This window comes from Notolabrus celidotus, chromosome 13 (genome assembly GCF_009762535.1).
Source record: "Notolabrus celidotus isolate fNotCel1 chromosome 13, fNotCel1.pri, whole genome shotgun sequence".
NCBI lineage: Eukaryota > Metazoa > Chordata > Actinopteri > Labriformes > Labridae > Notolabrus > Notolabrus celidotus.
In genome coordinates this window covers 7,640,582-8,213,081 of record NC_048284.1, presented here as the reverse complement: position 1 = coordinate 8,213,081, position 572,500 = coordinate 7,640,582, and the positions used below count along the sequence as shown (strand labels likewise).

The following is a 572,500-nucleotide window of genomic DNA, read 5'->3' as shown; positions in this document are numbered from 1 at the left end:
CTTGAGCAGCACAACTGGGGCACTGACTTATGTAGGGGTGGCATGGGGTTAGTGTGTTCAAATCCTAAGCTATGGTTGGCTATCTGCATTGGGGGCAGGACTTGTGTTAAAGTTGACTAATAGGGATGCGTTCTTGGGCTATCTGCAGCTCTCTTTGTATTTAAATATTTGATATTTCCTTTTTAGTGTTTTCAAACATGGGACCACAGAGTCTGCAGGTAAACAGTGTCAAATTGGTTTGCCCAGAGTGGCTAACATTAGCAGAGCTAGCACCACCGGCCTTTGGTCAAATTGGAACATAACCACTTGAGCTACAGAACCAAACACACAGCCTTAAAAACGACTATCTTCATTGTCTAGTCCAGGGATTCCCAAACTTTACTATGCCACAGCATTAGCTCCTGTCCGGGGAACCCCTTTGCAAATCCAAAGACAATGCTTCAAAATATGTAAAGAAACATCAACTTTAAGAATGTATTTTCTTACTTTTATTCACTTTTACATTTGTTTAGCATAGGAAATTATTAAAAAACGTGTTTTCAGCACTGTTTATTCCCACTGAATAATAAACTTTGAACAAACTGTTGACAGATAAGAACAGAACAAAAGAAATGCCGAAGTTACAGCTGTCATATGAGGTGCGGTTAGGTACAAATGGAAACTTGAGAATCCAACGATTATGGCAGCTTGTGTTGTACGTTCAGGACAAATGGTTATATAGAAAAAATTTGATTCTATTTTTTTCACTTCCCTCCAATTTTCTGAGGCCCCCCTAGCACCCCCTGGCGGTCCCCACACTTTGAAAACCACTGGTCTAGTCTACTATCTGTCATCTGTGCTTTTTTACATCCAGGTAGTAGAGCATTTTAGCATTATGACATTATGGCAGTAGCCATCAACTGGAACTATAACCCCAGCCAAGGTGGATGGCTAGGCTAGAGCATAGACATTACATGTTAGCGGCATTTCGGGCCGACAATAGAACAAATATGATTTATTCTTTGATGCTAACTAATGAGGGTGATGGTGTTTAATCATTATAGTTGACTAAATGCAAACCTACTCCAAAAACTCTTCATCTTCAGAAGCAATTCAAAGCAAAAATAACTTGTGTGTGACCTTATCACACCATTATTTTGCTGCTCTCTTGAGTTATTCTATTCCAATGAATTGTGTTTGTCTTAAACAGGCAACCATATCAGTGTGATTTGCTCATGTATTCTTCTGATCCAGTCTGGGTCACATAAGGTAGTCTTCATGGCCCATTGGTCATGCTTCACAGATTCCTAATGTGTTTGTTTTCATGTCTCATAGAGTTGTAGCCAGAGAAACAGAAGCCCTGGAATAAGATCTGAGATTTGCTAATACATTTATTTTTACTCCCATGACCGCACACTTTTGATCCCACTAAGAGTTTCATGTCAGAATTCAGTTTATCTTTGATTCAGCTTTAATATTGTCATCAGAAGGATTTTAATACCTTAAATCTGTGATTAACATTCACAGGCCTCAGAGGTGACACTGCTTCTCTTTGAAATCATTCACGCCACCCTGCATCATTAAAGAGTTTAATGGCCTGTCCGAGCCTTTAACCGGGGGAGTCACAATGAGGAGAATGGACCTGTTGTGCAGGTGACCGGCATGGGAGAGAGAGCAGACAGAAATAAAAGAAAGTGAGAAGAAGCCAGAGGAGTGATGGGTGGTGAGAAGATCCTCCGACCTCTCTTTCTCTCAAATATGAGAATAGGGATTAGAAAGTGAATAGTGATTATGTCCACGTTGACCTGCCAGCCACTGTAATCAAGGACAGTGTGAGTGATGCCATGATTGGCCAAGAGGAAGAGGCCAGTGACAGTAATCCTTGGGAAAATGTGAACCACAATGACAGGCTGTGCTTGGAGACGACAGCAGCGGCTCCATCACTTTTCAGAGCGGAGGAAAAAAACAGAGTGGATGTGGGAGAGGAGGAGATTTAGACGGTTTCCTCTTTATTTCAACACTGTTAAACCTTTTGAGTGTCCTCAAAAGAGGCCAAAAAGTCCTGTCAGCCACCACAAAGCAGAAATAGAGAGGAAGGCAAAAGTAGCAATTAACAAAGCTTACAAAGGTCACTTCATTATAGACGACATTATGAAATACCTCCGTATATTATTTTCATAATGGGATCAAGCCGTGCATTTACTAATTCCTCTGACCACCCACATGACGATGAACTACATTCTCTTGCAGCAATGCCAAGCCCACCACCTTCGCCCATTCACTTTTATGCTTGGACCGAGTTGGACGACTTCCATCGCATCATTTCTCTGCATTAGTTGGAGATGAATACTTTCTAATTAGAATCCATAACACAACACTGGGGAACATTTGGAGTCATGTTCCTGGATATTTGACTCACTGCCATTTCAAAGCCTCACTGCTAGATCTCAGTCATTCAACAGAGTGGCTGTGGTTGTGTACATGAAGACAAAGGTCTCATTTTATCCTGGTTATAGTTGGTAGCTTAATTTATGGATTTGGAATAAATACATTTATGCAGATTTTTTGCATTAAGTTGGACTATAAAATCCAGAATATAATTCACACCAAAAAGAGTCTGTTTTTGGGTTTGACCAGAGAGGAAAAGGTTTAAACTGTCTTCCTTTGTGATGATTCGGTTCGGTTCAGTGAAGATCAATATATACAGTTTCTGTGCAGCTTTGGGACTGTTTCTGGTACCATCAGTTTTCACCATGTGGGCTGTCCTATATGTTTTTCAACTGAAAAGTGGCCCAGTTATCCTCTGGATTTTCAATGTTAGATAAGATATACTTTATTGGTCCCACATTCGGGGAAATTATTTTGTTACAGCAGCTTACAACACAGGACAGGGGAATACAACAATGTACTAACATAGTTAAAAATATAATAACAACAATAATAGCAATAGCAAAGGTAAAATAGAATAAAATAAAATAAAATATGGTAACTATTACAGATGTATACACACTATGTACACTTCTATCTGATAAATAGATAAGGTAAGTTATTGCACGGATAAAATTGCACCAGGTAATTTAAAAAAAACATACACAGTATGAAGAACAGTGCGATTCAGATGGATACAATAGTTATTTGTGAATGTGCCAAGTCACATAGTAACTGCCATGAATGAAAGATGAGAACAGATGATTAACAGGACATTGTAGTGCAGGTGGTCTACTGTCTTTTTAGCTGCTTGTCAATTGGTGGAGCTGTGAATTGACCAGAATTTGTCTGATTATCAGGTTTTCTACAACTTGCAATTGATAAGGCATGAGCTTCCCACCCTGAGCACGATGTCACAAGAAGATGGCCACATGAAAGTATGGTCTGTTTTGTCTGTTGTTACAAAAATAAAATACAGGTTAAATGAGTGTTGAATTCATGAACCATAAACTAAAAAAAAAGAGCTTAAAGAGGCTAAATGAAACTGTTAAACTGCTGTTTTACAATCGTCTATCAGTGTACATGCAGCGATTCCATGTACATGGAAAACAGTCATTTAATCCTGGGTTTCCCAAACTTTTCAGCCGGCTACCCCCAAAATATCAGTGCCAAAGAGTCGCAACCCCCATTGTCCCTCGAAGTGATTGGGTTAGGTTGCTACATACTTCACTGAGCTAATAGAAAGAAAATTAGCCTACCTACATGCACATGTGACTTTATTTTTGACATTTTTACAATAATGAGTACAGTAAGCAAATTGAATTAACTAAAAAAAAAAAATCTGGAAAACATATTTTGATACACAATTTGTGTCTTGCAAACCACCATGGGGTCCCGACCCCCACTTTGGGAACCCCTGATTTAATCAACTGCTAATTTGAAAGGACTTTCCTCTTTTCAATACTTAATGATAATTAGATTAATAAATGATAAAATATATGATTCAAAGATTGTCCACTTTCTTTTTCTTAACTCTGAATTTCACTCCTGAATAATCTGTTGAGGAACAACTCACCCATTTAAGGGCCAATATTTGTTTAATGTGCTGTTACCATGACTGTAGGCCGCATGCATAAATAAGGAAATAATAAAATAAGTACAAAAAATAAAAATATATCAGACTACCATCCACTCTAAACATGAGATACTGGTTTTCTGTGCTGGAGGATGGTTCAGAGGCAGGACAGCTCTCTGCATAAAACCTTAACAGGCCAGTGAACTTTGTCACTAAATGTTGTAGCAGCATGGGCCCTCTTGCATAACTGTAAGTGTTCAAAGAATTAAAATCTCTGTGGGGGGTCAAGTTATCAATTAACAAAACCCACACTGATACCCAGCCACCCACACACTCATTCAAAGTACCCTTACCTCTCTTCCTATGGGAGCAGTGCAGGTCTACTGGCTCCTCTGTCGTTCAGAGGCTTTGATAGGGCGATTATAAGAGAGCTGCTTTTATGCTTGATGTCCACCGGGTTACACAAAGAACACAGCTTTATCCATTTAAAGGGACTAAAGAGGGACATTGTTCTCCTGTAATCCAGAACTAAGATAAAATCATAAGCAAGCACGGAGAAAGGGAGAGTTCTGTTTGCTCAAAAACCCAAGACGTGTAATTATTTGGCCTCCGAATGTACTGTCAGAGATCCATCAAATGAGATCTCTTGAGACATTAAACAGCCGGCGGGGCACTTCAAGTGAAACTGTCCATCTTTTCTTTCCTGGAAGTTTGCAGTCCTGCAGCTGTAACCTGAGATCTTGAAGCTGGAAGTGATGACACTGGACCAGTCGTCCAGACTTCTGCTATGAATGACAGAAAGAAAAACAAAGAGGGAGCTCTGACAGACTCGAGGAGTGATGGACTGCTGCGTTTTATGTGTTCATGTTTTTTTTGTGGTTGTTCAGCTATTTTTCCTCCTGTTGTTATTGACATTAGCCGACCACAAAAGGCCCCACAGTTTACAGAGAGGTTTGACAGAAGACAAACATTTGTTGTTTTATTGTTGTTGGTGACATCATGGTGTGGTCCACAGATTTAGTCTGGAGAAAGAATTCAGTTTTGGACAGACACAAAGGAAAAATGTTACCGTGCAGAGCGTTGACACCAGCGTTATTTTCATTCATGTTTAGGAAGAATTAAAATTCCCAACATTTTCCCTGATTTATCATGTCTAAGATATCCGGGAGGATGGTCATCACGTCAAAGGCAACAAACACAAAACAGCTTCTCTCTCATACATCATACGAGGCTCTGGATAAGCAGGACAGAATAACAGCCAAAAGGGATAACCATACAAACCACCCTTGTGTCCCTAACAGACAAGTCAATCAATCATCAATCAAGCTTTATTTATATAGCACCTTTCATACAAATAAAATGCAACCCAAAGTGCTTTACAGCGATTGAAAACAAGAAAGAAGCAGAAATGAGACAATGCTAAGACATTTTAGTGGAAGATAATAATAATGATAATAATAAAACTAATAAAAATACAAATTAAAAATAAGAACAACATAAAAATAAAATAAAATAGAGACCAATGCACACCAAAATAAAATATGTGTAATTAAAATAAGTTAAAGCATCAAAATTAAGAAATAAAAATAGTTAAAATAAATAGATTTAAAAGGTAAGGATAAGAGTTGAAAAATAAAACTAAGGCTGAAAAATATCAATAAAACTGAGTGGATAAATAAAATTAAATAAATGAATGAATAAATACATAAAAATAGAATAAGATAACAGTTAAAATTACTAAATAATAAAGCAACATTTAAATCAATATTCTAATAAAAGGTAGGTAATAAAATTGTTAAACCCTACATAAAAGCCAGACTGAATAAATATGTTTTTAGTTTACGTTTAAAAGTCTCAATATCTCCATCAGCTCCTCTCAGATCCTCCGGCAGGCTGTTCCATAGTTTGGGAGCGTAGTGGCTGAAAGCAGCGTCACCAAATGTTTTAGTTCTGCTCTTAGGAACAGCTAAAAGAGAGGAGCCGGAGGATCTGAGAGACCTACCTGGTTTATATACTAAAAGCATCTCTGAGATGTAGTCTGGTGCAAGGCCATGCAGTGCCTTAAAAACTAGTAAAATAATTTTAAAATCAATACGAAAAGCAACAGGCAGCCAATGTAAAGATTTTAAAATAGGCGTAATGTGTGCTCTCCCTCTGGTCCTCGTTAAAACTCTAGCTGCTGCATTTTGTATTAACTGCAGTTTGTTAATTGTGTTCTTTGGAAGACCAGAAAGGAGAGCATTGCAGTAGTCCAGCCTGCTGGTTATAAAAGCGTGCATTAGTCTCTCTGTGTTGCTCAGAGAGAGAAACGGCCTCACCCTAGAAATGTTCTTTAAATGATAAAAGGCTGTTTTGGTGATAAAACGAACATGTGGTTTAAAATTAAAATCAGAATCAAATAAAACACCTAGGTTTCTGGCTTCTTGGCTTTGATTAAGTCCATGAACATTTAGTGTGGAGGCCAGTTTCTCTCTCTGAGCCTTTGAGCCGATGACAAGTACGTCCGTTTTTTCCTGGTTGAGCTGTAAAAAGTTATGTGACATCCAGGTTTTAATATCTAAAATGCAGTTAAAAAGTGAGTCAATCGGCCCAGTGTCATCAGGAGACACGGCCACATAGAGCTGAGTGTCATCAGCGTAGCTGTGGAAATCTATGCCATGTCTCCTGATGACACTGCCCAGGGGAAGCATGTACAAGTTAAAAAGTAACGGTCCTAAAATTGATCCTTGCGGTACCCCACAGGTAACCTCATGATGTTCAGAATTTTGATTGTTGATTGTTACATAAAAATTTCTGTTAGAGAGGTAGGATGCGAACCATTTAAAAACACTACCGGACAGGCCAACATACTCACTTAATCTGTTTAAAAGAATTTGGTGGTCAACAGTATCAAAAGCAGCACTGAGGTCAAGTAGCACCAGGACTGTAGGTTTGCTGTTGTCAAGGTTTTTCCTGATGTCATCTACTACTTTTAGTAAGGCGGTCTCTGTGCTGTGATGTGTTCTAAAACCTGACTGAAACATTTCAAATTTGGTATTTGAGTTTAAAAAGGTATTTAACTGGATAAAAACAAGTTTCTCTAAAATCTTACTTAAAAATGGGAGATTTGAAATTGGTCTAAAATTACTTGGTGATAAAATGTCTAAGTTCCCTTTCTTTAAAAGAGGTTTCACTAAAGCAGTTTTAAAATCATTTGGGAAGACACCCAGCTGTAGAGAATAATTTACTATGGTGAGTATGTCTTCCGATACAGAATTAAAAACAGTTTTAAAAAGGGAGGTAGGGATGGGATCAAGGGAACATGTGGAGGGTTTCAGTTCTGTTACCACCCTCCTCAGTGTGTCAGCATCAACCAGGTCAAAACAGCCGTACTTGTCATCACAGGGTACATTTGGTACAGGTAAAAGTGCAGTGTGCATGTTTTGTTGGCAGATACCAGACCTAATTTTAAGTATTTTCTCCCTGAAGTAGCCAGCAAACTCTTCGCAGTTGGAACCTGAAAGCTGAGCACTGTTGTTGACTGTGGGGTGTAAGAGTGAATCAATGGTATTGAAAAGAAGTCTGGGGTTGTGGATGTTGGTGTTTATGAGGTTTGAGAAGTATGCCTGTCTTGATGTTCGAATTGTTTTATTGTAGTTTTGAAGTTTTTCAGTGAATATGTTTTGATGTATAGTGAGTTTTGTTTTTCTCCATCTGCGTTCAGCAGTTCTACATTCTTTCTTTAGGTTCCTCGTGTAGTCATTTTTCCATGGTACCATCTTTTTTGTGGTAATTTTCTTGGTTTTAATTGGAGCCGCTGCATCAAGCACTGTTTTCATTTTACTGTTAAAATCATTGACTAAGTCATCACAGGCTGATGGTCGGACAGGATTTTTGTATTTTGATATTTGTGATGTGAGAGCTATGGCTACTTCAGGGGTTATGTAACGTTTTCTGATAGTACGTTCTGTGCAATTGGGTAGGCAATGATTAAAACTGTTAAAAAACACACAGTGGTGGTCAGACAGAGCCAGATCAGTGATGGATGTTATGTTGATGTTAAGACCAAAGGATATAACTAAATCTAAGGTGTGTCCATGTTTGTGAGTTGGTACATTAACATGCTGTTTAAAACCCATACATTCTAGCAATTCTAAAAACTCTTTGGCTCTGGTATCTGCCAGATTGTCGACATGTATATTAAAATCACCAATTAAAATACAGGCATTATGGGTAGTGTGAATGACTGACAATAGTTCTGAGAATTCTGTTAAAAACAGGGGTACAGATAATTTAGGAGCTCTGTACACAGTCACAGCAAGGAAGTTAGGGTTGGCGTTAAAAAAGGTTGCATTATATTCAAATGCATTAAAGGTGCCCAAATCCACATCTCTTACTTTCATTGTTTCTTTAAAAATCGAGGCTGTGCCTCCACCCCTCTTTCCTTCTCTAAAGGAAAAAGAAAAGGTGTAGCTGGGTGGACAGGCCTCTAGCAGTGTGGCAGGTGCATCTGTGCCCAGCCATGTCTCGGTCAGAAAAAGACAGTCCAGATTGTAATCAGTGATGAGTTCATTTATACAGAAAGATTTTTGTGTTAATGCCCTGATATTAAAAAGTGCCATGTTGATTTCTGTCTGAGTTTTAGATGAAGAGGAGTTCTTGTTTATGTGTACTGTAGTAAGGTTGTTCTTGTTTGCTCCTTTTGTAGTTTCTTTGACAGTATTGTGGCGAGCAGAGATGATGGATTTAATGAAATGGACAGAGTGAGGTGAGGGAGTGTGAGTGATTCTAACAGATGGGACAACTCCTGTGATTGTCGTGAGGGGCGGGTGACATGAATGGACGCTATCGAACCGGTAGGTGGGGCTAGTGTGAGCGGACAGGCAGTTTTGAGGGGAGAAGTGAGTGACAGGAGCAGGTGTACCTGTGTTTTTGATTGCAGACAGTCATTCAGAATGGTGAGAGTGGACCCCGTGCAGAATGTTTGCCGACAACATTCGGCTACCCCGTCCGTTAGGGTGAATTCCATCCCGTTTGAACAGTGGTGCACGGTCCCAAAAAAGGTTAAAGTTGTCCACAAAAGACAAGTCTCACTTTGATGAATGCCTAAGATGTGCAACACAATACTTTGACTAAAAACAGCTTTTTTTATTCCACTGAAAATTTTTGGACGATGTGGAGAAACAATTAAAACCACCTGTTACATATTAATCTCCCAGTAAGTAATACACAAGGCAGTCAGATTTGCCATTAAGCTTTTCCGTTCCTTTTTGATCTTACAGCCGGTTATATAATGATATGTATTAGTGAGAGGTTACATTTTCATTGATGGGAGATGCTCTCATCAGCTCTGCTGCCATTTCCTGGATTTCAGATCAGGATCTTGCCTCACTTCAATCATCAATCAATCAGACTTTATATATAAAGCACTTTTCATACAATGCCATTGTAACACAAAGTGCTGTACATAAAAATAACTTAAAATAGAATAAATTAAGAAAAAGATCCCATCCCCAGCGCCGACCCCAAACCCACCCTGCAATCCTAAGGTTAAGAACACAATATATGCAACAATAGTAATAAAAACAATAAAAATTAAATTAAATAAATAAAAAATAAAACAGAAGTTGCTGAACAAACTAGAGGTAAAATAATATGTTAAAACTCCACACAGGAAATTAAAATCACCAAAATGAAATAAATTTCTAAGATAATAAAACACTAAAATATTAAACCATAACAAAAAATAAGATGGTATACTTAAAAAAAAAAAAAAAAGTACATAAATAAAAAAAATAGACTAAAAGTGACTCAAATTTGAACTAGATAATAAATAAATAAATAAAGCTATTATGAGAATAAAACTAAGTTAAAAGCACTTCTCCCTATCAGAGATGGTTAAGGCCCTAGAACATCCTCAGGCTGCTCTCACATCTGTGCCCACTAACTGTCATTATTACCATACCCTTAAAGATCAACCTGAAATGCAAACTAATGTTTTTGCCAAAGTTGTCATTTTGGTTATGAACAATCAGAGCCATTTTTTTTTAAGTCAGATTGGCAATAAGTAGGAAAGCCGGGTAATAAATTAAATCAAGTCACTGTTTCCGCATGTAAATGAATTACCATTTACCTCCTAGAGAGCTGAGTATATCCCTAAGTATATCAAATATTAAATGAATAGCTTTCTTCCACCACAATGACCTCATTTACCCACTCACAGGTGCCACAGTTAGATCACATATTAAATCTACCTGTCTCAGCATGATGTGTTAATGGAGCGTGTGATTTGCCTCCACGTGAACACACTTATATCTGATATGAAAGGAAAAACTGGGTCAACAAAGCAGGTCTGTCATCAGATATGGGGAACCGCTTAATCATTATCACTAATGTCGGGTTTGTGAAGCTCCAAAGTATCATGATTAAGGTAAACTTTCATTGTCATACAAGCCTCACTTGAACATTGCCCTCACAGCACCTGATCATGTACTGCATTGCTTGCATGCTTCAAGGATCCCAGGTGCTAGCTTACATAAGACGAGGCACTGACACATACAGCTCACCAAACCCTGTTATGCCTGGAATGGAGTTTTTAATTAACTTGTAAAGTCAGTCTTTATCTCAGTTCCTCTGCCTCCATCTATCTGTCACTGTCTCATATGTACAGTACAGTATGGCACGGGACAGGTCACCTGTGTGGAAGGATTTGAAGACAAGAGAGACAAAGGATACCATTAATCACCTTTGAGGCTATCCACATTTGTATACTGGAACTCTTTGAATTATTGCATTATTATAGCAAACATGCAAACATTGGTTATTTTCCTATAATAATGCTCTCTTTTTGCAGAGTTAAGACGCAATGAGTTGACATTTTAAGATCTCACTGGTTGCTTAATGGGGAAATTACAAGTATTGGAGGCAGTAATGGATGTTAGTGCTGCTCAAGTTGCAAGTTGCAAATCCCAAAATAAAGCCAATGCGGAAGTCCCAAATGCTGCAGTTCCTTGAGTGGCCACTTGAGGCTGGCTCACAAATTGAGTCATTTTACTGTTTCCCTCTTGATAAAACGCTCAAATAAACAAAAGCATTGAACATGTTACTTGCTTTGAACAACAATGGTTTTGGTCTCTATAATCATGACAAACTGTACAGACTGTAGTTGTCTTCTACATAACCATGTTAGCTTTGAACAAGTAGATGCTAGCTAATTCAAACAGCTAACCAAACATCTTGCTGTGGGTTTTATATATACAAATATTACACAAATACCATAACTCGCAGTGCGTTTAATTGAAGTGACAATACATCCTCCAGCTTTTACTGGGAGTGAAAATCTAGTGTTCTTCTAGGTTGGTACTACTTAGCCAGAGTTGGCTTGCTAGCTTGTTTCTCACACGTTGATTTTTGCAGTGACAGCTTCCTGCTTGACAACAGCAGCTTTTATTGCAGATATAACAGGATGATAAAGAGAAGACCTGTTCTTTGAGTACATACATACAGTATACTGCTATATAAAATTCACCCAACACTCGCTCTCCCACTGGAGATGAGTACAATCGAGCAAGGAATAAGTTTGCCAGGGTTCCACAAGCTCTCCTAGCTTCTTTAACCTCATATTAACAACTCTTATCAGCTACTACCACAAAAATAGTTTCAGTCTGGGGAAAACACTTTGGTGACTGTCTTATTAGCTAACTAGTGTATTAGCCTTAGACACAGACTATGGATAGCTATGCTAATTTAGCTTTTATCTACCCCATTGCTAATCTCTTACTTAGACTGTGTTGTGAAAGCTGTTAGAAGTGAGAATTAACAATAGCTCTACAAAACTAATCTGCCTTACCTGCCTGTATCTTAAGAGTTATGTCTCACCAAGCTAGCTACTACTTGCTAAAGGATAGCGGCATGCTAGCAACCAAGCAAGGGTAAAAATAAAGAAAGGAAAAACTGCAACTTGCTAAATGATAGCAAAATTCTTGTTATGCAAATTGACAATTGATTTTTCCACACATGGGTGGCCTTTGATAATTGCATTGCAGATGTTTTGTATACTTAAGATGTACATTTTCCCACTGGCTATGCTTACTTTTGCTAGTTAGCAGTTATCTAGTCAGATAGATAGGAGCGGAATTTTGCCTTGACTGCTCAGATCCTGCAAACGTTTTGTGGACAGAATTAAAATATTTGATCTAATAAGCAAAAAGGCCCTCCTGAGAGAGAGCTGGTGTTGGCAGTGTCTTCTAGATATGTAATTTGGCAACCGTTGTTACACAACCTCAAAAGGACATCAGGGTACATCATGGATGTGTTTTCAGTTAGGTTGTTTTGTAGTCTTTTCGTGCAGTGTTAATCTGCACAATTACCGGTAACTTAATCCTGCTGCTTCCCTTCCTCCTTTATCAAATTTAAAGTTCTTCTTCTACTTTGTGTGAGAAACGAAGACACGCTTCACCTGCAAGTTATAAAACACACACAGAGCTGATGGTAGCACAGGTAGGAGAAGTAAAGTATGAAAGATTGATGTTTCAGGTTATTTAAATTGTGTGATTCTGTGACAGTTTTATTTGTGAGAGTGTCCTCTGGGCGTTCACACCCTCTACCTCTGTGAGTCTTACCCCACAGTGTCTCAGTTTTCAAGTTCTCATAAAAATAAACTTGATCTCTGTGGTGGGTCCCGATGCAGTGAGAGGATGTTTGCTTTTCTTTTACTTAGCACAGTTAATTTCAAATTCATGCATTTGGTGGGATTTTTCAATATTAAGAGCTACTTCAAAGCCGTGTTAGGCTACTCCATAATTTGTTTGTTTGCTTGCTAAATCCAATATAACTGCCACTGAAACAAGGAACTGAAGTTCTGCTTAACCATGGCCGCCGGGATTAAACATATTTTATCTCACTTTTGTTTGATTTATTACATTAAAGATCCCCTCATCTATTTTCCTGAGCTGACAGGCTGCATTACATAATATACAAAACAGCAGAGGACCTGTGACCCACGCTCACATCAAGAGCTGTTTGGCTCCCGTAAACCAGTGGAAACATCCACACATCAAAGAGTTCCTATGCAAAGAAAAATCATGTAAACTGACTTTTCATAAGAGGGGCTGTGCTGAACAAAGGAGGGTTTTGTGTGGTGAAAATGGTCCATAAAGGCTCATTGAGCAGCAGAGGAGGGGAATAAGTGTGAGCTGATTGAAGGAGGCGTGTTGTGACGGGATGGAGGATGTGTTTGGAACAGGAGCTCAGCTGTGAGATGGTCGTATGGAAGTGTTTGCGGTCCCAAGAGAGCTGTGACAGGAGACGGAGTTATGCCAAAAATGTGTGTGTAAACATGAGTGTGTCTGTGTGAGCACCGTAAACATTTAAGTAGAAATACATGGCTCCAGTTTACCCAAACAGCTTTTGTTGAATAGATCAAGAAACTTAAAGGATCGATATTTACACACTATTGAGTAAGTTGCTGTTGGAAATCATCCTCACTACTTGTAGCCGCCAGTGGTAGAGATCAGTTACGTTGCAGCTCACAGTGAGACTTTTCACCCATCAATCTTCCCTAAAACAGAGGGGCTGGAATCACATGGTAATTCATATTGCCACAAGAGACCTGACACATGGCCCACAAGGGCGATAATATCACAAAAACAGCAATCTTGTATTAACTGAGACAAGCGATCACAGATAAAGAACATGGTTTAGAGCAGGATTAGGGCCCGTGTTCATTAGCAGCGTTTTTTGCAGTCGCAGTTTTCAATTACAGAATCAGTGCAGGTCAGTGCTTTCAATGCTAAGTATCCTAAGCACAAACATGCACCAGCTGTTTTTTGTGTCTGTGCTCACAGCGCTTTGAGTTGAAAATAGTTCAACTCTCGGGACACCGCTGCATTCATTGTGAATATCACCCTCAACATCCAATCAAAACCAAGGAGGGGCTGGACATCTGATATCAACTTGTGGTGGGTCTGTACGAAGGAGAAACATCAGATGGAGTATGTGTAGAGTTGCATTATTATAGAAACATTAGATAGAAATGTATTGTTCATTTCATGGGTCTTATAAAACTCAACGCAACTTTATTTATAAAGCACTTTAAAAACGACCACAGCCGAAACAGAGTGCTGTACATAAATAGGCAAAAAAAGCAGGCATAAAACAATTCAAACACAGGATAATAAAACAATAAAAGCAATAAAAACAATGAAACGATAGAAACAATAAATAAAAACAAACCATAAAACACTAAAACAGGAGCAGAGTCTCATGCGGGGTTGAAAGCCAAGGAATAAAAATGGGAATAAAACAGTCCATGTAATGCAGACTGTGATTTTGAATAGTCATTAAATATACCAGCATTTACATGGCTGATGTCCACACTACAACTATGACACTATCAATAGTGTGATGTAGAGTGTTATCTGCTCTTGTCAATCTCTTTGCTCTCAAAAATGTCCTCACCAGTGTTACATTACCCGTGCAGTCAAGAGCCAGCAAGATATGATCTATTCTGAGAATAAACAAAAACAGAGTACATTTTTCATCACAGTGTGTCCATATATGGATCACATAATGGGTACACATCAGATGAAATACTTTCTCAGCATGACGACTGATAAAACTATGTATGTACTGTGCGTAAGTCCTATTCCAGTCACAGACGAAGCAGCTTGTCCTCAGTGGGATTCCTCCATTCACAAGATTCAGTAGCAGGAAATTGAGTGCTTTCCAGCACTTTTATTAGCCATGTGAGAGTATCCGTCTTCCTCCCCCAGCTGCCGTCTTATGGGAAATAAGAGACGCTGCGGCATGCGACTGCCCTCCATCATCTGAAAGGGCTTCAAGCCAGAACAGAAATCTGAAAGAGCGGGTAAAAACGGCAGGGAATTAATTACATTCTCAAAATTAAGTGGCTACCTTTTACTCAGCGTGAAGCCCATAAAGTTGGCCTGCCACTTCATTCAATCTTTGATGAATAAGACTGTTTTTATTACAAATTTTTTGTTAAATAAATTCTGTACAGATGGATAAATGTGGGCTAAATGTTTACATACCTTCCAAAAAAAGATAAGTCCCTGAGCCAATATAAGTGACCACAACAATCCAAGTACAGCAACTTAGCAGAGTAGACAGGAGTGAAGAAGAAAACCATGTCCACGTCTGAGGTCAAGGAGTCGAGGCATGCAGAGGGCCGGCAGACAGATCGTGACCTTTTAGACTGAAAGGGAAAACATTTGACAGGAGACACGACAGGATGAAGACGGATCACAGCGGGAATAGAAAAGACATTGTTCTAAAGGGGCTAAAGCATGATCCGTGCTCAAACTGCTATTTGTCTTCAGCTGCAAAACAGTTTAGTGTTACATTTTTGCAATTGCAGAGAGGGAGCAAGACGGATGTTGTCTTCTCAACACAACACCACATGTATAGGAAAGTGTTTTCAGCCGAGCAAGCAGCACAGCTCTGTCCAAGTGTTGGACTTTCTGTCAGCTGATTGGTCCAGGGAGAAACATCATCATGGAGTATTAGGGCTGGGAATTATAAACAATTATGATCTGTTTGTTGGGTCCAATTCCAGAGTAATTAAACTATCTGAATCTCACAAATCCAAAATATAAAGTGTAACCTTCTCACTCAAACCCACTGACAAGAAAGCAATCCCCAACCTTGTAATAACAGTGACTGCTTGTATTAACCTTTAATAATGCTAACTTTATTTGTATAGCACCTTTTAAAAACAAACATTTACCAAGTGCTTTGTCTATGGTTATTACTTAAACTTTAAGCCAGACTTTTTTGCATTCATAAACTATGCAATCCATCAAATAGCATGAACATGTGTTCAATATTTACCTTAAAGTTGGTGTAGAAAAGGCCCCAAAGTTATGTTAAATCCTGTTCGATTTCAAATGTCTTTAAGTTATGCTTTCACTTTCAAAGTGGGAGGGGCTTCCCCAGCTAGTGTTTGACTGTGAGTGAGGGATGCCATGCGGTGATGAGTAGCTGGTGCACACACAGACGAGTGATAAGAAGCTGGATGTGCGTGAATGAAAGAGTGAGTATTAATCTAAAAGGATAACGGTAATAGGAAAGTTGATTTATTTTGATGTTGCACTGTGAACTGTTATTGAGACACCGTTTGGAGTGTAGACGTTCACCATGTGTTCATTGTGTAGGTTCTCAGGTTTTCGGCACCGACCGGCTCTCTTGCTAAGCTATTGCTATAGTATAAAGAAGTGTGTTTATTGCTTTATCTGTTTAAGATCTAATTGTTGTCCCTTTTCTTTGTAGAAAAAACCACACACAAATAGTAAAAACCCAAATCAACCAACTTCCAACTCTCTGTGTTTTTCATGCGCTTGAGAATTTGGCCTTAATTGGCGTTCTGGCCGACACCCCGTGCGTGAACCTGGTAAAACATCACAAACTAGTGTCCAGACAGAGATATTAACATTATCTCCACTACAGTTGGCATGATTTAACCATTATTTCAGATACATAGCACATGAGCATTTGTTTTTTTATGATGGCCGACAAGGGTAACTGATTTGCAATGGCCCAAACAATCTTAATTCATAATGTGCAGCAAGTTCAGGAACAAATGTATGCTCATAAACACATGCAATAGTGCAAAAACACATGCATCAATGGAAACACTGCAAATGAAAGCTGAAAAATCACAGCATGCAAAAGAACAAACAACTGCATTTGCAAAAACAGAAATTAAGAAATGGACATACACCGAAAACACATGCAAAGGAAAAATGCAGCACATGACAACAGATGTACTCCAGGCCTCTAGCATAGCTAAGTGAAACAGTTTACTAATAATGAACTGTTTTTTCCCCAATCAAATTTTGTTTAAACTCGACGAGATTTGTTGTTTACCTTCAGTTATGAAGTCTTTGTGAGCTGTGATACCTTAGAAGTCTGTCCAATCATTTCATTTGAGCAAAGTAATGATCAAGGATGACAAAGGAAGGAAACAAGTGTTTGCTCAACAGCACAAAACAAGACATTGTTTTGTGCTGTTGAGCAATGTCTCAAACTTGCTGACAACTCCAAAGAAACAGCAAAACACATGCAGGAAAGAGAGCCCATCAAAATGTCAATTGGTTTAATAAGTAGATTTTTATCTCTTCCATTTGTCCCTAAGAATAAACATGCTCGACTGGCAGCACAAAGACCGATCTGAGGGATCTTTATTTTGATGCTCCTGCATACATTCCTAGATACAAACACAAGAACAAGCTCTGTTAAGTCTTGCTAGGTGTTCTGTAAAACTCAGTATCATACTTTCAACATGTTGACCAGATAAACAGACCCTCCGTGTAACATCGCTACGCTTGAGTGGATTTGTTGTCTTTTAGGATCGTATCATTGCTGCCCGTTAGCCAAAAAGCTACGCTATCATTGCCCACAGTTAATACATTCCACAACTGCTTAGCAAAGGCTCCATTGTCTCCTCAGCTGCTTTCTAACTAAAATACCCACCATGCAAATCATTTTCTGTCTCCCATAGATTGCAGATAATGACTCATCATCTCTGCAGCGGTAATAAAAAACACTCCACATGGAACCAAAGGAACGGCAAAGTCATCAACTTTAAAATTCTTGTGGTTGTTGCTTTTATGTGGGTACTTACTATTTTATAGTGATGTGACATAATGCACCTGTGAGGATTAACACGAGGAAATCTGCTATCTGAACATCAGTGCTTGTTAAGGTGCATACTGGTACGTCAATTAACTGAAAACAATGAATCTGTCTTTGGAATTTGGGCACATCAATCTAACACCCCATACTACAGACAGCTCACGCCATCTGCTTTGTCACACATTCGCTGTAATTGAAAGCACTTAGCTGGTACAACCTCCCTCAATTCTGTGGCAGTTGCACCAACACCGAACACAAATTTTCTCACCACATCTACAATACTTCCTTGACACACTCTTTCATCTCCTTTTTAACTACCGCATATCAAAGAAAGCAAAGGCAGCAAAGAGACCATACTGAGGGGTGACGGGTTGGGGTTTGCATGCAGCACAGAAACTGATTCATTATAGTGTGAAAAACAAAAACACCAGATGATTAAAACTTTTTCCACAAATAAACATCTGTTAACCAGACGAGAGTCGCTAGTTTCACTTAATCCACAGTGAAGTCGCTTGGAAAGATTAGCTGGATTGGGAGTTTAAAGTGGAGCTGGAAGTTTGTTGTGCAACAGTTTTTGTCCTTCATGGTATCTCTACATTTAAAGCCTCTATGGTTGTTTGTGTGCATCTGAGTTACTAGGCCAAACAGGAAGCTGTCCAGCTAGTAGATTGGCTGTTGGGGCATTTAAACTAGCCACAAATGTATTCATAGTCTTTTATTTTACACCATAATGCAATTTAATGATGGACTAGCCTCTGCTACTACTGGAAGAGAAATCCACAGCATTGTCTAAAAAAGCCTTTACAGCAGCCACTGTCCTCTTACATAAGCGTCCAGTGGTGAAAATGACCTCATCCAAAGCTGGTCAAAGGTTAGTGTTCTGCTGTTTGTAAAGTATGTTTTGAAATGTTTGGTTGATTTGGGGAATAATATTACCCCTGACCTATTGTGTACAGCATCAGTGAACTAACCTTTAGAGCCAGAGTACCATAATAACATAGCTGCCATTGTCCTCCAACGTCACAGTGGAAGTGGAAAGCTCAATTGCTGTTATAAGGTCACGAGATTCTGATATTGCTGTGTTCCAGGTTTAAAGTTGTGTAAACAAAAATAAGTTGACAATTTTCATTCATATTACTTCTTCAAGATTAATCAGCAAAAACAAGCATGAACAAGCAAAATTTCGATAGACGTATGGCTATTTTTCAATGAAAAACAACCTACTTGATAGCATGAGGATCAACGTCCAACAGGGCTAATTATTGTATCATTCAGACATTTATAAGCTAACTATTCACCAAGATAAGAAATGGTTGAATGCTACCTTTACAGGTTGATAGTGTCATAAGAAATAAGAGAAAATACACATTTGAAAAGATATTAAAAAAACAGTTTGGTATCCTGTTTGCTTCCATTAATAAGCTCATATAAGCTTTCAGCAACTTTCTTGCTTATACTACTGTTAGCTTGGAAGTGCTACATGCTTCAGTCACAGTTTGATAGTATATTGATTCTAAATGTCAACATATCATATCAGCACATCAATGATATTTAGTGATGTTAGCTTTGAAGTAGCTGCTACTATCTTGCTTTTCCTTTAAGTAGCTAGTAGATTGTAAAAAATAAACATAAGAATTATCCATCTGGAAAAAGTTACAACTTCTAACCAGGAAAACAGCATGACTTCAACAAAAGAGAAGCTTCCCACTCATAACATTGGAAAATGGCCGCCATCAGTATATGGACCATTAAGTAAGGTAGATACCAAGGGCTACTGCTTTCCCAAAATCCTTTATCCACAATACTGCCTTGGACCCTATTAGTATGTAAGTAACTGCTTTGACATGTCAGATGTAAGAGCTTAATCAGAATATGTTAACTTTTGTTTGCTAATGAAAATTGAATGAGCTGAAAATAAGCTAACAATGAGCAGAGCTAATGGCTAGCTGCGTGACTCAGCATTTTTTGGAAAACTGAAGCCTTACATTGTTCCTTGTTGTCTTGTTTTTTTTTAATTAGTGTGCATTTTGTGCACCCACGCCTTCAAATACGTCAAAGAGGATGCTGAAGCTACCCTGTTAGCTCATTTAATTTGAGAGCTCACAGCAAGGACAGTGTAGTTAGCCCCACATGCCCTGTTGTTGGTTTGAAGTTCAGGCTGTAGACGCAGGGTTAAGTTTGTCAAGATCCTATCAGCAAATGAGGTCTCGGAAGCACAGAGGAGCAGCATATTTCAGTGGCAGGCGGGCTGCAGATAAAGCTAATAACACCAGGCACAGAACAAATAACAGCAGCCCCTCGATTAGCCCCCCAGACGAGGAAATATGATGGAATGCGTGCTTTTCAACACTCCCAGTGTGATCCCATCAAAACCAAAACAGCTACCAGTGTCAGAGCCTTTAGGGGTTTGTGTTTGTTCTCTCCTGTTCTCCACCTCAATGTTCACGCCAATCTATTAAAAATCTGATGATTAATTTAGATGTGAGCATAATGGACTTACAAAAAGGAATGAAAGGCCTTTCAAGAATCTGAGAATCAAAGAGGTATAAAGGTGAAAACTGGCAGCTGCTGCTTGAAATACTTTTCTTTAATCAAATATGAAGTTAAAAATAGAAAAAAATCTGTAAAGCTTTAAATCTGTCAGACTTCACTTCTCTATCTGCAGTTTTCCAGCTGGTCTCACTCACACTTCTGAGGGATCCACTCTTGGCAGCTTAAGGAGTTTTGCAGCCATGCCAAGTTGAAGTTAGTGTTTTTATTGTATATATCAGCAAAACAGATATAAAGGAGAGTGTAACAGAAAACTGCAGGGTGACAGATATTAAGTCTATGATTTATTTTGTCAGTCATAAAACTTGTCATGGCTGTCCCTGAGGCCAGCTCCAGTTTCAGGTGTGTGTCCAGAAACATTTTCTGCAACCACAAATACAAGTTAGGTAACTTCTCTGTCTTCATTACAGTTGAAATGATGTATTTCGTGACTTTATAGAGTTTAGAGGAGGAGAAACAGCCAGAGGATGAAGAATCATACATTTAAACTGTTATTTTCTACTTCAGAGGTTGTTTGATTCACCGATACACCGAATGAAGTCCAGAGATTTTTATGTCAGGCTGTTCAGAAAACAACTAAGCAATGCTACACCTTGAACCAAAATGTAGTTCCTACATTGTTTTAATGTAGTAATGGTTAAAAAACATAATTTTTTGCAGACAATGGACCAGAATGCCCTTATTAACTCATTTATAATCAGTTGTAATTAAGGAAATTCATGTTTGTGTCCATTTATCATCTTCCAATATGCCTCACATTGACCTTTTAACAGCAAAAATCTAAAACAAGATAAGAAGCAAGTTCTGTCTCTTCAGAGTGTCCAAGGGGTCAGCTTTACCTTTGGTCCTCTTTCATGAGGCCTTGTTTCTTCTTAGTATGTTCTGGGTGTAAATGAAGCTCAGTGGAAGTTCAATTATGCATCATTTATATCATTCTGCATTTCATCATCCTATCCATCTCCTCCCGCTTATCTTGTCACCGGATCGAGGGCGTTTACTCTTAAGTATTCATTGTTCCATGACCTCTATCAACCAATCATCCTGCTGCTGTTCTCCTTTAACCCTCCTGTTATGTTCGTTTCTCAGGAACAGGAATAATGTTCCTGGGTCAACTTGACCTGGGGCATATTTAACTATTCAAAAGTGTCAGAACCCAAAAAATCCCAATGAACATTTTTTTTTATCTCATTATTAACTCCATTACTAACCATTTAAATCAATATTTAGTTTCAATGTTGTTCTTTAATTCTCACAGATCATGGTTCAATGAGGATAACTCACTCGTTTTTCATGTGTGTGGTCGTAATTGGGGTGAAATATGTCACACAGTTGCAAAGAAATAATTAGTATTTGACACTTCTGACCCCTTTTAGCCTCCACTTTGACTGCCGGGTCAAGTTGACCCACGAACAGTATCTATGTAATATAAACATGCAGGGGGAGGGGGGCGGGGGGTTGTAAATATGTTAAATGAAACATTTTTATTTTATATGTTGATTATGCTAATTAAGCCAAGCAGAAGAAGTTTCCAAAAAATACTTTTAACATTTTTTTTTTGTTTGTTTTAAACTTTGAAATGGGTCAATCTGACCCGGAACATAACAGGAGGCCTAAGGCCCTCAGTTCAGCATTTCAGTGTGGATCATTCAGGCCCTTCTCAATGCCAGACGCCCTCGCAGCTATTATCAGTGTCCAGGTTTGGTTCTTTAAATATGCACTCCTTGCAACATCCTGCATCCTTCCTTCACCACAATCACCAGTGTCAACGCTCCATTGGGGGTTATCCCAGCAGTTGGCCTCATCAACCATGTGAATGTATGCAAACATCTCCATGGGGTCTAATCCCCAAAGACATCGGACGTGACATCCTTTTCCAAATCTTGTAAGATAGATTATTGGAGAGTCCTAAGAAAGAAGTCTCTCTCCTGATTGAATTTTTTTTTACGTAACATTCTCAGTTTGATTAACTGGCAGTAGATTCCTTTTTCTGTCAGTCTGCTCTTTTATTATCTCTTTCAGAGTTTCCATTGGACTTGCAGCCACAAGGTAGTGTCATCTAAGTATCTCTGTTTTCATTGGGAATCACAGAATATCTGTAGCAGGAAGCTGCTGTTTGCTCTTCAGCTCTGAGTTTCATGCCGGTCTGTGGATGACATCCAGAAACACGACCCAACAATAACTACTATCCAACTCAGGAATGCCAGTGATTGAGAAAATAGATAAAAAACAGTTTCTCTTTTAATGAATGGCTTGCGTAACACTGATCATATTATAACATCCTCCTGGAGGATTCACTACCCCTCGACTTCAGCTTCAAATGAGGCCTTAAACTTGCGTAACTTTTTGCCTGCTTTGGTTATAAAACGGAGTCGTGCCTTCTCGTAACATCACGATCTCCTGCTGAAGGCCTGATTCTGGAGAGGAAAATTATGTATACATTCATAATGTAAACCGGCCTGTGGTTTGTATGAGAAAGATTAATTTGTCCATAAGGAATGATCCGATGCCAGGTGTAACAACTTTGCCAAGTCATCCATTCAATGCATTAATTTCCCTTAATCCTCTGCCAATAATTCAAAGGGCTCAAAGCGTGTAAATCTGGTGTTGAAGCAAAGGTATTGAGTGTCCACGCGCTACCGTATGCATACATCAACACATTTGCAATTAATCTCACACAGTAAACACAATATTCAGTTAAAAATGTATCTAGTGTAGATGATTGTTATGTAATCTATCATAGTATGTAAATATTACATAATGAGTAATGGGCTTGTGGTTGACATGCTTCTGAGACTTACCAGATGCTGCCTCATTTAGTTTAGTTTCAGGAACACACTGGATTCATTGAGAACTGAGGAGGTTCCCCATACCCTGTGTGTGTATGTGTGTGTGTGCGTGTGTTTGTGTGGTTAACATCTTCACAGGGCATCAAAGATATCTTTGAAATCGACCAACTGAGCACGCTCTGTTGCGTTGGTTCCAGTTATTATCTTGTCATGATGTTAGTTTGGAATCAGTCACAGCTTCTCGTGTATCAGTGAAAAATAAATAGTGTTTAGATTCACAGTTAAACGCTGTCAAGGAAAGTGGCCGGATTTGCCACTCTGTATTTCACTTCTACTGGCAAGAGAACATGCTAACACGTTGATGTCATTACGGTTATTCAGATTCAAAACCATACATAGATCAGCTCTGTTGTTTATGTACAGAAGTCCTACTGCAAAGACTCCTCAAAATGTTGCTCCATGCAGAACTGAGACATATTTTCTAGTATTTTAAAAAAGGCCAAGTGAGGACACTGCCTGTAATGAAAGAGCTAAGCTAAGCTAGCAAAGTTGTACAGCGACAGAATTAAGTGTATCAGTTATTCAAGGGGGTGATAATGCCCCAGCAGCTCACAGGTTGTTGCCCAGCAGCCTTTAGTTCATGTTATCAGAGCACCGGTTGGCCTAGTGGATTAACAGGTTATAGGCTTTGGTCCTTGCATGTCTTCCCTCACTCTCTATTCCCCATATTTCCAGTGTCTCTTCAGCTGTCCTATCTAATGAAGACAAACATGCCCCAACCCCCATAAATATTCATATCATCACCAAACACTGAGGCTATTTTTTAAATTGGAGCTACTTTTGGTCCACTTTTTCAATATGTTGTTTTTAGGGGGTGGAGACCAAACTGGGAGGAAAAACAAATGTAGATATTTGACTTTTCCAAACAGCCAATCCAGCTCCAAAACATACTAGTGTCTATCAAGGATGATGCTAACAAGAGATCAACTATTCATAATTATTATTATAGTGTATATTTTTAATATTATGCTGTTTTAACTAGAATTATGCATATTTTGGGGTATGGTGGCCCTAAGACTGATGCCTGTAGTTGCTATTACATTTTTAAAAATTATTGAATGACTTTTACCATCTGTTTTAGTATCATTTTCTCTGATTATGTTACAAACATATTGCAATTTTTACAGTAAGCAGTGGTCTGAAATTCACCAGTCAAAGTGTGGCTTTGGTCCACCGTCTGAAGGAGAGAAAGAGTACGTTATGTGACTATATCATAGAAAGTATACCAAAAGGACAAGTGCATGCATGTTTAAAACAAAGTCCATCATGGCTGCAGATGAATAATCGGTGAAAACCTTTGGAAATATTTTTTTATCACTTACAACTTCAACTCTTCACTCGTTTCATGCTTGAGTGGCAATTCAAATTTTGAGCCAAAAACTCTCTGCGAGTGCATGAATGGCTGCTCAGACTTCTCCCTTTACAACTTGAACTTTCAGAGGTCAAAGGTCACCATGTGTTGGGTGAAAAGCGAAAACCAATTATCATAAATCCCGCAATTACGCGTCATTAACGTGGGTTTTCCAGTTTGTATCCACCGACTTCCTCCGGGGGCAGACACAGAAGCTCAAACTAAATCATGCATCCTAACAGGCTGCCTCGTCCTCTGTTCTCTCTTTCTGTTGCATGACTGATGAGCGCAGTGCAGCTTTTGACAGCATGATGCGTGCCAGGGTAATGAGACGCAGGGTGGTCCACACCCTCCTGACGTCCCATGGTAGCTCATTAGAGATCGTTTTCTATTAACTGTGTGGGTTTATTGTTGAACATTTGATAATGTAACTAAAGTTGATGTTTAATAAAACATAGAATCAGAGCCAAAGAGTGACATGATGCAAGGAGAAGCCAGACACTTTCTTCTCTTGCTGGTTGTTAAACGCTGAATGAGTGATTGTTAGCACAGTTTTCTTTCTGTCAGGCTGCAAATGTATGGACAAATGTGAACACTTAAACATAAAATCACATGTTTTTAACGTGGGAAACTATTTGTTACTCTTTATTTCGCTGTTTTTCTAAAGTCTTAATCATCTTTCTCAGGAAAATTCTGTTTATTGTTTGGGTTACAAGATCAAGATCTACAAGCATGCAGTGACTCACGAGCACAGTCATAAAATGAGTCTGTGTTGCGTGCCTTGTACACGTGCATGCAGTGTGTATCTGTGTGTGTGTGTGTGTGTGTGTGTGTGTGTGTGTGTGTGTGTGTGTGTGTGTGTGTGTGTGTGTGTGTGTGTGTGTGTGTGTGTGAGTGAGGGGATCTCCTTAAACCGGGCGCTGTGTGGGCGGACTCAGACGCAGTCATTGAGGCAAGAAGAGTGGGCCTCTAAATATTGACAAAGTGTTACGTCACACTTTCTCAGGGTCAGACCTCACAAAACCTCTGTGCTCCTTTTAAAAACTTAAAATAGCCCCCGACTGCATTCCTGTCTCACTCCAGAGACTCACACTCCAGACATAACAGTGTTTAGACTGTGCATTGAAAGAGAGGGGCTGCCAGCACCTTATCACTGCTGTGTGCGAGTGTGTGCCAACGTCAGAGCATAAGTTGTATGTGTTGAGCAAAAATATCAATTTTGGCTTTAAGAAAATAAGAGAAGATGTGGATATTTTTTTAAAAAATATATTTAAACTAAATAAATAAAACTGTATGATGCATTTTAACCTTAATTGTTCTCAATTGTGTGAAACCATAGACTGTATAAAATATGGACGTAGTATCCGTGACGTCACCCATCTGTTCCTGAGAGCTGTTTTGAAGCAAATCGACGGCAGCAGCCATATTGGTAATGCGGAACTGAACTAGGCAGAGTGTGACGTAGTGTGAGTCTCTTAGCCAATGGCTGTGTGTTCCCGACCGGAAGTCACGTCAGTCATGTCCTTAATTGGGCAAAACTCATAATCTTAATATCTTCTTAACCGTCATGTTAGAAAAAAATTAACCCCCCGTACAGTGTGTGCCATTAGAGAGATTAGCGTTGTAGGGCCAAGCCGTTTTTTGAACCAGGCTGTAAACATGTTTATTAATGCTGCAAAGATCGTCTTTTTCCCATTCATATCTATGTAGTTTCTGGTGTTTCTGCAGCCAGCCTCAAGCGGATTTTCGATGTATTGCAGTTTATATCACTTTCGCATTGGCTTCATCGTTTGAGACCGGAGTTTGCCGCTTGTGTGAAACTGAAGTACTGGATATTTTTCTTGTTCTCAACACTGCTCTTGTCCTCACATTACGCTTAAAGGGGAAATCCTGTTCACAATCTGTGGAATTTTTACAGGCTTACATATCTCCAACCTTGCATCACAGAGTGCAGAACTCACTCAACAAAACAAGAAAACAAAGGAGACAAACACCACAACAGTCCAAGGTATCATAGATACACAACATGGTTTTGTTCCAAAACTTTATTAAGCTCCGAAACCCCCAGATTCTCCCCGAGCCCAGGATTTAATCAGGCTGCGTGTAAAAAAGAAGTTTAAAATAGCATTTTCGCACTATAATTAAACAACCAATGAAATGTTCTTTTTAATTTTATGCATAAGATGTACTTTTAATGCCTTTTTCATTTCATTAAAGTGAGCATATACCATTATAGCAGTATATTATAAAATGCTGAAAGAGGTACTTTATTGCTGTGCAGAGCATGCTGGGATACACAATGACAAGGGCCAGGCTATAGTGGGGCCAGTTTGAACACCTCTCTCCCATCCGTGGATCTTAATCATGCATTTAAAGAAAACTGTGGAATACCTACCTGTGAAAACACTTAGCGGAGTGCTGGTTTGATTGAAAAGACTCCACAGTTTAAGTCAAGTGACCAGCAGAAATAATAGGCACGACTCTGGGCAAAGTTTTGTCCATCATGGCTTTTAAGGTTACCGTAGGCTGAGTAGGTTTCCCTGGATTGAAAACTGCACATGGTGAAAAACGATGATGCTAGAAAGAGTTGCACAGCTGCAAAGAAGCTTTCCCCAAAATTCATGAACACAAAGAATGATCCATATGAAAAAGGGTGTATTTTATTGGGTAATTCCGTAAAGTCAAGCATGAAAACAACAGACAGACAGACGAACCAGGCACACGGACAATTTAGAGTGACTGATTAACCTGACGAGTATGTCTTTGGTCTGTGGGAGAAAGTGGGGGTACCCAGAGGGAACCCATGCATGCACCGGGAAAACAAACAAACTTCACATTTAAAGGCCCAGGAGTCAAACCAGGAACCTTCTTACCTTCTTACACAACAGTGCTAACAACTGCACCGTAATGCAGACCCCTTAACCCTTCTGCATTAATGTTCCTGAGTCAATTTGACCCGGGGCATATTCAGAACCCCAAAAAATCCCAATACACATTTTTTTTAAATCAAATTTTTAACTCAATTACTAACCATTTAAACCAAGATTTAGACCATTGGTGTTCTTTAATCCTCACAGATCATGGTTCAATGAGAATACCTCACTCGTTTTGCATTAAAATAAATGTAAAAAAAAAATTAAATGTACATTGGAAAGCTCTAAATACAAATACAATGACATAGATTTTTGTTTATTTCATTTTACATTTAAATGTATATATTTTTTATAAAGTGATGTTGATAAATTAACACGACACCTCTTATGTCACATGCTGCCCAGATTTTTATGCATTTAGCAGGTTTGGAAGGCATATATTGCCTAAAATAGACTTTTAAAACGGTCAATTTGACCTGCAACATAACAGGAGGGTTAACTAGTTTACTATGTGTAGTTGGTAATTGTTGATTTGTATTTGGTTTTTTTTTTTCTAATATAATTTGTTGCCAAAATATTCTACAGTAGGTTAAAGATAAGTGACATTTAACTGTTAGCAGGTGTAATATGTTAGTTTAAGTAACTGTTCTTTGTGTTTGATCCTAATGTGAACCCAGCAGATGTCTACAATACTTACAGTAGTAAAGACACAGTAGCAAAAACAATGTCCTCAAAAGTAGACCAACAGTCTGACAGTGTTATTTAATTATTTTACACACATAACAATCTTAAGGCTAACTTTAAGTCCTGTGGCATTTACACTGAAAGTAGATTTAGTGTTGTAGCCAATGAAAACTTCCAGGTTTAGGATCCAGTCTACATCCCCTTTAATTATTCAGCACAGGATTAAAGGATGCTAATACTATTCATCAGAAAGTGATATCAAACCAACCAAAATGGCCAAAGTCTATAATCTCAGTTCAGGATCTGGACTCTACGGTGGCAAAAGATGAAATACTGTTACAAAGTTGGAGAAAAATTTACATTTTGGAAAACAAATTTATATTTAAGAAAACAAATTTACAAAATCAAAACACTTATACCAAGGCCAAAACAAATTTAAATTTAAGAAAACAAATTTAAAAAATCAAAAAACACTTTTAAAGCTGTAGACAATTTTACATTTTTTATAATTTTGTTTTATAAAATGTAAAAAAAATTTCCAATATGTAAATTTGTCTCCAACTTTGTAAAAGTGTTTCTTTTGTAAATTTGTTTTGTCCTTCAGGGCCACCATAGAACCAGTTTTAAGCCACTGTACCAGGATAAAATGAAAAGTAAGTAGTAGTGAAAAAAAAAGTGTTAACCTGTTGAGTCTGATGAGTGAGAGCACATGGAAACAGCTGTAGGTGTGATACAAGCTTTAATGCCTTATTGTTCTTGGTAAACACCATACAGCTACACATTGTTTTGTTCTAACACCCGGCTGTCAGCTCATCATAAAACCTCAAAGCTCTGAGTAAAACCTGTCAACAGATCCTCGACAAGCAGCAGCAAAAAATCATTAGTCAGAGATATAAAACAGCAACACCGTGCACAGAGAATCACAGCCTGTCAAACACTTGAAGGCCAGGCTTGTGTGATCACGTCCATCTACACCTTTCCTCTCTCACCATTTAAACAAGCCTTTAAAATAGTTTTCACTCAGAAATCATCAGCACTGTCAACCTGAAGTCTTTGGCTTGTCTTGAGTTTCCTCTTGCTCGGGGCATTTTTGTGAAGCTTGTCATACTTTGCTGTTCTTTGTTGGAGTTACAACAAGAGAGGAATTTCACACCTCCGGGCTTTACATATTTCTCAGGTTTAATATCTCCCTCAGCATCTGTGGGATCAAAGGCTTTAATCAGAGGTGAAGGAGCTGGGAGGTAATCCTCTACATCATCTCTTTGCACGCTGTTTGTTGCTCAGGGCGTCGTATTTTAGCTGTCATTGAACATGCTGTACAAATTAGCATCAAGAGGTTCTTTGAGTCTGGGATTTTGTGTGATTACTACTGTAACATAGGGGAATTAGTGAGTTCTGCATGTTCTACCTGCGATCAACTGTGTTTTCTCATATTGACAGTTCAGGTTGATTTTAGTGATTGGCTAAGAAAGTCAATATGTCAAACACAGGAGACAGCTGATTAAGTCCCAGTGAAAACAAACTGGACAACGGGATATCGCAATGATCTAACCCCGCCTAGTTATGCTGATGAAACTTAACTGTGACTGTTTCACAATCAGTACAGAGAACTTCATGGTGTTGTACACAAGAGAACAGCCCCATTGAAAACAAAAGTCTTGATTTAGCTAAAAAAAAACACATGACAACACTGTGAAAAACACTCTATGCACATGGGTCAACAAACAAGACTGAAAACGCTGCAGTATGCATGCCAGGCCATTAGTTGGTCGTATAACTTGGTAGTGAAACATCACACCCTGCATAAAGGTGTACAACATAAACAAAAAATAAAACATGTAAAGTACAGGCAAACTAGAAGACAATAGCAGACACAAGTATATTAGTGCTTTAATAAAGTCAACACAGTCAGCATAAACACAGCTCGTTAGTCCGCCATTGTTGTTGTTGTCGTCCTTCAACTTGTGCGTGGCTATTTGACTGACAATATAACACGTGTAAATCGAGAGGTGATAGAATAGAATAGAATAGAATGTACTATATTAATCCCCAAAGGGAAATTCAGGTGTCTGGCAGATAAAATTATAAATCTCACATAAAACAAGTAATTCAGGTGACTGTCAGCTCATCTCCCATTGGCTAGAGAGTTCTGAAGCCTAATGGCTGCAGGGATGAATGATTTTCTGTATCTCTCAGTCCTGCAGCGCAGAGAGACGAGCCGTCCACTGCTGCTGTTTCTCTGGTCCACAAAGAAGTTGTGAAGTGGATGATCTGTGTAATTAAGAATGGCCTCTAGCTTCTTCTGTGTGCATCTCTCCACCACAGCCCCCAGTGAGTCCAACCTGGTTCCAATCACAGTGCCAGCTCTTTTCACTAGTTTGTCCAGTCACCTCGCATCCATGTGTTTTATTCTGCTTCCCCAGCAGACTGCAGCATAGAATAACACACTTGCCACCACAGGCAAATAAACATCAACGATAAAATATCTGCAGCATCTCTCTGCAGATGTCTAAGGATCTGAGCCTCCTTAAGAAAAAGAGGCGGCTCTGCCCCTTCCTGTACTGTAGAGTGCATCTGTGTTAAGGGACCAGTCCAACTTGTTGTCCAGGTGTACACCTAGATATTTGTAGGTTGGTACCACCTCGATGTCCACCCCTTGAATGTTAACTAGCTGATGGCAGAGCCTGGATCTTCGGAAATCTATACTATCATTTCCATTATCACTGTTTTCAGAGGACTGGTGTATTACTCTTCTACATGGCTACGGAAGTCTTTCAAAAGTTTGTGTTTTGGCCGTATTCGTGTGAATTAACAGGTAAAACCCAACAACAGTTTATCGTTTTCTGTTGAACATGTTTCCATGCAAATATTGCCCAAATGAGCAGAAACATGTGACCTTGTGTTGCATGTAGAACACATATTTTACACATTGAAAGTACGTTAAAGGAGGCCACCATTGGAATAGCAGTCTGAGCGCATGCTACAATGTTACAATGTTTCAATGTCATTTAGCAGACGCTTTTATCCAAAGCGATGTACATACGAGAACAAGAACAACACAAGCAAAGATCTAGACAAGAGGAAACAAGATCAGTAAGAGTAACAAAGTGCTTCAAGTCAATTTGGGTGCAGGTACTGCCAAGCAGTGTAAAGGCAATGCACAAAAGTAAGTAAGGAATTTTTTTTTTTTTTTTTCAAAATAAGGAACATCTACAATGAAGCAACCAAACAATTTAAGACCTTCCATTATCATCATCAACAATTAACATCACCACAATAAGGACCAAAGTACCAAGTGCTGGGTCACTCAAGAGCTGAACACAGATTCCCAGAGTAGAGCAGGACAGTGCGAGTCAATTGTAGCTGGAAGACATGATCTGCCACTGGGGACAACAGTGGAGAACAGTCTAGCTAAGTGCATAGTGCTTCCTAAAGAGCTGGGTCTTTAGCTGTCTTTTGAAAGTAGAGAGGGACTCTGCAGATTGAATGGAGTTGGACAATTCATTCCACCATTTAGGGACAACAGAAGAGAAGAGTCGAGCTAGTGATTTTGAGGCCTTGTGTGCTGGAAGCACTAGGCGCTTTTCAGAGGCTGAGCGTAGCGGGCGAGAAGGGCAGTAGACCTGGATGAGGGGTTCCAGGTAAACTGGAGCAGTTTTGGTTACTGCTTTGCATGCCTCATACACAAAGGCTATAGTCCTCGTCGCAGCGGTTGCAGGTTTGACTCCCAGCCTCTACCAATAGCTGCATGTCTACCCCCGCTCTCTACCCCCCACATGTTCTGTCTCTCTCCAGATTTCCTATCCAATGGAGGCAAAAATGCCCCAAAAACTTAACTTAAAAAAAAAGAAAGCATGTCAAAGGGATAGCTTGTTTATTTATAGTGTGGTTGTCTGAGGTCAATAGTAACAGCATTGCCCACAGAGGATGCTGGTCAGCTCAGCCTTCCTTCTGTGAGGAACATGTTTATGTAGCGTCTTTCAACAGTGCAAAACTGAGCGACTTTCTAACAACCAATTAACAAGTCAAAATGTTCACTATAGAGCACACAGTGACACCAACATCATTATTGCTGTAATTTCTTTAGCGTCATCTAAATGATGTGGTAGAGCTGACCCCGTCTGCCTATACCATCTCATCATTAGATTCAGTCGTGTTTGAAGCATTTCTGTGCCGTGTTTTTATCAATGTAGACTAATCTGGAAGATTATGCTCCCCCTGCTGGTGTTGATAACTGAATAGCCCCACATTCTTAGATAAATATAGCAGAGTGAGGAATTCTCACCCACAGTAGTAAATACAACTTCATCACCTCTCCTTTTTTTGTAATAGTAAGTTGTAAAAACTGTGATGTGAATGTATTTTGCTACAATAGTTCACTTCACAGATGATAAAAATCCTAAGACATGTTTTCCCTCCAGTCATGCTGATGGTTTTACCTCAGTGTCATCTGAAGATTGATGGATTGTACGTCAGGACTGTGATTCTTAGAAGTTAAAGGAGCCGTTCCGGCCTGGTTCACTTTTATCACTAGAATGTCCTTGGCATTTCTCCGATGTTTCCAGCGTCTCGTGGTGGAGGTCCATGAACGAGCAGCTTTGAAAGCGAGCCAACAGAAGATGGAAAATAGCATTGAATAACTTTTTGTTTTCTCCTGGCCCTTACAAAAATCAAGATTCTCAAATTTCAAATGCGGATTCACACTTCACATCTCAAGCCCCGATCTGCATGAAGCCACAACCCTCTCGAAGAAAACAAATGAGCCAAAACACAGCTTTCGTGATTTCACCTTCCTGCTTCAAGGTTTTGTTTTGAGCTCAAACCACACGTGCGCACATCATGCTGCTTCGTTTTATGATTAACAGTAAAAGAAGAAGACAGCAGACTAGCACCTGCTCACCTTGGCAGACATTTTATGTTTCCCACTGTCCAGAAACTCTCCAAAATATCACAAGGAGCACCTGTGGATCTTTTTAACATCAACTCATGTACGTTGTTTGACTTTCTGAGACTGTTTGACCTTTTTTTTATCCATTGTTAACATTAAACAGAGTTTTCTGTGTTTGTGAATGCTTCAGTTTTCGTTGTGAGTCTGATACTCATGGGAATAGCAGAGGATCTCCGGCAGATGAAAAAAGCTGTCTGAGTGTCTGGCCCTGTCTTTGTCGCTCTGACTCACTGTCATCACAGTCATTGAGTTTTTCCCAATCCGCTGTCCCACTCCAAGCTTCTGTCTGGAGCGGCACACAGCTAAGCCTGACTTGGGTTTGTCTGCATCTGGGCTGTCAGCAGTCCCAGAGGAATCCAAACTGTGACTTCCAGTCGGCATAGAATTCCCACTATGTGAGCCAGTAAACAAACATGATCAAACGTCTGCAGGTGAAGCCAAAACTCCTCTCTGAAACCAAATACCACGATAGCCTTCTGACTTAGTGATTAAAGGTTTGTGTACAGACTAGTTAGCATCTAAAAAATGTTCCAAGAATATAAGTTTCAACCCAAAACTGAAATACCCTTTGAGTTTGTATCACGCTCATGTAATCAGATTTGATTTGAGAGTGGTAACACACTAATTTTGAGAACAGATCCCTAGAAAACATCACCCTGCAGCTTTTAGCATCCATCATTAGCACTGTCATTCAGATCAGATCAGAAATACTTTATTTATCCCGGGGGGAAATTCAGTCATTAAAGTTGCTCCTATACACAATAATTAAGAATATCAAGTAATATTCATAGAAGTAATTAATAAGATATAAATACAAATACAATGAAAAAAATGATAACAAAAGTGTGTACAGAAGACAGAATAAGCTATGTAGAAAATAAATGGTTGAAGTCCCTGGAGATCAGGAAGAGGGCACCCTGGTGGTCTGGACCAAGTATTGGCAACTACTAGTGTTATTTAATCTCTACAGTTGTCTTATTTTGTTTCCTGGAGTTGAGTTTTGGTAACAGATGATTTACTTTTGGAAGCTGAGCAGTGAGAGTTTAGCTAAAGCTAGCACCAGTTAATACTACAGCACTAGCATTAAGCATTGCATTCATAATTCTGAAAACAAAATAGGGGTATCTTAGCTGCTTTGATGTGCATGCTAACTGCTTACTATGACATGGATGGCGAGAAAATAGTCTGCATTGCGCATGTGCATCCTTTTCTTTGGAATGTAACGCTGTTGCATTGTTTTACCCGGATATAGTGATGCTATTTTTTGATTGGCTGTTGGGTAGTTATATTTCTTTCTTTCTTTTTGATAAGATATTACTTTATTGATCCCCCGGGGGGGAAATTTAGTTGTTACAGCAAACCAGACATAAGTACAATCAAAAAAGAAGTTTCAATAAGTACAAAATCAGTAAAAAAAAATAGAATAAAATAAAAATAAGTAAAATAAAATAGATAAATAAAGCTAGAATACAATTTAGATATATACAATGTTACAAATGGAATTTAAATTAAATAGAAGTAATTACAGGCAATATTAAAAAATGTTTCAGTAGTGACAGGTTGACATGGTGTGATTATGGTTGGTAATGACAAATTAAGCAATAAATAGAAATAATATTTGTATGTAATATGACCATGGGTTGTAGTTAGAATAGTAATGTAATATAACATAATATAATATAGCAAGATAATTATAAAATACAGTATATTATGTATTATAAAGCCAGCAGCAGTGAAGAGAGAGTTCGGGATGGGATGATGGAGTGTGACAGACAGAGCAGGGACATTAGCTGGTGCGTGGCAAGCTAATTCTGAACTCTATGGGAACCCACTTGATTCCTACCTGTTCCACAGTTTAAGGAAAAGCGGTGCAACTTGGTTGGCGTTGTCCTAGTAATTACTCTGTGTGAGAAATACAAAGTGTGGCGTGTGAGTGTGTGAACAGGTTGAAATGCGTTTCTCATACCCAATGTGTGAGACTTGAGAGCCCTGCATATAAATTGCATAGCTAGTTAGCTGATGATACAGAGTATTAAATAACTTGTGGCTAATTATACAGCCACCTGTGTTACATGGTTAAGAGGGTTGTCTATGTGTTTCTGTCTACTGGAGTTTAGTTAAAGCTGTTGATCTCTCTTCAGAGGTGGTTGCTGAGTATTTTTAGGAGGAATTTAGCATCACAATAATATTGCATCAGCTTACTATAAAGAGCTTTCATTTAGCATTGAATTTAAAGCTTGAAAACAAAAGGGTGTTTTGACTGCTGCTGTATGTAGAAGAATAGAAGAATATATCTTTATCGTCATTGTACATTGTACAACAAAATGTGTAGGCTAATTCAACACTGATGCGAATCTGCAAATCTGTACTGTGTGAGTTCCAAATAAAGATAAGGTAGCAGCATTTTAATCCGCATATTGTCACTGCACTCATGCATTCTGAAAACAAACCTTTTGTTTTTAAGTAGTTTGACTACTTAAGTATTTTTTAAGCAATTAATCCGCTACTTCAACTCAGGGAATAATTTCACTGAGCAGCTTTCGGAGTATCATTTGACCAGGAGTGTCTATACTTTGACTCAAGTCATGAAGTTGTGTACTTTGTCCACCACTCATTGCAACTCATCAATCAGTGACTAGAAGAAATTGCTAAACAATTGTTTTCACTCCAACTAGTGTGGATATCAGACTTGACATCTCCACAGGCTTCATAATAAATAGGATGCAGAATGTTCTGGAGCTTTCATTCTCATAAACCATCAGTATTTAATCCCACAAATCCAGAGGAAACATGAAGTGTAGACAGTGCCTAATCTAAGATGTCACAGTTCATGGAAATCTAAGTGAAACCCTGACGTTCCTTTTAAAAGTTTTCCATGAGTTGTCGTCGTTTTGATGCAGCTCCCCTCCATCATCTTGCTTGTCGTGTTTTGAAGTGGAACTAACCGTCGATGGCTGCAGCGGCAGTGGAAAAGCGATGTGATGCTGTAGAGGAAGGACTGTCTGTCTCCTCTCTGGTTACAATTAAGTGATTTATTATCTGGCTGCTACTCTGCTGGGTGTCTGGGTTTCTTCTTCTTTTCCCCTCTCCCCTCTCATCTTCGCTCCACAGACCAATGTAGAGTGGATCAGACTGGATCTGCGTTGTTATTTGTTAACACCAGTTTATTTATGGTCTGAGGAAAGACAATGGATTTACTTGTCAAGTCGAACAAAACCTCTCTTTTTACAAGATGATAAACAATAAGACCTCAGTGTTCAAATATTTGTGACTGTGAAATACCATAAGGCCTAACTTACAAAGTACTAAACCCAAGTCTAATGGGAGTGTGACTGCTCTGTTATTTTAATGCCTTTGTAATATCTGAGTCTTAGAAATAGAAAACAGAGGACACATTTCCTCTGATAGTTCCTCTGACTGCTCTGCTTCTCACATTCATCCCCTGTTTGGACGGAGAGATGTTTCCCTCAGGAGGAATGTTTAGTCGAGGCAGACGAGCTGACAAATTTCCCGACTGTGTCAGAAAGATTCGACTTCAAACTGAAGGCGCTCTCCAACTGAATGAGATGCAGATTCTAGATTACTTACAAAGTGATTGGAAAAATGGATGCACGCTGACGGGAATTATGTTCGAGGCGGAGCAATTTGAAGCAAACATGAGTCAAAAGTAGTTTAAATTATGGGATCATTGCTGTTAGTTTTTATTCTCATGTGGTCACATGCTCTTTTCTTCCATGTCCTAATCCATATAAATTAGAGTGGAGATGTGTACATGTGCAGTGTGACCACTTTGTAATTCTGTGTTTTGATTTGAATAAGTTTTAATCAGAGTTTGAGCCATATTACAAGCCACAAACCAGTGCTTACATTCTTATATCAGCAACAAATCTGATATGAGACCTAGGACCGCAAGTAACTGTTATTATTTTTTCTACTAAATTTTTTTTGCAAGATTATTAATGAGTCAATTAATATAAATGAAGTGTGGTGAAAGTTGAAAGAAACGTGAATTTGAATGCACTTTGAGCCCCTTAAAGCTGGGGTTGGTAATCCCGGCGTGCACTCACCGTCTCCTGCCTCTGCTTCCCCTGACTCTATTTACTGCCCTTCTCGCTCAACCTCGGGCCTGTCCCCTCTGACCCGATGAGGTGCTTTGCTCAGGACTGTAGTCTGGATCAAAGTCTAAAAAGCTCTCACCACGGGGGCTCTGACAAGCAAAAGAATTAATGACATTTAGTAAGTCCTACAGAAATGTATATGCATTGTAGCGTCCGTCCGGACACTGTAGGGATGATGAGCAGATTTGTGAACACATTGATTTTTAATAACCGGTCACTGTCACCTGTTATCACGTCAACCAACAAAGCAACAATCAATGTTTGAATGAATGAAAAACTTCCCCTCTTGTCTCTCCTCTCTGGCTCGCACACTCTACACCTCTCCTGATGCCTTCACTGACTGTCAACACTGTAGGAATTAAGAACATCTACACTGAACACGTTTAACAAACAGTAGAGCTGTTACAGTATTATATGTATTATAACTTTTCTCCTGATATAGTGTCACCAGCACAATAATGATAGCATGACAGTTGTGAGTACGAACAATAGCCATGTTTGTTTGTGTTTTTAACTTTCACATAATGTTTTGGTGAGGAATGGATTTGAATCAGTCACGATCATATGGTCACAAAGCAGTGGCACTCCTGCATGCAAGCGGGGGTGTCGTTTTGGAGGAGCTCCGAGGGGAGGGGTTAGACGGAGTCCTTAGGAAATGCTACATTCAAATTCATGCTAGTTTTTCAAGACTACCAACCCTAGCTTTAAGTTGGCTTCCAACAGATTCTTATGAGCCACTTGCAGGATGAATACACAAAACTGAACATTCCAATTCAGTCCAGTTAAATCATAATCCTGCTTTTTTTGTTATACACTTGAGGTAACTTCAGACAAGTTGAACAGGACTTCAGTGGGAATATTTATGTCAGCATGTATTCTCTCCTCAGCTGTCCTTTTTTAAGCTCTGTGATTGACACACCTTTAAACATAAACCAGGCAAATGTCACAACTTTTCACAATCTTACTGTTATCACTACTGCTTACAGTTCATGTGACTTTGTAGAAATCAGAAAAGATACTCTCATCACCTCTGCTGCTGTTGCCCGGAATACGGGACAGGATGTTGCTCCTTAGGCTGCTTTCACATCTGGGCCCGCAAACTCATGATTTCTCAAGACTAGCCTGGCACAGAAATGAACGTTTTTGCCACAGTGTCAATAGGCAGAGGTGAAATGTACCGCTCCCCTTCCCATGGATTGATTTCATATAACGTGCAGGATTAGTTGTCCCTAGTGTCGCTTTTGCTGTTGAGAATTAATCGTTGTTGTTATGGGGTTTTGACCAATCAGAATCAAGTATGTAACACAGCCAGATAATAAGAGATTATGACATTAAGAAATTATTTCAATTGAACAAAACACAAAACTTAAAAGCTTGTGAAAACTGATGCAGCCTAATTGAAATGCCATCATCACTCCTTTTATAGCTGAGTTGAATGCCTTTTGATGACGGCAGTCTCTGGCATTGTAATGTAGGTTAAAGTATAATGATGGCAAACTTGGGCACCAGCTCAAAATTATACATGAATGAGTCGTCGATCATTCAGTCAATCTTCACTTCTGCTTTTCACAATTGACCCTCTAATAATCCATGTTTGATGTGCACTAACCCAATCTTGTGGTAAAGGTTTTAGTCCATGAAGGAGAAACATAAATTCAGTTTGAGCTCTTTTTCACATTTAGCTAATTTTTGTGGAGACTGTTCAAAGTTAAAAGCTTCATTTCATCCTCAAACGTGTCCTTGTTGTCCTCTGCTGCTTTTCTACATCAAGTTAAAACCTGCCAACACATCCTATATCAACAATGATTGAAGTATGCAGCAGGAAGAAAAGGGTTCATATGGATGGCTGTTATCTCAGATGCACACAAGAGGAGTCTTCCTCTGATGCATTCGTATCATCAGCTGCGGCTCATTTCTATAACACTGTAATTCTGCCGATCAGTTGACCAGGAAGCTCTCTTCTTGATCACGGTCAGAGTGCCGGGTGCTCAGAGACTGATAAGAAGTACTTGCTTGCTATCAGATGCAGCCTAATTGCTGCGAGGTTATTATTGTGTCTGGGGGATAACTGCTTTGTCAAGGCATACCAGTGCTGATCTCACCAAGCAGCTTTACCCCAGATATGTGGTCAGTAGATTTGTCTGAGAAGTCTGATGATTTTAACGGTTTCAAGTAGCAGAACAATGTTTCGGAAAATTCACCTGATTTCTTACAGGACTTGTCATGGTTTTAAAAAGAGCAGAGGTCTATTTTTTTTTTCTCAGTGACACAAAAATGTCTATTTCTCACATTCTTTTACCCAAATATGTCTTGCATGATTGTGATATTTGTTCTTCGGGGTACCTAAATCTACCTTGGCCTGGTTCTGTCAATTAGGATTAAAATGAGATTGGAAAACAATCCACAGGAAAGTAAAGGATGCAGGGGCTGAAAAAGTGGGTGAAATTCCCTTAAGCAGACTGAAGTGTTGTTACATAATGGGCCTAATGCATCACAGGAGCTGGAGAAAATCACAGTATTACTGCCCAGATTGGACAAGTATGCCTTTGATCCCAGGAGGCTGTGTCTGAGAGGAATGGAAGCTCCAGGCACAGTCAGCACTCTGACTGATCCACAGAGTTATAAAACACTCTGGACTTCCTCAGCGGAGACATCCTCCTACCTTTTTGAACTGTCTGTGACTTATTAATTCAATAATAACGCAGAGTATGTGGTAAGTATCCAGCAATCAAAAAATTTGATTTTTAATTGGATAACGAGATTAAAAGTGCTAAGTGTTCCAGCAATAACAGCCGTGTAATACTAATCCAGAAGTAGTCCACTTCGGTTCCAAGAGATTTACCCTTGGTGAGCTGCAACCATAAATCATTTCTTGATCTCAAATCCTTAGGAGCTGTGGATGAAGACCATGTGTTAATATTGTATTTTATTTGAGCCTTTGCATTTATTTGTAGCATGACAATCTGTGCTGGTGGGAAGTTACATATATTAAAGTCTCTAAAACCTTTTTTTATGAACATAGAAAACTCTTTATTCTTCCACTAGGAGTCATTATAAGCAACAGATTGCACGTCTGTACCCGGCTGCAATTAGAGAGATTTAATTATTGATTCAGCTTTATGGCTGTTGGAATTACCTAGGGCGGTTTTGTTCACCAGGCGTGAAGCATTTTGGCGTGCAGTGCAAGTGTCATTATTATGTCCAACCTGACACACTGGTCTTTTTTACACCCAGCGCTCACATTGTGTGAATCACAAGTAAACATGTACCCACCTTTGCAGTCTTGGGTGTGTTGGTCTTAAAATGAAATACACAGGTGGTGCGTTGCTGTCTTAAAAGAAGCTGAAAGTGTCTGTACCTTAGATCAAGAAAAACCTAATCTGAAGTCAGTGATGCAGTACTGTCCTGATATTTGGAGGGTGCATTAGTGAGATGTAAGGTGGGCACAGTGTTAATTTCTTTGCTTTTTTTTACACACACTGCTTACACTCATGATAACATTTCAATCAGGGGAGAAAAGATTTGATTAATTAATTGTTACTTATTTATGAATAATGTAAATTGACATGAGATCTTTGGCGTGAGGACTCTATGGGGATAATTTGTGAGCGTAGGATGTCTGATCTTAGCAGCAGAAGAAGCCCCCCCATGGAGTCCAGACACTGGTGGTGCTGGCTGATGACTTTCTAGGACCGGATGAAAACTGAAGACTTTGCATAGACCAGTTGGAGTTTGGAAGGTGGAGGGACAAGCACAAATCAACAGGGAGAAGGAACTAGTTGGAGAGAAAGAGTCATATTTAAGAAGACAGCAGAAAAGTGATAGACTGACAACAAGGGCCAGTGTGCCATTGGATGAGAGACTAAGAGTGCCACTGCTGATTAACCAATAACAGCCCTGGAGCATGCAGCTGGAAGATGGTGAGCTAATGAGCAAGGGAGAGGAGATTAAACTACTGCTTTGAATGCAGGTATAGTCTCCCTGTCTGAACTTTCACTAGAGCTACATATCAGTGATTTTGCTGATGCAGTCATGATACTGCTTTTAGTATGGGGATGATATAGGCCCGACAGAAGACACTGTCACCGCTTTCTCTTCACGCACCTGCTTCACCTCAGCCCTGCACAGGTCAAAAACTCCAGTCCGTCATGCACGTGCATAAAAAGACACACTCAAGAACAACTAAGTGGTATTTTTATAAATCCACTGCAATGGTGCCCTCAGACATTAATAAAGACTGTGTATAGACAAACAAAGGAAATGATGTGGATAAGCAATTCTATTTTCAGAAGACATAAAATAATGAAACATGACAGAGTTCATTTTCCAATTCCCCAGAGATTTATAATTTTAAATTAGTTTTTTTAATTAGTTGTTTGTCTTTGATGCGTAGCTGGGGGATACAAACATACCAGCTTGTTCAGTCTCTGCTTTTCTTTTCTGCCTCACCACTGCACTTACTCATACATGTGCGCTGGCTGATAAAAAGTCCGTCTGGCTGAGCTGTTGTTGTACTCCCTGTTCTCACTGCACCAAACTGAAGGACAGACCGAGTAAACTTGATGCAGCTGTCCTGCTCTTCCTTGTAAATGTGATTGTACCTGGTTACGTAAAGGTTATTTAAACAAGAGGCTGCAGCTGGGAAGAGACACAGACAGATATGTTTGTGTTTACTTTCTGCATTACATCTGTGTTTTATCACTTGAAGTTATTATCGTATTATTCTATTTGTTGTATTTGGATTCACACAGTGCTTCATGCTTTTAAAAACTGAACATTTTGTCTGCAAAATCTGTTTTGCAATCCTGTCCTGTATGCAGGGTCAACCAAAAACTAAAGATACTGGAGAATTTGAACCTAGACTTGCATCTGACTCTTTACAGTATATGGAGAAATGGTAAAAAGCGGTCAAGGTTGGTCCTTAAATGGTCAGAATGTAGTCGAATGTATGTGCAAAGCTGTGAAGTTAATAAATTATGTAATGCACCCTGGTTCCAAGTATTACTCATAATGTTCTCAAAGATTTCCTCAGACTTGAATTAAAATTGAATAATTCTGACATTAGTTTATATATTCTGCAATTTAAGCAAACACGCCGATGATGAACTGACATATTCTGTCTCCCTATGCAGTAACACGACGCTGAGTTATGTGTGTGTGCGTCATGTGTGTCTGAGTGTGTTCATTTTAAAGAGGATCAAGTTGAAGTAATTATTTCCACATCCTCTCCGCTCTGAAATGTCAGGGTCACCACGGTGGAAGTCAGCTCTCTAAAGGGGGCCACGACGATCCTTCAGCCAAGAGCTAGCCGTGCATGTGGAAACATGATCATCGCTTTCTGTTCAATTATTTACATCTGTGAAAACTGTGAGGCACGGGTCCAGGGCCTCTCGCCAGACGACAGGCCTACTCGATACATAATGGTTTCTTCTTTGAGGAAAAGTTCAAGAGGCAAAATCATTAACTGTTAGGTTTGGTGCACCTGTGCAACTCCCAACTAGATGTGTGTAGGGTGTACTGTAACCCATTTCTTTCAAGTGACACCTTAAAAACACCTGTTTTTCGTTCTTTACAGAAGCACCTGTGGCAATAAGAAGTAACTGCAGGTTTGGTTTTGGGCCTCATTTCCCAGATAACATAAGGATGTCGTCTGCATAGGGTCAAACAGTTTGTAGTTGGCAAAGGGTGAGGCATCAACAACTTCTGGTTGTTGTAGGTAAACATTAAAGTAGTGAGTGATAGTATTACTAGTTTGTAAAAAGACTTAAATAGTAACAAAAGCCAATGCCGGAGACTATTTACTATTCTTTTATAGTTTTTATTTATTATTATATTTGTGTAGGATTATATTGTATTTTAATAACTGTACAGAACTTTGGTCAACTGAGGTTTTTTGTAAATGTGCTTTATAAATAAAGCTTGACTTGACTATTTAGAAGGCTGGAAGCATTAGCAGGTGTTTTTCTTTCTCTTGGGGAGCAGTTTTGGGATGATGGAATTTGCATCCAAAATGGTCACAACATGTCATTTTGCCAGGATTTTTACAGCTGTTACGTCCCATTCATTAGTCAACTACTGCTGGGACCTCATCAGTAGGCCAGCGGCTGCAGCGCGGTTAATCCGTGGGGATAGAAAATCTGTGGGCTTTAGATAGAAAGCGACTTAAACGTAACTTTCAAAGAAAATCCATGAGATTATTTTTTTTAAATATATTAAATCAAAGACATTTTTTGCTCCTAATTTGTATTTTATAGTATCGTAATGCAAACAAAACGGGAGCTCCTGTGAGGAACTTTCAGTTTGTGTCAATTTTGGCGCCCCCTGTGGACAATGCTGTTCCTCTCATCTTTTTGCTGCTTACACAAATCATGCATAATTAGTGTTTAATTAGTGTTAACTGACTAAAAATCACAAATTAAGCTTACTTTTAACAACCAATCGTATCATCCACTTTGATAGCCTGGTGTTGGTAGACCATTTCGCCTCGGTGGATGGGTTTGAATTCACTCCGTTCAGTTCCTTCCAATGGCTGCATGTGGAAGTGCCTCTGGAAGTGATTGGACGGACCCAGAACTAAACATGTGACATAGTGCAGAGTGGCACTCTCTGACAGCGGCATGCATTTGAAAATCCATGATCCAGTTGGTTTAAAACAGCCGCAATAGAGGACTTAACGGATCCCCCTGCGTTGCGAGAGGGAGAGGGAGAGAGAGAGAGAGAGAGAGAGAGAGAGAGAGAGAGAGAGAGAGAGAGAGAGAGAGAGAGAGAGAGAGAGAGAGAGAGAGAGAGAGAGAGAGAGAGAGAGAGAGAGAGAGAGAGAGAGAGAGAGAGAGAGAGAGAGAGAGAGAGAGAGAGAGAGAGATCATCAGGTTCCTCACGTTCAAATCTGCTGAGTTGGACTGCTTTCATGTGTTTCCCTTTGTAAAGTTCTGGATCATTTGTTTCTAATGTGAAGTTTTCTAGCACCTTCAGTTCCCACTCTGTTCACACTCTTTATGACATTCAGTAACAGCCTCTTTTCTCTTCCTCTGGAGGCAGGAGGAAAATCCTGGAGAGCAGGGCGTGACTTTAGTGTTTAGAGAATAAAATAGCTTGAGACTTCCAAAATGCAAAAACAAAATGCCAGACTCTAACGCTGGATTGAGGCTCAGAGAATTCTTTGTCAAACATGATTAAGCTGGACTAAAATAGATTTATGTGTTTACTGTTTCCATGCAGTAGCTGTAAATACCTGCAGGAGGATTTTTTTGTTCAAAGCACTTTATCAAATCTTTTATCAAGATCAGGAACTGCTTTCACGCTGGATTTATGTTTTCTTTAACAAAAGTACAACTGTCGTGTACAAACAGTCTTCAGCATAAACAATCAGAGAAAGAAGGAACAACCTTATTCCACTTTGAGGCTCACATACCGTGTGTTATTTAGACTCTGCTCTCCAAAGTGTTTGTTGTTCGTGCAGATCCCACGCGATGTTCCTGCACATCTGGCTCTGGTGAATGCCACTGTTCTGCTGCCTCTGGGCGATGGTCACATGGAGGAAGCTTTTGATTTTTTATGACCAAACCAGCACGGTTTGTTGTTCCGCCATTAACGCTGTTACAAAGTGAAAATTACAGGGTTTAGTAGTTTGTAATTGGGATCAATTGCCATAGTAATTTGGTGTTGATTCTGCCATTTGCAACCTTTTAAACAATGTACAAACTGTTAACAAAGGGTTTATGACACTATGATGGAGTTATTATTGTATTTCTCAGCAAGTTTCCCTCCTGCTGTGGGGGCCACACTGTAGTAGATGCTGGTGTATGTGACAGATTATGACAATAAAGTAAAACAAACTTGTGATTTATCAAATAGCAGACAACGAGAAAAAACATATGTAATGCACTCTAAACGGTTTATTGAAATTTTAAAATTCTAAAAAGTTATATAAATGAAATATAATAAAAGTACATGTATAAATATAAAAAAAACAAGAGGCTGCAGCTGGGAAGAGACACAAAGACAGATAAGTTTGTGTTTACTTTATGCATTACATCTGTGTTTTATCACTTGAAGTTTTTATCGTTTTATTCTATTTGCTGTATTTGCATTTACACAATGCTTTATGCTTTTAAAAACTGAACATTTTGTCTGCAAAATCTGTTTTGCAATCCTGTCCTGTATGCAGGGTCAACCAAAAACTAAAGATATTGGAGAATTTGAAGCTAGACTTGCATCTGACTCTTTACAGTATATGGAGAAATGGTGAAAAGTGGTCAAGGTTGGTCCTTAAATGGACAGTATGTAGTTGAATGTATGTGCAAAGCTGTGAAGTTATTAAATTCTGTAATGCACCCTGGTTCCAAGTATTACTCATAATGTTCTCAAAGATTTCCTCAGACTATTAAAATTGAATAATTCTGACATTAGTTTATATATTCTGCAATTTAAGCAAACACGCCATTGAAGAACTGACATTCTGTCTCCCTATGCAGTAACACAACGCTGAGTTAATAATTTAAGAAGAAGAAGAAGAATATAAATATTATTAAAAATAAAAATATATATGAAGTCACAGTGAAGGCTGAGCTGGGTTTGACACAAGGTACAACATTTTATGTGAACACCTACAAAAGCCCATTCCGTATTAGGAATCTGCAACAGCACCGCGAAAACATCCCACATTGGCATAATATTGATGTCCCAGTCCGGCCTGCTCTGCCAGCTCACAGTGATCCGGTCTCCCCTCTATAACGCCTCTGTTACTATCTCTGGGACCACTTGGTCCCTCCATCATGCCTCTGAGACAGTCCTACTGATCATGAGACTATATTTGTTGCATAATTTTTAAGTCCACTGCAGTAATGATGACTCCAGTTCCAGTATGAATTTATTCATGCAGTATCCTCATGAGTGTGTTATAACCCACTAACCGTCATATTATGTCACCAGTAAGCTGTAAAAACAATGCATCTCCAGAACTCATGGGCTCAGTGAGGGCAGACTGAAACATTTATGCAGACCAGAAAAGAACACTCAGTAATAAGAGGGTATGTCCAGACAAACAGTTCGTACTGGATGACAAAGAGAACCTAACTCTGCAAAATGACACTTTCAGAGAACAATAGAGCTCATCAGTACAGATAGTGTTTGCACTTCTTGACAGTGTATTTTTATGGTAATGCAAAGGTTTTTTTTAAATAGCTTATTTTGCTTATTTTAGATGTCACTCGAGATGCACTGATTGTGAAAGTCAGGGCCGATGCAATTCCAATATTTAAAATGACAATTTAGCAGATTGTGATAGTTAATATTTTGTTTGTTTGTTTTTGCATTACCTCTTTGTAATCCTTGTGTCCATTTTTCTTAAATGAGCTTTGAGAATTGGTTTATTTAAATTGTTGCTAGTAGTCCCTCTTCTTAAAATTTTACTGGAACATGTCTCACAAACTGTATGTCTCTGATCTCTCTCAGAAACGGTGTAACTTCTCTCTCTACTTTATTTATGTGTGTATGTATGTGTATGCATGTGTGTGCATATGTGTGTTTGTATGTATGTATATGTATTTCTATTTATTGTATTGCTTCCCTTCATTTATTTTGTCATTTTAAATTATTTTTAACTTAAGTTTTCTTCACATGTTTTCTATTAGTTTATTTATCTGTTTATTTTATTCATTTTATTTTTAATATTATCATTTTTATTTTATGTAATGTCACATGTCTGAGCCCCTGTGTGATTGTATTTGTTTTTTCTTGTTGTTACATTATAAAAGTTACAAATTATTTTATTTTATTTTTTAAAGAAATGGTGTAACTTGACTTCTTTCCAATTCAAATCCTCTCTGAATCAGCAGTCAGGTGTACTTGCTGCCAGTTTTAAATGTATGCACCACAACAGGTAACTGTCAGCTACTGGTGTCTGATGTACCAGCATGGCACATTATCTGCTAATAGGTCTATGTCTGCCAACAGAGCATATATTAGTCGAGATGTACAACCAATGCATCGGCGTATCTCTAGATGTTACACAATGTAGTTGAAGTAGACTCATGATAACATGTTGAATGTCTGGTCTGTTACAATATGATGCAGACATTCTCAAATGTTGATGCATCACTGCAAATTATAATCTTTTTGGAACTTTAACAAAACATGTCTGAGGAGAATACAAACTACCATCTGAATCATCCAGGTATTATAATTATTATGTAACACGTTGATCCTGGTGTTCTGTAACCTCCGTCCTCCATCCAAGTCTTCATGTCATCACTCTCCATCTGGTAGATTGAATGTCCTGAAAAACAGCCTCAGGTTAAAACGGCTCTCAGCGATCGTGCCAGACGAGGATGCCTTGGATCACGGGGCAGCTGCTGAGTCAAAGTCTGCTGAGTGTCTGATGTGGAGGGAGCCGATGAGAGCAGGAGGGAAACAGAGGGTACAGTAGAAGTGCTCTTTTGTAATAGATGTCTTTGGCTTGAAATCAATTGCGAAAGGATAGCGTGGATACGGATCACATGCCTAATGCTCAGAGGCCATCATCATCATCCTGATTCTGATTCTGATCCTCAAAGCATCCTCAACCAGGGTTCAAATCATACGTGTCGCCCTTTGCTGCATGTCATTCCCCATTCTCTCCACAGTCTTCTACTGTCCATTCTTTTCCTCTCAATATAAAAACATCAAAACACCAAAATAATTGTAGAAAAATAAAAAAAGGATGGATATGTGATGTATAGATCTTGTTGTTTGGCCAAACAGCCATAAAGTGGAGAGGAATAATGTGCCTTAGTGTTTGAATGAAAATATAACAGACGTTACATACTTGGTCCATAAATACATATTCTCTATAATAACCACAGATCACTTAGCTTCTGTTTCTTTGATCCTAACCTTTCTCACCATCTTTATTTCTTAAACAAAAAATTAGGTAAACATAGACACGCATGTATTTCCTCACGCTGGGATGATTAGCTGTGAGTTTGCCGTACAGGGCTGAAGTCAGGAAGCTGCTGCACTGCCAGAAGTCTCTGACAGAGTCTGGATTGTTTGTCGGTGCAGTGGGTGGCCGAACAGGTCGCTGTGCAGGAAAAAAATACAGAGCGACTGAACTCTGAAGCAGCCAAACAACACAGGCCGGGGATAAGAGCGTATGACTAGACATACAGTCTATACGAGGAGAAGATGCCACACTTAGGGCAGACTTATCAGCGTGTTTCTGTGTCAGGAACAGTCTGTGTTCATACTGTACCCGCATATATCTGCTGCTGTGTTTGGTTTTCAGCAAATTTGTTGGTTTCAATGGATTTGTGGCATGGTTTGGTGACTATTGTGCTGAGGCTAGTAGCAACAAAACATGTTCCAAATACATGAGGCAAGCATGATGGGATGAAATAACAGCAATAGTATGAAAACAAAACAATAAGTGTGATAAGTTTCTCTGGGTGTTGAAAGCTTTTAGAAGTTGATATTGAAATCCCTGTCTTCTCTCAATTGTGATTGGTTATTAAAGGAAAAATGAACTTTTTCAATGCGTCAGAATCTCAAAAGTTGAACTATTTCCAGCATAAAGCCCTGTGAGCGCAGTGAAAAGACAAAATAGAAGATGCTGGTTGAGCTGGGTGGTTAAATAATGTCGCCCATGCACTGAGGCAACTGTTCTTTAAGCGGTGACTGGGGTTCAATTCCCACCCTTGCTTCCCATTTTCCTACTCCATCCACTGTCCTGTCAATATCCTGTCCAGGCAGTATCGCCAATAAACTTTAAAATACATTACATTGGACATTGAACTCTGGAAGTACTGAACTGCATTGGTTTAGCACAGAAAAATAAACAATAACAGTATTATTTCCATTTTTAAAAGATGGTTCTAGTGTAGGTACATGGATAGATAGATAGATAGATAGATAGATAGATAGATAGATAGATAGATAGATAGATAGATAGATAGATAGATAGATAGATAGATAGATAGATAGATGGTTAGCTGGCTGATTGGCTGGCTGGTATATCATAGGATTTTGGGCATTTTGGTGACAATGTATTGGATTCCCTAAAATATTTTACCCTGTACATTTTTGAGTGAAGGCTCTTAAGTCATCTCTCAAGAAGAGCTGTACAGGTGTTTAAAGTTCAAGGATACAGTACATTTAGTGTTCTCTTTTTTGTATGCATAAAGTCACATTCAGTAGCACTACATCCATGTTAAGGCCTTTATTTAAGGAGGAAGTTCCATTGAGATGAAACATCTCTTCTTACAATATTAACACAATGCATGGATGCAAGCTTAATTTTCAATGCACAGAGGTGTGTATGTACTCACATTCTGCTTTCACAGTAAGTGCCTGTACATGTTTACTCTGTCTTTTCCTGTATTGAGACATTGTCCTCACTGTTCACACTCTGTATGTCCTCAAAAATGGATTTTAACTTCTTTCCTGAAACACTCTGGTGGCTCTAAACCTGGGCCTCGTCTCCTCTGCGTGAGAACAAGAAGGTCTGCTTTCTTTTTCGTGAACGTCCGTTGAGGCCATCCAGGAGTTGGCAGGACCCTTAACGCTCTGTCCCGTTTGGTCTGATTTCCACTCTCTGCTCTTGGCTGCCCCTCGCTGACGAGGCGATGGAAAGGTCTGCGCTGGACAAACTCTCGAGAGTGTCAGAGTCTGTCGAAGTGAAAGGAAACAAGCGCCGCTCGTACGTCTCTGGCAGTAAAAGTGGCTCCACTTACAGCAGGGAGATTTTCCTCACTGCACGTGATGAATCCAAGGAGGATCAGTTGTCCCTCTCACAGGGATGGAGGAGGAGGCCGTCTAACTGCTGCTACCAAAACAGTTTAACTCACTCTCAGAGGAGTAAGATCAAAAGACAGAAAAAGAGGAGCAGACTTCCCTCCCGCACACTGAGTAAACGCAGGGAGCTCTATCTTTCTTAAGGGGCGATTAGATTGTGCAGGACTCAGCCATCTGAGTAAACACAAGTAACTATAGAGACTTGAGTGGAATCTGAACCACAGACTGAGAGTGTTTGTGAGGCAGAAGTTGTTTATCAAACAGCACAAGGACAAGGATTCCGTAGGTGTTCAGCAATGTATTGGTTAGGCCAGTTTTTTGTTCTGCATTTTATATCAAACAATGAAAAGTGATTCATTGAGATGACAGTTCTGACTCAGGAATCGCTCTCAAGCTTTTTAGCTGGTGATAGTACTTTTAATGCTTGTAACCACTGATACAGGCTGCAGAACAGCTTCTTTTTCAGATGCTTTCATGCTCTGGACAAGTTTAGCAGAGATGTACAATGTGCTGCTTTGTCCACTGGGGGCGCCAAAATCGAAACAAACTGAAAGACTTTGTTTGGGTTTGAGCACCAAACTGTATTGGTTAAATTTATGGACACATCTGAGCTTGGGTTAAGATATTGTTTTAATTACATGGACTAAAACTATGTATGTTCTTTAAGTTAGTACTTACACATAGAGTGAATCTAAATCAGCCAGTGTTGTCTGGCAGGATTTAGTTTTCGGTCATGGGTGAGCTCTGAGTTTGTTAAAATATAACACTCAACAGGACTTCCTGGTGTCACGTCATTTCATTGTATGTGTCGTTCCTTTGGGTTCAATGACATGCCATCTCTGCACAGTTGGTAACAAACTTGTTAAGCCCCAAAATACATCTCATACAATTTGCTGAGTAACACTGATGAAACTCCAGAGAACACTTCAAACCTTCTTCAGGTCGTTTTTTAACTTTTCAATCTAGTATCTGCCAAACTAATGCCCTTCTCACCACCCTCAGCTGTGTTTAATCCATGTCAGAAAACATTGGCATGCCCATGCTAAACTAAGATGTTCAATGTAGATCAGTTTAAGTGTGCAGCATTGAAATAGTGGTAATGGACACACTCACACTGCAGTGTTCATTTTTGCAGCTATTTTAGATCTAGTCTGTCTTTAGATGAAAATGCTGGATGATTAATGTTGGGAAAGTTCATGGCAGAGATAAAAGAAAGAATAAATTGTAAGTGTCAGTAAGCCTATATTAGCTTTTGGCCTGAAAGAACCTAGTGCAAACACACAGTGGCTTGTGTGGAGGAGCAGCATCACCCTTGGGAAACATGGGGTGACATTCTGAGACCAGGAGTTGAACCAGTGGTCACTCCAAACTGCATTTAGGGAACTAGACTATATACTGAGTAAAACCGGCACCCCAACATATTTGATTTTAAATCAGAAGAAGTTAAGATGGCCTTTCAAGAGAGAATGGCTGATGGAAGTTTCAGGCTTTTTTGTAATTGCTCAGTTTAGAAGCGTAAACATTACATGTTTGTTTATGTTTATGTGGATGTTTCATTTGTTGTAAGACTCACGATACATGATTTTAATGGGTAAACTGGCGTCACCACAGAAATCAAGTGATTTTCTTTCCCAATGATTTGTTATAACTAATCAGCACGTCACTACGCCCAGATTGTATTTAACACAAAGTACAACCATCAAGAGCAGCCCCAACAATCTCATCCTTACTCCCTAATGCTTTTTTAAAAACCCTAGGTCATCATGTGAGCATTATCTTTGACAGTGTGATTAGAAGAGTGACGTGTCTGTGTGTGTACTTGAGGCAAAATTCAATGCAAAACAGTAAAAACAGGAAATGTTGGTTTCCTGCCACATGGAGATGACTGACAGAGGAAGTTATTCTTCAGGGGCTGACAGGAGCTGCTAACTGTTAGCAGACACACAGACTATAAACATGTTAAGTTCAGAATGCTGCAGATAAGACCGTGATGCAACCAAAGGGCCATTTTCAAAGCTGTTACATGAAGTGAAGTCTTATTTATATGACTGATAGTCACTCAAATGCGTCATATATAGAGTTAGGTCCAAAGCTGTTCACAGTGTCATCTCTACACCACAGGATCTCTGTTTTCAATCGCAGATAGACCGCTTCAGCAAAAAGCTCAGGAAAATCCAACATGTGCCGCACCACAGTGCAAAGAAAACAATGAAGTGACAAGTTAGTAAAGAGGTAGTTAACACAGCAGAACATCTGGCAGCTGAAGAGAAAGATATGAAGTTGTACTGGCTGTACCTTCTTGGTTAACACACTACAAGTTACACAATAGCTAGCCCAATTTTGGGCTCAATTCCCCTTTCATGCAAAGGTCAGCAAAGGCTACATAATCAGATGGTTCTAAGGATTATCTATCCACCCAGATTCTCCTGAGGTGTGGGGTGTGTCACAGGGATTTTCTTTCCCCCATCTGCTCGGAAGACAATTAGGGATGCCCCGACTTGAACGTAATCTTGGACATGTTCAATATTTGGGACCAGAAATCTTGTTCTAAGGGGGGATCCTGAGGACAGTTGAGCACACGCTTTAGGATTAAAATGTTATACAGTCAAGAAGCAAGCTGACATAAGGAAATGCAGCCATGGAAACAATAAGAGACATGAAACATGAACTTAAATGGAATTCACAAATATAGAGCCAACTTGTTGACTGTTTACACAATGTATTCTGTAAAACACACCTCAGTTAAACTGAAGCAGAACAGAAATTGTCACTGCAAAGAATGCGCCAGAAAGATGACAGCTAGCTTCCATAGTCGGCCATGTTTGTTTAGGTTAAAGTCACATTTAAAAGGTAGAGAATTTGTGAAATGTTCAGTTTTGAGACATGACTCTGGTTGCTGGTGAAGAGAATCTTGTGCCAAGCTTTAGATGCATGATTTGGGCTGACCTGTTAGATTAGTCAGACTTTAATCAATGTTTAAAGTTTTTCTCCACTAGATTCAGCAGTACTCCAAACTAGCTTGCTCTCTGACTTTATTTGTCCTCATCATTAGCTATGTTTTCACACATCTTAACTATTGTGAATCAAGCTTTGTCTGCATCAGTCGTATTGAGTTCATCTGTGGCTTTCATTGTTGGATAAGTCGGTATTTGTTGAACATGTGGGCAGCAGCATGTGGAGGATATTTCTGAAACATGGTGGGCATTGTGTTGAACTCAGTTTACTGAGAGGGACTGATCACTGAGGTTATTATCATTAAGAAAAACTAACAACATTTAAGTTTAAAGAAAAGGCTTTACAAAGAAACAATAGCTCATTGAAACAGCAGATGTAAGACTCTCTGTCTATGAAGCCAAGTTTATGACAAACAGAGATCGGACGAGGTTCACCTGTTTGAACTCATATTTTTATATCTGTGTGTAGACGCAAACACATTACTTGTTGTTAACCCCCTGTGTATTTCCTGGAATTTATGGCAAGCCCAGCCAAATAGACCTCAGACAGAGCGGTGTCACTGATTACTCTGTTAATCAGCCCTCAGTCTGTTTGATCTTCTTGTGCGGGTTTCCAAGACCAACATCCATATCTCAGACTGGACTCAGTTCAGTAGCTTTTACGTTAAAGTTTGTTGTGTCTCCTTTTGCTGTTCCTCCCCTACTCTGCTAATTTGGTGTACACAGCGCCGCTACCCCAGCTGCAGTATTGGACAACAAAGCTGTCTATCCAGGGTGTAAAATTAACCTTTTACCTCATCTGCCATTGGCTAGAGACCTCCAAAAATGTACTGGACAAAAATATTTTTCACCGGCCAAATAAAAAAATCATGCCTTATTTGATTTAAAATAATTATCATACGGTTTTATTATGAAAATCCAACTGACGCATCACTTAAAGAATACAGTTGTGTACAGATACAATTAGATTATTGCTATTTTATTAGGTTATACTTCATTTCAAGGTGACTGCTGCATCTTCATTTATTAGCAATATTCAAAAGTTCAACCTTTTACATTGACTGAGTGAGCCAAATGTCTGTCTCGCAGCTTTAACAGGAACGTTCCGTTTAACCCACAGGGAAAGGGAAAAGAATAAAAAAACATCAACTGGCCGCTTCACGCCGGGAAAGTGTCGTCACATCTTCCTCGAAACGCTCTTCCCGCTGTGCTTCTTCAAGCAAAGGGAATGAATAGAACTCCAGTAGCTGACATCACGCAGTTCACCTGCCTGTTCAACTGCCTAACTGTCGGCAGAAATGGGCGAAAGTAGGAAAACAAAACCTCACATGCAAAACAAAATTTTCCATTTTGGCGGGTGTGTGTTTTTGTTTTACATGCCAAACTATTTTTTTTCCCGCCATTGGCACTTGGCGTGTGTTCATTTCACGCCCTGTGTCTATCATTCCATTATATGCCTTTTAGAAAGCAAGAAAATGAACTCTTGTACATAAAATAAGATCAAAAGAACCAACTAAAATTACAGAAATCGTGTTTGAGAGAAATATGTTTGGTATGTAATTGGATTTTTAAGTTTGACCCATGTCCCATCTGTTAACATGGAGGAGGCAGTCATGTTTTCTATCTCTTCTCATTGTCTTTGGTTCAAACCTACAATCTTACCTCTAAAAGACAAGCCCAGCCCAGTATAGCTTGATTCTTTTGACTTAGTTATAGGTTGAGGTTCCAGCCTCACTGACCTCTGAGTGCCCTCTACCAGCTGCTAATCAAAAAAAAGGAAGAAAGCAAGCTTGCAGAAGCTACCATTGCAAAGACATCTACAGCAGGTTTCGACTACATCCTTTTTTAAACTCATTCAGATGACAAAGTCTGTTACGAAGGCGAAACCGTGCAAACATGAATTAAGATGCATTCATGGCTCGTGAGCATCTGCTAGAAATTTCTTCATTTTCTGTCAGGCATTTAAGAGGCAGATTGCCCCCTCTGTGAGTTTGCTGAGGTATTTCGTGGAATCCTTTTGTGAAAATGATGCTTTTGTTTTGTTCTCAATTTGTGGGCTGTCAGCAAAGGAATGATAAAAGCATAAATATTCTATGGTCCGTGTTATTCCAGAAATAAATCAAGTTTTGAATATGTTTTCAGTTGTTTCTTTGTGTTTACCGTTTTTTGGAAAGAACATTTTGTGTATCTTCTTGGTAGAGTAACTGTGATAAATTATAGGGGTCAGAAGCTTCTTTTTCCGTCTCTGTTGTGGCTCTGCATGGTGCTCAAAGCCAAGCAGTGTACGCAGATTGTCAGGTCTTGTCAGATGTGACAGTTAGTAATAATTGAGATCAATGCTTTGTTGTTGTTCTCACTTCTAAATAAGAACAGTTTGCTCCAGCACAAGGAGTGTGGAGGGCAGCAGCTAGGATCACTGCCAGGGGGAACAATAGTCACTTTGTGGTTCTGGTTTAGCCTCCCTGTGTTTCTATGGTCACCTCCTGCAGCTCCTGTTTGTGGGCATTCCTGAAATTCTGCAGGTCTAAAGTTGACAAGGTAGGAGGACATTGAGATTGTGCAAGAGTCAAGGTAATACCCCAGACATTAAACATAATACTTAAAAAAGGGGGATTTGGAGGAAAAGTAACCACTTTGTTGCTCGAGGTAAAACATAAAATGTCCTTAAAGCTGCTGTTGGTAGGAATGGTGTAAAAAACATTACTTGTTTTCTTCTGGGTTTGGAGAAAAGGTCATAATACCCATCAATACTCATCGGAAGGTGGAGTAATTTGAGAATATTGCGAAATATCTGTGTTTTCCAATGCCTTTGTTTCAAGCAATGTTATTATTCTCTTTGTTCCCGTTATGACGGACCAATCATAGCTAATCTCCAATCCTCTGGCCTGATTGGTTAAGGGGTTGCCCCTACTACGTCCTCCGATTGGTTATAAGTCCGGCACTATCATGACTGCACAGCTGATCTGTGTTGGGGAGTTAAGAGGAAATCTGGTTGGTAGGGATAGTGTTGACATTCCATGTCCCTCTCTCTGAACAGATGTTTACTCTGTGACTACCAACAGCAGCTTTAATGGATGCAGTGTCATAGGCTGATAACAAGTTTACAGTATGGTTGTGTTTGTATAACCATACCATGATATTTAACAATACAATACAATGTGATATAATACAATACAGTACAACAAAATAAAGTATGATATGATATAAAAAATACAATATGATATAATACGACAATAATTATAAAAAATAATACTATATGACACGGTATAATACGGAATGATACAATATCATACAAGATGTTAGGAAAAATAAAGTTTGACACAATATGTTAAGATACAATGCATATGGTATCGTATGATCTGATATGACATGATACAATACCAAACAGTACAATTCGATACGATACCATACAATACGATACAAGACAATACTATAAAAGATGATACCATAGAATTTGATATGATACGATATAATACCGTAAGATGGAATACAATGCTATACAAGACGATACGATACAATTCAACACAATAGAATAAGATACGATAGAATTCAATGTGATACTCTACATTACGTTACGGTACAGTACAGTACGATAAGGTACGGTACGACACTGTAGGGTACAGTACAATCATAGACTGTATAAAATGTGGACGTAGTATCGTGACGTCACCCATCTGTTTTTGAAGAGCTGTTTTGAGGCCAACCGTCGGCGGCAGCCATATTGCTGCTGTCGAGCCAGTGTGATGTAAAGAGGCGGTCTTTGAGCCTCCTAGCTAACAGCTACAGTGTTCCCGCCTTTCAATCAAGTCAGCTGTGCCTCTCACTGGAAGACTCGTAATCTCAATATCTTTGAAGTTGCCACGTTAGAAAAAAATTCACCCCCCTCACAGTGTGTGTGCCGATTGAGAAATGAGCTAACCAGAATACACTTGTCTTTTGTACCAGGCTGTAAACATGTTTATATCTGCTGTAAAGATCGGCTTTTTCCCATTCATGTGTATGTGACTTCTGGTACTTCCGGAGCCAGCCTCAAGTGGATCCTTGATGAACTGCAGTTTTTAGCACTTCCGCATTGGCCTCATATTTTTAGACCAGAGGTTGCCACTTGGGTACGATATGATACAGTAGGGTGCGATATGATCCAATAGAGTATGATATGGTACGATACGATATGATACAATACTGTAGGATAGAATTCGATACGATGCAGGGCAGGTTGATACAATATGTTGTAATTTTTGATGACTGAAATCACTGCTGAGAGGTCAGTGTAAGACCAGGTGATCAACAAAACACTGCAGAAAAAAATGTTTTTCTATGTTTTTCATGGTGAAGATTCACAGAGAAGTATAGATTTGACTGTCAAATGAGCAGGATGAGATTTTCTGTTGAAAAACTCTACCAACAGATGAACAGAACAAAATCAGAGATATGACCGAGTACTTTGTCCACAGGGGGCGCCAAAATGTAAAATAAAGCAAAGAGTTCATCGCAGGAGTTTTGAGAAGCACCCATAGAAAACATGCAGATGATTATTTGAGAGCAGCATTTAAAATAATACACAAACACGACACTATGACTTTTTATTATTGTGTTCAGAGAGACTGATAATCTATTATGTCATAACAAGGAAAATATCAGCCTGAAACTGCCTATCAGTCACACACCACACACACACACACACACACACACACACACACACACACACACACATCCATAACACATGGTACAGCTTTCCTCTCAGCTGCCTGTGACATAATTGATATCGTCCTCTGTGCACTTCCTGCCTGTTTGTTTTGCTGACATTGACATTGTTGTCGTTTTTCTTGCATAGCTCGCTGGAAAAGGAAATCATCTCCCTGCCCATATAAGGGCACATCCGATAAAAGGAGCTGTCTGTTTCTCCCCTGGAGGTCGCTCAGCTGAGATGATATTTAACCAGAGGGACTCCAACAGACTAAACATTAGCTCCCTCTTTGTTTTAGCAGGGATAATGACTGCTGTATATGTTTGTCCATATTTGTTTGGGTGTGAGTTTGAGAGAAATTAGGTGACACCAAGACCAGACACAAGGACATGTTTCCCTTTAGCGGGGGAAACTGTATTCCTAATTTTCAGTCAGTCAGCAGGATATGTTAGAAAGCAAGTGAATATTTGGTCCTTGAAGTTAATGTGTTGAAGGCAGGTAAAATGGGCAAGGTTAAGGATGTGAGCAACTTCAACAAGGGCCTATGTGTGACGGCCTCCTGGTCTGCTGTGGTCAGTATCTATGAAAACTGGTCCAAGACAGAAAAACTGTTAACCAGCGACAGGGCCATGTGCACCCAATGAGGGCTAGCATGTAGAGAGTGAAGATAGACTGGGTGGTTCAATCCAGTTGATGCTGGTTCTGATAGAAAGGTGTCAGAACACAGTACATCACAGTTTGCTGGGTATGGGGGCTGCGTAGTTGCAGAAAGGTCAGGGTGTCCATGCTGACCCCTGTTCACTGCCAAAAGCACCCTCAATGAGCACACATCGGCACCCAGAACTAGACCACAGAGCAATGGATAGGGTGGCCTGGAGGAACACAACTGTGTTGACTTGGTCTCCAGATTCTCCAGATTCTCCAGATCTCAATCCAATCCAGGATCTGTGGGATTTACTGGACAGCCAAGTCTGATCCACAAAGGCCTCACCTCACAATTTACTGGACTTACAGGATCTGCTGCTAACGTATCAATGCCAGATACAAAAGCACACCTTCAGAGGTCCAGTGGGTTCTCGTCAGATCTGGGCTGTTTTGGTACAGACAATATCAGACACGTAGTCATAATGTTAGAGCAGATCATTGTATTTTCTCTTGAATCTTTTCATCTTTGCTCATCTGTCTTTAACACGAGAGGCTGAGTGCACATGTGTGTAGAATTGTGAGTTTTAAAAATCTTGCATTGATCACTAACATTATAGAGATACTACCAAGATTTCTTATAAGAGCATGGGATACTTATAACCCACTATTATTAGTTCTGCAATAATTAGTCAACTAATTAATAAGTGGAGAGGAAAAACAAGAATCCCACATTTTTGTGAAAGGTTAATTTTTAAAATGATTAATGCAAAAGGGACAAAAAGTGTTATTTTCAGCCTCTTTAATGGGGTTTCCTGGAGTACCTGCTTTCACGTTTTTTACACTGTATTGTTTATATATTTATTTATTTTTCATTTAAAAGGATCATGCATATTACTTAACACTTCTGTAATTATGCCAGAATTAGCCAAAAGACTACTTTACATCCGTAGTCCCTTGCCAGATGTTAAAAAAGGCTCCCTAAAAAGATCAAGATTAAACAAAAACAAAAAATAAATTAAAGTAAAATCAAAACAAAATACGAAGATAAGATAAGATAGTAGATGCTTTGTCTCAGTAAATGCATCTTTCAGGAGATACATATGTACTGGTTTAGTATTATCTGCCAATGTACAATAGACACGTACAGCACATTCAACAAATCAACCTCAGCAGGAATCTACCTTTATACCAACAATGCCAATAATGTAAACACAGTGTACAGCTAAATATTATTATTACTTAAAGTCTTTACTGACATTAATTTCAGGCAGGCTTCACTGGAAGCTCATAAACCTGGACAGCACCTTATATGGGGACACAGTCTCACTTTATTGGGTTTCTATTGGCAGTTAGAGACACAGCACTTACAAGATACAGATTAACAAAACTGACATATCACGTGTTATTATGATGACAACCCCACGCAGTGATCAGTGTTTATGTTCCAGCAGGTTTTCACATTCCTGACAGCTGATTCAGACACACAAAAAACGATAGTCGAGTCCACACATAGCGTGTCATATCTGTATGAGCTGTATTTTATCCTGAGAGCGGTTGAACACTGCTGCCTCAGGAATGTCACTAGTTGAACTCCTGGGAAATGATTACACTGATGATTGCTGCCTGGAAGTCTCTTTTTACTTGTTTTCACACAGGTGAAACTGTTGTATTTGGAAGCCTGTAAAACAAATGATATATACAAACAGTGGCCTCAGAATCTGCCCACTCACACCCACACAGAAGGGTCACAGAAGAACATTTTCACTTAGAGAATTTCAACACTCCAGATGCTCTTTTCTCAGGTCTCTTTCCTGAGAAAACCAGATCTTAGATTAACCGGCATATAAGTGTATTTATTGTGCTTTCATAGTCTCATCCAATCAAATACAGATGTCTCAAATTAAAGACCACTTTGAATTCACACAGAATTTTGGTCTACGAAGCCTCTCGGGTGCCAGGTCAAGAAAAAAACTAAGAGTAATTTGTCATTTTAAGCACAGAGGTTGCAAACTGCGCACACAAGTTCATTTGTTTTCTTCACATCTGGTCTCATCCAGTCGAATACAAATGTCTCAAATAAAAGACCACTTTGAATTCAAACTGAAATTTGGCCTACGGAGCCCCTCAGGTGCAGAGGTTACAAACTGTGCGTATGGATTTTTTATGAAAGCCATGCGCACTGTTAGCAAGGCAACATTCAAATCCACAGATTATGAATCCATACCCAGGGATTTGTTACCAGCATGAACAAATTAAGAATCCGTCACAAGGAATTACGAATCCAGGTGCACATCATTTAAACTGTGTGCATGGATTTGCAAACCGTGCACACAGATTGGTACATTGCTCCTTTATTATTCTTGACCTGGCCCCCTGGGATCACTGTTTAGGTCTTAAGATTCGGTTGTCCAAAAATTGTAAGCCAGGTCACCTTCTGATAGAAGAAACTGGAAAACAACTATTGTTGAACTGGAAAGTTCCTAAAAACATCTGTATGCATTCTCTTTCTTTAACAGCTGTTTAAATAACTTCAACACTTAGAGGAAACTCCATTGTTGGCACTTCCATTCCTTTTGTTGCCCACCCATTGTGCGCTCATGCACGATTCTTGTTACGTCACCATTGATCAGAAGCATCACAGGAACATGAGGGACATACTAACGATCTTATGTAATAGGCAATTATCCCTCAGATTCATCAGGTCTCATTATTTAATCTACTTTCACCTGTTTGTCTTCTGCTCATCGTTTAATAGAACATCCATTTGCATTACAACATTTTACAGCTGGTAGGGATGTGTGTTACATCACCTGCATGATCAAGCAAGAGACAAAGAAAACTAAACAGAGCAATGCAACACAACATGAAGGAAGGACCAGACACTTGGATCCACTATTGGACACATTTTAGGAGAGATGCTCAGAACATCTCAGTTTGTTTTGTTGTAAGAGTTGAAATTAGAAAATTGTCTTTTATTGATAACTGCTGGCATCATAAGAGGCTGCACAAAGGAAGCTGTCACTACCAGAAGCAAGATCACTGTTAAATCATAATTGATGGATTCTGAACATTGATGTATGAAGCTTAACAATGGTGGTCATCTTATTGGAAATGCTGACTCAACATAACTTTCAGTCAACCTTAAAACAGACAAGAGATGGAGCTGAGGCATGGCTCTTGGCTTTAATAGCTTCACAGTGGATGATATTGAACACCCCCCAACCCCACCCCCACCCCCCCACCCCCCCTGTTTGGGTGAAGACATGGGCAGTCAAGACCAAAACTGTTCTTTTTTTTGTAACCAGGCTGTAAATTTGTCTCATTCTGTTGTAAAAGTGGGCATTTAACCATGGGTATTAATGGGGATTCTTTCGCTTTTGGCGCCAGCCTTTAGTGGATACTCTCAAGAACTGTAGTTTTCTTGCCCTTCTATTTGGCTTCATTCTTCAACACCAGAGGTTAATGCTTTGTTTCAGGTTTGCTGCTGACTTTGAGTGCAAAAACACCCAAGAAATTACCATCTATCCCCATTTATGCTATTTAAGCCTCTGAGAACAAAAATTTGATTTTATATATTCCTTATTTGAGTATTGTGCATTTTTTTCTTGTTTAAAATGCTTTAGTTGCTTGGAATCAGAAAAATACTTCATACAAGGCCAGTAGCTGAAAGCAGCATGGAGGAAAAAAACTAAAACTTGAGAGTACTGTATGACATCCTTGAGTCCGCAGGTTGCTTCTGTACATCTAGATCCAATGTGCAGAGTTTACAGTCTCCCTGTGGCTATCACTGACCGTGTCTTTAGATGCCTGGAGGTCCATCCACTGCATGTAAATTCCAGGAACCAGGAGTCTATATGGGCTCCATATTGGTTTTTATTGGCAGTAAAGCCTTTAACAGTCCTCCCAGACAGACCTCTGCTCTAGCTGATCCTCCGTGCTATTTTAGACGGGAAATAAAAAGGTGGACTGACAGTTACTATACGCAGCATAGATTGATATTGCTGCTGGGGATTCTGCTGAGGTCGCAGAGTTGGGAAATGTGTTGGGTTGGGTGCAACTAAGGCATGCAGCAGCATGTGTCACATTAGACAGACTGCCAAGCAAACACACAACACAAACCTGTCAAATAAATTTATGTTTATTAGGAAATCATCGGAAGTATTTGGCCTACATTTGAACCATGCCAGTGAGGTTTATGAAGGAGGCAATTCTTTTTAGTGCCACTGATGTTAGTTATATTATGTGGAACATGGACATGTTTACTATTGTGTTGCAATGCCTCGTCTTTTAATAACACTCTGTGAGCGCTTCAAAACGGAGGAGACCAGTTTCTGGAGTTTGACAGTGAAATGTTGTCCAGTTCTTGCCTGATTTAGAATTTCAGCTCAACAGCTTGGGGTCTCCTTTGATAGATTTCTTGTTTCATAATGAGCCAAATGTTTTTAATGGGTGACAAGTCAGGACTGCAGGCAGGCCAGTTTAGCACCTGGACTCTTCTACTACAGAGCCATGCTGTTGTGATACCTGCAGAATGTGGTTTGGCATTGTCTTGCTGAAATATCCAAGGTCTTCCCTGAAAAAGGGATTGTCTAGATCAGTGATTTTTAACCACTGTGCCATGGCACACTAGTGTGCCGTGACAGAGCATCAGGTGTGTAGTGGGACATTATCAAATTTTACTTAATTATTTCAAAAAAGTATTATTCATATTCTGCAAATAATTTGCCATGGAGTGCATCTGTGCCTGCAGTGTAGTGACTGCCGGAGTAATTAAATACTTGTCCATGTACTGACCTGCACTACCCACCCACTGGGTGGCAATAAAGCACACTAATGACCTTGTTAATTTAAGACAATAGAATTAATGATGCACACGAGAGGTGTATGTGACAAGACGTAGGCGTGGATAAATGGATAAATATTAAAAAGGAAAAATGAAAACTCCAAACAGTGCTCTGGACAAAATTCTAACCTGGATGAAGAGCGTAATATGGGTGGTTGAAAAGGCAACTTTAATGAGAAAAACTACAACGGTGTTTGCGAGAGCTCTCAAAGCTAGCTATTTAGTAGCTGAACTCATAGCCAAATCAAAAAAGCATCACATTGTGGCAGAGTGTAAATAAGATGCTTCGCCCTGACACAGTTAAAGAAGTAGTCAAAGTCCCTATTGAGAGACTAAATGTGTCATTTTGTAAAACTTTTGGTTGGTGGTGTGACTCAGGATTTTTTTTTATGTATGAAATGTGCCTTGGTTAAAAAAGGTTGAAAACACTAGTCTAGATGGCAGTATATGTTGCTCCAAAACCTGTATATATCAACTGGCAATAGAAGTGCCTGTCCTGATGTGTGAGCTACCCATACCACTTATGTACTCCAACCATCCAACATGCAGCGGCTCTTGTCTCTGAGGCTGCTATGAATTCCTGATTAGGGCTGCAACTAATAACTGCTAATCATCAATTATTGGAACAATCTGCTAATCAGATAATGAATTGCACAATCACTTAATGTCTCTTATTTAGCTGCCATCTTTGAAATCTTACATCACTGTTCTTAAGTCAAAACATGCTATCAAAAATCTTAATTCAAGCCACATGTCGTCATGGCTTAAAACAAATCTAGGGGAAAGTTTGAAAGTGATGAAATGAAATTATAAATAAAGGAATCAAACAGTGGGGCTCTAACTTTAAAATTTTAAGTTCAACGTCACAGTGGATGATTAAAAAGAGGGCCATATATGCTTGCCCAAAACGGACAAGCTACAATAAGCATGGTCTTATTTATAATACATTTTAAGAAGTTTTAGGATGCGTTTATTTTGGCCAACACCATTTCATTATGTTTTGTTCAACCGTCTTATACATGTGCTCTCAGCACAGATAATAAAGATGTGAGATGGCTCACTCCTCAGAAATTCGCTCCAGGAAACAACGTTATGTCTGCACACAGCATCAAAACCACACACAGTGGTGTAACCCACTAATTGTCTAATTTAATTCATCTGCATCTAATTTTGTCCTCGGTTTTTGTTGAGTGGAGACCAATCGTTCCTATTAATAGACACCTAAAGGGACTTACTCTTCAGATTAATTAATTGTCAATATTTGGTCTTAAAGAGAAACTGTGTGCAGTTTAAGCTTGCCTTCTTTGCCCCGCATCCACACCCTGCTCTGACAATCTTTTTCCCCTCACCTACAGTGTCCTCAGTGTTCTCTCCTCTTACAGGCACTATTTTAATGAGAAGCTGTGTTTTCCACGTGTTAAATATTTCAAAGCCAGGGTGGCGAGGCTGATCAAAGCGAGTTTGTGGTCACATGACTCCCCTCTCCCTCCAATCCCTCACCTCAGGCTTGTAACCCTGAGAGGAAGATGTTTTGGTCAGACGCTTGAGACCTTTCTTTCTCCTTGTTTTCCAGTGGCTACAGCCTGATCCCATGTTGATGAGACAATGCTGATGACACCTATTCGCCCTGCTGCCATCTTTTGAAAGTAAAGACCCGGCTTTCCTAAAGAATCTGCCCAGCCGGGGCTCTCTATCCTCGTCTTTGAACGTGCAGCAGGTTCCCATTAGCAAGACTTGGGGGGGAATGAGCCCTTAACTTTAAGAGGCCCACTCCTCATCCTATTGTTTTAAATTTGAAGATGAAGATGGGTACAATTTAGGGGGTGCAGAGACGGAACAGATGCATGAAAATCCTCAAGCCTGGAGATGTTTGAACCCTGCCAGGTGGGGGAAAGGACGGGAAGAATTTATTACTCAGAGAGGAATACAGGGAGGATCTTCACAGAGTGGCTGTTGCAGTTAAGGAGGATCTCATCCAGTCCGCACATCATAAATTCACCATGAAGATTAAGTATTAAAACTACTAAAGTCCCCTCACTTATCTTCATCTTTAAACACATGATATGTCTTTTTATCTATAAATATGTGGAAAATACTCTCAGACTGAGCTTTTAATGTGGAGGAGAAACCAAAATGATGTTAAGTTTAAGATTTATGCATTCACATGGTGCTCTGTCATATCCTTACATAGCTTGTTGACAAATTGGGAAATAAATGTCAGGAGTTTATTAAGAAGATAAATACCACTCTCATATCTGTGGGGTAAATATGAGGCTACTACCAGGTTAGCTTTGCACAGAGACTGGAAGCAGAGGGAACAGCTAGCCTGGCCATGTCTAACACTAATCAAATGTGCCTACCAGCACATACTGTGCGTCTTAAGTCCTATAGCATGAGTGACATTTTTAGTCTCCATATATTGATAATGCCCCTTCAAAATGTATAATGAAGTTAGCTTTAAGACTCTTAAAATCTACATTGGAAACTGAAACTTAAGGCTGAAAATAATGCAGAAAAGGGAGCTAAGACAACAAGAGCCTTGTGACATTGGCATGGTTCATCAAGTCACCTGAGGTCATATTTTCCTTCTGTTCATTAATTTATAGAAGTACTGCCATTTCCTGTTTTATATAAGTACTTCCCCTTGTATCTGTCTGCCAGATCCTGCTCCTTGTGTTTTCCCACCTTGTGCTCCCCCTGCCCTGATTGTGCACACCTGTGTCTCATTATCCCCTGATTGTCTGTGTATCTAATCCCTGTGAGTTCACCATCAGGCTGCCAGTTTGTAACTTTCCAAGTGTTTGACCATAGCCTGCTTCTTTGACTTTTGCCTCTTTGCCTGCCTCTGTTTGGATTTGTTTGCTTCCTTGATGGATTGCCTGTGTAACCACTGGACTGTTACATAAACTGTGCCTTTTTATCACACTGTGTGAACTGGCATTTTTGGCCAAAGATCCATCTGATTCTGTTAGAAGAAGGTAAGTCCAATGTTCACTCTCCTTTTAGCTCTGTTTTGGTTTCCACCATCCCCTGAAGGGAATATTTAAAAAAAATTATAATTTTTATTTATTTTTCAAAACAAAAAACAATACACTTGTCCACCACTTATACAAAATAAATCGACAAACTCATCACATAAGACAACATAATAATAAGACAGAAGTCATATTGTTTGGATGTGGTCCAGCAGTCCTTTCCAGCTGGTTTTCTGGTCCCCCTTACACCAAACATCCAGTCACCAGTCAGGAATCTTGGTGTAATATTTGATGACAGGCTGAAATTAGATCGACAGGTAAGCTCAGTTTAAAAAATAGTTTTTATCATCTGAGGATTTTATGAAAAGTAAAGGGGTACCTGCCACAGAGAGATCTTGATACAGTTATCCATGCTTTTATTAACAGTCGACTGGATTACTGTAACTAACTGTATTTTGGCCTGAACCACTCACTATTGCACCGCCTGAAGCTGGTACAAAATGCTGCTGCCCGTCTCCTCACTGGCAAACGCAAGCATAAGCACATATCCCCTGTCCTAGCTTTGCTGCACTGGCTCCCAGTTGCTTTTAGAATAGATTTTAAAATTCTATTGTTTGTTTTTAAAGCTCTTAATGGCCTAGCCCCCCAGTACCTGACCGAGCTTCTCCAGTATCATGTCCCTGCCAGGACTTTGAGATCATCTGGTCAGTTGCTATTGGTCTCTCCCAAAACGAGGCTTAAAACCAGAGGTGACCGAGCCTTTGTGGCGGCTGCCCCTCAGCTCTGGAACAACCTGCCCTGGCATATATGCTCTGCGCGATCAATTGAGGTTTTTAAATCCTCTCTTAAGACTCATCTTTTTTCTCTGGCTTTTAATCAAGGTTGAGTGGACATCTGGCATAATCTTAATTAATTTTTTAAAATTCTATCTTATTTTACTATATATTTGCACTGTGTTTATGTATTTTAGTATTGTATTTTAGTATTGTATTGTATGTTATGTTAGTCATTTGTGCTGCTTTTAATCTGTACAGCACTTTGGTCAACCCCGGTTGATTTGAAGGTGCTCTATAAATAAAGTATGAGTTGAGTTAAGGTGATAAACTACAGCATACAATAATAGACAATAGACAGTAAGGGGGGGGGGGGATCTGAGTAGATCTTGTCGTTTGATAGCAATTGGCAATCTTGACTCAATTGGCAGCTTTTCTCAAAGAGTTAAAGATCCACATTGTTGTGTCTTTCCCAATCTCCTTTTCCCCTGAAGTCTCATAAACTACTTCACAAAGTGTTCAGCTTTTCGCATGTCACTTTGACCTTCCAGAAGAGATAAAAAATGAGAGAGTCGGCTCTCTTTCGCCTTTGGACAAAGCATCTTCCATTGAGAGAGAGCCGTTCAAGGACAGGTCGTGAATGTTCTCCAAAATAAAATGGGCCTTGAGGACACCCAAATTCTCTCCACACAAATACACATTTCAGAGCACGAGTTAAAACAACTTCTGAGTTTTCTCAGTCTGGCTGCATATCACAGAGGTTATTCACCTCCCCTCCCACTGCACTAATCACTATCAATAAGATATTGATGAATGGACTCCAGATGTTGGATTAAACACTCCCAGCTTTGACTTTGTGTTTGATTCACATGCACTAGTTGCTATTATGCAGCCTTTCATTGTCATTCCTGTCTTCATCTCCTCCCCGCTGAGACCCTGGTGCTCCTGCTTAGTCACAGTAGAAGATCAGTTGATAGGCGTCGAGTGAGATCGATAACACATGGAGTAAGAAGTTCACTGCAATTAGATACTGTTATGAAATCAACACATTGTCCTTTTAGGGCCTAAACAGTCTCAGCTGCTGAGGACGGAGGTGAAAAAATAACTATACAATCTGTTTGTATACTTCAGAGCTGCTCGTTTATTCCTTTTCTGTTGTTAGACAAATGAGTCTTTGCAAGTGCTGTCTGCTGGACAGTAGGCCGCACAGGATGTTATTGAGAAACACCACCATGCTGTCAGTTTCTCTGTCTGACATTGTGAAGTGATCAAGCACGATGAGTTCACTGACTGTCCCACACTGACTGAGTTAAGTAGCTCATCACTGAAGCAGTCGCAGACAGCTACTTTCAGCTGGATCTCATACATCGTCCAAATTAGATACATCAGTTGTCTGAATCTTTATGAGGCTGAGTGGTTGTGAAATCGTGAACAAAACAGGATACTCCTTTTGTTGTTATTTTTTCATAGCTTTGGACCTCCAACATTTGTTTACATTAGAAAGAAAACCAGGGATGAAAATAAAGTTGCAGAGCAAGTCTTCTTTAAGTAGCAGTTCCTTGTGTCTGATTGCCATCTAAGTTAAGCACCATATATGCAGTCTGTAAAAACCCTACTGTCCTGTGAAGAGGACACCCTGGGCCTTCTAATGATGTCTCACTTGTGGGGGTATGGCCAACAGAGCACATGAACTCTCTTTTCAAAATGTCTGCAAACTCAACTTTCACATTTTATGGCACCAAAGGAGGTGAGGGATCTTTCACTTTTTTAGCAGATATCATGTTTCTTTTGCAAATAATCCAATTGATTCTTCAATGTAAGAGTCTTAACCTCAATTTAGTAAGATTTAATAAATGTACAGTAATGTTAACCCTTTCAAAACACAACTTTTATTCAGTGTCCTTTTGTAGTGGACAGCAGGACTAAATACATCTGTGTTTAACCAATTTCAGTACTCCAGGAAGCAAAGGGCTGAGTGAGGCTGAAAGGATTTTACATACACACACACGCACACACATACTCACACACACACACACACATGCCCATACATGCACATATGCGCACACACTGACACATCAAATCAGTAAAAAATGTGATTTAGGTGACTTTCATGGGTTGAGTATGCATTTTAAAATTCTATGTTAATTTTCTGATGTGTTCCCACTTTATAAGTGTTTTAATGTTCATGAAATGATATGAAATCTTAATATGAAATACACAAATCCATGAAATAATACAATTACATTCTGTGACTTATCAAGACCTAATGTCCGCTACAAGGGAGAGATGGTGAAAATTAAATTAATAACATTATTGCCTTTTTTTTCCTGTATTATGTTTCTTTCAACCCCAATACTTATATTATCTAGAAAAATATTTTCGTCTGTCATTTTTCTTTTTAAAGCTATTAATGTTATTGATTTATTTTAATTCTGTTATAATGTGCTGTTATACAATGAACACATAATGTTTCACCCTTGCAGACTCATTCATCAACAGCATGCTGTGCCAATCCACACTCTCTATATGTACACTAAAATCACTCCAAAAACCACCTGAATGAAATTCACTTAGTCTGAAATGCGGGCTGTTTGCATACAGCATCCTGTCGATAAGCACAGAACGAGCGTTGTGAGATGTGAAAACCTGCTTTGCAATCTTGACTGGAAATAGATGTTTGTTTAAAATAGTTGCTGAAGGTTAACAAAATAGTTTCCATGAGCTGCAAAGAGAGGAGCCTGTGCATGTGAATGAGTGAGTGAGTGAGGGGGGGGGGACTTACCTGCCTGACATTCAGCCTGCAGAGGACAGACTTGATAGTGTGTGAAGGAGGCTACTGATGAATAACAACTCACAGACATCTCCCTCCAGTTTAAGATCCTTTTGAATAATGACGCATTCATAGACACACCTGTATACATGAAATAACTCTAAGGAAGTCAAAATTTGCAGCAGGAAATAAAAAGCTTAAATGGATATTACTAAAATACCTCTCTGGAGGTGATAGATTGTCCGTTAAGGGAGGTATCATCAGCATATAGTGTAAGCCACAAACGGGGAGGTACATGAATACTTCTTGCACTTTATCAGACTGCTGGACTTTTTTAAGTTATCTCAGCCAGTGTCCTCACAAGAGGCCACCTCCCTATAAATGGTCGAGTAGTTTGGGGTTAATTTTTTTCCTTATTACATAAAAATGTACAGCAACTTGTGTAACAAGGGCGAGGACATTTGTTTGAGCCAAGGAATTTGGGGACTGTAATGTGCAAAGGATAAGTCAATTTTGCCTTTTGTTGTGCTCTGAATCCCTCCATAGACGGTTAAAACATAGATGTTGTCTCAGTGAAGTTACTGTAAGCTTTAACAGGAAAGCCGGTTTGGAATTTTAGTTGAAGTTAAAATATGTTTGTATTATTTACACAGTGAACTATTTACATACAAGTTTGCTAAAGTTATTATTTGTGTATTATTTTTTTAACTGTTTATTCTGATTTTTCACAGTTTGACACAGTTTTTACATTACTTACAATTTATGTAATGAAAGAAAATAATAATAATAATAATAATAATAATAATAATAATAAACATTTATATATAAATGAAATACATATAGAAAAAAAATATATATATAGTAATAATACAAATGAATAGTAAAAAAAAATAAAGAATAAGACATAATTTACTGACAGACATTTCATGCGGGCATCAGGGCCACCCATATCACCACGCTCTATGCTGAGCTCAGCTACGTCATGCAGATCGCATGATGATCGAATACAGTTCCATCTTTGCATAAAAAAGTCTGTTTCCTGTTGCAGATTTGCTGTTATCTGTTCCATGATGTAGACCTGCTGTAGTCTCTGTTTCCACTGAGCATTATTTGTGTATTTATGACATTATAATTTTTTCTACAGCATCTTGTAGTTGGGACCAAAACATGTTGAATGTACTTATGTGGTTCTCATGACATTTACCTGGAGCTCTCTCATCCTAGCCTTTGATTGGTTGGTTCTGTGACATGTGATTGAGTGACAAGGAAGTGTTGATGTTATGCCAATCCAGTGTGGCTACAGTAAAAGTAATATTGAGAAAATGATCCGTCTCCATCCTGCTGTTTCTTATTTATAGTGACCCAACCATCACACATTGAACCCTCATGTTGCATTACCAATTGCTTTCTTAAGCAGCATTCTGAAGCTCATCAAGAGCAATTGCCAAATTGGAAGTTCTGACTTGACCCTACTTGCTATTGATAAGGAAGACAAACAAGTGGAGCTGTGGTTGGCTTTTGGTTACTTCCTTAAGAGTAGCCAAAAGTATTTGTGCAGCCAAGACTTTCTGATAGGACTTTTTATTTAATTCAGGAACGCGCCAGTTGAGGCCCAAGTCTCTAGAACACTGACTATTGTGGCACCAGGAACTTCAATCTCTGCTTGAAATTGGTTCCTGGCCCACTGAGAAGTTTCTGTTGTGGAAACTGGCTGTAAGTGCAGGAAGCCCAGGTTAAATTTAAAGAGTACCTGGCCTAACATGAGATATGAGGATATTTGTTCTATATCTGTCCTCAGTTACAGACTGCATTACTTCCTTTTTGAAAAGGGGAGAGGAAGAAGCAGTGAGCCAGAAGTGAGAGCTGGAAATCAGCAGGAGATAAAAAACAGAAAATGATAAATACAGAGAGAGTTGAGACATTAGAGCCTTCTTCAGCCAGAAAAGTATGTTTGACTTCACATTAAGTGTCTCTACAGCTGATAAATCTATCAGGATCTTTCCCACTTGTCATGATACATCACTGCTGTTTCCCCCTCCATGTACAGTGAGTGTGCAGCCTTTCTATCACAGGCGACCAAACTAAACAGAACCTCCCGCTGTTCAGGTTTCTTTGGCTTCGTAACATCGACCCAGCGCCCACATCCAGTGATAGTTCCTGTGCTATCTGCCAGGACTGGACACCCAGAGACATGTATCTGTACATGGTGTAAGTCTGGACCTCCTGCTTTGGGTCTGAAACCCTTTCTGTGTCAGCTCAGCCTTCGTCAAAATTCAAATTCATCCCCCTTCCAGAACCGGATCAGAACCTCTCTGTGGAGCCCTGAGGGAAGAGTATGTGATGTGACCTGTGGGAGGTCTTCCTGGGTGTTGGATCACCGTTAGAAAAGCAACAGATTAATTGAATTTCCATATGGATATGTGAGGTTTGAGCTGCTTCCTGTGAGTGGACTCACATAAGTTGTCATTCAACGTTTCTGAGCTCCACATCAGGTTGAGCTGTGGTAAACAAGTTTGCCAGCACAAACAAATCGGCTCAACTAGACTTACTCTTCCGTACTTCTGCAGTAATCATCCCAATTCAACAACTTCACTCATCTGAGAGAAGTTCTCTCACATTGTTATTGGCTGAGCTACGGTTTACTGTCCGGTGTTTGGCCATACTTTTTCATCCTTTCTCTTTTCATTTCCTTCCTCTCATAGAAATCTTTCATTCAAGGATAGCTGTAATTTATTTTTTGGCTACTGTTTTAGAGCTTAACAGATCTGTGTTTACAGCCGGGAGCATCCTGAAGCTATTGAGTGATTTTCCAGTCAGGGAAATCGATAAAAGATGACAATATTATGACGCTGAGCGATTCAACTGTTTCATCTTGCGGCCTGAAAAAAAAAGGAGTCACATGTTGCGACACGTTTATTCGCCATGTGTGTTTTTATCTCTATGGGTGATTTCATTTCAGTTTATTTGAATTTAAAGCAAAATCTTAGAATAGTATGCACGCTGGAAAAAGAGTTAAAGGGTTGACAATAAATGTCTCACTAATCTTTATAAATTATAGACAACAATTTGGTCCAGGCATTACTGTTTAAGCCGCATAATCGTTACTGTGACCACAACGGAGTCACTGAAACACGCTACTATCTAAGGCCAGACTTTTATGTACCGTAGATATTAAGGGAAACCATTTTTTACCAATGCATTCTGGGAAATCCTGTAGTCTAAACATAGCACGCAGAGTGAGGAAAGGTCCAGGATAATATTTTTCAAAACTTTGTCATTTTTTAATGATGCATAACTTTGATGTTAAGGGGGAACTCAGCCCCGATCCTGTCCTCACGGAGGGTGTAAATATTTAAAAATGGCTCACATATATCCTGTTCAATTTTAAGACAGACTGAGGGTTTGAATTTTAGCCAGCTCAAAACACAATTTTTTCTTCTGGGAAATACTAAAACCAGCTCAAGGTTTCTGTCTGCTTTAAGGAAGTTTTTCCTTGCCGAGTGTTTTGCACATGCTGTACTATCTGATGTAGATGTTTGGTCTTTGTGAATGATGAAACATGTTGTCTACGTTGTAGACTAGCTCTCATTGTAAAACGCCTTGTGATAACATTTGTTATTAATTGGTGCTATAAAAGTAAAGATTGATTGATTAAAGTGAGAGAGCTTCAGAGCACTTAATAGACCCAGTGTTTAACAGCTGAGATGCTCTGCTTATGTCTGGTTGATAGAGTTTGATTAAACCTGACAATCAATTTTTGGGCTTTGGATACATCACTTACTCCGGGAAATGGCTGAAGAAGAGAGCAGAGAGTAGAAAGAGTGTGAACCAAACAGCATCAGGTCTCAAACTATAAAGCCTAGGCGGAAGTGTTATAAACTGCAATTCGTTGAGAATCCGCTTGAGGCTGGCTGCAGAAACACTGGAAACCACATACACACCCATTCAAAAAGGACAATCTTTACAGCAGAAATAAACATGTTTACAGCCTGGTTCAAAAAAACGGCTTGACTCTACATAGCTAATCTCTCCATCGGCACATACTGTACGGGGGGTGAATGTTTTTCTAACCCGACGGTTCAGAAGATATTAAGATTAAGAGTGTTTGGCCAAATAAGGACATGACCGACTTGACTCCAAGATGGGAGCACATAGCTGTTGGCTAGGAGGCTCAAACCGCAACTCTTTACGTCCCACTTCGCCTGGTTTAGTTCCAAATTTCCAATATGGCTGCCACCGTTGATTTGCTTCAAAACAGCGCTCAGGAACACATTGGTGATGTCACGGATCCTATGTCCATATTTTATACAGTCTATGGTGCAAACCCACTGTTTTGGTTGTGCTATCAATTGGTTCTAGTTACAATTGTCCCATTTTACCTCAATGATAATGAAAGATAGATCTACTAGTGTAGGGATACACTTAAACTTAACATTTGTTAACCTTCTGTGGATAGAAAAAAGTAACAAAAAAAAAGAGAGGCACAGCTGACTGTGAAAAGGCTAAAGGGCCCGCCTCTTTACCTCACACTAGCGTGACAGAAGTTAGGTTGAGTTCAGCATTTCCAATATGGCACCTGCAAATGATTGGCTTCAAAACAGCGTTTCAGAAACAGATGGGTGATGTCACGTATACTAAGTCTTATGATCCTGCCTCACCCAATGATGGCTGGGATTGGATTGGCTCCAGGGAGAAGAGTTAATTTACAATGAAAATGGTACATTCTATATAATACAATGAAACAAAACAGCAGCTCGAATAAAGTTGAAGGTTTGCCATATCAATCCAACATTTAGGCTGCCCACTAGCTGCACTACCAGTTGTGCTTCTGGTTTCAGAACATAGCTTCAGAGCAAGGCCTACAACCCTTTATGTGGTCACATTGTATAAGTATAGTTTAAGTTTTACAAATGTTAGACAACAGAACCATACCTTCGATTCTTTTGGTCTTTTTCATAGGATTTGTAGACAGTGGGAAAATATGGAACAGAGCCAGCGCTACCTTTTAAGTCTTTAAACGTGAAGACCCTCTGATCTTTCGTTAACATTTAACTTTAGAAAATGTATCATTATAAAATCACAGCCAGGGATGTAATGACTTGACCAAACTTTCTGCAACTATTTCCAAAACATTTAACTTTGAATTTATTGGTCTAATTCCTCCAGATTATTGAACCTGGGAAGCATCAAAGCATCCACCAGCCTCCAGCAAAGTGAGAATTTGTGAGTTATAAGACAGAGAAAGACAGGAGAATCCAATTTAAAAGCCAGAAATCAGGTTGAGTTAAATCACTGGTATTGAGGACCAACACCACAAACCAATAACAGATCTTTAAAGGCTATTTGTGGAGCCGGGATGTTTTTCCTCTCCTAAAAAAAATAGTTGTGAGATTGAGTAAATGATCTGAATGAGAAACAGAGCAATGGGAGCGATATATATATCATGAATGCACGTTCTGGACATTTTATTCTAACTTCTGTTGATCTACCAAGTAAAGAGGATTTACAGCTGAGAGAGAAACAACAGACGTGACTTCATGCAAGCTTCTGCCAGATCAAATAAATCACTCACATTTCATTCTGGGTTTTTGAAGCGGGTCAGATGAAGATGCATTGATCTCCAGAGGATGGTTCTGGGAGGAGAGACAGATTGTCCTCCTGCAGTGATGAATTGCTTTCTGGCAGGCAGGAAAAGTCTTCACCAGGCTTTCATACTTTTAACCCTTCTTACCATGAACAATACCAGACTCTCCTGGAAACAGCAAGCAAGAATTGATCAACAACTGCAAACGGAAAAAACAAGGACACATCTGTTTATTATAGCATCTTGTATTGGGACGTTGTGGAAAAAACTGGTAGAAAAAAATGTTTAATGACTGCTACCTGATATACCTTAGTCTGGTTCACACAAACCTTTAGCTCAGGATTTAGCATGATGATATTCAACGAGGCAGTGTCCCAAATCATATAGTAAATTGAAGGTACGTATAAAGGAGATTCGACATGTTGTTGTGCTGTTTGAATTCTGAGTGAGAGCTGTTATATACTGTAGTATGTATCATCATGCATCAGAAGGAAAGGGAAAGAAAATGAAATGAAGGAAAGGGAAGTGAAGTTGAGAGAAGGAAAGGAATGGAAGAAAAGGAAAGGGAAGGTATTTCATGTTTGTTGCATTTTCAGTTTTGTATTTCATGTATATTTTGTATGTTGTTTGTTTTATGTGGACCCCAGGAAGAGTAGCTGCTGAGTTAGTGGATCTGAATAAAGGAATTGAAGTGAAGAGAAGACAAGAGAAGGAAAGGAAAGGAAAGGAATGGAAGAATAGGGAAGGGAAGAGAAGAGAAGGGAGTGAATGGAAGAAAAGGAAATGAAAGGGAAGTGAAGAGAAGGAAAGGAAAGGAATGGAAGAATAGGGAAGGGAAGAGAAGAGAAGGGAATGAATGGAAGAAAGGGAAAGGGAAGGGAAGAGAAGGGAAGGAATGGAAGAAAAGGGAAGTGAAGAGAAGGAAAGGAATGGAAGAAAAGGGAAGGAAAGTGAAGAGAAGGAAAGGAAGAAAGGGGAAGTGAAGAAAACGAAAGGAAAGGAAGAAAGGGGAATGGAAGTGAAGAGAAGGGAAGGAATGTAAGAAAAGGGAAGTGAAGAAAAGGAAAGGAATGGAAGAGAAGGAAAGGAATGGAAGAAAAGGAAAGGGAAGGGAAGTGAAGAGAAGGAAAGGAAGAAGAGAGAAGGGAAGTGAAGAGAAGGAAAGGAATGGAAGAAAAGGGAAGGGAAGTGAAGAGAAGGAAAGGAATGGAAGAAAAGGGAATGGAAGTGAAGAGAAGGAAAGGAATGGAAGAAAAGGGAAGGGAAGAAAAGGAAAGGAAGAAGAGGGAAGGGAAGAAAAGGAAAGGAAGAAGAGGGAAGTGATGGAAAGGAATGGAAGAAAAGGGAAGGAAAGTGAAGAGAAGGAAAGGAAGAAAGGGGAAGTGAAGAAAACGAAAGGAAAGGAAGAAAGGGGAATGGAAGTGAAGAGAAGGGAAGGAATGGAAGAAAAGGGAAGTGAAGAAAAGGAAAGGAATGGAAGAGAAGGAAAGGAATGGAAGAAAAGGAAAGGGAAGGGAAGTGAAGAGAAGGAAAGGAAGAAGAGGGAAGGGAAGAGAAGGAAAGGAATGGAAGAAAAGGGAAGGGAAGGGAAGGGAAGTGAAGAGAAGGAAAGGAAGAAGAGGGAAGGGAAGGGAAGTGAAGAGAATGAAAGGAAGAAGAGGGAAGTGAAGTGAAGAGAAGGAAAGGAAGAAAGGGGAAGTGAAGAAAAAGAAAGGAAAGGAAGAAAGGGGAATGACAGGTAGGTGAAGGAAAGAGGAAGGGAAGGGAAGAAAAGAAAAGAAAAGGAGAGGAATGGAAGGAAAGGGAAGTGAAGAGAAGGAAAGGAAGAAAGGGGAAGTGAAGAAAAAGAAAGGAAAGGAAGAAAGTGGAATGACAGGTAGGTGAAGGAAAGAGGAAGGGAAGGGAAGAAAAGAAAAGAAAAGGATAGGAAGAAAAGGGAAGGAGAAGAGAAGGGGAAGGAAGTAAAGGCGAGGGAAAGGAAGTGAAGGGAAGGGCAGGGTGTAAAGGAAAATGAATGACAGTCGTGAGGAGCACCTCTCTGTTCACTGTGATCCTTCTTCTTATCAAAACTATTCAAATTGCAGTTATTATGATGTTCATATTTGAAGGCATTTGTACTGAAACCTAGAAGCTGTTTTCTAAAGAGTTGTGGATTTCAGACTGAATGATGATGACTGGTAAGAGCATATCCTGTATGCATGAGACAAATAAATAAGGTGTGGTGTCAGAATATGGATTTTTTTTTCTTAATGCAGTATTTCTAGTTTATATTACATTAAATATTACCCAGGAGAACTTATCACTGAAATCCATGCCCCTGTTTAATATAAAGATAGAGGTACATCTGAAATGTACAACAGCAATGATGTCATTAATCGCTGGCTGGTAGTGTGATAGTGTTTACTTAACAGAGTCCACTGAAGAGAAGTCTCTATGCAGAGTGTAATTTGGGACACAGCCCTGATAAACTGACTTCAGTGTTCTCCATCACTGAGCAACACCTGGTGCTGAACGTACAGTAGCTCTCACTATGTCCTGCAGTGAGGGAGATACAGGTCCACTGTGGCGGGACGTTGACCTCCGTCTCCTCTGTCTGCTTCCCCCTGATGGACAGTACGTCTCCTCTGCAGGTGTGCATCAGCCTCATAAAGAGATGTCTGTGTGTCATGTTTGCCCTCTGCCCGTTTCATCATTAAGGTATCGGAATGAGAAAAAGAAAAAAAAAACGTTGTGGGGGAAGCGCAAGCGGACTTCTTGGTTTACCAATTTATGAAGCAGCTTTCATGAGAGAGGGGCCCCCACTGCAGTTCCTGTCGAACACACAGCTGTCTGTTTGCGAAAGGAGCGCTCGTGGTCAGCCCGCATTGGCTTGCTGCCCCACGTCCGTGCTCTCCCCACCTTATACATACCACTAAACTGCACTTTCACTCTTTTTTTTTTATCTCTCACGCCTCCCCACAGCTCTACAATCCCTATAAATCTCCCTCCTGTCCAATCTTTCGTCTACCTTCACCCACGCCTTGAATGTTTTCACACAGAGGGAAAATAAACCGCTGTATGCCGACGCCCCGGCACCTTAAGTCTCCCCCCATTTAGAATTAGATTCAGGGCTTTAAAGGTGAGGAGGAGAGGGAAGGAAGAACACACGGCAGCCGACATGCAATTGTAAACTTAGCTGCCTTGGAAATGTTTACCTGGACGTCTAATGTCATACCTTCCTTGGGTGTTGCTGTTTCTCTCTCTTGGAAAGCAGAATGGTGCCTTTGTGAGTGAGGGTTCAACGCTCCCTGCACTCTCTTCACCCCTCGGCTAGTCTTTCAAGAAAATTCTTCATCACATCCCGGCATGTGAGGTGCAGCTCATACCTGGGCCTCCAAATATCCACGTGACAACCATCATCCCTCTATTTATTTGTCCAAACTCTTGGAAAATATGTTTTTGAATCATGTTAATCTGCTCTTTCTCTTGCCTGGTGTATTTCTGTGTGTTCAATTAGGAGGAAGTGAATTTCAATTGAATTAACTTGCTCAGGCTCCTTGGTGTACGTTTGCTTTGGCACCCACTGGGCTGGGTGTTTCTTTTTACAGGGCCAGCTTATGTGTGTTACATAATGAAATGACAAATGAAGGAGTGAAAGTAAAGTCAGAAATGGAAAACGGATTTATCAGTGCCAAAATAATTTCCACACTATAGCCATTGAGCCGGAGTCACAACAGTTCCAGAGGGCGTTCAGTATTTTTGTCACAAGCCTTTGGCTGCACCACGTCAGCGGTTCACTGGATCCATTCTTAACTCCCCTCTGCTTCCACTTCTGTGGATTGGCATTTATGAATGTAAAACGCCAACATGAATTTGGTTCTGTTTTACTTGTATTTTGAACATGTAATCACAATTGAAAGGGAGACTGTGCGGTCCTTTTTTTACTGTTTCTAGCAGAGGTCATAAGGTAAAGAGACGATCTGAGACATCTTGGGTGGTTTAATGTATGTGTGAGGGGCTTTCAGCCTGGAAAATGAAGAGCCATGCGAGTTCATGAGTTCAAATTAAGTTGGTGATATCCGGATTAAAAGAGAGCCAGCGTTGTGATTCAGAAAACTGGGTTTAGGCTAAACAGATATAAACTCACTAATCTCACTTTGTGGTATTCTCCCATTAAATCTTGTTCCAGGTGGACTTGTTTGCCTTTGTAGATCATAAAGAGTCGTCTTAGAGTCAGCTGCACCTCACTGCAGCTGGCTGCTTCAGGAAACTCTGCGTAGTTTTTATAATGATGAATTGGAGCCTTGTGTGTATCTTTATACCGCTCCTATATTTCATATCTGAACAGGACAATAACATATGCTGGTCAGTCACGCTACAAGGAATAACAACGATATTAGCACCCAGTTTGCTAGCTAAAGTATAAATGTACAATGTTTGTATTTGAACATATTAGAAGTGTTGTAGTACTCAAGAACAGTCTTGGTCTCCAGGCCACTTATTTAAGGTCTCGGTCATGTCTCAGAATTGAAAGCGTTTTCACTTGGTCTTGTCTCGGTCTCGGACTTGGCGGACTCAGTATTTTATATCAACACCGGTCAAGACCACCACTGATGCACTCTGTCCCTGTCATTACTGTGATAAGAGAAAAAATGAAACTTAAGGAGTCAAAAGAAATGCAACAAAGATAAAACCAAACCTTGTTTGTTACTGTCAATTGTATTTAAAGCAAACTTAAAAGAAGTAAACAGAGGTCTTTTATTTTGTTAACTCTCATAATGATTTTTCGTTATCATATATGGTCTTGGTCTTGTCTTGGTCTTGCCCTGCCTTGGTCTTGGTCTTGACTCAGTCTCGATCCCTAAATGTTTTGGTCTTGTCTTGGTCTCGGTGCACTCTGGTCTCCGACATATCTTGGTCTCGGTTAATGTGGTCTTGACTACAACACTACATATTAGGACCTCCAAACTGAGGAGAAGGAGGCAAGGATGACATGCTGGTACTGAGGTGCAAGCTAAAACAGACGACATCAACCTTTCCTTCCACCCACCGTTATGGGGAATGTAAGATCTATCTTCGATAAGGTGGACGAGCTAACCCAGCACCAGAGGGAATACTGTCAGAGTAGCATCATGCTAACAGAGCTAACACCGGACACGAACGCCACACTGGAAGGATTTCACCTGCTGTGGGAGGACAGGATACAGGAGAGCAAGACTGAACTAACAGGCGAAGAAGGCCAGCTCAGTCCTGGACCCTGTGGAGGTGGTGGCTGACAGGAGAATTATGGCCAAGCTGTCATCTTTGATGAACATTTTCTTTCCTACATATATATACTTGTTAAATTCTTATCTTTAAATGGAGAGAAGTCAGACAAAATTTCATTGTACTTGTACCACGACAATAAAGCTGATTCTGATTCTGAAAATAATGTTAACCCAGCAGGGAACAAAAGTTACATTACACAGTACATTTTGAGTCCATAACATGTTAATACAGACATTAATACACAACTTTTGTACAAAGTGCTGCATTCTGCCACTCACCTCAGGCATGTCTACATACACTGGCATAGCATTACAGCTGCTCAGCGAGTATATACCACTGAGGAGGGGCGGTCTAGAGCCACTACATGTAAAAAACAATCACACACTACAGCAGGTGGAATAATATTCAATATAGAACCTGTTGCATCAGGATAGCTTTGTTCTTCACCCAAGAGCATTTGTAATCCATGTATTAAACACATAACATGCCACCAGCCTGTTGGTGTTTAAAAGTTGAAGTCTTTTGAAGTATTTCTTTGAGACTTTGTTTCACCAGCTTAGTTCTGATCTGTGGGTTCATCTTTAGACTTGTATGTTACACGGTGCTGATCGATCCATTGTTGTGATGGAAACATTGCTTATTGTGGCTTTAAAGCTATCAGATAATGTCTTCTTTTAGAGTTTCCTCATGGTACAAGTATTAGTTAGTATTCAAAGTTGACATGTCCCTTTTAACTACACGGAAAATATTCATTGCAGCACCAGATCACGTGCAACCATGGAGGTTTACTGTACCTCTGATCATATGAGTGACACAAGCCTAAAGTTACATAATGAGGAGACCCATCACGCATGAGCCACCTCTGCTGGTGGGAAACCTCTCTGTGAACTGTTGGAGTTGTCGAGACTATCTGATTGCTATCAAAGTGACTGATGCTAGAACCAGGGGCCCCATGGTCGCTGAGTCCTCAGGAGCTTCAAGGTGGACAAAATGTCCCTCAGGCCAGGGCCAACCTGGGTCAGTTTACCGTGCAAGCAGTACCACAGACCCAGGGCCCATCAGATAAGATATCCCAGGACATTCCTGAGAGACTGGCCCCCTCCTCCAGAGCCAGGGCAGGGAAACGGCTCCCTCTGGAATGCTGGGATTTGATTGATCCATCGGAGGATCAGGCTAAACCTACAGATGCTGATCCTGTCCGGCAAGTCCTATTCTGAATACAGATGGAAGAAAATTAAGCTAATATTATCAGAATTCATGTTTTATGTTATCAGCAGTATCGCACTCAAAGAATGCTCTTTATAGTTGATCCGGACCCGTGTCTTTGACTGACCTTTTGCACTACACTACCGAGACGCTGATGTCTAGATGTAGTTTGAGTATCTCTGTCCTGTATTCTTTATTTTTTAGTCGGTGGCACTTGATTCCTTTAAGTTTACTTCAAACAACCCACTGTTTCTGCAGCTGGACTTTAACATACCATGAATTAAGACAGCAACAGAGGGTCTCATCTTTGGCTAAACAAGTGTAACAATGCAATCCAATATTTGTGTGTTTGAATATATCAATCCATCAATATTCATTTAAATAGCACCAAATTATAACAAAAGTTATCCAAGGAAAATTTACAAATATTAAAAACATTATGAAAAGAAAATGCATACATTCAATTGGACGCCGGACTATTAAGGCCTAGTTATCTTTATAATTGCAGGCTTTGGTCAAACGCTTTATTTTGAAGGTGGAGATCAAAAGTGCAGCCGCCTGCACTTAAGTGAGTATTGTGTAGCATCTTGTGAAGATACAATTTGATATAGGTTTCATAAATTCTACATGTCTGCATCACAATGAGTATCAGAAGTCTGAATACATTGCGCAACAATTTGAGTCTATTCTGGAGAAGGCGAGGGACTAGGCAGCCTGCGCACGCTTCTGCAAACGTTGATGCTCTCAGCTGTTGTGTATATCTTAACAAGTCATTGTAGTGCAGGAGGCTGGCTGACCTTCTGATATATTCTTCTTTATTTGTTGAACCAGGTAAAAGACTCATTGAGATTTAAAACCTCTTTTTCTAGAGTGGCCTGGCCAAGGCGGCAACACAAAAAACAGGTTACAACACACAACAAGCACACAAAACAACACAAATAAAATATGGTCACAGTTTCACATGGTTACATGATTACACAGTGCAATCACAAGATCCAATTGAGCATGTTTCTCTGTCTTTTATGATTGACTTAAATTCCCCCAGAGTTACAAGATGTGTCAGTTTCAAGTCCTTCTGCACATCATTCCCATGTATATTATTTAAAAATAGATTAACCATAACCTGTATATACAACTTAATTCTCATAACAATGACAACTTTATTTGTTCTGATTCATTTGCACATTATTGTCTCATGAATGTACATCATATTCGTACTTAATTGATATTTGTATACAGGTTAGTTAAAAAAAAAAATAGATACAAGCTATGTAATGATCAACACAAACAGCAACAGCATGTCTGTGTGAAAAATAACCTTATACAAATAAGGAAGTGGAAAAATGTACATTAATAATAGCAATAATAATAATGCTAATAAGATAATTAAGAAGAATAAACCCAAACCCCACCTCCAGGCCATCATATATAAAACATAATCAATGTAGAAGGTTTTGGGTTCTGCAAATATCAGTTGCCGGATCTTTGCTGTTGCCTCTTCCGCCCCATGAACTCTGGCTGTACATAGTTCAGGGTACAAAAGTCTAGGTACGTTAAGACCCATACTCCAAAAGAAAGTGAGTGCGAAAATGTCCAGCACGTTGCTGTTACACCAGCAACTTTTTACAACTTTTCTGCACCGTGCAGTGAGTCCCTTTGACACCTACCCCCCAGGTAGCGCTTTAAGACACTTTATGAATAACTTCATAGAAATAATCAAACCTTATCCTGATGATCTAGTTTGTTTTTCTAGCTCATGAAGGGGCAGTGATTTAAATTTCAATCATTTTGATAACCATCTAAAAACTCCTCACAGGAGCTTTAATATCCTTTAAAATGACTGAACTTAATCCACCAATGAGAGAGCACAAAGCAACAGCAGTCAGGAAAAACTTCCTTAAAGGGTTTTACCCAGACAGAACGGGTCAACAAACCACCAATATATTTTTTTTACAGAGAAATGTACAAAGTTGTATTTGATTGATGTGTGGTTGTTATACATAGCTGATGTCAAGCAGTGAGTGAATGGTGATAGTTTTATTACATGAATCACAAATGTAAGGCTTGAGCTCTCTATTTCCACACACCACACACAATGAATCAAATTTATTGCTTGACTCTTCTGTCCTTTTTTTAGCCTACATGCTAGTCTTTCTTTTTCCAGAAGATTTACGCAGCAGACAGTGGAAGCTCAAAATAATAAATGTAAAATAGTTAATCTGCTGGATGTGATGGGTATTATTTAACAGTGATAAAGAGTACGATTTATACAAACATTTCAGATATTATTACTGTTTCTCTTAACCCTTAAAGACCTAGACCATCTTTGGGGGCGCCAGACTCTCCTGAATCCATCCATCCATCCATTTTCTTCCGCTTATCCGGGGTCGGGTCGCGGGGGTAGCAGTCCAAGCAAATTGACCCAGACATCCCTCTCCCCGGCGACACTTTCCAGCTCCTCCTGGGGAATCCCGAGGCGTTCCCAGACCAGGCGGGAGATATAATCCCTCCACCGCGTTCTGGGTCTACCCCGGGGCCTTCTCCCAGTTGGACGTGCCCGGAACACCTCAAAAGGGAGGCGTCGGGGAGGCATCCTTATCAGATGCCCGAACCACCTCAGCTGACTCCTTACGACGCGGAGGAGCAGCGGCTCTACTCCGAGCTCCCTCCGGATGTCCGAGCTCCTGACCCTATCTCTAAGGCCGAGCCCAGACACCCTTCGCAGGAAACTCATTTCAGCCGCTTGTATCCGCGATCTTATCCTTTCGGTCATGACCCACAGCTCATGACCATAGGTGAGGGTTGGAACGTAGACCGACTGGTAAATCGAAAGCTTTACCTTCCGGCTCAGCTCCCTCTTCACCACAATGGTCCGATACAACGTCCGCATCACTGCTGACGCCGCACCAATCCGCCTGTGGATCTCACGCTCCATTTTACCCCCACTCGCGAACAAGACCCCGAAATACTTAAACTCCCCCACATGGAGCAAAGTCTCACTCCCCACCGAGAGAGAGCAATCCACCGTTTTCCGGCAGAGAACCATGGCCTCAGACTTGGAGGTGCTAACTCTCCTGAATTTACTTTGAAAATGCTGAATGAGAAAAATGTGGTATCCATGGAAAGCTGAGAATGTCCGCCGTAACTGAGTTTTTAAAGCTTGTTGACTGGATTAGTGGTTCAAAAGTTGTCAAACATTTAAGAACAAGAAGCCGCCACCGGCTGTCTAGGTCTTTGGGTCAGCTGCCACCAACTCCTCATCACCTTTTCTTCTTTGTTTGAATAACAATGTGACACATTTCATGATAAAAAAGACACTTGGACTTATTAACTGTGTTACCAGCACACATGTCCGTGCAGTGACAGGACTCTTCCTCTGTCTGGATCAGGGGGTTCACAGTGTGTCTGCTGTCTGGCCTCTCCCTCTCCCCTGAGCCCCTGAGTTTACAGTCTGAATAAGAGTATCTTTGTGATAGCAGAAGTGCGGAACAGACTGATACTGTGCTCCTCTGGAGCTCCTGACGACCCAGTTCCCTGTATCATCAGCTTATTATCTAACTGATTTATGTCTCTTCCTTTTCCTGTGTCTTTATTCTCATTTTTCTGTTTCCACTCTAATTTTTTTTCTCTTTCAGTCTGTTTTTTCATTTTTTTCCTCTAAAGAAAAAGGGCACAGCACCCAGTAAACTCCCTAACCACTGAAACTGTGTGAGGGCAAGTGTACCCAGTAAAAGGTATTTTGGTAAGGCACTGATGTGTGCTCAAACAGCTAAGGGGAAACGAGGGGCTTGCTATTTGGTGTTTCATTCCCGTCACATTTACTGGAAAAATCTCTGATTACTGTAACAGAGTAGATGGATGTAAATATTAGTGCAACCAAAAGCAGCGACATCCACCGCCGTCCCTCCACAAACTACCCTCTGCTTGTTAGCTTGCCCACAAATAGCTGCAGGCTGTTTCTCCTCCTTTGTCCAGCTCATGCCACAGTGAAAACAAAGGCATTCAAACGTCCAAATAGTTCTGAGTTATTTAGATCAAGCTGGTCGTTCAACCTCTGGCAGTGACAGTTTTTTGGTTTCGTACGCCAGCTTTGTGGCCGAGGGCTGTTACTGACCAGCATCAGGAATTATCTTCAACTTGTTTTCAGAGCTGATTCCTGCCCCCATGTAATCTCCCATGAACATCTGTGTTTTTGGAGTTAGAGAAACATGACTAAGGATTATTTTCATGAATGATTAAACGTAGAGTCTTGAAAAGTTCACTTTAAAAAGGTTGAAAAAGACCCCTCAAAAGTCTGAAGAGCCGCAGATTCATCATCAACCTGCTTTTTTTAACCCTTATGTTATGTTGCGGGTCAAACTGACCCTTTTTAAAGTCTACTTTTGGCAATATATGTCTTCCAAACCAGCTAAATGCAGCATAAAAATCTGGGCACTATGTGACAGAAGAGTTGAAGAGGTGTCATGTTAATTTATCAACATCACTTAATCCAAAAAAAAAAAAAATCAAAATGTAAAATAAAATAAACAAAAATCAATGTCATTTAAAACTATTGTATTTATATTTAGGGCTTTCCAATGTAAATTAAAAAAATGTTTTAACACTAATTTTAATGAAAAATGAGAGTTATCCTCATTGAATCATGATCTGTGAGAATTAAAGAACACCAATGGACTAAATATTGATTTCAATTGTTAGTAATAGAGTTAAAAATCAGATTAAAAAAAAATGTGTATCAGGATTTTTTGGGGTTCTGACACTTTTGGATAATTGAATATGCCCCGGGTCAAATTGACCCAGGAACATTATTGCTGTTCCAGAGAGAAGAACATAACTGGAGGGTAACATTTTTTATTTTTTTTATTTAAATTTTTTTTATTGGCATTCACAGGATTTTACAATAATGGTAACAGATACATATATGAGCGCCTTTTGTATGGTGGCATCAACAGTGCACATATGATTACATTTAAAAAAAAAGTACAAACAGCCTGTTAACCTAAGACAGTGTTAAACAAATACAAATAGAGATATTAGAGAAAATAATAGCTGCATTAACATATTTGCTGATGTCGAACAGACAACATTACAAATAACAATGACCACACTTGTGACTCCAAGCTTTAACATAAAACATAAGGAAACCTGCTTTTTTTTCTGACAGTCCAAACCAAGAACAAAATAATCAACTTACATTGATACCAAAAGAAGGAAGTCTTTTTAGTAAATTTGATTTGATTTATTTCATAAGTCAAGAAACACATGCCAATCCGACAGATCAACTACAGAAAAATACTGCAGGAAAATAAAGACGCATGAGATAAGCTTCCAAAAGATTTTAGCAGGGGTCCAACATAAAACAAATAATAACAAGTGAAACACATCCCACAAAATACAACAAATGAGACAACAAACATAGTCCAACATTGCCATGGAGTTTTTAGCACCATACAGCACCTTCAGATCCAGAAGAAAATGTTAGATCAGAAGCCTTCGAGGTAATCACATTCCAGCTATCTAATACCCGCTCAGGTGATCCACAAATACACATTTCAATATAGAAACACAAAAAGAGGATAGAAGCGCAACAGAATACCCTGATTGACATGAGTACACACAGATTTATCTGTTTTTGTTTGGTATTTTTCACAATATCTTGCTCCAAATGGCTTACATTCACTCTTCAGTCTGATTATTAAAGCATTAAAGATATGAAGAGCACTGAATTTTAACTGTAAACCAAACCTGATAAGCTAATGAATACAATTTGCTTAAATCATTCCCACAGCTGCTGTGAACGTGCCCTTAATGCAGTTTTTCAGCACATGAAAACCACCCTGCTTTGTTGTCAACAGACAACACTCAGAAGCTATTAGCTGTTGAGTTTTTTTGGATGGCATACTTCAGGCTCCAGCCAGTAGAAATCCTTTAATTCCACACAAAAGACTTGGATGAAAACCTGTCTGAGGTGGTTTATTTTCTTTGCATTCCAGTAAGCCCTGAAACGCCTGTAGACATATATTCAGTCTTTGCGTGTCAAGATTATCGTAGTTGTATAAAGCAGCATTTCTTTTTCACCGGGGGGTAATTCTAACTCAACAGAAAATTGTTTTGTTTCTTTGTTTAAAAGCAGATGCTAATGATATTTCAAGAACGCCCCATGCAAACCTGAAACAGTCCACTCCTGTTTTAAAACTGTGAGCTATGGGACTTGAAATGAAGATCGGCAGCGTCTGACCACAAATTAACTTCATCTCCAAAGTTTTTATGGCTCTAAGCGTTTTGCTTGTTTGTCTGAATACTTGAATTTACCACAAAATATTAACAAATGTCACTTCTTTTGAATGGAGTCTGGCCCCATGGGCAGCAACATTTGTCTGTACGACATTTGCACAGAAATGTTTTGTTTGTTTGAGCTAATGAAGACCTGATACTGTTGTTTTTCATAAGCAAGAATGGTGAATGACTATAATTCAGATGTGTTACATGTGTGTTTTATAGGCTTCAAGTGGGGTTGTGCTTACCAGGTTCACCAACAGAGTCATAAGAACTTACTCCCCTTTATGACCCTGAAAAACTAAGTAGAAAATCCATAGTTGTAGCATATTAGCTCAGATTTTCAGTCAAGCACAAGTCACAAAGCATTTTTTTATTTTTATATGTCTGAGGGAAATGCTGATTTTCCCAATGGCCTTATATTTTTGTCCTCATTCGTTCTTGCATATTCTGTATTTCATTAACTTGCTATCATCTTTGGTTTTGATGTTGCCTGGCATACTCCCTCTCACAGCTGGACAATGTGAACACTAAATATATCCTGTAATATCTCTAATGCCCTAAAAACAGTCCCACACGATGAAGACAGCATATCACATACTAGGACATTTACTTCCATTGTAGGAAAGCAGCAAGCTCCATTAACTAATTATGATAACTACGCCATGAGTCAGCACAAAACGCTAGCTTGCAACCTTTGACAACCTCTTTTTTGGGTTGATAGAATGTAGATTTCATTTAATCAAATAAAGAAACACACTTAAGCTACAAATGTTATCCTACAGTCTGATACAGTACAGTGCTATGAAGGAGTAATGTCTGGATTGGCCCTCACAAAGTGTCAAAAGTTAGCAATAACATGCTAACAACAACTCTTTAAAGCTTTAATAGCTTTAAAGTCCTAGGTATATAGCTAGTAGGGATGTGCTTGCTTAGTCAACAATGAATTTTCATCACTCTGGTAAGTCTGCACCAAAATAATCAGCCCAAAAAACAAATGATTAATACTTTTATTATTATAGACCTTAACCTTCCTATTATCCTAGGGGTCAATTGGACCCCATTGAATGTTTAACGTCTCTAAATTAATGACTAACATCATTTTTTTGGGGCTTCATATTTCATGACTTTCCCTAATTTAAGGGGGACAACTGGGAGAACATAAAATTCAAATGTTGATATGTTCCAACTTCCTGAAAAAAAATGTACGCATCGGTGTTCCTTAGGGTCAATTTGACCCCAGGCTGTTTTAGCTGTTTACAACATAAGAAATATCAACATTTTAAACACATTTGTTTTGGTTGTTTTGGATGATACTGAGGTCACTATAAACAAGGACACTTCCTCATGTGACTGCAGGAGCTGGGATCGAACCGCCAACCTTTATATTGAGATATAATATTTCCAGCCACCATGTCTCCAAAGACAGTCCATGATGTGTCCTCCTGTGTCATAAGTTTGATAACATAGAAACAAGGCGGGGCCGACAAGAGCATGATACACTCGCAGCAGTTTGATGTTCTGTTTTACAAATAAAGTCCTTCTAAATGCTTTAAATTGTTTTTATGTTTGAAATATATTTTATTTAAAGGGCTATTTAGGTAGTCAACCAAGAAACATAAAGTATCTGACATAAACCTGGGTACAAATCAGTTTCTGGAGGTTTAAATTGCTGGGGTCAAATTGACCCCAAGGATAAAAGATGTTGGTATATTGAGGGTAACAGGAGGTTAAGTGTTGTCTTACCTTTACTTTAGTGTAGTTTTTCAGCCAGAATTCCTACTCGTGTTTTAACAACTGAAAATGAGCCTCTTCGGACCTTCAATTGGGTAGCAAGCTACATGTTTTACATGCTAATGTTTGAGGCTTACTTTTGAGCACAAAATCATGAGATCTACTCCTCCCCTTGAACTTTTGCACCTATATTTTCGTTTTAAAAGGCAATTATAGACAGCGACCTCAAAACTCTATCCTTATTTGACTTTTTCTAATTCCAAATGTGGAGTGGGGGAACAGCCCTGCTATGCATAGGTATCTGTGCCGAGTGTGAGTTTTGGTGCGTTTTCAGTTCATCAAAATCTGGGAATAATTTAAGATTGCAACAACAACTTACTCTGAACTTCTAATGAAATAAAGATTCAAAATCATTATTTCCATTTGTTAAGATTTCTGTATAAATCTTGCACCCATGGCGGCTGTAGAAGAAATACTAACATGGCAGGATTAAGTCTGTTGTGTCGGTGCAATCGAGTGTCTTTGGAGCTGCAGTTCAAATTAGTCATGTTTATTTCACAATTAAATCAAGCCAGAGGACAGAGGAAGCATGATCTACTGTCTCTCAAAGTTCACAGAAAGATAGAGTGCCAAAAACACTGAAGTTGCCAAAATGCTTTCTCTATGTCATCATTATTACTGAGGTTCATTAAATGCTGGATAGAGGAGCATTATTTTAACTGACGCTGATACTACTATAATTTGGAAACTTCTCATACACTGCAAGACATTACTTTAACGAAATATTTTCCACATTAGTGCACACGAGACAGAGAGAAAAACGTGTATTGAAATCTCTGGGATACCTTTTGAGGACAACTACAACTGGAATCTCGAAACTGAGTCTAGAAATCAAACGGTGTATAGCAAAAGACAGAGCCTTATATTCTCCTCCTGCAAACATTCGTCTCTGCCAGTGACGTCTGACCCTCATGCATCAACAGCAGCCTTGTGCGGGATCCATGCAGTAAAACTGGCCCTTTTGATTTGGTCTATTTCATGTGTGGCAGCGTGTGCGGTTGCAGGTAGGGGTCCCAGAGTACATCATCCATATTTAAGAACCTCCAGTGCTGTCTGTAAAAGGTCAAAGTTCCTGTGAACAAGCGGAACAATTGTCAAACAGCAACAGCTGCTTGCGGCCTGACATGCCAGAATCAACGGAGGCCAAGTCTCAGAGGGGGTCAGAAAACTTCAGGGAGGAAGAGGAGGGTGGAGAGTCTCCTGTAGGATGTGTGTAAAAGCCAAGTTAGCATAACTTTTATATGAAAGTGAAGGTTTGACATGTTGCAGGCCTCTGTCCTGGCTACATCGCTGCTATGACCCCGACTTACTACAGCTGACATTAGCCTTTAGTTAAGGACTGTGGCCTCTTCTCGGCCCCTTTTCCCCCTGAAATCATCACCTAAGTGCTAACAGATGTTAATGGGTGTTGAATGACATGGGTGATGATGTAAACTCACACCATATTAACTCATTAACACATTTCAGTTGGGCTGGTGACTTCTGGTCAACTTCAAGCCCAGAGTCAGCTGTTGACATCTTTACATTTCAACAAGGAGTCAACTCAGAAATATCTGCTCTTTAACTGGCTTGATTTTCTTTCGCCCCTTATGTAGCTCTGAACTGACTGCAGCTGGTAGGAAAATTAATTTCCAAGCAGGAATTCCTGGTTTAATTATTTTCCTTTATGGCCTACAACCACTAAAAACCAGGTCACTTGCAAACCTTGTCACGTGTTGCCTACCATTTCCTACAATGCATGACCATTTTTTGTGGTGAGTTTCATGTAAAACAGTCCTAAAGAGGTAAAATGATTCAATGACTTGCACAAGAGGCGGCAAATAGGAGTGTTAGTGCTGCCAATATGTTTAACCACCACTCAGTTTGTTGGTCCTAACCCTCACTTTGGGCTTTCAAGGTTCTGATTGGTTGAAGTAATGTTGATAAAAAATCTCCACCCTGAATTGAAGAAATGTGCTCATAGTCAAATCAAGTCAAATTTATTTATCAAGCACATTTAAAAACACAGCAGAAGCTGACCAAAGTGCTGTACAATACATAAATAACACAATGTGAGACCAAACAAACAATTATTTAAAAAGAGACAAACAAACCACAAGGAAAGCACAGTATTGGAAATGAGAACAAACTCAGGGCTTAAGGACTCAAATGCTAAAATATAAAAGTGCGTTTTAGGCGAGTCTTAAAAGAGTCGACAGAGGGGGCGGCCTTGATTGAGGAGGGGAGGCTGTTCCAAAGACACGGGGCCTTTACACTAAAAGCGCGGTCGACCTTCATCTTATATTCTGACCGGGTAACTGCCGGGAGACCCATGTCAGAAGACCTCAGAGGCCTGGAGGTTTTGTAAGGGCTCAGGAGGTCAGTTATATAGGGAGGGGCCAGACCATTCAGAGCTTTAAAAACAGAAAGCAAAATCTTAAAATCAATTCTGAAGCAAATTGGAAGCCATACACCGGACTCATTCTCTGCTGCAATACAAAAGCAAGAATTTCATACCTCTGCTGTTTATCTGTGTGTTTCAAGATTAAACAAGCCCATGGCACAGATTCGTCCATGAACTGTTGTCTATCCAAACACCTGATAGCATTTACTGTAGCTTAAAAGCCTTGAGCTGGCAATGCCAAAAATCAGGAGGGGTATGTCCTTATATGAGGCTGGTAGTTACCGATTATTTATCTTGTAATAATCCTTTACTGCTCCTTACTGAGTCAGAGCCTCCCTGACCTCGGACTGTAAACATCAAACATGTGTGATATTGAAGGATGAAACACGGCTTTGTGTGAAGGTTGCACGTTTTGTTTTATTGGAAGGCCTATTTTGCTTCTTCGTTTCCAGTGCTGTGTAAAATAATACATAACAACACTGATATGGCAGTATTGAATTGTTTAGTGTTGAAGTGTAACAGCAGAGCTTCTATGATATTACTTATACCAAAAGCCTCACTAGGGACTGGAGTTGGAAACTAGCAATAGCTATAATCTCTATATGTGAAGCATCCGCTCCTACAGCTGTTTGCAGCAGACTTTCATCCTTTCACTGGAGAGCCACACTGATGGATAGCAAGAGCACAGACGACATTCCAAATCAAAAGTACCGCAGTATTTAAGGAGACTGCCACACATGTCAGATCCAATATGCCCCTCTGAAGAAAAAAAACCCTTATTTTTGTTGTAATTAAAGTAATTTCATCTGTGTATTACCAAACTGAAGAGACCCATTTCATCTGATTTGAGTCGGGTCAGAGCAGACGATCATATCCTTGTGGTGTGGCACTGACCCAGTCCTTCACATCCTTTTCCTGCGTTTGGCGTGAACAGCATATGAATTAGATTCCGTGCTTGTGAGGCTTACTGTATTCAGAGTCCTGGTCTGCAGCAGCACCGTGACTGTGGCTCATATCGCTGGTACTGGGCCAGGGCACATGCACAAACATGCCAAAGCCCTAAAACCCACCCATACTTCCCCTCAGCATCCTCAGCTAGGGTCAGAGTAAAGTCTGGATCACCTGGTGTGTAAGTCCAGATCTGTGGCTGAGAAAGTTGATCAAAGTACAAACATCACTGGGTCAGTCTCACACCCAATGGAATGTTTTATCTGCCAAAGTCAGCTGCAAATATTTATGTGTCTGATTATCTCAGCAGCGTAGCGAATGATTGCCGTGTCTCTCCTCTAAACAGACACATTGAGTGTGTTGTTCATTCGTTCGCTCACACCAAGCAACTGTTTGGCACACGTCCCTCTGCCCACTGACAACCACAGGCCTGTCTTACAGCAGCCCTCTCCTCCTCTTCCCCTCTAAATGTGTTGATTTTACCAACTTCATTTGGAAAGGAGGAAAAGAGAGCAGTGGGGCAGGAGGGCCTCCAAAGAGAGAGAGAGCAAGAGAGAGGCATGACCCGGCAAAAGGCCTCAGTGAGGCAGCCTGAAGGCCGGTCTCTGTTCCCTGAACCCTTACCCTGACAGGAGAGCTACTGAGGGACAGTGGACATGATAAGTGATGGAATTTTAAAGAAAAATGATTGCTGGAAACTTTCCAGTGGTGGGGACAAAAAACAGTGTCTCTATTTTGAGTGCATTTCTATGTCAAAAAGAAACATGAAATATTTTGCTCAACTCTTTCAGTGTCAGCAAAAATATTTGATGTTCCTTTTTATCAGAGTTTTATTGAAAGACTCCTAACGTATTCCTTTATATGCTGGTTTGGCTGTCTCTCTGTGAAAGACAAGAAGTGTCTGAATGACATCATCAGATTGTGCTCCAAAGTCACTGGGGTCCAGCTTAAGGACCTCTGCTCCCTTTGGACAGTGCGGGTGGTCCAGAAAGCGAACCAAATTTTGACCCAACCGGAACACATACTTGGCAGTGAATTTTCACTCATGCCCTCAGGTCGGCGGTATTATGTGCTAGTGCGTAAAACAAACCGCTATGCAAATTATTTTATTCCTTCCACCATAAGGCTGCTAAATGCACAAAAGGCAGAATAAATTGAGAACTACCAAGCATCCTACTCTGCTGTATGGTCACTCGTTGTGGTAGCTGCTGATGTCACGATGTGTTATTTATTTCCTTTACTGTATATTTTGTACTATGGACAGGTTGACTGTAAAACTGAATTGCAGTAAAATAACCTTAGTGGTAAGTAGTTGCCAAGTATACATTAGTATTCATTTGGAGTTGTCTTTACGTTATTAAGCTCATGTCTAAAACTTGCTTTCCTTTTACCTCCATTTTGGTCTCCCCCAGCTCTGAATCCAAATATCTATCTCTGTTTTGCTTCTAAGTTCTCTTCTGCTGCATGGACTTTTTCAGTGGTTGCTTTAGTACTTTTACTGTAACTTGGTTAAGAATGAAGGAATGTCAGGGTCATGGTGGTCTAGCGGTCTAAGCGCCCCAAGTACAGAGGCTACAGCCTGTGTCGCAGAGGTCGCCGGTTCAATTCCCCGCCAGTCGACCATTTGCTGCATGTCTTCCCCCGCTCTCTACTCCCCACAGTTTCTGTCTCTCTTCAGCTGTCCTATAAAATAAAGGCAAAAAGCCAACAAATATATATAAAGAAAAAAAAAAGAATGAAGGAATGTCATGTCAGGGATTTGGTCAAAGTTGCATCAGGGCTTATTGATTCTGATAACTGATGAATCAGAGGCAGAGTCTGTTATTTTCTGTAGCAGGATGCTTTAGAGTACATTATTACTGTTAAAGCAGGGGTGTCAAACGTGCGGCCCGCGGGCCAAAACCGTCTTGCCAGAGGTTCCAAGCTGGCCCATGGAAAGACTTTGCAAAGTGAAAAAATTACAGAGAAGACAGTAACTGCAATTTTTCAATAAAAGTAACTACTATTTCAAATTTGTCCTCTGGGGGTCGCATAAAATCATAGTGGTGAGGGAGCGCCCTGGACAGTGCTCCGGGACTTTTTTTCTCATATTGAGAAAATAGACTTACTGTTGCATAATCCAGTAGAGAGAGCACTATAAGAGGATCCACTAAATACTAACACTAGCACTACACCCCTGCATACAACACTGTCCAGCAAGCAAACTGTTCCTGCTGGACCTGAGGGGTCCAAAATAGTCAACTTTAATGTCTTCATTACTATAATCTATCTGTTCTTTTGCAGTAAACATTACACTCTGTGTCAGGTGAATGGGTAACCTGTGTGTTTGGTGTGTTGGCAGCAGGTTTCAGGGCTTAAAGAGTAAAATATTCGGCCCCACTTCGAGACTCATCATGGCAAAAAATACAACAGCTGTTTTTGTAGAAAGTTAGTTCATTAAATGTGAACATTTTCAGAATGTACGTGTACTTTTTTGCACTAAAACAAAGGGAAAAATTTAGAGTTTTCATTATTTATAGGTTATTATGTTGTGATTTTACTGGTCCAGCCCACTTCAGATCAAATTGGGCTGTATGTTGCCCCTGAACTGAAATGAGTTTGATGCCCCTGTGTTAAAGCATTGCAACATCTCCTAAAGCTAAAATAAAAGCAGTGATTAAATTGGAGTTCAGTTGTAATGTTGGTTGAGGTTTCTTTAATTAAGGGATCATGTATGGATACCGGGTGATTATGCAAAACAGAATCCTAACAGGGTGAGACCCTGACTTGAAACTTGCTAAGTAAGGTTAATTGAAAATATTAAATCCCACATTTAGCCCAGTAACTTCAAATAGAGCTCCACAGGTTTCCAGCTCTCCCAGCACTAATCTTTCATTATGTAGACTCCAGTGTTTGGGTTGTTCACGTTTGTTTTTCAGCTCTCTCAGCCGACCTCTGAGCTGACCTCCTCCAAAGTCTGTTTTCAGAGCAGCAGGGGTTGAGTCTACATGTGTCATATACACAGTGACACACACTGGAGGGGTCTGTTTTTTAGAGGTGTTAAGCAGCAGAGTGGAGATGAGTGGGGTCAGTAGTCTTTGGTGTGTCTGTATGTGGGCCACCAGCTGGCTTCTGTGCTTGTTATTTGACAATACTCAGCGGTTTACTGCGCCGGGGCGTGAGGCCGTCTCCTCTGTCTCTTATCATGAACATAAACAGTGATGCGCACATGAAGACATTCCACACACATCACAGCGCTCAGAGCGATCCAAGGCTGTTCACAATAAATCTGCACAGTTGTATGCTACATTTTACATGTAAGTGAGAGCTGTGGCGTCTTCACACAATGAGTCATGCAGTTTTCTTCCAACAGCTAATGTGGTTAAGAAGAGAAGAGACGATGACACAGCTCAGGACAGAATGAAACCCTTAGAGGCTGAGCAGAGACAAATAACAGGAATCAGATCTAAACTGCAAAGATGGACACAGGACAAAAATACTCTTAGCTTGTTCTTTAAGTGTAATGACATTTTCCTGAATCAGTTTCTCCCCTTTTTTTTGTCTACATAAACACAAACTTGCATATTTTAGTTGCTAAAACACTGCTGGAGGAGTTTCTTCTGAAGTTTCTTTCCCTAATTTCTAAAGTAGAAATGTAAATAATATTGGGTTGTTGAAGATTCATATCATCAATCAGAAAGCTCTTGAATCACCTCTCATTTTGTCAGTCAAACAGCTTGCTTATCTTGCCGTATCATTAGACAAAGAGAAAATAAGGATGCAACACCATCACAGGCTGAAACTTTACAAAGCCAGTCTCAAAATGTGTTCATAGCTCACGAAGGTAAGCCTTTATCCTCCTTGCAAACTGCGACAAGCTACTGTTAGTCAACTCAGCAATACCACTAATTATGCAAATATATGCATAGCTCTAATCCTTACTGTAATCAAAACGGATGATCTATTTAAAAAAATTATCCTTTCACAGTGTGAAATCATAAGAAATTAGATATTCAGACCAAAACCATGTCTTGTGCCAGGTTTAAACATGTTGACATTTTGACATGGGCGTTAATGGGGCTTCCAGGGATTCTTGAGCCTGCCTCAAGTGGACACTTGAGGAACTTTAGTTTTTTGCACCACTGCCATGGCAGAGGTTCAACACTTGGGGTTGCCTCTTGGTGCATGTTTGAGTGTATATGTACTGGATGTAAGGCACCCACTTTTAGTTCACACGCTGTGTCTCTTGTGCTTCTGTGACAATGCAACCCAATGTTGATTTACATACTTAGACACCAGTCTTACACTTTTGAGAATTTAATGTGGAAGTCCAAAGTTGTAGTGACTGTGGAGCTTTGTGAAGGAGCTGTTGCTGACTCGCCCTATAAAAAGAGCTTCTGGCACTCGTTCTCGGCAGTCACAGAACACCAGGAGAGTCTGCGAGACGAGCTGCAGCTAGCTAGTTTTGAGATGCTTTTCAGGTTTTTAAAGTGATAGTCAACAAGGTATTTACTATGAGCTGAATTTATCACACAGGTCTGCTCCTCTTTTTTGCTACTGAGTCATAAAATTCTTCATCTGGTTAATTGATGTATTCTTAAATGAAAGTAACTTGAACTGAGAATTCATTGAACTGCCAAATCCGATTCTACTGAGGTCAAGTACAGCCCTAAAAAAATAAACTTTATAATTTATGTCTGTCCCAAAACCTTCACAGTGTGAAACAAACAAAGCACTTAAATATTTACAAGCCTAACAGCCCTGTTGCTGTGTAATATGATGACCTAACTGTGTTAAAGTAGAGGGAAGACTCTTCCTCATTGACTGGGGAAGATGGTCTGCTGATGACAGCCCCCCAGAGAACAGACACAGGACCCACCAGACATCTTATCAGTCAGTCTCCGCTGCATGAACGGGGCTATCTTCAGCCAAACAGGAAACCTGTCGACACTCTGGGAGGGTGGATGATAAACCAGTAACAGCGGAAGGTATACCTCCACTGGTGTTGTTCATGTGGTTTGAGTTATTGGAAGGGTAAATATGAAAACCTCATGTACATACAATGTTATGTGTGTACTGTATATGTATTTGTTTAATTGTCACAAAGCCCTACAGAGAGTCACAGAGGCAGGTATGACAGCCCACTCCTCCTCCTCCTTCTTCATCCTCAGCACAGCACCGCTCTGTCAGGAGCCAAATCCTAAAACCACAGACTCATTAAACATTGCATAACCCCTCAACAGATGCTCACTGTGACAGTCCTTTAACTGAGCTCTGCTGCTCCTTTAATGGACACTGATGGATGTCCCTGGAACGGCACGATCGCATGATCCCCCTCATGATCGAGCACATGTGGGGAATTCCCCCAAAGCCTGGTTCTGCACCAAGGTCTCCAGGTTTTCTTCTAAGCTGCTCTCATGCAAACAAATGTGCAGACTGCACATTTAAATACCCAGGGATTACAATGACTGTTTTATACACCAAAAATAATTATCAGATGGCCAAAAGTTACTTGATACTGTGCAGCTGAGGTGTGCAGCCGTGCCTGCCACGTTGAGAGGAATGAGCCTTTTTTTTTAATATACAGTTCAATAGCTGAGGAAACCAAACCGGTCTGCAGCAGGAAGAAAAAAAAGAAAAACAGAGGCAGGTAAGGAGGAATGATGGCAGCTTGTGGGGTTTAGGCATGCACACCTGCAGATGTAAGAGCCACATGTTGGAGGTTGTTTGAGACACTACCTGCATTGAGAAGCAAAAATGATTATATATGTCAAAAATATTTCTAGAGCTGTTTTTTTGGGGGGGGGGGACTGCAATCACTAAAGATAAAAAAGTCCGTGTGAAAGCTTAAAAACATTTGATGACAGTCGCCATCTCAATCCTGGAAAATACCAGAGTGTTTGCAATTGGATCTCTATTTACAGACTTAACAAAGAGTTTTAAAATCTGTACTTGATTTTCAGCATATAGGATGTGTTCTGATTTTTGTTTGTACGTCTGAGTGGTAATGGCCAATCAGATATCAGCAGGCTTTGGTGTATGCAGAGAAAACCCTTGTAATGACTCCTAATGGGCTGCTATATACAAATCTGCAACCTAATGTTATTTCTGCAAACCTATGACCCGTTAATTGTTGGTAAATCACAAGAGATTCAGTCTCTTTTTGGGGGTTGAAGTAAGCCAGAGTGAAGCCTATGTGTAATTTACAATCAGCTGTTGAAATGAGATAGAGACAGATGAATGGCGCTATTGTGGGGGATGTAATGGACCAAGAAATTATGGCGTTTATATTGTGGACTGGAAAAGGAAGTTTTGGCCATAAGCTGTTTAATGCTAACAGCTGACTTCACCTAAGTTACTGAAAAGTTAGCATCTGTTTCCAGTGCTATGCTGCCTATCGTCGTCCACCGGTGATATGCAAGGGATTCAGAGGCTGGTCTGAAGGCAACCACCAGTGATGTTAAAGCTCCTGTAAGGAACTTTCTGTTTGCATCACTTGTGGCGCCCCCTATGGACAAAGTAATACCTACTTCATTAGCTGATCTTGTCCTGTATATGCGTAAGTAGTGTCTTCTGACAACAAATCTCATCCTGTCCTCCTTAAAAAAGAAACACATCATCCACTGTGAATATCTGCTGTGGAAAATGTAAAGTAAAGCTGATTCCTCAGTAGGCTGTCAACTGTCTGGTCAGCCCCCTCTTGAAGTGTTATGGGCTTTCAAAATCACAAAACAAAAATTGTCAGTTTATTTCAGTCTGTTTCATAACCAGCGAAAAACTCCTCACAGGAGCTTTAAAACAGCCCGTCTCATTAGATCCTGATATTGTAAACCTTCTATGTATGTGTTGTCTATGGGCCTCTGTTTTCCCACAATAAGTGACTATTTGATTAGTTCTGTATCAACTTAAGATGTGTAACAATACTTTTATGTTGCTCAGGTAGACACTTTCCCTAATATCGTGCCAACCCAACAGTGCTTTTATCATCTGCCTGCTGTGGCAGTTTGATCGTCCATATGACCATGCGTGCCAAAGCGAGCATGCATGTGCACGTCATGTGATTCTCTGCAGAGCACAGGTGGATAATGTTCTTTCTTGGAAGGATATAGTTGTGCAGAAAAAGTCAGATATGACCACAAGGTCACCAGACAGACCATTTTCTCTGAGGAGACGAGGTCCTGCTTGAAAAAAGAAATATGCAGATGCTCCCCCCCTCCCCATGTTTCTGTAGCCCAGGAGTATATCTGGTGGTAAAGAGGGGTGGTGACGGGGTATGTGAGGGAGTATCAGACCTTAGCTGGCTGAGGAGTCCAGACAGAGAGGGGCATTGTATGATAGGACTCACACAAACCCACACCACCCGACACCCTCTGCCTCCCCCCTCATACTGTACCTCAACGTCTGGCCTCTCTTCGTTACACAAGATAACATTAATTCAGTATTAAATAAACTTGGCAGCGTTTGAAGTTTTTACACCGTCTTCCTTCTCCGCTTTCCTTCATATTCAACTTCATCTTTTCAACAAACCTCTGCATCCTGTCTTCATCAGTACTCCACACACCCCCGCCTCACTATGAGTCTGTCTGTCTTACTTAACTCACCGTTCTCCACCGTTAAAATAATCAGCCCCTGGACCACTGACCCATCTGTGTGAGTCTACGATTCGCCTGTAACCGATCACTTTAATTGCTTTTGGAAAGATTCCCCTTCCTGCTTTGGAACATTTGAGTGAAGAGAAAGCAATCTACAATTCAGACGGACTTTTCAGGAAGAAGAAGAAAAACCAACATTTTGCCACTTTGTTCATTTCCATCAGGGAGCCATCACTGCAGTTAGACGGTTACACTTTGATCCTAAGGAATTCAATATTCAAAATTTACGGAGCCCTTAACAACTCCTGGATCCAAACAGACAGCGTGCCTGGAGAATTTATACACAGACGCTCCCCTGCCAGATGATGCAAGATGACAACCACAAGCCAGCGACAAAACCGTCAGGCCAATCCTAACTGGATGACATCACTTTGCTTGGCAACTCGGAGGACCAGCTCGTGATGCTCAGGGAATCAAAAGGCTGCTACTTAAAGTCTCATTGCGAAGCTATGAGGCATGTCTTTCCTGGTATTAGTCAGTTAATTCAACCAATACTGAAACCATCACATGAACTCGGCCTGTGCCATCTGTTTCCAGAACAGCTGGTAATTGAAAAATCACTGTCACTTGATTTTGGGGGTATTGGAATATAATGAAAACACATTTTCTGTTGAAAAGAGCTTCAAAAGGAAACATAAATATAACAAAGTGAAAGATAGTACAGATTCAGAACAATGGAAAACTTGTGGCCAGCTAGGGTTATAAATATCACTCATCAGTAATTATCAGAGCAATAAAAAAGTGATAAAACGGTTTAAACAAAGAGCTTGAAGTGATTAAAATGCTTGCAAGGTGTTTGTTTGTAGACATTGTTTATTTCATATTTTATTCCTGAATTCAAACTGCAGTATGGCTGATCTGTGTTGTACAAAGTGGACTTAATCTAATATCCTGAGATCTATTGCTTATTTTTTGTCTTTCTGACATACTTTTTGAAATGTAGGTTCTTTCCTCATCCAAATTACAGATGCAGCTGAGAAAACATCTCCCTCTTTTAATTATATCTCCCCATTTGTAAGGCCTAATAACTTGGCTGCCTAACTGGCTAGCATCTCAAGAGTGTCAATATAGAGTTAAGCTAGTTTTGGGTAAATTAAGATCAGCAGAGAGTACTAAAGCATGTGTGAGAGTGGAGCCCCTGCTCTGTCATAGAGGAAACCCTGTCGGTGTGGTGTGCTCTGCCCGCCTCAGGCTTTGGCATTCCACATACGCTGGTGGAAAGGCAAGGGAGCTCTTAGATCATAGCTTTACTGCCAAATATAACTTGTTTTATGCATATTATAATTCCCTCTGACAAGAGTGGTCCTGACTAAACTGTATGTGTGTGATCTTTGGTGTAGTTTTCTAAGTTTACATTTTTTGTTTTTTATTTCTACCTTTTTAGTGGTTCAGGGATCATTTAGTTAGTACCTGGATGAATAATCCTAACATTTTCTATAGACATTCATGTACCCCAGAGAATGAAACCTAAGGACTGAAAAGCATCACGGACTATTTTATGACAACGCAACAGCTTATGCACTTTTTGGGGATGCTAATACTTTGAATGATTTTCACTGTTGTTTGTACTGTTTAATTTACTGCCGCGTCTTTAAAATCATTGTAAATATTCTGGCTTCCCTTGACCTTGAATCCACTTCTAAATGCTGCAAGAACGTTTTTGCTTTACATCTACAACCAACGCTCTGCAGTTTCTGTAATAAACCTCTGCCTAAAGCCTTTATTATTAACAACACTGTTAAGGCAGAAGTCTTTACGAATAAATCATCAAAGTGTTGTTGTAATCTTCTGAGCCTGTTGTAAAGTCAAGGTAAATTTTGAGTTAAAAGCCTCATTCAGTGTTTGTTGGCACACACCGGCTTGGTGTAGCAGGCCATTTTCTGCTAGCTTGATGAAGTGTTGTCATGTCTAGATGGTTTGTTGTTGCTGCAGCATTTTATTCATCTTTTTATTTTTCGCCCCTACTTCCTGGTGTTTGCAAAAATTCCAAATGCTCTCATGTCCTTCTTTTTTGGTTTAGCTAGCAGCAGGTACATTTTCCCGTCCGTGCTTGTTTCCATTTGACACGTTTGCTGCATCATGAGCTCCTACTGCCACATTTGCTGTATTATGAATTCTCATCAGCAAAGAGTACAAGATGATTTATTTCCATGATGAGTTTTTGAGCACAAAATAACTTTGAATACACCCTGTACACATAAAACTACTGGTCTATATTCATCCTTTTGGGTGTTTCTGTGATCTGTAAACATTGTGGCCTTACCACCATGACTCAGCTGGACAATCACTGCTCACATTGCCTCATGAAACACGGACTGTGAATATCTACAGTCAACTCTTAAGTAGATGGGGTGAAAATTTTTCAGGATTTTCCACAGTATTTCCATTTTGCTCTGCTGTGCCCTCAGACTGTGTCAGGGTGGGAAGTGAAACAAGCTGTGGGATTCAGTGAGGAGGAATGTTATGCCTTCCCAGCAGTCTCTCTGATGCCTTTTCCCATTAGCATAAAACAATATTTGAGCCACAAATATCAAATGAGGCGCATAAATGAGGTATGCTTCATCTGGCTAAATGGCTTTTTTATCATCATATTAATCTATATCCAAACTTGGCTTCAGGGGGGCTTGAATAACTAAGTATAATGGTTACGTAATATAGCCCAGGGAGACTCAAATTCAGTGGTGCACAATTTTTGCTTGATATGTGTAGAATAAAATTAACTAAAACTGCTATGAAGTAACTAGAAAAATACACGCTGTTGTTGCTTCTTTATTGCAAATTGTTCAAATTTAACATATTCAACTCAGCAAAACAAGGACATGAACTCCTGAAACAAAATAGGAAGTTAAGCCCTAGATGAAGGAGGATGACTTTCTTTTATTAAATGGGTTCCTACAAGTTTAGGTTGTCCAATCTTTACTAGATTATGCTGCATATTTCAATGGAATTGAGCGTAATGTTAGCTCGGCAAGGCCACACAGTCAGACTCAGCCCACTGTACATCAGCTGATTTTAACACCAGCCCATATCAGCTGACAGCTCAGCCAATTACCTTCTTCACATCCAAATAGTAAATAGCAAAATGGGCGTTCTACTTAAAGTACTTTAGCCAAGCTCCTCCTTTTTATGCTGCATCTGATTTTACCAGTGTCACGTGGATTGTCATTAGTACCTGCTCTGTTCTGTAATCGGAGGGCTCTTTTGCTGCAGCTCTCCCTGCCTTGACTTTTAATGTATGCACATAGAATGGAGGGGAGTGTCACATGTATTGTCATTAGTGCCTGCTCTGTTATGTATCCTGGAGGGTCTTTGCTGCTGCTCTCCCAACCTTGACTTTTTATGAATGCAATTTAATGGAGGGGAGGTGTGCTCTCCCTGCCTAAGGATTTGGCATTCCACATATGCAGGTGGAATGGCAGGGAGCTCTTAGAGCAGAGTGGTCCCAACTGAACTGCATGTGATCTTTGGTGTAGTTCTTAATTTAGTGGTTCAGCGGTGGGATTTATCATTTAATTGGTACTAGTACGCTGACTGGGGCTAGGGCTGTTGGATGAATTAGGCTGTCATTTTCTATGGACATTCATGTTCCCCAGATATTGAACCCTAAGGGCTAAAAGATCTACCAACTTCCTCTGGGGTTAATGTGTGGTTGTGGTTTCACGTTGAATATCTTTACAACTATTAGATGACTGGCTGTGCAACGTTTGATAAAATCTAATGTTCCCAAGAGGATGAATCCTGAATTTCCTCTAGTGCAACAGTTGGGTTGACATATTTTGTATATAGTATATACTTTTCTACAGACAATTATCTTACATATAGGATCAACTACAAAGACTTTGAGATCCTGGCATTCCCCTGCAGTCATCAAGAGGCTAACTGGGATTTTACATGGAATTCGACAACTATTAAAGTAATTTCTATGAAATTTGGTACAGACATGGTTGTTCCTCAGGGAAAAAAACATGTAATACAGATGCTGTGGATTAAGATGTGTCTCTTCATTCATTATCCTAAACAATCCAAAATAGCTTGTTATCAGTACATACTTTTTTAACCTTATGAATGAATGCATTCACTGAGGAGCGGTGGGAGTTCTACTAAACAAGAATGTTTACACAAGAAAACCTCTGAAAAAGCATAATGTGTGATCCAGGAGTTTAAAGTGACTCTGCTGTGCGTGTTTGCAGACACAAGCTGAAACTCTGATGGAAAGGTAAACAGCAAAATCTAGCAAATAAGGGAAAGCTTTGAGCTGATTGAGGCACAGACAGAGAAGATTAGGCCTGCAGACAGAAAGAGATGAGAGGAGATGTCTCCTGAAAAGGCCTCTTCAGATGCACAGGGGCCCAGGTTACTTCATGTGCTCCATATGAGGATCAGTCAATGTTTGGCAGAGGGGGGTAACACGCTACTTCTAAACAAAGTTTGAATTAGTGAATCTGACTGTAGAGTGTCATACTGGTAAAAAGGGAAACTCCACTAAAACAACCTCAGTTACAGTTTTAGTTTGTGTATTCCTTCTAAGAAAAAGAAGTCACAATACTGAGAGATACTGAAGATGAATTTAAAGAGCCCAAAATTCATTTATACAATTTTTGAGACTGAACAAACTGATAACACAACTGTGTCTTGTAAATTTGACACATTACCAGGAAAATCCTTCATATATGAAGTGTTTAGTAGTCTTATTATTAGATATAATTTCTGTTTCTTCATCCATTTAACCTGCCTCAGAATTTGGTTAGTTCATCTCCTGCTGTGAGGTTTTAATGTAGTCCTTCTCAGATCATAGTTTGGTATTTGACTTTGGGTCAGTAGCAAATCACATTTAGTTTGGAAAGTACCAAAACTTTTGTGTTTACTCCAGACCAGGGACCCCAGCTCTGTTTCAGAGGTCGGGCTTTACTCATTCCCTGTTTTCTGATGTCATTTTGCCTTACATATTACACTATCTATTCACTCAACACTTCCTGTATCCTTTCAAGCCCTCTAGAATTTGAGTATACAGAATCTCCACAACTAAAGCTATATTTTGGAGCTTTTGTATGTAAGAACCAAGCGGCAAACTCCGGTCTCAAACGATGAAGCCAATGCGGAAGTGATATAAACTGCAATACATCGAAAATCCGCTTGAGGCTGGCTGCAGAAACACCGGAAACCACATAGATATGAATGGGAAAAAGACGATCTTTGCAGCATTAATAAACATGTTTACAGCCTGGTTCAAAAAACGGCTTGGCCCTACAACGCTAATCTCTCTAATGGCACACACTGTACGGGGGGTGAATTTTTTTCTAACGTGACGGTTCAGAAGATATTAAGATTATGAGTTTTGCCCAAATAAGGACATGACTGACGTGACTCCCGGTCGGGAACACACAGCCATTGGCTAAGAGGCTCACACTACGTCACACTCTGCCCAGTTGAGTTCCGCATTACCAATATGGCTGCCGCCGTCGATTTGCTTCAAAACAGCTCTCAGGAACAGATGGGTGACGTCACGGATACTACGTCCATATTTTATACAGTCTATGGTAAGAACTTATAATCCACAGAGCTTCGCGTCTCCTCATATGGAACTTCAAATTTCTCTGCTGCCATCTTGTGGCACTTATTCATTACTACAAATTACAGTTTGCAGAGAAATGTATAACCTCATCACCCATGATGACTAAAGACTGATTTATACTTCTGCGTCGAATCGATGGCGTACCCTACGCCGGAGGTCCGTGTAGCTCCCGTACCTACGCAGAGGCCTACGAACGAAGCTGACTTGCACCTCCTCCAAAATGTAACTACCCCTAGAATCAACGCGGACCGCAAGCCCTGTGATTGGTCCGCTCGGCGGCTTGTATTTCCCGCATTTACAGCACTTCTGGGATCCCCGCTCATCGGCCGTGTATTTCATCTCCTCCTCTCTATTCTTCATGTAATCATGTCTGTATGATAAACAGCAACATGTATCAGCTGTAGATTATCATAACACGCTCTGAATCGCTGAGGAAAAGTAAACAGAGATTGTAGTGGGGCTGGAAGCAGGTTACCGGCTATCAGAGAGACCACACTGCCCTCAAGCGTCTCAGCGGAGAATTGCTGGGCGACACGGACACATCGACGCACAAGTATGTGGTGCCCATGTCTGCGTCAGCCCCTGCTGCGTAGGGGAGACGCAGAAGTATATATCAGTCTTAAGCCATTGGACTCAGGTACGGATGACTCAGACTTGGACTTGGATGCACGCTTTGGACTCAGGGGGGGGAGAGGAACCAAACATTTGACTGTTTCATTGTTTTTAGTCACTTTTATTCTACTTTATTTATTTATATACTTATTTATTTATTTTAAGTCTCACATCTTATTTTCTTTTAATGGTTTAATATTTTAGTCTTTTATTATCTTAGAAATGTATTTTACTTTGGTGATTTTAACTTCCTGTTTTGAGTTTTAACATCTTATTTTACCTTCAGTGTTTCCTCATTAAGATAACATGAGAGCGTTTCCTCAGTTCGTTCAGCAAATTATTTAGATTTTTTATTTATTTATTTTATTTTTTTTATTGTTTTTATTACTATTGTTGCATAATGTGTTGTTAACCTTAGGATTGTGGGGTGGGTTTGGGGTCGGGGCTGGGGCTGGGATCTTTTTCTTAATTTATTCTATTTTAAGTTGTTTTTCTTGTACAGCACTTTGTGTTACAATGTCATTGTATGAAAAGCGCTTTATAAATAAAGTCTGATTGATTGATTGATTGTTTTTGTTCGGGTTTCTTTTGGATGGAAGAATTTACTCGGTTTTGAGAAACTCAACTCACTTCTTCTTTGGTGACTCGGACTCGGACTTGGAACACTGTGGACTTGGGAGTCAACTCAAACTCAAAGTTTGGTGACTCGACTCTGACACTGCATGAAACAAACCTTGACGTGTTGATGTTGTCTAGTCAGTATTCAACCTGCTTTCAACTCTATCAGCTGGTGAACAAATCAAAGATTATGGCGGTCATCCTGAGGTCAGGTACCAGGATTGTTATTCCTCTGGGGAGGGGAAGAATATCTACTCTATCAGGCTTTACAGATTCAGCTGCCAGGTGTCTCCAGCCGCCACACTCACGTTTCCAGCATCACATGCCCCCCGATCTGTCACTGTCATCACTTACATCATGTTTAATCATCAAAAAGGTCGACCTTTCATCGGTTTGGTCAGGAGTTGATAACATGTACAGTATAGGCCACATTCCTTTGGGCCTTACCTGGGTAATGTGATCCCTGGAGTCCAGAGACCCCGGCTCCATGAATGTCACTGATTAAGTCATGTGTGTTTTCAACCAGAAGGCTCATGGGGGTAAAAGTAACATGAGATCTGCCTGATGATTAGAGCCACGATAACTCCCTGTGAGCCCGTTCCCCAGTATTTTACGTGCTTACTGGCGGAGCAGGATAGTAATTGTATATTTTTTTATTGTGCTGTTTGTCTGATTCAGTATCCAGAATGAACAAGCAATGATTTTTAAGTGCATGTACAAATCTGCAATATCTAGCTGAGGCAAAACTAAGAAGCTGTCAGTGCAAACAATCATACTGTCAATCAATCAAGGGCAAGCTGAGAAAAGATTGTCATCATTGAAACAAAGAAAGGGACTTGATGATTGATAATTACAGAAGGAGGGCTTTAGATGCGATGAACAACCTCTTGAAGTTGTTTACCGACTACTAAGACATCAGAAGATCATGAAACATGGAGAATTACTGGAACAAATCCATCCTCAGGTCTTTAAGTTTAACATACAGGTCTTGATGGAAACTCAGCACAAGGTCAAAGAATACTTAAAACATTCAATGCAACCACAATTGACTCATGTGATTATATGAATATGGATGGACTAGTTAAATTAATGGTTGAAAAACCACAAAGCATTCCACAAGGCTGCAACGGGCTGTAACTCATGACATATACAATTTAATATTAGCCCATAAACCAGAGCAGCAACTGTAGCCTGTCAACAAGCCAACGATTGGACATCCATTCTTCTCATGCTTGGGATAGCTGGGTAATTCACAGCATTAATAGACAGAACCTGATGAGGGGGTTACAGGAGGGGGTCCATAGGGCAGGAATTTGCCGGTGTTTAAGTCTCATGACCTGAGATACTCTTGCAGTAATAACAGAGCAAACGGCTTAGTGGCTAATCAGGGACAGCAGGAATGTAAGACACCCAAAGTGTGAAGAGAAGAGGGGCTCCGATGCGAGAGCAAGGCGATATGTTTGCCTGAAGATGGAGTCAGAGGATGTCTCATTCAACTCAGAAAATCTTGTCTTCCTGCAGGCTTTTACCCATGATTCTTGGGCTGATCTTCTACATGATTATGATGTGATGGGGCCATGATATTTGAATATTCTAATAGTCCCTAGTTTACAAAAACCTGAATGGCTCTTGCAACTGTTATTTTGCCATTAAAATATATCGTTTACATACTACATACCATCGTTTAGCTGTTTGCTGACCACTGGTTAAATAACGATAGCATTAGTGCCCGACTCCGGTTCAACATGAATCTTCTGCAGCCATCAAAGAGCTCTTAATGGTCAGGCACCTTTGTATCTTAAAGAGCTCATAGTGCCTTATTACCCCTCTGGAACACTACGCTCCCAGCATGCAGGCCTGCCCGTCGTACCTAAAGTCTCTAAAAGTAGTATGGGAGGTAGAGCCTTCAGTTATCAGACCCCTCTCCTTTGGAATCATCTACCAGTCAGGTTCTGGGAGGCAGACACCCTCTCTACTTTTAAGAGTAGGCTTAAAACTTTCCTTTTTGATAAAGCTTATAGTTAGGGCTGGCTTAGGCTTGGACCAGCTCTTAGTTATGCTGATTTAGAATTAGACTGCCGGGGCTGCCATAGACGGCCTGCTGCTGTGGACGTGCCAGACTGCAGTGGCTTCAACTACTACTATCCATCTCATTACTATCATCTCTCTCTCTCTCTCTCAATCTCCTCTATCCCTTTTTCCAACCCCAACTCGGTCAAGGCAGATGGTTGTCTAACATGAGTCTGGTTCTGCTCGAGGTTTCTGCCTGTTTAAAGGAAGTTTTTCCTTGCTGCTGTAACTTGCTAAATACTGCAAAGTGCTCTGTTGATGATGGATTAAAATAAGATACAACTGGATCTTATCCTGTCTTGATGTTGGGTCTTTTTTAATGATTTAACACAGAGTACGGTCTAGACCTGCTATGTTTGTAAAAGTGTCTTGAGATAACGGTTGTTGTGATTTGGCGTTATATAAATGAAGATTGATTGATTGATTGATTCAGTTTGGAAAAAATGTGAAGTTAAGAAAATGAACTGAACTGAGGTCCAGTGCAAAATTTGTCGGGTAAAACTAGCACATCGAAAGTCTATAAAAAACTATGCACAGAGAGTGAGGCATCCACAAGAGGAAGGGGCACTATTCAAATAACCGTCAGTGACCAGGGGCTTATGAATGATATTTCATCTTGCAATGCCCATCCCAAGTTTATGGAAAAGGTTCTTGTGTGACATAGACAGCAAGGGAATTAAACCAGGTTTTTAAAACAACACACCTGATGTTAGAAGTTATGTATCATTTATCCAATCAACATTTATTGGCTTTTTGGCCACTAGCTGGCAAGACAACATTCTGTAAACACAACATTTATTCATCATCCCTTTACCCTGGTAAGCTATTTCTACATAAAGCTGTTGCAGAGTAACTGAGTCATACATTTGGAGTCCTTTGAGTAAAACTGAACTTGTATTTACTCCTCTAAACTTAGCTTCGCCCTCCTGAGTTACATACCTGTCTTTTTAGTCAGGGGTCACATACTTCATGCCGCCCCCCTTTTTTGGGCCACCCTTGTCAAAAAGTCTGGACACACCCCTGCTTACTTTGTCTATCCACTGTTTTGTTAGGTAGTACAATATGTGTTCATTAGTGCATCTGAAACCAGCTGCTCCTGATGAATCTTCAGACCAAAACAAAGAGCTGAAAGGTGTCAAAATGGCCTGTTGAGCCGAAGGGAACTTGGATGCACAGGATTTCCTTTTTTGTCATGTCTTGGTCAAGACACTATTACCACATGTAGTGAAGATGCTTTCTAGATAGATCACCGCTTTAAGAGGTTGAGACAAACTGAGCTGATTTTCTCCTCAGGTTTCTGGTGCTTAGAGATTAACTTCTGCCACAGTTCACAGAGTTGCGTGTTTGTTATTCTACACTGGGTCACCAACACGGTGTAAACATGACCCAGTAACTGAAATATGACAAGGCTTTAGCCACAGGACTGAAGTCTTGCTAATTGGCAAACGGACTTTGTGAAGGAACAGAAATCTGAAAAATGAGGAAAACGAAAATCGGCTTTGTTCATAAGGTCACCTGATACCTGACTCTCCAGTGGAAAGTATATTAGTGAAAATGACTGGCAGTTAATATTATGAGTTAATCTTGCCAGTGCCCTAAGATCACTTCTCTGGGGCTGCCCGGTGTTGTGCAACCATCAGCTTCAAAGAAAAACGTTTTGTGAACAAACACAGACATTGAAATTTTGCCCTTCAGAGCTGAACAGACATCAAAGCAGAGAACATCCACATATGTCCACGTATATGAAACTGATGATGCAGCATAAAATCACCCAAAAATTCCCACATACCATAGTTTGTTTTTAAAGGTTTTTGGCCTGTTATCACTCAGCATAGCTGATGTGAAATGGTCCACATTATGTAAAGCAAGAACAAGGAGCACACTTGACCATGAGGAGCAGTTCTTTGATAAAGTGCAGCTGTGACGTTAAATATGTTTCTTCAGTCAGCTAAGTGAGGGCAGAGAAATGCAGGCATTAAAATGTATGTTTTTGATTAAAGTTTGAAATTTGCCAGTTATTTCTAATTTTTTAGTTAAAGAAACTGCAGCTAGTTTATATTAATATAATTGTAAGTTAAAAAATGTCTGTTTATCTTAAATATGTATTTTTTTAACAGTGCATCTGTGAAGTACTAAACCCTGTCAGCTATCAAACAAATGCACATCATGTTTGTTTTAGATGATTGTTATGAATATAGTGCTGGAAAGCTATGCTAAATAGACACGCTGAACATTTAATACACAATACTGAATTACAGAAAAAATAATAAAAGTCTGCTTAAAACAAGGATAGATTTGTGAAATTAATTGTGATCTGAACTACAAAAATAAAAGGCAGCATAATGTAATACGACCATGGTTTATGTATTTGCACTTATTATTTGTACTTATTATAATGTACGTATTTTGTGTTTTACAAACAGTTTTTATTTATTTTATTTTTATTTTATTTTAATATTTTTTTCCCTCTTTTTCCCCTCTTCTTTTGACTTTCCTCTCGTGTTTGTTTTTCGTCTTGTATGTTATAAAATGTTGAAAATAAATGAAAAGATAATTGAAAAAAAAAAAGGCAGCATCTTAAAGAAAAGGTCAAAATGTTGCTTCAAAACTTTTCCAGGCTTTCTGCTATTTTCTGCTATATTTTAAGGATTAGGGACATGTTAAGGAATTAAATGACTGAGATTTTGAGACTTATAATGTAGTAATTTAGTAAAGTCGTAATAGAACGACCAATCAGAATCGAGTTCTCAAAAAGGTGTGTTATATATCAGGGTACCAATCCAGGCACTCTAATATATATTATTACACTGTCTAGGATGAGGTTAGCCAGAGACACTAGAAGCTCCAAGCCAGTAAACCATTGTTGTGGGGGCCAACCCCTGAGCGTAAACCACAAGGACATCCCACATTATCTTACGTTGATGTTCACAAGAGAGATGCAGGTGCACCGGGGCGCCGCTGGCCTAGCGGTCAAAGCTTGTGCTCAATATTCAGAGGCTACAGTCGAGGGTTCGACTCACAGCCTCGGCCATTTGCAGCATTTCTTCCCCCACTCTCTGCTCCCCGCATTTTCTGTCTCTCTTCAGCTGCCCTGTCCAAAGTCAAAAATGCCCCTAACAGAAAAAGAGATGCAGGAGCAGAAAGCACTGGCGAGCTAGCCAGATGCATGGAGAATTTTAATAAATGGAAATGTAACTGGAGGTCTGTCCGAGGATGAGTGAATGAATGCAAGACCAATCCTTGAACACTGATCATGTCTATGCAATGCAAGGAGCCAGTTTATAGTAAGTTCCCTTGCCTGATGAAGTCCTCTGAGAGGTGGAGTCTAATAGAAACAATAGGTGTGCCATCTTTAAAGGCAGTGCAGAGTTCATCCTGGTTTGCAGAGTTAGTACGATGCCTTCAATAAAGTGTAACCCTAGTGGTTTCATCTGGTGAGATCACATGACTACCGTGTCTGTGTCCCCATAAGGTCATTGGACCAGCAGGACACATCCAGCAGAGATTTGGCCTTCTGCTTGAAAATAAAACAGAGCTTAAATGAAAAGCAAACTGCTCTCACATCCTCAGCCTGACTCTCTCTCAGCTGACCTCTCCACCCTGTGGGACGGGAGCTCCGCATGCTGCGGGGAACGTGACCAGCCAGTGTGTGTGTGTTTTTTTTTTTCTTCTTCACATGGCCATGTGTTGATGTGCAGATTGTTATTCCAGCAGCAGAGAGAGCTGCGGGCGGGTTTCTCACATCTGCTCAGCACGTTGCTGTGTGTTCGGTTCCAGCAGGAGGCTTGGCTGTCCTCGGACCAGTAGCTGGTGCAGCTCAGAGACGAACCAGTTTAATGTGCTGGCGACCAACTGGAGAGGACAGGATGATGGCCCACACATGTTGAATTTCTCTTATTTTTCATCAACACTTTCAACACAGAGCAACTCGCAATCAAACAAAAGTAAAGCTCCCGTCTGGTCCTGATATTTCCGCGTGGCTCATTGAAAGAGCTGTTTAGATCTGCACAGGAAATTGTAAAGTGCTCACATAGTTTTCATCTCCCTTCAGCTGTTTATTCCCTTTATCTCTACTTGTTGGTTCAAATTGTAGTCACATATTTTCGGTTAAGTGGTCTGTGATTCATGCTCTCTCCAGGTGCGTTCAATTACTCCTCATTGAGAATGAAAGGGTGAGTGAGAGAGCAGTGGAAAACTTGTTATAGTCCAGGTGGTTTGGTGGTAAGAGAGCACAGCTCAATAAGAGGGAGGAGGAGGAGGAAGCAGGATGCTGGAATGTTTGTTAGTTGTCATCCATCAAACTAATATGGAGCCTCTAACGACTCTCACATAATATGCAGATGGTTATTTTAAGTGCAGAGAATTTATTCATCAGAATACGTTTGTGTTTGTATCTAAAACTAAAAGGACGCGTACGTGATTTTAACATGCAATGTTTTCTTTTCAGATAGTTTCCTAAGTGGAAACAATTTGAGGTTTCCTCAGATTAAGCTGTTGAACAGGGAGTAAGCGACTGATTATTAGATACGGAACAATGCAAAGCACGTGTTAATTTGTGCTCTAAATTGGATAATTGCCTGTTTCTCTTTGTTTTGTCTCATTTAAAACTGATAAAAGTCAGACTAAAATAAGAATCTGAAGCTTTTAACTTGGAAAAACACAAGATTTTTATTTTGCTGCTTTTTGGACTTAATTATGAGTTCTTAACTAATACCAAACATTGCCTGTTCTCAGTTGTGTTCAATTAGAAAAAAAGAAACATACAAGAAAACCTCAACTGTTCTATATAATTAACACATTCCTTATTTACTTTCTAACTCTCACTAAATTGTGTCTAAAAGAAAAATGGTGACAAGAACTTAGTGTAAGAGCCATATTCATGCTGTGAACCACATTGTTTATTGTGCCACTGGGTGTCGTTGTTTTGTTGATTAAGGGCACAGGTATATAGGTACGTCAGTGCATAGGTATCAGATGTGTGTCTTGACCTGGAAGGGCATTTGGTTTTTGAGCGTTGTCACGCTGTGACGCTGGAATGCTATGACGCTGCGTCTGCAGGCGGTGTGGAGAACCGCGCCTGAATTGTTTGTTCGTGCAATGAATGAGAAACTTGTGGATGTTGTCTAACACTTTGTACGGTGATGCAAATAAATGGATTGTTTTGTGCTGCAAATCAGAGTTTACGCCTAAGAATTGTTATTCAAACTACAGCAAACGGTATTGTATCGACAAACATATGACAGTACAACGCGTCAGCCAAGTCATTCTGGGAGTTAACAAAACACATCAGCAGCTTTAGTATGTGACTAAGCTTCTATACTTAGGATGAGAGATAAATAATAAGGCACTTGTTGTCGCCAAGTCACCATATCTCAAGTTTGAGGTGGGTCTCCAGTCCCAACTGTTCAAGTCCAAGTCCAATTCACCAAAGGAAAACTGAATGAAGTCCAGGTTGAGTCCCCATTATTGAAGGATTTAGTGAGAGGGCTGCAATTTTACTCCAAACTGTCCACTGTATGAACCCGAACTGACTGTGTGGGACCCCTTGGATGTGTAGAATTTAATTCATTAACATTAGATCCTGTCAGCATGACTAGAGGTTAGAATTATCAATGAAGTTACAGGACTGAGCGGCATGTATAAATGTGCAACACGCCGCTTTAAATGAGGGATGCACTCATTGGTTATGCTTGTGATGGGATCACTGGGTCGGGTTATATACAGTACTGTGAGCAAGTCAAAATAGAACAAATAGCTTTGTAAAGTTTTCTCATTGGCTAGCTGATCCCCTTTCTTCCTAAGCAAGTTGCTGACCTTTGTTGTTTAATTCCATACAGTTAGCTAGCTTACACTTTGAAAATATATATTTAAAAATATATAAATATATTTCAAAATATAGCTAGCTTAAATAGAGCAAGTAGCTTTGTAATGTTGTCTGCTCTGCTTGTTGTTCATCTGATAGTGTAGGCTAGCTTAACTGTTTTAGTTAAATGCAAATGAACATGACTGTAACAGTTTAATGAGCACCACTTAACATCATGTGAACCAACTGGGTGTTAGGTATAATGGCTGAAATCCTTTGGGAAATACAGCTTAGGTTGATGTTATTAAAGTATTTTTATTAGGGTCCATGCAGCTCTACTTAAGTTAAGATGTCACAAAAGAAAAATGTGTAATACCACATCTTGAAGGTATAAAACAGATTGGCCCTCAGACGCTACGTTGTTCCTTTGCAATTGAGTAAGCTGATAATGACTGCCACACCAACATGTGATATACACCTCTGTTTTTCTTATGTTGTGAAGTGATTTTCCATCACACCGAGGAGCTGACAGACTACTTTACGAGTGGCAGGTCAGTATATCAGCCTTCTCTGGCTCTGAATTTCAGTGTTTTAAATACCTGTGCAGATTGAGACTACTCTCCGCCAAAGAGATTAGCACATAAACCTGCAGATGGTTTCTCTCCCCAGAGACCCGGTAAGGCTTTCAGGCGACCCCTGAACCACTAGTGGGGAAGTATCCAGAAAGTAGCCAAACAGAAGCTTTTTCTGAAACACCTGCAGAAATGTCAAACTCATAGACTCACACTCACTTAGACCATAGGGGGGAGGGGTTTAGTGCTTCATAGAGGTGAGACCTCTGACAGCCTCTGGTTTAAAAGTAGTAAGCCAGTCAAACATGAATCCTCTTTGTTGCTTTAATGTACCTTCCCTTACTCGTCTGTAAATGTAAATATTATGCAATTTAGACAGCACTCTGTTTGCTTAAAATTCAAGGATACTTTGAAAACGCTGTATGAACGTAAACACAAATGATTTATGTATTTACATCTATTTCTTACAGAAGTCCTATGCAGACTTGTAATAGTACACTTTGTTTTCTCCAGTGAGTTTATTTCAATAGTTTTTTTAAGAGCTAGAGAAAACACTGCTTGTTTTTCCGTGATAATGAGTTCATGTTGGTGTTTTCTCAAGATCTCAACTTTTTCTCATTGTCTAGTGAGACTATATTTGACTATTTTCTCTCAATATTTTGAGATAACAGGGCTTGTTATGAGAAAATAAAATATGATAATATGAAACAAGGTTGGAATTTTGAGAAACAATCCAAAATGACTCATTATCACGGGGCAAAGCGAGGGCTAGGGGTGGGAATCGAAAACCGGATCCAGCTTAGAACCAGTTCCAATTGACCAATTCCATCGTAATTGTACACCTCAAAGGTGATCGATTCTTGTTAACGATTCATTTCCCAGCACGACGAAGCTTGGGGGTCACATCGGGACTAAGTGGAGAAGGGTTCCATGTGAACATGTTTGTGTCGGGGAGGCGAACCCCCGCCTACCTCTCCCCTTTCGGAGTCAGGACGCTTTCCCTCAGACTCCAGGGTCCACGTCTGGACTCACGCGGCTGAAAATGAGGCACAGAGAGCGAGTAAAATACCTCCGTGATGACCCCCAGAGGAAAAGAGTTTTTCCTCTCCAAATTCAAAGTCTTTTCATCCAGGCTTGAGGGGCCACGTCTGGACTCACGCAGCCAAGAATAAGGTCAACCTATTTTTCAGTATGTTCAATTTGAATATGTTCATGTTCAGTCTTGTGCAGAAATAATTTTGGAAAAAATAAAATGTTTCCTTTTTGTGCAGAAGACTGTGTAGAACTACTTTTTTCCCCTCAAAAAAATACTCAGGAATCGTTAGGAGAAATGATAAGGAATTGGATTGATAAGCAGAATCGACAATGGCATTGACATTGATAAAATCTTATCAATTCCCACCCCTAGCCTGATTCACTAAAGGATTGCAAAACTTTGAGCCCTCTGAACCTGTGCAAACTGCCCAAAAGGACATCATCTGATTCCCAATGCATGCACAAAGGGTTAAATGCTCCACAGACTTCACTGTAGCGCAAAAAGCATCTCTCTACATCAGTGTTGTTTGCATACATTTAAATGAGCTGTTACACATTCAATTTGGAGCATAATGTGTAAATGAGCCTAGGTGCAAACACCTGTTTCATTTACACCAGGTAACAACCACACGCCCTTGGAGTGAAATTATAGTTGGTGATCATAATTTAAGGAAGGATGGATGGATGGATGGATGGATGGATGGATGGATGGATGTATGTATGTATGTATGTATGTATGTATGTATGGATGGATGTATGGATGTATGGATGTATGGATGTATGGATGTATGGATGTATGGATGGATGGATGGATGGATGGATGGATGGATGGATGGATGGATGTATGTATGTATGTATTATTTAGTATAGCACCTTTCATAGAATACCATCACAAAGTGCTTCACAGAAAAATATTCAATTTGAAATGAAATCATAAAAAAAATGAAATCATAAAACAGTAAAAGAAACAGAAAATAGCATTATTAAAACATTAGTCTGTACAAGGTGAGTTGAAGGCCTGTTTAAATAAATGTGTCTTTAAGAGTTTTTTAAAGGCGACAACAGAGACAGCTGAACGAATATTTACAGGAAGAGCGTCCGACAATGTTGGTGCCACCACTTCAAAAGCATGGTCACCTTTTGTCCTTAGACGAGCTCGAGGGACAACCAGCAAGCCCTGGTCAGAAGACCTGAGTGACCTACTGGTGAGGTATGTCCGCTTAGGGCTTCCGTACATTCTGTCTCTTGCCTATGACAACATAAGAGGTACATTAAGTCTGCATTTGTTGTGACCAACTGGCCATAACTGCATCTTCGTCAAGGTTACACCGTCATTAACGTTCAGATACTGAAAGTTACATGTCTTGTTTTGTCCAACAAACAAAAATACTATAACCATTTCCTAAATTTACCATTAAAATAAAGAACAAAACCAGCAAATATTTAACGTTGCTATGAATTCATTCCATGATTTAAATTCTACGGTCTGTTGACCTTTTTCCTTCCTCTTAATTTTCAGACTGTTCTCCCTTGTTTTTCCAAATATGAATACAGCTGAAGCACATAACTAAATGATTACTTGTAAGGAGAATTCACAGTGTAATGTAGGACAGAAAATGAATGTCTTCTACAGCTTGCAAAGCTTTTTGTAATTGATGTATTTTGTATGGCCGTGGCTACAAACTTTTGAAGTCTGACAGTGATAACGCACAAAAACAGGCAACCTCCAGGACCCTCCTACTGCTCCATCTTCATCTGCACAAGACGTCCTTGTGTACAGCTGTAAACATGTACTATGTACTTTAGGTATCTAGTCTGGGTACATTGTGTGCAGTATTTCCTTTTTTTAACCAAATCCTGAACCTCAGTGTGTTTGATTTAGTTTGACAGGCAAGACTGTTCCCATCTTTCAATCCTTTACAGTATTCAGTGTGTGTGTTTATGAGCACGTGTGTGCTTGGCTTTCTGCATGCATGTGTGCATACGTCGGGTTGCACTGATCGTCTAAAAACCACATTCATGGGAGAAAGTCCTGACTGGCAAATCAACAATAACCCTCAGTGTCACTGTACTGTACAGTCCACCACCCTCCTCCTGTCCTGATTTTCAAATTAAAGACTGTTTAGTGTACTCAGTGGAGCGAATCTCTGGACTCATGTAATGTTTATTCATCAGCACATATATTCAGCAGTCTATAGCTGTGGAATATTGACTTTATCTATGTCTGGGACAACTAAGCTCCTGTATGGGACCACTCTTGCATGTCTCCATGTCTCCTTTGGCCTGAAGGTCAGGGTGTTAGGATTCTGGGGTTACCATGACAGGCAGTTGACAGGGAGCTATGGAGTATGGAGTCAAGATGGAAATTACATTTGTTATGTCAATTGCGACAGAGCCTGAGGCAGCTGGGTCATCCCTGGTCAAAACAGGTTGCTTCCCTTACTCACCTCTGTGTGTTTGTAGAGACTAATCACATTCAAACTTTACAGTTATGCCTCTCAGTGCATAATATTTGCTGCCAAATCTCAATTGCTTTGGAGCCTTCATTTACATTTGTGCAACTGGCTGAAACCATAGACTGTATGAAATATGGACGTAGTATCCGTGACGTCACCCATCTGTTTCTGAATCACTGTTTTGAGGCCAATCGTCGGCGGCAGCCATATTGCTGCTGTCGAGCGATTGTGACGTAAAAAGGCGGGCTTTGAGCCTCCTAGCCAACAGCTACAGTCATCCTGCCTGTCAATCAAATCAGCTGTGCCTCTCATTGGAAGACTCGTAATCTCAATATCTTTGAAATTGCCACGTTAATTGCCAGTTGCAGTTTATAACTCCTTGGCATATGAAGCAGCATAGCGGCCATCTTTCTTTGATCTCTCAACCTTTCTCAGGGTTGCTAGCTAAAAAGCTATTCTAATATTTTACTGCTTAATATATTGTTTGAAATTTTTTGCATGGAGGCAACCTGACAAACCTTGACTATCTCACCATTTCAAGATACTTAGCAACAGTAAAGACAGTAAAAAGTAATAACCCAAAGGGAAAAGAAATGCCATATTTCTAGCCAAAACAACACAGTCATTAGCTATAGGTAGACAACAGCTAGCATTTAACCTCTCAAGCTCTTAGGGTAAATTACTGTTAGCTAGCAATTGACACAATTTGATATTGTAGTAAGATAGGGGAAGGTAAGCTAGCTATCAGTTATTTTAGCTAGGAACTGGTTGAATGCAATGCTAGATGTTTGCTGTTTGTGGGTTTAAAATTTGAAACAGTGTCCCAAAAAGTGATATAAAGTAGTTTGATTCCTCAAGTTTAAGCAATTAACAAACCTGGAAAACCGCACCTCAAAACTGTAAAAGTTTTTAAGGGTCCTACTCTGAGAATGGGTTTGTGAAAAAAAAAAAGTCTGCCTTAGTGAATTCATAGACTGACTGTAGTCTTAGTGACATCATGCATTAGTTTCTGAAGAGGCACTGTGAAGCCCAATCAATGGTGGTCAATTTGGAATACTAACTCAAGCTAACATTTGGTCAACCTTGAAACGAAGAGATGGAATTGAGGCAGGTTTTTAGCGTCCAACACCCACATATCTGTTTGCTCAGACATACCACTAATTATTCAAATGTAAGTATAATTCTTAGCTTTTATGTTCTCTAAAAGGATGCATAAAAAATGATTCATCCCCTGAACAGTGTGGAAGAATAAAATTGCACACAATTGTAAACATTTGCATTTAAACATGAGACCCAATGGGGTTCTTGGGTCTTTGCAGTCAGTCCCAAGTGGACTTTTGTTGAACTCCAATTTTGCACTTGCTCATTGGTTTCATTTTTTAACATCAGAGGTTGCCGGTTTGGAGGATCGCGGCCCTCCTCTTCACAAACCGTGACAGATGGTCCAACTTGAAAGAAAAAACCTTGGGTAGGACCCTAAACTCATACCTCCAGGTAGGGGGTACATAAAAATTCTATTTTAAACTCCAGCTGTAGTAACTCTGTTTTATATCAAGTCCTGCTGCGCTTTAAATTTCAAGAAGACACAACATCATAAAGTATATTTCTGTGGTGTAAACACCTAACTCGGAGGATATCTGTGGTTTTCACTGCAATCTGAGATTCATATGGTCTGCCACAGATTGTTAAAGCTCTTGGATAAATAAAAAACTTGACATGTTGGAGAAAGATTAAATGCTTTCTTTATTTTAAAAGGGGGCAGCCATGTCCTGCTTAACATACCACAGCCCGCTCAACCTAAAGCAATGTTATAATAAAGTGTTTAAACTGCCGGGTCAACCTGCAATCCAAACAGACCTGCCCTTTCCAGACATTCCCATCTGAGAGGAGCAGCACAGAGATGCATCTCTTTCCTGTCAATTTCATGCTCTGTGCTTTGAATGACCAAGGAACAGGACATTTCCAAAGACCTTAAGCCAAGACATACATTCTACAAATTCAATCTATAAATCTCTGGCTGAAAAAGTATAAATATTAAGAGAACTTCAGTGCAGACATATGTTCCATAAGTGCTAAGAAATGTGTTTAGCAGCCTTCAGCATGTGAGCACTTTATCTTCATTTGGTTGGTGCACATGTCACGAAGGCACACCGCTGTATTTTTACTGGCCGGGCTTGAGTTTTACTTCCTGAATTTAAATTATTATTGTGACTAATGTAGCCCTTTCAGAGGAATACTCCCTTTAACACTCATGCAAGTGCTAAAAAATGAGATGTACCTCAAGAAGAATAAGCAGACACCATCGTAGAGAAGGATCCTAAAAATAAAGAACATGTTAAAGGAAAATGGGGTTGAATGGCAGCGCAGGGTCAAAGGTCAAATGTGAAAGGCCAGCTGAGATTCAGGGCGACCGTGTAAGGGTCAGCATACCTGTGAGGGTCTGACGCAGGTTAGGCTTCAGTTAACACTCATCAGGAGCTGGGTCGTGTCATGCTTTGATGTGAATTTGATTGCTCTGCTGAGGTGTAATTGAATTTTTGAAACCTTTGCCCTGCGTGTTAACAATAATGGAAGACATCCATGTGCTACAGAAGATTTCACGCATGTCAAACGCTCTGCTTGATGCTGCTGCGCTTTAAGGAGTTGATATTTAGGTGTTTTTTTGTGTGTTTATTTCTATTTGTGCATCACTACTTCATGACTCCTTGTACAGGGTTACATGAACAGATGTAAACTGGTCGAGGAAGAAGTTGACTGCAGCAAAATAGTAGAAGAAGACTGCAGGATAATGTCAGACAGCAGAGGAATGGAGGCTGATTAAAACAAGCTTGTTGTTAAGATTTTGAGCATAAAATGTGAGAAAGCTGGGTAGTGAATAAATACATTATTCCTGCCCCTCTTGTGGCATTTTGTATTCTTCAGTTAATCAGGCATTCTGATACACCAATTTATGACTGAAGTGCAATGTATTAATAATTGCTGAATCACTGTATTGTGATATAATCATTATCTTGGTGCGTGTATGGAGTATCAGATATTGTATCATATCAAAACTTTTTGTATCATATCGTATTGTATTGCATTGTATCCTATTGTATCTTATTGTATTGTTTCACAATTTTTGTCTCGTACTAATGCGTATCCTATCATATCGTATTGTATCCTATCGTATTGTATGGTATCTTATCGTATAGTCTCATATCGTTTTGTATCATAACTTTTTGTATCGTCTCGTACTATAGCGTATCGTATTGTATCTTATCATGTTGTAATGTATTGTCTCCTATTGTATTGTATAATATCGTATTGTATCGTATCATATCGTGTTGTATTGTATCATATCGTGTTGTATTGTATCGTATCCTATTGTATCGTATCGTATCGTATCATATCGTATTGTATCTTATCGTATCCTATTGTATTGTATCGTATGGTGTTGTATTATATCGTATCGTGTTGTATCGTATCGTATGGTGTTGTACTATATCGTATCGTGTTGTATCGTATCGTATAGTGTTGTATCGTATCGTGTTGTATCGTATCGTGTTGTATTATATCGTATCGTGTTGTATCGTATCGTATCGTGTTGTATTGTATGGTATTGTATGGTATTGTATTGTATCCTAGCATATCCTATTGTATCGTATCGTGTTGTATCGTATCCTATCGTGTTGAATTGTATCATATCGTGTTGAATTGTATCATATCGTATGGTATTGTCTCCTAGCATATCCTATTGTACTTTATCCTCTTGTATCGTATCGTATTGTATCGTATCTTATCATATTGTATTGTATCGCATCATGTTGTATCGTATCATGTTGTATCATGTTGTATCATATATGGTATTGTATTGTATCGTATTTTAAGAAACATCCTTCCTGATTCTTCAGTTAATTAGATATGATGTATGATGTACCGTGATATGGTTGTTTTGTGATGTATCCATTATTGCAATTTCACTGTGTCCTGATGTTATCCAGGAAGCCCTCTACTGCTGTAACTATGTCATTTAAAGCCCCCCTGACAAATATTTGTTTTGTGTTGATTTTGGCGCCCCCTGTGGACAAATTGGCACCTCTTATCTCTTTGCTGATTTTGTTTTGCACCAGTGTAAATTTCTGATCAAAGATCTCATTCAGATTCCTTTTAACAGTCAAAATGATCACCTGCAATCACACTGGCCTCCTGTTCTTCTTTTAAACAAAGCTCCCTTCCCTTATCCGTTCTTATTAGTACGCAGTGTTCTCTGATTAAATTCCTTGCATAGCTCCCTCAAACGTCAAAGGACACCAAACTTAAATTGAAAACAGGACAAGCAGGGCCTTTTAAAAACACTCGATTCTCAGCATGACAACACGTTAACTCACCTACAATGTACAATGTAAACTCTCTGTAATGTTCCGTTGTCTTAGCTGATAGGCTGCCATATTAAAACTTAACTGGTTCCACATTTTCCCACCTGTGTAGCTCAAAAGCATGAAAGCTGGTTGTGATATTTCTCCAATATTCCCTATTTGACCATCAAAGAGCAAAGCAGCAGGATGAGCTTTGTCCACAGTATTCAACTAGCAAGGTTCTTCTGCAAAGGTATGTTTAAGCCCCATAGAACCTCAAGAGCCCATGAGACAGTAAACCCCAGCACCTTCTCTTCCTACCATGTGTTGTGACACAGTCAGCCTCTCTGTGTGCTGTGTGACTTTCATTGCGTAAACGCTGAGGCTTCCAGGGGATAGAGACTTTGGCAGCCCAGCGACTGTGTAAAAATCTTTGAGAGACTATCTGAGTTAGACTCAGTGACCGGATCACACAGTAGCTGGCATCGAACTCATCCGTCTGGACACCCAGCCAGATGCCCAGCTGCTACAGACACACACTGCCATCTAGTGTTGGACCGAGCTCTCGAAAGGAACGACTGAGTTCATACCTTCAGCATCTGTTTGCTGTAAAGGGCCACCTACATGGAGATCTGTACATCCTGAATCAGTGCAGCAAAAGGGATCTGACACTCATCCAAACGAGATTCCCCAGCAGAGCAGAGAGGCTTAAATAAATCAGCACTTCGGCCTGAAACTGCAAACAAACTTGGCAGGGAACAGATCCAGACAGGCTGGATAAGGAGTCACATAAACATAGGACCTGTACTTAGTGGCCTTATTACGGATGTTTTGAAGCTGAGAGATTCATTGCGTTTCTTGGTTTCTCTGGGAATGAATGTTTTTGGTAGAAACCTTGCATACTGTCATGACCACAGTGTTAAAAAGAAGAAGAAAAGTTTGTTTTGGATAGAGGATACAAGAATCATTTTTACACTTAACCATAAACAAAAGGAAAATACACAGATTGAAGCATGGCATCTTCTTCCTCTATTTGATGAGCAGTGGTGCCAGGATATTGTGATTTGGAGAACAATGGGGAAGGGGCTGGTGTTTGAATCTAAGGCTAATGACTTTGGATGAAACAAATAGTAGAAATTAGTCTGCTGTTGGAAATTGAGATCCAGTAAAGCAGGGTATATAAGTGGGGGTTAATGCATGGTTAGCCAGGTGAGACATGACAGATGTGAAGAAGAGAGAATTTTATCTGGCATAACCACTAACTATACTTTATCCTGCTTATTATCTATACAATTAAATACACAAACAAGTTGACACCAAGTATTGATCTGAAGATGATTTATTGATTTAAAAATGATTTAATTATACAGTTAAAAAAATCTCATTGAGTAGGTAGAGCTTCCATCACAAGGGTATTATCACCAGCCTACTAATGGGTTGAATTAACATTTAACTTAACACCTTTATTCACAGTACTGTCTTAAAATTAGCATTTTCAATTGGCATTCTTAACAGCAGAGAATAACAGCAGCACCTGTATAAGATCCTCTTAACTTGTCTGTTGCCATTTTCCACTCACTCATCCAGACCTGGAACAACCAAAGGTTGGTGAAGTGTCTCTTTTTCTTGTGTGTCTAAACATCTCGCTCTTTCTTGCTGTCTCTTGTCTTCTTTTCTCTGCTGTTGACTTGTCAGCCATTTGTGCTCCCCAGATAAAGTGAGAGTAATAAAAGTATCCTCCATGTTGTCTACTGATGCTATTGGAAAGTAGTGTCTCTGTCAGATTGTCAACAGGACACTAGCATTTCCCCGAGGCACACAGAACAGAAGAAGCATTTTTGTTTTTTTGATAACAACAATAACTTTGGCTGAGTCTGAAATAACATGCTATTCATCACTCCCAGCTCCCTACAGAGTTCTGTGTAGAGGAATATAGAGAGGAAAAAGAAAAAAAAACACTGTCAGGTAGTACTTGCTGTCTCCTTGGATGCCGCTAATGATGGCATCACTGTCACACACTTAAAACATGCAGCCTTATGGGGAGTTCACACCTAATGTGAATAAAATAATCTGCATGAGTGAATTACATGTAAAGTAGACGCAAGTAGATGTGAGTTCTTGTCGGTCGGCGCGAATAACTTGAAATGGGCAGTGCAAATTATACACAGAGATTAAGCGATATGTGTGAACTTGACATCACCCTGGTTATTGATCAATAAAGACATGAAATTCAGAGTTTTTTGATATTATGCTGAGCTTATTTTCAATAAATAAGGAATGTTTTATTTTCACTTATTTAATTTTCATTTATGAGGACCATGCATATTAATTAACATTTCTATAAAGGCTAGTTTCCATCTGCAGTCGCTTGCCAAATGTTGAAATAGGCTCCTGAAGAAGAACAAGATTAAACAAATTAAAAATGTGATCAAAAATGACTAAAAACTACATAAAGTGATAATATAACAGATTTAGAGAAAGTGGCTAAATGGCCACAGACATAAAATACATGAAGCATGCCAGACAAGCAGGAATATAACACATATGCATATGTATGTATGAAATACTGTATTTTTAATGAAATAATGAATTCATATTTTTGCACCACAGAAATCTTCAGATCTTTATAAACTAGCATCTAGACGTCACTAAGAATGCCATCAAATATCAACTTTTCTGTGTCTCTTTGAACTCTTTCCTTGTCATCTGCGTGCTATTTTCTGATGCACCACAATGCATGATAATAATAATACATTTTATTTATAACGCACTTTTCATTTTCAGAAATCTCAAAGTGCTACAGGCACACAGTAAAAACAAACTTTTAAAAGCAGTACTTAAAATCAGTTAAAAGCCTCTTTAAAGAGGAAGGTCTTTAAATGTTGGTATATATTGCTTGGTCAGTGATAACCCCCTGTACATTATTTATCACAATATCAACAACATTGCAGGATATGAGTTTATTATATGAGGTATAATAAGTCTACCTCATGATTCAGACAGTGCCAGATAATGGTGGATTCCCTTTGTGGTGTATCATTTAGTGAGTCCAGGATGATTTCGGATACAGCAACGGTTTTAATGCAGCTTGGCCTTATAGGGGCTTGAGTGTGTTCATCCTTTTTAACAGGGACTTTAATCCTTAGCTCCTCTCTGCTGCTGCTTGCAAACAAAACTGCACACAGAGCAAAAGAGTGCTTCTCCTTAAAACGTGCAAGATAAAATCTGAGTCTAAACAACCTCAATGGAATGATTCCCTGAAGTCCTTCTTTATTCAACAAAGTATGGGAACATTCCTACAGTCAGCCATACAGCTGATGCCTGTTAGACACCATTACTGCAGCAAAATTACATCAGTATGTGTCCTGCTGGTCCTCCTGTGCAAGAGAAGAAGTTCAAAATACCATGGATGAAAGGATTTTAAGAAGACGATGCAACAACGGACTTCTTCAAAGGCTCAGTTTTATTGGTTGAATTTTTTTTTTTTTCCCCAGGGAACTCAACCCCAGGACTGACGAGTCCAGAACACTTGCTTGGTTTGAGAAATCCCGGGCATCTGTCCCTGAATCATTTGACAGGAATGCTCACATCGCTGCCACCTCTCCCTTCCTGAGATCTCTGCCATCCCTTTGATTTTATTTGCTTTGCGGTCCGTGGACGAGGACCCAGAATCATTCATCGTGACGGAGAGCAGCTCGGAGAACAGAGTCGCTGTGTGTGAAGCACCTCTCAAAACAGTCTTACATAATGTCAACACAATTAGCCACATTAAGCTCTGGTGGCTGCAAGTAAATTCAAGGGCAGCAGTCCAGAGCCTTTTTTCCCTGCCTTATCTGAGGGCTTTTATGGCGGGCTAAGGGCGCTGGGGACAGGAAACGACAGATTAGGGAGTAAAGTTGATTTGTCTTAGCAAGTTCAGCACCGTGTCCACTCGCTCTCTGATAAACCAAAGAAGCACATTAGTTTGCTTGTTTGTTGGCGGCCCCAAAGGATGGAGCTCTTTTCTTGGACATGTTAATGGCTTCCACTGTTTAACACTTTGTAAAGTTGACTTCAGGTCATAGATCTGATGGTAGAGGCAAGACTTTACTTATTTCATTCATTCATTTTCATTCATTTTCATTGTCCATTTTTTAAACTGTCACTGCACTACCTGCACTGTGTACATAGGATGTTTTTATAGAACTGTATTTTATTATATTTTATTGTATTTTATATTTAAATTTTAGATATTCAAAAGCTGGAAGAGAGAAACAGCATCTTGTTCTTCCTGTATGTCCTGTATAAACAGTGAAAATTGACAATAAAATGCTTTGAACCTTGAACCTTTGAACCTTATTTATCGATTAAGTTAACATTGGCCCGAATTTTGGGCGACACTGATTACAAGATAACCGCCTTTCCAAGACTAAGTTGAGGAATCACATTTACATGGAATAAAATGGGATCATGTGTGAATTAAGCACTTTTGGCATCAGTATTTTAATACAAGAAAGATCAAATCAGCGTGCAGTTTATTGGATGGATAATAGGTTTGGTAAATTGCTCAATTTTTTAGTAAAACTCTCACACACATTTTAAAACGATCTTTTTGGGCTTGCCATTTTCAGACATTACACTCTGTGACACCACATTTCTTGTTGTTTGGCCTCTTCTGCATTGCTAACTGTTACCCTAAAACAAGCATTGTTACTCCGCCTCTGTCATTGGTCATTTTGCCCTCCTTTTATGCAACTTTGTTCCCCACATCAGTTCATCTTTCATCTCCACAGGCATCATAGCAGAGTGACAGCTGGCCTCTGTGATCAGGGGTATATACAGGTGGAGCCGTCTCTTGTAATGAATATTCACAATGAATTGCTAAACCCAGAATATACACAACAATCTCACTTTATTCCGATGTATTTTTTGGGGGAAAACAGTCTTTTATTCAGGTCAATACAGTAAATCAATCAACAACACAAGTTTGATATTAAAATGTAACTTTGAATGTCACTCTGAAGGTCTTTCAATAAACCAACGACACTAGTCTACTGCAATGCTAGCAGCTCTGTCAATTTGTTATATCAGCATGCCAACATGCAAAATGTAGAAAGTGCTGATACACCAATCAATCAATCAATCAATCTTTATTTATATAGCGCCAAATCATAACATACGTTATCTCAAGACTCTTTAAAACAGAGCAGGTCTAGACTGTACTCTATGTTCTATTATTAACAAAGACCCAACATCAAGACAGGATGAGATCCAGTCCCATCTATCAGACAGGACTCAGTCTGATCTCATCTTAATCCACCATGAGCAGAGCACTTTGCAGCATTTAGCAAGTTACAGTGGCAAGGACAAACTTCCTTTAACAGGCAGAAACCTTAAACAGAACCAGACTCATGATACATTGCAGTTTTTGTTTAGCAGGCTTACCATCTCAGCATAGCTTGTTTGTAGTAAACACCAAATAAAAGAACAGCAGAGGCTGATGGGAAATTATTTATTTTGCAGGTGTTAGGTCATAAACCCAAAATTAGACAGATAAGAATTTCTTTACTTTAGTTACAACAGCATATCCTCAGAGGAGCATGAATATTTTCTGTTATTTTCACAACTGCAGGTACAGTTCATTTAAAAAGACAAAAATCACTCCATGGTGTCACAAGGGGGGAAATTAGAAGATTTTAAAAGTAATTACAGTTCATCCTCTGGGTACCATGAATGACTATAACACAGTTTGTTGCAATTTTGTTCTTGAAAAGTTATCAGGAGTTGTCCTTTATGGAACGTAATTTATTGTATTAGCTTTAGAGACATTTCAGAAGCTTACATTTTAAAGTCCAGGTCACTGAATGACATACACAGTGATTCTCAACCTTTGGGTCCTGACCCAATGGGAGTCGCAAGATCATTTCTGGGGGTCAACAGGTGGTTATGGGAAGAATATGACATACTAATAATGAAATAACATACTTCTGCCTGGGCAATGTTTTTTATATAACAGCGCCTGTACCAGTGATTTGATTTGTTTTAGTGCTGTTTCATCCTCGCAGTGTGTCGGCTGCAGCTGATGGCTGGCTTGCGCTGTCTTGGTAATCACAAGCACCTTCAAATGAGGGTCCAAACCCTAAAGGGGGAGAAGCACTGGACTACCACACCAACAATGTTAACCTTAGAGCTACCCTGCCCTCATGGTTTAAGACATGAAACTAGTACACAGACAGTACATTGTTTCTCTGATGATAATGAAAGATGATGAGAGGATGCGCTGGCAGAAAAGGACAACACTCATTTTGAGTGTTTCATTTTGCCCTCTGTTTCACCTGAATCACAGAGTTGATCCAGCTAATCAATTCAACCAATTTAATTTGACTTAATTTCCACTCCAGCGTCTTTGGAATCATTATTAAATTACAGGTCTGATTATTCCAATTTTTCACACTTCTGTGATGACTGTGGTTATTAGGCATTTTGTTTGCTACACAGTTGGCAAAACCTTCTTATTCTCATGCCAGACCCCCTTAAAGTTGGACCGGCTCGTCAGCACGATTGAATTTAAGCCATGAAATTGGTTTAATTCATCAATTAGCTTTTGAAAATTGCTTTCTGGCTAAACAACATGGCCCCATCTGCTGCAAACTAAAGGGATTCTGCCTTTACAAGTCATGCTGCTCCTCGGCAATAAGCACTTCCTCCTGTAAGAGACTTAGCCTTTCAAGAATATGGAGAAAATTTTAAAAACCCTCAGAGTCTAACAAGCTCTTTATCTGTAGGAAACCTTGTCATATAAATCCTTCCTCAATAATGTAAATCTTCTAATACTCTTACAGACGTTTTGGGTGGTAGCTTTTGTCTGAGGAAATCGGCTTTAGCGTGTTTATCAGTCATAAAGGAAGTCTCCCAATTATGTTTGTTATAATCTGACCCACAGCTCATGACCCACAGAGGGGATTTTGATTCAGTGCATATTCCAGTACTGTATTATTCTTAACAATGCATGCTTTAATAATGAATCTTAAATGGGCCATAAAGTCTGACTGATGTTTTAAGGAGCATATAATATTGTATCTATGGTCCATTGCTCTCGGCCCCCTCATTGTCTTGTGCTCTTACGTAATATTTTCATCCTCTCCAACACAGAAGGCATGTCTTTCTCACTGGCTTTGGGTTTAACTGGAATTCCATTACTCAGTTAGGATGATTGAATCAGTCTCGTTTTCCTGCCCAAACATCTGCATGCTAATTTGTTTCAAAGCAATGTGATGCACTCTGTAATGACTAGCACGTGCTGAACAGCGTGTCCTGCTGCTTCATGTTACAGGGCCGACACTGTGAAGTATACAAGAGCTGGAGACAATATCATGAACACCTGTACAATTAATGCAACAGTGCAGAACGCTGCGTGTGTGTGTCATGTTGGATGAATGTCAGCAATGGGAAAGAATCCAAAGTTGAATGCTGTGCATTAACATTGAAGCCTTAAACTTAAGTGCTGTTGGACTTGAGATGTGTTTTTCAGGTGCTAACAAATAATGAAACCCTTGATTTTGATATATTTGGGTTTAGCTTCCAAGTTACGCCTGTGGCTTGGATGTGGTTAGCATTACTTACAAGTCAGAAATTGGTTGCTTTAGACTTTAAGAAACAAGAGGTGCATTTCGACCAAGAGTTCCAGGGTCTTTTATGAATGATGTATGAAGAAAAAAAATTATATCAAAAAATATTTGGAAATCTTAATAAAAATCTGAACTAGTATGCATTCCCAGGAACTCCACCTGTGTTTCATCAACTGTGTTAACTCCACAAACACTGTTACGTTCAACCGAAAGTCCCAGGACCTTTGAAAAGTACTACCCCCCAAGTAGGGGCTTTTCAGGGGGGAAAATTATCTACCCCTGAACTAAATTTAGACCCTGGTTCCTCCAGTCGAAACGCACGTAGTTCAGGGGTAAAGTCCCTAGTTCAGGGGTAAAGTTCCTGCGGTCGAAAAACGCCTTAACACCAAGTCTGTGTTTTGATTGAACTGCAGGTGAAGAATTTTAAAGACCTGCGTTAATATAACAGAAAGAGTCCAATTAATCACACAGTCGACTTGCATTTTGTTAAAGTGTGGGATACATTTTCTTAAATTGTACTTACGAAAAATGATAGTCAAAGGGGGCGCCTTTGGCCTGACATTCTAAGTGCGTGCCCCATATGCAGAGGCTAGTCCTCGTTGCAGTAGTTGTGGGTCCCACTCCCGGCTTCGGCCATGTGCTGCATGTCTTCCCCCTCTCTCTGCTCCCCACATTTCCTGTCTCTCTTCTGCTGTCCTATCCATTAAAGGCAAGAATGCACCAAAAAATGTAACTTTAAAAAAAACACAATAGTCTTAATGTGTTATCCTCTGATGTTCCCACATGCCACTCTCTTACGCCACATAGTGCCACAACTTTGGATGGACTCCTCTTGGCTTGTCTGTTCATATCTTTGGCCAATGACAATCGTAAAGAATCATGTGCAGAACAACAACTAACCTGAGTGAAGTCAAAACTTTTATAGCTCCCCCTATAGGTCTACAAGCCCACCTCCTTTATTATAACAGATGGGACATGGGTCAAACGAGAAAATTAAAACAATTGAAACATTTTTATTCTCAAAAAGTGCAAATGTGCGTTTTCCAGAGAAATGTAAACTTAAGTAGTTGTTTGAGAAAAAAAGATATTTGACTGACAGCACTGTAAACAACTGTGGTTCCTGCAGTGTTCTTTACTGGATTAACAGATTACAGGATGAACCTCAAGAGAAAGCATAACAAACACTCACACAAGACTCATTGAATTTATCATAACTGTGAGAGTTCCCTTCAAACCAACACAAGAATCTGTTCTGCTGTGGACTGTACCCACCTGACCTTAGATGCTTTATTATTAAGACAAATTAGTGTTGTGGTTAGCAGGAGGGGTATGACGTCAGTACTGCTGCTCCACCAGCTTGATTGCTTCCCTGCATGCCTTGGCTCCACCAGCGTAATATGTCAGCCCCCACTGAGGCCGTGTTTTGGCTTCACCTCCCACAATGGGAGGAGATGGAGTTGCACTGTCCATATTAATACACAGTCAATGGTCCGGACTGAAAAGTCTCTACAGCTGTTGAATGGATTGGCACAGGTTTCTATAACTCCTTAGAAGTTGGCTGCAATAGCTTAAGTTGATAGCTTTTCAGTTAGCCCAATCATCAAATCCCAAATGTAGCTTCTCAGATACTAAGGACTAACCCAATCCTTTTGTTGATGTGCAGTGTCTCTGTGGTTAGTTTACCGACCCTCCCCTTTTGTTTTGGTTCCTGCCGCATCGGTAAGCCTCTGCCCTGTCTACCTTCCCCTTCCCGTGTCTGATTGCTCATTATTTTATGAATTGATTTGATTTCAGTGCAGACATTTTAGCCTAATGTTCTTTGAATTGTTTATTTGCATTTTTTTTTTATTATTACTTTTTTTTTTTAATAACTTTATTTATAGTTTTTCCTTAGTTTTGAACAGATATGTACATATACAAACAAACATGTACATCCCTAACATCCCCCAAACCACCCGACACCTGAAAGGTTATAAAACAGACAGGAAAATGACAAATAAGGGTAAAAAAACAAATAAATAAAACAGTTAAATAACAATAAATACATAGAATAAAATATATAAAAATAAACAAATAAAAATAGGAGTGTATTGACATGGAGAGCTTTCAATTCTTATTCCCACTTATAGAGTGGAGTATTTGCGTATTTTGAAATTGTTTCTTTCTTTTGTTAATAAAATTACTTTATTTAATTCAAAACTGCCTCTTGTCCTGTTATACACGAACCTGTGTGACCTTTTTGTTATATTAGAATTTCCTGGGGGTGAAATTCCCCTAGGTGGCGTTGCCGTTTTATTTAAATCATACCACTCATGCTGGTGAAGTCTGTGTTTTTCTAATTATTCACTGCTTTGATGGTTACTTGAATGTGATTTTACATTTTTTCGACTGCCACTGCACAACAAATTCACTAAATATTTACCAGAATCTAATTATGCTTCTGGATGGGAACATTTAGTTTGGATCTTGTTCACATACACACACAGCAGGATCATTTTGATTTCAATTACTTTGTTTAACTTTCATTTGTATCTCCAGGAATTGCTGTTTGCTTTGGTACATGCTGCCGCCCTCTGTCTCGTAGACATGATAAACACAAACCAGCCATTTTCATTTTTGTGGCTTTCTGGGGAAAGTTGCAGCTGTGATTCAGAACAAAGGTAATTACAGGTAACTGCCAAAATAAAGGAACATTAATTCTTTCAATGTGGTGTTTTGGAACACAATGAGCGCCTTCTCTGTGCTTTGGCGTTGATTCTACGAGTAACACAAATGCATTAACACTAATATACTCATCTGGAAAACTCTATATTCAGTGTTTGTTTCTAATTGTTCAACTTGCTGTTTCCATTTCCACACCAAGCAGCTGAACTGAGTTGAAAAGTGATGACAGCTCCAGCCACAGTGAGTGAATATCATTGTTTTTATAGACATCCAGACTTTCAATGACCACTCATGAACTGATGAGATTCCACTTCAGTCCATTAGGATATAAACACCTCAACACAAGGTGATGAAGGCGGTCAGTCAGAGATACGTTGTGTATTTTGGCCTTTATGTTTTCCGCTCAGTCTCACTCTTGATGTGCCAGGAAATGTTCCTCTTTCATAAAATAAGATAGAAGCCAGAATTAGTCACTCTGCCTTGTGAAATCAGATCAATTATGTAAGAGATCTACCAAGATAAATGGCTGGATTGGGATGTGAAGTAATGACAGGTAACACTCACTCCTTAAGAACTTCACATTAGAGAAAATGAGCCCCATCTAAGACAAGAGACTGCTGTGGAGCCTCCTGTTAGAGTTCATATGATCTACACCTAGAACATGTCTGTGCAGTGAATCTGTTGCTGGAGCACCTGCATGGTCAGTTTAGCACCGCACAATTAAAAGTTATTAAGCAACACATTTTATCTTGTTTTGAAATGTTAGTTATTACATTTTGCTGGGCTTATATGTAGGACTATTTCTCATCCAGGGGTAGTGACTGACTCTAAAGGGTTCAGATAAGGGTTAGGGTTATAGTTAGTTTTAAGGTTAGGGTTAGGGTTATGATTAGGGTTAGGGTTATGATTAGGGTTGTGGTTAGGGTTGTGATTAGGGTTGTGATTAGGGTTAGGGTTGTGATTAGGGTTAGAGTTGTGATTAGTGTTAGGGTTGTGATTAGGGTTAGGGTTAGGGTTAGGGTTAGGGTTGTGATTAGGGTTATGGTTAGGGTTAGGACAAGGGTAAGGGTTAGGATTAGGGTTAGGATTAGGGTTATGATTGGGGTTAGGGTTATGATTAGGGTTAGGGTTGGGTTTAGGGTTAGGGTTATGACTGGGGTAAGGATTAGGTTTAGGATTAGGGTAAGGGTTGTGATTAGGGTTAGGATTAGGGTTATGATTGGGGTTAGGGTTAGAATTAGGGTTATGATTAAGGTTAGGGTTGGGTTTAGGGTTAGGGTTATGATTAGGGTTAGGATTAGGGTTAGGATTAGGGCTAGGATTAGGGTTAGGGTTATGATTAGGGTTAGGATTAGGGTTAGGATTAGGGCTAGGATTAGGGTTAGGGTTATGATTAGGGTTAGGGTTAGGATTAGGATTAGGATAAGGATTAGGGTTAGGGTTAGGGTATGGATTGGGGTTAGGGTTAGGGTTATGATTAGGTTTGGGGTTATGATTAGGGTTAGGATTGGGGTTAGGGTTAGGTTTAGGGTTAGGGTATGGATTGGGGTTAGGGTTAGGGTTATGATTAGGTTTGGGGTTATGATTAGGGTTAGGATTTGGGTTAGGGTTAGGGTTGGGTTTAAGGTTATGATTAGGGTTAGGATTAGTGTTGGGGTTGGGTTTAGGGTTAGGGTTAGGGTTACAATTAGGTTTAGGGTTACGATTAGGCTTAGGGTTAGGGTTAGGGTTAGAAGCAGAACTAAAGGGTTAGGGTTAGAAAACCAAAAATCATGCAAACAGAACCAGAACCAAACTCAAGCAAACAGAACCAAACAGAACCAGAACCAAAATCAAGCAAACAGATCCAAACAGAACCAGAACCAAGTCAAGAAAACCGAATCAGAACCAAAATCATGCAAACAGAACCAGAACCAAACTCAAGCAAACAGAACCAGAACCAAACAGAACCTTAACCAAACTCAAGGAAACAGAACCAGAACCAAACAGAACTAGAACCAAGTCAAGCAAACCGAACCAGAACCGAACCAGAACCAGAACCGAACCAGAACCGAACCAGAACCGAACTCAATCACACAGAACCAGAACCAGAACCGAACTCAAGCAAACAGAACCAGAACCAAACCCAAGCAAACAGTACCAGAACCAAGTCAAGCAAACAGAACCAGAACCAATTCAATCAAACCAAACCAGAACCGAACCAGAACCGAGGCAGGACCAAACTCAAGCAAACAGAACCAGAACCACAACCAAACTCAAGCAAACAGAACCAGAACCAATCCCAAGCAAACAGAACCAGAACCAAACTCAAGCAAACAGAACCAGAACCAAACTCAAGCAAACAGTACCAGAACCAAGTCAAGCATACAGAACCAGAACCAAACTCAAGCAAACAGAACCAGAACCAAACTCAAGCAAACAAAACCAGAACCAAGTCAAGCAAACAGAACCAGAACCAAGTCAAGCAAACAGAATCAGAACCAAACTCAAGCAGCTAAAGGAAAAAGAGCTAAGCAGCTAAAGGAAAAAAATGGGAGCCGGCTCTCTCTTGATGCGAGCCGGCTCTTCTGATTCACTATAAAGCACTGGCTCTCAGAGCCGCAGCTTTTGATCATGACACATCACTACAAGAAGGCCTTTTGATAAAAAAAATATGCTTTCAGCTGTGATTTAAAAGAAGATACTGATGTAGCTCGCCACAGATCCTCAGGCAGGTCGTTCCACAGTCCTGGAGTCCAACATCAAACGCTCCCTCACCTTTGGTTTTGAAGTTTGCGACTGGGACTTTAAGGAGGTTCCTGCCTGAGGATCTGAGGCTGCGCCCGGGCTGGTAGGGCCAGGCCATGCAGGCCATGAAGTGCTTTAAAAGTGATAAGTAAAACCTTAAATCTATTTTAAAAGCAATGGACAGCCAGTGTAATGTCATTAGAACAGGAGTAATGTGCTCTCTCTTCTCAGGTTTGGTTATTAGTGGCTAATCTATAACTACAGCTGGACTGAATAGAAATCTGCTTCGTAAACAGGTTCTACTATTTTTATAAATGACTGTGTAGTAAAAATATATTTGTAAAGGAAATCAGCCTTCAAACAAACTCTGATCTATCAACAGTCAAAGTATGTCACATTTTCCTCTTTTTTAATGAACAGTAAAAAGGGGCCGGTATGCAAGAGGTATTCCATGTGCAGATTCAAAACCTGAGTTTATTCAACCTGTTGAAGGAGTTTTCAACCAAACTAGAACAGAGTTTGAGCTTGAGATATTTTTTTGTGATCACAGGACCTGATTGTTGACAAAAAATATGAGTGATCAGTATGGAAAAAGTTTGAGGAGCAGGAATTTAATTCTGTGTGTATCTCATTTAAAAGGAGGCTGCAACTCTGAAGTTGTAAAGGTGGGTTATTAGAACTAAATCTTTATGTAAGTGTGTGTGATTCAAAGCTCATGAAAAAGCCTAAGAATAAAAACATACTCCAGTTTAACCTTTGCCAAATGATTTCAATAGCCTTGCACTTCTTTATTTTTCCTCCCTGCTTCCTCTCTCCTTTCAGGGTAATTTTCTCTCATATACTCCACAATGACATCTCTTCATTCCTTCGTCTATATGTTAAGGCTTATTTTATATTAATTTCATACACTGCTTCCGTCTGAACATCCTTTCTCAAGAGGTCACAGCAGCCAAGACTAAGAGGAAGACGGCACGACAGTATTCAGAAATCTTTTATTCAGGCTCTGCTGTCATTAAGGAACCTGCTGGTCAGTCAGGTTTGGAGGATTTTGACTGCAGCTGTGGTTTCTAAAGATCTTTAAACAGAGAGAAAGAAGGACAGAAGGTCAGAGAAAAGAAGGGTTGGTTGCATAATCTTAGTTAATTATGAAAAATGTTTTACAGCACCATTTCAACCAAGCCCAATGGATTCATTTTGTTTGATTTCATATTACATGTAGACATAACACCATCCATCTGGTCTCTATCTGAGTTTTGGTAAAGTTGTTAATGACTGTTTTTCTTTATCCCCTCTATTAAGTCTGGATGATTCTTCTGTGTTCAGGGGAAAATTTGTTCAAGCTGAGTCATTTTGGAAAAGAAGACCGATGTCCAATTTTCTTCTGGACTTATAAGCTGTGACAATTTATGACAGTTTATACATTTTTTAAAAATCAGATCATCTGGTGTACGGACAATTCGAGTATTTGATTGCTTGGTTTAACTTTGGTGTAGGTTTGAGATTGTTTAACTAATTAATTACCTCTGTTTTATTCCCATGCTTGCTTAAATAGCTGTATACTTGACATTATAATAAAATACAATTCTCATCATATTAACCATCAAACCCTTTTTTTAATCCTAGTTCTCAAAAACACAACACATAGGTTTAAATGCTCAACAATAGACTACAAGTAATGATGATTTTATATAAGCTATTCTTTATTTTGAATAATCCTCTCATACTCTTTATCATTTAATCCTAATGCTGTCTTCTTTTATTTTATATATTTATTTATTTTTGTTATTGATGTACTTTTGATAAAAATGGTGATGAACATTACTACTTAAATATAACCAATATTTGTATAATGTTTATAGTTGCGGTCATTGGCTGGAAAATAAGGAAATTGGTCAGTCTTTTGCATTGTTTAACAGTTGTAGGCTCTTAACAGCCTTGCTCCTCAATACATCAAAGATCTCCTGTCATTTTATGTTCCAGCTCGATCACTGAGGTCCTCTCAATCAATCAATCAATCAATCAATCAATCAATCAATCAATCAATCAATCAATCAAGCTTTATTTACATAGCACCATTCATACAAATCAAATGCAATTCAAAGTTCTTTACAGAAAGTGAAAACAAGACAGAAGCAGAAACAAAAATTGAGTTTAAAATAGAGACTAATGCACACCAGCAACAATAAAATATGTGTTATTAAAATAAGTTAAAGAATCAAATTAATATTAAGAATATAAATAGTTAAAGTAAATAAATAGAAAGGGGTAAGGGTAAGAGTTGAAGATGAAATAAAGGCTAAAAATAGCAATAAAATTGAGTAAATTGATTGAGGTCTTTAAACCCTCAATCCCCCCCCCCCCCCCCCAAGGAAAAAAACAACAACAAGAAAGAGCACGTCTGTTGCAATAGCAGCCTTGATCACATTAAAACCTTATCTTAAGCAGTTCTTATTAGGAAAAAAAAAACCTTGAGAAAACAAAGACACATATTTGCAGCAGGATGGTGCAGTTATGACACAGAATATTAATCTTTGCCACGAAGAAAGTTTAGCAAAGGGTCCCAAATCTTATTGAACACACTTCCTCTGTCTTCTTTGTGGAATCTCAGTCGCTCAAGAGTGTTCGCCATTTCTCCCAGCCACAGATCGAAGGTGGGTCCATCTTCCACACTCTTAGTATTAGCTTTTTTGCAACCACCATTCCAAACAAAACAGCTTTCTTCTCATACTTATCAGCAGAAGATAAGGAGCTTGTAGCTCCAAGGACGGCCATCAGTGGGTCAGGTTTCCAACATTTTCCAAAATTCTCCCTGGTTTTTAATCAAGGTTGAGTGGACATCCAGCATACTATTAATTACATTTTAATTTATTTTATATTTGCACTGTGTTAATGCATTTTAGTATTGTAATGTATGTTATGTTTGTCATCTGTGCTGCTTTTTGATCTGTACAGCACTTTGATCAACCCAGGTTGTTTTAAACATGCTCTATAAATAAAGTTTGAGTTGAGTGGATGAATAATAAAAAGAACCTGGTAGTCAAAATTAATAAAATAATAAAACAACATTAAAATAAATAGAAAACATTAAAGTAATACAATTGTGAAACCCTACATATAAGCCAGACTGAATAAATAAGTCTTTATTTTATGGTAGTCTCAGCAGCACAGCATTTCTTCCTGCAGTACAGACCTCATGACACTGGACGGCGCCATGATGACACACCAGGACTGAAATATGTGCCTCATGTCCAGCAGTCGTCGCTAAATCATCCGGTTCTCTGTGCCAAAATCTATCCCACAATCCTCTCACCCTGCCCGGCCGGAGGTGTATTCATTTGAATGGTCCAACTGTGAAACGCTAACACAGTTGTTGCTGCTTTTGGAGTTCAACCAGTTTTTCACGTTCTGGACTTACACTCCCGTTGCGACCTCAAGAGACTTCCTAAAAATGAATCGGTTGGTATTTAAGTGTTGGAGAAGTAAATTCACTCGTGGATTGAGAGTCTCTGGAGCCATATGCTCCCTGAGTTTCAGGGCTAACTAGCTGGCGGGCTAGCTTACAGCAGCGGCCCGGGTAGTTCCTGTGAACCTCTCCGTGTGTCTTTGATAGTTCAGCTAACAGGAGACGTACGGGTGACATTAGCTGACTTTTAACGTGTGTATGCAAAACATGTCATTCCTATTAAACACGGGGAAGTATCCCCTTATGTATAATCCTCATTAAGTGAGATTTATGACTTCTGGTGCTCACCTAACTTAGCTAATGCTCGTACCGTGGTAGAGCAAAAGGCAACGCCTGTTACCTCCAATGTTAGTTTTGTTTATCTCATTTCAATGTTCTCTTTTATGCTCTTTTTATGATCGCACTGCAGCATCCCAGAGCACATGCTACAACTTATGTAACAAGCCAACCTGTAGCTAAGCTGAAATGCTGCAGTATGTGACAGTAACTATTCAACCAAGGAGGTTTTATAATGTACATTTGTTTGTCCAACAGGGTCCCTAAAGTATGTGGCAGCTGGGAAGCATGAACTGGGAGGCATGTCCGGCTAAGTGAACCAGTATAAAACCAATGGCTTTCTGCGGTCCTGTCTGCAACTGTCTGCTGCAAAGAACATGAAGCAGGTATGACAGCAAATACCAGGGCTTATTGTGTAAATAAAAGGGCAGTTGTGTGTTAACCCTCCTGTTATGTTGCGGGTCAAATTGACTCTTTTTAAAGTCTATTTTATGCAAAATATGCCTTCCAAATCAGCTAAATGCAGCATAAAAATCTGGGCAGCATGTGACAGAAGAGGTGTCTTTATCAACAACACTTAATAGTTTGGTTTAGTTTATTATTCATCGTGTCATGCACCGAAAAGGTGCCCAGCCAATATGGACTTGTTACAATGTCATTTAGCAGATGCTTTTATCCAAAGCGACGTACATACGAGAACAAGAACAACACAAGCAGAGATCTAGACAAGAGGAAACAAGATCAGTAAGAGTAACAAAGTGCTTCAAGTCAATTTATGTGCAGGTACTGCCAAGCAGTGTAAAGGCAATGCACAAAAGTAAGTAAGGATTTTTTGTTTGTTTGTTTTTTTAAATAAAATAAGGAACATCTACAATGAAGCAACCAAACCATTTAAGACCTTCCATTATCATCAACAATTAACATCACCACAATAATGACCAGTGTACCAAGTGCTGGGTTACTCAAGAGCTGAACACTGACTTACAAGACACTACAAAAACAAAACAAAATAGGAGTAACAACATAAGAAGAAAAAGAAAAAGAACAGTTACCATAATGCACGTGTCCAGCAATGACCTTAAGTAATTAAAAAGCACAGTGGTACACTTAAGATATTTGACAGTGACAGCAACTAAATCAGACATACAGTGTTCTCCTACACTGCTGAATAGCATTTAATACACTTTTTGTTTAAACAGGTACTGAAGTCTATCTATATCAGACATGCAAAACAAATCAGGACAGTTTTTCGGTATTTTGTTGAAAAGGAGGCACCTGAGATCATGATATAATGGACAGTAGAATAAAAAGTGCATTTCATTTTCAACTTCCTCCAGATCACACAAGGAACACTTTCTCTCCTCCTCTGGAACAGAGTGGAAGTGACCTGTTTCTAATGCCAGAGGAAGGATACCACATCTCAGCTGAGCACAGACAGACCTCTGAGCTCTGGTTAGGTTTAGAGTGACATAAAGCTCTGGCTGATATTTTTTCATTAAAAAAATGAAATAAACCAAAATCTATGTCCATGTAAAACGATTGTATTTATATTTAGGGTTGTCCAATGTACATTTAAAAAGTTTTAACATTAATTTTAATGAAAAATGAGTGAGTTATCCTCATTGAACCATGATCTGTGAGATTTAAAGAACACCAATTGACTAAGTCTTGATTTAAATGGTCAGTAATGGAGTTAAAAATTAGATCTGATTGGGATTTTTTGGGGTTCTCACACTTTTGGATGATTGAATATGCACTGGGTCAAATTGGCCCAGGAACATTATTGCTGTTCAAGAGAAACTAACATAACAGGAGGGTTAAAGTGTGGTGACTGTAAAGTGCAGTTCAGTGGTATTGTAGTAGTAGACATTGTAGTAGTGGCCTCATCCCCTATCCTTTTGTTTTAGGTGGATGTTGTAAATAAGGAAGAATTAGATAAAGAAAGGTGAGTCTTTGATCCACATCTGTGGGTTTGATCTAATTATAATCAATCACTCACTATCTGTGTCCCATGGACCATCCCTCTCTGTCACTGGATCAATAAGGCACCTCTCCATTACCATTATCACCTTGTCTGTGGCTTTGAATTGTATAGTTTTCATCAAAATCAAATCAGTTTCGCGTCTGATCCACTTCCCTCCTTGACAGATTTCAAGTCCAATACGGCCCATCACACAGCCCAGGCAAACTGAAGCGAGCGTCATCTATCAAGAGGAAGGGTTGTCCAGTGGTGGAGGCTGGCTTGAAGCTGCTCCGCAAAACATCCGATGTAGGCTTTGCCCGTAATCACGGCATGGCCAACAAAGAAAATGAGCTGACGTGCTCCGATGATGTGCGGGGCATGCACTACAATGACAACTGCGGGCTCCCTGTGAACTCTGCAGAAGCCTCCAAGATGGCAGGGGCCAGCTCCAAGTATGGCGACTTTACCGAGGTGAGGTCACTTTAAAAACTTTTGCTGTGATGTGGTAAATAATCACCTCTTGGGGAAAAGAATCAGACTGATTTCCTTTGCTTTGTGTACAGCTGACAAAGGACCATGAAGCTATGACTCACGTCCTTTTCGGGAGGAATCTGCGACTAAAAGTGGCACAGACACTATGGCGGAGAAACGCTTGTGAGTTAGTGGCCTACCTAATCAGGTAAAACATTGACCTCTGACACTTTGGTAGTTTAAATCCAGTCTTCATTTTTGTGAGATGTTTCATCCTTGATTGTTTTTTATTTTCCCAGAATTCAAGACACAGGGGTGCTGCTTGACTGCTTACCTGTCCTAACAAACAAGTAAGTCTCACATGGCTGCTCCTCAGTAAAATACCTTCACCTGGTATGATGAGACTTTGATCTGCAAACCTGTGCTGAACAAGAGAAGCAGGCCTAACTAGAGCTACAGTTTAGAATAATTAATCTGTGAGTTCTCTTTCAATCTGAAATCACCTAAAAGTAGTCGAAAATGCCCATCAGGAATATTTTTTAAGTTTATTCTGGGGATTTTTAGGTGTTTATTACAAGGAAAGAACAGTGGATGGAGAGGAGAGAGAAGGGCTGTAGGTTGGAAATGAGCCTGGGCCGCCTGCTTGGAGTACTATAGCTTCTGGGTACAAGGGGCACATGATTTAACCACTAGACCAAACCAGCGTCCTCCCCTAGCATACATTTTGAGAGTCCAAGGTGATGTAGTGAAACAACACATTTTTGGTTGACCAGATATTTTAAAATGTGAACATGTAGAAGTCAGACTGACACAAAACAGAGGAGCTTCACCCACCTAGTATTTAGATTTTTGTTTTATACTTTATTGTGTCAATATTATACATACATGAGATGCATTTCTTACAGGTTCAAACTTTTTAACACAACATTTTTTTTGAAATTGTGTGACCCTCCACCCATACAAAATCAGAAAGCAAATAATATAAAAATATAAGATAGAAAGAAAAAAGAAAAGAAAGGTATATAGAAATAATCAAAACTAAGATTTACATAAATAAATGTATGAACAACCCAACAATACCCTTTTTGCCTATGCCCCCTTTTATGGTTATTTAATATTTTGATTTTTGGTTAATTGGTCTTCAAAGTTACCTCTAGATGAAGGTAAACCATCAGCTGTTTTAGCTCTAAATGACCAGATTTCTTACATTCTTGTTGCATTTATTCATTTCAATAAAGCGCTTCAATTAAATTCACCTTACCCTTACATTATGAAATAAGAACCCTCTCTCTTCTCTGTATTTTTCTTACTTTTTCTCACATGAATGATCGTCATCTTATCTCTTTTGTTGTCTTGTTCTCTTGTTCCTCTTCAGCCTTCAAACTGAGGCACCATGTTTGTCACTTGGCTGCTGCGTCGACCTCATGCCCCTGGTGAAAGTGATTCTCGCAAGTAAATACGAAGAGTAAGTGTCACTTTGGAGCATCACACACATGCTCAGTTGAATTAAAGGAGATGGAATTTTCTGTTTAAGCCTTAAAGAGCATTCACCACTCCTCCAAGAGGCTTCAGGATAATAAAGCGATGAAGCCTATTGGATGAGTGATGAAGCGTCTTCAACATGCATTTATATTTTAGAAGTACTGTGCTAAATTTTTCATGTCAGGAAGTGACAAAGTCATTTGCTGTATCTTTTCTTCTTCTGCAGACACTTAACAGTGGGTTTACACTGGGTTCAATCCGTCATCAAGAAATGGTGGCCAGAACTTTCCAAGAATGAGAAAAGACTGCGGGACAGTTGTTCAGAAGACAGGTGAGCATTCTTAGCCCTCTCTTTTTTCACTATATGTAAATCTTAAACATGCATTCAATTTAAAATATACTCTAAATGCTGATAGCTGGCACAGTTGAAAGATAAAAGACACTCAGACACACAAGTTCTTCCCACAATGTAACAATAAAAGGGTGTGTTAGGACTCTATAGCCTCTAGCGTTTTGCACTCCTTTTTGTATAAAGATTCTGTTTGTTCATTTCAGGAATATAGAAGTCATGAAGCAGCGGCTAAAGGACTTGTGGAAGGAAGGAGCCCGCTTATGTTTGGTTCCCGGATCTACAGGAGAACTGGCAAAGGTGAGAAGGCGGCTCCTATTAGAGGGATTATCAGGGATTTGATTTCCTGATGCTGTTTGCTGTGAAAGCTTGGTCAGCGCTTGAAAAGTTGCAGGTAATAGTTTTCAAGTTGAATTAATCAGCTCTTCACAACGTGGATTAATCAAATCTTCAGTCCAGCTTCATCTGGGTCACCCGTGTGCAGGTTTTCATGAAGGGAAAAATGCATTTTTTAAATTCTTACTGAGCACACATTTTGTCTTTGTACACCTGTACGCTGCTGTCACAGGTAGGTCAACTCCTTTGCAATTGCACATTTGCATAATTTACTTCCTTGTGATAGTTTAAAATTAACTTTATGCTCCAAAGATACTTGTAACAGAGCTGTATCACTGGATAATGCAGGTGCTGTTTCTGTTTGCTTCCACCCTGTGTTGATTTTGGTTGGACAAAGCCAACCACTCCCATCCGAGGGAAAAAAAACACCGTACTCTTATTAGCAGACACATCACATCCTGCTTCCAAGTCAATAAACATCCAAATGAAAGTCATTTCATATTTAGTATTCAACAAAGTCATCCAGCATGTTTTTATGCTTATTATCAGGACAAATCATGGAAATATAATAGCTGCAGTGATAGTCTGAATACTTGTTTTCTTTGTGTGTAACATTATGTCTAACAAAGACTGTCTTCATCTATACATGCTATGAAAATGACTTATTGGTTATCTCTTGTTCATGTTGCAGGCCATCGAGGCTTATCTATCACAGCTGCCCTGACAGATGTCCGCGCAGCACTCCGAGGATGTGACCACTACTGCCGGATCATGGCTGTGTTTTGAACTGATAATGATTCCACAGAAATGGACTGGTTCGTTTTGTTTTTTTTGTTGCCACTTAAACTCTCACTGGGACTGAACTCGAGAATTCAGACGACTCCCCTCAGTTAGAGCTGGAGACTCTTCAGGAGGGCCGGGAGAGCCGTTTTTTTTGCAAATACAAAAAAATGAAAGAGAAAAGAAAACGAACACAGCAAATGACTGCTTCACATTGAAGTGGACCGTCTCGTGACGGGGCTCATTTACTGGACCTCCATGAGACGGGGTGTTACGTCGCTCTATGAAGTGCCAAGCTCTTTGTCTCTCACTACATCACCCTTTGCCATTGAATGCAAATGCACTTGTTGATGTTACGAATGCTCCGATGTCTTGATGTTGTTTTGCACCTGGGTCCCCTGGAATCAGGAACTTGAATCTACAGCAGTCTTAAGTTATTAGTGCTCCTCTTGTTTTCATTTTGCCTCTTCATTTGACTGTATCATGTAAAGTGTAAAAACAAGTGATTCTTTTAATCTTCTTTTAAATAAATTTGATAAAAATCAAACAGGAAGTCTTTCATGCTTTATCGCAATTAAGAATGCAACTACATGTCATGATGGGACTGGCCTGTTACTTCCTAGAGATAAGATGATGTCTGTCAGGGAAAGCTAAGAAAACAAGAAAAATCCAAGTTAATAACAATCAGAATATAATTGCTATTTCCTTGGGAATATCCATTGGAAGTGGTCAAACAAGTTTTCCAATGTTTCAATTTCAATGTGCTTTTATATATTTTTATTTTTTAATCAAACCTTTATCATTAAAATACATTTCGATATACAGGAGGAAACGTGATTTGAAAAATCTAATGGACTTAAGAAAAATGGTAGAGAACTAGAGGTGATGCAAAGATATGTATAATACATCAAACACGGTATAAATCAACAGTTTTCAAAGGCTATTTTTATTTATTTTGAGATCACTTTACTGTCAGGCGTGATTTCAGGGAGATTCATGCAGAAATAACTGAATTTGTAGGAGAAAAGAAAGAAGTCCCATTATGCATTTGATCACTAATCACAATAAAATATTTTTTATTTTTTTGAATTAAGAAATACTGTAACGACTGAAGAGGATCAGACCACTGAAAAAAAAAAAAAAAATTAAGGTCAATTTTTTTTTATCAAAATTTTTTTTATTATGAGAAGAAAATTCAGAATTCTTAGATTAAATCTGGATTTTTTTTCTAAAAATTCTGACTTTAATCTCAGAATTCTGACTATTCTCAGAATTTTCAAAATTCTGATTTAAATCTCAGAATCCTGATTTTTTTTCTCAGAATTATCAAAATTCAGACTTTAATATCAGAATTCCGCTCTATTCTCAGAATTCTCAAAATTCTGACTTCAATCTCAGAATTCTGACTATTCTCACAATTCTCAAAATTCTGACAATCAGAATTCTGACTATTCTCACAATTCTCAAAATTCTGACTCTAATCTCAGAATTCTGACATTTTCAGAATTCTGACTGTTCTTAGAATTCTCAAAATTCAGACTTTAATCTCAGGATTCTGACAATTCTCAAAATTCAGACTTTAATCTCACAATTCTCAAAATTCGGACTTTAATCTCAGAATTCTCAAAATTCGGACTTTAATCTCAGAATTCGGACTTTAATCTCAAAATTCTGACATTCTCAGAATTCGGACTGTTCTTAGAATTCTAAAAATTCGGACTTTAATCTCAGAATTCGGACTTTAATCTCAGAATTCTGACTTTAATCTCAGAATTCAGACTTTAGTGTCAGAATTCTCAAAAATCTGACTTTAATCTCAGAATTCTTAAAATTTGGACTTTAATCTGAGAATTCTGAAAATTCGGACTTTAATCTCAAAATTCTGACTTTAATCTCAGAATTCTCAAAATTTGGACTTTAATCTCAGAATTCGGACTTTAATCTCAAAATTCTGACATTCTCAGAATTCTGACTGTTCTTAGAATTCTAAAAATTCGGACTTTAATCTCAGAATTCTCAAAATTCGGACTTTAATCTCAGAATTCGGACTTTAATCTCAGATTCAGACTTTAGTGTCAGAATTCTCAAAAATTTGACTTTAATCTCAGAATTCTAAAAATTTGGACTTTAATCTGAGAATTCTCAAAATTCGGACTTTAATCTCAAAATTCGGACTTTAATCTCAGAACTCGGATTTTAATCTCAGAATTCGGACTTTTCTCAGAATTCTCAAAATTCGGACTTTAATCTCAGAATTCGGACTTTTTCTTTAGAATTCTGACTTAAATCTCAGAATAATATATATATATATTTTTAATTGGACTTTAATTGTGTTATCCTTATTCTCTTCCGTACTGAAACAACTCAACCTAAAAGCCTTACATCTTTTTGTAAAGCCATTCCTACTAGATTTCTACTTTTCATACTGTACGTCAGGCACACTGTAGTGTAAACGTCCGTTGGTACAATAAAGTTTTTTTGAAGTGACGTCATTCTCCGCAGAGACAGCTGATGTGCCGAGTCTTCCGCTCCTCTCCCAAACTGCTCCTGAATACATGTTGACGAACATACAGTTAGAGACGGTTTTGTAAATTCATAAATACACAGTCGACATGTGTCAGAGGGACAGAATCCCGCTGCTGGGGGCCTTCTTCCAGGCTCTGCTCGTCGTGGCGTTGGGTTTCACGGACATGGAGCCGGGGCCTGGTGCAGGTGTATCCACGCAGCCGAACGGAGATCGCTTCAAAATCGAGGGCAGAGCAATAGTCCCTGGGATTAAAACACAGGACTGGGTCTCCATGGCCCGGGTCTTGGTGGAAGGGGAAGAATACGTTGGATTTTTAAGGTGAGAAACAACCAAAAGTGATAACCGCTAGCTAGCTTGTTAGCGAGGCTTGATAGCATTAGCATACTGGGCCAGTTTGCCTGTCTGTAGCATACGGCAGCTGCTGTCGGCAGATGGGAGCTCCGAACTGTCCTAACTCATTTACAGCTTAGACGTTTCGGATGCGACTCATTCCAAGTGGGGCAAACACATGGCTTTATATGATTCAATCCCTCTCACTGTACCCGGTTTACTGGTAATTTGATTATGGGCTCTAGTGTCCGGCCTTTGGTGTCGTAGTATCTGTTTCCAAAACAAACCCCGGCAGCAATAAGAGTATCAGTGATCAGTCAGGGACCAGGGTAACACTCAGGCAGAGAGCACAACAAAGAAAGGGCTGTCAGAAGCGACATGATCACATTTACTCTCTATTTTTAATACAGTAATTCAAGGGGTCTGATTTGGATGTGTCTTTAGATACACTGACACATTTAAATCCGGTGGTGTTGTATAATCCCAAGGCCTACTGTGAAATACTGATGTAAATCATCCATGATGATGGGCGATTTTTTAAAAAGCTACATTGATTGACTGCATTCTTATTTAATGTGAAGATACAGTTGAAGATGGTGCGTTAATCTTGTACAGTAGATCTGCAAGATACAAGAAAATATGCTAAAGGAGAGTGATAAATAGATGCTAAAGACTATATTTGCTAGAACTCATAGTTGTTAAATTTATATACTGTACGTCATGCTCTACACAATACCTGTGTTTGCAACATGCTGCTCCCAAATTCAAAATAAATCCATAAAGCTATTTTTGTAAACCCTAAGTTAGCTCCAGTTCATCTGAGGTCAGCTGATTGCTATCTTTGACCTTATCTGACTCCTTTAGGACAGGGGTTCACATCTTTTCAGGCCGCGACCCCCAAAATGTAGTGTGCCAAAGACTTGTAACCCCCACTGTACCTGGAAGAGGTTCAATGTTGCCTCATACTTCAAAATGAGTTTACCTACATGCACATGTGTGCTGCTGTGAATTGACCAGCTCTTACTGATCCTTTTGTTAATGAACTGTTAGCTAACCCTACCTCTGACTTTAGGAGTCATCTGGCAACAAAGAAAGGCAAAAAACTAATGCATTTTACTTATTTGCAGGGTTTTATTTAAAATGTAACTACCATTTTTGTCTATATTTTTACACTAATGGGTAAAATAAGCAAATTTGGATTGCTTAAACAAAAATTAAAAATCAGGAAGACAAATTGTGACCCCCATTTGTTGTCCCGTGGCCTCCCGGGGGGGTCCCAACCCACACTTTGGGAACCCCTGCTTTTGAATAGTGTTAAAGCATGGCCATCACACCTGGGTGTCCATCCAGTTGTTGAAATCAATGCATGTTGAGTGAGAAAGCAAAAGGTTATTTTATTTTATTTTATTAATTGCAATGAGTTCAGACTTTCACAGTGTTTATTGCAAATGCTTTTATCATTATAATGAAATTTATTTATGTGCACAGTTGTGTTGTTTTGTACTAGTGTCTGTTATAATATTGAGTCAGTCAGGGCACATTTCACTGTTAAATGCCATTCAATGCAGCATTTCTGCAAACTGAAGCTTTCAAATGAGTTACACTATATATTTTTTGGCCATAATCCTCAATGTTAATATTTTCCAACTTGTTTCGACTGAGAAAAAATACATATATTGTTTTCTAACAAATGTCTGAGCAGTTAAGTTTCACTAGTAGTCAAAACAACCTAATAATGGACCTACAACACAAGGTCAGACTCACAATAGATGACAATAGTTATTGAAAGCCTGTATCTATCAATACTGTTGATGGGTTGATGTCATTGTTCTATTCTACCTGAAAATGTCACCACAGCTAAGTCAACACGACTTTCTCCCTGACCGCAATAAACCACTCTCAAGTGCAGTTCTCATTTCTTCTCTACTTACAGAACCGATGGAAGCTTTGCCGTGAATGACGTCCCCTCAGGATCCTACGTTGTGGAAATCGTCAGCCCTAACTATAGATTCGAAGCAGTACGTGTTGACATCACATCCAAGGGTAAAATGAGGTAAGGCCAACGAGAACTAGAAGGAAAAAAAAAACAATAACACAGCAAGTTCCCTTTTGATTGAGCCAGCCTTGTGTGTTTTCAGCATGCCATTTGAAGGCAATTTCCCCCCTCAAAGTAATCTTGTGTCATTTCACAGGGCCCGTCTGGTGAACTTCATCAAGACTTCAGAAGTGATTCGTCAGCCGTACCCCCTGCAAATCAGAGCAAGTGGCCCTCACAGCTACTTCATGAAGAGAGAAACCTGGGGCTGGACGGACTTCCTGATGAACCCAATGGTAACAGAGAGAAAGTTGATGTTGTTCTTGTGAGGCTTAATGTGTGTGATTAATAATCTGAGGAGGAAAGAAACAAAATCCAGAAGGGTCAGATGTGTTTGGATTGTTTTTAGTAAAAGTTGAGTCACCAGCCTCACCTTGAGCTTATTTCTTTATTATTAGACAGTTTCCATGTGGTGTGCAGGACTCTGGAGGAAGAGCTAACCCAATATTTGCATGTCTGAGTCTGCTATCAAAAGCTGCTTAGCTGTCAAACCAGCTGCAGTTACACGCTGCATTTTTGAGGGTTGGTCAAATATGTCTTTACCACAGAAGTCATGAAGAAATTTGATCTAATTCTTTGTAGACTTTGTAGCAGAATCTAGACCATTTTATATAAGCTGAATCCAAGCGTGAAAGACATCTCGGTGCTTTTACCTTCCTCCACCCAATGAAGCAAAAGGCATTTCCTCTGTAACAGACCCAGGATCTGTTAAGGCAAGCTACAGGTCCTGACAGTGCTAAACTATCTACCATACCACTTTGCCCCTAATGGCCCACACACCCTGATCGTGGAACTAACCGCTCACATCCTATCCCTTTACTAGGGTGTGAAGTGTGACTGGGCCAGAGTCCCACCCCCACTTGGTTGTGCTGTATGCTCTACCTCCCCTTACTCTCTTATTCTCATGAGGGGAAAGGAAGGGAGAGGTAGAGAGGTGTCAAAAAGAGGACAGGGAAGTCAGAGCCAGGGCAAGAGGTCTGTTTGAGTTGGAGCTCAACCTCCTTGAGTTAGGCTGTATGCTCTACCTTCCCCAACTCCCTTATTTTCATGAGAAAGGAGAAGAAAGGAAAATGAGATGGCAGGAGAAGAGTCTTGGTAGAAAAACACAGGAAAGGCAGAGCCAGGGCAAGAAACCTGTTTGGGTTAGAGCTCACCCCCCTTGAGTTAAGCTGTACGATCTACCTCCCCCTACTTTCTTATTCTCATGAGGGAAGGGGATAGTCTGTAGAGAGATATCAAAAAGAGGACAGGGAAGGTAGAGCCAAGGCAAGAAGCCTGTTTGGGTTAGAGCTCACCCTTCTTGGGCTAGGCTGTACGCTCTACCTCCCTCTACTCTGTTATACTCATAAGGGGAGAGGAGAGTCTGTAGAGCAGTGCCAAAAAGAGGACAGAGAAGTCGGAGCCAGGGCAAGAAGCCTGTTTGGGTTAGAGCTCACCCTTCCTGGGCTAGGCTGTACGCTCTACCTCCCTCTACTCTCTTATACTCATAAGGGGAGAGGAGAGTCTGTAGAGCAGTGGCAAAAAGAGGACAGAGAAGTCAGAGCCAGGGCAAGAAGCCTGTTTGGGTTAGAGCTCAACCCCCTCTATTTAGGCTATACGCTCTACCTTCCCCTACTCTCTTATTCTCATGAGGGGAGAGGAGAGTCTGTAGAGAGAAATCAAAAAGAGGACAGGACAGGGAAGGGAAGGCGAAGCCAAGGCAAGAAGCCTGTTTGGGTTAGAGCTCAACCCCCTCGAGTTAGGCTGTACGCTCTACCTCCCCTTACTCTCTTATTTTTCAGAGGGGAGAGAGGAGAGAGAAAACAGAGCGATGTTGAAAAAAGAACAGGAAAGGCAGCACCATGGCAGGAAGCCTGTTGATACTACAGCTCACCTCTGCTGGGTTAAACTGCACACTCTGCCTCCCTCAGACTCTCCTCCCCCTGTTTAAGATGTTGAGTCAGCATTTACAATATGGCGCCTGCCTCAGTAGAGAGGTGTCAGAAAGAGGACAGGAAATGCAGAGTCATGGCAGGAAGCCTGTTTGAGCCAGAGCTCTGGATGTTGTGTTTTTAGATCTGTGTCTTAATCACTGGTCTGTGTTCCTCCTGCAGGTTATGATGATGGTTCTGCCCCTGCTGATCATTGTTCTGCTACCCAAGGTGGTCAACACCAACGACCCAGAAATGCGGAAGGTAAGAAATCATCCTTATCTCCAATATATAGTCAGATAATGATTGATTGGGGCATATTGGATGGTGTCTCTTTGTAGTTCTAGCCTTTCTTTTTTGTGTGTTGAGGTGAAAGCAGCTTCATCATAGGCTGTTAAAATCAGAATACAGTCCATCCACTGCCTTCAAACCTCAATTTCTCTCTCTCCTCATGTCTCTTCTTTCTTCTTTCCAGGAAATGGAACAGTCAATGAACATGCTGAACCCCAACCCCGAGCTTCCAGACGTCTCCGAGCTCATGACCAAGCTCTTCTCCGGCTCCAAGGGCTCCAGCAAGGCAAGCAGCAGCAGCAAAGGCACCAGGCCAGCTGTAAAGAGGAGGTAGTACTGTACACGTCTCCTCAATCTGCCTGAAGAAGCTCGAGTTATGCCATAAAAAGCAAGATTTTTAAGTGTCATTTTTTTCCCCCTCTGGGTCTATTGTACAGTTTTCTTTATTGATAGATGTTTTGAGCACATCTTGATTTCTTATATGCTGGTGGAAACTAAGAAAACATGAGATGTTTTTCATACTGCACTGATAGAAATTTCCCTGCAAAGACAGTTCCCCTTAATTTCTCTCTATTCTTCCTTCTTCATGTGGCTCTTCTTACTCATCAACCTTTTCTGTGCTAACCCTCTGCCGTGCATTTTTTTCCACTGCTGCTAATTCCACTACCTGAAAGAGAACATATATTCAGAGACTTCCTTGGTTCTTTTTGGATATCAGTAATATGACTGTGAATAAAGATTAATTGAATTTTAAGACTGATAAATTCTTATTTAAAAAAAGCTTAGATAAATAAAATCCAATGCTATATAACAACTGTGTTTTTTTATTTCAGATCCTCTTTATGTTTGAGAATGAACACATAGCCTTGTCATTTTATGGTTTATTGTGTGGCTGTGTGTAACATACTGTACATGATGTGCCTAAGGTGTATAAATTAACATGGTGATCAAGGGCAGTTCAAAGGATGAAAGAGCTGTGTGCTTTCTTTCGATATAACTAGATTGTAACTGGCTTAATTTTAATAAAGCGGACAATCAAGTCCATATAAAAGTCTTAATAAACTGTGTTTGTGATAAATGTCCTCAGTTACTGTACAGCAGTACGATTCTTGAAGGAGCAACCCCAACTAAACATCTTTTTTCTGGGGTTTTCTGGAGCCATAGCCACGTCACACGTCGCCATCAGAGCCGGCTGTTCTCACGACTTCAGATTGCGCTAGCACGAACTTTCCCTCACAACAACAAAGATGGCGGACAACAACAGCTTGTCTCCTCGGCCGACCACTGCTTTGCCTTGGAATCCATTAGTCTTCTTTTGTCGCTGCAGAACAATCCGTGACGTCATCCATCTTTTTTCTGGAGCGCTGTTTTGAGGCTAATCGTCGACTGCAGCCATATTGCTTCTGTCGAGCGATTGTGACGTAAAGAGGCGGGCTTTGAGCCTCCTAGCCAACAGCTACAGTGTTCCCACCTGTCAATCAAGTCAGCTGTGTCTCTCATTGGAAGACTCATAATCTCAATATCTTCGAAATTGCCGCATTAGAAAAAAAGTTCTCCCCCCTACAGTGTGTGCTGTTTGAGAAATGATCTATCCAGACTACACTTGCTTTTTGTACCAGGCTGTAGACATGTTTATTTCTGCTGTGAAGATCTGCTTTTTTGAATTGGTGTGTATGTGGTTTCTGGTACTTCTGGAGCCAGCCTCAAGCGGATCCTCGATGAACTGCAGTTTTTAGCACTTCTGCATTGGACTCACATTTTTAGTCAGGAGGTTGCTGCTTGGTTTTTGATCATGGCAACCCCGCCTCTCACCCCTGACGTAAGCAGTTCGCAGTTCTACACCAGCAAAGAGTTGAAGCCGCTCTGGAACCAGTTTTCCCGTCCGGGAGCCGGTTAACTCTCAGTCGAAATACGAAAAAACGGTTCTCAATTGAGCGCCGGCCCTGAAACTGCCTCAGTCGAAAAGGGGTATCTGGCTATTGTCTTACCTGTTGACACATCAACTCACTGCTGGTATTATTTGTCCTTGATGTCAAGAAGACGTCCTTAGAGTGCTCTGCATGAGTCATAAAAGATTGATCTCCATGATAACAGAGCAAACTCCAGCTGCTGGTGAAGGCTATGTTTTTACGCTTCAGTCCTCAAAAAGGAGGATCAAAGAATATTTGAAGGCATGGTGTCAAAACCTCTGACGTTGCCCCTCGACCGATCTTATTGGTTTTAAGAAGATTAAAGATCCATCAAATCAGAGAAGCTGAAAAGGTGCATTTGGCTTTTATTGCCTCCAGCTGATGTCTCCCCATGGAGGCTGTGTGCAGACACTATCCTGATCTGCCTGAGGATGTTGCAAACAAGTATTATTAAGCGCCTGTGAGGAGTTTTTAGCTGGTTATGATAAAGACTGAAATGAATGTTTCTGCCTCCATATGACCTACAAAAGAAACAAGACTATCACTGATGACTTGCTATTTCTATACTCTAGTTTTTAATGTCTGTACAATAAATGCTGCAGGAATCAGACAAGATGATTTACAGCACACTGGAGAAGCAGCTTTTTTATATTTTCCATAACAAAGTTTCTCAGTGAGAGTTCGTTTTGACTGTTGAATATCACAGGACAGAATTTTTTTATTTTTTATTTTACTTTTTTAAGTTATATTTGTGGGCTTTTACACCTTTATTTGGAGAGAACAGGACAGTGGATAGTTGAGGAAACTGGGAGAGAGCAGCGGAATGGTATGTGGGAAGAGGGCTGCAGGCTGAAATTGAGCCCTGGCTGCCTGCTTTATGGGCGAGCAACTTAACCATTAGGCCAAGCCCTAATGGGTTTTGTGCTTAAAAACACTACTTTTGTGGAGCCGGTGGCCTAGCAGTCTAAGCGCGCCCAGAGGCCATAGTCCTCACCGCAGAGGTCACCAGTTCAACTCCCGGCCACAACCATTTGCTGCATGTCTTCTCCCACTCTCTACTCCCCACAGTTCCTGTCTCTCTTCAGCTGACCTATCCTTAAAGGCAAAAAAGCCCAAAAATACAACTTTTGAAAAAAATAAACCCATTACCTCAACATGTACTGTACTACATAGGAAAAAACATCAGGTGTACAGCGTTGTCAATGGCGGCACCAAAAGTGACCAACCAGAAACTCCTCACAGGGACTGAAATGACTGCGAACATGCGTGTTGAAAATACAAACTGACATCAGATGTAATGTCCATACTTATTTTTTTCCCTCAACTGTTAAACATGTTGCATCTGATCACTGGTAAACTTGTAAACTTTGTAAAGGTGTGCTTTCTTGGCCACACCTCCCTAACACAACATATTTTGATCTCAAAGGATGTTTAGATTCTGGTAAAATGAAAGTCACATTTATTAAAAGTTTGCTAAAATTAACTTATTTTCTTCCTTTTTTTGGATAAAAAACATGTGTGTGTGGGTGGCTTTTACACCTTCAGTATAGAGAGGAGAGGACTGGATAGAGCAGGAAACCAAAAGAGAGTGGGGGAATGACATGTGACAGGGGGCTGCAGCCTGGAGTCAAACCCTGGCTGCTCACTATATAGGCACGCCACTTAATCATTAGGTACAAATCTGAGCCCAAAATTAACATTTTAACATAATACACCTTCTCATATACGGTAAGACATAAAATGATGAGAAATTGTAAGCAGTCCCAGACCAAAAAGTGTTGGTAACACTGCTTGAAACAAGTTTTCTCACCGCCAGCAAATGTCATTATAAGATTAAAATTCCCAAAAAAAGTGAAGGAAATATTTTCAGGTATGCCACCTTAACTGGATTTACCCCAAAGCTCTTTCATTATATGATAAAAGCTATAAAAAAAAAGGTCATGTATTGATACTTTAAAGGGATAGTCCGAATTTTTAAAGAGGAGTGGTACGAGTTTCATATCAACAGGGGATGCTGGTCAGCTCAGATTTTTGCTGTTGAGAAACTGACTGGTGAACCTCTTGAAAACACACTTGCATCAGAGTGTCGTGATGCAGAAATGTTAACACAGACCGGGGGGACCTCTGATCACCTCAGGGATGTCTTTTCCACACTTAGCAACAGTCATGCTTTCTCATACATGTGGTGTTGATTTTATTTCTCAGATATCAGAGCAGCTAATCATTTGAAACATTCTTAAAGAAGACTTTACAAACACAAATCAGGTTGGAGTCAGACTGGATGTTGAAAATGTTCATGTCGAGTTTGTATTTGAAGTTCATTATCAGTACACTCAGTAGACTCACCTTCACAGAACTGCACAGACCAACAATGAGCACAGATTCACTCACAAAGCACTTTTGGCCTCTGAGCAGGACAGAAGGCACAGAGTTTAGAGAGTTAACATCCGACGTTACATCATTCAAAGACAGAGAAGTGCAATAATTTACAACAGCAGCACTCGTCCATCAGAGACAAGTTGCTTCAAATACCATGTGTCCAAGTTTGTTTTTTTAAGAGTTATATGACAGGAAGAGGTGTGAGCCATTAATAATCAATGTTATGTGAAACTAATGCAACTGAAATGTACTGATTAGCCCTTGAACACAACATCAACTTTGATTTGCAAAAGCCAACAAAAGAGAAAACATTCAATCAACACTGATATACACAAAGCAATCTACATTTACAATTCGTGATGTGTCAAATCCAACATTTTCAGTGAAAACTGGTATTTTATACTCTAAATTACTTTGAACTGTGCAAGCCTAAGATAAGTCCTTTATATACAGTGCATGTGAAGAGTAGAATAAAGAAGAATATTTGAGGTTTGAAGGACAGGTCCAGAGTTTTTACCCACATGATTTTACAGTTTATACATGAATTCATCGTTCTTCTCCTCTCCATTCACCCTGAAAAGTTCTTTATATCATGACTCCAGTGTCAGACTGAGTGCTCTTAGTTATCGATTCAAATTTTCACAGCGTATCAAACAGCATGCACACTAAAGGATGTGAAATATAAGAAATGTACTGGCATGAGGTTGTTAGTCCAACACCCATGTCATTGCTGCATCCCTGTTCCTGTTTTAAAGGCATGCACTCAGGGTGTAATTGATTACCCAGGTTCCCCATTGCCTTGTGTTTACTCAAAATACAACATGGAGATAGGAAGGAAAAGCAAACACAGTGCTTTATTGCATCTGTGTCGAAGATAACAGAATGGACAGAGTTAATGAACAGGAAAATCATCAAAGGGACTTTTATCTCTGAAAGAGTACAATATGTACGATTCATTTAATAAAGTTAAAGCTCCTGTGAGGAATGTTGAGCCGCTTATGAAACAGACTGTTATTAATACTGATGTCCCTTTTATGACTTTGAAACACAAACAAGACAATCAGCGACAAGATGGATGAACTATATATTGTATTTTTCTAAACCTGAAACAGCTGCTGCTGGGTAGGTTTCACTGAGATGTGACGAGGTGATCGATAGCACACTGACGAAAACAAACTTTTTTATGTTTCCATGTCAAAGATTCTCAAAGCCAGATAAATTTGACTGTGGAAATTAGCAGGAAGAGATTTTTTGTGGAAAGAAAGTACTTATACATGTACAAGACAAAGTCAAATAGGCAATACCACTTTGTCCACAGGGGGCGCCAAAACTGACACAAATTAAATGTTCTGTACAGAGGCTCTAAGTGTAGATCACTTTGTAGAAATCTTTTCTTTCAACTTTGGTGTATATTTATTCTATATTTCTTAAAAGTTGAGCATCAATAGACAAACCATAGGGACACAGATTTAATAGTTAAGTTGCACACCCATATAGTGGGCGGCCAGGGTAAGATTCCAGCCTACGGCCCCTTTTCTGCATGTCATCCCCAACTCTCTCCCCCTTTCCTGACCTATCCACTGTCCTGTCCTCTATAAATAAAGATATAAAAGCCCCAAAAATATAACTTAGAAAATAAAAAAAAACATACCTTAGACTGTGTAAAAACTAGATCTAGTCTGGTTATGTCACTCACTGGTTTCTGAAGAGGAGTTTAAAGCCAATTAAAGGTGGGCGCCATATTGGAAATGCTCACTCAACCTAACTTTCAGTCAACCTAGACACAATTCAGAAGGTGGAGCTGAAGTGGGCCATAAGCCTCCCAGCAAACAGTTACATTGAACCCGCCTCTATGTCAACTCAAACCCTAACCATGCAAATACATGCAAAACGGACAGTTGTTAAAAAATAATAAAAAAAATTCAACCCCTGTATAGTGTGTATGAATAAAGAAATGTGCTACTCAGATCAGAACCATTTTGCAGCCAGGCTGTAATGTTTCTTTGAAAATGGGCACTTTAAAATGGCTGTTAAATTGGATTTCCTGTGGTTTTGCAGCCAGCCTCGAGTGGAAACTTGAGGTACTGCAATTGAAAGTTTTAAACTAGACATTAGACCTCAAATGACTTCCAAACTAGTTGTGATAACACAAAATGGAATTACGAGTCCATGATTTAAACTGGGGTTAAAGGTGGAGTGGAAAAGTAACAAATAAAGCATACCTATGTTTGAGTGGTGAGGGACCCTCGAGTTATTTTTTACATCAGAGTACTGTAAACTGCAGATTTTGTTCTCAGTCGTGACACTGGAGTCATGTTATAGTGAGAAGAGAACCCTCTACAGCCAGTCTAGAGAGAGGGAATGATTACAGCTGTGATTAACTCTTTCAATGTACATATTGACAAGTGAGAGGTGGCGTACGAGTGAAGTGCGCCTCTGATTTAGCATGAAGTTCCTGTAACACTGTTAGGCTCATGATGAAGAGTTCCAAAATGGATACAGCAGAACCACACATTGTCTCTTTTATTCCACACATGTTTAAACCTGCCACATTGGCTACATTACCCACAATGCAACTCATTGCACTCATTTACTGATGTAGCCAGAGATTCTGATGTGTCATGCTAGTAGCTGCTGATATAGCCTCAAACTGCCTCCTGCAGAGATGAGCAGTGGCTGTCATTGGTCAAGCAAGCTAAGTTCTCTCAAACACCACACTCCCAAATGTTTTGTCAGGTTCAGACTTGTAGTCTTTTACCTTAAGTGATGCTGACTCTAGTGATATCACATGAGGCAGTTTATCAGACGTGGCCTGGACGCCTTCTGTAGCCAGACACAGAGTAGCTAGCACTCCACAAGACATGTGAATTACTTATATGATGTTTAAAGTCACAGTTTTCCTTTGTAAGGATATTCTTTGACCAATGTAGGAATCTTCAGCCACTTTTGTGATATTTATTTTCTGTAGGTATCATTCAGAGCAGCAGCTAAGTGCTTCATTAGCTAATTTTCCACCAACATGTACTTTCACAGCAAAATCACATGCAGCACTTCATGCTGAATACCACTTACTACAGAATGTATATCAAGAAAATCTGCCTGTGACAAAAAAATTGATTAGCCTAAACGCTCTTGCGTCGCTAATCAAGTCATTTTATTGTTGACATTTTGGTTTTGTCCGCACCAGTACAGCTTGTCGTCACCTCTCCTCCTCCTCCTCCACTGGCAGAGCAGCAGCATGCGGAAGGTCTTCTGGAAGGTCTTGTTGCAGAGGGCGTAGCACATGGGGTTGATCGTGCTGTTGACGTAGCACAGCCAGTAGCCCAGGTGCCACAGAGACATGGGGATACACTCGGTACAGAAGGTGGAGATGAGCACCATGATGTTGTACGGCGTCCATGTGAGGATGAAGGCCAGGAGGATGGCGCTGAGAGTCTGGGCTGCTTTCTTCTCCTTGATCAACACGTTCCTCTTCCTCTTGGTGATCTGGTTCTTCAGGGTGGGGTCCATGGGTTTGGAGGTGGTGGAGGAGGCAGGGGAGGCGTTTTTTTGTGGGTTGCTCTGTTTCAGTTGGGCAGGGTGAGGGTGTGGCAGTTACAGGTTTGCCATTTTTACCTTTTGAGCCAGGTTTGAACTTATAGGAAATGTGCTTTTTGCTGTTCTTTTTTTGAGGAGTTGAAAAATACTGATCTTCTGTGTAATCAGTCACCTGCCCATTCTTATTACTCTGTCCACTAGCTTGATCTTTGAAAGATCCCTGTGGGGTTTCTATTGACACGTGCTGCTCCTCCTCATCAGAAGAGGTGTAGCTGTTAAAGGAGGTGATCTGATCTGCTTTCACCCACCCCTCATCAGATCTAGTTGTAGTTTTAGTGACATTACTTTGGTTAGATGAGGACCAGGAGGCCTGACTCCGCTCCTTTCTCTCTCTGTTGAAATGAAAGCATGAATGAATGATTGTTTTCTGTGGTTTTATCCCCTCTGGAACATTTTCTGTGGCCAGTCCTTGCAGCTCTGCCAGATCTTTGGTCCGTTTCTGCGTCTCCTTGTAGATCCGACAGTAAAGGATTGTCATGACAGAGACAGGGATGTAGAAAGCAGCAATGGCAGTCCCAAATGTGATCACCGGCTCTGTTAGAAACTGGATCTGGCACTGGTCAGGGGGCACTTTTCTCTCTCCAACAAAGTACTGCCAGCAGAGGATTGGTGGCGCCCAGAGGACGAACGACACGAGCCAGGCCAGGCCGATCATGATGGCGGCTCTCTTAGGAGTCCTTTTGGCCCTGTATGTCAGCGGCCTTGTGATGGAGAAGTACCTGTCAAAGCTAATGACGAGTAAGTTCATAACTGAAGCATTGCTGGCTACATAATCCACGGCCAGCCAGAGGTCACATGCCAGGTTTCCCAAAGACCAGTAACCCATCAGGATGTATGTGGTGTATAAGTTCATGGACAGCACTCCTATGATGAGGTCAGCGAAGGCCAAACTGAGCAGGTAGTAGTTGTTTACAGTCTTCAGCTGGCTATTGACTTTGAAGGACAGCAACACCAGAACGTTACCAACAATGGTTATCAAGCTGACAATGGCTGACACTGTAGCGATGGCTATAACCTCCCAAAGGCTGTGGGGAGCAGCCTGGAAATGGGTCGTGTTGGCAAAAGTGCTGTTTGGGAGATCTACATCCATGATGCTGAGATATTTGTGTTACTGTTATCAGGTCAAAGAGAAGCGTCCTTTTGCTGCTCCATTAAGAGATTCCTGAAATAAATGGAAAAATATTCATTAGAAACAGTTGCACAATATTAATTACATGACACAATACTGAAATATAATTTATTTTATAAGGGGTCGCAGAACATGAATTCAAATACACTAATGTTGGCACTGGAGTATACTATAGTAGTATTAAAACCTTTTATTTTTAAATACCCTTATGTACAATAAGTTAGCATGTTTGGAAACTTCATTAGGAGTCAAAATTGAACTATATAGTAGAGCAAGAAAGTATAGAATTGCCTTGACTGAATTACCTATCATTTTTATTAAATTATTGTTTTTTTTAAAAGAAAGATAAATTAATTACATCTGAACTTATATAGGACACATTTTGACAAACCTCAAAAATATATTAGACACAAAATATAGGAGAAAGTGAAAACATGAATATTTTTTTCAAATGTTTTGATTTTTATCCATTAATTAACTCGTGTTTTTTTTTTTTATATATGCTGTGTTGAATTAAATCAGCTAAATTTAAATGTATTTATTCATTTGCACATAGGCCTACTAGTATTCCTTGAGGGATACAGCCTCTAATATTGCAGTATGTTAAGATAAGATAAGATAAGATAAGATAAGATATTACTTTATTGATCTGATCAAGAATAGGTTCCAATTAGTAAAATAAAATAAGTAAAAATGAAAATAGATAAATAAAGATAGAATAAGATAGAATACAATTTAGATACATACAATGTTACAAATGGAATTTAGATGAATACAGATGTTACAAATGGATTAAATAGAAGTAATTACAGGCAGTATTAAAAATGTTTCACTAGTGACACGTTGACATGGTGTGATTATGGTTGGTAATGACAGATTAAGCAATATAATCAATAAATATAGGTATATAATATCACTGTAAGTTGTAGTAAACAATAATAATGTAATATAACATAATATAATATCACAAAAAAATTTTAAATGTTAAAAATTAACTAAAATATAAATTAAATATACATTTAGAAAAGTGGCATTTTTTATTCCGGTCATAGGAAATTGACAACCATGTTTTTTTTTTTATGCAAATGAGGCTCGGAACCATCAAATGCTATTTTCTCGTCGGACCATTTTAATGTAACACTCATTACAAACTCGCATGTGTGTCAGGCTAAACTGTCCCGTCACAGTTGACAGCAATGGAAGACAGACCGAGCAGAGGCAGGGGAGGCAGCTGGAGAAGAGGCGGCCGGGGTGGGAACGACGGCGACAGTCATGGCGGTGAACACCGGGGAAGAGGGAGAGGAGGCCAGCACCGCGGCCGGGGAAGGAGAGATCACTACCGCGGTCGTGGACGCGGGGGGAGTGCCCATGCAGCGGAGTTCCATCACCGGGTGAGAGAGCATGGGAGCTGGGGTCTGTTGGCGGTCCCCTGAGTCCCGCTCTACCACCAAACCCCGTTCAAAAAAGAGTGACTTTATATCTGACTCATCAAGTTTGCACTTTAAAATCTGTGATGATGACATGCACCTGCCCCGTTTTAAACACCTTTACTCGGCCATACTTTTATTAAATTTAGCTTAACCCTTAGCCACTTCAGACCAAAATACTACATACAAGGCTTGTGTGAAAACTTTTGCATTTAGTTTATTTTCATTAATTATTATTATAATTTAGCTATAATGACCTGCTCTCCCTGCACCATCTGCAAAGTCTTTATTATGGAGCATCAGTTTTGCTCAATGCAAAAAGCCCCAGCAGCCTTATGCAGAAGCCAAGAGACAAACTTCCCCTCACCTCTCTACTGCACACAAGCTTAATGCATATAATGAGATTGAGTCAGGGTGTGAAGATTCACACTTGGGGCAGAATTAAGTGTTTTTCATTTAACACCTTGCAACATAAACACTTGAAATGTAAGTACACATCCTCATGGTATGATCTGTGCCTTGGGTTTGACTCAAGAGACTTCAGCTTGCTTCATTGTACTGTCATTTGATGCTCCTGCCATGGTAACTAAAGAATTAGAGGGAAAACAATAGGGGATCTGTGATTGCAATCATACAAATCTCCTTCAGTACATAGGGGCTCGTTGATTGCAATCATAAAAGTCTCCTTCGGTGCATCCATAGCTACCATGGGGGTTGTTGATGATTATGTTGCGTGTTCGACTTTTAACGGTGTATCAAAAAAACTGAGCAAAAGAAGCAGACTTTTTCCTCATGTGACTCCACTTAAATCACTTTCCCATGACAACTCTGTTGAAGGTTTGTGCAGCTGTATGACGGACGAGGGAGTAAATAAAGTGTGACTCAGACAAATTAATGAGGACATGCAGTGGGGGGAACTCTTTTGTTAGACTTAGCTACCAATCATGAGGCATGGCTGCATGTTAATGACTATGTACGCCATCAAGTCCAAAAATATCATGTTCTCCTAAAACAGAAAAAGAAATGGGAGCTGTGAAGTCTTTTAGATTAGATCTTCAACCAAGCATATAAGAAATTGTGTGGGTTGCCTTCTGAGGATGCAAAAAGGTACTGCAGTAGATAATGTGTGTTGTGCTGAAGTTATGCAATTAATGCTAGTTTTTATTATCAAGTATTTGTCCAATCTATGAAATGTGTATCTCATTTTACTTAGTTTTAAATACCATTTTGATATAACTTGTACATTTTCAATCAAGATGGAAAGAAAAGTAGGATTTAAAAGACGAAGCACAGTATATCCTCACACTGAACACACATCACTATCATCTCTCTCTTATTCCCCTCTATCCCTCTTTCCAACCCCAACTCAGTCTCAGCAGATGGCTGTCTAACATGAGTCTGGTCCTGCTCAAGGTTTCTGCCTGTTAAAGGAAGTTTGTCCTTGCCATTGCAACTTGCTAAATGCTGCAAAGTGCTCTGCTCATGGTGGATTAAGATGAGATCAAGACTGAGTCCTGTCTGTAAGATGGGACTGGATCGTATCCTGTCTTGATGTTGGGTCTTTGTTAATAATTTAGTCTAGACCTTCTTTGTTTGTAAAAAAGCGTCTTCAGATAACGTTTATTGTGATTTGGCACTATACAAATAAGGATTGATTGATTGAAAGCTGTTGGAACATTTGTACACATAGATCAAAAAATGAATTAACTAGCACTATGCAATCCCTTTTCTCCTCTAGGATCGAGATGAAGGGGACGACTTCCAGGATGAGGCAGACCGGGCGGAGGTTTTCTCCAGGAGGAAACTGGAGTCAAACTGGGACAGATATGCTGAGTCAGAGAGGAAGGAGCCTGAAGATGACATGCCTACTCAGAGAGGAACAGACTACCACGTCCTGCTTGAGTCAGCAGGTAAGATCTGGCCAGTGAGGCCTTGGTGAAGTTTGATTTTGCCCACCACATCCGTTGTTCCCCCCCGAGACATATGAGCTTCCAGAGACATTAGAATAATCCTAAAATGCTGTGTGTACTTGGATTTGATTTTAAGGACATATGAATCAGTGAAGGATTTTTTTGGACTCCTTCAGTCAGTTTCTGGGGTTTTGGCTCAAGACAAAGAAACAAAGCCAAATTTCATCCTAAGCTTAAAGGACAAATTCTCAGTCCAGTTCCCACGTTTCTGTTTGCTGCTCCAACGTTGACTTACTCATAAATGTCGATTCATTACTAATAATGATTTAATCATGAAAAATAACTTATTCTCATGGCACTCTTTGCTATTCATCTCTCTATCGCACTTAGAGAAAGAGAAATATTTGTTGTCTTGTGTGCCTTTCTTCAGCAGCTTCATCCTCCGGTCAGTATTTATTGTCCCCAGAGCTTCCAGCTATCTCAACCACATAATTATTCATATTCCATCGCCCCAAGGGAGAAGAGTTAAACAGCTCCGTGCTGCTTTATCTTCCCAGTGAAGGCTTATTCTTAGATATAATGTAGGACTGATAAATTGAGCTTCTGGCTTAAATTGGGTTTAAAAAGAAAGATGGCTCAACTAAATATTTATTTTCAATTGGACACAGCTGTTGACTTCCTGGAAATGTATTAAGGACGTTGTCAAAAGGAGAAATTTGTCCAAGTAAATGGGATGAAGTTAACTCTTATTATGCCGCATGAAAAGGTGAATATCATGCTAAAACTAGTAGGGTTGTCCAAAGGGTTGTCCAAAGTACGGCCCGGGGGCCAATTGCGGCCCAAGGTCCACTTATTTATGGCCCCAAGCTTCCATCTTAAAGTGTGTTATTTATAGCATTAATTAATAGCATTAGAAATTAATCACATTCTGAATCATTTGTACATTTGCAGTTTCTTTCAAGCGCACACACAAAACTAAAGTCAATCCAGAAACGTCTCAAAAAGCTTCACTTGGACTATAAAGCCAAAGCTCTGGGAATTCTGCAAGATGGCAATAAAGAAAATACACAAGAACTGTTAAAGTTGACAGGTCTTCAAATTAGTGATTTTATCATGATGTGAAAATGTTCTTGATGAACACTAAAAGTTCAGAAGACACAAAAGAAGACACAAGACAAAATCAAAATTATGAAATTGTGCAGAAAAGGCAAAATTTGGTGCATAAAAATTGTTCAGAACGCAGGAAAATAATTATTTAGTTCTTAAAATGTTGTCTGCTGGTCAGAAAAGTCTAAAAAAACAACATGAAAAAGAAGTGTGATGAAATCCAGATAGTGATCCTGCCATAGAAAAATAATGATACAATATTTTTCCCACATTGCCTGACCATTTTCCTCCTGTAGAAGATAAAGTTTGCTAATGTATACGTGGCTTGTGGAGAACTGAGAACTACCTAGTTACTGATTTATTGAGAACAAATGTAAAATAATTGTTATTTAATAGAGATTTCATCTATAACTTTTATGATTCCTAAGTCTCAGTAGGAGCCACTGGCTCTAAGGTATTCTGACATCACATGTGGCCCTCTTTGAAAAAAGTTTGGACACCCCTGGGTTACACCTTATTCATTTACCCAATGATTGGCCTCAAACTCTTCTATTACTCACAAATGAGAGCTGGTCATGTTTTGCCTTGCTAAATAATAATAATAATAATAATCTTTATTTATAGAGCACTTTTCCAAAACTATGTTACAAAGTGCTTTATAATGCCTCAAAGGACATGTGCAAAGACATTTGACATTTTAATAAAAATGAAAACTAGTTTGCATTCACAGGAACTCCCTCTGTGTTTCAACACCGTTACGTTCAGCTGAAGGTCTCCAGTTTGCAGGGTCACTTTTAAAACCGCAACACCGGGAGAGACGCATTCACGGTGGGCTCAGAGAAGACTACTGTTTACAAAGCTGCTAAATCACAGCTTCTTCTTTTGAAAAGTACACAAACATACAAAACAGATAGAACAAATAAAAATAAATTAAAGAAAGAGAAATCAAGTGAATCACAGATGTGTGTGATGTGGATGGACGGCGGGCGGAATAAAACACTAACTACGTCTGAGCTAAATTTAGACCCTGGGTCCACCGGTCGAAAAGCAAGTAGTTCAGCGGTAAAGTCCCTAGTTCCTGGGTAAAGTTTCTCTGGTTGAAAAACGACTACAAAGAACATTGTAAAAGACCACACAGTTAGTGCAAGTATCATTACTATTAAAAAAACATAAAATCATAAAACAAAAATAATAATAAATAAATAAAAACAACAAATGAAATAAAAAACTACACCTTAAAAAAACAAGTTCTTCAACCCTGTGCTAAATTAAATTAATCTGACTTTAATTAATCTGTTAAATCTCAACATCCACTCTCCTGCTCACAACGGACTGGCTTCCACTTTGTCAGTACCACATGCCTTATTTTTTAATAACAGTGTGAGAAATTAAACCTCATGCTTTTGTTCCTTTGTAACCATAATGAGACACTGTGACAACCCAGCACATAAAGGCTGCACAAGGTGTTGAAGAAGCAGATTGTTGTAACCACTAGCTGGCACTGGATGTTGGATCATTAGACTGGTAAGGAAGTACTAAGAGTGAGTTTTACAGCTTTGTTAGTTTCAGTCATGATACTGTAGATCCTAAATATCTCAAATAGTTTAATCCCAGTGTGCAGTCTGTCAGATTTCTAACACCTCACTCTTTAAACTGTTTTTCTCCTTGTGTGAAAGCAGAGAGTGCTAAATTCAGGACCTGAAACTGCTCTCTACTTCTGGGCTTTCATCGCACATTTGCTTCTTATTTTCCTGAACTTTGTTTATGTGATAAATTTCCTGGGAACGCTCACACTCAGGTTTGGCAGTGGTTTAGCATTCTTCTGTCCGTATGTTGCTGCCTTCTCTCTTGCACCTGAATGTCTCTGCCTCTGAGCGGGCACTTTTGATCCATCTTCTGACTTTCACTTGAATCTACTTTGTTACACAAACAGTTTGATGGTTTGTGGATCAAATAGAATTTGATGAGTCCTTTGATTTAATTTGTACAAAAACAAAATATTCTCCTTTTTAATTTTTAGGGAAAAGGGAAAAAAGGTACATCTTAACATCACAACTACTTGTTTTGCATATTCCTTGATATATTACTTTTTTATTTTTTTATTATCAATCAGTTTTTGTTCTTCTGTGGTGCCAAATCACAGCAAAAGTTAGTTCAGGAAACTGGTCAGAAAGCCAACATGAATCCACTGTGAGTAAGGCAACTCCCTTTTAACAGGCAGAAACCTCGAGCAGAACCAGACACACTGGTGAGCCGCCATCTGATTACACTGGATGAACAAAGACAGAAAGAGAGAGATGGGTAGAGATAAACACTAAACACTGGCTTCTCTTCTCTGGCCTGTCAGTTTCATATTTTATCACTTGTTTTTAAAACTTCTCACAGACTGGCACCGTTATACTTGTCTGAGTTGTTGCACAAACATGTTCCAGCCAGAGCGCTGAGGTCAACACACCAGATGCTTTTCGATGTCCCAAGATCCAGGCTACAAATCAGAGGTGACCGAGCTTTTGCAGTGGCTGCTCCCACGCTGTGGAACAGTCTACCCTTCAATAGAATAACTTCTCAGACCATTGAAAGTTTGAAACCATTGCTTACAACACATCTCTTTATGTTGGCTTCTAGTTGAGCCAGACAGTTCTGACATTTTATGTGCTCTTATTTATTGTGTCTTTATTTTTTTATATATACACTACCAGTCAAAAGTTTGGACACACCTTCTCATTCAATGGTTCTTATTAATTTTAATTATTTTCAACATTGTAGATTAATATTGAAGACATCAAAAATATAAGATGATATGATTTAGCCATAATCTGGATTACAACAGGAGTCAAACAGGGCTATCCATTGTGTACTAACCAAACCTCTGAACAACACAACTGATGGTCTCAAACACATTAAGAAGGGAAGTCATTCTACAAATGAACTCTTGACAAGGCTCATGTTAATTAGAAACCATTCCAGGAGACCACTTCATGAAGCAGACTGAAAGAATATCAAGCGTGTGCAAAGCTGTCATGACGGAAAAAGGGGGCTACTTTACAGAATCTAAAATATAAAACATATTCTGGTTTGTTTAACACGATTTTGTTCATTAAATAATTCCATATATGTTCTTTCATAGTTTTGATGTCTTCAGTATTAATCTACAATGTTGAAAATAATTGAAATAAAGAAAAAACATTGAATGAGAAGGTGTGTCCAAACTTTTGACTGGTAGTGTCTATATATAGAGAGAGCTGGGCGATATTAAAAAGGATGTTATCGCTACACATATCATTGAAAATCATTATTTCATTTAAATTTAAAGGCAGATTTTTGCCCCCTGGGTGAAATTTGAAGAAACCAGACAGCTTGTATCTGGCTGCAGTTCTCTGATAAGCTTCTGGAATCCATCATTTTGACAGTATTAACAGGAACCAGGTCTTTTGTGTAAGATGAGATTTTTGTGAAGTTTTAGTTTGTAGATTCTTATTTGCATAATTTGACTTCAATTTACAACAAAGAAATATCAAATTGTATTCTGTGCATTAGTTTAGTAGAGTATTGTTTTGAGTTCTGCACTCCCCTTTAAGTTTACCAAGAGTTACAGGCGGAGTGATAGTTTCACAGAGTTTTTATCAAACATTTGTTATATTTATATTGAGAAAAAATATATAAATATAATAATAATAACTGGTATTTATATAGCGCCTTTCAAATAACCCAAGGTCGCTTCACAGGGTCAGGTAGGGGATCTTGGGGGTAGGTGGGGACAACACTATTTAATGGGGAAAGGTCTTGAGGAAAAGGTGCGTTTTGACGCACCCAAGGTCGCTTCACAGGGTCAGGTAGGGGGTCATGGGGGTAGGTGGGGACAACACTATTTAATGGGGAAAGGTCTTGAGGAAAAGGTGCATTTTGATGCACCCAAGGTTGCTTCACAGGGTCAGGTAGGGGGTCTTGGGGGTAGGTGGGGACAACACTATTTAATGTTGAAAGGTCTTGAGGTAAAGGTGCGTTTTGATGCACCCAAGGTCGCATCACAGGGTCAGGTAGGGGGTCTTGGGGGTAAGTGGGGACAACACTATTTAATGGGGAAAGGTCTTGAGGAAAAGGTGCGTTTTGACGCACCCAAGGTTGCTTCACACGGTCAGGTAGGGGATCTTGGGGGTAGGTGGGGACAACACTATTTAATGGGGAAAGGTCTTGAGGAAAAGGTGCGTTTTGACGCACCCAAGGTCGCTTCACAGGGTCAGGTAGGGGGTCTTGGGGGTAGGTGGGGACAACACTATTTAATGGGGAAAGGTCTTGAGGAAAAGGTGCATTTTGATGCACCCAAGATTGCTTCACACGGTCAGGTAGGGGGTCTTTGGGGTAGGTGGGGACAACACTATTTAATGGGGAAAGGTCTTGAGGAAAAGGTGCGTTTTGACGCACCCAAGGTTGCTTCACAGGGTCAGCTAGGGGGTCTTGGGGGTAGGTGGGGACAACACTATTTAATGGGGAAAGGTCTTGAGGAAAAGGTGTGTTTTGACGCAACCAAGGTCGCTTCACAGGGTCAGGTAGGGGGTCTTGGGGGTAGGTGGGGACAACAATATTTGATGGGGAAAGGTCTTGAGGAAAAGGTGCGTTTTGACTGCTTAATTATCGCAATAATTATCGTTATGAAATTATTGCCCAGCCCTATATATATATTTATAGACTTGACTTTATGATACAAATTTCTGGCTACAAGGCTGAACATAATAGTAAAAATATGTGTAATATTAACAACAACAAGCACAGTAATGGTAATTTAGGTATAATCATGGGCCTCTATTTTATGATAATCTTGTCTTAAGGAATGCACGACACAGCCTGCTAGCATTAGATACATCCATCCTCATGTTTACAGCAGTGCAGTGCTGGTGCTAAAACAGTCTTCATGGTAAATTCTGCTCTGAACTGTAGAAGTCAGGTATTTCACTGGAGTCATTATGGCAGCGATGCTTGAACGTGTTGATGTAAAAATCTGGAGTCACTCAGTCGTCCCTTTCAGCCAGTCTCCTCCGCTCTCAGCATGACTGAGTGGATTTCATAACATACTGCTGCGGAGAGGAAAGCACTTCACTGTGTTGAGTTTGAAATTGTGGAGTTTGGTTTCATATCGTCAAGTGTTGGCTTATTTTAGTTTTCTATAAAAACAGGATGTGGTCTGAGTATTACATGCCATTATGCAGAGTGGGGTTACACCAACATGTGAACTTTGGATTAATTGATAAACTTCAGTCAGTGATTTTTTCCCTTTTTTAAAATGATATCAAACAAAAGAACTGGAAAGACTGTGAATGAAACATTTCTTTGAACATAATCATCATTTTTTAATCATCCATTTACATGTTTGTAATTTATTTCCTTAAATGACTTGAGATGTTTTCCAGATTTTCATTTTGGTTTCATGGCTCACACCTTCCCGGTTTTGGCTCAGTCTCTCAACTCTCTCGTGAATTTTATTTTCAGCTGCCACAGGAAGCAGTGAAAAGCTCCAACAACCCACTGTGAGGTTCTCATCCAATACTAAAGTTAGGCGACTATCTGGTGAACATGATGGAACATTTAGCAACTAAACAGGCTGATGATTCCCTCAGGAGTTGTAAATGGAGGGTGAACACTGGAAACACAATCATCAAGTGGCTGCTAACAACACTTGTTGCATTCTATTAGCTTGCATGGAAATAGTCAGCTTTTGCAGATATGTTCACCATGTCATATTTAGATGAAGATATTTCTCACAATTGATTCATATAGTGTTTGAACAGTAGGAGAAAATTCAATATCTGAATTCTGGCGTCCTCCTCTTGGTATGTTTGATGGTTTCTTTAATCCCCTATGACAGTAAATTGAATATTTTTGGATTTTGGACAGACCAATGACAGCTCAACCTTGGGCTTCAGTAAAACTGAATAGATAAAAAAATAGTTTAGAGACCGAATCACTTCATCAATTAATCAGTAAAATAACTGAGAGGTAGGTAAACTGTCTCTAAGTTGCCTCTAGATTTAAGAGTTATTTCTAAAACACACAAAATGACTCTTATATTCCACAATTTACACCCTTACAGAAAAAAAACAATGGTTATATTAAATATCTGAAAATAGAAAACCCTAAATATCTTTAAATGTTCTTTCAGTGCAATGTGTTTTTGTCTGATGATGGTGTATTTCTCTGAGAATGATGGACAGCTCCTACGTATTTTCAGAATAACCAACGGCTATGGAGAAACAGCCTCCAGCCAAGACAACTTTTTCTGTACCATGCATTATTTATAGTCCAATAAGCATCTTAAGAATCTACCGTTTGGATCAAAAGTGAAGCAGAATCTGCTTCTCCAGATATATTTGCAAAATAAATGCTGTCAATTCTTGGCTCATTACATCCCTTGGAGTAGAGCCTGTTCTTCTATTCCTGGTGAGTCTCAGTTTCACTGTAAATAGTAAGTTACACAGAGGCTTACTTCAGCAGTATGAGCCTGAGGAAGACACCACTTTTCATTTGATTCTGTTCAACTCAATTCAGTTTGATTTGTGTATTACATTTCATTAAAATGGAAACTTGATATGCTTTACAGAGGATATAGAATAGAGTATGGTTAAATGGAGCATGGTCCAATAATTTCTAAAGCGATCCTTGGAGTTGGGAAATCTAAACGCACAGCTTTAAGCAGATAGTTTGCTAAATTGTGAACTTAAAAAAAAATAAAAAATTTTATACTTCTTATTTAATAGTTTTCATAAAAAAAAAACAACAACAAAAAAACCCCAAAAAAGACAGAACAAAGACGTGGCAGCATGTCACCATTGGATGAGTTTGCTTATATATATATAAGACTATCTTCTTTAAATAAACAGCTCATTTTTAACTTATCCTTGAGTATAGGATTTGATACCCAATGCAGAAACACACTTTAAAGAAAATGTGCAAAGAAAAAGATCTACAATGCCGACAAGAATAAACAGAGAAAAAAAGAAGAAATAAAGTTTGAACTTCTGATGTAGAATGTAGTGTTAGCTACACTTGCTTGCAGATATCTGTTTATAGAGATGAACAAACTGTCATCTTGTTCTGCTGTGGCATTGAGCCATACAGAGGACATCAAAGCCTGCTGATTGGTCAATACTACTCAGACTACGTAAACAGAAACCAGAATTCCTCCTATGCTGAAAATCCAGACCCCTGAGTAGATTCTAAATGTATAATTATACTCGTTAGAGATTAATCAAATTTAATGTGCTATTAAATACTTCAGGGTTTAATTCTCAAGAGATGACAATGACAGTTTGTGTAGGACTTGTATTAAGAGGAAGTTGCAAAGCCCATTTCTCTTTGTATGGGTGTTTAAGCAGCTAACTGTGTGTACAGGTTCGCTGTTTTTTCTCTCATGCCATTAGAGAGCTGTAAAGTGTTGCAGCGGCCTGTCTCTCTCCCCTCCTGTTGTAGCGTAAATGCCAGAGGTTCTCTTGTGAGTTGTTTGACTCTCTGTGTTTTGCCCACATTGTCAGATTAGTCACGGCGTGCAGCAAGAGGCTGCCGTCCTCTAGAGGATACTTAATTGTCCGTGGGAGGCAAAGCTTTCGAGAGCCGTTTTTCTGGCCCAATTACGGTAGCCTTGAAATCAGGAATTCATCACAGACACCTCCCCGTTACACATGGTTAAAGATATTACTGAATACTTCTCATATCAGCGCTGCTTTCTGCACTGGAGGAGTTGAAGTGTTGGATTAATCTGTTTGTTTTGTTGGCAGGATTGGACAGGATGTACAGGTTAGATGTTGATATGTATTTTTAGATGGAAACGGCCCGGAGCAGTGAGTCTTATGAGATTAAAACTCCCCGAGCAGAGAGGTCGAGAGCGGAGCTCTACCTGCAGTGTGTTGGAGGCGTTAGACGTGAGAGAGATTAAGAGCTGATTTTACAACATTTTAATGAAATAGGTCCAATGTTTTTACCGTGCAGTACAGCACTGTGTCATTATCTAACTACAAGAGCATTTTCTGTAATGCAAAAGCTTAAATATAATGGTTAGGCTGCCATGCAATGTTGTTAGAGCTGATCCCATATGTACACCTTAAAACAAAACAGTATAAATATGTACCTGAGTGGGCGGGGATTGTTTTGTTTTTGAGATTAAAGGGCAGAAAGCTTAGAAGTTTAGTTAAAGCAAAACAGTCAAACTTCTGAGGTTCTGTAAGACGACTTATTTTATAACCCTTAAATCTGCTGATTATTTTGAACTATTGTTTATGCAATGTTTTGATAGGTCACGCTTTCAAAAATTCAAAAAATTGTAATTAGTGGTTTTCTTTTTTTTCTTTTTTACGTTTTCTTTTTTGGCTTTTTGCCTTTTATTTGATAGGACAGCTGAAGAGAGACAGGAAATGTGGGAAGTAGAGAGCGGGTAAAGAAATGCAGGAAATGGTTGTGGCCAGGAATCGAACCGGCGACCCCTGCGACGAGGACTGCAGCCTCTGTATGTGGGGCGCTTAGACTGCTAGGCCACCAGCTCCCCAATTAGCTGTTTTCTTAAGTGTCTAATTTCCTCGCCGTTCTTACGTGAAACTGTTTTCCGACTAACTAATTAATCTAAAGATGAGACAACACTGGGAAAACAGTCAAAACTGAGCAAATTTTTATTTTTAACAGCCAATCACAGGATTTCAGTCTTTGAACAGCTTTAAATTGGGTTGCAGACTATGACTAGCAATAGCAGAGCTAGCACCACCAGCCTTCAGCCCTCCTTGCAGGTTGATGTCTACATACTTGTGCAGGTAACAAATTACTCTGGTCTTGCTATATGCCAGTTTAATCAGACAGAGCCTACATACAACTTAATTTAACTTTTCAAGATTGTTTACATTGACTGTTTACATCCTGGTAGTAGAGCATTATAGCACCAGTAACTGTTAACCAGTGGTACAGCTAAGACAAGATTTAACCGACATTTTGGACCTACCGTAATAAAAATATTACTAATAACTTTAATCAACTTGTCCACTAGTGAGGGTGATGCCATTTAATTGGTTAGTCGACCAAACGCACATCCTCAATGGTAATCACAATATCCCAAGAGCCCAAAGTGAGATCTTTAAAGTGCTTTATATCATCCAATCAACAGTCTGCACTCCACCAAAAGACAAGAATTCCTTCTATGAAGCTTGAGCCATCAAAATGTGACATTTTGCTTGAAAATAAGTAAACCATTCAACTGTTGTACTAGTTAGCGAGTCACTTCTTATAAACGACTTCATGATATTTACGTCAAAAGTTGCCGCTCTGAAGATGAACTTTAGAGATGAAGGAATAAATCACATCTTCTGATGGCAGAATTTTGCTATGCAAATCTTTAACTATTCAGATATCATTTTGAACATTTTCCAACCAAACAGAATTTAATTTTATTGTTTTTCTTTCATTTTTTGGTGCAATTTTACTAGTGTAGTGGTGGCACTGTATCAAAGTGCAGTGGAGAACATGCTGCCAAAGAAAAAAAAATACTTCTACAAATTCAAAGAAATTAATTTGCAAATTGTTTATGCGCTACAGTGTCTTCTGTTGTGAATAGTTTAATGAAGACTAGATATTTGATAATAAAAGGATAACAGCAAAGTAAAAAATAGTAATTTCTGCAAATATTCACTGAGACAGAGAGAGACATAGACATTTGTCATTTAAATAAAACTAGTCCCCCTTTACAAAAGACAGTATCATGACAAACTAAAACTGTTAAGACATTAGAATGCATAATATTGATGATCATGAAACAGTTATTATTACTTAGACTATCATTGCACCATCAATATCTATCATCCTTGCATCCCTACACTGTAAATACGTTTACATTATTGTATTTGAGTGGCTGCTGGATCGCTTTACTGCCTGAAGACTTCAACTGCAGAGGGAGTTATTCCTCTGGTACAAATTGGGCCGAAATTTTTGCCAGTTTTCTTAATTTCCACAACTTAAAATTTTCCTTGTTGGGAATTAAAGGTGACATATCATGCAAAATGGACTTTTTAATGGTTCTTTACCTGAAATATGTTTCCCTGGCATGTCTACAAACCCCCCGAGAATGAAAAAAAATCCATTCTGCCCCTGTTTTGATTTTTCCACCTTTCTGTAAATGTGTGTGAAACGAGCCGTTTCAGACATCCGTGTTTTTGTTACGTCACAACAATATCCAGTCTGCCACGGAGTCAGAGCTCAGAGCTTGTTCAGCCCATAGACTGTATAAAATAATACTGAATCCCCCCTCTGTTTTTCATTACCTGCACAAATGTGTGCTGACAAGGAGCTTAGGAGGGAGGCATGCTAGTTGTAGGCTGTCTTAATAAACACAAAGGTCGGTTTTACTCCCCACGTCTGCAGATTTGAAGATCTAGTGGATGATTTTTATTTACCATGGATAAGTGCTAGCGCTAGTTAGCATAGCTACATAGCTACATGTCGTAGCTGTAGCTGTGTACCAAGACACACGTCTACATGCTGACAAATAAAACGACAAGAAACACATAATCTGTGACCAATCCTTCAGAAAAGGTCCCGCTGCCTTTCTGGCAGAGGTCAGTTTTACTCCCCATGTCTGCAGATTTGAAGATCTAGTGGATGATTTTTATTTGTCATGGATAAGTGCTAGCGCTAATTAGCATAGCCACATAGCTACATCTTCATAGCTGTAGCTGTGTACCAAGACACACGTCGACATACTGACAAATAAAACAACAAGAAACACAGAATCTGTGACCAATCCTTCAGAAAGGTCCTGCTGCCTTTCTGGTAGAGGTCGGTTTTACTCCCCACGTCTGCAGATTTGAAGATCTAGTGGATGATTTTTATTTATCATGGATAAGTGCTAGCGCTAGTTAGCATAGCCACATAGCTACATGTTCGTAGCTGTGTACCAAGACACACGTCGACATACTGATAAATAAAACAACAAGAAACACTAAATCTGTGACCAATCCTTCAGAAAGGTCCTGCTACAGGCGCCTCTCCGTCAGGATCAGATTCTGGATCAGATTCAGAGGGTTGAAGAAACGCGATCTGTGAACAGCCATGTATATTCAGCCAACATGTAAACATTAGATCAACGTGCTGGACAGCCGAGGCACATCCACTTCCTGAGGGGGCGTGGTCAGAGGGAAAACAGAGTGTTCTGAGGAGGACTGAAGAAGAGGGCTTTTCAGGCATGCCAAAATCTGATTTCAAAGTGTTTTTTTGAGCATAAACTTTAAAGACATGTCTTGGGGACCTCTTAGACCAATATATATTGATGAAAAAAGCGTGATATGTCACCTTTAAAAACTGTGCAGTGTAAGATCCTCTCTATCCTTAGACCTTTCAGATCAGGAAAAACTCCCCTCAAATGAAGTGAACTTCAGGAAAGGGAGCAGAAAAGGCATCCATCTCCCAAGGAACAAACTTCAAGAGTTTGTAGTTATGGCGAAGACTGAAAATAAGACTGCACAGATAAAGAAGCAGTCACGACCACAAGCTCCTCTCTTTGCACAGGAGAGTAGAAACACACCTGTCAACACCATTCATGATACCCTAACTCAAGAGCTCTGAAGCCCATAATACAGACTTTGTTCAGCTACTAAACTGTGAGAACAAAGTGGAAAATAAAAAGATAATTCAGTCTCATTATGACCTTCAAGTTCCTTTTGACTGGCAAGAGCTACTGTTGCTTCACAGCTTCAGCGCCAGCAGGAGCAGATGGAGAGAGGCAGCGATTTTTCTGGCTGAACAGACGGACAGGAATAACTATTAGCAAAGCTGTTATTCATCTAGAATCAAGATTTCATGATCAGCTGCAAATGGTTTTAAATAAATAAAAAAATGAAGCTGTGATATAATCAGAGGAGAGTTAATAAACGAGACATTAGTGTATAATTCAAACATTTAAACCACTAATTGGAACTCTTAAGGGTGCTGAAATGAAAAGTGAAATCAATGATGTGTAGTTGTAGAACTTGGCAAACTAAATCTTGTTGATGGAGATCACGTGATTTGGATTGAATAAATATAGAAGAACGTCTTCCTGGAATATGAGGTGAGGTTTTTTAAGGAACATATAAAATGATATGATGCCAAGATGAATTTAATATAAAATGTTCAAGGGTTGAAATCTGTTGAGCAGCTGTATTCAGAGTTTTTCCAACACAACCTTCATTTACAAAGTAGTATAAAATCAATATAACATACGTTTACATTTATTTCTAATTTGACAACTTTAGTCTATTATATTTACAGATCCAGATTAGGGATGGGCATTTCAAGCCATAACACTATTCGATAACCATTGGCATCTATTCGACGATTATTCAAATAATCACCCCCCCTCCTCCCACACAAGTCCCATTAACAGCCCGTTTGCATAATGCGGTTAGCAAACGGCTTTAAGACGCTCTATAGCCACCGTCTGGCGAAAATACCGTGTTACAACCAGGCACCGGTAAAAATGATGAAACATTCTACTTTAAAAATGAGAAAATATTCAAAGTAACTCTTCAATTTTTACAAAGTGAACAAATATAGCCCATCCCTAATCCAGATAAGAAAAGCTCTTATTAACTCCCATATGAAACTACCCAGGGGTAAAATAAGAAGGTCTGAACATTACAAGCTCCTCCTTTACAGAAGCAGCACTTATACATGATGCATGAACACTTTTCGTATATATTTTTGTCAGTATTAGGGCCTTTGTGAATAGCCACATTTAGCTAAACAGACTTGGTAGAAATTGAATATGATAGCATGGGAACCTGTCTGGTTAAACTGGCATATAACCAGACCAGAGAAATACTGTACATAACCAGCACAGGTATGTGGACATCAACCTACAAGGAGGGCTGAAGGCTGGTGGTGCTAGCTCTGCTAGTGTTAGTCATAATCGGCAAGCCGATTTTAAATAGTTCACCCACAGACTCCAAAATCCTGTGATAAGCTGTGTTAATTCAATTATGCCCAGTTTGACTGTATTTCAATTGTGTCTTATCAATAGATGAGTCAGTTAGCCACAATGAAGTTCCCTTAAAATTGAATATAATCTTCATAAATATGTTTAAATAAGAGTATAATCACCTGAATATAAAAAAGTTCTGTTTTTGTGTCTTCCATGGAGGCTGCCATCTTGCACCGACATGTTTCTACAGTACCAGGGAATGAAAAAACTAGTATGTATTTTTGTATCTGGTGAGTGGCTGCTGAACTTCACTGGTTAGAAGAAGAAGAAGAAGAAGAAGAAGAAGAAGAAGAAGAAGAAGAAGAAGAAGAAGAAGAAGAAGAAGAAGAAGAAGAAGAAGAAGAAGAAGAAGAAGAAGAAGAAGAAGAAGAAGAAGAAGAAGAAGAAGAAGAAGAAGAAGAAGAAGAAGAAAGGCTGTTGTTGTGAGCCAAATAATTTGATAAGAGTTTTTGAGAGTAAAAACTTGACAAATCATGCATCACAGGTCCTTGAATACCCCTATTCAACTAAAGTGGTCTTGGACTGGTGCTAGTTCAGGGCTGGTGCTAGCGCAAGTTCAGAGTTGGTTCCACTTGAGATCCTTCTAAGAACCAACTTGCTTCCCCACAGGCAAGGACCACAAAGAAGCAACATCAGGAGTGTTTTAATCTAAAATCTGACTACTAGATAATGCTAGATTTGTACCTTTTTAATCTTTAAATCATTCTGTAAAGGCTTTTACCTCTTCTCAGTTTTTTGAATATGAAATGAAGTTGTTTGGAGAAGTTGTTTACTTGAAATCTCTTTTAAAAGCTCATCTGTTCCCTGTTTGAGCAGAAAAATAGAGCCTGACGTGGCAATTTGATAAACAGACTGCTTGATTTGAATCAAAGGTCAACTTGAAATCTGTTGTCATGTTGCCTCTTGATGAACATAATGCATCACTTCCCCAAACATCCCAGGTGCTTTCAGTGTTCAGGTGTTTGATGGTCTCTGATTAAATCTTTATAAAACATCCAGCGATGAGGAGCCGGGGTGTCACGAGGTGAGGACGCTTTATTTCTCTGTTCTTTTTGTTCAGATTAATTTTCGAGAATGAAACCTTGGAGCTTTTGTATCTCAAAATATTCTATGACCAGTGCTTTTGAAAAGTGCTTTCGTGCACCTCTGTAACCAGGTGCTCGTAGCAAGGATACCGGTTCAACTGTCTTAATCATGGGTCTGACTTCAAACAGTGGAGCTTTTCAACTTCCATAGACAGCTAACGGTAATAGCAGCTACCTTGCTGACTACATTCAGGCTTTTCAGCTGCAACCTCATGACTCTTTAGAACACCAGCAGCTGCTTATTGTGCCCAGTCTGTGCTTTGCATTTGTATGTAACAAGGACAGGGGCATTCACGCAGGGAGACTGCCTGTTTGTGTCCTTGACTCAGCTCTGCAGGGTCAAACCCATTACTTAGCAGAGGCTGTCTCACTGAATAGTGAACTATTGGTTTGACCTACTCTGGTTTGGGTCTTCTACCAAAGGTCTTACCCCTTGATGGATGCTGTTTCAGGGGGTTTCTATTCAAGACATCTGCTTTACAGGTAGCTGGTCATTGTTAGGGGTGGGAATTGAAAACCGGATCCGACTTAGAACCGGTTCCAAATGATCAATTCCATCGGAATTGTACACCTCAAATGTTATCGATTCTTCTTAACGATTCATTTCCCAGCACGGTTCACGTCACGTCTCGGTACGTTGCATTACGTCACACACTCTGCTAAGCAGAACTCCTTCAACCATGCGTCGGGCCGAAGTGGAGAAGTGTTCCATATGAACATGTTCGCATCAGGGAGGCTAACCCTTGCCTACCTCTCCCCTTTCGGAGTCGGGACGCTTTCCCTCAGGCTCGAGGGGCCACGTCCGGACTCACGCGGCCGGAAATGAGGCACAGAGAGTGGGTAAAATACCTCCACGATGACCCCTAGAGGAAAAGCGTTTTTCCTCTTCAAATTCAAAGTCTTTTCATCCAGGCTCGAGCAGCCATGTCTGGACTCACACGGCTGAAAATGAGGCACCGAGAGTGGGTAAAATACCTCCACGATGACCCCTGGAGGAAAAGCATTTTTCCTCTCCAAATTCAAAGTCTTTTCATCCAGGCTGGAGCGGCCATGTCCGGATTCACAAGGCCGAAAATGAGGCACCGAGAGCGGGTAAAATACCTCCACGATGACCCCTGGAGGAAAAGCATTTTTCCTCTCCAAATTCAAAGTCTCTCCATCCAGGCTTGAGCGGCCATGTCTGGACTCACGAGGGTGAAATTGTCAAGGTCAACTTATTGTTCAGTAAGTTCAAGTTGAATATGTTCATGTTCAGTCTTGTGCAGACTTAATTTGGGGAAAAATAAAATGGTTCCTTAAGGTGCGGAAGACTGTGTAGAACTACTTTTTTCCGCTAAAAAAAATACTCAGGAATCGTTAGAAGATAAGGAATTGGATTGATAAGCATAATCGACTATGGCATTGACATTGATAAAATCTTATCAATTCCCATCCCTAGTCATCGTCCTTGACGTTTGCTAGGTTTAATGAATTGGATGTGATTCCCTCAGAGACTTGCCAGCGCTGTTTCAATTGTGGCTTCCTCAGTAGACTACAAACTGAGGCGTCATTTAAGCTTGTCTGGAATATGGGATGTCTCCACATCCTACAGGGAGACATCCCCCTCATGCTACTCAATGACCTGAAGTTTCATCACCTTGAGATGAACAGTTCTTAGACTAGACCGGGATTGTGCTGAATGGCGGCTGTATCGATTGAATCAAAACACAGGTTGCCATGAAGCCTTGAGGAATGAATCACTGTCGCCTGGAGGAATGAATCGCTGTCGCCTCTTTTGAAAACCTGAAGGTGATTTTATTTCGTCGGGTATTGTCTCTTGAGTTGCATTGTTGGGGGTTGATTGATCCGTTGCCAAGGGTAATGCACGCTAAGTCTCTTGCTCTCTGTGTGCATGTCTGTGTTTGTGTCCATGTGCCTGTACGACTTGGGGGAATTGCAGGGCAGTTATTTACATCCTAACACGGTCATCTATCTGTACACATTAACACAGGGATCAATCCTCCTCCCCCGCAGCCGTAGTTTAGCCGGGCCGCTAATGGGCACCTATCAAGCCTCAATCATAATGAGACAAAAGGAAATCGCATTAGAGCCTCGGTGATTCTGCTAACGAGATTGACAAACACAAGGATGTTTTCCTAACTGAGATGAATAGTCCCAATCATGCCATTAATTTCTATGTTCCGGTGTCGTTATGGATACTTGATTAGCAGTGTATACTTGGGAACAGTGGCGTCAAAGCAGAGGAATGAGGCTTATCCTTACTGTCTGGACGGGGGACAATAGGAAACCAAGAATTACAGGTGATCAGTATGTTTCCCCGAGGTTGTTGATTTTTGATGAAGACAGAAGAGGAGGATGGTGTGACGTTAAATAAAGTCACAGGGGGATCAGAGACTCTTCACTGAGATCAAGCTGCAGAAAACTTGACCCACTTTGATCTATAGATACCTTTAAATACTTGTACTATTATGTGAGCCTCCATAAGTAAACTTCTAACTCTTCATGGAAAGGTTGCAGTTATTTTGAATGTCCCAAAAACTACAGATTTACTCCTTGTCTTGCTTATTTCAGTTTTTAAAGTATCAGGAATCAGAGAAACATGATCGCTGTTTCCCAGAGCAACAGGTCAGAACATGAAATTACTTATGTCAGGTAGGAAACAACCAAAAACCTGAAAATATTCAATTTAAGATCATAAAACAATTTTAAAAAGGCATCAAATCCACAGGTATGATGTTGGACTTTTAAGGTGTTTGGCTTCTTTAAAAAGAGCTACTCAAGCATCATCAATCAGACTGCATCTATTTTCCTAATGATTAAATTTATGTCATTTATTTCCACATTTAAACATGTTTTTCTTTCATTTTCAAACATAGTCAAAGATACCCCTCAATGTACCCCAGAGCTGAAACTGATGCCTTCTAACTGCTAATTTTCTCCAATTTATCGTCCAAATTCAATCATACCCAGTTAATTAGAGAGCTCCTGTAACAGTTCATTTCATTAGCTGATTGAACCGAATGAAAATTAATCTGCAACCATTGATAATCCATCAGTAATTGAAGTGGTTTTCATGCAGAGATGCCGAGCACTGGCTTTAACAACCGCATCCTCCGCTTTTCTTTCTGCATTTACATCTGCATATGGAATTTTTTTTTTATGGTTATGAAAGCTGTTGAAAAAAAGGCTTTTGAAAGTGCCACTCCTTTTTAGGATGGTGATTATCTGTGTTCTCTAATATTCACAGCAAGAGAGAGACAGAGTGTGAGACACAGGAGAGAGACAGAAGGAGAGGGAGACAGAGTGAGAGCGGTGGTGGTCAAGAAAGAGAGAGCGCACCAGTAAATAAAACGAAAGCGGTCAAATAAAGATGTAAGTCGATGTTTTCTGATTGTCTACCAACAGTTATGCTCTAAATATCTTACAACCCCCCCCACCTACTCTGCACAAACATGCAGGAAGGTGCAAGTCTTGCTTCCCCCTGCCTGCTGTGTGTCTCTGCTCCGCCCTCCATCACAGACACTACAATACCAACTGTCCTCATTCACAGGTCAACAAACACAGAGGGTTTGTTAGGCCCTCTTAGCATCTGATTAAGACACATGTGTCATGTATGTCTGTTTCAGACAGACTGTAAGTAGAGCATTGAAACAGCGATATCACCTGGTCCCAACCATAGACTGTATAGATAATGGATGTAGTATCCATGACGTCACCCATCTGTTCCTGAGAGCGGTTTTGAAGCCAATTGGCGGCGGCAGCCATATTGGAAATACAGAACTCAACCAAACTTAGGCTGTTTTCCAAACCGCCTACTATACTAGCAGTACGTACTGATTTGGCCAAAATTCAGTATGTAGTAAGTAGTATGTGAACAAAAGCAAAATCTGCAGTATGCCAAAACTACACGGATGTCAACTGATTTTCCCATAATGCACAGCGCTAACGTTCTGCTTTTTCTTTTTTCTTCTTTTTTTGACGGGGGGAACTCAGTTTTTAGGTGCTGTGAAAATTATTAAATTCCATATAAACCACTTACTAGCTTTTTAAATCAGAAGTGGATGCTAAAACAGCAGTTTCGCTATCAGCTTGGCCGTTGGTTACGTCCACATTCTGAAACCGGAAATTCAGTGACGTCTGGCTAAGCATACTGCAACACAGATCCAACAGAACAGTCATACTACATACTAAATTCAAACGCAGTATATAGTAGACAATCCCTACTGCCTATTATATTAGCAGGTAGTATGTAGCAGGCCGTTTCGAAAACAGCCATAGTGTGAGGTAAAGAGGCGGGGTTTAAGGCTCCAAGCAAACAGCTATGTGCTCCCGCCTGTCACTCAAGTCAGTCATGTCCTTATTTGGGCAAAACTCGTAATCTTAATAACTTCTGAACTGTCACGTTAGAAGAAAATTCACCCCCGTACAGTGTGTGCCGATAGAGAAATTAGCTACGTAGACCCAAGCCGTTTTTTTTAACCAGGCTGTAAACATGTTTATTTCTGCTGCAAAGATCGTCTTTGAATGGGTGTGTATGTGGTTTCTTGTGTTTCTTCAGCCAACACTATCAGTCCTGACCTGCTGATGCTGACAGGGAGAATCACAGCACTGCACAATGACTTATGCAGATGAAATGACCACATTAATAAGAAAGTATAAAATACAGACAGGGAGCACACTCTCTGCAGATACACACACCACCACACACATCCTGTGGATTATGAATGATAAATCAGAGGAAATATTCTATTTTGAGTCTATAGTCATTTTAGGAATTATTTATTTTACCTTGTATTACTAGTAACAGTCTGTGTTTGATGACTTCTTCTGTATCAGCACAAAACTAACTAAATTAAGCAGTTGTTGGTTGACCGGGAGTTCATTTTTTTGTTGATGAGGAATTGAAACAGGTATCAACATTATTTGATTTTAACTAAAATTGTATTAAAGTTCAACAATCTGGTGGTTTGACAACTCTAGTTCAGATCGGGAGATTTATTGAGAAGGTTAAATGAGAATTATGAGTTTTAGTAAGACATCCTTATGCAGTAGTTGCAAAAAAAAAAAAGCAAATCTTAATGTTTAACAAGCTAGAACATGCACATTTTAGCAATTTTTATTTGAAATATAACATAAATACTGAGCTGCAGCCAAAGCAGTCTTAATTGATTGCTTTAATCCCTCATTACTTCTGCTCTAGTCCATTTTCAACCTCATTGTATTTATGTCTCAAGTGTCAGGATGCTGATCATGTGACTTGTTATCTCCATGGTTTTTAATGATACCTTAAATCAAATCCTCTCACTTTGAACCCCTCCCACTTTTTCCTTCATAAAATTCCACACACACATATGGAGCAACCACACACACACACACTAACACACAAACCTCAGACTTATTGAAGTAAACTAAAAATTCAGGATCAATTGAATATGATTTGTGGGTGTGAAGAGCGACTCTTTTAAATCCACATTGTACCACTTGTGCTGTAGAGCTCTGAGTGCGAGTTATAAAAGCTCTGCTGACAGCTGATGAACCCCAGCACTTGTTCCATAATTCATTATTATTTGTACTCCAGCTTTATAACTACTCAGTAATAAAAATTTTATAATGTTAGAATTTATAATTTGATTTCACTGAACAGTCAGTCAGGTCAGTTGACAGCTGCTCTTGCGAGCTGTTAAATTTCCTGCCTTAACAGCCACATCAAACAGAATACATACTCACCATGCACGGCTCTGACAAACACACGATCCTGCAGCGTTTAACGGGCGAGCGGCCAGCTCTTTGATACACTGTTTTTCCTTTACTCCTTATTCAGTCCGGCACAGTTCTGTCACTTTCTCCTCTCACAGCGTCTGCTTCACACTTTCCCCCCCGCTGCCTCGCTCTTCCCCTCCCCTGTTCTCTCTCGCTGACTTTTTCCCCTCCGTGCTCCACTCTCCAACGAGGTGAAAAACACACTTGTCAAATACAGGTAGGTCATCACAGCGTCTCTCATCCTCACCAGTTGCTAAGTAGGAGGGCATGCAAACAAGTTTTCCAGCATTGTGTTGCACTGTATAGCTCCTAAACGTGCTCTTTTTTTTTTACGGAGATGGTGAATGCAACAGCTGTTCAGTGTCAATGTCCATGTGACTGAGCAGCTAAGGGTCCTCGTTGGTGCTCATCAGACCTTTTTCACAGAACGATGAATTACTGGAAAGTGGAAACAGCTCCTGGTCTTCGGCGGTAATAATCGTGGAGAAAAAATCTCATCAAAGCTTCTTACTTCTCATGGAGGAAAGTCTACATCTTCAAGGGAATCAAAAGAAGTGGCAACAGGTTGCAGTTTCTCACTTTCACTGGAAACTTAAAGCGACTCCACTGGCAAGGAAAGCACTCCTCAACGCTGCACAGATTGAATCACCTTTTGTCCCCTACCGTGCGTCTGATTGCCGATTCTTGGATGTACGTCCTCACCAGCAGGCAGATTCAACCATGAGCCACCGATAGGAGAAATTCCCACATGGCAAGAAGCCTCAACCAGCATCCATGCTCTGCACTGAGCAACATGTAAGAGGAAGAGAGGAAGAGGTGAGGAGGTGGAGGAGTAGGATGAAGCAGGGAGGCGGGGGGGAGGAGCCGGGAGGAGGAGGAGGAGGAGGAGGAGCTGATGTGGGTGTCAGAGCAGCAGTCCAGAGAGGGCCGATTGTTTGCCTTTGTATCGGCAGTGCTTCCAGCTGTAAGTCTTCATCAGAGAGACATCAGACATTCACACAACTGCCGCCTCACACGTCCTGCTTCACGGGGACCTTGTTATCCCTGATGTGTTTGACCGTGCACCCTCTCGTAGAGCAGGGTGCAGGGACTGTGAGGAACAAAAGTTATCGGCAGAGTTTTCAAACATGCTTTCACTCTGCACAGAATTCTCAGACGCCTCTATTGTGTGTGTTTTGTTTGACCTTCCCCTTCAGATAAGCTTTTGTGGAGAGAGAGAGTGAAAATAAAAGCAGTGTTTTTATTCTAAGGAGGTGAAGTGAGGTAAGAATTTTCTGAGCTGTTGAAACGTAAAAGCATTTAGAGGAGAGCAGACAAGAAATGATGTCTGTTCAGGCTGACGGGTGCTGGACTTTTGGGGCTGATAAAGCGAAGGATGTCTTTTATTTTGTGAAGAACTAACAGTGTACCTGTTAGCCTATAGATGGAGGATTATGGAGTGCAGGGAAGGCAGTGTATCCATGGTGTATTTATGGAATGAAGGGATAACACAGTTTACCTGAAGTAATCCCTGTTTTGTATTTCTCTGGACTGTAATGGTGTCGGTCCAGAGAAATGAAGGATGCATTTGTAAGATAGCGTTTCTTGGAGCGGTGACCTTGTGGTTGGATTAAAATGACCAGCACTAATTTGTCTGGTTTTGCCACATGACCATAACAAAATCAAGATTAGAAACTCCAATTGGTTGAAAAAAATATATTTGTAACTCAGCTACGAATCTACCTTAAAGGCCAGTTTACAAATCCTATTTACAGATTCTGCATAAAAAAATCACAACAATTAGGGATGCACCATAAGAGCTGATCTGATGACTTATAATAACCTGCCCTTGATGCCCAACCAGAGTGTGAATGTGTCAATCGATCTTTATTTATACAGCACCAAATCACAACAAATCTTATCTCAAGACTCTTTGCAACCAGAGCAGGTCTAGACCGTACTCTATGTTAATTTATTAACAAAGACCCAACATCAAGACAGGATAAGATCCAGTCCCATCTTACAGACAGCACTCAGTCTGATCTCATCTTAATCCACCATGAGCAGAGCACTTTGCAGCATTTAGCAAGTTACAGTGGCAAGGACAAACTTCCTTTAACAGGCAGAAACCTCCAGCAGGACCAGACTCATGTTAGACACACATCTGCTGAGACCGAGTTGGGGTTGGAAAGAGGGATGGAGGTAGATGAAGTAAGAGAGATGATAGTAGTGAGACAGATAGTAGTAGTTTTAGTAGCAGCTAGAGTCTGGCATGTCTATGGCAGTGACTCAGAGGAACCTACGAAACAAGGGAGCTCATAGACTCCAGAAAGGTCTATGGTTAGTAACTTTAATGGAACAGGGAGAGTTAAAGTAAGTGAATGTGTGTCGAAATTATCAAACAGAGCAGGTAGGGATGCGTCTGAAAGGTAGCAGAGACGTAGAAGACTGTACCGAGGTTCCAAATGCACTATTAGCTGGTGAAATTGAAGGTTGATTTTTATGTGTAATTAATTCAGTGATCCCTTTGTGCTGATGCTAGCTGTGGCTAGAACTGCTTTGTATTCAGTAACACCATCTTTGTGATGATGACGAGTTCTCAGGTGACTTATAAAATCCAAAGTGTTAAAGTTAAGACTTTTTTCCTCCTCTGGGAATCCTTGTGGCACATGTTTTTTACAAACTGCAACTGTCTTATCCCCCTCTAAAACAGTGCAACTCATCCTTGCTGGTGCCACTGCGTTGACTCTCTTGTAAACCTGCTGGACTGCGCTTGTTCTACTGCTTTGTGATCAATGGGCGACCACATACTGTCACCTATAGTGTCAGAATGTGTAGGCTTGTTATTTGGTACAAACAACTTTCTTGTATGGGCTGTTTTTATCTGATAGAATTTGATCATCAGTATAAAAAAAATCCCATTATTGGACAGATGTGTATCATGCATCCCCAATGAAATGCAGAATCTATAAGAGCTGGACTGGGTTTTGGTATCAGATGGGATTTGTACCATACGTAGTCTGTTCGAGGGGGACTCTGTCGCTGTAATTCAATCCTGGAGGCCTCAGTGGGTCATCTCAAACAGATTTGAATCAAGTCTCTAAACAGACACCTGCATGTAAGTGCAGCTAGATCAGTTGGACTGTTAAAAGAAAGCAAGACATGGAAAAGGTCTTGGCCGGAAGCCTGTTATTGCTACCCGCTGGCTGCAATAGAAGCCCTGAAAAGTTGGCCAACACTCCCAGTGGCACATGTCGTCGCTCTGAGATTAATCTAGTAAAGAAATAGCTTTCACAAAGGAAAGTATGTCATGTTTACTAAATATGTCCTACACCTCCAGTCCTGCAAACAAGAACCAGCAGCTGTATGATGTCGAATCAGGTCTCTAACCGCCTTGTGAACGATGTGACTAGTGTTATCCATGCAGGCTACGCTGTCAGTAACTCAACAGTGCCTTTAATTTTTAATTGGTCAATCCTGTGGAATCACAAGTCCAGACTGATCGACATATGATTTTTGAATATTTGGCAGCAACCATTTGGCTTAAGATGTTTGATACTGAAAATGCTGCACAATCATTTAAAGTCTGGTTTCTTGTGAAGAAGTTCTTCTCACTCACTGGCCATCTGCACTGTGTTCATTTTTACCCTCACTCATTAGTTGATATGAATATATTTGCACAGCTTTTACTTGCAGAGACCTGACCTGCTACAGGACTCCAGTTATATTTACCTCAATTAATTTTCAACAAGTTAAACCATTTTTCAACACATACACCAGGGCACAAGGTTATCTGTCATGATAGGAGAGTTCTTCATACAGAGACTTTAAGACTTCTAAATCAAATACCAGACTCAAACTATTTCTATTTAAATTTATGTAATTATAAATCGCTTTAAAGTCATTTCCCCATTTGAACATTTCCTGTAAAGGATTGCTGAGATATATTGAAACAAGAAGCAGATTGACTCGTGAGACTTCACAGGAGCCATGCCGCGTTAATAATGACTCAATATCATTATAAGCATGGGTGGGAACATGAAAACAATCAATAACAAGAGATTGATCTTTTTTGACTGAAGCCCTGTAAAGGATAACAGCACTCTTACATCCCCTGATACTCAACATGTATTGAACCAAAGCTCTCTGCTATTAAAAGCACCTTTTAGCCTCTTGTTAGTAGAGCTAAGCAGATACTTCCTCCGGCTTTAAAAGCTCATCCGTCTGCTTCTTGTTGCTGTATTTAAAAGAAGCAGCTGTTTGTATCAGTAAGCAGCGTTCACTCCAGTAGAGGACAGCTCCATGTCTGCTGTTGATGCAATGAGACTAACACGACATCACGTGTTGTGGAACATGTCATCAGCATTCGCCTCTTCACCTCACTTGAAATGACATGAAGCCTCGTACGGGCGAGCAGCAGTGATGACGAAGGTGATGACATTTTGGCTTGAGTTTTAGTGTCAAAGATAATTAGAAGTTGTCTTCAGAGCAACATTATCTAGACAATCAGCAGCTCTCTTTGTCCCCAAATTTTCTTAACCCTAGTTAGAAACACACTATTTATCCCCCCATTTCTTCTGTTTGCAGCCAGATGTCTGTTCCTGCCAAGGTTAGCATCGTTAACGAAAACTAACGAAATAACGAAAACGAGAGGTGAAAAAACATTTTCGTTAACTTAAAGGTGACATATCATGCAAAATCGACTTTGTAATGGTTCTCTACCTGAAATACGTGTCCCTGGCATGTCTACAAACCCCCCGAAAATTAAAAAAATCCATTCTGCCCCTGTTCTGATTTCTCCACCTTTCTATAAATGTGTGCTGAAACGAGCCGTTTCAGTTTTCAGTGTTTTTCATACGTCACAACGCCATCCGGTCTGTAACGGAAGTCAGAGCTCGGAGCTTGTTCAGCCCATAGACTGTATAAAATACAACTCAACTCCTCCTCCGTTTTTCATTACCTGCACACATGTGCTAACAAGGAGCTTAGGAGGGAGGCATGCTAGTTGTAGGCTGTCTTAATAAACACAAAGGTCGGTTTTACTCCCCACGTCTGCAGATTTGAAGATCTAGTGGATGATTTTTGTTTTTCATGGAAAAGTGCTAGCGCTAGTTAGCATAGCCACATAGCTACATGATCGTCACTGTGTACCAAGATACACGTCGACATACTGACAAATAAAACAACAAGAAACACTAAATCTGTGACCAATCGTTCAGAAAGGTCCTGCTGCAGGCGCCTCTCTGTCAGGATCAGATTCTGGATCAAATTCAGAGGGTTGACGTAACGCGGGTCTGTCAGCAGCCGTGTATATTCAGCCAACATGTAAACATTAAAACAACGTGCTGGAGAGCTGAGGCCACACCCACTTCCTGAGGGGGCGTGGTCAGAGAGCTCATTCTCATTTCAAGACACACAAAACAGCCTGTTCTGAGCAGGGCTGAAAAAGAGGGGTTTACAGGCATCCCAAAATCTGATTTCAAAGTGTTTTTTTGAGCAATAAACTTTAAAGACATGTTTTGGGGACCTCTTAGACCAATATATTTTGATGAAAAGGAGCATAATATGTCACCTTTAATGGCAGCGAAAGTTGGGAGAAATCTAATCTTAAAGTCCATTTGAAAAGCTCACACAAGACGACTAACCTAGCTTACCTTGTCAAGGCAAGGGACGGCGCCCAGCCCCCTTCCTCTGAAACAGAAGCTAATCCACGGCCAGGCAGCATGATGGAGCCCGAGACAACCATAGGGCAGAAAACACTGCTGGCACCAAGCGGCAACCTCCGGTCTAAAAATATGAGTCAATGCGGAAGTGTTAAAAGCTGCAGTTCATCGAGGATCCGCTTGAGGCTGGCTCCAGAAGTACCGGAAGTCACATACACATGAATGGGGAAAAGACGATCTTTGCAGCATTAATAAACATATTTACAGCCTGGTACAAAAGATGAGTGTAGTATGAATAGCTAATTTCTCGACGTCCTCTCACTGTGAGGGGGGTGAATTTTTTTCTAATTCGGCAATTTCGAAGATATTGAGATTACCAGTCTTCCAATGAGAGGCACAGCTGCCTGTGGGAACACTGCAGCTGTTGGCTAAGAGGCTCAAAGCCCGCCTCTTTACGTCACACTGGCTCGACAGAAGCAATATGGCTGCCGCAGCCGATTGGTCTCAAAACAGCTCTGCAGAAACAGATGGGTGACGTCACGGATACTACGCCCATATTTTTTACAGTCTATGGTACACAGGCAGGAACATCACAAGCGGGAGGAAGCTTACCACATGCCTTTTCTGACCTTTTTAAATCTTGCCCTTGAAAACTAACCCATATTACAAAAAAGACTAAAACTAATACTGAAACTAGTACAAACTAAACTAAAACTAAACATTTTCAAAAAACTAAACTAAACTAACAAACCCACTTTAAAAATGAATTAAAACTAAACTGAAATTGAAAACAAAAAGTCAAAATGAAATAGAAATAAAAAACTAATGAAAAATGGAAAACTATAATAACCTTGTTTCCTGCCTGAGGTTTCTGCCTGTTCAAAGAAAGTGTTTTAACTTACTACTGTTACCAAGCACTTCCTCTTAATTAAACTATTTTATACAGTTGTGCTCATAAGTTTACATACACTGGCAGAATGTATGGTTTCTTGGGTAGTTTCTGTTGTCATTCTGATATAAAAAGAGTAAACAGTTCTTTGATAAAAATTTTGCTTCACCTAACCACTAACCATGAGTGAAAAAACATTTTTCTCTTATCATTCATATTCTCTGAAAAATGGCCAAAAAAATCACAAATTCTGCCAGGGTATGTAACCTTATGAGCACAACTGTATCTCTCTTAATAAAATAAGAAAGAGTACAGACAGGACCTGACCAGCTTGTAAAGAGACGGGCTAACTTTTGTTGTGACGTGCGCAACCAAAGTGAAAATATAGACCGATTAAAACCGTTTCTTCTCTTTGGAAATTTCGTAAATCTTTCTATTGAGGAGCTTCAACAAGACTCATCTTGGAAGCATAATTAGTCATACATTTTTGCATGTTTGTGCATGTGAAATCTTGAGCTAAGATGGCAGAAGTGTTGCAGAAAATTGGTATTCATCCAATATGCCAGTGCCCAGTTTGGTAACTTCTCCTACTTAGCAATGCCCAGACGCCCCTGGGATTGATGTGCCATCGATTTTCATGCATGAAAATTCAAACAATGTGTCAGATGTGTCAGCTGTAGTGCAATGGTTCTGAAGGGCAGATGTGCAGATTTGTATTTGCTCTATTATCATCTGCATTTATCTCTCAAATCTAACCTCCAACTCAAACAGAGTCAACACTGTGAGATTCTCAAGCCCTTGGAATTAACATCTTCACTCCCTAATCTGTAGACTTCTGTGCATTGTGAAAACTGCTTGCATGTAATCTTTTCACTCCAACAAAGATATTAGCCTGGAGCTAGAGCTGTTGCTCCATTATGCAGTTATTCAAAGGAGGATTTGGCGACAGGAGGGTCCATTCATTTTTCTGGCTCCTTCAGAAATCACATCTCGCCTGAAAGGACCGCAGCTGTTTCATCCTCACTTTGTGTGATTGAGTCGGTCCAGTGTGGACCGAGCTCTGAACATTTCTATGAAGCAGTTTTTTTTTTCTGTCATGTGAATATATCATGCATGTTTCCGCAGACTGCCGAGCCACAGGCCTGCTATTGATTATCAGGAGGAAAGGATATGAGACATGTCTAATGTATCCCTCGAGGAGTTAATGTAATGAGGCACACAGATAGGCGCTGATTGCTCCATTTTCGTAGATTGGGCACATCCACCTACACAGTTGACCCCAGTGACTTCAGCACTGTATCATAGTGCTGTTAACCGTCACTGTTAGTGTGAATGGAGACTACTGCAGACTCAAGAGATTGGTGGTGGAACATTAGAGTAGCCATCACTTCATTATTGAATCATGAAGAAGAAATGTTCAGTTACTCTGAGGACTTGATTGATTTGGTATTTGTAGTGTAATTTGTTTTTTATATCACTTATTTTAATTCATTTTTTTCAGATGAGAGAAAGAAAGATGCTTATTCTTCCTTTTTACATGAACTTTTGAGAATTTAATATAAAACATATGTTTTTAGAAGTAAACTAAAGACCTACCTTTTTTTTTTTTTAAGTTATATTTTTGGCTTCTTCGCCTTTTTTAGATAGGACAGCTGAAGAGAGACAGGAAATGTGGGGAGTAGAGAGTGGGGGAAGACATGCAGTGAATAGTCGACCGGCGACCTCTGCAACAAGGACTATAGCCTCTATACGTGGGGCGCTTAGACCGCTAGGCCACCAGCGCCCCAAGACCTACCTTTTTAATCTGGCTTTTAAATTGGAGTAATTTATCTTTAGCCATTGACTGCATTATTATAATCATTGTTTTAACATTATCTTATTTATTTAGTTATCTATGTATTTCTTGTATATATCTGATCTTTTGAACTTTAACTGATTTTTAACTTAGCTTTCTACCTATACTTATTTAATTGATTTTACTATATTAATTTAATTTAATTGTAGTCTTTTTTTTATCACCATCTTCTTTCTTGTTTTATTTTTTTAAATTATTTGACCAATTTCTGTTGTTTTCTGTCTCTTTGTGAAACACTTTAGGCTGCATGTTTGTATGTATGAATGTTGCTATATAGCTAAAGTTGATTATATGACATAAAGAGGGGGTCCAGTTATTTGGGAGTCATGCTTTTTAGCCTCTCAACTCAACTTTATTTATATAGCACCTTTCATGCATAAAAACATGCAGCCCAAAGTGCTTCACAGAATAATAGAGAGACAGAAAACAACAGCAATGGTCAAATACTAAAAGGCATAATTATAAATAAAATACTTCAAAATAAAATAAATTCAATACAGTAAAATTAATAAAAGAAGTAATAGTGGAAAGAAAAGTAAAAAAATAAGGTAGTGTTAACAAGATCAGATGAATACAAGAAATAAATAGGTAAATAAATAAATAAATATAATAAATAAAATTTAAAGCAATGATTAAAATAATAATGATTAAAATAATAATACTAATAATAATAATGATAATAATACTAATAATAATAATAATAATAATAATAATAATAATAATAATAATAATAATAATGCAGTCCAGGGCTAAAAATAAATTACTCCAAATTAAAAGCTAGATTAAAAAGGTAAGTCTTAAGTGTACTTTTAAAAACACCCAAATGGTTCTGCATTTGATTTCAAATAGATGCAGGTGAAAATTCTCTTTAAATTCAGTCACCTTACATATTGGTGGCTTAACCAAGTTTTGTGTCCTTCTTTGACCAATTTCTTAATGATAGGCAATCAAAAAGTCACAGAATAATAGTAGTTCTCTGATTTTGCCCCTGGGATTACAGTGGTGGTGGTGGTGGGGGGGGGGGGGGTAATCTTGAAAAGCCACTGTACCAAATTTGGCTTAATGTCAACCCCTGAAATGTACCGGAACTACTTTCTGTGTATTGATTTGATTGTGTGATGAGGTTGTCTCTGGTATCGTTTTCGCTGTTGAGAATTAATCACTGTTGTTACAGTGTTTTGACCAATCAGGATCGAATATTTAATACAGCCAGGTTGTAGTAGTATGTTTTTGAAAGGTCAGTAGCCAGAGATAGATGAATCTGGAGATTTCACACACCTTGAAATGAGCCACTGATTTTTTGCAAATTAGCTTGTGATTTAAAATCAATCAGCGTCTTATGAATCGATACGGTATCCCACGCACAATATTGTGATGCTTAAGTGAATCAATACATTCTTAAAGCCCTAGTTGATGCATACTTAAACTCACCTGCAGCATGTTAAGTATTTCAGATCATCTATCATGTGAATGTTTGACATTCTTCTCTTGTACATGAAGCAACATGGTTTCAAAACCTTTACAGAGCAACCGTAGATTCATCCTGTTATCAGCCCTTCAAAGTATTGACAGGACAGGGAATATTGATCTATGTGAACATTATACGTATAATTGTGCCACAGCTGAGCTACATAGTCACATAACCTTTATTCCACAAAAGCTGAGCCAATTATTCCAAAAGATTGTGGTTTAGACGGACAAATCAAATTAGTCATTTAATGGTGTGATTCTCTGCCTCAATTAAAGGTAATTGCTTTGTGTGCTTCACGCCACCCACACTGTGTTGCCTGTCTTTCAGTAAATAACAATAGCAGCGCTGGTAATAATGGCACATAAAGCTTTGCACCACATGCATGGATTCACAAAGCCTGTGGTTGTCATCCTCCCGCTGCCTGAACAGTTCTGCATTTAATATGAACTCTGGCTGCTCATTAGTGGTGGCCAACCGAATGAAACACTGGTGATCAGTCACATGGTCTTTATTCAGACAAACGACAACAGGTATATCACCTTCTCCTTTAAACTGCTTTTGAAGAGTTAGTACTTGAGATCACCAGTCTTTCTGTGGAAGGGGGTAGTGTATAGGGTTGTAAAATTCCTGGAATTTTCAAAGTTGGAAACTTTCCATGAGAATAAACAGGAATAAACAAGGAATTTACTAAATTGAAGGTTGGCTCTTAATAGGGAACTTAAATATAGTTGGGGAAAATATATATTTTAGCATAATCCTGACTAAAACAACCAGATTTTATGCAAGTACAGTTGAATATCTATTCTATTCCTCAATCACATGCACATAGCACACTACTTACTGCAGGGCTATTGAGACCACGCATGCACATGCACTGTGCATTCCTCCATCACATGCACGGATGATTTCTAGAATCCTGCAGAGGCTAGGCTTGAGAAGCTTGAGGGAAGATGCTTTTTTATTTGCATGTTGAATGGAACTTTTTTTTGGAGGGAGAGGGGCTCTTTTCATTTAACATTTTGAATGGGACTTTGTTGGGATTGCATTTTTGTTAATTTTTGAATGGGTTGGGTCGGGGGGATGAGTAATATTTAACTCAACATTCATGTTTTTGTTCTTCAATGAAAGAATTGATTGATCCATAAGATATTTAACACTTGATAAAGTTCTACTTACAAATCAATCTGTTTTAATTATATCATTTTTAATGGATGTCTGCTTACAACAAAAAAATATTTATGCTTGGATATGATACCTTTCCATTAAATGACCCTCAATTCTTATAAATTCCCATGGAAAGATCTAGTGGTGCAACGGATCATCGTTGATCCGTGATCCGTACGTTATGCCTCTCCACGGACCGGCACGGACGTGGTCCGCGGATCGGTTGATGAAAAAAGTTGCGCGTGTTCACGTGATGACCGCATGTTCAATCCACACTCACTCGTCAAGCACAGCAGTAGTCATGGCAAGTGAAGGAGCAGCGGAACTTGAAAACCCTCCTGCAACTTTTAAGTCACATGTATGGGAGCATTTTGGTTTCCCTGTGAATTACAGTGAATGCTGAATGTGCTTGAGCCACGATATGAAATTCCGTCGCGCACCCACTAGACCAGAGGCCGTCAATACGCGGCCCGCGGACCGCATCCGGCCGCCTGTTCATGGCCCCCGAACTGTTATTCCTTCACTCTGTGTTCTGGTCGTGTTTACCGGGACTTGTCTCCATGTCAACGATACGCAGACAGGCTGTTACTGGGTCACTTAGAGTCCACTGCTGCGAGTGCAATTTTTAACTTTCACTTTCATTTACGGAGCAGTTCGCATATTGGCACTTTGCCAGCTGTAGGACTCTAGAATGCACGAAAACGGTGTGTTCAGTTTGCATATCAAAGAAAAGTGGACGGTGAAAATCACCAAATGAAAGAAGAATGGAGTGAAACTTTTGAAGTTCCTCTGGTCCTTCACTTGTCATGACATGAAATGCAGTGAATGAGCCAGGACTGGGCCCAGAGTAAATTTTGAGTTGATGGTTGTTTTTATTTAATGGGCAAAAGTTTAAAAGTGTTTTACAAAATAAATGGAGGACAAAGTTATATTTGTCTTTTTATTTTTTATTTTTTGCTGATCCGAAAAATGATCCGATCCGTGACTCAAAACCGTGATCCGATCCGAACCGTGAGTTTTTTGATCCGTTACACCCCTAGAAAGATCCCAATTTGGAATATTTCCAAAATTCCCCAGCTTAACTTCCAATGGAAATTTACCAGAAACTTTCCAAAAAATGTTCCACCCTTTTGCAACCCTAATTATTACACAGCTAGGTTAAAAACTTGTGATTGGTCAGTTTGTTGCATTCCGAGGTCCTCTTTTTCCCAATAGCAGACCGTTGCTTTGAAGAACAGACTGTTGGTATGGATGTCGCTCTGACAACAGACTCCTGCAGACTAACTGTGATCATATCAATCAGCAGAAAGAAGTCAGATGTTCATTTCCTGTGAGGAAAAAAAAAACAGTGGAGAAACAGTAAGAGTGGTAATAAAATATATACACAGTATATAATTCAAGAAAACTGAAACAACCACATTGAAATCTACAAAACCGATGATGTCACATGAAGATCTGGGATGCTGTGGTGAATGGAAAATAAATTCCCCCACACTCTGTCTTTGTTAAGGCAGAAAACCTGGATCAGGTGCTCTGCTGTTTCATGCGGCCCTGTTCACCTCGTTTCACCTCACCACTCACCATCAGTGGAAATGTTCAGTTTCATCTGACAGCCATGCTAGTACAGATTTAACTGTTTCTATGGATGCATTTCTGATTGTGTCTAATGGGCTATCACATTAATTATCATAAATAAATTAAAAGCAAATATTTTGGACCAAATTATTGATATCTTAATCATGCAGATAATGTATAGTTGGCAGGTTATTGAAGCTGGATACTGTGGCTGACGGTTCCTTTTTTCTCATAACCTCTCTTGCTTTTTCTTTGCTATTTTCGTCTCATATCCGTCATTACCCTCCGTAATCAACCAACATACATTTATCCAACTTTATGAAGTGATATGAAAAGAGTTTGAGCTCCAGAGTCTGTTATCAGATTGATGTCCTGCTTTGAGGGGCCTCCAGAGAAAGAGCAGACCAATGGGAGTCCAGTTTAAAACACAGCCTTGTAATAAATGTAGAAATATTTAAATATAGGGTCCATGTCATAAAATAGACAGATATGCTTTCTCAAAGCGACCCTGAGCCTTTCTAAGAGCTGGCCTTTGATATCGATGTGACCTCAGTCTGAAATTGGGGGAACCAAGATGAACGAGAGACATTAGAGGCTCCCAATGAAACACAAGCAGAGTTGACCGTGGGGCATCTGCGCCTCGCAGCGTTTCACCGAGACGGACTGGAGGAGAAACGTCCACTAATGGAAAGTGGTGGCCACTTAAATATATTGATCTCACCTCTGTGTTTTTGTCCTGTTTGTATTTTAGCAAATGCAATCTTACATTCCAAAGAAAAAAACAGGAAGTCATGAATAATTCAAGTGTCAGAGAGATATGGACATGTTGGATAATTGCTGTGTTCAGGGCCATTTTTTCATTGGCTCAACATTTTGACCCTCACGTGTCTGTGTATGTATGTGGTAGAACTTCTGTGTAACCCAACTCATGAATATGCTTATGCACCAAGTTCTTCCATGATTGGTTTGAATATCAATTGATGTCTTCTGTTATAGTCTTTAAATTGCATCTGTGAGATAAACCAAACGTACAGGAGCAACATATGAAAATGTTTCCTCCCTGTGGGCCTCACTTTATGAATTCAATGATTCCCGTGATGTCACCTCTGTATTTGTAATTTGAACATAGCTTGATTCCCTTCAACTTATTGGTTTTTATATCGATTTCCAAGCTGCCTAAGAGGCATTCCCTTCGTTCCTATAGACCATATTCCCACTGCGGTCATGATAATCAGCTCCAAAGGCAATAGACAGTGAAGATCCAGAGACCCTGGGTCACATTTTAAGCTATGAAGTATATCTGATATCTTGTTAGCTACCATCAAAACACAGGCTTTGCTAGCATTTAGCCACTTCCTAGTTAAAATTTGTGAATAATGGATACAAAAAAAGTGAAATGTATTGCTGACTGCTGTAGTTACACTAAAATTGATGTAACTGTTCAACTTTACTTCATGATAGTCAAAAATAGGATGTAAACAGTAAAATACAGGCAAATGCAAGGGGTGTTCTGTTGAGTTGTGCTACCTTGTTGAACAATGCTACCTTACTCCCTGTTACTTGTTGGCAAAAGTCACGTCACTGATCTTCAATGTTTGCATGAACCTAAACGTGTTGGGGACAACCAGAATCTGAGGCCTGGTTTGGGCATGACTTTATAAAGGGTGTTTGGGTTCTGGTTGGGTTTGGGTACACTAGTTGAACATTAGGCAGCCAGCTACTAGAAAATAAGCTGGAAAATTGACAGTATGGAGGCATTTTAGATTTATGGTTTAACGGTGTCAAGCTTGGTCCAGATTTAAACTTGGAACACAGAATCGGTTGGCTTGTTTGGATGAGGCTTGGTTCCAACTGTGTTGGACGCAAGTTCTGAAAGAAATGCGTGATAAACTGACTTTCTTTCATGGTGTATTTCATAGTGCAGTTTATGTATTTTGTGTTCTTATGTGTTTTCTTTTTCCTGTCCTCTTGTTGAGAGGAAGTTTTTGAATGTCTTGCGTCACTTTCATTTGGGACTACAGATGGAAAATAGCGGCTTCCTAAAGTTCGTCCAACCATCAATTTTTCTTTGTAAAAATGTTTATGTCGTTGCACACTGTCCCTATTAAATCAATCAATCAATCTTTATTCATTTAGTGCCAATTCACTTTTTTTCTCTCAAGATGCTTTTACAAACAGAGCAGGTCTAGACCGTACTCTTTTATATTATTAACAAAGACTCAACATAAAGACAGGATAAGATTCTGTCCCATCTTACAAGGACACACTTCCTTTAACAGGCAGAACCAGACTCATGTTAGACAGACATCTGCCTGAACTGAGTTTGGGTTGGAAAGAGGGATAGAGGGAGATAAAGAGACAGAGATGATAGTGGTGGGATGGATAGTAGTAGTTGTAGCAGCTGGAGTCTGGCACGTCTGTAGCTGCTGGAAATAAATAAAACAAATAAATAAATACAGTCAAAATCAAAATCAATAAACCTGGGCAGCACTCTCTGGAAACCAGTGAGCCAGTCTTGCCTTAAAACGATTTAAAGGCATTGAAACACAGGCATCTTTTGCCCTCACAACACCTCGATGAGTCAGACTTGAGGCGGAACGTCCAATAATTGAAAGCAGTAATAAGCCAATTAAATGTATTGACAGCACTGGTTAGAGTGTGCTGTTTTAGCTGCAGGTGAGGCAATGAAGAATTAGCAGGAGTTGAGCTAACAGGGTCATGAGTTTAACGCCCATTGAGGACACTTTGAAAGGTTAATTAACACTTGTTGCGTTTGATTGGGCGCATTTTCCACCAAGTTAACGGATTACTAGTATTAACAATTATAGCCTACATTATTCTTGGGGTGAGTTCATCCTTGCAGTCATATTTTAACATAAATGTACTTTACATTTTTGATTGTGAACATTCTTTGAGTCAAAATGGTCAAGTTTGAGCTTTAAAAAGTGAGGATTTACATCGTTCTTTTTATATTTGGACTAGTTTTCAAACCATCACTTGACAGACGTCAGGATGAACACCGGGGAGTTGTATGAAAAAGCCAAGAAATGAGTTCAGCCTGAATGAAGGCTGCAGATCATCCTCAGTGAATAGATCCAGACCAAAGTCAGCAGTTTTTCCATTCAGGACAAAGGAAGTATTGAAGGACGCTTTCACAGCTTCTCTTGTTATAGCCATGAACTCTTGACTGATCCTCTAAACAGTATTCGTCTTATACAAACTGTGTCCTTACAAAGATCAGGTGTCCGTGTGTGTCGTGTTTGTTTTGAGACTAGCATCGTAATCCAGTCAGACTCAGACACTTATAGTTGTCCGCTGATGAATTTACAGCCAGAAAAAGAGGAACTCTAGATTTGTGGAAAGAATCAATCAAGCTGATTTTTTTTATTTGTGTTTGTTTTGATGTAAGCGCTGCGGCCTGTGCTGTATTTCATCCACCCAAGTCTTCAAAGGATGGCGTGGCTTTCAGGCAGTTTGGTGCTTTTTCAAGGCGATGTGCAGGTCTTTATTTAGCTGCCAGTGGGTGCATTGTTCTTATCTTGATGCAGACTTTGAAGCCTCTTTGAAAAGAGAGAAAACAACTGCTAACAAGAGTTTGCCTGTGAGAAAAACAAACACTCATTTACATCAAATTAACAAATACAGTAAATCAGTTTCAGGTTGTATGAGGACTTTCTCAGCTCCTTGATGTGAAAAATAAGTAAAAAAAAAACAAAGGTAAATAAAAAGAAAGCACCAATCTGTTCGCAGTAAACCCGATGGATCGGATGATTCCGTCGGGAGTGCTTTTTTCACACCATCGATCCATTTTTAGCGCCGCCTTGATCAGTAAAAGCTGTTTACTGGTCTACTCAGCTAACCTAATAGCCGAGGCTCCTTGCATCTTTATAATGAGGGACCCAGATGTCCCAGCACTCACAGACTGATGCTGATTCCAGCCGCAGGGACCAGCCTGAGGAGGCTACATGTGGGCCTGAAGCACACACTCATCCTCACCTGGTTTCCCCTCTGTGTAGCCTCAGTGTGACTTTACAGAGCCATGAAGAGAACAACGAGGAGAGGAGAGCTTCCTCTTTAGATTAGAGGTTAACAAGCTATGAAACTGATGTTTGTATTGATTTTGTTAATGTAACTGTCAAACTCTGGGGAGTCTTTGCTCAGTCCAACCAGCCTGTCACTATCAGTCAGTGTGTTGCACGTCACACAGGTCAGGTCTGTTTAGTGCCAGTCAGCTTTTTAAATCTTAGTAGAATAAAGACTAATCTTTTTTTATAATTAGTTATCATCCACTACATCAGTGGAAAAAAAGAGGGGGTAGTTTAATTTCTACAACATTTATCAAAGTAAGATTATAAAGATACACTCAACAATTTATAATGCTGGATTCACAATATAAGATGAATTCACCATTTTTGTTTAGTGGTGTCAGTGACCCAGTCTCTGTTCAACCCTTATAGAACAGATGTCTCAGAAAACTGTTATTTCAGGCTTTTATTTTGCCTTTTTACTGACTTAAGGTAAAGGTAACTGTGTTTCCTGTTTTGTGATTTAGCATGCTTTTATTTTGAAAGGACACAAAATGTACTTCCGCTGGATCATAAAGTTACGAGAGGTAATAAAAACTGCTAAAAGAACGTTAAACAGTTAAAACTTGTTGAATATTAGAAACCCAAAAAGAGGCCTGGGACTAGCCTACACAAGGATGAGAGAAAAATAAAGAGAGATAGAGAAATAGTAGATCTTGTATGGGGGAAAAAATGCTAAAATGGTCTATTTGATGAGCCACCCAGGACATTCAATCAATCAATGAATCAATCTTTATTTTTATAGCACCAAATCATAACAAACGTTATCTCAAGACTCTTTACAAACAGAGCCGGTCTAGACCGTACTCTGTTATATTATTAACAAAGACCCAACATCAAGACAGGATAAGATCCAGTCCCATCTTACAGACTGAACTCAGTCTGATCTCATCTTAATCCACCATGAGCAGAATGCTGCACACTTTGCAGCATTTAGCAAGTTACAGTGGCAAGGACAAACTTCCTTTAACAGGCAGAAATCTCAAGTAGAACCAGACTCATGTTAGACACACATCTGCTGAGACCGTGTTGGGGTTGGAAAGAGGGATAGAGGAGATGAAGAGAGAGAGAAAGAGAGAGAGATGATAGTAATGAGACGGGTAGTAGTACTTGTAGCCGCTGGAGTCTGGCACGTCCACAGCAGTAGGTCGTTTACGGCAGCAACTCAGAGGAACCTACAAGACAAGGGAGTTCATAGACTCCAGAAAGGTCTATGGTTAGTAACTTTAATGGGACAGAGAGAGTTAAAGTAAGTGATAGAGGGGAGAGGGGTGAGATAGAATCCCAGTGTGTCAGTTCCCCTGGCAGTCTAAGCCTATAGCAGCATAACTAAGAGCTGGTCTAAACCTGAGCTAGCCCTCTCTCGTTTTTTAACTGTCACGTACGTTTAGTACGTTTAGTCATATCCCTAATTCAAAGTGCATTCAGCCTTTTTTATCCGTGCTAGCTTTGAGGTTGTAGAAAGGTTGGTTGGCACCCACTTTGGCAAGGACTTAGTTCCATTGCCGTGAAATGTTGTACACAAATCCAGGAACCACAGGAGATGAATCCTGATGACTTCAGTGATCCCTTCACTCAACCTTATGGCCAACCATCATGGTTCAGGTGCTATGTGCCGATTATTCTGAATGGAACCATTAGTTGGGAACATGTTTGGCAGGACAAAGCACCTATGCTATGACAGTTTTTATATTTATGACTAGCTATGAGGAAACCGATAGATGTGCAGACGTCTTCACTGCTCTCGTCTTGTAAATGATTTTCTTCCTTCAAGGTCAGATGTTGTATTCACCCTGTGTATGTCACTCTTCTGGGTTCACACCAGGCGTTACTCTGGTGCACTTTGCAGAATATTCCAACATCAGCTCACATCAACTTCTTCTTCTTCTTCTTCTTGTGGAAATGTTACCAGGGTGCTGTCTGGAGAAGTCTGGGTTAGGTTTGGGTGAAAGTTTCAGAAGTTTGATATTCCACCAGTAGAAAGAGGACAGCTCCCTCAGAAACACTGTTTGTGTCACATCAAATATCCATGGTGACCTCATTGGCTCTGACACTATTGACTGCAGGAAGTGATTCATAAAGAAGAGCTCCTTACGTTCCCCTCCGCTTCAGCTGCACCTCGTGTTTCGTGCCACCCGATGAATGTTAGCGTGCAGACCTCCTTAGCCATGATGGTAAACACCACTTTCATTGTGAGCAGGTTAGCATGTTGAAGATAGCATTAAGCTCAAAGCCTCATAAAGCCACCAGCATGGGTGTGACTCTCTGTCATATTTCACTCCAGAATTAAGCAAATTTAAACAGCTTAAATAAATCTCTGTGCACATATACATCATTATGTAACAGCAGTCACCCTTTTACCTGGTGCATCACATGAACAGTAAGTCATCAGTGATGCACTCAGCTGTTTGTAGAAGTTGCATAATGAGGTGAGTGTGATCAGGATGTGATGAACGAGTTAAACGCGAGGCTACATTTGTGTGTCACGTCTTTCTTTGACTGATCTCAACAGAACAAACATGAGTCAGTTGATTCAGAGATACAGGAAGCCACAAAAATACAACCTTTTAATTATTGATGTATTAAAAACACTCAATCATAAGGAAACTGCCTGCTTGTGTAAGAAAACTAAATATATGATCGAAAACAGAAGTTTATTCTAAGGATTCTGCAGTTGTATAACATTTTTAATCAATGCATCATCTCTACTTTATCAGTGTTACATTATATTAATGCTAGATGTAGACTCACAAAGATATCGGGTGTTGTCTCACGTAGAAATATGAGTGTATAGTTATGTTATCACATAGACATTGATCACAGTAGAACATCTCTGCGCGCTCCTCCAGCCGGATCATTAAGACCAACACATATTTCTTTTTGACAGCATTGATCCCGGTCTCCTTAAATCCGCATAAAACCATTAAAAACGACGCCTTTTGTAATCTAACAACATCCAGCAGAAAGCTTAATGGGCAGAAACCCTGCACAACTGTATCGCCGGTGTAGAGATGATGGATTAGATTACCCCGTACGTAGAGTGGAGCCGCTGCCTCTTACCTCCGAACAAGCTGCTCGCCAATAAAACAGAGGCCTAATGAGAGCGAGGCCTCGAGTGGTTTGGAGCTCTTCTGATATGACTTTGACATAAACACAGCCGCGCACAATCACCATTAAAAGTTAAGAGTAAATAGCTTCAGCCCTTTTTATTGTCTCGCCTGGTTTGCTCAGGATTTTAATTGCAATTAGAGCAGACAGTGATTTATCGACTCGTGGTGGGTCTCAGCACCGCACCGTGTTAGGCTAATTGGTTTGGGTAAAAAGGCATGACAGGGAGCATGCTGGAGGAACTGTAGGTCTTGTAAAAGAGGAGCGGCTCCTTAGATCGTAGGAACATGCTTCCTGGACAGACGTTCCCGTTTGTTTCTTGAAGTCGGTGCAATTAATTGTGCTCCTTTCTTCCTTCTGTCCTTTGATTTTATATCAACACTTGTCTTAGTGCTGACAAACACACATAATAAAACACTCAATCAGGTCTGCAATGAATCACAATTTTAAAGTTAACTAAATTTATGAGTATTTTTAAATGCACATCATACAAATCTGAAGTTATCCCAATAAGAAGATTATTTCATGCAGAAAGCCGTGCTCTCTTAGTCAGAATATCAACATTTTACACAGAGACTGTATTTAAAGATGGATGACACGATAGCCCCCCAAAACTGAAGCCAAATCATCTGGAACTCCCACTTCTGACAGGTTGCATAAAGCTCTCCTTCCCCCATATGAACAGATGGGACACTGGTCAGACTTTACGTTAGAAACACACAACATGATAAATGATTTGAAACATTGTTTTCTGTCGTTTCAGTTAGTTTGTATGCTGATATATGAAGCTTGAGCTAGCTATCAGCTTCCCTTAGAGCAGGGGTGTCAAACTCATTTCAGTTCAGGGGCCACCTACAGCCCAATTTGATCTCAAGTGGGCTGGACCAGTAAAATCAGAACATAACCTATAAATAATGAAAACTCCAAATGTTTCCCTTTGTTTTAGTGCAAAAAAGTACAAGTACATTCTGAAAATGTTCACATTACATTAACTATCTTTTTAAAAAAACAGCTGTTGTATTTTTCGCCGTGATGAGTCTCATAGTGAGACCTATGACGTACGCACATATATGGTAAGCATGTGCACGATATGTGGCTCCTTTTTTCAAAAAAGTTGTGCTGTCACAAGTTTACATATACCAAAACTTTAGTGTTGATTGGATTTTGTTGTTCTCTAAAAAGTCTATGAATTTCCACTGGATTATGCAAATTGAAAATGTTCTCCCAGAGTGCCGTTCAGGTGCACTCCATCAGCACTATGATTGTATGCGTCCCCAAGAGGACAAATCTGAAATAGCAGTTACTTTTATTGAAAAACTGTAGTGTCTTCTCTGTAATTGTTTCACTTTGGGAAGTCATCCACGGGCCGGATTGGAACCTTTTGCGGGCAGGTTTTGGCCTTCGGGCCGTATGTTTGACACCCCGGCCTTAGAGTATAATAAATTATTTTAAAAGGGTATTTTTGAGTTATTTTACAGGTTGACACAGATATTGATAGTATCACAAAGAACAACCATACATACTTTTTAAAGCTCTTGTGAAAATGTTTTGGTTTGTGTTGATTTTGGCGACCCCTGTGGACAAAACGTTAAACCTTATTTTATTCTATTTGAATAATCTGTAAAAAGTATTTTTACTTGAAGTACCGGTCTCTATCTGACACTTACCTGGTGGCAGGGTTCACAGAAATGAAAAAAGACTACATAGAAAAAGTCAGTCTAAACGCTGATGGTGTCATAAAAATACATCAGTAGTAATTTCAGTCTAATTCTGCTCCTTACTGGAGTTTTAATATTTGGTTATTTTCCCTAGACCACATCATTATCATGATACTGAAAAATGAATGGCATTTTTTCTCATATCGTGCAGGCCTTCCCTGATTGCTCTCCAGTTTTCTATGATCTTTCTCGCTCTATCTCTTCTCTTATGTAACTGAGGATCTGCTGCGACAGCCAGTTTGAAAGAGAAGTAATCAATCAGTGATCACATGCCGTTACTCTGCTGGGAAACGGAGGCGGAGAAGGAAGCAGGGATTGTGTGTTTTACTTTTCACACACAGTGACACAAATGTCAACATCTCATTGCGTGTGTTCGTGTCTTGTCTGTAGAAAACACCACTGTAAAAAGTAAGCTCTGCAGTAAGCTGCAGCCTCATACATCACGCTGACTCAGTGTGTCAGGTGTATACTGAAGGTGTGGTCTGGTCAACATGGGTGTGTATGGGGGATGTTTGTAGTGTCTGTGTGGTTCTGTCTGCACTGCCACCAACAGGGCCGAGGGAGCACGCTCTGCAGACAGGTTAGGATAGTCTGCAGGTACGGGCATGCCCGGATACTTTAGGATAATTAATGTTTGTGTATTTGTTAAGTATTTGCTCCATATTCAGGACTGTGAGCCTGTTGTAAGGTAGCACACCAAAAAATGTAAATCTGAAAACTGTCACACTTCTAAAGGAATAAAGGAGAAGTGATAGCTTTTAAATGGAGTTACCTGAATATAATAACCACAGTAAGAGAGACATCACTTATATGATGTACGTACAGTGTTCTCTGAAGGTCCTGCTCTGCATTTATGTAAACCTGAAAGTGTTGAGTCTTGTGGGTCTTTAAAGTACCAAGTTAGGTGTTTTTTTCAGCACTGATTTGATTAAAAACATTTCTTTTTCTGGTTAAGTTTTTAAATAAAAGTGAAATGGAAGATAACAGGTTTAAAACTACACCAAGAAGAGTTATTGTTGTTGGTTGCTCACCATGATGTCTTAATATAGAAGAGCTCTTAATTGAGGAGGAAACAAATTGCAATTTTAAATCATTTCTTGTACGGGCAGAACACAACCTCCACGGCCAAGCACATCAGCTTTGTTGTCAAATGAAAACAAAATGCAGAACCTTGAAGACTGTCTTTGGGTTTAACAAATCTGTCAACTCTGGCTGCAGTGCGACAGTCATCATCCTCAAACTTGGTACCAAGTAGGGATGATTTTTGAATGCTTGAATATTCGTTCACTTATTACAAATCGAAGAGTTAATGCGAATATTATCTCATTTTGAAAATACTATTTTCATCGTTTTCTCTGGTGCCTGGTTGTAATACGGTATTCCCGCCAGATGGTGGCTATAGAGCGCTTTAAAGCTATTTGCTGACCGCATTAAAGCTGGGGTTGGTAGTCTCGGAAAACCAGCATGAATTTGAATGTAGCTTTTCATCATGACTCCGTCTAACCCCTCCCCTCCTCCCTCGGAGCTCCTCCAAAACGTTGCCCCCCTGCTCACATGCACGAGCGCCGCTGATTCTCGACCATATGATGATGACTGATTCAAAACCGGTCCTCACCAAAACATTCTCATAGTAAAGTTAAAAACACAAACAAACATGGCTGCTGTTAGCACTCACAACTATCATGCTAGCATTATCCAGTTGTCATGGTGACACGATATCAGGAGAAAAGTTATAACACATATATAAAACTGTAACAGCTCTACTGTTTGTTAAACGTGTTCAGTGTAGATGTTCTTAATTCCTACAGTGTTGACGGTCAGTGAAGGCATCATGAGAGGTGTAGAGTGTGCAAGTGGGAGAGAGGAGAGACAAGAGGAGAAGTTCTTCATTCATTCAAACATTGATTGTTGATTTGTTGGTTGGCGTGGTAACGGCCGACAGTGACCGGTTATTAAAGATCAACGTGTTCACGAATCGGCTCGTCATCCCTACAGCGTCCGGACGGACGCTACAGTACATCTACATTTCTGTAGGACTTACTGAACGTCATTAATTCTTCTGCTTGTTGGTGAGAGCTTTTTAGACTCTGATCCGGACTACAGTCCTGAGCAAAGCACCTCATCAGGTCAGAGGGGACAGGCCCGAGGACGAGCGAGAGGGGCAGTAAATAGTCAGGGAAAGCAGAGGCAGGAGACGGGGACTCGGAGGAGTGCACGCCGGGGAAATGTACGCGCAGGAGGCGGGCAGAACGGCTGGACGGGATTTGATTGGTTTAAAATTTGGGGAGCCAAAAAACGGTGATTGGTTGGTGTTTTCCCAGGTTTACTCCGGCTGTAGATAGCAGCTTTTTTTCACTCTTTTTTAAGAACACATCATGTAATGATTGCCATCAGGACATAAAGATCATTTTAACCAGTATGACAAAAAGTGTATCTAAATCTGATTACCAACCCCAGCTTTAAGTAACAAAAGAAGAAGAATTCTAACTTTATTAAATAGCGAAAGAAGTGGAAAACATTAGTGACAGTTGCTGGAAATAAGTGTGTAGTGGTGTGAGATTTAGAAACAGAGATAAATGCAGAGACTGGGTAGGATGTACAATGTAAACACGGCATGCTACTGCGTCACAGAAACAGATATAAAGACATAAGTATTTTGGCTTGAAATGCCCACCCCTTGTAGCAAGTTATTATGTTATTATTATGTTATGTAATGTTGAAAATGTTAACATTGTCAGGATAAGAGTGAGTTAGCTGACTAAAGAAGGTCAGGTTTCATTCGTGTGTTGTGTTCAAGGTCAGGTCAGTAAAATGTCTATCAGACAAAGGTGGGTAAAACATCATCAGTAAATTAAAGCAATTATTTCTTTGTGGAAACAAAGACAAGTTCTTATACAACAAAAATAAATGTCCTTATTAGTTGTAGAGACAAAGACAGTTCTCTTTTCTGTTCAAGTCTTACTCTTGATAGAAGCAGTTCTTCACTGTTACTATGAAAACCAAAGAACAAAAGTTGTTTCCTGTTTCTTAACGTGACTTTCTTCACAATAAAAATGTCCTTCAGGTATTCAATCCTTTAATCAAAGGTCAGCCTTGATTCTTCACTAGAACTTTAAGTAAAGCTGAGAGTACTTGAGAATGAATTCATCCGTTATGTAATTAAAAAGAAGCCACAGTGGAGAGTGCGGCTGGATTTGAACAATACATTTTCTACATTGTGACTTAAATCATGTTGGATAATTATTAAATCAGTTTCATAAATCAGAAATGCAGTAACATTTTGCTCAACATGACTCTAAAGCCAAGAAAACGTTTCCAAGCAACAGTTTGAATTTTCAAGGACATTTTGTGAAAAGTGCTGCAAAACAGAGAAAGGCAGCAAAGTCTTACAGCGGAGAAGAAGAACCAGAAAACTGTGGACAACGTGCCTTATATGTGCTTTAAATTTTACTGAAAGTTCTCATTGTTGGTGCCCAAAGTGCAGCAATGTTCCACGTTAAATGGGACTTACACTGAGGGTGTAATAAGACTGTTATAACACTGTAATAACCTTGTTATAACGCTGTAATAAGGCAGGTTACAATACTCGTCATCTTACTGTATTTCTTTTGTACTTGTATACATTCTAAGCTAAGTCACACACATTCACTCTGTCTTTTCTTCATCCTGACTAACTGTAAGTGCTCAACAGTCTCACCGCGGGTAGAAAGAGGTGAAGAAGAACAGCAGGTAGAAGAACACAAAAGCAGGATCGAGACCACAACACATCCTGAATACAGAAGCTGAGAGCAGGACTCTGCATTAGAGGGACAAAGATAGCTCAGCAGAGCCCGGGTCACAAGCAGAAAGACACATTTTGTTAATGCTGGGTTCAACCAGCAGCATGTCAAGAGACAGGGCACCGTGTTATACAGAAGTTACACAATGCCAGCTGAGCCACTCAACACTCTGTGTGAGTAATGCTGTGTTTATTCACTGTGGAATGACTGAGGTTTACTGACCCAGCTGTCACTGACGCACTCAGGAGATTGTTTGAACTATGAATTGCTGTCTTACTACTGGAGTTGTTGCAGAGAGGTCAGGAGCTTCAATTGAGTCAGTATTTAACAGAATTCTTACACAGGACCAGAAAAGTGTCCAAATTGAAGTTTAGTTGTGTTTGTTGAAGTTGAGGAATCCAAGAGTAACAGAAAAAGTCTTGATGATCAATCAAGGTACACATCAACACGTTGTATGTTCCTGAGGATCTGTAGTTCTTAATTGTTGGAACATATCAGCACTGTGGTGCAGTGGTTTGCACTTTTGCCTCACTGGTTCGTCTCTCTATTCTGCAGCAGCATTTCATTCATTCATTTTAATTTGATGCTCAGACCATGATCACATGGTATGGAGCCACAGAACATAAATTACAAATAACAAAACAATATAATGATGGCACACGGCATGTTTGAAGTACAACAGATCTTACTTAAACAATGGAAGAACATTCTTCAGAAAAGCTCCTAATTTACAGATAAGTTTTGGCTTATCTGATTGCAAAAGCAGAATTAATTTAAACACAGAGGCACGTTGAAAATAATACCTGGGTATGAACCTCTCTCTATTATTCAGAATGCTTGTGTTCCTGCATTCAAACAAAATATGGTACTGATCCCCCACACGATCATCATTACAGAGATTACAAATCCTCAGTTTTCTATCCAGGCCTTTATACCTTCCCGTGACCTTAGGGATCCTGGTGTTATTCGTTCTAAAATTACAGATAGCCTTTCTATACTTCTGGTTTTCAAATAACAAATATTTTTCCAGTTTTACATCTCGTTTAAATTGTACATATAAATCACATGATGTCATTTTATCCAGTTCACCTTGCCACTTTTGCAAAAACTGATCTCCTCTCCTCTCCGTCTCGGTTCTCTCCAGGTTACTCACGGCCAAATTCCACCAGATCCGTGTCCAGTCCGTCTCTGATCCGTCACGGCACCAGATCTGGATAGGTTTCTATTCTAGTTAATGTGTTAACTTCCACTGGATCCACTCCGTTGTGTTCCGGCTGCGTCTCTGACCAACGCATCAATCAGCACAGAGCAGATCGAGCAGGACAGGAAGTCAGGCACCAAAACAAAATTAAAACATCCGGTTAATTTTCAGAATAAAACACTCTGTGTTATCACCAACAAACCATCATTGTGAGCGGAGCCAGGCTTGGAGTCAACATTTCAGACGTTTCATAGGACTATAAAGACAACATGCATAAAGAGTGAAGGAGAATAATCATTAATTCAGTGATTAAAACCTGGGAAAACCTCAGTCACATGACTCCAGCTGCTCTGTGCTGCGTTCCAAAAATGCAACCGGTGGGTGTTGATGGATGAGAGAGCATGGAGCAGGACAGCAGTGGATCGGAGACAGACCGGACACGGATCTGGTGGAAGTCCCGTGTCAGGCTTCCTCCCACAGTCTAAAACATGGTGGTTAGATTACCTGGTAACTCTTATTTGCTAGTAGGTATGTGTGTGTGTGTGATTGGTTGTTTCTCTTTGGCACCCTTTACATGCCTGTTAAAGACAGGACTGTTGGGTCTCCACAGGATAAATGTCACAGAGGGAAAGATGTTCTGGCTCTGATCCAGCAGGAGCAGAAGTACTGAAGGTGTAACAGAGGCATGACAGCGTCGCTAAAACCAGCATGTTGAGCAGCGCCATGTGTGTATGTTAGCTTACATGCCTCTTGTGCTTCTCCAGCATCATAACGCAATGACACCAGTGTTGTGCCCGTGGAGTTCAATGGAAAATTCAAAGGCACAGTGACGGCAGAGCTGCACATGAATAAAGAGCTCATGCGTCAGCTCTGTGAATGACTAGCAACCAGCCAAGGTCACCATGCCTCTCACTAGACTTCAGCTGAGTTCACAATAAATAGAAGTTAGAATCCCTTTTTAAAAAAAAGGTTTGGTTTTATTTTTGTCTCTTATGAAGCCTGCAGACCCGAGCAGCCGATTAGTTTGCTCCAGGCTGGAGAACATGTACGTGTGACATCACCTGTAGAGCTGAAACAAAGTGGTTTTCTGATGGCGAAACAAAGCACTGGAGTCACTTCTGAGTAGAGCGTGCATTCACAACCGTATCTGTGTTTGCGTCTGACTTTCTTGAAATCAGCTACATCACCTGGTAGAGCTGACTCTGTCTGCAGCGGTTCATCCCCCAGCTTCTGTGTCTGTTTCCTCAAGGATCTCCTGTGTGTTATACATTACATTTGAGGAATTTGCTCATTTCCACAAACTCTCATCATCGATGGCATGTTTTTTTTTTAAGCTAAATGGGTTACATCTATGGCTAATTTATGAATGAGCTTCTTATCTATTGTTCTCCACAGAATGAGATTCAATTAGTGGTGACAGCTGGCTGGAACTGTTGATCTGTTTAGGTGCATTTCGAGCAGAAGAAGACTAGAGAAGACTGCTACAAAGCTATTAAACCCAAGTGAATCACAGTTTTTTTTTTGGACAATATATTATTTTTATTTTTACCAATAAGGACAGAGTTGTAAACAGATGATTACAAGGGATGGGCATTTCAAACAAAAATACTATTCGATAATCATAGGCATCTATTCAACGATTATTCAACTAATCACTCCCCCCACACACACACACACATACACACACACCTGTCCAGTTAACAGCCCGTTTGTGTGGCAGTCATGTTAACCAGCAGCAGGATAAGGTGCTGCTAGTAGCGGGCACTGACAGCATCTGTCTCAATCCTTACGCCGGTGTTTTTGTGACGCGGCGTGGCGTGTATGTTTACATTTCACAGTCATGCTCAGTCTCTGGAAATACATGTGTAGCAGTGTCAGATTCAGAAATGGGGAAAATCACAGCGACTGCTTTCTTCTTCTTTTGCTATTTAATGCAGTTAACATTCTTCTTCTAATGTGGTTAGCAAACACTTTCAAGACACTCTATTGCCACCGTCAGGCGGGTAAACCGCATTACAACCAGGCACCGGTAAAAACTGAAAAAAAAAAATTTAAGTTATATTTTTTTGGCTTTTTGCCTTTATTTGATACAACAGCTGAAGAGAGACAGGAAGTATGGGGAGTAGAGAGTGGGGGAAGACATGCAGGAAATGGTCGACCGGCCGTGAATCGAACCGGCGACCCCTGCGACGAGGACTGTAGCCTCTGTATGTGGGGCGCGTAGACCGCTAGGCCACCAGCGCCCCAACTCTTTGATTTTTAAAAAGTGAATGAATATTTCAATATTTGAAAATCATTGCCGATCCCTAATGATTACAAAGCACCGGTTTTGTAAATATAGCAAATTGAAAACAGCGCACACATACAAAAAAAGGTAGAACAAATCAAATCAAAGAAAGAGAAATCAAGTGAATCCCAGGTGTGTGTGATGTTTTTGTGGACAGCAGGTGAAATAAAAACACTGCGGTTACTCTGCCAATCAGAAACGTTCAGCACTGTAGGCCCCGGCCCCCCAAAGTTCCTGGACCTTTGCAAATTACTACTCCCCAAGCAGGGGCTTCTCAGGGGGGAGATTAACTACCCAAGAAATAAATTTAGACCCTGGTTCCTGCAGTCAAGGAAAAGCACATAGTTCCTGGGCAAAGTTCGTGCGGTTGAAAAGCACCTGATGCTAACCCTCGGCTCCTTTTAAGCGCCTGCCTCTCGTCTAAACATGGTCACTTCTGTTTCTGGAAAACCAACATGGCAGCCAAACAGTAAACTCAAAGCTCCAAACAGGAAGCTGACAAACCTACGGATGACATCACAGTGACTATGTCCATTAAATGAAGTCTATGTCTCACATAGACTCACAGCATGGTTAAAGTTTTTCTGCATGTATTAGTGCAGTGTTTATTTTATTGGAGCTCAGTTCTGTTACACTGAGTGTCTGAGCCTGCGTGTTGAGTATTTCAGACACTCTGGTGATGCATCTTCAGCAGCAGGTTTGACTTTGCACTCACTGAAGTCAGTGAGGAGCAGAGAGAGCAGATCTGACTCTTTTTTGGATGAGCATGAATGAAACGTCAGCGTCATTCTTCATTCTCTTCACACTTGCTCACTTCTCTTTCTTCTTTACACTACCCCTCCTCTTTCTTCTCCTCTTCGTCCTTCAATCCGCGCTCTCTCCTTCCCCCTCTCTCTCTCTGTCTTCTGGACGTTTGACAGAAGGTTCTCTCATCCTCTCTGGCAGCTGTTGCCATGGTTGTGTCAGTGCCTCTGAACTACCTGTGCTGGTATTTCCATGGACACAGATCAGGATGGCACCGGGCTCTGAGGTGTAGGAGGGAGGCAGTTCACCCGTGTCAGCAGTTCTCTGTGTGTTGAAGACAGACTGACGGAGACAGAATGAGAGGAGGAGGAGGAGGAGGAGGAGGAGGAGGAGGAGGAAGAAGAAAAGGAGGAGGAGGATTAGGGTCTGGGAGGATATTAAGCAGAGAGGAGCAGGAGCCGGAAAAAGAGCTGACTGATGAGAGAGTCTTCAGTGTAGAGACTGTTGAACAGTCAGCCAATGAAATGCAGATTTTCCACTTTCCCTCTGTAACAGACTCGTTCAGTTTGGATGCATGAACGACAATCACAGAGAAGAATTCGAAATGAACCCAAGCTCTCTCCAGGGGAAGTCTAACACTGAATCCTGGAGCTGTTCCATTAACACTGAAGTGGACGTTCTAATAGTTGAAAGACATGATTTTTCAGGTTTTCTGTACTTCATGTTGAGTCACAGATTCTAGCTAAATGAGAAAGTGACTGCTTAAACCATTCCTCTGCTTTCATGAGAGCTCCTGAAAGGACGGGATGATTGAGGTCTGATTCTGAACGTGACATTTTAAAGTAGAGGGATGTGATTCTGAAATGAAATCATCAATTTGTAACTTCTATTAAGTTATATTTTTGGGCATTTTCCCCCCCATACAAATGTTAGAAAGGCAGTTTTGGAGGCCATAAAGAGATTTCACATCGTTCAGAGACAGAACTGAATCAGTCTACGGTACAGACAAGCTTAGTTGTTATTGCTAAATCTCTATCTCTTTCTGAAGCTTTTATTTTGGTATTTCCGCTAGGTGGCAGTGTGAATTTGCATATTAGCTAAGCATTTAGGATCGCGGAGCAACATTTAACATTTAGATTTAATATTTAACATTTAGATTTAATATTTAACATTTAGATTTAACGATTAGATTTAACATTTACATTTAACATTTAACATTAAGATGTAATATTTAACATTTAGATTTATATTCATATTTAGATTTAACATTTAACATTAATATTTAACACTAGATTTAAGATTTAGAGTTAACATTTAACATTTAGATTTACCATGAGGATTAACATTTAACTTTAAGATTTCAGATTTAACATTAGGATTTAACATTTGACATTAAATTAAACATTTAGATATAAAATTTAACATATTTAACATTAAGAGTTAACATTGAACATTTAGAGTTAACATTTTACATTAAGATGTAACATTTAGATTTAAAATTTAACATCTTTATTTAACATTTATAGGTAACATTTAACATTAGATTTAACATTCAGATTTAAAATTGTACATTTGTATTTAACATTTAGAGTTAACATTTAAAATCTAGAGACAACATTTAACATTTAGATGTAACATTTCAATTTGAAATTTAACATTTATATTTAACATTCAGAGGAAACATTTAACATTAGATTTAACATTCAGATTTAAAATTTTACATTTGTATTTAACATTTAGAGTTAACATTTAGAGTTAACATTTAACATTTAGATTTAAAATTTAACATCTATATTTAACATTTAGAGTTAACATTTAGATTTAACATTTAACATTAAGATTAATAGTTAACTTTAAGATTTAGCATTTGGATTTAACATTGAACATTAAGATTTAACATTTATATTCATATTTAGCATTTGGATTTAACATTGAACATTTAGATTTAAAATTTGAAATCTATATTTAACATTTATAGGTAACATTTAACATTAGATTAAACATTCAGATTTAAAATTGTACATTTGTATTCAACATTTAGAGTTAACATTTAACATTTAGAGACAACATTTAACATTTAGATATAACATTTCAATTTGAAATTTAACATTTATATTTAACATTCAGAGGTAACATTTAACATTAGATTTAACATTCAGATTTAAAATTTTACATTTGTATTTAACATTTAGAGTTAACATTTAGATTTAACATTTAGAGTTAACATTTAGATTTAACATTTAACAATTAAGATTAATAGTTAACTTTAAGATTAAGCATTTTGATTTAACATTGAACATTTAGATTTAACATTTATATTCATATTTAGCATTTGCATTTAACATTGAACATTTAGATTTAACATTTAACATTTGGATTTAACACTGATGGTAACTTAAAAATATTTTTCACAACAAATTTTAATGTAAAAATCACATATTGCTCTAAATGTGATGTGAAAAATGACTTAAAAATTCACACTATGTTTTTATGAAGTTTAGGAGCTAAATGTGGAGAATTTATTTTCAATGAGCACAACTTTACAAACGGCACCCCATACTTCTTCAGGCTCGCCGACCATAATCAAGAACACTCATATTAGAGGAGTTAATTATTTCAAGAGACAATCCTCACTGATCAAAAGTTGTAAAGTTATGAGAATAAGAAAGATTTTGTAGAGGAAAAAGAGATAACATCATTGTATGTTTCTGCCACAGACTGACACCTGAGTACAGAAGTTGGCTGTGCAAAGAGAGCCCTGTTTACCGTCAGTGTCATGTTCAACTTTATAAAGGGAGGTTGGGAGGCGTGTCAGATGTGGCCTTGATTATTGTTCTCTATGACGCTACAAGAGATAAAAATGGTTGAATACTACATCTGTCAGATCAGGATATAATCATGCATATAACATGTTGTCCAACCTTGGCATTCACATCTTCCATATGAATGAGTACCAAAAAAAATGTTCACTTGCTGCGTTTCTATCCCATGTCCTCCTGATTGGATCTCTTCTGACTGAGTTATTTGAAGGTGCGGCTCTCAGAATACGGTTAGCCGGTAATGTTTGATCAGATAAAGACGAGAGCAGCCTTGAATCAGGTTCAAGATTTCGATTTTATGCCCACCAAATCCAGGTTTCTAAGCCTGCATCTTTACCTGTGAGGGTGAAAATCAGTCTGACTGATCACAGGTCCTCAGCATAAAGCCTCCATCCCCCCCAGCCGTCACATAAAGCTGACGTCCTCATTCCCTCCTCTTATCCGTCATTGTAACCCGGTAAATGCTCCTATTCATGAATCATCTCTTCTCTGCCTGTTTGACAGCAGGGATTCGACCCCCAGACAACAAGCCCTCCTGCAGCCTCTCCTTTTTGACCCCTTTTACTTCCAGGACAGCCGAGCAATCAAGGACAGCTGCAGATGGTGCTGAGTGTCCCGCATAGAGAGAGGCGGAGACCGGGAACAAAATGAGAGGCTGTGATTGACTGCAGCTCTCCTGTCAGGTCTCCCACTGATCAAACATCTGTGTGTGGCACTCTGACCGAAGCTGCTGTTTGTGCCCGTGTACTGCAGGACCTGTAGAGCAAGTCAGACTGACATCTTTGTCCTTAAACTCTGTTTTAGATCTTGTTGGATAGATTTATTTCCACACTTTCTGCCTCTGTTGCTCACTCTGTAGACTAGACACGTTAATGATGGATTACCTGAAGATTTATTCTGATCTTAAACCCGTGCACAAGACAGAATCATGACTTTCTGGTGACTGCTGGGACAGAATTTACATTTTGGGGACCTTTTGCTTACAGAAGTGATCAGCTAAAGATGCAGCATCTACAGCCATTTGGACACCTGCAAAAATCTAATGAGAAATAAGCGAATAATTTTGATACTATCCACATATTTCCAGGAAGTAACCACACCCAAGTGTTGAAAATGAACCTCCTCACACAACAAACTGTCTTTTAAACACCTCTGATTTTGAACAGATTTAACAAACCAGATAAAATGTCTTTACAATCAATTAGTCGGCCTTTATTTATTATCTCAAGAGCAGGTCTAGACCGTACTCTATGTTAAATTATTACCAAAGACCCAACATCAAGACAGGATAAGATCAAGTCCCATCTTACAGACCGGACTCAGTCTGGTCTCATCTTAATCCACCATGAGCAGAGACCTTTCCAGCATTTAGCAAGTTACAGCTGCAAGGACAAAAACCTTTAACAGGCAGGAACCTCGAGCAGAACCAGAATCATCTGTTAGACACACATCTGCTGAGACTGAGTCGGGGTTGGAAAGGGAGATAGAGGAGATGAAGAGAGAGAGAGATGATAGTGGTGATACGAATAGCAGTAGTTGTAGTAGCTGGAGTCTGGAACGTCCACAGCAGCAGGCTGTCTACGTCACAGATCCAGAGGAACCTACTAGACAAGGGAGCTCAGAGACTCCAGAAAGGGCTATGGCGAGTAACTTTAATGGGAAAGGAAGACTTAAAATTAGTGATAGGGAGACGTCTCAGCCAGGACTCAACCTGATATCATCTTAATCCAACATCAGCAGAGCACTTTGCAACATTTAGCTAGTAACAGCGGCCAGGACAAAAACCTTTAACAGGCAGAAACCTCCAGCAGAACCAGACTCACGTAGGCTGATGGCTGTCTTTATGAGGGAACATTAGGATTTTTCAGGCACTTTTTTTACTCTTAAATTGGATCAGGCTAGACAAAGTTTGTTATGCAGGTTTCAGAGTGATGCAGTTCCCCTTCCTTCTTTCTTCAATAACAAATACTGTCCAGCCACCGCCGTCCTAAAGAGCTTGAAAGTCCTGAAGCTGTAAAAAAGCTACGGCATGCAGACATATTTCAACCCAAAGCTGCCATGAGGGAAAGAGAGAGAGTGCAGCGGTGGCTTCTGATGAAACCTAAGGAGAGAAACAGAAATATGATCACTGCAGATGCGCTAACAGGCCTGTGCCTTTTGCATAAACATGTGAGAACACATGCAGCTCTGAAACAGCCACAATACCGCTCACATTCGTCAGTCAGGGGTCAGCAGAGTCCTTCTGCCGTCTCATAACCAAGAACAAGCTATATTTGTGTCTGCTGCAGACAGCAGTGAGACAGCGATGTCACTGGGTTCCTGCGTTTTCTTTGAGTCCCTGGATGAGACTGTGAGCTGTGAGCTTCACACCACAGCACAATGACTGACGCACAGATATGTGCCGAACACAGACAGCTGGCGAGGAAATCAAAGCACAGATAGAACGTAGATTCACAGACCTCACCTCATCTTACAATGGACTATGTGATGTGTAGGAGTGTCTTTAAAGGGAGTTTCTAAAATGTTCAAATGGATCTACAGAGGTTGTTTGGCATTGAGCAAAGTGTTGGTGAAATTGAAACACTGGATAATGTTGTCGCTTGTATCACTTCTGCTAAGTCCCTCCCACCAAATGATGCAAAAATACATCCTAGCTAGTCATGTGGCGATTTGGGAACAATATACTACGTCTTAAAACAAAAGTTAAAACGTAGTACTTGTGTGCTGCACAGCCACTGTGATCTCAGCTCTACGGAGGAGAGAGAGAGAGAGAGATAGAGAGAGAGGCACATATGGTAGAGGCAGATGATGCCAGTTCACACAGAGTCACTGTGATTGGCCAGTTACATCCAAGCTGCCTCTGACATGTTGTTTAATTCAGACCAGATGAGTTTTTAGAAGCTCTAGAAACAGCACACAGATACAGTCAATCAATAAATCAATCAACCTTTATTTATACAGTGCCAGATCACAACAAATGTTATCTCAAGCTTTATAAACAGAGCAGGTCTAGACTGTACTCAGTGTTATATTATTAACAAAAGACCCAACATCAAGACAGGATAAGATCCAGTCCCAATTTAAACATCTGCAAAAATCAAATGAGAAATTGGCTTATTTTTTTTTGGAACTATCCAAATATTTCCAGGAAGTAACCACATCCAAGTGTTGAAAATTTCCCCCCACAAACACACCAATCTGTCTTTTAAACACCTCTGATTTTGAACAGATTCAACAAACCAGATACAACACATTTATAATCAATCAATCTTTTATTTATATAGCCCCAAATCACAACAAACGCTATCTCAACACTCTTTAAAAACAGAGCAGGTCTAGACAGTACTCTATGTTATATTATTAACAAAAGACCCAACATCAAGACAGGATAAGATCCAGTCCCATCTTACAGGCAGGACTCAGTCTGATCTTATCTTAGTCCACCATGAGCAGAGCACTTTGTAGCATTTAGCAAGTTACAGTGGAAAGGACAAACTTCCTTTAACAGGCAGAAACATCGAGCAGGACCAGACTCATGTTAGACACACATCTGCTGAGACCGAGTTAGGGTTGGAAAGAGGGGTTTAGGAGATGAAGAGAGAGCAGTAGTTGTAGTAGCTTGAGTCTGGCATGTCCACAGCAGCAGGTGGTCTACGGCAGGGACTCAGAGGAACCTATGAGACAAGGGAGCCCAGGGACTCCAGAAAGGTCTATGGTTAGTAACTTTAATGGGACAGGAAGAGTTAAAATTAGTGATAGGGAGACATCTCAGACAGGACTCAGTCTGATCTCATCTTAATCCACCATGAGCAGAGCACTTTGCATCATTTAGAAAGTAACAGCTGCAAGGACAAACTTCCTTTAACAGGTAGAAACCTCCAGCAGAACCAGACTCACGTAGGCTGATGGCTGTCTTTATGAGGGAACTTTAGGATTTTTCAGGCACTTTTTTTACTCTTAAATTGGATCAGGCTAGACAAAGTTTGTTATGCACGTTTAAGAGTGATGCAGTTCCCCTTCCTTCTTTCTTCAATGACAAATACTGTCCAGCCACCGCCGTCCTAAAGAGCTTGAAAGTCCTGAAGGTGTAAAAAAGCTACAGCATGCAGACATATTTCAACCCAAAGCTGCCATGAGGGAAAGAGAGAGAGTGCAGCGGTGGCTTCTAATGAAACCGCAGCAAAGACAAACTTCCTTTAACAGGCAGAAACCTTGAACAGAACCAGACTCATGTTAGACAGACATCTGGCATGACCGAGATACGACACACATATACAAGGAAAGGCTTCAAAATAATATTTTAGTGACATGCAATGAATCAAATGTGTTATTTGAACCAGAATTCTAAATATTTTTGCCTACTGTAGCTTTAATTTTTGTGTAAAGTCAGCTTCAAGGCCAGCTCTATTAAAGGGACAAATATGTTCATCAGTGAAAATGATCTTTTTCGTGTTAACTATCATGACAATCTAATATTCAATGATGAAACTGTACTGACTCTTTGCTGTATGACTACTTTGTTCACTTCTATTCTGAGTACGTATGCATCTTTTACTCCCGTGTGTTAAAACAAAAGGTAACCTTTCTGTGCTTCATCCAAAATGATTCCCCCCTCGTGACACCCTCCCGCTTGGCAGTGATGAAAGTACATCCACATCCCGAGTTCTTCTAATAGAGGTGCTTCACTCCTGACCCAAGCGTCCTCTCTGAGCGGTCGTATTGGATGTCATGTTTTGACTCAGCAGCACTCGTCATACATGCTTTCTATCTCTGTCTCTCACTAATACAACACGAGCCTCATCTGGAGAGCGTATATTTCAGTTCAACCATGTTCTTGATGAAAAACTCAAAAAAAAAAAACATGTGAGCAGAGAGTCTAAACTTAGGTTTTTGGTGCACCTGCTTCTGCTAACAATACAACCTCACTGCCTTTGTAGAGACGAGAGCCCTCAGCCGGTGGATGTTTTGGAGGCAGAGCTGTGTCACATGTCGCCCTGCTTTAACTCTTCACATCAACAGTTTATACAAAGCTGCTTTTTCCACAGAAACACTCGTTTAGGTTTCAGACATTTTTGGGGTGTTAGGCCAGCTCCGTCACACAGCCTCCAGTTGAGGAAGTAAATGTTGTTTTGAGCAGAACTCAAACAGACAGCTGTGGTTAGCAGCGCTCCTGTGGGGAGATGGCTGCAGTGGCTTTATGTCAAACTCTCTTTCTGTTTTCTTCTCAGGGGATTCGTTCACTCAATTCCGCTTTTCAGAGGAAAAGGACTGGGAGATGGACTCATTTGGAGGCAACCAGGTAAATCTATACCCCGACTGATGAGCGGCATTTTGCATCCTGTTTTTCTCTGTTATGGATTTAGCCCACTGTGTGGAGTATGGATCCATCATTGAGACAAAAGTCAGGAGAGAGAACACACTTTGATAACAGACACAGCTAAAATATCTAATCAACAATTACATTTATGAACTGTGAATATCAAATGCTCAGAAAATATTCAACAAGTTTAGGGTTTGTTGATCTGACCTTACTTTTCTGAATTAAAGCTCCAGTAAGGAACTTTCTGTTACCCCCCCAGTGGCCCTGGTGTTAGTTCTGTGCTGTAGTTAGTGCTACGTGAGACTTGGTTCAATCTTGAGAACCTCCAAAGAACCAGCTTCCATAGGCAAGGGCCACAAGAGAGCCACTTCACAATAACCCCGCCCCCAGCCCCTGATGTAAGCGGTTCTTTCTTCTACCCCAGCAAGGAGTTGGTTCTACTCAGGAACCTTTTTTGTTCTGGTTCAAGGCCAGTGCTTAGGTGGTTGAAAAACAAAGAACTGGATCCAGATTATCAATCTTTATTCTTATATTGTCAAATCACAACAAACGTTATCTGATGACGCTTTTACAAACAGAGCCGGTCTAGACTGTAACTTGTCAACAAAGACCCAACATCAAGACAGGAAAAGATCCAGTCCCAGCTTTCAGACAGGACTCAGTCTGATCTCATCTTAATCCACCATGAGCAGAGCACTTTGCAGCATTTAGCAAGTTACAGTGGCAAGGACAAACTTCCTTTAACAGGCAGAAACCTCAAGCAGGACCAGACTCATGTTAGACAGACATCTGCTGAGACCGTGTTGGAAAGAGGGATACAGGAGATGAAGAGAGGGAGAGATGATTGGGGTGGGCGGATAGTAGTAGTTCCAGTAGCTGGAGTCTGGCATGTCCACAGCAGCAGGTTGTCTATGGCACAAATCAGAAGAACCTACGAGACAAGGGAGCTCAGGGACTCCAGAAATGTCCATGGTTAGTAACTTTAATGGGACAGAAAGACTTAAAATTAGTGATACAGAGAGAGGGAAGAGAGGGGCAAGACCAGACTCAGTCTGATCTCATCTTAATCCACCATGAGCAGAGCACTTTGCAACATTTAGCAAGTTACAGTGGCAAGCACAAACTTCCTTTAACAGGTAGAAACCTCAAGCAGAACCAGACTCATGTTAGATGGACATCTGCTGAGACTGAGTTGTGGTTGGAAATAGAGATAGAGGAGATGAAGAGAGAGAGAGAGCGATGATAGTGATGAGATGCATAGTAGTAGTAGCTGTTGCTGCTGGAGTCCGGCATGTCCGTTAGGCACTGGTTCCAAACCAGGCCTGGATCTGTGTCTTGAATTTGGCACCACCCTGTGGACTGAGTGATATTTCCTTGCTGATCTTGTTCGGTAAATCTTATAAAGTTATAAATATTTTTGGGATTTTTTGGGCATCGTCGCATTTAATGTATAGAACAGCTGAAGAGAGACAGGAAATGTGGAGAGCAGAGAGTGAGGGAAAACATGCAACAATAGTTCTTGGCTAATTGTTAAACCTGCGGCTGCTGTTACAAGGACTACAGCCTCCATATATGGGGCACATGCTTAGACCACTAGACCAACTGCGGCCCCATTTGTAAATTTTTAGACAAGGTCTTATCATGCTTTCTTTTTTAGTCTAAGTGATATATTTGAGGTTTTTATGCCTTTACTTGGAGAGGATAGGACAGTGTATAGAGCAGGAAACCAGGGGTGATAGAGGGGAGTGACATGTGGGAAAGAGGCGATAGGTCTAAATCCAACTTGAAGGCTACAGCCTCTGTAAATGGGACACGTTACATAACTGGTGCCACTTTATCATGCTTTATTGACACTCTATATAAATGTGAATATTTACAGTGGAAACAGTAAAAAAAAAAAAGGATGTTTCTTCAGCATGCCGTGAATCATCCTGTCTGACAGCTACCCTTCTAAAGCAGTTAAAGCCATTAAAAGTTACAACATAGAGGCTGTAAGTCTTGTTGATGGTCCTGTATGCTCTTGTAGGTCATTAAATCACTGTTAACTTCACTCTGTTTCATAACCAGTCAAAAACTCCTCACAGGGGCTTTAATGGTCAATGGATGTGGATCAAATGGGGAAAATTGCTGATTGGTACTTTACAAAAGCAAATGTTGTCATCCTAAAAATGACTTATTTTGCCTTCAAAAATATTAATGCTATTTACGACTAGGGTTGCAAAAGTTGGAAACTTTCCATGGGAATTAACAGGAATTTATGGGAATAAACCAGGAATTTACTAAATTGAAGGTTGGCTCTTATGGATCTTAAATAAAGTAGGGGAAAATATATTTTAGCATAATCCTGACTAATACAAACAGATCTCATTCAAGTGCAGTTGAATATCTATGATATTCCTCCATCACATACACAGATGATTTCTAGAATCCTGCAAAAGGCTAGCCTTGAGAAGCTTGAGGGAAGATTCTTTTTTATTTGCATGTTGAATGGGACTTGTTTGGGAGGGAGAGGGGCTCTTTTCATTTAACATTTTGAATGGGACTTTGTTGGGATTGCATTTTTGTTAATTTTTGAATGGGTTGGTTTGGGGGGGATGAGTAATATTTAACTCAACATTCATGTTTTTGTTCTTCAATGAAAGAATTGATTGTTCAATAAAATATGTAACACTTGATAAAGTTGTACTTACAAATAAATCTGATTTAATGGTATTATTTTGAATGGATTTCTGCTTATAACAAAACAAATATTTATGCTTGGATATGAAAGTTTCCAATTTGGAACATTTCCAAAATTCCCCAGCTTAACTTCCCATGGAAATTCACCGGAAAATGTCCACCCCTTTGCAACCCTAATTATGACAGAGGACTAAAGAAACTAGAAAGTATTCACATCTAAGAACCTTAATGAGAAGATATTGACTTCTTTGTTTTCTTCAGATAACATGAAAGATGATCTGTCATAGCTTTACAGATTGTAGTGTTTCTTTATTTTAAATGACACATTTTAAAAGGACATAATACCTGATGAAGACGTGCTGTGAAAGCTTCTATAACTCTGATTTTTCTCATGTGGTTGGCTTCATAATCATCATGTAATTGGACTCTACCAGCATCTCTGTGTCTGTCTGCAGAGTAAAAGCCTCAAACAAACACGGTTGGGTTATGTAACGCTTCCTGAACTCTTTCTTCTTCTTCAGATGTGATGTTTTGTTGTTCTTGCGTGCGAGCACAAAAGAGTACTGACCCGCACTAGCAGGATACTTATATTGATTACAAAAATATTTTAAGATGTTGCAATGATGCAAACAGTTTCCACGTCTTTGTACACAGAAGATGTTTTGATGCTGAAAGTTTTGTGTTGGATGTCTGATTCTGACTCCTTACAAGGGTTCTGTAAATATTGATGATATGACCTTAATGTGTTTGAGACAACCAGGGTTAATGGCTGCTTCTAATCCTTTCCAGATGTCTGCTGCGTTTGTGGACCTCCCGGCGCTCGCTCAGAGCCTCCAACAGCTGCCTCTGCATCAGAGACTCAACCTGGAGGCCGAGCTGCTTCAGGTACCTGTCACTGATTCAATCTGATTTTAGTTGCAGATTTGATTCTTTATAATCTCAGTTATGATGTGCTCTTTTTTCTAATTCCCACCCCCAATCTCGTTCCAGGTGTCCACACCAGTCGAGCTGCCCTCTGTGACCCTCTCTCTGAAGCCGGAGATGCCAAAAGTGTCCACGTTCACTCCTCCGTCTGCAGCTTTAAAAGTCCTCAGCACCAACCAGGAAGTGACCGTAGCTACAAACCCAGCGTCAGGCACAGGCTCAAAGGTTTCCTCAAACACTGCACAGCCTAAGCCAGAGGATGATGGTGATGAAGAGCTGGATCAGCTGCTCAGTTTACAGAAACCGGTCCAGGTTGTTTCAGGAAACCAGCCTGTCAGTGTGTCAGAGGAGAGAGCAGCTCCAGAGGAAGGTGAGAATACACTCAAGCTCTCTACTTCACTTCTGTAGTTCTGTAGCTCTTAGGAGCAGTTTGATGTTTCATTTTCATATCTATATAAACATAAAAATGAAGTTAGTGTAGAGCCTAGCTTAGTTTGACTTAGCACAAACAGCAAGTCTGTCTCTGCAAAAAGGAAACACTATTGGAACGTTAACAAGTATAGATACTTCAAATCTTCAATTTTTTTATAGCTAACTTTATTCTTATTATGACTTAATTCTTGCAATATTTAAACTTTTTTTTATTTTATAAATTGAGAAAATTATCACACAACTATTACTAATTTCAGAATATTATGACTTAACTTGTTTCTTGTAAAATGTATTGTATATTAATCTCTTAATATAATAACTTCTATGGTTGTTCTGCAATTTTCCCTGCACTATAATAATTATACTCACATTATTATGGCTTTTTAACATTTAATTATATGCTCTTATTATTATTATTTTATTATAAAAATTTTTTTCCAATAGTATAAATTATTTTGTAATATTTAGACATTCAGATGATATCACTTTTTCAAGTTATATTAACATTTCCTCTTTTTGGACTTACTATAATTTTTTTGTAATATTAAAATCTTCTATTTTGATATTTTTTGAAAATTTACTACTTGTTTTGTAATGTTAAATCTGTCTTTTTGATGCTATTATATAAAAAAAAGTCATACTTTTGGGAAAATAAGTGTATAGGAAAAATATTAAATCATCAAAAGGAGAGATTTAACATATTCCTATACACTTATTTTTCCCAATAGTATGACCTTTTTGTTATATAATGGCTTTATACCTGAAATAACATGACTTTTATGATTATTTGTAATGTTACAGCTTTATTATTACAATAATTTAACATTTTTACTGTAAAAGCATTTTATTTATTCTCTCGTAATTATTACTTTTTTAAATATAATAACTATATTCTCACACTATTATTTTATTTTTGTTATTTCATCATTACAACCTTTATTGTCCTAATATTATGATTTATTTTGTAATATTACAAAATTCACATAATATAACTCTCATAAGTTATATTAACTTTTCCTCTATTTGGCATTACTGTAACTATTTTGTAATACTATGACTTAATTCTTCAATTTTGATATTTTTCAAAACTTTACTACTTGTTTTGTAATGTTAAATCTCTCTTTTTGATGATTTAATATTTTTCCAATACACTTATTTTCCCAACAGGATGACCTTTTTGTTATATAATGGCTTTATACCTGAAATAATAGGACTATTATGATTATTTGTAATGTCACGGCTTTATTCTTACAATAATTTAACATTTTTACTGTAAAAGCAATATTTATTATCTCCTAATTATTACTTATTCAATATAAAAACTGTTTTCTCACACTATTATTATTTTTTTATGATTACAACCTTTTTTTTCCTGATAGTATGATTTATTTTTTAATATTTCAAAATTCACATAATGTGACTCTTATAATTTATATTAACTTTTCCTCTATTTGGCACTTAATTCTTCAATTTTTTTACATTTTTCGAAACTTCACTAATTGTTTTGTAATGTTAAATCTCTCTTTTTGAAGACTTAACATTTTTTCTACACACTTTTATTTTCCCAATAGTATGACGTCTTTGTTATATAATGATTTTATACCTGAACTATTATGATTATTTGTAATGTTACAGCTTTATTCTTACACAATTCAACATTTTTACTGTAATACTACTTTATTCTCCAAATATTTTATTTGTATGACTTTATTCTCATAATTCAGTGTTTAGAACCTTAGATTATCTGCGTCAAAATTTCCAGATACAAGTGCTTGAATTTAAGATTTTAATAACGTATCAAACATGAACAAAGCCTCTACTAAGTTTAGAATTCTTCTTCATGTTTTGTTCTTTTCATCTGCAGTGTGTGACGAGGTGAAGGAGGTGGCACCGGAGGTGAAAGAAGAGAAGATAGAGGAGGTGAAAAACAAAGATGTCACACCTCCCTCTGCTTGCGTCAAGCAGGCAGTGACGGAGGAAGACCTGGAGGACTGGCTCGACAGTATGATCTCCTGACCATGAAGACTCTGAGGAGAGACTGGATTATGAACAGAGGTCTATCAAAACAAACTGGACTTTGCATTTCAGTCGAAAGTTCTCCATGTAAACATTTCTCAACTTCTAATCAAAACATTCAGACTAACTGTGTAAAGTTTACATGCTGGACTGATGTCAGTGAAGGACTTGATGGTTCGTCTGTCGCTTGATGAAAACGTGGCGTCAGGTAATTTGTTAGTCTAGTTTTGGGGTGTTAGAGATGGGACAGTATGTTTGTGAGAATGTGTCATAATGTTCCCTCTTCTCTTCATGTTTCCAAGGATTACTTTGTGCTCCTTGTGAGAGTGTGAAAGTTACACACAATAAGAGTGTCGCCTTGTCGTCACAAAGATCTCAGCCACTGAAGGGACGGACGACACTTCTGGCTTTATTGCGTCAATTACTTTATTCATTTCCTCCCCCTCGTCAAAAGAAATGCAGGTTTTTACCAAAGCTACTACATACATACAAATGGCCATACAGTAGCAGTTAACCATTCTGTTCGCCAATAAACCCTTGAACCAACTGTAGTTCTTTTTGTCTTCCTCTGTCGTTGGGCTCTTCTTCTGTGGAGAGAAGTGCAGGCGGGCAGGACACCACAGCTCAGAAACAAAACCAAACTAAGCAACATTTACACAAAGATCATCTAGATTTTATACAACAAATGTTTTCGCTCTCTTTTTTTAAAGTTATTTAAAAGCCACAAAACTAGCTTGAGCTAAATCTGCTTGTAACTAATCCAGAACTAGAGCACTGCTTGTGTCAGGAGGAACAAAAATGATCAAATCTTTTTTTTTTTTTTTTGCATAGTTTCATATAAGGCACGTCGGCACTTTTATAACACCTAAAAGTGAGTCGTCTGTGGTCCTGGAAGAACCATCTTCTGTAACTCTTCATTTCATTAGACAGGTTTGAAAGGCAGATCAGGTCTCACTCATGTCGTTTTGATGTTAACTGGATCAATGGTGATCAAAACCGGCAGCACACATCCATTCAGTAGTTTTGGTAAGTTGGCGTTTAAATCTAGAAATTGTGCATATTCAGACATTCAGTTGTCACGCTGTAACCCTTCACGTGTATCAAATGTCTACACACAGCAAATTGTGCAACAGGTTGGGGTTAAGCAAGTGAAAAGGCAATGTGAATCAGAATCAAAAGAAGAATTTGCATAAAAGGAGGCGTCGTGGCAAGTGGCTATAATCAAAGGACTTGGATGCACAAACCCAAAACGTCCCGTCGTCAGTCGTTCGTCTTCCGAATGTTTCTTTTACTTTACAAAAATGAATGATTTTGTTTGTTTTTCTTCACTTTTTTTTTTTTTTTCAACACCATGGCAGCAGAGAAAGTCCAGCGAGTGTTCAGGTTGTGTTAACAAGGTGAAGTCAAGTCAAGTGTCTCTTTCAGATAGAAGGAAAGGAGAAAGAGAGGGGGCGCAGAGCAAGGCTGACCTCTCTAACCCAGCTGGTCCTCGTATTGCTTTCGGAAGCAGTCTCCGGTGGGGAAGAAGTCCCAGCATCTCTCCTGGTACATCTTCCACACAAAGGACTCCTAGAGGGGAACAGAAGAAAAGGGAACAGCAGGTGTAGATCAGTTCATTAAAATTTTAAACACCAAAAAAATCAGGATCAGTGAACTAGTCAGGAATCTAGACAATAAGGGCCTATGTCCATAATTAGCCAGACAGTAAGGGCCTGTGTCCATAATGTTCTTCACAATAAGGGCCTGTGTCCATAATGATCTACCCAATAAGGGCCTCTGTCCATAATGTTCTTCACAGTAAGGGCCTATGTCTAAAATTAGCTGCACAATAAGGGCCTATGTCCATAATTAGCCACACAGTAAGGGCCTGTGTCCATAATTAGCCACACAATAAAGACCTATGTCCATATTTTGCCGCACAATAAGGGCCTGTGTCCATATTTTGCAGCACAATAAGGGCCTGCGTCCATAATGATCTTCAAAATAAGGGCCTGTGTCCATAATGTTCCTCACAATAAGGGCCTATGTCTAAAATTAGCTGCACAATAAGGGCCTATGTCCATAATTAGCCACACAGTAAGGGCCTGTGTCCATAATTAGCCACACAATAAAGACCTATGTCCATATTTTGCCGCACAATAAGGGCCTGTGTCCATATTTTGCCGCACAATAAGGGCCTGCGTCCATAATGATCTTCAAAATAAGGGCCTGTGTCCTTAATGATCTTAACAATAAGGGCCTATGTCTATTATTAGCCTCACAATAAGGACCTGTGTCCATAATGATCTTCACAGTAAGGGCCTGTAACCATAATGATCTTCACAATAAGGGCCTATGTCCTTAATTAGCCACAGAAAGACCTAGATCCATATATAGCCGCACAATAAGGGCCTGTGTCCATATTTTGCCGCATAATAAGGGCCTTTGTCCATAATGATATTCAAAATAAGGGCCTGTGTCCATAATGATCTTCACAATAAGGTCCTATGCCCATAATTAGCCTCACAATAAGGTCCTGTGTCCATAATGATCTACACAATGAGGAGCATATTTGGTCAATAGGCCGTAGAATCTGATTGGTCGAACACCCCTTAACAACAGTGATCAATTCTCAACATCAAAAGTAACGTCAGATCCAACCTGACCAATCTGCGGAAAGGAATCGGGCTGATTTCACCCTGCCTGTTGACACTGTGGCAAAAATGTTAGTTTCTTAAGCATTCTAAAACTGTAGGCTGACCAACAGGATACCCGAACAAGAAAATAACTCTTAATCTATTTGATCCCACTCTGCTTTGCTCACCTTGTCTGGATTCTAATCCGCATCACCACCCGCTCACCGTTTATTAAACCTTATGTGACCAATTTTCCACAAGAACCTTCATTTGGTGCTCGTAGCAGCCAGAAGAAAGAAGAAACCGCTGCAAAGTAAGTTTCTATTTTCCCTCTGCCAAATCAGCGACTCAAGAACAGTGCATGCACGTCAAACAGAAACTTGCATCTCCGTTGCAGGACAGTAACAAGTTAATATCCAGAAAGTCATAGAGAGCCCACGCATTGCTTCTTCCTCCTGCTTGGCTCTACTTATGCAACAAAACAAGTGGGTTGAAATGTTGCACAAGTAAAAAGCCTACTGAAGTTTCTGCAGCAGCCTTTGTTGTCTTGGGATTGATCAGACAAAAGATAAGAAGCAGCATCTCCGAAGGAAATGTTGAAACAAAGGGGAACTGAAGCAAAAAAAACCCCACAATTCATCAAACCCTCAACGTACCTGACCCGTGTGTTCAGTCTCGTCCTTGTTAATCAGGTACATCAGGAAGAACCTGCAGCCAGGAGGACACAAGTGATGTGAAAAATGTCCTCATGGTGATTTAGGAACCCTTCAAATGTATCACTTTAACATTTTTCTGATTCTTTGGGTGCACTCACAGGTAGTTTGCGAGGTTGTGCTCTTGTAAGGTATGGGTTTCAAACCCGTGAGGCGTCCGGTCAAAGTAGTCGTTCCCGATGCCGCAGATGAAGCATTTGGTCTGAAAGGAGAACAACAAGGGAATTTATATTTAGTTACAGGCATCACTAAGTGGATTTATACATAGTGCTCTTATTTATGCTGCACCTAAATCACTCTCTAGTAAACTAGTTGGATTTGAACATGTGCTACTGTTCACTTTGACTTTACACTTAGAAATCAAAGCAGCTGGCCTAAAGCTCCTGTGAGGAACTTTGGGGTAGTGTTGGTTTTGGCACCCCTTGTGGACAAAGCTCCTACTGCTGCGGACGTTCTCGACTCCAGCTGATACGGACGTGCTGGACTCCAATAGCAACAGCTTCTACTACTAGTCTCATCACTATCACCTGTCTCTCTTACTCCCCTCTATCCCTCTTTCAAGACCCAACTCGGTCGAGGCATGATGTCTGTCTAACATGAGTCTGGTTCTGCTCGAGGTTTCTGCCATTTAAAAGGAGGTTTTTCCTCGCCACTGTAACTAGCCAAATACTGTGATGTGTAATACTCATGATGGATTAAGGTGGGGTCAGACTGAGTCTTACCCTGTCTTGAAGTTGGGTCCCTGTTCATAATTTGACATAGAGTGGTCTAGACCTCCTATGTTCAAGCGTCTTGAGATAACGTTTGTTGTGAATTGGCACTATACAAATAAAGATTGATTGATTGATTGAAAGCTGATTTTGTCCTGTACATGTGTAAATAATGGGTTTTAACCAAGCGGCAACCTCCGGTCTCAAAATATGAAGCCCATGCGGAAGTGTTGTAAACTGCAGTTCATCGAGCATCCGCTTGAGGCTGGCTGCAGAAACACCAGAAACCACATACACACCAATTCAAAAAAGCCGATCTTTGCAGCATTAATTAACATGTTTATAGCCTGGTTCAAAAAAACTGCTTGGGTCTATGTAGCTAATCTCTCTATCGGCACACACTGTTCGGGGGGTGAATTTTTTTCTAACGCAACGGTTCAGAAGATATTAAGATTACGAGTTTTTGCCCAAATAAGGACATGACTGACTCCACTCCCGGACGGGAACACATAGCTGTTGGCTAGGAGGCTCAAACTCCGCCTCTTTACCTCACACTCTGCCTGGTTGAGTTCTGCTTTTCCAATATGGCTGCCGCCAACGATTGGCTTCAAAACAGCGCTCAGGAACAGATGGGTGACCTCATGGATACTACGTCAATTATTCATACAGTCTATGGTTTTTAAAGAGGCTCTTTTCCTGCTTCTTTTCAAAAGTCAAATGTATCACTCATCAGGAATATTTGCCATAGAACATCAATAAGAAAAGTCTGTTTCCACAGCGTACTTTCATCCATACATGTCACACCATCCCTGTTGCAGCGATTACAAGAATTTATAATATACTCATTAGAAATCTTATCCCTGATGCTCTCACTTTTTTTTTGCAGCTTATAAATAAACGTCAGTGTAACTCCTCACAGAGCTTTAAAGACTTGTGCTGAGTCCCAATGTGCACCCTACAGCCTACACACTGAGCCCTTGAGGCGTGCAGTGCGAGAGGGCTGAGATGGTGTAAAAATGAGACACAGTGTCACGACATCACACAGATGGGACATTAAATAAGGACTGAAAATGCTGATCTCCCAGTATGAATGTGTGTGACTTACAGAGCAGTGTTTATGTATGCAGGCTAATGAAGAAAAGTAAAAAGGACATTAATGTGAATATATAACCAAAGACAAAAAAAATGTGGGAAGAATAAGTACAAAAGTGATGAACTTACAAATAAACCTACTTTCATGCATGCTTAATTCAATGAATACTGCCTCAATATATACATTTGTTAATATTTAGTTTAGGGGACTTGACAATCTTTCCTCACTCCACCAAGTTTGCAATGAACTCTACTTAACTCCCATAGTTCAGTCCCAGAACTCAAAGAGAGTGTGTAATTTGGCATTATAAAGTGGCATCAGAGAGCTCACACACTGAATAATGTGACAGTAGGATGGCATTAAAGACTTACACACTAACCGGAGACTCACCTCAGAGTCTGTGAGTCTGTAGGTGTGGAGTGAGGGACTGACGGATGACTCAATGACCGGACAGTTACTGATGTCTCCAAGATTTAGTCCCACAAATCCCAATAAATGTTATCCAAAGGCGCTTTACAAACAGAGCAGGTCTAGACCGTACTCTGTTATATATTATTAACTAAGACCCAACATCAAGACAGGGTAAGATCCAGTCCTATCTTACAGACAGGACTCAGTCTGATCTCATCTTAATCCACCATGAGCAGAGCACTTTGCAGCATTTAGCAAGTTACAGCTGCAAGGACAAACTTCCTTTAACAGGTAGAAACCTCCAGCAGGACCAGACTCATGTTAGACACACATCTGCTGAGACTGAGTTGGGGTTGGAAAGAGGGATAGAAGAGATGAAGAGAGAGAGAGCGATGATAGTGGTGAGGCAGCTGGAGTCTGGAGCGTCCACAGCCTTCTTTCATGAGCCTTACTAACCTGAGGAACGATTTAGAGGTGGATGTTTGAACCAAGGAAGTTTAGTGTGACAGCACCCTGAAGTTAAGTTCAGACTGCAGGACAAACACTTTGTTTATTGTGTTTCAAGACTGTATCCAAATTCACTTTGGTAGGTCTGGACCAGGGGTTCCCAAAGTGTGGGTCGGGACCCCCCTGGGGGTTCGCAAGACACAAATGGGGGGTCATGAGATGGCTTCCAGAATTGAATTGAATTTTTTGAAGTTATCTAAAGATAGTACATTTTACCCATTATAGTAAAGAATATTGACAAAATAGTAGCTAAACTTGAAATAAAACCTTGAAAATAGAAAATGTAATGAGTTTTCTGCCTTTCTTTTTGCCAAATGACTCCTAAGATTAGAGTTGGTGAACTTTTAAATATCAAAAGCATCAGTAGCAGTAGGTTAAATCACATCAAATCACTTTGAGGGACAGTGGGGGTCGCAAGTCTTTGGCACCGATATTTTGGGGGTCACGGGCTGAAAAGTTTGGCAACCCCTGGTCTTGATGGTTAAAAACATGTGAAATCAAAGTTTGTAAATCAGATCTCAGCCGTGTTTCGAGCTGGTCTGAAGTTTCAAATCCAACAGACGTGTCTCAGTACAGACGCTCTTACAGCTTTAATCAGAAAGTCTTTTGGTCATTGCTCGCAAATGGACCCAAAATGATTTCTCCTGTTGCTGCTTTGGAAAGTTTAAACTCCAGCTGTCTTAGCAACAGACATCTACATCATGTCACAGTCACACTTTGAAGATAGTTTGATAGTCTGATCCTTTAGGAGTAACAGTGTGGACAGCTTGTCTTTAAATTCTCATTAGAGAAATGAGTTCGGTGTGACAGCTGTCAGAACTGAGACTATAACTTTATGATTTATTTGTGTCAGCTTATGACCGATTGAAAATAACTTTCTGACCTTAATGTTCCCTCCTCAAACAAGGACACACAAAGTCTCACCTCCATGTCCTCCTTCACTTGCTCCTGCTGGTCTCTCAGCTCCCCAAAGGCATCAATGATCAAACCTGCAGGAGGCACAGTGCTGCTGAGCATGACAGTACTAATAACACACCGATCAACCTGATATGAAAACATGACTCGGCTGCAGCACATGAATGCAGAATCATTTGATCTCATTTGCAGTTACATTTATCCTGAAGGATTCAAGATTGAAGACATAGAAAGTTCAGATTTTGTACCCTGAATGATGGCCAGTAGGATGACGATGATAAAGAAGAAGAAGGTGATGTCAAACAGTACACGGTAGAGCTCGTAGGGGTCTCCGGCTGGGTCTTCCAACTCGTCTCCGATGCCTCCTCCAGCTCTCACACCCACGTACATGTGGAACAGATAGCACTGTAAAAGGAAAAGAGAAGTCACTTCAGTGATTTCACATGCTGTTAGAGCTGAAATATGGAGAGGCGTTCGAAAGGCAGCTGTTTTTGTGTTTAATAAAAGCTTTGAATCAGGAAAAAATAAATCCTGAGCACAACAAGACTGAAGATTCAGTGTGTGACTTGAAATCAGCCATCGTTTGAATCGAGAAGCTAAACACAAAGATCCAAAAGATGTCTCTGAGAAAAGTAGGAGGAAAATGTTACTTCTATACTTTAAAAGCAGAAATATGTACTAAAAAGATTAATTTCCAAATCATAATTAACCACAACGTTCTTTCCAATGAAAGCCTCACAAAGCTGATAAATTAAAAATACTTTCTGCTTTGTCCAGCAGAGAGAGCCTGCATTCAGAAAGCATCCCCATGAAGGTCAGCAGGCTAAAACCATTCAGAGTCAAAGCCTCAGGAATGTTTTCAACTCCAGAGTGTCCTCGCTAAGGCTACAGGTTTTTTTAAAACCCGCTATAAAAGAGAGCGGTTTTCAATTTCCACATTCCTTTTCTAAATTAATTGATGGTGGAGATGGTAAGAAGCAGCATGCACACAGAGTGCTACCTTTCATAATAACTACAAAGATACAAATTTGATGAATGACACATTCCTGTGAAGACTAACTTCAACACATGTTGAAAACTAGCCCTCATAAACAATGAATGTTGAATTGGACTGTGAGAAGTTGGTGCTTAATTGATCACTTAACTTAGCTCAACAATATTTGTCACCCCTCTGGATCAGTTAACTAATCAGGAATCTGCATTGTAAGAGCCTGTGTCCATAATCACCATAATCATCTACATAGTAGGGGCCTGTGTTCATAACTATCTGCATGATTAGGGCCTGTGTCCATAATTATCTGCACAGTAAGAGCCTGTCTCCATAATCATTTGCATTATAAGGGCACATGTCCATAATTATCTGCCCAGTAAGTGTCTGTGGCCATTACTATCTGCATGATGAGGGCCTTTGTCCATAATTAGCTGCACAGTAGGGGGCCTGTGTCCATAATTATCCGCACAGTAAGGGCCTGTGTTCATGATTATCTGCACTGTAAGGACATGTGTCCTTAACTATCTATACAGTAAGGGCCCATGTCCATAATTATCTGCATGATAAGAGCCTGTCCATAAATATCTGCACACTAGTGGCTTGTATCCATGATTATATGCACGGTAAGGGCTTGTGTCCATAATTATCTGCACAGTAAGGGCCTGTGTACATAACTATGCATGATGAGGGCCTGTGTCCATTACTTTTAGCCTGATAAGGGCCTGTGTCCATAATTATCTGCATAGTAAGGGCCCATGTCCATAACAATCTGCATGATAAGGGCCTGTGCACATAATTAGCTGCACTGTAGGGGCCTGTGTCCATAACTATCTGCACAATAAGGGCCTGTGTCCTTGATTGCACAGTAGGGGCCTGTGTCCATAACTATGTGCACAATTAGGGCCTATGTTAACTAACTGTTTTTTGCACTTGCAACACCCCAGACCCCAATTTTAGGGTGCTTCCTACCAGGGTTAGGTGTTTCTAGAATACAACAGTCCAACCGAATCCTCCACCAACTCAAAGAACTGTGAAGTTGTCTTCTGTTATCACACCGCAGACTCCTCGAACAATCCCTCTACAAGTCTTGAAAGACTTACCGTCATCATATCGTCACACTTCATGTCAGGCTCATCCTCATCTTCACTCTTGTTGTAGAACTTCCTGAAGAAGTTGAAGGCCACCACAGTGTAGAGATAGACGATCACGGCCAGCAGACCCACAGTCAACACGAGCTGGAAAAAGACAGTTCGTTAAATACAACACTAAGATCTACAGGGTGGATTTCTTTTGTCAGAGTCGTGGATCAAAATGTCAATGTCATTGCGGTTTCTGTAACAGGTGAAGTGGAGTACAAAGGACAGCATGAGTTTCAAGGTCTAACAGGTATTCAAAGACGAAGGGGACTCTTAAAAAGTCAGGAAATCAAATTTTGATAATCAAAACTTCACAACTCCTCTGTCAACAGCCTTCACTTTAAATGCTTCCATCATGCTTTTAAATTCATAGGTAGAGAGATAGAAGTCTGAAACAGAGGATCACAACCTCTTCTGTATGGAGTGTTCTCACATCTGACTAAAGTAGCCAACCAAAGACGCATCCAACCCACCTGCAGATGTGTTCATTCATACAGATTTGAAGCAGATCTTACTCAATGTGTCGAACTATGTAAAAGTGTGTACTCATATCATCATTTAAATATAATCAAAGCTAGTATCAGTTACCTTCTGATGGCAGAACTTAAAAGTTCCACTCATTATTTTTATCTAATAAGCAGCTTTTTTTTTTATAAATTATTAAATTCTTACACAGTTTAGGGATTCTTTCAACAATTTTCTGAAGATTGTCTCATCATTGAGGAACAAAACTTCCACAAGAGTAGAAACTAAATCCTGTTTTGATCTCTTTATCTTTCCATTTATTGATTTCTCATGATGTTTTCTTCTAGATGTCATGTGACCCCTGTGACTGCACTTCTTGAGTTTTGCAGAATCTCCTTCAGAGCTTTATCTTTCCTTCCAGAAGATAATAGTTTGATTTGATTATGTTGATGATCAGCATGAATCACATCATGATTCAACAACATCAGAGCAACAACAGCTTGGACAGAACAGTTTTATATGGTTTTTTCATATTCTTCTTTGTATGCTACAATTAAAAAAAAACAGAATAATTTGCTTAAATAATAAAGCTTCAGATTTAAGGGAGAGAGGGAGAGAGATGGAGAGTAGAGAAAGTTCCTGTTCCTCTGCTGAATGTGAAGAGATTTTTGCTCATCTGTTGTTTTGTCCTCTGGGTCCCTCTGCTGGTCAAACTCCTCACCTGCTTGCCGTTATGAGTGACAGAGGACAGGATGGTACGAAGGGTCTTGAAGCCCATGGCAATGTCCAGCAGATGAGCGGCGAAGAAGAAGTTGTTGAAGTGTCCGAAAATAGACATGATGGTGTACCAGATCAGATACAGGAAGTACTGCAGGACAAAGAGAGAGGGACCCACATGAATGGTTTTCAATTCAGGATTTAAGATGCAAGATGGTTAATGTCAGGCTGGTTATACAAGTACAGTCCTGGGAAATACTTGAGCTGAGAGGCTCTTTTTAAAAAAGGTTCAGTTGAATATAAAAGACATATTAAATATAATTACAATGTATGAGGCAGTGATAAAAAATAATAAGGATATCTAAGGTAATAATGTAAATTTAAGATACCTACATCCAGATACAGATGTAAATATAAACTCAGGATAAATACACATTCAAGAGTCACTGTTTAATACTCTAGGAGTAAACTACACTGCTTTTCATACTTGCATTTTTGTCATTACATTTATTCTTCCATATCAATTTTGACTCTTTTTACTTTTACTAATCGTAGAATTGTCTCCTGTCTATGTCTTCACATTGGCTCAGCCTGCTTTTCATTGCAACAGCTGTATGTTTATGTGACAGGACCCCGCTGATTTAACATGCTGTTAAGCTAATTTACTTCTTTTTTTTTTAAGGCAGAAAAACCTCTTCATCCAAAATGTAAAACCAATGTCAAAAAATTGGAAAGCTTCCTGAAGCTTCTTGACTTTTAATTCCCAGCTGTGTTAAATACTTGATTCTGATTGGTCAAAACCAGATGACAACGGTAGCTAATCTCAACAACAAAGTCCACAACCTGATCCCTAAAGTCAAATTAAATCAATCCGGAGAAAAAGGAATCCAGCACATTTCACTTCTGCCTGTTGACACTGTGGTAAAAATGGAGGATGACTTTTTAATATTACTTATTATTTATATATTTTGAGACCAAAAAACTTAAGATATGTGGTTAATGGCAGAGCAGTCACCAGCGAGGAAACGAAAAAGGGAAGAGGTAAACAGTGCAGAATGGAAGAGGCATTGAGGACAGACATGGAGCAAACACAGAAGAATCAGGACCTATAGTCTTTTGTAGAGTTTAAGGACAAGTGGAGGAAAAAGAAAATGTCAATAGGCTTAAAAAAAACAAGGGGAAGGAGACTTTAATCACTTTGTGCATCAGTTCAAAATGCCAACAGAAAAGTGATGATGTTTTGATTTCAACATAAATACAAATGTCAAGTTTGATGTTGATTTAACCCACAGGTAGGCTGATGAGAAAATACCGCTGCCAGGAAGTGTGACCAGCCGGGGAACTGGGGTATTCTTTTTATCAACCCTATGAATAAATAATCTTTAAATGACTGTTTTGCATCACCTTGTTTATGTCTTTAATCAGGTAGTTGGGTATTAAGAGGGATAATGTACAGTGAGTAGTTGTTAATCCAAATTAGAAGTCCTACAGGATGGACAAGACCCCTGCACTCCACATTGGGGTCCTGCTCACCCTGTTGGACTTCTAATCTTCATAACCACCCGCCCTCTATACATCATCCCTAACATATCCTGCACTATAGCGTGACTACTGAGAGCTTTACATTGTAATTACATAAACTTACATTGTCAGTCAGAACCACTCCCAGCTTCCAGATGTGATACTTTGTGTCAATAGAGCTCAGCCTGTTGATGAGAAACCACCAGTTAAATCTATATCTCAGCTGCATCTGTGTTAGAAGATTATAAGATGATTCACTGAATTTGAGAGAACAGCAGGTTCTCACCAGGACAGCAGGGAAGCCTCCTTCTCTACAGTCTCCACTGTGGGGTCAAAGTCCAGAGCACTCTTATCCAGGCCTAACAGCTCAGCGATGCGTTCAGCTCCATACATATCACCGTATTTGTTGATCACCTAAATGTACACACAGAGATCAGCATGGTCACTTCATTCCAGACTGGGATAAAAACCGTGAAGAGGTACGGCAAAGACTATGTTACACACTCACCTTGCGTTTGATAAACTTGTCCCAGTAGTTGTTGGGGAAGGACCTGTAAAGAAAGGAAGAACAGACACTCAGCTCTGCTGTGTAGGTACAAATATTGTGATGTGATGCATCCTCTAGAACAGGGGTTCCCAAACTTTTCAGCCTGTGTCCCCCAAAATATAGTCTTGCGACCCTCACTGTTCCTCAAAGTGATTACATGTGGCTTCATTTAGCTTGCCTATATGAGCATGTGGCTGGGTTTCCTGTGCCGTTATGAATTAACCTACTGCTACTGATGCTTTTGATAATTCACTGTTCACTAAACCTAAACTTAGGAGTCATCTGGGAACAAAGAAAGGCAGAAAACTCATTACATTTTCTATTTTCAAGGTTTTATTTCAAGGTTAGCTACTTTTTTGTCGATATTATTTACTGTAATGGGTAAAATTTACTATTTTTAGATGACTTAAAGAAAAAAAACATTCTGGAAGACATTTCACGACCCCCCATTTGTGTCTCACGACCCCCCTGGGCTCCTGACCCACAATTTTGGAGCCCCTGTTCTAGAAAGTTTAAATAGAATACCTATCATATATCAGATATGTCACACTGCACTGTTTGCAAAATGTGTCAGCTTAGTGTTGAATTTGAATGTAATGTGATCAAGAACCGCTTCAAGATGAAACAAGACCCCTCCACTCTGCATCAGGCTCCTGCTCACCCTGTCGCTGATTCTAATTTGCATAACCTCCTGCTCACTATGCATTATCCTTTTCTTGAATGATCATTCAGACTCCTTAATATATAACACAGCTGGTAACGCACGGTGTGTTGATGACGAGGCGGTCCCACTGCCCCTTGATGTCATCGTCGGACGGCTGCTCAGTGATGTAGAGACCGTCAAATTCAAGCTTCCTGGCGATCTCCTTCTCCCTCTTGAACACCACCAGAGGAACCTGAAGGCAACATATTCACAAGGGTCACTTTTAAACCAGGGAGTCATTTTCCAAACACATGATTCTTCTGAGCTAGTCTTTGAAGAAGTTTACAGCATCATGAATGTTCCCACCTTCAGGTAGTAGTACCCGACCAGACAGAGCAGCGATATGACGGTGTGGAAGACAGCCAAGAAACGCAGCGTGGGTAACATGTAGCCGGAGCTCTCCTGCAACACAAACTCATCCATGTCGAAGAGTGTGTTCTCATCATCTTCTTCATCCTCGGCCCAGCTGTTCTCGTCGTCAGTTTCTTCCTCAGTTTCACCGGTGACCTAAAAGAGAAGATCAGAGTATGATCAGCGTTGAATGAAGTAAACTGTTCTCACAATTAGCTATCCTTGCATCCTCTCTCTCCTGCAATGACCTAAAACCTTTCTCCTTCCAATGAGATGAAGGACCTTCAGAAGAGAGAAGGCTTCTGGAGGAGCTCAAAGTGAGGAATCACATATCTATATCTTTTGCAGAAGTCTTCACCAAACCGTCGGATTCATGACAGGTGGGTACCAGCCAATTTTGTTCTCACCACCTTGCGTATATTAGTGAATCAGAATCATTCTAAATCGACAGGCGCGTGCCCGCAACCTTCTATCAGCATACTACCACGCCCCAATTCATCCATATAAGGACATCTGTTCGCTGCATCAAGATGCTGAATTTCACCTTGGCAGAAATAGAGGTGATTGTTGAGGAGGTTGAGGAAAAGAAAACCAACACTTTTCCAAAGTGTGTCAGCAGGAGGAGTCACCATGACAAAAAGAAATGAAGCCTGGGTTTCTTACTGAGGCTGTTAATGCTGCGTCTCCTGAGATGCGCACCGTGGCTCAGGTTCAGAAAAAAAGGTTTGATATTTAAGTGGACGCAAAAAGCATGAAAAAAAAGACTAGCAGAACAGAAAGAAGGAAGGAAACTGGAGGAGGACAAGGACCACCTGATCTGACAGCTCAGGATTAAAGAACGGCTGCGATTATTGGAGACACCTCCATATCAGGAATATGTTCCCGAAACAAGGGTGAAATATTCAACCGTCGCCTGATGGTAAATCATTTAATTTAATGAACACAGCACGCCAGAATTATCTTGGGGGGGCAAAAAAATATGCTCACCAACTAGCCATCCATTTCTTGGAGCAGGGGTTCCCAAAGTGGGGGTCTGGACCCCCTGGGGGGTCGCGAGACACAAATAGGGGGTCGTGAGATGTCTTCCAGAATTTTACATTTTTTAAAGATTTTTTTTTTAAGTTGTCTTGAATAATACATTTTACCCATTATAATAAAAAAACATCAACAAAATAACCTTGAAATAAAACCTTGAAAATAGAAAATGTGATGAGTTATATTCCTTTCTTTTTGCCAGATTGCTATATGACAGTCATCTGGCTTTTTTCCTTTACTGACAGTAGTTTAAATCTGTCATGCATTTAGTTAAAAGAGTATGTGTTCACATTTTCTGAGAAAGTTGGTTGTCATCATTTGTGTGTACGCATGGTCTGAGGAAGTTCTAAATTTGTTCGCAGTGTAAGAACAAATTCAAGTAAGAATATATTGATGAATCCCAGATTTGTGCTTCAAACGTGCGTACGCACAGTCTAAGCACGTATTCGTGCGAACGCACTGTTAGTGAATGAGGCCCAATTTGAGGCGTTTAGAAATGTTTGACTGGTGCTTTTTTAATGTCACCCCAACTAGACTACATTTGTCTAAAAGCAGAATAGAACTCTTTTCTAATGTCTTGAAAGTGTGACTCGTGTTACCTTGTAGAAGAGAAGAATGAAGTTGATGGCGAAACACACAAAGAGAGCCAGGAAACGCAGGTTGTAGAAGTTACGGGCCAGGGAGTTCTGTAAGACAGAAACACCAAGAGGAACTTCTGATTGATCTGTGATTGTGTTTCTAAGTTTGTAAACCATTTTACAAACAAATGAAAAAAGGAGATTTGTCAAACAGCTCACCAGCATCTTGTTAAAAAAGATGTCCAGTAGAGCAAAGACGCTGGACATGAAGGCAGGTGACGTCTCTTTAGGCTGGCTGGTTTTTGGCTTGGGCTTCTCTTCAGCCACAGGTTCCTTAGCCTCCTCCTCCTCCTTTGGCTTATCCTCCTTCTCCTTTTTCTCCGTGCTGTAAACAAAACAGTTCATTTCATTTTGTATGACGACAATTCACTTTCCTCTCACTTCATTTTACTCACTCTGCTTTTTCTTTTTCACTCTCAGGGGTTTCAACAGGCTTGGTGGCAGCTTTCTGTAAAACATGAGAAACACACACACAGAGAGTCAGACACTGAAGGAGTCATTTATAAGACATTTGAACTTCTTGAACTTTGAACACAAACCTTCTTCTGCTCAGCAGCAGACGTCTCAGCACTCAGCTCAGAAACATCTCCCAGGCCGGGCTCCACATGTTTCCCTCCCTCCCTCTTTGGCCCCGTCAGCATCTCTAACATGGTATCGGCCTCTGTGCCATCTCCTGCTGGCGCCATGGCTGAATCTAAGCTTGATGACTCTAGGGCCTCCATCTTCTCCCCTTCTATTGCATCTCCATGAATACCAAACTGAGTGGGTTCAGGCATGTGGCCCAGGATGTCAGTCACTTTTATGTTCTTAGCTCCTTCAACCAAACCACCGCCGAACATGGAGGACCAGATGAGGTGGAAGAACCCGAATATGAGGCCGTAGATTCCCTTGAAGAAGCCGGTGAAGAGCATCCAGAAGAAGGAGAAGAAGCCTGTGATGATCTCCCTGATGCTCAGTTTTTTGACTTTCTTGAACTGCTTGCGCATACTTTTAAGAGAAAAGAATTCAAAGACGCTGCCGATCTTCTTCTTCACAGAGCGGCAGGCGGTGGTGAAGGCTGAGGCAGACTCTACGGCGCCTTCTTCTTCAAGCTCATCCAGCTTGCTGTGTCCGTCCTCCTCTTCTTCCTCTTCAGGTTGTTCGATCACATCGGGCTCTGAGATCTGTGAGGCCAGCTGCATTTCAAAGATGGTGTCCTCGCAGAAGTTCACAAACATCTCCATCTTCTCGCTCTCCGTGCCCTCGTTGACCACGTCAAAGATGAACTGACGCTTGGACTCTTTGACCTGCGGCTTCTCCCACTGCTCTCGGCTCGACTCGCTGATCTCAAAGTACACCCGCTCGATGCGCTTCGCGCTGCCCATGATCTCAATGCGACCCAGGTAAGGCTCGAAGTAGCTGAGCACGCTCTCCGCCAGATCTAAGAAGGTGGTGAGTCTGGAGTCGTGGGGCATGTGTTCGGACAGGTTGGTGAGCAGCACGGCCACGTTGAAACCGATGTCTTTGGCCGGCTCGTGGAACCGCTCCACGAACTCTTTGTAATTAAACATGTCATTCTCATCAGCTTCCGCACACGAGAGCAGGAACTCGATCTCTGTTTGGTTGTACTGCTTCTGGTTCTCCATAGACTTCTGGAAGTCCTTCTTTGAAATGATGCCTTTGAACTCAGGGTCATACTCTTTGAAGTTATCGGACGTCGTCAAGTCCTTCAGTTTGAGGAACATGTCGAAGAATTTGAGGATCATCTCCACGTTGTTAGAAGACTCCACGAGGGTGTCAACCATCTGTTTCCCAATCGTTCCATTCACCACATTACCTGAGGATGGAACATGTATGTTTTATTACTTGCATAGCACATAGAAATGTACTACAACTGTGTGATGTGAGTGAGCTTCTGTTAACAACTCATTATAAGCATGTTCTTTGACAAGTCCAGGCTCTTACCCTCCAGCAGAGACAACAACATGACAATCATGTCTTTCTGTAAGTCCATCAGCTCCTTCAACAGCTCAATCTGACTGGCATCCTACAAGGAATTAAAAGTCTTTAGTCAAAAAAACACAGAGCTGTGACTCCAAATGTTTTTAACATTTCGCCTGATATTACACATACAGTGGTTTCCTACAGGTTGGGAACAGTCAAGGGGTGCCATGATATATTTTAGGGGTCACAGATTGATGATTCATGAGAAAGAAAACAGCCTGTGTCTAAATGTATCCTCTTTCTGCCCTCCAGGCCCCTAAAACCTCTCCTTGTGAAACAATCCTGAGCTTTGTTTTCAGCTCGTATCCAAACTTAGAGATCAGATTAAACTGATGCCCGGAAGAAAGTTGCACAATTCCTGCTGGGAGACCAGGTCTGGGTCCGTGCTCATCCACTCTCAAAAGCATCAGACAGTTTCTCATCCTAGCTTGCGCCTAAGTGGTCAGAGCCAACTACGGTGATGAGAACGTTAGGCCCAATCTACAAATAAGATGAAACTTTGTGGATTCCTGAGTAAGTTGTGACGTCTCGTCATACATTGACTAATCCAACTTTATTTCTCTTTGGCTTAGAGATGATTGATTCAGATCACCTGGGCTTGGCGCTTTGAGAGAATAAAAGCCCAACCCCAGTGTTGTTTCTACTGTGCTGTTTTTTAGTTGCTCTAAATGGACTTGCTCTAATTTTATTATTATTTATTTGTTTATCTTTATTGTATTTAAACTTTGCCTTTATGTGTTTTGTAACACTTTGAGATTTTCTCCAAATGTAAAGATCATTATGAATAAAATATATTCTTCTTCTTCTTCTTCTTCTTCTTCTTCTTCTTCTTCTTCTTCTTCTTCTTATTGTTCCAATCAACATTATCTTTTTTAAATATTTTTTTTTTTTTACTTCTTCTGCCTTTATCTGATGGGACAGTTGAAGAGAGACAGGAAACCAGGGGAGTAGAGAGTGGGGGAAGACATGCAGGAAATGGTCACTGCCGGGAGTCAAACTGGCGACTTCTGCGATGAGGACTATAGCCTCTGTATGTGGGGCGCTTAGACTGCTAGGCCACCAGCGCCCCACAATCAACATTATTAAAAGCAAGTAAAAGCTATGAAATAACTCATGATGAGGGTCACAGGTTTTTCTGCATCTTTAAACAACCAGCATGTAAGGAAGGGGATCCCTCAGCAGGGTTAAACGCATGCTGGCACAGACAAACCAAATTTAGCCTAGCCTGGCCTTTTTTGAGTATTTCCCTGCCATTATAGTTTCTCTGCACATTCTGATTGGATGAGGGTGAAGAAAAGTACTATTGGCTGGGTGCAATCTAAAACCGCACCACTAGATGCTGCTAAATGTTCCATTTGCTCCACTAAGAGATGATCACTAGTTGTAAATCTAGATTGATATATGACAAGTCAAACTGAAGTCTGATATTTGCTATGTTGATTAGCTTTTAGAAACAAAATAATATATATACATGTGATAAATATTCCCTGTTTTGACACACACTGTAGTGTTCATGCACTTCTGGAGAAATAAAGAGCAGCAAGGTGTATTTAACCTGAGAAAGTTTCATCTGCATGTTGGCAAATACATGCAAGAATCCCACGACTGCATCCCACAATCTGCTGTGAGCCAAACTCTGCTGGTTTCCAATACACGGGCCCTGCAGAGGAGAGAGAGAGAGAGATAACTTATGACTTAGTCCTTTGCATCTTCACATTGAAAGTTAAACTTTTCTGACTGTAGTGTCCGCCTCTTACCTGAATATACTCAGTCAGGGAGTTGAATATCTGCTTTGCAACATCTAGAGCTTTGGAGAAGTTGACTTTTCCTGTCTCGTCGATGACGTCTTTTCCAGAGTAGTACCAGTAGAAGTCACTGATAGATTCCTAGAGATCAGGACCAGGTTAATGATGAAGTTGATGATGAAATGAGTAATAGTGTATGACATTTAGCTTCTTTATGTTTCACTCACCTGCAGACGGAGCAGGTAGTCCACAGTGCTGATAATGATGTTGACTGTGGTTGTGTTTCCAGTTTGAGTTCTCAGGAAGTTTTGGAAATCTGACAGAAATAAATACCTTTTAAACATCGTTATTGTTATAGAGTTTTTCACCTCTTATGGATCAATGTGTCCTGATGGTAGAGTGCAAAAAAACCCAGCTTATACTAAGAGAGTAATGCTGATGTTTAACATAAACATGAGTAGGGCCTCACCTCCATTGTGCCCCTCACACAGAAGTTGCAAAAACCGGAAGAGATCTTTAGTAAACTCGTCATTCTGTAGCACCTTGGAGCCTTGGAGAAAATGATACTTTAATGCATATAATACAAAATAAAGTGACTCAACACAAATTATTTGTTACAAAACATAAGGAGGTGTGATTATATGTGACACGCCCCCAAGAAGCAATTAATATGAGGCAAGCAGGACATTTTTAAAGAACATTTGTGAAGTCCAGTGCCTTTAGATTGCAGGTTCGAAACTGAATCCAAAGTGCTTTTTATAAAAATGGTCTTACAGTAGTTCCAACAGTAAACACTAGGACATTTCCATAAGCTGGAGGAAGTTTGATAACTTTCACATGCAGGCCCAAATGTGGCCTGATGAAGAGATGTCATTCCAGAAAGAAACAGTGAACAAATAATTCACTCGAAAAAGAAACTACAGTGTCTAATAAACAGGGTAAAAATGCATTTCTGTGAGCAGATAAAACCATGTGAAAGTTACACATCTGTATGGAAACCAGCTTTGTGAAATAGGTCCCAAGACCAAAGCAAGACAAAGCTTTGCTTAGGCTGCGGAAGAGTCCACAAACCTTTGAGTCAAACCCCTCGGGAGGTGGCGCTGAGGAGAGCCTTACAACGGCCGATTTGAGCATCAGTAATAGGATTTGCATTAGTAAATGTAAACATGAAAGGGATGAGACAAATAACACACAAACAGACAGGCAATGGACTCTTTCTGTGTACACTCTAACAGTCAGCATGCACATTGTGTCCCTACAGACATCTTAGAAGGGAGAAGAGGCTGGGTAACAAAAAAAGCAGGGAGTGTGGACCACATAAATGGTGGAGACATTCATGGTGGAAGCATAGCCATATCAGTATTATCTAAATTAGCTATTTACCCCGCTTTGTGTGGACTGCCATCGATGGGTTTTTTAAATGACAGGAAGGAGACAAAGAATACACGAAGACATAAGCAAAAAGAGAGGACATAGAGTTACAGTACGAAGAGATATGAATATATAGACTACGAGTGAAAAACAAAGTCATGCAGTTAAAAAGAATACGTTTTAGACGAGAGGAAATCAAAGGTAGCCTGAGGACTGTCTATGCTGCATCTCACACGATGAGTACCAAATCAGAATTCAGTCATAGTGAACAATTTACAACAGTAACGGAGACACGAGTAGTAAGAGTGATTTGTTAAACACAGAACTTGGTGGAAATGTTTAGCAGAAGGACTGAATGATGAAAAGACGGACATAGTTTGATGTGAGAAGCGTCAAGTGAAGAGTGTTTGTGTTGTAAGTTGGCGGGGGAAGAAAGGGGGGGTCTTGTTTTAATGCTGGACCATGTCCTCTAAGACAAGTTTGTACTGTTACCCACCACTCACAGACCACTGCCTTCAAACAGATGAGAAGGTAAAATCAATAACTTCACAAAGATTGACAGAAAGCGTCTAAAAAGTATACTTCTCTAATCTTTATACAGTCTCAAGATATATCTAGAGAAAAACATCTACCAGAGACGACATTAAAGACACAACACTGATGACTTCAGTGACTTAAAGACTGGAGCACAAGCAGCAGACAAAATGGCATAACCAAAATTCACATTGAAATCAATGCAATTTTGATTATCTACAAGAGCCATACAGAAACTAGTAATTAGGATCTAGCATCTATCCACGGCTTGAGTGGACGATTGAGCATATACTTTTGTCATGGTTCAGCATTAGTTCAGTAAAGGAAAGGGTCTTTTGTTGTTTTTAAACAAGAGAAAGAACAGGTGGCTCAACAGCTGAGATCAACTTCAAGAGAGAAAAAAATGTAGTGCTTGATTCGCTTAAAAAAGGAAAACCAGGATGAATATTAAACAGCTTGTGTAATGGGTCAACTCTCGACTTACTTGAGCCTTCTTCTGTCACCATGCCAAGTCCTTCTGCTTTGTTCTGCCTCTCAAATGCATTCAAGTCCAGGACACTAGGGACAGAAACTTTAGAGTCAAACATAAGCACTTGTTGTCAGTACACAGGTTCCTCTTTGCATGTGGACCAGTGGATTCCTACCTTTGAGGCCTGAGGTACTGCCACATAATTTACATACCCACCTATTGTTTTCCATTTAGGATCATTTAAATGTTATTTAGGATAATTTAGGTAAGAAATCAAACAAGCAGTCTCAGACTAAAAAGCTACATTACTCTTGTTTCTAGATTACTTTGGCTATCTATTATAAACATGTATTTATTCATACTTTTAGCTTATCATTTGATCTATTTATTTATAGCTTTAAGCTACTTGTTTGGCCTCTTGTTAAGCAGTTTTCACCCATTAATACATGTTATCAATGTACAAATAACAAACTACTTCAAATACATGAATTTTGGCTGCCTTCTTGAACCATTGACCCATAATTTCCCGAATTTCCCTCCCCTGGACAAATAAAGTATTTCTGATTCTGTAATTCTTAGCTAGCTACCTATTGCAACTATTGAAATCCCTCACTTGAAGATATCTTTTCTAGCCACATATCAAATAAATTTAAGTTTTTGAATCAAATTCCCCAAATGCTGTTAAAGTGGTCCACCAAATACTTTTAGCCTATTTCAACTATTGCCTGATACTTAATGCTAACTACTTAATTTCTCTGTTACTTTTTCTACTATTAGCAGCTAATCCATTGCTTTAGCTAACATTTGAAACAGTGTCTCTTAATGTTAGCAAACTAAGTCAATGGTTTAGCATTACTTTAGCTAACACAGTTTGACAGTTACTTTTAGCTTGTTGTTTGAACTGTTGCCCAAACTGTGTGAGCTAACTAATGTAGTAGTTTTCCAGTAGTTTTCTAAGCTAATGCATGACGTTAGCTAATGTAGTAGTTTTCCAGTAGTTTTCTAAGCTAATCCATGACGTTAGCTAACTTCTGAAACCACTCTATTTACTTTCAGCTAACTGAGTCAGCGATTTATCCATTACTTAAAGATTTCCATTTTGACTGTTTCCTGAACTTTAAGCTAACTTAATAAAGAGGTCCTTCAGTGCTTTTTAACTAGTTCAACATACATTTAGTTTACTTTTTTAAACAGCTTCATTGTAACTTTTAGTTTAAACAGTTTCTCCATACTTTTAGCTAACTAACTTAATAACATATACTGGCTTACTACCATTCAATACCTATGTTAACAAATCTGCTGTGTTTCAAATTACTTCAGCTAACCATTTGATTGGTTTATCCATCACTTTAACGTAAGCTGATGCTTTTAGCTCGCTATGTAAATTGTAAATGCTGAAATCTTAGCTGCATATTTTAAGTATTTAAATGAATAACTTTCAGCAATCTATTTCAGTCATTTTCACTTACTTTTTCCTAATCTTTTAATTGTTTATCCATTACTTTAAGCTAACTGTGTCAGTAAATGTAATGCTCTTAGCTAACATATTACACAATTCATAACTTGTAACTGGAACTTTTTCTGTTCATCCACTACCTTAAGTAAACATTTTTAATGATTTGAATTTATTACTATAAGCAAACCGTTTGAATAGTTCCTTAAATACTGCGCAAACTGTTTTACCAGTTTATTGATTGCTCTAAATAAATAATTTAATCTGTTGAATCATTTGTTTTGGCTATCATATAAACTATTTAGCCATTACTATGAGCTACTCATTCAGTTTTCTTTTTCTAGTTTATTATTTTTCACATCCCATTTCAGGATAACAAGATATGTTCAGTGTTCACACAGTCTTTACTTCTAATTACTGAAGGTACAATCTTTTCATGTACTCCCAGGCATCTGCAGGAATATGTGCAGAGAGAAATAAACCCCTCTCAGGAATCACTGGAACAGACAGAATGACAGTACCTGCAAGACAGCATCAGTCCTGAGAGACTTTTGAAAAAGCCTGCATCTCTTTTCTCTTTCAAGTAATCAAGCATTTTCTAGGATAAGAAAGAAAAAGTGATTAACACACCACAAAAAAAACCCAACTAAACATAGTGTATAGACATTTATATTTCTACGGGTAATATAGTAAAGACGAAGAGATGAATATGGTGCGGTCTCAGAGAGCTTAGAGCTGTGTGAACTGACCTGCTGAACTTGCACATTGCCTCCATTAAGAATGGAGATACCCAACTTGAGGGTGCAGGTCACCATGGGGCCCAGACGACCTGACGAGGAAGAATTAATGTAAGATAAGAATGAGGGGAGGACAGATGCAGGTAATAAATGTAAAATACTTGCTGTTAATCAGAGGGCTCTGCTTCATAAATTATACAAGGTTATACTTTAAGGTTAATGTGGTTACACGTTTCATATATTTCCGTATTAAAATATATTTTATGGTCAAAGAAAAAACTGTTTAATGCATCTCCTTCACTTTTATTCTTCTACATTAAAAACCTAAAATGCACATGGAGCTAAAACTCATGAGTGAGCCCACAAAAATGAGCCTCAATAGAGATGGCTGTTGTTTGCAGCAGGGTGAGCCACCACATTTATTAGTATGAGATCATTCTGATTTAAAAGGATAATCATTAAACAGTAAATTACAAAACTGTCATATCATCAAAAAAAGATAACACGAGGTCCAAGAACTGTTACCTTTAAACTCAATATAATGGGATGAGACACAATCAGTTCGTCATTACCTTTACTGGCGCTGATCATCTGCAGCACCATCTCAGCAGCCCCACGGGCGTGCAACCTCGCCTGCTGATACAGGATCTTCTGCTTTTCCATCTCTTTTTCCTAAAGAGCAACACAAGATCAACACAAACACATTGAGTCATTAAAATCTTTTGAACTGTTCCTTTTCTTTGAAGGTAAAAATTGTTAATATCAATGTGGATATTATTTAAGAGCTGCTGTTGAAAGTCTCTCTGCTTCACAAACCTCAAAAGTCTTTTCTTTCCCTTCTTCCTCTTCTTCCTCCTCATCCTCTGCACAGCTCTGAAGACATATAGAGAAACACTCAGAGCTCATTTTCATGTTGTTAAAAGTCTTACCACTTGTACAATATTGATGCATGAAAGAGCTCAAAGCCCATTACCTTTGCCATCATGTCTGCATACGCAATATACAAAGGATCTTCTTCCAAGTAACTGAAAAGATATAAAGTTGAGTCAAATGTAAAAATACTGAACACAGACAGGTATGTAAAGTAATTATCAAACTTGCATTATTGCTGTTTTTCAGAACTTAAACACAGGCATGTGCAATTCACCTCCTGAAACAACATTAGAACTCTTAATCCTGAGATAAGATGAGATCTTATCAGGCACCTCTCCTTTGAAATCATCTACCAGTCAGGGTCCGGGAGGCAGGCACCCTCTCTACTTTTAAGAGTAGGCTTAAAACTTTCCTTTTTGACACAGCTTATAGTTAGAGCTGGCTCAGGCTTGGAGCAGCTCTTAGTTATGCTGCTATAGGCTTAAACTGACACACTGGGATCCTATCTCAATTACTTTAACTCTCCCTGTCCCATTAAAGTTACTAACCATAGACCTTTCTGGAGTCCCGGAGCTCCCTTGTCTCGTAGGTTCCTCTGAGTCGCTGCCATAGATGGCCTGTTGTGGACATGCCGGACTCCAGCGGTAACAACTACTACTATCCGTCTCATCCCTATCATCTCTCTGTCTCAATCTCCTGTATCCCTCTGTCCAACCCCAACTTAGTCTCAGGATATGTGTGTCTAACATGAGTCTGGTCCTGCTGGAGGTTTCTGCCTGTTAAATGAAGTTTGTCCTTGCCGCTGTAACTTGCTAAATGCTGCAAAGTGCTCTGCTCATGGTGGATTAAGATGAGATCAGACTGAGTCCTGTCTGTAAGATGGGACTGGATCTTAACCTATCTTGATGTTGGGTCTTTGTTAATTATGTAACAGAGTACGGTCTAGACCTGCTCTGTTTGTAAAGCATCTTGAGATAACGCTTGTTGTGATTTGGCGCTATAAAAATCAAGATTGATTGATTGATCTGCATGACTAAATGATTCATCCTATAATAAACTATGTTAGTCATTATAAATCGACGATAAATGGCTTAAAGTAACACATTTAAACAAACCAGAAATGAACACAAATAAATAGTGATTCCTTCTAAAAGGCAGGTATGAAAAGAGCTTTAAATGCATGCTCCCTGTAACTCAGATCCACACACAAGTCCAGCGATGTCACTGTCTCACCTTCTTTCCGTCAAAGCGTTGTGACTGAAGTGGAGAATAAGTTGGTGGAGAGGGTCTGGCTGAACATCAGCCACCTCCTCTTCCTCCTCCTCCACAATTTTCATTGGCGTTTTCTGCAGAAGTCCACAGGTGTGAACAGTTAGCTCTGGACAAGTCTCATTTGACACACTCATGATATTTCATCCCACCACCACCACCACAGCTTTAAATCACCATCACTTCCTCCTTCACAACCTTTACTTTCAATAACATCCATTCATACATCGGTCAAAGACATTAAAATGAGTCGGTGACATTCAGCTTGCACTTGCATGCAGGTGAGAGTGTGTCATGTCCTGGTGATCGGTGGAAAGGGCGGGAAGAGGAAGATAAGAGTGGATCATGAACAGCGTTGGAACAGGTTCAAATACATGCATGTTACAGCAAACAGATGCAAGCAGTAAGCTATTTGGTGATATGGTTTTGAAGATGATGAATGGTCCTTATAGTATGGGAGCCTGACTAAAAGAGACTATCACAACTACACAAATCTCCAACAGTCCAAACTACTGACAGCTTACTAATAAAAAGAATCTTTCCGAACAGAAAGAATAATAATCTGAGATTTAAATATCCAAGGCTGAGCTGTAATATTCTTCAATGGCACTGCGTCTTGATGAACTTGCCGCACAACTGGGTACTAATATGAGATATGATCTTCACATGACTACGCGAGCATGCCACTGACGTCACGGCCACAGAACGTACTGTAACGTCACACTACAGACTTACAGAGTACAGCGAAAAAGACAACTGATGGGTTGGATCCAGATCTGACAGCCAAACAGCTAGTGACTCCTAGTGAGAGGCCCTCCTTACCACTGCTGTCAGAAAGGCAAAGCCTGCTTTTCTAGAGCTGTGAGCGCCGGAGATGGCCCTGTGTCTCCTGAGTTGGTCATGCAGCCTCTGACCCCTGACGGATCTCTGTTTGAAGGGTTTTGAACGCCTAGAGCGGGGGCCCCTGGGTACTTTGGGCGAGGTCCCCACCCGGGTGCGCTCCCAAGGCTCGACAGGCGCAGAGCTAAAGAAGCATTCGGCAGACAGGACTGGCAGAGGGGTGCCAACGCAGGGCACGTGGGGCAAGGGCAAGGCGAGCCCAGTACTTACTGCCAGATCCTGAACTAGCTTCTCCTCAAAGGAGTACTCCTCTGCCTCTATCCAAAGTCTCTGATAGGCCGGGATGAAGAAGTTGATAGCGCGATGCCTGGGGAGGGGGGAGGTGGGGAGGAATGGAGGGGAGTGGGGAGGGAGGTACAGTGGCATTAGGGTGGGTTCTGGTGAGTTTTTGGAGGAGACAGGAAGGAGAGATGTAGGGGGGAGGAAGGGGTTATAGGAAGTGCATTTCAGGCAGGGTGGTGATTGGTCAATGTGGGACCCACTGGCTCTTCTGACTGGTCACGTTTGGTCTAAAAAATAACTGCTGTTACTTCCATCAGGTGAAAAAAGACATTACAGGAGCATGCACACTTTAGGGGAGATATGCAGTTTTCCAACGAATCCACGTAGATTTGACCTTAAGCTTCAAATATCAAACAATAAATATTGTTTTTGAAAGAGGTGCATGGATTGGTTGTAAGACTGCACAATCTTTGGCAAAATGTCAGATGAAAAACAAATCTATAGTAATCAGTATAAAAGCAGGGAAGCAAAATAACATGAAACAACTTTTTAAAGTCTTAAAAGACTAACAGAGCACACTGTCGTAAAACAGATGGCTGATAAAAGTAATAAATGTTTCTAAAATATCTTAATCTTTCTTCTTCTTTCCTTTCTTCATTCCTTCCTTCAGGGTTCACCTGAAATGAGACCTCGCAGTGTGTTCCAACTTTCCAAATAAGTTCATTTCAGTCAATTATTAGACTCATAGTCTAGCTGACCAATCAGAATCAACAGTGCAGAAACAATTGCTTTGCGAGGCAGATATCGGTCCACAGCCTGGTGGATGAAGGGAAGGGGGTTTGAACAGATGAAGCATTCGCCCCGTAGTTTCACTTTACCGTCAGCAGGGAGAACAGGCGGTCAAAGCTGGAGGCTTTGAACGCCCTTTCCAGCCAAACCTCCCGATAGCCATTCAGGAAGTAATTATTATTTTTGTATCTGAGGGAGGATGAGGTTGTGTTATGCAAGAAAACGACACAGAGGAGAGAATGTCATTAGGAAGGTGAAGAGGGGTTTACATGGGCACACAACAATAATTAAGATGCCCCTCCCCCCAATGGATATTTGGTGGCTTGTTACGTACGGTTAGATTAAAACAAAGCTTTTTTTAAAAAATCCAGTTCATGTCAATATTTATTTTATTGACATCATCAATCAGCTTCCACAAGTGGCACAGGAGTTCGACAGACTCACCTGGGTAGATTGTAGAGTGGAGCCATGCGGAAACAAGCCACCACAGCTCGTTTACGCTGTTTGGACAGCAGCTTGTGCCGAACACACTTTTTGTTCCTCAGCGGCTGCTCCACCTGATGGATGAGAGAATTATACAGCATACATATTAATAAGGGAACAGTTCAGTGGTTAAAACTCTTGAGAGGAACTTTTGGTTTGTGCTGATTTTGGTGGACTAAGTTCACTCTGATTACACCTTTTCACTGCAGTGCATTTTACCCTGTTTATTTAATTTATTATGTACACTTTATCATATCCTGCTGATTTTATGAATCTAATTTTCAAACTCTGCCTTGTAAGGTGACCTTGCGTGCTTTGAAAGGCGCCTATAAATAACATTTATTATTATTTGTATTATTATTATTTATATTATTATTAAGCTGTTGGTCGTATCTCCTTGCTGACTCTGTCCTCTATCTTCCTGCTTTCCTTTAGTATCTAAATTAATCTTTCTTTCATAATCATTGCATTGAAAATGTGTCAAAGAGGCTCTCTCTTCAGCACCCTGATGAGCTCTTAGTCTAACACCTACACCCACAACTGTGTTAAAAGCATTAAAAACACCTTAATGTGAAAAATTAGACTCTATGATGATATTATTGTTTGGTTTGTGAGTCATAAAGAGGCTTGAATATTACTTTCAGTCTGTTCCTTGCAGATTGGGACAAATATCAGCTTTTTACTGTATTACATAATAAAGCGATAATGCTGCAATTCCAATTTTTTTTTAGATCACTTAAACTGCTGGTTACTGAAGCACTGACAGGAAATTGAAAATTTGGTGAACCAATTCTTTTTAAAAAAAAGTTATTTATATATTTATAAATATAATATTTATAATATTTATATTTATTTATATAGGGGTATTTTTGCCTTTATTGATAGGACAGATGGAGAGTGACAGGACATGTGGGGAGTAGAGAGAGGAGGAAGACATGCAACAAATAGTCACGGAGGGGATTCAAACTAGTGACCGCTGTGACTAGGACTACAGCCTCTGTATATAGGGCGCACTTAAACTGTTAGGCCAGTTGGCACCTCAACTGATGATTGATCTAAAGTGTTTCCTTTTCTGTGTTGACTTATTAAAATGATAAGAGGCTCTTGTCTCTTACCCAGGGACTACAGATGTAAATTAGCTCATCAATCAATTAATCAATCATACTCTATTTATAAAGCACTTTTCATACAATGACATTGTCACACAAAGTGCTGTACATATAAAACAACTTAAAATAGAAAAATAAATATTTAAAAATAAAAATAAAAAGACCCCCCATGCTAAACCCAACCCCAGACCTCTCCAAAATTGAATACATTTCTAAGATAATAAAACACTAGAATATTAAACCGTTAAAATAAAATAAGATGCTATATTTAAAAAATAAATAAAACAAATTCAATGAAATAAATAAATAAAATAAAATAAAAAGTGACTAAATTTTGAACTAGATAATAAATAAATAATTCTTCAGGTCTTCAGGTAGGGTGTTCCACAGGCATGGACCATCATGATAAAAGGCTGCCTCACCTTGAGTCTTTGTTCTAGCTTTTGGTACAATTAAAAGTCCACTACCTGAAGACCTGAGGGCTCTCACTGGCTCATATGATAAAAGTAAAACTGATAAATAAGAAGGGGCAAGACCATTAAGGGATTTAAAAACCAATTAAATAATCTTAAAATCTATTCTAAAAGATAGCTAACTCTGGTACATTTAAATTCTTAACTTTGTAAAAAACTGACTGCTGGGACTTTTCGCCTCCGAGCAGAAATAACTCAAAAGCTTATCTTTAATTTATGATGTATGTGTGTAAAATGCTAAGTGTGTGTTTTTACCTGCTCCAGGTTGAAGACTGCAGCAGAAATGCTCTGCACTCTGTCCACAGTGTGTTCTGGGTTGGCTGGCTCCTCGCTCTTCACCACCACGTCCTTATACAGGTTCATCTGCCACTGGACGGCCGGGTCTTCAGACTACAACACAGACACAATGAAGTCAATAAATAAAACAGCAGCATTGCACGTCACTTGACCTGCTGCAGGAATCATATCTCTACAGCACCGTCATGTTACCTTACCTTGTCCTGCAGGTGGAGATTCTGACGCAAGTGCTCCTTCACCTCGTCGTCTGTGTCTTTCTGTGAAGGAGAGTCAGAACAGAGAAGAATTGTGTTATCTAAAGAAAATATAATGGATGTTTATGTGACTTCATCATAGAGGGAATTTTAAGTTTGCAAAGGGCTTTGATTTGCTCTACACAGAATCTTAGACCAGCAGGAATGTAGAGTAGTTTGTTATTTGTAGATATGGCGCCAAATTTCTCAAGATAATGCATAAGGAGATTTTTGTTCAATTCTGATAACATGGACATTTTGGAATATTGAAAAACTAGTGTCTCATTTTTTGGATTGGAGCAGATTTTATCCTCTGAGATCACTTTTAAATCCCAAAAACCCGACTGAAAACTGGGGGGGCCAAGTCGTTTTCAGTCCGGGCCCCACAGCTGTGGAATGAACTGCCAGAGGAAATTAGGTTGGCGGACTCTGTGCTCTCTTTTAAGTCATTTATCAGAGAGCATTTTATTTAATCAAGGTGCCTTGCTGATTTCATGTTCTTTTCACTGTCATGACAATTGCACTGACTGTATGGCCTTTTAAAATAATCTTTATTTTGCACATGTCCTTAGAGGCATTGTAAAGCACTTTGTAACATAGTTTTTGAGTGCTCTATAAATAAAGATTCTTCTTCTTCTTCTTCTTCTTATTATTATTTAATGACTGAAAGAAAGTATCCTGAATAGCCATCTTCTCTGTAAATGAGCAAAAACCTAATCCAGTTCCAGCCAGCTTCAAACCCTGACTGAAGTAGAGCTTTAGGTGTTAATACTTCATGGGTACCAGCTTAAATCCGTAGCTACAAGCGTCAAAGATGGCATCTACGCAAGCATGGCTCTCCTGACCTCAGACTTATTACATAAGTAATGAGAGGAAACAGCCTTTTGTGTTCAAATTATAACAGGTTATGTTATCTTTTTTACCTTGAGATCACGCGGCCTGTTCTCTAAAGATAAGGGAATAATGGACAAGATAACAAGATCAAGATAATGGCGTTATAAAAAGAACAATGAGCAAAGCTGCTCTAAGCTCAACACTGGAGTCTTAAAACGTTGGTAGAGAGACTACACAGGCTGAGGGCAGAAACTTAGAACTTCAAATAATAAAGGGTTCCTGTATCTAATTAACTTAATCAGGCTGAATATTTGATGCCTATGTAATTAGTCAGTCTTTTCTTTCTTTAATGAAGTCCTGTTTTGTGGGCTTACCAGACTGTAGCGTATCTTGGCGAGGGAGATGAGCTCCTGGTCTCCGGGGGTGCACATGTTGAGGCCGATGGGCAGCATCTTCTTCAGGGCAGCGATGATCAGAGAGGTCTGGACGGAGTAGTACTCGCCACGACGGCGCTTGTGTTTCCTCTCCTGGTCTCCTCCTGACTACAAAGAGAGATCAGGAGAGCTCACTGTGTGAACATCACACAAGTGTATCAAGGCTTCAGGTACTCTAAAGACTTTGAAAATTAAAACAGTTTTGCTTCTTGGCTTTCTTTGTTGTTTGTCCCTGGTTGATCCCAGTGGTGTATTTATGTGGATATATATTTTTAAATAGTATAATATTTTGCTTTTAAGAGCATTGTCTTTATTGTTTTAAACATTAATTGCGCCATAAAGTTTATTCTAAAGCATTCAGTATCATGAAGTCATGATAAAGTCATCAAATCTTCTCTCCAGTGTTGCCACCTTTGTGTTGCACTTTGCACTAATCATTTTCAGAAATTGCTCTTTTCTTAATGTCCTCCAGTCTTTAAAAATCAATCACTCAAATTGATTAAACCTAATCCAGAATCCACTTTTAATGACGAAGCTATCAGAGCGTAATGAGTGTTTTTCACCTTTAAACCACTGATGAGGATAAATCACATCAGATGCAACCAAAGTGCTTCCACATAAATCAGTCATGGGGCAGAGCATCCTCAAGGATCAAGAGCTGCTCTCCACTCTGAGTGACCCCAAAACTGCAAATAAATAAACTCTACAGCTCTGCCAAAACAAATAAACAACACACTGACAAAGTGACGGCGAGTTGAGCGGCTGATGAAAAATACTCTGTCAACATCCAAATATACGACCGGGCTTCCCTACGACAAACACCCTGATGAAACGACGCGTGTCGTAAACTCTGTGTTTGGATTCGCAAATGATTTGTAGACATCTTCAGCACATCACAAGAAAAGTGCTATAAAGACTTCTCCTTTTATTGGCGAAGTGTGGAAATAAAGAAAAAACAAAGTGAGCATTAGGGGATCCTGTCAGGAAAATACTCAGAGAGGAGGCGAGTGATTCAACTCTGATTTAAACAAAGAAAGAGTTGAGATGTTCTCTTCTCAGGCTCTTATGATAAGATCAATCAGTATGGGGCTTATTTTGTCATTTGCCACATCTATGAATCTGTAACTTTGAACACACCTTTATCTTATGTATCAGCCATTTATATTTACCTTGGTCATATTGGTCTGGCCCTCCCCGGTCAGGAAGCCCAGATTGTTGATCTCATTCTGAACCACAAAGTTTTGCTCCTCACGCTTGAAGTTCTGGGTTCAAAGAAAAGATGTACATCAGAAAAGACATCTTGAAGACTGGTGTACCACTCTGAATCATCAGATGGTGATTTGACATACATGGGACTTGCACCAGAGGATGAAGATTTCAGCAACCATCCTGAAGAGCTCAGTTGAGTCTGCATCCGGCTCCTTCAGCCACCTGGACCTGGAGGGGAACAACATTTCTCACCAAGTTAAATTAATACATATGTTCATTGACTGTTATGAAGAAAGAGGATGAGTTACCACCTCCTCCAAGTGAACAAAAGTGAAGCCAAAATATAACCACGATGCATATATTGTGCATTTGTAACCATAGCCTGCGTACAGTATGGATCGACTATTAAAGCAGCAGCATGGAGATCCTGCCCATCTTAGCTGACCAAAACACCTATTCAACCTATTTAGATCTATAGTATTACAGCTTCTTGCTTCAATTTGAAGTAGACCATTTATGCAAAGTTTTCCTCAACCCCAAAACCTTCTAATTATTTGACATTGTAGATTTTAAAACTGCACAAACAGTGAATAAGGCAAGGAAAAATCTGCTGCGAGGACATGTTATTTGAAAGAGAGGGGGGTTATAACTTAAGAGGGGATTTAAATTCAAAGATTATGAGTGTTCGGACTACGAGAAAAAGTTAATATATTTTAATCTGTGGAACAGACTCTAAGATATGATGCGTTTTGCGGGAATGCAATCATGTAACAACAGAAAAAAAGTGAATTAAGGGGTAGGATTAAACATGCTTTAACTTCTTCCTACTCCTTTCTACAAATGTAAATTAAAATGTTTTTAGTGCTTACTGATGGAATTGGTTGATTTTATTTTATTTTATTTTTTTCTATTAACTTGTATGTTTTTTCTATTTTTACATGCTCAAAATAAAGACATTAAATCAAATCAAAAATCAAAGTTCAATGACTCTTGTGTTAGTGTTCGTCCCACCTTTTCTTGTAGTTCCTCCTCTGCTCTGCTAATCAGGTGTACAGGGCTGTCAATCATGGTGTTACACCTCTTTTTATAGCATCAATAGCTTGCTCAAATTAAACATCTCAGATAAATGAACAACTGGACATAAATCAGCGCGAAAAGAACTAACTTTAATGACAGTTTGAGAGAAATATATTTGATGTGTATTTTGATTTTATAGTTCGACCCGTGTCCCATCTGTTTACATGGAGGAGGCAGGCTCTTTGACCCATACTGTTGTCAGCCAATAGAGGGAGCTATAAGGCTTTGGCCTCACTTTTGGGAAGCTGTCATTTCATATCTTTATTCAGTCTATGGTTGGTTAAGTTGCAAACTCCAATATATAGGTGGATATAATGTAGGGGATAAAGGAATATATTAACACATCTTTGCTCAAAATCCACAAATAATCTCAAAATGTAATCAAATCTTTCTGTGCTGGGGCGCCAGTGTGTCTTAGTGGTTCTATGGCATGCCCCAAGTACAAAGGCAATGGCCCTTGAAGTGAGTGGCTCGAGTTTGAAATGGTCTGTAGCCCCTTTAATGCTTCCAATTCCCTTCTCTCTCTCTCTTCCCTGTTTCCTTCTCTATCCACATAAAAAGCACAAAAACAAACAAACCAAAACATCATTCAGTGCTAATACTGTACCTGTTGTTGTCCACGTAGCGAATGAGCATGGGGTAGAAAGCATACAGGTCTCTGCAGAGCACAGCAAACTCATCCAGGATCTGCAGCTCGGCCTCCTGGTTGTCACCTTTACTATCAGCCTTCAGCAGCTCCTCTTCAGCCACCACCTACGAGTGCATCACATCAACAACTCTCCTCTAGCAATCAATTAATGAGCATCGCTGTCCTCACACTGACCCCCTCCTGCTAAGTGGTAATAGTGTTGCTGAGTCTGCTCTTAGAAAGGAACAGATGTATTTTTACTCTCAGTAGGTGATGTGAATGAGCGTCATGCTCCTGGACTCACTCCTGTGAACACTGACAGCTCTGTACGGACACCACAGCTTCAGGACTGATGATGACATCAGCAAAAAAAATCGTCTTTAACCACAGGTACCGCTGAGCTGTCCACATTGTTTAGTTTATTTTAAGCTCTCACCTTCACCGTCTTCTTCCTCAGCTTGTCCAGCGTGGGGATGAAGTGGGTCCTGAGCAGATCGGCTCCAGCTTTGCAGATGATTGGCTGAGAGTAGACTGAGGACGGAGACAATGGGGAATGAATTCTGGACACGGGCCATGGACAAACTGAAGGATTTACAGCTCAAGTTTTGGGAACAAAGAAGCTTTCTCTGGGGATTACTGGCTCTGCTGTCAAATGTCATAACTGTCAGACTCTGTTTAGCACTTCCAGAACAAGTTTTTATGTCAGATCAGCTGTTTCACTTTTTGCCCTTGTCCCTTACAGTAGTGCTTAAAAAGGACACATTAATTAAAGAATGGATTCATAGATGAAAAACAGAATGAATATTTTATCTGTCTTTGTTATTTTGTTAGAGGTACAATATTTGAAGCTGGTTTTCTCAGGTTAATTGGCCCCTCAGCAGCCAATTATATCGTCTAGCCTCATTTGAACTCCCTAAAAATGTAATATAATGTATTAAAATTCAGTTTCCACATTAGATAACTCATTTAAATGAATGTCTCAGGGTGTTTATTCGTCTCTTTGCTTTTAGGATTATTTTGCATTTCTTGTCTTGTTAATTAACATGATGGGATTTTGTAAAGTTTGCTTCCCCCTGTTGCTTTATGGAAGCTTAGAGGGAATTCAAATGCAGAATGAAGAATTTGTATGCTTAAGTTTCAGACTCTAAGGCTAATGAGATGTTAATACAAATCCCTATGAAGAATTAAAGTAGGAACATTCATCCGAAAACCAGACTCACTAAAACTCATCTGACTCGTGAGAAACTTTCAAGCTCACATCTGCTGTTTTGTTCTCAATTACCTGCAATCCTCTTCATCCAGGGGGCGTCGTCTATGCCCAGGTTATTGTTGAGGATCTTCAGTATGTTCCCCAGGATGATGCTGAGATGTTCAGAGGTCATCATCGTGCAGCAATCAGTGTCTGGACCTGAGTTCTCTGGACCTTTCTCCCACCAGTAGGACAGATAGTTACACAGCATGGGAAGGACCACCTCGATGACCTGCAGGGGGAACATGATGGGTTAAATCTCAACATGACTGAAAGGATGGACATGGGTCTTTGTGTCATATTTAACACCACAATTTTCTAAGTGGCATTATACATCAAGGTATTGATGCCATGGGTTCTTGTTAGAACTGATTCAGGACAGTTAGGGTGCATTATACAACATATTAGTTTTAACTTTGGCAGCTAACTTAAATTCAGTCTCTAATAATGCTTTTAGTTTGGTCACACTTTAGCCTTTTTTGCCCTCTATAGTTTTAGTCAATACAAGTCATTATATTTTCATAATTACTCAAAATGTCTCTCTTTTTATATTCGTTATATTAGCCAATCAGAAACTAGTGTTAAGGTTGTGCTGAGTTTTTAAATCTGTAAAGCCACATTTTACCCCCTAAACACTATTAATGGTGTTATATCTGGATTTCTCACCTTAGTTGGATAAATTAGCCTCGACTATCCCACAATTCAATGCTGCTGAGCTGTCCATGCTGATCGATCAAGATAAGAGTGCTCAGGTAAAGGTGATAACATAGAGGAATATTTCTTGCACCACCATTGCTTTGTTTTATTCCTCTGAAAGTGCGATGAACACACAAGTCTGCAGTGCACTTTTACAACGGTGCCTAACTGTGCCTGAAGTGACATGTGAGCTGGACACATCAAGTTCACTGCACTCCGGACTGTATCATCATTTTTGATGATAAAGAATTGATCAAATCTAGGAAATGTCTTACTAAATATGCGGTCTCAAGTATCACCAGGCTAAGATAGATCAAGGCTTGTACATGGGGTTTAAGTTAACAGCTGCAAAAAAAAAACACAACATCAAATATGAAACTGAGGTCACTGTGGTAGCTGGTTGTGTAGCAACTGAGATAAATCAGATTGAAAGTGAGAAGGATACATGGAGGCAGAGGGAATTTGTAACCGTGGTGCACTTGGTGCAGATAAATGACAATTCTGACACTACGGACCTAAACCAATTCAGCCTATTACAGGAATGCATTGCACTATCGTCTCTGAATCTGAGGGCTGGCGGTTCAATCCCAGCTCCCTGGGATTAGTTCATACTGATGGGTGCTTTATATAGCAGCCTCTGCCATCAGTGTATGAATGTTTCCTGAATGAGTGAACGTGACATGTAATGTAAAGGCGCTTTGAGTACTCGACTCAAGACTAGAGAATGAGCTATATAAAATGTACCAATTACAATCAAGACATCACATTAGATGTTCTCAAAGATTAATTTATAACTAATGACCTGACTTTATTTTTTACCATAATAAGACTTCATGCAATCAAATAATAAGTGCAGCTGAATCTAAATATCCCATGATCCTTTCATACCTGTGGCATGTCGCTGTATCGAGCCCCGGACTCTGAGACATCATTGACATCTTTAAGCAGTTTTTCAAGATGAGGCATATCTGGACACATCTCCTGCACAGTATCAGGCATACTGAGGACTGGAAACATGAGAAACACAAAGACAACATTTTAAAACATCCATATTTTAAAGAATAATGCAAAGAAACTGGATTCAGGAAAGGACTGCGTAGCTTGTGTATATAAGACAAGAAGAGACCCTCTAATTCTCAGAGATGACACAAAAGGGTTAAAGGCTCTTTTGCTGTGACTTTAAGCAAACTAAGGTGCTGTTTGCACATTTTATAATCAGGTATGAAGCATACATCCTGGGCAAAGTGGTCCCTTTCAATTTGAATAAGCTTTATTTAATAAACTCAATTTACAAACAGCAGCTCCAGCAGTCATACCCAGTTAAAGTGAAAGTTTTACCGTCTGCAGAGAGATGGTGCTAAACGCAGCTTAGTGTTTATAAGAGATGACATGCTCAAACTTCCCACAGAGACTAACAACAATTCCCCCTCTGCTAGAGATAAGAAATAATAACATGCAAATTCAGTCTGTGGAGACAATCTGGAGCCGTTACACAAAACGAGAAGGTGACAAACTGGATGAGCTTGCCGTGCTGGCTCGTTACAGGTGTGAAACTTTGTTATAGACGGTGTACTCAGTATCACATCTGTCGAGTTAATGCTTCACAATAAAGTGTAAAATGAGCTGTCTCCTCCTTTAACTGCTTCTCATCAATATGCTGAAAGAAGTGAGCTCTGTCAGGATGAGAAGGCACACAGCAGAGTTGAGGTACAATCAAATGCAAATTAAGGGAAAGCTGCAAAACTACATAAGCTTGTTTGCACTAACATTATGGTATCCTTTGTGAGGTCTTTGTGGTGGGGCAAATGAAGCCAGATGCTTGGTGCTTTCAGCAGCTGCAACCCTGTCTTTGTGTGTACACCCCTCAGAGGTTTTCACAAAGGACTATCAGATCATGGTTGATGGATAAAAAGGGGATCAAAATGAAAAGCTGGATCAGTTCAGAACTCACTTGCTCTCTCTCTGGGGGTCTTGGTGTTGAACACAGAGAGTGGATTGTAAGCGTTGAGATTTGGCTCCAGGAACGCCACGGGCATGGCTGCCACCAGGGTCGCCAGGCTCTCCCCCATCGCTGGGAGATGCCTGCAAATCAGGATGGAAGTTCAACAAGTGTGGTACGAATAAAACACAGGCACAGAAAGAATACACTCTGCAACACAAGAGGGAAAGTCAAGAATTTGTCCTCCTGTTTGGAGTCAGTAAAGTGCTTCGAAGTGCAGTCCAATTATCTTCCACATTCAAGCTTCTGTTGCTTCTGGACTTCGCATGGCATCACTATAATTCAGAGCAGACAGCTAAGGAGAGGTTTTGATCAAACTTTTTTAACAGGTTTTTTTACAGCCTGAGTTGGCTCAAGGTGACAAACAGCTTTTGGAATTTTTTCAGTCGTGTTACAGCCAGTCAGGGAATAACACCACAGAACTGTGCTTTTTTAATGACAGACATTTAGCACGGCAAAGTCTTTCTGCTGCGTCCTCTCCTGGGGACTGTGAAATAATTTAGCTTTAATGGTTTTCCATAAAATCTGATGGTTATCTTGTCTGGTCACAGTCCAACCCGTGGTAATGTATTTATAGAGAGAGTACACAAGGTCATCATCATATAGGTCCTGAGTCTATACGCCGTGAGTGTGAGTTCATCAAAGAGCTCAGCGGCCATGTCCTGATAAACAGTGATGTGATTAATGCAGTTTTGTTTCTGGATACTAAATATCATAAATAAAAGCTTTCATATCAAGCTTTCAGTGTTCCCAAACAATCTCAAACTCCATGACCAAATATACACTGTAATTATTTAACATCCTGCTGCATGTTAAGACATGATGTTTGGGATCCTACCTCTCTACGAAGACGTTCTTTCCTGTTCCCAGACAGAAGAAACAGCTCAGGATTCGGTAGCAGGAGAGCTGCACATCATTCACTGAAAAAAAGATATACATAAAGTTATAAATGACTTATTTTTGGTTTAATAATGAGTATTTCTAAGCTGTGTGAATGTAGGATTTGTATGCATGGTGGGTCTAAAGACTGGGTGGTTTTATGAGACCGAGTACCTCTATTTAATTCATGTTGGGGACCATGAAATAGATCTGTTTCAATGAACCAGCTCTATTTATTTTATTTTGATGTTTTAATTATTTACTTGCGATTGCACACTTTGTAGCCAGGACTAATGTGTCAATGTGAGAAGAGATCTGTGTTTATACAAGAAGAAAGAGGCTTTTTCTCCATCTTTATCCATTTGTGTTGAAAGTTACTGAAGAGAGATGAGACCAAACTTGTGTATCGTCCCTAATGACTCTGTAATTTCATTTATCTACATGTTTTTTAGTATCATATTCTATATTTTTCTCTTCAAAAAATTATAAAGATAGAAACACAAAATACAAAAACATGTTGCAATGAAAGCACTTGCATCACATTGTGTTGTATTTTTTTTATGGAACATGTGCAATTTAGTTAATGGGTAATGTGTAATTTATGTTTGTGGTTTTTATTAGTGTGTGCTCCTCTATTAATATGTCATTTGTTTTTTGTTGTTAATATTAACAATACTACTGTGGAGAAGGCGAAATGTGCACAGGACTTGAGTCCAAAAAAAATGTCCCTATGGTAACACTAATGTGTATAGTATCGCATAGTATCGTATTGTGTTGAGTCGCGTTTAGTCGTGTAGAGTCGTGATGTGTCATGTAGTGTCATATTGTAGCGTATTTTATCATGTCATATCATATTGTATCCTTTCATATCAAATCAATTGACATCGTATAATATTACATTGAATCCTGTTGTGTCATATTGTATTGTACCATACTGTATTGTTGCGTAATGTAACAAATTGTAAGATAAGGTATCAAAACATAACCTAATGTATAGTAAAATATTGTATTGTAACAAATCTTATAGTATTGTGTTGTCTCTTGTCTTGTCTTGTTGTATTGTATTATGTTGTATCGTATAGTATCGTATCCAAACATATCCTATGACATCGTTTCATATTGTGTCGTATAGTATCATACAACACAATGATACTCTTGAAAGACCCAACTCGGTCGAGGCATGATGCCTGTCTAACATGATTCTGGTTCTGCCTGAGGTTTCTTCCTGTTAAAAGGAAGTTTTTCCTCGCCACTGTAACTAGCTAAATACTGCTATATGCAATGGCCATGATGGATTAAGGTGGGGTAAGACTGAGCAGCAGTGGCTCAGTCCATAGGGAACCCCCCATAGGGACTTGGCTTGGGAACCGAAGGGTCGCCGGTTCGAGTCCCAGTATGGACGAAGTTTGGCAAGTGGACTGGTGGCTGGAGAGGTGCTGGTTCACTTGCCTGGGCACTACCGAGGTGCCCCTGAGCAAGGCACCGAACCCCCAACTGCTCCGGGTGCGCTGGTTGACGGCAGTATCCTCACTCTGACATCTCTCCCTAAGCATGTTCACTGCATGTGCATGCATTTGTATGTATATACCAAAAAACTGTATGTGTAGCAATTCCAAAAATAGCATGAGTGAAAAAAATTTAATTCCCCCCCCCGGGGATTAATAAAGTACCTTTCTTTCTTTATCCTGTCTTGGTGTTGGGTCTCTGTTCATGATTTGACATAGAGTACGATCTAGACCTCCTATGTTTGTAAAAGCGTCTTGAGATAACGTTTGTTGTGATTTGGCGCTATACAAATAAAGATTGATTGATTGATTGATCATATTGTATTGTACCATGTCATACCATATTGTGATGTATCATCGAACCATGTTGTGCCGTATAGCATCATATCGTGTTGTACCATGTTGTGTCTTATTCTAATTTATCTTATTGTACTTTATCACATCTATCATATATGTTACGTAATGTAACATATTGCAACGTAACATAATGAAACATAACATATTGTAAAGTATTGTATTGTAACGAATCATATTGTAAAGTATAGTATTGTGTTGTTGTGTCTTATCTTAAAGTTTTGTATTGTAATGTATCATATTGTAACACAACATAAAGTATAGTAGCGTGTTGTGTTATGTGTTGTGTCTTGTCATGTCTTGTTGTGTTGTATCGTATCCTATTGTTCCAATCATATCCTATGACACTGTTTCATATTGTGTCGTGTAGTATCATATTGTATTTTACCATGTAATATCATATTGTGATGTATTTGGTATTATCATATCATATGAACTTACACAGCAGATCAATTCCGAATTCATTGGTCTTGATGTGCTCAAACAGGGCGGTGAGGACGGGCAGCAGAGCCACAGTCACATAGTTGATGCTTTGACTGACGCTCTTCATCTGAGCCCGAGACTGCATGAACTTCCCCAGTTTTAACATCTCCAGCAGCTTCTCCAGGTCCTCTGCAGCGTTCTCAAAGAAAGTCCGAACCCCGGCTTTGACCAGCTCTGAGCCCGACTTCATCACGGTTCTACGACAGGAGAGGGACAACAGGGCTGATGCACACAGTCATGTCAACTGAACACTGTGCATGAACAGACAACAGTGTGTGCCTACCTGGTGTCCAGTGAGTTGGTGAGGATGTGCAGACAGCCCACCATTATCGCAGAGTCACTACCTGTAAGATAAGGTTTTACTGTAGAAGTTGAAAAGTCTTTAAAGCTACAAGACACACAGGCAAGACAGAGGCAAAGCCAGCCTTACCAAAAAGAGAAATCCTGTGTCTGACAAGAGCTGCCAGCTTACAGAACAGGCTGGAAAACAAAGAGGGTAAGAACAGAAGTGAGGAAAAAGCTTCAGATAGGAACAAGGAAGAGCTGGAAAAAGCAAAGTGAGTGAAGAAATAAGAGGAAAAAAAGGCGAGTGTATTTTCACGGATGGGGACAGAAAACCTGAACAGCAAAAGCCTGGTGTGTTCATTATATCTCAACAGTACCTGGTGACCATCTCCTTCTCTTTGTTAGAAGCACACCCACAGCTGCTCAGATTCTTGCTTGGTGTGGAAATGAAGTACAGCCCGTGGTTTTTAAAAGTTTGATCAATCAGGGGAAGCAACACCTGCGGGAGAGAAGTGAAGCTATTAAATCACTTCAATGCTTTGAAGTTGTCAAAGTTTCAGGAGGCATGAGGGGACTTTCAGACCTTGGCGAAGAACTTGATTTCCTGGTCATGAGGTGATTTGTCCGTCTTCCCGCTGGTGGCCATAGCCTCTGGTTTTACAACAGAAAGGAAGGTCAGCAGAACAAAAGAGCTCTGAGAAAAAAAAAACCCTCTTGATGCTGAGAGTTCTCGTGTTAAATATACGACACACTCACCAAGATGAGCGATAAACTCCTGAGCAGAGTCGATGTACTTTAACAGCCTCTTGAGGAACTTGTAGGAGAAACGTTTCTCCATGGATGATGAGTCCTGCTCGATGTCCTTCAAACCTCTGTGAGAGGTAAGATCATAGATGTGTAATAATATAAAAACAACCTTTACTGATTACTGGATTATTTTGAATTTGGAATAAAATGTGGTTTACCTTGTGATAACATAGCCGCTGATCTGCAGAAACTTGAAGAGATCCTGGGCCTTCTCTCGGTCTCTGTACTTCTCTTTAGCGGTCAGGGTGTCATAGGGAACCAGCAGCGGGTGGGTCCCTCCTCCTGATATATCAAAACAAATGTAAAAGTCCCTTTGATGTACTTTACACCAATCAGTGGTGAAGAGTTTGACAGTTCAGGCTGCAAAGTAAGGAATAAAATAACTCTCCACACCTTTGCTAACGAGCTCAGTTTTCTTCTTCTTGGCCCAGATGTTGTGGTAGTTTTCTGCAACCACTTCTACCATGCCCTGCAGAGACACCAACATCATCATATTGTACTGTTGCTTTCTCGACTCTTAGATAAGAGCACTTTTCAAACTTACACTTAGTACATTGATGATAAAAAAGGCAGATAAAAACCAACCTGTAACTCTCTGGATAGAGTGACATTGTGCAACTCCATCGGAGCAGGACTGAATCCATTGACCTGCAGAGACAGAAAGGGACCGTTTAACAAAAGAGACATATATGATAATGAAAAACAATAAATGCACCCGAGTTACTCCACAATATTAACTTTTAAATCATGTTATAGTTCGTATTTGTGCAGCTCATTATTGCTACATTTTGCAAGTTGATAAAATGCAGCTTTAATACACATGATTTAAGTCACATTTGCAAGTGCACATTTTGTATTAGTTCCTTCCTGAAAAGTGCTTTGTTGGCTGTGGTGTGCATGGAGTTAATGTTTCTGTTTCTGGTGTAGCAACACTGAATAATGGAATCCTGCAGTAGTTGTTAGCACCAAAAGCTAACATGGCAAAACAAGCAGAATAAACAAAAGAGGAACAAACCGTGATCTTTAATCTATACCTTTACATTCATAGCATCCAGATGATGTGCTGTTTTTTGTTAAAGCTAACTTTACAGTTAGGAAATAGAAGCTTATGCAACAATTCAACTTCTGGATCCAATACTAGCATCCCCACATACCTAAATTTCAAATGTTTAAATGATACTCTCAGATACTGCTGGACAAATATGTGTCTATAACAGCGTATGCATCAAACATACATGAGAAACAAACGTAATCTAGCGCGACAGAATACTACATGAGTAAATAAAGAAATAAACATATTTCCTTTAAATTAGTTTAGAAAATAAATCAAATGGAGTTCCCCCTGCAAGCTAGTTCAGGCAGACCACTCGAGCTGCATTGATTCATACTGACATGTCATCCACTCTATCAGCTGATCTTAAAATCCTCTCATTTGGCGGTCTATTTAAGCTTCAAGTCTTCCTGTCTTTGCCTCTTCTTTGCCAGTGCTACTGCTGCCCTGCTCAGTGCTGGGTGCAAACTTTCAAACCCACCTCCTCCCCAGCATCCGCCTGTAGGCTCTGAGGAGGGTTAGTCCTATCTCATTACTCCTCGAATTCTGCATATAAGTCTGCAAAGAGTAATGAGGTTCGGAGCCTATACGCCAAACATAATACTGTATGCTGCAATAATAAACTTCAGCTTCAGTTTGAAGTAACATGAGTTGTCTGACTGAACTATCACTTTTTACAGAAAGCCATGATGTAAAGGAAAAATGTCCAAAAACAAAGTTTGCCTCTGATGGCTTCATCTTTGAGCTGCCCACATTGTTACATTACATAACAAAGAGCTGCCTGTTGTTTTTTTTCCTCCATTGTTCTGGACATCGTTCATTCTTACAATATTTATGCTGCCGATTAAATTGTCCTAAGACTCTGAAAAAATAACTGCATTTCTGTGATAGATGACAGCTGATGCCAAAACATTACCATTATTGATACAAGTCATTAGCTCTGTTTCTTCGTATTTAATATCATTACAAGACCAAAGAGTGCTCCTTCTTTTTAATTCTTCAATGCAGTCTCATTATACATCATCTACAAAACACAACAGCAAGTACTAATGCTACCTCAAATGGGACAAGAATCGAGAGCCTTCTGATGTATGTCAGACAGAAAGATACTAAGTTTTTAACAACATTCAGGTGTAACAGAGATTTAAAGCACTTGACTAACTGATGACAGGATGATTTATGAGTCTTGTACCTGAGAATCAGAGATCTTCTTTTGTTTCTCACTCTCTCGTTGTTGGAACATGGCTTCTCCCTCCTTGGTCCTCTCAATGTTCCAGCTCATCGCTAGCATGCTTTTTAACGACTCCTTCACAGGCCAGCGGTATGTTTCTCTTTCCTACATGTTGAACACACAAACACACAAATATCTGATAGTAACTTTACAGTTTAATAATCATACTCCTCTAATCTTTCAAAGGAGGAACACTTGTAGGTTATTTCCTGTTGGAGCTTCATGTTGAAAAATAGTTTGGCAATTAGAGTGCAAAGAAAGTTTGCCCCATATACAGACGCTATAGTCTTCGTTGCAGAGGTTGCTGGTTCGACTCCCAGCCACAACCATTTGCTGCATGTCTTCCCCCACTCTCTAATCCCCACATGTCCTGTCTCTCTTCAGCTGTCCTATCAATAAAAACAGGTGAAAATGCCCCAAAAATATAACTTAAAAAAAAGAAGTGTAAAGCTTTGTAAAGTTGTTAAAGTCGGAGGTTCACCATGACAGTATGAATGGACTTTTCACACTTGAAGTCACTTAAGTTGTTACACATTGAAATTACCCAACATAGGCATAACCAAGGAAGACAAACAACAATGTATTAATAGTTAATTAGCAATATTTATGTTTTTTTTTTTACCAATCTCATTGTCAGGTTTGTTTGTTTATTGCTTAACTCTCCCTGCCTCATTAAAGTTACTAACCATAGACCTTTCTGGAGCCCCTGAGCTCCCTTGTCTCGTAGGTTCCTCTGAGTCGCTGGAAGTTCTAGACTTGAGCTGATACAGACGTGCTGGACTCAAGCGGCAACAGCTACTACTACTAATACTATTTGTCTTGTCACTATCACTGCTCCCTCTCTCTCTCTTTTCATCTCCTCTATCCCTCTTTCCAACCCCAACTCGGTCGAGACAGATGGCTGTCTAACATAGTCTGGTTCTGCTCGAGATTTCTGCCTGTTAAAAGGACATTTTTCCTCGCCACTGTAACTTGCTAAATACTGCGAGGTGCAATGCTCATGGTGGATTAAGATGACATAAGACTGATTCTTATCCTGTCTTGGTATTGGGTATCTATTCATAATTTGACATAGAGTACGGTCTAGACCTGCTATGTTTGTAAAGCATCTTGAGATAACGTTTGTTGTGGCGCTATACAAATAAGATTGATTGATTGATTGATTGTAAGGCAAAAAAATACTTTTCATGTAATTTTGTGGCCACAGGAGAGCTGCAGAGAGACAGGAAATAGGAGAAGAAGAGAGTGGGGGGCAGATTATTGTGGCTGGAAGTCAAACCTGTGACATCTACGACGAGGACTACAGCCTCTGAACATGTGCTCCGCCAATGGCGCCCCAGAAGTATATATGCAACCTGTAAAGTGATTCCTAAGATGTCTTTGAACAGTGGTGCATCAGCGTGCATGTACCTTCTCACTCAGAGCTTTGTAAGGCTTCAGCAGTGGATGGGATTTGGCCTGCTCATCCAAACTGTCTCCATGTTTCCAGCCTGCTGACACCTGCAACAAAAGTTCAGGTAAAACTTTAATTTCTCAACACTTTGTACTGATCCTTCAGGCTTATGAATGTAGATCAGAATCCAAAAGAAACAGAAGGAACCACAAAGACACAGACATACCTTCTCTGAGGACCACTTGTCATGGGAATGCTCTGCATATTTGTTGGCAATGTAATCAAGTTTTTCAGGAAGGGAGATACTAGAAGTGGAGAGATTGATGAGTTAGAGTCATTTTTTCTTTGTTTGTTTTAATTTGCAGACAACACCAGGAAATGATAAAATCAAAGTTATTTGTTTGTCTTCTGATCAGTTTGTGTTTCAGATTTAGGTGTCTGATTATATTCAGAGAAGAATTTTTCATTTCCTTGACAACATTATACTTGGTAAGTGCATTTTGATACCACTCACTTGGCAGTGTTGATTGGTTTTGGATCAAAGTTGCCCTGTGCATCCACTGAAGCCTGTTTCTCCAGCGTCGCTCCCAGACTAGCATCAATAAAGTCTGGAGGCAGAGCTCCAGCGATGGCACACAGGCATGACTTGGCCATTTTGAAAAGTTCAGCATCATACTTCTACAGAAGAGACAGCAAAACGAACGGTTACAGGGTGGTTTACTCGTCATGTTATCTGTGACACGTCTGCTTGTTGTTAGAAGGGCAAACTGAGTGGAGCTGGAGAAGTCTGAGGCGAGCGATGGCCTGTCACAGACTGATAAATGATTCATCTGCGTTGGCTTCGCCTCAGCTGCACCGCTCACAAGCACTTCATTGAGCTTTCACTTCACTACCTCTGACTAGCAGGAGCTTTTCTCTCATGAGGCTCACATGCAGGTGTAAGAAACTCAACATTTTCTGAAAACCAACAGAAGCAAACAGATGGAAGTGTTGTGAAAGCAAACACTGCTAGACTACTAAATGTTTTGTTATGCAGCAGAGATGGATCTGAAGAAAATGTTGCCTCGCCTCCTGGTTCTGATTTATTCTCAGGGAGAGAAAGCCAGCAAGATGAATGCATAAAAAACATACAGCAGTGTTTTGCAGCTTTTCAGAATCATAGATCTTTTCTTTTTTTTTTTGCAGAAACAGTCGGCTTATCTTCCTGAATATTCAGGACAACACACTCTCTGGTTGTACCTTCTGAGAGAGGGAGTCAAAGATCCCCCAGAAGAGCTTCTTGGTGAGGAGGAGTTCCTCTTCAGAGGCGATGCCACAGCTGCCCATACCAGAGGGCAGGCAGTAGTACTTCCAGTTCTGCTCATAGTGGTTGGTGAGAAGCTAGAGAACAGAGACACAACAAACATCTGAGGTCAAGTTTGGTTGTTATGGAGCAGGGGGAGGATCTTTATTTATTTAAGGACCTCACCTTTCTTACACAACTTCAATCAAAACACACAAGAGCAACAATAAGAACACAGGACCTAAGCTAATCAATCAAATAACTGATGATATCTTGAAATGATAAAAACTTAGGGAAATTTAAAACATATAAAAATAAATACAAAAATTCTAATAATGACGAGCTCTTAACATGTTTACATATTACATATTTGTGCACCATGATGTCTCAGAGAAAACTGATCGTATTTGCTTTTAAAATAAGGAAGATGAAGATGATAAGCTTCTCTGGTAGAATATGAATGTATTTGGGAATATAACTTTTAAAAGTTTCTTAATGATGAATGTAAAGAAGCAGGTAAAAACATATATTTGTATATAAATTATGAATATTTATGTTGTATACTGAAAAAGTGCAGAAGCTTCTGTCGAGTTAGAGAAAGTTGCTAATCTCACAAAACATTTTTGCAACCAATACATTTTTCAAATTGTTTTATAACACAAAATCATGAATATGCTGAATATATTATATATAAGTTTACATCATAGACTGCATTTGTGTTTTTAAGTTAAATAAAAATGCAGTGTTGGTTAGCAGAGGGTGCAAGGGGTAAATACCACAGCTCTATCAGCTAATCTGTACTACACAGACTCTGGCTGATTTTGAAATGGCCTGCTTCATACTACATACTAATGTAGTAGGCAGTAGGCAGGGTTCCCACTCTTTTCCAGAGATAATTTTCCAGGACATTTTGGTATGACAGTCTAAATTTAGTTCCTAATTTAGTTCCTAAATAGTCTAATATGTTCCTCTAAGTACAAGTCTACATTGAAAGACATGCAGTCTTTGGCTATCCATGAAATCATCTCTTACATGCTTAAAAGTGATGGCAAATTGATTATAGAATAATGCAGCCACAGATGTACAGCACTTTATTAGTGCAACCAAGTAACAATGATGGCCAACTCCCATCTCAGCTTTCTCTTTTCTCAAAAATCAAAAATATGAAATTAGCTAAGTAAAAAACAAAAGAGCTAGCAATGGAATCTGGAAGCTGCCTTACTGAAATAAATAAATAAATAATAATAATAATAATAATAATAATCAGAGGATCAGTGCATAAATTGACCTAAATAGAACTGAATGATAAAAATGGCCACAAATGTTGAATGGGGATGTGTTTTTTTTTTAATCCTTGTCAGGTTGCACGCAGTCATGTTGGAATCATTTTCCAGAACAATCCGTGATTGTCAAACAGTTGACCAGTTTTCCAGGTTTTCCAGGTTTTCCAGGACATGTGGGAACCCTGAGTAGGTACTGCCAGCTACATACTGCGTTTGAATTTAGTCTGTAGTATAACTGTTCTGTTGGATCTGTTCTGCAGTACGCTGGGTCAGACGTCACTGAATTTCTGGTTTCAGGAAAGCGGAAGTAAACAGCAGCCAAGCTGATAGCAAAACTGCTTCTTTAGCATCACTTATGACTTGAAAAGTTAAGAGGTGGTTCATATGGAATAAATAATACATTTCTAAAAGCGGAGTTCCCCCCGTCAAAAAAAGAAGAGCAAAGAAAAAGCTGAATGAGCGCTGTGCATTGTGGGAAACAGTAAGCGAGGCAGACTGGTCCGATGCATACTGTGAAATTTTCCCGAATCAGTAGACATCCGGGGAGTTTTGGCATACTGCAGATTTTGCTCTTGTTCACATGCTACTTACTACATACTGAATTTTGGCTAAATCAGTATGTACTGCTAGTATAGTAGGCGGTTTTGAAAACAGCTTCTGTCTCTAAATACACAATATGTCAGCGTCTGTTGCAGGGGAGGTATTTCCGCTTCACTTGTATACAGTGGGAGAATCTGAATACACATCCTCCACACTTCTACATACATGATGCTTAATGTGACCTGAAATGGGCAAACAATCACATTCAGAGGTCTTAAAAACATCAAACAAGGAGGAGACATGCACTGTAAAATACAGGACACCTCTTTGTGTTCATCATATCATCTCACACAACTCTTTCAAAATTAAGTGTCGACCACACACTGTGTACAGCGGCTCACCTTGAGAGGTATCATGCAGTATTCAGACAGCATGGGAACGTCAAACACCAGACGTCTGAGCAGCTGCTGCATCATGGAGGGACGCAGGTGCCTGTCACATACAAAAACAGGTTTGATTAAACACAGAAATACAGAAGAAATGGAGGCTTCCTTAATGTCATTAGTTTGATCAAATATGAGTTGATACTTTAAATGGGGAATCACTCAAACACTCAAAGAGCCATTCGGACTCGGTTTCCACAAAAAAGAAAACACCGGGAGCCACAAATCCTTTTTGACATCTAAATAGAAGATAACAGTGCATATATTGTTTTTCTACCTTTATGCTATGTATACAAAGCTATAGTGTGTTGCTTATGAAATCAATGAATTGCTGAAGAGAAAATGCAATTTTATTTCTGTATGCAAAAAAAACATTTTGAACATTTTAAACTCTGGGAAACAAAAACATGCTGGAAAGGTTTATGTCATAAAAAAGCCAAACTTAAATTATCCATCTGCAAAACAAAAATGCTGTGTGCCGCCATCCTTTGTGTACCAGAGCGTGTAGTGGAGTGTCGACCTCAATTTTATTCTTATTTTTTTAAAAGGCGCACTATTTCACTGAACAATATAAAATACATATTTGCAAAATATAAGTGCCGCTGGTGGGAATTTCGAAGATTGTGATACATATTTCGAGTGACAAAAAATGTAAAAATTAAGCTGCTTTTTTTTTATGTTACAAATTCACAATCATTTTCAAATTTTGAATTACAATAAAAAAAAAGCAAACAAAGAAAAATAAAATACAATTGAATACAAATAAAATTGATTACTCGTCATTTATTTTCCAAAGCCACTGGGAGCCACAGCATGCGGTTCCAGAGCTGCGGATTGCTGACCCCTGCACAACAACAATCTGATTTAAAGCTACAGTAAGGAATCTTCAGTTTGGTTGGCTTTTGGCGCCCCCTTTGGACAAAGCAGAACATCTTTTCTCTTTGTTTATCTTTTTCTTCAAAAGTAGCACTTTAATCAAAAAATAATTCTCACTCATTCATAAGAATCACTTATCAATAATCTTTGCCCTTGAAAAATAATAAAAGGCATGTTCTGTCAGGGGGCAGTCAATCACTTGATCCAACACCTACCCCCTGCAGTGGTTTCAAAAATTAAAAATGATTAGATAAAGTCAATCTTCACGTTAATGATCTTGTTTGCTTTTATAAGTCATTTGGAGGTGATAGTATTAATATCAATTTGTTTAATAACCAGTAAAAACAACAACACAGGAGCTTTAATGTTCTTATCTATTAACAAACCAGCCTCATTGCTTAACCAGAAAAACACATACTTAAATCAAAAATTCTCAAACTGAGGTGTCAAAGTTCCTCCGAATAACTAAACTAAAAAGACTGTTTCTGATGTGACCTTAAGTATGTAGCAGACACATAAAGCATGCACTGAGCCGCTTGATCCTGGAATCAATTGAGGTCAAGCTCTGGTCAAAGACGTCCAAATCGGCTGCCAACATAATGTGATTAAAATCCTTAATTAACACCGTGATCACTCTGTAATACTAAGTTGTTTGCTAATGAGGCTAAATGTGGCATCGATACGGCTTAATTGACGATGTGTCGTTCACGTAGAATGGCAGTATAACTCTGTTGTCAATAACAGAGAAACAGAGCAGTAAATATACTATACTAACTCCTTCAAAGGGTTGAAATGCTTTCATTATGCAAATGTAGTCAAGCTATAAAAGCCAAATTTAAAGAGTCCCCAAAGTCCCATAAGGTAAGAATTCTTTATCTTGTCCTATAAGATTAGCATCTTGAGTGAAGAAGATAAAAACCTGTTCTAAAAAGATAAAAATATCAACGTATGGGACTGAAGGGGATCTGCACTTACTAGATAATGTGAGTCTAAAACTGCACAGAAGCTCATAAAATCATCCCTGATCTACTGTGCTTGAGGTCATTCCTCCTTCAGTATTTATTATGTGGTGGACAGACATACCAATGTGTACCATTATACAAAAAAAAGACCACTGGACAGCAGCACTGTTTGAAAAGCTGACATTTTCACTCAGCTGTGCCTCTGCAGGACTTACTTGCAGATGGCCAGCAGACACTCCTCAATGGAATCCCTCTGGGCTTTGGTGAGTGAGCGGCCCTTGGACAGCCGGTAGATGGTCTGCAGCGTTGAGTCAATCAGCTGTGTATAGTGCTCAGTGCCAGTAAAGAGTTCAGCACAGCGGGTCAGCAGAGGCAGCAGGGCTGAGCCGATGTACCTGTTCATGGCCAATGCCGTCTCAGTGGTGCTCAACACCTCCTGAGGGAACGAGAACAACACAAACAGGTCAATACACGGAGAGAGCTGGACTGAATGGAGGGTTTTAAGCAAAGGAGAGTGGAGCTGAGAAAAAGGTATTTTTCCTGAAGTCACAGTTGGGAATCATTTTAATAATTCAGGCGGGTTTGAAAAGGGCACCGACTGAATGGAAACACTCTTTGAGAGTTTCTGGAGCTCTTAAATGTTAATGTGACTTTTTGTGGCTGACAGGTGGTGATGCTGAGGTTTACCTTCTGTATCTTAATGAAGCTGCAATACGTATTAAACGTCTGACACAAACTCTCACTGTTCATTATTTTTATGGAATTAAAGCTCCTGTTGGGAGTTTTTCAGTTGATATGAAAGTGACTGAAATTAAAATGTATGCTTGTAAATTATCTAAAAGGAACATTTCTAAATATTTTGGGTTTCTTTTGAATATCTATTTGTATATTTTCAGGGTATTTGTATTTTTCAGTGTGTGTTAATGCTGCCATAGGTTGGTGTCAAGACAGGGCGATTTACAGCCCTTACAGGAAGGGCCTTTTCCTACATTTTCCACAGCAAAAGGTTATGAAAGAGTGATAGGTTTGATTGTGAAAGAGAGCAAAACAAGATCAGATGCACGGATTTGTCCACAGGGGGCGCCATAATCAACTCAAACCTAAAGTTCCTCTCAGAACTTTCCCATAACCATCCAAATGGTGTTTGATTACAAATGTTAACCTTTCTTCATGCACTTATCATTGTTGGCATCAAATTTAGTTAGTAGCATATCATAAAACCTAAATCAGGATATGAATCGCTCTGCCAGTGTGATCCTGTAAAGTTGAAACAAATAGGATCTCATTCATAATAAAATATTTCTAATTCTAGTATGTTTTCTCATAAATACTTCTATTATGATGTGCTCAATTAGCCCACTACACAATTAACATTGTAACCTTCACTAGTTGGCACCAGAATTACTAGTCAGTCAAACTGATTATTGATGTTTTGGTATTGTTGTAGTTCTGAAATGCTGTTCATATATTGTACATAAGCTGTAGCACAGCCAACCACCACTAGCAGGGGCTGTAGCTCCACTTATTGGCTACTGCCTCGACGCCATAATGCCATAATGCGGTCTGGCAGTATTTTGAGCTAGAGAATGGAGATGAAGTTGAATGTAGGCTGGCCAGTCTACTCAAACAGTCTACTATCATTGAAATATATGAGCTCTACCTATACTGTATGTTAAAGCTCCTGTGGGGAACTTTCTGCTTGTGTGGATTTTGGCGCCCCCTTTGGACAAAGTGATATATGTTATCTCTTTGCTGATGTAGTCCCGTACATGTGGAGGTTTTCCAGTGTTTTCTGCAATGGAATAATGTATCATGCTGTGAAACTACAGTATTCCAATTGTCATTGTTGTTGCGGAGGGTCTTCTTTGTTTTTTTGGGGTCTTAAAAAGGCATCACCAACAAACAACTCCCTACAGGAGTTTTAACTGCACAAATATCACCACAGTTTCCTGTCAGTCTGTCTGATTGGTTTATAAGTTGTCAAAGATCAACAATACTTTCCTTAACTGGTGGCTAAAGACAAAACAGTGAGTCACACTTTGCTGCAGCAGGAAGTCTTATTTCTGCACAATGTAAACAACCATTGCAGTGAATGATGACTCAGTCTTATGAGCATGAACAGATGTTTAATGATTCCCACCAAATGTCTGAGCCAATGATTTCGTTAATGCTTCTGTAAACTCTGAGGCAGTTATGATTTTCTTTCTGAGTTAAGCTCTGAGCAGCGCTCATGTTAGCTGAGATTATCTGTTTCTATCACACAACTAATGAGCAAACTCAAGTCCAAACTTCACTTTGAGCACTGAAACTTCTTCTGAATGCAAAAATATATATTATTTGGATTGTGTTTAACCTAAAAGTCCTCATTTAGGAAACTCAGACACAGAAGTTTGCAGCTTGTGTGTGACAATCAGAGCAGGGAGGCATATGCTTGCTCCTGTTACGTGATGAAAATGATTAATCTCCTCTCGCTCACCGTGTCCAGAGACGCTGAGGCTCGCAGGTCAGGCAGGAAGCCGACCTCCAACATGTGGAGCAGGAAGCTCTGGTCCTCGATGCCGTAAACTCTTTCCAGGAAGAGCACCATGGGGGCCTTGTGGTCCGGGCAGAACGAGGCGGACATGTCGGGCTCGGTCACTGAGCCGTCTGAAGGTTAAATACATAGAGGGGAAAAACAGTTTCAGGTTTTGTGCTGCTGATGTAGACCTTTTAAATATTGTAGTGCTTATTTCCTTGTAATCTAATCATTTTTCCATGGCATTGAAGTTACCTTTGAATTTAAAGAATGCTTGGGGGTATGTGTAGAATACAGAGAGAGAAGGGAAACAAAAGCTTCACTTTGACACAGTACTGGATGTGTTATTTAAGAGCAAAGATGTACAGTAAGAATGGTTGGGAATGAGCTGTCAGAAGTGCATTTCAGGTAAAAGTAATTACAGCTTGAGAAGCAGTGGGAACTTATTAAAAAGTCTGAACCTTGTGCATTCAGTCATTTAAGACACAGCTTGCTTTCTTATTAAAAAATGTCACAAAGAAAAATTAGATAAGAAGTTCAATTTCTGGTGGGATAGCTGCTGAGGATAGCTTTTTTTACCATCAAATTAAAAGCTAAGCACAATCTGTAAAGGTGCTAAAACACCTCAGACACCAAATTTCCTCCAGGTTTTAAACTCAGAGAGGTATGACGCACACTTCCTCATGAAAAACCTCCAGCTGGGAAAGCTGAGGTGAATTTTAAACTGCATGCAGAGATATGAAATGATTGGTTTTCTTGATGTGGCAGTGTGACTCACTGTGCATACCAGCCAAATCTACATTTTTAAGCCTTAGACTAGGCAGTAAAGAAAAACTACATGTTGGTTTATCTGGCAGAAGTTGATTCTGATATGCTGCAGCCTGTTTGTGCACACAGTTTAAATGAAAATGTGTCATCAGAGTTTCTGTGGGAGACTGGTTTGAGCCAGTCCAAACATCACTCCTCTGCCTCAGTTGGATACTTTTCTGTCACTTTTGGCGACTGGTAGTTGAATCCCTACAGGAGTCACAAAATGCTTTATACTGCTGCACCATGACAACTCCATTCATTTCAGTTTACCTGTTGTTTTTTCCATGTGTCATAAAAATCAGCAGTCGCTTTAAACAGCATACCTTTATTAACTACAGGCATCTTGAGGGGGATGCTGATGACTCCCACCAGGTCTGTGGTGGGGACCAGAGAGCGCAGGATGGCTCGGATACGCAGTGCCTCACCTTTACCTGCGTTGATCAACTGTGAGAGAAACAAATAAGGTTAGTTTGAATCAACTTCAGACTCAGTTTGCAATGATGTCTGTTATTGTATGAGAATCTTAATAACATAAAGTAAGTCTGTACATGCTGGAAAGGCCTTTGACAACAAGGGATGAACCTGCTCCACCAAAGTAAACAAGTACCATTTAATTTCTATGTGTGCACTATATAGCTTTAGATGAACATATATTACAATTACAGAAGAAAAGGTGAGGTCACACCAAACAAAGTGAAGAACACACCTGAACAACTTTAATGCTTAAACCAGGTGAGGTCACACCAAACACAAAGTGAAGAACACACCTGAACAACTTTAATGCTTAAACCAGGAAGTCCACATTAGGCTGTGTTGCAAACTTAAACTAATAACGTATTTATTCAGTCTGGTTTTTATGTAGGGTTTAACAATTACATTACTTTAATGTTTTATACTGATTTTAATGTTATTTTATTATTTTATTAATATCTGTTTTTTATTATTTCTCTACACAATTGTATTGATATTTTTAGCCTTTATTTTATCTTTGACTTACCCTTTTTTATTTATTTATTTTAACTATTTAATTTCTTAATGTTAATTTGATGCTACTTATTTTAATTACACTTTTTTTGTTGTTGGTGTGCATTAGCCTCTATTTTAAAATATTTTTTTGTTTTTCAATATGTCTTGCCATTATTTTCTTTCTGCTTCTTTCTTGTTTACAATCACTGTAAAGCACTTTGAACTGCATTTCATTAGTATGAAAAGTGCTCTATAAATACAGCTTAATTGATTGTTTGAAAAGTGTATCAGTGATGGGATTTTCTTAGCATCAACCTGAATGCTCCCCTTTTAAATGTTCCTTGTGTGTCTCACACAAGCACTGGCCAGAGAGCTTTCTGTTTTTATGCCCCTAAGCTTTGGAACTCTCTGCCTCTGGGCATCGAAACAGCAAGCTCTCTGGGGGTTTTTAAAAGTAAACATAAGACTTACCTTTTTAATCTCGCTTTTCATTTGGAGTAATTTATTTTTAGCCCTGAGCTGCATTATTATTTTAATCATTGCTTTAACATTAATTTATCTTATTTAATTATTTATTCATTCATATATTTTGTATTCATCTGATCTTGTCAACGCTACCTTATTTTTTAACTTTTCTTTCCACTATTATTTATTTTAATAATTTTACTGTATTGATTTTATTATATTTTTAAGTATTTTATTTATAATAATACCTTTTATAATTTTACCATTGCTGTTGTTTTCTGTCTCTCTTATTCTGTGAAGCACTTTGGGCTGCATGTTTATATGTATGAAAGGTGCTATATAAATAAAGTTGAGTTGAGTTGAGTTAGAAACTGGTGGACACCCTTATTGTCACTGGTATCATCTTTTATAAGATGCTGTTTTAAAAAATCCTTGTCCAATAGCACCTGGGACTCTACAGGTTTACATCTGAACTGCTAAGAGGGAGAAGAAGGAGAGGAGAAACCATAAAAACTAAATTATAACTTATGAAATGAAGCATCTTTTACTTTATTCAAACGATCAGTCTTTCTATAAAGTTAGAGGTAGTGTTTAGGAGTGCCTCCATTGGCTGTTAAAAGTGACCACTTATAGGCCGCTGTTCCTTTTTTAAATAATTCAGATGATATTATCAAGCCAGTCATGAGTCAGGCGTGTAGTGCCTCTCAACAACACAGCATGTTTGTCCTCAGCTCAGGTCGCGGTGAGAAGCCTCACATGCATCTCCGGAGCGCAGCGTCCCAGCAGGTCAATGAGAGCCGAGTAGAAGGACATGATGGCGTTGCCCATATGAATGATCTCTCCTTCCTCCTCACCGGACCTGCAACAAACAAACACAACCAGGACTCTGTCACTCTGAAGGGAGATTTATGAGTTGATGCAGACCTCAGAGAAAATCAGGAATCACTGAAGATAGTTCAGGGTAGTTTCTGAACACAGGAGAGCCATTTAATCATATTTTCTGAGTATTTACGAGTAAACTTGGCATCAACAATATGTGCATGCATGCACAGACTTCTTTTAGTTATTCAAATTGATTTTGACCCACCGCTCAATCTCTTTCCTCACTTCATACAATAATATCCTCTCACATTAATATGCAGCCGGTGAGTTTCAGCCTATGCATACTGATTAGAGCAAATCAGCATCAACATATTCTACAAAGAGCTCAGAGCTTTGATGAATGTCAAGGCTGCTACAGTCTTTATCTTACACCTCTGACCACGCAGGTATCTCTGTGAATGGTTTTTAGATTTGAAATATCTTATCTCCAGTTTTTTTAGGACTTATTTGGAAAGTTTAAACAAGTTCTGTCAACTGCAGGACGAAGTAGTTTACATTATTTATAAAGACATGAAAACCGTGCATCAGATCGTAGCACAAATTAAAACGATCACTCATTCCTTTGAGTTCCTCTACATGTGTAACTTCTGACAGATGTTTTAGCTTAACTGAGCAGAATGATGGGACCACAGGGTCGACACTAGAAGATTGTTTTCACATTCATTTGGTGAGAAAGAGAAATTTCACTTCAGATGACAACTGTTGAAAGGCAATTATAGTCCAATATGAAAACTTGACATCTCAATTTCACAAACAATGACAGAAAGCTCTTCACTGAAGTAGAAACTTCAAAGTTTTAAAGGGAGTCAGGTTTTTATATTGTGTGAGGGAGAATCAGAAGAGGTTCTTTTATAAAGTTTGTTGAACTTTTGTGTGTTACTGCTTAAAGAGAGTACTTACAAACATCGCAGATTGATTCACCTAGTCAACCTTTGAGAAGAGATTAGCGCAAGTAAATGTTTAAACGCGACTTTTAAATCATTTTGAGTCAAGCAATACACTCGGCAAAAAAAATATTTTAAAAGCTGTGGCAGAGATCCACCGGTGTTTTGGTTTAAACAGCGACCCTATTACCGGCCGACTTTTAGCCAGATGCATCCCTCATAAACATCTTTAGATGATCATTGAATATCTAATGAGGATCATTTTTAATCTCAATGAAAAACTACACTAGTATGCATCCCCAGGAACTCCCTCTGTGTTTCAACAGCTGTGTAAACTCCACAAACACTGTCACATTTAGCTGAAGGTCTCCAGTTTACAGGGTCACTTATAAAACCGTAACACCGGGAGAGATGCATTCGTGGTGGGCTTAGAGAACACTACTGTTACAAGCTGCTAAATCAAGTGGATCACAGCATCCACAAGTACACACACATACAGAAAAGAAAGAACAAATAAAAACAAATGAAAGAAAGAGAAATCAAGTGAATCACAGATGTGTGTGATGTTATTGTGGACGACGGATGGAATAAAAACACTGCAGGTAATCTACCAATCAGACACATTCAGCATTGCAGGCCCTGCCCCCAAAAGTCCCGGGACCTTTGGAAAAGTACTACGCCCCAGTCAGGGGCTTTTCAGGAGGGAGATTAACTACACCTGAACTAAATTTAGAACCTAGTTCCTCCAGTCAAAAAGCAGTAGTTTCGGGGTAAAGTCCAGAGTTCCGGGGTAAAGTTCCTGTGATCGAAAAAACACCTTTTTGGCATGGACTACATAAAGATGGTGGTTGTGTCTGCAAGTCCACCTGTTGTACAAAAGTGAAACCAAATCCCCTCTGCAAGAGGTCACTGACATTTTGTGTTAGCGACATTTTTGGAGTCAGAATCTGAGCATAGGTAGAGAGAGGGATCAGAAAATACAGACCTCCTGTCCCTACTACTAACCAAAACTCACATTCCCTCAAGTGGATAAAATCTACAAACAACCAGATTAATTTGATGGTTTGAAGCTGACAGAAATGGCTATGAAGAGTTCAGTGACTCCAACATAAGTGTTCTTTATGTCTCCACTGTCCTATCCTCTTCTGCACTGCTGATCTGTGCATTTAGCGCCACAAGAACCATACTTGTTAACAGAGCAGCCAATCATGACATCATGCACCTAACTATAGAATCAAACAACTAATTAAAAATGAATCTCTCAGAGAAATTAACACTCAAATTTAAATCTGCATGATGAAAACTAACTTTATCGACAGAAACAATGTTTGAGAAGAAAATATTTTAACTATATTTTGATTTTATAGTGTGACCCATGTTCCATCTGTCAATATGGAGGAGGTGGGCCTTATGATCTATATTGCAGCGAGCCAGTAGGGGGAGCGCCAAGGGTTTTTGCTTCCCTTTGGGTCTTTGAAAACAGCCTATGATCTTTAGTCATGCCTGAAGCAGACGTTAACCTTATCTCACGTGGTTAGATGAAATGGTTTGTCGCTAGTTAGATAATTAAAAATCTCCATTAGTGTTTTTTTTTCAGATGATAAAGCTTCTCATTCAAACTGAGAGCATTAAAGGCCTTTTCTCTGCAGTTACTTTGTGCAGGCATCACAAAGACACAAACTTGATTCTCTTCCCAGTAATGTGCATCAACCATACGTCACTTCAACCTTGATGTGGGGCCATTAAGAAGTGTATTAACTAAAAGTAATGTCAGTTAAACAGAGCTGAGAAACACACTGAGAAGCTAATTAAATGGGACAATTCACCACATCGACAGAAAACACAGGAGGCTCCATCAGCAGTGACTGATTTCATGTCACTCAGAGGGTTTAAACTGATTGCTGATTAAAAAGCTTTTCAGCCCTGACTGGAGCGAAACAACGTCACAGACTGGTGTTGGATTCCTACCCAGTGTTGACTACAGCAGACTCCGGAGGCAGGTCCAGGGCTGGATCCTCAGAGATCTTGATGGCCTCTTTCATGGCGGCAAGCAGACCCTGACCTCCCTCTCCTCTCAGGGCGGGGCCGAAACACTCGGGACGTCTGATCAGGAGTTTCACCACCACGTTGGCGTTTTCCTCCACGCTCTCACCTGGGAGACAAACACAGCAGGACAATGGAGGGAGATTAATATGTGATGATTTATATTTACTGAAAGGAAAGGTCCAAGTTGTCTTGGGGAAGGGGCTGAGAAAGGGGAGAAAGCAACCAACATGATAAATTGTGTCTTTTTCTGTACATTTGTTTGACTTTTGCCAATCTTGTTTTTCCTATCACTTCAACACAATCCATTCAAACACATCAGTGTCTACAGATCACTTACAAAAAAGGTCAATTAGAGTTTTAGTGTTGAAATGTTTCCTGTTTAATGCCATCAATCCCACTCTCGGTGAATGGTACAAATGAAACTGCAGATAAATTACAGCCTTTTAGCCTGATGAATGTGTGTGCTGCGTGTTTTATTTGCTCTGGCAGACCTCATCAAGTTCAGATAGATTTCCCTCCTGCCTGATTCAGGTCAGGCAAATCACAGGCATTTATCTGATTTATAGAAGGTCTATGAGGCACTGAGGAGTGTTCTTTTAAAACCATCAAGGCAGTAAGGATTGTTATTCCAATTATGTGAAGTGTTAATAGTGACTCTTGTCATGTCAAATGTCCTTGTATGATTCTGTACTGGAAGCCATGCATGGTTAATATGGACGTTGGAACTACCTCCATAGCAATACAGCCTACAATGCAGTTCATCTCTAGGATTGATTTATCATCCAGAAGCATTTTGTTCTACGTCTGTCAAGAATAAACATATAGGCTCCAGAGAAATTAGAACTTCCACATTGTTCAGGCAACATTAGGCTGGTAAAACGTGTCCTCCTTTTTAACCCTCAAAGACCTAAACCATTTTTGGGGGCACCAGACTCTGCTGTCTTTATTTTGTTTTTCTAATAAGCACTCCGCATCAAGTGCCATACATCATTTTATTCAGGAGAACTTTATCTTTCACTGTGCTGCATTTAAAGTACCAGTTTTACATTTGTTTTCTCTGATAATGGATGAAAATACTGAATTTTTTTTTTTTAAATGTCTGGGAATTTAGGTCATTTTATTTTACTGTGAACTCACAAACCATCAGGAAGTTTATTTCTATTTTTTGTACTTTGGTGTTTTAGACTTCCAAATTAATTTTTGTCACTATCAAACCTTTACTAAGTAAGTTACAGCCATTTATTATAGTATTCTCTTAGGCGTTTTTTAGTGGAAAAAGCAGGTGTACTCTCCACAAGTTGAACATTGAGTCAAAAATGTATTTATTAGATGACACAGTATATTTACTCTCTGCTCTCCATGCTCTCAGTAAAAGAGTCAGCTTACCGTTACAGAAGACGACGAACCTCAGGAAGGACAGGTATCGCTCTCCTTCTATGGGGTTCCAGCCGAGGTCAGGGTAACCCTTAGCCACCAGCATGGCACAACTCTGGAGGCCACAGCCTGCCAGGTACGTCACCACCTATAGACACGCACACACACATGTTTCTGTCACACTACGGGGTATCAGAATGTCACACTGTGTCTTTATGGATGACAGTGAAGGTCCTGAAACATTTGCTGAGCTAGCATAACCAAACAACAGCTGATCGTGTTCCATTCACATTGCAGGAAGATTTCTAAACTTCAATGTTGGTGTGGAAAGTTTGAACAAGAGAGCAGCTGTGGATTAAGTTTTTGGAGGCCATATGGATTGTGCAATAACATCATGGGGTTATGATCTCCTTCATTTATTTGTCTTGTTTATGTGCAACAAGGGTGCAACATATGTTGGTTGTGATCATAAATTGAATGTGCTTCACTGTTAACATTCAGATTGTTGTTTGTTTTTACTGCTTTTCCTTACAGGGACTACGAAGTGAATGGAATCAGATTTTATTGCAATGCATCGCATTTTTAAAAATGACTTTTTTCTTCCTTTCTCTTCTTTTTCAAAGTTTTTTCATATTGCTTGCAGTTTTATTTAATGCTGGAAAATAAAAACATGATTAAACTAAGAACTATGCATTGATGTATTTTGATGCATTGTTTGGATTGTTTTTTTGTCTGTTATTGAATGCGTATTATTGTTGGTTGTGTCACCTTTTAAAATGTTTTAGTTTAGGACCTTTTTACTGTTGACTTAACATGACATAAAAAATACTTAATCACAGAACCCTGACCTCAGTATTGTTAAGCTGTAAACCTAAATGGCATCCCAGAATATGTTCAAACCATTACAGTATCATGTATGTCACCTCATCGTATCGTATGTAAGTAAAGAAGTCTGCAGACTGTTTTACATTTTAGCACAAGCCATGGTTCTTCTTCAAAAACTTTAACACCTATATTATATCAAATTTTTCTCAAAGTCTGTTTTATTGCACTTCACCTATATTTAACTAACTGTCCTCTTATTGCAAAATATCTAGTTCTCTCATCTCAGCAAGTAACGTAATCTGATCCACAATTAACAATTTTATGTGCCCTGAATAGTACCTACGGCACTAAAGTGAGTCTATCACATGACAGACTCATTTGCCTCAGCAACAAAAACACATGTCACACTGAACAGGGTAAACACTGGATGGGATTTTAATCAGCCTGAGACCATCGGGTAAACTGATTTAGGGTCAAATTAGTAGCTCTAATGTGTCTATCTCATCTGAAGCTGATCTTCAAAGTGCTGTGGGTGGGCTAAAATATGTTTTCTCATCAAAAGTAAAATCATTGTTGGAGCATCAGTATTAGAATAATAACAGCAACATTTATTTTTCTGCTCAGTTAACAAACCTTCTCCAGGTCAGGCTCCTCCAGGGCGAGAGCCAGGCCGTTGTTGTCCATCACTGAAGATGCTGCAACATCCAGAGGAGTGGAGCCCCTCATAGCTTCAGAGGCTACACACACACACAAACACACATACACACACATATTAACACACCAATAAAGCACACTTTGCATCTGTTCTGTAATTAACAGCAGGGGCAGTTTATCAACTTAAGCTACTCTGATCTATATCTTATAGTTGAGGGATGCAGGGAGGGTCTGACCTTCAAATACAGCCTGCTTTTTAAATGTGTGGATTATTATTCAAACTAATATGATAAATAAAAGAAAATATAATTTACAAGAAAAATATTATTTGTCCACACATTGCAAACCCTGCACCATCTCTCATACGCACTTAAAGCACCTTCATCTTATTAGACGATGACATACCTCTTATTATATCTCCTCAGGGAGTGGTGTTGTCTTTTTAACTAGAGTTTAAAATAGTGTCAGAGTGTAGAAGCAATTATTTGTATCTTTAAAATTCTTTAATAATGACATAAAGCATGTTTTATATATGAAACTGTAATAATACTGTGTTTAAAAACGTATAATAATTCAAGTGAGACATTTATCTTAAGCCCTGGACTTCATTATTACCATTATTACTGGTTTAGCATAATTTTAATTTTTATTCTGTTCTATCTTATTTTGTGATATTTTATTCTTATATTATTTTTCTGGTAATTATATTATTTTATTTTATTGATTTTTGTAATACTTTCATTTTTATTTTATGATTTTATTTGATTGATTTTATTCTAATACTCTTACTTTATTTTTATCCATTTATTCTGGTAATTATCAAATTTTATTTTTTATTTTATTTTATTGTAATTATTTTAGTCTATTTAAATTTTTAAGCATTTCATATTCATATTTTTATTTCATATTACTTTCCTCTATCTTGTTTTAGCCTTGCATCATTCTACCTATAGCTGTTATTTTCTGTCTCTGTTTTTATGTGAAGCACTTTGTGCTGCATGATTTAATGTATGAAGGTGCTATATAAATAAAGATGAGTTGAGTTGAGTATATAATAGCAAAGAAGTTCAGTAGCATAACATAATTTAAGCACAGTTTAGCATAAAACATCTCCACCTGTTTCTATCGCTCCCTCTTGTCCCATTCATACGTTTTTCATCTTCTGTTTCTGAGGCTGCAAATATTCTGCTGAGTGCCAATTCAACATAGAGCCGTGTCACTTCTATTGGACGTCTGAGTCCCTGTCTACTATAATATCTATCATTAAAGCAGTCATAGGGAATCTCTGATGTTGTGCCAATATTTGTACATCTGAGTTAATGAATCCTCTGCGACTCATTAGGCGGGAACACTCTGTGCCCACATAAATGTTTTTGTTCCCATTGGCCCACTTTTCTGAAAAGAATGGTGCACACCATTACAGGGCGATTTAGACTGAATAATATATCAGTGATTGCTTTATAATTATAACTGTGTCCTTAATGTGGGCAAACTTATCTTTTTGGACAATTAGCTCTGAATGAATGAACATGTCCCAGCAACTTCAAGATGGGAAATGTGATTTAAAGGTCAGAAAAAAATTAAACAGGTGCATCTTAAATGATGATAATATTGTGAAAAAGTTTAATATTTTTCATCAGTTATTTAAGAAAGTGAAATGTAAGATATATTAGTGTCATTAGGTGTAAAAAGAATGGTTCAAGTGTTTTTTTAATTTCAATTTGTGGGAATTTGTGATATGTCCTCCAGCTCAAAAGATTCAAAATAAATATGTCAAAATATTAGAATATTTCTCTTTGGAATAAATCTCTACATAGACAGTATAAATACAGTGTATCTCTTGGTTTAATTCAGTACACTCAACCACTGTCATTGGGAAGACTGCTGTTCCTGAGAGTCGTCCAGCAGATGATCATCGACTCCCTCTACAAGGAAGGTAAGCCACTCAAGGTTACTGCTGAAAAGGTTGGCTGTTCTGAGAGTGCTGTATTGAAGCATGTTAGTGGAAAGTAGACTGGAAGGAAAAAGTGTGCACAATCAACAGGGATGAAGGCAGCCTTGAGAGGATTGTCAAGAACAGCCGATTCAAGAACTTTGGAGAGCTTCACAAGAAGTAGACTGAGGCTTGTGTAAGTGCATCAAGAGCCAGCATGCACAGACATCTTCAGGAAAGAGACTACAACTGTCCCATTCTTCATGTCAAGACACTCCTGAAGCAGAGACAACGTCAGAAGAGCCTTACCCGGGCCAAGGTGAAAAAGAGGTCTAATGTGGTCTTTTAAGATGTAAGTAAAATGTTGCACTTTGTTTGAAATGAAGTCCTTAGTCCGGGGGGAAAATGGAGAGGCACAGAATCCAAGGTGTTTGAAGTTCAGTGTGAAGTTTCTGCAGACTGTGATGGTTTGGGCTGTCATGTCATCTTCTGGTGTTGGTCCTCCGTGTTTCACCAAAGTCCAAAGTCAATGCAGATTTTACAGCACATCATCCCACAAAGAAGATAGGTCTGGGCCAGATCTAGTGTCACTGCTGGCTGACTGCTGGCATGGCAAGTGGTATGTCAACCGGATGTGGGCCAGGTCTGGCAATGATGTCATTGTATATATGATGGTATGCCACATCTGGCCCGATTGTGGCTTGGTTTATGTGGCCCAGATCAGTCCATGCCGCATCTGGGCCGATTAAGGTTGAGCTTGTGATTAAGTTGGCCCATGTGTGGGCCGTCTCTGGCAAACTATATGTGGGCCACTTCAGGTCCGTCATTCTTTGCGGTATGTTGACAGAGTCTAAGTGTATTGTGGGCCAGAACCGGGCCAGACCAATTTTGCTATGTGGGATGCTTCCACCTGCTGACAAGCTTCATGGAGATGCTGATTTGCTTCACCAGCAGGACACAGCTCCTGCCCACAGCGGCATAACTTCTACCACATGGTTTACTGACCATGATACTACTGTGATTGACCGGCAGACTGGCCTGAAAGGAACCCAGTGGAGAATCTACTGGGTATTTGTCAAGAAGAAGATGAGAAACACATGATTCCAGAAATACAGAGTAGCTAAAGGCTGCTATCAAAGCAACCTGGGCTTCAATAACACCTCAGCAGTGCAGATTACCTCCATGCAATGCCACACTGATGCAGTAACTCAAGTACTAAGCGTGTAAGTGTATGTCTTTTTTAGGAGGTTGACATTTTGTACTTTAAATCATTTTGTTTTTATTGATTTAAGGAAATATTTTACTAATTTTAGATACTGGATTTATGATTTTTATGAGCTATGTGCCAAAATTATTCAAATAAACACAAAAAAAGACATGCAATTTGTATTTTCCCATGCAATGAATGTAGAAAATATGAAGGTTTAGCTTTTAATTTATGAATAAAAATAACCTTTTCATGATATTAATTTTTTTTTAGATGCACCTGTACATTTTATGTTATGTTACATGTTTCTGTGTCCTCTCCACACCCTGCCTCTTTCACAGGCTTCTGTTTTAGTTCACAGCAGCAGCAGTATCCAGAGCTCAGTGACTCATCAGTTTCCCCTGAATGCCTAAATAACACTCGTCCGTCAACTCCCTGCCTCCATCCCCGCCGTTCTTCCCTTTTCCTATTAACTGCCTCCTTCTCCTCCCCGTTTACTCTCAGACTGTTACCCTAACATAATGTGGGCGAGAAGTTTGTGTCACACGTTAATTTGCTGAAAATCTCTTCCAGCAAGCGGCACACATTGGTCTCAGTCGACATTCTGCATCATTTGAGGAGTCACAAAATGTGATTTTCTACTTCTTTGAGTGTGGTGAATTCAAAATGTCAAGAGATCTCTCAATGTTTTCTTTCCCTTTCTCTCACCACCTCATCTTTCCAGTCTAACTGTCTTTTTTCCTTTTTAATGACACCCTCTGCTCATTCTTCACATTATACATTTTTTTCCATACATTATTAAAACCCTCCTGTCTTCCCTCACAATAACACAATAACTGTAAAAGAAAACAATGCTGTAAAGAAACTGTCAGTAAATAACAGGACTGAACAGGAGTGTAATTTTATGAAGTCTCTCAGTACCCACCCAGCCCGACGCTGCTGTTCTCCAGCAGGTAGCTCAAGTGGTCAAACATGGCTTTCTGGTTCTGACGGCTGATCCGACAGAAGTAGCACAAGAAACGACAGCAGCTGGCCACCATCTTTGGGAAGGCGATCTCCTGTGAAGAAGAATTTCAGAACAAAGACAAAGATGTGTTCAATTCAAAAAGAAGATCACTTTATTTCTACAGATGTTTTCAAGCCAGCGGTAAATGACATATGTAATGCACGGCATCTTATGGACATATATTAAGTAAATTACATCATATCTCTCCATATCTCTAATCATTTACTTATCTTGTATACTGTCTGCACCTTAATATCATTTGCACTGTTATCTATTTTCATTTTCATTGTCCATTTTTAAACTGTCACTGCACTACCTGCAATGTGTACATAGGCTGTTTTTAAAAAACTGTATTTTATATTAAAATTTTAGATATCTAAAAGCTGGAAGAGAGAAACAGCATCTCGTTTTTCCTGTATGTCTCATATATACAGTGAAAATTGACAATAAAAACCTTTGAATCCAAGGTTTAAGATCAATTTCTTAAAATAGTTGATTTTATGAGAGATTGCAGTCCAGCTGTCATTTTTTGCAGGGTGCATCTGCAGTTATTTCTGTGGTCAGGAGTCCAAAAGCATCTTCAACAGTGCAATGAGTGGTTTCAAATTTTACCCAAAGTATTTTATTGCAAAATACCATTAAACTGAAAACAAAGAGGAAAATAATTGCTATTTCTTTCCCCTTAACACTCTAACTACAACACCTGCTCCTTGTTGTTCTACCTCTTCAGAACAGTCATGTTGCAGTGGTTAAAGTTGAGGAAAACAAAAAAACGTTTATTTTTTAATTTTTTATGTGAAATCATCATCATCATCATCATTTTATCCTCTTTGACATTAGTGTGAAATCTTGCCATAAATATAAGGATAAGGATAAACTTTATTGTCCCTCGAGGGAAATTTGTCTTGGACACGGTAACACCAGTGACAGTCCATGCATACATCATACTGCTACACACAACACATGAACAGCAAAATTTACAATGACTATTAACACAATCAGAGGAAGACACAAAGAAAACACCTGCCTGTCTACACTATCACACCAGTAAAGTTCCCTTCATGTCAGTGTTAGTGTCAGTGTCGCCATCATTACTGATTAAATTCTTTATTTCAATCCAAAAACGTATAATTGTTACGTAGTAGTGATGACCTTTGACAATAATATTCAGAACAGTTTACACTCGAGTCCGAATGGATATTTGCACCAAATTTGGAGAAGTACCCAGAAAATGTTACAAATATAAAGTCTTCACAAGAATAGGATGGATGGACAGACTGATTACTACAATCTGTCTCATCACTATCATCGCTCTCTCACCCTCTTATTCTCCTCTATCCCTCTTTCCAACCTCAACTCGGTCTCAGCAGATGTGTGTCTAACATGAGTCTGGTCCTGGTGGAGGTTTCTGCCTGTTAAAGGAAGTTTTTCCTTGCCACTGTAACTTACTAAATGCTGCAAAGTGTTCTGCTCATGGTGGATTAAGATGAGATCAGACTGAGTCCTGTCTGTAAGATGGGACTGGATCTTATCCTGTCTTGATGTTGGGTCTTTGGTAATAATATAACATAGAGTACAATTTAAACCTGCTCTGTTTGTAAAAGCATGTTGAGATAACGTTTGTTGTGATTTGGCACTACATAAATAAAGATTGATTGATTGATTGATTGATTGACTGACAATCAGGAAGTAAAGCCTCCACTTCTCACTAGGGGTGACCCCAAATAGTCGAATATTCGATGATTCGTTCTAACGAGCCTTAGTCGACTGCCAATCTCATAGTCGAATATTTGCATATGAAACGTGGATCATTCCATTCAAACCATGGGGGTGCTCAATGTCTAATTTTACATTATTTTCCTGTTTCCCGTAAAAATAGTGTCCCATTTAGCCTATTTTGATATAAATATAAACTTATTTAATGTAATTCTGAGAACAGCTCTTAAAGTGTTAAATCTCCTTAAAGTGGGAATTAAATCTCCCCTGGTAATTAAAGGTGGACCATTTAGCGGGACCTGTAGAGCAGACGTACCTCAGCTGGTCTTTAAATCTTTCTATGTTCAAAATCTAAGTTTTATGCTTATAATATTCTGTTGTCCCTTTTACTTTAAGGTACGAGTCTCTTAATTGTAAAGGGTTATGCGTAATATTGTCATGCGGTCACCATCATGCAGACTTTGGGTCAATAAGGAAAAACAACAAACATTCCACTATTCGTCGACTATGGGCAAAATCTGATTAATCAGATTCGACTAAGCAAATCCTTAGTCGGGCTTCACCCCTACTTCTCACTGAAGTAGGGGATATGTAAAGAGAGATTGCAATATAAAACTATTTGACATGCTCAGCTTTTTCTCTCCTTCATTACCTCCAGCCTTTATCCCATCTCTGTCTCTGACTGACTCAAAGAATGAAGTTCAATTCTGGAGTTACAATGTTCATGACATTCCCCTTACAGCGCTCATCTGAAGACCTAGAGTTAGCAGTCTAAGCCTGGCTTTACCATGTATCATTCCAATCCGCAACACTTCACAGTTGATTTAAACTCTTTGGCACAAACAGTGAGTTCCTCTGTAGCACTTCAGACAGACAGGTTTTGATGAGAATATGAATCTTTTTAATTTTCCCTATAAGCTGGCCTGACATTGTTATGATTGATATGAAAACATCCCTGGAGATGAGATCCAGCTTTTAATGTAAGAAGTGTTTGCAGACGCCAAGGGAGATTTTAATCAAGTTTGATATGTCTGGAGGCTGCAGACTCTTCAAAGTTTGGCTCTGATAAAAGCTTTAAGTGAAGTCAATAAACAAAATTTATTTTCTGTTCACACACACGACACCTGGAACAACATTTCACCTTCACGCCTCCACGCTTTTACCTCTGTGTCATCCTCATTTTCTGAGTTCTGGTATGGGTTCAGTGTGAGAATAAATCTAAGTGTGAAGTGTTTTTTTTTTGCTCATGCAGGAGATAAAAGTAAATTGCCTGAGGACTGAAGGATAACTACCAGAGGGAGAAAGATCCTCATCTAACCTGCAGCAAATTACCCTCTGCAAATAAGAATGGTATAAAAATCTCACTCATCATAGAGCATTGCTTTAACTCTTGGACTTTAAATCTTGTTAAATGCTTTAGATTCTAGAAACAGATTTAATATGACTTAGAGGATTATTACAGATCTCATCTTGAGAAAAGTTGCCAAGTAGTTGAGCACCTGTGTGGTAATGTTGCATATAAATAAAGGGTTGGTAGACAGAGCCGTGATGCTTATGTTCAATAGAATTGTTACCCTTCTGCAAAGACATGACCAGAAAATCTGTGACCCAGCTAAACCATGCTTCAATATTATAAAGCAAATATAGTAAATCATAAAGTACGTTTTGCAACCCTGATGAAAATTTACAAGCCATGATGATGCCACTTTATATGGCTACAGTTTGTGAAGTGCTGGTATCAAGTAGCAGTGAACCGGTCTGGAATCTATCTCTGAGAAGGCGTGATCAGACCGCAGGAGTCAGATGTGAAGGCCTGAATGTGTCACTGAGGTCTTCCTGTCTGAGGTTCACTTCATGTTTGGCACAGGTCACAGCATTAAATCACACCCATCTCTTCCAGCTTCTGTCAGCACTGCCCAAAAAGGAGAGGCAGCAGAGGCCTCTCTCTGACCTCTTTCATGCGCTCCTAAGCCTGGTTTACCCCTCTGCCCTCTTTATTACCCCTGTGGGTTTTCTGTGTATTAGGTTGTTGATCTTGGCCTGCTGCTCCTACTTGGAGTTAATTTAGTTTTTTATGAGCAGTAGAGAAGGATAGGAGCGTAAAAAGTTGATACTCCATCAGTGCTTGTCATTCAAATAGTCAATCAAAACTTTTCCTTCACTTCAAAAATACAATCAGAGAATTGAGGGAAGAGGCAAAAAGTAACTTTTACAAGTACTGTTGAAATCAGCAGACAAATCTATCACTATTAAGTGGTTACAACCTGAGCCCCAGTCACTCAATGTGTGGTCTGAGAAGGTTTTTGAAATGCATTTCATGGAAAAGATAACATACTCTGTGAGACTGCAGAGGGGTGTGTTTGTTGGAAGGTTGAGCCCTGCCCTGACTATGTTGGTTAAGTAAAGTACCTTTTTATTTGATTTGATTTATTCTTATATTATTTCTATATCAATTCACTATTTACCTAAATTTGTTAATTTATTTATTTTAAAGTATATCTTTCATGTTGTGTTTATTATAATATTATATTTGATTAAACTAAATAATAAAAGAAATAGCAAAGCTGTATAAATTTTAAGAAGCCTAAACAAAAATAAAAAAAATAAGATAATAACTAAAATAAAATCTGGACTATGAAGATCTGATTTAGAACACATCTTGAGGAGGTCAGTTTGTTTAAAAAAGGTCAGATGTTAATAACTGCACGCACACCAATAGTGTGCTTCTAAGTAAATCAGGTTCCAATGTTAGAATTCATAATTCTTGTAAAACCAAACTAAGGTCATGTTTAAAAAGAAAGAAAGAAAGAAAGGTACTTTATTGATCCCCAGGGGGGAAATTAAATTTATTATATTATATTATATTATATTATATTATATTATATTATATTATATTATATTATATTATATTATATTATATTCAGAAGCTAATGAGATTAACACTACTCATACAAAGTTAGGGATATTCAGCTTTGGGATGAAATTTCAGAATGAATTTAAAATACACTTCAACCTTTACAATTGAACTTAATTTGACCTTCTCTAAACTTTTGAATACACATGTCCAAATGTTCAATGTTTCAGTACGTATTGCAGAACATGCTGTTCTCTAACAAGGTGATTAACCGTAAAAGTCACCACAAGTGTCTGATCCATAAATCAACCACTACATGTCGTGCTTCACTGACAGTTTGTATTTAAAAAGTCCTCTTCATCAAGGTGTTCATTTTGTGACATCATGAGACCAAGACGACACCTAACAATCCATTAACAACAGTACCGAGTCGTTGTGTTAACCCTTACTCTGACACTGGTGTTTGGGTCCGACTGTCTCAAAATGAGCTGAGTAAATTTGACCCCTTCTGCTGCAGGTGATAGCTTATCTTGTGTGTTGGTTCTACCCTTGTTTCTTAATGTTTCTCAACAAAGGGGCTGAGCTGACCTGGATCCCCTTTTGGTAATACACTTATTATTGACAAGTACCTTAACAACCTCACTTTGAAAAGTCTCTTTGAGTACAAACAGAAATTTAGAAAATGAGTTCTTACAAAAGTTACATGGTCACTTAAAATTGCATCTAGTTGGATGGGGTTGAGAAAAACGGCAATAAGTTAACACTTAAAGCATAATATAAGTTTGAACTTCTGTCACACTGTTATCAGTTCCAAATCTCTTGATAAAGAGTCACACAGAACAAATACGCAAGTGGACTTTGGGTTAAGATGCTTCGTCAGCTCCTAACTTTCTAATGTTGATATATGATATCAAAATGAAGCCATGCGTCTATACCTGTGACTTGTCTCCTCCCAGCACATTCACCATGACCTCCATGACGGTCTCATGCATGCCCAGCACTCTCATCAGGTTGGGGTGTTGGTAGAAAACCTTGTTGTTCATGATGTCACTGGAAAAATCAGGTCAAAATAATGTGTTGAATCTAAAGAGTTGTAATAATGGACAGCACATTTGGTTAAGAAGTAAATCTAAGAAAGAAGGTACTTGCAGAAACATCTTTTTGTTATTATCCGAAAATGACTTTAAAACATGGGATTGAAGATGAGGGATGACTCTTACCCGAGTCCATCAATCATGAGCTTCTCCTCCTCTTTGCCCATACGGACAGACAGCAGAGACCTGATCTGACCCAGAGACGCCAGCAGAGTGATAGCATCCTGCACAGAAGCGGCACTGATAGTGTATGATTTCTTCATGGCCCGCAGCAGCTCCCCAATGCCATCATACTGCCTCCTGAGCAGGCTGAACATCACTCTGACCAGCTCGGGGTCCTGGATGTGAGACTCCTGGGCCCAGCTGGTGATGGTCTGAGAGATCAGCTCCTTCAGGTTGGCTGGAGAAACGAGAGTTCAACGTCAACAAAGTGAGTAATGGTAAAAAGGTGATAACGTTTGCAGTGCTTTTCTTTTACAGACTAAGAGCAGATACAGTTTGAGACACAGTGGTCAGAGATCAAAGTCTTAAATTCTGCAGAAGAGGGAATGGATATCAACTTGGAAGTCTGTTGGAGGGTATTTCATGATTTAGGGGCATCAATGGAAAATGCTGATCTAACAAGTTCAGTGTGAACTGGAGGTGCTTTCAGAACAAGCCAATCAGAAGAGCGAGTCATGTAGGATCCATAATTCCATTCCAATAAGTTTGCAAGGCTTTAAAATATACAAAAAACAGTGTTTGTGTCAAGCTAATTGATCATTCTAAAGGTATAAACGTAGTCCAGATTTAGCTCTATTTATTTAATACGGCTAAACACGAGCTCAGAAAGAGTAAACGATGAGGAACTGGTAAGTGCAGTTTGGATAAAGATAGCAGAGCTAGCATCACCAGCCTACTGTCCTCCTTGCATGTTAACATGTTTGCTGGTCGAGTGGTGATACGCCAGTTTAACCAGACTCAGCTAACATGCTGTGTGTCTTCTGTGCTTGTTTACATCAGGGTAGTAGAGAATTAAAACATTAAAGCAATCGCCATTGACCGGAGCTATGGCGCCGGCTAGTGGCAGGTGGTTGTGCTACAGCTTAGACACAATAAAGGTCAAATTTCTGGCCTATAATAATACAAATCTTAGTCATTTATTTAACTGACTGGTGCCTTTAAAGCATCTGTGCACAAGATTCAGCTGCCAAGCTAAACCAGCGCCCAATATCTTTACCTTTAAAGCATATAAAGAAGACTTAAGGTGCTGATTTACATATCTTACAGGCTATACCAAACGTGTTTAATATATATGTGGACCTGATGAATATGTGTAATTATTCATGCCTACAATGATTGGGTAATGCTCACTCCAGGGTTAATCAAACCTCTGGGTGAGAAATCTCGCTCTATATCTTACAAATGTTCTACTAAATCCAACAGCTACTCTCTGCTGGTACCTGTCTTTTGTTTGGTGCAGAGACTGCAGAATAAAGTGTGTTTTTCAGAGCTTAATGTGACAAAGCAGCTGCCTGATGGGCTTAAAAACAATACTATGAGAGCAGTGAGTGTGACCCGAACAAGATAAGCGAGATGACACTCATCACAAAGCTCTATAAAGAGTAGAGGAGCAGCTTTTCTTGTTTCCTCATGTGACAAATTGCTATCAAAATGTTAATTATATCCACATTCAGAACCATGCAATTCAGATTTTTTACATCATATAAAGTGACTTCTTTGTGTTTTCAGTGTTTACCTTCCAATGTCATTTCAAAGTGCTGACATAGGAAGCTTTACAAAGGACGGAGGGTGTAGTTAAGCAGCATTAATAAACAGCCGTCTGCTTCTTCTTCTAACAAACTGAAACTCATTAGAGCTTTGTAGGCTGATAAAACAGCACACTGTGACTCCATTAAGTTTCTGTGTGTGCCTCGCTGTGTGTTTTCTATGCTGTGTTCTTTTCTGTATTTACAGGCTGTGTGTAAAAACATGCCGGGTACACAACAGGTGTGCAGCAGTACAGCAAAATGCTTTTGGGCTTGCTGTCGATATGTCGATGTATTTTGGTTTTTTTTCTCCTATGCATGAATAAAGGAACCATAAACTCAGATGCACACTCACACACTGACATAATATACTATAGGAAAAACACAATGTTTCCAGAGTATATATAAAAGGGTGAAACCTGAGGATATGCAGAAACTTGTGGAACAACAGCCTCTCTATTCCACAACACACTCTTCTGTTTATCCTTATTAGAATGCGAGTCTCACAGAGAGAGAAATACATTTACATTTTTTCATATGAAAATAAATATGCTGAGGCCAGCTTGTGCTGCAAGATATGCTTAAGGTCTCGCTATGCGCTGCATTAGGAATACCATTTCACACCTTTAAACAATGGTTGATATTGTAGCTCCGTCTAAATAGGAAATAGCAGAAATAATAAAAAAAATACACATCCTCTGCAGATTAGTATTCAGTATTAGTTTCACGGTTATCTGGTGTAACTGATGAATCCTAAAAGGCAACACAAATGTTTTCTTAGCAATCTGTCACAACTTTGTTTAAATCTTGATAAAGCTACAGCTGGTATGTAATCCTTTGATTTGGTGTATGTGTAGCCTGTTAAAGGTAAAAAGTAACTGTTTGGATTGAGCTCATTTTTTGCTGCCCATATAGAGCTTGGATGATCTGATCAGAAGCCTCAGGGAAACCCGTCAGCTGATATCAAATTTACATTACAGCATAGGACAGTCTGTAATCACATGTCTGAAATGATTCGTGCAATGTGTGTGAAAGGTGGAGGAAGCTCAAATTTAAGCTGATAAGATCATCAACATCAAGGCTTAACTTATTTGTTTGACCCTGGAAATTTTGTTCAATCAGCAAATTGAATCCACAACTGAGGAAAAGTGCTTCGTCCAGCAATAGTTATGCAGAGATTCACTTTATGTACTTCTTTAAGCAGGTCAGAAGAAAAGTGAGATCTCATGCACATCTAAAGGGGAGATAAGCTGCTCAGTAATTTTACTAATGTGCCTCTCCTTTACCTTTATGTCTTTACAGCGTATTCTGCAGGGCACAGTAAGTTGTTGTTGTAGTCGACAACAATTGATGACAAAAGTAGTTACAGACAAATTTAACTGTCAACAATAAGATGTTGATGTCTTCTCACGTGTTCGTAAATATAACATTGTTTTCCAGAGTTAGAGGGCTTTCGAGTGTGACATCTCACATCCATCCTCACTCTCCTGCTGAGAGTGGCATGTGCAAAACAGCAACTGGGAATGCACAGGTAAACACAACTTTGCAACATTGTGTTCCAAAGCTTCTCAAGTCCAGGAGCATTTCACTCCCACACATTTCAAAGAAAGGGCTGCCTGCAACATTTTTAAAGCAGACCTCTTATAATACAGGAGCATGACGGTAACGTGGAGCATTTGAAGAGAAGGGAGGTTAGACATCTGTCCTTAAATATATATATTTTTTGATTATCAATTCATTTCATTGTATTTATTCATTTATTTATTTATCTATTATTATGACTATTATGATTATAATAATTATCATATTTTTTAAGGGAGACTGTTCCATGTTCTACTAAATAATGTGAAAAGGTAAAAATTTAATGGCTTGGCTTGTTTTTTTTTGTTCCACTCCTTGATATGCACATACTCTGATATTTTCACTTCTACATTTCTTCGCTTTTGACTGTGGTTCTCAATCTTGATCTGTCACTGTACGTTTCCTATATTTCTTAATATAATATGAATTATAAAATAATGAAAAAACACTTAATCTTTTTTTCTCCCATTCTCATCTTTTGTTCTTCCATCTTCAAACAGTGGAGCAAAGTCCTACCATGTTACTATAATAACCCTACAACACATTAAAACTAAATCACCTGTCTTACATTGACACTGTGTTTAAAGGCCAGGATTAAAGTAGGTCTTTAATTAAGATTTTTGATGGCTTGTTAAGAGTTTAAGGGAGTGATGTTAAATCGCAAAGCTTGTCGCTAAAAATGAATTGTGCAATCCATTATCTGATTAGTTGTAACCATGCCAATAACCGATAACTAAATGGTAAATGGACTTGTACTTATATAGCTCTTCTCTAGTCTTTTTGACCACTCGAAGCGCTTTTACACATCTCATTGCATTAACTCATTCACACCACATTCACTCACTGATGAGGCTGCTATAGTAAGGCACCATCAGTATTAGCTAATCTCATTCACACACATTCAAACACCACTGAACAACAACAGGAGCAATTTGGGGTTCAGTGTCTTGCCCAAGACTCTCAGAAGCTGAGATCGGACCGCCAACTTTCTGATTGAGAGACCACCGACTCTACCCACTGAGCCACAGCCGCCTGTCTCCTATCAATCAGATAATCACAGTCTTTTCAAAGTACTCTGGGAAAAGTTATGACTGAATTTACACTTTTAACTGGACAGGCAGGGCATTATCAGGTAAGCATATTCCATCACTGTTTCAAAATGCATATAGTTAATCAAATACAAGACAACTTTAATAGAGAAGTCTCAGCTGGTCACTGGGAGAAAGACAATTAAGCTTTATCAACATGTAGTTTCCACAAACTGAAGAGGCATTTCTGGATGTCTTAAACACCCTGCTAACATTCACTGTAAATGTGTTTCTTGCACCTCTGCTCATGAATTAAAACAATCAAACACTTCTCAATCCTTCATCTGTCTTATGCTTGGTAAAGCTGATTAAGCTGAACAGCTCTCGTTTTAATCGGTTATATCCACGTTGTTTTGGTCGAATTAACTTATTGCGATTTTCTTTAGATCATCCCAATGAGTGTAATATAATGGTAGCAGTATGATCAACATCCCTCTCTCTCTGCTCTGCCTCACACACACTAACACCAGCATCATTCACTCACCACTGAGCATAACCTTGATTCTACAATGATGCAGTTAGAAGATAATTGATGTGTTTTTGTTTTGAGTAAACAGAAGCTGCTGAATAGTGAGGACTGATCGACATCTCTCTCTCCCTCCATTAGGTTGATTTTCTCCTCCTTCAAACTTCTGACTCAGGAGAGGCTGCCTGGGTAGAAAAAGTCGAAATGTTTTTCAGGGGCTGCTGGGTGACATTTTGGAAACAAAGCTGTGGGGTGTGTTCACCATGCACCTCCAAAAGGTTTCTCATTCATTATTCAAAATAAGAGAGAATGGGTCTGCCTCATGCATTTCGTTCACATCTGTAATGCATTACAAAACAGAGGGTGGTGTGTAGACATGAATGAAAATGTAACTGAGAGAAGTTTCAAGGGTTGAAGTCCGGGGGATCTTTTAGAACTTTCTTTTACAGTTTTATTTTTATTTTCTTACCGACAAGCAACAATAAAACTTGGCACAGCTGCAGGAAGACTGAAGTGACAGAAGCTGTCCCCGAATGCTGTTCCTCTCTAAATGATAACATTATCATTCCAAAACTATCGCTGAACTTTAACTCATACGGTGCAACACCTGTCGCAAACAACAGGTCGGATTCAGGCAGACTACTGATGAGAAAGTGTACAGATACAAAGTGAGAGGAAGGGAACCAGAAAGAGCGAATGGGCCTGAAGGCCAACATTTTTCAGATTCACATCTGCTCTTCCTTGTCTCAAACGGCGGCGCTCACAGGAGTCATCACATACAGACATCAGATACCCTATCTGCAAGCTAATCTGCAAATTGTCATGCAAGTTCCTGCTTTACCGTGCATTTTAATGCACAGTACACAGAAAGTTCAGTCAGACAACCTACGTTACTTTAAGCTAAGGTTTATTATTACAGCACACAGTATTAGGGTTTGGCGTATAGGCTCCAAACCTCATTACTCCTTGCAGATAACTTATATGCAGAATTGGAGGAGTAATGAGATAGGACTAACCCCCTTTGGAGCCTACAGGTGGATGCTGGGGAGGAGGTGGGGTTGAATAAAGCGGATGACGTGTCAGTATGAATCAGTGCAGCTGAAGTTGTCTGGCTCAACTATCTTGCAGGCGGCTCCTCCAAAAAAGACAATCAAAGCTGTGATACAGAATCTGGCTTGTCCAGCAAGCAGGAGTTCATTCTAGAGAAACTAGAATTGAGTATTTTAGTGTAAATGGGGTAGATGTAAGCTTCTTATTGTTAAATGTGAATGTGGTAATGTAAATGTTTACACTTTCTGTTAGGTCAGTTAAGCAATGCAACATGATAATGATTCTAATCCTGATTCTAATCCATATTTACACACACTCTCCCTAATTCCCTTACATTTTCTTTTCTTTTCTTTTTTACCATTGCTTTTAATATGAATCCGTCTTTTTTTTGTAATTAGTATTTTATTGATTTTTCCCAAGACTTATCACATTGGGTGAAAAAAAATCTCTCTCTTTTTTTTTTTTTTTACATGAAACACAATGTATAAATGAAATAATAATAATAATAATAATAATAATAATAATAATAATAATAATAATAATAATAATAATAATCCTTCTTATTAACATTTATGTTTTGTCTTTAGTTGTACCTAGATTTCAAGTTCTACATTAATGCTTTTCATTTTGTTGAATTTTACCAAGCTAATTAAGATTTTTTTGGCTCCTCCTGCACATTTATTTTCACTAAAGTCAGCAGTTAGTAATATTGTTGAATTTACCTGTTATATCTTGGCTCTTGGTATTGAGCAGGAATGTTCTGTTTTGTTCTTTAATATATTCAATACAATAAAAATGATAATTGTATAAACTATTAAATATTTTGTTCTTCTTTTTGATTTCAGAACCAGTCACACGCTGGATGAATGATTTATTTATTTATTTATTTACTAGTTTTATTTTATTCATACAGGTCTTTCAAAATTATCTTGAATCCCTTCACATGTCCACCTTTGAAGCGGCTCAATAATGCATGTTAAGGCAATGCAGGCTGGAGTTAGGCATTAAAATTTATAGCAACTGCTGTCCATTTGTCTTGTGTTCTCTGAGACAGAACATGGCCATGCTCTCAGCAGAGGGCAGCAGGAATGAATATTGAAACCGCTGAGTCCAGGTGGAGCAGAAAATAAAAAAAAATTGTGACAAACAGACTAGTAGCTGAGTAGCTTCTTCTGTTCTGTATCAGATATAGAGGAGAAATCCTTCAATACCTATGTGATGTTAAATTACTAATGTGGTGACTGCTTATTGCTTTAGCAAATCTTTAGATATTAAATAGATAAGGAGAGCGGATGTGGCTCAGTTATAGAGTCAGTGACCTCTCAATCGAAAGCTGCCTGCATAACTTTGTGATTTTTTTAAGCCCTTTAAGATTGAAGTTATTAATATTATGACAAATTCAACTCCACAGTAACACACCAGCACGGTGGATTTGTGATGGACAGTTCATGAGATATGCAAGGTAAGGATGTAAAATGAGACCAAGGCGCCTTCCTTGACAACTTTATATCTCAGAGGCTAATCTATATCCTCATCAGACACCTTCACTTTCACATTGTTGTCAGAGTAACTTACTGGGAGCAGCCTGTTCCTGCTCCGTGGGCTCTTCCTCCGTCTTCTGAGGTGGACCCTTGATCTTGTAGAGTAAGGCGAGGAGACGGCCTTTTATCGAAGTGTCCTGCTCTGCCTCTTCCTCTTCAATGGGAATTCCTGCAGAGTAAAGACACAATATTGAGCCTCAAAGTTAGAAAGACTGTGCTTCTCCTATTTCAAAAGGGACTACATTCAATACAGTGTAAGTTTTACCTCTGTAATCAAATTATATTATCATATAACACTGTAGTTCCAAGGTTGCTGCATGTTGGTGATTAAATATCTGGAGAAGTCAATGCAACTGAAAGAATCCACTTCACAACAGGTAAATGATCACTACATTTTAGAAGTATACCTCCAAAAACCACTGATTCTTATTGTAAAGTCATCAGTTTAGTAAGAAACTGCATCAATGCAACAATGCAATCTACCTTTAACAGCCTATGAGGGCCAGAGTAGACAAAAAAATCAGAGCCAGAGGAGAAGACTCAAATTTGTGTGAAAAAAGAAGCGATGTGTGAATGTTGAGGCAATGAGGAACTCTAACAGACTTTTACTGTTTATATTGAAAATTGGCAATTTAAAATCTCCCAAATTTGATATTTTTTTTCATCAACTTAGATTTTTTTTGTTGCATATTTTGGAGCTTTTTCCACACAAAGTGGCAGTTTTTTCCCCCCATGCACATACATTTGAGAAATTTGTTTTTACACAAATTTGCAACCTTTTCCACACAAATTCTGGACTTTTTTTTACTCTAATTTTCAATTTTTTTGTACACAAATTTGGAATATTTTTCACAAAAATGTGTGAGGTTTTTTTTCCAGACTTTTGGGACTATTGCCATACACATTTTTGCCAGTTTTCACATATTTAAAACTTTATCACATTATTATTTTTTTTTATTTCACATTTTTGTTACTTTGGAATTTTTTTTGACTTTTTTGCACACCAATTTGCAAATTTCTAATCTCTTACTTTATTACTTTAAGCTCATAAATGTTTTTTTTCTCTCTCTCTTTTTTTTTTTTTTACAAGTTTTATTCACAAACTTCCATTTGGTCTCATGATATTACACTACTCAGGTTTCTGCTTTTTTATTTGACATTGCATCAACAAGCCTTCACTGATTATATGAAAAAGATCTTTATGAGCTGCTGGACTGTACCACAGTGCAGTCGTAATTCCTCATGGAAGGAGTTGAGTTCCTCCTGGATCTCCTCAGGACAGGGGCAGTCCTCCCCGGCGCTGAAATTCAACAGGATGTTGATCTGCAAGGGAGCGGACACACAGAAAGTTAAAGCAGCAATAGAGTGAGGAAGGGAATACAAAAATGTGTTGTCACAGAGCGGGAAGGAGGAAAGAAGGGAGGCAGAAATAAGCGAATAAAAAAAAGCACACAAGCGTGAGGGAGGAATAGAAGGATGGCACACGGGGAGGAAAGCGCCATTGTTATTCTGAGTCGCACTCAACAGCAGAAACACTCATGTGGTCTCCTGCAGTGAGTCTCAGATGAGCTGTTCAGATAGATCAGTGATTGATGCAGAGCGAAACAGTCCCTCTGTTGATTATTAAACCTTTACAGTCAGTTGAGATCACATAACCCAGATTAATTAATCCAAATAGGTCCGATCTGCAGTGTTTGCTGTATGTGTTCAGCTAAAACAAACTAAATATACATGAGATACCTCCAAAGGCTGAGTCCAGTTTAGGCGATTCAGATCTATTTCAGGCAGAGCTTTTTAATAAACCATGGAGGCAACATACAGCAATCTTGGAGAGTGCTGCCTTCAGTGTACACCTGCTGCTGACCACAACCGTACTTCTTTTTCAGGGATCAGAGCGTACATGTGCTTATCTGTAAGGTTTCTCGGCTCAGACGAAGTGCAATTAAAATCTCCTGGAAGCTTTGCAGCCGTGCAGATCTGAACGTTCCTCTGACTCTCTGAGCCGCTGCTGCTGTGCTGGAGGTAGAGCTCTACTCAGCACAAAAGCGTCTGATCTGAAAACAAACAGAGAAGAGAGACGACCAGGACTGTCTGGCTAATGGGCATGAGGAATAATGTAGCAGCTCCGGCTGTGAGACACCCTGAGAGAGGGAGGTGGATGTTAAAAGGGGGCCTACTCATTAGGATCTGAGCCCCTGGCACTTCAGTGAGCTGACGCAGTCATTACACACAGAGCTGAGAAATACTGAGTCACAAAGCAGCAAGATCACAGGGTCTCAATAAATATTTCAGCTGCTTCTATATCTGTGCTGCGTGTGATTTAAAACTGTGGAAAGTAGGACTTTAACATGTCTTTAAGGGGAATCACTGGATTATGATCAGTGTTCTGATAATGTCATATCATTTACAGCAAATACTGAACACATGACATGAGAGTGGAGGTCGATCCCTAATTAGGTTAGAGCGAAATACAAGATATGCTGATTAGGTCTTTAGCAGAAGTGTATCAACTTAGACTGTAGAAAACATGGATGTAGTCTCAGTGACATCGTTAGTTTCTAAGGAGCCATTTTGAAGTCCATAGATGGTGATAGATGGTGGCTGACATATTTGAAATGGGACTCTAACTAACTTTCTGCTTGATGAAAAAGAAAGCAGCAAAGAGGTGTAGTTGAGGTCGTAGCCTTGCTTCCTGGCAAGCAGCTACAACACATTTTAAGTGCTGCTCTTGTGCACTGTACCTTTAAGACATACCGTGTTTATAAATGACGTGCATTGTGGAAACCCCAAACACATGTGATTGTCCAGTTTTGGCTAGCTTCACTATTTACAACACTCTCAGCAGCTCCATCGGCCAAGAAACACAGAACAAACCGTCACAACATCCACCTGTTGGTCATATCACCCATTCCTCTAAATCTGTCTGAATATCCCTGACTCTTAGCCCTAATATAATCAAAACAGAGGATTTCTAAACAATATAAATCCCCTGCTCAGTCATGACAAAAAAGAAATGAGGTATAAAGACCAAAATATGTTTCATTCTGGTGTAAGTATGAACATTTTAATATGATCTTTGACAGGCTTTCCTTTGCGTTTGGAGCCAACTTCAAGTGGACATTTTAAGAACTGCATTTGTTGCACTTTCACATTGGCTTAATTTTTTAAACACAGGAGGTTGAGGCTTGATCCTAACGATAGTTGCAAGAAGTTTTGATAAAAAAAATCTGGATTGAAGTTAGAAGAATTTCAGAAACTGTGTATTTAGCAAAAATAAATAATGTTTATGTAATTTTTATGCCAAACAAATAGATCTACTCTTTAAAAAAAACTGTATTTGTTGTTTAATAATGAATCCTGAGAACCATCTGTTACCAGGATTCATATTTCTGTCGATCAAAACAAATAATAAAAGCAACACGGTCCAGTCTGCCCCCAGCATGACCATCACCCCAATGGCCTGGCACAGCGAAACCCGAGTCTGACCTGAGAAAAGTAAAAAAAGGCAGATTGCTTCAACATCTGCTGCTCCAGTGGAGAAACCCACAGAGAGATATTTTAGTCTGAAGGGTTCAGATAGCACAGACTGCTCTGTCTGCTGCTTTAACTTGGTATTTTTATCTCCATCTATGTCCCACTCAGACAGGTCGATTTGTGAAACTGTCAGGTCTGGTGCTTTAAAGCTACCGTAAGGAATTTTTACCATTTTACAGCAATGTGTCTTGATGACCTAAAGAAGCTAACAAGACCATCAGCAACAAGGTTAATCATTTGAATATAGTATTTTTTAGTGCTTGTAATAACTGGGGACAGTAAGAGCGGGATAAAATAAGCAAAAAAAGATGCACTGTTTTGTCCACAGGGGGCGCCAAAGTCAACACAAACCAAAAGTTCCTTATGGGAGCTTTAATTTTTATTTCTAACAACTTGTTCTTGACCCTTGCAAAAAAATTTCAAGTCAAAACAATAAAATAATTGGTTGACACCATCTCTAAAGTTTTCTAGGATGCTTCCTGATCTGTGAATTCTCTCTAAATAAAAAGTTAAACACAGTACAGCATGAGCCCCCCCTTAGGGAGGACTAACAACTCTGTCCTAGTAAATGTCAGCTGCTTGACTCTCAGTGCACAGTTCTCTCCGTCCAAGTTCAATTTAGTCTAACATATGGTTCAATGTACCCTCTGGGAGTGCCAGCTGAAAATAAAGTACAGAAAAAATGAAGCCTAAGAGGCCCTCAGAGAACGACAAAAGGCTGTGCTCCAGCCTGTGCCAGACTGGCCGACTGTGTGCCAGCCAAGGTCAATTATAGTTTCCACCCTAAGGCTCGTTCTTGTTTTCTGTGTCTGTGTAACACTTCAAAGAACTCTGACCATAAATCACATCTCAGACAGGATGTGAACACTTTCTCTTAACACTGCTCTTGGGTCCGTGGTGGAACTGTACCTGCTCATGCGGAGGGGAACGAAACTCTTTAGTCTTCTTGGCGGTGACGGCGGCCGACATGTTGAACGCCAGCATCAGTTCGTTGTAGCGGAACTTCTGGTTGAACTGCAGCTTGGACACGAAGCTGTCGGAGAAGCAGACGATGGACTCGATGCGGTGCTTCAGCTCGCAGTCGCAGAAGTAGTGGAGCAGCTCGCACATCTGAACACAACAGACACAGATTTGATGACGTTAACTCTGCAGTGATGGAAATCGAGAAGTTGTTTGAAGCATTTTTTGATCTAAATCATTAAATTTAATGTTTTTTTGTGAGTTAATAGGAAGAAAAATATAACAGCAATATCTGTTTCCATCTCCATAATGAAAAGCTGCGTTCATTACTTGCAGTGTTACAGAATTGTGGGCGTTTTGTCATTTATGGGATCATTAGCTTTCGACTGCTGCCATCCTTTACCCTCATGAAGACCCTTTTAGTACACGATAAAACATAAGAGCACAGAACTGCTGATAAATGACGACTTATATAATTAAAGGAAGTTAAATTAGTAAGATGGCATATATGTTGATGGAGTATTTTCTATGCAACAGACTAAAAACTGCTGATTTGTGCGGGTGTTTTCATCACCTGGTGTTTGACAGACTCCGGCAGTGACTTCTCCAGCAGACCTTTAACCGGCTGTTTGCCCTCCTTCGTCTCCTCCTCTCCCGACTCCACAGTCTTCTCCTCGTTCTTGCTCACCTCCTCCTTCTCTCCCGCCCCCTCGTCCCCTTTACCCTCCTCGCCCTCCTTAGCCTCTCCGAACACGTTGGGGTCGATCAGGAGGAGGATCAGCCTCACCTCCTCGCTGGTCAGGACCCCCATGATCAACAGCGTTCCAATCAGCTTCAGGATGGGGACGAACTGGTACTCCACGCTGCCGCCGACGGGGTCTCTGATGTGCGTGCCTCCGCCCTGCACGGCCTCTGTTAGCATGCTGATGGCTTTCTCCTTCAGGGTGCCCAGAGGGATCTGTGGGCTGTAGAGGTACTGGTGGCGCTTGGTGCTGAGGATGCCGACGGGGGAGAAGTTCACCCGAGGCTTGAGGGAGGTGCTCAGGCCCACACCGGGGAGAGAGTGGCGTTTGGATTCGTCTGGGAACAGCTTGATGGAGCGGGTCTCGTCGGTGACGGGGATGATGAACTCGTTGTTCATCATTAGGCGGGCCTCCTTTGCGGTTTCAAGATGGATGCTGATGAGAAGAAGAGGAATCAGTTCAATCATCACACACATCTGGAGGCATTTACCGTGAAACTTTTCAGGAAATAACCGCTCAGTTTGTTGGAGTCTCGGTCTAAAAATATCTTCCCCTAAATGGTAGAAAAGTGAAACTGGTGATTTATTGAACCCCAAAGCCCAAATTACCATAATATTTCTGAGGGCAATGACAGTGTTGTTGATCAATACCAATGACTCAGCAATTACCTGGCTAGCTGCTGAGAAGCTGGATTCCTGAACCATCTCTCTCTGGGGTTCATAGTCCCAGAAACAAACTCCCCACCCACAGGGAGGCTAACAGACTCTACTTTAAATTGCATTTTTGGAAAATAATTGTGGTATGAAGGCACCAGGTGACATTCATTATGTCCAATTTATCTTATTATGTTTGGTTAAATTGAGACTTTATTGATATTATGAGACAAAAAGAGAGATTTAATAACTCTCTGTGCAGGCTGTGTAAATACACCACGGAGGTACATTATGATTTATAATAACTTAACTTCAGCCCTGAGCCCCTAAATGTCTGTGCAACTTTAGGACCTGCCACATCTGTGCAAAACCGTCCATTTCACAAAGCACACAATGAGGTTAAAATGTACCACAGACTGCACTGCAAACAACAAATAGTGCCTCTGTGCCCTGCATTGTTTGTGCATATTTAAATAAGCCTTCACTTCATGCATTCATTTTGGACAAGACTGGCTCCTTTCTATGCAAATAAATCTCATGTCTGATTCACAAACACCATGGGGAAATTTGCTGAGAGTTTATACTTTTATTTATACTTGAGATTATGCTCAAACTCTCCACTGGTCGTGACATCAATTCCACCTCTGCATGACCAAAAAATAGTAAATCTGTAAATAAAGTCTGTTCATATCACTTTGACATTACTAGTATTATTATAATCAGGGATTAAATGAGTACGGGGTTGTCTGTGGCTCAAACCCGGAGCCGTGAGGCACAGTTTTTTTTTTTCTAATTTAACGAGGTGCTCTTGCTAATTTGCTCCAGAAAGAAAGCTTTGTTATAAATAATGGAGTTTCTAACACATCTGCATGAATCAACTTCATAATAGACAGATAAAAAGGGTCCCCTTCTCATTAAGATGATGCCAACAGCTCATCTCTTAAATCAGACACAAAACAGAGCAAACAGCACAGAGCTGCAGAACTTTATAGGCGTGTTTGTGCTTGAATACCATGAGGGCAGAATGCTTAGTGAATTGGATGCTGAGATGGAGCAGATAGTGGGACGTAAGTAGTGTGGAATTCTTGGTGCAACCCATTCCGAGTGAATTACCTCTTCAGTGTGCTGCCCCACCACTTGGAGATACTATTGGTAGGAATGGTGTAAAAAACATTACTTTTTTTCTGCTGGGTTTGGAGAAAAGGTCATAATACCCATCGGTACTCATCGGTAAGTGGAGTAATTTGAGACTATTGTGAAATCTCTGCGTGTTTCAATGCCTTTGTATGAAGCAATGTTATTATTCCCCTCGTTCCCGTTATGATGGACCAATCAGAGCTAATCTCCAATCATCTGTCCTGATTGGTTAAGGGGCGGCCCCTACTACATCCTCCGATTGGTTATGAGTCCAGCACTACCATGACTGCACACGCCGATCTGTGTTGGGGGCTAAGAGGAAATCTGGTTGGAAGGGATAGTGTTGACATTCGAAGTCCCTCTCTCTGAACAGATGTTTACTCTGTGACTACCAACAGCAGCTTTAACATTAAATGGCTGACATAATGTTGTTCTTACTCACATCATTGGTCATGACTGCATTCTCAGAAGAATAAGCTATTTAAGTTGGGGTTGCATTGAAGCTGGTCTTATCAAATCTCCAAAGATTTAGTTTCACTGAATGAAAAATAATGACTATGTTCAATTTAATCAAACCACATTTACCACACCTGATGAGGACGTTGTAGAAGCCCTCTCTCAGCATGCCAGAGAGGTATTGGTTGTCGATGGTGTACAGCAGCTGTGATTGGTCCAGGTGGCTGCAGAGGGCGTGAGCCACGCGTGTGTTTCCCAGCACACAGAGGGCGCAGTACAGCTTCAGTGTGTGGTAGTGGAACTTTCTCAGGTCTTCATGCTCTGACAATTCCAGGATGTCCAGGCATCTAAAGGGAGCAGGAGAAGAAAGGGAAACAAGGAGTGTTATTGACACTGCAGCAGTGCCCTGCAGCTGTTTTATCAATGAATAAAGGCAACAAGAGGGTTAAATATCATGATGGTGTGATTTAAGGATCATTTTACAAACAATAAAACCATGGCAGATCCTTCTTTGAATTGAACGGTTTCTCATCCTTATCATCCTATCCAGGGTGTTTCATGCTGAGACGAACAGGGTAATGAATTGAAGGTAATGAATTGCCCTTCATCAGTTATGGGGTGTACTAATCCCTATGTATTTAAACTTAGTGATGAAGAACCTGTCTCATATGCTGACTGACTAATACAACATGTCATTTCAGGTCTGAACCGGTCCTATCCTGCAGATAAAAACATTCAAAGTATGCTCTAAGTCTAGATTACTCTCTCTCCATCACATCCTTTCTGCAGACCTGTTCTCCTCAGGTATATGAACGGCCATCATCTGCAGTGGCTCCAGGCACTGAACCACCCAGCCGTGCCTCTCGCTGACCCGGGCCATCTCCACGCTGAGGAAGGTGTTCGGCATCCGGCTCCAGAGCACGGCCACGATGGTCTGCACGTCCAGGCGGGGCGGGCACTGCGGCACCGGGTTCTTGTGCTCACTCTTGAATATGGCAGAGGAGAGCGGCATCGCATCCTAGAGAGAAGAAAGAGGACGATGGTAAGGTTGCAGAATAAAAATAATATCTAATTCTGACAATAGTTACCAAGCTGTTATTTATGTATGAGAATAAGAAAAATAAGATGAAAATTTATATTTTTTATGATCCACAGCTTAAGCTATTTTATCTTTTAAACTGTTGATGCTGTACAAAAAAACCCACCAAATCACTGTTTCTGTAATGTAAGCTAACCTTTTATCTTGTTTTCCCAAATTCCCCTCCCTGGGATAAATTAAGTATTTCTGATTCTGATTCTGATTCTTGATGGAGACCTGAATATAATGGCTATAATGCTTTCACACCACTTTGATGCAATCAGATTTAGCTTTAGCCAACTGTCAGCTACTATCAGATTAGTGAATGCCAATATAGTGGTGAAAAAAAACCATAATAATTATTGTATTTATTTATGTATGCACATCGTATATTTGTATTATATCATGTAGGCCTAGAAACATGCATTTCCATAATAGTTTATTCTATTCTACTGCTATCTTTAGCAGAGCTGTATACTTAATAAATTACAACAATAACTTTTAATAACAGAAACAGTTAAATTTTGAAAAGTGAGACAAGCCCCATACATTCATCTATGAATCATTGTGACCTATTAACTGTTATGAGCGGATGTGTACCATGCAACAAGCTAACCAACATAATCCAAATAGTTCAAAACTTACTTTGTGTTCTGGTGATAGGACCAGCTTCAAGTGTTATATATAATATAACATGATCAAATAAAATACATATAATATAATATAACATGATAAAATAAAATAAAATAAAATATAATATAATATAATAAAATATACTAAGATGAAATAAAATAAATATAATACAATATAATACAATATGATATAATAAAAAATACTATGATGAAAAAAAAAAAAAATATATATATATATATATGATATGATATGATATGATATGATATGATATGATATGATATGATATGATATGGTATGGTATGATATGATATGATATGATATGATATGATATGATATGATATGATAAGATAAGATAAAATAAGATTAGAGAAGAGACTAACCTTGATCTTGACTAATTCAAACTGGAAGAGGTTTGCACTGGTGGGGCGGACAAACACGGCAGGGAACAGCTTGGTGTTTGGCTCAACCTAGAAGTGAACAAAAGGTAATCAGGATAGATTTATTAGATATTCTAACCAACATACTGTAGGATTCAGTAATGCATAAAATAACAGAAAAGTCCTACAGTGGAGACTGAGTCATATCTGTGGGGGTCTAAACTCATTTTGAAATCTATAAAACCTGTCACATCTAAGCTGTGTATAAACTGCTGTTTTTAACCTGAGTTCAATGAGATCAGTTGATGCACTGATAACAGCCAAAGGCGCAGACAGAAGAGAGGAAAACAAGCTCAGCTCAGGTTCAAAGCCTTCCTTCTTTCAGAGGGCTTGCTCTTCTTTAAAATGCCAATTCACAGCTTAACCAAGGATTGGACAAACAGCTTAAAACAGGAGACAATAAGAGGAATAGAGACAAACACAAGACCTGAATGACAAGAGCTTCCCCAGGTGTCATTTGAGTGTCTAGTCAGGTATTCAATAAGATGAGTTTAAAACCTGGGATCAGCAAGGCGAGACAGGATTTACTGAGCAGATGTCTGTCTCTGTTAAGGGTCTGGTTTTGAAAGCAGATGAGAATTGAGCTGTATAATTTCCGTAAGTGCATTTCTGCAGGTCTTATTTACTGCAGAGAACATTTGTTTGCATTACCTGGAGGGAAGATGGAGTGGGGGATCTTCTTTTTGAGTTTGTGTGGGCAATGCAAATATGTCTGAATGCATTCATCACAAGGTGGTATTTACAGCATAAAGAATTCATAACTTTTCAATCTTTGGGTGCTAAAGTTATGTAGATGAAGTTTGAGAAGTAAACACAACATTCAACTTTTTATCTGTTTTCTTTTTAGCGGATGTAAATACAAAGTGTTCACAGCAGGAGGGAGAAGCAATGAGATGTACTTCTACATTCCCCCAACTGTTAAGCTACACTTTTAATTCACCTGATATGATGTGGGCAGCTCCTTGCCGTTGGCAGTGAAAGATACAAGCCCAGTGGCCAAGTCAATCAGGCAGCCGATCTCCAGGTCAGAGTTGGAGCGGCTGGAGGAAGACGGACCGGCTGCGTCCGCGCCGCACACCATGTAGCAGTTACTCCTCTGCACACTGGAGGAACAGAAGCACAACATGAGCTTTAAGGCTGAGAGAGAGAGCAGGTCAACAAAGGGCTGCTGCACAATATTTCCCCCCAATGTGCTCATCGATCTCTGTTTGACTTGTGACTTTTGCCTCATTCACATTCATTGCTATGCACGGGAGCTCTCTTTTCTATTTACTCTTCTGAATACTGAATAGGGAAAGAGAAAAAGATGGGGAAGTAAAAGTCAATATGTCTGAGTAAATGTCTTTCTAAGGTTAAAGTGTGATTTGTGGGAAAAATGGAGGTGTAGGCTTACTGTTCTGCAGGTCATTTTAATAGCGTTGCTGAAGAGCCATAATAATGAAAATAATTGAGGTTGGCTTCATCGGTGAGTGCCCTCCAGATCACACTCTAATTTGATGACCATGTTTTGTTTGGCAGTAGCTCTTCACAATGCTGGCTTGTCAACCTCTGTAATTGTGTGGCAAACTCGTGACTGACCCCAAATGAACATCACTGGCTCCCTCAAGCTTCCTGTGCAGATCTTAAACTGGCCGAACAATCTGCTAAGTGCTAATAATTACCTCGACATCATACCATGGCTGTGAGCTCAGTACTTATTTTACAGTAAAGATGACTGACCTCCTACCTCTGGTTTTCAACCATACTGTATCTCACTAAGTTTTATGGGCTGTTAAAAACTTTTCTTGGCAGGTGAACATTTTTCAAGATCATTGCGATCCTGATGTTCTCCAGATGACTTTCACAGGTGTGCTGGCTTTGATATCGCCTTTCATGCAAGGTCAAACGCAAATCTTATTATTGAAATGTATTCCTTGTATTTCCATGTCATCACTAAATGGTTTAGGAGTGCATTCAGAGGATGATTGCTCTTTTCTTCTGAGGAAGCCTTAAATATCTGATGAGAACAGTTCTATCATCAAAGAAGGAATGTATATCTTATATTAGATAAACCACTTTAAGGCTGTTTTAAGTTTTTGGTAATGCTGTTTGAAAGTAGAAAAGTCAGAACCCTAAATGTCCTCTAACGTCTTTTAATCTACAAACCGGCAATAGACACGTTTCGGCAAAGAGGGTTCCTTAGCATCAGTTGCTGGTCGGTGCGTTACTCTGCTCAGATTAAAAGACATTACAGAACATTTAGTGTACCAACTTATCTGCTTTAAGTCAGTCTTTGTGTGATAAAGGGATTTTGTTGTTCTTGTCTGGTTTGTCCCTGATAGTAATTTATGTATTGTTGTGAGTATTTGAAGTACCATTGTAGGGGTGCAACGTGACACAAAATTGTTAGGTTTTTAAGTCTTCAGCTTTGAAGTCTTCGGTTTTTCACGTCTCAGTTCAGTACAATAAGGGGAACAAACGCAGCACGTAACATTATCTTCCTTTATGAGGAACTTCAAGAACTTTACGCCACTTTCACGTCTTCCCTTCAATATGGAGACTTTGGATTTGAAATACCTTTAGTTACACACGTATTTGGATCAGTACACATCTGCACTATACTGAGTGCTGTACTCGAATGGTTTGGTAAGAATACATGCACCTTTACACCGCTACCGTTGTATTAGTTCATGTTTAAACAAACATGTTCCACTATTAATCCCCATGGAGGAAATTCAAGTTTTACACTTGATCATGTTACACACATAGGCTTCTATACATACACTTGCGCACAAACAAGCTACTAATGGAGAGATGTCAGAGTGAGGAGGCTGCCATCAACCAGTGCCACCAGAGCAGTTTGGGGTTCGGTGCCTTGCTCAAGAGCACCTCGGCAGTGTCCAGGAAAATGAACCAGCATCTCTGCCGAGACTTGAACCGGTTCCCAAGCCAAGTCCCTATGGACCGAGCTACTGCCGCCTGGACCGAGCTACTGCCGTCCAATGTTCTGTACTAGCTTGAAACCCTTTAGTCCTTTCTTGGAACAGTTTTTAGGTTTCTCTGTCTCATTCCCATAACAGAAGTTTAGCTTTCTACACTTTCTGGTCAAACATAGAGTTGCCCTGCTTTAATGGACAAATGTAATGAATTTCACTTTGAACTCGGCCATCAGTGCACTAACATAATGAGAAAAGTGTGGAAGTAAGAGAGCGAGAGGTAATACAGGGGAATGGAAAAGGTAACTCAAAAAGCATGAGAAGGAAATTCAATTATGAAATCCCATTTCTTTCTGTGTCCTCAAGTTCTTTATACAGAGAGAGTTCAAACTGCAGCTTCGATGTTACATTTGACATTTTGACCTCGCCTGTGTTATTGCGGAGGTCAACATTTTGAGAAAACTTTGATTTAAAATCATGGAACTTTACTTATAAACCAAGTTTTGGTGCAATGCCCTTCAAGCATGCAGATGAACAATAAGGTTGGTATCTAATTTACTCCAAGTGTACTGAGAGGTTTAACATCCACGGACTCTTTCTCTCTAAATGCTTCTCTAGAGTAGGTGGACTTGAATCTTTATTTTGCTTTCCTTAACTGCAGCAAAGTGTCACATCACTCAAACTACCAGAGAACTTTCTTAAAAAGAACCCAAACAAACCTCCCTCTCTCACTCTCACTCTCAGAACCAGACTTCATCTGACAACAATACAACCTCCAGGAGTGACGGTGAACTTTTCTGGTGTAGCCAGCGGTGAGTGATGAACGACTTCTAGCAAAGACTTCATTCTCCTTGTGCTGCATTGTTTACAGTCCAATTAACAACTTGAGAAGTGACCATGTGTTCAGATCAAAGACTGTCTAATTAATGGACGTAGGATCCGCGACATCACCCATCTGTTTCTGAAGCCTATCGTTGGCGGGTGCCATATTGGAAATGCTGAATTCAACCTAACATCTGTTGAGCTAGTGTGAGGTAAAGAGCTAGTGTCTGCCGATCAATCAAGTCAGCCATGTCCTTATTTGCTCAAAACTTGTACGTTTAATATCTTTAAAAATAACAAGTTAGAGAAATGAGCTATTCAGACCTAAACTGTTTGTTGAACCAGGCTGTAAACATGTTTATTATTGCTGCAAAGATCGTCTTTTTTGAATGGGTGTGTATGTGGTTTCCAGTGTTTCTGCAGCCAGCCTCAAGTGGACGCTCAATCAACTGCAGTTTTTAACACTTCCACATGGGCTTTATATTTTAAGATCAGAGGTTGCTGCTTGGTTCAGATCAAAAGCCAGATTAAATCTACTTCACCAGATATGTCTGCAAAATAAAAGCTGTCATTTCTTGGTCCATTACATCCCCCAGGGTAAAGCCTGTTTATCGGTTTGTGGTCAGTCTCAGTTTCACTGTAAATAGCAAGTTACACAGAGGCTCCACTCTGGCTTAGTCAGCATAAACCAAGAAAATAAAGCAATGAACAGGTCTTAAGTATGCCCGTCTGTCCTTCCTGTTGTTTAACTCTATGTTAAATCTGTTTAGATTACACCGTACGATCACAATGCTTCATGATATCCTGTAAAGTCCAGACAGTGGAACAGGAGGGATCGTACCTCTCGTGGACCCGCCCCCTTTCATCACCCAGTGTGACAGTCACGGTTCTCGTCTTGCTGAGGCTGAAGTTCTTGCTGTGGTAGTGATAGTCCGGAGTGACCCAGCCCACCCACACTGAGGCAGGGTCCTGTCCAGCAAACACTCTCACTGAGTGGTAGTACTGCCATAATACACAAAAAAAGATAGGTTGATGTTTGTGTACAGAGAGCAGACATAAACAACTGTATTGTTCAGATGTGTGAGTTTGAAAAGGAAGTGTATTTACAGTTGTGATGCTTCCATAATCAACAGTTCCATCTTCTTTTGGAGGATGGCTGCAGAGACAAAAACACAGCTAAAGGTTAAAAGAGCCACAAAGTGGTCTCAGAGAAAAGGCAGAGATAACAGGCCACTAAAATGTTTTATGGTAGCTTTGATCTGACCTGAGTTTCAGTGACTCGTCCAGTAACTTGTCTGCAGAGTAGAACTCCACGGGCATGCTCAGTTTGCAGTAAACCATGTCGTTGTTGCTGTTCTGTGTGCCAAACGTCTTGTGGGTGACTTTGAGGCAGGGAGGGCTGTCTACTGTCCCGTCGATCCTCGTCACCTGACGAGGTTAAGAGGAGGGATTGAAAACACAAGGAAGATGATCAATAAGTGGCATTAATGTGTCTATCAACATCAGCAGCGTGTGTAATTAGAGCCATGTATGTATGCATAGAGCAGTGTAGAAGCTGGTCAATCATCAGTGGAAGGTCAGCCGTATGATACCGGAGATAAGAGCAGTGGTCAGAATACCAAGGTCAAATATGGATTTATTTTTGAATGGGTTGGCCCAAATCTGGCACTGATTTATGAAGGGGTGGCAGGAACAAAGTGTATCCACACACACCAATGAACAGGATTGATTTCTCCTTTCTGTGTCCACTTATCATATTTACTTTAACCACAAACATCAAATACAAATGTTTTGTTCCTTTATTTAATTGTTTATCTTTAAAAATAAGCTTTAAAAGCTTCTCAGTTTATATCTTCAAGGACCCAAAAGCAAGATGTATATCCAAAGTCCAGATTCCAAGTATGAACCAAACAAAATGTGAAACTCTGAAATGCAAAGAAAGCTACGAGCAGCCTTTTTGCATCGTCGCCCACATTGTTTTTTTATTTATTTTTCATTACTAACATTGTCCCACCTCTGCCATGGCAAATAGCCAATCATAGTTAAGGGTGTGGGTGGCCAGTCCTTTTAAGGCATGTGACCACTCCTCTGGACACGCCCCATGGTTACATACAACTATTTTCATTATTTACATTTTCTACAGCTATTATCTCAGAGCCTTCCTGAGAGCCTTTTATCTGAATTTATCAATTTTTTTATTTTAATTGTATCTTATTTTATTTTAACCGTCCTAAAAAATATATTTTAAAATAACTGTATTCCTTTAGAGTTCTTTCAGGGGAACTCTGTCTTTTAAAATATGTTTTATTTCTTTATCTTGACTTGTGTTATTTTATTAACTGCCTGTTTTATTTTGCTGCCCATGTAAGGCACTTTGTAACTCAGTTTTGAAAAGTGCTCTACAAATAAAATTATTATTTTTATGATTACCATATTGTTGACTCTTTAAGTTACTGTTAACCCTTGCCTGTTTGCATCTGATCAATGAAATCCTGGTGGTAAAATACAAGTTTTGCATTTATTGATTTTTTTTCAGGGCCTTCCAGTATACAGATTTAGTCCAACGAAATGGGATGCATGATTCATATCTCAGATTTAACATTTGAATTGTAGATTCCAAAAATAGAATTTTAAAAAAGCACATAAAAAAGTATGCACCAGACCCTCTAAAATCATTTGCAAATACCAAACACCTCACCAAAGTTACATAAGTACAGAGAGAGAGAGAGAGAGAGAGAGAGAGAGAGAGAGAGAGAGAGAGAGAGAGAGAGAGAGAGAGAGAGAGAGAGAGAGAGAGAGAGTGGACATAACTGGCCGCATAAAATTTCTTAATGCTTATAAAATATAAAAATAAAGTGTTTGCTGTATGTTTTTGTTGATTGTTACTGTTCTGGTTTTTGTTTTGTCATTAACTCTGTAAAACACTTTGAATTGCTCTTTGTATGAATGGTGCTTTATCAATAAACTTGCCTCTCCTTGCCAAACACCTGCAAGTAACAGACACAGGACAATACCTTCAACAAAATAGAGATACTAAAAATGCCTCTTCACCTCAATATGCATGTGGTCCGGTGGTACGATGACAAAGGTCGGAAGGCGCTTGCTGAACCACATGGTGATCTCTCTGTTCATATTGACAGCGAATGGCTCGAAGCCTTCCTGGAGACCACACATGGTGAAGTACTTGAAGGTGCTGGCGTCCTTGCCCAGGTTCATGCGTCCGATCTCAGATATGCCGAGACTGCACACGGGGATGAAACCTGGAGGAAGACAAATATTGACCTTCTTTGATGTGTAATTAATCTTCTAGTCATGCCATCCCTTGTTGCTGCATGAGATGAAAGTAGCTGGAAAAACTCTTCCCCGCACATTTAATTAAGAAGTTATTCTGATGCTTCCCTACCGCTAATGATGTGATCTGCTTCTCTGCCCTCAAGACCCTGATTTAATTAGAGAGGTGACTTTATGACCTCGAAAAAATAAAATCTGAGGACATAAAAAATGCAGATGTGTTATATTTACATAAGATCTAACAAGGTTCATTTTAACACTTTCTATTTACAGCAAGGCTTCAAACTTATATCCATGTCATATATTCATGTACTAAATGTGAACGGTCTATACAACAGAATCTATCAAACATAAACTAAAACAATGAATCTCAATCACTTTACTTTATTCCACTGTGACTCTCCCTCCTGTCTTGTCCTGAAGGACACTTCATTTAAAGAGTAATGGGCCAACGCCACAACGGACCTCATTACAATGCAACATCATTAGCATTTTTGCACTGTTTTTTCCCCCTGATTCCCCTGTGCTCACTGTTAAACAAACCCAGTCATACCTCTAGAGACACTCTGGAGGAAACACACTCAGAATAAATGAATCAAAATGATGAATTGAATTAGAAAGTTTGCTGGAGTGTGCACTGAAGCTCTCACCATCCTCCGTCTCAAAGTCAGCGAAGCCGAGCTCAGAGCCCTTGTTGGTGATCATGAGTTCTCCGTTCAGAGTGAAAATCATGGATTTATCCTCCATGTTGATCATGCAACCGACCACGTCGCCTTTCTTCCAAGGATGTCCAAAGTAGCGGCTCCCTACATGCATACGTCGACCCTTGAAGAGAACAAAAATATACAGTTTGAAGTTTTGATAAGAAAAACTGTTGAAAATGATCAAACTGAAGGAGCTGGAATCAATTAATCCATGCTAATATCTCAAATGCTCTATTAAAGAAATAAAACATGTGTAAAGGATGGAGAAATGTTGCCTGCTCCTGAAGTAACACAGTCAGATATGAACTAAGAAAGCTGTAGTACCCTGTATCCATCGAACACAAAGGCCTGGTCATCAGTTCCCAGCTCCACATCGGGCCTGCAGCCTGGCCTGGCCCATCCGACCCTCATATCACCTCCAGTCAAAGCCTCAAACTCAAAGTACCACTTTCCTGTCTTCACTGCGTATGTCTGCTCCACACGGAAGAGGCGAATGGTCTCCATGCTTTTGTCATCCACTATATGGACAGCTGGGGAAGAGACAAGACAAATATGTAAGGGACAAATATGTAAATGTTAAAGTGAAACCAAGATGGAGGTAGCTATGGATCATTTTAGGTAGAATTTCAGCATTGTGTCTGCTTTTCCTGCAGGATTTGGACTCAGTTTTAGGAATCAGAACTCTTAAATTATCAACTGGTCTTCCTTGTAGATGATGAGACATGTTTATGGGTTTCCTTATCATTAACTGGCCTTTAAATTTCAAGCTCAGCAAAAACAACAATCAAAGCAGGAGTTTTTTAGGGGTCTGTGTTGACATAATATCTTACACTCCTGGTCGGGGGGGTCGATGTCATATCCATATCCAACCATAGTCCTGATGGCCTCCCTCAAGCTGTCTCTGTTTGATTTCTTAGTGCGCTCGTCCAGTAAAGCATACGGCACCAGGCGAGGATTACGCCTGCTCTTCAAATCCTGACACAAACAAGGAAAGTAAAAATTAGATGAGTGAGCATTTAAGCAGTTTAACTACTAGAAGAAGCTCTTCAGGATAGATGAATATCACAGAAGTGGACTGCCAGCTTCTTTGTAAATAGAAAGAGTGATGACTGTTACCTGCTGGATGCCATAGGTCCATCCTTGTTTAATTCTGTCTTTGGCCCACACGTTGTGTGCATTCTCGGCCAGTTTATCAACTAGTACCTCCTGACCTGCATTCAGCTTCACGTCAGAGAGGTCTAGTGGCGCAGGCTTGTAACCGTTAGACATTGCGTAGCTGCAGAGGAAAAAAGGAAAACACTGTTAATCCAGATTGTGTCCAAACTACCAAATAGATAGAGACAATAAAACCAGGTAAAATAGCTTTAAGCTAGATCCATTTATATGAATCTGTGAAAAAATCAATGTACAACACTGTGACTCAACAGATATTTACTAGTGAAGTTATTTCTATCCAGAGCTGTCCTGACAGAATCCCAGAACTTGAAACTTCGATGCAATACTGTTAAAATCACACACTGATTCTCTATACTGAAAAAAAGGACCCCTGGGCACTCAGCCATTGTGCAGAGCTTTAAAGCTCCCTGTCAACAGACTTCAGGTCAAAACAAGTGAAAAACATACTGGGGACATTGTGACATTGCTCTCCCTCTCTCCTCTCCTCTGCTCTGCTCTCAGTCTGTCTTCAACAGATTTAAGCCTCTTACACATTGCAACTTCGCAACAACTACGCCATAACTACTCCCTTGTACTTGATATTGTAATATTAGTGACCCAGTGTGTGATTTCACATCACACTACGGCACTGCACGAGCACTAGAGAGACACGGCTTGTAAACACACACACACGCGCACTGTACTGTTCAGCCTCGCTGGCTCTGATGCTGCACATTGCCACCTTCTTCCCCCCTTTAAGCCTTCATTGCTACATCGGAGAGGCCGAAAGACTTTGCCCCTCCATCATGCATCTGCATTAAACTGCAGAGGAGATGTAACAAGGGAGTTAATAACCTGCTTTGAAATGGTAGTAAGAGCCAATAAATAAATGTAATGGGTGTATCTTTATGAGAGGCCAAAGGGACCTCACTAAATGTCCGAGGTGACATGTTAATGAGAAGTGTTACGAGAGGAGAGGCTGTGATGGAGAGCAGAGCAGAGAGACACACAGCAGGCAAGAAGAAGTGCGACTTCAGGAGTAAACAAACTAAATCAGACACCTTCCTGCGTGTTAGTGTGGAGGTGTTGACGTGTTAATGAGTTCCTTAGAGCCTAACCGACACAAACAACAGGGAAACAATGTATTTATTCTGTATTTGACCACTTTCTTTACTCTACTGGTGCTCTCTCTCTGCACTCTATGCTGACCTCCCTCTCTCTTTTTCACTTGCTCATCTGCAAACAGCAGCTTTAAGTGAAAAATATGACTGCAGGTCTGTTTTTTTTTTATAAGTTCTGGAGCAATCCATACTACCGACTGTAAAACAACAACAAAATTGTTTCATTTTTAAGCATGTGGAATTAAAATGATGAAAGTATAGAAAATATTCACAATTTTATTCCCAACACATCCCATATGATCTTGAGAACCTCCAATGAGTTATTTGTAGGCTATAATAGGCCTAAAATATACCGTTCAGTGTGTATTGGTTGTTTCAGAACCAAGCACTGTTGTAGTTGAGTGACCAAGTCTGAGTCGAGTCGAGTCCGAGTCCGAGTCCGAGTTTGAGTTCGAGTCCGAGTCCTCATTATTTGAGTCTGAGTCTGAGTCGAGTCATCATTATTTGAGTCCGAGTCCGAGTCCGAGTCTGAGTCTGAGTCTGAGTCCAAGTCTGAGTCCGAGTCCGAGTCGAGTCCTCATTATTTGAGTCTGAGTCCAAGTCGAGTCCTCATTGGTAATATTATTTATTACAAGGGGGGCAGCTATTTCATTCCAAACTAATGACTGTTCGATCCTGGACTGACTGTGTGGGACCTTTTGGATGTGTAGGAAACACATTTCTTTCATTATCATTAGTGTTGGAGCTATTTCCACCATTTTGTGTACATAATAATTTTACTTACTTAATCCTCATTTTGATTGTTTGATAGTTTTGCACCTGGATGGGCAGGTAAGAGGCCAACACCAGGAAAAGTGAATGTTTTTTTTACCAGCAGAGGTTCGAGCACGAGGACGCTACAGATTGTTTTGTGAGAAACCTTTTTAGTTGGATAAGACTTCAGAGAAACTGCAGTTTTTCCTGGACATTTAAAATGTGATTGATCCTGTGTTCAATCCGCTCTCCCCCGTGCACCGTGGCCGGTTTGATTTTCAGTTCTGATTTTAGTAAATTGACAAGGTCTGACTGACACTTCAATGAGATTCTGACAAAAACCTGCTGGTGTGTCTTGAGATTCATTTCTGAATGAAGTCACAGCGCTGTGTGCCATGCGTAAATGCACACCTGTAATAAGAAAAATATTTACTTACTCTTTGGGAAGTTTAATTTTCTTCAGATCCTCCTCAGCGTGAACATTAACTTGAGCAACATGGCACCCAAGAGCCAACAGGGTCCTGCAGGTCAAAGAATAATAGAGACTTAGAACACACTGCATATCAATACTCAGCCTCTTTTACTCTTAGTTAGATGAATACATTTCAGCTTTGCATCAGCAGAACAATGAGAGACTGCTCCATTTTAAACACAGCTAATTAGACAATGATGAATCTCCTTGATCAATACTAACGCAGCAAACAGTAGCGAGATACGGCTGTGTGTATACACGGCACTTAGTGAGCATTCTGCTTGGCTTTATTGTCCCGAGCCAAATGTTACAGTGAGATGACTCAGTAGTTGGCCCAAACAAGCTTTGGACCTCAGATTTCCTAAAAATCAATACCGGAATTCACTCAGGAGATGCAAGTCATTACAAGCACTGCTTTAATCTGAGCTATAATCTGCTCCTGCACAACATTCAGCAATTCCGTGAATAAGTAATTGGATTATTTAGCAAACTGTCCCGGCCTTACTTTAGTGTTTCACTGGACATCTGCAGGTTGTAATTCCTTTCTGTTTCAGGCAGCTTGGCGAAATCCACAAGGCAAGGGTGCTGCCTCTTGTTGTCATCCCGAACCTGAGGAGGAAAGCTGCTTTATTATTGTGCTTTTAACATCACAAAAGACAAAGAACTGGAGTTAATGTCTTTTGTTTCATTTGATTATACGCCTGTCAATTACTTATGACAAAAATAGCTCAAAGGAAAATATTATCAAGCGTCTGTGGTCTGTGTTTCAAAAATGTACCAAAACTGGACTGCAGCCAAATGAATCTGCATTAATGGCAGATGTGTTTATGTTTGCTTTTCATGAAGATTAATTCAAGCCTCAGGTGTTGAGTTTTTAGTGGAGCAGAAATTAGCCTGATTCAGCTCAGAGAGGAGAGGAGAGTCACACAGGCAAGAAGAGACTCAGATGTCTGCTGGAGAGTCAACTATTTCCTTTGGATGCTCTGTAAGACTCCAGTGACACTTGCTCTGATCATTTCTGTTCACACAAATGAGATAACATAAGCTGAACAAAATGTAAAGCTGAACAAAGTAAGGCCAGCCTCTTTGATATAAACCAGCGAAGCACGTCCAACTTAATTATCATCCTGCCTGCCAAGTATCTCAGAGGCTTCTGTCTTGGAGTCAATGTCACTCTGAGCTCTTTATGGCTTGTTACAGCAAAATTAAACACCAAGCAGCTGTTTGGACCTAAATGTTGTCCTTAATAAACTGTGGGATCCGGGTTACTCCCCCCCCCCAAGTGGAGCTTTGTCCCAGTCTTAATTAATCTAGATGTCATACTCCTGGAAGCTGAGACACTCATTAAGTTTGTTAAACGGCGTCCGTGTGCTGAGGTTTCAGGGGGAAATTACCCTGTGATAACCACTACAGTACAAAACGAGGCAGTGCGTGTGATCAGACTTTTAAACAGACTCTCAGATCGTTCTGCAGGAAACAGGGAGAGTGATTGACGGTAAAATGACGGCAGAGATGTTGTAAAAGTTAACTGCCTGAGCAATGTGTTTGAGCATCTCACTAAAAATATTACAGGTTTGATCTGATGAGAAAAATGACTCAGACTTACCTGATGGGTCATAAATGGGTCTTGTTGGGTGTTGTTAATCAACATTTTATGTTTACGTACCAGAGGTCTTTCCTGCTCTGACCCATACAACAATAAAACTGTAAAACTGTAAAACTTTGATCAATGCTTCATTTCAAACTGAGACCAAATACTCCAGTCACATAAAAACTTTGGTGAAATCAAAAACTCTTCCTGGGTGTTTTTCAACCACTGATTTATAAATCTTATTATACATTTCCCTTCTCACACTTTGATGCCACTTTAAACTGAGGACAGCATTTTTCTGAGTCTTGAATGCGACACCAGGACTTTGTCTAGGAACAAGCTGCTGTGCTGAACAAGATCGTCCAAAAAAGAAGGACATCTAGATATTAATGTTGGGTCAAAATGGTGGAAACTTGATATGCTTGATAAAAACTTCAAAGCTAAAACACTTTTTATTTTTCTACACACCTGACCTGAATGTGAATTTTATGAACTTTGAGATTCAAGGCTGGACTGGGAAAAAAAAAAAACACATCACCTGACACTTTTGGTATCAATCTGAATTTACATAAAACATTTAGAATCTGCAATGTGTCTGGACTTTCAGCATGGAAATTGTAATGTTTTCAGTTTGAAGTATTATTATTTTTTCAATCCAATCCAAAAATACACAAGAACAGCTTCACCTTAAGGTTGGGCCCCTTCAAGAATGATACTAGCAAAGCAGTCCCACACACAGTAACCATAGACTGTATAAATAATGGACGTAGTATCTGTGACGTCACCCATCTGTTTCTGAAGCGCTGTTTTGAGGCCAATCGGTGGCGTCAGCAATATTGGAAATGTTGAAAGGCTTTGAGCCTCCTAGCCAACAGCTAAAGTGTTCCCGCCTGTCAATCAAGTCAGCTGTGCCTCTCATAATGGAAAACTCAGATCCAGAAATCATGATGTTGTTAATTCAGCAAATATCAGACCTGTATATCTGGTCAAGTAAATCATAATACACTAGGTTTCTCTTTCAAACTCATACTGGTGAAGTTATCCAAAGTGAAGCCTCTGTGTGTTTTACTATCTACTGTTGAACTGACATCTTCTTGAAATGGATGAATGGGCTTCACTCTAGGGAATGTGATGGACCAAAGATGATGACGTTTCCGTTGCAGATGTAAACACTGCCTGGAAAAGGAAGGCTTGGCTGGAAGTCATTAAACACGAACTGCTGGCTGCACTGAAATGCCTGAAAACTTGGCATCTGTTCCCAGAGACATAAAACGCATAGTGTCATCAGCTGATGATCGACTGTGATTGCAAATCGGTTCTGAAGTTGGGAGTAGACCAGCACCTCACAAACCTTCACACTGGGAGCAGGAGAAGGGAAGGGTTGGAGTGGAGCTGGCTCTGCAGGAGGTGTGACTGAGCCAGCAAACTGTCAACATAAAGAATTAACCAATGGGCTGCTGCTGCTGCTTTGTGTACATCAACCCAGCAGGGAAAATGCCCACTATGCCAGATCACAAGCCATGCACTGTTGAGATTTGACATTTCAGCTGTCAACAACTCTGATGACCTGACTCTTCTTCAGATTAATTTATCGTCTGCAAAAGATTTGAAACCTTCACTGGTGCAGCTGTGGCTCAGTGGTAGAGTCGAAGGTTGGGGGTTCGATCCCTGGTCCCACTATCCCAATGCTGAGGTGTCTTTGTGCAAGACACTTAACCCCAAACTGCACCCTGTGGCTGAGCCAGTGGTGTATGAATGGGATTAATTAATACTGATGGGCTCTACATAGCAGCCTCTGCCACCATGATTGTCGTGTGAATGGGTGAATGTGACTGTGATGGGAAAAATACAGACATGATAGTTTGTTATTCTTGTGTTAATCATGAGTTAGCAAGTTACACACACAGAGAGACCTTCTGAGATGTATATATTGTTATCTGCTTGTTTGGCTGAAGGGGAAAGAAGGTGACCACGAAGGGAGAGGTCGTAATAAGCTCTCTGGTTTGTCTCACAGCTTTTGAGTTTGTTGAACGATGAGATCATCTTATACTCTGAAGACGATAAATACCATGCTGAATATTCAGTCTTGGTCAGATGTGCAGACCTTGTCTCGCTTGTCAGATTACTCTGTCAGCTGATCGCTTTGCAAAGCTCATTGAAGGCCTAAATAAAGCTCACAAAGAGTGTTTCATTTTCAGATTTCCACCACCTTGACTTGTAATGTAAAAGCATTTTGAGTGGTCAGAAGATGAGAGAAAGTCCTCTTACACTTTAACAAAGTCTAATCAAACAGTCTTTTTCTCTGTAGCCAGGAGCTGACAGGGCAGTAAACCAAAGCTGTTCCAAACTGCAGTCTTCTACTTCAGAGGACACAAGCCTAAATGGGCCTTTAACATGCATTTAATGCTGGACGGCCTCAGTTGACCTTTGGGTGTATCCAAACACCTCCGCACTGTGTGTGAAATGTTACGACGGGGAGCAGCTTTACCTTGCCATAAGTCCAACCCAGCTCGATCTTGTTCATCCCCCACAGTTCGTGGATGTTTTCTGCCAGCTTGTCCCGGACGTTGTCCAGGTGAGGGGGAAGAGCAATCTGCAGAGGGAGAGGGGAAGCAGATGGTACAGTGAGATGATAAAAAGATGCCACAGGGCCAACAAATGAAAACGCTGCTCGTTGTTTTTTTTTTTGTTCTTTTTTTACTCCTGACTCTGCGTTTCTTAGATTCCTGGGGATTGGAGAAACTTTCACTTTATTTTGTCTTTGTTTCACTGAGGTAGCAAGTGTGATTTTATTTTGCATTTGTGCTTCAGGGTCCACTGAGTGTTATATGAAAGGTGTGTAGCGCTAACTGAATTGAACTCAAATGAGCGATTCATGTAACCACCTGAAGGCTTCACAAACTCAGGACTTCTTTTACTTTCCTAACAATCCCTTTAACAAGCTGGAAACCTACAATAGCTTAAAGACAGCAGTGTTGGATGCAGATGATTACTATTTTTTTTTTTTTTAAAGCTATTTTTTGGGGCATTTTCGCATTCAATTGACAGGACAGCAGAAGAGAGACAGAAAACTTGGGGAGTAGAGAGTAGGGGAAGACATGCAGTAAATGGCTGAGGCAGGAATAGGGTTGCAAAGGTGTTGAAAATTGGATGGGAAGTTAAGCTGGGAAACTTTGGAAATATTCCAAAATTGGAAACTTTCCATGGGAATTAACTGGGAATTGAGGGTAATTTAATGGAAAGGTATCATATCCAAGCATAAATATGTGCTTTGTTATAAGCAGACATCCATTCAAACTAATACAATTTAAACAGATTTATTTGTAAGTAGAACTTTATCAAGTGTTAAATATTTGATTAAACAATCAATGATTTCATTGAAGAACAAAATCATGAATGTTGATTTAAATATTACTCAACCCCCCAACCCAACCCATTCAAAAATGAACAAAAATGCAATCCCAACAAAGTTAAATAAAAATAGTCCCTCTCCCTCCAACATTCACCCAAGTCCCATTCAACATGCAAATAAAAAAGCATCTTCCCTCAAGCTTCTCAAGCCTAGCCTCTGCAGGATTCTGGAAATCCTTGTGCATGTGATGGAGGAATGCACAGTGGGGGGCGCGGTCTCAGTAGCCCTGTAGTAAGCAGTGTGCTATGTGCATGTGATTGAGGAATAGCAAAGATATTAACTATATTTAAGTTCCCTATTAAGAGCCAACCTTCAATTTAGTAAATTCCTTGTTTATTCACATTTATTCCCATGGAAAGTTTCCAACTTTGAAAATTCCCAGAATTTTGCAACCCTAGGCAGGAATCAAACCTCCGACCTCTGCGACGAGGAAGAAAGCCTCTGTATATGGGGCACACGCTTAGACCACTAGGCCAACAGCACCCCTGCAGATGCTTACTATTTAGGCTATGTGTTTCTTTTTATACCAACTAATCCTTGTTCAATATGATCCCGTTCATTTAAACATTTCTGGTAAAGGCTCAATTCAAGTTTTTTTTCCTTTATTTTATTCAAAACACTAGAATCATTTTCCACCAAAAGATGCTACCTGTAAAAAATAAATTACATGCTCTTCTTTTAAATACATATTAATTCATAAACACATCAAATACCTTTCACATGGTTTTTAGGTGCATTTCTAGGTCCCTGCTGGTACCCTTTCCTTACCTGGCTGGTGTCAACAGGAGTGGGAATGTAGGAGGCCTGAGACAGGAACTGGGTGGATCCCAGCAGGTCCCTAACCCCCTCGTGGTCCCTCTTGTACTCCTTCACAGGCTCCACGTGCATCTTCTCTTTAGGGAGCAGCGCCTCGTAGCACGGAGAGTAACCAGCGGGAGGCAGGAACTTGAAATCTCCATGACGTCCACCCAACAGGAAACGAACCCTGAGATGAGACGTTGCATAAGCCTGAATGACGTTACGTAATGACATTCTGACTTTTTAAACTCACCGGGGGTATTTTAAGAGATATTTCTTACATACTTTTATGATGAATTTCGAAAGATGCAGCTTTTCAGTTAAATATGATTCAGCAAACAGACTGCACACCTCAGACTGTGCCTAATAGCAGCGCTGCAGCGGATAGTAAAATCCCTCAAAGGCAGAGATTATCCACCTCCTCATAAATCATTGTGCCAGAAACTCATTCAGCACTCACAAACACTGAGTATCTGAGTAATTAAAAGTTAAAGATGATCTTTAACTTTGATGAAATGCACAAGATTTATGCTGAAAAAAGCTTTTGTTGATCCGTGACAGGCGGCCAATTCTGCAAACTTTTAATTTAAAACCTCCGTCATTACTTCATCAAGCACTCACAGGCTGAGAGTGCTAATTGCATCTCAAGTTCAAAAACACCCAGAGTGAAAAATAAAGCAAGCCCCATCATCTGGGAACGATTCCTCATCTCATTTCCTGATTATGGATTCAGAGCCTTACTTGACACCTGCAGAGAAGCTGACGACAGGGAAGAAGAATCCCTCTGTGTTAAAGTCCTCAAACATGCCCTGGACAGGCTGCCCGTTGATCCTGAAGGACATGCTGGGAGCGCCCAGATCCAGACAGCAGCTGACCACATCGTCTGAGTTCAGCAGGTGCTGGTTAATGGAGGCCACGGCCCTTGGGATGCGGCCTAGACAACACAGGGTGAGAGACAGAGAAGGAGGATGGATGGTTGTTACGGCTGCAAAGTCATTGTGAATGTAGGGCAGGATGAAGAAGGGGGAGAGATGGGTGATGAGCGCTTCAGGAGGGGGTGACATGAAATGGATGAGGGGAGGTGTTGGGTGTTTTAGCAGATTTGGAAGGAAGTAGAGGTGGAATAGATGCTATGCTGTTAAGAAGAGCGCAGGGAAGAGAGGGCATTCAAAGGACATAAAGCCCCAAAGCACCAAGCTGACGAGTTATTTCCTCTGATGCAGGCGGGGAACTTCCTGAATGTGTGCAATCAGCTGTTCTTTAGCTTAGAGCTTAGCTAAGTGTGATCGAAGTTATTAGGAAAGGTCTAAGGTGGAGCTAGCATGGAGGAGAGTTAAATCAATGTGAGAGCTGACCAATAAACTCCCATCTGTGGTCATCTGACGTGGATGTATTTATCTCTTAAAACAGATAACTTGAGGGAAGTGCAACTAACAATCCATTGTAGATAAAACATTTAAACTTTAGTGACAGAGGCTATCAGTGTTCAGATTTCTGGATCCCCTGTAATACATCAGAATTTATCAATCTGACCTCCATTCAACACAAAACCAATCAAAAGTTGTTTTTCGTTTCTTCTTGAGTAGAAACCTGACTAAGCTCGCACTTCTACATCATGATGTTGTTATTTGATCAGACTAAAGACCCCTCTCTCTCTCTCTTTCTTTCTTTCTTTCTTTCTTTCTTTCTTTCTTTCTTTCTTTCTTTCTTTATTCAGATCCCCATTAGCTGCCACTAACGCAGCAGCTACTCTTCCTGGGGTCTACATACAACAAAACATAACATACAAAATATACATAAAATACAAAACTAAAAATTCAACAAACATTACAAAGAAAAACTGTGAATGCTATATAGAAATAAAATACCAAAAAACAGAAAACCCTTCATTGCAAGTCAATCAAAATAGGATCATTCTCAGGCTCTTACAACTTAGCCAGCATGAAGCCTCTGTGTAATTTACTATCTACTGTTGAACCACACCAGAAACAGATGAATGGATTTTCCTCTAGGCTATGTTATCTACCAAGAAGTGATGCTGTGTGTTTTCAGGTGTGCATGTCGCACAGAAAAGGAAGTCTTGACTGGAAGTCATGCAACACTAACGTCTGGCTACAACAGAATTACCAAGAGGTTTATGTCCATTCAAAGAGCCATGAATCTTAATCCCTCCTAATTTAAATAAATAATACGACACAACACTATTTACTATGTAAGTTAAGTTATATAAGTAGTGCAGAGAGAGAGAGAGAGAGAGAGAGAGAGAGAGAGAGAGAGAGAGAGAGAGAGAGAGAGAGAGAGAGAGAGAAGGAGAGAGAGAGAGAGAGAGAGAGAGAGAGAGAGAGAGAGAGAGAGAAGTGTTTGCAGTGTGTTTTTGTTGATTGCTACCGTCCTGGTTTTTGTTTTGTTCTTAACTCTGCACAGCACTTTGAATTGCTCTTTGTATGAATGCTGCTTTATAAATAAACTTGCCTTGCCTACTGGTTGGTACTCACATTGACTTGTAAAAGATGAGTATTTGCTGCTTTGCTACACAAGAAAATTGAAAAAGAGCCAACATTTTTCAAGTTGTACCTTTAAGTACCTGCTTGAAAAGGTTATGGTTTTAGCCCCAAATCAGATCCTTTTCCATCGCTGCCCCAACTCTCTGGAACTCTCTCCCCCCAAACATCTGCAACTCTGACTCACTTCTTTTATTTAAAAATCCACTCAAAACCTACCTGTTCAAAGAAGCCTACAACACATGACCTCTACTCCCTCCCCACCTCTGTTTTTTTGTATTTTATTTGTATTTTTCGCACTTGAGTACTTAGAAAAGCCCTACACAAGTCCTCTCAATAATTATTATTATCATAAGTCTCCAACTACTCCAAAATAATGAGTCAGAGGAACAGTGGAAATTCTAAGTCGTGATTTCCTAAAAGTTTCACACTCAAAAGCTCAGCTAATCTTTATAATCAGGATTATGTGGAAGCTGTTCCATCAGATTAATCCGGAGGGTAACAGAGGCATACACAAACTACATCATTCTGATTAAAAGGCACTGATTACACTTGGATTGATGCTCCAAATAACAACCTATCTTCCTTTTTTCACTCCAAAGCAGTGACACAGTACTGAAAAATACAATTTATTATGTAGATTAAACATAAAAGTTAAAACTTTATCAGATAATATTGTGTTCATGTGGTAAATCAGCAGACATAACGAGGAGCTGTAGGGCTTTTGTAGTGCCTGAGGGTTGAGTTAAAGCAACAAGACACACCCTCACCTTGATCACTCCATGAAAGTTGAAGTAACACTAAATATTTGAACAGGTTAACAGCAGGACTTCTCATTCACAGTCAGATACAGTTTGTTAATAGTTTAGGTTTTGTTCATTCCTACCTGACCAGAGATGAAGTCCATCAAAGCTGTAGGAGTAGAGGTCGTCTCCCACACCGTTGCCGCCCCAGCCCTCTCCTCCTCCGGGGTACGGAGCATAGCCTTTAGTGTTGGCCCAGCCAACCCTCAGGTGGGTCGGCTCTCCGGTTACAAAGTGGTCCACTTGGTCGATCACCAGCTCGAAATACCACTTCTTATACTGAGCTGAACCCTCTGCCACGCCCAGGAAGATGTTGGGCCTTATACTGGAGGGGAAAAGAGAGGAAGAAGCTTATATGAGGCACCAGTAACCCCAAAGTTTATCCCAACAAACCCATCCCAAACATCAGCTGGCTGCTGGGTGAGTATTCTTGATTATGGTACATTAAGTTACAATATCTATATCAAACATGAACCAGCTCTTAAGACAACTTCAATAAAACATTTGAATCCACAAAGATTTGAATAAGCAGAAGCATGAGGAAGCTTTTCTCTTTCTTTACCTCTGAACATCATTAACCAGTCGAGTCTGGAGCAGCAGGTCCCTCTTGGGAAGCAGGTTGTCACAGATCAGATTCTGATTGGCTCTCACTGCCACCCCGTTACAAACACAAAGGGAACACAGGACATCCAGAATCTAACAGAAAGGACAAAAAGGACATAACTCCACTATAGTGTATTTTTATTGTTCTTTTATTTGCTCAAACGTGTAAACATCACACTCCCTCATTCAAAAGTCCAGCACTGTTGGATAATCAGTTTTTCAGTCAGATTCTCTGCAGGCTGCAGAGCACAAAGCATATGCACACTCTCCCAAAAGGGTGCTCCAGTCAACAAGGCCCTCAACTCCCACCCGCCACTCATGATCAACAGCTGTTGTTTACAAGGATGCCCTTTCATACCAGGTACAATTTAGAGGGTAAATATTAAGAGGCAGAGGCATTTCAGGACTGCATGTAAAACACATAGCTGGAATAACGTCATATATCAATCACAGCTCTAACAAAGACGTCTTACTTTCAGTTTTGACTAGTTTAAAAGAGATCCAGGTTTTATTAACTGATGTGAGTTCTTTTTAAGAATCACATACCTGGACACTCACTGGGTTTGGTTTGGCTTTGGATATTGTTGTTGATGCCCAGTAAAGAAAAACAAGAAAGGATTAAGAGCCCGAATTAAAATAAGACCCTCTCCTCAGAGTTAGAGTGAAGCCCTGAGTCAATTTTTGTTCAGGATGAGTTCACACAAGAATGAAAGTAGAGAAAAATTAAAAGCAAAATTCCAATCAAATGAGATGTGGGACAAAAAATCTGGAATAACCAGCACTTTGATTAGGATATCTGTATTCTTCGGCTGGACATAGCTGATATTTAACTCCTTCAGGATAACATATCATGAAGACAGCATTGTAATATGCAGCGTGCCTTGTCACGCATTTATAAAGATCCAATTTAAATGTTGGACCCCAAACTTCTGGACTGACAAATACATTACTCTCAGCTGAAACTGTGCTTTAAGTCATACTAATATCATATAGCCTGCTATAAATACTAAATGGAATTATGTTATCTTATTATATGAAAGCATTGCATGGTGACTAAAGTGTTTTTGATTTTTTTAGTTATAATTTTGAGGCTTTTACATCCTTATTTAGAAAGGAGAGGACAGTGGAAAGAGCAGGAAACGGGCATAGCATACATACATCCTGTTGTTCATAAGAAGCATTCTAACCATTGACTGGTTACAAATATGGCCGCCGCCCCTCCATCTCCTCTCATATTAAAAAATGAGGCCAAAATACCTCTGCATTGGGCACTGACTTATTGTGCTGGTGAAGTATTTTGGAGCCAAGTCATGAACAGAAGCGATCCAGCTGATGGAGCAGCTGGATTGACGTCACACCCCTTTCTATTTACCAAAACCTCTCTCAGGTGGGTGCAGTCCACAGCAGGACAGGTTTTTGTGTTGAATTGAAGCTGACACTCACAGTTATGGAAAGTTCAATGACTCTTGTGTTAGTGTGTGTTGTGTTTTTCTCCCTTCTCCTCCTCTACTCTGATAATCAGGTAAAGAACGCTGCAGGAGTCCCCATTTGTCAACAGAGCTGTCAATCATGACATCACTATCCCTCCTTTTAGCATCAAATAAAAAATAAAAAAGGTAGGCTTCTCCTCACAGTTGCATATAGTTACACAGAAGTAGAACTAACTGATGTGACAGACAGCATGTTTGAGAAAAAAGTATTTGATGCGTATTTAAATATTCTAGTTTGACCCCATAGACTGTAAAAAATATGGACGTAGTATCCGTGACGTCACCCATCTGTTCCTGAACGCTGTTTTGAAGCCAATCGGGAGCCGCAGCCATATTGCTTCTGTCGAGCCAGTGTGACGTAAAGAGGCGGGCTTTGAGCCTCCTAGCCAACAGCTGCAGTGTTCCTGCAGGTAGCTGTGCCTCTCATTGGAAGACTAGTAATCTCAATAACTTCGAAATTGCCGAATTAGAAAAAAATTCACCCCCCTCACAGTGAGAGGACATCGAGAAATGAGCTATTCAGACTACACTCATCTTTTGTACCAGGCTGTAAACATGTTTATTAATGCGGCAAAGATCGTCTTTTTCCCATTCATGTGTATGTGACTTCCGGTACTTCCGGAGCCAGCCTCAAGCGGATCCTCGATGAACTGCAGCTTTTAACACTTCCGCATTGGACTCATATTTTTAGACCGGAGGTTGCCGCTTGTTTAAACCAAGTTCCATCTATTAACACGGAGGAGGCGGGCCTTATGACCTATACTGCAGCCAGTCACCAGGGGAGCTTGAAATGTTTAGGCTTCATTGACAGATGAAGTTGTGCTCTCAATCTTTTTACATGGACTATGAATCTAACACTTTAACATTAGTATTCAGAGTAACGCACTGATCTAAGCTAAGTGTTAAGAAACTCTCAGGCCAAAATCAACATTCTAAATAAGTATGTCTTGACAAAGCAGAGTTCTATCTTCATTTTTCATCCATCCAACACATTATTTCTGACGTGTTTTGTTCTTGAGAGGATAGTTATTGTTTTTAATGCTGACAGTGTAACACTGGGTCAAAGCAAAGTCCTAGAACACCAGGAGCTGTGTCACTACTCAGGTGAAAACATCCTTGGCTAATCTTAAGGATACTGCTCATGTATCTGCACTCACCTTGTGGTTGCGTCCGTGCTTGTACAGCAGAGAGATAATGGATTTAATGTGACTTTTCTGAATGATGTTCAGAGCCTCAGGACTTTCTACCAAGATACAGTGGAGGACTTCCAGGATCCCTGAGAGGGCAGAACAAAGATGCATCAAATCTAAACTTTGCGGACCGCGTTTGAAGACTAGAAGAACTTCTTTCCTGACAGCTATGAGACTTTGGGAAATGAAGATTTGAAAAAAATAAGCATCCTCAATACCTGATGAAGATTCCAGTCTCTCCAGTTTGCTGACCAGCCAATCCAATTTGCGGGAAAACTGGGTGCAGTTGTTCCTGTTCCCACGAATCAGCGCGGCTGAGGATAGGACAGAGAATTCAGGAGGTTCAGGTAAGATACACACAGGGTTTAGTGAAACACATGAATAATGTGGTGACGATTAGATCCCAGCAGCAGACTTTTAGATGAGAAGCTGTTGCAGACAGTGTGACCTTTAATAGAAAAACACTCCACCATTTTTCCATGAACACAAAGTCGCAGCCTGACACCCTTGGTAGATATTAAAATGCATTAAATCTGCGAGACCAGCTCTGACACCTTCTATTATGAAGTCTTTGTGATAGAAAAACCTTTTTCAGGCCACTGTGGATTCAGGAGCTCTAAAGCTCTCTGAAAAGTGAAGGTGTGTTCCCATGCGCCCTCTTTCTCTCGCTCTCTCTCTCTTCCGCCATGGTGACATTAGGAAGTCTTCTTATTACTTTACTGTCTCATTTTTCACCATTAGGATTCAGGGACACTAGACTGATAATGCCCGTGAAACGATTTAACAGCACTTTGTGCCGATGGAATACTGATGGGTGTCTAATCTCCTTTAATTCCATCTTTTCAGGAAAGCTATCATTCAAAGTGAACACATGGACAGAGACGCATCACCATGCAAGGACAGAGAATATGAAATTAAAAGTCGGAGGCAGAGGAGGAAGGACCAGAGGGTACGTAGACTACAGACTTCAAATAAAGATAAAATCAGGATTTCACTTTGTTCTAAACGACATAGATGAAGCAAGTCTTAAATGAAGAAGAGAGGACTGAGGAGTTCATTAAAACATGAGCAGAGACATTTCAATGAGAGACAACAGTTGTATAACAGGTTTAGTGTTGAATCCAGGATCAACTCCTCCATCTCTTTATGCTTACCACATGAGCAAACAATGCTTTTTGTCAACTGCTTCATTTTTTTGCACATGAAAAAAATGTCTTCACTGCTTCTGAAGAGTCTCTTCTACTTTTTGTCATATCTTTCTTTTTTATAACTCACAACAAGGAGAATTTTATGTTAATGTCCTTCCTTACCATTGATGGCAGGCCTTCACTTAAACCATAGACTGTATAAAAACTGGACGTAGTATCCATGACATCACCCATCCGTTTCTGAAGCCTTGTTTTGACGTCGGTGGGTGCCATATTGGAAATGCTGAACTCAACCTAACTTTGTCCGAGCTAGTGTGATGTAAAGAGGCGGGCCTTCAGCCTTTCCTCTAACAGCTACAGGGTGCCGAGCTGTCAATCAAGTCAGCCATGCCCTTAAGTAGGAATAAAGGGGGCGCTGGTGGCCTAGCGGTCTAAGCGTCCCAGGTATAGAGGCTATAGTCCTCGTCGCAGAGGTCCCAGTAGACCATTTCCTGCATGTCTTCCCCCACTCTCTACTCCCCACATTTCCTGTCTCTCTTCAACTGTCCAACCCAATAAAGGCAAAAAAGCCCAAAAACATGTATTAAAAAAAAAAAAAAAAGGAATAAAGAAATACACTGAAGTGACTGAACAGTTTTGATACCAGGCAGTAAACATGTCTCATTCTGATGTAAAAGGGCACTTTCATATGAGCTCTTACCATTTACTAGAAAATATGGAGGCAGTCCCACTGGTTTCAGAAGAGCCATCATAGAGCTCAATAATAGCTGTTGTTGTGTCAGAATGTTGACTCAACCTAACTTCTCATCAACCTAAACACAAGTAAAGAGGTGGAGCTGACGTGGGCTTCAAGTTACGATGCGCTGCCTGTCAATCATCTCAGCCACGCCCATAGTTATGCAAAAATATGGAGAGCTCATAGCTTCTGGTTCTGTGCCAGGCTGTATTTTTGTTGTCAGCACTATCACTCTACCATATCTCTCTCTTAATCTCTCTCTATCCTTCTTTCCAACGTCAACTCGGTCTCAGCAGATGTGTATCTAACATGAGTCTGGTCCTGCTTGAGGTTTCTGCCTGTTAAAGGAAGTTTGTCCTTGCCACTGTAACTTCCTAAATGCTGCAAAGTGCTCTGCTCATGGTGGATTAAGATGAGATCAGACTGAGTCCTGTCTGTAAAATGGGACTGGATCTTATCCTGTCTTGATGTTGGGTCTTTGTTAAAAGAATAAGAGTACAGTCTAGACCTGCTCTGTTTGTAAAAGCATCTTTGTTGTGATATGGCGCTATATAAATAAAGATTCATGGAGTTCTCTTAGGTTTTGATGCCAGCCTTAAGCGGCCCCTTGAGGAATTGCAGCTTTTTCCAGTCTGCAGTTGCTCCTTTATTCACTTCAAGTGAAATGTACTGTTTGTTCAAGACCCATGCTCAACTTTTGACTCCAAACTTAAAGTCAAATTACTGTTCTTTACAGAGGTAATAGAATGTCAATCCTCTTAGGATTGCAGAGCTGTTCTGCAGTAAAACCTTCATATAACACATGGTTTGTGACATCCTTGCAGTCTGGTAGAGAAAGCTATCAAACTTTGTTATTCAATAACTACCAAAGCTTTGGCACTACCTTTCAAATCCTCACTAAGTCACTATGAACTTTTGTACACCATCCATTGGTTACTTAATCTTTTAAGATCTCCCAATACAGAAGGACTGCATATGTTTTTATTCACCTTTTAAATGGAATACTCTAAAAGCTGCCCCAAAGTGGATTTCCCTTTGAAATTGTATAACTTAATCGAAAGGTGTCTTCTAACTTCTAAAATAAATCTTGGCTCATGTGTCAGTGTGATGTTCTGTTTTGCTGACATTGAGTTCAACTGATTAATGGTAGATTCAATTAAATATATTGTTCAGGTAAGTCACCACCTGGAGATATGGTGTACAATAATGAATAAGTGTAATTCTTCTCAATAAAACCGACACACTGCTTTTGGACAGGGCAGGAGGTCACAGTAAACAAGGCCACTGCACAATTCATCATGCAAAACCTGCTTCACTGGACTGGCTCTGCATCCTTGAGGGTGACCCCTCCGTGGGTAAGGCTGGAGTGCACTCAGACGAGAACGTTTGTGAGTTTGGAGTGTGTGTGTTTACTACGTGTGCATGTGCGAGTACATGCTGGGGAGGGGATGATGAATATAAGGGCAGTCAAGGTGAGCCGAGGGGTAGCTGTTGATGGGAAAGCTCTGATGACAGCAAAACAAACTACTGAAGAAAAAAAATAAAACTTTTCAGGGTCATAACTTTAGAGTTTAGGATTCAGCACAGGCCCCCGAGAGAACGGGATAATGCCAGCACCTGTGACGGCTGGCATTTTCCTAATGACGCCGTCATCTTCTCAAATGTGCAGCTCAATGCTTCCTAATGTGCTCACACTGCTCTCAGAGAAGGATGAGACCTAAATGGTAGGCAGGCCAGATTGTGAAAGGAGAGTACAAGCTTTGCTTCTCTCTCCACTCCCTTGTCACAAGTAATTACAAATAAATGTCATGTAAAGGCCATCACCAGCTGTGAACTCCAGATGTGGCATCGAGGGAAAACAGGAGCGGGGAGGAGGGTGTTTGTGGAGGAGGAAGGACGGAAGAAGGAGAGGGGGAACAGGTGAGATTACGCTGTTAAGTTTTAAGGAGAGGACGAGGAGTCTGCGGGGACACTTTGGGGAAGATTAATACTTCATGTGGACTCAGGGTCGACAGCTGACTGTGCTGACTGAAGATGTGGATATTTCATATGATCCATCACTGAGGCCCGCTTACCCAGGAGTTCATAGAGGAGGTTAAGAATGTCCTTCCACGCTGCGCCTGCCTCCTCCCCCGCCATCTCTGCAAAGTGAGCAGCGCTGTCGTAGAGGTTCATGCGGTCGATGCATTTGGACAGGAGGGTCAGCATGCCCTGAGAAGAAGGCCAAGAGAAACTTGTGATTCACATCGTTATACAGGAAGGATATGCTGAGTCTGAGAGGATGAGAAATACTCTTCTAGTGCCTTTTATGCTTTTTTATTTCTAAATATTCCTGTAGTTGCTTTTCCCTAACACCCTCAACTTTTTTATTAGTATTAATTAATTGAATTGCCTTTATAGCTTGTATGGTATTGCTTTGATTTATTGCCAAGCTTTTAATGCTTTTTAAAGCGTATTAATTGTCTCCTTTGTTGTTGTTATTTCCTTTAAATGCTTTTATGGCTTTTTTATTTTACTATGTTACTTTATTTAATTGATCTTAGTGTTTATATCTCTTTAAAAAGGCTTTTATCTCTTCCATGGTTTCCAACCCTGTCTATGCTCTTTTGGTAAAGCGTCCTGAGATAACATTTGTTGTGAATTTAAGCAATATAAATAAAGATTGACTAATTGGTTGAGTTAAAATGACAAATCAATGTGTCATCCTCAATCCCTCAAATCATTCCTTGATATCCCTCTACTTTTCAAATCATCAAAAAAAGCATTAAAAAAATGTTCAACAATATTCATATATAAACTCTCACCTCCTCTTTGAAGAGGTCTTGACGTTTGATGAGTGAACGCAGCAGACACTGCTTCTCCTCGTGCTCCAGCTCTGAATCGGGCTGTTTGAAGTACTCGATCAGGTCGTTCAGTGTCTGCAGAACCTCTTCAACATAACCGGCCACCTCCGTGGACACACCATCCACAGTGCTGTCCAAAGCCCTAGAGGGACGGGACAGGGGAGAATGAAGCTATGCGACTTAAAATACAACAAACAAGAATGTGGGGGATTTTGAGTCGTTACTTGATGAAGTTGGTAAAGAGGAAGGTGGTGTTGCGGATGATGCGTGCAGCCCGTGACTCCTCATGCTGACAGCGCTGCAGGATGAGACCATCGTCCATGTGGCCCTCAGAATGTAAACAGGCCTAGACCGGAGCAGTCACGTCAAGAGAAAGCATTTGATTAGAACAAAAAACCTCAGAGGTACTCACACATCAAAGCATTATTGAATTTTCTTCTGTTGAATTAAGCTTTTGAAAAGGGATCCAAAACAACGATGAGGTGACATTCCTCCCATATTAGAATCTCTGTTTTGGCTCCTTGTAAATCCTGGAGTAAGATTTAAAGTCTTCTTTCTCAGCTACAAAGTTTCTAGTGGTCAAGCATCACTGAATGTTGAAGGGTTCAAAGTTTCACATTACCCCTCTGGTACCTGCACTCTTAAAACACAGAGCTGTTTGAAGTCTTCAAAAGTAGTATTGTGGAATCAGCTCATAAAAATGTCAGATAAACAGAATAAATAAGAAGGTGTTTGTTTGGTGCAAAATACATAACTCTCCATGGACAAAAGAGCTTTACTCAATTTTTGAGGAGGTGGACAGGTTGTATATCTACAGGAATGATCTGTGCTCTGATGTCAACTCTAAGCTCATGTTGAATAAAATATGAAGTAATATGGTTTGAAAATGTTCTGTCCAAACCAAAACTAAGGACATATGTGCAGATCAAGCATAACTTCATCCCCAAACTATATGTAACGTCTCGTTTATCTAGAAGCCAAAGATCTTTGGTTGCACAGTTAAGCTCTGGTACTCTTCCTCTGGCCATTGAGGTTGGTCGATTTAAAAATATCCCAGAAGAAAACAGACTCTGTGAGATGTGTGATTTGACTGAAGTGGAAACAGAGTCCCATTTTCTTTTGCAAATTATTATGACCTCAGAGAAAGATTGTTTCAACAAATTGCCCACAAAAAGCCTGAAACATTGTGGTGGACTGATGTGCAAAAACTAAATTGGTTGTTTAATTTTGTCGTGTTCAAACTTGTATCAAAAGCCTGGAAAAGAAGACAAGATAGCCTTTATAAAGTAGTGTGCATGTTTGTTTTTATTATTTTCTTTTATTCTGTTATAATTTTCTCCCTCAGTTCCCTTACAAGGAATGATTGTGCTTAGCGCTCTGACCCTGGACTGTACGAATTCATGGTGTCTTGTAATAATAATAATCTGGAGAGTTGGTTTAAGGAGACGGAGGTTTATGGAGAGGAGACCGAAGCTGTGTCTCTCCTCTCTCATTATGGACAACGTGAAATCTCTGGCTAATAAAATGGACGGGCTAACAGGACTAGCCAGGAGTCAGATGGAGTTTTGGGAATGTAGCATGGTGTGCTTCACGGAAACGTGGCTGCATCAGGATATTCCCGATCACAACATCTCCATTGACGGCTTCCAGACTGTCCAGATAGCACCGAGAGCGCTGTGGGAGCTCTCACATGTCATACTGGTAGCTATGTACATCCCCCCTCTGCCAACCCGACTACGGCGTCCAATGTTCTCAAAGCTGCCATAGCCAGACTCCAAACAGACCACCAGAGTTCCCTCTTCCTGATCTTCAGGGACTTAAACCATTTAATTTCTACATAGCTTATTTTGTCTTCTGTACATACTTTTGTTATCATTATTTTCATTGTATTTGTATTTATATCTTATTAATTACTTCTTCTATTAATATTATTTGATATTCTTAATTATTGTGTATAGGAGCAACTTTAATGACTGAATATCCCCCCGGGATAAATTAAGTATTTCTGATTCTGATTCTGATTAAGCCCATGCAGGCTGGGCATATGATTGCATGCATGTCCCAATGATAAAATAAAAACTTCAAACTTCAGTATGGGAGGCAGAGCCTTCAATTATCAGTTACCACTTCTGTAAAATCATACACAATTTTCCATTCTCTTTTAAGAGTTGGCTTAGAGCGTTAAATGTTGTACTGTTGCAAAGAGCTGGTGCAGAAGTGGATTTAGTTAAGTCTCTGGAATTAGTGTTACAGAGAGTACAGTCTAAGTCGGCTGTATATTTTATGTATTATGAATTGATTTGGCCCTTTATGAATAAAATCGATAGCTATATCAGTACATGATCAAAGTGTGTATTAAAAATAGATTTTTTTTTTTACATTTAAAAAGCTATTGGAGTAAATAAAAACTAATCCTGTTCTCAGGGAAACTCTGAGCATTGGCAAATATAAAAGGTCAACTCAAAGCAAATACTCTAAAGCAACTGACCTACAAGTAATATGAAAAAAAAACACAGTGTCTAAGGAGTCTCCAGCAGAGTGAGGTTTACACCATTACAGCTCAGCGAAACTTGACTCACTGTAGTCCAACAGCCTAAGCAAGAAGGCCTGGGGGGTCTAAATGTAAACTGACCATCGCCTCTAAAACATATCAGGTGCATTGGCACGCTGCCAGAGCTGCAGGGACTGCCTGGCGCCGGCACAAGGTGGCGTTTGATGTCCCTGGAGGCGTGCCCAGCGATGAGCAGTGTTCATGTGCCGCCCTAATCCCCCCTGTCTCACCCAAAACTAACTGTCACCCTCCACATGGCCCATTATCACGTCTAAATGGGTTGCTGCATCGTGTCTCAGGGGAGGGTGGGTGTCAGGGGAGCTGAGGGGGGCGGGGGTTCAAGATTATCCATGTCAGACAATGATTTTGAAGTAGGGAGAAAAATAAATATGTGCCAGGATGAGCTAAGTGTTTAGAGAGCCATACAGTACGACCAGCTGGTGTGATTTTCTACTGTGAACATGGACTTCGAGGCGTTGAAGTCGAGCTATGGAAGGCACGCATGATCTCACCATAAACACACAGGTTGGCAGATTTGTGATGCTTGTGATGACTTGGACGCCAATGCTAAATCCATTCATCAATTTAATCCTGATCATTATCAAATGTCATGCTAATTCGTCGCTTTCGCTTCTACCAATGCAGAAACTGAATTTCTATGTCTGCAAATTAGATGAAGCATCAACTAATCTGAATAAGAATCTTGATAGTACATTATTGTGTAGCAGCGCAATGCAAGAGCTGCTTCCGGACGTTAAATCTGATTAGCCTGTGGCATGTTCTTCAAGGGGTAACTAGGCCAGAGGAACCTGGAGTAATCATAGGAATAAGAACAGAACTGAAGAGAGAGCTGTATGTGATGTATTATACATATCACAAGTTGGCAGAAGAACTAAATCTGAGGCTAGAATTAAATGTTGTTTCATGAAAAAATATTCTGATGATTGTAAACTCTTCTTTAGCAGTTCTGTTGAGAGTTTCAGGTTACATTTTGTGTTGAATCATTTTGCGTAACAGTCACAAATGAGTTGACTTTAATGTATATGATGATATGGCCACAACACCATACTCTTGCTTTGACTGATGTGGATTCATTAAGTATGTACATTGTATGCCAGTAAATGCATCACAAAGGAAACTTTTCACACTTAAAAAACAAATATATACCCTCACTCATACTTAGTATGAGGTTGTGACAATTTTGCGGACCCTTGTGGACAAAGCAGGATCATTTATCTCTTTGCTAATCTCTTTGTCGGATTGTGCTACAAATAATGCAAAGTGCAACATTTCACTTGGATGTATATAATACACTTTGCAATGTATTTATTTTTGTGTTTTAATGTCTTAAGGTTTTATTCATGTTTTTAGACCACTGATGTGTAATGTCTCCTCAGTTATGTTAAGTTAAGTTTGCACTTTTTACTTCAGCCTTGTCTTTCATGTTTGTCATGTCCACTTTTATTCTGCAGTCTTGCCTCTCGTTTCAGGCAACATCACTTCCGGTCCTAGTGTGTCTCCTGTTGTGATTGTCGTCCCTGACCCTCATTGTTTCCACCTGTGCCCCATTACCTCCTGTTTAAATGTCAGTGTCTTCCCCTGTCCTGTGCCTTGTCGGTCATTGATGTGCACCAGTCGGTTTCTCCAGAGTCAAGTCTGTTTCTTTGTTTTTGCTTCGGATCAAGTTTTGAGTTTTTCCTTTTGTTACTTTGTGGTAGTTTTCTAGCCTGCACCTTTGATTTTTTTGTTAGTACCTTGTTTTATTACGTATTCAAATAAAGAGCCTGTTTTCTGCAAACCTAAAGAGTTGTGCATTTGGGTCTTTCGCACCAATTCCTTGTCATGATGGAGCTGCTCTTAAATTTGCAATGACAATAAAGGCATTGAATTGATGTATGTGCATGTGTAAGTGTTTTCTGACCAAAAACAAGTATCCCTCTTTTTTAAATGTCTAACATGCAACCATCAGTAAAAGTTTGTCATGGAAAATGTTTAAAAGTCTGTTTCAGCACCACGCTGTCAAACACCTTATATGACACCTACCCTTCAGCAGCGGTGACAGACGTATAAAATAGAGACCTGTACGTATAGGAAGATCAATTTTCTCTCCTGTAGATTTTCTTTCTTAAGTAGTTCATATGGAGGCATCAGTATCATAAAGGTTGAGTCTGTTTCATCACTAGCTAAAAACTCATCACAGGAGCTTTAAGAACTAAAAGGAAATGTGCTATTCCTACATCTTCCTTCATACCTAGCTACCTCATCAATTTGATTTCTTTTAAACAACATAAACATGAATTAAAAGTCTTCCTCATGAGTACAGGACTAATTAAATAAAGTAAACTCAACAGGTCCTGAAATGATCCACCCTAGTGTCACCTCTGTTGTGATTTGTTAAGCTGTTATCTGCGGAGGAGCACTTTCATTCAATTTACCCTTCTCTTCAGGGGCCCGAGGCGGGATGATTTGGCATCAGGTGCCATGTAGGACAGCCACAGTCCCGTCGCTACATGCATGACGAAGCAGACGGAGTCTCCGTACTTGATCTCTGGGACTCCCATGCCTTCGATGTCCCTCTTTAGGCCCAGGTCGCCCTTTTCCTGTTGTGTTGACATTGAGAGGCAAATCACCACATTACCACACATGCAGACAGAGAACACACAGCAATGATGCTCTGACAAAGAAAGATGTATCATGATTAGATGCAATCAGAGAGGCAGGTTGAGGGGAGTTCATTCATTGGCCTGCCATGAGATTGCTGCTGGCCTCATTAGCTCTGCTACATGTCGGGCTCAGCAGAGACAGAGTGATGCAGCCAATTGCAGGCGACAGAAACCAGCGGGGAGCATATTAATGCCAATGTTCAACACGCCAAAGCATTGACCTTTTTGAGAGACAGGACCCGAATGTCACCGGGATGTTTGAACAAAGAGCAAAGGAAGAAGAGATTAAGAAATATACATAAAATAAGAGTTTCTATCTATATTTGATTTTTAGAAGAATCCTCAGTAATCCCCCAAAGCTGGTAGGTCCTTCAGGAATAGTGATTACAGAGGGCAATTACAGTGTGATGTCAGGAGTGGGACAGTTTGGAAAAATTGCAGCACTCAAGATGATTTCACAGCGTACCTATTGTAGATAAAAGGAGATCTACAGGGACACAATGGCACTCTGTGAAGGTGACTCATGGCACTGTGCTGTTTATGTGATTGGAGCAGTTTCAACACGCTGAAACACTGCTGGATTATCTATGCAACAAATAGAGATACTCACAAATTAAAACTAGTTACCTATAGATGAGTGAGATTAACTCTTAAACTGACTCATCAAGGTTCTTCATTTGGTAGATGGATGATTCATTCAAAGGCTCTGAAGCAGCCCAGAAAAGAACATTGCTACATTTCTTTAACCTTAAACAAGATAAGGAATCAAAGGTTTTGCAGCATGTTGTGACAGCCTTGTGAAAAGGGAGGCAATCCTGTGTCAACGTCTCAGTTGAAACTGCACAATTGACAGGGAAAAACAACATCTATGAGGATTGCATAACAACCTCACCGAAATACCTGTTTTCAGTTAGAATTTTAAATAAGCCATGTGCTTGTTTCTGCTTGTTATTTTGGGCGCTGAGGCTATTTTTAGAGTAGCAGCTATTAGAAGAGAGGAACAGAGGAGCCCGCAGATTTCAAAACAGAGTGTGGGATAAATAATTGTGGGGGAAAGTCAACAAAGACGAACATAAGAAGCCTCCTGAAACCCCCACAATGCATCACAGTGAATCTTTTGATTCTGTTTACATGGACTGCTCTTGACTTCTTAATTGAAAATGGCTTCATCCCAGCCAGTGGCGCTTTACTCCAGTGCACAACACGAATGTTTGCTCCAACATTCACAAAGCTGTCTACTCAGCAGCTGTGAAAAGGTCAATTTATTGTGGCGAGTCATGAGCTCATTAAGAGCTTACAGAGCCGTCTCCAGAGCCTTTGATAAAGCAGTCAGGGGGAAGATGTTCGGAGACCTCTTTAATGAGGAAAGTTGCCTTGGACGTTTGTTTACAACAGCAGCTGGTGCCGCTTTCAGATGGTGCAACTGCCTTGCTCAAGGGGCGTTATTTTGGCTCAGTGGTTGAGGTGCATAAAAGGCGCCAGTCCTCATTGGTTTGACTCCCAGTTACAATCCTCCTGTCCTGCCTCTCTACAGCTGTCCTATATAATAAAAGGCAAAAAGCCCCCCTATGAAGAAAGAGAATAAATAAATGTTTATGTAACAATAGTGAGTACTGACCTTGGAGGGTCTGAAGCAGAAGGCAGTGGCCGTAGTGTCAGACTTCTCCGTGGCCTGCAGGACCAGTCCTCGTTCCTCAGTCAGGGCCAGGTAATGACCAGTGGAGAGGTGGCGTAGTCGGAAAGCCTGACCCCAGCGGATGTGGCTACCGCTCCAGCTGAACAAAGAGTACTGGTGTCAGAACAACTGAGGATACTTAGGATATTTCAATCAATGCATTTCTAGTATAATTCAATAAAAAATAATAATTTCATTTATTTTATTTAAATTCAAGGAAAACACATTAAGGGAGAAAACTCATTTGCAATGGTGCTGAGTTACAGACAATAGAGCACATACAGATTAAGTCAGGCAATTAAAAATAAATAATTAGAGAAGGATAGGAAGTAGCAGTGAGGGGAAAAAAAAGATAAAATAAAATAACAGAATAGAACATGCAATTCATAATTTAAGTGTTATAAGGGCACACATTTGACAATAAAATACATTTCAATAATCTAAATCTAATCTAAAACAGCAAAAACAGTAAGGGGTTTAAGTATTGAAGCAAAAATAATCAAAATCAATAAGATCAGAAATTAAAAGTTGGAATTGTCTTAGTGATATTAGTGTGGTCCACTTAATGTTTTGCAGTAGCAAATTCTTAGTATTTGGAGCTTAGAAACTAAAAGCAGAAAAAAAAGTTTTCTGCATCAAAACAAGAGTTGGGCTTCTAAAAGTCTTTCTCTAAAAATGAGTCTTGAAAAGAAGGGAATGTCTTAAAACAAGGGTTGTCTTCTATTCAGGCCAAGACAGACTTTCGTAACGGCCAATTTTTTTACAATTCAACAGTATTTAATATTTAAGGAATATGTTCTTTTAAGTCTAATAAAAAAAACTGAATTGAAAGTGTTATAATTTTCAAGGTTACATAATGAAGCTATGATATATTTTTCCATATTTATAGTAAGTCCATTCCATTACTTGAATGTTAAACCCAGAAGTTGCACTGATTCACTAGACCCAGCCTGGTTTTGGAGGCGGGCTCCCAAAAAGGTTGGAACTGTGTTTTCGTGTGAAAACATCCACTGCACTCAGCAGAGAACAGTTTATATGCAGATGTGTAGCTCTTTCTAGCACCATCTGTTACTGCTGTGCTACCAGCTACCAACAGGCTAGTTAAGTTGGCATTAATAGTTGTGAGGTACAGACGGATCCACTGTCCGAGACCGATTCCCCTCACACTGCCTCCCTCCTCTGATCCCTTATTGTCTTGAATTGAATAGTCTTTTTAATCAAACCAACACTCCACAAAGTTAATTTACTTTAAAGGTGTACCACTGTTCTCTTCAGATGCATGATTATAACCTCATGAGGAAGAAGGTGTTAAAAAGGTGGTGCTGTTAGATTGGTCCACCTTGCTATGCATCCACTATGCTTTGCTTATGGGTAAAATAACACAATAATATCCCTCTCTCTGCATATTGTACTGGTATAATTGTTGCACCAGTGTGTGGGACGGATATTTTCAGTTGGAACAACATTTTGAAATAAGAGTGAAAATGTCCACGGAGACACAGATAATATGAAACTTCCCTGGTGTCAGCAGAGCTTCACTTTCTCTATTAGGCTGAAGCAATGTGGAAACTACCACTCACATTTTCTCCCTGAACTGGGAGGTAGAACATGTGCATTAATCGAGGCAACTGCATCGTTTCGAAGTGTACAGACTCTGACAGGCGGTCCCAGTGAGAGCCGTCAGACAAAGTGACTGGAGGGGAATTGCGTGGGTGGCCAGTTAAAGAGAGAAAGAGAGAGAAAGAAGAGGGAAGTTGATGGATGGGGAGAGAGAGAAGTGTATTGAAAGAGATGAAAAACTGAGCATCACCTTCTGAAGGTCTTTGCCAACTAATTGGTCATGACGGTTCTGATAGAGGGGGGTGAGGTTTATATGCAACATAAAATACAAGAGCTGTGACTTTTGTAGAAAAAGCTGCAGCTCTTCTTCTTCTTTATGAGGAGACAGCCCTTAAATAAGACCTCTGTGGATGTCTGAGACACATCCCTGTCAGGAGCACTTTACAGCATGTCTTTGGTTCAACAAGTGTGTGTTTGAGTGTGATCTCACCTGATCCTGAGAGGTTCCAGTCTCCAAAGTGAGCGGGCCTTTGATGCACCTTTACCTGCCTCGTAGTTGACTATTCTGAAAGGATAAGGAGAGGAAACAGGGATGTTCTATTATTTCCAAAGCAGTGAAGTCACAGTAGGACATAAATAACTGGACTGTATCTGCTGCTGACAGAATGCTACATTCATCACCCGGTTCTCTTACTGATCTTCCCGCTGTGTAGGATGCTTGATTCTGATTGGTCAAAACCCCTTGACGACGGTTATTAACTTTCACTGACATGAACAACGCCAGAGGCAAACTGATCACACGTCATGTCAAATCAATCTGCAGGAAAGAGTTCTGCAACATTTTGTTGACGCCATAGACCGTAAGTTGAGGTGAAACCGTTAGTTTTCGTTAGCCTCATATTGGTAAACATTAGTTTCGGTTAGCATGCCAAAACGGCAGCCTAAAAAACATGAATATTTACATATTGTATCCTCTTCAGCAATCCTAGCAACGAGCAGAGCAGGGGATTGAAACTTTAGGTTAGCGATCGCAACAAAGAAACTTAAACCATGAGCGGTGACGATGATAGCAGCAGTGTTCAAAGTTGTGACATTTCCCTAATTTATTTTTAAAGGTGTGTCAAACGTAAAACTCAGAGAACAATAAGAGCTGAATGAGGACAGTTATTTTATTAAATTGATGGGGGCTGGTGGCCTAGCCATCTGAGCGCCCCACATACAGAGGCTATATGCCTTTTTGCAGAGGTTGCCAGTTCAACTCCCAGCTGCGACCATTTGCTGCATGTCTTCTCCCACTCTCTATTCCCCATGTTTCCTGTCTCTCTTCAGCTGTCCTATTAATAAAGGCAAAAAAGCCCCTCCCCAAAAGAAAAAAAAAAGTTAAATCGACCGCAACAGGCAGGGAAAAAGAATCCTGACAGGGTGAGAGAAGACCTGTACGTGAAGCAGATGGGTCTTGCCTACCCTGCTAACAATGCAGTATCCCTTACTTCCTGAAGACATTTACTTACACTGTCTGTGGGAGTGAAGTCAGTGATCAAAAGATGACATATTGTTTATCCTTACATACTGATTTTTCTTTCTTTTGTTTGTGGTAATCATTCTGAAGGCAGAAAAAAACTGCAACAAAAATGTGTCTGATTATGAAGATAAAACTTCTGAAATTGACTGACAGTAAGTTTCTGAGCTGAATTCTTACATAAAACACACAAAAAAGTATAAAATAAACACAAGTAAATACCCCTGTGACTAGGGGGAGAGAAAAACTGATGAGATTTCTCGGCCTTGGTCGATTTCTGGAGCTTCAAATGAAATGATTACATGTTTTTTCTTTTTAACAGATATACATTCAGCACACACGTCTTCCAATCTACAGTCATTCTGCAGACAAAGAAAACTGTTTGGTGCAAAGCCTGTCTGTGGAAAGCTATTCCAAATCAAATCACCAAAAATCTACGATAAGATTTTGAGGACTGACTCTCAGGTTACATAACAACCCTAGAGAGGAGAAAACTTTTAGTTCATTATTGAACCTGAACTCACCTCTGCTCATCCTCACTCTTGTCTGCTCCAGGGATGGTCAAACTCTCATCATGTCCATGACAAAGACGCATCACATGTCCACCAATCAAAAACCCTTAGAAGAAAAAACAGCACTGTGTTATAAGATGCATTTTACATCACAAGGGCAACCATGCAGTGAAAAATATGACACTGGAGCATATGAATTGAAATTCAACAGCATCATAAATACCTAGTTGTTATGTTTGCATTTATGTGTGTTATGTGTGGGATTCACTGATGAGAGACAGCTGCTATTGTTTTGCTGGTAAACTTGCCTACAGCCATGTTGCCTGACGAACAGGTGGGCTGGATGTTCCAGAGAGTCTGCATGAAGGAGGCGTCCACCTGGGTGGTGCCATTGGAGATAGAGAGGTGCTACAAAAGAGGGACAAATCGCATTAAACAGAGGGCTGGAGAAAGTGAAGGAGCCGAGCGAGAGTGTAAAAAAGTAGACAAAGCAGAGATTGAGCAGTGCTGCTCGGAGGACAGATGTCCCCAGTGCTGGGATTGAAAAGAGATTAAACAACTTTGTGTGTTGTGTTCTCCTCCTGAGCTGCCAAACAGAGTTGAAACATAGTGGGGTAAAAAGGAGCATGAGTGCTGCATCAGTGTTTCTCAATGCAGCAGCAGCGTCCAGATCATACTCGACAATAATGCCTTCAAGTCGAAACACTTGGAGGGGATCCAATTTCCATACAGACAGAGAACAGACGCAAGTGAAAGCAAGGGATGATCCTAACCTTCAACTTCAGCCTCAAAAGATGGGATGTGTCGGCTGTGGGGATGGAAACAGTTAACTGAGCATCGATTAACTGATTGTTAAGAACTTACTTTTTAAAGAGGATCAATACGCAACTGCTGCCAACACCGTAACAAACACAAAGGTTGACAACTTTAAACAGGACATTTCCCCACCTTTGGATACAAAGCCAACAGACTTGTGGGAATTGATATTTTTGAATGCTTTTAAGCGGTCCTTAAACAACTTGGAGGCTGAAGCATCTGTCTGTAGATGTTTTGTTTAAATGTGACATGCTGTTTTTCAGGAGGTACCTGTTGTGTAGCTGTTGTATGCTTCTGCTATTTGTATGTCTATTGTAATATTGTAACTCTGTAACTGTGCTGCTGCCTATCTTGGCCAGGACTCTCTTGGAAAATAGATTTTTAATCTTAATGAGCATTTCCTGGTTAAATAAAGGTTATAATAATAATAATAATAATAATTGCTAGTATGCAATGTTTGCAGAGCAGCAACATCAGAGCGATTATGACCTGGTTGCGCTCCCGGCTGACACATGCTCATTTTTCTCAATAAGAACGAGTAGTCAGAAAACTACACACTAAGAATCTGAAGTTCTTTTCTGTTCAGTTCTCTTGTAGCAGCAAAACCACAATTAGTAGTCTGAGTCTTCACTTTATAAGACTATGTCCACAGAGATTATTCTTATGAGCCTGATCCTTGATATTCAGCATGTTAAACATGTAGTGCCCATATACCCGTCAGTTATATGCATTGTGTTGCTTTGGAAAATATAATTTAGCGACAAAACAACAGCACAAATAGACTCAAAAACTCCTTTGTCCCTTATGCAATTAAACTGTATAACTCCTCACTTGGAGGGAGGAGGGGGGGCGGGAGGAGGACAGAGGATGGGGGGGAGAAATAGGCCTTAACTGAACTGACCACAACACGATTCAAACAGCTTGCACTACTCATTATTTATAGTTAATTATCTATTTATCTATTTATACATAACAAATGCTTTTTTATTATTGCTGCTGCTATTTTATTATAAACCTGCACTGGTTTTCCTTATTTAGACTTGTATATTGCTGCTACTGTGTACTGTACTGTGTGTATATAACCTGTGATTTTTTATATTTTGTGTATCTGCATGCTGTTTTTCTGTCCTTTGGTGTTACCTGCTGCTGGAATCTGAATTTCCTGAGGGAACCATCCCAAAGGATTAATAAAGTTCCTAAATTTCCTGAGGGAACCATCCCAAAGGATTAATAAAGTTCCTATCTATCTATCTATCTATCTATCTATCTATCTATCTATCTATCTATCTATCTATCTACCTATCTATCTACCTATCTATCTATCTATCTATCTATCTATCTATCTATCTATCTATCTATCTATCTATCTATCTATCTATCTATCTATCTGGCATTGTTTTTGACATAAGAAAACTCAGTTTTTTTTTATTGATTAATCGATAATTGATCGATAACATTTCCCAGAGAATACTTACAATTTACATCCCTACTCGGCCGGCACAATCATTTTCATTTAATACATTTCCTTCCATCTGAATGTGTTCCTCTGAAAATACTTTTGAACCTTGGTGAGGAAAACTGTAACATCTATTTAATGGTTAAATGGTAATTTAAGGTTGATATTTGAAAGAAAGCGCTGTGAGTATCGAGCATTGTGCAAAAAATATAATACTTCAAATGAGAGTGAAGTGACACTTTCTGTGCACAAGCTTTCCCCCTTCTTTTTTTTTTATTATGTTGTGACATTTTGGGCACCAGACTAGAACGCTAGATGCAGACTGAAGTGAAACAGCAGACACATTTAAGCATGACTCAACAAAAAGCAACAGATGTCTGACTCTGCAAAAGCCCGTGTCATGACGTCTGCGGCTGTTCAAAGTAACGAAGCACTGATTGCTTCCGCCTGAATTTCTGATGTGCCCCACTCTTCAAAAGGTGAACTTCTGTCGGGGCCGACTCAGGTGAAGATCTCCCATCAGAGGAGACCAAAAAGCTGGCTTTTTGCCAGTTCCTCTTTGATTGCACATTTCCCTCCCTGAAGGGACCGGGCGGCCAGAGCTGCTCACTCTCCCATGCGTGGCACGTCCCTGTCCCTTCCTGTTCTCCACTTCTCTCTCTATCTCTCTGCCTCTTCCTCTCACTCTCCATCTCCCTCTTGAAATCTCCCTCTGCTCTCTCTTTACCTGGTGAGTTAATTGAGGTCGGGTGTAAAGCTCTGCATAAGGGGAGACAGCATTAAAGTCTGAGCTCATCAGTCAGATGGATGCCTTCCTCAAAAATAATTTTAGAAAGTAACAGAGCAGGAGGGCTTTACAAGTAATCAGATTTCCATTAGCGATAGCAGTGAAAAGTTTTAAAGGTTTCCCCTTGAATTGCCTGTCACTCTGAAGCCTGCTGGAGTGAGACAGGTATCAGACCTAAACGAAGGCAGAGTGCCTTCTGGAGACAGACGCTGAACCAAAACAGATAATTCCAGCTATGTGAGGCGCATAATCTCATACATTTAGAGCACTGTCTGCCTCTTAACTCTTGCAAATGTAGTGGCAAGACAACTCTGTTTGGACACGAAAATATTTGGCAGAGGAACAACAAAGCCCTAAAAAACAACAGCCGAGACGATCTGTATGAAGTGAGATCAAACAAGCAAACCAGACAGACGAAAACAAGGGGATGGTACAGCGAGCATCAGCGACTAGAGACCGTATCCGATACATCAGGACTGTCTGAACAGTAGTAAATATTCATGAGAGAAAAACCTCTTATCTGGAGATGAGACGCTGAGACGAGGTTTTCACGAGGACAGATTCAGATGAAATCAACTCATCATCTTTTAAAACTGCATCTTAGTTCTGTGTTTTACATGATGCTGTGTGCGTATCAATAAATTAAGCGAGGGAGTATGGAATCACAAGAAGGCTCAAACTGACCATAAAGTCTAATCATTGAATCGCTTTCAGCCAGCGGTGACACATCGCAGTGTGGGCAGTGTTGTTTATGCACAGTCTCTTGTGTACTTTGAATGCACTGTATTTATGATTCAACCTAAAGTAAGATAAACATTCTTCTGCAGGTTATCAGGACAAGAAGTACGTCCTACTTTATTCCAAATAAGGAAACTTTCTTCTGAATTATATATTATGCTTCATTACTTTTTGTGTCAGTGCTGTTTTATGATATTTTTTAACTCTTCTGGTGTTTGTTCAGAAAAAAAAACATGCAATATTATGAGGTAATACTTGATAAACCCTCTTTGTTTGTGCCTTGCTCATAGACTGTATACATAATGAACGTAGTATTCGTGACGCCACCCATCTGTTTCTGAAGCGCTATTTTGAAGCCAATCGTCGGCGGGTAGCCATATTGGAAATGCTGAAGTCAACCAAACTTCTGTCGAGCTAGTGTGAGGTGACGAGGCAGGCTTTGAGCCTCCTCGCCAACAGCTACCATAGACTGAATAAAATATGGACGTAGTATCCGTGACATCATCCATCTGTTTCTGAAGACCTGTTTTGAGGCCAGTCGGCGGCGGCAGCCATATTGCTGCTGTGGAGCCAGTGTGACGTAAAGAGGCGGAGTTTGAGCCTCCTAGCCAACAGCTACAGCGTTCCCGCAGTCAGCTATGCCTCTCATTGGAAGACTTGTAATCTCAATATGTTAAAAATTGCTGCCTTAGAAAAAAATTCACCCCCCTCACAGGGAGAGCCGATCGAGAAATGAGCTATTCAGACTACACTCGTCTTTTGTACCAGGCTGTAAACATGTATATTTCTGCTTTAAAGATCATCTTTTTCCCATTCATGTGTATGTGACTTCTGGTACTTCCGGAGCCAGCCTCACTCATTTTTTGTACCAGGCTGTAAACATGTTTATTTCTGCTGTAAAGATCGGCTTTTTTTGAATTGGTGTGTATTGGTGTGCCTCAAGCAGACACTCAGGAAACTGCAGTCTTTAACACTTCCGCATGGACTTCAATTCTAGCAGCCGGGGGTTGCTGCTTGGCCTTGCTCTGTTTTTTCACTTCTCCTCCTTGTAGTTGATGTATTTGTTGATCTAAATAGCAAGCTATTCATCAACACACGGATTTGTTGTTCCTCAAATCCAAAATATTGAAATTATTTGACCTTGTGGATTTTAAAACTGCACAAATTGTGTATAAAGCAAGGAAAAATCTCCTGCCAGGAAATATTCAAAGATTGTTCTTTGAAAGAGAGGGGGGTTATAACTTAAGAGGGAAGTTGAGATTAAAGATGGTGAGTGTTCGGACCACAAGGAAAAGTTTTTGTATGTCAATCTGTGGAACAGACTCAATACAGCCACAGCAATGTCAGAACATAATCCAGTTCAGGAAGAGGTTTAAAGAAGTAATTTTCATGAGGTACAAGAAGGACGACAACTGTTGAGAATCATGAGGGGTTTGCTTTTGATTGTTGGTGTAAGTATGAAGATAGGATATGAAGATTTTTCAATACACTCGTATAATCCCAGAAAATAGTGAATAAAGGGGTAGGATTAGATAACTTTTATCCTCTTCCTACTCCTTTTCGCACATGTAAAGTAAAGTGTTCCAGTGCTTGCTAATGGAACTGATTGATTTGTTGTTGTTTTTTTGTATAACTATTTCTTCTTTTTTACTTGTATGTTTTTTTTAGCTATTTTACTTTTACATGTTCGAAATAAAGACATCAAATCAAATCAAATTAAAAAAATCTAATCAAGCTGCTGCTACAACTGTGTTTATAAAGAGTTTTATTTCACTGAATTAATTAGATCAAAACAGAATGAGGTACAGTTTTTCTTTATAAAGGCAATAAGGGAAGAATCAGTGTAAGTGTTGTTCTCCAGTGAATCAAACAAACAAATGCTCCTTCAGCCCTCTTGATTTCTCTTGTAGAGACGTGACTTACCAGATATCTCTCTGTCGACACACTAACAAGGATCAGGTCGTCTCCGATGCGGACCTTCTCTCCCTCAGACCTCTGCTTGGACGCAGGGTGGATGGTCCACCAGCAGGACTCTCCTATTGACAGATATTGATCTCAGTGTCAGACAGCTAATAACAGTAATCATCAGAAGAATCATTTCCATTTAGTCAATGGTTTGAAATCTTTCAGTCAAATATCAAACGTAGCACAGAACGCAGTGGAAGTATTTCTCTCTCAAGTATTGATTCCTTGTCAAGGTGAGGTCAACCTGAAACAGCTGCTCAGGCGGAGGGCTGAATTCAATAAAAGCAGTTCAAACCCAAGTGAACTCTGTAAAGCGCTTGTTAGTCTTACCGTACCTACTGAATCTTCTTGTAGTCCGACATCAAATGACAGCTTGTCTGTGAGAGACCTTGATGTCTTCAAACAGGTCAGGAACTGGGGAGCAAAAACAGAATCTGTGTCAGTGGTGAGGAAGACAAGCTGAGAGGGGGAATCTGCTCTTATTCAAACGTGTGTGGAAAAATGAAAAATTGATTCATTTTTAAATCAAAATAGCACATCTTTGTCACTTTGAAATATTTGTTATTTGCAATATGCTTTCTTACCTTCTGGTTTTGTAAGATGCTTGATTCTAATTGGTCAAAACCCTTTGTCACCTCCTTAACTGTATTCTCTGTCTAACTTATCTGCCTCATTTTAACTTGGTGTTACTCTGCTCGTTTTGTATTTATTTTATCACGTTGTTTTATTTATTGTGTTTTAATCTTTCTGTAAAGTGACTTTGAATGCTTAGAAAGGCGCTTCTAAATAAAATGTATTATTATTATTAACAACGATCATTACCTTACACTAACATAAGCAACACCAGAGGCAAATAAATGTTAAATAAATAAAATAATCTTTTAAGTAATGTTTTTTGCCACCAATTTTGTATTTTAAGTTATTAGCCAGGTAATAAGCAGGATAATACATGATTAGCAGGTAGTGGGAAATAGAATCCCTTCAGGGAGGACCCCTCCGCGACTGCATTATTACCATTATTACTGTTATTACCATTGTTCTAAAATCATTTTATTTTATTCTAACTTATTTTATGTTATTTTATTTTTCTGGTATTTATCTGATTTTATTTTATTAATTTTGTTGTAATCATTTTATTTGATTTTTTAAGTATTTCATATCACTTTCCTCTCTCTTGTTTAAGCCTTGTATCATTTTACCTGTTGCTGTCTTTTTCTGTCTCTGTGTTCTTTTGTGAAGCACTTTGGGCTGAATGCTTGAATGAATGAAAGATGCTGTATAAATAAAGATGAGTTGAGTTCTGTTCAGTTTGACCTCCCCAATTTGTCTTGTTTGTTGTTTTTGAATAAATGAATGGATATTACTTATTTTTTTATTTATTAAGGAAGGCGAAAAAAATTGTTTGTGTGAATAATCAACTTATAAAATAGAAAACAACGAAATTAGACATGTTTACTCTAGTTCATATCACACAGTTAAGTTCACACAATCAGTGACCAAAGAAGGAATATGCTGAAGCCAACAGCTTTTTTCTGCCTATCCAATAAACCATAAATAGCCCAGACCATTGGGACAACAAAAATGAAACAACAAGAGAAGTTTTGGTTAGATGTTGTTAATTCTATAGATATTACATTTTTCAGTTACATCAGTGTTTTTCAGCTACTTGAAATGTTAAGTTTTCTGTCATTTCTTTGCTGCATCCCCAAGAAATCTGTATTCCCCTTTATTTTAGAGGTTTTTGCCTCCTAATCTGACAAATAAAGGTCACAAGTGAGAAAGTAATTAACATCTGTATGCATTTTTTCTTTCAGCATGTGCAACCTTTCCCTCGACGATCCTGAAGATGTGTTGTTAATACTCACCATACTACTGAAGGAGTGGCGAAGGAGGATGGCGTGACCGTAGAGCAGGGTCCGGTGTCCACCTCCCTGACCCGCCTACCAGGAGAAGCAAAGGTAACATGTTATCTCTGTACATGATAATCCTTTACCTGGGGATCCTGTCAGGTTATTTATATCGCACCAATAGTCTTATAAGTTAGTAACCTCCACTTCTTTAGGATTGTGAGTTTAGAGTTTCCTCAGTGTGTGAGTTAACTGCATCGGACAATGATTTTTTCGGAGTCGGACGTCCGTTCAAAAAGCAAGCAGGAAACAGAGAAAGAGGGCGGAAGGGAAACACACAAAACTGTGCACACATACAAACACTACCACAACAACACAGTCCCACATTCATTAAACATTCTGCTCATTCTTGCTGTGACAAACAAGAATAGCGATGACACACGGTAGCAAAGTGAGGAAATGTGAGGAAACAGCTGAGCAAAAAAAGATTTTACAAGATATACAAGATTTCATTTCTTCTTCACCGCGGAGGTGAAGGAAGAAAACTCTACTTACCCGTTTAATCAACCTCTAGCAGCAGAAGGAAAAAAGAGAGGGAACCATAAGCTGATATTAACACCATCTCTGTGGTGGGGAGTTTTTTGTTTGTTTATTTGTTTTTTGGGAGTCGGATAAACATTACATTTGAAATTGGTCTTCAGCTCTCTTCTTTTAATTAGAGATAACTGTGTTTTTATTTGCTTTAATCATTGGAGTGATGGTAAACATTGAAGCACTATTAAGACCAAACTCTTGCGTGTTGGTTATTTATAATTAACATGGTGAGAATTTCTATTACTGCCACTCTAAACACTCCACTCTGTTAATTAACAGTGTCTGGTGTCCCAGATCTGACTGTCTTTCAGCTGACAAACAATATCTAACCCCAAAATAGAAACAGCTGGGACCAAGCCCCGGTCTGGGACGGTGCTAACCGGCATGATGCACACTGCAGTGTTTATCCAATAAGAAAAACATGAAGGCTATCCACTTTCTCACCCAGTTGTCAGTGCTAATTTGTGTGTTTGCTCGCAGGGTCACATTTAAGCCGACCTAGAGGGAACTCCCGACTGTCCTCCGAATGTGACCGCCAGCTAATTCTCTTTTGGCATCCAAGTCTGTCCCAGATGGTTTGTACAGGCGGGACAGAAAAGGAAACAAGGTTTGATCAAAAGAAAAATGGGAAGAGTATCCAGCAACAGCTGGGAGTGCAGGAGGGGGTACAGAAAGAGAGAGAGAGCACCAGTCTGTATTTCAGGCCTGCTGTCATGCTGACGCATCACTGCCAGGAACTGTGACCTTTGGTTTGCTGCCCCCTCCAGTTGTAAGCACTGTACCCTAAACAGCTTAATAGTGGGGGTGCTTTTTCTGTTGGAAACACAGGACGAGAGGTTCATGCATGTGTGTGTTTAAAAGCATGTCTTGGATTAAGCACAATACATTTAAAAAGTTTAACTGGCTCATGAGTTAACACCTCATATCATGAGGACACAGACACCTCAACCATTCAGTGACAAGCTAGATGCTGCCATTACTTGGCTCACATCATAAACTACTTTTTGTTTACTTACAAATCAATAAGATTTGGCTTTGATTTGCATTCAACAGCATTCATTATTTTTCAGGATAGCTTTGCCTCAAAGTAAAGCCCTCTTTTGGAGCATTTTGTGCCAATATTGAGTGAACAAACCCACCAGAGGACAGGTCACTGCAACAGCTAATGATGACTAAAAGTAGGAATCACAGGGTAGATAAAAATATAAAAGTAAACTTAAGACTTACCTTTTTAATCTTGCTTTTAATTTGGAGTAGAATTTTTAGCCGTGGACTGCATTATTATTATATTAATCATTGCTTCAACATTTATTTATCTTATTTAATTATCTATTTATGTATTGTATTTCTTGTATTCATCTGAACTTGTTAACGTTACCTAATTTTAACTTTTCTTTCCACTCTAACTTATTGTATTCATTTTACTGTATTGTTGCTATATAAATAAAGTTGAGTTGAGTTGAGTTGAGATACTTATGAGATATCAGATTAACTGAAGAATATAAATTAAAATTAATTTTAAAAATTAAAATTAATTTTAAAAATTAAAATTAATTTTTTTAAAATAAGCACTTTATCTATTTTATTTTCAGAGTGTTTCAAAAAACATATTCTACACATTTCACTTTACATACAATTATTCATTAGAATAGGTATATACTGAAATCAAACTTGTCTTTTTGTTCAGACAGAAGCAGCACTCTTAATTTTTTTTTTTTTTTTACTCCAAACTTCCCCTTATCTCTTGTCTTGATAATTTTTTTTACAAAGAACTGTACAATCCAGATTGAATACAACTTGGCCACAAATTGAATCAGGGAGCACGCCACTCTGAAAGGCACTGAGTTGTGTATTCCATAATATATACTGTTGTTTTTTTTCTTTTCATGTTTCATCCTGCAAGGGTCCATTTTGTTTTTGACATTCTATATCCAGCTTTATTTATTTTATCAGTTCGAAAAATAAATAAATGAAAATAAAAAATAGGCACTTTTAAATGATATTCAAGTTTTTAATGCCTCATATGGTTGTGTGAAGGCCTACATACCTTTGATGGTGGGACCAGTTTAAGTAAGTTTATATATGGAATGTATAACTAACATTTTATTGTTTAAAGCTATCCATGAACAATAATAGAAGTGTCTGGCAACAAATCCTCAGCCCTATTTTCTTGATAAATAATATAACAAGATCTAATCCAGCAGGGAAATTGATAATAGTTGCTTTTGATGACCCCACAAGCAGTGCAATGGGCCGGTGTAAAATACAAATTACTTTAAAGAACGAGGGATTCCCTGCTTTCTATATGCTAAAGCCTAATTGAGCCATTAAACAAAACCATGACTAAGTAATTTCCCATAATGGTCAGCTCATATCGGTAATGTTATAAAAATAAATGAAAAGCCAGTGCAAGAAAAATTGCACACTAATCAGTTTTTAGAGGCTGTGACAAAGGGAGTCATGCCAAACTCATTTTCTAAGTACCATCTGATCTGACATTGATGCTCATGTACATATTCAAACCTTGTCCTTCAATCATCTGGATGAAGAGGCAGATTGTGCTCCATTTGCCCTACTTGATTTATGACTGACCATCAAAATATGATGTACAATGTGATTAAAAAGTGTGTGTGTGTATGTGTGTGTGCATATATATGTATATATATATGTATATAGAAATATATACATAAATATATGAAACACTGAAATTGACACATTTCAGGACATTTCCTCGTATCAAGACCCTTAAAATAAATCGATGTTAGAGACCAAACCCAGAGAAAACAGAGCAGCATACCCAAACAACATATTTAGTTTTGTGACAATGATTGGGTTTTCACATTCTTTCCTTTAGATCCAGTTTATCAGATGAATAAGATAAGAGCTTACTCTTACCATTTAAAAGCCTTAAAGATAAGCCATTTAAGGCTTTTTGCATTAAAAGCATTAGCTTAAGCAAATGAGAAGCAGACACCGTCACTTGAAAGTGCCTTCACACTTTGCACACAAGGTAGTCTTTAGAGGCAAGGCATGTGACTTATGTGCACAAGGTGACAGCACTGATGGATGCCTATTTCAAGATAGCCATCATTTAAAGTTCAGAGATGACTGTGACAAGGTAATTGATTTTACCGCAGACAGGCTGAGAGGAAGCGAGTATGCACAGCTTTGGCGGGGCGAAAGCTTAATTTACAATGCAGAGGAAGTCTTAACAGAAATAAATGTATTTTTTGATATCCATTTCCACAATATGTGGTGAGGGGTAAAAAATGAAATGTATTACCATTAGGAGAGTACCTGCCATGGACTTTTAAAGTAAATGCTGTACAAGCTATAAATGCGGCTTTTATGGCAATCAAGAAATGGGCTTCGTTCCAAGTGAAAGTGCAGAAAGTTAAACCCTGTCGTTTGGCAGTGAGTAAGATTGTCATGCACACTGACAACATGATGGATGAACGAATTGATGGACCTACCCATTTTTCATGGTCAGCACTCTAGTAACACACAAATACAAATAAAAAAGAATGTGTTATTGGGGCGTACGGCAGACGATTACACAAATCTGAGAGCAACAATAGAGAGGAATGGGCTCATTACAGTGGAAAGGGAAAAGGAGGGTGATTTATTAGCTCTGCTAGCAGAGAGTTTGTATTCAAGCCAACATCATGTTGTCTTGCCAAACAAGGCCAGCCAACAATGTTGCACTGTTGAGCACAAAACAAATCTGCTACCCAGGCTAATAACAATGCAAGCCTGACTCACCGGCAAAGGGGACCCAAGCGGTTTACAAAAGAAGACACTTTTTTAAAGAACCATCTGTGCCAGAGGGCTATGTTGTGCATGAAAGTACAGCTGCAGCAGGAACAATCCAGCAAATCACACAATGTGGGCTACATGGTATCCACCATCTTCTCACAAAGGGCCATCTTCCTCTGACATCATGCTGAAGGTGGGGAGCTTAAATGCTGTTATTCGTTGTACGGCTGTGTTCCAGGTTTTGAGAAATTGGGACACCTTTCAAGTTCAAACAACTTATCTGATGTTTTTAGCTACTGTTGGCTACATCAACAACAGCCAAGCTAACATCACTGTTTGATAGTGTTGGACAGTAAAGGGAAAGGATGTTTAATGGCTGAAGGTTATGTCATAGATTGTATATTAAAATGGATGCCTTAAGTGTTCACAGACTAAGAGCCACTTACAAATTTGAATGGCAGGTGGACTGACCGATAGGTTGTTGAAAGCTGTCTGGCAGGAGACTGAAAGAGGGGGTTTTATGCACATTTTTCAGACTTCTTATCATCCCTCAATATCTTTGTAGTTGCTTTACATGATTTACATCACCAAAATTCTTTACTTATCTCAGACTGGTGTCTCTGAATTGCTTCTTTTCATCTACTGAAAGACCTATCCCCCCAAGCACTCCAGATTAGCACTCTAGAAGCCTCCTCCACTGTTGCCATGTTGGCTTGATCACTTCTTTTTCTATTGACAGACAGGTCACAACCATAGACTGTATATAAAATGTACGTCATCTCGCTCGGCTCGAAGTGTGGCTGCCACAAAAACTGCTCCCCCTAGTGGCTGGCTGCAGGATAGGTCAAAAACTCTGTCTCCCCCATTCATTTGCACGGGGCTGTGGTCAAACTTTAAAAAATAAATACACGTCACACAAATGTTTCTCACATCCGTATGCTGTGGTGATATGTAGTTATTATTTGACTGTTTTGTGTTCAAAGCCTCTTTTTTCTGAAAAGTTTCTTTTTCGTTAGTTATCAGAAGTTAAAAAACGGGGTTTTACATCCGGGTTTGCTTTGATTGACAGCTGCCGTAAAGAGAAACTCCGTAGGACTCCGGGACGGTACGCTGTAGGGCGGAGCTTGTTACCGTGGAAACACACAAATTCCCTACTGCGCAGACTCTGGCTGCAGAAGATTTAAAAGATGTCTGCGTTCTGGAACGGGATATTTTGGCTTCAAAACCGTACAATGGGAAAAGGCGGAGCGATGATGTCCATTACATATACAGTCTATGGTCACAACAGCTAATACTCGCATTAAACAGTTCCTAGATAAAAAACTGTTGATTTGCCCACATTAACTTTAGCTAGAAAGTTTTGCATATCCTATTGGGAAATGTAACACTATATCAAACAGTAAAGTTAGCAAGGAAGCTAGCCTATGGGTTACACAACAAGTTGTTGGAGCTTCAATGCTCATCAATCAAGAAGCTTTGTCACTTTCCTGGAACTAAGAAGTACAACATTTCAGCATCCAACTCCAGGCATATAACATTTCAGTAAAGTGGTGGCCATGTGAATATGGTGGATATGTATTGTGGGAGTTTTGTACTCATTTTGTAGATTGTACTGTAATGCTCTGTAGTGCTGCAGCTGTACTGCACAAGGATTCATGCTTCCATAGCTTTGCCATCTCTGTTCCTAGATACAAGTGGTCTGTCCAGAGCATTAACCTATAACATTTATAATGCATGGATGCTATAATTAAGAAATGACTTCACAATCAATCCAGACCATGTGTATCTCATAGGAACATTGATGAAAAAAAAAGCAGTTTCTTGTATGTTGTAGTTTTTTTGCCTAAATTAAGAGCAAGGAACTAATCAATAATTAAGCGCTGTTTTCTCTTAGTTGTTCCCAAAAACATATCTGGAGGTAAGTCCTCCTCCCAAACCGTTTCCTGAATCCTGACCTCCCTCCTCTGGATGAAGAAGTGCTGGATGATGAGATTAAATGACACATGAAATGACTCAGTTAGAGCGCAGCAGCATGAGTGAATGTCAGCACCTGACAGGCGTTTACAGTCCACACGTGGGCCACTGGAGTGCTTCATTCTGTCGATGACTTTCCCCTGGCTCTGCAGAGTCTCTGCTCTGATCAGACCTGACTTACCTGCTCTAATAAACATGCCAAGTGGGCTCGAGTGAAGCAGGGAGGAAAGGGGGCCTGCACTATTTAGCGTAAATCAAAAAGGGCAGAGGGTTGAGGAGAGAGGAGGTTGGGGATGCTGCAGAGAACTCATAGGTTATTTCTCTCCTTTCTTTGAACCCTGCTGGCCTTTCATTATCACAGACTTCTGATCTCTCTTTTCAAATCTGGAGCGTGTTACAGGAAATGAAACATGACAGCTTCTACTTAGGATTCATTCGCTGCTCTGTGTGATGAAGTAGTTCAGAATATTGCTGCATAGGGTCTATTGGGATAGAGTCAAACCTTCTTATAGAATTTGAACATTTTACCACAGACACAGTTTAAATTAAGTGCCAATGAGCAACCAAGCTTTTTCCGGTCTAGACATCTGGGATCTGGCAAGCTTAATTAGTGCTGTGTTTAAACAGCCTGTTTCCATTCATACTCATTGTTATAGATTTCTTGTCCATTACAGTAATAAAGTATGTTGTAAATTACTTTCTCTAAGTGCACCTAACTAGATGAAAGAAACAACCCTCTGTTATCAACACATATAAAATACAACAACATGCTGCCTAGTGCAATTTCCATCCTTTCTTGGCAAATGACCTTACCTTCAAAATAAAAGCCCCCATGATTCAGATTCAGCTGACATTTTTTATATAACTTTGACAGGATATAACTTTTGTTTTTAAAGGCACAGTGTGCAGAAATGAGAATATTTAACGATATCTACTGGTCAGATTCTAAAGGACAAGAAGCCGCTGTGATGCATCATATATGATCCTCCATTTGTCAAGTTTTTACTAGGGATGCGCAATATTATCGGCACGTTATTGGACGATATTGGCTTAAAAATGAACTATCGGATATCGGCCAACACACCGATATCCACCGATATAATTAACAGATAAAATAATGGGCTGCTGCACACATGTTGGGCTCATATTTTAAGTTAAATTTGAATTTAAGCAGCAGTCTGTAAGGTACATGTAGCTGACTAATTTAGGCACATTTACTGTCAAAGAGTAAACAGTTTTATTTAATGTGGGTTTAATTGCTGTACAGTTGCACTTTTCACATGTTCCCTGTGAACAGAGGTTAGGTTTACTTACTATGTCAAATGTGAAATTGGCCAAATTTGCCCTGTTTGTGGGTATTGTTATGATTGTCTCAGGGAGAGCATTATCCAAGTTTAAAGTAGGATGTATATTTTTGTATGAATTTTGTTTGAAAGCAATTGTCATAAATAAATATGCAGTTTTAAGGATTAAGTATATAAATGGATATTACATAACAAATGTGATAAGGGTATCACCATAATACTGTATGCTAATTCCAATACAGAAGAGAATTGATGATCTCTACAATTAGGTGTGCGGAAAAAAATATCGGAATTGGTAATCAGCTAAATAAGTTGTAAAATATCGGCATAACAGATATCGGCAAAAACCCAAAATCGTGCATCCCTAGTTTTTGCCATTAAACACTAATATCAGTACGAATTATTTAGTACAAAACACAAGCACTCTTTTCTTCTTTGACTTCCAATCAGTGCATTTCCCCTCTTGAAACCCATATGGCCGTTGCTAGTGTGTCCATTCTGTGCTACTGCAGAAACAAGGCAGTGCACGATGGTGGCCTGCTCCTTATGTAGATGTAAAAAGCTCATTCTAAGTTAACAAAAAACAATGTGATTATTATAATCAGGTCAATAAACGCCAATTGGAACACACTTATGACTATAATATTCAAGTCTGTTCTGTTAAATGTCACTAAAAACTACACACTGTACCTTTAAAATGTCTATGAATGTTGGTATTTTACATTTGTTTTTGTACTTTACTTGATTTATGCCTTGAGATTACTCATGAACTTAAAGTAATTGGTATAACTGTTATGGCACCAGCTGGTATTTATAGCTAGTAATGAAGTCAAGTGCTCAATAAAACCTACACTAACAGTAAAAGGGCAGTTTTTTTTGTTTGTTTGAGATTGAAATCACTGATTTATTCATGCTCTTTTCTTCCAGGTTCCAGACACATTTGTGTGGACAGAAGATGTACTTTTCTCCAAGTGGGGAAGTGGGACATCCACTATGGCCAAGGTCCAGCCAGCAGAGCCAGCAGGTACTTGTTTGTTTATGTCAGCATTCATTTAGGTAAATGTTGACTTGTAAATTGTAATTTAATGGCGACATAGTTTTACTTGATGTGCATTCGATTTCCCACTCTGATGTTAAAGGAGGTTTGAAGTGCTGCTTCATTCTGCCGGTTCTGTTCTTGGCAAAAAAGACCTGACAGCATTTGAATGCATCATTTTTGGAACAACAGCAATAGATTCATCGCTGGACTTGGCTTGGAGTGGGTGGCCTTAAAAAAAAATCACTGAAGTACTTCCAATCAGGCCAGTTTCCCGTATCTGAACCCAGCAGATTTAGTGCATTTGAATTTACTGTGACCGCTCTGCCAGCGAGGGTTTTCTTTTGAAGTTAACTCAATAAATGTCCCTTTGGATAAATTATGTTACATTGTATACAGAGAAGAAGAAGAACGTCAATCTGTTACACCAGGTAATACAAAAACTAATACACAACAGATTGATATGTGTAGGTAAGTGTGCTCGTATATGTTTGTGAGTGCTTGTCTCCAGTGTGTGTGTGTGTGTGTGCATGATAAGACACAGAGAGCAGTGGGATATCGGTGGAATGGGGGGCAGTACTCACCCCTTCGCTGTTCTGCCCAGTGTTAGCCAGCATCTCCTGCAGGGCCCGCACTGACAGAGACTGCTCCAACACAAAGTTACAAATACACAGGTCTGGAGGAACATACTGCAGGGGGGAAAGGAGAACAACAAGGAATTAAGAAGGGTGGAGGGTAGGGGGTAAAAGAGGACAAGGGACAGAGGGAAAGAAACATCAGTCTAGAATGCAATGAGAAGGCATGCTGAGCAAAAACAGAACAGAATAACAATACGACAGGAGTTTATGCTCCTTTAAATACCTTTAATATTTTACTCTGATTTTTGGTATCACTATGGCAGATGGTTAGATTTAGCATTCACACTTAGGCAGCCTCTACACAATGGACCAAAGAGCACAGAGCTAAAAGTATAAAAATACACACTTTTATTCATATTTATAATGTCAATCAAAAACTTGTATATCTCTCCATCATCATAGAAAACACCAGCTGAGAATTAGACAGCTATGTTTAAGTTCTGCCTGTACCAGAACAATATCATATGGGTTGAGATGATGTTATGCTGAATAACAGCACTGCTGTGATTTAGTCGAAAGCTGGAGGTCACCATAGTGCTGGTGCATGATACTGCTTTTATACAACAGTTCAACAAGCAGCATATCGTCACCTAAAATTGTAGTTTTGGTTTAACCAAATGAACTAGTTCCACAGCCTCACTAAAACTGCATCCTTCCAAACATCCCAAACATTCTCCTGCAATGTGGTTACCCTGTTCGTGTCCCTGGTTATCATAGACAAGCTACTTTGTGTCATATACATTTGTGTATGTGTCTTAATTTATCATGCAACCAATGACAAAAAGTCTATATTGTAATTTGGTGGAAGCAGCTAATCAATGCACTTGAACAATGTCTTCTGGAGTGTTAAATAACTGTATTCAGAAAACATCACAGAGGAAGAGTGATACTCAAAAGCTGTGTCCCACACCAGAGGCTGCAGCATTCAAAGGACCCAGCTTTTGTACAGCCAGTGTAGGTTGGTCAGATTGAGGGTTCCCTGCTTAAAGCTCCTGTGAGGAACTTTAATTTGTTTTGATTTTGGCGCCCCCTGTGGACAAAGTGGTATCTTTCTTTTTCTGTGTGCTGATCATGTTTTCTGACACAATAATCTCATCTTGCCGTCTGTAATGGTCAAATAATTCACCCATTGCCAATAATTGTGGAAAAATAAGAAAAAGGCTGTTTCTTCAGCGTGCTATCAGTCGTCTGGCCCAATACCTACCCCCTCACAGCGGTCTCAGGCATTGAAAATGCCAATAAAGAAAGCGGCAGACTTATTTCTGATAGTCTCGTTTGCTTTTGTAGCTCATATAGAGGCAGTACTCTTAATTTCAGTATGTTTCATGAGGAGATAAAAAGTCCTCACAGGAGTTTTAAGTCACCAACCATTCCCACCACATGCTGGCATCACATAGCACTGCCCCTGTAGCCTGGCATTGGGTGGTTAGCTGGCTAACATAGCTAACGTCATTACACCTTCAACAACAATTTCAAGTTTCAATGTGTTTGGCATTTTTGCAGCAAATACTATAACTCAACAGTGTTTTAACAGTGTGTACCATCTTGTTTGAATTGGGGTGCAAAGAAAGAGACAGGAAATGTGGGGAGTAGAGAGTGGGGGAGGACATGCAGTAAATGGTCGAGGCTAGAATCGAGCCTGCGACCTCTGCGATGAAGCCTATAGCCTCTGTATATGGGGCGCACGCTCAGACCGCTAGGCCAATGGCACCCCTTGTCTGCCATATTTGAAGGAGCCTTCGAAATAGGACAGCCTTTGAAGACCACAGTGACAGATTCAATCTTCGAATGCTGCAGCCCCTGAATAGGAACACAGCTATAGTAAAAGTTCCAGTGATGTAGTGCTTTTTATCAGCACTCAGGATACTTCTTGTCCAATCAGAGTGCTTGACAGGAACAAACTGTTGAATAATTCTGTAGTTTGTTTAAGTACCTAAATGATGATCTGTGTAAATGTACAAGATGTTAACAGGATGCAGACATGCCAGATTAAGCAAAAATGCTAATATACATCTGGAGTCTTGTTTTAGGATCTTAATGCATCTTAATTAAATCGACCAATTCAATAGAAACAAGATGGACCACACACACACACACACACACACACACACACACACACACACACACACACACACACACACACACACACACACATCCCCTCTACATTACCATTTCTACCAGGCATTAGCAGCAGCAACTGGTTACCAAATTAATTGCAGGCCTTCATCAGAGACAAGAGACCAACAGAAATGATTAAACTGCTCAGTGAGGAAAGGAGCTCATAAATAATTCTGACGCATTGCAACTTCCCCGCTCTCCCGGTGTGTTGCTAATGAGTGGCTGGGGGATTCTGAGGAGGGTTGTCAAAAGGTGTGCAGCATGCGGATGAAGTGACCAATAATCAGTTTGTATAGGCCTAATTTTCCTCCAGCACACCACAGTGCTGTTTGGCTCTTCTCTGTAATAGCTGGAGATTTGGCTTTCACAGTCAGACTGTCGGTAAACTTTCAATGCATGTCTGCTGTGGTTCAATAATTCAGCAATAACTGATGATGATCATAAATAATTCACTGATAAGAGAGCGTTCACAGCAAAATAACGAATGAAACTGGGATAAAAAAATGAAACATCTGAAGTTCAGTCTTGGAGCTGAAGCAAAAAGAGGACACTGAAAAATCAAGTGAGGCTTATGAGATGTTCAAAAGTAGTTTGGAGGCAGACCTGGGAACCTGCTCATGACTTGCATCTGCTTGTCAAATGATGAAAAATGAGTTGACTATATGAAGTGCTAGATGGCAGTGTTGATTAACATTACCCTACTGACTATATGTGTAAACAACAACATGTAAACAACCATATTAGCTCCAGCTCATTAACTCTCAAACCCTCATAACCTTAGCAAAACTTCATATCCTTAAACCACCTTTATATATTTAGACTGTATTTACTGTTTATCTCTTTTCTGCAAGAGTAACTTGCTACAAAAAAACGAGTTCTGCTTTCCTTGCTGTGCTAACATTGGAGAAGGATAATTTAAGGTGTTGGGAGACAGCCTTGACACAAGAAACACAACCGGCTGACCCTTGACCCCTGCAGGGAAGTGAGAACGGGGAGCAGAGGGGGATGGCTGCAGGGTGATAATGAGGAAGGAGCTGCTCTGTAACTCAACACAAACATGCATTGGAGTCTCCAACACCACTAGGTGTTTGTGCATGTGTCCACCTATGTAGGTTTCAACCAACAAGCACTAGCCAATCAGATACTCATCACACCCATATACAATGTTTTTGGTAATAAAAATAGGTAGAAACATATTGAAGAAGATTTATGAAAGATTGAGCTCCAAATTTAAGTTATTGCACAACTAGTTCCAGACAGGGTCAGCTGAATACTTTTTTTTTTTTTCCTGGGGCATGAAAACTCAATTTTGCATGACATAGCTGTATTTGTGGTGTCATGTGACCCTCTAAATCTCAACCTGCTGCAGACCTTACACCACCAATGAATAATTCAAATCCAGTGCTTCAATTAACATACGTTTTTAAGAGTTTGTTGTACATACTGTACACAACATTCTCCCTGAGGCTGGAAATAGAAAAAGACTGTCTTAGTGGTCATATTGACCTTTTAGAAAGTCATTTTTCCATACTCTGTGGGGGGTTTAATTCAGCACAGTAATATAACCCTGTAAAAATGAGCAAAATCGTCCTTCAGTAGATCAAACAGGATTATTCCACTATCAAGAGTATTACAACAGGCAATGTAATGCTATTCAAAGGAGTGAAATGAAATGAAATATTCAATCTCCTTAAGTCGGCTTCTGTTGTAAATCCCATTATTCCCCTTCTGTTCCTGGACGAAATGCATGTGAGCTGAAATTAGTCTGTTTTAAAAACTCATTCTAAATAACACCATGTACCATAAGAGGATAGGTCAGTGATTCTATGTTTTTATTCAATCAAATCCTGTAAAAAGACTGAAACCAACAAGAATCATTCGTACTGATGAGTGTCTCCTGTGTAGACACACATCCACCTCTTTTATACTGATTTATAAGCTCTGTCATTATGATGAACCTGATCACATTGGCCTGTTTTGAGCAAGTCCCATACACCAACCTGAAGTACTAGTGCACCAAGTGTGTATTCATAATTGCTTAAAATCGTCCCCCCCCCCAAAACTCACATAACCCAAGAATAAGGGCCTGTGTCCATTAATGCAGTTTTTTGCACTCACAGTCCTTACAACCTCATTAAGAAGTGCTTCTTACTGGAGCTTACTGTTGCTAGGTCACAAAAGTTGTCTCCCAGGACTTCTTCTTTCTCTAGTAGTGACAATTGAGTCTTAACAAAGTGGACATCAGAAGTCCCGCCCCTTCTTGGTTTTGATTGGTTTGTGATGAATAAGTGACATTAAGCAGGACAATATTCAAGAAGTTGAACTACATTGCATGAAAACACCGAACTGCATGGGTTTTGTACTGAGTATAGGCAGTGGACACAGGCCCTAATTTAGGGTAGTATCATAGACTGTATAAATAATGGACCTAGTATCCGTGACGTCACTCATATGTTCCTGAGCGCTGCTTTGAAGCCAGTCATCGGCGGCAGCCATATTGGAAATGCTGAACTCAACCAAACTTAGTTTGAGGTAAAGAGGCGGGGTTTGAGCCTCCTCGCCAACAGATACAGTGTTACCGCCTGTCAGTCAAGTCAGTCATGTCCTTATTCGGGCAAAACTCATAATCTTAATATCTTCTGAACTGTCACGTTAGCCGATAGAGAAATTAGCTACGTAGACCCAAGCCGTTTTTTGAACCAGGCTGTAAACATGTTTATTATTACTGCAAAGATCGTCTTTTTTGAAGTGGTGTGTATGTGGTTTCCGGTGTTTCTGCAGCCAGCCTCAAGCAGATGCTTGATGAATTGCAGCTTATAACACTTCCGCATAGGCTTCATATTTTGAGACTGGAGGTTGCCGCTTGGCTTTGTAGTGAATATAGGCAGTGGACACAGGCCCTAATTTAAGGTAGTATCCATGATTTGTTACCAGATATTCACGTCTTCGTGGGAAACAATGGGGCAGCTGAAACCAAATTAATTCTGGGGAATTCAAGTGGAAAGAAACAACCCAACCTATGGATGGTGTTTCTTTATTCCAGGCTGATTGAGTCAGCATTTCCAATATGGCGACATACATCTTTTGGCTTTGTAACACTACTTCATAAACCAATGGTTGACGTCACTGAGATGTCCATGTTTGGTTCAGTGTATGTGATAAAATGGAAATGAACTTCATGAACCAATTATCAAATAGACCGGTATGATCTATTTGTTCAATGAACCTGAGTGGCATTATGGTAACCCTTTACAAAAAAATAGGGGGAGGATTTTAGTGGTACACCTTACTAAGAAAGGTGTGAGTCCTCCTGAATATTTAAATGTATAAATGGGCAATGCCACTGTGATGACAGGAGATGAAAACACAGAATGGTTGCACATATGTTTAGCAACATCATATTTCAACCCTGCCTTGAAACCTGTCTTTAATTGGACCTTCTGGCTTCTCTACCAGCAGCGACGGGAAACCAGGCTTCATTAGAGAAATGAGGTGTCAACACCTGAGATCAGCCGGCAGATGACTCCCCTCCCTTCGTGCCAAACCACATCGTCACCCTCGACAGTCCACTTCACTTCACACCAAAGATGGCCAAAGGCATTGTCACCGAAATGGAGGTCAGGGGGAGAGAGGTTTTAGTGATGGGCTGCCTTAAGCTCTGCGCAGGTGGGTGAACAGACACATGCCCTCACATCAACAAAGTCTATTCAAAGTCTCTCTGCTTGGTGGCTTTACTTTACATGCAGAGCTCATGAAAACATCACAACCTGATGCCACTGACAAGTTTTTACAGCTGCGATCTTATAATTATCAATCTGACACGAACAGTAAGTGTGAAAGACAAAAATAAAACAGAACATCATCTGTATAAAAAGATACGCTTCAATGTTTAATTAATCCACAGAAATATGCTTTACTGATTGACAACAAACTTGCTCTACGTCATTAATTGTCTTAGAAAAATCAATTGAAATGTTGTGATGAATGATGCACATAATACTGGACAAAACTTCTGTTCATATTAACAAACATCCTCTCCAGAGAAAACACAATCTGCCTCATTTCAACATGAAAACACTGCATCTTGCCAAAAAGATTAATGACATATTTAACAAAACACTGACAGCTCTGTTGTGTTGCTACAACACAACGGGCAGGACATTTTCAAAAACACCATCACAGCCACAAAACTTCACTCCCTTGACAACAAACATGGTCAAAACTATCCTGTATATCTAATATTTACACAAGTTGTTTGTCTGCCTGGGCTCCCTGTCAAACCAATGGGGTGCAACAGTGCAGAAACAAGCATGTGATCCATAACTGGCACCAAAAGCACTGTCAGTTTTGTTTGTTGGGGTTCTGGCCAAGCTGGAAGCAACACAGCGGGGACTGAACCTGGATCAGTGAAGCAGCAGTGGGGTGCTTTTCCACCACACCCCCAAGGCACCCATTTTAAGATTGTTTTTATTTATGTGGTTGTACTTTGCACCAAGAGGCCTGCGCAGAATCTAATTCAGCCCCAGTACCTGACAGGAAAGCTCATCTCAATAAGTGGTAAAGAGGATAAACAGATGGCTTTAAGTGAAAGTAATCTTAAGTGTCTCTTTGATTTACACTCAGGACGAAGGACTGCCAACAAACAAAAGTGGACTGCAGACTTTGCTGGATGCATCCTTGTTTTGTGAATCTATGTTACTTTGTAGGAGAATTGTTTTTATTGTTCAAAAATTTTGACAGAAAAAACTAATTATCACCATCCTCCAGTAAAGCTTGATGAATGGTTATTCTGAAACTAAATGTTCAGATATTCATTTTGTGGTGTGATGGTGTCAATTTCAAGATTTGAAGCAAACTGCACTGAGTTAATCACATTTCATGAACGTCTGCTGAATGTTGAATAAAATTAATCCTCACTCTGTCATTACTTAAAAGCTTTTCCTTTACCAATGTGCCCACTGACTGAGTCCAAACCAGGGGTACTCCAACACAATGGGGCACTTCAGCACTTTTCCATTTCTGGTTGAATTCATCCAGTAAAAGTATCTGACTGCGTAAGCTTCAGTGTTTTTAAAACAAAACTGAAATCATGGCTCAAAGCAAACCAGTGGAGATATAGACATATGTGTTACTGTGACATACTGTTGTTTTCAGTTGTTTGAATATTTTCTTTTTAGATTGTTTGTATTGTGTGTTCTTAGATCTTCCTGCCCAGCAACCACAGATGTAAATAAGCTCATCTAGCCCAGCAGTTGTGTTGTGCATGGTTCCCGTCAAATAAACAAATAAACTAAAACTAAAAACTAAGATGTACTGCTCATATTCAAATTACTGCAATACTCTGTATAGTAAAGAAACTAACAGCTGAACCAGCTTAGTTAGCCCAAAGGCAATAAGTTAATGATTAAAACAGTTGAAGACTGTTACAATGGTTCACTAAAAGAAACTCATAAAGGGTTAAATATTTGCTATTTAAAATGAATAATTGTTCATTTGTAGCAGTTACAAAATAAAAACTGTAAGTTTAGAATAAACGATTGAAATGTTTAGCATAACAGCGGCTAGCTCTCAGATATTTTGTCAGTCAGAGAGAGAAAATTGAAAAAGCTCAAATTAAAGATTTAGTGTTCAAATAGTATCCTACAATATATAAAAAAAATTATGAATCATGTGTTGTAAAGATCAATTTTTGCAAAAGTGGCAAGGTGAACTGGATAAAATGACATCATGTGATTTATATGTACAATTTAAACGAGATGTAAAACTAGAAAAATATTTGTTATTTGAAAACCAGAAGTATAGAAAGGCTATTTGTAATTTTAGAACGAATAACACCAGGATCCCTAAGGTCACGGGAAGGTATAAAGGCCTGGATAGAAAACTGAGGATTTGTAATCTCTGTAATGATGATAGTGTAGGGGATGAGTACCATATTTTGTTTGAATGCAGGAACACAAGCATTCTGAATAATAGAGAGAGGTTCATACCCAGGTATTATTTTCAACGTGCCTCTGTGTTTAAATTAATTTTGCTTTTGAAATCAGATAAGCCAAAACTTATCTGTAAATTAGGAGCTTTTCTGAAGAATGTCCTTCCATTGCTTAAAGCTGCTGTGAGGAACTTTTGATTTATATCAATTTTGGCAGCCCCTTGTGGACCAAGTGATACCTCTTATCTCTTGTTCTGTACACGCAAAAGAAGTGTTTTCAACAAAAACTCACCCTAATGTCTTTTAACAGCCATTGATAACTCAATGTGATTATTTGCCATAAAAACACCCAACAAAGTGGTCTGACACGTGGTTTAAGACATTCAAAATGACAACAGAGAAGGTATCAGTGTTGTTGTTCATGGTTTTGTTTGCTTTTGAAGGTCATAAAGAGGCATCAGTGTCAGTTTCAGTCTTTTTTTCAGCAGGTTAAACACTCCTCACAGTGCCTTTAAGTAAGATCTGTTGTACTTCAAACATGCCGTGTGCCATCATTATATTGTTTTGTTATTTGCAATTTATGTTCTGTGGCTCCATACCATGTGATCATGGTCTGAGCATCAAATTAAAATGAAATGAAATGAAATGAAAATAAAAATTGATGAATTAACTGTAAAAAATGATGAATAGAAAAGTTAAGTATATTGCATGTCCCATACAAATACCTGGAATTTTAGTGCACCAAGTGTGTATTAGTTATTAGTTTAAACAAAGTCCTCCAAAAACTCTAAATAAGCCCAGAGTACAAGGGCCTGTCTCCATTAATGCTACTGGTGCTTACTAGTGCTAGGTCATCATAAATAGAAAGTAAACAGATAAATTGTTGAAAATTATTAGTGTTAAATCGTGACAAATGGACTATTAAAAAATATGAACAAACTGTTAAAAATAATGAATAATCTGTAGAGAATGAAGAAATAAATGGTTCAAAACTGGTTAAAATGACAAACCTTTAAACAATAGTGAATAAAATGTTGCAAATTAGGAATAAGCTGTTTGAAAAAAATAAAAATGAAGAACGTTTAATTGATGAACAAACTGATAAAATAGGCTGCAAAAAGTAGACAGGTCAAAGGGTCAGCTTCCAGAGATACATGGCAAAAAATGATAAGATGAAACAAATGCAAAACTTGTTCAAATAGTTAAACTAGCTTTACCAAAGTAAAAAGTAAATAAAAGAGTTACATTAGTAAAGTAAAATGCTGCTAAATGGTTTCACTGACAATAAAGGATAATTTTTTATCCTTGAGCTTAAACTCAGAATAGCTAACCATTTAACAATTAGCTTAATATAATGTATGAATTAATAAAATGTACAGCCTCTGACACTTTAAGTGATAAATTGACCCAAATATTGACAGTTCAATTGCATGACAACTTTATGATAACTATATATTAATGGGGGTTATTATCATAGCTGGAGCTCATTGAATAGATCTGTTTGTTTACAGAGGACAGAACATATCAGTAAATCTTGGACAACACACAAACATTGTAACAGAGAAATTGATTTTCTTCTTGAGTCAGTGGTCAGAGAAGGTTTCTCAGAGAAGTAATTCACTATTAAGGTCATGAATGTACTTTAACTTTTCCCAAAGTTCCCCATTCTAACCTGTCACCAACTTTCCTTTTTTGTAAAATATCTAGACCCCAAAATACAAATTCAAGCAGGGCTTTGTGCCACCCTCACCTTAGCTTCAGACGTTGGTTCCAGGTAACAGACACGGTTCCCGAGTCCTTCAGCGGCCAAGCAAAACTTGCGATGCTCCTTCTGGATGGTGGCCACACACTGGAGCACCACCTCATCTTCCTGCCAGAGGAGAGAGGAGCGTTAATGCCAATAAATGTCTGACAACGACCTATCCAAGATAAACATGAGGAGACAAGAGGGAAATAGTCCACATTGGCTCAGTTTTGTTACCACTTATGCCACCATCGCTTGAGGTTGAGGTTTACAAAAGTTGGATCTGGTTGTCGTAGAAGCTACTGCTTTTTTGAAACATAGTTTACAACTTTTAGACAAGATAAGTGGCGGCATTTGGTATAACCATCAATAAAGTATCTATTCTATAGCCTGGTGTTTTGAAGAAGTTAAAAACAACATCCAGAGTTACAAAGTACACAAAGAGAGGACATTTTTTAACAGACTGTTGAGGAAATCAGATAAAACGACAGTTCAGGAAAATAGCATTGTCAAAACTGAACAATCATTTCAGCAGCATATATATATATATTTATAATTAATCAATAACAGTGGCTGTAAAGCAGCTTGGTGTAATATCATGTTCAGACCTGTTACACAGACTCTGGTATCTCAGTGGGAGAGAGGGAAAGCCTGATTCAATCAGTGCAACCAATAAATGAACATCTGTATCTGTAAGGGTCGAGAGGGTCGCGCTCTATTTGGCAACACACACACAGTTATTGATTTATTTGTGCACTGTGTGTATGTGTGTGTATGTGTGTATGTGTGTGTTCATGCCTCATGCCAGCTCACGTCCCACACTAATCTGAGCTGATGGTTGCCATGGTTCTGACTCCCACCTCCTTCACAGCAGTATTAATTCAATAGATTTAGATACAGGCTGCACAGCACCCACAGACTCAGGAGGCGAGATAACAGACCCTGACAGTGTTTCAGCCAATGGCACCCAGGACCCAAAACTCGAAAATCAAATGTGATCGCAAAGGCCACCTCCCCACATGGTCGGGACTCTCGAGTGAGGAAAATGATCTCAAAGGATTCTTCGGTTTTTCTAAACGCAGCTCATTACACCCTTGGATGATTTTAAGCATTAAAGACATAAATAACAAACAATAAATAAGACATCTGTGCTTTTTAAATGTAGCGTCACATCCCTTTAAAGATGGAAACAACATAAAGTCATGACATGGTGGCGTTTGCTGAAGTCAGAGCAGTTTTCTGGGAATTAGGGCAGATTGTTTCAGCTCTTTCAGGAGACGTTAAAGTTCAAACAGACTTTGAAGGAGCCCCGGAGTCAGTTTCTTTGTTCATGTTATGTTAGGCTTTCTATTATGCATTGGCACTGAATCACAAATTACATCCTCTGTCTTTCTGGCTTAAATATGTGGGATGTGTTAACAACCATAAAAGACACTAAACCTGACTGTCTTCTCACTTAACAATAAAGCACTTTGAATTCATCAGGATGGAGCTGTTCTTGTGAAATCCTGCCCTGCAAATTATCCTTTGAAGGCATCTTTTCATGCTTTGTGTTCTCAGGTTATGTAAGGGGTAATGTTTAGTTAGCTGGTGAATATGTGAAATAGAATCCAGGCAAAATGAGACAAGATCTCAATATGGAGCAGAGGGGTCTCGTCCCACTGAAGAGGTTTTTATTTGTAATGAGATTATCCTAATTATTACTTGTCTACCAGTTAAAGTAAAATACATTATGTATTGATCTAAAGATGATTTGATTGATTTATAAATGTTGTATTTATCTAGCTTAGCTTCGCTTCAATGGTTAGTAGCCCTTCTTTGGCATTGGTACTCTCGTCAGCCTACTTACAGGTGGTATTAACATTAAACTTAACATCTTCATTCACGGTAAAGTCTAAACATTTGCGTAAGGTCTCCTCCGTAACTTTACTGATGACATTTTTCTTCCTACCAGACCTGTAGCACAGCTAAAGCATATAATATCTTGTGTTTGTGTCTGTTGTCTTCCATTTGGTAGATGTCTCTCACTCAGCTCTTTGTTTATTTTAACGTCCTTTGCTAATTTTGGCGCTGTTTCCCACTTCCTGTCCTCTCCTCTCTGCTGGTGACTGGTCAGCCATCCATCAATCTTATGTTTTATGCTCTCCAGGGTAGGGTGTCAAAATTCTGGGAATTTTCAAAGTTGGAAACTTTCCATGGGAATTTATGGGAATAAACCAGGAATTTACTAAATTGAAGGTTGGCTCTTAATAGGGAACTTAAATATAGTTGAGTAAATATATTTTAGCATAATCCTGACTAAAACAACCAGATTTCACACAAGTACAGTTGAATATATATGCTATTCCTCAATCACATGCACATAGCACACTGCTTACTGCAGAGCTATTGAGACCACGCCCCCTACATGCACTGTGCATTCCTCCATCACATGCACAGATGATTTCTAGAATCCTGGACCACACTTTTGAGCCCAGAGAACAAGGCTATTGAAACCACACATTTGAGCCTGTGGACTACACAAAGTGAAGTAAGTTTTGATGATATTATGTGGTCATATATTTAACAAATTTGATGTACAGAACAAATATTTATGCTTGGACAGGATACATTTCCATTAAATTACCCTTGATTCCCAGTTAATTCCAATAGATTCCCATAAATTCCCATGGGAAGTTTCCAATTTGGAATATTTCCAAAATTCCCCAGCTTAACTTCCCATGAAAATTTACTGGAAATTTTCCATGCCTTTGCAACCCTACTGCAGAGCAATCAATTATAAATAACATCCTCCATGTTTTTTTATGCTATCGGAAAGTAACGTTTTTTGTCACATTGTCAACAGAAATCCTAAAAATGCTAGACTCCTTTCTGTGGATTGATTTGATATGTGTGACGTGTGATCAGGTTTGCACTTGCGTTGCCTTACCTATTCAGACTTAATAACCATTGTTATGGCTGTTGACCAATCAGAATCAAGCATTTAACACAGCCACATCATTAGTATGGAAGCCGGGTATTAACAACTTATAATCAGCGCACTGTGATCTACAGTAATTCGAACAGAAGCTAATTAAAGTAGATCCAAAACACAAGAACTCAAGCCGTAAAGATTTATCAACAGTATTAAAGATGTACTTTTGGAGGTTTGTGTTGCAGAGTAATAAAAATCGATCTTCAGGCACTTTTTAATGTAAATACATTAGAGTTAAATGTCACAGGGAAGTGAATGTGGGGCTAGGCCAGCACAGCACTCCTCACAAGCAGTGACTTAAATACCCAATGAGCCGACTTCAGGCTTCAGGGAGGTGATAACTGATAGCAGAAAGCATCAGTATTGGCCCTGGAACACTGCTGCAGCTATCCTGGTCGTCTTGTGATGGAGGAAAACATAGATGTTGTTGTTTCAGGCCACAGATATGGGGGGAAACTCAATATGGCCACAGGATGACCGAAGACTTGTCACCTCTTAAAAATCGAGTAAATACGCCTATTTATTTTCAGCTGTTTAGGATTCTAGTGGCCGTATGAAACCGGTACAGCCTGGCAACATTAGCAGCATACTAAAACTTCATGTGTGAAGTTGCATGCTTTTGTGGGGCTTATGTAACGGCTATTTTTAGTGCCAATTGTTCTATAAAAGTGACTGGTATCATTAAATCTTCAGTTTTTCTGTTAGGACTATCCTCAAAAAGGAAATGAGGTCCCCACACAAAAATCACTACACTAAAAGAAAGAGAATAATAAATATTCGTGCATACTTGATGACCACTCTGGAAAGCTTCTCTGATGTGAAAAAATCGATTTTTTGCTCTCTTTGATAGTGCAGCTTCAGAACTAGCAGTTGTCTGAGCTGCTCTGGGATCCGAACTCTACATAGACTGGATGCCAACCAGTCATCTGAGCAGTGTGAAGCACTAGGAGGAAGAGCAGGAGGGATGATAATGCCAACATCGTTCTAAATAAATATAACCCCAAGAGACGCTGCAGGGGACGGTTTGATGTTGAAAACGGAGCCAGAGTGAGAATTCTCTGATGAAAAATCCAATCTCTATGATTAGATCTTACAAAACTAATGAAATAGCAGTGTGTACCCACAGCCAGGACATTTTCCCAAGACATTTTCTGTCTCACTCTGCACCCCTGACTTGATCCCCAGCCAGAGAATCTGGTGAATCTGAGGCAAAGTGATCCTCGCAGCAGCAGTGTGACCATCTGCTAGACAGCTAAAGAGCAGCATCAGTACTATGTATAGGGCCCCGGGCTGCAGCGGGAGGAGGCAAGCGAGGGGTTGGGTGGCTGCTTCACCCAGCTTCCAAGTGTAGAGCGGGAACTTGACCCTGCCATCTCCCAACCTGACCCCACCCGTCCTCGCCACCCCTCAAGATTCCCTTCGGATCCTGCAGGTCTAAAAAGTCTCAAGTCTAGCCAACAAAAGAACCAGTTATCACTCTGGTTTGAGCTTTGTTTGAACGTCACTGTTGGATGTGTCTCCTTTCTTCAACAGATCTTCAATGATCCCCGCTCTTCACTTGCTTTTATTTGTTCACCAAGCAGCCAGCCTATGTGCGCCTTAACAGACAGCAACAGGTGTGTTTGTGTGTATGTGCGCGCGCAGCCCAATGCATCCACCAACGGAAACCCGAGAACTACAGATGCTCCGGAGTGCCAAATAAACTCCCACAACTCACCCGGCACTGCCACCAATGTGAACTTGAGAAAAGGTGAATCTGCTCAATCCCTCAGCGCTGCTATTTTGACACGCATGCCTTGCACATGCTCAGTGGAGACCAACAGGCAGACTTTGGGAAGAAGGAAAGGCAGACGTGGGTTAAAAAACTGGAGAGAATAAAGAAAGTTCCAGCACGTTTGTCTCCTTGTTCACACTGTCTCAGTGTGGAGCCCGTCTGGTCAGGCGTCGTGTTTCTCATAAATGTCAGGCTGGGTGCTAAGTACAGACTGAGCTATTGAGCTATGTGTTTTAGTGAAGCTTAGCTAACAACATGGAGAGCAAAGTAGCCGCAGTGTAGATGTGTGAGAACTACAACCTGATATGTCAGATAGGGCCCATGTTAGTGCCTATCAGAGCGCTGTAAAGTAAGATTTAAATCTTACTTCTGATATAGAAACAGGAATCTAAACAGAGCAAGAGTCACACACAAGTCAGATAGTCTTAACTTTTTGGCGTCCTCTGCAAGATTATGACACCAAAAACAGATGTCTTCACTTTGAGTGATCTGCCAACCTGACTATCAATAATTAAGCCACAATTCACAATGTTCCAACCCTGTGTTAAATTTTTAAAACCTTGTAGAGCGGCAGGAAACGGGAGGAATGGTGACAGTGTGAAAAAATGATTAAAAGCAGCAGAGGACCTGACAAAGTGCAGCCACAGTGAAAAATAGAACTCCAAGCTAAAATGGACACAGATGTAAACAAGAAACAGAGAGAGAGAGAGAGAGAGAGAGAGAGAGAGAGAGAGAGAGTGAGAGAGAGAGAGAGAGAGAGAGAGAGAGAGAGAGAGGTGAACTGAGAAATTGGATTTTTAGCAATTTGACATTTAAGCTCCACAGTGACGTTAGTCAATAGTGTCAGCTACACTGGTTGCACCTGCAGCTACATGCATCTCAAACACAGAAACAGTATTGCAAGAGACTTCTTATTTCAACCAGTCTCACAGCAATTTGAGACATAGTTAGGAAAAGTAATCAACTCTCTTGACACTACATTGATGGTCCTTGGGGCGAGGGATATTCAAACTAACTAATTTCCCAGTCATTTAAACAGAAATTTAAAGTTGAACTAGCCGACTGGGGAAGAAAACATTGAGAAAACTGCATACTTGGTCTAACACGGCTAAACACTGGGTCACAGAGTCTGCAGGTACACAACATTAAATTGGTTTGCAGAGCTTGGCTACGGTTAGCAGAGCTAGCACCACCAGCCTTCAGTCCAGCTTGCAGGTTAAAGTCGACATGCCTGTGTCGCTTTCACATTGCTCTGGTAAAGTGGTTACATGCCAGTATCATCGGCCAACATACAACTTAATCTCTACATTCTAGATCAAAATAATGTCAAACTGCGCCGCACTACGAGATGCCATCTAAAAGCTGTGCTTGCTAATTCATTCAGTCACTTCCAAGTAGTTCTGGTGCCTTATCAAACTTTTTCCAATTGCAACAACATATTAGGAAAATTTGGAGCCATTACAACCATACAACTTGACTAGGTTTAGGAACTTGTGACATAGGGTTAATGTGCTAGCGTTGACTTTTGGTTCCAAGAAAAGAAAAAACACCCCTGGTCTCTTGGGAGAGAGTCATGTGTTTTACCCTTCTCTCCGGCCAGACATCCCCAGTGCATGTGTCATGATCACAGTCAATTTTCTTCACCTGAAACTCTTGGTTAACATCTAACAGTCTGTTTGGCTAGGTCCAAGTACAAAAGCTACATGGTTAAGGAAAGGACAAACATAATCGCATGAATTCAATTACAACCAGACTCTGAGAGAGTCCTGTGCTGTTTGGTCAATCCATCAACGCCCCCCAATACCATCCCAAACTGGGTTAGCCAGTCTTTCTACACCAGTAATAGTAACAGCTGTTGCTCTGAGCATCTGATATTGCCCCGGATGGGCTTACATTTAAGCTAGTTGAAAGCCCAGTGCGTCTCATTTGCTTCAGAGCACTTTTTGAATGTGAATAAGATGCCTAGACCCCCGAAAAAGAGCTGGGCATGAACACAGGCTGAACGTCTTTCCTCGTTGCAGGGCGATATATCCCTCTGGGAGTGATATGCAACTTTTCAGGGCTTCCTTTGTGATTACATGACAAACTTCCAGCCAAGACTTCCTTTTCCATGTGTCACCTTTATCTAAAGTCCTATTAGTAACTTGAGAAAGACATAGGAGTTGAGTGGCGACATCCAAGAGCGGATTGTTAGCTGTGCTTGCAATGAAGATATCTGCTGTAGAAGAGCAATTAAAGCTTCATCATTGTTGGATCAGCCAAATTGCAAGTGTACATGTACCACAACACTTCTAATACCAGAACGTGTGTGCAGAATCTGTCAGTAGAGGTTACATGTATACAATGGTTAGATGCTTTCATGCAGTAAATTTAGTCAGATAAATAACTTTCTGACACGAACGACTACTTTAACTCCACTCAGGGTTACGACCTTAACACAGCGCTGAGACCACTATACCAGCTGGAGAACTAGGTTGGACTTTCTGACACAGTACCCAACTGGTTTAGATATTACCTAAAGGGCAGACTTTGTGTTTATGGGTAACTTCATGTCTGTGCAGACAGAAATGACATGTGGAGTCCCACAAGGCTCCATCCTGGGGCCTCTTCTGTTTAACATCTACTGGCTTCACCTGACTTAGAATACAGAAAACAAAGTAAGAACAAGTACAAAATAAGTCACCATGATTATGCAGACGACACACAGTAATACATTACAACGTCACAGGGCGACAACGGCCCCCCTATAAGCTCTGAGTAAGTGCAGTGAACAAATCAGTGAGGGGACGTGCCAACATATTCTTCAGTTAAACAAAGATAAAACTGAGGCAGTCATTTTTGGAGCCAAAGAGGAAGTATGTGAGCAACTTCAGATGTTACAGTTGAAAACCACTGACCAAGCCAGAAATCTGGGTGTAGCCATGAACTCTGAGCTGATTTTTAAAACCACATTAAGACAATTACAGATCTCCCTAAAAAGTCAATCAGAAAGCAGAAGCTAATCTCTAATCTAGTGATCTGGTACCATCCATCTAGACTGCTCTGGTCGTCTGGTACAGATCTGCTTCTGGTTCCCAGAGACAGAACCAAACATGGAGAAGCAGCATTCAGTTATAATATATTCTAACCTTCGGTTTGTCAAGATGTTTTGATTGATTTGATTTGATTTGTTTCCTGTGAAGCACTTTGACTTGACTGATAGACATGAACTTGCCCAAACACTGAGCCAGACATAAACTTGGACTCAGACGTGTTGCCTCTTGAGAAATAAAGAGAGTCAAGTCAGACAGAATGAGAGATTATGTCTTTTTTCTTCAAAGTCTAAACTTCCACAAAAGACCCACAACGCTCCAATAACAGTTAATTGACTTCAATTCAGGGATTAAACAGAAGAAGCACTTCCTCTGTGCCAGTCATTTCCTTCAAAAGCCAAACAGCTTTCTGAATTAGATTCAGATCCATGTGTCCTAACAAAACAGAGGCTCAGCTCCAGAGCATAAACAAAAGGAAGCTGCAGAGAATGCTGACTCAGCAGCTGCCAGGATTCAGACCACTGGGTTTAGAATATTTATTCTGTATTATAACACAGCTTGACAGAGCCCCTTGTATACTTAGGTGCAGATAATGTCATAAATTTGAGACATTAGGGACCACTCTGGGGGAGCACAGAGGTCTTATCCAGAGATGGTAACAGCCATGATCAGTAAGTTTTATGTGTGATATTGCTCTCTCTACCTTTTATAGGCCCTTTTTGGGGCCTATGTCACGATGACATCCTGGTATTAGCTGGAGGCAAGCAAAGCAAAACTTGAGTGACACACAAATCACAACCACAGGGTAACAGGCATCATAATTGTGTTGTTGGCTGCCAGAATAGACAGAGTAATAGTGATGTCTGAAAACTGAAAATCCACAGACTACAAGCTGCCACTGCACGTCAACAAAAACGAAGACAACTGTGGTACTAAGACATGCTTGTGTGTGCACTCTTCATACAGCACATATTTGATGTTGTATGGAGGGATGACAGAATTTATATGAATAGTTATCATTAAACTATAATCAGAAATTGGAGAGGCATTAAAAGGAATATTGAATTTTCGCCGCAATGTAAACTTTTTAGCACATGTGCTAACATTACCTCTGTTAGCAAAACAAAACAGAGGAAATTGTTTAATTTGTTGTCCTTCTTCTTATGATTTACATCGTAATCAACCAACAATAGGAATCTAAGGACTTATACAACCTCAGTTTGTCTTTAGTCTACATGCTTGGTTTTTCTATCAGTTAAATGTAAATGTCAGGCAATTCCAGCTTTGGTAGTCCTGTCAAGTCATCCATGCACTGAGCGTACGGGTCAGCCAGTCCGCTAGCGTTAACTTATTCAAGTAACACTCTCAGACAGAAAGTGACCTCACATTTTCAGTGAGACCAGTGTTGCCTTCGCCCTTGTCCAAAACAAGCCAAAAAACAGCTTTCTAGCTAGTGCCGGTTAACGTGTCTAGAGGATTGTTTTGCCATCAGCTATGCCCCGCCCACTATAAAAGTCATACTGTTCAGTAACTCTAAAGAGTCTATGTTCCTCTCTGTTAAATAGGTGTCCTTGATTAATTCAAGTTTGGCAAATGGATTTTGTAAAGCTAGAAAGATTTTCGAAAAGTGTGAAGGCAGTAACTTAAAAAGCTGTAAAGATATCTGTCATTTTGATGGCTTGTCCAAGTTATTATCCCTTAAAATAAACTTTGAGCACAGTGTCAGTTAAAGAAAAGCCCATCTCAAAATGTTATCTTAGCTGTGCCGTAAAACAGAATTATTTGCTGTGTATTTTTAGACAATTAGCGAAAAATATCAACACCTTTAAACCAACATGTTCAGTGTAGTTTGCCTTGTTTTAATTGGCATGGGTGTAAAAAAAATCCCATTAAAGGCGGTTGATTACAGTTTTCACTCAGCCTCAGGGTACAAATATTCTTATTGAGAACTTTATTTAAAAAAGGAAGAAATGAAATCTTCTGACAGACATCGAAAAAAATGTCTTCAATATCTACTTCTTTGTAACCTTGGAGATTTTTCATGTAAAATTCATGTCATATTATGCTATCACTGTCACACATCATGTGCAGACAAAAGAGCCTGCAGAATGTGCTTATTCAAAAATGAATAATGCATAAGAGCGCCATATTAAAAAAATAGAAATATAATTCTACAGTCAAGCAAGTTTTTGCCCCACAGTACACTGCCATGGATCACAGGGTGCAAGATTTATATTGTGTTCTTATAACAAATTGGATTTTCTTGGCTTGGCTGTATGCATATTGCTTTAGAGCAGCTTCAAATAGAGGAGGCCCCCATGCGTGCAAGGCTGAGGCATCCACCTCAGCAGAAGCACTGAGAAATGAAGGGGGCCTCCGGTCAGGGACTTAGCTGGAGCCTCTCTAAAGTCCATCATCCTGTCCGATGAGACGGAGCGGACACAGACGAGTGGGTGTGTGTGTGTGCTTGTATGTGTGTGTGTGCAGCTGTGAGGCGAACAGACAGGAAGGAAAGCAGAGGCATCAGGTGAAGTGAAGACATTCACCTGAAACAAACTTAAGCTGCACTTTTTGCCCTTTAAGCTTCCAGCTCCTGACCCAGGTCTGTTTTTGTTCCACCCTGCACCCTGTCAGCTCTGCAAGCGTCAAATCTGATGCAAACGTTGGAGGATTTTAGCTCTAATGCCTGGAAAGCCTGAGAAGACAGGGACGTGATAAGGCGAGCAGTTTTTCCTTTAGAATAGATTTCACAGAGGTCAAATTTTCATTCCTCACACAGACTGAACAGCTACGGGTCAATAGAGGACGGGGCATGAGATAAATTCAATGAGCATTAAAGTGTTTTTGCAATACATCAGTAGCGGTCTGCGACAAGGTAAACCTCCCTGCTCACAAGGGCTGGAAATAGTGTTCAGATCCATCAAACAATAAGATGTCATCGCGAGGCTGCAGCTGCCACGGGTGGATGCACACAGCAAATAGAAAGTGGTGTTTCTAGGACTTTGGTGGGCTTACAGAAAAACTGACTATGAGTGAAATATTAACAAAATGACAAAGAAAAATCATATTTTCCTGCGCTGAAACATGTATAACCCACACCTGTCAGAAAAGAAGTTAAATGGTGTCTGTAATTCAAACTATGGATTACTTCTTGGCAGCAGTCGTCAATAAAAAGGTTTGGAAGTGATTGAGTGCTTGATCCTTCCCTTGTAAATATTATGAGGTGGGCTTGAGTGGGAACTCAGCAGAGCCAGTGACAAGGTTTTGCTGTAATAAAGCTTTCATGCTCAGGAAACTGAAACACCCGACAGAAGCTGGTTTTAAATTTTCAATTCGCCATAAAATTAACATTTGTTTGACAACAGAACAAAGGTGATTTATCACCTGAATCTGGGCTAACAAGTTTTGAGCAAATCAGCAAACTAGGATGTTAAAAATGAAGCCAATGCACATCACAACAACCTGCAGTTCCTCAGTCATTAACTGGAGGTTGGATCCAAAAGCCATTAAATCCCTGTGACGCCGGCCACACACTGCAATTTTAGGCATGATTTTAGCCATGATAATGATAATAATAATACTTATTATTTATTCGGATCCCCATTAGCTTCCACAACGTGGTTGCTAGTCTTCCTGGGGTCCACACATAACAATAAAAAACACTAATTTACAATCACAATTCAAAACATCTTAAAAGATATAATAAAATATTGCTGAACATGAAATAAGTCATCCCTGAGAAAAGTAATCTAAAAGAGAAATAGAAAATAATACAAAGAATACAGAAACAGTCAGAAGATCACAACAGATAATAATTGAGTCTATCTCAAGCTTAAAACAAATCTTTTGATGTCTTTTTTAAAAGAGATTTTGTTCTTGAGTTTTCTATTAGCGATAATTGATAGGACTTATATAGCGCTTTTCTGGATACAAAGTCTAGATTCAAAGTATCTTTACAGAAAGTGCAAATAAATAAAACAGAACATTAGGGAGTGACCTGATTGGGGTCTCGCTGTAACGATTGTTTCTAATCCTCAACATTACATTGGTTTGCAGAGTGTGGCTACGGTTTGCAGAGCTAGCACCACCAGCCTTCGGTCCAGCTTGCAGGTTAAAGTCTAAATGCATGTGTTGCTTTCACATCGCTCTGGTGAAGTGGTTATATGCCATTCCTACCAGACACAGCCAACATACAACTTAATCTGTTTTCTAGCTCAAAATACTGCCAAACTGCACCGCACTACGAGATGCCATCTAAAAACTGTGCTTGCAAATTCATTCAGTCTATTCCAAGTAGTTCTGGTACCAAAACCTTATAAAACTTGCAACCTCTTTCCAACTGTGACAACATGTTAGGAACATCTGGACCCATTGCAACCATGTAACTTGACTAGGTTTAGGAATTTGTGACACAGGATTGGATATAGTAATGTGCTAGCGCTGACTTTTGGTTCCAGATTCTTCCTAGAATACCCGTAATAACTCATGAGAGGAGCAGACTGGGGATCGTCACCACACGAATCAAAAAAGCTCTTCACAATCGAAGATAGCAGATCAAAGTGAGAACGATCTGAACCAAGTTGGAGTGAAATCAGAGTGACCTTAAGGACATTGAAAACAGTAAGAAGCTCACCGTCTGCACCTTTTTCAGTTGATTAATGAAGGTAATTATTTGAGTTAGGAGTCGTATCAAGCTGCTGCTCCTGCTGGAATTCTACTGTTAACTCTGCATGGACCACCACAGGCAACATGCTGCACAATCATGCAAAAAGCTTAAGTGTCAACAAGACTTTAATTAATTTCTGTTTATGATAATGGTGTGAAACTTGATGCCTGTAGTGTGAAATGGTTATGTTGATTGAGAGCATTTAGAGCCAATAACTTAAATTAAGTATTGCATTTGATTGAGTTATGCTGCCATGATTAACCAGATTCCTCTTAGGAAGAGAAGAAAAGTGTAATAAAGTAGTGGGTGAATTATATGTTTGCAGTTTAAGGATAACTTTACAGGTAAGTAAATTGAAAATGTGGATAATGAGCTCTGACATATGGCCTGCAGATGAGGGTAAAACCAGAGGCCACACACTCGCCGAGATGACAAGGAGCCTCGTCTCACCACTGTAATAATTTATGGGTGTTTCATAAGCTTAACAACACCAGTTCAAGGTTGAAGACAAAGGTTAGTCAGCCTTCTTTCTGGAAAACAACAGAGCAGTCACAGATTTATAAATATTTCAGCTTCCCTCCGTCATTTTAAAATTATTCTTCCCAATTTGTCTGCATTACAAATCTTTACATGCATTCACACATCATAATGCACGCCCAAGAGGCTCATCCCACATGAAATATTAACACAAATAATGTAAGAACTGTCAGTTTGAATTATAGATTGAGCTATTATTTAGCTAAAGAAGGACACCCAGGTCAGAACCCCTCACATCTCATCCCCGAAGTGAAAGCTAGAAGGAGGGCTCGTGACGTAAGGTCCTGCCACCTTTAAATCAAGGTTGTGAAAGTGACGGAGGATGGCAGCCGGCTCGCTGTCCTTCAGCGCTGATGATTGGAGAGAGCTGCCAAAGAACACACGGATCCTCTGCCATCACAGCACAATCAATACAGAGGAAATCCTTCCCATTCAATTTAAAATCAAGCAGAGAGAGGTTCATCTGAGGCCACGGGACAACTCTGCCTCTCTCTCTCTCACTCTTTCCAACTCAGTGAAGAGGCGAGCTTTACAAGGGCATCAACTTGTGCAATATAGTATATGCTGCATAACTGGAATGATGGTTCCAGCTCTGGGATGATTGAGATTTAATGTTCATAATAAATAACATGTCCATAGTGCTCCCTGTGAGTACTCCTCAGAACCTAAGGATTTAGCATGAAGTCAGCAGTGAGGATCCACCAGCTCTCAATTTTCAACAAAAAGAAGAAACCATATACTCAGACTTATTCTCTAATCATACATCTGCCACAGAAAATCTCTTACTTTAAATGGATTTTGTATGACTTCAGTATTTTTTAATTATCTATACAGGAAGTTATCAACAAAAACTACTTTAATGTTGTGTGATTTCATCAAAAGACCCTGAAAACTACTAAATGAATGTCTGGTGAGAACATTTTTGTCAACGGCTGTTCATGAAAATAAACTTTAAAGGCCCTGTGAGGAGTTTTGAACTGACTGAGAAACAGACTGAAAATGATACTGATGCCTCTTTATAACCTTCAGTAGCAAACAAGTCCATCAGCAGCAACACTGGCACCTTCTCTACTGTCATTTTTAATGCCTGAAACCGCCCTGGGGGGGTAGGTGTCAGACCAGATGATGGACATCTTGCTTCAGAAACAGCCTTTATTTCTCAGTTTTCATGGAAAATAATCACATTGCCTGATAAAGTTGACTGTTGAACACAACAGGATGAGGCTTTTGTTGAAAACACTACTTTTGCATGTATAGGACAAGAGATAAGAGGTATCACTTTGTCCACAAGGGGGGCGCCAGAATGGCTACGAAACAAAAGTTCCTCACAGCACCTTTAAGTTTAATTTTCAAGCCACAATTGATGATTGATTTCTACGTTGGCAGAGACAGAAAATGTAACTTCTACAATCACAAGATAACTCTGTATGCAGATGACTACATGAATGTTACAGTAAAATGGTTTTGTCAAGTTTTTGTCAAGTATTGCATTTTGTGGGAACTAAAATCACCACATCTAGGTGACAGAAATATTCACTCACCCTTTTAGTTCACAGAAAATGGTTATGCAAGTTTGTAATTGATGCTTAAAACATTATTCATAGGAGCCTGGATTGCCAGGAGAAATTGTTAATCATAAACAAATCATAAAGGTTTAGTCTCTTGATATTATTTTGATTGCAGTGCAACATTTCCATAAAAACTGACTGACTGGTTTGTAAAATGTGTCTCAGCAGGAGCAGCTTCTGCCTGACGTCTTCACATCAGTCTGACACCCCTCTTCATTTTCACTGACACCTGACTCCACTCTCTCTTATACCTTGACAACTCTTCAACCAATTATATCAGAGACACTCAACCAATCCTATCATCAACACAACATTCATTACGACACAAGTTTACACCCTTAAGACCCAGTAGTTGATTCAAGAATTAAAAAATGAAACCTTTTGAACAGTCTTAGTTGGTCAACGAGAGTCTGCTTTTGCCTTCTGCATACATTACACAATATTGGACATGATATATGTGATAAAGCATAATGTCATTCATAAGTTAAACCCTAAGCAAAAATAAATCTACAGAAATAAAAACAATTTGCATATTTATATTCATACTAGTTGATGCAGAGCACACACAAAGCCTTCAAAGTTATACCTTGTTGATTTATTGAATCTGTCATACATGAAGTAAACACTTGCTGTCCTCTTACACAAAGCTCAGTGACACTGTCCATTACTTTGACATATTAAGCTTTACTTAATGCTCTATTTTAATATGTGGTACCAAGCATTCAGTTTTTAAATGCGACTTTATCCCTATAAAAATGGTGTTAAAGTGTTGCTGGTCTACTTCTGCTTTGACTCATGCTCTAGCTCGGTGTGGTTTAGTGCCAGGGCAGCAGAGCTCTATGTGCTGTGGAAGCATCATCTTTAAAAAGGCTAAATTTAAACCCCCAGAGTCCTCGCCATGGTATGCAGAGGGCGTCCAGAACAACATAAACTCCAAATAAGCCCAGAGGAGCAAGCTACTGTTGCACTGTAAACCTTGCTCACCTGAATTTTAAAGTGCTACAGTGTCTCTCCTTCAAAACTATGTTAAAGTGAAGAAATAACTTTTAACAGCTGTAAACTGTATATGACTAAAAGTTCAGAAAACATTTAAAAAATACTGAACTGACTGTTAGCTAAGGCTCCCTTTATACTTGTAGCTAGATACACGAGTTAAGCTTCAATTCATACGCAGAAAACAAAAATATTACCACACACACAACCCTGAGTACATTTAGAAGCAATAGATCTGTGATTTTAATTAGGAAGTAAAGAACAGCAGACTGTCTTTTTATAGCTAGCCCAGTTTTATTTTGTTGTGAAATAATTCCATTTGTATTTAGCTAGCAAATTAAGCTATCATTAGCTCAGTTTGTTGAAAATAGGAGGCTACCGGCTATTTTATAAATGTTGCTAGCTAGCTAAACTTTTACCTAAAAAAAGGTAACAAAAGTCTTCAAACAAATGTGTTTCTTTCTTTGATTGTTCACATGTTGCGACAGTAAATAACTTTTAGGTTGAGGAGGACTGTTTTGTGTGTTCGTGAACAAAACACAATCTCTAGTTACGCAATCTTTGGTTATGCCAGCTCTAGTAAATGCTCATGTGTAAGTTATCCCTAAGTCCAATAAAGAGCCAGAGCGGCTAACCTTAGCATAACTTCTGATAGCATCACACTACACATAATGGGGAAATGCAACACAGCTGGTATGCAGGTCCTTAGTAAGGAATTTTTCAAAGCATGTTCTACAGCAGCAAAAAGTAATGATCGTCCAACTTCTCGTACGGTGGTAACACTGTCCCCACTATGGGTAAGTTAGCCAGGCTAGCTAGCCTTTGGGGCTAATTTTAGAGTCACAGACAGGTAAGAAATGCACATAGCCTTTTGAGTCTTTACAGTAAAATCATGCTGAAAAACTTGAATGTTTTTGGCTTATTAATTTCTTGGTTGTACTTCAAGATACTGAGGAGTAGGTTGTCCACTTTTGGGTTAGGATAATGAATTGTTCTACATCATTTTTAGGTAGCCAAATTAACATCCGCAGTGAATTATGATCTAACCATAGACTGTATAAATAATGGACATAGTATCAGTGATGTCACCCATCTGTTCCTGAGCACTGTTTTGAAGCCAATTGGCAGTGGCGGCAGCCATATTGAAAATGCGGAACTCAACCAGGCATATTGTGACGTAAAGAGGCGGAGTTTGAGCCTCTTAGCCGACAGCTATGTGTTCCCGTCCGAAAGTCAAGTCAGTCATGTCCTTATTTGGGCAAAAACTCGTAATCTTAATATCTTCTGAACCGTCACATTAAAAACAAATTCACCCCCCGTACAGTGTGTGCCGATAGAGAAATCAGCTACATAGAGCCAAGCCGTTTTTTTTAACCAGGCTGTAAACATGTTTATTAATGCTGCAAAGATAGTCTTTTTTGAATTGGTGTCTATGTGGTTTCCGGTGTTTCTGCAGCTAGCCTCAAGTGGATTCTCAATGAATAGCAGTTTATAACACTTCTGCATGGGCTTCATAGTTCGAGACCAGAGGTTGCCGATTGGGTTTTACCTTGAGAATCAAGCTAGCACAAGCCTTAGATTATAGCCTAGAGTTTGAAAACTCTTCTGCTCTTCATCTCTCCAATATGGTCACACTTTTAGCAACATAAACAAAGAGTCTATGATCCAGCAAAAACGCTTATACACATAAGAAAAACCATCTAGCATATTCAAAAGGCAAAATGAAGTATAAGTGTGTATAGCACCAAAGAAGGACAATGGATTGTTTGATGTATATTAAGCTGCTTAGGTGTGTTGCCTTTGTTAAGTTTAGTTTAGCTTAGGACATTCCTTGTAAAAGGTGGAAGAAGTAAAAGGGGGAAAACATGTAGCTCATAGCACCCCATACAAAAATGTATGCTTGTACATCAAACCACAGCCTCAGAAACCCAGCATGCCTACTGAGCTGCAACTTCAAAACACATCAGCTATCACAACATGGGTTATAGGGTCTTTACCTGACAATAAATATACTGTAGTGTTTGTCGTATTTTTGCATCTGCTGAAACCAAAAAAAAAAAACCGAGTGGTTTCCTGTGTGGGAAAAGTGAGCACTTTCTTTGAGAATAAACCCAGAGGATCATATTTTGTGGTCCTTTTTTATTTCTGAGAATGAAACAATTTATATCTAAACTGTCAGGACAAAAGGAAACTAGGTCTCTAAAGTTACAGAAAGGACAGCTTTCTTCATCTTAAAGAGGAGCTGTAACATTTTCTTTATCTGGGTTGCTTCTTATTGCTGAATCCTTTGACAGAGAATCCATCATCGCTGCCAACTTTCCCAACGTCACACATCAACAGCAAGGTGAGACTGTCTCTGAGCTGAAATTGAATCACAATGTCTGGACCTCTGTCAACACCTGACAGGATCATGCAACAACAGGATATATTGCAGTTTTGATCATTTAAAAGTCTTCAACATTAGAAATTAAAACATCAACAGCAGCAGCATTAGAGTCCCCCACATTTATCATATAAGTAATTCCCTTTCAAAATAATGCTTCAAATGCAGTTCCAGACCAAATAAGTGACTCCTCTATCCGTCAAAGTTGCACCTGACATATACAGGCTTAAATACCGTGATGTTCAACAGATTGCAATGTAGTGTCTTTCAATTAACACATTTATTTTTAGGGCTTCCAGCGAGCACGTTTCTCTCACCACAGAGGTTTGATAACAAGGCCGGGTTAACCTCAGGGGAAGCCCCCCTCACAAATCGCTGTTGTCATCAAATAACCAGGATGCCATTGTGACAGTAGAATTTGAGAGGCATGGGTCAGCATATCACCAGCATCACAAATAGTAGGAGCTGTTAAGTACAGGGTCCCTGCGTGCCGCCATGGAGCAGCCAAGCCTTCAGGGGATTACATATAGATTAACTATGATGTATATCGCGCTCTCTAAGCCACTGCTGGAGTGGATGACTGTTGTGAGGAGTCCTGCCAAACGGATACTAATGGACAACCAAAACAAAAGCTTACAACTGAATGTTATGTTAACCCTATGGGGTCTAGGGTATTGTCAGCCGTTTTTTACTTATTTCAATTTTACTTTTATGTTTCCTCTTAAAAACAGTTTTCCTTGCCTTGTTGTGTCATTTTTTTCAGCACAAGTATAACTATGCAGTCATTTTTTCATTTTGATATAAAGTATCAACACATAAGACCTAAAATCACACAAAAAAACATAAAATCCGAATAGGAAAAAGTTAGATTTTTATCTGTGAAAACCATAAACATGTTTTATGAACCATTTTTAAAACATAAATTCAAATATGACCTGTAAATTTAAAAAAAAAAAATGTTCAAATTTAGTAAACAATAAAGATATTTACAACTATTGACACTAAATGCTCCAAACACACATCAAACCCGCGCAAAACGTGACCAAATAAAGCCGAAATAACTCTGTGATTATGTTGACAATTAACACAATTAACAATTTATTATATCCCTCAAAGTCCGGACTTTACACTGAAGTTAGAACAATGACCAATTGAAGTTGCGTCTTCCTGCCACGTGATTGTGAATAGCATACGTCATTTTGACATGCCGGTGCAGAAATGGACCAGGAGGGTTAATGAACAATACCAATATTTTAGCAACTGTACTGTAAAATTATATGTGCACTTTTACATGCTAGTTTGTGAAAATATTAGCATCATGTCCAGAGTGGATTGGGGAGGACTTTTCCAAAGTCTGGGACAAATAGCTCTGATGCTATTAAAGTTATCGGCACTTGGGATTTACAAAGCTTTCTACGTGAAGTTCAATGAAATTGGTGCTTTCGCCAAGCAAAGGGGTTTATAGAGAGAGGATATCAAGTTGCATTTTGGGAACTGAAGGATCAAGGTTTTTAGGGTCGAGGCTTAAAAAGCAATTAAAAGTCAGGGTATTATGGTCTCTGCTACTGCTACTGCTCAAAGCCCCCAGGAACTTCATTGAAATGTAATACTTAATGTGATGTCCCACTAGTGTAATTCTAGGCAGCCACTGTCTTCCATTTATTGGAGTATATTTGAACATTTCTTACCATAGTCTTGAATTTTGAACAAACCAATCACAACTCAAAGTGTTTGTGTGGTCATTTTTGTAACTTAATCATGTTAATGCAGTTTTAATGCATGGAGTCTGTTTAAAAATAAGGCTTAGATGTTAACTGGGATGGAAAACACCACCAACCCAAATTTTCAAAAGTGCAAAATAATAAGTTTTACTTCTTGCTGGCCTAAAAAATGCCAATTGCTGCCTTATGAATGATTTATATTCTAAAAAATGCTAATACTAAGTCTCTCAAATTCAGACAGCAACAGAATTTGACCAATAAGTTGTAGGAAAAGCATACTGATATGAATTCAGTTGTGGATCCTGTATCTATGTGTTTTGAAAGGGGGGTCCCGAGAACTGTAGAGGTCCTTGACAAGATTCAAGTTCTTTAAAATGAGCAGAAATTCTACCAATTTCAGAATATTTGACAATCCAGACCTTGGGGTAAACTTCTACACTTCATGAAAATGATCCTCAGAGTTAAAATCCACACAACATGGACAGATCTGGAGACTTATTCTGAGGTAATTTTGGCATATCATGAGGAGACAGATGGTTTGAAATCAGACAGACATCCTTCCTGAGCATTTTGCTGGTGACACAAACTGACTCTTGTTGCCCCTGCTTCACAAGGGGGAAGAAGAATACGTGCGCGGTCGAGATATTCTCACCACATCAACATACAAGCTGTCATATCATTTACAAGCATAGCTGCTGTGCACAACCACACAGAGCAGGCAATCTGCGTCAAACAACTAAAATAGTCATGGTAGAGGTTGGCTGGCGTGAGAGCACAACTTATTGAAACTCCTTCCCTCCCCCGTGGAGGAGAATACAACCACGAAAAGTCAAAGTGGGAAAAGAACAGAACAGGGGATTATTATTGTTATTATTATTAAAAAAGAGGCGTGAGAACATTTTGCACAAGGCGTTCCCGAGGAAAAAACACAGATCAGAAAGCGATGAAGGGTGGAAAATGAGAGGGGGCATGTGTTATGAAATGGAAAGCGAGTGTTGAGGCATTTCTTGCCCTTGCACCAGCAGCAGCAGACGGGAGTCTCATTGAGATTCCCCTCATCATGAGTCCTGTTGACAGGTGTGCAGTGCAACCTGCGGCAACTTCCCAAAAAAAAAAAAAAAAAAAATCATGCACAACAAGCAAAAACCCAAAATAACACGTTCCCCTCTCGCAAACTTGAACATAATCCAACTTGTATCGCTGGTTGACTTAATTGACGCGCCGTATGCTGCCACGGAAAGCGTTAATTGGCGACAGGGAACTGAAGCCAGCCAGCACCGATGAATTGATCTTTACTTACAGTTCTCAAGAACTGGATCTCATCTTCCCCTTCTCCGCCCTCAGCCATGGCTGTGAAGGAGCCTGCTCAGACTCTGGAAGCCACCACTGACTGCCGGCAGAAACGCGATGCTGTGCCTCTCAAGCCGATATTAGCATAGAGCTCATCCACAGCCATATAGGGCAGCCCGGCCGAGCCCCCCTCCTACCTCCCTCTCCTACTCTCTTCTCTCTCTTCTCCCACCTACCTACCCCCTTCATGCACCCCTCCTCCTCCCCACTCCTCCTCCCCACTCCTCCCCCGCTTTCTCCCCCCCACCCCACTCGCCACCAGCAGCAGTGCACAACCGGGGGCATCAGAGGAGCAGCTCCGAGAGGTGATGATGATGATGATGCCCAGGAGCTCAAATACTTTGAAATTCGTGAGTCAGCAGCTTCAACATTTCCCTGTCTGACAATGACGTAGAGTGGTCTGATGGTATAGACTTCAGATCAGAGGAGCTGAATGTAAACTTGGGAATGGCTGCACCTAAACTCAGTCTCTCTGAGACAATGCATGAATGTTCACTCTGCAGTCTGCACAGTTGTGTCAAAAGTCTGCAGACAGATTTACTTCAATTTTAAATAAATCAAAAATGGCACTTCAATATGTCAGCGTGCATTATGTAATATCACAACTTGAGAAAACAAAGATGCAAATAGAAGCCAAGTTTCACCTTCTAATTGCTTTTAGCTTCTGGTTACAAGACATATTTAAACTGACTTTTAAAATAGTCTACTATATTTCCCTACATGTATTTATGCACATGCTGCTTTATCCTTATTGTCTGCCTGCATACTATAACATTTGCTTTTCCTGTTCCTGTGACACAAAGTCATAGATGAGCAGCCTTCTTTCAATTTCAGATTATTGTCATTTAGAAAAAGCAGAAACAGTTGCTCAAATATTTTGTTATTTTAGGGGTTTAAAAGAAATATAAAGTGATGATGAATCAGGATGCAGTTATTTTATACAGTCTATGAGTTGAATATATCATCTGGGATTTGTAACAAGAAGTACCAGTGGCTCTATAGTCAACCTATACTGTTGTCTTGTAGATACATGTTTAGACATTTTATATACAACCCCAAACTCCAAAATGGACTAATCCAACCTGTTATAAACTTTAAGAAGATTCAAAGGTGATTTTAAGGAGACATCAAATATATATTTTCTTTTTTGAATGTGTTTAAATGTGTTTTAAAAACGTTCCAAATCAAATATCACATCATAAAGCTGTTTAAGACAGTTTTCTTTTTGCTCCTACTAGAACCATGCATCACTTACAAGGTGATTTATGTACAGAGAAAAAGACCCATAACCTAACTGCTGTGTATGATTTCATAAAACTTAATTTTCTTTCAGAAGAAAGTGTAACATTTTAAGCATCACACTTCATATCGTCTGAGGAACACCTCTAGATCAAGTTTCCCTCAAAGACATGGCTGACATCTAGTGGTCATCAAGTGAACTGCACTTTCAAATGTGTGCTGTGCTGAAGTTTTAAGACCTAAAGCACCTAAATAACTTGAGTTTTAGTTTAAACTTTTCTTTCTTACATTATTTTTATCATGTTAACAAAAAGAAGCAATGAAAATATGTTATTTTGATTGAAAAATGTACATTTATTTGAAACTACCTACCAGGGGTATGAACCTGAACTATCCCTGTGTCTGTTCTCTCAGCTAAGAGAGTTAACATTAGCTGAGCCTATTTAGCTTCCTTTTCCAATCTGTTTCCTGTAGTTGAAAAATAAATATGCCATAACAACTTAAAAATTAAGTCTATTTTTGGCAATAAAATATATGTATTATTGGCTTTATATCATGTCACAGTTTTGCCCAATAAAATGTTATTATGTTATTTTTGTGGAAATGCTTCATGGTTTTGTTCAGCATATGCTACTTTGATAACAAGCAAAAAATGTTATAATTTTGTGGGCCTCTGAGTTTTTGGTTTTCCTCCCTTGACATTCATTTCACCTGTGCTAAACTGATGTTTATACTTCATTTATATGATATAACTGTTTTTCTGTGTTGGGATCAAACTACAAAGTTAATCACAGTCATTCAGTTAAGTGCATCCTCACTTATCTGAGCTGTATTTTTTAATCTGTGACTATGTGATTATAAGGACAGGTTATATTTTTTGCTTGTGGGTTTTCTGTTATGTCCTGGACATTTTAAATTCAGATTGTTCCACTTGCCTTAACTTCTTATGTAGCATAGATAAACTGCATTAGATGACAGGGGACTATAGTTTGTCAACGTCTCTATGTGTTCCCCATACAATGAATTACATTTTACTGCATTGTGCTGCAGTTTGCATCCTCTATACTTAGTCCTATCATCCATGTTCTTCGTAAACACAGTCTGTATACACGCGACTGTTAACATTTCAGTGACAGTAACAGCTGTTTGTTTTCTTCTAAACTTCTGTAATCCATCACAGACAGCTGGCCAGAAGGTCAGATTAGCCAGGTGCACGCATTCACTAGGCTAAAGCCCAGCATGGTGCACGGCTGACCTGCACAGACAATACAGTCAATAAGGCAGGAGGGCAGAAGGGACTCACGTGTTTCAGGTTAAGGTAGAGACTTTGTAAATACTGGCTGGAACCCACGGCCTAAGCTCCAAAGAAGCATTATTCTTCATTACTACCTCAGACAGTGTTGGAATTTACCATAACAGGCCTATATCCACTCAACTACTGTATTTTAGTTACATTTTCAAATACATTCACTTAATAATAATACTTTTGCTGAAATATTTTCATGTTCTGATTCTTTATACCTCAAATTCATTACAGTTTTAGAGGTAAATACTACTTAGGCAAGGCAAGGCAAGTTTATAAAGCACCATTCATACAAAGAGCAATTCAAAGTGCTTTACAGAGTTAAAAACAAAAACCAGAACAGTAACAATCAACAAAAACATACAGCAAACATTCAAAACATTTAAATTTTACATTGCGGCCAGTTAATTTTGATCTACTCTCTCTCTCTCTCTGTGCTTATGTAACTTAACGTACATAGTAAATAGTGTTGGGTCTTATTATTTATTTAAATTAGGAGGGATTATTATAAATAATCAGCCCCCTTAGCTGCTCTGAAGTCCCTAACTTGCAGAATCTTACTGTCCCGCCGGACACAGAATCACAACTGAAATTTTTCCGTTTTGTTATTCGATTCATCTCAGAACTTCTTCCCAAAGATTAAGACTCACACATTGAATCTTTCCTGTGTCGAGCTGCAGCCCGAAGCTTGCTCAGACCTCTTGACACCCCTGCAGGGTGCCTGTATGCACAACATCTAATTGTAGATCCAATATCAGGTTAATTCCATAACACCATACCTTGTCAGAAAATATCCAATTTAAAATGTGACATTAAACAAAGATAAGCATTAAAACATAAAATATTTTAAAATCTAAGATCAAGAAAGAAAGTAAATTTAGTTACAAAATGTCGTTAAAACTCAGTTTGTTAAAATAAATTAAAAGTTTGCTACATATGCTACAACTACTACTTCTACTGCTATACTTTCACTTTTATTACATAGCATGATCATTCAGCAACAATAACAAAAAGCCATTTGAAGAGTTAATTTGCAAAAACAGTTAACTCCTTTTGGAAAAATTCAAAAACAAATTCAAAAAACATGTTTTTTCTAACACTAGCTTTTGGTATGATTTGGGTGGCTTCGACAAAGTCAAAATGGCTTTACTAATCAGAGATATCTTGAAAATGCAACTTCATATAAAAAATAAATATGTTTTTCAAAAAATGTATAAAAAAGTTATCTGTTTTTGCAAATGAACTCGCATGAGTGCATGCAGATATAACTTTGTATTTTACTTGTATTTTAAGAAGGAGTTTTGACAAACTGTCACTGTCAGAGCCACTAAAGTCATAATAGGACTACAGCTTTAGAGAAAGATAGAGAAGTTAGCTGGTCAAGGAAGGTATTCAGAGATGCTCTTTTATCCTCATTGAAGTCAAAGGGATTACCCTTTAAAGCGTCTAAGCCCCACTTTGAGCTAACACCGTACCTGAGAGTCCTTAGTGGATTTAGTGAGAGATCTGATTAGCCAATGGGAGTCCTTCGAATTCTCACGAACAGCTCTGATTGGATGAAAGGTTTGTGTGTCACTTCAGTAGGCGGGCCGTTTTCCTTAGTCACCATTGTGTCAGTGTGCCGGACTGAAGATGACCTGCTGCCACATAAGGATGCGACTTATATAGAGGTAAGTGAATGAATGCAAAACACGTGTTAGTTGTAGTTTTGGTCTTTAATAGGAAAAGGCTGTATGTCAGTTTTACAAAGGCTTTGTGTAGAACTACAAAAGGCAGTCTTGATCTACTGCTCAGTGTCTTTAAGAAGAAAAGCATATTTTGTACACCCTCTGCTTGAAGAACACAACACACCTTATAATGTATTTTATTTTTTTAAATTGTGTGTCAGGTTTAGAACTTAATTATTTTGTATTTACAACCAACAGATGGTTCCTTAAAATTACCTTTAAGTTGAATATTTGGACCACAAGAGTTGAGGCATTGTTTTAACATGCATATTATCTTTGCACAAACCTGTATTGTGTTGTCTGAGTAATTCCTTCTGGGGAATTAGTAATTGAATAATTATATATTGTCAAAAGTCTCACTAAAGCTAACGTATGCTACAATATTTTTATATTTTTTATTATTATTTTAATCATTTCTTTAACATTTATTTATCTTATTTAATTATTTATTCATCTATTTATTTCTTGTATTCATCTGATCTTGTTAACGCTACCTTATATTCAACTTTTCTTTCCACTATTACTAATTTTATTAATTTTACTGTATTGATTTTATTTTAATTTTAAGTATTTTATTTATAATCATGCCTTTTATAATTTTACCATTGCTGTTGTTTTCTGTCTCTGTTATTATGTGAAGCACTTTGGGTTGCATGTTTTTATGTATGAACGGTGCTTTATAAATAAAGTTGAGTTGAGTTGAGTTGAGAATAAAATTAGCATTACAAACTTCTTTAAGAGTCACAAATAAAAGAAGCCATTCAATAAAATGGCGACTTACAGGAAAATATAACCTATATTAATCTGTTTATAATGATCAATGCATTTCTTTGAAAGCATACCTGATATTTCTGCAAACATATGGGAAGCTAACTTGATGGAACATCCTAGATTTTGTATAACACTGATGCAACTAGATGATATTTCCACCTGTGATCATTATAAAATGTATTTCTGGATTTGTTATTTGGTCCTTAAAAGTTCAAGGACATCACAAAATCAACCTGTTTGACCAACACACAGTAAAAAAGAACCAAATACATTTAATGCAATATCAAAGAAGCCTGGAAGTTCAGTACAAATACTTCTCATAGAGGAAGCTATAGCATCTGAATGTTCTGCATTTTTGCAAGCAATGTGGCTGAATCAGTAAACTTGGTAGTTATTTGTGGTTTGTTTATTAGAACACTTACTAACCATCGCTACTTACATTCATATCTTTTTGTTTTGGTTAAAGATTTATGAACTTGGTCAGTGTAGTTTTTAGCTTTGGTCTTGTCTTAGACACAGAAATCAAAGCCATTCCAAGCCAAATCTTGGCAAACCTATATATGATGATGATGATGGTTGTTTTAGTGCATATGATAAGAATTGCAATTAAAGTTAAACTATCTGCATGTAGGAAAGACTTTTGAATATTTTCTTAACAAGTGTGACATTATTTTTTTTAATCTTTCGGTATCAGGATTCATGTGTTTATCAAGTGGAGAACAAGACGTAATCACACCAGAGAAACCATCCATGCTGTGAAGAAGTCTTCCCCAGTTCTATCTGTGCTTGTCAAATAACATCATGGAGAGCATTCACAACAACTTACATCTCTACAACCCGATCAGAGAGAGGATCAGAGTGAGTCCATCCCTCTTTGACTGCAGGGGCCCAGCTCCCCCCTTTGAAGCCCCTCAGAAGCACCAGCAAGGATTCACTTCTAATGAGGAGGGTCCAGCTGAAACACCGACGCAGGGTCCAGCAGACAAATTCAGCCTTGCAGACTTTAAAGAAACCCTCAAAGTGTTAGGAGACTCCTCTGACACTCGCTTGCTGACCGAGTTGTTGATGTTGTGTTTGGAGTGCCAGGAGTTCACGAGCATGGGCAACCAACAAGGCATGAAGATGAATCCAAACTTCTCGTTAGCTGAGACTTTGGATACTTTGAGGAAATCTCCCAGGATGCAGATCCCTCAGAAAAGAAGAAGAAGACTGAACGGTCAAGATTACAATGAAACTTATCAGCAAAACCTCAAGATGGCATCCTGTACTTCAAGGGGTCCGAGAAGGCTGACGAAGCTTCGAACGATGAGTTCTCCTACTTTTGAGGAGAGGGATTCAAAGGAGGACAGGTCGATCTTCTACACTCCTGCTTCAAGACGAAGGAGAGTTCTGGAAAAAGAGAGAGTTTCACTGGTGAGGGATAAGAATTGGGATCCAGAGGAGGTAAAACCAGCATGGAGAGTAAAGCTGCCGAAGACGGGTGTTCACTCTTCCAGAAAGGATGTCCGACAGACGGATGACTGTGCTCTCTCTGAGTCTGATACAGATCTCTCTGAATATGACAATGATATGTACTCAACGTACACCTCCCCTACTAGTTTTGATTTGACTAGGAAGATGGAAGACAACACCAGGAGATCTCAGAAAGAACAGATCAACCAGGAAGAAGGAGACAAGTATGACGACGACGAGAACTCCCCTCAATGGAAGTATAAGAAGATGGCGAAGGAGGCCGCAGCGAAGAGAGTGATCGGCAAGATAGAGGAGGTAGAAGGGATCATACGTCGGGTGAGGCACACCAGTTCGGACTGGATCAAAGATGGTGGCAATGAGCGAAACAAAGCTGAATTTGATTCCCTGCTGCAGAAACAGAACAACGAGTGCTCTGAAGACGACCCTGTGATGGTTGAGGAGCTTCAGGCACTGGGTGAAGCCTTGAGCCAGAGTCTGCGAGAAGTCCTGAAGATGGAGGGAACAAAAGGAGACACCAAGAAGAACATTCAGAAGACAAATCAAGGATCAACAAGAAGATATCCAAACCTATCACCACAACACAAGAACAATTCTGCTTCGACTTCATTCTTAACAGGTGGAGAGACTTCCCCTGTTACCACTCAGTCTCCGCCGTCAATCCAGGATGTTCAACCGAGAACATTTCCCAGTTATGAAGGCATATCTCCACTCCTGTCACCGCTGTTCATGTCAAGCCAGCCCTGTCTTCCTCGCCAGACCCAGCAGCATGACAATGACATCTTTGGGAGCCCCAAAGAATGGATGAGCTCAAGTGATGAAGATGAAACCCCTCAGGGGTCAGGAGGCCGTGCAGGAGACGAGGCAGAGTCTTACGGGAGGGAAAATGACCAGAAGAACAACAAGAAGAGGGAGGAGAACCAGGCACAGACGTACAGATGCAGCAGCCAGACTGAGGCATGTCCGGATCTGCTGTCGTCAGGTAATTATATTAATTCCTGTAATTCCAATCTGGAGATTAAGCTACAAAACTGTGTGTCTCTGTTGACCAGTTCCTGTCTCAATTAACTGGTGTTAGATTGTGAATGCAGAATCTGAATGTGCAGCTGTTCATTTCAGATTGAGATGACTGGCATGTGGAGTAATATTAAGTAGTTGAAGGGATTTTAAAGCAGAGATGTATCGTTTAGATCCAGCCTGTGTCATATGTGTTTCATTTGGTGCTTCATGGTCAGTCAGTGTGCTGTGGAGTGAGCAGGAAAAACTGCCCTTTAGTCTGCGGTGAGGAGGAATCTGTGTGCAGAGCAGCATGACATTGACTTTGTGTTGTTGGTCGGTGAAGTGAACAGAACAGGAAGAGCAGACGGCTTTAAAGATGATACATGCTGAGTCCTGACTGTCAGATTTACACATTGATTAAGACGCTCTGTTTTTACTGCTCTGAACTCGGCCTGCTGGTGTCTGGTCTCCCTCTCTCTCTCTGTTCCACCCACCCACACACACACACACACACACACACACACAGGCACACGCACACACATGCACACACACTTCCAACCACAGCTGCTTAAGCATACCTAAAGGATGTGTGATAGTCTGTAAATAATGATCCCTTGCTGGTTTGACACCTCGTCTATGTCTGTGTACATGTCTAAGATAGTGTGTGTGTGTGTGTGTGTGTGTGTGTGTGTGTGTGTGTGTGTGTGTGTGTGTGTGTGTGTGTGTTCCCTCGGGCATGAATTACTACAGAGCACCTGATGTTGATACCCTCAAAGTGCTGGTTAGGCACTGACCTGAAACGGCCAGAGTTTCCCTACATAGAGCAGGAACTGTGTGTGTGTGTGTGTGTGTGTGTGTGTGTGTGTGTGTGTGTGTGTGTGTGTGACCCAGAGAAGACTTCAGTATGGGACAGATACTTGTAATAATGACAACAAGGCTGAAATATTCTTCCAAGTGTAGACATCAATCAATCAAACTTTATTGGTATAAACACTTTTCCCATTACAAAATGTAGCACCGTGTTTTACATAAACTGAAAATCAATGAAAACAATCAAAACCCAGATCATGTACAAGGTTTAACACAAACAAAACAAAACAAAGGAACAAAACAAAGGACTCAATTAAACAGGAAGTGCGGGACTGAGGAATCAAGGAAACACTGTCTTGAATTCATAATGAGGAAACACCAGAGGTAACATTAAGATGTTAAAACTCAAGATACTGAATGGATGAATGAATGAATGAGTCAGGAATGAAATAAAACATGGAGGAATAAATAAGATAACAGAACACTGAAAGATAAATCATAAATAAACAAAGGAATGAATAAACTAGAGTCAGATGATAAAATAATAACATACTCTACCAGTCCAAAGTTTGGAAACACCTTCTCATTCAAGGGTTTGTAGACATCAAAACTGTGAAAGAACATATATGGATTTATTTAATGAACCAAAAAGTGTTAAACAAACCAGAATATGTTTTATATTTTAGATTCTGTAAAGTAGCCCCCTTTTTCCTTCATGACAGCTTTGCACACTCTTGGTATTCTCTCAGTCTGCTTCATGAAGTGGTCTCTTGGAATGGTTTCTAATTAACATGAGCCTTGTCAAGAGTTCATTTGTAGAATAACTTGCCTTCTTAATGTGTTTGAGACCATCAGTTGTGTTGATCAGAGGTAGGGTTAGTACTCAATGGATAGCTCTACTGTTGTAATCCATGTTATGGCAAAACCAGATTATTTCATAGTTTTGATGTCCAACCATTGAATGAGAAGGTGTGTCCAAGCTTTTGACTGGTAGTGTATGACTCAAAATGAAATACTTAAGTTTAAAATAAACAGATAAACAAGTAAATACAGTTACTTAGAATCAAGTCAAACTCAGTTAAAAGTGAGAATATAAAGGTAAGTCTTGAGTTTGCTTCCAAAATATTGACACTGTGGTGTCCTTGGGTCTTCAGGTCGGCTGCTCCACACGTGGACTGCAATAATAAAAAGCTGCCTCACAGTGCATGTTTGTTCGGACCTGAGGGCTCTCACAGGCTCATATGATGACAGCAAATCTGATAAATAAGTTGGAGCATGACATCACAACATTTCCAATGAACTGCATACAAATATTTTGGTTGCATGTGTAACAAATGCACCAATCACCTTTCTTACATATACTGTATATCTATTTTTTATTTCACCTTTATTGATATTTGCATATCCACATCAGCTGCTGCACAACAGTTTCCTTTGACATAAATTAACTACCATTACGTCTTATTTTGAAATGCAACTCTGTGCTGTGTATGCATGTACTTAAGTAACACATACTTTGGTATGCAACCTACCTCATGCCCTCACGGTACATCTGTAATGTCAAACCCCCATAACCTTACTGCTTCATCACTAAGGTGAAGTCTTTGGTGGGAATGTTTGAATCAGCTTGATTGTCATGAACTTCATACATAGATACGTTTATTCTGGTCTATAAGACTTAATGTTAATCTGCTCCCGACATGTGATGCAGAGGCGTTCCCTAGCCTAACAGGATACATAACCCCTCCGGTGAGTCTCCAGTCTGGGTCAATCTTTGGGTCTCCTTCCAGCTGGATGAGCCCGGGTAACCTCTGAAAGGCGCACAGGAGGCATCCTAGTCAGATGCCCAAACTGGCGGCGGTGTGCTGATCCCTGGCAGACTGGCTGCTTTCCTGTTTACATGGAAGATTAAGGAGTAAATTCAGCTCACATTACTGCTTTAATGCAGCTGTGGATTCTTTGATGTAGACTGTTGTTTGGTTATTTTGTTAACACATGGATGAAATACTGTCAAATCTGCCTTTGAGAGTTGTCAGATGTCTTTCTGATCATAAAGGCTCTTAAAAACTCAGTGATATCTGCTTATGTTGCTAAAAAGGAAGTGTATGAAAGGACACGATTGCCTCAGTCTGCCATTCAGTGAGATCAGAGCAGAGTCGGGTGTCTCCACCTCACTTTTTAGGACTTGAAAGCTCGACCAGGCCGTGGAGCAGAAACCCTTGCCGTCTCAAATAGGATTAAAGCTCTGAGCCTTGCGAATACAACACATCTTCAGAGGATGATGATTAGAGCAAGAGCAAGAATGACGATCAAAGCCTTCCGAGGGTAACTCTCTAAACCTATTGTTGAACTCACTGTGGTCAAACCGAGGACAGATAACACATTATCATAGGCTGCATAATGCGGCTTTGAGGAGGGTGATGATGGGTCTGCTCAAAGTCACACAACTAGCATCTCTGTTTTCACTCTTATCTGAAACAATATGGATTAGTGTTAGGAGAGCTTCCCCTGTGTACACCTGCAGGTAAAAGGGATCCAAATATCCCTGCTAGATCATGCATACAGTGCATCTTTACATCGTATGTTCCCCAAACTCAAGGCTCAACAGAGCTGCCTAAATGTTGCTTCCAAGTTATCTATGAAGCATGTATTGTGTGATAATTAAAGTGATAAATGGGCACTTCAAGTAAGAACTTCTGCAGTCTCTACTCTAATCATTTTTCAATTTGCTGGGGATTAGGATCCGTCCATGATGCACCATTACACATCAATCATCCACCCTACACTTTATCTTGTTGATGTATTATATCTTAAAGGGATGCTATATCTGCTCCCATGTCATTGCATGTTCATGAATTTATCATTAGGAAAACTTAAGAGGACTGTCTCTGCTTTTTCTTCATTGTACATATTTGGTATGTTTCAGCTCTGCTTGGCAAACGCTGCATATTTAAAGCTCCTGTGAGGAGTTTTTAACTGCCAGTAAAACACACTGAGATTGATTGTGATTCCTCTTAATGACCTCAAAAGCAAATGAGACTATCAGTAACACAAGTGTCATTTTTCATATTGTTAATTTCAATGCCTGCAACCACTGCAAGGGGTTGCGTGTCAGACCAGATGATTGACATCATGCAGAGGAAAACACCTTTTTTTAAATAGTACCTTGTCATGTACAGAACACAATTAGCAGAGGGATAAGATGTATGTTTCTGTCCACAGGGGGCGCCAAAATCGACGCAAACCCTATGGTCCTCATCACAGCTTTAAGGAATAAAAGCATTGTTTCTCTTTCTAACTATATGTGCTTGAAAAACTCGGAAAATTTAAAGCTTCTGTCAGGAACTCTAACTTTGTATTGATTCTGGCGCCCCCTGTGGACAAAATGATACCTCTCTTTCTCTTTGCCTACTCTTTCTCTTTGCCTACTCTTTTGTCCCATTAGTTATGCTCTACGTTAAAAAATCTTATCCTGCTTTGTTTTAACAGGCATTTGTGTCGCTCCCTTAATCTCTACAAAAGAATAAAAAATATATATAATAATTATAAATAAATAACTAGAGAAGAGAAAAAGAAGAAAATGAGAATAATGAAAGTACAAAAAAATGAATAGTTTAATAATTAAAGATAAAAAAATAAATTTATAAATACGAAAGGTAAAAATAAGAACAACTACAAACAAACAGACAACATAAAAAGAATAAACACCAGATGTAACAAACTACAACTGTGTAAAAATGTAAATTGACTGTACATTCTTGTCCAATTGAGGAATATGGTAAATTAGAAGGGTTTAATAACATCTCAATCAGTCATGTTCCTTTACCTGGCACGTACACATAATATCTTCAAGCATCACATAATATTTACATTTCAGAAGTATATCATTATAACCAGAGGCTATGAGCCTGTCTTTACTCTTTTACTGTGCAGGACACAAGCAAAGCATGACATGACACTTTATTAAGAAGAACAGTTACTTAACTACTCACTTAACTTATTAATATTAAGCTGAAGTTCTTCATTATATCCTCATGGTGACACCGTAGCACAGCACACAGGATTTACTCCAGGGGCTTGAGAAATAGTCAGTCTATTAAAGATCTCTGTGATGATTAATTAAGCACTTAGTGTGAAGAACTCCCACGTGTATAGATTAAATGAGATCAAATGTACTTTATTGTCCCTGAGGGGAAATTTGTCACAGCCAGTGGTGCAAAAAGAACACACAGCACAGTGCAACTTGTTAAAAAACAACACAACAGACAAGATGACAACCATGAACAGTCTGGTACAGATAAAATGCTAGCAAATAAATGCACAGTTATATAAAATCTAAGAAATCCTATATAAGGACTACACACAATTTGAATTGTGGAGAGTCACAGTGCTTTTACTAAGAGGAGGCATGCACCTGCTGCAGTGACAGTCTTCATGTGCAGTGCTTCTGTATGTCGTTCTCTTTATTGACCTATGCTTTATGTTTTCCTGCTTAGTATTCAGATCATTTTACTGTTGCAGTCAGATCTAAAAATAGAACAGATACATCTTTTTTGTTGTGAAAGAAACAGATCTTTGTCACAAATGGAAGAAATGAAGCGAGTCCTCTTTCCTCTGCAGTGTGAGATTCCCTCAGTGATAATAACGTTTTTCGTCTTTTTGTGATTCTCTCCAGACGAGGCTCTGCAGAGGCAGGAGGAGCTCTGGCAGCAGGAGGTGGAGGAGTCTCTCTCATTCTGCAGCTCCCTTTCTCATCCGTCCAGACCCAAACTCATTGACTTCCTACGCATCACTCCCCTTGAAGATGACATCATTGATACACCAACAACCACACCTTTACCAGAGGAGTTTAAGGTGAGTGGCTGGAAAGATCTGATGTGGAAACCTTACTCTCATTCTGTCTGGACTGGATTTGTAAAACATTTATCACCATGACTTAAGAGTCTGCTGAGGTAAATATCCCAAGACAAAATACTGAAAACACCTGGTCCACATCAGGAGGTGCAGGTTTGGTTTGCACTGTCATTTTACTGCACCACGTCCTGTGTTGAATCATCACTGTTTTATTTTAATTTTGGGTGGAGTGGTTTTCTTTTATGTCCCTGCCCTTAACTCGTGTGACCTGCAGCAGATCACATGAGTTAAGGGCTCTAAACTGGCCTCATTTGTAAACATACCTGCATCAAAAGGTGACATGATAGCTATTTGAACATGAAGCAAAAGCCAAAACCTTGAACGCTCCCCCTGCTGACTGGCTGCAGTAATCCTGCCCCCACATTGTTAACAGATGGGACATGGGTCAAACTTTGAAACCAAACTACAGGTCAAGAAATGTTTCTCAAAAATGGTTTCTGTTGTCACAAGTCATTTTTATCATGCTTTAGTATTTCTGAATGTAGCTTTGCCAGAGAAGTTTTGTTTAAATTAGTTATAGTATTCAAAAAATAAAGAGGCATAACGCCATAATTGACGACAAATGGGGCTCTCGTTTCGCTTTCACACCAAGCGAGCCGGATGCGACCCTAGTGGTGAAGCTTTCAGCAGAGTGTCTGCCCCCTGGTGGCTGGCTGCAGTATAGGTCAAAAAAATCTGTCTCCCCCATTCATTTGAATGGGGGAGCAGTCAAACTTTAAAAAATAAATACACATCGTACGAATGTTTCTCACAGCCGTATGCTGTGGTGATATGTAGTTAGTATTTGACTGTTTTGTGTTCAAGGCCTCTTTTTCCTGAAAAGTTTCTTTTTTGTTAGTTATTAGAGTTTAAAAAACGGGGTTTTACTTCCGGGTTTCCTTTGATTCACAGCCGCTGTAGAGTGAAACTTCAAAGGGCACACAGCGTCTCGTGACGTTACGCTGTAGGGTGGAGCTTGTTACAGTGGCTTCACAGGCTGCACAATGGCGGCGCCCAGGAGCGGGATTTTTTGGCTTCAGAACCGTTCAACGGGAAGAGGCGGAGCAACGCTGTCCATTTTTATTTACAGTATATGTTTCACACCAAGAGCAAACGATTGCGCTAGTTGCGGGAATGAAAACGTCAGAATGTTTTGTTTGTTTACTCAATTTGCATCTCAAAATTGCTTGTGCACGAGTGCCCAAGACACACATTTTCAAGAGAGGGGGGTTCCCTTCAAGCTATACCAGTCTGTTGTTATTAAACAAGGTTTAGCTCGACTGCATTGAATGGGGAAGCCGTTTGTACCAACCAATAGCTGAAATCAAGTGACAGACAAAGGTTTTCACAACTTACCAGATAATGCGACCTCCTCGCTCACTTTCCTCACAGTGAGCTCCTCATTATTCCTGATCACATAAACACAGGTAGTGTCACTAAGCTTGGGGAAGGCTTACAGAGAGAACATCAATTTGTCATATATTCCAGATGAATGAACTTCCACTGGTCTATACGTCATATCATACATCACTGAAGGATCTGCATGCTGATTGGCCATCGCGGCGCAAATTATTCACTACAGTTCATTTTTTTAACTCTCACAAATTAATTCCTGCATCATTCTTCATTTATTTTCATGAAACTGTGTTCTTCGAGGCAGCAGTAGTAACAATATTAAGCCCTCTGAGACCTCTTTAGTGCTGCATCATCATGATGTTAACCTACATTCTGCTCTACAGTGAAGTCTCTTTGGGGCCACAGCTTCAGCCTCAACAAATGACCTCATATGTTGTTGTGTGACAAAAGGTTCTTTGTGATTGCGTAATAGAACAGATTTCATGTAGGTGCGTTGTATAAGCAAAAGGTATCAGTGTTAGCATGAACAGTTGTTTACTGCTTTTAAGCTCTTAAGCTTCACATTTTTCCCTCTAGGTACATGCTGTACTCTCAAAGATTTGAGCCCGTGCTTGAAATGTGAGACTAATAACATCTAAATAGATGAATAAATAGAGATAAATATTAGCAATGTCAGTAATTACAGTGAATTTAATAGATTGTATTTGTAAAGCAAATATGATTCTGAAAGTGTCACTGCGACAAGTTTGAGAAGGAAACAGATTACCACAAAAACATAGAACCAAAAGAGGGACATTTTAAACAGTGTTTACAAATAGCATTATGACAATCGGTGAAAAATAACAGTGAAATGAACAACTACAGTGGTATTATAATGGTACTCTATTACTGTGCAGATGAAATTGATTCTGCTGATGGAAAATGAAAGTGAACACAAATCAAAGTCACCACTTTTTCTAAAAGCAATTACCTCAGAGAATAGCTGGCATGACCCCCAGCTCATCCTCATCCTCTCAAGTTATTCAATCTCTCCAAACAATAAACCATTAGAACTGATGTTTAACAGAGGACTTTACACCACACAGAGCGAGTTGTAGGATTTGGGCTGTAATATCTGCCTACGTTGGAGCTATATCAGCTGGTGCAAGCCCTAAAATGTTAGTAGTGTGTCAATTTATTCATTTTAGAAAATATGTTCAAACTAATCCATGTTTGGAATTGCGCATGGTTGGTACAGACCAGTGCTGGACCTTAGTTTTTATACCATATCTACCCTGATGCTGCTCTAATCTCCCCCAAATTAGCTTTATTAGAATAAAACCATACTATGCACCAACATCTACACAATATCTTGTTCTGTCTCTCAGAAAATGTTCTTTAAAGTCGCAAAATTTCCCAAAACTTAACGAAAACAGTGTTTTCTGAAGTGGATCCAGACAACACTTAAACATCCAGTCAGAAGCTGGTCGGTAGTTAATCAGTGAGTTAAGATCTGTAACCATTCAATAGAGTGTATTTGATTCATTGACGCTGTATTATAGTAAGTTGATTTTCACTCCACTGCACATGATGCTGGCTGTATTTCTGCTGTCGTCACACTTGACACAGTCCAGTGTTTTTGTCCTGGTGTGTACATTGGTGTGTTTGCTCTGATTCTAATGCTTTTGCATGGGATTATCTGGATTCATTCCATTACATAAACGTAGCTCACATAAAGGTCCCAGTGTCCCTCCTCAGGAATGTTTTAAGAACCATAAGATTAAGTGTAACCAGTTAAGACGGCAGTCTGCGGGGTACAGGCGTGTCTGAGTACAGTAATGTCAGAGTAAAGGTACACAGTGTGCTGACATGCAGTAAAATGTTATCTCAATATGATCTGTCACTTACTTACGTCTGCTAGTTGTGATAATGACACATCAAAGTCAACAAAGGTGGAGCCGGATAATTACAAAAAACACAGGCGTGAGAAAGGGACGAGAATGTTTGAAGACTTATGAAAACTTTATACGTATAAGAAACACAAGATGTGTCACTTCTTATAGCAAAGAATAATTGCAATGGCAAGCTTTAAGTCATCAAGTCCCTGTTTTGTGCTCATATATTGAAAATATTAAATTAAACTTTTTGACATGTTTTATTTAAAGTGATATCACTTGGTCTGTCTTTAAACTAAGGTTTAAAATAAGTAAATTTGATTTCATAGCAGTGGACCTTAATTTTTATATTTTATTACATACTACATACAATGATAATGATAATTGTGGTAGTTACTGTTCATTTTTTTTTAAATGTTTCTACCTTTTTCATATCAAATTTTCTTGCTTCTATCACCTAATTTCTTAGGGACAAAATTTGCATTTTTTCAATGATTGATCATTTATTGTTTTCTCCATAACCAATACAAATTATAGTTTTCCAAGCAGTAATGACAAAATCAAGTTGACATCAAAAATGGTGAAAGACAACAGACAAAACAATATAATTATTAATAATAATAATAATAATAATAATGATAATAATAATAGTAGCATTATTATTATTCTAATTCTAATTCTAATTATTATTATTATTATTATTATATATTTTTTGTTCTTACCATTATTTTTTATATTATTATTATCAGTATTATTATTTTTAATTATTATCATTATTTTTATAACTGCTATTATTATTATTATTATTATTATTATTATTATTATTATTATTATTATTATTATTATTATTATTATCAAATTGTTTTTATTACTATTATCATCATTATTATTTGTATTATTATCTTGCGCGTATTACAACAGTATGGCTCTGTAGTAGAAGAGTCCAGGTGCTACACTGGCCTTCCTTCAGGCCCAACTTGTCATATATCTGTAATCCTATATCAGGCATGAATGGGACAACATTTAACTTTCAAAACTGCAGTAACTGATCCCCTTAGTTCCCAGATATTTACAGTGTTGTTCAAAGAAGAGGTGATGCAACACAAAAGTAAACATGCCCCAGTCCTGACTGTTTTCTAATTGGGGTTCTATTTTGTAAATTTCATTTTAAAAATCAATATTTTTTATTTTTTCAATGTCAAAATATTTCTGTTATTCTTCTCACATCTGTATCAAAGATATCCCAAAAAATGTCAGAGCAAGGCAGGTTTCACAAACAGAAGTTGCTTTAAACACACATGATGCGTGAAATCTAAAATATCAGAATGAATAAGGATCCCAAACAATATCACTAAGGCAAAGACATACACTTTTACTGCCGACAATCTCATTAAGCTTTACAGCATGTTGGGTTCACAGTGAGCTGATTAACAGCACAGTGAAGTTGGGGTTGAGCCCACTAAGACTTTCAGATTAGCCGTGTGTCGAGCTGTACCTACAGTGGAGCAGAGGGACCTCCTCGTCATTGTGGATTTACAGGCCAAACGTTTAACCAGTGATCTCTGGCAGCCCTGTTTACCCTCCTCCACCTCTGGGTGTGGTGTGCCTCCCTCCCTCCTTTCCTCCCTCCATCTGCTGAGAGTGGCTTTCCTTCGCCTTATGGCTCACGGATCTGTCAGGGTGTTGTCAGGATCGGAGGACTGGGGACACCATCTGCTCCCAATTACACCGTGACAATCTGCAGGAAGCTTCTGTAAACTCCTGCACGGGGAAAAGAGGAGCTGAAGGAGAAAGCAGACAGAGCTGAAGGAGGGAAAGCTCGGATGTGGTTGCGACTTGGAGCTGCGGTGGAGCTGAGTCATGGAGCCTGGAGCTGGAAAGTGTGCACTTTTCCGTTACTCTGTGGATCTCTCCGCTGTTATTGGTCACTCTGAGTGACTAACTGCTGCTGACAGTAAAAGCTTTGGAAACTGAGTTCTCTGGTAAGGCGTGAAGGAGCTGCTTAAGCAGTGAAAGGATACATCTTTGTCTTTTCAACAAGCTGGATCGGAAACAGGTCGGACTTTCAGAAGTTTCTTTACTCAAGGAAACATTTTCTGCATTATATTTCTGCAAGCTGCATGACTCTCTTTTACGGCTTTCCTGCATGCCTTACATTTGCCAAAAACATCAATTACACCTCCTCTAACGGTGTGCTTCGGACATGAAATGACAACACATTGCACTTTAACATCAAATACAAGCATTTGCAGCCACTTTGTTGATGCTGGTGAAAAGATCTGCAAGAGTTTTCTGTCTGGATAACTTCACCACTTTTACTTTCTACATCTGATTCCTCGAAAATGGAAGAACAAGCCATTCGGAAGTTTTTCAGAGCCTTCAAAGATGAGGAAAACGAACGCTTTGGGCAAGGAGACCCTGAGCTGATCTTTTACCAAAAGAAAAATGTGGATGCAGATTTTGAAGACGTGCTTGAGGACAACAGGGAAAACTTTTCGTATGTTATATTGCCACGTGAAGAAGAGACGACCTTTCTGTCTAATGCTCCAAGAGAAGGAGACAGTGAGTCTGAAATGACAGAGAAGGAGAGGAATAATTTGAACCTAAAGAATGCAGCTGCAGTCGCAGAGAATCAGACACTGGCAGCAAATCAAGAGCGGAGCAAGATGCCAGATGAACACAGTGACGCAGTGAATGGCTGCAGCAAAGAGGGTTGCCAAATATCACTTAAGGAATTCGCTTTGAACGAATCTCTGCAACCAGATCATGACTCTGTCGCACCAGTTAGTGCCAGCCAGAAGGGATCAAGAGACGACAACCTGAAAAGAATTAAAGACACCAAAAATGTTCAAAACCAGGAAGAGTTTTTGTCAAGTCATATCAATGAGGATGCAGGTTTACACCCTGAGGATTCTGGGAAAAGTCAGACAAGTCCAACCAAACATGTTGTGATCACGTTGACACGAACAGAACCAGCAGATACAGAGCAGGTGGGAGCAGAAGAGACCCCGACAGTGGAGGACTCATCCTGCTTTGAATCTGAAGAAGAAGAGGAGGAAGAAGTGGAAGAAGAGGAAGAAGAGGAAGAAGAGGAAGGGTCTGGTGCTGAGGAGGACAGCACAGAAGAAGATAAAGAACATGAGGAGGAAGATGAAGATGAAGAAAGAGATTTTTTTCCAGACTTTTCCGTCCAACCCAACCATCCTTCCAGCCGAAAGCAAGCTTCCCCAAATATCTTTACAACACCAGAAGACAAAAACCCTCTGCCTGGATCCACCATCACCAGAGCCACCTTCTCCCCAGGATCCTCTGCGGACAAGCAGATCCAGCTCCCCGCCCTCTTCAGCGGCCTGAGGGTCCTGAGGAAAGGCGTCGTCGGGCCGGCACACGACACCGTAGCCCAGATCAAAGGAGCGAGGAGGCACAGTTTTGGGGAGAAGCAAGGATGGGACGCCAAAGTTCAAGGGAGCTTCTTGGACCAGATCTCCCAGTTCCTGAGCCGGGAGAAGAAAGCGGATGAGAAAGAAGAGAAGAAGGAAAAGGAGGAGGAGGAGGAGGAGGAGGAAGGAGACAAAGGTGACACCGTAGAGAAGAATGAAGAAGGTCAGGAGAGTGAGGGGAAGGAGCTGGAAACAGAGGAGGATGCAGAGGTTATGCCTGAGTCCCCCAAGTCGCCGACAGTGTCCAGCGCAGAGGCCGCGTTTGATGCGTTCAAAGCTTTTTTCACCCCAAAGCCTCTGAAGAAGGATCCAGCAGATAAAGCTGACCTGGAAGCGATCAGGAAGAGGATGAAAGCAGATAGAGATGTGCTGAGGGCACTGTTTGAGAGAGCCTCCACTAAGAGTCAGGAGAAGAAAGACTCAGCTGAGTGCAAAGTATGAATCAAGACTCAGTAATAAATCTCAGTTCTTATTTAAGAGATGTAAAGTTCTTCACCAGTCCTTTACACAAGATGTAAAAACTCTAACTGTGACTGCTTCTGTTATAACTCTAACTAAATTCTTATTTTTTTTTCCATCTAGTCTGACGCGTCCGCCCAAGGAGAAGGCGAAGAACGAACTCCCGGTCGTCTCCAAGCCGTCTGGCCGCCACTCAAGGAGGAAAAAGTTGGACTGAAGTACACAGAAGCAGGTACCTTACAAAAACATGTTTATGCACAGGGCTTACTTTGGAGCACAGGTGCTCCCATGGCAGTCTAAGCCTATAGCAGCATAACTAAGGGCTGTTCTAGGTCTGAGCAAGCAAATGACTAGAACACAAATGCTTCCAAAAATATTTTTAGGTCACACAGAATGACTGTTTTATTTTATTTTATTTTTTGCACTACATTTAATCGTCTTTGTTTACGTAGAAAAGCACTATTCACGTCTTATCAATTATAATTAATATTATTATAAAATTTTGATAACACATGCAACTAAAATGGTCACAATTTGGAGCCCTTTGTGTCGTAGTTAAAAATATTCATCATACTGAAGTTAACTCTTTAAATTAGCTTTAAATTGGCTTCCCATCCTCTTTGTTTGTGGTAATGAACTTAGATATGTAGAGAATTATTAAAGCAATTACCCCTATGAAATATTATCACAGGCCACTGATACGTGTGTGTATTTCATGAGAATGTGCTAAAATATTAAGCACTCAGTTATCTATGAAACCTAAACTGAAGAATAACTTTACAAGTTCATAATTTTAGAGATGACAGCTCCTCTGATCTTCCTCTTTTAAATAACAAAGAGACTGACTGTAGGCTAAATCTACAACATTTCTCATACACTTACGACTTTATTCTAGAAATATTAAATGATGTCTTTAATAAAGGGCCCTGATACGTCATCGTACAAAGCAGAGTTACAAAGAACTGCTGAAACTACAGGAAAAAAAAGCCCCTCAGTGACTAATAGATCTTCCTCTATAAGATGAAAACAGAAATACACGCTAACGTTGGACACTTTATTCTGAACAGGTGGCAGATATTGATTTTAGAAGGAGCAGTAGACGGAGTATCAGTGTTTGCTCTGTTATATCATGAGGTGGATGTAATACCAAGCTCTACTGCTACTGTAAACACAACTCCACCCTGTCTGCGTGTGTCCACAGTGTGCACACAGGAGAATCATGTGACAATAAATTAGGATCTCTTGACTTTTATTTTTGCATTATGTCACCTGAAAGTTTGAGTAATCACTTAAAAAGCCATTGTTGACATCTTAAAAGCAGACTTTCATATGTCTTATAAAGTGGCCACATAGAATATACCACCAGAATAAATTTGGGATGCATTCATCCATTTAAATATGACTTATAATAAAAAATTATAACAATTTATTGTATAATTACATCGCTTCTAGGGATGGGTACCGAATTCGGTACTTTCATAGGTACCGACCGAATTCCGTCGGTACTGCAGAGTACCGATTCATGTCAAATCAAACGGTACCATGTTTCGGTACCTAAACGCATCCTTGTGACTGTGAGGGAGTTGAAGGATAGGCGATTTTTTATACTTTCGCCCTGTAATAAAGTCAGAGGCTGATCGGGTGGACGTCGCTGCTCTCTGCATCTGCGCGGGAGCGCGCCAAACGGAGCCTGCAGCTGACGGGCGCGCGCACTGACCGCGAGGCAGAACTGCAGGTGGATTAAAGTTTAGTTTTTATTTACAGTCTATGGTTGAGACGAGCTCTCTTGCTCCGACTACCTGCCCTGTTTATAACCGTTCTTGTGTGCGTGAATGCCCAACAAGTAAGTTGAGTGTCATGTTATTATAAAGAGACGGACAACTGACTTTTTCCTTTCTGCAGGCGTTCACGTGTGTTCATTGATAAACTCCCGAAAGAGCAACGAGCACGTGTCGGCTAGTATATCTAATCACCTATATAATAATGTTTCCGTTAATTTCATGTTAAATGAAATAAATATGTTAAATTAAAAAAAAAAGAGATTTTATTATTAAACAAATTAACATTTATTACCACATAAACACACGCAAAAGTACCGAAAATTGTTACCGGTGAGTACCGGTACCGATTTCCAGGTACCGGGTATCAGTTCAAATGTGAAAGGTACCCATCCCTAATCGCTTCTTAGAAGGACATTCTGCTTTTTCAATGAGGTTGAATAGATACCTAAAGGAGGGTTGGTCTGAGTGTGCAACTTCCAACTCAAAAACAAACATTGTGTTACATTAAAAATAAAATATGTAGAGCTAAAAGACCTCCAAGATCACGTATATCTTTCTTAAATACATGCAAATGATCGAGCTTCGTTTCGTATTTGAATGTAGAATAATCTCAGAACAGAAATTAAAACACTGCATGTGAAATATGGAAATAATTCCATGATTATGGAAGCTTATTTGATCATTGTGTACACACCCACCTTCCTGAGAAGACACCTCTTGTAAATACAGTAATGAAGATGACGGTGATAAACTTCCAGCTGATCTTTTTAAGTCCGGTCGTCAAAAGTTAGATAAATGTTTGCTTAGATAGGTCGTCCAAGATACCAGCAGAGAGCTGTGTCTGAAGCAGCTCATGTGAGGCTCTGCTGCCCCCCTGTGGTCAAAGTCTGAACCACTGTAGTCTCCTACTTAACCCTCCTGTTATGTTCGTTAGGGACAGCAATAATGTTCCCGGGTCAATTTGACCCGGGGCATATTTAATGATCCAAAAGTGTCAGAACCCAAAAAATCCCAATAAACATTTTTTAATCTCAATATTAACTCCATTACTAACCATTTAAATCAATATTTAGTGCAATGGTGTTTTTTAATTCTCACAGATCATGGTTCAATGAGGATAACTCACTTGTTTTTTATGAAATTTTGTGTTAAAACTTTTTTTTAATGTACATTGGAAAGCCCTAAATATAATTACAATAGTTTTACATGACTTAGATTTTTGTTAATTTTATTTTGCATTTTATTATTATTATTGTTTTATGAAGTGTTGCTGATAAATTATTACATATATTGATTGCGCTAATTAAGCCAAGCAGAAGAAGTTTCATACCGAAAAAATATTTTAAACAATTCTCTTAAGATTTTTTAACTTTAAAATGGGTCAAATTGACCCGCAACATAACAGGAGGGTTAATAAAACGTGTTTAATCTGATTAGTAATCATGGAAAACACTCTGTTATAACAAAGCTGTAATAATGAACATTAGATTCGGTGTATAAAGATCACAAAGCTGTTGTTGAATGATTATTTTTCTCATCTGTGTTCTTCTGTTTCCTCTCAGAGCACCAGGCTGCTCTGCTGCAGCTGAAGAGAGAATGTAAAGAGGAGCTGGAGAAGCTACAGGTCAGTAAAGAGGATCCACTCAGGTTTTAAAACGTGTAGTGTGCTGCTGAATATGAATCTAAATGTTTAGCTTTTACTTCCTTACAAAGAGTACGTATGAAGTTTTAAGCTTCTAGGGGTGAATCGAGCTTAGCATTAAGAACTCAAATGGGGTAAAAATCAACCCTCAATTTGTCCAAAGCGCACCAACTGGTTTTTATTTTTTTATTGTATTTTTTAAAATAGATTTTTTTAATTCATCATCTCCTAAAAAAATTTAACTTCCCTGGTAAGAAGCATGTAATGAGTTATTGATTACAGCAAGAGAGTGAAACTGTCCAATCATTTAATTCCAGGACAAACATCCCTGTAAGAAGGTTGTGGTTTTGGGAGATTAAAAGAGATTTTTTTGCATTATTAAAGCAATAACATTCCAAGTCCTGTTATTTGAACGTAATTACATTATGAAAGAGGTAAAAAAGTGAGTCTATGGATGTTGTTTTTCAGGGGGACTGTGGTCTGGAACTCCAGAAGCGCAAGGAGGAGAATGAGAAGCGGGTGTCCCACCTGGAGCTCAGTCTGTCCGAGCTGCAGGCTGAACTCGCTCAGGTCGGGAGTCGCCGTCGTGGTGAACTTAAAGATGCAGCTGTTTCAACAGGAGACGACTTCATTCATAAGTCTTTCCGCACAGTCTGCGTCCAGACCGACAGAGAGACGTTCGTGAAGACGTCTGAGGATGGAGAGGGGGCAGGGAGAGTCTGCTTGAGCCCTCAGCCGCAGAGGGTCAACCCCAAAAAGCTGGACCTGGCTTCTATCAGCCTCAGCTTGGCCGGGCAGAAGGATAGTGCTGTGTCTTCCTCAGCACCTGACCTTCTTCTTCCTCCTCCTCCTCCTCCACCTCCACTTCCTCCATCAGAACAACACCCTGCTGTTTCTCAGACAACACTACCAACCAAAGCAGGCGGTCCTCCTCCTCCACCTCCTCCTCCTCCTCCTCCTCCCCCTCCACCATGTCCGTCTTCAACTCAAAACCACATGCAGACGTCGAACATTCCTCCTCCTCCACCACCTCCTCCTCCTCCATCCATGCCAGGCTTCGCTCCTCCTCCACCACCTCCTCCAGGTGGAGGACTCATGGTTGATAAACCTCCCAGGAAGCCAGCAGTGGAGCCCTCCCAACCCATGAGGCCTCTGTACTGGACTAGAATCCAGATCCAGGACAACAAGTAGGTTAAGAGACAAGAGCATCAATTTATAAATCATATTCAAATACAACCTGTGCCTTTATGGATTATGATATGGATTCTACCTGTCTTTAAAGGGCCAAGAAGTGCGCTTAATCCTTAAGAATTGTATCTCAATGTATGAAAAAAACAGTAGGATTAAAGAATTACATTCTTTTCTTTATAGTTGGGATTAAAAGCTATCCAAAGAAATTTAAGAAGCTATAAAGACTGAAGTAAATCTGACAAATTTAAATGGCAAATCAATAAAAAATGATAAACATTCAACATTCATGCATTTTGGCACGAATGTCAAAAGATTCAGTCTTTCCTGCTCCTCTATAATGATCTCTTTTATATCACTGAATATTTTTACATCCTCAACTATTGATCCTACAAACTGTGACATTTCTAGACCCTTCTTTTAATAATGACAGAACTGGAGGCTGCAGATTCAAGATCCTATTTCTAGGGCTGCAATTCTAAGATTGTTGTTACTTGCAACAGCACCACCTAGTGCTCGCCTAGTTGAGCATTATTACTGTGCAACCATGTTTTTAGTGTGTAACGTAATTATTTCACGTCAGACACTCACCATAAGTCTCTTAATATTGTTAATAATTCTTTCTGTAGATTTGTTTTTAAGTGTCCTCACAAAACACACAGCTGCCTCATGTATGAAGCACTTAACTGGCTTCAACCCAAAACCAGAAGGCAAATTCACTGGGTCCAGTTTATTTTTAAATGTATTCACATCAAATGTCCCCCATATCTAAAAGAACTGATCCTTATCCTAACTCTGACGTAACAAAACACTACTCCTAAAGTGCACTCCTGAAAATGTGGCCTTCGACTCTGCAGACACAAGCTGAAGGTCTCATAGATGGTTTCAGGGTTAGTTCAGTATGAAGTTCTTTAGTTGGTAGAATTACATTTTTGAAAACACTATTACTCCTTCTATTCTGGCTCCCAACAACACAACAAGACAACCTGTGTCAAAAACAATACAACACACAACTTGCCTACAAAGTTTTGCCTCCTGCTAAGCCCCGCCCACCAAAAAGCATAATTCCACTTTGATAAAAGAGTATCTGATATGTTTTTTAATTCTCTAATTTGAGCCATTTCCCATCTGTTAACACATGAGGCAGGCTGTAAAACCTTTACTGCAGCAAGCCACCAGGGGGCGCTCTGACTGTGCTGTCAGGGAGCTGTTCTATCACCTCAGTCTGCAGTTGAACCCTGATCCAAACTGAAGTGACAGCGTTCATTGAGTATGATAAAAAGGATCAAAACACAGGCTGAATAAATTAACTCTGTGTTTCTGTCCTCTGCAGTAACAACACACTGTGGAACGTTCTGGAAGAACCAAACATCAACACCAGTGAGTTTGAGGATCTCTTTGCCAAAACCACCAAACAGCCCAAGAGGAAGCCGCTGTCTGAGGCTTATGAGAAGAGAGCTAAAGCCCGGAAGGTAAACACAGAGGTCACTTCATACTAGATATACTGTATATCAGCTTGTGAGATTTTATTTGTTGCACTATATCTTTTGTCCACTAGATGGGGTAACAAGTGTTCATTTTAAACCTGTCATAAGCATTAGAGCATCAGACTGAGATCAAATTAACTGTATCAAATGATTCAATTGTGACTTTTTAATCTCTTTAAATCAGAGTCTTGTTCATTTATCTTTGTGTCCATACAACCTACATTCTGATTGGTCGGATTCCCTGACCTGCATTACATTGATGTTAGTGCAACATATAAGACATCAGAGTGCTAAGAGACAGTGAGCTGAACTCAGGCACCAAGGGCTAATGGGGTGTGTTCAGACTTTTGTTTGTTCGGCACAATAGCTCTCCACTAATGAGTCACTAAAGGTTTTCAGTGGTGAGGTGGTCATGGTAACTGTGTTTGTCTTTGTTATTTTACGTGTGTGTGTATCTGTGTGTGTCTCAGATCATTAAGCTGTTGGAAGGAAAGCGCTCTCAGGCTGTCGGCATCCTCATTTCCAGCCTCCACCTGGAGATGAAAGACATCCAATTAGGTGAGTTGTTGAACTCAGGGCTCCAAATTATGACTGTTTTGGTCACATTGATGCTTTCGGGTTGAAACCTAATATCTCCAAAATTGCAGCTTATCAGGAAATTATAAAAGCACTGAACAGGATGCAGTCATAAGCTCTTTTTAATGCTTTTCATTGGCTAAAATTTTGTGTTGCCCTCTGACAGGCACTCAGGGTGACCAAAAACTTGAATTTTCGAAAAAATTAATAAATATAGAGGCAAGGCAAGTTCATTTATAAAGCACCATTCATACAAAGAGCAATTCAAAGGGCTGTACAGAGTTAAAAACAAAAACCAGAACAGTAACAATCAACAAAAACATACAGCAAACACTTCAAACATTAAAATTTGAAATGCAGCCAGTTATGTTTGATCTACTCTCTCTCTCTCTCTCTCTCTCTCTCTCTCTCTCTCTCTCTCTCTCTCTCTCTCTCTCTCTCTCTCTCTCTCTCTCTCTCTCTCTCTCTCTCTCTCTCTGTGTACTTATGTAACTTAACATATATAGTAAATAGTGTTGCTTCTTCTTCTTTATTTAAATAAGGAGGGATTGTTATAAATAATTAGCCCCCTTCGCTGCTCTGATGTCTGTAACCTAGAGATACTAGGTTTCTGCCTGACAGCAGCGATATGCTCCCAAAATGTAATTAAATTGAATTAAAAGTTTATTTTGAACACGTAAAAAAATAACAACCAAAAATAAACAAAAATACAGACACAAAAAAAAAACGTTACAAACAATGCAAAACACTTAATAATCATGGATATAAGCTCTATTTACATAATCTGAAAAGGAGTGGGAAGGATTAACACTTATTAAATCCCACTTCTTCTCCATTATTATTAATTGTTTATGATCAAGTCAGCTTCACTTTTATATACCAACATATAATAATAATAATAATTATCTTTATTTAAACTTTAAAATCATTGAGAGCAAAGCCCTCATTTACAATGACGTCGAGCATATAAAAGAAACATTAAAATGCATGACAAGCATTTTATATCATGCTTTTATATCACTGAAATGGAGTGATATAGGCAGTATTCCAAAGCAAGGGAACTGTACCAGATGAAATTGAAAGGTTGAAAATGTATGTTATGTAGTTCTCTATGATAGGGGCTGCAAGCTTCAAGAAGTAGGGCTCAAGTTTATCCTCAATAATGTTTACAATAATCATTTGTTGTTAAAGATTTTCTAAGTTTATAATCTTTTATGTATATACCTACAATATATATACACTTACAAACTGTAAAAATATGTATATACATTTCATATGAATCTGTGAAACCTCAAAATATATTTGGGAGCATTTGTGCAAAACAAGCTTGCTCTTAAAGTGCAGATGTGCTTATTGTGGACATAACCCTGATTCATCCTGAAGATAGGAATTAAAAGATAACCAGACTTTAACTTGTTTATTTGTTCTATATATGAAAAAATGCAGAATCTGTTCTTTTATTTCTAAAGGTAAAAATATAATAGACTGGTTGAGCACAACAACACACGCTAATAACCAGTTTCTTCTTAAAGCAGACAAATCAGAATTCAAAAACAATGAAAACAGTCTGGCTGTGAAAATGCTCCATATGAACTCATTCAATTTAACAGACAGAACATTATCCTCTCTGAAATTATTCATTGTCCTTCACAGCAGGAGATTTCAGAGTCCTTCAGTTCAACAACAGATTTGTAGATTAATTATTTTATATTTCACCAACAATGTCTTGTTGGATATTTCCCCATTGACTTTGTAGTGCTGCATGTTTTCAGGTGTGTGTATAATTGAGGCAGAATCCAAAACCTGACTTCTTCTGCAGAAGTCTGGTCAGTCAGTGTTCATCTCCAGGCTGATGTGTGTCATAAGGCCTGTGTTTTAAATCAGTTGGATTCACTTACAGCCTGATTTAATGATTATATTAATGTCACACATTCTCATAATTGTCAACCTTCAGACAAATTACAGCCATCATCATGTTGTCCCTTACATGGTCCTACAGTAAATGTAGGTTATTGAATTTCATATCACCAGAACTGATCAGGTTGTGTTTATGTAGCCTGTAGTTTAAATTATCTCATGTGACTTTCAAATAAATCAGAAAGATAATGCACATGATTTAATAATCCACATTTTCCTTCTTGTAGCCATACTGACAGTGGATCATTCGGTGGTGGACTTGGAGACTATTGAAGCGCTGTATGAAAATGTAAGAATTACATACAACACTTTAAACTGAAGTTTGACTACACGTGCATGTCTACACGGATGAACCTCTAACGTATGTTTTATGTGACTGTGTCAGAGAGCGCAGCCCGAGGAGCTGGAGAGAATCCAGAAGCACTACGAGACGTCAGAGGAAGAGGAGGTCAAACTGCTGGACAAACCTGAACAGTGAGTGTCTCATGCTGCTGAATCACATGTGTAAAGTCTGCGGTGTGTGTGTGTTTGTGTGTAGAAGTGTGTGTAAATCATCACCCCTCTTTTTGCTGATGTGTTTGTGATCCAGGTTCCTGTATGAGCTGTCTCAGATCCCAGACTTTGCAGGACGAGCTCACTGCATCATCTTCCAGTCGGCCTTCATCGACGGGATCGCGTCCATCCAACGCAAGCTCAACACCCTCTCCTCCGTCTGTCAGGTAGGAACATGTGTATGCATCTTATTAATATATGTATATGTGTCTGAGGTATCACCTGTCTGTACTGTACCTTTAAATGTAGTAAATCCTGTGTGTGTGTTCTGTGTTAAAGGCTCTGCTGGAGAGTGACGAAGTGAAGAACGTAGTGGGACTGGTGCTGGCTCTGGGGAACCACATGAACGGAGGCAGCAGGGTCAGAGGTCAAGCCGACGGCTTCGGCCTGGAGATTCTTCCCAAACTGAAGGACGTGAAGAGCAGGGTGAGGCTCCGATCACTGTGAGAAGACTGTAGTAGCTCCATACGAGGCTGGGTTATAACTGCCTTTCAATGAGTTCTCCAAAGTTTACTCTCAGGATACTTAGTTCTCTTGGAGGAACCGTACTGTGGGGAACCAATCCTGGTTCAGTAAAAGCTTAGGTGGCATCACAGAAGCATCACTTTTGATTTTAGTCCTCAGACATGACAGTTTACTTAAGAGGGCCAAATGATCATGAGCATCCTCTTCTTCTTCTAACCCTGGGAAGTCATATCTTCTGACTTTGTTAATACAAACCTCTTTTTATACGTTAAATCTTTCTCCATCTGTTCAGCTGCTTATTCCAGGTTGATACTTTTCTATGCATGCACGCTTCCCATAATAAGTCTAAGTCAGGGAAATTATCAGAAATTCTGTTTACGCCATCACCACGTCTTTCTGTTTCTCTTCAAGAGACCTGATAGCTTCACAAAAGCCGTGTTCACACATGCACACAACTCCTGAAAAATGTCCTCAATATTTCTGAGTGGACTGCATGTGCAAATGCAAGTGGCTACATTTTTCATCCCTACTTTATTGGGACTTTTTCCACCAGACCCCCTTGCAAAATTTTTAAGCAAGAGGTCAAATCTAGCAGATGTGCTATCACAGCTGATAAAAGTTATAAGCGAACGAGCAGGGGTGAGGATGTTTATAAAATCTGTCATCAGAGTGTTGGGTGCTTCTCCGCTCGCCATATTGGATGTCTTCCAAGGTGGCTTTTTAATACAGCCTTTGCTGTCACAATGGGGAAAAACTGAGGAGGACCCATTTGCAGAATAAGATTTTAATAATAAAAGAACAAACAAAAACTCCCTTAGCAAATTTCACAGAAACTAAATCTAAAAGAACACACTAGAAACAAGGAAACACTTAATGAACACAAGGAAGACTTACAATGGTCATACACAGGAGATGGGAAACAGAGAACGTCTAAATACACAGTAATCAACACAGGTGTGGAACACAGGACACAGGTGAAACTAATCAAAACTGAAATGGAAACACAGAGATCAAGAACTACAAAATAAAACAGGAAACATGATAAACTAGACTAAAACACAAGACATGGATCACTAATAACAAGAGCAAGACATAAAAGATAACTTAGAATACAGTACACACAGGGAGGAAACACAACAGCATACAAAGACAGCTAAAACACAAGGGAAAATCCAACGCTCATGATATTTGCGGCCTCCTCGTGTGTCCTGAGAGACCAAACCCAGAGCATAAAACTCCTTTCAGTAGATTCTGCAGCTTGTAGGACGTTTTGCTCTGACCCTGTGATGATCAGGTTAAACACTTCATGACATTAAATGTGTCATCTGAAACAATAAAAGACATCTTTATAAATGGTAAAATAAACATTGTTCTACACACTTAAGATTTGGCGTTTTACTGATGAAGGTGTTGATTTGGTTCTTTATTTCTCTTCAGGACAATCGCATCAGCCTGGTGGACTACGTGGTGTCATACTACCTGAACAACGTGGACAAGGTATGAGTTTAAAATACTTTGTGAGACATTTTGTCGTTTTATGAGTATTAACAGTGCATGTGTGTGACGTTGCTTATGGAAGTTCCCACACTGAAAATGTTTTTATTGTTTTATATTGTTCTGCACATTTAAAAAAATGTATGTAATGTAAGTGCATCCAACTGAGCTTAAAGGACGTTGTTCTTCCATAGTCACTGGACAGACTTGTAAACAAATGTAACCCTAAAATGCCAAAGTGAGATGTGTTATTATCCTACATTATCACACACACAATCTGAATCATTCAAACTGAAGGTAGAGACGTGAAAGCACTCACAGTTTTTTATGTCAACAGATATATTTGTCATGATTTGACAGCAACCCTGAGCAATCGTTTCTTTTTATTGTAATCCACCAGAACTCCGGCACGGACAAGAGCACGTTCCCTCTCCCTGAGCCGCAGGACGTCTTCCTGGCAGCGCAGGTCAAGTTTGAAGAACTTGACAGAGACCTGAAACAGCTGGGACGAGACCTGACAAGTATGTGATGTCACTTCTGCTGCTTTTAACCATCCCAGCTCCCTCTCAGTAAAAAAGTCAGACATCGAGCATCCATGTGACTGTGTGACCGGAATGCTTTGCTCCTGTGGTCATTTTGTTGTGTGTTAGTGTTTGAAAACCTCGAGCAGCCTGTGTAACTCTATCACTCTGATTCTTAGCGGTTCCCACAGACGAAACCTCGGCCCAGTCTGGCATCGTTTTATCCCAGACACCCCCCTCCTCCTCCCCTTTCTACATCTCACCATACTGGCTTCCCATCCCTGGCCCCAGCCATTGAGAAACTGTTTATACTTTAGAGCTAAAGGCTCGCTTCTTTGACCAAACCCGAGTCAGCCAAAACGTCAAAACAAAAGATTTCCTCTCCTCCTTCGTACACTTCTTCCCTGTTCTCCTCTCTCTCTGTAAGTGTGCACATATGACGCCATTCAGCATGCCAGTCATATTGGAAACAATGCTCTTTCCTACATGTGTACGATTGTGAGCGAGTGCATTGTTGTCCTCCATGTATACATGTGTTTTTTGCCCGCGCTGCATGTGCGTGTATTCAGAGACTAGCAGGAGTCTTGCTGCTGATACTGGCCTGGCGCCTTTCAGATCCAGCTTCTAATCCTCCTGCCCATCAGATCTCCCATCGTTGTGCCTTTGTGCCCCTGTCGCCAGCGCAGGGAGACCATAGCCTCCCACTTATGTAATCTCCAGACCTCCAGTATCTGGGGTGTATCTGCACGGGCCTCTGCAGAGATGCACGGATCCTTAACCTGCCTGACTGTATCACCTGGGCTCCAGTGTGGCCCCCAGATGTGTGTGACAGATTGTTTTCTTTACCTCTCAACACAGCTTTGTCTTATCAACCCGTCTACTCAAACCACCGTGCAATCTGGACCGCCCGTCGCAGGGTGCTTTTGTTCTGCCCTCATGCTTGGTTTCAAGCTCTGCTCCTGTCGGTCTTCACTCTCCCTGTGTTTTCTGTTCACTTGGTATGAAATGTTTCCCAACACAGATTATTTTCTCTGAAGTCAACCATGTTGACTGTTGAGGGAAGTGAGATTCAAAGGCTACATTACCTTCAAGACATCTTTCTGTTCGTGTTTCCTCCATTAAAACACACTTTTTCTTTCAGTCACAAACAAAATCAGAGACAAAACAACATCAAACAAACTTTATTTATTATAAACATCAGATAAAATTACCATAATTATGTCAGTAAGGTTCATCAGTTATGAATGTATGGATGAGAGTAGAGAGTGATGAGCACAAACAAGACAAGGAGGATAAAACTGACCCAGCTGCTGGAGGCTAGGAGATCTGGCCATGCAGATTTTGTTTTATACGTTTAAACATTAGACATTAGACATTATAAATACAGTATTTCATCCATTATTTTAATAAAATGGTACATAGATTGTGTTTATATAGCCCCTTCTCCACTCTACTATGGTGCTCAGTTGAATTTTGTGAACTCTGCTTACACAGCATTTCAATTTCCAGCTGTACATGAGGGACAGACTTGGCCTTTAGTTCTTTTTATTCAAATCAGTAATAGCCAGACTGACCATCCAGATTGATATAAGGACAGTCCTTGTTACTAGAATAGTGTTTTTCTTTTTTAGCTTCACATGTTTTGACTGCAAACTTCCTGCAGTCTTCTTCACAAGAATCACCAATCACCAATCACCAATCACCAATCACAAATCCCGTGGTGTTTTTGTGACTTGTCTGTCAGCTGATTACCTGAAACAGTAGACACACTGGTCGGGTAACTAGAACTGGCTCACTATAATATACAATGTCAGATTTAATTAACCTTTTTGAACAATCCTGACTGATGTTTCAGAGTAAAACAAAGGATTTAGATGTTCTGAAACAAAAAAACAACTAATTTTCCTCTAGTATTATTTAGTTCTCTGGATCTGTGATTGGTCTGTCAGGTGCTTGGTTCACCACCCTTGTCCAAAAAGAAAGAGTCACAACAATGATTTCTCAGATTGTCTTGAAATCTCATCCCTTCATGGTCCTCAGAGGATGAACCAAACTGATGCTTAAAGCCAGGTAGGTTTTAAGCATTGTGGCAAACAGTTACAATGGTCCTCACTTTAAGTCCACATCCCTAATAAGGCAAATGTATGTCTAAGTCTTACCCTTTATATTATCTTAGCAGGGGCGTTAAAATAAAAAAATCACACTGTACAGTGTGTGTGAATAAAGGAGTGTGCTACACTGATTGAAGCTGGTTTTTGAACCAGGTTGTAAACATGTTTATTTCTGCTGTAAAGTGTGCCATTTTAACATGGGACTTGAAGGGGACGCCTTGGCTTTTGGGGCAAGCCTCAAGTGGACACTGGGAACTGCATTTTTTTTTTTGCACTCCTGTATTGGCTTCATTTTTCAACACTGAAAGGTTGCTTACTTTGGCTACATTTACACCTATAAAAAGTGAATGGGCACAGAGATTTGCCATTATTGTTACCTTTATGTCCAGTTTTATTTGAGATGTAACACTTATAAAGAATGTTGCTGTGAAATTGAGGATTTGTGCAAGGCATTTGTAATTTGTCTGAGCGAGTGTCCTCCTGCATTTGGAAGTGAGAAATGTAGATTTTCCTTCCTGAGGTCTTTCTGCTTACTCACAGAGTACTGTGTTTAGTTTCCTTGATAGATTTATGTCACTGTTGGATCTGACAGAGGCATCACTGTGATTTACTGACTGGTCCAAACATGTCATCATCAGACCTCTTAAACCTCTTGAAGAAAGCATTTATCCTCCAGTGAGAAACCAAATCACTCCTCCAATGCTGTTTTAGTTTCACATCAGAAAGCCCCACACTCCTCATCTCCCCGCTCTGTTTATGTGGAGGTCTATAACCCTCTTCAGTCTGAAGTAAGCAAACTTCTGTCACACACGAACGGCAGACAAAAGAAAGAAAGGCTCGCCACACAATGCAGAGAGAGATACCGGCCTCCAGAGTTTACACAAATCCTGAATGAAAACAGTATTCTTTTGTAATCTTATCTGGTAGATGTTGATCGAGCGTCGGGTTTGAAGGGAGGGAGACCGGGGGCTCAGGGCTCGGCTCCTTCTGCAGCCTCTATTATGACTGGCTCTGCAGACTGGCTCCTCTGATCCACTGATTGGACGCAGAGCCACATGGAGCTGCAGTCTGGCAGAGGAAGAGAGAGAGAGAGAGACGGGGAGAGAGAGACAGTTTGTAGTCGCCATCTCTGGGTGAATCTCTAAAAGTGATATCAGAAGAGGAAGTGGTGCTGATAACCTCCAGCACGGGCACAGGTGGAGCTGGTTTAAACCAGAACTCTCTCCTCTCTCTCTTTGTCTCTGTTCCAAGACACCATGTTGGAGTTATAAGTTAAAGCTGCAACAGTAAAGTTTAAAACAGGCTCTGATTTAAAATATCAGATTTATAAAAAGTGTCCCGATTTCTGAAACTGATGAAGCAATCATTTGAAGATGCCTGCTCTGTTTTGTATCTCGGGGTCTTTGCTGCTGCTCTCCCTGCCTTGGCTTCTCATGCATGCACAGGAAGGGAGGGGAGGTGTGCTCTCCCCACCTCTGGCTTTGGCATTCCACGTAGGCATGTGGAAGGGCAGGGACACCTAGTACAGAACTATACTACTAAATGAACATCACATGCACATAATAAATTATCTTTTTTTAAGTTGTATTTTTGGGCATTTTTGCCTTTATTGATAGGACAGCTGCCCACAGCAAAATTGGTCTGATAGGTCTGGGCCAGATCTGGCGTCAAGCCGGCACTGCTTGCTGACTGCTGGCATGGCAAGTGGTATGTCAACCGGATGTGGACCAGGTCTGGCAATGATGGCATTGTATATATGATGGCATCACACATCTGGCCTGATTGTGGCTTGGTTTATAAGGCCTAGATCTGTCCATGCCGCATCTGGGCCAATTAAGGTTGAGGTTGTGATCAAGCTGGCCCATGTGTGGGCCGTCTCTGGCAAACTATACCTGGGCCACTTAAGGGCCCTCATTCTTTGCAGTATGTTGGCTGAGTCTAAGTGTATTGTGGGCCAGAACCGGGCCAGACCAATTTTGCTATGTAGGTGTAGAGAGACAGGAAATGTGGAGTGTAGAGAGTGAGGGGGGAAGACAGGCAGCAAATGGTTGCAGCCGGGAGTCGAACCAGTGATGAGGACTATAGCCTCTTTGTGGGACGCTTAGACCGCTAGGCCACCAGCGCCCCTAAATAATTCTCTTTAATGAGATTGGTCCTAGCTAAATTCAAACTATATTTGGGAAATACATCTATGACCTGTATTTTGATTATGAAGTCTAACCAATGTCCCATCTGTCAACATGAAGGAGGCAGGCTTTATGACTAATACTGCAGCCTGTCACCAGGGGTGGCTCTAAATGTTTTGGCTTCACTTTTGGAGAGCTTTCACGCCATTCATCTTTTTCTACAGTGAATCATGTTTACTGTCATCTTCTGTAATTCTGCCACAGGAGAGCAATGTTTCACAGCTTCAGTGACGCCAAGAGGTTATTAGTCATAAGGATATCCTGACCAGGACTTCCTCTTCTTTGCAGTGGTCATTGTTTACACTGAAATGTAGATGCAACAATGAGACACGACATGTAAAAAGAACAATCTTGATAAAAAGTAGCTTGTATTTTATGAATCCGATGTCATTACCAATGTGTTACTCCCTCTTTACACTCTACTTGTGCTTTCTCTCTTAAACAATATTTTCAAAACATGAAAAGAAATTCAATCAATTTCTGACCATCTCTTCTTTGTTTTTTTCCCTCCAGGGTGTGAGAAAGACGTGCAGAAGGTTTGCTCTGATTCCCCTGAAGAACACCTGCAGCCATTTAAGGACAAGATGGAGGCTTTTGTTCTCAGTGGTGAGTCTTATATCGTGCTGTTTTGAACATGTATGTTCTTTCTGCATGTTGGTAGTTTGGAAAAATACAACCATCTCAATGACGACACATGACGAAAGGCTCAGTTTGAAATTATCAAGCACCCGCATATCTCTGGTAACAGTCAGGTCACTTTCGGTCTTCTTTATTCTATTACTGCTCTGAACCTTTGTCCTTCATTTGTTTCACAGTGTCTTCAGTATCTTTGTGTTTGTGTGTGTGTATGTATGTGTGTGTGTGTGTGTGTGTGTGTGTGTGGTGGGGGTAGGTTGGATTCAGAGTAAAGGCTAGACACTCAGATAGGGATCAGGCAGATTTTGCAGTGACTGAGAGACTCCTGACTGAGACACACCGGCACTGGGAAACTATAACTGGGGCTTTCCATGTTGTCAGATTGTTAATTTGACCATTTTCAAGGAGGTCTTGAATCACAGATGAGATAATCCTTCATGAGTAATCAAAATGAAAGAGCTGCTCTTTTAGTTTCTTGCAGTCACAGCGTTCTTTATTTTAAATATCGTCCCTTTTTATGGCCGGTGAAAGCAAAGCTTCAAAGTTAGACCTGAGCTGTCCTCTGTCTGTCTCACTCCAGTTAAATCCTTAAAGACACTTTACTTGTAGTTTTGAAGATGTGAAGTTAATATGAGTATATATAGTGAAGACAGGGTGCAGGGAGTTTGTAAAACTTTCTTAAAAACCCTCATCATCGTCATCAGAAGTTGTTCAGAGATATTAAATGTATTCTCATAATACTTCATGAAGATGTACTGGAATGTGGAGCAAATCAACCTATTGATAAATACCTGTTGTAGCCTAAATTACAGGACAGGATTTTGCTCCACTTGTATAAGTCTTCTATAAGAGATGACAGGTATTGAGTTCACTCTTCTAACGAAAAATCTGCGAAAACTCAAAATTTCAAGGCATCTGTCTGCACAAGATTTTTGAGTTCTGAGGCTACCTAGAAGTCTTGCATTTCAGCCAACTGATTCGATTTTGTTGAGATAACTTATCCTTCATATGTAGTGTAACTTTAAGTTTTGAGTTCTACATACTAAGAAGTGAAAGTTGTGCCAACTTATTATTGTTTGCACAGAAAAAGTACCTTTGTTACTGCACGTTGCTGCACCGTTTTCCCACTTGCAAGGTAGCTAGCTAATGTTCAAGGCGGCTAACTATTGGTAATGACCATGCCTTATTAAACTAAATAAATAAATTAAAGTTACATTAACCGGTAATCAACTCACCATCAATTGACCAACTGTAAAGCTGGAGTTTCAATACAATACTCGAACAAAATACTCACCTTTAGGGCGATAAAATCCACACAGGACAGGAGAGATGGGAAAATGAAAGTGTGGAAGACCCCTGTAGATTTGAGTTGGAGACCTCGTTCTTTGCCTGAAGCATACTCAAATAATTTAGCCTAGCCTCAAACCCATAATTTCAAGTTTTGCCAACCTAACTTATGAAATGAGACCAACTTTACACAACAAACTTCATACAGGTAGTTGAGATACCTACTTTGAAGTAGTTTGCAACAAAATGGAACATTTTTTGTTTAGTTAACCAAAAAATCATTTTCAGGCCAACAATTTTAAGTTTTCAGTTTTACAGTGTAGCTCCTCAAGACTTCCACATCTGCGCCCAAAGACTTATTTCGTTATTTCCTGACTTTCAAGACCAGCCTGGCAGAAACTAACATTTTTGCCACAGTGTCAACAGGCAGAGGTCAAATGCGCTGAACTCCTACCACTGATTATTTGATATGACGTGTGTGATTAGGCTGTCCCTGAATTATCATTGTTATGGGGTTAGACCAATCAGAATTAAGTATTTAACACAGATGGGTGACAACATGTGATGAAGGCCATGCATATTGAATAATGTCCTCCATTGCTGAATAACTGACGCCGTCTTTTCTGTTTTGAAAATGGCAAATAATCATCTGCCCCACGTTTGACACATACATCATCTCACAACATATTCTGTGTTCCAACCAGTACAAATATCATCAGATTCTACACACAGATTATTAAAAAGTGTACAATATATACTGTGTTTTATGGAGGGAGGACTATGGCTGATATTAAACCGTTTCTTTCTGTTCCTCTGCAGCACGAAAAGAACACGGAGAAGCATCCTATCAGCTCATGACTGTGCATAAAAGGTTTGAAATCTTATAATTGTGTACATTTTGTTGTGTATCTTTATGATGTATCCTAGTCGCTTTTATTTGAAGTCAGTTTAAACTTCATCAAGTCCAGATTTGACAATCACAGGCAGGTAGGAGGCAAATCTGTGAATGAGTAAGAAGAACAGTTACAGAACTTGCTCAATCAAAGTGATGGATCTGGGTGTTTAATAACTGATATTTTTAACAGCATACATCACCCTCAGTCCCTAAGTCTGATTTAAAAAGTTACTTTTGTGCGCCACACTCATCAAATGTCCTGCATCTGGGATGTCATGTTTTCTGAGAGTAATCGCAGATGATGCAGCTGACCTCTGTGTGTGACTGTGCACAATATGCAGCTTGTTAAACACAAACTCAAATAAAGTTAAAGACAAGAGCAGACCTTTGTAGCTTTTATTAGAGGGAACTGAAAAACTGGGACGACAATATTAGGAAACAAGTTCAATGGTGTAGACAACAAATTGGAAAAAGACTAAGCATTGCATGAGTAAAGGATTCTAAGACCTCTAATAAATAATGTAGGATGTAAAGAAGAAGAAATCACAACAGACTGCATGAGTAACATTGTGTCTAAATTAGATTTCGAACAGAGTAACAAGTAGTGTACCTCTAAAAGTTCTCCTCCATGTTCTCCTTTATGTTTAACGATCCTCTCGTTTACTTCCTGTTCAGTTTTCAGGACCTGGTTCTGTTCTTTGGACTGAGGCCTAAGACGGGAGAGAAGGAGGTGACCACGGGTCACTTCTTCATGCTCTGGTTTGAGTTTTGTGCCGACTTCAAGGCCAGGTGGAAGAGAGAGAACAAGAACATCTCCAAAGACAGGTAACACATGCACTTCTGACCATCACTCCTTTTAAAGAGGAGGACGTTTATTTAGAGTACAGAGTTCCAATAAATCATCATTTGTGATCTCTGGTGAACTGTAACAAAATGGTTTTGCATCTCTGTTTTGGATGATTCATATTTTTGGTAAATACCATAAATGTGCAGGTCAGCTTCTGTAAATAAATACAGCTTTAACGAAACAAACTGACCAATGTTTAGTGAAAAGATCAGTCAGTCATGTCTTTAGTATTTCATATGACTGATCGATGATAGTGGGACTATACCTCACGTTTTTAGGTGCTATTTTCTGCCTGAACTAAACTTGTGCTGATGCTGCCTTCAAATGGAACTCCAAAAGTCATGCAGTCATGTTAAGTCTTGGCATTCATGTGGCAACAACAACACCACCGCTAGTCAATTGCAACACGGACGCCATGAACCGATGACTTGGCGAATTTAAGCTAACATAAGAAAAGATGAGGCTGCTGGAAATATAACCTCAAGGCTTTTTTTGACCAGAGGAACTTTACCCCGGAACTACGTGCGTTTCGACTGGTGGACCCAGGGTCTAAATGTAGTTCAGGGGTAGTTAATCTCCCCTCTAAAAAGCCCCTGCTTTGGGGGGTAGAACTTTCAAAGGTCCCGGGGATTTTGGGGGGCAGGGCCTGCAATGCTGAACGTGTCTGATTGGTAGATTAACCGTAGTGTTTTTATTCCGCCCGCCGTCCACAATAACACCACACACGTGATTCACTTGATTTCTCTTTCTTTCATTTGTTCTATCTTTTTTGTAAATTATAGTAAGTACTGTTACATCGGTTGTTGTGAAACGGCTCTTATACATTGCATTATAGTCTGCATTTTAAATATGTTTCACGACTACGAAGAAAAATAACTTAATTTATATAAAACTGGATTCCACGAGCTTCGCCATTTCTGAAAACGTCATCAGACAAGTCAAAACTCATGAACTCAAGCTTTCAGAAACATTCGGTTTACAATGTCGTGCCATAAGAGGAAGGTGTTACTGTGCACAATAATCATGACCCCATTTGAAGGCATCATGATACTGACCTTATTTAACCCTTGATATAAGTGTACCTGAACTTTTTAATATCATGGTTGATTCACTGGATTTATTTTGAAATGTACTTTTGTTTGTATGCATGCCAAAGTTTGAACAAATCAATGAACCAAAAGATCTTACATTTAATATTTTTTTGTCTAGATTAAAAGAGGCTCAGCAGTCCGTGAAGAGGATCACGTCAGAGAAGAAGGTGGAGACTAGAAAGATCAACCCCAACAGCCTGGTGAGACTCACTCTCGAACTACTACTGTATTTTACATTTACAGTAAAATGTTAAGACTGCCTAAGGTTGTATCTAAACATCAAAACTTAGGTATATTACTTAATCCACAGTCAATATATGTCCTACAAAAGCAGACTCTGTTTTACTGTTCTAAAGTTCTCTGCTTAGTTTTCAGTTCCATAATTCTATCATGTTTTCTCCCAACAGAAAGAGCGACTGCGAAAGAAAGAATCCAGCATGTCTTTAAATTAAGAGTACCAGGAGGTGCTAAGGTGCTGCAGTCACACAACCGTCTCCAAAAACTGGATCCCTCTGGATGTGGACCCTGATAACCAAACAGATATTTAACCGTCTGTCTTCATTTTATATTTTAAGCGTCTTATGCATTTCTTCTGTTCACAAACTGACAGCTTTATGTGATATATTTTACTACCTAAAAGTGTATGTTAATTTAAAAGACAGAATAAATCTTGTGCAATATGTAGACAGAAGATATGGCTTACACTGTGTAGATGTTAATAGATTTGTCCTTTACCTTTTTGCATGAATTATGAAACATGTTAATCTTTTCAATATTTTTTACAACAAATAAAATCATCAATCAGAAAATGAGTGATTTCAGAGCAGCTGTTTTATTTACAAGCAACTTTACAATAAAAGACGATTTAATACACATTAATAAGATGAAGTGGCATTAAGCAGTGCAGGTTATAATACCAAAGTGTCTATATCACAACAGAATTCAGCTTTACATTCCACACAGTGGAAACAATATATGCACTGAAGAACGCTGCTCCTCTTTTAGCCTGCATTTGTGCAACAAATATGACGTGTTAAGAACTAATGTACTCAATGCTTTTATTCACATTTAACACTTTTACCAAACTCCAAACTTTGGTCAAAGTCCATCCTGCATCTAAAATATTTTAGCTAGGAACCTCAAATCTGTTAAACTTTTACTTGCACTTAACTTTGAGGAAACTATAACTTGACACTTTATGTATTTTGACAGTTTTTAAAAAGTTATTTTAGAGGGAACAAGGCGTCAGAATCAACATCTTGTGGCTATGCTCTCAGCAAATTAACTTCCAAATTGCTGCTCTTCCTTATATTCATAAAAAGGCTCCTGTGAGTTCACTTGTCCTTTAACTAGAATGCACTTTCCGTCCTCTTATTTTGTTGGAAATCTGCACAAATCCACCAATCTAAGAAGATGTAATCGACCTGGGATGATTTGGTCTGCCTCTAATCCGTATCTATCGTCGTGCAGCGGCACTGCTTCACGCGCTGCACCCGTTTCTTCCTGGTGCTGGGTGTCTGACCCGGGCAGAACAGAGTGTAAGTAACGGTGCTGAAAGTTTTAGGTTTGCAGGCAGAGCACGACTGGAAAGCGTCTCCGTCCTGGTAGTTGTGCCTCGGGATGTAAAAGGAGTTGCACTGTCCGTAGCAGAAGCGGTTGATGATGGTCCGGCTCAGGCAGCCCTCCTCTTGGATGGTCTGCTTCAGCGGTTGTGTCTTGCACCAGTCCAGACGCAGGTAGCGACGCTCCGTAACGTGCAGCGCTTCCTGGCTGGACTCCAGAACTTCGTCGGTTGAGGTTACAGGCCCTGGCACGTGAGAAATTAATCCACCGATGGCGGGAGTTTGGCATCTGTCCGATTCATTTGGGTTGGATTTGTTTGGATGTGGAAAAGCGCCCTGATAGCTGGCGGCGTCTGTACTCCACAGAGGGCTGAGCAGTAGCACCAAAACAGCTGCAGAGATCATCGCTGGTAGTGTCTTCATCACTGGAGCCAAAGGGAGGAACGCGTAAGTTAGCCACAGATGGAGAGAATTTTACGCACAGCTTTTACGCGCGTATGACGCACCAAAAATAGTACTATTAACCTCTAAGAAAAGATCAAATGAGAATAATCCTTAATAACTCTCACAGATATAAGTTACCTGATGGCTCTTCAAAGAAAATGTTATCCAGCACGTGCTTCCTCTGTCCCTCTGTCCTCTGTTGTGGCTTTAAAACACACACAAAGGGCTTTTGTAAACTGAGCTTTAACTGAACACACCCCCAAAACCCTGATCTTCACTTCATCTCTCAGAGGGAAGAAAACCCAACTCCAGACTTTCTCAATGCAGATAAATCTTTTATTTGACTTTACAGAACAAAAACACAAACGTTTATGTGGAGGAGAATTGACCCAACACTGATTCAACACATCTCTGATGTACGTGAACAGAACAGATTTACAGAATATGCCATGCAACAGTGGTGGAATCATCAGGCACCCGTTACATGACAGAACAAAGCTACGACAGTTTAAAATGCACTTCAAAGAATAAGATCTGTATTCAATCTAAGGATATAAACTGTTATATTAAGATGAAAAATAAACTTTAGTGTGTGTTACTTAATGCCTGTACAGTCATGAATATAATAACTTTCTTATTCAACATTCCTTTAAGTCAATATATCTTTATACAGCTTATTATTGTACAGTGGTGGATAAGGTGTACACTTACAGACAAGTTTTTAACACACTGTGTTTTACCATTTAGGTAAGTAAAGAGTGAAATCTCAAGATACATGGATTTCCACCGGCCAAAAATGTAGTCAGCAAATTAGGGTCCTTAATGGGGGTCCCTAGCAATTTGTCATAATAATTCAATCAATAAGTAACTCTATAAAAGGGTATTAATAATTTGGTCATGGTTTGCAGACACTTAAAGTAAAAATCATCTCAGGAGGGGGACACTGAGATGATATCTTATCAAATAGGAATCCCTTTTTACATCAGCATGAGTTTGGAGGTTGTTGACACATTTGAGAACAATTTCTATAAAGAGGTCTTTATCTGAATTTCTGTATCACTTACTGGACAACTATTTCCTTCTGAAGAGAAACTTTCAAACTAAGTCGTAGGTACAGTTTGCTGCTGGAGGTTCATCCTTTAACTCCAAAAAAACGGCAAAAGAAATCTGAGTGCAAAAGTCCAATGAAGCTGCAACAGTGTGGAGTTCCACAGATGGTGAGTGTTTTCTACTAGGTGTTGAGATTTTGCACTTTTCCTGTCATGAACGGAAAGTTGTCACCCATGATGTCAGAGGATTTTTTTCTATCAAAGTTTTGAAGGTTCATTTCCTTGAAGCACTGTTTTTTTTTAATGATTTTTATGTTCTCTGGAATGCAGGTGTAAGATCTACGGCACTCACTGTGAGGCTGATACCGCTAAATACTGAACAAGATCTCAGCTCCTTAGTGTCTTTACATTAAAACAAATAAAAGCAGGACAGGAACTTCTCTCACCTTACTTTATCTGAATTTCTGAGCTCATACTTCCATTATTTGATAACCAAAGTGTTGAAACGTGTTAAAAACTTGATTCTGAGAGTATACTTTCAATATTACAGTGAGTGTTGCAGGTGCAGGAGAATTTAGGTTGTGGATTTGGCAGTAGGTGCTTCGTCCTCCTCCTCCTCAGAGAAATGAGGAACAGATTTTTTGGCAACCACGTTCTCCAGCCTCTGGCCCATCAAGTAAGGGTTCACGCTCTGCAGGGAGGTAGAGAACAAGTCATTACGATACATATTGTGCGTATTAACGTCTAACAAATGTAGGTCAAGATTTATCCCTCCTAAAAAAACAACACATGAAACGTAGAGAGTTTAAGAGTACACTGCTCCCTTCAGGGGAACATTTCAGTGGTGTTGAGGTTTTTTCAGACAATAACAAAAGAAAAGAAGAAGAGAAAAACAATTCACCCTTTTCCTTCTTTTGGGTCCTCCCTTTAGTTTTTGGTACAAAAGCTCCTTGTTCTGAAAGGGAACGCATAAAAATCAGACTTCAGACATTAAATCATCATGTTTCTTTCGCTTTGCAGTGACTTGATTGGAAATAACAGTTAAAAGAAAATTGTCTCTCGTTTTCAGGATATAAAAAAATATCCAAAGGGAAAATTCTTCAGACGAGACAAAACAAATTATACAGTTTAGCTGCTCTTTTAAATGAAAATAGTCTCAACCTTCATGTTTGTGAGAGAAATAAAGCTGCAGGAGGCAGAAATGAAGATTTATCATACACAAGTTTCACACTGAATGTATGCGAAGATGTATTTTAAGGTCTTTCTATTTAAATGAATATATAACAAAGCGCTTCTAGAGCACTAAAAGTAACAAGTTTCTTTCTAACACTGCCTATTTAAGAACATTTTCTCCATTTTATTGATAAAAGAAGAAACAGTCCAACTCTTTGCTTACCCATTTAGCCAGAGCTGGGTAGTCGTGCTCCGGGTCAAACAGGTGCTGGTGTTTCTGAAACTCTCTGCTGAACTCAGCCGTGTCCGGAGCGTTTTCCAAACAGCCATCTGATGCTGTGAACGTAAAGACACACAGACAGAGAAGAAGATGAAGACAGTGCGTCATCTTCACTGTCCTTCAGGAATGCTAAAATGTAATTTATCACAGAGCAAATGAAGACCAGAAAGACACCATGGCAGCACTGATTTCCATGAAGAGACATCAGTGTTTAATAAGTATTGTGCTTTTGGACTGCAGTCTCCACCTGTTTTTCCCAGGGGGCAGGGGTTTGGAGGGTCTGGGTACCCGTGGTCCTCGCTGAAGTCTTTGGGAACGTTGTCGCCCGTCAGCTCAGCCACAATGTTGGGGATGTTTCCGAAGGGGCCGAGGTGCTGCAGCCCCTCGTGAGCACCACCTTGTGGGGGAACACAAGCACTACAATCAGCACCAACGCAGCCTCACAGGCATCAATGAAGCACTAATGTAGAATGTGAAATGTAAAAACTTCTGCGGTTGTTTCAGCACATATTTCCAGGTCATCTAAGTATTTTTTTTGTAACTTGTTCTGCATATAAGCCTGAGAAATATTAACTGTAAGGCTTATATTGAGAAGAAGATTGTATAAAAGTAAATGATGATATAATTGAACCAATATGGGTCAAATAAATTGTGGAAAACTATTTAAAACAATCAAAACCAGAGACTAAGACTCATAGCTCGAAATATGGGAAATAATACACAGCCTAAAATATTCATATAATATGAAATATACAGCTGGTGTAGTATTAATATGTACTGTATTCTGCACTTCTCATGCCTCATGTGTAAACAGACTTATACAAGCCAGGGCATCCCTTTCTGTGTTTCACCTGGATCTACATGCTGAATACTCCCCACAGTTAATTACTGCAACCATCATACCCTGTATGCTCTGAGGCCCGACGATGTTAGTGGCCTGATGTGCAGGATACTCCACCCTGGGCCGAGCGATGCCCAGCTGCTCCATGACGCCGTGCAGGAGCCGCTGGATGTCGGCCTCGGACACCTGGTCCACCGTGCGGGGGCTGCGGGCTGAAGCCCTGCCGAGCTGCAGGCACAGAAGGAGGCCGAACAACGACAACCGCATCGCCGGACCCATGTCTGTCATCTAGAGAGGAAAAGAAAACCCACAAACGATACATAATACGAGAAAAAGAAAATGGAGAGGCGTGTAATTGTCATGTGTGCAAATACAGCTGCGTGGACACACAACAGGCTAATTAGATGAAAGTGCGCATCATATAAAAAAAGCAACACTCACTGTTTATTATATTAATAATACGGAACAGTGACAAAAAATGAATTTCCTCTTTATTGATAAGGCATTGTCAAAGAGTAAACAGAGGCAGTCTATAAATAGCCAACTATGTCATGTCAGATTGGAAAAAAATGCTGTAATTAGCAAAAACAAATCGTATTCGGACACATGTTTTGTAAAATGTTTGATTTTATCTCAAGAAAACATCACAATTAATGAAAACAGTGTTAATGTCGTGTTATTATCTTACCATGTCAGACGGTAGAAGCTGCCTGCTGCGACAGACAACTGTTAGGTTAAGCCAGCAAGAGTGTTCACACTAAGGCCTTCAAAATAAAAGCTTGCTTCATTCAAGTAATGATAAAAAGGGGTTAATTCCTCATTGCTGATAATGCTGGTTTGGTAATCCGAACAATATTAATTTGGCATAAATATAGATTCATATTCAACCGTGCTGTTCAAAAATTAGCTTACCCAAACCTTTGTCTTGCTACAGATATTTTTAATTCACTTTATTTTGAAGGACATACACCACTTCCGTATCCATCATAGCTACCATTATGCAACCTTGCAGAAGGATGCAATCCGCCTCACTTCACGGTTGAGATACTGTTGCCAGGACACCAGAAACCCTCCCTTCTCATTGGCTGTTATAATGTACCATTTATCTTTCATGGCTGAACACAGCATCACTGCGAGGAGAGGAAGCACAGGCGACAGGAGAGTCTGTGCTAATCAAAACACTTAAATTAAGCCAAGAGAGAAGGTCAATGTTGTCTTATTTTGCTGACATGTTAACTTCTTTTGATTGTTTTTATACTAACAGCATGGATGCCACTATTTCATATATTTGTTTTAATTAATAAAATGTTTCCTTACAATTACAGGTATTAGCTTTTACTTCTCTTTTAGCGAGGATAGGATAGAAGATAAGTCTAAGAGTGAAAGGCAGTTCTAATAATTAAAAAAAAAAATTGAATTGTTTTCTTAATTATTTTAACTCATTGCCAGTCTTCCACTAACCTAGACCTCCTCACCCTATCTCTCTCTTCTTTTAAATTTCTTAATTTAAGTTAAATTTTATTTTTTGATTCAATTTTGAAATTTAATTTATTTTTTGTATGTTAATTGCATCAGTTCCTTTGCCTATTGGTTAACTATTCTATTCAGAAAAATGTATCTGATTATTTTACAGTCGGAAATTGATTTATTATAATTTTCTTTGAATGCAGAGACATTGCTGATTGTTTTGTTAGAAAAACAAAACAAAAAACAGGCATTGTACATTTGGAATTTGTGTCATTGTATTTTGCTCTGATTGTGACCCAAACAAAAAATGTTTAATTGGTTTTAATCCTCCATATGTAATCAATTAAAAGTATTATTCAACACATTTTTTTAAAACACTTAACACTGGTGGTACTCTTGGTTTTACCTCAACATAGCTGCCAACACTTATAGAGTATATATATAAAATGTACAGATGAAAGCTATTCAGCAAGCAATTTATTGTGATATAAAAGTATAGTAACAGTCCAGCTGAGAAATAAATAGTCAAATATAAACATTCATTCAATGTTAAAATATAAACTGATCAAACACTTTTTACCATTTCATGTCATCTTACAAATAAAAACTGGTCCATCATATGTCAGAATGATAAGTTGCTGTGATGTGGGTCAACCCACATGACTTCTGACTAGTATTTCATCCTTTAGAGTGAGTGCCGTTTTTTCCACGGTGTGAGCTGCAGTTTCCCGACTCCAGTGAGCACAGGAGAGCTTTCTACATCCAGTCCTCTGGTGAATCTCTGGAAATGACTCAAACGCAGATCTCTGAAAAGAGAGAAGACAAAAAAAGACACAAAGCAAACAAAATGTAAGATTATGTGTATTTGATTTGGCTTGTTATGGTTACTACTTTTAACATAAACCTGCTGAGTGACAATACAAATATCTTAGAGTTCCTGAATGAATTTTACACTTCAATTTTGTTGATTTCTCTCCTAGGCTTATTTCAACATTTAAAGAATCACCTTTTTGGTTTCTCTTGTGGGGTCTTGCATTCCTCTTTGGGAGGACTGTCCAACAAAGCTGTTGCAGGACTGAAACTTTTCTCTACAAGTGGACACATTTAATATCATTAAATCGTGTAAAACTGGAAGCTTGACATAACATAAAGACTGTTTCTCTGTTAACTGTGTGTTTACCTGCACCAGGCAGACAAGTCCTGAACAGCTGGACATTTGGGAACGTCTCCAGGCCTAGGCTCCTCCTGAGTGCTGGTCTGCCTCCTGAGGTCGACTCTTGTGTCTCCTCAGCGACTAGAGCTTCGACCTTTGACCTCCCTTTTGTCCAGGGTAGCGTCTTTGCAGATTGTATACCTTAGAGTATTTCAGAGAAGACATTCAGAAAAACAGCTAATGGAACAACCAATAATATATATGTATTTTGACATCACGTCTTACCTTTGAAACTGTGTCGTTTTTTATGTCCTTTCTTTGCGTCTTTCAGAAAATGGAAATTCATCAGGAAGTCCATACTGTCCATCACAGTTTTGGGAATCACACCTATAGCAGAAACACAAAGATCTGACATCCAGCCTGCATAAATATCATAGAGTATTGTGACAGTTATTCATTGTTACCGAATAGGTGAGGATTGTCAATGAAGGTGCAAAGAACTAGAACTCTGAGTTCCAGTCGTCCCTCGGACATCTCTGCCTTGTTTGGAGGAGGTAACAGACAAGGGACGAAGACTGTGGCCAGGTTGGAGCTGGTCATTAAGTTTTCACTGCATCTGACAGTGACACAGAGGATGAAACAGAGAACACAATCATCCAGTCACTACAAAGAGTAGGGAATCACATCTTAAAACAACCTCTAGTTATCTGTACTCGTAATGTAATATAAGCAATAGACCATGCATTTAATGCTGATCACTGTAAACCTACACACCTTTGTTTCCTAACAGTTATGAGGCAGAGGGGTTCCAGCATGTTTTAGTAACAGGTTGAGAGTTTGAAGCACATTCTGAATATATTATAACTGTACTTGTTGTGTTCAGGATAACCATGAAATGCCTAGTTTAAATAGTCTAATTGCCTGTTTAAATTTAAAATTTTGACCTGCCGGGGACTACTGATAGAAGTTAGCCTTATGGCTAGCTCTGGCACATTTGCATTGATGCAAATGCTGAAATGTTCATGAATATGCACTGTCCCTTTAAATAAATAAATAAATAAAACAGTAAATACTGTATGAAAGAATAAAATGAGAAATGCCTATTGTTATCCTTTTTATCCAACAATGACCAATGGACCGTTCTCCAGTACATGGTCAGACACTTTGCTCTAATGACCTTTGCAAAAGCAAAAGGCGAGACATACATGCTTTTACGCTTTATTTATCTTGACAAATACTTTCTGGAATTATTTAATATATGTCCTTTAATGTATTATAGTCATGAGTATTATGTTTGAATATATGGCTGCTTATTGTTTGCAGGGAACTTTGTTAACTGCCCATCTAGACGAGGACGCTCTTGCACACCAGATTTCTAACTTTAATGAGTTTTTCCTGGTAGAATACAGACTAAATAAAAGAAAAACTGGGGCACTGTTGGCCGAGCGATCTAAGCGTACACCCCATGTACAGAGGCCATAGTCCCGAGAAGCCATGGACTCCCAGACTCTACAATTTGCTGCATGTCTTCCCCCACTCTCCACTCCCCACATGTCCTGTCTCTCTCCAGCTTTCTTTTTTTAAAAGCTTTTTTTAAAAAGGCAAGAATGCCCAAGAAACATAACTTTAAAAAAAAAATTAAAAAAATGTTACCAATAATATGATCAACATATTTAGCTCATAGACTGTATAAAATATGGACGTAGTATCCGTGATGTCACCCATCTGTTTCTGAAGTGCTGTTTTGAGGCCAATCATCGGCGGGAGCCATATTGCTGCTGTCGAGCGATTGTGACGTATAGAGGCGGGCTTTGAGCCTCCTAGCCAACAGCTACAGTGTTCCCGCCTGTCAATCAAGTTTGTAAACATGTTTATTTCTGCTGTTAAGATCGGCTTTTTTGAATTGGTGTGTATGTGGTTTCTGGTACTTCTGGAGCCAGCCTCAAGCGCATCCTCGATGAACTGCAGCTTTTAGCACTTCTGCATTGGACTCATATTTTTAGACCGGAGGTTGCCGCTTGATATAGCTTTAGCAAATGTGCTTATTAAATTTCCATGTGTCATAATTTCCAGAAAATGTCAGTTATCATTGTATGATGGTGAACTTTAAAAGAGACCTAAAAGTGTGGCTTGTTATGTGGAAAAATATTACAAAACAAAAGGTGGTGTTCTTTTAGCAGGGTCTCAAGTATGATCTGTGTCATTAAAGTTGATGCCGACTTGGCCTCACCGATCTACACTAAATCAGTGATACACAGAAGAATCACCGGCACTTCTTTCTGTTTCCTTCTTTAACAGATAACTACACGATATTCACCAAAATCTGACCCCCTGTTTTACCAGGTTGAAACTTCACTGTGTTACTATTTTTGACAAACCTCTGTGAGATTTTGGAGAGGAAATTCAACAGGTAGTGCAGACAGGAGGAGTTCCTGGCGGGCAGCAGACAGGACAGCAGCTGGAGGGCTGCAGTCTGGTCCGGAGGGTTGGACAGAGCCTGAGCTTTGAGCAGAGCGGCGTGGAGCTCAGAGGGAAACAACGGCTCCAGCAGCTCCCTGCAGAACTGCTTTATGAGGGTCGCCACGTCATAAGGGAGAGCTGTAGGCAGACACCCCTCTCCACGATTTAGCTTAGCCTGAGACGGACAGAAGAAGTGGGAAGAAAAGTCAGACTATACAATTTGTTTTAGTCACATATCCAAGTGAAAGAAAGCAGGGTAACACAGACGCAGTTTTAACTCCAACCATCAGATGGTGCTGTAAATATTCTAGAGATTGCATTCATAAAACAAAACAAATCCAACCTTGCATTTTTGGTTTCATCTTGACTGTTTATGTGAACTACTGCACATAATGGTGCTCTTTGTATTGAGGTTTTATTTTATGGTTGTTGTTTCCTTGGTTGTGCAGCACTTCGGCCAACATGAGGTGTTTTTAAATGTGCCTTATAAAAACAACATGACTCACCCTAAGGATCTTAATGCGGGGTAGAGAGCCTGGCTTTCTAAACAGGCCCACTGTTCCAGCACGCTCCAGAAGTAATGAGCAAGCATCCACTAAAAAGCTGAGACACAACATTTTAAATAGAGAGACAAAAAATCTACAGACATATCTGATTGTAAATGTAGAATCCTCCCACTCACCACGGCACCAGTCCAAACTCAGGGATGTATCTCCTGGGTAAGTTCTCCAGAGGAACACCAAAGATCTTTGCCCCACTCATGAATAGTCTGTCTTTCCTCTTCTCAAAGCTCCTCACAGTGATCCCGTACACAACCTGAAGGTGAAACCGGATCACATTTCTGTCTGTAACCTTCATGGTGTAATTTGGAAACGTCAAACACTCTGCAGGTCAGGGGCTGCTGGTCAACAGTGAATGAAATAGGGCAGCTGTATTATGGTAATCAGTATCACCTGTGGCACTTGAGACAAGGAAGTGAGGGGAAAGTGATGTGTTCAGGTCACCTTGGGAAGGTGGTAAATACGGCCTTTGGATTTTAAATTAGCTACTGACTAGCTTTCATGTCGTACTATGTTGATATTTAAAATATTTATAGAGGAGGAAAATCATGTCACGATGGTTGACAATGAATCCGCACCAAATATTAATATTTATGTGACCAATTGTGGGGGAAATTTAATTGTGAAAAAAGGAAAAACACAATACTATTTATTTCTATATTATTGATTATATTACAAAATTAACATATCATACCATAATTAACTACAAGGGCATACAGAGGGCACTTTTTTTTAACATTGAACTCCATGGAGGGGCATCCAGGGGACACTCTTTTATGTTTTACACATTTGAGGGACATCGAGAAGGCACTTTTTCATGCATTTTCCACTGAAAGAGCACCTAAGAAAGCAATTTTTAATGTTTTATCTACTGCAGTGGAATCCAAGAGGGCTCTCTAGCATGGTTTCATTTGGACATGAGACCACTGGGGGGGGGGGGCGATCGCCCTCCCTGAGTACACCACTGAAGAGTCGTGCCTTAGCCTTCGGTTGAGTTGCCCATGAATTAAAAATTATGGGTTGAAATTATTTACCTACCAGTCTTTTTTACAAGAACTGGCAAAATTGACAACCGATTGTGTGTGAAGGAGTTATTTGTTTATTTTTGTATTTAGTTGTTTAATTAGTTTACAAATAATAAGTAGTATTAGTTGTTTGATTTTTCTTAACTTTTCTTTTTATAGTTAATTTATTATATTTATTATTTATTTTTATATTTATATTTTTGTGTATTTAGTATTTCGTTTGTTTGTTTGGTGATTAGGAGGTACTGTGGGCACCTGAGGTTATTAAGGTAGGTAGGTGGCAGAAGGCCAGTATGCACCTTGGTGGGCCTCTGTTTTTTTTTTTTACCAGAGCAAGAGAGGCAGCAGGAGCCATGATCTTTCTTTGTTCATTGTTTGCTTGCTTGCTATCCAAAAATGAACCTTAAGAAATGCTAAACCTTTGCATGGACATTAGTCCTTTTTTTTTTTTTTGGCCTGCGTACATTACATCCCCAAGGTGCATCAGTGACACTTTAATTATGTTTCATTAAAGTTTGAGTTTGACATTTTGATTATTGAGGTTTTAAGACAAATGGTCACAACAGTGTGTGTGTGTGTGTGTGTGTGTGTGTGTGTGTGTGTGTGTGTGTGTGTGTGTGTGTGTGTGTGTGTGTGTGTGTGTGTGTGTGTGTGTGTGTGTGAAGTGTTTTAATTAAGCCCTTAAAATAGTTTAAATACAAAAACCAGGTTCCTCTATTTTCACTTTGTGGATATTCATTAAATGCAACTTTTTATTTTGGTAGTTCAATTTTATTTAAAAAAATACAACAAACAAAAATGAAACAATAAAAATAATGCTTTCAATTTAACCTTTAAACAGCTTATTAGGGGCAATTTCTGTAGCTTTTTGTTGAACATATTATGAAGTACCTGAGGCATACTTAAAGGTGCATGACAACAAATAAATATTACACTGTTAGTAAGCAACAAATGAAAAGTACTTGTCTTTTTCTGTAGACTTTATGCTAAGTTTAAGAGGTAAACTGCAATGAGATACAATTTCCAAGTGTTATGCAAGCACTGTTAATACTATAACAAGTCCAGATATAGCTCATTACAAACACGGAATGTATGAGAAATGTATGCCTTTTACAGTTTATACACTATGAGCATTATTTACATCAACAACAAGCATGCTATGACTGAACCTTATTTACACATGTAGTAAAAATCTGAAAATGTCCCAAAGTCTCCAGGAGTTTAGTCCATGTGTGAACACTAACAGCTGAATGATTCACTCTGAGTTTAGAGTCAATTTGAGAGTGCAACAGGTTTCAGTATGTCCTGTTGGTACTGTGAATACATCTGTTTACATGCTGTATTATTATTAAGGTAAAAAATGACATCAAAGTGTCAGACTGTGCTTTTACCCACCATGTAATATATATTGTAAACATGACAGCATCCTTTTCTTGTTATGACCTGCTTCCCGAGACCCCATCCTCGCCTGACAGCATTGACCTTATGCTTCACAAACTTTACAGACATGTGCGAAAAGACAACTTTGAAAATTTCAGTAGCAGGCTGTCCTGGATTTGTATAAAATGAGACTCAGGAGCTTTGCCAGAGGGGAATAGTTACATCTTGAAAATGTGCTCTGCAAGAGTTCTAAAAAATAAAGCATATGTTTGATTTATGCTTGATCTTTATGACTGTTTCAAAGCAACAAGTGAAATACATAAAGAAAATATTTGATGTAACATTTATTACCAGTTTTATTAGGTTTAGATAAATAAAGATTAAAGGGATATTTCAGTTATTCTGAAGTGCGGGTGTATGAAATTTGTAATTTGAGTAACTGCCAGGAGAAACAGCACACAAGCTAGGCTACAGTTTTCTGCAGATGGGGCCGAGTCTGCCACTTAATTTAGCTAATTTTGAGAGACTCCCAACCCAAGCACTCACCTCGGTTTAAGTATATGCTCTACTGAGAATTTTTCCAGCACCTACTCTTCCACCAGAAAGCCTTTTTGTTTTTTTACTAATTGCAGATGCAACACAGACATGCTCTTTCGCTTGCAGCGCACTGATCAGCTGTTTGGGTCTGCAGACTTCAAACAGACAAAAATACAACCAAACCAAATAATGATTGATTCTGGTAGAGCCGATGACTAGCTGTTTGCTGTGGACACATGTGGGCACCTTTATGAGTTGGAGGAAAAAAGGGATTCCATGCACTGAAGGAAAAAGCAGAGAAACTTCTGCACTATATGGAGAGCTGGAGAGATCCCGAGTTACCTGGTGGTAACTTCATTCAGAGCTGATCGGCTGGTCTTGTCTCTTTGTGTCCTGTGGTTTGGTTTCTATCTCTTTCAGCTGTCCTTTGCCTTTGGCAAACATGTCCAAAGTGACATACACAGTGGGTGTTTCAGTCTTTTCTTGCTGTGTCACTGCAACATGTTTACCCTGTTTGCTGGTCCTCTGTGCTAGAGCTTGCACCGAGCTCTGACTTCGATATGGGCTGGACTGGTTGCTCTCTGAGAGAAGCAGCGCTGTGGATTCTCCTGAGGTTGATGGATACATCGTCTCTACAGCTTCACCTGGACCTTCATTCTGCGTGTCTGCTGCTGGAACTACATCAGGGACTGTGTATTCCACTGTTTGGCTGGTAAGATAAACCATGGCTGGTTTATCTTTACAGTCTGTAGGTTCAATAGATGTTTGTGATCCTTCTATTTCTTCTGGGTAGACTCTGTCACACCAGCTTTCACGTGGATTACTGAATGGTAGGGGCAGTATTGTTCCCTGAGGACACCAACAAAGAATCAAATACAGCCAACAGAAGGACAAAATGTGACACCTTTTGAAAACAAGCTCATTCAGTGGATTACTCTGGAAATAAAACAAAAGTTGGTGGGGTGAATTCCTAACACTTCCTGTTTACTTATGTGTGAGCCTTAATTTCCAAAGGTCAAAAAATGTAAATATACCCTTAATGCAAAGAGTGCATACATTTATCAAAGACAATGGGAGGGTATTTAAAGCAAACTAACAATGCTAAGCTCATTTTTGTCTCAATATATTCAAAATTTGATGAGTTTCAGGCTAAACTGTGCACCTGGAAATGCATGAGAGGGTCAAAATCATTACAAATTTACATAAGATACTCATGTTGAATAAAATGTAGGATAATAATTGAATCATATTCTATCTCTGAAATATTACATACTCAAAATAATGTTGTTTTTTATCAATTCATCTTTGTTTCAGCTCTTACTTAGAGCCAATATTTACAGTAATTATCAAATTAATTTAAAATAAGCCAATTGTTTTCATTAATCACTATCTCCTCAATAAAACAGCACCTGTTAGATTCTCTAAATAATCTAAAATCTAAACATCTCAGTCCATCAGCCGCTACAGTTTACCTCTTGACAACTTGCTGATGACCACAACGCCACAGAGCTGAGTCCAGGGTTAGGTACCGGCTTCTCCTTGAACTTCTTCCACCTCAAAGGACACATTTTTGGATCAATTTGTGATGTAAAAAACCTTGACAGGTTTCTATTGTATGACCGTGATATCAAGTGCAGAACATCCCAAACTCTAACTTACTGAACAGCACAGCATACTCCAAGGATTAACAGGAGAACCATAGTGAAGCCTCCACAGATGAGGAGAGCTGTGAAGAGTCTTGGGTCTGTTGGAGAACGAAATGGAGTTTGTTTAGCAGAAGAACACCTTCCAAAATAACTGATGGATGGAGAGAGGAATCATAAATAAAAAGGTGGATGCTGATATCGAGGAGTGGATGAAGTGATGATGGATGGATGAACTAATAGACAGATAAATACATGATGTTGGATGGATCAATAAATGAATGATGGATATATACATTGATAATTGATGGATGGATTATAATATAGTAAAATAAATTGGGGAATGTCTAGAGTGATGGATGGAAGATGGTAGATGGAAAACATATTGATGAATGGATGAATGGATGGGCAGATGAAATTGGGGGGGTGGATTCAAGTAGGAGTGGAGGGATAAATGGATGAAATGACAGATACTTGACAGACAGTTGAAGGGTTGGAAGGATACATACATTGATGAATTGATGGATGGATGGATGGATGGATGGATGGATGGATGGATGGATGGATGGATGGATGGATGGATGGATGGATGGATGGATGGATGGATGGATGGATGAATTGATGGACTGATGGTTGCATAAGTTGGTGTTTGGATAAATGGTTGGATTGATGAATAGAATGGATGGATGGATGGATGGATGGATGGATGGATGGATGGATGGATGGATGGATGGATGAATGGATGGATGGATGGATGGATGGATGGATGGATGGATGGATGGATGGACATACAGATGAATGGATGGATGGATGGATGGATGGATGGATGGATGGATGGATGGATGGATGGATGGATGGATGGATGGATGGATGGATGGATGAATTGATGGACTGATGGTTGCATAAGTTGGTGTTTGGATAAATGGTTGGATTGATGAATAGAATGGATGGATGGATGGATGGATGGATGGATGGATGGATGGATGGATGGATGGATGGATGGATGGATGGATGGATTGATGGACTGATGGTTGCATAAGTTGGTGTTTGGATAAATGGTTGGATTGATGACTAAAATGAATGGATGGATGGATGGATGGATGGATGGATGGATGGATGGATGGATGGATGGATGGATGGATGGATGGATGGATGGATGGATGGATAGATAAGTGTTTGGATGGATGGATGGATGTTTGGATTGATGGGTGGATAAGTGTTACGATGGATGGATGGATGAAACAATGGATGATATTGTTTGAACTTATAGCTGTTTCTTGGAGAGTCATAGCTGACTCCACATTCCACAGATATGCTGAAGCATGCTTCCAACACTAGTGACGCAACTGTCTAAACTGGTTCAACACACTCTGACTGCCAAAAATATCAGTGTGGAAAAAGTAACACCTCTGACTCAGAGTTTATCTAGAATGTTAACAACAAGATCAAACAAATCCTGAATGTAGAAATGTGTTCCTGGAAACCGTCCTTCTATGAAATCATGCTTATGAACCTGCATCTGTGAGTCATTTCAGGCAAGTATGAAACTTTTCCATGATTTCTTTAGATTCCCTTGGCATTACCTATGGCTGAAGTGTGAGTAAAATTAGTGTTTAGTAGAGTACTCACCGAATCTCTTGGTTATAAACAGCCACTCACTGCTTTGGGTAGTCCCAGTGAGAGCTGTGGCTTTGACGTAAACATGGTAATGGGTGTTTGGAGTCAGATTTTTCAAAGAGATGTTCCGCCTTGTGCTATCTAGAGTGACATCTAGAAGAAAAACAGGAGAGAAATGCCATAAAAGGAGAAAGAAAATGAATAGCTTGTGCAACTTTCAGGAGTCCTTACTGAGCTGTGGTCTTTTCTGCGTGCTGAAGAAGACCGTGTATCTGACAACGACTCCTCTGCACTCCACCTGCGACTTCACATCCCAGCTCACGATGGCACTTTTGTCATAAGCCTGAACATTGATGATGGTGACATTTGCGGGATCTGTATGGATAAGGTTTCAAAATCAGACCCAAAGAAATGACACCTTTTTACAAACTTTGAAAAAATCTGGACTGTGTACCTCCAACACTCGAGCAGATCTGAAGAGCTTGTGTGCTGTGACCTGTCTTTCCATTGAAGAGGGGAGTTACTGTGATGTTGTAAGGCTTCTTGTCCCGCAGGTCTGTGGGGAAAAAGAAGATTCATATGAAACTCTCTGACAGTAAAGTGTGATTGTTAAAACACCTGAATGCCACGACAATGTGACACTTCTACTTCTGGTCTTCTTTAGCTTGTTAGCCCATGAGCCAAGTTGAGCTTTCCATTTTTAGTGTTTTCTGAAAGGCTGGATTTTTACTTTTCTGAAACACTGCCAGTAAAGAGATGAGACCAAAAAAGGGCAAGATGCATCCATGGTCCAATGGGAATGCACATATTTTTCAATCAAACGTTTGTAAACAATCAAATAAAACTTGCAAAGGCCTGACTGGTACCTTCAGTTTTTAGATAGATAGATAGATAGATAGATAGATAGATAGATAGATAGATAGATAGATAGATAGATAGATAGATAGATAGATAGATAGATAGATAGATAGATAGATAGATAGATAGGTGTTTTGATGAATGGAGGGTTAAATTACTAGATTGGATGGATGGATGTTTGGATGGATGGATGGATGGATGGATGGATGTTTGGATGGATGGATGGATGGATGGATGGATGGATGGATGGATGGATGGATGGATGGATGGATGGATGGATGGATGGATGGATGGATGGATGATGGATGGATGGATGATGGATGGATGGGTTGATGTCTGTATGGATGGATGCTAGGGTGGATGGGTGGATGGATGGATGGATGGATGGATGGATGGATGGATGGATAAGTGAGTGTGTGGATGGGTGGACTGATGGTTGCATAAATTAGTGTTTTGATGAATGGAGGGTTAAATTAATAGATTGGATGGATGGATGGATGGATGGATGGATGGATGGATGGATGGATGGATGGATGGATGGATGGATGGATGGATGGATGGATGGATGGATCAATGGATCAATGGATCAATGGATAAGTGAGTGTGTGGATGGATACTTCAATAGGAATTGTATTACCCACAGGAGATAGCTTTGGCCCTCAATACTTTTTGAGGAACCAGAAAACTAGAATGGGTGCTAGAGGATCAATTTAGCTAATTTTTGTTGACAGTGACTTACTGTGGACACAAGGGACACCTTTATGATGTCTTGTAGCCAAACTATCCCTTGTTACCAGGATTTTTGTGAGTGTGTTTGCATTCTGGCATGGAGCTGGATACAGCTGCTAGCATGACTAAATATTTCAGAGATAGCTACTCTGTGCAGCATGCTTTGAAAAGCAGCTTTCAAAGAGCCTCTCCCACTATTGCATTCTGTTGTTCACATGAAATGTGGCAATAACACCTGTATCAAGATTGAATTCAGTGCAAAGGAAATAGGATAAAACCACAACTCCTATCTCATCTCTGCACAGATAGCAAATCTAGTCAGGAAGTGGGATTGAATGTTGCATTATTGGTTTGGGAAAGTTACAGAGATAGATAAATCCTCCCTTAATCTGAAGTTAGGAGGGCGTAAAAGTAATGACTTCTGAAGTTGTTATACCCTCTAATAAGCATCTCTGACAGGATTTCCAGGTAGGTTTAGTCATGCTGCATTGTTTCATTGAAAGTAATCAGACAGGGCAGACTCCAGTGTATCTGTCTCTGTGAGACATGAGTCACTGTTTATGAAAATTACTGTGATTTTTCCCGCTAATGCATTAAGCAGAAGCTCATAAAGGTCTGTTCCGTCCAGCATTCCCATCAGCTCAGACAATAAAAAATATCACACAAATTGATCTGTCTGTCAGACACAGTTCAGTCACAGAGCATGAATCAGCATGGAGGTGATGATGACTCATGTTCCATGTTAAGTTCAATTACCCCTCTCTATGTGTGTTCTCTAACCTACCATTTAGTGTAATGTTTGTGTATTCGCTCTCCTTCCAGGAATATTGATTTCCATCATGGGTGTAGTCGATCATGTAACCACTGACAGGCTGAACCGGAGCCTTCCAGCTGACCAGAATAACGCCTTCCAGGGTTGATGTCTGGATGTCGGTAACTTGAGGGAGGCCTGCCAAACGACATCAAGTGAGAAGAAGTTAACAGCCTGATATTAGATCACTCACATGCATTTGCTGAAAGCATTGTTCCATTAAAATGTGTCACTGTGATGCATAAGCTGTGGTTGCTGTTTTGAGTATGCACAATCGATAGCATTTAGACTCACTCTCTCCAACAGCTGGAACATAAACAGAGTCCTGCACAGACAGGGCGTCATTTCGGAGCATGGTGAGAAGGATTCTGTGTGCATCCTGGTCCACATCAACATCACAAGTTGCATTGCCACACATGATAGTTTCAGTGTAATTTGCTCCAGTCATGTGTTTCTTTAAGGGAATCAGCTTGATAGTGTAGGTTAATGTGTCTTGGCATGTTGAAGGAATCCCCTGTGTGGATAGTGAGAACAAAAGAGGTTGATAAGTTATCTAAGGGGTCTGTCTTCTCTGTTGTTTTCGAAGTTAAAGTGCAAGTTTGGAAATGCTTTTGGAAATATGATTAGAAAAGCAGAGAAGGTCTTCCTTACCGTCCACATGACATGAACTTTCCTTGATCCTTCTTTCAGTGGTTTAGCGATGATTCTCCAAAGTTGCAGCTTCACATTAGTCACTGTATACGATTAGAAAGTTACCAAAAACTCACACAGAAATATACAGAATCATACAGCAATAAATTATATTAAGAAAATATTTTAGTCTTAGTCTGAAGCCAAAATTACCAATTAAAAAGCACTGAGAAGGAAATCTTGAGCTCATGGTAGCAGCTGTTTTTAGTTCCCTGATTTTTCCCAAGAATTTCATTTTATCCATTTATTGATTCTTTGTTCTTCTAGAGTTGGCACTTATGACTATTACCATGTGCTTGTAAATGAATTATCCTTGCGTTTGTAAAACATTTTGTGCGTCAGGCCTGGACTTTCTTATTCAGGAACAGTTTTTAATCTCTCATGAGTCACACAGAGTTAACTATGTATTGTACTGTGTGAAGATATCCACATTCAAGTCCAAACCTGAAAGTTAATCAGATTACATAACCCCGAGCTGCTAGTTTATTCCTCTACAAGCCAGTGATAATGTTACAGACTACAGACATCATCTATATTGAATAAGATCTGTTGTTCTACCTGCGATAGTAGTGATAGTGTAAACTATTTGAAAGAGCAGACTGATATTTTTTGTGAATAAGGGATTAAGTAACCTGATCTTTTCAATGCTAATATGGATTCATGCAGTCTTAACGTAGACCTTACTGTTCAGTCTCGTCAGAACTCTCTTCTCAAGGCTCCAGTCGCTCCAGGGAGCCTCGTCTAAAGCACAACGGACTGCAAATTTGTAGGTGTTGCAGGATTCCACATGTGCAATGGTTATGCTTCCTCTCTCTTCACATTGAAGAGTTTCATCAATCACCCTCTAAATAAATAAAACAGAAACATTTGGTCAGAAAAATGCCTTTTAAATTCTACCAAAGAATTAGAAAGCCCAACGCTTGACACATCCTAGCTTTGTTTTGTTGATATGAGATCCATGAAATAATGTGTCTCTTACCTCTGGAGATCTTTCAATGTTGGCCTAGAACAGATACACAAATGCCTGTCAATGAAAACATCCTAAAAATGTTCTTAAACTTAGCAAAAATAGAGGCTAGTGCTAGTTTTTACACTTTTTGTTTCCTTAGGGTAATAAAGATAAACAAACTGTAGTGTTCTGACAGTAGGAGATAGATTAGATCACAGCAAGTGCTGCTTCACTGTCACTTTAAATAAATAAATAAATAAATAAATGAATGAATAAAGCATATAATTCCCACATATCATTTCAAAATCTGAACCAGAAATACTTTATTCATCCATGCTAGCAAGTAAGTACTTTAAGTAGCTATTTTTTTAGTTATTTAATTCTTTACTACTAGCCAATTCTAATAATAATAATAATAATAATAATAATAATAATAATAATAATAATATATTTATTTAAAAGCGCCTTTCTCAACACTCAAGGTCACTTAACAGAAAGATTAAAACAATAAATAAACCAACGCGATAAAATAAATAAAACACAACAAGCAGAGTAACACCAAGTTAAAATGAGGCAGATAAATGAGATAGAGAATGCAGATTGAAACAGATGGGTTTTGAGTTTTGATTTGAAAAGGGGTAGTGAGTCAGAGTTTCGGATGTCTGGTGTGAGTGAGTTCTAATGCTAACAAGCTTTTGGTAACTTCGTTGCTAGAATCTAGAATTCCATCTAGAAGGTGTCTGGATGCTTAACGTTAGCTGTTGCCTGACCATAGCTAATGGCTTATCCTGTATGATTTCCTATGTTTGTGTAAGTGCAATTACTTTTAAAAGTGTAACCCTAGTCTAGGAGTAGGGAATTGAGTAAGGTTGTCAGATACCTGAACTATCAACATGAAACACAGCGGTACATTATGACAGCATTTAGCTCCCCACCATCAGATCTACTCTTTTGGTAACCTTTTCCATTTTGTTATTGATAACATCAGAATTCAATATAGATTTTACAGTTTAAAGTTTAAAAGTGGTGTCCAGTTAATAGTTAAAATAATCAATGACACATCCAAGTGATTGAAGAGTGACATACCTTGCTGTATTTGACTTGACAGGTACAGTTACCCACCATTGAGCTACCCATTTGGGTCCATTTAACCACCAGACGATCAGGGTGGGTGCTTACATCTAGCTTTGGACGCACAATTTTCCCTGAGGAACATGCAAAAAAAAACAATCAAACACAGAGAATTCTTTTTTGTTTCATATTTCTCAACAAAATGTACTTTGTTACTTACATATGTGAGATGGAGTGAATTCTTGAGTCTCAGAGTAAGTATCAAAAGCTGTAGAGTTAGCTCTCACAGTGATGCTGAAAGTCCCCAGAAGAGGTATTTTATCTAATATTTTACTATACTTGGCTGTGCATGTTGTTACATTCGAGCTGCAGATTTCACTCTGGGATTCATGTGACCAAGAGGAACTGAAGAAAAAAAAGAAACATGTTGAATGCCTTCATAAATTACCAATACATAGAATTATCAATGCATTTGTCAGGAAAAATGTAAACATACCTTAGTACAGTGTAGTTTGTATACTTTGAAGGATTAATCAGATGCTCCCAGTTGCACGTGAGCAGCTCTGGTACACCGATTATTCCCTGTGTCTCATAATCCAAGATGCAAGATATTTTGCTGGGTTTTGCTACAACAAAAGGAAGTCAGTAGATAAATACATATTCAATTCTGGACTGGTTGAGATAATACTTGAAAGAAAGCCATTTATGCTTGTTAGGTGATGCAAAAGCAGCTGCAGTATATATTCAATATGGGGTGCCCCAAGGCTCAGTGCTAGGTCCTATCCTTTTTTCCATTCACTTGCTCCTGTGTGGCCTTATACAAACATCCTATAATTTAGAGTGACTCAGATTGTCATCCTCAAAAGTATTAACCTTTGTCAACTTATTTATGTCTTTAGTTGTTTGCCAGGTAGTTAGCAGGATATTGAGTAGTGAACAGGTGGTTTTGCAAATAGGGATTGCTTCAGAGAGAGCAAGTCCTCTCCACAATTCAGATACTTAACCCCATCTAAAGTCAATATCTACATTAAGAACATTAAATCATCCTTACAAAATGTTCTGACGGTGGTGCCTCCGAGGACGTCCCGAGTAGCTGCACTGTGGCACAGCAGCGTAGCACTGCGCTCGGTGAAGTTCCTCAGTGACAGAACCGTGTGTGAGGAGTTAATGGCACTGGACTGGCTCTCATCAATCTCTGTGCTGTTCAGCGTCCAGAAGACCTTGCCATGGACACAAGGAGTTTGACAGACTATCTTGGTATCAGAGCCCACTTCAATGTAATGATCTTTAGGGACAACATTGCAGTTGTTCTCGTGTTGACCTGCAGGAGATAAGAACACTTGTACTGTTGTGCAGATAAAACAATTCGATTTTTTTTTTACAGTAATGGAATAACAAAAGGCACCATAGCACTGATTATTGACTCTCAAGCTAGTTCTTTAAACTGGATACACTCATCAGGACACAAAATATCTCTATGTAATCAAGCAAAGTGAAACAATTCCCTCTGATGCTCTACTCCCATGATGAGCATGTGTGAGTTGCAGTGGAGAGTGAGGGATCGTTCCTTTGTACAAAAAGTTATCTTATTTTAGCTTTTTAACACGCAATCATTAGCTTTGTGGATTTAGTGTTGCAGTAATAAGTGAGTGATGTTAGATTGGGACATAGAACTGTTAAAAGCTGAACTGTAAGACTATAAAAAAATGTGTTCCTTAGTCCCGTGTCTGACCACAACCACTGAGATTACAAGAAAACAAAACCTAATGACTCTGTAAGAATGTCCTCTGCAAACCCTTTCTCTGACTCTTGCAAATGTTAACCTCAAGTAGCCTGCTTTGAACACCTTGGATGAGCACATCTCTGCATTAATCACACAGCTAAAACTGTAACTGTCAAGTCATCCCAAAAATAATGTGTATGTATGTATGTATAATTTTTATTAATAGTAGTCCTGCAGCTTCTCTAGCTTCTCTATCTTCTTTATGGTGGTACTGCAAATCTCCTTTGTATCATAAAAGCCCTGGAAATAAAATTGAAAAGGATATTCCCTCCCTTAATTTGCAATAAAAACCCAACAACAGTAAAGTTCGTCAAATACAAGTGACAAGTCTGATCGTAAAACTACACAAAAAACATAATGGTTAATAATATTGTATTCTATTCTTCTAAAAGAGTGTAACGCTCCAAAAATCATAAAGAACAAATTCAATCTGCTCTTCATGCTTTCCCCAGAGTCCTAAACAGGGATTTTCTTTGTCTACCTTTTATGTGATAGGTCAACAAGAGACTTTCTTTTTTTTTTGCTATGATGAGAATTAAAAGAAATATTGTCATATTTGTACTCTAGAATATAAATAATTATTAATCAATCAAGCTTTATTTATAGAGCACCTTTCATTCAAGTCAAATGCAATTCAAAGTGCTTTACAGCGATCGAAAACAAGAAAGAAGCAGAACTAAAAGAATGGCAAGACATATTTAAAAAAAATATATATTGATTTTAAAACAGAGGCTAATGCAACAAAAATAAAATGTGTAATAATAATAATAATAATAATAATAATAATAATAATAATAATAAAACATTTAATTTATAAAAGCGCTTTAAAAGATTCTCCAAGCACTTTACAGGAAAATAAAATAAAATTATACAATAGAAAAGCAAAGGAAAACAGTGCAAAAAAAAAAAAGCAAAGAAAAGCAATGCAGCAAAATAAATACAAAACAAGAAAAAAAAAATCTATCAATTATAGTTTAAAAGCCTTTGTAAATAGGTGTGTTTTGAGTCCGGATTTGAATTTGGTGAGTGAGGGAGAGAATCTGAGGTGTTGGGAGAGAGAGTTCCAGAGGGTGGGGGCAGCAACAGAGAAGGCCCTGTCCCCCCAGGTTCGGTGCTTGGGTTTGGTGAGAGGGGTGAGGAGGCTGGCGTTGGCGTTGGCTTATTTAATTAAAATAAGTTAAAGCATCAAATTAGCAGAATATAAATAGTTCAATTAATAAATATAAAAGGGTAAGGATAAAATAAACGCAAAAAATATCAATAAAATTGAGTAGATAAATAATAAAAATAACCCAGAAAGTTAAAAATAATAAAATAATAAAATCAATATGAAGAATTAAAGTAATAAAATTGTTAAACTCTAAATAAAAGACAGACTGAATGATACGGTTTTAGTTTCTGTATAAAAGTCTCAAAATGTTGCAACAAGGACTTTGCGGTTTTTTAAATATATTGGAGAAAAATCATAATGAGCTTAATGCAGTTAACATAAATCATTATTTTGTATGTCCTTGTGTCCTCAACTTTAAGATCAATTTCTGACTGTAAATAATACTTATTAGACATTTGAATTAAAATGCTGCAAATTTACATTGTGCCTTGCAGAATTCATCCATCTATTGATTTAAACACATGATTATGAAACCAAAACAAAGCATTTCCCCAAATCCTCACTCTGACATATCAGACAGTCAGCAACATTTTGATCGGTCTGATTAAAGCAAGTCAAAAGATTTTTATTATCATGCTTTATACTGAACAAGAAATATCAAAAAGTTAAAGTTATAGTAATAGTAGTACTTACCTTTACAAACAGAGGCAATTACAATCAGGATGAATTGGACCAGATGAAGATTCATTTCTTTAATCTCAAAATAAATCGTCTTTCTGAATGCATCCAGAGCTGACGACCAAAGCTAAGATTGCCTATCGTCTAATCAGTGTCTGTAGTAACAGACTGTTCACCAAACAGCACTACATTTTCTTCACTAACTCTGCATTTTGGCCATCATGTAACAGGAACTGAAGCAAACGCTGAAATAAACGGGAGGTATTACTCAACTGGAAGCACAGCGAGCTGAGGGGAAGTGAAGTAACTTTGTCGACAGTCTGTGAAACTCAGATATTCATCCCCAGAGCCTCAGAAGAGGAAAGCGCTCAGCTTTAAGGGCTTCAGACGAGCTGCTCTGACGAAGTTATCAGGAAAAGCACATGACCGTAAGACGATCCATTTTGGGGGCAGATTTGGAAGCTCCAGATACAATTTAACCCAGTGCCAACATAAATGCAATGCAATCAGAGAAGAAGAGAGTGAGAACAAATATCGCTACTCAAGACACACCTTAATAGTTTTTTTAAGCTTTTATTTTGATTTTAATTTATTTTGATTTTATTTTTTTAACATTCTTTTTATTAAACATTTTCAAAATATTAACAGTCCAGCACAGTACATGTACAGGTTGTTTGAAATTAATATATTTTAATTTTAAACGTTTTACATCTGCTTTTACTCTCTCCTTCTATTGTCTGTTTTTAATGTTTATTTGAAGCACTTTGTTACTTGTATTGAAAAGTGCTGTACAAATAAAATTATTATTATTATTATTATTATTATTATTATTATTATTATTATTGTTATTATTATTATTATTATTATTATTATTATTATTATTATTATTATTAGTAGTAGTAGTATAATCATTATTACTATTATTATTATTATTATTATTATTATTAATAATAATAATAATAATAATAATAATAATAATAATAATAAATACAGTCCTAAAGCTGACCTAGAGTTAGCTGTCTAAAGTCTAAAGGATATAGTACCTTCTTTGATATATTTATTTTGGTACTTAAATTGTATTTAATCAGAATCAGAATCAGAAATACAATAATTAAAGTCGCTCCTATACACAATAATTAAGGATATCAAATCATATTAATAGAAGAAGTAGTAGTTAATACGATATAAATACAAATTCAATGAAAATAATGAGAACAAAAGTATGTACAGAAGACAGAATAAGCTATGTAGAAAATAAATGATTATACAGTCTTTATTTCACTTCAGAAAGGTCTTAAAATAATAATGTTTTTTGTTTTTTTCTGCTCCAATAGCTCTACCTAGTGGTAACCAATATGACTTACAAAGAAGGTAAACTTGGCTTGGCTATGAAAATGTGATATCAAGGGGATGAGATAATATTAATAACAGTTGCTTCCAACTAGTTTAGAAGCGGGGTTATTTAATATATACCACCCAAATTATTTTTTTTAAAAGTTGTTTTTCATAACATTTTCGAGAAAATGTAACGGTACCTTTATGCACCGGAAGTAGTTAGGGGTAATGTAGCTAATGTTCCGTCGAGATTTGCTACCTTGGTGAAAAATGCTTAACAGGCAGCTATCCTAGTTAACATTGCTACCTTAGGGGTTTCCATTTCCATTTCTTGAAAAATAAAGGTAAAAATATGACTGTTCATGAAATACATGAATTTAGTTTTGATATTATAACTTTATTTATTTTATTTAATTTGTTAGATTTTATTTTATATATATATATTTATATATGTATATATATATATATATATATATATATATATATATATATATATATATATGTATAAATATCTATAGGTATTATTGTATTTGATTTTATTGTTTTTTATTTATTTGTTTCTAGGATTAGGTTTTTGAATAGAACAAATTTGATAAAAAGGATTTCGTTTTGATATTATTACTTTATTTATTTATTTAAAAAGAATGTATTTTAATTTGTTAGATTTTATTTTATATATATATATATATATATATATATATATATATATATATATATATATATACATATATATATAATTATATAGGTATTATTGTATTTGATTTTATTGGTTTTTATTTATTTACTTTTAGGTTTAGGTTTTTGAATAGAACAAATTTGATAAAGACGATTTAGTTTTTGATATTATTACTTTATTATTATTTTTTTTATTATTTTAAAACATGTGTTTTAATTTGTTAGATTTTATTTATATATATTTATAATGATATTATATTTTTGTTTGTTTGTTTTGTTTATTTATTTATTATTATTTTTTTCTTAGAGAAAGAAGATTAGAGTTCCAGATCCACACTCCATACCAGTAGGTAGCGGTAATGCACCTTTACGTTGTTTGCCAACCGCAAGAAGAAGAGGAAGCTCAGATTTAAGGCTTAGCGCATGCGCAAACATGTGTAGATCCGCTTGGTCGCACTTCGCAATAGGGAGCACTTTTCGGTAGAACACCTGGCCACCAAACAGCTTCTTTTTTTTTTTTTACCGTCGAGGTTTGTTGTGGTGTTTCATTCATTCTAGAAATACGACTTTATATATATTGTATTATAAAAACCTCACATTTTGTAACAGCAGTGTTCGTAAAGTGTCCAACTTTGTGAGAGGATTACTTCCGGGTCAATTTTGTAACTTAGGTACATAACACACACGCGTGAGAGATAACTGTACCTGCTGACCTGTACCCGCTCTCATGTCCACGGCGGTGCTCGTAGCCGCTGTAGTCGGCGGTGGAGTGCTGCTCCTCATGCGCCGTCTGTTCCCCCGGAAGAAAGCGGTGAGTCTGCTCCGTTATCCCGTCAACACTATGCTGGGAAAGACGGTCATTGTAACCGGGGCTAACTGCGGGATAGGGAAGGCCCTGTCCGGGGAGCTGCTGAAGCTCCGGGCCCGGGTCATCATGGCATGTCGGGACCGGCAGAGCGCAGAGGAGGCGGCGAAGGACATCAAGAAGCAAGCGGGACCAGAGCAGGGGGAGGTGGTCATCAAACACCTGGATCTTGCTTCCCTGGGATCAGTACGGAAATTCTGTGAGGAGATTAATGAGGTGAGTTGAGATGATGCATACTGTTAGTCTCATTTTCTGCTGCTTATTTATTTTTGTTTCAGGGCATTATAGTTCTTATAATAGGTTTCTGGGTCATTCCAGAGAGTGTCAGATACAAAGGGTGTCATTGAAGGGGCCTCTGCAGGGAGCTGTCTATGGTGCTGAATTCAGTACTGCCCCTCAACTCACTGCAACCAAACCTGAGTGTTGACCTTTTAGATTCAGAATTAAAAAGTCTGACAGGTTACATCAATCAGAGGTCCAAAATCAAGACAAAGTATTGACTTTCCCATCATGTAATACAATTCTCGACTCAAGGACATAGCCTACAGGTCTGCTTCCAACACTCTCCTTCACAAACTGGATGTCATTTACCACGCTGCTATCCATTTTGTCACTGGAGCCCCATTCAACACTCACCACTGTCACCTGCACTCTCATCTGAACTAGCCTTCACTCCACTCTCGCAGACAAACACACTGGTTTCTATTCATTTACAAATCCCTCACTGGTAAAACCCTGTTATATCTACAGTCACTTATCAAAATTCACAGCACAAACTGTAGCCTGCGCTCAAGTAGCTTTATCTACCTCATCACAACCAAAGCCCGGACCTCCTGTGGTCACACCTCCTTCCAGTCTTCCGTTGCAAACGACTGGAATCACCTGCAACAATCCCTAAAGCTGACCTCTCTCATTCCACTCGCCACTTTCAAAAACTTATTACACCCCCCTTTTTTTGTTTTTATTTATTGTCATGCCATGTGTGTTGCCTTTTCGCCCAGGTCGTTATTGTAAATGAGAATTGGTTCTCAATTGACTTACCTGGTAAAATAAAGGTAAAATAAGGAAAAATAGCAAATTCCTCCACATGTTAAACTAATGTTATCAAATATATTGACTTTATTTATCTCAAAAGTTGCTGAAACTGTTTGTCCAAAAAAAATCAATGGATTTATATTTTTTGACCAATCAAGAATTTTTTAGGACAATTAAAAATGTGAATGTATGATTGTTTTTTGTAAATCTTACTATTAAAGCATTTTCACATGATTACAAGACAATATCAATCAGTTCCTCAGTTTCTAGATCCTACTTCTCAAAGTGTTTCTGTAAAGCAGGGGTTCCCAAGCTTTTCAGGCCGCGACCCCCAAAATATAGGTGCCAAAGACTCACGACCCCCACTGTCCCTCGATGTAATTCAATGTTGCTTCATACTTCATTTAGCTTGTCTGCAGAAAATTAGCATAGCCTCAAGCACATGTGTCTGTGTTTCCTCTGCTGTTGTGAATTAACCTGCTGCTACTTATGCTTTTGTCGATATATTTACATTATGCAATTTTGGATTACTTGAAGAATTTATTATTATTATGGAAGACTTCTCATGACCCCCCTTTAGTGTCTCGCGACCCCCCACTTTTGGAAGCCCTGCTGTAAAGTATGGTATTGTAGTCAGCTTGCCTTTCGTTTGCCTATAGCTGACTTTGCCTCTAACAACCACTGGGTGTCACCAGAGATTCACAACAAGACCAAATGTCTGTTTTTCAGGATACATGAACAGTCTCAACATGGACTGAGGGCTTTAACAAAAGGCAGGTTTAGGATCCTGATCTGTCAGATAAGTCGATATATGTTAAGAAGTAGAGACAGACGTGTTTTTATTTTAAGTCCAACACATCACCAATTTTAAAAGTGGAAGGATCAACAAGTAGTTCTGATATTAGAGGGAGAATCCTACACTTGAGGTAGAATTTATTTTACACCAAAATTACTATGTTTATATAGTCAGAAGACTACTTTCTCAAACAAATAATGAATAACTGAAAGCTCCCTTGAGGAAGTTTCAGTTGGGTGCAAGGTTTATTAGAGAGGAGAGGACAGTGGATAGAGCTGGAAACTGGGAGAGAGAGAAGGGGGAATGAAATGGAAAGGGGCCGTGGGCTGGAAGCAAACCTGCGACCCACTATTTGGATGTGCGTTTTAACCATTAGGCCAAATCTGCGCCCGGGTGCATGGTCTTTTATTGACAGTAATGAGCACTGTGGTCTGCAGAATACAGGGACTGATGGATGCCCCAATCTCCAAACTTTATAACCTTTTTCTGCCTTCCCAATAACAGCGAGCCGTGGTTACTTTCCCACTGATTGGCCTCTTTTTCACCTCTTCAGACGTACTGCAGATGATTAATTTATAACTTTACCAAACATCCCATAACCAGATTTCTCTCGCCTCATGACAAACCCCTTATTTCTGATGATTAATCAATAGCTATGTCTCCCTTGCCAAGTAAACTGAGATGAGGTAACATTTACAACAACCTGCTGTTAGAAAACAGATGACACCATGTCCTTAACCAGGATGCACTTATCATAGTTTTGTGAGATCGTTCTCTGTGGTCCCGAGAAGGGAGCAACCGGGAATGGTTGAGCATTCTGGGCCAGTCACCGTGGCTCTATTGAAGCATGTCCCCATACAAACTTCTATTAAAGTCGTCATTACTGCAGTACGTGTGTGAGAGAGATTATATTATGAACATCTGGCTCCTATCTAAACTGTGAGGAGGGAACATTACAATGGTCTTGATTGCTTTTGTAGCTCACAAAGAGGCATCGGTATTAATTCCAATGTGTTTTATAAACTGCAACAATCTCCTCACTGGAGCTTTAATTTAGAAATATTAAAATGATGAACCTTGTTGACTATTTCTAATGCAGTCACCCCAGCTGTGATGCTTTCATGCACACTCTGCTAGCCAAACCATGTGACACAATTATAGATCATCCTAAACACTGTTTTGAGCTTTATAAAAGCCATAATTGGTAAACATAGACGCCTTTACCAGTATGATAGGCCCATATAAGGACGTTATCTGCCACCTGATACGTTGACAGCGCTCAAAGACAAACAGAGAATCTGTTGCCTGCTACAGATGGCTAATTATAATGCAAGACTCCTCTGCATGTCCACTGCTGAGACATTCCCAAGGGACTAAGGACTTATGGAAGTACTAACAGCGTTTCCACCTAAGAAACCAGGGTCTAAATACAGCCCAGGAACTTTATGTAACACCCCAGAAAGTAGGATTGCAAAGGGGTGGAAAATGTCCAGTAAATTTCCATGGGAAGTTAAGTTGGAAACTCTCCATGGGAATTATGGAAATGTATGTGAATTAACTGGGAATTAACTGGGAATTGAGGATAATTTAATGGAAAGGTATCATATCTAAGCATAAATATTTTTGTGTTTATAAGCAGACATCCGTTCAAAATAATACAATTAAAACAGATGAAGAACAAAAACATGAATGTTGAGTTAAATATTACTCATCCCCCCGACCCAACCCATTCAAAATTTAACAAAAATGCAATCACATCAAAGTCTCATTCAAAATGTGAAATGAAAAGAGCCCCTCTCCCTCTAACAAAGTCCCATTCAACATGCAAATAAAAAAGCATCTTCCCTCAAGCTTCTCAAGGCTAGCCTCGCTGTACTTGCATGAAATCTGGTTGTTTTAGTCAGGATTATGCTAAAATATATTTTCCCCAACTATATTTAAGTTCCCTATTCAGAGCCAACCTTCAATTATGTAAATTCCTGGTTTATTCCCATACATTCCCATTAACTCCCATGGAAAGTTTCCAACTTTTAAAATTCACAGAATTTTGCAACCCTACCAGAAAGTCCCCTCTTTGCTGGTTATGCCTTTTAAGATCCAGGGACTTTGGAATGAGGCCTGTTGCCACAAACATTTCGGATTGGTCTGTACTCAGAGCATTCAGAGGACTAAAATGATGTGTCTCTTCAGACTAAGGTGGAAACACACTCAGCTATGACCTAGAGGGAACCTTTTAATCCCAGAGTTTTTAGTGGAAATGCAGCTTTTGGAACTAATATATTGTGCAGTGGGAATTGTAGGGTTATAAATGATTTAAATTTCTCTCTCGCTACAGGAGGAATCCAAGATTGACGTGCTTATCAACAACGCAGGGCTGTACCAGTGTCCCTACACAAAGACAGAGGAAGGTTTCGAGATGCAGTTTGGTGTGAATCACCTGGGCCACGTCCTGCTCACTCACCTCCTGCTGGACCTCCTGAAGTCGTCAACTCCAAGCCGCATCGTCGTCGTTTCCTCAAAGCTTTACAAATATGGCCACATCAACTTTGATGACCTGAACAGTGAAAGCAACTACAACAAAGCCTTCTGCTACAGTCAGAGCAAGCTGGCCAACTTGCTCTTTACCCTAGAACTGTCCCATCAGCTGGAGGGGACGGGCGTCACAGTCAACGCTCTTACCCCAGGCATCGTGAGGACCAGACTGGGCCGGCATGTCCAAATCCCCTTCCTGGCAAAGCCGCTCTTCTACCTCGCCTCACGTCTCTTCTTCAAGAGCCCGTTGGAGGGGGCCCAGACTCCGCTCTATCTGGCCTGCTCCCCCGAGGTGGAGGGAGTGTCAGGGAAGTGTTTCGCTAACTGTGAGGAGGAGCAGCTGATGGAGAAAGCTACAGATGAGCAGGCAGCCAAGAGACTTTGGGACGTGAGCAGGAGGATGGTGGGCCTCGCTGACTGAGCACAGTCCTCTTCTGTGGACAGTATTAGGACAGGAGGGGGCGAGATTATCTGGTCCTGCATAAAACTGTCTGCCCGGGACCACCTGATTGTTTTGGATTGGTTCCAATTGCAACCTTGAGGACATAGTTGATAACTATGTGACATATTGTGCCAATGAAATGTGTAAATTAAATGTATGTGAGCAGGAGTGTACATTGCAGAAATATAATAAAATTCCTGTTCAAACTTATGGTTGAATTGTGTGAAATTATTGTATCCTCACAACAACAATTAAATCTCTTGGAAATAAAATTACATGCTTACCTTCATACATAGCCAGGGTATCTGTGTGCTTCCTGAAACTTGATGGGAAAACCAGGTTTCTCTATTCCCTACAACTAGAACAAAACAGAGTACACACAGAACAGGTATTCTGCTGTAAAACCAATTTGAAGGAGCCTTCTTTGCATGAGTTTTTTTCCCAATTTATGTAGGTGCATTACCTTTCAATAGTCAGAGGAAAATGTTCAACTTATTGGCTACAACCAAGCGGCAACCTCTGGTCTCAAAATATGAAGCCCATGCGAAAGTGTTATGAACTGCAATTCATAGAGAATCCGCTTGAGGCTGGCTGCAGAAACACCGGAAACCACATAGACACCAATTCAAAAAAGCCGATCTTTGCAGCATTAATAAACATGTTTACAGCCTGGTTAAAAAAAACGGCTTCAGTCTACATAGCTAATTTCTCTATCAGCACACACTGTCCGTGGGTGAATTTTTTCCTAACGTGACAGTTCAGAAGATATTAAGATTACAAGTTTTTGCCCAAATAAGGACATGACTGACTTGATTGACAGGCGGGAACACATAGCTGTTAGCTAGGAGGCTCAAACGCCGCCTCTTTACGTCGCACTCTTTTGGATGAGTTCAGCATTTCCAATATGGCTCCCACCGACGATTGGCTTTAAAACAGCGCTCAGGAACAGATGGGTGAAGTCACGGATACTACAACTATTTATACAGTGTATGTGTAACGGAGTTAAAAATGCACTTTATGATTTAGCTGGTTTATATTAAGATTTGTGAATATTATCAAAATTACTTACTTTCATTTTCTTTAAGTCTGCTTTGATTTCATTAAGTTTACACACTTTTGGCTTCTGTACCTCTTCGGTTTCCGTAGCTCCTCCTGTCAATCCCTCACAGTGCTGTTATGCTATACGGAGGGTAGGTTGTGTGAGAAAAAGATGTCATGTTCATTTTGTTATTAACCTTGAAAATTCCGCCATTTAAAATGTGCTTTATTGTACAAATAGTTAAATGTGTCCCCCAAAATGTAATTGTCCTGTTTGGCTTAGTTTCCGACAGTTTAGATTGAGTTAGACGATGTTTTAATCTAATGTTTTACAAAAATTGTACTGCAGCAAGCGTTCCATGTCATGTGATAGAGATGCTATGGAAAATTCAATGAGTGCATCTTTTGTTTTGTATGTTCAGGAGCAGAGGTGCAGAAAGCCTAGAGAAGAAGACAATTTGTGTGTTTTTATTGTCTTCTACAGAGCAAATAAATGCTGGAAACCAGTCCCTGTGTCAGCCCCAATCACATCTGTTACATATGGCTACAACTCAAATGCCTAACACCTTAGGTAAGCTCTTTAAAAATCGAAGCATTTGGAAATATTTCATGATCCAACTGAAGATGTGAAGATATACTGGTTGGCCTGGTCTGTGTCTCCTAAAGCGTTTATTGTATTTGCGCTAATAGCTCCTCTTTTTTTTCACACAACAGTGATTCAGTCCAGTAAAAAACTGTAGCTTAGCAACACAAAGTCACAAAAAGGGGCGTGGCCTCCAATATCACATCATCAACAACAATTAAGAAGAGGGAACCAAGGCATACATTCGAGGGTTCAATTTACATGTATAGATTTGCTGCTGCTGGTGTTTTCTTGTATAAAAGCAACACAGGTCAAACAGACGTAACGGTGACTACAAAGGGAAGCAGGAGTGTTGCGGTCAGGGCCGGCCCGTGGCATAGGCAGTCAAATGCTAGGGGCGCCGGCCTTCCATAGGGGGCGCTGCTCACACCCTAAATGAGTGAGGAAGAAAATTTGAACATAATAGGAAAGAGTATATTGTTTTATGTAATATAATTTGGGGTTAAATTGTAGAGTGATGCCAGTATACATTTAAAGCTTGTGATTCACTTTTGGTTTTGAAAAACATGGTTCTAGAGCGTTTTTTGAAGGTTTTAAAGGTGACATATCACACTTTTTTCATCAATATATATTGGTCCAAGAGGTCCCCAAAACATGTCTTTAAAGTTTATGCTCAAAAAAACACTTTGAAAAGCCCTCTTGTTCAGTCCTCTTCAGAACACTCTGTTTTCTCTCTGACCACGCCCCCTCAGGAAGTGGATGTGCCTCCGCTCTCTGGCACGTTGAGCTAATGTTTACATGTTGGCTGAATACACACGGCTGCTCAGAGATCACGTTACTTCAACCCTCTGAATCTGATCCAGAATCTGATACTGACGGAGAGGCGCATGTAGCAGGACCTTTCTGAAGGATTGGTCACAGATTTAGTGTTTCTTGTTGTTTTATTTATCAGTATGTCGACGTGTGTCTTGGTACACAGCTATGAACATGTAGCTATGTGGCTATGCTAATTAGCGCTAGCACTTATCCATGACAAATAAAAATCATCCACTAGATCTTCAAATCTGCAGGCCTGGGGAGTAAAACCGACCTTTGCCAGAGAGGCAGCTGGACCTTTTCTGAAGGATTGGTCACAGATTCTGTGTTTCTTGTTGTTTTATTTGTCAGTATGTCGACGTGTGTCTTGGTACACAGCTACAGCTACGACATGTAGCTATGTAGCTATGCTAACTAGCGCTAGCACTTATCCATGATAAATAAAAATCATCCACTAGATCTTTAAATCTGCAGACGTGGGGAGTAAAACCGACCTTTGTGTTTATTAAGACAGCCTACAACTAGCATGCCTCCCTTCTTAGCTCCTTGTTAGCACACATTTGTGCAGATAATGAAAAACGGAGGGGGGATTCAGTATTATTTTATACAGTCTATGGGCTGAACAAGCTCCGAGCTCTGACTCCGTGACAGACCGGATATTGTTGTTACGTAACAAAAACACGGAAGTCTGAAACGGCTCGTTTCACACACATTTACAGAAAGGTGGAGAAATCAGAACAGGGGCAGAATGGATTTTTTTCATTCTCGGGGGGTTTGTAGACATGCCAGGGACACATATTTCAGGTAGAGAACCATTAAAAAGTCAATTTTGCATGATATGTCACCTTTAAGTGTTCATGATTTACCTGTTTTTGTTTTGTTGTTTTCTTTACACTTTGGAAGCTGTTAGCTTAATCAGATAGAAACTGTAGGCTAGGCTTAAATAAGCATTTTGCTTCTGCCTTTTCAGTCATCACTTAATACATTACTGTTGTTGAAAGTGTCTGTGCTGTGAAAATGATTGTGTTGTATGATGACTGAATAAATCCTTCTACTACATTATGTATTTTGAAATATAAATATCTGTGTTATTACCATTTTATTAATGTTCTGTTAGAGGTCTTTTTTATTTTAAAATAAAGAAAATCTGTAAAACATAAAGCTGTGTGTCAGTTGTCTTTCAGTGTGTATGTGATGAGATTGTTGGTGGAGTTGTTTACAATACAAGGGGCACCAGTTGAAATCTTGCCTAGGGCACCAAGTCGGTATGGGGCCGGCTCTGGTTGCGATACAACTTTCGTAACCGAGCAACAGGGAGCGCTCGTGAGAGACGCTCTGACATTGAGGTCGTGGGTGCTGCTGGAGCAAAAATAGCCTTTCCTTTATTAAACAGAAGGCTGTTGGATGGATAAATGTAAGTAAATGTGATACTCCAGGCTCAAGGTAATGTTTCACGCATTTTTTTAAAGAAATTAATGCAGAAGATAAAAAAATAGATGATGATAATGATTTGTAACAGACCCTTAGGCTGCAATATTAACTGAATGAGCTCCACTTAGGCCAACTACAGTATTATAACCCTTAGTTGACATTACTGCAGGAATAATCATCTCATAAAGTAGCATCTAACAGTACTACTGTCACAGGTGGCTTTTATTTGCATCCAGTTAGACTACTTTTTTGGTATTACCCATTTTTCTGCAGGTTGTACTGTATTAGCACCATAACTTAAAGCTGCTGTTGGTAGGATTGGTGTAAAAAATGTTACTTTTTTTCTGCTGGGTTTCGAGAAAGGTCATAATACCCATTGGTACTCATTAGTACCGATGTGCGGCAGTAGCTCAGTCCATAGGGACTTGACTTGGGAACCGAAGGGTCGCCCGTTTGAGTCCCAGTATGGACGAAGTTTGGCAAGTGGACTGGTGGCTGGAGAGGTGCTGGTTCACTTGCCTGGGCACTGCCGAGGTGCCCTTGAACGAGTGAAAAAGTTGAATTTCCCCCCTGGGGATTAATAAAGTACGTTCTATTAAGTGAAGTAATTTGAGATTATGGCGAAATCTCTGGGTTTCGAATTTGAATAATGTTATTATTCCCCTCGTTCCCCTTATCACGGACCAATCAGAGCTACTCCCCAACCCTCTGTCCTGATTGGTTGAGTGGCGGCCCCACTACGTCGCCCTGATTAGCTGGGAAGCCACTACTTCCTTATAGAAGAGTAGACGCTGCATCGACCGCTACAACCTATTGGCACTGACAAGCCGTGGGGCCGCCATCTTGGTCCGATCACCCGCTCCACTCAGTGTAATCTGTCTGGCAGGCGCAATTAAGTGTCAGCGCATTTAATCAATCATAACTCACTGATTTTAATATTCATAGTGGGCTTAACAGTTCTAGAATATTCTGATATGTGATATATGTGATGTATGATAGGTATTTTGCTGCACAGTGCTCTGGCATCTTGAAGTCTCGGCTGCTTCAGTTTACGTTTACAGGTAGGATCATAGGCAGGATGACCGGACCAAGTTGGCGGCCGTATTTCTTGCGCCCCAGCAGCCAATGCGGCGTCTACTCTTTATGTGTCTATGCGCACAACAATCTTTTGTGGACGGGGTTAGCAGAGAGGGGAGGGGTAGTGTTGACATTCGAAATCTCTCTCAGAACAGATGTTTATATCACGACTACCAACCGCAGCTTTAAGTAAATATCTGAGTATTTCCTCCATTGCTGTCGTTACCCTCATTTTGGAAGAGCGGAGCAGACACATAGACCTGTTTCTTTATAATAGATTACCCTGACAAAACAATTTAATTCAACATTTCAGTGCAAAGACATGATCACTGAAACTAATTTATCATGTTTAAAAAGTCTGGTCAGAATGTCTTTTTGAATCTGAAACCTACACAGCACATTTCTTTATGCAAGTGACCTGACAGAGACTCATACACAACAGGATGAAAGAGAACCATCTCCTCTGCTTAATACGTCCATCAAAGCCAGCCCAAGTTGTCAGCTTTTCCTCCACCGTGAGGTCACATTATTGCTTGTGCCGTGCAAATCCTCACAGTGTTTTGAAAAGCATTTCTATTTCTAGCCCCGCTTTTGTACTTGAATGCTAAATTTGTGCATACTTTAGCATGTATTATGCAGTGTAAAAGAGAAGAGGAAGTGGTGGGTGGGGGGGGGCTGTTAATCTGGTTTCCCTACTGTTGATGTGTTTGAAGTGTAAATGCTCTGGGCTGTGTGTCTGGTGGAGGCTGAACAATGAGGTTGGCATTGTAGATGAGTGAGACGCTGCTGCTCTGTGGCCCCCTCCTGTGGATTGATTTAATCTCACTTATAAATCCTTGACAGAGAGGAAGGGGAATGTCCAGATTTTTTTTTTGGCTTGGGTGGCTCACCTAGGGCACGATTTTCTGCATCGTGTATTTATGCATGCATGAATAGCATTTATTCACCCTGCCTGTCTTACCTTATCAGATCTACTTAGTGTATTAACATTAAATTATTAAACAGATGTTCTATTCTTAAGTAGGATTTTTTAACTTTAAAAAGTAACGCCATAGAGTGGCAACAAAAAATCACCTGAACTTTAATCTTTAAGGATTCAAAAAGAAGATATGCATCCAAAGACAAAAATGAATGTACTCTAAAAAATAGTTGCAAATTCCTGCACACATCAAAACATTCTAACGGCTGATTCCTCTCTTACACACCTGTCTTATGAAATAGATATGTGTAATATTTCCTTATAGAAGTACCAACAAAAGAAAATGTGCAATGCAAATATGCAAAGGCAACTACAGTCCATATCACAGACTGTAAAAAATGTAGTCTATGTGACGTCACCCATTTGTTTTTGCAGGGATGTTTTGAAGCCGATGGTGACTCAATCTAACTTTCCATCCAGAAACAGGTAAAGAAGGCGAGCTTTAACCTCCTGGCGAACAGCCACAACTCACCCACCTGCTCGTCCACTCAGCCCTGCCTTTATTTATGCATGTATGTATAACTTTTTCCTTTCCTCACGGATGAGTTATTAAAAAAGCCCCCTTGTACGAACAAAGACATGAGCTACATAGGCCACAAATGGGCAATGTAACATGGGACCTAATGGGGATTTCTGGGCTTTTGCAGCCAGACAGTGGACACTTGATGTACTGCAGTTTTTTTGCATTTCCACATTGGGTTCATCTTTGAACACCAGAGGTTGCTGCTTGGTCTAAATAGCTAGTTTTAACAAAAGTACAGCCTCTGTGAAGGCGAATGGCCAATCATAGTTAGGATAGGATAGAATTTGGGGGTGGCCAATCTGATTTCAAGGTGGGACCAGGCCACCCCTGTCAACTCCTGTAGACATGTCCCTGCAAGGAGAAGATGGAGGCATAGGAAATCATTGAAATGTAATATCAAATTCATAAGTATATAGAAAAAAAATCATGGAATGAGTGAATAAGTGTTCTCTAAGAATGCTGAATTTAAAGTGTTGACTCTCAGAAAACAGACATTACATCATAGTATTCTTTTAATGACACCCCAGAACATGAAAAAAAACCTGCCTCTCTTTTTTGACTTTGCCGATGTTGGCAAAAATCCTCCTCTACTGACCTACTTTTGAATCCACAACAGTGATACAGAGGGGCTTTTGGAGTGACTCAGCAGGCTCCCACCACATGGCTGCAAAAAATCTGGTTCGAACATCTGAACAGGAAAGGAAGACTTGGAGCTTACATGTGTAATTTGTGCTTTATTATGCGAACAAAACAACCAAAATATAGAATCATGCATCGTCATCAAATAAAACAGGGTTACAGTGGCTTCATGTGGGGTGTGGGCATCCAAATCTGAGGTAGACTGGGGGCAGAAAAACCTCTCCGTGAAATATAGGAGAGCGAAAATATAAAATAATACTGACTGCTAAGACAGATCTCAAAACGTTCCATCGATAACAACATAACACAGCCACCAATACTGTCAAAACCAACCAACAGAAGATTAAAAAAAGTCTCAGTGAAGCAAATCATTTGTTTTTGTGTTCTTCCAATGATGAACATTCATATTTAAATCCTCACACAGTTTCAGTCGGTTGAAAAGAACGACTGAAACAGATGTGTGTGCAGATTATACGGGCACCAGTTTACCATTAAAACACGTCTCTGATTTTCAAATATAGGAATGGCAGCTTTTAAATGTATGTACACGTTCCATCTTTATCAAGAAGATCTCCATTTTTATTGTTTCTGATGTAGTTTTCTCTTACAGCTACATACAAAATATATCACTTGATTTCAGTTATAAGTATATATTTTTACATTTGTAGTTGAAATACATAACATTCTTACAAGTTTCACAGGCTTCACAGCCGACTCTTGCAACATGATTTACTTGCTCGGGGGGGATTTTTGTGTAAACTGTTTCCACTCCCATCCAATCAAAGCTTCTAAATATTCAGCAAAAGTTATATGTTCATTATACCGAATAACTCGCCCTCTGGCTGCTATTCAGACCATTTTCTATCAAAGTGATTGCGCTAACAGAAGGTGCAGTGGGACCTTGCATCTAGCCTCCTATGAAAGAGAAAAACCTGAACATGAAGTCCTTCAGTTTAGAAGAGTTCCATAAAGCTGTGCCTTGGTCAGACTGTCCTTTCTGGAAAGTCCCAGGGAGCCAAATTTGGGGTTATACGGAGGAGGAGGAGGGGCTGGGACCGGTGGCGGGGACTGGCTCACCTGTGGGGGCAGGCTGTGCATCTCCACCTGGTAGTGCTGCAGCTCTGCCGCCATCTCCAGGGTCCTCTGGTTCAGGGACTCGGTGGAGCTGTTGGGGCTGGGGTCTACGTAATCCGCGCTCTGCCCTCCAGCTGCCACAGGCCCCTCCCTCTCTTTGGAGCTGGACCCTGAGTGGTAAAGGCTGTGCTCGGACCCCTGACTGTCCTCAGCCCGGTACAAGTGGGCTTGGCTGTGAGCATGCCCTAAACCCGGGCTGCATTCAGGACTAGGGCTTGCAGCTACCCACCCAGAATCCATTGCACCGCCTGCCTGATGGTAGAGATCAGCCCCTTCCTGGAAGCTGCTGTAGAGCGGCCCGAGCCGGATCTTTGCCGGCCGAACGGAGAAGTGCTGCTCCGAGAAGCTGTAGGGGGAAGCTCGGCCGGGGCTGCGGTACGAGTGGGCGCTCAGGTCCTCTACGCTAAGCTGCCTCCATCTTCCAATCAGCTCCTCCTCCTCGGGGGCCAAAGTGCTGCCTCGACGGCTGTCTCCATAGGCCACGCTCGGGGATGAGGAGGGCGGGAGCGGCTCGTAGGGCTCGCTGAAACAGGACGACATGGTGCGGCTGTAGACGGGTGAGCTGCCGTTCTGGTGGTGGCTCAGCTCTGTCTGCTGGAAGGGATGAGCGTTGGCAAAGCCTCTCGGGCTGTCCCTCTCCCAGGATGAGTCACTCTTCCTCTCATAATCTCCTGCATCTCTCCACTCCATGTAGAGGGAGTGGTGGTGTGGGGATGAAGCAGCACTGCTGGGCGGGCCATTGCCTTTGTCTTCAGACCCCCCTCCGCTGAAACTGGAGTAGGAGCTGGATCCTGCGCCAAGAGGTGGAGGGAATTTGGCAAAGTGTTCCTGTGAGAACCCGGCCCTTAACCCTACTGAGCCCTCCTCTGGGTTGCTGTCGGTGGAGTTTTGGGGTCCGTACAGCAGCTTTCTCTGACCGTGGAGGTCCATGCTGGGCCTGCGCTCACGGTGCCGATCTTCAGGGCAGTACAGAGCCGTGTCGCTGCTGTACAGGTCTGATTTGTAGGCAGCACGGAGCCCCAGACGCTCTCCCGGTCCCAGGCGTTCCAAGATGAAAGTGTGTTCCTGGGTTTGAGGACTGGGGGAGCGGGAGGCTTGGCTGCTGCTGCAGGCCTCATCTGGCTTCTCAAGGACTTTGGCTATGAGTGAGGCTGAGACAGAGTCGGAGTAGGTGTGACAGAGAGGAGAGTCCTCCATGTGCAGGGTTAGGCGCTCCTGGAAATCAGCAGGAAGCTACAAGGAGAGAAAAAAGAGACAGTCAGAGAAACATGTCATGTATGAAGTGTTACTCAGAAACTGTCTCACAGTCTGTACGGTCCTGTATATCAAGCAAAAGACTCTCTGGACAATCTGTCCCCACACATAGAGGGTCTACATGCCGATCTTTATCAAAGGCAAATGTAGATTTTGTGCTGTCAGTTTATTGCATGAATGTGCTGTGAATTGTTTATTCTCAGCTGTGTCAAATACTTGATTCTGATTGGTCAAAACCCCACAACAACAGTATTTAATTCTCAACAGCAAAAGCAATGCCAAGAACAACCTGATCATACAGCTCATATCAAATCAAAGGTGCCCAGCAGATTTCACCTCTACCTGTTGACACTGTGGCAAACACGTTAATGTCTACCTCAGGCTGGTCTCGAGATTTGGGAAATAATGACAGTTACTGGGCACTGATGTGAGAGCAGTCTGAGGAGCTACTGGACCCCAACCATCTCTAAGAGGGAAATGAGGAGCAACATCTTATCTAAGCTTCTGATTGTTATAAAGTAACTTAAACCATCAGCCACCCTTATGTTTTAAGGTGTTTCAGCAACAAAGCTCAGAGAAGAAAGAGAGCTGAACAAGGATGGAAACATTTGTTCTTCCCTTTCTTTTCCTTCAATCATTTTGGAACTGTGGGTTCAAAAATGGTGGATTAAAACATTTTCATAAGGGCCAGTGTGAAAAGGCTTCCCCATGTCTTTTCACATGAACCACATTCCCCCCACAGCAGAGCAATTAAGCCAAGTGTGGGCCCCCTGTGCCTGATGGGTCAGTGTGGAGCACTCGATTAGTGTCTCCACATAAAAGGGTCAATCTCACAGGTAAATTAGGATTATGCTTTGTATTTTGGTTTCCCACTTTAAAATATTTTCATTATTTGTTGTTTGAAGTTATGTCTCAGTGGGATAATTAATTTGTGGTTTCCCTTTTCCATTGGTTTACTCAAATTAGGATGGGGCCAGGGCAGGAATAAAAGAGCCGACTCACATTAACTGGGGAGATTGTTGCTGGTAACAGCCTGCTGTGAGGCTGGTGCTTTCCTGTTGTGTTTATTTGATTTTGGTGAATTAATTAAGATTTATTTTGTTATTTTGGACACTTATTGGGAGATAAAACCAATTTGTTGCTTTGCAGAGACTGCTGCCTTCTGAGCCCCTTTTTTCGGCCTACAACTTGTCTAGAAGCTTAGTCCAACACTAAAGCTGCCGATGTGTTTTGTTTTACTCCCGGGAATGACTTGGGAGTAGATTTTAAATAACAATTCTTAGGCGTAACTCTGGTTTGCAGCACAATACAATCAATTTACTTGCAGCATCATACGAAGTGATAACGTCAGCCAACAGTTTCATTCATTGAACAAACAGACAATTCAGACGCGGTTCTCCATGCCGCCTGCCGACGCAGCGTCATATCGTTCCAGCGATACAGTGGTCAAAAACCATATGCCCTTCCGGGTCAAGACACACATCTGATATGTTGGCAGTGACGTACCTATATACCTGTGCCCTAATTAACAAGACAACGACACCTAGTGGCACAATAATCAATGTGATTCACAGCTTGACCCAAGAACATGGCTCTTACAACTTGTGTTCAAACCAGTGTCTTATAAGGACACCATAATCCTTGTTGTGGTAGACTTACAAGGTGTAAATCTACAGCCAGTGTATTCCATGTTAATGATAAAATGTTTATTTTTCTTGGCAAAACCCAGCAGCAGTCCGAAATGTCAGACGATGTCAGGTTTTGCCGCCATTCATCAATGACTCCAGACCAGCTGATGGTGAAGGTTTCTCATAGTGAGACAAAAGAGATGAACATTTTTCTTTTATGGTTGTTAACATCAGCCTCAACCTCTCAAACAGCCCAAATCACACACTCTTAAGAGGCCTTGACATAAAAACTCTTGATTGTGAATTAATTCTTGCAGAAAGAAATCCAGCCTCTACTGCGTGATCGCTGCTGCGCATACAGTAGCTTGTTTAAAGTATGTCACATATCACAGTAGGTGCTTTCTGATGATGTCACCACAGCACACGCCTCTGCATCCACATGATTTGACTGAAAAAGCTGTGTTAAGAGAAACATGTAAATTAAAACCAAACCGACCTGAGCTGCCTTTGTCCGGATAAGAAAGACATCTTGCTCTATTCTGAGCATTTCTCAATAAAAAAAAAAACTCCATCCACTATCTGTGCCTCTCCATAGCAACAAGCATTAAGCCGGCACATCATCAACAGGAATCTAGTCCGTTGTTCCTAATTGGCAATGAGGGGGAAGCTAATTATAACTTTGTGGATAGAGAAAAGACAAACACCTCAGAGCGTGTGAAAATACAGTTTTTCATCACGGCTTTTATTACAGACCGGACCAAACTAAATCCCACTTAATTACTGTCCAAACATTTTTCATTTGGGCTTGTTTTGAATGAGACAATGTGCAGCGATCAGAGATGCAGGTCTAATCATTTCATACCCCTCACTGTGCTTGTTTTGCAGCAAAAAACAAAACGACTGAGGCACTTCAGTAGGCGCTGAAGAGCCGCTGCACTTCTCAAAAATGCTGCAGCATCATTCATCAATACACTGTCGATTGGCTCCCACCCCCACAGAAGCTGGTGGACATACAGCCAGTGCATATATAGCCTCTGACCCCCATTATGTTTGGCAGATTGCCGGCTGAACACATTTTCACTCTTTAACAGATCACATACTGTGTACAGTGAGGTTACGTGTGTTTGTGTGTGAGCTGTGTGTGTGTAGTATGGGGTGTTTTATGAGCCTTATGCAACCCAATGCAGTTTGCATTGATATTTCCATTCATCCATATAGACATCCTTTAACCTCATGGACTTTTGCCAGCTTCAAAATCCCCCCATCACATGGGGGCAGGCACACAGCCCAAGGCTGATGCAGCGGAAAACGGCCCCAAGTTGGCCGGGTGTTAAACTGCTCATCAATACACACATGCATCTTCTTTCGCAAGCAGCTGCAGGACAGCGTGATGAGGCCCGCCACATTTGCATTTTGCTATACTCTGTACTATTAAGCTCCTTTAAACTGCTAGCTCTGCCTCAGGTTTTTGCACAACGGCTTTCTGTCCATGCTGTTCTTTCTCTCTGTCTTTGTTTGTTTTTCTCTTCTTCTGACTTTTTGATGTTTGGAGCACCCGTGAAGTTAAAAAGTTAAATTCAAGCCCTGGGGTACCAACTTTTTGAAAGCTGGCCTCTCTCACTTCTCTCACGAAACGCTACTTTTAGCCCAAAAAAGCAAAAAGCTTTAGCTCTCCAGTCGTGCCCTCCCTGCTGTGACCTACAGCAGTCACAGTTGCACACTGTCTTGACTCTCTCCTGCCTCACACAGGGCGAGCTGACCTTCAGTTACAGTCGTGACAGCAAAATAATTTCACTCATCTTATGTAGTGAGCTGAAAATTCATGTAAGTGCTGCCTCAAATCACATCTCTTCCTCTTCAAATAGCAGCCATCTCACCAAATCTTTGCCTTTTAGTCGGCTTCTGCTGGAAATTCTCAGTGTCTCTGTAGAGCAGTCGGATTATTCTGACTCAAGTCATGTTTTTTTTTTGTCACTTTTTGGGTAACTGACTTTGTAAGAAGATATCTTGATATATTCTGTTACATTTGAATTTACTATTAAAGCTGCTGTTGGTAGTCGTGATATAAACATCAGTTTTGAGAGAGATTTCGAATGTCAACACTAACCCTCCCCTATCTGCCCCCGTAACCCCACCCACAAAAGATCGTTGTGGAGTTCTATGAGGAAGTAGTGGCTTCCCAGCCAATCAGGGCGACATAGTGGGGCCGCCACTCGACCAATCAGGACAGAAGGTCGGGGAGTAGCTCTGATTTGTCCGTCATAACGGGAACGAGGGGAATAATAACATCACTTGATACAAAGGCTTTGGAAAACAGAGGATTCACCATAATCTCAAATTACTTCACTTACAGATGAGTACCGATGGGTATTATGACCTTTTCTCCAAACCCAACAAAAAAAAGTAACGTTTTTTTACACCATTCCTACCAACAGCAACTTTAACTTGCTAATATTAATAACAAGAGTTGACCACCAAGTGTGTACTTTCAACAACCTGTTGCTAGCTAACAAGTGTCCTTATTACTGACCTCAACATTGACATACACAAACTGATCATGAACATTACTTATGCGATCTTTAAAGTCACGTATCCTTTGCAAAACGTACCATGTCATAAAACAAAAGTCGGAACCATGAATCACTCCATACAATGAAGCAATTTAGCAAGCTAGCCAGCTAACAGATCTACTTATAGTATTTGCCATCAATGACATTGGTTAGCATGCAAGCTTTGAGTTGATAGCTAGTTGTATCTTAGCTAAGTTGCATGGATGTGATGTTTGTTGCTTCATATTGTTCCCTGAGAAAGTAAACTGCATACAAGCCAAATTCCCAGCCAAATGTTTTGCTGTATAACCTAGCAAGCAATTCCCCTACACTGGCTAACTAGCTACCCTAGCTAAAGGGAAAAGAAAAACGAAGGTTCCCCAAAATGCTTTGCCATTGTTTAAAAAAAATGCTTCTTTGGTCAGAGGGGCTTTCAGGAGATTTTTAAGCCTTAGGTTTGATTATCTTTGTGTTTGGTACCAGTTGTTTGCTATTGCTAGCCGGTGTTTCAAACTATTTGTGCTTTGGAGATTTGATAGAGAAGAAGGACACTTACAATCTGAAATTTTACTCTGTTACTCTGTCACAGAAATTAGACCACTGGCTGTTATTGGTCATAGAGACAATTTAGGTTGCTTTCCTATGTTTTATATTAAAATCAGTTCTTACATTAGCATTATAAAGCAGTTATCACATGTACATTATGTGATATTGTGCATTGCAACTTTATCTGTTAAAAAACCTGAAAATTTGATGATGCTAGTTAATCATTGATAAAGTTAAAGCTCCTGTGAGGAACTTTCGGTTTGTTTTGACTCTGGTGCCTCATGTGGACAAAGTGGTGCCACTTATGTCCTCACTTATTTTGTCCTGTACATGTGTGAGTCATATTTTTTATTTCAACACTCCAGTGTATGACTCAAAAGCTTAGCCACGTGAAATGTAAACATAGGCTGTTTTGATGGTGTGCAGTTTATCCTTTCAACTGACGCCTACTCCACCTCCAGTGATTTCAGACACCAAAAATAAACACATAGAAACAGTCAGTCATTATGTGGACGGTCTGGTTTGCTTTTATAACTCATGAAGAGACATCTTTAATGTCAGTCTAAAAACTCCTAACAGGAGCTTTAAGTTGTACTTTACAAACAATAGTAAAGTCAGTGGACTTACCTCAGAGAGCTGGGCCCTGTACAGAGATTTGTTGCACTGGAGAAGCTGAGCAGCCAGGTTACAGTCCTTCCTGTACACATCCTGTCAAGCCAAAACATCAAAGTAACACAAAATAATGATGTGATTAATATTAACTATTCCTTGTGATTAGTGTCATCAAGTGCACTGATACGTTTTCACTTTACTGTACGCCAAAAATGACTCTGCCTGCTTTTCTTTTAAAGGAAGAATCAGATTGTTAGGAGCTGCAAAATGTCAAGTCAAGTCCATTTTAATGACATAGCCCAGTTTCACAAATAGGCCTTAGGGGGTTTTAGAATATGTGCAACATGGCAACCCCTTGATTCAGACCTGAGAGAAGGAAAAAGAAGGGTATCGAAATGTTTGGGTTTGAGGAGTGTATTTCTGGACAACCACGAAAATGACGTTTGAGGAAACATTCATTGCAATGAACCTGATTCTGAAGACTGAAACCTTCCCTGTTTGTTAGCAATATGATTTGATCTGACTTTATAATTTGGCATTCGAGTAAATATATTGTGACGACCCCTGCTTGTTTGACTATGCTGGTGTTTATTCTAATATGCATATGTTTCCTTGAGAAGCCTGGAGTGATGCTGATTGGCTGCATCCCCTCAGATTTGGCGCACCTGGGCCCGGTGTGCCATCTCCGATAAAAGGCCGACTTCCTGCTTTCTCACTCTCCCCATACCAGACCAACTTGCTTCAGTTGGACTTTTGTGTTAGTGCACTCATCAACACCTCTTATTATACATATTCACATATCCACATGCACACTACTGATCTTACAGACTCTACATACCCCATATTCATTGTTATCATTTGTTTATCTCTTTTACTTTTATAAAAAAATTAGTTGAGTTTCTTTAATTTGTTTGTTGTCCTCTTATCTTTTTGCCATTGCTCCCTAGCCGGGCTATGACAATATCCTTACAGAAAAACGAATTTAAGGGCTTCAGTGTGGTTTACATTAAGAGCAGTTCGTCCAATCAGGGCACTAAAAACTAATCACAACTGATGCTTCAAGTGAGGAAAGACAGGCTAAAATATGACTGATATACTGTGGTCTCTCTTCCTGGATTGAGACAGAAGGCTGGCTGCAGAATTTTGGATTATTTGCATGTGGGACAAGGAGGACGGGCTGATCCCAGTACACAGGGAATTATCCAGCATTAAAGCCATGTGGGGATGAAAGCATGTTGACTAAGCCGATTGTTTTTTGGTTGAGCGCAGAAATTCCCTTTCAAAGACAATAGCACTAATATGAGGCTAATATGAGTTATTTGACTCTCTTGAGCTGGAAACATAAAGAGCTGAATGAACTTAGCAGCCGGATGTTTTCAGGGCTCTTACATTGTCTTCTCGGAGCTTCTCGATGGTGAGCTTGGCCTCCATCAGGTGGTTGTTGAGGACGATGATCTCTCTGCTCAGAGCTCGCTTCTCGTCGTCATGATGCTGAGACTGAGGACAAGAGAGTTGATTTAGAACCAGGAAGGGTTAAGAGAAGACAACATTTATTAAGAAGAAGTTTTGCAAAGTTTTTTAGAGTGGTCACTCTAATGATTTTGTCACTTTAAGTAAAATGAAACAGGATACACCCACAAAGACAGTTTTTTGTCATGAGAAATTAACTTTAGGTGACCTACAGAAAATAGTTTTTCTTTTTTTGCCTGCTGATGAAGAAAGAGACGTCTGTACGGTACGGATGCACTGATCAGACTTCTTCAGTCAGGATACAGATCACAAAATAAATATCCAAAACTGCAGTGATACAGGTAATAATGCCAACACTGATATTGTAGGAGCCATATTCTACTTTATTTTCATTTGTATAGTTTGTTAATTTTCTGTATTTTAGTTGGTGCCCATGCACACGGGGAAAAAGACGTGTCATGGCGCATACCGTCATTGACCACAGGCTCAGAAAATATTGGCATTTGACTAAGTTTAAAGTAACTTGAGCCAGAAAAGATTATTTCATTTTATACATGTATTGATTTATTTTTGCAATAAAAACTTCAAGCAACTTGGAACCATCGCTCACTAGATTATTTTGTTTGAGTGATGCCTGCATGTGTGATGCAGATGCCCTGTACTCCCTATGGTAAAGACAATAGGACTGAGAAAAGGTTATAAGACAAACCTGATTTTTAAAGTTTTTGCCACTTGAGATATCATTACTGTTTTTCTGACACCCTCTTAGAAAGCATACTCTAGGCCCTCAACATTAACATTTTGTATAAAACTGTAAAATCAGGTCTGAACATCCAAGATATAATTTCAATCAATTTTCAACATTGCTAAAATTTGTTCAAAACATCAATGTGTCAGAAAACAACAACAATCATTTTGACACATTGTGTATCTTAGGGATGAAAGGATGACAGAAACCTCCAAAGTAAAGGCTGATTTATACTTCTGCGTCTCCCCTACGCAGCAGGGGCTGACGCGGACATGAGCCCAACATACTTGTGCGTTGGTGTGTCCGTGTCGCGCAGCAATTCTCCGCCGAAACGCTTGAGGGCAGTGTGGTCTCTCTGATAGCCGGTCGCCTGCTTCCGGTCCCGCTACGATCTCTGTTTACTTTTCCACAGAGATTCAGAGCGTGTTCTGTTAATCTACAGCTGATACATGTTGCTGTTTATCATACAGACATGATTACATGAAGAATAGAGAGGAGGAGATTGAATACACGGCCGATGTGCGGCCGATGTCCGGGATCCCGGAAGTGATATGAATGCGGGAAAGACAAAGTTGCCGAGCGGACCAATCACAGGGCTTGCGGTCCGCGTCGGCTCTACGCGTAGTTACATTTTGGAGGAGGTGCACGTCAGCTACGTGCATAGGCCTCGGCGTAGGTATGGGAGCTACGCGGACCCCAGGCGTAGGGTACGCCATCGATTCAAAGCAGAAGTATAAATCAGCCTTAATGTTCCAGCAGTTGAAATCCCATCTACTCAAAGATATAACTTCAATTCAAATCCAAACTTTTTTTGTCCCGGTACAGTGGACTAAAAGTATCCCACAATGCAACAGTGGAAGTTATGAACAACTAAGGGCTTCTAACCAAGCACTGTACATCATTATGGGTTGAAGATAACAGAAATGAAGTCATAAGCATTGCAGAGAAAATTACCCAAATGCAGTCCAAAAACATTATATAAGACACAGTCCTATTTTGGGGGACTCCCGCAGGAAATAGGTTTAATCCGTTCCTATGTGAAGACTTCCACTGCATCAGCAATGTGCAGCTTCTATGTAGATGTGTAGCTCTATCTATAGTAGTAGTAGTATGGTAGTTGAGAACACCCCAAGGTAGCATTGATAATTGTGAGGTACAGATGGACTCACTACCCGCAGAGACTAGCACCATCCCCCTCCACTGGTCACCAGTTGTCTTAAATTGAGGAGTCTTTTCAATCAAACCAGCACTACACAAAGTTTATTTACTTAATAGTATACCACCACTTTCTTTAAATGTACAATTATGATTTAACAAGGAAGAAAAGCTGTCGGCCTGCTGATGTGGACAATCCAGATTCCAGCTGCTAAGGACGTGCCAGCATCTACAACTACTACTATCTGTCTCACCACTATCCTCTCTCTCTCTCTTTTCATCTCCTCTATCCCTCTTTCCAACCCCAACCTGGTCTCAGCAGATGGCTGTCTGACATGAGTCTGGTCCCGCTCGAGGTTTCTGCCTGTTAAAGGAAGTTTGTCCTTGCCGCTGTAACTTGCTAAATGCTGCAAAGTGCTCTGCTCATGGTGGATTAAGATGAGATCAGACTGAGTCCTGTCTGTAAGATTGGACTTGATCTTATCCTGTCACATGAAACTGCACTACCTTCTGGGTAAAATACCAACACAATGAAATACCTCTCTCTGCATTTTACTGTACACTGGTAAACTGGTTGCACCGGTGCATTAGGTGCAGCCCACTTTTTTTTGGCAACAAAAAATAATCATTATGTTATTAAAAGTGCATTTTACAGTAATTTATAGTTTGATATGGAGGGAGTGATGAATGTGTGAAAGATTTTGGACACTATCATGTGCCTTTGAGCAGCACATTGATTTTTAATCTCAGTTTTGGATCAATGCATCCCTACTAGCAATTCAAAGTTTGCCATCAGGAGGGACGTGTCTTTTTTTCTTTATAAATGTCTATTTCTTTCTCCATTTCACAAGTATACACTGTGAGTGTCCATGAACAGCACCAAAATAGTTTGAAGTAGTTACACCATGGCATCTGCGACAACAAAATGTGTCCTTGTGTTGTTGTGAGCGTACAGAAATGTGTCCCTTTCCCTCCAGTCTGTTCATTGTGCTGTAGCTCTCTGAGTAGAAGCACAATCAAAGTATATCACTATGTTTATCTGTCTTGTAATTACGTTCTCTATCGCTGTGCGGGGCCAAGGGGTCAGATGAGTTTGTGGCACCTCTGGAGTAAACAAGCTTTTACAATTTGCAGAGAGACTTACTCAGCACCTCTCTCAGCCTTGAGGAGGGACTACGTGAGAGGAATCGATAACAGCTGATGAGGACACTTCAGGAGATGAAAAAAAAAACTGATGGCTTTTATTTTGAAAAGTTACAAAACCATTTGTTCTCCTCGCATAGAAAGCCATGTGACCTTTAACTCTTTATCAAACCAGCATCCTGTTGCTTTGGTATTATCATTACGGCAGGGATCATTATCTTGTCCTGTAACAAAACCCCTTCAGTGAGCATTTTTCAGCCGTCTTTTCAGCAGCAACGACACCTGATTGTCATACAGTGTTCTCAGGAGGGCCGGTTAATTGCATCTTTCTAGCAGCAAAAGCAATGTCTGACAAATGAAGTGAGGTGCGGTACACTGAGGAACAATAGGTTTGCTATCACTCTGCTATTGGAAGGAGGACAGCAAATTGTAATAAGCCGTAATTAATGTCAGTGGCACCAACAGAGGGGCAGATTCATATTCAAATTGGCTCTCCAAGTGTTTAGCGCCATGACTGAACCCCATGCTTCTTTTTCCTTTGTGTGTTCAGGTACTTAACAGAATCTACAGGAATTCATATGAATGCAGGAAAAACACACACAGACTGAAACACAGTCTGCTGCTTAACACTTACATCTCTGTGGATCTTCTCCTCCAGGTCTTGGTTGATCCTCTGCAGTGCTGAGTAGCTGCTTTGTATTCTAAATGACATGACAAACAACATAGATCACAAGCAGATAATAGTTAAATGTACAGTAGCAGAGAGATAAAACATGGATGGCACAACAGTTTCCCTGAAGTGACACCAAAACCTTTAGAGCTCCCCCTGGTGACTGGTTGTAGAGTTGGTCAAAATAGCAGACTGAAGGCTCTTGAGGAAGATGCTTCAGTTTGTAAATGCTTTGACTGATGACTTTTGTTCTGAAACCCATGATATGTTGTCATGTTTTAGAATTATGTGTTGTTTGTCTGTAACTTTTCTGGAATGTGCTGCTGCTGATCTTGGCCAGGACACACTTGAAAAAAGAGATTTTTAATCTCAATGTGTTGAGATTGGTTCTCCTGGTTAAATAAAATAAAATAAAATAAAATAAAATAAAATAAAATAAAATAAATAAATAAAGCCAACCTCCTCCATGTAAACAGATGGGACATGGGTCAAATTAGGACATTAAAATATACGTTAAATACATTTTCTCAAGCTAGCTTTTTGTCATAGCAGGTACGTGTTTATTTTGAAGAGAACTTTTGTTTTAATGAGTAATCTGATGTTAAAAAAGAGGGAGCTCCTGCAGTGTTCTTTAGTGTTTTAGCAGAGGAAGGCATGAGAAACATGACACCTAACTTTCCATAATCATTGGTGTCCGCTTCAGATCAACACAAAAATCTGCTCTTCTGCAAACTGTACCCACCTGAGGAATCTTTAAAATGTTATGGGTGTGTTAAATGTTTATTTTGGATAGCAAACAAGCTAGCTTCAGTGCATGCCTTTCCTCCAAATGATGTCACGAGTACAACATGTCCACAACAGGACTGTATTTTGGCCTCACTTTTTAAAACGTGAGTAGACATTTGTATATATCTTAAATTTGTATTCTATCTTTATTTATCTATCTTTATTTTTTACTTATTTTACTTATTTAAACATTTTGTTGATTCAATCTATCTATCTATCTATCTATCTATCTATCTATCTATCTATCTATCTATCTATCTATCTATCTATCTATCTATCTTATCTTATCTTATCTTATCTTACACAGACGATGCTCCAAAGTAAGAAAACAAGCTGTATACAGAGACAGCGAGTTCATTTGCAAAAACAAATTTCTTTTTAATATAGATTTTTAATACATTTACATTTTTAAGATACCTCTGATTAGTAATGTTGTTTTGACTTAGTCAAAGCCACCCAACTTCAATTGATTGATAATACCTAAAGCTAGTAATAGAAAAAATGTGTTTTTTGAAACATTTTTAAATTTTTTTTAAAGTGAGTTATCTGTTTTTGCAAATGAACTCTTCAGTTGCAGCTTATTGCACCTCTGTCAGTAAACCCTACTCTACTGATATGAGGATGTACTGAAATGTTTGTTTAGTTTTTGATCCAGAAGCCAGACACATACTGTGAAAGTATGGCAACATATGAGCAACATACAGGGATAAAATCACTGAATTGCTCACTACCTTTCAGGGGAACTTTGGCAACGTGGTCACGAAAAAAGTGAAACATTCTCAAGATGATAAAAGAGACACAATGAGGTCTAATTTCCCTGCATTTCCTGCGCATTGTGTGGAACTCCTGTGAAATTGCGAAGACCTGAGAAGAATAGAAATGCTCTCTTTTTCATCCAGGATATAAGGGTCTCTTTCTGGAACCTCTGCAGTATATTACATCCCCACTCAATTTTGAAGTAGTGTTCACTGGACCAGAACCAGAGGACGGACTAACTGAAGATGCCCATGAGTAAAAAAATGAATGTTTCAAAGTTCAGTGCAGTCCTTCATGGCACACAAAGGCAGTGGAAATAGAGCAGGGAGTCTGGTCTGACTGGATCAGGTTTTTAGAAATGACTGTTTAGCTGCTGTTTGTGTAAAAGCATGTGTGACTGACTGACTAATGTTGATGTTAAAGCTGGTGGAGTTCTTCTACAAGGATTTAAACTTTGGGACTTTCACTTTTAAGGTATTTTGGTAGTACTTGTAGCACTTCTACGTAATGCACTGCAAACACTGAAATCTAAGTAAGATTGAATATCTCAGATATGGGTGAAATTAGCTTTTTGCTACATATTAAGTGTAAATTGACACTTAATATTTAAACATGTAACATTCCAAACCGTTTCAAACTGAAATAATTACATTCAGATAAGTTCTTCCAAATTAAAAGGCAGAAAATGATCCTACATAATGAGAAATATATTCTTAACTTTTGTCTTTCCATCAAGAAAAATAAATTAGTTTTTAGTATAACTTTATTGGTTTCAAGAAATCTAATGCCTAGTGGGTGTCATTATGCCAAGATAATGGCATTAGGGCGTGCAACTTAACCATTAGGCTAAGTCCGCGCCCATGAAGCGGTTGGCCTGGGTTCGAATCCAGCCTGTGTCCTCTTTCCCTCATGTCGTTCCCCCACTCTCTCCCACTTTCCTGTACTATCCACTGTCCTCTCCTGTTAAATAAAAAGTGTAAAAGCCCCAAAAAATAAAAATAAAAGATAATGGCATCAGCATTTACTTAATTTAAGAATATTTTTCAACATATTGAGAAAAGAGGTCTCATATTTTTTATTTCTATCAAGAAAAATACACTTATTTGTTAAAATACACTAATTTTAAGGTATTTCTGGGTTCATTGAGGTTAGATATTTTTACTTGTTTTGGAAAGTCTTGATAAGCCAAATTTTCTTGTTCTGTTGGTAGATCATTTTGCTTAGTTTAAGTAATATACCCCCAATTTTTGTATATCTTTTCTTGTTTTTGAAGGCTGGCTTTTTGCAGTGTGGTAATGAGCTATGTCCCTTTTTTATTTAGGTGTTGCACAGTTTGGGGACCCACCTGCGCAGTTTATCAGTAAACTTGTCCAGCTCCTCCTGTGCTCGGCGCAGCTCCGTCTCTAGGTACTGCCGCGTGGAGTCGAACTCGCTCTGCAGCAGCTCCAGCTTGTGTGTTGTGTAGGAAAGTCTTTTCCTTAAGTCCTCCTTCTGCTCCAGCAGTGAGCTGCACACACAGACACATAGAGAGAGACACACACACACACAGCAGATGACTGTGTTCAGGGCATATGGAGGAGCTTGTAACTTAAGTATATGCGTTTCTAAATGGACTTGCATGGGGCTACATATCTTTTTTAATGCACCCCTGAACGGCCATGCAGCGGTGATGAGAACATCATGAGAGGGTGATAAAAGCTGAACAACTGTGTGAGAAAGTGCTTTGTGTGGTGAAAACATGGGACAAAAACACAGATCTCTAATTAAAAAATCCAAGCAGGGGTGAGCAAGGAGCTTCTTAAGTCATCATATCTTTGAGCGTTGGATCTCTCGTTCTGCATTTAAGCTCTGCAGCACATCACAGAAACCCAATCAGCAGTGAGATTGGAAAAAAGAAAGGGTGTTCTCTGTGATGAAATATGAGCCAATGAACTCTAATACATCACATGAATAGACTGTGAAGGCTCAGATTTACTGAACAGCAATACCCCCAATGTGTAATTCAGTGAGACAGCACAATGATGACTATTTTCAGAGCATGTGCATTACCTGGCCTCCAATCTAATAAAAGGGCAAGTGTGAGTGGGAAAAGAGGAAATGTCTGTTGCTGTGATGGATCTGAATGTGCACGGCTGGGCTTAATGGACCCTGTATTGACGGACAGATGGAGAAAGGAGGGTAATGACTCTATCTGCAGGCGGATAACAGATAGCCAGATAGAGAGAGGATGGAGATGTGGTCACATTGCTCTTTTCACTTCCTCTCTTAGTCTCTCTTTTAACGAGATCAAAGATACAGACGGAGGGGGCTGAGGAAGAGCGAATAATAACAATAATAAACAGGGGCCGGTTCTTTTGAATGCTGCAGGTCACTGAATGAAGGTAGCATCCAGTATTCAGCTCATCAGTATGCGCTGGCTGTTTCTGTAATCAGTGGAATAAAAAGCAGACTGGGTCAGTCCACACTGTTTTCAGAAATACAGCACACTAAATATTAAGTCTAGCCGTTTCTCTGCTGCTTTGTTGACATTTAGGCAAACGGAATGGATTATTAATTTAACACAATCAGACTAACACTAATAGATGTTGCAGATTTGAGCTGGTTTCCAATCTTAAAATCCAAAAGACACATTTGTTTACACCTATCTATCTTTTCTTGCATCACTGTTGTTTCTTCTGCACACAATACCACAACAAATGTATGTATGTGGTCGCTGCAGCAGATTTGTGTTGCAATTAAATACTCATTTGTCAAAGACAGAGCTGCTTTGAAGGCAGAAGTCTTGATAGTTGATTTAAATTTCAGCAGGCTGAGTAAAAGAAACCATTGTGGCCTTGAATCTTCATATTTTAACATCAATTGAGATCATTTCTTCAGCTATGAACAATTTGGTTTATGACAAACGTGCACAGCTGGACTACGAAGACAGATTTATAAAATTAAATATGAATCACACAATTTAGGTGGCCAGTGCTTTGTTTTCAGGGTCTTACGCAAACATTGTAAACCAGTTACAGTCAGGAAAACTGTTCCCCGCCTGCAAGTTTAAGGCTGAAAGTTTCTAGAAAAAACATCAGTATGCTATAAGCTGTAGGGGAGCGTTCCTATGTTCCCACAGCCCTGTGTTCCCACATTCTGCTGCTGATCGAAATGAAATTACTCAATTATTCATTCATTAATTGACTGTAAAGTGCTTCCAAAAATTCTTGTGGGAGGATAGGGCTTAAATTAAAGGGAAATGTAGGAACACGACCACATTTCGAAAATGTCATAGAAATGTAGGAACATAGGGCTGTGGGAACATAGGGCTGTGGGACCATTGGGCTGTGGGACCATTGGGCTGTGGGAACATAGGGATGACTCCAGCTGTAGGTTAGAGGTTTAAAGATAAACATTCAAACATTTTTTGAGAACATAAAAACCCCTTTAGAGATCCCCTTAATGAATCACTTCGCGAGACAAAACCCACATAGCAGATAAGTCTGGGCCAGATCTGGCGTCAAGCCGGCACCGCTGGCTGACTGCTGGCATGGCAAGTGGTATGTCAACCGGATGTGGGCCAGGTCTGGCAATGATGGCATTGTATATATGATGGCATGCCACATCTGGCCCGATTGTGGCTTGGTTTATGTGGCCCAGATCTGTCCATGCCGCATCTGGGCCGATTAAGGTTGAGCTTGGGATTAAGCTGGCCCATGTGTAGGCCGTCTCTGGCAAACTATATATGGGCCACTTAAGGGCCATCATTCTTTGCGGTATGTTGGCCGAGTCTAAGTGTATTGTTGGCCAGAACCGGGCCAGACCAAGTTTGCTATGTGGGAAGCCACAAATTCCAAAATAACTGTCATGTCAGCCAGCGAGTTTTCACGTTAGCTAAATTGTGCTGAATGCTAATGTTACCTCTGTTGGAGGTTTGTTTAAAAATATGCTCAATGTCCCTCCAGATTTTCACTTTCCATTACCTTTTGAGTTTCAAATCAATCGATAATCAGCAAAAACAGTTTTCCCTGCAGATTTATCGCTGCAAGTTTCTAGAAAACACATCAGTATGCTGTTAGCCGTAGGTGAGATGTTTGTACGTACTAGCTGAGTTAAACATACAAACATTTCTGAGTACGTAAAACCCTTCAAATATCACCTTTAAGAATCATTTCACAAGAGGGAAGCCACAAATTACGAGCTGACAGTCATGTAAGCTAGCTAGTTTTTACGTTAGCTTGGAATTGGGTGAATGCTAACATCAGCTGTGTTGACTAATGTTTTAAAGATCACCTTCATGTATCACTTTAAGTGTGCTGAATGCTAATGTTACCTCTGTTGGAGGTTCGTTTAAAAATATGCTCAATGTCCCTCCAGATTTTCCCTTTCGATTTCCTTTTGAGTTTCAAATCAATCAATAATCATCAAAAACTCTCTTTCTTGCAGATTTAACACTGTAAGTTTCTAGAAAAAACATCAGTACGCTTTTAGCCGTAGGTGAAATGTTCGTACGTATCAGCTGAGATAAACATACAAATATTTTTGAGTACATAAGACCCTTTATGGATCACCTTTATGAATCAATTCACAAGAGGAAAGCCACAAATTACTAGCTAACAGTCATGTAAGCTAGCTAGTTTTCACGTTAGCTTGGAATTGGTTGAATGCTAACATCAGCTGTGTTGACTAATGTTTTAAAGATCACCTTCATATATCACTTTAAGATAATATTAAGGAATAAAGGAGCTTAACTTTACAAATTACATGGCTATAATTTAAAATAAAAGCCCATTAACCTTATTTTTGTTAGCTAACTTGTGTCTCTTAAGCTATTTATTGCTTGATTAGATATTTCTGCTCTTCACCAAGAAATGTTTGTATAATTAAAACTGCAGCTTCCACTAAAAATCCCTAAATACAGCATTACTTTAAGCTAAATTCTAAGCTAATGTAGCACTTTTTTGGTTCAGATTAAATATATGCCAGTTTCACACAGGATGTGGAATATTGTTTATTTTCAGCCACTGCATCTCCAACCCAGCCAGTGAGTAAAAACAACACCTGCCTGCCTACAGAGTGATTCAATGAATGTCTGAACTGTTTGTCATTTCAGTGCATTATAACCCGGCAGCCCCCACCTCCTGCCTCTCTTTGATTGGCGTGTGTTCGCAGGGGAGTACAGGTGTTTGTTGTTTGATATGGGATGAGTTTACGTGAAGTAGCTCCAGGGATGAAAAAAAAATCCCCCATTAGTGACCTCCTCTGCGAGCGGGAGCTGAGTCAGACGTAATGAGTGCTTTCACTGCGGTGAGATGAGATGACGAGGCAGCATGACTCCTGGCGCTCAGAGAGGCGAGATGAGGCAGTTTCAGCACCGCTGGGCGACAAGAGGACACACCTCGTGGGCGGATGAACGGACAAACAGATAGAAAAACGAGGACGGATGGAAAGATGGCGTCTGGAGATTCACTCTTACCTCTTTTTGGGATGTTTGCCGCCATTTCGGGGAACTTTTAAGGCAGTTTTGCCAATGTATATCTTTTTCATGGTTTGTCTGTGTTCCTTCCCTCTCATGTGTTTAAAGGGGTCGCCCGCAGGGAGCCGTCATGTGTTTTTAGATCCCCAAAGGAGACCAGCTAAGTCTGGCCTGCAGAGTTACTGAGTGTTCTACATGTGGTGACCCTGCCAAACAAAGCAAACACACAGGATGGCAACTATTAGCAACTATGCTACATCCAGGGAATCCTGTTTTGAGCACAAATTGGACATACATTCTGCAGTGATAGTCATTTTTTTGGAAAAATTCCCAACCGTTCGGTCCTTGACAGAGTAAGGAAAGCTGAAACAGCATAAAACGCTGCACTCAATTCGGAAGAACACAACTTTCAAGGTTAGCAGCTCTTCAAATGTTGAAACCCCCCTTGGTGATGTAGCTTCAGGGCTAATTTTAGCTGTCTTTTGTTGTACCTTTTCCTCACAATGTCACACTATGTTGTTTCCTGCAAAGATACAGCAGAAGTAGAAATGAAAGAATCGCAGACATCAGAGGTAAATGTCAGGTTTTGGTCGTAACTCTTCAGACTTGAAGAGCAAAGGGCTTTTTTTCTGTTTGCTGCAAAGTTCAACGAAGAAATGAGGACAAATCTATAGAGGAGGGGAAGGATATACTCCACAGCTTTAACCTTTGTGGAAGTTATGCTTGCTGAATGAAAAACTATATCCTTACCTTTCAGAACTAGTGTGCTGTCTTCAATTCAAGTTGTACATGTCATGGATTTTACATTGTGGAAAATGACTTTGTTTAAAAGTCCTCGAAGACCTGGTTCTAAATAAGGTGTTTTTCTGTAACACATTATACTCAAATGATCTCCCTTTTTTTTCGCCACTGAATTCAACTCTTCAAATTTTCAACAACTCATTCTCACCTTTATTTTTCAGTGTTCATAAATTCGGAATGTGAATTTGAAGTTTTAAAAATTTGATAGACTGAATTCAGACGCCAAAATAAAAGGTTTAAATTTAACCCTCCTGTTATGTTTGTGTCTCAGGAACAGCAATAATGTTCCTGGGTCAACTTGACCCAGGGTAAATTTCGTTATCCAAAAGTGTCAGAACCCAAAAAATCCCAATTAACGTTTTTTTTAATCTCATTATCAACTCCATTACTAACCATTTAAATCAATATTTAGTGCATTTGTGTTCTTTAACTCTCACAGCTCATGGTTCAATGAGGATAACTCATTTGTTTTTCATTAATATTCATGTTAAAATTTTAAAAGTAAACTGTTGGTAGGACTCCCTTGCAGAGAATCTTGACATGTTTTGCACCACCCCTGCTGAGTGTCCACTCAATGTGGATGGAGTTTGTCCAAAGGGAACAGAGAAGGTGGGGTGAAATATGTCACACAGTTGCAAAGAAACAATTATTATTGGACACTTCTGATTCCTTTTATGGTCCATTTTGACTGCCGGGTCAAATTCACTCACAAACAGTATCTATATAATATAAACATGCAGGTGGGGGGTCTCAAATATGTGAAATATTTTTATTTCATATGTTGGTTACGCTAATTAAACCAAGCAGAAGAAGTTTCATACAGAAAAAAAACTTTTTACAATTTTCTTTTGATTTTTGAAATGGGTCAATCTGACCCGGAACATAACAGGAGGGTTAAATATAAATATATTCAAGTTGTCAAATTTGATTGGCAAAATTGGCATCTGAATTTAAATCTGAATCTCACTTTTGATTGAGCACCTTTGCTGTGTAACATGTTTATTTTATTATTTAACCTTTATTTAACCAGATGAGACCCATTGAGATCAAGACCTCTTTTACAAGGGCGACCTGGCCAAGAGGTCCGCAGCACACGTCAAAATAAATAGCACAACTCAACAGCATGGAGCATATATACAGACAGTATGTAGAAACAATCAATAATTTAAAAGTGCAACTAATTTGCAAATAAAATGCAATTTGTGCTCACAAAAACAGCATTTTTTTTAAAAGCACAGGCACTGTTCTGGGGTCTATCTTTCATTTAAGATGGAGCCAAAGGCGTGTAAAAAGAGAGTGTCAGTAGTGTACAGTTTAACACTTGGTCTGACACCTACCCCCCACCTGCAGCCAGTGGTTTCACAGACTTTTCAAACATTAATAATAACTAGAATAAAGAGTCACTCTTCCTGTTAATGATCCTGTTTTTGTTTTAGGTCATGAAGAAACATTAATATTGATTTCTGTCTGTTTCACAACCAGCCAAAATCTCCTCACAGGGGCTTTAATGCACTTTTTTGTTTTGTTTTTCCCCTCCATGTGACAGTGAGATAAACATCTCTGGGTAATTGACACAACAAGAAACTTTAAAAGCTTTGGGAAACACTCTGAACATTTTTCAACACCAAACAAATCAATTGATTGAGGAAGTAATCAGCAGATTGAATCAGTATCCGTAATTTCCAGCCCTTCATCAATACAAAGAGCAATCAAAGTCAAAAGTTCAGGAAACATCCTCAGGTTTTATTTGACTGACTGTGTGAAACTACCATCAAATACTGATTTAAATGCTTCTGATAGGTGCACAGAATCGTGTGATATTATTCATCACCCGCTTCAAACTAGTAAAAAAAGAAGAGCACTGATATAAAAAGAAAGGGGCAGAGAAGAAAGCTTTCATGTGAGATGACTGAAACTGGTCTAAATTTAGCAGAAACTTTTGCTTTAATGTTGCATCTTCACTCAGAAGCTGAGAGAAAAAATATGTACGCAAGGCTTTAAAAAGAAAATAAAACGCCTGAAGAAGGATGTTCGTGCAGCTACGCGAGGGCCGTTACTCAGCTTGTTTTTGAACATGACTTGTCTATGTTTATCACATTTTCACCATGAAAAAGTCCACTAAAGGAGGCTTTTACTGTTTTCCAAGAGGCCACTTAGGTTTCTCCCCTTTTGAGGAATAAAATCGGTGCATTTGGGATCTTCTTGGACACAAACTCGTTCATATCACTGCTGGTTGATGACAGGCCTTTCTGACAAGCAAATACCACACATCGGTAAAACAAATATCCCTGTAATTCTTTCTGCAGAGCAAACATCTTCATCTCCTGCGTGTCCAAACACAAAAGACATGAACTGACACAGCAGATTGGCTTGTATGGAAAATATTCTGACAAGGCCGATACACTGACGCTTCTTTTCCAAACATTTCCACCGTCCCCTCAATCTCGCATGTCTCGCCCACATCCGCAGCACAGGTGCAGCTGTCAACCCTCAGACAAATGGTGCTGGTTATTAGATGAGACGGCCCGTCAACGCTTGATCAAAGCGGCTCTGATCCGAGCGCTGGACCGTCCACCCGCATAGGAAACAATGTCACACTGCAGGAGGTAGGTTACAGCTCAGGAAAGCATCACATTTTGGTACATGTAACCATGGATACTGTGCAGACTAGAGGTGATCCAATACCACTTTTCTTTTCCAGTATCTGTTCAGAAAGTTGAATTTGTGTAATCATTACCAAGCACAGATTTAATTGTGTTTGGAGACTTAAAAAAACTGCAGCCATACGCCATTAACTCTGCATAGATGAGATAGAGCTGCTGTAGTTTTTGTATTGACTGGCTCAGATAATTAGTGTGGGAGAACTTTCTTTGTTTATAAAGCCGACAGTCAGTTATAATTGAGAAAGAACGTCAATAAAAATAAATCGAGGAATGAATGACAATCCAGTTTGAAGATTTTTTACACATCTCTCTTGCGTCTGCGCTGAAGAGCAAAAGAGAAACACTGGTTTCTAACTTCAGGCTGCTTTATTGGGTGTTTTTACTGTTTTTAATTCAAGAGAGGTTTGTCTTACAAACGAGAAGACCTCTGCAGAAAAAAAAATCCTGTTAAGAAGTCTCAGGTACGACAAATGATCACCGAATTCTTAGCTGAGACCAAAAACAGCGCCTACAAACAAGCAACAAGCCGACCCTACGTAAGTGGCAGCTAGGCTAGCAGCTCATTTTGATATTCTGTGTCCATCCAACTGTAGAGGAACACACAACTGGGGATCTGACTTTCACTCAATCAATCAATCTTCATTTACATAGCGCCACATCACAACAACTGTTATCTCAAGACTCTTTACACACAGAGCAGGTCTAGACCGTACTCTATGTTATATTATAAACAAGACCCAACATCAAGACAGGATAAGATCCAGTCCAATCTTACAGACAGGACTCAGTCTGATCTCAGGCAAGTTACAGTGGCAAGGACAAACTTCCTGTAACAGGCAGAAACCTCGAGCAGAACCAGACTCCTGTTAGACAGCCATCTGCCTCGACCGACACCATTATTGGCGCCAGAATTGTTAATACTTTTTTTCATTGTTGGCCCAAAGTGACAGTCATGTGTTGTGTCTAAGCTGCTGCCAGCCACCTGCGACCTCCAGTTTTAATGAAGCCATTGTAGAAGTGCTTGAAACTGCAGTTCCTTGAGTGTCCACCATAGGCTGTATAAATAATGGACGTAGTATCCGTGACGTCACTCATCTGTTTCTGAAGCGCTGTTTTGAGGCCAGTCGGTGGCGGCAGCCATATTGCTTCTGTGGAGCGATTGTGACGTAAAGAGGCGGGCTTTGAGCCTCCTAGCCAACAGCTACAGTGTACCTGTCAGTCAATCAAGTCAGCTGTGCCTCTCATTGGAAGACTTATAATCTCAATATCTTTGAAACTGCTGTGTAAGAAAAAAATTCACCCCCCGTACAGTGTGTGCCGATCGAGAAATGAGTTATCCAGACTACACTCGTCTTTTGTGCCAGGCTGTAAACATGTTTATTTCTGCTGTAAAGGCTTTTTTTAAAATTGGTGTGTATATGGTTTCCGGTACTTCTGGAGCCAGCCTCAAGTGGATCCTCGATGAACTGCAGTTTTTAGCACTTCCGCATTGGACTCATATCTTTAGACCGGCAGTTGCCGCTTGGTGTCCACTCAAGGCTCCAAAAGTCACGTAGACCCCTTTAACCAATATTAAAATGCCTATTTTTACCAATTGACATGTGGGCACATTGTAGCTGCTAGCAAAGAGACTAAAGGCCAGCCCCAACTCCTCTTCTTCACCTTTTGCTAGGTCAACTGAATGTTAGGCTAAGTCAGCATTTCCAATATGGCGTCCGCCATCTTTGGGCTCCAAAACTCTGCTTCAAAAAACAAGGGGGGACATCAACCAGACTTCATTCATGTTTTATATGGTCTATGCCTGCACTAGCTGGGGCTGAGTGGACAAGCACAGATGAGATCTCGTAGGGTGGCGCTGTTTTGCAGTATTTTGATCTAGAAAACTAAGATAAAGTTGTTTATAGATTGTTTTTGGTTAAACAGTCATATAGACACTTAACTGGAGAAATGTGTGACCGGCACAGGCATGTAAGGAAGATGGACAGTGGTGTGTCCAGAGGGGTGGCCAAGGGTGGCACTGGCACCCCTTGAAATCCAATTGGCCAACACAAAATCTTAAACTATGATTGGCTGTTTGCCTTGTCAAAGGTGGAGTTTCTGTTAAAATCTATAATTTGGGATGAGTTGAAAAGCTGACAGTAGATTTATTTATTAGTGCCCTCAAATGTGACTTTCAAAAAACATCTTTTGTAAGTCCTTAAAGAATCAAGCTTAGAAGATTTGTCATGTTTTTTTTTTAAGTCAAAAGGAATATAAAAACTGTTTAATACTTTAATGAAAGTAGGTTGTGAAGACAGAAAGGGTAAATGTTATTTATGTGTAAATGCACTGGCCACCCCTGCCTATGTGAGAGCCTCAGTTTGGCCACCCCGGTCAAAAAGTTCTGGACACACCCCTGAGGATGGAGGACCAAAGGTTGTTGGTGCTAGCTCTTCTAACTTTAGCCAAACTTAGAACACCAATCTGGTATTGCTCACCCACAAACCCTGTGATCTTGTGAAGCCATGTTAAACTTTTTCTGAGTGTTTTCCTACCTTCAGACTAGTTGGTTGGTTAGAATTTAATTTTTTGTTGAAATAACGAGGAAATTAATCGCTTTGGAACATCCCTACTTCAGTCAGTCTGGAGTTAGAAGACTACAGACCCAGAAATTGCAGTCTGTTTCCCCTAAGGAAAACACTTCAGGCTGTTGCAGCCTATTTGTATGTACCGGCCACCGTATGTTTTGGAGCAGCGAAGAAGAATTGATTTCCAGTGAAGCGAATTGATTCTATTCCAGGGGAAATTACTGCATCACATACTGATGTATTCACTAAAACCCAGACATGCATTTCAGGCAACATCAGAGGCTTTCTCTCCAACACTTGCACTAATATCTGAACACCTGTAGTAGAAACACAACAGAGCAGGAAAAACAGGTGAGGTCTAGAAACATGTTGAATCTCTAAGTTGTTGGGTGGTGATTTGTGCTGCTAGATGAGGAGGCAGGCAGACATGTACTCCTCCAGATGGTGACAGCTCAACACCGCCACTGGAGCCTTCATTCCAGCTGCTTCCCTCTGAGTCATCGCACACCGGTTCTGAATGTGTGTGTGTTTGGGTGTGTGTGCGAGATCTGGTGGGTGTGTGCATGTCTTTTAGAGAGCTTTTTCTTTGTGTACAGGTTTTTAAAACATATTTAAGTTACCACTTCTTTTTCTGCATGCATGTGTGTGTGTTTGCATCTTTATCTTTATCCTTCAGCACTTGTTTTTGAGTGTGTACCTGCATGTGTGTACGTGTGTGTTTTTGTGCTGCGGCATCAGCACTGCCTATTTAGTCACCTTCCAAAAGGGGGTGAAGTCTCTCTACCATAAAAGTCAGAGAGGACAGCTGTTGAAGGACACATCTCAGGCCACGTCAGGTGTCCTCTGTCAAACCGCCAACACACAACCCACTCCAACTCCCCCGCCTGCGCATTCACTCGCTCACTCTCTTTTTTTTTCCTTCTTCTTCTTCTTCTTCTTCTTCTTCTTCTTCTTCTTCTTCTTCTTCTTCTTCCTTTAGCGGATCCTTACACTGCAGCAAAAAACCACAGCCAAGGCTTGTTCAGATGGCGCTGCCTGCCACCCACTCGTGCCACGCTGACATTTGAGGAACTCGGAGCATTGAAAAGAAGAGGAAGGGGAGGTGGTAGAAGATGAGGAGGAGGAGGATATCAAAGTTGGGGAACTGGAAAAGAGTGAAAGCAGGAAATGTTTTGGAGGAGGGAGAAATAGTTGGAGTAGTAGCAATTTAGCCAAAAACAGCAAAGAGGGAGAAGCAGTCACCAAATTAAGGAGGGAAAATAAAGACTGTGAACTGAGAATCATCATTTCTTCTAGCTCTTCTTTTCCCCGCCTTTTTCTTTCTCTGTCTTCCTGATCTCATCTACCTTGTAGATAGATTGGCTCTCAGGAAAAGCCCTTATCACACCGCCAGACCTCAGCATTAAAGCAAAGGGAGCCCGAGTGTCTGACTCATCCAGCAGCAGCAGCAGAGAAAGGAGACGCTCTTTCGGCCCTGTATGCCTTCAGATTAACAAGGCAGCTAACCTGCAGCAGTCACTCAGCCTGACGACACGTACAGTATGACTCAGCCTCCTCGCAGAGAGGAGGGGGAAAAAAAGTACTCTCAAATAATGGCACTGTTCTGTGCATGGGTGTTTGTGGGTTTATGTCTCTGTCCAGGATTGATGAACTCCGGAGCAGACACCTCAGTAGTTACACACCAACAACCAACATCATTAGCAGCAGCAGCAGGGGATAATGACCCGCTCAACGGATTTCATGTGCTGCTGATGGCACTCCACACAGGGGAGTGTGTAATCACGACTAGCATCCCGAGAGGATTTTTTGGGATGAGCTGAAGAGGTGATGGAGGCTAAGCTCAGAAAAAATAGGAAAATATATATACAAACTCTTGTTTAGCACAGATTCCCCCAAAGGATAAGGAGAAACACAGTTCTCCCATACAAATTTCAAGATCCTGAGAAACTTGTGTGAGTTGGCTCTTACATACTGCCATTTCAAGGCAGGATATTTTGCGCCCCTGTAACATCTGTAATGTGTAACGCACCAAGGCGTAATGGTGGGGCAAAGTCATTCCACCACTGATTCTCCCCAAGAGGACAACAAATCCATGTTTGGTCTTTCTCCACTCCGTCCCGGCACAGGAGCTGGTAGGTTTAAATTCTAGTCAATGCGTGTGCTTCCATTGGCTCTGCTCCATTGTGTTTCTGCTCCGTCTCAGCCATAGACTATATTAATAATGGATGTAGTATCCGTGACGTCACCCATCTGTTCCTGAGCGCTGTTTTGAAGCCAATTGTCGGCGGGAGCCATATTGGAAATGCGGAACTCAACCAGGCAGAGTGTGACGTAAAGAGGCGAAGTTTGAGCCTCCAAGCCAACAGCTATGTGTTCCCGTCCGGGAGTCAAGTCAGTCATGTCCTTATTTGAGCATAAACTCGTAATCTTAATATCTTCTGAACCATTGCGTTAGAAAAAAATTCAGAAATTAGCTACGTAGAGCCAAGCCGTTTTTTGAACCAGGCTGTAAACACGTTTTTTAATACTGCAAAGATCGTCTTTTTTGAATTGGTGTCTATGTGGTTTCCAGTGTTTCTGCAGCCAGCCTCAAGTGGATGCTTGATGAACTGCAATGTATTACGAACAGCTACAGCTAATTTTTTTTTTTAATTATTTATGTTGAAACTGTAATATTTCCCGGCTACTAATACTTGATTGTGATTGGTCAAAACAGCCTCAAGTGGACGCTCGATGAACTGCAGTTTGTAGCACTTCTGCATGGGCTTCATAGTTTGAGACTGGAGATTGCTGCTTGGTCTCAGTCCAGACAATCAAGTGCCTCCACAGCAGATCCACAAGACTACTATTTTTGCTAGACACCTGAGCACAGTGCATCTTTCAGCACAGGGCAGATTGAGCGAGACAGGAATTCAGTTACAGTAACTACATTCCAACATCTGGATGATTTTCAGAATAAAATACTCCATGTTGACGCCAGATTGTATTTCACTTTACTGCAACAACAAATGGTCATGATCAGCAGAGCCAGGCCTGGAGTCAACAGGTCAGAAGTGTTCAGAGGCCATTGACAATAACATGGAGAAAATCGTAATTGCAATGTGTGAGAGGCTGGAGCATTGCTTTTTGTTTTTTTCAGAAGTGACACCTCTTTTCAGCCTTAGTGAGGCAGACAATGAATTTGCAGACAGTCCCTGAACATTCAAGTCACAGCTGTCCGTGCTGATCAGCCGCTGGAAGTCGTCCAGCTCAGAGGAATGCCTGTACTGATGAAAATCAACCTGTGGTGTGCTGTCTAGCAAGGCTACCTTGCTGAGGTTTAAAGGAGCATTGCTTCTGAGAAAAACAATGTTCAGCTGATAAGGTAAGCCGACGCTCACTGTCTCTTTCCAATTTAACATTAGTAGAAGAGCTACATGCAACAACATCACAAGACTGGAATACATCTAGGACACTGGTTCGACAACTGGATTTGTTCAGAGAATTTTGCCTGGCTCGCCAAACCAATTTGTCCTTCTCATCACTGGAATCTCCACTTATGCCAAGCTAGTCTCAACTTTCATGTATTGCAGAGTCTCTTAGCCTTCATGCAACACTTTGCTCAGCAGAGCAGTGAAAGCTCCTCGTTCATGTGCCGTCTCACATGTTTTTAAACTTCTGTAGTTTTGTGAGTGGCCTAAATGCCAATGAGGCACTAACCTCCTTGCTGCTCTGAGTCAATCCATGGCTCTTTTTGTTAGAAGGTTAACTGGCTAGAGTTAGCCAGTTAACCTTCCAGCTCTCCAGCTTCCCTCAATGCAAAGTCTGATCAGTACAGAAGGCATTTGTTTACTTACGCCGCTGGGAGAAGGAGGCTGTGATGCAATGACACAAGGACAGCTCTGCTGTGGTGTGTGCTTTGGCCAGCTTTATAATTATGCAGTGTGCACACAAAATGACCCAAAGGAAAAAATGCGACGGTGCATCAATTTATCATCTGAATCAGCTGTCCTCATTTCCATTCTTAAGATGAACTACACTAACCAGCTGCTATATGTCGTCCTTTTAGCAATTTAAGTACTTCAAATACTCTCATTAATCACTTAGCTAGGAGAGTATTTTTTTTAAATTGGCACGCTATATTTTAGAATGGACTCTCAGATGACAAAACACAGCAGAGTGGTTCTTAATACTATAAGACTTAAGACTTCAGAGAGCTATCACAGCACAGGGTCAAAAGCAGACCTCCATACTTGAGATCATCATAGCTAGAATATGAATTAGCACCAGTATGAATAGCATATGCTGCATCCACAGACTGCACAGTCTATGGCTGTGCCTTGATGATGCTGTACTGCTCTGATGATTTTTTTTTCATTAAGAATCTCTGCTTCTGGATTTGTTTTACACAGCAGCGAATGGGGACACTGTGTCATTAGCTGTAGCAGTGCTAATTTTGATCTTAAAATGGCTCAACGCTTATTTTCAATTTTATGCTGATTTTCAATTAAGGAATATATTTAAAAAGCCTCAGTACACTCAAGAGTTGTGTTTGCTTCAGAACGAAACCCCTCATACTGCTGTTTTCAGATTTCAGTCCTCGGGCAGAAACACATTGAAGAAAATGTTGGTTTTTTGAACCAACTGAAGCTGAAAAAAAATCACTGATTGAACTCAATGAGTACCACACATTAGCCCACTAAATACTTAAAAAGTATAACATCTTTAATTGCAATGTTTTTTTCCGGTAAATTTTAATCACATAATTAGATTTTGTACAAAATCGTAATGAATAGGGACTTTTAAACATTTTCATATCCGCTTATGATAATAATCAAAATATATTTAGACAAATTCCTCAATAATTGAGCCAAAAATATCAAGCACTATGAATGTTTTCGTGACATAAATATGTCTTTATATTTAGAAGCTATGGAGTGGATTAGTGAGAAATACAGTGTTGGTGTTCTGTCTGCCCACATAAACAACAGATCCTCAAATATAAACTTTTATTTGCTTTTCCTGCAGAAGGCATCAGGCCTTTATATGGAGGGGGCTTGTATTAGAGGCAGGCCTGTCTTTGAAACTAATTCAGAAAGAGATAACACAGATTTTGTTCTCACTAAACGTGTCCAAATGATCCAAAAATACATTCTCTAATTCACAAAGCATGAACAAGTGTTAAATGATCCAACATTTGTGCACTGATGCTGTTTATATACATTTAAATGACCTTTATGTATAATTCAAAGGAAAATAAGCCCCTTTCTATGGCAATGGGCCTCATTGCAATAGTACCCTAGTTCAGGGGTTCTCAAACTTTTTGGAGCCAGGGACCCCTTACAGGTGAGAAAATTTGACCCCCTCATAATTGTCACATAGATTAAGCACATGCTTACTACCATTTGCACTCTTAGTTGCCCTTGGAACGATTTGTATTGTAAAATGTATCAATGTAAATACTTCAGACCTGTACCATAGTGATAAACAGATAACACTTCAATTTGAATCAAGTAAATACCACTTGTATACTTTAATTAAAACAAAGGGTCATTTCATTCCCTGTGGACTCAACATGACAGCATTTATACTTTTCAAGTAATTGATCTTAAACGCTTTCAGAAAATTTACAGTAGCAAGACTGGCATATCCCTTTGAGCCACTTAATGGCATTCTAACAATGGTATATATGCTGTTTTTAATGACACAGCACAATTTTATAATTTATTAGAAATATATTTTAATTATTCCACGGACCCTCACCCTATGGTACACGGACCCCCAGGGGTCCCAGGACCCTACTTTGAGAACCACTGCCCTAGTTTACTGGAGCTTAAAGCCATGCATAATATCTTATCTGCACGAGCTGCTATTTGCAAGCTCACTCCACGAAAAAAGATGGTTACAAACGGTGAAGTTTGTGTCACATTCGTTATTTGCGGATAGAATTTAGTGCCATCAGGACAAGAAGGCATAATGAGACAGCCTGTTGTTTGTTGTTTGCACTATCTACTGCTGCTGTAACACTTTAAATTGTCCCGTTGTGGGACGAATAAAGGAATATCATCACACATGAAGCATGGGATCTGGTAGTTATAAGAGGCCCAGCCACAAATTCGGCTGTGTCCCTCATACGAGAGCCTAAGGCTAATTTCTACATTCTACATTTGCAACATAAACAAAAATATGTCATTGCAACTTGTTTTTGAAGGGTGTTTTTGATACATGAGATATGTTCCTATAAATACAAGTTTGGCCTCCAGGCAAGAAACCCCCCTCAGGCTATAACAGTACTGACCACCACACAAGTAAACACGTGTACACACACACACACAAACACATGCACGCACAATACACACATGCGCACGAGTACATTCTGTCCTACAAAAATGGGCACCAGCCTGAAGACAAGAAAATCATGTTACAGTGCCAGTGAAGCCGTTTGAGAGCTTTCCTAGCTCAAGAAGTCACCTGCCAACCCAGAAACCTGAAAACTGAAACTTCCTCTAACAATAATCTTTATAAAGTACGTAGTTTACCAATTTCTGTAGCATTGAGCTGTTCTATATACTTTATTTATTGAAATATAGCAAGTGTTGGTTCGTCTTTTCAGCCACAACCAAAAGAAGGAGAAGGACCGAGCAGCAAAAGCAGCTTTTAAAAGGTTTCATCTCATTAAAAATAGAACAGACAAAAACCACACACACACACGTGTGCACAAATACACACATGCACAAACAGAGGGCACAACGCCCACCATTACAGCATACTGTTTATGAGTGTAGCACGAATGGACAGGTAGTGATTAGACACAACAAAAAGAACCACCTCTGCAAACCTGCCCGCCTTCAGGGTTCTGCTCTGTGTACCCATGTATGTTTTTTGTGTGTGTGTGTTTGTAGGTCTGTGTGTGTTTGTGTGAGTGTGTGTGTGTGTGTGTGTGTTTCCATTTGCCTCACACTCTTATACACATAGCACGCAGCTCTGATGTACTTACTGGTCCATCCATAGCTCTCAAGAGGCCGTGTAAAAAGCCTCAACTCAGGGATGCATAAATGGAGCTTTTACACAAAAAATAGACTATAGAGACAAAATATAGAAGCAATATTGCACATAAAGCTCTCTGGCATAGTCCCATTAATGTGAGAGAATTCATAAAGAAAGGCATATTCAAGCCTTTTTAGGTTACCACAAACAAAGGACAGAAAACTGGAAGAACGTTTTGTTTTGTGTGTTTACGTTCCTTCAAAACTTCCTCTTCTTGAAAAATTATGGGTAAAGTTCACATTAACTATTTTTTAATCTAATTTATCTCAGTTAGGCAGAAAGATTTGGTAACTACAGTGCTGATTTGCTCAGTTCTGGAAAATAGAGCTTGTAACCACTCTCAATTCTGTCCAATTAATTAGTATAAGGCTAGCTAATTGCTACAGCTACAGCTAATAAAATCCACCACAGCAGGACCTCTTAAGATCACTAATTAACACATTAAATGTTTTATGTTGAAACTAATATTTCCCGGCTACTAATACTTGATTCTGATTGGTCAAAACCACATAACAATGGCAATTTATTCTCAATAGCGAAAGTGACATCAGGGACAACCATAGACTGTATAAATAATGAATGTAGTATCCTTGACTATTTCTGAAGTGCTGTATTGAAGCCAATCGTCGACGGGAGCCATATTGGAAATGCTGAACTCAACCTAACTGCTGTTGAGCTAGTGTGAGGTAAAGAGGCGGGCTTTAAACATCCAAGCCAACAGCTACAGTGTTCCCGCCTGTCAGTCAAGTCAGTCATACCCTTAAATGGGCAAAACTTGTAATCTTAATATCTTCTGAACTGTCACCGATAGATAAATTAGCTACTTAGACCCAAACCGTTTTTTTGAACCAGGCTGTAAACATGTTTATTTCTGCTGCAAAGATCGTCATTTTTTAATTGGTGTGTATGTGGTTTCCTGTGTTTGTGCAGCCAGCCTCAAGTGGACGCTTGATGAACTGCAGTTTGTGAAATTCTGCATATTTTGAGACCAGAGGTTGCCGCTTGGGGACAACCTGATCAGTGATCACACACATTGTGTCAAATCAATCCAGGAATGGAAATCTGGCACATTTCACCTCTGCCTGTTGACACTGTGGCAAAAAAAAATCCATTTCTGTCTCAGGCTGGTATTGAGAGTTGGGAAATAATGACAGTTAGCGGGCGGGCACAGATGTAAGAGCAACATCAGGAGCTACTGGACCCCAACTATCTCTTACGGGGAAGAGTGGAGCAACATCCTGTCCTGCAATCCAGGCAATGTCATCAGAGCTGGTGAGAGCATCTCTGAGTTGCTAACTGAAACAAACTAAACCATAAGCAGTAGTGATAATAAAAAAAATAATTAAAGTTTGTAGTATTTGCCACAAAAATGTTTCAAGGTGTGCAAACCGAAAAGCCCTGAGAAGAAGTACAGCTGAATGAGGACAGAAATGTTGACATAAATTTTACTGCAGACATCCTGACTTTGTCTGATGTTATATTCTACAGAAATATTCAGTTTAATGTAATTTTTGACAAAAAAAGCAGACTAATATTTAACCTCTACCGTGAATAGAGGTAAAAAGATGTAGTGCTATTACAGAATCAGAGTGACTATTTTTTAAGCTGTATGAATACATGTTTTATAAATCAATAGAAGCATCTTAAAATCTATATTTTGTGTCAACACCTCATGTCCTTTTTGTAGATACCTCAGTAAGGAGGCGTAGCAATTTCTAAAACGCCAATTCCATTCATTTTATATAAATTCTTCCACTTTATGCCTGATTGTTTTACCATGGTATTTAAGCCTACCTCACACAGCTTTCACTGATTGAATAAGTCACAAGAAACATTCAAAAGTAACCGACAGAGGTGTTGACCGTCTTAATTACCCCCACAGGCAGACTTATTTGCTGTTTCACCCCGTTTCATAAGTTCATGCTCAGCTGAGTATCTATTGGGAGTGAGTTTATATTTAGTATAAAGATTTAAAAGAGCCCTCATTATGTCATCTTACTCATAACAAAAAAATGTAAGTTTCTACAAAGTGCTGAACTATCCTTCAACTCATTTCTCCCTAAGACGTAGGCAAACTGGGACCTCCACTGTCTCACAACTCTGCTCGTTTTATTAGATACTGTACAAGCAAAAAATGTGAATTCTGATACTTTTTTGACCCTTTAAAGACTAAGTGCTTATGTAACTTTGGAAAGAATAATCAACAATGTCCATTTTTAACTGAACCAATAACACAGTAAGTGGTTGTGCAGCTAACTTTACCTGAATATTATCTATTCACTATGTTCAGTGTTACATTGCAACTTTACTGACATTCTGACTATGATTAACTTCTAGGCATTGTATATTAGCTTATCATTTAAGCTAAATGCTTAACAGTAGCTTACACTGGAAAAAATGCCCCTCCAAAAACAGGAAAAAGGTACTTTTACATTGAAATAAGCAAAAAAAATTTGCTTGGTAAGATTTCTTGAAATAAGACGTAATATTTAGAAAACTGTGATCTTAAAATTAGCGGGGAAAACTTATTTTAAGCAATATTTTACCAGTATTTTAAAGCTTAGTGTCTCAGAATAAGCCTGGAATGCTAACAATTAGTATTTTTTTCACTCAAAAAAAGATTTTTGCACCAATACATTTCATGTCAACTTCTTCATTTGAGATATATTCACCTTAATTTGAGTTGTATTATAGCAGAATTTCTCTTGGTTTAAGACCATTTTGTACTTGAAATAAGATTACAAAGTTTAATTTAAGCATTTTGAGATATAATGTCTTCTCATAGTGAGCTGGGTATACTAATATTCAGTCATGTTGTTTTTTAGGATAAGCCAGCTGCTCTAAAGTAGGTGTTTCATTATGTATATGTAGTTTGAGGATGTATATTTTTATCTGATTTAGAAGAAACAGTGCCTGAAAACTGTAACCCACCCTTTAAAAAAAACAACTTTTCTTTCTTTCATTCTTTTATCAATGGAGCTGTTTTCTGATAGATTCTCCAATAAAATGCATTTACTTAAATCAAGTAAAGGGTTTGTCTTAAAACAAGATTATCTGTCTTGTACAAATAAGATCTCAGCTTGAAAAATGTATGAAATGTAAAATAAACCTTGTTTCTTCTAAATTACAACTCAAAACAAGATCATTACAAGATTGTTTGACTTAACAAGATATTTAAGATGCATTTACTTAAAACAAGTCCCTCTATCTTGCTCAAATGCTACTTGTTAAGTAAATTTATCTTAAATCAAGTGGGATAAGACATTTTGATTAAAAATTTGATAATTTCACTTGGTAAGATTTTGAGTTTTTGCAGTGTAGCTCAGCAGTAGTTTAGCATGTAGGATGATTTACTAAATGTTACTTGTAGTAAAAGCAAAAGTCTAACTTTACATTTTATTACGCTCTCAGTTCAAGAAGGAGCAGACTCAATATATTGTAGGCTACAGATTTTTTTACGTCAAATTGCCAGAAAATTGAGTTATGGCAGCTGTAATATTCAGTGAGACCGTCCCGACCTGTATGATCCAACTGCTGGTGCTGTAGAGGGCGAAGGGGAAGAGGAATAATGGGGGTTGAGATGATAAGACACGCTTAATGACCCCCAAAGGAGCTGTCAGTGCCTCGCAGGAGAGAGAGACATAGACAGAGAGGGAGAGAGAGGCTGACTGCTCAGACCACAGATTATAGAGAGGAGCATTAGTCTGTTAGACCAACTCTGTCCACTTAAACAGATCAAAACTAACCTCCAGCCTCTTGAGACCAGCCTCTCTCCCACACCACTTTCACACACATAAAATATCTGCTAACGCTCTTCTGTTTCACCACTTAATCTAATAAAGAGATTCAATGGACACCTCATTCATCCAGGATGATAGAACAACATTTGTACTGTATTCTAATACGAATTATTATTATTACTTTATTAAATTAGCTACATTATTAGAATGAGCAGTTAATTCAACCTGAACAGGTAAAGGAAATATTCTGTCAAAAGGTGAAATAGCATGTGAAGACCAAACTGTGAGAAAAGGTTATGTACTGAGTCCGATGACATTCAGTTCTGCTAAAGCGTACTTCTCTTAATGTATCTTGTTTATTTTATCTGTCTCAGAAACAAATTGAAAAATGAACAGATCAAGATCCCGCTGGGTATTTTGTTACAGATCATTTAGCAGTGACTTTCTAACTATCAGCCGGTTGTCTGGCAACATTTCTGGAATCCACATGGAACTATATATCACATGAATGTAGTCTCTGTGGTGTCACTCATCGGTTTCTTGAGAGGAACTCAATGACGGCTGTAGCATTGACATTTAAAACATGGCTGCCTATGCAGCTTTTTGAGCCTGCCTCAAGTGGGCTGTTGCGTTATATTGGTATTGACAATTATTGTCTTTTTAGAAGAGTTAAAGCTGCCTTCCCACCAGATTTCCTCTCACTCGCCTCCCCCTCCCCTCTCTGCTCCCGTAAACCCGCCCCCAAAAGATCGTGTCGCGCCTTCCATGATGAAGAAGTGGCTTCCCAGCCGATCAGGGCGACAGAGGATTTGAGATTAGCTCTGATTGGTCCGTGATAACGGAAACGAGGGGAATAATAACATTGCTTGATACATAGGCATTAGAAAACACAGAGATTTTGCCATAATCTCAAATTACTTCACTTACAGTACCGATGGGTATTATGACCTCTTTTCTCCAAACCCAGCAGAAAAAAGTACATTTTTTTACACCATTCCTACCAACAGCAGCTTTAAATATTGAAATTGTGCTAAAAAAAAAAAATAAGCATACAGTAATACGGTGTAACTAATTAGTTCAAAGTTGGGGGCAGTACGGGTTCTTAATGCTGCCTAACACCCGCTATGAGACAGATGGAAGATAAAGAAGAAGCTGCAGCAGAAGAAGACTCTGTAACCAGCTAGCTTGCTGCAGTTGTGTGGCCAAACAAAACAGATGTAACATGTTATATTATGAGCTTTGGAGATACTGAAAGGTAGATATTATTACCTTTAGATGAAAAGGATTGTGGTTTTCACCGGTTTTTATGATTATTTGAATCATTGCTTTAACATTTATTTATAAATGTAATTATTTATTTATCTATTTATTTCTTGTGTTCATCTGATCTTGTTAACTCTACCTTTTTTTAACTTTTCTTTCCACTCTTACTTATTAATTTTACTGTATAAATTTTCCTTTATTTTTAAGTATTTTATTTATAATCATGCCTTTTATAATTTTACCATTGCTGTTGTTTTCTGTTATTCTGTGAAGCACTTTGGGCTGCATGTTTTTATGTATGAAAGGTGTTATATAAATAAAGTCGAGTTGAGTTGTTTTTATGCCATGCTAACCCTAACCATCTCCAGGCTGAAGCATTTGATTAATTGTTTGTTTATTGCTTTTTTTTTCTCCAATTCTCAGAAGCAACAGAGAGAAATGATACCTACGAAATAACAAACTACTCTTTTAAAGGGGAAGACTTAGTATCGGCAACCAGATCCTAATTAACCTGAATATTATGCTTTATTCCTCAAAAAATGTACTAAATGTATATTACAGTGAGGCAGTTTCTGTCGTATTAAGTCCATTTCATGTCACACATGATGAAGATGATACTCAGTATTTTGGCATTTTAGGAAATCATTTAGTAGCAAACAACAAAAGCATACAGCACCATCTGATACTGTGTTAAAAATTGTATGATGTTACAACATGAAATCAACAGTCTTCATGTGTCTTTAATCTGTATAATTGACATAATTGAATGGAGAATACTGACAAAAGATTAGTTCTAAATGTTCATGCTCTAACTATGCCAGCCTTTTATTTTCATGCCTCTCAGGACTCAATCTCGTAATCATTCTTTCAGAAATCAGGATTCAATTTTAGGGCTGTCAGTCATCCTTGAAAAGCAGCTTTCAGCTTTTTCCAAGTGGTGTCAGTCTCATTTTCAGGATAAAACACTTCAAGTTATTGTTAAAAGAAGAAGTTTGACACTTCTTTTGATACTTTTAAAACTTCATATCTGTTCATCTAATTTAAAGAGTCCTCCATTGCTTCAGAGCTTCCCTGCTCTGATAGTCTTCATGTAAAATTTAGATCTCTATCTCTGCCACACGGCCCCCGACGCAGGAGCCCGGCCAAGTGAGGGACCGAGATTGCGAAAGAGAAAGAGAGAGCACGAGAGGGGAGGAGATTTCAGGACATTTCATCAGTCCAGACTGGAAGGCGTCTTGGAGATGAGGTGTCTGGGGTTGGAGATATGGAGGTGGTTGTGGAGGAGGGGGGGCGGGCTGGTTGTAGTAGGAGGGTCAGACTCTCAGGTAGATCCAACATCCCTGTTTAACCTCGTCACAGCTTCTTCAGAGACCACGAGCGACCTTGTTTCCCATTCAGCGAAGAGTGAAGAGAAGAAGATGTAGCACTACCCCCACCTCTTATCTCGACAGGGCTGCTATAATTCAATTAAAGCCTTGACACAGAGGTGAGCAGAGCTGATGTCTGATATTGGAGAAACACCCCCCCGTCAGATTAATTACCCCTCATCGGCTGCTTAAACGCCTTTTAAACTCTAATCTGCCTGAAATTGTAATAACACCATCGGTAATCGAACACAAAAGGGAGAGAGCTCGCAATCTATTTCTGTCTGTGCCGGATTAATAATGGTTCATTAGGAATAGTATCAATTAAAACATGCCTACTGTATGACAGCGAGGTAAAAAGGGGACAGAGAGGGAGAGAGTGGAGGCAGGAATGATCCCCCCTCCTGCTTCTCGTCATGTTTGCTTTGCTGCTTGAATCCCGTGTAATGCAACTTTAATCAGAAAAGTAGGTAAGCGCTTGTAATATTGTAATGAGCTCATGAGAATCTGTTTACGCAGGCATGAGAAGGCATTAGATTAGTTTTTACTGTGGAAATTTGAGACTACCGGGCTTGTTTGAACACACACAAAAAACAACAATTAAAGCAGCTAGTTGTCTATAGATGGAGCAGCAGGACCCACGGAGTGATTAATCAATTTTACAGGCGCATTCCGACAGGTGACTGTCTAAAACATGCAGAGGCAGGTATATTGGAGTCATTTTTGCAACCTCAACACATTTAAGACTTATTTAAAAAACCCTTTTCATTGATCTCAGAGAATAAAAAGTGTTTACAGTAGCTCCACATTTGCTGCAGTGAATTTGCAAGCCAAAAGATTCAGTGCGTACAATGTACAGTCGTCTGCATACAAAAGCACCCACTCTATGAGAAACTATCAGAGGAGCATATCACTCCTAACATCACTGCATCAGTACAAAGACAGCCCCAAAAACTGACACTGTGAGTGCAGCTATACAGCACATACAGATGAGCACACAAACACACATTCACAGCTTTATAGTCCAAATCAGAAGATGCAAACGGTGAAACAGCAGTACCTTCCGCTCACGCAGAGCTTCATCCTGGAGACCGAGGAATAGAAATCCTGCAGCCAGAGCCACGCCGCGGGGGTGAAGAGCAGAGAAAACCCCCCTCTCTATATGTGCTATCAGGATCGGCTTTCCCAGCTATTCCCTTAAAGCTCAGAGAAAACCCCTAGCACACGCACACACCGCCACCACCACTATACCACCACCACTGTCACTGCTGCTGCTGTTGCCACCACCTCCAACACCGGCACGCCACTCCAGCACCAACAGCGGCAAGACAGAAGGAAAGCAAGAGAGAGAGAGAGAGACAGTGCAAGAGTAGAAAGACAGAGAGGAAGAGTGGGAGGGAAGGAGCTTAAAGGAAGAAGACAGGGAGAACGCGGGGGCGTGAGGATGGAGCGCTGAAAGATATGTGCAGAGAGAGAGAGGGAGGGAGAGAGATGGAGAGGAAAAGAGAGGTAGAAGCTTACCTGATGGTGTCTGTGTTGTTCATCTTGTCATCAGGCACCTAAAAGGAAATGACAGCATGTTAGTGGAGGGGACCTGTCAAGACTGGCTGCCAAGTAGAGCATTGCTGCAGCACAATCGCGAAAGAGATATGAAACATACATATTCAGCAGGCACGATTTCCCCTCCTTCCCTCTGTTTTTGTTTATGTTTATCCCCCCCACTCGCTCTGCCCCTTCTCTCCCTCAACTCCATCTGAATGTCTGACTGTACGCATCTGTGCTTAGCTGAGGTGAGAAGAGAACAATCATATCATGCCAAAGAGTGTGAGTGGGGAGAGGGAGAAAGAGAGGGGAAGGTAGGGAGGGAAGGAGGGGAGGGGGGGAGCGGAAACCTCCATTGCAGCCAGACTGCAGATACATGGCAAGCCCCCCCATGAGGGGAGCTGGCAGCAGCTCAGTATCCTTGTGGAAGGTGCTGAATCGGAGAGAGAAGAGGGAGGGAGGGAGGGAGGGTGAGAGAGATAGAGAAAGGAGGGAGAGATTTAAGAGAGGAGGGGGGATAGGTGAGAGGGGAACAGGTGGTTCAATCTGTTGAATCGTACATCTCAAGTCCCATGCTGTTAAGGGAGAAAAATACACGCATGCTGCTGCTGGCCATTTCTCTGTAGGTGATGAATTATGCATCATTTTGTGAATATTTTCCCCCTGTCTTCTTGTTTTCATTCATTTCTAGGGAGCAGGCCTGATTGAGAGTGGAATCAATGCTGCCATGTTTTCATGTTACATGATTAGTCCAGTGCTGGAAAGTGGGTTTAAGGATCAGCAGTCAGGGGGAGGATTTGCGCATGTTCACTGGCATTGTTAACGAAGGATGCAACCGCTGCAGCGAGACTCATCTCCAGGGTCAGTGTGGAAACATAACTACAGTCAGATTACCTCCAGACAAAAAAAAAAAAAAAAAGAGTGAGAGCGTTTAAAGCCGGTGGATTCGCTTTAACAAAAATGAGTTTGTATCCTCGCAGCAGAAGGCCTGTGTGTGCCTGTGAAGAATGTTTCCCTACACAAGTGCAAGGACTCGTGTGTAGGGAAACTTTGCAACGACACACGCATATACACTAGACTGAGATGAACACCAACAGGCTCACATTCCTGCCTCTCAGCCCCCACACCACCCACCTTTTTTCAAGCAGTTGCTAAGGTGACGGCAAAGGCTGAATTTTAATCAGACAATAAATTAAGGCAATGTGATCTTCTCCTTTATTATTAAATGACAGCGGTGCCGTTTTCAGAGATCTGTAAAGTGTGTTTTGGGTTCAGGGAGAAAAAACAGACAGACTGCCAATTAGGACTCCTTGTGCACACTGCCATGTCTGCAAAAAATAGCCGTATGGAGCAGATGAAGATGATACTGTGCTTTCTAGTTACTGGGATGATACATCTAAGAAAACAGGCGGACAAAAGGATTGATAATCTTGTAGCGCTGAGATAAATGTCAAGCTGAGACTATAAATGTGCCCACTTTTAATGCAGTAATTGCTAATTGAGCCTTTCTGTCTGTGCTCCCTTGACATGCACTCTCCTGCTAAAAGTCTGAGGAAACCACTGGAAGATAAAAAACTGTTGTTTAAACGGGTTCTCTGCACCTGCAGCTCTTTTAGCAAGGGTTATGTCTCAAGCTGAGTAAATGATGGATGTCACACAATAAAGGGCTGTAAGTGGGCTGAGTCAGTAAATGACTGCATTGTTCAGTTAGGATTGTGTGGAGGAGCTGCTGATGGGTAGAATGCTAATGCGCACACCCATAAAACGCTGCTCGCCGGTCAGCATGAAGCACCGCTCCCTTTGGAAACATCAGCATCGATCTTCAGCGGTGGATCAGCTTAGCGGGAGCCTGTCTGTGAGGCTCCACAGGATAACTTACACAACAAGTTCAGATTTGCCTTTGTCAGAACTTCCACAGGGAGAAAACGGAGCCTATTCCCCGATATTTTGTCTCTTAATGAGCAAAGGAAGCAAGCTGTAAACACAACACTGACATATCCTCTATTTAGGTGACGTGAAGGAGCAAACAGAGCCTATAGTGCCATGAATACACTGAGCAGCATTAGCACACATTTGTATTTGTTTGTCCAGCTGTCTCTAAACAGTGCAACACTTTGTATTTTTATTATTTCACTTATTTTTCTCTCGAGTCGCTCTTGGACTCTTTTGCTGTTAAATGCTCGCCTATGTTCGCCAACTATTTCCACTGCTGCTGGAGCTGTTTGCACTGGAAACAGCAACACAGCAACTCATAAACAACTGTGATAACAGCAGTGACAGCAAACTAAAACAATCCTCCAAATCCATACGGCTAGCTTTTTTTCTCTCTCATGTCATGCTCAGGACGGGAGGCTCAAATGCTTTTACAGTACGGTCAAGTTGTGTTCCAGGTTTCAAATTATAATGAGAATCTTATAAATCATTATAATGTCCTTATTGTCTGATTGAATAGGAAACATCAGGAACTCAGGACATACCTCAAGTTGAAGGCAACATAATGAATGACTCATTAGCTACAGTCATGACCACAGCAAGCAGCATTCAGCTACTTTGCTTGGAAGTAGGGGAGTGTAATGAACATTGCCTAAGATAACATCTTAATTGTTGTTTCAATGATGTCCTAACGAGATGTGTGAACCATAGACTGTATAAAATATGGGCGTAGTATCCGTGACGTCACCCATCTGTTTCTGAAGCGCTGTTTTGAGGCCAGTCGGCGGCGGCAGCTATACTGCTGCTGTCGAGCGATTGTGACGTAAAGAGGTGGGCTTTGAGCCTCCTAGCCAACAGTAGGGCTGTCAACGAATATTCTAAATTCGAATATATATTCGAATATAAAAAAAAAACGGAGATTCGATTGTGAAAATTAATATTCGATTGTGGAAAAAAACACATCTGCGGCTGCTTTGCGAGTGGGCGCACTGCATGACAGGTCAGGGACAGGTCACAGGAGTCACACATGCACAGCGTGAAGCAGACGGCAGAGAGAAATCTTTCCGTCCCCGGATCCTCAGTGCGCTCTGAACGCGTCTTTTCCTCCGCTGGGAACATAGTGAATAAAAAGAGATCTGGCCTCTTCACATGTGGACTGTCTTGTGTTTTTGGCAAATAACCTCTCAGGCCTAAGACCCTACATTGACAGTGGACTAAAAGAGCCCGGCCATCAGTGACACTGGTATAAAATGCAGCTTTTCCTCTTTTTTTATACAAGCGCCAAGAATGTAAGTGGACTACTTTTTCGTTTTTACCTTCAATTAATGTTAATAATATTTGCTTCAATCACTGAATGAAGCCTGCCTATAATAGGGACAAGAGTCGGGACCTTTAATTGCTCGCACAAGTCTTGTTCAGCACTCTCTCAGCGCATTACACACAGAGAGGGGAGGGGGGCGAGCGAGAGGTCTACGGTCTTAAAAGTGTTAAGATATAGACCATTAGGTCATTTACTTGTTTTGTAATGTGTAGGTATGTTAGTTATGGTAGTTATGTCTCCTTGTATTAGTTTGTCCACCTGTTATTGACATAATGCGCAAATATAGATATTCGAATGGTTCGAACCTATGGGATTTTTTTAGAGCGAATATTCGAACGTCATTTTGGAGCAATTTTGACAGCCCTAGCCAACAGCTACAGTGTTCACGCCTGTCAATCAAGTCAGCTGTGCCTCTCATTGGAAGAATTGTAATCTCAATATCTTTGAAATTGCCGCGTTAGAAAAAAACCTCACCCCCGTACAGTGTGTGCCAATCCAGAAATGAGCTTTCCAGACTACACTCGTCTTTTGTACCAGGCTGTAAACATGTTTATTTCTGCTGTAAAGATCAGCTTTTTTGAATTGGTGTGTATGTGGTTTCTGGTACTTCTAGAGCCATCCTCAAGTGGATCCTCGATGAACTGCAGCTTTTAACACTTCTGCATTGGACTCATATTTTTAGACCGGAGGTTGCCACTTGTTGTGAACACATGTAGTGTTCATACATCAAATCACGCTAAGCTAGCGTAGCTGCCCGCATGAAGGAAGTTAACAATGAGTAAACAAACAGAACCAGTAGACGAAACGTAAACACCACCAGCCTCAGAATCGACAGTGTTAGATTTAACTGCTGGATGTGTGTGTGGATGTGGATCATCCTCACTAGTATGGAGATGGTTGGCCTCGAAAAGATGGATGCTGCTCGAAAGACGCCAACAGTGACTGTCAGAAACTGGTTGCCGTTAAAGACAGCTTGGAACCTTAATATTTTCACCATGAAGAAATTATGAAGAATGAAAAATACTAAAAATCTCTGGGAGTCTGGGGCGCTAGTGGCCTAGCGGTCTAAGCGCCCCACGTACAGAGGCTACAGTCCTCGTCATAGGGGCCGCTGGTTCGATTCCTGGCTGGTCGACCATTTCCTGCATGTCTTCCCCCACTCTCTACTCCCCACATTTCCTGTCTCTCTCCAGCTGTCCTATACAATAATGGCAAAAAGGCCAAAAAAAAAAAAAAAAATCTCTGGGAGTCAGCATTTAACCACGACACACCAGCTAAGGTATCAGCGAAACAGAAACACACATTGCAAACTTTGGTAGAGTCATTATTGTTTACATTAAGACGAAATGTCAATTTAAAATGCTCTGGCAATACCTTATGTTGGTCTTTGTGCATCATTTTAAAAAGTAAATCCTGTAGGCCACTTTGAAATTGTTTTCCCATACTGTCAGCTCATCATGTGTGATTTCCTCAAAGCTCCTGTGAGGAACTTTGTTTGTGTCAATTTTGGTGCCCCCTGTGGACAGAGTGTTATGCCTCTTTTTTTCCTGAGCTTGTCCTCTATATGTATATGAAGTGTTTCTTTAATGAAAAATCTAATCTTTTTCTTTTGACAATCAAATGTGTTACTCACTTTGAATATTTGCTGTGGAAAATGTGCACAGGCTGATTCTTCAGTGTGCTGTCAATCATCTGGTCTGACACCTACCCCCTCACTGCAGTAACAGGCGTTAAAAAACTGAAGTGCAGGAAATGCCAATCTTGATGTAGATGGTCTTGTTTGCTTTTGAAGGTCTGAAAGAGACATCAATGTTAATCTCAGTCTGTTTCATAACCAGCAAAAACTCATCGCAGGAGCTTTAGAGAAGTAAACTGCTCATGTACATTACCATAAGACAAGAATTTAGGCCATCACCATCAGATTGTGTAACACAGTTAGCCTGAAGTGGATGTATGCTAATCTTTGCAATTGTAGCCCATCATGTTTAAGCTTGAAATAAGCCTTGGAATCCCTTCAGATCTTCACAATCTGTTTCTTTATCAGTTGCCGATTAACCAGTCCAAAACTGTCAGTACTGTAGCCTGCACTTACTTTTTTCTTCTGCTCACTAATAGGCAGGACTCATTCATATAAAGAAAACCAAGTTGAGGTCTTAGCTTTCCAGTTCAATTTGAAATGCGTGACATAAAAGCCAATTACACAAGTACTTAAAGCTGCTGTTGGTAGTCGCAGAGTAAACATCTGTTCAGAGAGAGGGACTTCGAATGTCAACACTACCCCTCCCAACCAGATTTCCTCTTAGCCCCCAACACAGATTGGCGTGTGCACTCATGATAGTGCCAGACTCATAACTAATCAGAGGATGTAGTAGGGGCCGCCCCTTAACCAATCAGGACAGAGGATTGGAGATTAGCCATGATTGGTCCGTCATAACGGGAACGAGGGGAATGATAACATTGCTTGATACAAAGGCATTGGAAAACGCAGAAATTTTTCAAAAGTCTCAAATTACTTCACTTACCAATGAGTACCGTTCGACACTATGACCTTTTCTCCAAACCCAGCAGAAAAAAGTAACATTTTTTACACCATTCCTACCAACAGCAGCTTCAAACTGTTGGACATATTCAGTGTTCACATTGTTCGGTTCAATGTTCTGTCTAGAACAACATTTATCTGGTTTCAGAGGGGGTTCAACTTTGGTTTCAGACCAACCAGAACTTGTTGAATTGAGTTGGAGTCAGTCTGTAATTGTGAAAGAGCTTCACAGTTTGAGGCTAAAGGGGAATATACCATGGTATCATCAGCATACAGATTCATTTTACAATGGCATTGAGCAAAACCTGCAGGTGTGTTTTTGACCTCAGCCAAAATAACCTTTAACTTGTATTGCTAACAGAGACAAGAAGCAAAGAATAGCACCTTACCCACAAATAAGTTGAAGAAGGTTTTGTAATGGCTGAGAAAATTGTCAGCACTTGCTACTTGCTGCTGGTGAGTTTTGTGGGAATGGCTGTGCAATGAAAGTGCAACAATAATATCCTCCACAAGTAGTTGACTAGCTGCACTGGTGAAGTTGCTTAAAAAGAAATAGAAAAACTAATCAGGTTCACCAACTAATTAGATTAATTTGCATTACATCAGTATGTCTGTGAAGGTTCTCAGTCATTCAGGTCATGGTAATCCAAAGCTTGATCCGTAAGGCAACTGGACTGGTAGAAATTCTTGAAGACGTTTCACCTCTCCTCTGAAAGGCTTCTTCAGTTCTGACCAGACTGGGGAAAAGCTCAAAGATATAAGCCACTAACAGTCGTGGGTGTGTCCAGGAGTAACAAAGGGTCCTAAGTGGGATCGTTAGTCTAGTTCCTGACAGTCGTTCTGTACCTCCTGACAATCAGGATCAAGCTTTGGAATACATCAGTATGATGATTGGGTACCAAAAGAGCATAGAGGCTGAGTCTCTCAGAAGAAACAATTGGAGGTGAGGTGAAAAGGTTCAGTACCCTGTGAGAGACTGCGTGAGCAAACAGTTTAACAATTTCACAAGAATATCCTCAGCATAAAACTGCTGAGATTTTAGGGATTTCGTCAATAAAAGATTGGCATCAAATTTTAAGTGAGCATATATTTTTCAATATTAACAAAATCTTCAATTATACACAGCGTTTGAATCATTTGCAAACTATTGAATTCTGTTTTTCCTCAACATTTTACTGCGCTTACCAACTTTTTAGGAATTGAAGTCGTATTACCAAGAGAACCACACAGCAGAAAGACATATTATGGGATGAGTTGATGAATATAATGTACCATTTAAAAGTTAAACACGCATTCAAGAGTTGGAGACAAAAAAACAGAATTAATTTAACTAAATTAAAATGAATACCATCTACATATTTTTGCACAACTGAATACAAAACAGTTTGTTAGCATACTCAATATATCATCTTTAAAAACTGATGTCAGTAGTGTGCAAAGTGTTTGATTACCTCTAAACTGCACACAAATTGTTAAGGGTATAAAAAGGATGAATTGTCAGAAGCTGACAAAGTTTAATCTGTGTTTTGTTTTTCTTTTCTCTAGTTTGTGTTTGTAAGTTAATGTGGGTATGAGTGCATGGATGTGTACAATATTAGATATTTACGAGTTTGTCTAGTGATACATGAATGTGAGCAGGATGTAAAATATGTGGTACAATGAAAAAGTTTTCTTTAAGCTCTTTGCTGAAATCATCTTTTTTGTTCCAATTTGTATCATTGCAGCACGGATTATTTCCTGTGCTCTGTTGTTAAAATCTTCACTTAAACTAATCCCCAAAGACTTCCTGACTTCCCATCTCTCTCTGTACTTTTTTTCACTTTCTTACTTCAAACAATAGAGCAAGAAAAAGCACAGGCAAAAATCAAGAATAGCTCCTTCAAAATCATTCAAAGACTTCATTTATTCAGTCATCACTTCAAACTCAGTGAAACAATTTCCGCTCCAATCATAACATATGTTCCACGGCCTGGCTCTGATTAAAGACTGGGATGACTTTCATCACTCACCATGTTGATGCCCCGGGGTAGAGAGGCGGATCTGTAGGGGTATCTGGGGAAGTCGAGATGAAACTCAGGAAAGGGACTGCTCAATTCAAACCCTTGTCGGAACTGTGGAGGAGGTGGAATCAGGTCTTTGGCTTCTGACTCCAACTGTGGCGATTCATCTGCTTTTATCTCCAAGTCCTCTGGCTCATTATCCCTTCTCACCTTGTCAATGTCAGTTTCCAGAAAGGTATTCTGCATCAGGTTCAGGGTACTCTGCTCTTCTCCGGTCGTCTTATGATTAAGTAAAGAGCCCTGCTGTTGGGCCATTGAGCAGGGCAGCCTGGCGATCACCTGTGCCACCTCTTGGATCTTGCTTGTTGGCTGACCTAGGGTAACACAGGTGAAACTGGAAGCAGAGCCCAGTTGACCAAATGCCTGCAGGTTGTTTGGGCCAAGCACATTGCATGTCACCTCATCCAGGAACTGTGAAAACTTCAGTTTGGCTTCGACTTTTTCCTCAGAGAGTGACGGTGGTTTGACACTTTTGGTGGTGGCATGATTCCATGGGACATCCCTCCCCTGACAGAGCCCACCCCTCTCTGGCCATGCATGGACTGTGCTATGATTGTTGCCTCCTCCCAGCTCTGCCTGGGGTTGAGTTTTACTATGAGGCCCTCTGGGAGGACACCATCCAAGCTTCCCTTCCTTTCTCAGTCGACTTTGAAATGCTTCCTGGCTTTGCTTCTTGATAGAGCTGTGCAGGAGACAGGTCGTCCCTGAGCTCCAGCTGTGCAGACTGCCAGTGCCCTCACTGCTAGTCCTGCTGCTCCTCGAGCTGTTGCTGTGGCCACTGGTGCCGGATGCCTGGCATAGAGAGGATTGGTAAGATGGTTGGCCAATCAGTTCCTCCAGCCAAACCTGATCCCCATCAAACATGGAGCATGGAGCCCCCGAGGAGGCCCAAGATTTTGGCGATAGCTCACTCTGCCGTGCAATACCACCCTGAGTGAGGATGAAGGCTGTGCTGCTCATCCACTCCATAAGTCCTTTCTGCAGGAATGTGTTCTTTTTCTGATTGTTGCAATTGACAAATGATCCATGGTCCAGTAAACAGCTGTGCTTTTAAAAGAGTTCTGTCCCAATCCTGTCTCTTTGTTGTGCAATCCTAACCTCGAAGAGATCCAATACATTTCACTCTAGGCTGAACAGATGGCCTCCCTCAGTGCCAGAACAACCCCCTGCTATGTCAGACAAGGACACCCACAACTAAAAAATGAATGAAAAGAATTCTTGAGATGTCCTATTAGGCCAGTCCAATCACAGATTCTTTCATATTTGCCTACACGCACCATCATTGACATTCTGATGTCAAAGAATGAGACAGTGATGATCACAGCTCCTCTGTTGTTAATCTGCAGGGGCTTCAGGTTTGTGTTTAATGAGAGGGAATTGTAGCACAGCCCTAACAAGTGTCTTTGCTAGTTGAGCAGAGCTTACTCCGCGGGAGCTGTTCTTAATGAGACCGTCTATTGATAGCAGGGCAGCCAGAGCTTTTTCAGCTTTTTCCAGGTCAGTTGTTGCAAAGCATTGATCCAGCAGAGCACATGGCAGCTGACACACAGACACACCGGCTAATGGACAGGCTTGTTGAGCAATAGTTTACGGTAATGTTATCATTAACACAACAGTGTGTTTTCAAAGGCTTTGTGAGATGTTTGAAATGGAAAAAAGACTCTAATAATCTAATTATGGTTAGCCTAAGAGAAAACACAAGTTGTATTGAACATAATTCATAAAACTGCACTAACAAGTTGTTGCATAACATATCATTACACTGTTTACATCAATGAGTCAAATTTTCTTTGAAAAATCATTAATTAGCTTTTTGCAGAGGGTGAGGTTAGAAGATCGATACAACTCGCATGTCTGTGTGTTAAGTACTTAGCTTGAGCCTGGAGGCAGTTAGCCTAGCTTAGCAAAGGCCGTGATCTGTGGCCTGTTGCACCTATAGACTGTAAGGTTGCACCAGCGCCGTATTAGCTCTGTCTTAAATTTGGTTGTCCACACTAAACCATTAGCGGAAACTACTTAGTTTTCAAGTGAAGTTGTTTCACTGTTTGATTGCACCATGTGGACATAAGGTTCACCTTAATTTGTGGAGTGTAACGTCCAAGCTAACCAAAATATTGCCCCTTTTCTTAAAGCTGGGGTTGGTAGTCAGATTTAGATAAACTTTATGTTATACTGGTTAAAATGATCTTTATGTCCCGATGGCAATCAATACATAATGTGCTCTTAAAAAAGAGCAAAAAAAGCTGCTTTCTACAGCCGGAGTAAACCTGGGAAAACACCAACCAATCCCTGCCATCAGGAGCCAAAATATGAAACCAATCAAATCCAGTTCTGCCGTTCTGCCCGCCTCCTGCGCGTACATTTCATGTTTGCTTGTGTTTTTAACTTTCACTATGATAATGTTTTCTTGTTTTCTTACTGCTGAGTGAGACATGAGTTGACGTAGGGAAAAACACAAACATGTGCTGAGGACCGGTTTTGAATCAGTCGCGATCATATGGTCGCGAATCAGCCGCGCTCATGCATGTGAGCGGTGGTGTTGTTTTGGAGGAGCTCCGAGGGGAGGGGGGGAGGGGTTAGACGGAGTCCTGAGGAAATGCTACATTCAAACTCATGCTAGTTTTCCGTGACTACCAACCCTAGCTTTAACATGGTGTGTTCAAGTGCTGACTCATACCTTATTGTTCCCATACTTATCTCTTAATCGACTAACAGCAACACAAAGGGATGTAGAATATGACAAAACATTATGATAATGATAGTGTAAATGCACTGACATTGAGTGGTGTCCTGCCAACTACAACATGTGTTAGTGTAGCAGTAGTACATTATTGTTCAGATGAAGCTATTGCTGCTTTCAGAAAATGAAAGCTTGAGTACAGATCAAAGTCATGATGATCTATCGAGGAGAACATGTTGCTGATACTAAATATCTGGTCAAACCTTCTGCTCCTCCTCATCCTCCAAGGTATCCTATCTTTCAAAACCAGTGGACTAAGTCTTACACCAAGTCATAACTATAAGATTTGAGATGTAACCTCGGCTTTTGTTGAAACTGTCTCAGCTGGTGCAACGTCTAACATGTTAGTAGAGTGTCAACTAAATTATGTTCCATCTAGGTTATGTTTGAACTAAGGCATCGCTGGTGCAACCCTTTCCTGGGCACTGCTGCCCTCTTGAAAGTAAAAAAAAAATCTGCCTTTTATTTAATGGAAAGTTCAAAAAGAAATTTGAACATGTCATGTATTGATTTTAGGCTTTTTGCTATAGGCAGATATCACAACTTTAGACCAGGCAAGGCTAGCTCTGTTCCCCTGCTTTCACTCTGTTTGCTAAGCTAAACTAACAACTACTTTGGGGCGGCAGTAGCTCAGTCCATAGGGACTTGGCTTGGGACGAAGTTTGGCAAGTGGACTGGTGGATGGAGAGGTGCTGGTTCACTTGCCTGGGCACTGCCGAGGTGCCCTTGAGCAAGGCACCGAACCCCCAACTGCTCTGGGTGCGCTGGTTGACGGCAGCATCCTCACTCTCACCCTCAATCTCTCCCTAAGCATGTTCACTGCATGTGTGTGCATTTGTATGTATATACCAAAAAAAAAAAAAAAAAACTGTGTAGCATGTCCAAAATAGCATGAGTGAAAAAATTGAATTTCCCCCCTGGGGATCAATAAAGTACCTTTCTTTCTTTCTTTCTTTACTTACTAGTCCCATAGAAAAGAAAAAAGGCACAAAAATGTGAGTGTTTCTGTGTTACAAAACAAATTTCAAGTAGTATTTATCAAACTCTATAGAGGTTCTTATTGATAATCCCTGATTCTCTTTCTTTTAAACATTCAGTAAGATCACTGTTATGAAGACCCTGAAGCTAAATGTCTGAAGGCTCCACATTTATTTGTATGACTAGTTTCCATAAATGTGTAACTATTCCTTTAAATGGCATGCTTACTATTTATCACACAACTTGGCAAAGAAATCCAACAGTCCAACAAATTCAGCAGATTAAATACATTGTATTATTACATTTTGGTTCCTGTTTGCTCACATATCAGAGCTTCAACACATATACAGTGGTTTCCACTACAGAGTCATGTCTACACAGCATTCACTTTTATCATCAGATACTACAAAATGTGTAGTTTGTTAACTAAATGGATCAGGGATGCTGTAAAATTCACTTTATCACCCCCCCTTAATGCTACCCTATCCTCTCCTGATTCTTAATTTAATAATCTGATGATATGCATGCAATCTGTAATAGAATACAGTTTCTACATGCTGATCGTGTACTCATATGGGCATTCTGTAGCTCTAATGTTCATCAATATTCAGGTGGTTACATAACTGCATCGATAACACTTCTTTTAGTCTGTGCATGGGAGGAGTGGAAGAGATCAGGATTGGCAAGTGAGTGGCAGCAGTTTGACAGAAAATAAAAAGCTGTATACAAAGACGAGGCGAGTGGATACCTTAAATATGAATGCTTGGTGTCTAAAAAAAGAGACTCAATAGTCTGCCAGAATATGCAGAATTGAAGTGTTCAACTCGTGATCCTCTGTACCAGTGTATTCTTGTCTGACTTGTGTTCTCAGCCTAAAGTCTTTAATATTCCAGACCATTATTATATAATTTAGCGTCTGAGCGCACGGCCACAAAGAAGACCTTCAACTTGTCCTATCTATACAGTCTAACCCTCCCAAAGTCCCACGCTTAGATCAGACGGGGATAATATACTGTATGCTGCATCTTGTCATGCAGGAGCCAGACTGTTCCAGTCTCAAGGGGTATCATTAGCACAGCATCCGATACGTAGGGTTTTAGCCCCGACTGGGTGGCCTGCTGTGCGCATGCGTTCCTCCAGGCTTAGGCCCCACACCCTGCCTGCTGCTACAGCCCATCCGGCTCGCAGGACACCCAAGGGAGCCCCCTGTCTGGTACCGATGAGGAGCACCAAGCCTCCAGCACACAGACATTACTCTATATCACTTTCTCTTTGCTCCATCCCCATTTCCTCTTTCCTTCAGGCCCGCTCCATTGTGCCGCCATTTCTCACCATTTTCAGACTTTCCAGACAGGCTCAGACTTCTCCTATGATGAATGTCCTTAATAATCTCTTTTCAATCTCAGGAGGAGTAGGGGGTGGGAGCCAATTTAGAAGTATCGGCCTGACGAGAGAGACTGTCAGCCCGTGGCTGCCTCGAGGTAATGGTGCTGAAATGGATTCCTGCTACAAGCACAGAGGTGGAGGTAATTGGTGATGCTTACTTGCTCAGTGGTTGCACACTTCTTGCCCTACGCTGGATGGTTGTGGCGCCGCCTGGTCGAGCAAAGCCCCGGCAAACTATGCATCCCTTACTAATCTTGCAGAGTGGACTAAACGCCACAGCTGGTCACCTTCGGCAGCAATGAGGTTTGGCCTTGCATTGCTCAGCTCTTACCAGGGCAGAGTGGTGTTTTTGAGCACAGGGAGTCTCTCTCAAACTGTATCCCCCCAAGCTTCCACAGAGTGAAGTTTTAATTCACACCCACAGATGAATGAAGCAGCTTTCATTTAGGTGTGGGGATAGAGTACAGCTGTGAGCTTTGAAATTTAGTTCCATTACTTGCAGAGAGACAGGAACTTTTCCTTAGCGGATGGCTCTTACACACTGTCATTTCAGGGGGGTTATTTACGCCCCTGTTGCTGTGAAGATGGGCTTTACTGAAAGAACTGAAAGAAAGTAAGGTGAGCAAATTTAAGTAGTTTGTGAACATAGATAGAAAGAGATAGAATATTTAAATTGTTGCATTTCAATATTTTCAGTTCCCCCCGCCTTTCCACTTCCCCCCGCCACAGACACAGCTTCATTTTGTAGGAAACACTGGGGTTTCACAACCCACTCCCACTGCATACAAAACGGTTTTGTGGTGCATTTAATGAGGCGGACCCTTAACAAGCGGGCACAGGGAGAGTGTTAAGGGAGGCTGTTGAGAGAGGCCCAGTGTTGCTTTCCCATTAAATCCACCAACAGGAACCCTGCCTCTGGAAGTCAGTGCGATGCTTCCCAAAATGACAAAATCCAGTTTAACTTGTGGCTTAATTACAAAAACAGCAGTATAGTACACATACTTAAGATTTCAGAGTCAAAATGAGTACCTATGCTAGAGGAATAAAGTCATCTCCTCCCTCTGATTTTCCTCTGTCTCATTTCTCAGCCTACAAACTTATAAAATGTGTCAATGAATTAATAACTTGTAAGAGAGCACTGAAAAGCCTGACCTCAAATCGTTGAGCTATCAGCAAGATCACTGCCTCCCCTCTCCCGCTCCTCTCAGAAACAGACAAAGTTAGCGATTGATTTCAGATCACATTTACAGAGAATCACTTAACCTGTTCTTATCTCCAGGTGGGAATATCGGGTGTACAGTTAGGGAGCTCGCTAAATGTGTCATGTATCTTAAGCTGAATCCTGATGATAACGCCAAGCAGAGTCAGGTGCACCGGTGAAAAGCAAGGATGAGGAAACAGCACGCCTCCATCATGAGGCATCGGTAATCCATCTCACGCAGAGACACTTGTCAATGCCGCTGAAAACCCTTGGGGTGGCATTTTTCAAAGAATCACGCAGCGCAATAAAATGAGAACGGGATAAATTGAATAAAGACCAGCTTGTTCTGGAGGTGTGAAGATATGTTCCCTGGGATCCCTGCAGAACACAAAGTGAGGCATGCAATTACATCAGTTGGACAGAAATTACAAAGCATAAAATGCGTACCACAAGAGGGCTGAGTATTTGCATGTTAGCACAAACCACAGCAGTGTAGAGTTTAATTTTAACAAAGCATCTTATACAGCTCTTTTCCCAGCATCTTAATCTATAGCTTTAATTCTGAAGATGAATATGGAGCAGCAGGATAATGTTTCTGTAAGCATGTGCTGCTGGGGAGGGGGACCAGCTGACCTCAATACATGTTATTAACATGCCACAGTTTCTGTCAACAGTGTCATATCAATGTGTTTGTGTTTGTGTGTGTGTGTGTGTTTGCATGTGTGTGTGTGTGTGTGTGTGTGCTCTCCACCAGCTCGGTCACACAGCTAATGATGAGAGCAGCATCGTGCGGCAGATCCACTCCACAGTCGCAATCACAAGTGTTCATGGTTGAACAGACATAGAAAATGAGTGACACCTGCAGAAACTTCATCATCAGAAGAAGAAGACATCATGGTTGTAGCCTCTATGTGGCTTTAACAGTCTGATATATTGCCCACAGAAGGAAATCACAAAACATAGAGCAAAAACAGGAATTTATTCCACTTCAATTTGAATTATTCCCACCAGAAATTCAAAAATGCAAAAACAACAAGCAATAAACCTGTTTTAATTGAAGTTATCTTCACTTTTGCACAGTCACCACAGACATGTTCAGTTTTATGTTGAAACTGCTTTTTAAGAGGTGTTGATTCAACTGTGTGGTCATTTTGGAGGCTGCAGATTGTGATGCTTGTGGTTTCTATTACGTCAACAAGTGTTTTTTATTAAATTGTCCTTTAATAACCTTATTGACTCATTTCATTGGCTTAATAACAGCACGTCTTTTTTGGGCGGTTCGTTTTTTTAACCAAGGTCTACTTGCAAAGCTACCAATTTGCTGAGATCTACCAGTCAAGTTTGAGCAATGCACAAGCAGACGGTGCAGTAGTCTGTCTTATTTTAAATTATTATAGACACATTTATAATATTTATTCAGTTAATTCATTTTTTTTTCTTTAATTTATTGTAGATTATTTCATTTTTTTAATTACTTATTAATTTGAGGTATCATCTTATGATTTTTACAGATGATCTGTAAGCATTTTAACATTTTATTCAGTTTGACATTGCTGTCTTTATTTTTAGTGTAGTATCTCAGTTTCTTTACTGGTTTAATATTTTAGTGTTTTATTATCTTAGTAATTTATTATTATTATTTTTTTATGATAAGATAAGATAAGATATACTTTATTTGTCCCCGTTGGGGGAAATTTCTTTTGTTACAGCAGCTTACAACACGGGACAGGGGAATACAACAATGTACTAACATAGTTAAAAAATATAATAACAGTAATAATAATTAAGTTATAATTGTGGCCTTTTTGCCTTTATTTTATAGGACAGCTGAAGAGAGACAGGAATTGTGGGGAGTAGAGAGCAGGGGAAGACATGCAGGAAATGGTAGACTGGCCGGGAATCAAACCGGTGACCCCTGTGACGAGGACTGTAGCCTCTGTACATGGGGCGCTTAGACCGCTTGGCTACCAGAGCACTGATTTTGGTGAGTTTTAACATTATTTTACTTCCAGTGTTTCCTCATTAAGATATCATGACAGAGTTTTCTCAGTTCGTTAAACAACTTCTCTTTTCTTAAAAAAATTGTTCTTTAATTATTTTTTATATCATTGTATGAAAAGCGCTTTACAAATAAAGTCTGATTGATTGATAGGGAGCCATAGCCATTATGGGAGGCCACTTCAATATCTAAAATACACACAACAAACAGAGAAGTCAATCAGAGACAGGCCAGATAAGGTAGTTCTCTAAGTTGTGAAAATATATGTGTGTCTCCATCTTTGTGGAACTCTGTCACTCCACAGATGCTTCTTTCTCAACTCCACTGTCCTTGGAAGACTTCTTGTGTGTAGCCAGAGTGTGACTCACAGTAAGATGCTATCATTGCAGACTGCCACGGTGAAAACTGACAGCTGAGCTGCAAACTGACCCTTCAACTCTCACACTTTCTGAGTTCGTAGAGTTGATTTAGCAGAGAAATCAGTCTTGTAGCGTTAGTGCACCATCCTGAAATGCTGTTCCAAATTGCCCTTCTTCAGCATGGCAAGGTAGTTGACTTCAAATTTGATCAAAGAAACAAAAAATCCTTCTCCTCTTCCAGGTTGAAATATGTTTTCACTATTTTAGCATCAGCTGTTTTTGAACTTTGAAAGTGTAGCAAGCTAACTGACTAATGGTTGACAGCCATCCACCACCACTCACACGCCCACGCCTCGACAGGTTCATGCCACTTCACCAGGCAACGTGCCCAGAGTGTCGCCTCAGGACGATGAGAAGAAAAACTGTGATGTGTTGAAGTTAGTTTCTTCTGTGATGCACTGAAGTGTATCCGACAGAACATCTGTGTCAAATTCAAAATGATAAGGAATTTCACTCAGTTCAAATTCTTGTGATGAATTGTCACAAAAACCCACCTCATCCCACTTCCCTCAGGACGAAGATACAGGGCACAGAGGTGTAGAAGGGCTCGCCTTAGGAAAAGCCTAAACAAAAGGCTTCGCTGAACAGTGTGGAGTGCAGACTTTGGGTTTTTTTTATGTTGGTGTTGGTGTTTGCTTGAAGTGTATTTTGTGCTCTTTTTGTGATTTATATGTCTGTGGAGCACAAGAGGGGCTGTGGAGAAGAATTTCCTCAAGGCTACAATCAAGTCTAAAATAGGAAATCAGGCTGTATCCTCTGGGGAGCATGAATGGGTTTTAAATGCAATCAGTCTTACTGTTGTTGAGGTGTTTCAGTCAGTGTCCTGGAATTTTCACAGTCTTATATATATGCATGTAGGAATGTTTAACACTTGTATCTTTCCAATCTAAGTGTCAGGTGAAGAGTTACTTCCTTCCAATGTCAGCTGAGACAACTGGGTGATAGGCGAGACAGGGTCAGTGCAGTAATCACGGTCCTTCTCCCTGCTCCTGTCTTTATCTGTATGTTTAGACTGATGTACTGTAGTGTCTCCAGACTAGAGCACCGCTCTTCTTCCCAATTGATTTGTTTCCTTTTGTCCAAACATGGGTATCTAACTTTAGTGTCTTCTTTGGGGATAAAATAGCACGCCTGAAGAATTGTCTGTCAGAACTGACTTGGCATTGCACTGCACTCTCCTGCCTGTGTACTGTTATGTTATTTCTCCTTGATCAAGTTCTACATAAACTATTTCAGCATAAGCCGTCAGAGTCTCCTGAGTCTTCTGTGTCCAGTGTCCAGTTTATTGATGAATTCCACCACAGTCAGAAGCAAAGGGGTACATTAAGTCACCAATACTGCAATCTTAAGAGACATGTAACAAGCCTGCAAAACCAGACTTATTCTAGTCCATGCCCCATGACAGCTACAGAAAAACCTGTATAAAGATAAGCTCTGTTAAGTTATCTCACACTGTTCAATGATGTTTGTTTGCATGAAGGCACCAACCAACTGAGGCCTTAATAATAACTCTAAAAAAGATCTACCTACAAGTTGCCGGCCACCAACCCTGGAAACATATTAAGAGCAAATTGCTTGTCAAGAAGACAAATGCATCAGCAAAGTATGGGAGTACTGTTGTTTTTTACTAACTTTTTTTTCCCTGGCTTCCCTAGGCACACACTAACACAAAAGCACACACACACAAAGGTTGCCAATTATAGTAACTGCGTGATGAGGTTTGTCACACTGATCCCCATGCTACCTTTGCCTCTAATCCTTTGTTATTAATTATATCTTCAACAAGCCTACACAGTTCTTGTGGTGTCAGCACAGAGTATCCATGGCAACAGCCGGTTGGTCCCAGCTCTTGAAGATGCACACACACACACAACCATATGCAGGCACACGCACACGCTCTCTTAACTGACACAACTGTGCCTCGCTGCAAAGACACACTAATGACAAGATGATTCACTCAGCTATAGGAAATATATCATGAAATTAAAATAAATCCTGAGCCACCTGAGCCCCGAGCTTTAAGCCTCTCAAGCTTTTCCTCCTCTGAGTCTGCAGGCAGGACACAATCCTCATTGCCATTACCATAGTGACCAAACTAGTAAAGATGCCTGTTGCTGCATTCACACATGGAGGTGAGTGAAATAAGTTTTTTTTAAAAAGCACGCAATTCACTAAACATTTCAGAACTCAGTGATGGAATTAAACGAAGGATATTTCCTCAAGTACTGCAATTCAATTCAAAGCAAGTTTGCTGTACTTTAATTGAGTACATTTGAGGTTAAATATTACACGTTAGACACCACAGCTATAGATATTTTTCAGAATAAGAATCTGAAACCAAAAGACTGTATGTTGAACCCTTAAAGACCTAGACCATTTTTGGGGGCGCAAGACTCTCCTTAATTTATTTTAAATATGCTGAATGAGACAAATGTGGTACCAATGGAAAGCTGAGAATGTCCTCTGTAACTGTCCAGGTCTTTGAGGGTTAACTTATGAAATGTAATATATCTATGCTAGTTAGATTATGAAAACCTAAAACGTCCATCATTGCTTCCAATCAGAATCAGAAGAAAGTCAAAGTATCAATAGAAAAAAGGAATAAAATAAGATATGAATATGAATAAAATTAAAATTAAAATTAAAATTACAATTAAATCAAAATTAAATTAAATTAAATTAAATTAAATTAAATTAAATTAAATCAAAATTAAATTAAATTAAATTAAATTAAATTAAATTAAATTAAATTAAATTAAATCAAATTAAAATAAGTATGTACAGAAGCACAGAATATTTAGAATCAGCTATGTTAACTAATAACTGTGTTATTCTATGCTGCAGTCTGCTGGGGAAGGAGTATAAAACACAAGGATGCAAGGCGATTGGTCAAACTAGTGAAAAAAGCTGGCACTGTGATTGGAACCAGGTTGGACTCACTGGGGGCTGTGGTGGAGAGATGCACACAGAATAAGCTAGAGGTCATTCTAAATTACACAGATCGAGAAACAGCGGCAGTGAACGGCTCATCTCTCTGCGCTGCAGGACTGAGAGATACAGCAAAATCACTCATCCCTGCAGCCATTAGGCTTCATAGCTTTCTAGCCAATGGGAGATGAGCTGACAGACACCTGAATTACTTGTTTTATGTGATTTTTATAATTTTATCTGCCAGACACCTGAATTTCTCTTCTAAAGTACATTCTTTTCTTTTCTTTTCTTTTCTTTTCTTTTCTTTTCTTTTCTAACAAGAGCTACTGTAACAGACTGCATACACAGCTGGCTCATGCGCACTCACATATCATTTCAACTATAATAACTACATGACATATTAAGATACCAGACAGACTTCTACTTTCCTCTGCATATAGTGGCATGTTATTCCTTATGATGCTTACAGTACATTTTCATTATCATTTTGAAGTAATTTTGCTTCTTACATGAAATTTATCCATAAATGCTAAGGGGTTTTAGTAGCCGTCATAGCTGAAAAAAGTCTAAACCTTTTGTACAACAAAGGAAATCTGTATGAAATCACATAAACTGCCTCAAGTGACAAAACTTGAGTTAAAGTTTTGAGAAAATTAAAAATAAAGAAAATCAAAAGCAGTTAGCTCATCACACCTCTGCTGGACGCTAGCTGTAGCTGTGCTAATTAAGCTGCTACTAGCATAACAAACATGAGCGTTGAACAGCCATTGGACCGCCCTGGTCCAGTTGCATTGTAGGTAATGCAGGTACGAAATAAACAAAAAAAGGACTCATAGCTTTGATATGTCACTTTTGTTGAAAGGTCATGATTGTGACTGACTTTGTAAGACTCTCAAAACTTTTACTTGTAACTCTGCTGAACATATCTTAGCCAAGGAACTCAGAATTTCCTCCACCAATGTCTTGATGTTAAAACATTGGCTAAACATCTGACCTATTCCTGTATGAAAAGCCCAAGCTTTTTTTTTTTTTTCATTTAAGTGGAACTACAGAATAACAAATACTAGGCCCAAGTGAAAGCTGAGTAATGAGAATCTTATCATTTTACTGTGTTATTTTTTTAACTGGTAAATTGGTCAAACTGGGGCTAAGCTGGTTAATTTTTAAGTCTAATGTATGTTTCCCTGTGACATTTTCATTCTTCCGTTTACATACATTGGCTTTTCTTTTTAGAAATGTGTCTTTATTTCTTGCATTTTTCTTCTCTTAATAAAATCCCAGTCAGCCTTGTTAAACAGGAGCTCTCCCTTGTGGCTTCTTTACTCATGTACATGTAATATGAGAGTTAGTCTCCATCATCAGAGGTTAGACAGACACTGTGAGAAACATTTAAGTGTAGTGACAGAACTGGGCTGATTACAGATCCACATCAGAAGTGACAATTCAACTTGTTAACTTAAAAAGAAAAAGGGACAGCACTCCTTACAAAAGTCTGTGGGGTAAACAAGCGGCATCAAGGTGCAAAATTACAGCTAAAAAGCACCATCTACTGCTGACTAAAGGTAAAGACCAGGGATGGAAAAAGTACTGTTATTCATTCATGTAGTAATTTAATCAAGAAGCCCTTAAAAGGTCATAGGTTAAAAAGAGATTAACACAGGCCTACTACTGTGTGTGTTAGACACGAAAAAAATAATTATGCAACATTTTATGCTAAAATAAATAGCATATCTTAATGGGTTACATTGAATCAAAGTGAATTAGAAATTTTGAGAGAATCTTTAATCATTTTCAGAAACTGCTGACAATCTAAATAATAGTGCCATAACTCTACTCAGTTGGACACATGCATTTCAACCTGTTCACACTTACACACCACACCTTGCATTTCTCACGCAGAGTAGTATAGGTCTAGCAAAAGTTCAGACAGGAAGACTATAAATCAATCACAGCAGTTGTTTAAAGGGATATTTCAGTTTTTTTTGAAGTGGGGTCGTATGAGTTACATTACACTTTTGCTCCTGCTAGCCACAATGCGTGCCGGTGAGCTCTTCCCCTTTAATGAGAAAATTCCCAGAGGACCGGCAGGTAAGCTAGGCTACAATTCTCTACGGACAGGGCCTTTCTCCCCTCTCTTCTTCGTTGGTACGTTGGGTCTGCATCTGGAGTTTTTCCTCTGTAAACTCTGGTTCATAGAGAAATCCTCTTGTGTCCACAGTAAACGGCATGTCATCGTTGCTGTCAGAATCACTCATTTCTGCAGTTTGTAGTTTTTGTTCCTAAAAGTGTCTTCTAAAAATGCTACATGCTTGTTGATCCAAACGTGTATCCGTGCTCATGCAGTGGAAGAACACCGGTCTGCGAGGTGCATCCAAAAAAAGTGTCAAAACAAAGGGGGTTTCTGACGACACTGAATAGCTCCATTTTTTTCTACTGGTGCATGCATTTGCACAGTGATGAGTGCCTGGACCATATTGCCTTACCTTTAGCGAAATTATGCGAAATAGGCCGCCCCGTCCCCAGAGAAAATAGCCTAGCTTACCTGCCGGTCCTCTGGGAATTTTCTCATTAAAGGGGAAGAGCTCACCAGCATGCATTGTGGATAGCAGGAGCAATAGTGTAATGTAACTCATACGACCCCACTTCAATAAACTGAAATATCCCTTTAACTCCTTTAACTCCTCTCCCTCGTTCAATAGCTCACCCGCTCCAGCTGCATGCTCCAGAGCTGTCATTGGTTAATCAGCGGAAGCTGTCATCCAATAGCTCAGTGGCACGCCCTTATCGTAAGCCTATCAACTTTCTGCTATCTTTATAAATGTGTCTTTCTCTCCAGCTAGTTTCTTCTTGCATTCATGGCGCGCACCCCTCCACCTCCCCATCTCCAATCGGTCTCTGCAGTCATCAACTCCTAGAATTCATCAACCACCATCACCACCAGTGTCTGGACTCTAGGGGGATTTCTTCTGCTGCCAAATTCACACATTCTACGCTCACAACATTATCCCCATAGAGTCTTTACACCAAAGATTTCTGTCAAGTTTCATTATTCATTAAGTTGTAATAAATAACAGTTAATCTTCAAACTGTGTCTCTCCTGATTGAAATTGCGAGGACAACGCCCACCAAGTTGCGTCGCTTTTCTTCAAACTGTGGAAAAGGTAGGAATCAAGTGGGTTCCCGTAGAGTTCAGAAGGAGCTTGCCACGCACCAGCTAATCAAAAAAAGAAAGAAATATACCCAACAGCCAATTAGAAAAATTGCAGCATTGTATCCGGGTAAAACAACGCAACAATGTTACATTCCAAAGAAAAGGATGCAAATGTGCAATTGCAGATTGGAAGACGCGGGAGCCCTGTATCAAATGTGTTCAGTAAATCATCTCATCAATTGAATTCGTAGGCTGTTTACTGAACGAAATTACTACTTTTTCACAAAAATAAAGAGATCTAAGGACAGAGTTAGAGGGAGGGCAGTCAATATTGTTAAAGGTGACATATCATGCTAAATCGACTTTTTAATGGTTCTCTACCTGAAATATGTGTCCCTGGCATGTCTACAAACCCCCCGAAAATGAAAAAAATCCATTCTGCCCCTGTTCTGATTTCTCCACCTTTCTATAAATGTGTGCTGAAACGAGCCGTTTCAGTTTTCAGTGTTTTTGTTAAGTCACAACGCCATCAGGTCTGTAACGGAAGTCAGAGCTCGGAGCTTGTTCAGCCCATAGACTATATAAAATACAACTCAACTCCTCCTCCGTTTTTATATTACCTGCACACGTGTGCTAACAAGGAGCTTAGGAGGGAGGCATGCTAGTTGTAGGCTGTCTTAATAAACACAAAGGCCGGTTTTACTCCCCACGTCTGCAGATTTGAAGATCTAGTTACATGTTCGTAGCTGTGTACCAAGACACACGTTGACATACTGACAAATAAAACAACAAGAAACACTAAATCTGTGACCAATGGTTCAGAAAGGTCCTGCTGCAGGCGCCTCTCCGTCAGGATCAGATTCTGGATCAAATTCAGAGGGTTGAAGTAACGCGGGTCTGTGAGCAGCCGTGTACATATATTCAGCCAACATGTAAACATTAGATCAACGTGCTGGACAACCGAGGGAACATCCACTTCCTGAGGGGGCGTGGTCAGAGAGCTCATTCTCATTTAAAGGCACAGACACAGAAAACAGCCTGTTCTGAGCAGGGCTGAAAAAGAGGGGTTTACAGGCAGACCAAAATCTGATTTCAAAGTGTTTTTTTGAGCATAAACTTTAAAGACATGTTTTGGGGACCTCTTAGACCAATATATTTTGACGAAAAAGAGCGTAATATGTCACCTTTAAGGTAAAGGAACAAAATACAGCCGGATAATGAGTAATGAGAGGATACAATCTGCCGCAAAAATTTCACTCTGGACTGAGTTCAAAACTTGAGAGCCCTGTCTACTATTCTAGTAATTACTCTGGTTTTACTCCTCAGCAGAACAACAGGACGCTAGGTCTGGATAGAGGGCTTTAAAACAGGAATGGTGCAGTCTGGCATCAGAGATCATGGTGTGATTCTGTAAAACAAGCTTGTCCTGGTCTGAACTGTTTCAACTGCGTTAGACGCATGCATTCCAACCTGTTGACAAGGCTCATACGCCACACCTTGCATTTCTCATGCAGAATAATTGAACAGGTAGGAATCAAGTGGGTTTCCTATAGAGTTCAGAAGTAGCTTGCAACGCACCAGCTAATCAAAAAAAGAAAGAAAGAAATATACCCAACAGCCAATTAGAAAAATAGCATCATTGTATTCGGGTAAAACAACGCAACAACGTTACGTTCCAAAGAAAATGATGCACATGCGCAATGCAGACTGACTTACTGACGCAGATTGTAAGACGCGGGGCCCCGTATGAAATGTGTACAGTAAATCATCTCATCAATTGATTTCGTAGGCTGTTTACTGAACGAAATTACTACTTTTTCACAAAAATAAAGAGAGCTAGGGAGAGAGTAAGAGGAGGGGTAGTCAAAATTGTTATGGTAAAGGAACAAAATACAGCCGGACAATGACTAATGAGAGGATACAATCCGCTGCCTATATTTCACTCTGAACTGAGTTCAAAACTTGAGAGCCATGTCTACTACTCTAGTAATTACTCTGGTTTTACTCCTCAGCAGAACAACAGGACGCTAGGTCTGGATAGAGGGCTTTAAACCAGGAATGGTGCAGTCTGGCATCAGAGATCATGGTGTGATTCTGTAAAACAAGCTTGTCCTGGTCTGAACTGTTTCAACTGCGTTAGACGCATGCATTCCAACCTGTTGACACGCTCATACGCCACACCTTGCATTTCTCATGCAGAATAATTGAACAGGTAGGAATCAAGAGGGTTTCCTATAGAGTTCAGAGGTAACTTGCAACGCACCAGCTAATCAAAAAAGAAAGATAGAAATATACCCAACAGCCAATTAGAAAAATAGCATCATTGTATTCGGGTAAAACAACGCAACAACGTTACGTTCCAAAGAAAATGATGCACATGCGCAATGCATACTGACTTACTGACGCAGATTGTAAGACGCGAAGCCCCGTATGAAATGTGTACAGTAAATCATCTCATCAATTGATTTCGTAGGCTGTTTACTGAACGAAATTACTACTTTTTCACAAAAATAAAGAGAGCTAGGGAGAGAGTAAGAGGAGGGGTAGTCAAAATTGTTATGGTAAAGGAACAAAATACAGCCGGACAATGACTAATGAGAGGATACAATCCGCTGCCTATATTTCACTCTGAACTGAGTTCAAAACTTGAGAGCCATGTCTACTACTCTAGTAATTACTCTAGTTTTACTCCTCAGCAGAACAACAGGACGCTAGGTCTGGATAGAGGGCTTTAAACCAGGAATGGTGCAGTCTGGCATCAGAGATCATGGTGTGATTCTGTAAAACAAGCTTGTCCTGGTCTGAACTGTTTCAACTGCGTTAGACGCATGCATTCCAACCTGTTGACACGCTCATACGCCACACCTTGCATTTCTCATGCAGAATAATTGAACAGGTAGGAATCAAGAGGGTTCATAGAGTTCAGAGGTAACTTGCAACGCACCAGCTAATCAAAAAAAGAAAGAAAGAAATATACCCAACAGCCAATTAGAAAAATAGCATCATTGTATTCGGGTAAAACAACGCAACAACGTTACATTCCAAAGAAAATGATGCACATGCGCAATGCAGACTGACTTACTGACGCAGATTGTAAGACGCGAAGCCCCGTATGAAATGTGTACAGTAAATCATCTCATCAATTGATTTTGTAGGCTGTTTACTGAACGAAATTACTACTTTTTCACAAAAATAAAGAGAGCTAGGGAGAGAGTTAGAGGGACGGTAGTCAAAATTGTCAAGGTAAAGGAACAAAATACAGCCGGACAATGACTAATGAGAGGATACAATCCGCTGCCAAAACTTGAGAGCCCTGCAATAGTCAAGCAATGCATGTTAAAATTTATTTTAAGTACTTCAGAAAATGTACATCACTCCTTTGCAAAAAAAGAAAACCCAAACAAACAATAAAACAGGTTAGGCTCAGTGGTTACCTATAGGCTATCCCTTGGGAAATACAGTTGCCAGCGTAGAATCATTTATTATTGTATATGTAGCTACATATTACAACTCTCCTTACCCATTTGCATTGTCAGAGATGGGGGGCAAGTTTTGAAATTGAATTACAAAATCCTTTATTTTTTTTAATTTCAGGAAATGCGTATTTCGATAATAATAATAATAATAATAATAATAATAGTAATAATAATAATACTACTACTAATAATAATAATAGTAAGAAGAAGAAGAAGAAGAAGAAGAAGAAGAAGAAGAATAGCAAGTTTCTAAACAAAGTTAAAAAGTGCTTTACAGAAAAACAAGAAATATATATATATATATATTTATATCTGTATATATGCATTTATATGTTTATATATATATAAAATACATATGGTTGAACAATAATCTTGTGTCATAATGATACAGCTGTGACGATTGACGCGCTCAGGCCATACGCGTGCGCAGAACCGTTTAGATGCACATCTCGACGCGGTAGCCCCATCCGATGGAACACCGGCGCAGTGAAAACAGCTGATCTCCCCATCACAACAGTCTATGATCACAACCTGCTGCGATACGTCATTGCTGAAAGTAACGCCAACCGCTCAGGCTTAACCCCACTTCAGGAAAGTGTACTCGCTGATCACTGAGGTTATAGGCAGGACTTTTACAGCATTAACAAAAATGAGTGAAATGAATCCAAACGAGTGTGCTCCAGCTGCTGACAGTGCGGAGAAAGCGGACGGGGCTGCGGAATGGGTAAGTTCACTGAGTGTTAAACTTGTTTCATTTCATGCTTTTAAGTTCCAGAAAGGCGCCTATAAATAAAATGTATTCTTCTTCTTCTTCTTCTTCTTCTTCTTCTTCTTCTTCTATGATTATTATTATTATTATTATTCTTATTATTATTATTATTATTATTATTATTATTATTATTATTATTATCATACTACTCAATGTAACGTGTTGCTGTTAATGTGCTAAATAAGCTTTGAGTTGAAAAAACAAAACATGCCTCCCATCTCTGACAATGCAAATGAGCAAGGAGAGTTGTAATATTTACATATACAATAATGAATTATTCTACGCCGGCAACTTTATTTCACAAGGGATATTAGTTACCACTAAGCCTAACCTGTTTTATTGTTTGTCTGGGTTGGAGTGACATACATTTTCTGAAGTACTTAAAAGCAATTTAAGCATGCTTTGCTTGACTACTGACTTATTATGCTACTTTCTGTTTGCACTTTCAGATGAAAAAAAACACATCACTGGATTTAATATTTAAAACCATATAATGAGCTTTACAGATACACTGAGTCTTTTTTTGAGTCAAGTGTCTGTTACGTCTACGTGATACTAACATTATGTTCATAAAATAAAAATCCAAAACAAAGTTATGGCACTATTATTTAGATTGTCACTAGTTTCTGAAAATTAATAAAGATTCCCCTCAAAATTTGCACCTTTGACCACCCTCCTCCTGCACTCTCTGCCCAAACCCCAGGAACCTTTCCGCATCGCCGTCTCCTCTCGCACCCTCTTCAACATGGATGAAGAGAGGAAGATCTATGAGGAAGAAGGACTGGATAAGTATGTGGCTCATCAGGTGAAGCATGAGAGCGAGCCCCTGCAGCCTGGAGCAGCTTTTCCCTTGGTGAAGGTAAGTTCATAAACCTGCCCATGCCATGGAGGCTGCCAACCTGTTGATGCAGTTCTATATTTACTTTCTGCAGGGTGTGGTCCTGTAGTGCATTTGTGTTGAAACAGTTCAGACCAGGAAAAGCTTGTTTTATAGAGTCAGACCATGTTCTCTGATAAAAGATGGCATGATTCCTGTTTTAGAGCAAACTTCCTTTAACTTCCTTTAACTTCCTTTAACTTCCTTTAACCTCCTTTAACTTCCTTTAACCTCGTGCAGAACCAGACTCATGTTAGACAGACATCTGCTGAGTCAGAGTTGCGGTTGGAAAAAGGGATAGAGTAGAATGAGAGAGAGAGAGAGAGAGAGAGAGAGAGAGAGAGAGAGAGAGAAAAAAAGTTGACACATTAATTGTGTCTTGTATTATGTGTGTTTCTAAAACAAATAGACTAGGACTACCTGAGTAGGAGTATCAGGTGTCAATTTGTCATTCCAGTCCCACGTCACTAATGTCACCCGGTCAGCATACTTCCATCTCTGTAACATCTCTCGCCTGCGTCCATCCCTCTCCCCCATCAGTACATCCATTCTGGTTCACACCCTGGTCACCTCCCGCCTAGATTACTGCATCTCCCTTCTTTATGGTTTACCTGACAAATCCATGTATAAACTTCAACTGGTTCAAAACTCTGCTGCTTGCATCATCACCAGAACCCCCTCCACCAGCCACATCACACCTGTCCTGCAGCAACTCCACTGGCTTCCAATTCAATACTGCATCGTTTTCAAGATTCTGTTCCTCACTTACAAGGCCATCAACAACTTAGCCCCTCAGTACCTTGTTGACCTCCAAACAAAAATTCCCACTCGTAGTCTCAGGTCCTCCTCTTCCATCCAACTCACCATCCCACCTGCTCGCTTGACCACCATGGGGTCGAGAGCCTTCAGCCGCTCTGCCCCCCCGCCCCTGGAACTATCTCCCCCTGGACGTACAAAATTCCACCTCTCCCACCACCTTCAAATCCCGCCTAAAAAGCATACTCACTCTAATCTGTCTCTTTGGGACTTGAATGACTTCCCCTCCCCTTTCATTTTTCTAGAATTGTATTCTTTATTCTAATGTATTTATGTATTTATTTACTGTTGAGTGTTGCTTTTATTATTGCTATGTTGATAAATAAATTGCATTATTATTGAATTATTAAATATATATATTTAATACTAATACAGCACTCCGTATATAAATTGGTTTGACACACAGGTGGTAAACACTGGCTGTTTATTATGGCAACACAACCATTTGTGCAAACAAGAGGCATCACCTGAATGAGGAGGCCCTGCCTTGAGTGTGTCCTGCGTGAAGGGAGGGTCACCTTTATTTGCATTGGATTTATTTACAAGATGTTATATAAATACAGCTAAATTTCTAACAATTGACTGATGTTTTAAATTTAAATCAAAAGATTTTCGCAAAATTTAGGGTCAGAATGTTCGAACAGAAAACCTACATTCTTTTACTTCAATGTCATTTTAAGACCTTGATGTTCTTTGTATTGATCTCTCTAATTGAGGATTGAAAGTCTGTGGTTGTAATTACGTAAAGTTTGTGTTGTAACTTCACTCTGAACACTTTGACTCAACATCCTGAACTTCAGCTGTTTCTGCTCTGAACACAGGCTCTGATGACCGTCAACGCTCGACTAAAGAAGCTCTACCCGGGCAGTAAGGAGCCCTTTGACATCGTCTTAATGACAAACAACCATGCCCAGGTCGGATTGCGCCTCATAAACAGCATCAACCACTACGGTAAGCTAACATTGTTGAATACTGTATCAGCTAGAGAGAGATTTCTTCCTTCAGCATACAAAAACGTCCTCGTCTTACTTTCAGATCTGACCATCGATAGATTCTGTATGACCGGAGGTCAGAGTCCCATTGGATACCTGAAGGCCTACATGACGAATCTGTACCTCTCCAAGGACTCAGAGAAAGCTAAAGCGGCCATAGAGGAAGGTGAGTCAGATTATAATCCTCATTTCTCTCAGACACAACCTTTTTGGGTTCATAAATAAACGGGCTGCTGTCAGCAGCCTGGGGGTGTGTTTGTACTCCACTGATATTCACACACTCTCATGTTGGTTTTGTTTGTGACTCACGCTCAACCCCACACTGTGCAGCAAGAAGGAGCTGCAGGAAGGTAGCGTGTGATTTATGGCCCCCTGTGGTGTAAATGCACACAAAACAAACACGATTGAATCTCTCATGTGTAAAAGAGAACTATGGATTAAAGTATGGTGAGGGAAAAAGAGACGTCTCCTCTGACCAGCTGCATCACTCTGAACAGAGAGGTGTACACGTGTGGCTCTGTGACTCCTGCGGGTCAAACTTGGGACCTTCAAAATAAAGGTCACCTGAAGTGAATCTGCTAGTTGTCTGTCGAAATCTTGAATGATGAGTTTGGTGGTGTGATGGTGGGTCGAGCACGATTGGATGGATTGTGTTTTGGCAGAGGTCCTCATATCTACAAAGCCTTCCTCCCACACGGATCACTTGGGATTCTTGATTGTACTCAGGGGCTAAGGTGAGTAGTCTGCTGCTTGTGGGACATGGTTTCTGAGACGACAGGAGTGTAAACTCCTCTGCAAAAGAGTCTCTCTGTACTTGTCTGAAGAGGGCAAGTTCAGCCTGCTTATAGTCATCTGCCGTTGAGGTATCAACGATCTGAGGTAGTAGCCGCTCCATGACATCCTTGGGCAGAAGCCTTAAGCAGCTCCTGGTAGTTGTCAGAGCTGTTGGCGTCAGGCAGACCAAGATCTGAAGGCACAGCAGCAGGATTTTCGCAGCTCGGAAGGATCTTCTGCTGGAGAGATGTCTGGAGATGTGGGCCAGGACGATTCATGGTGCTGCATGAATGGAGGTCCATGGTTCCAGCGATGGGGACCAAGAAGCTGTGATAGAGACAGCGGCACCGGGTTATGTCGTCAGCAGGGTTGTCTCCTGAGTGGATGTATCACCAGATGCTACCCTCTGTTAGCTCTTGGATGTCTGCAACTCTGGTACCAATGAAGACCTTGTAGCGACAGGATTGTGATTGTATCCAAGTCAGGACTGTGGTTGAGTTGGTCCAATGGGTGATGCTGGAGATGCTGAGGGTAAGCTCTTTTCTCAGGATGGAAGCAGGCTAAGCACCTATGTGAGTGATGCAGAGTTTTAGTCTTGGGATGGACTGCTGACAGTTTTTAAATTCTACCTGCTGTAAACAAAATGATGACCTGCCATCCCAAAGCTGTTATTTAACCCTCCCCATTCCTCCTTCAGGCATCGCTGCAGCCACCGTGTTTATACCGGAGACGGAGACAGAGTTGTGCGACACTCAGCTGAGGGTGGCATTTGATGGCGATGCTGTCCTCTTCTCAGACAAGGCTGAGATCATCACGAAGATAAAAGGCCTGGACAGCTTCATCGAGCATGAGACAAAGAAAAAGAACATTTCTCTCCTTGAGGTAACTTCTTTATGGCACTCTGATTTGCACCTGAGCTCCTCATTCCCAAACCTTTCTACATTACCTTGACTCTTCGTCTCTTTCAGGGTCCCTTAAAGTGTTTCCTGGAGGCTCTTTGCAAGCTCCAGAGGAAGTTCTACAAAAAGAACGAGCGCATGAACTGTCCCATCCGAACCTTCCTGGTCACGTCCCGCGGCGCTGCCGGCTCCGGGGCCAGAGCCCTGAACACTCTCCGCAGCTGGGATCTGGAGATTGACGAGCTCTGCTTATTGGCCGGAGCTCCTAAAGGGCCACTGCTGCAAAAAATCAAACCTCACATCTTCTTTGACGACCAAATGTCTCACATTAAGGGAGCTAAGAAACTGGGGATCATTGCTGCACACGTCCCCTATGGGATTGGACAGAAGTACCACAAAGGGAAACTCATTGAGAAGCCAGAAAAAAAGAAATAAGATAAAAAGGGTTAAAATACTCAACATGCACTACACTGTCATCTGCATAGAGAGGTATGCTTCAAAATGAAATATTATCAGAAGAAACAAAAGGTATTTAAACAGAAGCAGCTCTATTTTAAAATGAGTTAGGTCATGGGTAAATAATACAACCTACAAAGTTTATAAGTTTTTGGTTATTTTTTATACTTCCAGGGTTTTCTACGGGGGAAGTGTTAATGGTTAAGGAATGTGCTTTATAAAGAAGTGTTACGACAGGTGGTGTACACTACTTCACTTCACAATGTTTTGTAAGAGAGAGTCAGACTTTTAACCTCTATGTGCCTTTTAATGAGACGCGTTATTATCTTTCTCTTGGTTTAGGATTTTGGTGTATACAGTTTGACAAAGGTAGGGTATGTGTGCTGTGTTAGTTTATATCTTTTGGATCGGATTTTGGACTTAAAAGATGTCAAACATATTCCAGCAGTGGTTTTGCACATTTAAAGTCACTCATCATTCATGTTATCATCAGTTTGAAATGGATATTTATCAGGGGAGACTATCCTGGTCTTACGGGGATCACTCATGCTGTCTGTTTTTGTTACTCTTTGCTGTGTTTGCGCACAATCTTTATACTTGTACTGCAACATTTATAGTTAAGTTGTCTTAAGATTTTGATGCTTTTACATTGTATCTGGATATCAAAGTTTTATTGAGACTTCATTCACTGTCAAAGTTTCATACTGAAAAGATGTGTAAATGTACGCTTACCCCAACTTCTATGACAAGCCGCACTTACTTTTTGTAAATGTTTTTATCACCATAGTAACAGCATTAGCATCAGATCCAGTCGTATATTTGCAGTAATGTTCATGTTGCAGCAACACAATAAAAGGATTCTTCACTTTCTGTACCCTGATTTTAAACTCGCCTGTGCCTTCAAAGTTATTGCTTTTTGATCTTTGTGTTTTGAGCCCAGTGAGCATTGATTGGGTTGGCTCTAATAAAGCACTGACTCATGCAGAGGTGGCATGACGTTTGTACGCTCACACACATAAATTAAGACTTTTTTATTTGCCCTGAATTCCACCAAACGTTTCCATTTTACATTCAGATTTGGTGAAATAATCTTAAAAGACATTTTAAGAGTAATATTTTGGGGCATTTTTGCTGTTATTAAACAGGAGAGCTGAAGAGAGGCATGAATTTCAGGGAGTAGAGAGTTGAGGAAGACATGCAGCAAAGGGTGTAGGGCAGGAGTTGAACCAGCGGCTGCTGTAACAAGGACTATAGCCATTTTCTCGGGGGAAGGAAATGACATTTAAAAGGTTTTATTTGAAATGATTTTAAATACAAATAATATATTTTTCCATTTACAATGACAGTTCCTTTGTAAACAAAAGTGGCAGAAAGATAGTCATTGGGTAGTTTGTCCAAACTGAGGCGGCCTGCCGGCCAGTCGCCTGGACGGGGTCTGTCACAGGAGAGATGGTGTCGTATTTAACCTCACTGTAGTTAGTTTTTTTTCCACACAGCATAAATCACTGATGCTACATTCTATTGCAGAGCAATAAATACTCACAGGACAACTATTAGTTTAGTTTAGTTTAGTTTAGTTTAGTTTAGTTTAGTTTATTTAGTACAACCTGAACACACCATCTCAGAAACATGGAGGTGGCGGCATCATGCTGTGGGGAGGCTTTTCTGCAGCAGGGACAGGGAAGCTGCTCAGTGTTGATGGGAAGACGGATGGAGCTAAATACAGGGCTATACTGGGAAAAAAACCTGTTAGAGGCTGCAAAAGACTTGAGAATGGGGTGGAGGTTCACCTTCCAGCAGAGCAACAAACTTAAGCATACAGCCAGAGAAACCATGGAACAGTATAGATCAGAGCATAGTCATGTGTTTGAATGGTCCAGTCAAAGTCCAGACCTGAAACCTATTGAGAATCTGTAGAAACTTGAAAATTGTTGTTCACAGACTCTCTCCATCCAATCTGACTGAACTGGAGCTGCTTTGTAAATAAAAATGGGCAAAAAATTCTGTCTCTACATGCGCAACGCTGGTACAGACCTACCCCAAAAGACTTGCAGTGAAAGGTGGTTCAACAAAGTATTGACCCGGGGGCTGAATTACACGCACTAACTCAGGCTCCTTCCGCACCAGCGAGGGTAACGTTCCACGTCCCAACAGCCAGTCTATGCCACCGGGGATCAGCACGCCCAGGCCTCCTGCCCGGACCGCCACCCGGCCTCCTGCGCACCCAACCCCCATGCCTACCCCTGCGAGTGGTGGGCCCACAGGGTGGCGGCTCCATGTTATTTTTTCAGGCTGAGCCCGACCGGGCTTCATGGGCGAGAGCCCGGCCACCAGACGCTCGCCATCCAGCACCCCCCCCAGGGTCTGGCTCCAGGGGGGTGCCCCGGTCTCCCTCTTCCGGGCGAGGTAGCTCTCATCCCAAATTGCCATTTCATGAAGGTTTTTTGAATCGCTCTTTGTCTGGCCCCTCCCCGGGACCAATTTGCCTTGGGAGACCCTACCAGGGGCGGATGCCCCCGACAACACAGCTCCCGGGTTCACCGGGACACACAAACCCCTCCACCACGTTAAGGTGGCGATTCTTGGAGGAGAAGAAATATACCAAACAGCCAATTAGAAAAATAGCATCATTGTATTCGGGTAAAACAACGCAACAACGTTACGTTCCAAAGAAAATGATGCACATGCACAATGCAGACTGACTTACTGACGCAGATTGTAAGACGCGGGGCCCCCGTATGAAATGTGTACAGTAAATCATCTCATCAATTGATTTCGTAGGCTGTTTACTGAACGAAATTACTACTTTTTCACAAAAATAAAGAGATCTAGGGAGAGAGTAAGAGGAGGGGTAGTCAAAATTGTTATGGTAAAGGAACAAAATACAGCTGGACAATGACTAATGAGAGGATACAATCCGCTGCCTATATTTCACTCTGAACCGAGTTCAAAACTTGAGAGCCATGTCTACTACTCTAGTAATTACTCTGGATTTAACCTCAGCAGAACAGGACGCTAGGTCTGGATAGAGGGCTTTAAAACAGGAATGGTGCAGTCTGGCATCAGAGATCATGGTGTGATTCTGTAAAACAAGCTTGTCCTGGTCTGAACTGTTTCAACTGCGTTAGACGCATGCATTCCAACCTGTTGACACGCTCATACGCCACACCTTGCATTTCTCATGCAGAATAATTGAACAGGTAGGAATCAAGTGGGTTTCCTATAGAGTTCAGAGGTAGCTTGCAACGCACCAGCTAATCAAAAAAAGAAAGAAAGAAATATACCCAACAGCCAATTAGAAAAATAGCATCGTTGTATTCGGGTAAAACAACGCAACAACGTTACGTTCCAAAGAAAATGATGCACATGCGCAATGCAGACTGACTTACTGACGCAGATTGTAAGACGCGGGGCCCCGTATGAAATGTGTACAGTAAATCATCTCATCAATTGATTTCGTAGGCTGTTTACTGAACGAAATTACTACTTTTTCACAAAAATAAAGACAGCTAGGGAGAGAGTTAGAGGAGGGGTAGTCAAAATTGTTAAGGTAAAGGAACAAAATACAGCCGGACAATGACTAATGAGAGGATACAATCCGCTGCCTATATTTCACTCTGAACTGAGTTCAAAACTTAAGAGCCCTGTCTACTACTCTAGTATTACTCTGGTTTAACTCCTCAGCAGAACAACAGGACGCTAGGTCTGGATAGAGGGCTTTAAAACAGGAATGGTGCGGCCTGGCATCAGAGATCATGGTGTGATTCTGTAAAACAAGCTTGTCCTGGTCTGAACTGTTTCAACTGCGTTAGACGCATGCATTCCAACCTGTTGACACGCTCATACGCCACACCTTGCATTTCTCATGCAGAATAATTGAACAGGTAGGAATCAAGTGGGTTTCCTATAGAGTTCAGAAGTAGCTTGCAACGCACCAGCTAATCAAAAAAAGAAATAAAGAAATATACCCAACAGCCAATTAGAAAAATAGCATCGTTGTATTCGGGTAAAACAACGCAACAACGTTACGTTCCAAAGAAAATGATGCACATGCGCAATGCAGACTGACTTACTGACGCAGATTGTAAGACGCGGGGCCCCGTATGAAATGTGTACAGTAAATCATCTCATCAATTGATTTCGTAGGCTGTTTACTGAACGAAATTACTACTTTTTCACAAAAATAAAGAGAGCTAGGGAGAGAGTTAGAAAAGGGGTAGTCAAAATTGTTAAGGTACAGGAACAAAATACAGCCGGACAATGACTAATGAGAGGATACAATCCACTGCCTATATTTCACTCTGAACTGAGTTCAAAACTTAAGAGCCATGTCTACTACTCTAGTAATTACTCTGGTTTTACTCCTCAGCAGAACAACAGGACGCTAGGTCTGGATAGAGGGCTTTAAAACAGGAATGGTGCAGTCTGGTGTAACCCAGGTCCCATGTAATTAAATTTAAAACTAGAGTTGTTAATACTATGGGACAGGGCCTGAGCTCTTTTAGAAAAATACAACTCTAATAAGGTTTGAAACTTTAAGAAGGTTTGTAACTTTAATAAGGTTTGTAACTTTAATGAGGTTTGTAACTTTAATAAGGACCACCACAACTGTACTTTAAATGCAAAACCTTCAGAGGTATTTATTTATACAAAATGAAATAAAAGGTAAAAAAACAACAATAACAAATATATAGAATACTTGAGTTATATTCAACAGTTCTCTGTTACTTTCCAAACACTAATACATCAATAAACATTTACCTGTGGGCCCACACACACTCACATGAAACACACAACATTAAAACAACCTGGTATTCAAAACCTTAACCCGTTGCAGGCCTGTTGACTGTAGCTTGGGTGCGGTGTGGCCTAAAACGGTGATGGCCGCTTCACTCAACTGAGCTTAAAATAAAAAGCACGTGCACAATGTTCAGTTAGTACTCACAAACTCCCAGTTGGATTAGTATGGATAGGCGGGGACAAACAATGCAGTCTCACGAGGGCAATGGCGCACAACAGCGAAGTTCAAAGAAGACGAAAAAAAACAGCAGGGCCGTCTGTTGGAAAAACCCGTCTCGACCTCTCTCTCCAACGTCCGTCCTTTAAACATATCATTCAGTTAAGCCACAGTATCAAACACTATCTCTTGTTGACTTAGCATTAGCTCGCTTTAGCATCTTAAATGCTAAGGCTACGATACACAGGCACATTAACACTGTATGCTACCGCTAATTAGCATGTTGCTAACCACGTTACACATTCAGTCTCATTAACACTAACAGTTAGATATAACACGAAATACAGGCATACACATTATATTCACCTCTTGCAGGTCACAGAAGTTTAAATCAGGACCACGAGTAGTCGACCTTCACGATAAAACTTAACTGCTCCCCACTCAGAATATCTCCGTCTCAGCTCTCTGATCGATAGCGTCTGCGTCTCTCATGCTGCATGTTCACCTTCACCCCACACTAACCTGCACCACTAGTCCCGCCCCTTACGTAAATGGTGTACTCTGATTGGCTCGTGAGGTTGATAACAACCAAACACAACACAAGAATGGAATGATTGACATAAGACAGGTATCAAGTTAGATTACACACAGAAACTAAACTGCTTCTTCATCTCTCCTTCCTTCCTAATCACAAATGTTTTAAATAACTTAAGACCTTTGTAAATACTTTATCTTTTAACTGTAAATAGTAAAATGTATTAAACTGAAAGTATTATATTTATTCCCTTTTTATAATACTTATTTTAAACAGTTTTAAATCTTATGACTCTTCTTTTGAACATATTATGAACTTTTAATACAACTATTTATTATACTTTTAACATTGTATTTTATGCACTGTAACCGAAATGATTTTGTACAGGGCTACACCCTCCCCCTTCTGACCGTGTAGATGTCCTCATCACACCTTATGTCTCTCTTTAACTCGGAAGGATGATACATTGTCTCCTCCTCTGCGAACCTTCTGGACGTTTTGCACCTTGTTTTATTGGTTCGTTTGTCCTGGTCTGGAGGGTTTAACTTGAGTTGAATGACCATACCATGGTGCATGATGGTAACTGGCTCACAGGATGGGTAACCAGGTTTCTCATAAGTTAATCTCACAGCTGGTTTTGTTTTCCTCAGTGATTTTCGGATTGTGGAAGATTTGTCACTGTCATGTCTTGCACATCAGAGTCTGACAAAGGAGGTGCAACACCGTCAGGCGATCCCTCATACTCTGCTTCTGTATGTTCTGGATTTTCTGAAACTTCACAATCCTCTTCAGACTTCCCGTCCTCTTCAGAGCTTTGATCCTCTTCAGACTTCTCGTTCTCTTCAGAGCTTTGATCCTCTTCAGACTTCTCGTCCTCTTCAGAGCTTTGATGTTCAACTGCCAACTGTCTTTGGACTTCATCCACATCAAAATCAGGTTGATTATGGACAGTTTCAAACTCTGAGTCTGATGACTCTGTGTCACTTTCCTTTGCTAGGTCTGTATACTCAGCTTTTGGTTGACGTTGCCGGGTAAGTTGAGCTCTCGTAACAGGTCTCCGAACAGGTTCTTTATCTTCAGACGGATTAGACATCCTGACCATATATCCGATCGGCAACAGGTGGTTTCGATGGAGAGTTTTGACTGCACCTGGGCCATGTTCTGGTTTGACCTTGTAAACTGGCAGATTTGGCAACTTCTCCACAACAACATACGGTGTTGATTTCCATCGATCTTGGAGTTTATGCTTGCCTTTTAGACCCACATTGTGAATGAGGATTCTGTCACCAACCTCCAACGGTAAGTCTCTCACACGACGGTCATAGTGTCCAACTTGTGGCTTTCTCGAAGCAACAACACCATCTCAGGTGAGTAATTTTTTGAGCGAGTGAACCCTTTGTTGTTCTCCATGGCTTTCTTTAACGGCCCAATTGCCGGGTCTATATCCTGTGATACCTGGATATCATTCGGGCTCAACTGGTCAAGGGTGTTGATGCTAAAGTTTACTGGGAACATGTAGGCTTCTGGTACTGATGTGGCAGGAGCTCCCAGCTGATCCACAAATCTGTCGGGCACATCTGCCTCTTCACTGCTGCAGGTTTGTTTGCAGAGGGCTTTGATGCCAGCAGGCGGGACACTGATCCACTCTTTAACCTCCTCTGGAGCATACTGTCGAGACAGCAAGTCAGCATCGATATTTTGCCTCCCAGGACGATACTGGATGGTGAAATCATAGGTGGCAAGGGCAGCTAACCAGCGATGTCCGACTGCGCTGAGTTTGGCAGAGGTCAACACATACGTTAATGGGTTATTGTCCGTTCTGACAGTAAACTTTGCACCATACAAGTAGTCGTGAAATTTGTCCACGACAGCCCATTTTAATGCAAGAAATTCCAATTGGTGGACTGGATAGTTGTGCTCAGAGTCTTTAAGCTTCCGACTTGCAAAAGCTACGGGTCTGAGGCCCTCAGGGTATTCCTGGTTCAGGACAGCGCCTAACCCATTCATACTGGCATCTACATGTAATATGTACCTTTTGGTTGGGTCGGCGAATGCCAACACTGGGGCATTGATGAGGCAGGCACGGATTTGCTCAAAAGCTTCCTGGCAGGCTTGAGTCCACCGTTCTCCAAAGGGCTCGGATTGCTTGAAATAGGCTTTGCTTTGGCCACCACTCTTTTTGGACTTGGGATCTTGCCAAGTGGGGGCATAACCCTTGGTGAGCTCGGAGAGGGGGCGGACAATGGCAGAGTAATTTGCAATAAATCTCCGATAATAACTGCAGAATCCGAGGAAAGACTTGAGAGGCTTCAGGTGAGTGGTTACTTTCCAGTGTTTTACTACTTCCACCTTGTCTGGATCAGAAGCTATTCCATCCACAGAAATGAGGTGACCCACATACTTGACTTTAGGTTGACAAAACTGGCATTTGTCAATGGAAACCTTCAGTCCGACCTCCTCTAGTCTGTCCAGCACTTTGAGAAGACGTTGCTCATGTTCTTTAAGTGTTTTGCCAAAAATAATAATATCGTCTAGGTACACAATGGCTTCCAGAAGGTGCATATCTCCGACTGCCTTCTCCATTAGACGCTGGAACGTTGCAGGCGCTCCTGTGATTCCCTGTGGCATGCGCTCAAATTGGTAGAAACCAAGGGGGCAAATGAACGCTGTCTTTTCTTTGTCCTCTGGTGCCATCTCTATCTGGTAGTAGCCACTACGCAGATCTAGGACCGAGAACCATTGGCTGCCTGACAAAGAGTCCAATGCGTCGTCAATGCGTGGCATTGTGTACTGGTCTGGTGTGGTGCGGTTGTTGAGTGTTCTGTAGTCGATACAGATTCTTATTGTCCCATTCTTTTTGCGGACTACAACGATCGGTGAGGTATAGGGACTGCGGGACTCTGTGATAATCCCAGTGGCCAGCAACTGTTGTATGTGTCGCCTCACATCATCAATGTCTGCAGGGGCAATTCTCCTTGATCTCTCTCTGAAAGGTCTGGGATCATGCAGGCGAATGTTATGTTCAACCCCTTTGGTCACACCAACATCCCACTCATGCAATGAGAAAACATTCTGCCTCTCTGCCAACTTCTGCTGAAGTCGACTCTTCCACTCTTCAGGGATAGGGGAATCTCCGAAATTGAAGAGACTTGGATCAAGGGTTTCTGATGAGAGGTTGGATGGCTGGATTGGGGTAACTGTGTCCACAGCATACATCTCAGCAATGACGGCCCCCACCGGTATGGAGGTCGTTTTTTTGGACTCATTTTGAATGAGCACAGTGAAACCGTTACTGTCTATATCAGTGTCTGGGATCACACCTGGCTGTACCAGCACACCAGCGGGGAGACACTGGGCAGTGGGTGCATCAATCATCACAAGATCTTTGGATGGGGCACTTTTTCTGTCTACTGAGCAGGTTACATAATACTTTGCACCTGGAGCAATAGAGAGTGGATTGGGGCCTTTCCACTTAATCTGTCCCAAAACGTCATCCTTAGTTAACTGCTCTTGTGCTTTAGCTGGGGCGTACACTGACTGAATTCTCATGGAGTGAACAGCATTCTGGTCTTCTTTTGTCTTCACCAGCTCCCACAGGCGGCGGAACAGAGATGTATTGGTTCCAACCAGCACAGGGGTTTGTTGCTGGTTTCTTGGCTCAGGACAAATCAAGGCGAGCACTTCTACACGCCCTGATACACCAGTGATCTCCTCAGTAAACTCCATCTCTACAACAACGTACCCTATGTACGGATACTCTGTGTCAGCCAGGCCCCAGAGTCCAAGGCAAGAGAGGGGCTTTATTGGGACATCTGACAAGTGTTCGTTGTACCAGCTTTCAAAGATAATGGTCACGTTGGACCCACTGTCGATGAGAGCATCGCAGACCACATCATTGACTTTGATGGTATGAATAAATGATGGACCTACAAGACCCTCAGGCAAGTCCATGTTATTTTCTGGGACTTCAATCTTGTTGGTTCTAGCTACACACTGCTCTTCAGCCGTGGGCTTTGGGTTTTCTTTGTTAGGGTCAGAGGAGCTTCGCACCAAGCGTATAAGCTTGCTCAAGCCAGTTGTCTAAGGACTCTTCTCCAGCGGGGGTGGGACCAGTTCCGGAAAATGCCCGTAGACGTCGATATGTGTGGCTGTCAGGCTGTTTGTTGGTTCGTCGCAAAACATCACCGACTGCACGGATGATGTCTGCTGGGTTACTGTTACCTTCTTTGGAAGGGATACTTAAACCTTGGATGTCCTCTAAGGTTTTCCCTTCGCCCTGCAGAAAGGTGAGTAATTTCTCTTCAAACACATCATGTTGAGGCTCAAGCCCAAGATCCACAGGATGCGTCGCGGTACGTTACGGCTGCCGCGCACGTCGCAGCAAATAGGTTCCCATTCAAGTCAATGCTCTAGAGTCCACAGGGCGCGCTGCGGCGTGTCTCAGTTCCGTCTCTGGAGCGTTCCGCCGCGCCGCTCTGCCAGAGATACGCGGGGAGTCTATTTTCGCCGCTCCCCGCGCCCAGCCTGCGTCAATCGACACAGAAATGATCGAACTATCCCGGAAGTCAGGCACGAGGATCGTATGCAACATCCGCTCACTTTCCAAATAAACACCATGTGCAAACACAAGATCGTAAATTTCACCACTTCTTCAACATTACGTCATAACCTGTGGCATCGGGCCAGGCGTCAGTCTCAAAAGATACCATGGACGAGGAAAAGTTTATACTGTGTTGTTCTCGCGCGTTTTGGAGTTCTCGAGGGATCTTGAGTTTCCTGCTCCGGAGTGCGCGCCGCTCCAAACACCAAAGCTCCTATGGACCAGGGCGAAAGCCCCGGGACGGAGCAGAGCCGTGTCGCAGCCGTAACGCGGCGCACACGCATCCTGTGGACTCCCCGAGTCAGTGTAGTAAACAGCTTTCCAACCACTTCCGCCACTTATAGGCATCATCTCTGGGGGAATTCTGGAGGGGTGGATCTCTTCACGACACTCACATAACACCATCAGCGATTGTTGTTGAGGGTGAAACATTTTGCCCCTAACTGCAACTCTCCCCAGGGATTTGATAGTCCCTCCTGTTTCTTCAATGTCTTCTGTAGGAACTCCTTCAGGCACTCCATATAACAGAACTGCATGCTTTAAATCTACTGATTCTCCTTTGCACCAGTTAATTAGCTCTATTTGTGTTGGACTGCTTGCTTGAACTTCCATTGTTGCACTTGGTTTAGTTACTTTTAATTACTGTCACACGTTTTACTTTTACATTAAAGCTCTAAAGTTGTGGGGTCCAGTTACTTTTGATTGTCTCATTTACTTTATGTCAATACAAATCCCAGCGGTGCCTCCATCTATGTAACCCAGGTCCCATGTAATTAAATTTAAAACTAGAGATGTTAATACTATGGGACAGGGCCTGAGCTCTTTTAGAAAAATACAACTCTAATAAGGTTTGTAACTTTAATAAGTTTTGTAACTTTAATGAGGTTTGTAACTTTAATGAGGTTTGTAACTTTAATAAGGACCACCACAACTGTACTTTAAATGCAAAACCTTCAGAGGTATTTATTTATACAAAATGAAATAAAAGGTAAAAAAACAACAATAACAAATATATAGAATACTTGAGTTATATTCAACAGTTCTCTGTTACTTTCCAAACACTAATACATCAATAAACATTTACCTGTGGGCCCACACACACTCACATGAAACACACAACATTAAAACAACCTTGTATTCAAAACCTTAACCCGTTGCAGGCCTGTTGACTGTAGCTTGGGTGCGGTGTGGCCTAAAACGGTGATGGCCGCTTCACTCAACTGAGCTTAAAATAAAAAGCACGTGCACAATGTTCAGTAGTACGCACAAACTCCCAGTTGGATTAGTATGGATAGGCGGGGACAAACAATGCAGTCTCACGAGGGCAATGGCGCACAACAGCGAAGTTCAAAGAAGACGAAAAAAAAACAGCAGGGCCGTCTGTTGGAAAAACCCGTCTCGACCTCTCTCTCCAACGTCCGTCCTTTAAACATATCATTCAGTTAAGCCACAGTATCAAACACTATCTCTTGTTGACTTAGCATTAGCTCGCTTTAGCATCTTAAATGCTAAGGCTACGATACACAGGCACATTAACACTGTATGCTACCGCTAATTAGCATGTTGCTAACCACGTTACACATTCAGTCTCATTAACACTAACAGTTAGATATAACACGAAATACAGGCATACACATTATATTCACCTCTTGCAGGTCACAGAAGTTTAAATCAGGACCACGAGTAGTCGACCTTCACGATAAAACTTAACTGCTCCCCACTCAGAATATCTCCGTCTCAGCTCTCTGATCGATAGCGTCTGCGTCTCTCATGCTGCATGTTCACCTTCACCCCACACTAACCTGCACCACTAGTCCCGCCCCTTACGTAAATGGTGTACTCTGATTGGCTCGTGAGGTTGATAACAACCAAACACAACACAAGAATGGAATGATTGACATAAGACAGGTATCAAGTTAGATTACACACAGAAACTAAACTGCTTCTTCATCTCTCCTTCCTTCCTAATCACAAATGTTTTAAATA

General features: G+C 39.9%; 13 protein-coding genes and 4 long non-coding RNA genes across 18 annotated transcripts in view; 6 read left to right on the top strand and 11 right to left on the bottom strand.

The window, feature by feature from the left end:
* Positions 1 to 14,177: 14,177 nt before the first annotated feature.
* LOC117824382 lies at positions 14,178 to 15,888 on the bottom strand. Its single transcript, XR_004633576.1, has 3 exons — positions 15,812 to 15,888; positions 15,013 to 15,176; positions 14,178 to 14,816 (listed from the first exon to the last, which is right to left on the bottom strand). It is a non-coding gene; the product is annotated as an uncharacterized LOC117824382 (long non-coding RNA).
* Positions 15,889 to 139,793: 123,905 nt separating this feature from the next.
* katnbl1 (katanin p80 subunit B-like 1) lies at positions 139,794 to 146,208 on the top strand. The gene is made up of 10 exons (XM_034699847.1): positions 139,794 to 139,997; positions 140,539 to 140,666; positions 142,188 to 142,225; positions 142,429 to 142,714; positions 142,807 to 142,922; positions 143,014 to 143,064; positions 144,090 to 144,179; positions 144,423 to 144,527; positions 144,752 to 144,845; positions 145,573 to 146,208. The coding sequence occupies exons 2-10, from the start codon at positions 140,658 to 140,660 to the stop codon at positions 145,603 to 145,605; spliced, it is 822 nt and encodes a 273-aa protein (XP_034555738.1). The 5' UTR covers positions 139,794 to 139,997; positions 140,539 to 140,657; the 3' UTR covers positions 145,606 to 146,208.
* A 1,923-nt stretch (positions 146,209 to 148,131) lies between these two features.
* On the top strand, positions 148,132 to 153,876 carry emc7 (ER membrane protein complex subunit 7). Its single transcript, XM_034699877.1, has 5 exons — positions 148,132 to 148,506; positions 150,452 to 150,571; positions 150,711 to 150,849; positions 152,707 to 152,787; positions 152,999 to 153,876. Exons 1-5 carry the CDS (start codon positions 148,274 to 148,276, stop codon positions 153,146 to 153,148), a joined length of 723 nt encoding a protein of 240 aa, XP_034555768.1. The 5' UTR covers positions 148,132 to 148,273; the 3' UTR covers positions 153,149 to 153,876.
* A 3,018-nt stretch (positions 153,877 to 156,894) lies between these two features.
* Positions 156,895 to 161,818, bottom strand: chrm5b (cholinergic receptor, muscarinic 5b). The gene is given in 2 exon segments (XM_034699061.1): positions 156,895 to 160,652; positions 160,654 to 161,818. Coding segments are annotated over 2 exon segments (1,542 nt in total). The 5' UTR covers positions 161,791 to 161,818; the 3' UTR covers positions 156,895 to 160,247.
* A 1,165-nt stretch (positions 161,819 to 162,983) lies between these two features.
* aven (apoptosis, caspase activation inhibitor) lies at positions 162,984 to 230,359 on the top strand. Of its 2 annotated transcripts, XM_034699062.1 has the most exons (6): positions 162,984 to 163,220; positions 164,995 to 165,166; positions 223,666 to 223,736; positions 227,226 to 227,321; positions 227,427 to 227,730; positions 229,657 to 230,359. In XM_034699062.1, exons 1-6 carry the CDS (start codon positions 163,026 to 163,028, stop codon positions 229,806 to 229,808), a joined length of 990 nt encoding a protein of 329 aa, XP_034554953.1. In that variant the 5' UTR covers positions 162,984 to 163,025; the 3' UTR covers positions 229,809 to 230,359. The 2 variants fall into 2 exon arrangements, with proteins under 2 accessions (XP_034554953.1, XP_034554954.1); XM_034699063.1 differs by lacking the exon at positions 223,666 to 223,736 and having other exon boundaries at positions 162,998 to 163,220.
* On the bottom strand, positions 230,210 to 406,280 carry ryr3 (ryanodine receptor 3). The gene is made up of 105 exons (XM_034699064.1): positions 406,131 to 406,280; positions 385,189 to 385,308; positions 375,338 to 375,442; positions 366,108 to 366,182; positions 364,578 to 364,656; positions 364,201 to 364,313; positions 358,789 to 358,888; positions 358,493 to 358,586; positions 356,940 to 357,014; positions 354,833 to 354,989; positions 352,987 to 353,151; positions 348,225 to 348,346; positions 347,962 to 348,142; positions 347,233 to 347,368; positions 343,492 to 343,587; positions 343,241 to 343,359; positions 340,553 to 340,686; positions 340,074 to 340,315; positions 337,428 to 337,620; positions 336,657 to 336,873; positions 334,965 to 335,069; positions 331,391 to 331,494; positions 330,851 to 330,934; positions 328,501 to 328,660; positions 328,215 to 328,359; positions 327,709 to 327,914; positions 327,331 to 327,505; positions 326,441 to 326,649; positions 324,654 to 324,817; positions 324,497 to 324,545; positions 324,231 to 324,391; positions 320,593 to 320,755; positions 319,596 to 319,682; positions 318,296 to 318,522; positions 317,639 to 317,851; positions 315,090 to 315,693; positions 314,465 to 314,665; positions 311,242 to 311,344; positions 310,056 to 310,190; positions 302,674 to 302,947; positions 302,389 to 302,503; positions 296,803 to 296,935; positions 292,717 to 292,820; positions 291,271 to 291,406; positions 289,807 to 289,990; positions 286,829 to 286,931; positions 284,965 to 285,085; positions 283,793 to 283,962; positions 281,532 to 281,752; positions 279,437 to 279,527; positions 277,170 to 277,310; positions 276,445 to 276,608; positions 276,157 to 276,235; positions 275,948 to 276,037; positions 274,499 to 274,642; positions 272,841 to 272,903; positions 272,649 to 272,724; positions 272,414 to 272,537; positions 272,205 to 272,320; positions 272,032 to 272,099; positions 271,826 to 271,947; positions 271,594 to 271,643; positions 271,447 to 271,507; positions 271,122 to 271,360; positions 268,781 to 268,862; positions 267,895 to 268,025; positions 266,832 to 266,950; positions 265,281 to 265,479; positions 264,435 to 264,529; positions 263,978 to 264,123; positions 262,434 to 262,521; positions 262,254 to 262,346; positions 261,025 to 261,192; positions 259,781 to 259,840; positions 259,542 to 259,676; positions 257,666 to 257,778; positions 256,421 to 256,517; positions 255,275 to 255,387; positions 254,142 to 254,193; positions 253,985 to 254,041; positions 253,741 to 253,840; positions 253,181 to 253,260; positions 252,953 to 253,029; positions 250,994 to 251,067; positions 249,074 to 249,154; positions 248,832 to 248,920; positions 248,617 to 248,745; positions 248,415 to 248,519; positions 246,821 to 246,902; positions 245,416 to 246,692; positions 245,272 to 245,324; positions 245,036 to 245,201; positions 244,838 to 244,924; positions 243,159 to 243,359; positions 242,915 to 243,045; positions 242,111 to 242,153; positions 241,889 to 242,016; positions 241,727 to 241,787; positions 240,086 to 240,232; positions 238,864 to 238,998; positions 237,021 to 237,177; positions 236,782 to 236,846; positions 233,238 to 233,338; positions 233,080 to 233,131; positions 230,210 to 231,377 (listed from the first exon to the last, which is right to left on the bottom strand). Exons 1-105 carry the CDS (start codon positions 406,176 to 406,178, stop codon positions 231,282 to 231,284), a joined length of 14,520 nt encoding a protein of 4,839 aa, XP_034554955.1. The 5' UTR covers positions 406,179 to 406,280; the 3' UTR covers positions 230,210 to 231,281.
* A 5,634-nt stretch (positions 406,281 to 411,914) lies between these two features.
* Positions 411,915 to 448,000, top strand: fmn1 (formin 1). Its single transcript, XM_034698922.1, has 18 exons — positions 411,915 to 413,672; positions 419,175 to 419,353; positions 426,645 to 426,753; positions 429,865 to 429,926; positions 430,413 to 431,131; positions 432,466 to 432,604; positions 433,090 to 433,177; positions 435,340 to 435,401; positions 435,498 to 435,586; positions 435,702 to 435,831; positions 435,944 to 436,090; positions 437,567 to 437,626; positions 438,024 to 438,144; positions 442,955 to 443,047; positions 445,184 to 445,235; positions 445,935 to 446,084; positions 447,316 to 447,397; positions 447,605 to 448,000. The coding sequence occupies exons 1-18, from the start codon at positions 412,022 to 412,024 to the stop codon at positions 447,647 to 447,649; spliced, it is 3,978 nt and encodes a 1,325-aa protein (XP_034554813.1). The 5' UTR covers positions 411,915 to 412,021; the 3' UTR covers positions 447,650 to 448,000.
* Positions 432,417 to 436,156, bottom strand: LOC117823693. The gene is made up of 3 exons (XR_004633468.1): positions 435,902 to 436,156; positions 435,671 to 435,824; positions 432,417 to 433,152 (listed from the first exon to the last, which is right to left on the bottom strand). It is a non-coding gene; the product is annotated as an uncharacterized LOC117823693 (long non-coding RNA).
* Positions 448,001 to 448,032: 32 nt separating the features above from the next.
* Positions 448,033 to 449,447, bottom strand: grem1a (gremlin 1a, DAN family BMP antagonist). Its single transcript, XM_034699732.1, has 2 exons — positions 449,342 to 449,447; positions 448,033 to 449,184 (listed from the first exon to the last, which is right to left on the bottom strand). Exon 2 carries the CDS (start codon positions 449,180 to 449,182, stop codon positions 448,643 to 448,645), a length of 540 nt encoding a protein of 179 aa, XP_034555623.1. The 5' UTR covers positions 449,183 to 449,184; positions 449,342 to 449,447; the 3' UTR covers positions 448,033 to 448,642.
* Positions 449,448 to 449,514: 67 nt separating this feature from the next.
* On the bottom strand, positions 449,515 to 453,590 carry LOC117824276 (neuroendocrine protein 7B2). Its single transcript, XM_034699731.1, has 6 exons — positions 453,235 to 453,590; positions 452,609 to 452,834; positions 451,953 to 452,102; positions 451,649 to 451,761; positions 451,154 to 451,207; positions 449,515 to 450,943 (listed from the first exon to the last, which is right to left on the bottom strand). Exons 1-6 carry the CDS (start codon positions 453,235 to 453,237, stop codon positions 450,827 to 450,829), a joined length of 663 nt encoding a protein of 220 aa, XP_034555622.1. The 5' UTR covers positions 453,238 to 453,590; the 3' UTR covers positions 449,515 to 450,826.
* Positions 453,591 to 454,470: 880 nt separating this feature from the next.
* Positions 454,471 to 458,577, bottom strand: LOC117824275 (rho GTPase-activating protein 11A-like). The gene is made up of 8 exons (XM_034699730.1): positions 458,309 to 458,577; positions 458,133 to 458,229; positions 457,545 to 457,801; positions 455,631 to 455,782; positions 455,452 to 455,553; positions 455,194 to 455,367; positions 455,020 to 455,101; positions 454,471 to 454,819 (listed from the first exon to the last, which is right to left on the bottom strand). Exons 1-8 carry the CDS (start codon positions 458,482 to 458,484, stop codon positions 454,699 to 454,701), a joined length of 1,161 nt encoding a protein of 386 aa, XP_034555621.1. The 5' UTR covers positions 458,485 to 458,577; the 3' UTR covers positions 454,471 to 454,698.
* A 1,398-nt stretch (positions 458,578 to 459,975) lies between these two features.
* On the bottom strand, positions 459,976 to 473,559 carry LOC117823616 (interleukin-31 receptor subunit alpha-like). The gene is made up of 16 exons (XM_034698850.1): positions 473,084 to 473,559; positions 470,548 to 470,817; positions 469,993 to 470,122; positions 469,717 to 469,901; positions 469,512 to 469,630; positions 468,456 to 468,479; positions 468,161 to 468,320; positions 467,438 to 467,520; positions 467,081 to 467,300; positions 466,760 to 466,924; positions 464,843 to 464,944; positions 464,620 to 464,763; positions 464,401 to 464,541; positions 462,788 to 462,872; positions 462,601 to 462,682; positions 459,976 to 461,977 (listed from the first exon to the last, which is right to left on the bottom strand). Exons 1-16 carry the CDS (start codon positions 473,136 to 473,138, stop codon positions 461,483 to 461,485), a joined length of 2,460 nt encoding a protein of 819 aa, XP_034554741.1. The 5' UTR covers positions 473,139 to 473,559; the 3' UTR covers positions 459,976 to 461,482.
* Positions 473,560 to 475,557: 1,998 nt separating this feature from the next.
* rdh14b (retinol dehydrogenase 14b) lies at positions 475,558 to 480,958 on the top strand. The gene is made up of 2 exons (XM_034699902.1): positions 475,558 to 476,159; positions 480,110 to 480,958. Exons 1-2 carry the CDS (start codon positions 475,806 to 475,808, stop codon positions 480,725 to 480,727), a joined length of 972 nt encoding a protein of 323 aa, XP_034555793.1. The 5' UTR covers positions 475,558 to 475,805; the 3' UTR covers positions 480,728 to 480,958.
* Positions 480,959 to 487,909: 6,951 nt separating this feature from the next.
* Positions 487,910 to 507,942, bottom strand: si:dkey-174m14.3 (uncharacterized protein LOC563117 homolog). The gene is made up of 6 exons (XM_034699763.1): positions 507,741 to 507,942; positions 503,631 to 503,792; positions 500,708 to 500,774; positions 496,947 to 497,054; positions 495,573 to 495,653; positions 487,910 to 490,201 (listed from the first exon to the last, which is right to left on the bottom strand). Exons 1-6 carry the CDS (start codon positions 507,836 to 507,838, stop codon positions 488,783 to 488,785), a joined length of 1,935 nt encoding a protein of 644 aa, XP_034555654.1. The 5' UTR covers positions 507,839 to 507,942; the 3' UTR covers positions 487,910 to 488,782.
* Positions 507,943 to 555,295: 47,353 nt separating this feature from the next.
* On the top strand, positions 555,296 to 561,309 carry LOC117824348 (cytosolic 5'-nucleotidase 1A-like). Its single transcript, XM_034699817.1, has 6 exons — positions 555,296 to 555,563; positions 556,312 to 556,467; positions 558,123 to 558,252; positions 558,337 to 558,459; positions 559,765 to 559,949; positions 560,036 to 561,309. The coding sequence occupies exons 1-6, from the start codon at positions 555,489 to 555,491 to the stop codon at positions 560,399 to 560,401; spliced, it is 1,035 nt and encodes a 344-aa protein (XP_034555708.1). The 5' UTR covers positions 555,296 to 555,488; the 3' UTR covers positions 560,402 to 561,309.
* A 3,727-nt stretch (positions 561,310 to 565,036) lies between these two features.
* Positions 565,037 to 566,054, bottom strand: LOC117823653. The gene is made up of 2 exons (XR_004633449.1): positions 565,746 to 566,054; positions 565,037 to 565,522 (listed from the first exon to the last, which is right to left on the bottom strand). It is a non-coding gene; the product is annotated as an uncharacterized LOC117823653 (long non-coding RNA).
* Positions 566,055 to 571,451: 5,397 nt separating this feature from the next.
* LOC117823652 overlaps positions 571,452 to 572,500 on the bottom strand; it is a 1,054-nt gene continuing 5 nt past the window's right edge. Inside the window, exons 1-2 of the long non-coding RNA XR_004633448.1 lie at positions 572,161 to 572,500; positions 571,452 to 571,937 (exon numbers count right to left, since the gene is read on the bottom strand). The exon at positions 572,161 to 572,500 is cut by the window's right edge and continues 5 nt beyond it. This is a non-coding gene — a long non-coding RNA (uncharacterized LOC117823652). The remainder of the gene's footprint in view (positions 571,938 to 572,160) is intronic.

Bases quoted from the DNA above. Each gene is read 5' to 3' on its own strand.
- katnbl1 (XM_034699847.1), top strand. The intron at 142,715-142,806 runs GTGAGGTCACTT...CTTTGTGTACAG, and splicing joins AGTATGGCGACTTTACCGAG to CTGACAAAGGACCATGAAGC. The intron at 144,180-144,422 runs GTAAGTGTCACT...CTTCTTCTGCAG, and splicing joins CTCGCAAGTAAATACGAAGA to ACACTTAACAGTGGGTTTAC.
- emc7 (XM_034699877.1), top strand. From the start codon at position 148,274: ATGTGTCAGAGGGACAGAATCCCGCTGCTGGGGGCCTTCTTCCAGGCT. The intron at 148,507-150,451 runs GTGAGAAACAAC...CTCTACTTACAG, and splicing joins GAATACGTTGGATTTTTAAG to AACCGATGGAAGCTTTGCCG. The intron at 152,788-152,998 runs GTAAGAAATCAT...TCTTCTTTCCAG, and splicing joins ACGACCCAGAAATGCGGAAG to GAAATGGAACAGTCAATGAA.
- aven (XM_034699062.1), top strand. From the start codon at position 163,026: ATGGAAGACAGACCGAGCAGAGGCAGGGGAGGCAGCTGGAGAAGAGGC. The intron at 223,737-227,225 runs GTAAATCTATAC...AATCCTTTCCAG, and splicing joins ACTCATTTGGAGGCAACCAG to ATGTCTGCTGCGTTTGTGGA. The intron at 227,731-229,656 runs GTGAGAATACAC...TTTCATCTGCAG, and splicing joins GAGAGCAGCTCCAGAGGAAG to TGTGTGACGAGGTGAAGGAG.
- ryr3 (XM_034699064.1), bottom strand. From the start codon at position 406,178: ATGGCTGAGGGCGGAGAAGGGGAAGATGAGATCCAGTTCTTGAGAACT. The intron at 271,948-272,031 runs GTCTGAAAGTCC...TCTCTCCCGCAG, and splicing joins AAATCAAGTTCTTCGCCAAG to GTGTTGCTTCCCCTGATTGA. The intron at 256,518-257,665 runs GTGAGTCTGTCG...CCCCCTCCCCAG, and splicing joins CCACTCTACAATCTACCCAG to GCATCGCGCTATCAACTTCT.
- fmn1 (XM_034698922.1), top strand. From the start codon at position 412,022: ATGGAGAGCATTCACAACAACTTACATCTCTACAACCCGATCAGAGAG. The intron at 419,354-426,644 runs GTGAGTGGCTGG...TTTTCCATCTAG, and splicing joins CTTTACCAGAGGAGTTTAAG to TCTGACGCGTCCGCCCAAGG. The intron at 432,605-433,089 runs GTAAACACAGAG...TGTGTGTCTCAG, and splicing joins AGAGAGCTAAAGCCCGGAAG to ATCATTAAGCTGTTGGAAGG.
- grem1a (XM_034699732.1), bottom strand. From the start codon at position 449,182: ATGAAGACACTACCAGCGATGATCTCTGCAGCTGTTTTGGTGCTACTG.
- LOC117824276 (XM_034699731.1), bottom strand. The intron at 451,762-451,952 runs GTGGAGACTGCA...TTACGTTCACAG, and splicing joins CTGCCCCCTGGGAAAAACAG to CATCAGATGGCTGTTTGGAA. The intron at 451,208-451,648 runs GTAAGCAAAGAG...GTTCCCTTTCAG, and splicing joins ACCCAGCTCTGGCTAAATGG to AACAAGGAGCTTTTGTACCA.
- LOC117824275 (XM_034699730.1), bottom strand. From the start codon at position 458,484: ATGAAGGTTACAGACAGAAATGTGATCCGGTTTCACCTTCAGGTTGTG. The intron at 458,230-458,308 runs GTGAGTGGGAGG...GTTGTGTCTCAG, and splicing joins GAGTTTGGACTGGTGCCGTG to CTTTTTAGTGGATGCTTGCT. The intron at 457,802-458,132 runs GTGAGTCATGTT...TGTCCGTCTCAG, and splicing joins CCCGCATTAAGATCCTTAGG to GCTAAGCTAAATCGTGGAGA.
- LOC117823616 (XM_034698850.1), bottom strand. From the start codon at position 473,138: ATGAATCTTCATCTGGTCCAATTCATCCTGATTGTAATTGCCTCTGTT. The intron at 467,301-467,437 runs GTAAGGAAGACC...CTATCCACACAG, and splicing joins AAGTTCATGTCATGTGGACG to GGGATTCCTTCAACATGCCA. The intron at 464,764-464,842 runs GTACACAGTCCA...TTATCCATACAG, and splicing joins GATCTGCTCGAGTGTTGGAG to ATCCCGCAAATGTCACCATC.
- rdh14b (XM_034699902.1), top strand. From the start codon at position 475,806: ATGTCCACGGCGGTGCTCGTAGCCGCTGTAGTCGGCGGTGGAGTGCTG. The intron at 476,160-480,109 runs GTGAGTTGAGAT...CTCTCGCTACAG, and splicing joins TCTGTGAGGAGATTAATGAG to GAGGAATCCAAGATTGACGT.
- si:dkey-174m14.3 (XM_034699763.1), bottom strand. From the start codon at position 507,838: ATGAGAGGGAAGGAACACAGACAAACCATGAAAAAGATATACATTGGC. The intron at 503,793-507,740 runs GTAAGAGTGAAT...CTGTGTGTGCAG, and splicing joins GGCAAACATCCCAAAAAGAG to CTCACTGCTGGAGCAGAAGG. The intron at 490,202-495,572 runs GTAAGTCCACTG...CTCTCCTTGTAG, and splicing joins ACAGGGCCCAGCTCTCTGAG to CTTCCTGCTGATTTCCAGGA.
- LOC117824348 (XM_034699817.1), top strand. From the start codon at position 555,489: ATGAGTGAAATGAATCCAAACGAGTGTGCTCCAGCTGCTGACAGTGCG. The intron at 555,564-556,311 runs GTAAGTTCACTG...CCCAAACCCCAG, and splicing joins CGGACGGGGCTGCGGAATGG to GAACCTTTCCGCATCGCCGT. The intron at 558,253-558,336 runs GTAAGCTAACAT...TCTTACTTTCAG, and splicing joins AAACAGCATCAACCACTACG to ATCTGACCATCGATAGATTC.